Source organism: Balaenoptera borealis, assembly GCF_965194805.1.
Source record: "Balaenoptera borealis genome assembly, chromosome: 12".
In the NCBI taxonomy this organism is placed as follows: domain Eukaryota; kingdom Metazoa; phylum Chordata; class Mammalia; order Artiodactyla; family Balaenopteridae; genus Balaenoptera; species Balaenoptera borealis.
The window spans coordinates 75,877,278-76,330,315 of NC_138869.1; the positions used below are offsets into that span (position 1 = coordinate 75,877,278).

The 453,038-nt window shown below is 49.5% G+C and overlaps 16 protein-coding genes and 1 long non-coding RNA gene across 62 annotated transcripts; 7 read left to right on the forward strand and 10 right to left on the reverse strand.

The window, feature by feature from the left end:
- The first annotated feature begins 8,836 nt into the window (after positions 1–8,836).
- On the forward strand, positions 8,837–26,613 carry MDFI (MyoD family inhibitor). Of its 6 annotated transcripts, XM_082346123.1 has the most exons (6): positions 8,845–9,657; positions 9,769–9,948; positions 11,491–11,577; positions 18,660–18,842; positions 22,134–22,358; positions 24,924–25,726. In XM_082346123.1, the coding sequence occupies exons 3-6, from the start codon at positions 11,502–11,504 to the stop codon at positions 25,178–25,180; spliced, it is 741 nt and encodes a 246-aa protein (XP_082202249.1). In that variant the 5' UTR covers positions 8,845–9,657; positions 9,769–9,948; positions 11,491–11,501; the 3' UTR covers positions 25,181–25,726. The 6 variants fall into 6 exon arrangements, with proteins under 6 accessions (XP_082202252.1, XP_082202249.1, XP_082202254.1 ...); XM_082346126.1 differs by lacking the exon at positions 18,660–18,842 and having other exon boundaries at positions 8,837–9,657; positions 24,924–25,735; XM_082346128.1 differs by lacking the exon at positions 8,845–9,657 and having other exon boundaries at positions 9,775–9,948; positions 24,924–25,728.
- Positions 26,614–49,218: 22,605 nt separating this feature from the next.
- TFEB (transcription factor EB) lies at positions 49,219–97,041 on the reverse strand. Of its 2 annotated transcripts, XM_082345972.1 has the most exons (10): positions 96,796–96,921; positions 56,166–56,252; positions 55,449–55,677; positions 55,114–55,368; positions 54,460–54,537; positions 52,811–52,931; positions 52,664–52,720; positions 52,081–52,156; positions 51,311–51,458; positions 49,219–50,313 (listed from the first exon to the last, which is right to left on the reverse strand). In XM_082345972.1, the coding sequence occupies exons 3-10, from the start codon at positions 55,659–55,661 to the stop codon at positions 49,825–49,827; spliced, it is 1,437 nt and encodes a 478-aa protein (XP_082202098.1). In that variant the 5' UTR covers positions 55,662–55,677; positions 56,166–56,252; positions 96,796–96,921; the 3' UTR covers positions 49,219–49,824. The 2 variants fall into 2 exon arrangements, with proteins under 2 accessions (XP_082202098.1, XP_082202097.1); XM_082345971.1 differs by lacking the exon at positions 56,166–56,252 and having other exon boundaries at positions 96,796–97,041.
- Positions 97,042–97,156: 115 nt separating this feature from the next.
- Positions 97,157–108,678, reverse strand: PGC (progastricsin). Its single transcript, XM_082345986.1, has 9 exons — positions 107,075–108,678; positions 104,981–105,131; positions 104,452–104,569; positions 103,372–103,490; positions 102,534–102,733; positions 101,236–101,358; positions 100,515–100,662; positions 99,632–99,730; positions 97,157–98,877 (listed from the first exon to the last, which is right to left on the reverse strand). The coding sequence occupies exons 1-9, from the start codon at positions 107,131–107,133 to the stop codon at positions 98,722–98,724; spliced, it is 1,173 nt and encodes a 390-aa protein (XP_082202112.1). The 5' UTR covers positions 107,134–108,678; the 3' UTR covers positions 97,157–98,721.
- A 13,823-nt stretch (positions 108,679–122,501) lies between these two features.
- On the reverse strand, positions 122,502–143,324 carry FRS3 (fibroblast growth factor receptor substrate 3). 5 transcript variants are annotated; one of them, XM_082345967.1, is made up of 7 exons: positions 143,030–143,131; positions 135,299–135,442; positions 134,187–134,275; positions 133,091–133,277; positions 130,913–131,074; positions 129,928–130,085; positions 122,502–129,639 (listed from the first exon to the last, which is right to left on the reverse strand). In XM_082345967.1, the coding sequence occupies exons 3-7, from the start codon at positions 134,250–134,252 to the stop codon at positions 128,725–128,727; spliced, it is 1,488 nt and encodes a 495-aa protein (XP_082202093.1). In that variant the 5' UTR covers positions 134,253–134,275; positions 135,299–135,442; positions 143,030–143,131; the 3' UTR covers positions 122,502–128,724. The 5 variants fall into 5 exon arrangements, with proteins under 5 accessions (XP_082202093.1, XP_082202094.1, XP_082202092.1 ...); XM_082345968.1 differs by lacking the exon at positions 143,030–143,131 and adding an exon at positions 137,070–137,278 and having other exon boundaries at positions 135,304–135,442; XM_082345966.1 differs by lacking the exon at positions 143,030–143,131 and adding an exon at positions 137,070–137,277.
- PRICKLE4 (prickle planar cell polarity protein 4) lies at positions 137,616–143,942 on the forward strand. 9 transcript variants are annotated; one of them, XM_082345975.1, is made up of 8 exons: positions 137,616–138,104; positions 139,104–139,537; positions 139,974–140,120; positions 140,630–140,737; positions 141,437–141,574; positions 141,868–142,071; positions 142,648–142,852; positions 143,323–143,942. In XM_082345975.1, the coding sequence occupies exons 3-8, from the start codon at positions 139,986–139,988 to the stop codon at positions 143,694–143,696; spliced, it is 1,164 nt and encodes a 387-aa protein (XP_082202101.1). In that variant the 5' UTR covers positions 137,616–138,104; positions 139,104–139,537; positions 139,974–139,985; the 3' UTR covers positions 143,697–143,942. The 9 variants fall into 9 exon arrangements, with proteins under 9 accessions (XP_082202101.1, XP_082202102.1, XP_082202104.1 ...); XM_082345976.1 differs by having other exon boundaries at positions 137,616–138,005; XM_082345977.1 differs by lacking the exon at positions 137,616–138,104 and adding an exon at positions 138,361–138,941.
- A 199-nt stretch (positions 143,943–144,141) lies between these two features.
- On the forward strand, positions 144,142–145,593 carry TOMM6 (translocase of outer mitochondrial membrane 6). Its single transcript, XM_082346009.1, has 3 exons — positions 144,142–144,404; positions 144,949–145,053; positions 145,275–145,593. Exons 1-2 carry the CDS (start codon positions 144,277–144,279, stop codon positions 145,043–145,045), a joined length of 225 nt encoding a protein of 74 aa, XP_082202135.1. The 5' UTR covers positions 144,142–144,276; the 3' UTR covers positions 145,046–145,053; positions 145,275–145,593.
- A 2,688-nt stretch (positions 145,594–148,281) lies between these two features.
- On the reverse strand, positions 148,282–159,732 carry USP49 (ubiquitin specific peptidase 49; the record flags this gene model as incomplete). The annotated part of the gene is made up of 5 exons (XM_082345965.1): positions 148,282–151,961; positions 152,901–153,106; positions 153,660–153,768; positions 156,556–156,760; positions 158,410–159,732. The coding sequence occupies 5 exons, from the start codon at positions 159,730–159,732 to the stop codon at positions 151,771–151,773; spliced, it is 2,034 nt and encodes a 677-aa protein (XP_082202091.1). The 3' UTR covers positions 148,282–151,770.
- MED20 (mediator complex subunit 20) lies at positions 159,699–233,487 on the reverse strand. 6 transcript variants are annotated; one of them, XR_014232403.1, is made up of 5 exons: positions 233,110–233,298; positions 229,760–229,914; positions 225,944–226,197; positions 223,919–224,189; positions 159,699–159,777 (listed from the first exon to the last, which is right to left on the reverse strand). XR_014232403.1 is itself a non-coding variant. In XM_082346003.1 (5 exons), exons 1-5 carry the CDS (start codon positions 233,341–233,343, stop codon positions 189,869–189,871), a joined length of 645 nt encoding a protein of 214 aa, XP_082202129.1. In that variant the 5' UTR covers positions 233,344–233,487; the 3' UTR covers positions 178,812–189,868. The 6 variants fall into 6 exon arrangements, 3 of the variants coding, with proteins under 3 accessions (XP_082202129.1, XP_082202128.1, XP_082202130.1); XR_014232404.1 differs by lacking the exon at positions 159,699–159,777 and adding an exon at positions 159,795–165,652; XR_014232405.1 differs by lacking the exon at positions 159,699–159,777 and adding an exon at positions 178,812–189,898.
- A 112-nt stretch (positions 233,488–233,599) lies between these two features.
- Positions 233,600–243,356, forward strand: BYSL (bystin like). Its single transcript, XM_082345973.1, has 7 exons — positions 233,600–234,162; positions 237,350–237,500; positions 239,883–240,021; positions 240,348–240,481; positions 241,079–241,239; positions 241,345–241,447; positions 241,949–243,356. The coding sequence occupies exons 1-7, from the start codon at positions 233,895–233,897 to the stop codon at positions 242,292–242,294; spliced, it is 1,302 nt and encodes a 433-aa protein (XP_082202099.1). The 5' UTR covers positions 233,600–233,894; the 3' UTR covers positions 242,295–243,356.
- Positions 243,357–243,949: 593 nt separating this feature from the next.
- On the reverse strand, positions 243,950–325,293 carry CCND3 (cyclin D3). Of its 4 annotated transcripts, XM_082345990.1 has the most exons (6): positions 324,961–325,144; positions 267,330–267,418; positions 249,816–250,031; positions 246,392–246,551; positions 245,642–245,778; positions 243,950–245,168 (listed from the first exon to the last, which is right to left on the reverse strand). In XM_082345990.1, the coding sequence occupies exons 3-6, from the start codon at positions 249,984–249,986 to the stop codon at positions 245,001–245,003; spliced, it is 636 nt and encodes a 211-aa protein (XP_082202116.1). In that variant the 5' UTR covers positions 249,987–250,031; positions 267,330–267,418; positions 324,961–325,144; the 3' UTR covers positions 243,950–245,000. The 4 variants fall into 4 exon arrangements, with proteins under 4 accessions (XP_082202116.1, XP_082202113.1, XP_082202115.1 ...); XM_082345987.1 differs by lacking the exon at positions 267,330–267,418 and having other exon boundaries at positions 324,961–325,293; XM_082345989.1 differs by lacking the exons at positions 267,330–267,418; positions 324,961–325,144 and adding an exon at positions 250,924–251,293.
- Positions 325,294–326,250: 957 nt separating this feature from the next.
- TAF8 (TATA-box binding protein associated factor 8) lies at positions 326,251–351,885 on the forward strand. Of its 3 annotated transcripts, none has more exons than XM_082345993.1 (9): positions 326,251–326,388; positions 327,156–327,312; positions 329,361–329,459; positions 329,808–329,870; positions 331,246–331,370; positions 333,635–333,782; positions 335,218–335,360; positions 342,321–342,460; positions 342,765–344,780. In XM_082345993.1, the coding sequence occupies exons 1-9, from the start codon at positions 326,344–326,346 to the stop codon at positions 342,775–342,777; spliced, it is 933 nt and encodes a 310-aa protein (XP_082202119.1). In that variant the 5' UTR covers positions 326,251–326,343; the 3' UTR covers positions 342,778–344,780. The 3 variants fall into 3 exon arrangements, with proteins under 3 accessions (XP_082202119.1, XP_082202118.1, XP_082202120.1); XM_082345992.1 differs by having other exon boundaries at positions 343,222–344,780; XM_082345994.1 differs by lacking the exons at positions 342,321–342,460; positions 342,765–344,780 and adding an exon at positions 351,498–351,885.
- LOC309607461 lies at positions 341,565–342,354 on the reverse strand. Its single transcript, XR_014232407.1, has 2 exons — positions 342,257–342,354; positions 341,565–342,170 (listed from the first exon to the last, which is right to left on the reverse strand). It is a non-coding gene; the product is annotated as an uncharacterized lncRNA (long non-coding RNA).
- Positions 349,434–391,755, reverse strand: LOC309607436 (uncharacterized protein C6orf132; the record flags this gene model as incomplete). Of its 13 annotated transcripts, XR_014232402.1 has the most annotated exons (7): positions 357,257–357,360; positions 359,226–359,342; positions 361,280–361,328; positions 361,941–365,271; positions 367,364–367,439; positions 381,778–381,884; positions 391,293–391,689. XR_014232402.1 is itself a non-coding variant. In XM_082345935.1 (6 exons), the coding sequence occupies 6 exons, from the start codon at positions 391,753–391,755 to the stop codon at positions 349,729–349,731; spliced, it is 4,176 nt and encodes a 1,391-aa protein (XP_082202061.1). In that variant the 3' UTR covers positions 349,434–349,728. The 13 variants fall into 13 exon arrangements, 11 of the variants coding, with proteins under 11 accessions (XP_082202061.1, XP_082202066.1, XP_082202057.1 ...); XM_082345935.1 differs by lacking the exons at positions 359,226–359,342; positions 361,280–361,328 and adding an exon at positions 349,434–349,768 and having other exon boundaries at positions 357,202–357,360; positions 391,293–391,755; XM_082345940.1 differs by lacking the exons at positions 359,226–359,342; positions 361,280–361,328 and adding an exon at positions 349,434–349,768 and having other exon boundaries at positions 357,192–357,360.
- Positions 391,756–391,996: 241 nt separating this feature from the next.
- LOC309607453 (guanylyl cyclase-activating protein 1) lies at positions 391,997–432,286 on the forward strand. Of its 3 annotated transcripts, none has more exons than XM_082346006.1 (6): positions 391,997–392,071; positions 414,080–414,233; positions 414,496–414,822; positions 419,588–419,737; positions 420,102–420,195; positions 420,512–422,484. In XM_082346006.1, exons 3-6 carry the CDS (start codon positions 414,622–414,624, stop codon positions 420,682–420,684), a joined length of 618 nt encoding a protein of 205 aa, XP_082202132.1. In that variant the 5' UTR covers positions 391,997–392,071; positions 414,080–414,233; positions 414,496–414,621; the 3' UTR covers positions 420,685–422,484. The 3 variants fall into 3 exon arrangements, with proteins under 3 accessions (XP_082202132.1, XP_082202133.1, XP_082202131.1); XM_082346007.1 differs by lacking the exons at positions 391,997–392,071; positions 420,512–422,484 and adding exons at positions 408,901–409,645; positions 429,644–432,286; XM_082346005.1 differs by lacking the exon at positions 391,997–392,071 and adding an exon at positions 408,902–409,645.
- On the forward strand, positions 405,567–407,126 carry CIMIP3 (ciliary microtubule inner protein 3; the record flags this gene model as incomplete). The annotated part of the gene is made up of 2 exons (XM_082347255.1): positions 405,567–405,641; positions 406,797–407,126. 2 exons carry the CDS (start codon positions 405,567–405,569, stop codon positions 407,124–407,126), a joined length of 405 nt encoding a protein of 134 aa, XP_082203381.1.
- On the reverse strand, positions 422,613–439,265 carry GUCA1B (guanylate cyclase activator 1B). The gene is made up of 5 exons (XM_082346012.1): positions 439,210–439,265; positions 432,514–432,844; positions 426,378–426,527; positions 424,870–424,990; positions 422,613–424,161 (listed from the first exon to the last, which is right to left on the reverse strand). Exons 2-5 carry the CDS (start codon positions 432,718–432,720, stop codon positions 424,034–424,036), a joined length of 606 nt encoding a protein of 201 aa, XP_082202138.1. The 5' UTR covers positions 432,721–432,844; positions 439,210–439,265; the 3' UTR covers positions 422,613–424,033.
- On the reverse strand, positions 437,922–450,474 carry MRPS10 (mitochondrial ribosomal protein S10). 4 transcript variants are annotated; one of them, XM_082345999.1, is made up of 7 exons: positions 450,317–450,474; positions 447,250–447,314; positions 447,089–447,158; positions 444,997–445,133; positions 443,914–444,022; positions 442,699–442,788; positions 440,775–442,230 (listed from the first exon to the last, which is right to left on the reverse strand). In XM_082345999.1, exons 1-7 carry the CDS (start codon positions 450,362–450,364, stop codon positions 442,150–442,152), a joined length of 600 nt encoding a protein of 199 aa, XP_082202125.1. In that variant the 5' UTR covers positions 450,365–450,474; the 3' UTR covers positions 440,775–442,149. The 4 variants fall into 4 exon arrangements, with proteins under 4 accessions (XP_082202126.1, XP_082202125.1, XP_082202124.1 ...); XM_082345998.1 differs by having other exon boundaries at positions 447,089–447,161; XM_082346001.1 differs by lacking the exon at positions 450,317–450,474 and adding an exon at positions 449,121–449,573 and having other exon boundaries at positions 447,089–447,161.
- Between the last annotated feature and the right edge of the window lie 2,564 nt (positions 450,475–453,038).

The window sequence follows — 453,038 nt, forward strand, 5'->3', positions numbered from 1 at the left end:
TGGCAATGTCTGGAGACATTTTCAGTTGTCACAACTTGAGGAATGCTACTGGCATCTAGTGCGTAGAGGTCAGGGATGCTGCTAAACATCCTACAGTGCCCAGGACAGCCCCATAACAAAGAATCATCCGGCCCCCAGGTGTCAAGAGTGCCAAGATTGAGAAACCCTGAGATAGACCCTATTTCTAACACTCTCTCCCATTTTCCTCATAAAGACAGTCATATGTGTCTAACCACACGTACCAATTTCTGGTTTGGGAAATCTTGTCACTCTAAGTATAGCAGAGACTCTGCAATGGAGAGCTCCACCCAGGGGAACAGAGGAGGGAGGGTCCCGCGCAGGGTCCCGCTACTGCCTCTTCCAGCCCCTGTCTCCATTGACTAGCCTACCTGACTTCCAGCGTGGCCCTTTTGGCAGAGAGGTGCCAGGATGCCCTATTTCCTGGGGCAGGAGGAAGTTCCCAGCCCTGAGGAGGTCACAGCTGAGTCAGCCCTTCTTGGCTTCAGCTCTGAGAGCACTTGTAGACCTGAAAGAGACATCCACATCACAGCCTGCTCTGAGCAGCCAGACCGGAAGGCGTGGCGGGCAGTGGGGCGCAGACAGCTGCCAGGTCAGCCCTGTCCTCGCCCAAAGCCTTCCCGAGACTTGTCAGACAGGCATGTCATGGCAGCTGGGTCCCTTTGGGCAAGTTATGACTTTCCGGACCTTGGTTCCTTTATACATTGAAAGCGGAGAACACTCACTCTCTCTCCGTGGGAGGATAAAATGGTCAGGGAAAACAGCTTTATGGAGCACTGACTCAGGTACCCCGTTCCAGGTGCTGGAGAAAGTGTGGTGGACAAACAGCACCCTGTCTTCAAGGAGGGCACCCCAGGTGAGGGGAGACAGAAAATTCAGTGGTCCACATGGGTCTGTTTCTGGTGGGGTCTGCGGTGGCTGCTCTGACCTGCTGGTGCTCTGTCTGTTGGCTCCCAGCTTCATGTCCTCCCTTCTGTGTTCTGCAGGTGCTGGAAGCTAGCAAACTACATTTCCCAAACTCCAGTTAGGTTCTGCGAATGGGAGGAACCGGTGAGAGACGGGAAGGCATGAGGGAGGGAGAAGCAGAGTTTTCTGCTTCCGCAGCTTACTTCTGAATTGGCAGCAGCAGCGTGGACACCTGGAGTGGGCACTTCCTTAGCATCAGTGGGCAAGAAGGGTCCCTGCTTGCTGCTCAGGGGCAGCTGTTCCAGTGGCAACACTTCCAGCTACTCAACCCCAAGTGTGGGTTTGTGGGTTCCAGCCCAGGGATGGTAGCAGCTTCCTAGCCTCTGAGCATCACCTCCTCCCTTCTAAGACATTTGTGACCAATTCCCAGTATTAAACCCCCTTCTGCTAAAAGCACCTAGAATGGTTTCTGTTTTCCTGTTTGGACACTGGTATGAATGGTAATAAATGAGATGATAATGAAAATGTGAAAATGGCTTGCTTCTTATTACTGCAAGGTCCAAAGCAGAAAGGAAACCCAAGTGCAAACTCTCCGTGATTTTCCCCTTAGTGGGCATCTGACATTATCCCACCCATCAGCTTGGCGACTTTAAGCCAGACTGTCTATCACCCCAGTGGGAGTCCACGGGCATCTTCAGGGGCCAGGATACACAACGCCCCCACCCAACAACCCCCCTTCCACTCCTACCACCACCTTCATCACCTGCAGTTCTGTTTTATTCTCTAGGCTATTCAGAAGCACATTCTGATTATTGGATGCAATTCCAATCTCCATATATTTTGCTTTGTTTGTTCTCTTCAGCAATGTCAGATTATCCTAAAAAAAACCCATAGACTCAGAAACAGGGCCACGGAGGTGAATAAAATTCTTTCTCCCCACCTTCAAATGTCACTTTATGCAGATATCTGAAATTCCACCGCTGAAGCAGTCCTTCAGATTAAGGCAAGTAATCTTAAATGAGGCTTTCTGGGCTTCTATGGATCTCCCAAACTTGTATTGGAAATGCTATGTTTATTTGAGGGAAGTTTTTTTGGAGAGTGCCCATAATTTTCATCAGATTGTCAAAGAAATATGGGATCCTGAGAAAGCTACAACCAGGAGGTTAAGGCAAGGCCATCTGTCAATCACATATATTCTTTCAGGAAGAGTGGTACATCATTGTCTCCAAAACGGGATTCAGGAAGAAACACTTATTTATATTTACTTCATTTATATTGGATTCATTCATATTTACTCTTTGTCCCACCCTTTCACTTTTAAGCATATTTATTATGTACATTATATATAACATAATAGCACAGGTATATAATTTATAAGTAAATGACACATATGGGGATTGATGGGCAATTTTAAAAACTTGATATAGGTGCACTGTCAAAATACTTTAGAGGAAGCAGGGCTTGAACACTAATGTTCATTGCAGCATTATTCATAGTAGCCAAAAGATGGAAACAACCCAAGTATCCATCAACACATGAATGGGTAAAAAAAATGTGGCATATCCATACAATGGACTATTTATTCACCCATAAAAAGGAATGAAGTTCTGATACATGCTACAACATAGATGAACCTTGAAAATATTATGCTAAGCGAAATAAACCAGACACAAAAGGACAAGTATTGTATTCCACTTATCTAGGATAAGCAAATTCATAGAGACAGAAAGTATATTACAGAGTGCCAGGGGTTGGGGGAAGGGAGGAATGGGGAGTATTATGGGTTGCATTGTGTCCCCCACGAAAGATACATTGAAGTTCTAACCCCCAGTACCTCAGAATGTGATGTTATTTGGAAATAGAGTCTGTGCAAATTTAACAAGGTTAAGATAAGGTCATTTTAGAACTGGCCCTGATCCAGTATGACTGGTGTCCTTTGGACACAGAGACAGACATACACAGAGGGAAGGTGATGTGAAGACACAGGGAGAATGGCCATGTGACTGGAGTGATGAATCTACAAGCCAAGGAACTCCAAGGATTGCCAGCAAACACCAGAAGCTAGAGGAAGCAAGGAAGAATTCTCCCCTAGAGCTGTCAGAGACAGCATGACTCTGCTGACACCTTGACCTCAGACTCCTATCCTCCAGAACCGTGAGACAATAAATTGTTATTGTTTTAAGCCATCTAGCTTTTGGTACTTTGTCACGGCCAGCCTAAGAAACTAGGGAGTTACTGCTTAGTAGTTGCAAATTTCTATTTGGAGTGATGAAAAAGATTTGGAAATAGATAGTAGTGATGGTTGCACAACATTTTGAATGTAATTACAGCCACTGACTTGTACACTTAAAATTATTAAAATGGAAAAATGTATGTTATAAATGTTTTACCATAATTTAAAACAATTAGTAATGTAATATACCAAAACCTACTAAATTGTACACTTTAAATGGGTAAATTGTATGGTATGTGAATTATATCTTCATAAAGCTGTTAAAAAATGGTTTGTATGTGGAGGGGCAAAAGACCCAGAGTACCCAACACATTATTGAAGAAAAACAAAGTTGAATAACTGACACTACCCAACATTAAGACTCACTATAAAGCTACAGTAATCAAGAAAGTGTGGTATTGGCAAAGAATAGAAAAATAGATCATTAGAACAGAATAGAGAGCCCAGAAATACTCACATAAATTTAGTCAATTGATCTTTGACCAAGGAGCAAAGGCAACCCAATGGAGCAAAGACACTTTTTTCAACAAATGGTGCTGGAACAATTGGACAACCACATACAAAAAAATAAAAATAATCTAGACACAGACCTTACAGTCCTCACAAAAATTAACTGAAAGTGGATCACAGACCTAAATGTAAACACAAAACTATAAAACTCCTAGAAAATGACGTAAGAAAAAACTAGATGACCTGGCAGTTGTCAATGACTTTTTAGATATAATACAAAAGGCAGGGTCCATGAAAGAAATGATTGATAAGCTGGACTTAAAATTTAAAACTTTTGCTCGCAAAAAGCACTTTGAAGAGAATGAATAAACAAGCCACAAACTGGGAGAAAATATTTGCAAAAGACATATCCTTTCTTAAATTTTAAATTCAAATTTTTTATTTTTTAAAAATTAATTTATTATTTTTGGGGGGCTGCGTTGGGTCTTCATTGCGGTGTGTGGGCTTCTCATTGTGATTGGCTTCTCTTGTTGCAGAGCACGGGCTCTAGGCACACAGGCTTCAGTAGCTGCAGCACGCGGGCTCAGTAGTTGTGGCGCAAAGGTTTAGTTACTCCGTAGCATATGGGATCTTCCCAGACCAGGGATCAAACCCATGTCCCCTGCATTGGCAGGCTGATTCTTAACCACTGAGCCACCAGGGAAGTCCCACAAAAGACGTATCTGATAAAGGACTGTTACCCAAAATATACAGAGAACTCTTAGAATTCAACAATAAGAAAATGAACCACCCAATTTAAAAATGGGCAAAAGACCTGAACAGACACGTCACTGAAGATGATATACAGATACAAACAAGCATATGAAAAGATGCTCAACTTCATATGTCATTAGGGAAATGCAGTTTAAAGCAACAATGAGATACTACTACACACCTATCAGAATGATGAGAATCCAAAACACTGACAATGTCAATGCTGGTAAGGATATGGAGCAACAGGAACTCTCATTCACTGCTGGTGGGAATGCAAAATGGTACGGCCTCTTTGGAAGACAGTTTGGAGGTTTCTTAGAAAATTAAACATACTCTTACCATATGATCCAGCAATCATACTCTTAGGTATTTACCCAAATGAGCTGAAAACTTACGTCCAACAAAAACCTGCATACAAATGTTTATAGCAGCTTTATTCATAATTGTCAAAACTTGGAAGCAACCAAGATACCCTTCAATTAAAAAAATGGGAAAAGAAACTGTGGTACTTTCAGATAATGGAATATTATTCAGTGATAAAAAGAATGGGCTATCAAGCCATGAAAAGACCTGGAGGAACATTAAATATATATTATTAAGTGAAAGAAGCCAATCTGAAAAGGCTACATAATGTATGATTCCAACTACACAAAATTCTGGAAAAGGTAAAACTATGGAGACAGTTAAAAATATCAGTGGTTGTCAGAGGTTGGGGGAGGGAAGGATGAATAAGTGGAGCACAGAGGTTTTTTGGAGCAGTGAAAATACTCTGTACGATACTATAGTGGTAGATACATGTCGTTATGTGTTTGTCAAAACCCACAGAATGTACAATGCCAAGAATGAGCCTGAATGTTAGCTATGGACTTTGAGTGATAATGATGCGACAGGGCAGATCCATCAGTTGTAACAAATGTAGCACTCTGGGGGGCATGTGGATGATGGGGGAGGCTGGGTATGTGTGGGGCAGGGGGTGTACGGGAACTCTCTATACTTTCCACGCAATTTTGCTGTGAACCTAAATCTACTCTAAAAAATAAATCTTTCTTTTTTTTTTAAGACTGGCACTGTCCAGAAAATTTTAAGAGGTTTACTTATAATTGTTATAAAGTTGAATTACTTAAAAAAAAATAAGTTTGGAGGCCAGTGCATAAGGGCATTTATACGTGATTAACAGCAGCTCAGAGTTAATTAACTTCCCTGGGGGATGAAGAGGATCTATCCAGTAGAGGATCAGCCCTGAGTCCCCTCCCTCCCCCCAGGGAAGATGGTGCTGAAGGGAAGGCTGTGAGGCTTAAGCAAGTTGCTGAACCTCTCTGTGCTTCTGTTTCCTCACCTGTGAAATGGGGGAAATATTGGTACTTAGTATTAACTGATATTTAATGTTGTGACTATTAAACTGGTTAATTCATGTAAAGTGCTGTGAACTGTGCCTGTCGCATAGTGAGCACCGTGTAAGGTGCTGGACACGTGCCCTGTGAGGCTCCCCTTGCTTGCTGCTGGGTGAGCGTCAGGGAGGGCAGACCCGGGCAAGGGAGCTACCATTTACTGAAGCCTCTGTTGTTGTACCAGGTGCTCACTTAATTTCTTCCCAATTGTGAAGTGGGAACCATCCTCCTGGGTTTACACGACAGAACTGGAAGCTCAGAGAGTTCAAATGACTTGCCCCAAATCACAGAGCTAGGTAGAAGTGAGTGAGCCAGGATGCAAATGGGGTCTCCACGATACCAAACCAAGCCCCACTCTTTCTACGCTGCCAATTACCGATGAGACAGAGGAGGGGGGCCAGGGCCATGCCTCCATCTCCAGCAGCCAGCTTGGAGGTGGGGGACACATTCCGAAGAATATCACAGTTCTCTCTCTGTGCTAAAGGCCATGTCAGGGATTGGAATGAGCACTGCAGTGGGCTTCAGAAATGTGGTACAAGGGACTTCCCTGGCGGTCCAGTGGTTAAGAAAGACTCCACGCTTCCACTGCAGGGGGCATGGGTTCGATCGCTGGTCAGGGAACTAAATCCTGCATGCCATACGGCACGGCCAAAAAAAATTAAAAAATAAAAGAAATGTGGTACAAGTCCCAGCTGCAACCCATACTAGTTGTGTGGCCATGGGCAAGTCACTTCACCTCACTGTGCCTCAGCTTCCTCACCTGTAAAATGAGGATAATAGCTATCCGGACTGTGTGGGTATTAAAGGAAGCAACATGGGAGGGAGACGCAAGAGGGAGGGGATATGGGGATATGGGGATATGGGGATATATGTATACATATAGCTGATTCACTTTGTTATACAGCAAAAACTAACGCAACACTGTAAAGCAATTATACTCCAATAAAGATGTTAAAAAAAGTAAATTTAAAAAAAAAAGAAAAGAAAGGAAGCAACAAATCTAGAACAATCCAGCAAGGGGCTGGCATATAGAACATACCCAAACTCATGTGTACTGAATGTGACACACCACCATCTTCTGATCACCAAGAATAGAGGAGAGGAACAGAGTCAGGCCTGGGGCCCAGAGCTCCCCTCCTGCCGTCCCATGCCATGTCCTTGAGGAAGGGGGGATTAGAGCCCCATTCTCCACTCTGCTCATTAGGGAGGGTGTTCCTACCTAGTTGTTCAGTTCCTATCCAGCATCCCCCTCCCCCCACTACACACAAACACACCTCCTTCAACACAGCCCTCTGCAGGGAGGTCGCACCACAATGGCCTGTCCCCCACTCTCCAGGGTACGGAGACCACAGCTGTGGTCCAGCTGCGAAACCCAGCCTAGCCACCAACCAGCCCTGTGCCAGACAGGAAGCCAGGAAGAGCTGTGCATGCCTGCTGGACACTGGAGAGGGGTGGACGCCAGGGTCTGGAGCCTGGCCAGGCTCTGTAATCACATTGTGTGGAAGGGAGCATACAGGAGAGCTGTGCAGGGTCACCCTTCGCTGTCTGGAGGGCTGTGGGGGTAGGGGGTGAGGATAAGCCCCAGGAGGCAGGAAAGAGCACTGAGTTGGGAGTCTGGAAACATGGGATTTAGTAAGCTCTTGCCACCAACTCACTGCGTGACTTGCTAATGCCCCTTCCCCTCCCTGGCCCCTTGTTTTCCATCTGTGAAATGAAATATTTATTGAGCTCTCTGTGTCAGACCCAATTCTAGGGAATACCCTAGCAGACAAAGCAAAGTCCCCTCTCTCCTGGAGCTTTCATTCTACTAATCAACAAGAGGTGAAAGGTTTATGAAGAATAATAAAGTGGTGGGAAGGGACAGAGAGTGAGGGGTCTGCAATGGCCTCTCTGAGAAGGTGACATAAGTAAAGGAAACAAGGAAGGGGGCCAAGTGAATATCTAGGGGAAGCACATTCTGGGCAGAGGGAAGAGCAAGTGCAAAGGCCCTGAGGCAAGCACACGAGGCGAGTTGAAAAAACAAACTCAGGGAGCAGCAAGCTGGAAGGAAATGAGTGAGGGGAGATGAAGGCGAAGGCAGGTCAAGCCCAGCTCTTGGAGCCTGAAGGCCATTGTAAGGACTTTGCATTTGACTCTGAACTGATCAGTGGGCCCCAGGAAAGCTAGGCCTGGGCTTGAATGCAGAGCCTACCTGGTGTTGAGGGTGGTGGTGAGGGGGGTGGAAGCATCTTCAGCCTCCCGCTCATTTACTCTGGGGTCCTATCCAGGTCCTTCAGGAGAAGACAGTAATAGGCCAGGGACAATGGTGAGGTGTGTAAGGCCAAGAGTGAGTGAGGCTCAGGTGCAAAACTTAAGGGAGCATCAAAAAACTCGGTAATTACAATTACTCAGTAATTACTCGGTAAACAATATTTTCCTGCAATATATCTAAAAATCAAAATTAATGCAAAAAAATCTATAATGAACAAAATGCCAATATTTTAAATAAAGACAGGATCTAACCCTGAACTTGCGTGATCCCATCTCACTGGCTTCACCCTAATCCTGTCCCTGGTTCCAATAAAACTTTATTTATAAAAATAGGCAGCTGGGGAATTCCCTGGTGGTCCAGTGGTTAGGACTCGGCACTTTCATTGCTGAGGGCCTGGGTTCAATCCCTGGTTCCATCCTTGGTCCGGGAACTAAGATTTCACAAGCTGGGACTTCCCTGGTGGCACAGTGGTTAAGAATCCGCCTGCCAATGCAGCGGACACAGGTTCCAGCCCTGGTCCGGGAAGATCCCACATGCTGCGGAGCAACTAAGCCCGTGCACCAAAACTACTGAGCCTGCGCTCTAGAGCCTGTGAGCCACAACTACTGAGCCTGCGTGCCACAACTACTGAAGCCCACGCACCTAGAGCCCGTGCTCTGCAACAAGAGAAGCCACTGCAATGAGAAGCCTGCGCGCCGCAACGAAGAGTAGTCCCCGCTCACCGCAACTAGAGAAAGCCCGCGCACAGCAACGAAGACCAACGCAGCCAGAAATAAATAAATAAATAAATAAATAAATAAAATTTAAAAAAAAAAGATTTCACAAGCTGTGAGGCACAGCCAATAAATAAATAAGTGAAAATAGGCAGCTGGCTGGCAAGGCTGTAATTTGCTGATTTGGCTTTTTAAAAATATTGAATTAAAACATTTTTTTATCTTGGCACCTTCCTAAATTTTGCACCCCAGAGGAGCGCCCCATTTACCTCACCCTAGTCCTGGTCCTGGATAACAATGAAACTATTAGGTTCCACACGGAGGCCCCCAATGTTCATCCCTCCTGAGGCTCAGAGAGGTAAAGGGACTTCTCCAGGGAAACACGTGGATGGTGGAGTTGGGATGTGGAACTGGAGTCCCATGCCTGGTCATCACACCATACTGTGTTTTGTCCTAGAATGTTGATTTTAATGAGTGTTGATTTTTTTAAACATTTTATTCAAGTATAATAGCCATATAAAAAAGTGCATGTACCTTAAATGTTCAGCTTGCTGAATTTTCACAAACTGAGCACACCTGTATAACCGGTATGTGGGATTAAATGTAAAGCCTATTTTACATTTCCAACAAACCAGACATATTAATTAGTGTTGGGCCAGATTCAGAGGACTTTGGATCCCAAGCAGCTGATTTCGGACAGTAAGGCTGGGAGACTGGGCCGATCCAGAGTTTAGGGGCCCTGGATAGAGACTGAGAAGCAGTGGGGAGGCGGGGCGGGTTAGTGGTGCAGGGCTAGGGTCTGTGGTTAGGGAGGGGGCCCCACATTCAGGAGAGGACGGAGAGCGACGGTGGGGACTGCACTGGGGACCATGTCCACCACCCCGCCCCCTTACGCCCTTCCACTTCCACTCTTGGCGGCGGATGAGGCCAAGCTCGCGGACCCAGGTAAGCTGGTCAGAATGCTGCAGTCGCCAAGCCCCACGGGTGCGTCCCAGTGACTCAGCCCTTGCCGGGAAGGGGGAGTCCACCCCGCTCCCCAGAATTTCCATACAACAGCCTGATCCGGGCTGGCTCCCGGAGTTCCAGGCCGGGCCCGCACCAGGCAGCGCGGCCGCGGGAGCGGGACCCCTTCCTCCCGGCCCGGGGGCCCCCCACTTCCGGCCGAAGCCACCTGGCCTCATCGCGGGGACCACAGCGGTCCTGGCCTCGACGGCGCTGCGGGGACCTTCGAGCGTCGTAAGTAGCGACTGCGGGGACTGGGGGACACCAAGGAGAGGCCCCGAGTCCCTAGCTCGGCCCCCGCGTCCCAGCCCCGGCTTCAACTCCGGGCTGGAAGGCGGAACCGGCAGAACAGGCCTGGCGCCGCCGTCGCCTCCCTAATTGCTCACGGGCCCTCGTGGTGGGGAGCCCATACTCGGCTCCGAGGAGTCCTTGGTCTAGCGTGGCTGAGACGCTGTCACCACAGCGGGCGGCCTCACCTGATCATCCCACGGGCCCGCCCACCCCCACCCAGCGGGCCCGCAGGCTCCATGCCCTCCCCCATCCTCGGGGACCTGCTCCCTGGGCGACGCTGAGGGTCCCTGAACTCCCCCCACCCCGACTCTCTGGCCACGGCTCCTTCCTACCCCCGGCCCTGAGGAGGGACCCAGCTCACAATTCCAGATGTGTCGCCGGGCTGCCCCCGCCGGGAGGGGCTCCCTGTCTCCCCTTTCCCGAGCGCCCGCAATTTGGAAGGCCTCGGATTCCAGTCTGGAGCCAAAAGAAAGGCTAAACTCGAGAACCTCTCTTTGCCTCCAAAGTTGGGTTTCTGACCAAATTCCCACGCACGGCTGGTGGAGGTGGGGGAATTAGGACTGCTCTAGGACACGGGATGCTAGTTGGTCACTAACCGGATTTCCCGGAGGGACAAACTTCTGGTCTGTGCCAAGGCTTAGGACCCCGGGGCAGAGACCAAGCGGGTGGGCAAAGGGTGCCTGAGAAACTTGATCACTCCCACCTTTGGGACAACGAGATTTGGGGTCCACAAATATTCAGACAATTGGCTCGAGGTAGTTGTGGTCACCATGGTTTCTCTCTCTCTCTCGTTCTCTTGCTTTTTCGAAAACTTTTGCAGAGTTTAGGACAGGCGAAGGGGAGCGCGCGCGGCCCCTTTTGCACGCCCCCCGGGGCGCTGGGCCTGGGAGGGGGGCGGGGATCTGGGGAGACTGGGCCCAGCTCCGAGAGCGCGGAGGAAACGCGCGGAGCCGGCTTCCTGTGGGGGCTCCAGCCGCGGCGCCCCGCGGACAGACGTGTCCCGCCCAGGCAGCGCTGAGCCCGGCGCGGGGGAAGGGACGTGGGGGGGTGGGTGCGCCTGGGAAGGCGAGGAGGGGGCGGGGAGAGGGTGGGCCGGGGAGGAGGGGAGGGAAGAGGAGAGGCAAGCAGGGGAGGAGCGAGGGGGCTACAGGGAAAGGAAGCAGAAGGAAGGGGGCCAGCGGCGCGCGCTGGCGCCGAAATGGGAGAAAGGAGTGAGTGAGAGGGGAGGGGCGCGGGGCGAGCGCAGTGGAGCCGAGTTGCCCCTGGGCTGGGGCGCTCGCGGCCGTCGCGCATGGCAGGCCCCGCGCAGTGATCCCCGCGGCGCGAGAGAGCGGCGCGCAGCTCGCACGAGTAAGTCGATCGGGGGCCGGGCTGGGAAGGGATGGGCGCACGGCTGCCGCTGGATCGCCCTCTGCCCGGCCCCCTTTTCCCCTTTCGCGCGCGCGGGGACCTTCCGCCCCGCCCGCTGAGCCCTGTTTCCCGCAGGTCCCGGGCCGATGTCCCAGGTGAGTGGCCAGCGCCCCCCTCACTGCGACGCGCCCCATGGAGCCCCCAGCGCAGCCCCCGACCCAGGTAGGACCGGGGATGGAGAGCTAGACTGGACGAGAGCCGGGTAGGGGGTTGGGGGAGGTGGTCATTCTCCCCCCTCCTCCCTGAGAAGGGGGGAGACGGTTCGGGAAGCTTGAGTGGAGGTAGAGGCGAGGAATCTGGGCATCGGGGACTGGGTCCAAAGAGAGTGGAGGGCTGAGGCGATGGGGGTAGGGCCCGAACGGAGGCGGTGGCCGCGCCAAGTTGGCTCCAACTCTCCCCACTCCCAGCACCAGACACACACACACCGCAGTGTCTGTCTGTCCGTCTGGGATTTGTGTCCCAGCCTTTTCTGCCCAGTGTGTAAATATTTATGGGGGCCTTAGGCGGGGTGGGGGTGTCTGAGTCTTTCTCTCCTTCCCTTCCCCCAACTCAGCCAGAGCCTAGCGCTTCCAGAAAACTTTTGTCCGACAGGACCCGGCCCCTCCCCTCCTTGCCATTCCGTCTCGCTCGTCTTCCTCCCCACCCGGGCCCGGCCAGTCCCCGCCACCCCTACCCTGCAGGGACGCGCGCGCGCGCGCGCACACGCACACACGCACACGCACACACACACACGCTTTATCTCCTTCTCCTCCTCTCTCTTTCTCTCCCTCTGTCTCATGCACTCACCCCAATCAAGTGCTCACCACCCGAGTGAAACGCCCCTTCCCTCAACTCAAGGGGTCTGTAACCTCCCAGGGATTCCTGCAGGAGCCTCCCAACCCCGGGAGGGTTTGTGACTCCCTGAGGGGGTCTGAGGAGGGGGTGGAGGGGAGTCCTGGGGCTGTGGCTCTCAGTCCAGCCCCTCACCATACACATGTGAGCTGAGGCTCACAATGGACCACAGGGACAGGGAGAAGTCAGGAACATCTGGGTTTTGTTGGGGGGGGGGGCTGGAGGGGTGGCATGCAGGAGTACAGGCCCAGATTTCATGCCTTTAATCCTAGCTCTAGGCTAGTCTAATCTTCTGCCTTCCTCTCACCCAGCCCCATTTGCCCTTTCTCCCCTCTTTGAGTCTCTGAATAACGGAGGTCTGGTCCTGGACCTCTGACACTAACTCCCTGCACGGCCTTGGACAAGTTCCTTCCCCTCTCTGGCCTCAGTCTCCATATCCGCCCATGGGAGCTGGTCTGCCCGTTTGGAGAGGCCCAGGTCTACCTGGTGTGGATGCTGGCCCTTTGGAGACGCAGGGCTGTGGAGGTGCGGGGTGGGGCTGGGGGTCTCCTAGCATGAGGACAAGTCGGAGACGTTTGGCCAGGAGCCGGCACGTACGTGAGACTAATGTGTCTGCTGTGCGTCCCACCAGCCCTCCGATTCCCCCGCTCTGTGGGGACCCTGGAGTAGGGACTTCTGGGGAATAAACTGCCCCAAGAACTGGGCTCCTGCAGCCTGGAGAGAGAGCTAGGGGCAGAGACCTGGGAAGGCTCTTTCTCTGTCCCTAGCCCCTCCTCTCTTTCTCGGCCTCCTGCTTCTCTCCCACTCTCCCATTCTTCCCCTGCTTATCCATTTTCTCTGCTCTCGCCTCCACTCCTTCCTTCCAAGATCCTCGCCCCTGTGTGACCCATTTCGAGCCCCAGTAGGGAAAGGAGGGGCTGAATGTGCTCGGGGCAGGGGCAAGGGCCAGGGTGGGCCACTGGGAGGGTTAAGCCCTGGGCTGTAACTTGAGGCCCCCCAGTGCCCCAGCGAGCCCCCTCCCCAGCCTGGGCTGGGCCAGACAATGTGGCTTTCATAACACGAGAAGGCCTGGCTCTGCTGCCTTGGGAGAATGAGCCTGCTGCCCAGGAAGCCCAAACCGCAGGAGACCCAGCCAAAACCCCACAGACGCCTAAATCGGAGACCAGAATCCCCCACGCTCCCTGCTGAGTGCTGACAGAACAGCAAGGCCATGGCCCTGCTGGCAAGATAGCCAGGGAGCAAGTCAGCCCCTCCCTCAGCCACGCAAGATGCAGACAGGGGTGCAAGGGGACCCAGGGCAGCTCTGGTCGGGGAAGGTGGCCAAGCCCGCACACCCTTGGCTCCCCCAGTGGCCTCTTCCCCATCCAGCCCTGAGAGCCCCAGGAGCCTGGCTCCCTAACCCAGAGATTTCTGTCCAGCACTGTGGCGTCACATTCCTGCTCTTGGTTCTAAACTGAATTTCCTGGGGAATTGGAGCCTTCAGACCTAAAATAAAACCAACTGGACCCAGCCTAACTGGCCATCTCAGGCCCTCACAAGTCCTCAGCCTGGTGACCTGAGCCTGTGACCTGTGTGTCACAAGTGTGTATCAAGCGAGTCCACATTCTTGCCTTCTTGGTGCCAGGTGCCAACCCTGATTCTCACCTTCTCGTTCTCTCTCCTCCTGACCTGGGGCTCCAGGCTCCAGAACTCAATCCTCAGCAACAGACATTTGCTAAGTGCTTACTGGGGGTGCAGAGACAGACTGGGGCTGCAGTCTGATTGAGGACCCGCACTTCACTCCCTAGTTACAGTTTACAGCAGGGAACCCTGGACGCTGAGTTCTCAGTAAGTGGCCACTCCGAGGAGAGACTATTGGCTCGAGGGTCAGGGAAGGCTTTATGGAGGAAGAGGTGAAACTCCAGCTGGGTCATGAAGGATGAGTTGGATCTGGGGAGAGGGGAGAGGTAGGACATTCTGATCAAGGGGAACAACATAAGCTTGGATGGATTGGGCAGAAGGCCCTGTGGTGGCCTGGGGCCATGGAGAGGTCGGCCAGCCTGGAACATAGGATCCTTGTCCATTGAGTAGGCTGAAGATATAGACCAAGGCCTTGAATACCAGGCCAAGGAGAGATTGGAATGTGGGGCTTTGGTCACTACTCTCTGAGCAGATCAGATCCTGGCCCTCTCTCTGCAGAGATGGTCGGAGCTCCAAAGGGGAAAGCTGGGTCCACTGTCCACGAAGACAATGGAGAGGGCTCAGCTGGAGGGACCAGGCACCGGAGCTTGGGGACAAGGGCCCTGTGGACACCTTCCAGGCTTGGAATGAACCCTTCCCACCTGGAAGAGGTCCCCCAAACTCCTTCTCCATCCAGGAACAGCAGGCAGAGAGAGCACACAGGGTCCGGCTGAAGTTTGAGTCTCTCTGCTTCGCTCTCGGGCTTATGGATTTAAACGTGACTTTTCCACCCTCTTCTGGGGCTGTCTTTCCAGAACTCAGGGCATTGACCTGAACCTTATCCCATGTTAGGGATGAGAATATGTCGAGGCACAGGGGCTCTTGCCTTTCTGTGTTTCCCCCTTGGAGATGGGGACTCTTGAGAGAAGTGCAGGGCTGGGGCTTCTGCTCAGGGACGCCACCAGCATGGCTGGCCCGCTGTGCACATTATTATTTTTTTTAAGTTTATTTATTTATTTATTTTTGGCTGCACCGTGCTGCGTGCAGGATCTTAGTTCCCCTATCAGGGATCGAACCCGTGCCCCCTGCAGTGGAAGCGCGGAGTCCTAACCACTGGACCGCCAGGGAATTACCCCCTGTGCACATTAGAAAAAGGTGGCTCTGGTGGGGCCCCAGCCAGGGACTCCAGCCCCACCCCGACCCGGGGCAGATGCCTTCACACACAACTTGAGTTTCTTGTCCACACGGTGGCCCTTGTCCTTTGCTGGCCTCCCATCCTCCGGGACTTTCTCCTCAGAGATGTTCTCCCCTCTGTGGCTGGGCAGGGGTCTCCTGGTCGCAAGAAGGAAAACTGGGCTCTTTCCGTCTTTTGATTGTTGAGCACATGGGCCCCGCCTCTTGTCTGGTTTTTCGGCTCCACGTGCTTGCAGGGAGAGCTGTTTCTTCTCCAGCATCTTGGCGTCGGGGCCCCTGGGCAGCGTGTCACCCGCAGACCAGGCCCTCCTGCCACGTCTTGTTCATTCTCTGCCTGCTCCCACGTCTCTGGGCCCTCGGCACAGTTTCCTCTTCTGCCCTCAGCGCTGCTCCCCCAGTGTCTGCTGGGTCCCCTCCGCAGCCCTCCCGGCTCCAGGAGGTCTGTCCCTCAGTGTTTCCAGGTCAAGATGACTGGACTGGATTTACTTTCCCCCCTGGTTTCCTTCCAAGGTCTGGTGCTCACCCCAGAATGGCAGGTTTCCTGCAGGAGGGGCCTCCTCGGGACTTTGTCTGTGCTCTCTGTAATTTCCTGTTCCCACCAGATTAAAGGTCACCAGCCCTGTAGGTGACTTAGGAGACACTGCCCAGAGAGTGGCAGGTGACATAGGGGTAGGAGGGCCCAGGTGAGGATCAGTGTCCTAACTCCTCTTCCTCTCCTTCCTCCCTCTTCAACCCTGGGGGCCAAGAGAGCTGCAATCCTGGTTCCTTCCACTGCAGGACTGACAGTGTCACCTCTGTGTGCCCTGGTGACCTCAGGAGAAAGCCTGGGAAGTGACCACAAGGCCCACCGTGCCCCAGTTATCATTCTAGTCTCCCCTCGTTCATGCTATAGCTGTTCACACTGGGGTCTTGGCTTCTGCTGCTGTTCTCGAAAGGTCCTTTTCCCCTTCTTTGCTGACTGATTGATTATTTAAGACCCAGTGTAGCCATTGCCTTCTCCAAGAAGCCTCCTAGACACACACAAACACACACACACACCCCTGGGATAAGTGCCCACCTTCTGTGCTTCCACAGTTCTTAGATGCCCCTGCTGTAACTCTTGCCCTTCGGTGTATGTGACTGTCGCCCACCCCCACCCCGACAGAGAACTCCTGGGGGAGTGACCAGGTCTTTCTCATTTTGGTCCACCCAGTGCTTGACGTATTGGGAGGTGCGTCGTAGCTGTTACACCAAACAGCACAGGAAGGAAGGAGGAAAGGAAGGAAGGGAGAGGAGGGAGGGCAGGCAGGGGGATGGGCAGGTGGAAGCGTATGTGAGTGGCCCCCTGAATACCAGGCACTGCTGAGTGTTTCATTTACTCTTTGAAACCCTGAGGGACAAGCATGGTGAGCCCCCTTTCACACAAGGTGACCCAATTCCTGGTAACTCGCCCAAGCTGGTATCTGCTAAAAACCAGGGCTTGGGTCTTCCAGCTCCTGGCTCAGGCCTTTGTCATTACACCACCTGGGAGAGTCAGCACTCCGCTTCAGGGCTTTGGCAAGACGCCTCTGGGGCCAGAGGCTGGAGCTGGGCGGCCCCCTCCCTTCCTGGGAATTAGGACTCAAGCTGTGAGCCTCCCTCTCCATGCCAGGTTGGTCGTGACCCTCCACCGTCCTGTCCCGTCTGTGCTGCTGTAGACCAGGCTCTGGGCTGGGAGAGGTGCCATGGAGCGGGCGGCCTGGATCCCCCTTGGGGGTTGTCTCTGCTTCCCTGCTTCCCCTCGTCCGAGCCCTGCGATCCTCCCAAAGCCATTTGACCTCTCATTAACGCAGAGAGCTCTCAGTAGGCCCAAGGAATGGATGGGGCTGGAGGGACCTGCCCCCTGCCTCCCTGGGCACCAGGAGGGGTTCCCAGCACAGAACTGCCACCTTTCAGGAGTGGTGGGAGCCCCAGCCCTCCCTGCTCCCTGTCCCAGCTCCCAGCTCCAGGCAGGGTTAATGGTTTCCCTAGGCAGGTGGGAGCATGCCGGCAGCTCTCTGTACGACCCACGTGGGGTCCCTGGGGCCTCGGTCCCCCTGGCCGTGGGAGACCAGGGTCTTTGGAACAAGGATTGTCCCCTCCCCTCAGGATGCTCCCATCCCCCAGACCTACATGCCCAACCTGAATTGATCCCTCTAAAGATCTCCTTCCCTACCCCTCCACCCCCATTTGGAGACAGCTCAGGGAAGGAACCCCTGTGTAAGGCCCTCTGTGCTCTGTGATTGGTTCCGTTACTGTTTCCAAGACTAGTTTTTGTCTCTCTCTGTCCCTGTGGGTGTGTCTCGTGATTTCTGTGTGTGGTGTGTTCGGGTGGGCGCTGACCTCTTACTCTCTGGGTTTCATCACCCTTTCTCTTCATCTTTCTCTGTGGCTCCCTGTGTCACTCTCCTCTCCCTGAGCCCTTTGGTCTCTGTGTCTCTCTGAGTCTCTCGTTTCTGTCTCCCCTGATCCCAGTGCGGCTTGGGGGAGGGGCACCCCCTTGAGGCCCCTGTCATTCCCACTGCACGACCTGGGGGCTGATGGGAGGCCCAGGCTGCACCCTGCCCTTGCCCAGCCTGGCCCCTGGCCCCATGACCCTGGGCTTCACCCTTCCTGTCCACCCTCAGGCCTTCCCACGCCCGGTCACCTTTCTGCCACCCTGCCCCACCTCTCAGCCCCCAGAACTTTCCTCCCCTGGGCCCAGGAGGCCCTAGTCCTGCTGCCTCAGGAACTGTAGGTGGCTCCATTTCTGCCTTCCGCCCACCCTGCACAGAGGGGCCGAGCCACTCACTGTAATTACATGTGGCTGCCATACGCCTCTTCCAGCACTCTTGGGCCGTCTCCCCGTCTCTCTTCCTGCCCGGAGCCCCTCCGCCTCATCCCCCAGGCTCCGCCTCACCACCCAGGGTTCTCTGACTCTTTCTCTTGCTGTCATCCTCTTTCTCAGCCCCAGTTGCTCACTGTCCATCTCCCTCTTGCTCTGTCTGTATCCCACTCCCTCTCCATCGCCTCTGCCTCTGACCTCATCTTTATCTTTCTCTCCATCGCTGACTTTCGCTCAATTGCTGAGTCTCCTGCCTTTCCCGGGCTGTCTGTCACTGGGCGTCTGGGGCGCCCTCCTCCGTGCCCAGTCTCCCACTTTCTGATGCACTGTCTGTCTTTGCTTCTACCTTTCACTGTGCCTTTGATTCTTTCTCTCTCCATGTCACTCTGGATGCCTGTCCCTGTCTCCCCATCGCTGCCTGTCTCTTCTCTCCTGTGCTGTGTTTCTGCCTCCCCCCACTTCCCTTATACCATGCATCTCGGGCCCCTCTCCCTGACGGTGCGCACACACACACACACACACGTGCACATGTACACACCCTTGCTCGTTCACGGGCTGTGGTTTGGGAACTTTCTATTCTAGAGTCTGGCACTGTTGCCAGATAGGGTAAGGGCTGGGTAACTGGTACAGAGACCAAGAATGAGGGCTCACGGCATTCTGGGCTGTGGGAAGGGGACCAGGGCTGGGCAAACAGGAGGACACCAGGAAAATGTCATTCGGTCGTCTGCTTTTTCCCTAGCCCAGACCCTATCCCTCCTGCCTGGGCTGGAGGTAGTGACAGGATCCACTCAACCTGCAGAGGCAGCGCTAGAGGAGGGCTCCCTGGAGGAGGCGGCACCCTCCATGCCCCAAAGCAATGGCCTTGGGGCCTCCCAGGCCCTGGACAGCACTGACCTCGACATCCCCACAGAAGCTGTGACACGTGAGTCCTAGGGGTCAGGGGATTGGGGTGACAACATGTAGGGGTTGCTCTAGAGAATCCAATGCAGATGGGCTGGCAGAAATGCCATGGGTGCCTGTGGGAGCCTAGCGGTGGGCCAGGACCTTGAGGTGTGGGCAGTGGAAAGGTGTAGGACATTGCCCTTTCTGTCTAGGAAGAAGACCTCCACATACAAAATGATTCGGATAAAATTAGTTCAAAATGAGTGTGGACAGGCTCCAGGCAATGTGGTTCAGGACAAGAGAGCGTGAGGCCAGGGGCAGGGAGCCGGAGCCTGAGGCAGCCCAGCCTTCAGGGTGTCAAGAGCAAACCGGCAGGAGAGACACCCGCAGTTGCTCTCTGTAGAAAGGAGCAAAACTCAGCTCTATTCCCAGGTTTAGCTCAGTGTCTCCAAGGAGGTCCTGGAGGGGGAGAATTCGCCACTGTCACCCTCAGAAGCAGGGGAAGGGACAGCCAGAATCATTTTGTAATTACCAGTAAGATCCGCAAAATCTACGGACACATTGGCACTTTCCAACTTTCTTTCCCTGCATGATCTCACGCGCTCTCCACATTGGCCTGTATTGAGGCAGCAGGATAGCGCTTACCAAGCCCATTTTACAGATGAGGAAACTGAGGCAAGGAGACCCACTCTCCCTGGACACAGACTGGGGAGCTCAGGTCTCCTGGCCCAGTGCTCTTTCCTATGCCTGCCTGCCCAGCTGGCATGGCCGAGCGTGGAGCCGCCTTCAGCCAGGGCATCTGGGGTCAGCTGGGCTCCCTGGAAGTCAGGGTTACTAAATCCTGCTAGTGCACTGCCCTCCAGACACACCCACCAGCAGAACTGAGAGAAAGAGCTGAATGCCGTGGTCACGGAGGAGGGGGCCTGGATGGGAGTTGGACAGACACCCCTGTGTCTGTGGGGCCCTGAGTGTTTGCTCTGTGACTCAGCCACCACGACCACCGCCACGGCCGTGGCCACAGGCGAGCTCTGTGTCTGCCCCAACCTCCTGGGCCCTTAGCTCACCACACGCTCCCGCCCTCTGGTCACTGTGCCCATGTTTAGGCAGCAGGGCAGGGGGCACCGAAGCTGGCCAAGGACTCAGCCCAGTCACCCACCATGGGGCCAGGCGGTGGGGGCAGGATGATTCAGGCCTGGCCACTTCCCCTGGCCTTACCCCTGTTTACCCAGATGCAGGCACCAGCCACTGCTCAGGGCCAGAGGCTCCCAGCACGGTCCTCCCCAGAGCCCTGTCTCCCATCATCTCCTGACTCCCCAGCTTGCCCTCAGCTCCTTTCTCCCAATCTCCATCCCCTCCCCCCTCCACTTCCTAGCTGTGGAACCTCTGGCAAGTTTTACCCTTTCTGGGCCTCAGTTTTTTCATTTGGAAAATGGGCTAGTAATAGTACATCTGTTTGATGCTTAAGGAAGTTACTACTGGGAATTGCTGGTGGTCCAGTGGTTAGGACCCAGCACTTTCACTGCCATTGCCCAGGTTCAATCCCTGGTCAGGGAACTAAGATCCCGCAAGCCACTCGGTGTGGCCAAAAAAAAAAAAAAAAAAGCACATAAGGAAGTAGTTACTACACTTAGAGCTCTTAACACTGTGTGTCTGGCACCTAGTCACAGCTCAAACCATGTCAGCTACTAGTTATAAGAGTAGTGATGGTTGTGATAGTAGCAGCTTATTCCTCGGTCCCTTGCCTCCCAACCTCTGCCCCGCTCCTTGCCTCTCTGCCCTCGGAGTCCCAGCTTTTAGCCTCCAAGCTGGTCCCACCTCTGACCCTTCGCTGTGTGACCTTGGACAAGTTACTGTACTTCCCTGGGACTCGATTTCCTCATCTGTAAAAGGAGGATACTGACCTATAGAGATACTGAGAACAATTCGCATGCCAAGTGCTCCGAACAGTGCCCGCGTGCAGTGAGTGCCCCGCAATGTGCTCCCACCATTACTTAAAGGCCCAGCCCCCTCAGTTAGGGGAAGCGCTGAGGCCCCCTTCCGCTCTCCTCAGCCTCCAGCTCCCGCCCCAGACACCCGCTCCTGCCACAATCCAAACCCAGAGACCTGGCCCGGAGGGAGCTGGGGATCTAGACCCCAGGGCCTGAGAGATGGAAGTGCCCCACGCTCATGTTTACTGAGGGTCCTCAGGGCCAGAGGGTCCCGCCCAGGAGTCAGGGGGCCTGAGCAGAGGGATCCGATCCTCGAACTCTTGTGACCCCTCCTCAGACTTCTACACACACACACACACACACACACACACACACACACACACACCCCTGCCCTCATCTCTTGAGACACACACACACACACACACCCCTGCCCTCATCTCTTGAGACACACACACACACACACCCCTGCCCTCATCTCTTGAGACACACACACACACACACACACACATACACACACCCCTGCCCTCATCTCTTGAGACACACACACACACACACACACACACACACACACCCCTGCCCTCATCTCTTGAGAACAGAACCATGCCATCCAGGTGGGCAAACCTGAGGGAAGGAATGGGGTGTTCGGGGGGATCTCCAGGGCCAGCCTCCCCACACCCCACTGATAAAGCTGTTTTGGTTCCTCAGCCTGGGATGGGGACCCAGGGTTCCCAGCTTCTGGGGTCTCCCTGCTTGGCCTCCCTCTTCCCTTCTCCCCCTCCTCAGACCCAAGGGGCCCCTCAGCAAACCCCTTCTGCAGCTGCCCCACAGAGGCTGGATGGGGTGGGGAGCTGGAGGCGGAAGGAGCAGGAGATAGGGGGCTGCTCTGAGGAGCCCCTGGATTCCAGGGCCAGGGCATTCATCTCCAAACAGATGTTTCCAATCAATCACCCGGCACACGAAGGGCAAAAGCAGCAGGGGGCTTGGCAGGGGCCGAGGTGACGGTTAACTGCTTCCCTGCTCTCCCTCCACCCCCAACTGCCACCACTCTCACCAAAATCTCAGGACCCCAAGAGCAGGATAGTGGATTTCACGTGGGGTAAGAAGGTGGGGTCCAGGGCCCTGAGCCTCTCCCTTTGCCTTGCACCTCTGTCTTTTCTGGAATGAGCATGGACCTGGGAGTCAAGAGCCAGGCTCGACTCTGTGGCTGTTTCATGATGTGCCACTGGGCAAATCAGTTTCCCTGGGCCTCAGTTTCCCCATCTGCAAAATACAGATCAGCTAGATGACCTGTGGTGTATCTAGGAACAAAGCAGGCAAGATTCAAGCAGAGCCCCGGGAGGCTGTGCAGGGACCCACTCCCCAGCTCCCACCTCCCTCATTGCCCTTTCTCATCATCTTCCTAGGCCAGCCTCAGGGGAACCCCTTGGGCTGCATCCCACTAGTGGCGAATGGCTCTGGCCACCCCTCGGAGCTGGGCGGCGCCAGGCGGACGGGGAACGGTGCCCTGGGTGGCCCCAAGGCCCACCGGAAGTTGCAGACACACCCATCTCTAGCCAGCCCAGGCAGCAAGAAAAGCAAGGGCAGCACCAAGTCTGCTGCCTCCCAGATCCCTCTCCAGGCACAGGAAGGTAAGCACCCCATCTCGCCTCCCTCTGGGAGAAGCCTCCAAAGCTGGCTTCCTCGAAGTCTGACGCAGGGGCCAGCGGCAGCATCTTTACAAGGTTGCTGGTTAGAAGTGCAGCATCTCAGCCCCACGCCAGGTCCTCCAGATCTGAACCTCTGGGTGGGGCCCGGGAGTCTGGGTTTTAACAAGCCCTCCAGGGAGTCTGATGCAAGACTCTTAAATCAGAGGACCTTGCAGAGGACACATGTTGGGTAAGGTAAGGCACGTGTGAGTTCTCAAGGCCAACCCCTTCTCATCCCTACTCTCCCAGAGTTGCTCTAACAAGAAGTGGAGCCATCTGGGCCCGTCCAGCTTAAGCCACGTCATTTCTGGAAACAGAAATTTTCCTTGAGGAATGGACCATCTGTTTAGTGAGAGCACAGCACCTAGCGTAATAAAATGATGCACCATCAGATGCTTAATTGGCGGCGGAATAGGGGCTGCAAGGTGCAGTGGGAGGTCAGAGCACCCAGATATACCAGCCATTGTTCCTGTCACACGGAGGTCCTCTGAGGGACCAACCTGGGCAGCCACGTCCCCCGTCCCACCAGGCATCAGTTCAGCTTGGGTGACGGCTACCTGTAGCCCAGTGATGTTTGACCTTCACCCCAGAACTTTTAAGTAATTTTTCTCCATGCTGGGGGACTCTGGCTGGTCCTCTGCAAACAGGATTCAGTGTACACATTTGCACACAATGTGTTCATAACTTTCACCCGCCAGAGCAGATTCTGCCCAACAGGCTTGTTTATGAAGGGGGTATTCATGCATCTGAAGTGAACTGGGCATCTGCTGTGAGCCAGGCACTGTGCTGTGTGCTGGGTACCCAGGCCATGGCCTCATAAAGCTCTCATCAGAGAGACACAAACAGGTAATCACTCTGTGATGTGATAAAAGATAAATGATGAGTGATAAAGTGAACACAGGGGGACACCCACACCAGCCCAGAAAGCTGGGGAGGGGAGTCTGGGAAGGCTCTGGAGGTGTCTGAGCAAGCCTTAAAGGACCCATAGGAGGATCTAGCCAGGGTGCATTAGCACAGAGGTGAGAACTGGCTAGTGTGGCTGGATTATGAAGTTCCAGGTGAGGAATGGTGGGAGGTGAGACTCCAAGCAGACCGGGACTCCCGAGGTGGAGGGTACCTAGTAAGCTGCGTAGTGGGTCTAGACTTCATCTGGAAGACAATAGGGAGCTTCGAAGGGTTTTAAGCAAGGTGGTGACCTCATCAGATTTGCATCTGAAGAGAACTCCCTTATCCAGTTTGCCGATAGATGGCAGGGGTTCCAGCTGTGCGAGCCCCCATTCCCTGTACACAGGACTGGGTGGGGACGTCAGAGCCTGCATGGTGGTGTGAGACTCCGACAGGACCAGCAGCCTTGAGCCAGGGGCCCGCCTGGTCAGGGGAACTGGACACTGCCCATGGCCCGACCCCTGGGAGGGGTGCCAGCCCAGCATCCTGGCAGCATGCCAGCGGTTCAGAACACGGGCTGCCGAGCCAGCACCACCGCGTACCAGCTGGGTGCCCAAGGCAGGATCGTGCGTTAATTCACTTCCTGTGTATTTACTCAGCACCCACGATGTGCCAGGCACCGGTCTAGGGACCGTAACAGACAAAGACGCCGGCCCCTGCGGTGTTTGCCCTTTAGTAGGCGGGGAGGGCTGTGTAAGCCGCGGGAGGTGCTAAGTCCTGGGCGGGGAGGCAGAGCAGGCCCCGGCGAGGGGGTGGGGCTGGGGCCCAGCAGCTCGCAGTATTAAAGAGGGTGTTCGCGGAAGGCCTCCCCGAGAGGGGACATTTGGGCAAAGACGGAGGGGTCAGAATGAGCAGAGCATGTATCTGGGGCTGGAGCACTGGGGGGGGGACGGGGGGCAGTGCCTGCATGACCAGGAAAAGCCAGTGTGGCCACAGCAGAGTGATCTGGGGAGGGGCCGTCGGGGCTACTGTGAGCTCTTGGGCTTTTCCTCCTGGTGAAGGGGAAGCCACTAGAGGGTTCTGAGGGCAGGAGGGGCGGGATCCAACAGAAGTTTTTCAAGGGTCCTTCCGGCCTCCGTGTGCGGAGTAGGTGCGGGCCGGGAGCAGTAGTCAAAGGCAGGGAGTGGGGAGACCAGCGAGGACGCAGTTGCTGTCGCCAGGCAAGAGCTGAGCAGAGTGGTAGGATTCTGGAGAGATTTTGAAGTGACTTCTCTGTGCCTCAGTTTCTTCATCTGTAGAGAGCGGCTAATACAGCCCCTCCTCAAGGAGTTGTTGCAAGTTTAAATGAGTTTAATTCGTGCATAACACTTAGAACAGTGCCTGGAACACGTCATCCCTCGGTGTTCGTTAAATAAATGACCGAGGGTGGTTAAAGCAGGGACTCAGGATCCAGGCTGCCGGGGCTCAGACCCTCACTCCACGTAACTCTCCGTGTCTCGGGGTCACCTGGAAGGTGGGTCCCCATTTCACGGAGCCAGGGGAGGGCTGCACGAGCGTTATGTCTGCACTCAGTGAGCCTGCCGCCCGCGGCTGGTCCCCGGCCCCGGGCCGTCTCGCCTGCAGACTGCTGCGTCCACTGCATCCTGTCCTGCCTGTTCTGCGAGTTCCTGACGCTGTGCAACATCGTCCTGGACTGCGCCACGTGCGGCTCCTGCAGCTCCGAGGACTCGTGCCTCTGCTGCTGCTGCTGCGGCTCCGGCGAGTGCGCCGACTGCGACCTGCCCTGCGACCTGGACTGCGGCATCCTGGACGCCTGCTGCGAGTCGGCCGACTGCCTGGAGATCTGCATGGAGTGCTGCGGGCTCTGCTTCTCCTCCTGACCCGCGGCGTCCCAGCTGTCACACGAGGCTGGACCGCCCCCTCCCCCGGGCCTCTCCCACCCTCCCCGGGCCCTCTCGGAACCCCAGCCTGGTGAGAGGGCGGTGCCGGTCCTCCTCGCTGGTTTCCCTGGACAACAGCACCGAAGACCTGGGGGGAGGGGGGACGGTTCCTGGATCAGCTGCCAGGGCTGCAGAACACTGTGAAAGTTGGGGGAGGGGGCCGGGACATGGGGGAAGCTGGGGTGCTGGGGCTGTGCGCTTTTCTACCTCTCACTGCCCCTGTGCTTGCCTCCCCCCTCCCCCGCCCCCAGGCTTAGAGGACAACAAAATGTGAAAAGAGACACCCCACCTGACCTCGGCCAAGCCCCTCCCCAGTCTCCCCTCCTGTGGGGCCTGACCCATACAGTGACCCCAGAGGGTAGGGCTGGGCTTGGGCCCAGGGTGGGGTGGGAGGGGGGAAAGGTATAGATAAGACTGGAAGGGGAGAGGGAGGGAATGGAGGGAAGGTCTGTTCTATTTGTTGCTGTAAATAAAGATATGGGTCCATCTCACATTTCCTCAGGACTCATGAGCGATGGCCATGGACTCTCAAAACCAACACTCTCACAACCCCCCTACAAAGGCCCCAGATGGATGGGGCTTCCCTGGCCCCTGAGGTCCCCTCCCTTGTGTCACGTTCCCCCCTGAGGGAGGGAAGGAAGAGGGGTACCCACGCCCCACCTTTATTTCCCTCTTCCTGCCAAAGGGACAGAGAAGCCCAGAAAGGGAAGAGTTAACCCTTGGCATAGAATTAATTAACAGCAGATGTGTTCAGGTTTTGATTAATTAATCTCCTGCTGACTCCTGCTTCTCGAAGCCATGATGGCTCCAAGGCATAGGGTGACGCCTATGTCAGTGGCAGAGCAGGGCCTGGGGAGGGGACAACCCTGGGCCCCCACACAGCCAGGGCTGCACTGGGAGACAAGTTTGGCCTGAATGGAGGTCACGTGGCCCAGCCTCAGTTGTCCCCCTGATTGCCAGGGGGCCTGAGATAGAAGAAAACTGTCAGGATTGGCGGAAGCCTCAGAGGTCAGGTGTCCAGAGCCCTTGGGTGCGGGAAGGAGGGGCAGACCAGAGCACTGAGGTTGACAGCGGGGAGGGCTGTGTGGACCAAACCCCTCTCCACCCCATCCTGGACCTGGAGGAAGCCAGGAGGGGTCCAGGGTGAGTGAGAGGACAGCTCATGGTTGGACTTGGATTGTCCTGAGGAGAAGACATGGCCCTAGAAGGCCTTGAAAAGTGGAGACCTCAAGGGAAACTGGTGGGACGCTGCTTCCAAGAACAAAGGGTGGAGTGGCCCTGACGGATTCTGGAGGGGAGGAGGGAGCTCAGGAAAAGAGCCAGATGAAATCTGAACTGTCTTAAGGAATGCCACACTACGGAACAGCCCATGGCCTTGGGCGTGGGTTGCAGTGTCAGCAGAAGGAGGTGACAAGAGATGGTGAGAAGGACCCCCCCCGCCCCGCCCCTCCCCTGCAGCCCCTCCCCTCATACACATGTACACAGGCCTCACTTTGCCAACACCAAGGTTTTCCGACTTCTGGGACCACATAGGAAACTCAGGACACAGAGAGGAAGTGACCTCCCCAGGGTCACATAGTCAAGATCAAAGCCAGGAGAGAAGCCCCATTTTCTTGGCCCCCTCAATGTTCGTTTGTCTCAAGGGTTTTTTTTTGTTGTTTTTTTGTTTTTGCTTAGTTATTGTATGCTCAAAGTACAAAAGGTTCAAAAGTCTCATCAAAAGTGCATACACAAGCATTTACCCATATCATTTTTCTTTTTTTTTTTTTACAAAATGTCAGAATCCCATGCACGTTGCGCCATTTTTATCACTTGACCATTTGTTTTGGGGGCTCTTCCTTATCAGCACTTTGAAGAGCGGCCTGGAGCTTCACGGAGGGATGAGCCACACATGATCCAGTTGCCCAGCTCCTGCTTAATCCCTTCCATTAATTTCTCTGTTATAAACAAGGTTGCGTGAGCATGTCCTTTTGCACAAATGAGCTGTATCTGTAGAATATTCCTGAAGGTGGGATGGCTGGGCCTCAGGGTGTGTGTGTTTGTGACTCTGACCTCAATGAGGGCATGCCAGTCCGCCCCCATGACCGCGGGGAGCGTCCACTTCTCTGCTGTGCTTCTTTGTCCACAAGAGGACGGATGATGGTGGGAGGGCTTCCGTTCAGTCCCCGCTCAACCCAGCTTCTCCCCAAGGCTGAGGTTCGAGGGACGTTAGGGAGGACCAGGGTGGGGGGTTCGTCTGACCAACTCAAGGTCTGGTCCAGGTGGGCAGGAAGGCCCCTTCCCGGCCCTCTCCCCTCCGTGGCGGCCGCCACAGGAAGAGGCACCTCTGAAGTCCAAATAGTGATTTCCTGCAGGACAGTGGCTGAAACCCGAGAGGCTGAGCTGGGTGGGGGTGAGACAGAGGCGGGATTCAGCCACACACACACAAACACACACTCTCCTTACAGCCACATACTCACATACATTCCACAAAGACACACACATACCACACACACACACACACACACCAGACATAGACACACACATGTGCTCACACACTGCACATTTCAGAACCTGCAACACCGCCAGCCCGTTCAGCCTGATCCTTGTGTCTGCTACGCGACCCCCTGAATCCCACGCCTTCTCCACCTTCCCCAGCCCCCGCGTCCTTGCCCAGGTGGCCTCCTCTCTGCTGGGAAGCAGATGGCATTTATCTTAGAGGCCACTGACCCACCCAGCTCTGCCCACATGTCCTTCCAGGGCAAGCCCTCGTTCTGGACCGTTCCCCTCCACACCGTGGCCCTTCTCTGTTGGCTCCCAGTCTCTGCTTTCTGACCAGCTGATCTGAGCCGGGTTCTGCTGTGGGTCCTGGGGAAGAGGCCCTTTCACCCTCTGGGCCTCAGTCTCCTTGTGTGTACAATGGAACAGTGATGAGGCTCTGGAAATCTAATGACGGCCACAGTATCCAGGGAAGTCGCCTGCTTCTCTGGTTTTCTTTCAACCCTGGAGCAGCAGATCAGCACCCCCCCTTTGCCCAGGAGACTTCTTGAGGGCCGCTCTCCTGCCCTGGGTCGTCTAACTCAAGACAGGCATTACCACATTTGTGGGAAGACAAGGTGGTGAGGCCAGGCTGAGTTGTCCCTGGCCAGGACCGCCCATGACCTCTGGGTGATCTGGTGTGTTTGCCCTGTAATCGAGCAAGCGGCTGAGCCAGGGGCTGGCTTGATGGGGAGGGGTGCTCTGCCCCCCATGCCCCCGCCTCCTGAGCCTCCACCAGCTTCTCCCCATTCTTTGGCACATTTAATCCACATTCTCTGTGCTTGTACTCAGAGCTGGGCCAACTCCAACTCGGCTTCGGGCCTAGACACCCCATGTCTCCGGGGCAAGGAGGGGACACCTTGAAGCAGCCCCAAGGCTGGGTTGCCTGCAGCCAGCCATGCCCTGGGGCCTTCACCAGCTCCCCGGGCAGAGGAGGCAGTGGTGGGGGACTGAGGGCTGGCCCCCAAGGCTCAGGACAGCTGCTGCAGACACTCCCCGTTGCTGAACGGGGGCAGCAGAGAGGACAGAGATCATAGCCCTGGCCCCTTGTCACTTCCGTGTTTACGCTCCTTTCCACATTCCGACTTTCCTAGAATGATACGGAGACAGGCATGGGATGGTATCTCCCACAGCCCCAGCCCTCCTCTCCCCCCCACCTCCTCCAGAGAAAAGCCCCTCCCAGCCTTCCTTGCCCCACACCTGGTTTTCCTGTCCTTCCCCGACCCTGTAGCGGCCTCTGTACCCCACAATTCCTACCATCCCTGGGTTACAGCCTCATTCCCTCATGATGCGGACAGGTGTCCAGGGGCGCTCGGAGGCGGGAAAGAGAGGTGTGTTCACGTGCTGTGTCTCAGGCATTTCTCAGTTTTGCCACCTCAGGGGGCCCAGGGAAGGCACTAAGGCCCATCCCTGGACCAGTCACCGTGTCAGGGGACAGAGGGCTACAATGAGCCAGGCCTTTGTGGCCAGAGACGGTGGGTTACCTGGCTGCCCTTCCAGAATCAGGTGGGCACATTTCCCAAAGAAATAGGGGTGCTGTGACAAAAGGGGGGGAAGGATGGCAGATTAAAACAACAGAGGTCACTATAGGTGGGTCCAGAGGAGGCACCTGGGTTGGGGAGGCCTGGCTGGAAACCTTGAGCTGCACAGGGCATCTGGCTGGAGAGGGAAAGTCAAGGACAAAGGCTTTCACAAATCTGAAGCCTGGGAGGAGAGTGAGGCTGTCTCGGGCTCCAGCGGCAGAGGTCAGACCCAGCGGCAGAGGTCAGACCCAGAGGCAGAGGTCAGACCCAGAGGCAGAGGTAATGACGCGGAGAGAGGTCCCAGCCCCAGGCAAGAGAGAGAACCGCCCCAAGGGGAGCGCACTGCAGCAGTGGTAGGGGGACCACCCAGTTCCAAAGACTGTTCCAGGGGAGGGGGGCGGTCAAAGGGGTCCCTGCCCTGGTGTTGACTGTTGGCAGGGAGGACAGATGGAGGAGGGTGGTTACAGGTGGCGCCCACAATTCCTGCTAAGTCAGACCTTCTGTGGCTCTACGATGCAGCCAGTGACCGTCTGATAAGAGAGAAACAGAGACTGAAGGTAGACAGACCGGAGATGGAGTGAGATGCAGAAAAGGAGGGGAAGAGACAGCGAGGCAGACCGGACAGTGCGGACAAAGCATCCCCAAGGCCCTGGAGACAGAAAAGCGAAGCAGGGAGGCTGCGGGCATGCGTCCCTTGGCTGCTCCCAAGGTCACCCGCCGCCGGGGCTTTGGGGGCAGCAGTGCCCCTCCTTTTGGTTCCGGGTCCCTCCTGTGCCTGGAGCCTCTACAACGCTGGGCAGCTTGGCATTAATTAGGGGCCTGGCTAATGGCTCGGAAGATTGGCCCGTTCCAGGGACGCTGCTGAATAGAGACCTCGGTGAGATTTATTCCTAATTATCTCATTTGTCTCCCCCCATTACTCTTTATGGCTGGGATTTATGGGGCCATTAATGGGGCCTGGCCAGGCCAGGATGAGTGTGAGCCTTGAGATGCTTCATAATAATAACAATAACAACGCTCATCCTGGCCAGATTAATGGGTTCTTGCCCTCCCCACCCCCTGTCCTTGGGACCCCAGCTACCTGCTGCCTAGAGGTCCCTCTCGCTTCTGGGACCCCTGGTCCTCAGCTCCAGTCCTCAGCCACCTGTGGAGTTTGAGCCGGTGGCCCCTCCTCCGCCCCACTCCACCCCAAGGCTGTCTCTTAGTCCTTCTCTGGTGCCACTAATTGGGAGCTTCAAGGTGGTAGCGGGAGTGTCAAGTCCAACGGTAACACCTCTGGGACAAGGCCTGTATCAGCAGTTGATGAGCTTGGCTGCAAGCAGCAGAAAACCCAGCTGAAGGTGGCTTAATCTGTAAGGACATGCACTGTCTCCTTAACGAAAGTGCAGAGGTAGGTGATCCCAAGCTGATTGGGAGACTCAAAGATGCTGTCAAGGAAGCTGGCTTCCATCCTTTCACTCTGTCATCCTCAGCATGTGGTCCAGGTCTCCCCTCCTTGTCACAAAGTGGCTACCGCAGCCCCAGGCATCAAGCTCACACAGCATCCACACAGAACAAAAAAAGCAGAGAGGGAAAGAGAGACCTTCTCCTCCTACGCCTTTCACCAGAAGGAGGAAAAGCATTTCCAGAAGCTCCTAGCAGGTCTACTTACATCTTTGTCCAGACTGGATCACATGTGGTCTTAGGTTAACTTCCCCAGAAGCAGGCCCTAGACAAGGCTTCAAGTGCAAGTAGGTTTGTTCAGGAGGGGATTCCAGGAAACATCAGTAGAGGAGGAGGGGAGTGAGACTGGGAGGGAAGGCAGACAATAAAGGGTGTGTTATCAAATTGGTTACCACTGTGGGTGGACAGCACTCAGTCTTGCCTCTGAGGGAGCTGAGGTATTTACACACCAAACCCACCATCACTGGTTGAAGGCTCTTCCCAATGGAGTGGCAGTTTTCTGGTGCTTGCTGCTTGGTTGGGCTGCTGAAGGAAGCCCTCCGGCAAAGGGGCAGAGATGCAGACAGGCAGAGGTTGGCCAGAGAGCTCTTCATTGGTAATGCCTGAGGGGACAGGCAGCCCCATCACCTGCAATGCGTGTGCAGTGACTGGCAAACAGACCAACCTGGTCCACTGCTGGGCAGGGAGAAGGGGGCCGGCTGTTGAGGAGACCACCACAGGGTCTGCCACAGCCTTCCCCCCGTCTCTCCAGGGGTGAGACTCTGCCACCAGAGGCCAGTCACAGGGGCTGAGCAATTTCCACATCAGTGTGAGGGACACGTGGGGACAAACCCCACAGAGAGGAGGAGAGTTTCAGCCCCGGTGCTGTTGGAATGTGGAGCTGTCACCTCAGCCTCCTCTACCTGCTTAGCTCAGGAGGAGAGCAAGAGATGGCCCTTCCAGACCCTTCCGTGGCCACCCTCCCTACAGGCTGCCGGTCCTCCTCCATCCCCATTCCTGGGTGTTGTTGCCCCCGCCTTCCCACTGCCACCCACTCTCAGGATGAAGAAGTCCAGCTTTTTCCATCCAGGCACCAGCTTCCCCCCATTTTGCTGTAGGTAGAGACTGTCTTATCTCATGTTTCAGCACCAAGAACCCTTGTACACAACCGCTGGGAGTGCATCTCCTTTGGCAAAATAGACATGCATAAGCCATTCAACCCAGCGATTCGATTCCCTTCTGGTTGTATATGAAAAAGGTCTAGATACACACATGCTCCAAAAGGCACAGACTAGAATGTTCACCACAACACTATTCATAGTGACCCCCAAATGGAAACCCAATTGTCCATTAATGGTAGAATGGAAAAACAAACTGTGGTGCAGTCACTTGATGGAATTCTGCATAGCAGTGAGAATGAACAAACCCGACTCAAGGGAAAGAAGCCAGACACAAAAGAACAGACTATGTGATTCTTTTTACATAAAGTACAAAGACAGTGGAATCAATCCATGGTGTTGGAAGTCAATTACTCTTTCCCATTGTTTCTTCCTTCTCTGTTTACTGTACCTATATGAGATGATGGATGTTAACTGAACCTATTGTGATAATCATTTCACAATATATATTAATCAAACAATCATGCCATACACCTTAAACTTATATGTATCTCAATGATTTCTTGATAAAACTGAAAAAGAAAACATACTGACTGGGCTTCCCTGGTGGCACAGTGGTTAAGAATCCGCCTGCCAATGCAGGGGACACAGGTTCAAGCCCTGGTCCAGGAAGATCCCACATGCCACAGAGCAACTAAGCCCGTGCGCCACAACTACTGAGCCTGCGCTCTAGAGCCCACGAGCCACACCTACTGAGCCTGTGTGCCACAACTACTGAAGCCTGCGTGCCTAGAACCCATGCTCTGCAACAAGAGAAGCCACCGCAATGAGAAGCCCGTACACCGCAACGAAGAATAGCCCCTTCCATCGACAGATGAATGGACAAAGATGTGGCATATATATACAATGGAATATTACTCAGTCATAAAGAGAAACGAAACTGAGTTGTTTGTAGTGAGGTGTATGGATCTAGAGTCTGTCATACAGGGTGAAGTAAGTCAGAAAGAGAAAAACAAATACCGTATGCTAACACATATATATGGAATCTAAAACAAATAAAATAAAAAATGGTTATGAAGAACCTAGAGGCAGGACGGGAATAAAGATGCAGACATAGAGAATGGACTTGAGGACACGGGGAGGGGGAAGGGTAAGCTGGGACAAAGTGAGAGAGTGGCATATATACACTACCAAATGTAAAATAGATAGCTAGTGGGAAGCAGCTGCATAGCACAGGGAGATCAGCTCAGTGCTTTGTGACCACCTAGAGGGGTGGGATAGGGAGGGTGGGAGGGAGATGCAAGAGGGAGGAGATATAGGGATATATGTATATGTATAGCTGATTCACTTTGTCATACAGTAGAAACTAACACACCATTGTAAAGCAATTATACTCCAATAAAGATGTAAAAAAAAAAAAAAAAAAGAGCAGCCCCTACTCACTGCAACTAGAGAAAGCCCGCGAGCACCAACGAAGACCCAACACAGCCAAAAATAAATGAATAAAAATAAATTTTAAAAAAGAAGAAAACATAGTGACTGATGTACTTCCCGTCTTGTGACATTAGTTGCTCTGTGAGAGGAATGACGAGTTTGCCCCAAAGTCTTACTTTCCTGGTGAGGGATCCAGAGAGCTCTGCATCTACCATGCTGGTGACAGAAATCCTATGCAAACCAACTTAAACAAAAAAGGAATTTATTGGCTCTCATAGCTGGAAGGAACACTCTGGTATTTGAAAAAATTAAAGAAAGATCTTCAGCAATCGGTGGGAGCTGGGGACCGAATGCCACCAGGATTCTGTCTCTCTCCTTCCCTCTGTCTCAGCTCTGTGACCCCCTGAGTGTTGGCCTCAGCGTCTCCTGTTGCAGACACATCTCCTCCATGTTGGTGGAGGGGGAGAGAGCAAGGCGGATAGAAGCTCGAGATGCCAAGATCCCCAGTGAGGAAAAGAACTCTAATCCTCGGAGAGGACTCAGGATGGCTCTCTGGGATCACATGTCCATCCTCTGGATGGGTCACTGTTGCCAGGAGCACTGGCTACACTAATTGATGGGCCTGGATCATCCGTTTACTCCTGTTGGGGAGGGGGCTTTGGTAATTGAGAGCCTCATCAGAGCCCCAAGGAGGGGAAGAGGAGCAGTTCCCCAAAGCAGGGACATTATTTTAGAAGAAGGAGAGAAAGGTTGCTGGGAAGACAAAAGAAGAGTAGATGCTTAAGACACACCCACCTTCCCAAGGAGAGAGGCCCCCTCTAAGGGGTTCTTTCTACTAAAAGTTGCCCTGCGTCTCGCTGGTACATTGAGTGAAACCAACCCCACCGCCCAGAGGAGTACTTCCCATTGAAATCCTCCAGGGGCCACTGTTCACACTGACCCCTGTGAATGGTGCCTCTTAAAGCCAGACAGTGTGTGGCAGCCCTGAACTTGACCATGTGTGGTTGGACCAGGGATGGGTGGCTGAGCCATGAAGGAAGCATTGAAAATGATGAAATACTTAGTGATAAATCTGACCAAAAATGTGCAAGACTGGTTCACTGAAAAATTAAAATATTCAATACATTGTTGAGGGAAATAAAAGAAGAAATGGGTAGACTGTGTACATGGATCAGAAAACCCAATATTGTTAACATATCAATTCTTCTCCAAACTGATGTATAGATTCAATGCAATCCCAATCAAAATTCCAGCAGGCTTTTACATGGATATTGACAAGTTGATTCTAAAATTCATATAAAGATACAAATGACATAGAATAGCCAAAACAACTTTTAAAAGGAACAGCAGTTTGGAGAACTTACACTCTCGGATTTATAAATCTACAGGAATCAGGACAAATTGATGGAACTGACAGATGGACAAATAAATCAATGGAGTAGAATAGAAAGTCCAGAAATAGACGCATGCATATATGACCAATTTATTTTCAACAAAGGTGCCAAGACAATTCAAATTTCAAAGGTGTCCCCTTCCTAGTCCCTGACATACAGTAATTCTATGTCACCAGAACCTGGTTGGATGCTACAAAGGCAAAAATACAGATGACCCCACATCCCTGTGGTGTTGCCTGATGGTTTTCAACTAGATTGCCAGCTCCTGGAGCTCAGGCACCAGGACGGGGACACAGACCAGTGGCAGGCATGAGGAGGACCAGGCCTCCCGGGGATATCGAGGGATGCGGGGTTAGAGGCAGAAGAGAGAGCTCAGATCATCTAGCTTGTTTTCTGGGCAAAGCCCCCAGGACAGAGAAAACCAAAATGTTCTGATAACATATTTCTTCCCCAGATTTCATCCTGGTAGAATTACTGGCCAGTAATTACCTAGCAAATTAGAGAATCTACCAGAACTGGTTCCTGATTAGAGAAAGTTGTCAAATGGGAACAATTATCTCTGTTCTGTTTCATTTCCTCCCCCCTCAAGCCAAATGTCTCTGCTTCCCCTCCCCCACTGGGCCTTCCTGCTACTCTTGAGACCGGGGTTTGGGGGGCGTTGAGGAGGTAGAGGCCACTGTCTGTCGCCACCACTAGCACCAGCCCAGGAGGTAGTACCAGGGGCTTGTCCTGTGTTCCCAGGAGTCCCATGCCCTCACCACCTTGTTTTCGAAGGGCTTGTCTCTTCTCCCACTAAACTACAGGCTCCCTGCGGGCATGGGTTTGTCTTAATTATCTTCCCATCTCCGGATCTAGCCCAGGGCCTGGCTTCCAGAGAAGGCTTAGAAAAGATTGTTGAAAGGAAGACTCTGGGTCCCAGAGTGATAGCCTCCATTCAAGCACAGGGGAGGGGGCTGATTGCCTGACCTCAGCTGCCCTGCCATAGCCCAGAAACGCCATCCTGCCCACATCCCGAGGAGGAAGCCTGGCAGGAGGTGTGTGATCTCAGCCAGCCTCCTGCGTTCTGTGTTGCTCTGAAGTTGGAGACGTCACTTCTGGGTTGAGGGATCGGGGAAAGCTTCATGGAGCAGCTAGTGTTTGGTTTGGGGATTTAGAGTTAAGAGGAAATGCCAACAGAAGCAGCACACAGATGAGGAGCTTGGTCTGGCTGAATTATTGGAAGTTTGCAAGAGGGAAGGAAGGCAGGAAGCCACGAAGGCAGGCAGGCAGGCAGGCAGGAAGGAAGGGGGGAGGGAGGGGGGTGGGAGGAAGGGGACTGGGGTTGTGATAAACCTTCAAAGACCACCAAGGAGTGTGGGCTGCCTCCCATAAGCCTTGGGAAACCATCCAGCAAAGACACTCCCGGAAGCTGAATCCAGAGTCGACGCTCACGATGGAACCAAAAGGAGAAAGATGAGGGGCAGAGAACGGAGGCCTGAGGTGGGGCAGGGGGGATAGTACAGGAACTAGAGGAAGGCAGCTGTCACCTGTCATGGGGCAGGGATGCCCCCAACAGCTCTGAGCAGACAGTGAAGGCAGGAGGGAGTGGGGAGTCAGTTAAACAAAAAGCCTCAACTTCTGTCCTAGCAATTTCCCTTTTAGGAATTTACTCTGAAGAAATTATTCAACATGTGCGTGAAGATCTTGAGTTCCATGATGTCTATCACAGTATTATTTAAAATAGTATTAACAAGAGAGGGGAAAACATTATGCTAAATAAAAGAAGCCAGTCACAGAAGACCCCATCTTGTTTGGTCCCATTTATATGAAATGTCCAGAGCTGGCATATCTGTAGAGACAGAAAGCAGATTAATGGTTCCCTAGGGCTGGGGTTGGGGGTGGAGGGTGGATTAGAGGGTGACCACTAATGGGTACAGGGTTCAGTTTTGGGGGTGATGAAAATGTTCTAAAATTAGATTATGGCAATGACCAGACAACTCCAAATGTACTAAAAGCCACTGCATTGTACATTTAAAATGAATGAACTTTATGGTTTGTAAATTGTACCTCAATAAAGCTGATCAAATGTTAAACAGGGCAGGGGGATACTGTGTACTGTGAGGAAAGTGGTTTCTGCTCGAAGCCGTGGTCAGCTCTGGACCCCGACAGAAAATGAAGCCGCCCTGCATTAGGAGATGGCGCCCCTCTGGAAGAGAGAGGGACGAGGTAGCAGGGGACGGGAGAGCCTCAGGGAAAACAGCTGGCTGGGAGCTGAGGGTGAGAGAAGAACCCGCTGAATGTGATGCTCCAAAGATGACTGTCATCCCAAGTCTCTCCCTGTGGACAGCCAAGCAGTTGGGGCCCCGCTGCCATGCTCTACTGCACGGTGGCTCTGCACCCAGCCACCAGGTCAGGTCCTGGCTGAGAAACAGAGGAAGGTGGGGTGCTCAGGTAGGGGCAGAGGAGAGAAAAGCAAGAAGAAAGAACCCAACAGTCTTGGGGTTGAATCCCAGATCTGCCACTTAACTGGCTGTGTGACCTTGAGCAAGTTACTTAACCTCTCTGGGTCCCTGTTTCCTCACCTTCCTCAGGGGAGAGCAGCTGAAGTTACCAGCTATAGCAGGTGTAGAGAATGGGGTGCAATGCCTTAAGGGCCCCCTGTCATAGGAGCTGTGCAGGGGCCTTATCACTCGCTGGGGTGAGCAAACCCTGGTGATGGGGGAGAGCCTCATGGGGTCGCCAAACCTCCATGACCAGAGCCAGTGGGGGTGGGGCCAGGGGTCAATAAGTCACGGATCTGAGAACTGAAGGGGGTACAACATACAACAGGAGGAAGAGGGGCTTCCCTGCAATGCCTGATGTCTCTCCTAGAATCCGCCTCCCCACCCCACCACCCCCACCTGCCATTCCAGAAGCTTCCAGCATGAGGGTCTTTCAGGCTTCTCCGAAGAAGACACTAATTAAACCTTAATTGACACAGCACTAATTAGCTTCTTAATTACATGGAACCACATGATTAGCCACTCAGCAGACACTAATTGTTCATTAGGAAGCAGCCTCCCCTCTCCCCCTTCCCTTTTCTAGAACCTACCAACTAAGGCACCTGAGGGGTCCATGGTAGGCGGTGCCCCCGGACCCCAGCCCAGCCTCTGAGCCCATCCTGATGGTAGAGGGGGGCAGCTGGACAAGTTCATGCTGCCCTGGCCTGAAGTCAGGTGCCCTTCCGTGATGATCTAAATAATAACAACTTCTACCATTTGGAGCATCTCAGATTCAGGAGCCTGTAGCCTTCCTCCTTCAAACCCCTGGCCCGAATCAGGATGGAACTGTGGACTCTGGAGCCCCGAGTTTTGGCCTCCTTGGGGTGAGGGGAGCCCAGGGCAGGCCCAGCTTGGAGAGCAGGAGGGCAGGGACCAGTGTGCATGAAATACCCACCTTGGGCCGATCAATCACCTCCCACAGCTTAGTGTCTGGAGCCTCTGACACCCAACAGAACAGTATTTTCCAGACGGGGAGATTGAGGCTCCATGAGAGTGAGAAGTGTACCCGGGGGGTTCACACAGCTAGTAAGCGATGCAGCCAGAGTCAAACATGGGTCTGACTCCAGAGCCAAGCTACTTTCTACTAGTCCTGCTGCTTCCTGAAGAATTTCCCAGATCTCACAATGTGCAGAACTGGGAACATCTGCCTCCATCGACACAGTTTAACTTCTCTATAAGCCAGGAGCAGGGCCTCAGAGAGCAGGGATGGGCCGCCTGGGTTCAGATCCCAGATCTTTCTAAGTTGTGTGGCATTGGGCGAGTTACCCTCGACCTCTCTGTGCCTCAGCTTTCTCCTTTGTAAAATGAGGATAATAATAGTACCACCCCCACCCCCAAGGCTTGCTGTGAGGATTAGGTGAGTGAATGCATGAAAAGTGCCCAGAAGAGTGTCTGCCTTGCAAAGCCAGTGCTTTATAAGGGCGGTAGTCACTATTTTCTATAATGGAGGTGGTTGGTACCTCCAGGAGAGCATCTTGGGATTTGGGGTCCCCCACCCCTCCTTCCCACCTCTCAGATTTTCCTCTCCACTGTCTAGCCTTGGAAGCCACTCCCAATAGCTAGGATGTCACCTCCTTCCTGAGATTCTGCCCCCAGCTGTGACCCTCTCTATATGCCTCCCCGAGCCCAGGCTGTGCTGGCTCCTGAGGGCCCCAAGGTGGCCAAGCCTACTGGCCAATGGGGGCACACAGATGCCCCAGCGCATCCTACCATAGGTGTGGGCAGGAAGGGGAGCAACATCGCATATAGATCTAGTGACCACACATCTTGCTTCTCCCAGGACAGGCCTACTTTTTGCCTATTGCCCTGATGTAATTATTCATAGGGCCCCCTTCCACTTTTAAAGGGCCCAGATTTGGACAATAAATGATATGATCCTGGGACTTCCCTGGTGGCACAGTAATTAAGAATCCGCCTGCCAGTGCAGGGGACATGGGTTCGATCCCTGGTCCGGGAAGATCCTACATGCCGCAGAGCAACTAAGCCCGTGTGCCACAACTACTGAGCCCTTGTGCCACAACTACTGAAGCCCACGTGCCTAGAGCCCATGCTCTGCACCAAGAGAAGCCACCACAATGAGAAGCCTGCGCACCGCAACGAACAGTAGTCCCCGCTCGCAGCAACTAGAGAAAGCCCACGTGCAGCAACAAAGACCCAACGTGGCCAAAAATAAATAATTTTTAAAAAATGATATACTGAAACGGAGCAGGACCCTATGGTCCTTCCTCCCCTCATGCCCTCCACCTGCCTTTTGTCTGTGGAAAAACTTTAGCCAAAGAATAAGTTTAATCAGAGAAGCGAGCAAATGCAAAAACAAAGGAAAACAGTCCAGCAAGACTAAATAATAATAGTGTAGTCATTATGCAGCGTCAAGGACCTTTAGTTCCTCCTCAAGGGCTGTAGATAATATTCTGAGCCATACCCTGTGAGCTGCCTTATAGAGGCTGAAACCCCCAGCAGGTGGAAGAAGTTAACTACATGATGACCAGATGGTAGCCATGATATAAGCTGCCACAATTCTGAGAACTGGCCTCAAGGAAATGGGAACAAACCAACCCTGGAACTGAAGATTAACTATACCTAAAACAATCAAGATGATGCTAGTTAGACCACCGCAGGACCAACTTCAAGATGACTGTCAGAGCTGACTGTGCTGTTTCGGCATGTAACCCCCTCCCTCAGCCTATAAAAGCTCTTGCCCACTGGTTGTACGGGGGGCGGATTCGGCCTTTGGACAGGCATCTGCCCTCCCCTCCACCCTGGTTGCCGGCAACCAAAATAAAGCAAACTTTCCTTTCCACCAACCTTGCCTCTTTATCGCCTTTTGAGCAGCGAGCAGGCAGACCCCACTTTCGGTTATGATCCCACAGTGTACACACCCTCCCCTGCCCGTCATCGGCCAGGTGCCGTCCACACCAATGGGCCGGAGGCAGTGCTTACCCATCCCAGGGACTCCTCAACCGGAGCGGTAGGGTTGTCGGCACCCCCTCCCCGGACAGAAGAAGAGAAAACAAAAGCATGAAGATATGGGTGGAGGGCTTCCCCAAATTCCTACCACCAGAAAGGGGAGCAGTTGAGGTGCTAACCCATGACTGGGGGGGGCCTCGGAAGCCCGCGCCCCTTCTCCTCCTGCCCTGCTCCTTCTCTGAGTTGGTAAGAGGGCACTACGAAAGAAGGGTCGTGTGGGATGAGAAGGTCCAGGGGTACATGTGGGGAGAGTGGCTGGCGCACACTGGGATTTATGAAAAGGAGTTAAAGCAACTCGGTGTCTGGAGTAAAGGCTGCTGGGGGCGGGCAGTTCTGGGGGCGACAGGTGACTGAGTGGATTGGGAGCAGGTGAGAGAGGAACCTGAAGAGGGCAGGGGACAGGGGCTTAGGCCAACTATCCAAAGAACTACCCGACCAGATGAAGCGTATTCCCTTATTTGTGTTCCGCCACTGGCCTAAGGACTTGAGATACAAGGGTGGGGGGGCCCCAAAGTGCCTGAACCGAGAGCTTCGTGGAAGATGGGGCACTGATGTTGGCTGGGTATCGAAAAAGGCACCGCAAGTGGGAAGAGCTTGTGCAAAAACTGAAAAATACATCTCTGATCTCCTAGAGGATGATGAATGGACCAGCTTGGCAGGCCTGGGACGCTTTAATGGACATGAAGCCAAAGGGGATATTGTGGCCTGTTGGGGAAAGCTTTGGGTGCCCTGGTGAGCATTTATTCCTTATGGAGGATTCCAAGGGAACCAGCCCCTTGGGTGCGGCCATGCTGGCTTCAGGGTTGGGGGCAGAGATTTGCTCACTGCCCCTCGACACCTCCTCCCATGCCTTCTTGCCCTCCTGAGTCCTCTTCTGGTCCCTTTCCAGAGGGTCAGGCCTGGTCTCCAGGGCCAGGATGCTCAGGACGACTCACCCCTTCCCTAACTGGTCCTTGGTTGGGGGAGGAAGAGGTGATGATGCCCCAGCATCTTAGGGAAGTGCCGGCCACCCCACCCCCACCCCCACCAGGTCCCTGGTGTTGCTGCAAGAGACACAGCAGTTAGGTCAGAACGCCCCCTCCAGATGCTCCACCCCCTCCTCATTATCTGGAAACTGTTACAGTGTGTCAAGGAAAGCCCCCTGGGGGCGTTTTCCCATCTGTTGCTCTATTTGTGACACATGCTGCTTGCCCACCTGGAATTCCCGGGCCCTCCTCTCCTCTCATCTCAGCCCTTCCTGTCCTTGGACAAGTTACCTAGTCTCTCCGGGTCTTTTTCTCCTCATCCGTAATGTGGACATGACAGTACCCACCTCCTGTGAGCCACAGAAGATTCAAGGGATTAATTCATACCAAGTGTTTAGTGCAGGGCCCAGCACAGAGTAGATTGCTCAATTAATGGTGCCTACAGTTCTTCTCAAGGCCCAGCCCAATGCCCTCTTCCTCCAGGAAGCCCTCCCTGACCACCCCAGGCTTAAGTGGGCACTCTGTCTTCTGCTTTCCACTGCCCATCCTTCACTGCTTGTCACATCCTGACGTGCACACTTTGTTGCCGATACACACCTTGCCCCGACATTTATTGGGAGCTTACCATGTGCCAGGCACAAGTGTTTTAAATCTGTTAACTCATTTAACACTTACAACATCTCTATCCCATTTTACAGAGGAGGAAAACAAGACACAGAGAGGTTAAGTAACTTGCCCAAGGTCACACAGCAAGTAAAGTGATGGACCCAGGCCAAGGACCCAGGCAGTCAAACTCCAAAGTCCATGCTTTTACCCTCTACTATAATCAGGTTGATAAACGTTTGCGCAGCGCGGGGAGGGGGTGGGGTGGGGGGTGGGGGGTGGTAGGATATACACATGACAAGTACCATGGGCTTTGTGGAGTTTCCAGTTTCACTGCTATGCACACTTGGAGCTCTATACCAGGGCTGTGCATGTGTGGTCATTGCACGTGGATCATGTCTGTGCAGAAATGTGTCTAAAGGCTGCATGTTGTATGCACGGAGAGCTTAGACACCACACTTTCAGAGTGTGTGCACATCTGTACAATGTCTGTGTGTGCACCCGATGTGTATTTCTGCGCAGGGGGGTTGTAAGAGGGCACATCACACGCCTTTGTGTAGCTGTCATTCTGCCTTAACAATAGTTAACTACTTGGGAGGGAAGTGGAGCAGGACTTACTTCCCCTTCTTTAGAAATTGAGATGCCAGAGCCTGGAGCAGCTGCATGACTAGCACCCTGTGTGCGCGTGGAGTATGAACAGCATGTGATCCAAGCACGTACGCACGTGTGTGTAAGCGTGTGTGTGTGTAAGTACACCCACGCATCTGTGTGTCAACAGTGCCTGGGTGAATGTCCACACAGTACACTGGTAGCCATATTTGGGTGCACAGAGGTTGTATGTGACCCAGGTGTGATAAATACACGTGCATATGCAGGCGTGCATGTGTCTGTACTCGGAGAGGTGTATAAGCAGGCACACGTGAGAGGAAGCGTGGTGGGTGCCAAGACTGCAAAGTAAAACAGACCTGACCTCCGCTCCTGCCTCTGCCGCTGTCCAGCTGTGTGATCTTGGACAAGCTGCTTCATCTCCCAAAGCTCAGTGTCTGCCTCATAAAGTGGGACTCAACCTCCCAGCTCAGGAGAGTTGGGAGGATGAGAGAGAACAGACCTGAAGCACAGTGGGCACTGAACATATGTGCGCTATTTGAGGACGTGTTTGTGTGGACACGTACGTGTGTGCCACGAAGGTGCGTACGTGGATCTTTGTGTGTTCCCAGGGTATGCAGTGTCGGGGGGTGGGGAGCGTAATGGGTGAGCACGGTGTGCTGGGCACACGACGGGTGTGTGCTCAGGCTGCAAGGGGCACAGTGGTGTAATTGTAACGCGTGTGACTGTGTGTGCGCTGTTGTACACAGTGTGTGCATGGGGGGCTGGGCCCCAGGCCCCTGCTTTTGGGAGGGGCTGGAGTTGGGGGGCCTGGCGGGGCGTAGGGGGGTATCTCTGGCTGTCAGGCCCGCGGTGGGTGGGGGCGCCCCCGGCGGCGGTGATGGAGCGCCCCGCTCTCCCGCCAGGGCTGCCAAAATACAGCGAGACAGGGTGTAATTACCGGCACTTACCGCGGCCATTACCCCCCTCGCCGCGGCGCGTGACACACGACCCGTCAGCTTGGCGTTCGCACCATTAAGGGGCCTCATTAGCATCCCGGCTCAGAAGCAAAATTACCCTCACTGCTCATTTCAAGATGTCATCAATTTTAATTTAGGGCCCCAAAGATAGTACAATGGGAAGGCCCTCCCGGCCCGCCGCACACGGAAAGGGAGGAGAGGATGGGGGAGGGGCGGGGGGGCAGCCAGGCCAAGGTGCGGGGGGAGGGAGGAGAAGGACAGCGGTGGGGCGGGGAGCAGAGGCCCGGCGAGGAGGGGAGGAAAGCGCTGGTCTCGCCCTGCCCCCAGAGAGGTCCCCAGGCTAGGGCCCCTGCTGGAGCCCCCTGGGGAGGAAACCGGAATTGCAGGGACAACCAGGGACAGGGCCCTGACCCACCCGCCCCTCGAGGGCCAACTGGAAGTAAGTCTGGAGCCACACCTTGAGCAAGATGCTGTGCCTGGCATTTCCCTTCAGTTATTCCTTTAATTCCCACAACAACCTTGGGAGGTAGAGATGGCAGTCCCCAGTTACAGAAGGGAAACCGAGGCAGAGAAAGTCTCCCCCACCCCCCTTAACACGGCAAGCCACGGCAGAGCCCACATTTCAGCACAGGCCCGTTTGGTTCTGCTGCTCCCTGCCTTCCTGGACCCAAAACCTGTGCCTCGTGGAATAGTCTTCTGGTCAGTGCCTGGGCCCCCCAGCTTCATCTGCTGCCCATCTCCCCAGCCCTCTGATCCACAGGCGGCCTTCGCACACCGCGTGCCCTGTGCCTGGAATGCCCCCTCCGTCTCCTTGTCAGCCTGGTCCCTCATGATTCAATTTAATACCGCCTCTGCCTTCCTGTAACCCCTTGCTGAATCACCATGGCTGTTCATGTGCCTGTCTCCTCGCCCCCACCTGCCTGGGGACTGGCTCCTAGAGACTAGGGACTGTCCCTTATCCACCAGGGCATCCCCAGCACCCAGCACAGAGCTGGCTCTAAGGAGTGCTCGAGGTTTGCTGAGAATGAATAACCACTATCTTGCAGCCAGTCTTCCTGCCCTCAGGTGGAGGCGGGCTGCTGTCTGGGTGGAAAGGGACCACAGAGTTCTCCCCAGCCCACCCTCCATCGCTCAGATGAGCACCTGGGGCTCAAGATGTGGTCGGTGGGCCCTCGTGAAGGGCTATTTCAGTCTGTCCGAGATGGCACAAGAGTGGGCATGCCACAAATGTTTGAGTGACTGAATGATTGAACACATGGATGAATGCACAAGTGGGTGAGAGGCGCACTCCCCAGGGTGTTTTCAGGGTTCTCCAGTGTCAGAAGTCTTAGCTATTTCCTCTCCAGGCCTCACAGCAACTTGACTTATCAGCACTCCTGGGACATTTTCATTTTACAAGCAGAGCCTGGGCACATACTATGCCCTTAAAGAGCCTCTTTCTTCTGAAAGGGGAACTACACAGGCCAATGGAGATTTTCCAGGAGGTGGGGGGAGCCTTCTTGTTATTCCAGCCAGCTCCACCACCCCAGTCTGTCTTAACTCATAATGGGGTTCAGGTCAAGGCCCTGAACCCAGTGGGCCTCGGTTTCTCCAAGTGTAAAGGAGGAGGCCATAACCCACACCGCAGCTTCTCAAGCTATGGCGCGTGGCTCAGCGACCAGGCAGCAGGAGGAGGGCCAGGCTGAGGGCAAAGGGCACTGCCAATCACCGCACCTGCCCTGGCCCAGACCAGGTCCCGCCTGCCTCCCCTGCTACCCGCAGCCCCTCCAGCTCCCTGGCCACCTCCAGAGTGAGAAGAGGGGGAAGGACCCCCATCCTGAGCCCTGAGACAGGGTCCTCGCTGGCGACAGGCACCGCTCCCCGGCCTCACAGAAGACAGATTGCTCCCTTAATCACTCTGGAAAAGAACCCCAAGCCGATATAATATTATAATTAATTAATTCACTAAAAAGGTATTAAATTTCTCTCCCCCCTGAATATTATCTGAATTCATTGACCTTTAGAAAAATCACCCTCTAATTGTAACCAGGTCCAAAAGCATTTGCAGCCCGTCCCTTTTACATTAATAATATCTTCCCGGACTCGGCTCTGGCTGCTTAAATATTGTATAAATTTCACTGCCCCCCTCAGAAAAGAGAGAGCAAAGAAAAAAGATGAGGCTGGAGGAGCCCAAGAGGGGAATGGGGGCTGGACCCTGGGAGGTGAAGGTCTCAGGAGGTGAGGGACAGGAGGTGAATTGAAGGAGCTCTTTCTAGTTGCTCCAGCTGACATGCCAGGTGGCGTGGAGGGGCCCGGGCTCTGAGATGGGGAGAGAGGCATGGGTTGGGAGCAGGAGGGTTAAACTTAGCGTTCGTTGTTAGGAGGCTATGTGGGGGGTGATATCCACAGTGTATATGAGACGCTCATCCAAGCCAGTATCTCCAAGCAGTGAAGAATCTCTGATTTAAAGGAACGGTGGGTGAAAAATCTACAAACAATAAATGCTGGAGAGGGTGTGGAGAAAAGGGAACCCTCTTGCACTGTTGGTGGGAATGTAAATTGATACAGCCACTATGGAGAACAGTATGGAGGTTCCTTAAAAAACTACAAATAGAACTACCATACGACCCAGCAATTCCACTACTGGGCATATACCCTGAGAAAACCATAGGTCAAAAAGTGTCATGTACCACAATGTTCATTGCAGCTCTATTTACAATAGCCAGGACATGGACGCAACCTAAGTGTCCATCGACAGATGAATGGATAAAGAAGATGTGGCACATATGTACAATGGAATATTACTCAGCCATAAAAAGAAACGAAATTGAGTTATTCGTAGTGAGGTGGATGGACCTAGAGTCTGTCACACAGAGTGAAGTAAGTGAGAAAGAGAAAAACAAATATCATATGCTAACACATATATATGGAATCTAAAAAAAAAAAAAAATGGTTATGAAGAACCTAGCGGCAGGACAGGAATAAAGACGCAGACGTAGAGAATGGACTTGAGGACACGAGGAGGGGGAAGGGTAAGCTGGGACGATGTGAGAGAGTAGCATTGACATATATACACTATCAAATGTAAAATAGATAGCTAGTGGGAAGCAGCTGCATAGCACAGGGAGATCAGCTGGGTGTTTTGTGACCACCTAGAGGGGTGGGTTAGGGAGGGTGGGAGGGAGATGCAAGAGGGAGAAGATATGGGGATATATGTATATGTATAGCTGATTCACTTTGTTATACAGCAGAAACTAACACACCATTGTAAAGCAATTATACTCCAATAAAGATGTTGGGGGAAAAAAAAAAAAAAAGGAACGGTGGGTGATGGAAACTTGAGAAATTCCAGGAAGGACATACTGAGGTCCTGCTTCTCCCCCCTCCATCCCCACCCCAGGCTTCACTCCACTTCTGGCTTTCCAGACAGCCCTGTTCTACAGATGGTGGAGTAGGCCTTGGAGGAGATGCCGTTGGACGTCCAAGACTTCCCAATGCTGAGGACGTGGGTATAAGGAGCTGAGAGCCAGCGCCACCCCCGGCCTGTCCTCAGCAGGGCCCGGAGTCCACTCTTGGCCTTCTATCTGAACAAGCAGGGAAATGCTCCACAGACGTCAGGGGTAGAAAGCCACCTTCCTGTGTGTACACCCTGGTGAGTGTGCCTATTTTACTTCATGGGCCTCGGATTCCAACTTCCTCCCAGTACAAGAGGTGAGAAGCCAGCAGCTGGTGGGGGAAGGACAAGCAGATACAGGGAGTGGAGCTGAGGGTGGCAGGACCCTCACACCCAGTATACCTGCTTGGCTTTGGGGCGCCACAGGGGACCCAAAGGAGCTGCAGCTGCTTGTCCTCCCCCAACCTGGCTTGGACCCCTTCCCAGACCCCACTACCTTTTCACACTTTGGCTTGTTCTCAAGGCCATGGGGTTTCCTCAGTGAAACGAGGGGGTTTGACAGGTCCGTCTCTGCCTTCACACCAATCCCTCACCCACTCCACCTTTTTACAAACAGTTTCCCCGTCGTGGACCCGACGTCTGGAAAGGTGTTGTCTACCAAGTAAAGGGTGTGGATGAAGACTGCATCCTCTTCTTATTTAATCAGAGATGTTCATAACCACCAGTCAGAAGCTGTTGGCCGACGCCATTCCAGCCACAGGCTAAGGGTCATGCAGACCAGTCTCAGATACACACACTTTCTGGTGGCTTGCTGAAATTCTGGAGGTAGCCTCTGTGCCTGCTTGAACCAAACCTGCAGGGCCCGCAGGCAGACAGCTTGAAAAGCACAATTAAGCTGAGACATCGGCCCCACCCACCCCTGCCAGGGGAGCCGGCAGCTGCCCGCTCCTGGCTCTGTGGCACCCTCCTGTGGGCAGAACCTCCCCCCAACTCACTCCCCAGTGCTGCCCCATGGGCTGGCTGTCCAGACCCTGCTTCCCCAGCTGCAGGTGGTGGCCAGGCTGAAGGAACCTCGGGGCAGGGAGCCTGCAGGCAGGTGCAGGGGGGATACCATGGTCTTGAGGGGCTGCTTGAGGAAGCAGGAGGGCAGCTCTCCACTCCACTGAGTCAGTCTCCAGGGTGAAGGGGGAGAACAGATGGGGGTAGGAGAGAGTCCTCAATGATCTGAAGGATGGCCTTGGGATTTCCACACCCCCATGCCTCCCCCATCAGGTATCTCCCAGCCAGAGTCCAGGACCTGCCCCAGGAGGGGCTGAAAGGGAGGTTCCCAGGCTGTGGGCAGGTGCCGGCAGCAGGGTGGCACCTGGAACTGGAAGGAGGTGCCAGCACCTGGGCTGGCTCCAACTCACAAGGTCATCCACGGCTCCATCTGACCTTGAGATTAATCCCCAGCCCAGCCGTCATCAGCACCCACACACCCGGCCCCCTTTCCTTCTCTCCCGCACACATTAATTGTTCCAACGTTGATTCAATCTCCCATTCTGCAAGGAGGAAATTGCCCACTTAGCCATTTTCATCCTGGGATTTTTCTTTTTTTTAATTAGGCCCCTTTGGCCTCATAGGGCCCCATGAGGGGGAAGCCACTTTGGTCTTTGCCTGAAGAGACTGTGGGAAGTCGAGGGAGAACCAGGGAAACCCCCAGAGACCATCTCCTCCCTCCCCCCAAGACACCCAGGGCTCAAAAAGCTCCCCCTTCACCCCTCTCTGCCCCAAGCCCGTTTCCCCATCCTGGGCGAGGTCATAAAGCCCCAGGATCTTGGAGCAGAGGCCCCAGGAACTATTGTGCAGTGAGGGAGCTTTAGCCCAGAGAGAGAAAAGGGTTAGTGGGGGCCTGGCTGCCTGATGGTGCCGGAGCAGAACCCACGCCCTGGGCACCACCCAGCATCCACCCAAACTCCCAGGTGGGAGTGCTCCCACCTCCTCCCAAACTGGTTTACATGGTCCCTCTTTCCACAAACCCATAGAAGGATGCAGCCCCTCATTTCCTAGGGAGTCTGTCCTGCTAGAGACACTAAGTCAGAGGGCAGAGGGCCTTGTCCGCACAGATCAGGCAGCCCACCTATGGAGGGGAAAGAACTGGGGGTGGGGACAGGAGAAACATGCCCCCCATCCCCGGCCAGGGGTAGCCTGGACCCACAGTGCCCAAGAGCAGCAGTTAGGAGCAGTAGACTTGGACAAGCAACGGGGTCTCCCACATCACCCGGGTCAGTGGTCTCAGGCCACAGCTGGAGATGTGAGACCAGCAGGGCTGCGGCGCCACCTTGTGGCCGCGAGGAGGGACAAGGTCCCCCCGCAGCTCCCGAGCCTCCTAAGTAAGGCGAGATCTCCAGCTTCCCATGGGGCAGGGCTGGGGAGTTGGGGGAAACTAGGTGATGGACTCAGTCCCTCCTGTCTGTATCCCCCTTCCCTGATCCCCATGGGGGCATTTGAACTCTGAATACAGAAAGGAGCCCACCGGGTTGAATCCTCCCATCTCTGTTGTCCCCAGACCCCCCTCCAAAGAGACAGGACAAACAGGTACAAAGCACAGTGTTTACTAAAGGCACAAAGTGGGGAGCCTGGCGGGGAGCTGCTCTTCCAGCAGTGACCCCACTCTAACTTGAACCCAGCGCCTCCTCTTCTGGCCACCCCCGCCCTCACACCACTTGATGGAGAGCTGTTAGCACCAAAGGGGGGTGGGGGGAGTGCCAGGCTGGAGGACGGGCTTGTTGCCATCAGAGTCCAGAAGGGCAGGCCTGGGCACCCCCTGGACCAGTCACTGCCTCCAAGAAGGAACTTCTGGACCCCTGGTTCCAACGAGTCCTCCTTCATCGGTGGGGGGACCAGGCTCAGAAGGTAGGACCTCGTCTTACCTCCAGCACACCCTGTATCCTCCCTCACCCTCATGATTTCACCTCCGGGAGCCGGGCTGAAGGCCTATTCCTGCCCAGCCCCATCAAGAGGGCTGCCCCTGGGTGGGGGGCTTCCGACCCCACGGACTGCCAAGGGCACTAAGCCCAAACAGGGGGCCGACAGGGCGGAGTGAGGCAGGGCAGGGGCTACTTCACACACAAGTACAGGCTGGAGGGTGGGAGGGAGGTGGCCCTGGCTCTCCCACCCCCCAGGCCCACCCCCGTGGCCCAGGTCACAGCACGTCGCCCTCCTCCATGCTGAAGCTGCTCCTGCGGCTGCTGGCTTTGGAGGCCTCGGGGGACATGGTGGAGAAGAGGGGGTCGGAGGCCAGTGGTAGCAGTGAGTCGTCCAGGAGCATGAGGTCCAGATCCTTCTTGGACAGGTTGGGGAACGGGGAGCCATGCTCTGGCCCCAGAGGTTCGGGGTAGCCTGGGGGCCCTTCGTTGCCCCCGCCCCCAAAGCTCAGGCTGTGGCTGAAGTCCAGGTGGTGGAATGGGGACGGTGGCTGGGCTGGCTGGGCTGGCGGGGGCAGCTGGGCCTGGGGGGGCAGAGCCGGCAGTGGCTCAGGGTCGGGGACCTCGGCCCCCAACAGCAGGGCCTCCCTCGGACCCTCCTCGCTGGGTAGCTCCTGCTTCACCACCTGCTGGGCCAGCTCGGCCATGTTCATGCCCGAGGGCGAGGTGGTGGGGAGGCCGTGCACCCGAGCCTGCATCTCCAGCTCCTGCAGGTGCGGCAGACAGAGGCTGGAGGTGCACACCCGTGGGCACCCGTTGCCCGCCCCCCACCTCCGCTGCAGCCCTTGCCCCTCCTTTTGTGGCACCCAAGACCACAAAATGTCTCAGCTGGGAGGAAGCATAGGGCAGCTCTAGAGTCTAGACCAGTGTTTTTTCAAACTACAAGTCGCAACTCATGAGTGGGTTGGGAAACCACTACAGTGAGCCTTGACCAGCTCTCTATTTTTTTAATTGAAATAGACTTGCCTAGACTAGACTAGACGAGAAACTATCAGAATGCACTGCATCTATTAAGGATGAGGGTTCTTTCATGAAACTTTGATTTTTCACTTTGAGTATGGCTATGTGTGCTGGATTGTAATGTGAATTGTATTATCTACCATAAGAAATAGAAGAATTTTAAGCTGTAGTCCAGCTGCCCTTTGTATAGATGACCAGCCTCAGGTCCAAAGAGGACAAGAGGCCTTCAACACAGAGCCAGGACTAGGCAGCTCTAGGTGGTAGGATGGACTCTCCCAAGCCTTTATTCTTTCTCTTGTCCCCTGTGGTGATTCTTAGCATTACCCACCATAAAGTCCCAGCTCTCTGCCTCCCACAGGGGTGGGTTTGCCCTTTCCTGCCCCCTTGACGTTAGGTATAGGCATGTGCTTGCATTGATGGAGGAAATGTGAGCAGAAGGGACAAGTGTCACCCTAAGGGTGACACATGGCTTTAAGAGCCAGCTCTAGATGTGCCTGTCCGTCAGCTTGGGTCCCAGAATGAGGGTCTTACGAAACAGGCCCTCCAGCTGACATCTGTTGCTTAAAGCTGCTGGGGATTGTTTGTTACCAAACTATAACATCCTGACTGATACGTCCTCCCTCCTCATGGGCATCATCCCCATGTCTCCAACTTCAGAAGTATAAGCACTGCCCCTGGGGTCAGGACTCAGGCCAGGGGTCAGGAGTCCGAGCTACCCAAGAAGTCCAAGTTCAGGGGCCAGACCTGGATGCGGAGCCAGAGCTGCTTGTTGGTCATCTCCAGGCGCCGAGAGTGGTTCTCCAGCTCCCGGGACTTCTGCAGGTCCTTCTGCATCCTCCGGATGTAATCAACAGAGGCCTTGAGGATGGTGCCCTTGTTCCAGCGCACATCCCTGCAGGCCAGGCAGAATCAGAGGTGCATGCTCAGAGGAGGGGTCAAGTATTTGCCAGGAGCTTAGTGGGTGGAAGTAAAACCCTGTTCGGAGCTTATGTCGCCTCTCCCAACTTTGCCCCAAATCCCAGATCCAGCCAACCCCTACTTATGAAGGAAGCTGATCTCCATCTGCACAGAACGGGCCTTCCCAGGTAACTATGGTGCCACCACCCACGTCCCTAATCCCAGGAACCAAGCAATTCGGAGCAGCCTCCTTCCCCAGGCCTCCCATTCCTGCCACCAACACCCACACCCACACCCATCCTTGACTCTCACTACTCCTGTCCCTGGACCACCTCTGCACCAGTCCTGTGGCCTCACCAAACTTTCCCAGCATGACTCCAGCATGACTCCTCCTTCAGGAAGTACCCCTGACCCCACCCTCACTTCTGGGACATCTGCTCCTCTGTCTTGAGCCTTCCTTATTTGGGGGAGGGAGGAATCTTCTTTTCCCAAATAGATGATAAGATCTTTAAGGCAGCAACCAAGGGATTCTCTTCCCATCCCTTCCCCCTGGCAACCAGCAGTTAATACCTGTGAGCTGCTGCCCTCCCTTCCCTTCCTCCAGGAAACCCACTCACAAGTCGTTGGCCTTGGGGATCAGCATTCCCAGCTCCTTGATGCGGTCGTTGATGTTGAACCTCCTCCTCCTTTCAACTAAAAGTAACACATTCCAGGAGGGGTCATTAGGGGGATGAGGACCCCACCTGGGACGAAGGGTCCAGCCCAAGCAGGGATGCCTTAGTCCTTCTGGGAAGTAATGGGTGACCAACCAAATGGGATTTCTATGGGGGTGAGGGTGTCGGGGGCAGGTCGGACACAGCTAAGGGGGTCAGGCTGCAGCGGGCGAAGCTGCCTGGGGAAGGCTCTCTCTCTCTCCACTGCCCAGAACTCCTTCCCAGACTCCACGCCCTAAAGAAAACAATCTGATAAACTCATTCCCTCTGAAGTGCTGGGAATTTCATGAATACCTCTTCCCTGGAGCTCCTCTCCCACCCCTTCCTAGAAAGGGCTGACGGGAAGAGGGCTGTGCTGAACCCAGTCACACCAATGCCAGGATTTTAAGGCCTTGGGTAGGGAATCCTTCCTAGAAGCTGTGCAGGACAGAGAGTGGCTTTTGAGCCAGCCCAGGTGAGGGGAGGAAGAGGGGCTGGGGAGACTCACTGAGGTTGTGATTGTCTTTCTTCTGTCGCTCCTTGGCCAGGGCCCGGCTCTCAGCATCTGGAGAACAGGAGAGGAGAGAGGAGCTGGGAGGGGAAGGGAAGTGGCAGGACTCGGGAGCTGGGGCGCAGGGAAGCAGCGGGCTGGTACCTGTAAGCTCTCGCTTCTGGGTCAGGTCGGCTGGGCAGGAGCTGCTGGTGACGCCCACCAGGGAGGTGGTGACCTGGGGGTCTCCACTGTACACATTTAGGTGACTGCTGGACAGGGGCAGCTGCAGGGTGAGGTGGGGAAGGGTACCCGATGAGCAGCCCCCTGTCTTCGGGGGGCTCTCCCCAGGGCCCATCGTCCCAGGATTCCCCGGGACACTGGGGGAGGCTGCGCTGGGGTCACCCAGGGCAGAGTCCAGAGCTGAATAAGAGGCAGCCCCTGCCCTCAAGGAGCAACCAGCCAGCGCTGGGAAGCAGCTGGAGAGAGAGGAGATAGTGGGTGAGAGGATTTCCCCCAGGGCCTTTGGAAGCCAAGGGGAGGGGCACCTAATCTATTCTGGAGTTTCTGGAAGGTTTTCAGAGGGCGTGGTGAGGAAGGGCACTATGGGCAGGGGGATGGCTGAGCGGGGAAGCGGCCAGGACAGAGCATGAGGTCACAAGCACCTCAAGCTGAAGGAGTGCAGTGGTGGCGGGGGAGTGGGGGGAGATCCTGCCGGACGCTGGAGGGCAGGTTCCACTTGCAGAGCCCCTGGGACTTGGTGATGAGCGGCCATTGGGGGTTTAAACGGGCCCCACAGGGACAGGTTTGAGTTCTGGAAAGATCTTCCCAGTTCCTGCCACACATTCACACAGAGCAAATCACAGGCCCAGAACCCTGCAGGGTACCCTGGCCCCCACTAAAGGGGCCAGACGCTGTGCCCTCCTCTCTGCCCTCCCAGCCCCCGATGCCCCTGCTGGCAGCAGGCTTCCGACCCACTGGCCCCGGCCAACTCCTGATGAGCCCCTGGGCACTGTCACCAGGCAGCAGGGATTGAGGACTGATGCCTTGACTTCCCTCAGCAGCATGGGCTGGGGCCCAAGGGGCAGGCGTGAGCAGCTAAGGTTCAGGGATCTCCAAAAAAAAGGGAAGGGAACACCTGCAATTCCACCTGCTCAGTGTAAGTACCTGTCCCCCCTTGTGCAGAGCTAGCCCCTAATTTCTTGCCTTATCTAATTTTCCCACCAGCCCGTGGGTAGAAGGCATCATCCCCAGGGGCTCAGAACAGTTAAGGGACTTCCCAGAGTCACAGCCAAAGCCAGAATCGAGGCCTCTGGATTCCAAGCCTGACCCCTTCCCACCTGCCCTGTCACCTCTGCCCAGGCAGCCCAGAGAGCATTAACGCTGCCAGGAGGCTGCCGGAGGGAGGGAACCGAACCAGCCTGAAATCACCTGCCCCTCGGAGTGAGGGACACAGGCCTGTGCTTTCTGGGTCCTGGGCTTGGTAGAAGAGGGGGCCCCACATCTCAGAGAAACTCATCAGCTCCAGGCCTTCCTGGGGCGACACTGCTCCCTCAGTACCAGTGCCTCCTGCCCCACCCCCGACCCAGGAAGCCCTCCCCAGCCCCTCTCCCCCCACAAGCCCCACCATGCGCGCAGGCTGAGGTGCACCCTCTGGATTCACAGCTCTGCCGGACCCTGGGCCCTCGTCACATGATTTGATGGAGGTGACTCTCATCTCTGTAGGAGACATTCTAGTTCTCTCCAGGCCCACAGCCGCTGCAGGGCCACTGCCCCTCCCTCCGACACACCCGCCCCGCCCTGGCCAGCAATACCGTGTTGGGAATCTGAGTTTCTGGATTGATGAAGCCCAGGACATCGTCCAGACACATAATGTTGTCGATGACATCAAACTGAAAGGGAAAAAACAGTCCATATTGGGGGGTGCCTACTCGGAGAAAGGCAGGGGAAAAGGGGCACTGGGACAGCCACTGACCTGAAGGGACCTTGGCGCCCACCTCACCCCATCTGCTCATCTGGGGGGATGGAAACAGACCCAGAGAGGGGATGAGCTGCCCAGGGCCCCCAGGCCCCAAGGCCCAGGCCAGGGCTCTGCCCAAGGAGCCAAGCTGCGCAGGGAGGTGGCTGTATATACCCTCTGTCAGGACATGGCTTTGCAGGAGTGCTGGACATTCCTGTAGGAGTCTCCTGTGTCCCCCTAGCAGAGGTTTCCAAAGTAGGGATGCTTCTCCTGGGAGACTGGGGCTCCCCGAGGGCGGGGCCGTGTCTCCCCTCAGACCCGGGCTCCCCGAGGGCGGGGCCGTGTCTCCCCTCAGACCCGGGCTCCCCGAGGGCGGGGCCGTGTCTCCCCTCAGACCGGGGCTCCCTGAGGGCAGTATCTTGCCTCTGCCATTAGACCAGGAGTCCCAGGAGCGCAGCACGTGGCCCCAGCTCCGCTGGTGGCAGGCACCGGCCAGCTCCGCACTCACCTCCCGCTCAGGGTTGGAGCCGATGTGCAGCATGGCCATGGGGCTGTTGGGAGCACTGTTGCCGGCTGAGGACGACAACACGTGTCCGGCCCGCACGCCCGGGGAGGCGGCTGGCAGGGGCTTTGGGGAGCCCTGAGCAGGGCTGATGTGGGCAGCAAACTTGTTCCCGTAGGTCTCAGACAGGTACTCCCGCACCTTCTGGTCCCGGGACTGCTGCAGGTGGTAGGAGGTGGGGTTCTCCAGGTAGGACTGCACCTGGAGGGGGGAGGAGGTAAAGGGCTCAGGGCGGGGGCTCCGAGGACCGGGGCGAAGGGTCAGGGTGGAGCAGGCCTTACCTTCAGCACCTCCCCGGGCACAGGCGGCGGAGACTGGAAGTGGACGGGGGTGTTGATGGCGGGGGTGGGCGGCGCCCCCAGCTGCTGCTGCTGCTGCTGCTGCTGCTGCTGCATGTAATGCATGACGGCCTGCTGCTGCATGCGCTCCCGCTGCTCCTCCTGCTGCGCCTGCTCCCGCATGAGCTGCATGCGGAGCCCGATGCGTGACGCCATGCTGGCTGCTGGCTCCCTGCGGACGGGAGGGGGCAGTGCTGTGAGGCACGGTCCCCGTCAACGTGCATGGGGTCCTGGGACTTTCCTGGCGGCCCAGTGGCTAGGACTCTGTGCTTCCACTGCAGGGGGCCCGGGTTCCATCCCTGGTCAGGGAACTGAGATCCCGCAAGCCACGACGTGCAGCCCAAAACAAACAAAAAACAAAACAAAGTGCACGGGGTCTTGGGGAAGGGGCCAAGACAAGGGCAACCACATTTTACAGGAGAGGGGGAGAGATTTGCCCAAGGTCACCAGGCAAGTGGGTGACAGAGACTTAAACCCAAGTCTGCTGGTTCTTGGGCCAGAGATGGAGACTCCCTCCAGGTCAGCCTCCCAGACTTGAAGTCAACCTTGACTCCTTTCTCTCATGCCACCTGGTGAGCCTCCAGATTTGACCTCAAATACATCCTCCTCTGCCACTGCCTCGCTGCCACCAGTGTGAGCCCAGCCTCTGCTATGCCTTACCTGGCTTCCTGAAGGCGCCTCCTAACGTCAGACTCCCTCCTGCTTGCCCCATGACATTCTACTTGCAACTCAGTAATTAGAGGGGTCCTGTTAAAACCAAAGTTAGATCCTGTCCCTCTTTCGGCTCAGAACTCTCCATGGCTCCTGTTTCACTCAGTGTAAAAGCCAAAGTCCTTACCATAAAAAGCCCTCTATGATCTGTCCCCACCTCATGGTCCCTGTGACCCTATTATCTCCTACTCTCCTCCTTGTTCCATCTGCTCCAGCCACACCCAATCCCTCAGACATACCAGGCACGTTTCCTACCTCAGGGCCTTTGCACCTGCGCTTCCCTCCGCCTGAGGTGCCCATCCCCCAGACACCACCATGGCTCATTCCTTCACCTCCACCACTCAAGTGGGTCACCTCCTTACAGAGACCTTCCATGACTACCCTAGTTAAAACTGCAAACCCCCCACCAGCTCCCCCACCCCGACTTTATGCTCCTTCCCTGTTTTGTTTCTCCATGTCACTTATCACCATCTTAAATATTACACATTTTTGCTTACTTATTTCAATTCATTCTCTATCTCTTTCTCAACAGGAATGCAAACTCCCCTGAGGGCAGGCATTTTGTCTGTCTTGTTCACTGCTGTGCCTCAGGCCTCTATGAACATGTGCAGGAATGGTTACTATTTATGAACCAGCATTGGCCATACAGCAGCGAGCCAGCTGCAGTCCCTGAGCTCCTGGCATCTACAGTCCAGTAAATGAGAAAGGCAAGTCCTCAGGCCATTGTAACCCTGCGCAGGGAGGGCCACTGCAGGGCACCTGGTCCTCCCAGGGCCCAGGGAGAGCTTTCCACCACCCAGCACATCAGCCCTGATCTTTGAAGGGTCTCAGGAGGACAAGGGACTAAGGCCTATTTGGGAAGGGGGCAGGACAGGACAGAATGAGTCTTGCAGCTGGTTGCACTCTGTCCCTAGCTCACTGAGTGACCCCGGGCATATCCTTCCCCCTCTCTGAGCCTCCATCTCCCCATCCACAAGATGAAAACCTTGGACTGGGTGATTTCTAAGGTCCTTCCCAGCTGGGATGGGCTGAGACTCTCTGAGAGGTGCAGGGGCCCTGGGGGTGCCCAGATGCCATAAGGTCCTGACAGGGGCTGGAGGGTCCCCTCTCAGCGATATTGCAAGAGGCAATACAACTTCGTAGTTGAGCAAGTGCTACAAACAGGGCTTGAATCTCAGTTCTGCCACTTCTTTGCTGTGTGACCTTGGGCAAGTCACTTAACTTCTCTGAGCCTCAGTTCCCTTACCTGTAAAGAGTTTCAGAAGATTGGTGAGAGCGTTAAATGAAAATAATGTGTCTTCAACAGTGTGCAGCACTTGGTAGGCTGAGTGGGTGAGTGATGGATCAGCACAAGATTGGAGGGTCAGCCACAGCATAGACCAGAGGCCAGAGCTGTGCCCCAAGGTCCTAAGGATGAGACCAGACCTCTGGGGGTGGCAAAGGAAAGCAGCACAGGCTGACATGTTCTGCCTAATGCCAGACATCAGACTAAGTCAGCATTAGCGGAAGGTACTGGCATATATTCAGTGAAAATCACCGGATCATGGAAATAATAATAATTCGCATCTATCTGAGCATTTACTGTGTGCTGGGCACTGTTCCAAGCACTTTAACCTCAAACAGCCCCATCTGGTAGCTTTGGTTATTATTCCCCTTCTACAGATAAGGAGAAACAGAAGCACAGGGAGGTTAGGTCTCGGGCAGCGGGGACAGTGCTGGGACCCAATCCCACATTCTGGCTCCCCGGCTCATGGTGGGTGAGGGTGAAGGGTCTTCAGACCATCATGTCTCCATGTAGAGCTGGGAAGGCGTTTGTCCCAGGTTGCATGTCTGGTTGATCCAGGGCCGCCCAAGCCACCTGACCCCCAAGCCAGGGCTCCTTCTAATCACCCTGCATCCCGCCCTACAAAGTGGAGCAGCACTACCCACCTCGAGGGCTGAGTACTCAGTGGCCCTAACCTTACCTCCCTTCCTCCCTCCTCTGCCCCCGTAGGCCGGGAATTTGTGACGAGGCTGCCTCAGCCCCAGGGGTCTCTCTGCCCCGCTCCCTGCAGGACAGCTCCCAAGGAGAAAGGAGCAGACGCACCCGTTCCCCCCCTCCTCTGTCCTGCAGCAGGGACACATCTGCAGCCTCCACCTCTGTCCTGTGCTCCTACAGAGGGGTAGCCTGTCTTTGCCCCCCCTCCCACAACTGCAGCCCTGCAGACCGCACAGGCTCTGACCCCAGCCCAGCTCACTCCCCTCGCAGCTGCACCCCCTGCCCGCTCACAAATGCAGTGAGCCCCTCCCCCTCAGGAACAATCTAACTTCAGTTGGCCCATGGGGGCGGGGGTGGGGTGAGGGTGCAGACATCGAGCCTGGCAGTGCCAGCCGGCACGGGGAGGACTGAGGGAGAACGAGCCCCTTGTTTCTCTCACAAAGGGCTGGGCGCCCATCCTGGGCTGGGCGAGAACATGGGCTCTGCCCGCCCAGCCTCTCACTGCCTGCGCCAGCCTCAGTTTGCTCATTTGTAAAATGGACGCAGGAATCCCTGTCCCACCACCCCGCCGGGGTCTGTGAGAGCCTCCTGGGGGAGGATATTGAATTATGAACCTCAGCTGTCTGTGTATCAGAGAGTGTCAGAAGCCTTAGCCTGTCCCTGGTCCTCTGACAGAAGGTGACTCTCCATCCCCAACCCTGTTGTCAAAGTTTTCACCCCCTTCGCAGAGCTGCTGCTACCCGCAGAGTCCCAGCCCCCTGCCCTGGCTCCCAGCCTGGGTTGCTCTAAGCGTGGCCAGGTGGGATGGGTGTGGGGTTAAGGGCGGGAGTTCAGGGGTGAGGGGATCCGAGGGCGGATGGGGGGGGTCCAAGAGAGACCCTGGGGGTGCTAACACCCCCCCAACCCCCAAGCACACCTGCTAACTCAAAGCCTAAGGGCCACTCGCAGCCTCCCCCAGTGCCCAGTCTGGTCAGGAAGGGCTGAGAGGAGGAACACGGGAGATCTAAAATGCCCCAGACCCTCCCCATCATCTAACGTCAGACCCACCAGGCCTGGAAAGGGTCCACCGTGCATGTACTCGGTAACACCGGGAACTCGAGTGCCCACTACGATGCAGACCCTGGGGCTAGGGTGTTTCCCCAAGAACCTTCTCCCCTGTCCCCTCCTCCTGAGGGGACCAGGGGGTCTGATGCTCCAGAGAATTCCTGCCCCTGCCCAGTAGCATGGAAAACATAGCAGGGCCTTAAGTTGCAGCCGAGGCAATGAGAGCTGCCCCCATCTGCACCCTCAGAATCCACGGGCCGCCTCTGCTGAGGTTCCCCCAGAACCTCGCACCTGCCTCTACCTTCCCTAAGCTGTGTCGGGGTTCTAGTTTAGTTGTGACCAAAATGGACTTCACAGTCCAACAGAGGCGGCCAAAGTGCCTGCTCTGCCCATACTGGCTGGGTGACTTTGGGAAAGCCACTTAACCTCTCTGTGCCTTGGTTTCCTCCCCAGTAAAATGGAGCCAATAATGGCATCTGCCTCTTGGGGTCGTTGTGAGGATTCAAGGAGACACAGCGAGTGTGCAGAACGCACCTAACAGCCCTTAGGCGTTTGGTAACGGGTGGGTCCTGACTCCCCTCCGAAGCTGTGCCCTCCTCTGGTCAGGGGCCTGAGCTGGTTTCACACCAGCCTCCCTCGTCAGTCATTTATGCCTTAGTATGAACAGGCTGGTCAGAACCTTTTCCAAGGGAAGATGTGGACAGAGGGAGGGGAAAGACAGGGAGAAATCAGTGGACTCCATGAGGAGACGAAAGGAGAAAGAGGGTCCCAGAACAGAAAGGTCTCAGATATAGGAAAGAAGATCTCAGAGATACAGCACTGAGTGGACAAATCAAACTGCAGAATAAAATGTACAGCCGGAGCCCACTTAGGCAGGCAATGAGTAAATGTGTAGAAAAGACTAGAAGAATCAAGATGCTCTTTGAATCCTTGCCATGGGTCAGGGCTGGGCTAGGTGCTTTTCAACTATTAACTCATCTGTTCTTCACAACAACCCCAGGCAGTGACTATTATTGCCCTCAATTTTCAGGGAGAAACTGAGGCACAGAGTGGTGAAGTCACTGGCCCTAAGTTACACAGCCGATAAGTAGCAGGAGGGCAATTTGAACCAGGCAGCCTGGTTCACAGCCCCCATGTTTTATCCACTCATCTGGGCACCCCCAACACCCAAACTGTTCACTGTGTTACCTCTGGGGAGGGGCAGTAGAGTGGGGAGGGGCAAAGAGGTGTTTTTATAGTTTCTCATTCCACTTTCGAAGCACTTAACTCCTAGGATGTGAAGATGCGTTACTTGTGTGATTCTTTTAAAACAAGGGAAAAGGAAGTAGGGCAGCTTCTAGGGGTTTGTGAGGGGCCCAACCTGCTTCCAATCATGTCCGAAGTTGGGTCCCCCCAGCTCCACCTGGAGTCTGGCCCGAGCTCTGCCCTGCTCAGCGCAATGGTTGTTAGGCCAGCTGAGGACCCCCGGCGAGGACACTGAGTGGCCTCTGGAGGCACAGGCCAGGGTCGGAAGCCACATGCCAGCTGGAGCTGGAGGGCCAGGACCCAGGCCTAACTCAGTTTCCACTACAGCCCTGACACAAGCCTTCGGAGGGGACATGATCCCTTTTTGGAGAGCCCCCCCAAAAAGCCCTGAGCCGAGGCACCTCCCTTCAATTGCTTGTGGGGCCTGAACTGCCCTGGGGATTTTTCTGCCTTCCAGATGATCCTTTAAAAATATGAGCAGGAAGCAGAAAACACATAGATGCCATGAGCCAGCAACTCCCTTCCTAAGTGTCTGCCCAGCAGAAAAGCATCCATGTGGGCACCAGAGGACACGGACTAGAAAGTTTACAGCAGCGCTACAGACAGTGGCCAAAACTGGACACCACCCAAACGTCCATCAACAGGAAGATGGATAAAGAAGTTGTGGTACCTCCATGCCCTGGAATGCTGCTCAGTGATGGAAGTGAACCAACTATTGCTACACACAACTCAGATGACTCTTGCAGACATAATAGCAAACAAAAGAAGGCAAACACGCACACAGCACGATCGATGTACAAACAGTTCAAAAACGGGGGAAATGAATCTTGCATGTTAGAAGTTAGGATCCTGGTCACTCTTGCGGGGGGAGTGACAGGGAGGTGGCACAGGACAGCCTGGGGTGGGTGTGGGGACTAGGAATGTTCTGTAATTTGATGCGGGTGTTGGTGACACGGGAGTGTCCAGTTTATGAAAATGCATCCAGATGCTCACTCAATAGTTTGTACACTTTTCTGTAGGTGTGTCATACTTTCATTAAAATTTTACGTAAGAATGAGGGCAGATCTTAAAGAATGTAAAAGAAAAGTTGAACAAATTACCCTCTCCCCTCCCCCACCCAAGTGTGGCTACGACTTTAAAATGCCTTTGGTACCAGGCAGCTTCAATGCAACTGCCTGAATGTAGCTTGGTACATCCTCTTTGGAAGAGCAGTTTGGCAATATGTATCAAAGCCTTAAAAAATATCCACTAGCCTGAGGAAGAAATCTCAAATGCAGAAAAGGCTTTTATGCATGAAGATGCCCATCACACTATATAGTGAAAAATAAAAAATAATCTCAATGTCCAGCAATAGGACGGTTAAATTATGTTGTGTTCAGGAATTCCCTGACGGTCCAGTGGTTAGGACTCTGCGCTTCCACTGCTGAGGGCCCAGGTTCAATTCCTGGTTGGGGAACTAAGATCCTGCAAGCCACGCAGTCAAAAAAAAAAAAAATTATGTTGTGTTCCTCCTCATCAAATGTTGTATTTGCAGTAAGTAACACAGGGATATGTCAAGTGACAAAAAGTAGGATGCAAAATTGTATATAAAATCTGATCATCATGTACAAATATGTGTAGAAAAACCTCTTGGGAGGAAATATACTAAAATATTACTGACTTCTTTGGATGATGTAATCATGAGTGATTTTTTTTCTTTTTACCTTTGGAATGTTGTTCTTTTTCTATAATGAACACGTATATCTTTCCTTTTTTTAATTAATTAATTTATTTATTTGGCTGCGTCGGGTCTTAGCTGCGGCGTGTGGGCTTCTCTCTAGCTGTGGCGTGCGGGCTATAGAGCACGCAGGCTTAGTTTCCCCGAGGCATGTGGGATCTTAGTTCCTCGACCAGGGATCAAACCCACGTCCCCTGCATTGGAAGGCAGATTCTTGACCACTGGACCACCAGGGAAGTCCCTGTATATCTTTCTAATGAGGAAAAATATTTTATACTAATGCTTATGGAGTACTTACTATGCTCCAGGTATGGTTCAAAGCACCGTATTTAATTATCACGATCACTTCATGACATGAGTACCAGTACTGTCCCCCTCACACACACAGATGAGGAAACAGGCACAAAGAGGTTGTCACTTGCCAAAGGTCACAGAGCTAATAAGTGGCGAGGCTGGACGCTGGCAGTCTGGCTCCACCACCCTAGTCCTGGGACTTAAGAGTTTGGCCTTGGTCCTGCACTTGGGACAAGGTAGCCACATTTTATTTTAGGGATTTCCACTGAAGATGCGCCTCTCCTCCCACCGCCCCTATCAAAGTGTTTCAGCAGCTGATCTCTTTCATTCCAGCTCAGGGGGCCAGAGGGTGCCCAGGACGAGGGAATGGTCTGGAATCCCCAAACACAAGCAGAAAAAATTCTGCCCTCCCTCAAAGGGCAGAGATAATTTCCTGTATTCCCAGAAAAAAACATATGTCTGGCGGCTGAAACAACAAAGTGTGGAAGCTCAGAGGCCGGGATGCTTGGTTAAGCCATTTATCACATTCTGCACCTCTGTGGTAGGAAGAAATTTTCTTCTGACCCAGTCTGTTACAAACTACCAGTTGTGTGGGAGCTGCCCAGTCGTGGCGGAGGGGAAATCAAACCAACCACTAAAGGAAGGCCTCCTGAACAGGTGCCGAGGCTCCCGGAAGCAGGGCAAAGGACCCCGAGACCTCCTGGGTAACCTTTCAGCCTTGGGAAGGGAAGAGAGGGGAAGATTCCAGGTCTGGGGTTTGTTTTATCTGCTCTGAGCCCCCTCTGGCCGAGGACGTGGCAAAGGAAGGCCTGATGAGCTAGGAAACGGAACAAGAATGTCCACACAACCCCCTCGCCTTAGGACAGGGCCGTTCCAAATTACCAAGGCAGTCACGGGTCCCTGCAGGGCCTGGCGGGCATCAGTTGGGCCAAACCCAAAGAGAGCTAAGGGTAGGGAGGTGTCACAAGATCCCCAGGAGCTAGCATGCCCTCCCACAAGATGCTATGGGAACTTGGCATCAGAATGCTTGGGGATGAATCCCAGACTTGGGCCTGACTCAGTGTCTGAGTCTAGCCTCAGCCTTTCCATCACTCAAGTGGGACTTACCAGCTGGGGGACCTCTCCCAGAGAGCTGCTGTGATCTAAGTTGGGGTGCTGGGTGATTTCACCTCTGCAAGGGTGAAATCATGGGCAGAAGGGCGATATCACCATTCGGTCACTGGTTACTGTCGCTTCATCCATGCCCACCGGGGGCATCCCTGGGTGAGTCTCCTCTTTCTATTCTTAAATTTCTTTTGAGAAAAGGGTCCCATCCATTCCCCCATCCACTGACACACGCACACGCACACACACCCCATAGCAAGGCCCCAGGTGGGGGGACAGCACTGCCTATTGATCACCAGCTTCTGTCTCTCCTTACAGACTGGCCAGAAGCAGAAAGGCCTTGGCCAGCTTTTCCCAATACGAGGCACCCTCTTTGTTTCCTCTCGAAAAGCCTTGGGTTTTAAAAGATTTTCTTTTCCAAAGCTTGTATGTTATACATAATTCACTGCGGTGCTATGGGAGAGGCAGGTGGGGAACAGTGAAACCCACCTCTCTAGGTTCTAAAGAGATCAGGAGCAGGCAGAGCACTTAGCACAGGGCTCAGCACTGGAGACACTTAGTCATGTGGGTCGTTATTATCTTAGCTGATCCGTGGCTCCTTAGGGGTCACGAAAGGCAACAGTGGGCTCTCCGGATGCTTCCAACATTGAAAAAAAGCAACTGGGATTCACACTTGCCCCGGTAAGTGTGCACGACAGGACGCTGCAGAAGACCGGGGGCGGGGGGAGTACAGGCAGGGGCTTGTTTTAGACAAGCCTGAACGCAGGCAGGAGGTGGGGAGGAGGGAGAGGAAGGAGAGGGGAGACGAAGGGCAGCCACAGGAGCTCCCGGCCTGCTGAGTGGCCTCCAAGGCCCAGAGCTCAGGCCCATCAGCCCGAGGACCCAGCTCACATCCCACAGGAAAGGGTGGGAGCTGGCACCTCCTGGCTGGCCCGGGGCAAGGCAAGGCAATTATGCGGCAAGGGGGGCAGCTTCAAAGGCAATCCCAGACCAGAAAGGAGCCTGTCTGGTCCCACAGGGATCAGCTGGACCCTGACATGAGGCCTGTCCCAGGAGGACTGCCACTGGGCTTTGAAGGATGGGGGGCCAGGGGGACATGTGGCTGAGGGAAGCATGGAGGGAGAAACCAGAAAGGTCCTGGGAGATGCCCACCCTGTGATACGCATCAACTCAGCCCAGCCACACATGCAGACCCTCTGCTGTCTGTCTGTTTCTCTCACACACAGACACACACATTGCAGAATCCCTCACCCTGCCGCTCAGTGGGCAGCCAGCTCTCTCCTGGCTTAGAGTAGGGCAAGGGGGCTGAAACCCCCTTCTTCCCCTTCTCCTCTGCACCCCCAATCCTGGACACCCCATCCCCTTGAACAGCCTGCCTGTGGCCACACTACTTTGTTCTCCAGTTGTTTCCTGGTCACCTCCAGTCTCCCCAGCTACAAGGAAGCTCCCAGAGAAATCAGCTTTCTTCTTCAGAACCTCCACCCGATCCCAGCCGGCAGACTTCCCAGAACAAGGCTCAGGGCCCTGGGAGGCTGCTCATCCAAGCACCCATCACGTGCTCAATTACCACCTGTTCACTCATTCGGCAGACACTCCAAGTCCCCACGATGGACCAGGCACTGCACTCAGCACATGACCTATATCAGATCTCACCCGTCCCCCACAAACACTTCATGGGACAAACAGAACTTCTGCAGATGAGAAAACCAAGACTCAGAAAGGTTAAGGGCCCTGTGCAAGGCCACACTGCAAGAGCACAGTGAAGTGTTCCTGGCCAGCCCAGGTCTCCCTCAGGTATGCGACCACCACCAGCTCCAGTCCCATGAGGTCACCAGGGGCCCACAGGGAAGATCCCTGTAGAGAGATGGATTATTGTTCCCGTAAGCTCCCAGCCCTGCCTCACCCCCTCACCCCGTGTTGCCCTCAGTGAACCCTCCAGAGGGTCCCAGAGAGGCCTGCACACCCCTCAGCCCTCCTGGATGCCCCAGAACACAGGCCAGGCCCCGCCCACCTGCAGGCTCTCTTCTTGCTGAACAGCCAAGGCAATCCACGCCCAGGGCTCAGGAGACCATATATCTGGATCTCACTGAGGCGGTTAACGTGGCCACACGAGGGCCTCAGGGGGAAATTATATCAAACTGGCTGGACAGAAATGCGATTACATGGACCAGAGATCTGGCACTGGATGGCAGCAGAGGTGTATGTGCAGAGGGAGGGGCAGGGCGGGGAGTACAGCCCACAGGTGGCACCCCAGACAGGAAAGGGGCCTGAAGAGCAAGGGAAGGATTTCCAGACGGGTATCCAAGGGCTTCAAGCCCCATGTGACCTCCCCCGCCCACCCCAGCCCACCTGATCCCGTCCCCCTGCTGAGGGAAGATCAGCTAAGTTTTGGTGGATGCTAGGTCAGCCCATAAGGTCACCGATACCCCCAGCAGCGAAGATGAGTCTCAAGACTCCGCCTGATTGGTCACCGTGTGCCATCATGGATTTGGGGCCCGGGAGTTTGGACCCTCTGGAATGAGTCTGTTCCGAAAGCGCAGAGTGGGATCAAAAAAACCCGTTTGGCTGTCCCGCCACCCAGCTCTGTGACCTCAGACACGTCCTGTCCCCTCTCCCAGTTGGACCCCTGGATGATCATGTGAGGAGGCTGGAAGGGCCGTGGTGGCCCCCTTCCTGCTCTGTCCAGGCAGGTGCAGGGTTCGGGCAGCATGGATCGGTCTGGGGCCGGATGCCCGGGGAGCCAGCCTACAGGCCTGTGACAGGGAGAGCCGGGTGCTGCTTTCCAACACTCAGGAACTCCCTCTCCAGAGCTGTGGCAGCATTGGAGACCCAGCCTTCGATCGTCCATCTCGTCAGAAGAGGAGGATGCAGCCCAGGGGCAGCGAGGAGCGGGCAGCTGGCACACGGAGAGGCTTCTGGCTCCCGACCTGAAGCCCAGCTCCAAACCCAGGTCTCCCTGCCCCAGGCCAGGCGCCTGGCTCCTAACCCCCACCCTTGGGGGCTTCCTCTGCTTCCTCCCGGCTGCTACAGCCTCTCCAATCTCCCGCTCGTCCACTGCAATGAACTCCTACTGCTTGGCTTCCTTTTTAAGAATTTAATCTGCCTCTGAGGACTTCAAAAACAACCTCTTTAAAACTGAAGTATCCAGCCTTTGCCTAATAAAAGAAGGCTTTGGAAGACTGCAGGGGAAAAAGAAGGAAGAAAAACACCTATGAGCCCTGACAACTGCATTACATTCGCAGGAGGTGGCCTATGGTCTCCGGGAACAAACCAGCAGGCGTTTGTTACTACTGGCACTGAGCGATTCCTATGCACCAGGCACAGTTCTGAGTTGATACATGTTACTGATGTAATCCTCCAAACACATACTGCTGGGGAAGTAGTAATATATCCCCCATTTCACAGGGGGACAACTGAGGCAGAGAGGCTGACAACTTGCCCAAGGTTGCACGCTGGTAGGCAGTGGAGCTGGGGGCCTGGTCTGCGGGTCTGCATACCCAACGTCCGCAGACACAGGTGAGTGCACAGGGGCACGGCAGCAGGCTGGGTGCCCAGGCGGGGAGTCAGTTCAGAAGGGGCCTGAGGAGGCAGGTAGGGAGTCGTAAGCCCATCAGCAGAGGGACCCTGGGCTAGGCAGGTGGGGGTGGATGCTGTTCCCTGCAGCTGCGGTCCCACCCCTCACCCACCCCCCTTGGCTGCATCTCAGCCTTCTGAGTCCGCTCCCTGGAAGATGGCTGGGTTTAGTGGAATGCTCATATGCTCTGGCCTGACAGACCAGAGTTCAAGTCTGGTTTTGCCACTTTCCAGCTGTGTGACCTGGGACAGGTACTCAACCTCTCAGAGCCTCAGTTTCCCCATCCGTAAAACAGGATGGCAGTAATGCCACCTCTTTCAGAATAGGTGAGGGGATCAAAGGAGCCGAAGTGTGTGAGGAGCCCGGCACCGAGGGGGTGGCCCCTGAGGGTTAGTTCCCTGGCCGGATGAGCAGAGCCCATCTGGCTGGAGTTTGGATGGAAGAGGGCCGTTTAAGGCTTCACCACTCAAAGCAAGATCCACAGGCATCACATCCCCAAGAGCTGGTTAGAAATGCAGACTCTCAGGCCCCAGCCGAGACCTACTGAGTCAGAATCTGCACTTTAACATGGACTCCTAGGAGATCTGCGGGCCCATTAAAGTCACTTTACTTGCCGCTTCCTGGGGGCTTGATCACCTGCTGGTTCCAAGTGTGACAGGTGGGAGGGGAGAGCTGGGAGGCGGAGAGAGATCCTTTAAGGGACAGGCACAGGCCTTCTGAGCCCCACAGTGAACCTGAGCAAACAACCCAAACTCTCAGGCAGGCCCAGGAGCCAAGGTGGAGGCGGGAATGCAGGGCTCCAGACCGGCTCTGGACTCGCGCTTACTCGGTGCTGGGGCTCTAGCTCGGGGAGGGGAAACAGTCTGCGGGAACTGACTGGAAGCTGATATGGTTCCCAGCGGGAAAGCAACCCAGACAGGCCGTGTGAGACACACCTACTCACACACGCTCACAGCATCTCCTATACACACACACACACACACCACCCCAGGACTCGGCTGCCCAGAGACCGGCTCCAGCAGAGAGCAGACAACCTCGAGGACAGGCTGTGCCTGCGCACTGTGCGTGAGGCGTGGGAGACGCTGGGGCCCCTGCAGCGGGCCTGGGAGACCACTCTTCCCCCAACACTGCTCTGCCCCTCCCCGCCCCGCCTAAGCCCCAAACCCAGCTGAGCGACGAGAAACCCAAGTCCTGCTCACCTGAGCTTAAGAGGGACCCACATTCTAATTGGTCACCCGCAACGTGCCTGCTGACAGTCCCCCGCCCCAGTGCATGAAACCCACCACCCCAGGTTGCTGGGGGGTAAATAGCCGGATGGAGCGCTGACCTCAGGGCCCCCCCTGAGAGGCGGCAACACACTGCGGATGGAGGCCGCACCCATCTCCCACGCACACAATCACGCGAGCAATAGCAAAGCCCACCCTCTCACTGACCACACAGCTTCAGGAGTGGCAGGGACCCCCATCCCCCCGGCCCACGGGTGGGTAACGCTCTCACCTATACACCCTCATCTTCAGCTCAGAAACACACACCCACTGACCTCTTTCACCTCCGCGGGCTGGATGGCCAGGGGCCCCCAGGCTCACACAGGCTCCAAAGAAATCCTAAAATGTGAGGCCTTAAGCAGGCCTAGATGCCCAAGAAAGAACCATTGACTAGGGGGTCAGTGGGGGCTGCTGCAGGGTGCGTGATGTCACGGGTTCTGGAAAGGCCCTTGGCCCCAAAATATCTCCCCTCTGGGTCTGGAAATCCCTCCCAAACCTGTAAGAGTCACTGCCAGGAGAGGCTCCCACCTGAAGCCCTTGTCAGCTCACAGCCATGGGAGAGGCGGCTGACAGCTGTCCTGAGAGCAGCGGAGGAGGGGCAGTGCTAAAAGCCACCGACCATCCTTTACCCGGTCTGCAAGCTCCCACCAGGAGGGGGCACCCTGTCCTCCCAACACCCCAGAAGGCCGGTTCCAGAGAAGCCAGCACATCTTGGCCAGGGAGGAGGGGTCCAGCAAGCAGAGGAGCTTTAAGCAACACCCCGCTCCCCCACATATGTGCCAGGGGACGTCAAGTCTCACCCCACAGTCCCCTCGAGGAAGGCAAAGAGCTGGTGACGAGGAGGTGGGGGGAGCCCTGAGTGATGAGCGCTGGGGGACAGAAGGGGGAATTAACCAGGTTCCAAAATAGCACTGCTGGTTCTGCCTCGCTTCACCCTGCGCAACGTCTGGCAGCTTCTGCTTTCGGTCTGACTCATGCCCGGAGGGGGCAGGACAGGGCGGCCGGAGCAGGCAGGGGCCACTGGACAACCACAGACTGTTCTCCCCTTGCTACCCGCACCCACCCGGTGGCTGGGCCTCCTCCCCAGCCCCACCCCGGCATGAGCTGGGCTTCTGGGAATGGTCAGTTGGGGCACAAAATCCAGGGGTCCCTTGCCTGGGTCCTTGCCTAGCCCTCGCTCAGCCCAGGACTTCCCCAATGGCAGCTGCCCCAGACCCAGAACTCAGCTTCTCTGTTGCCCTGCCCAGGTACCCAGTTGACACCTCTACCCCATCTCCCTCTGGAAGCCAGAGGAGACCTCTCCCCCCAACAAAAGAAATGACCTTGTACAGCAATGTCCCCCCACCCCAGGCACCTGGAGTGAGGGAGCCGCCTCCACCTGCCCCATCCAGCCCCCCCAACACACACAGGTATGAGATGAACCCTATGGTGGTCTCACTCTCAAAACGCACACAGCGGCCCACCCACCCCTTTTGCTGTCCTGAAACACCACAAGAAGCACTTGCCCTTTGCTGGGCAGGGAGAGGAACCCAGTGCCCTGGCTTTTGTGGGCGTTGGGTGGGGGAGGAGCATCAGTCACTCTGCTCTCCCCACTCACCGTCTCCCCCCACCTGTGTCCTTCTGTCTCCCCAGCTTCCCCCATGGGGGTAAGACTCCCATGCAGCCGACCTGCAGCTGCAACTTCTCCTCCTCCCCACATCAAAGATGCCTAAGCTCCAACCTGAGACAAACCGAAAGCCTCATCGTAAGTGCCCCCTTTCTGACCCTGTGCAAATGTCTCCGATGTCCTCCCAGCCCTCACACTGACACGCCTGCCCCGAATAAGTACAGCCACCTTTCTATCCAAGTGGGGCAGGTACACGATCGACGTTCGCTCTGCCAGCGCTGGCCCTGCCCACGGGGTGGGAAATAGATGCCACGGGTAAGTAGGGGGAGAATGTCAAAGGGAATGAGTCTGGCCAGCCCAGGTCAACACACTCCTGCCCCCACCACCCTGGCACACGCGCCCTGACCAAACCTGGTTTGGAAGCGAAAACATCAAGGGGAAAGTCTGTGGGTGGCGGCTGGAGAGATGAGTCAAAGGGACTGGGACTTGGCAGTCCTGCCTGTGGCCCAATACGGAGTTTGGAGCGTGTGTTGTGTGTGCTCCCGCCAGGCCCGGCACCTGCCCCAGCCCTGTCGCCTGCCCTCCCCTGCCCCTACAGCAGGCGGCCTTACCTACATACCACATCCTTTCTTAACTCTGCCCCCTCCCGGGGCCCTACAAGGCAGGAGAGTGTAGTGGGAGTGGAGTCTGAGGGGTGGGGGCAGGAGTCAAGAAGGAGGAGGCCCCTCTTCAGGAAGCAGGCACCAGGCAGGGCTTTCACCAGGGACAAAGAAGGGTGCCCATGAATAAACTCAGCCCCCCCCGCCCCCCTGCCATTGCACCGTGAATTGCATCCTGTTCCCCATAGAGACTCGGAGGGAGGGCGCTAGAAGCCTCAGTTGCCGACTGAAGAAGGCAGCCACGTGGCAGCCATGGGGCTAGTGGCCCCAGGAGGCAAGAGGCAGGGGCAGCGAGAGAAAGGAAAAGGAAGTCAGAAAAACCGCTACAATCACAGCCTCGACAGAGTCGGGAGGTGACTCAAAGGTGGCCCAAGCTCTGTGGCCACGCAGTCTGTCGGCCCCGCCCCCAGCCTGTTGGCCCCGCCCCCTAGGAGAGACCGTAGAGCTCAGAGATGGGCGGAAAGGGCTGCCGCGTCTGGCAGACCAATGGGAAGGACCTCTTTCACGCTGGATCCCTTTCCTCTGCTGTGAGCACCTAGAGGGATCCTGGCAGCTTCCTCCTCTTATGGTGGCACCCGGGGCACATAGTAGGTGCTCCTTAAGTATCTGCTGAATGCAATGAATGTGGTACCGGTGACTGGCCCCAGTGGGAAGGGTCTGCCTGGGGTAGAGTGGCGGGCGTGGAGTGGGGTGGCAGCTTCGTGGGCATGGAGAGAGGAGGGCTGTAGGAAGCGGGTTTGGCAAGAGGCACACTTCAAGGGACTGCCCGGGCCACCACACCTGGGTTCGGTGAGCGCGGCAGAGGCTATCAGGGCCCCTGGACACTCCCAGTCCCTCCTGCCCACCTGAGCACCTCCAACTGCCAGCACCTGCACACATCTGTGCCAGAGCCAATGGAGGCAGCACCCGCCCTCCCCCGGCCAAAGACCAGAGGGAGCTAGTGATAAACCCCCAATTCCCTCACGCCATCCCACAGCTGGGAAGCCCTAAAGCACGTTCTCCAGAGATCCGCAGTGAGACAGCCTGGTGCCCTGCTCCCGAACACACATCTCACTGGCTTCCTTCCCCTCTGTGTCTCACTTAGCCTGCTCCACTAGCCATGCTTCCTGGGGTCACTTCCCAAGTAAACTGCCTGCACTCACAGCCCTGTCTCGGCCAATGGGGCCCAAGGAGGCAGTTTTAACCTGAAATTGTGCAGCTAACTCCACAGCTTAGACAGAAAGGCCAATAAAGGGGGCAGAGTAAAATGGGGGCTGGGTGTCCTATGGAGAAGCTGGGAGACAGGTGCCCAAGAGCCCAGTCACTGGGGGAGACTGGTGGGGCTGAATGCAGTGGCCAAGCACATACCTAGAACTTTCCTACCTATGGAAGACAGGACTGCCCTCAGAGGCAGAGCTAGCCTGATGAAGAGAAGAAACAGGACGTGCTGGGTTGCAAGTTACGTGATCAAGAAGCCTCCACTACAGGGGCAGCACTGGCAACACTAGGTTACCAGTAGCAAATGCCAATACGACTGGAAGCCCAGAATAGCCTCCCACCCCCTGGCTGCTCCTAGGATAGAACTATGGAACTCCAGCATTCCAGAACCTGAGTGTGCCGGTCCGTTCATTCAATAGCAAGGCTGTTATGTTCCACGCTCAGAACAAGGCCCTGGGGACACTCAGGGAGGCCATCTGATCCCACACTATGAACATGTGTTTTGAAGCAGGTAGAGCTGAATCCCAGATCGCTTACTGGCTGCGTAACCTTCAGCAACTTACTTAACTCCACAGCATCCTAGTATCCTCATGTACAAAATGATGATAATGTCCATCTTGGAGAGTTTCTATAAGGATTAAACATAAAGCATCTAATTTGGTGCTCAGTAAATATTTGGTAGATGCATGGATGGATGCATGGATATAATGGATGCATGGATGAATATAATAAATGAAGTGATGGATAGACAGATGGATGAATGGATATGATGGATGGATAGATGGATGGATATGATGGACAGATGGATGGATGCATGGATGGACATAATGCATGAAGTGATGGATGGATGGATGGATATAATGGATAGATAGATGGATGGATGTTTGAAAGGAGACAGAAGAGACACAGTAGTTTTCTGCAGTCTGGTTCCCACGCGGTTCAATATCCTTTTAGGCTAAATTTAATAGCAAGAAAATGAAGGCCCATCACTCTCTAATTTATCTGTTAGAGAAATCTGTATCTCCATTTATCAGGTTGACAAATGCTAAGTAAATTCTTCCTAATGAGCCTTAGCCACATTATTGGCTGGGGGTGGGGGGGTCATTCCCTGAAGGGGGTAGCGGGCTATGTCAGAACAGGGTGTCCTGGCTCGGTCACCATCACACGGGTTCCCACCATGTGGTCACACCATGCCCGTATCCCTCTCCCCTCAAGTCCAAGTCCAGCCAACCCCAATCCCAGGGAAGATGGGTCAGGCAGGGGGAGCAGGCCAGTACAGCTGAGCAGAGAAGGCCAAGAACGGAGCATGGATATGTGGGCTGGGGGTGCATAGGGATCGGAGAGAAGGGACTGAAGAGCAGAGAGAGGGTTTATTGTCTTTGGAGAAGTGGAGAAAGGGAACAGCCCTGAGAGAACAAGGGAGCAGAAACAAAATGGACTAAGCAACAAAGAAAGGTCATCCCCCTGCTTCATCACCCCCAGTGGCTCCCCACTGTCCACCAGATAAAGTCCAAACTCCCTAGGTGGGCCTTTAAGGCATCCAGGATCCCCCTGCCCTCACCAAGTCCTGGGCTCAGGGGGCTTTCTCACTCTCTCCCCAACACAATCGAGGCCTCCAGATGTACCCCCTGCCCCATCCTCCATCCACAGGTTGTCTAATGCCTGTGCATCTCAGGAAGCCCTGCTCTAGGGCCACCTCTTCCAGGCAGCCCACCCTGACTCTACCCTCCTCTGATCACCATTTGAAAACAATTACTTAATCTGCTCCAAGCCAGGCTCTGTGCCTGACGCCAAGATACAGAGGTGAGTAAGACAGTCCCTGTCCTCACCGGTACTCACAACCTAGTTTGGAAAAAACAGCATTACCTGATATCATATATTGTACTTCTTCTACGAGAATGACTACTACCACTATGACTACTACCAATAAACCTGAACTGAGCACTTACCATTTGTCAGGAACTGTTCCTAAGGGATTTACCATGTCTTAATTCATTTGCCCTTCTCAGCAACACTGGGGAGTAGGAAATATCAGTGTACCCGTTTTATAAATGAGAAACTGAGGCACAGAGAAGTTACTCTGCCTAGTTTTCTCAGCTGTAGTAGAAGCTCCCTGAGGGCTGTCCCCAGGTTTTCTCTTTCTCGGCATCTCCCAGGGAGAAGGCACTCAAACATGGCCCTTCTGGGTTTGACGTGCCCTGCTGTGGCCTTGGATGAAGATGTGTTGGCTGTCTTGGGGGACAGCATAATCGGAGTAAGCTGAGCCCAAGCAGACTGGGAAAGCAGACAAGACTCTCAGGGTGGGGTGAGAAGGGAGCTGGCCTCGGTGTCCCTTTCCAGCCTCTCTCTTCCCCACCTGTCCCCAAGGCCCAGCCCTGGCATTGCACAACCGTGTGGTCCCTGCAGACTGCCCTGTTCATTTGCTGAGAGGGCTGAGGTGTCACCAAGGGGGAGCCAGGCCTCGTGCCCGGGATGGGCAGGGGACAAGGAGGTTGGGCCGAGAAGAAGGGAGGAGCTTCAGCTCTGCCCAAACCCATGGGGTCGGAGGTCATGAGTGGATAAGCTGAGACCCATAGAAGTTGATTCTGGGCACCCTCCAGCCTGGCCTGAAGGGCCCGGGCGCTAGGCAGAGATGGGACCCCCTCGCAGCCTAGAGCTGGGCTGCCCCCTTGGCAGGCTCTCCGGCCTCAGAGGCCCCTTCAGGCTGGGAAACCTGAGGAGATGGGGCAGCTCAGGACAGACTCTAAGAATAGAAGCAACAGGAGGCCTTGGTCTAGGTTGGGGAAGGGGAACTTCCCGGCCAGCCTATGGAGCACAGGAAAAGGAGATGAGGGTCCAGGTCTCAGCCCTGGCCACACCTCACCTCTACATTCTTATGCCCTGCGGAGAAGCACAGGGGATATTCAGTGCCGGTGGGGCAGGGAAACTGAGGCACAGAGCCGCCTTCCGACTCTGGAGACTTGCTCTGCCTGTCCAGCCACCAGTATCATCCTTGAAAACCACCACGCTTCTCACAAGCGCACGGCTCCAGACCCTACTATTCCAGGGTCCCCTTCCACCCTGGGGACATGTACTTTCCAGACAGTAGCCTGCCTAGCCCCTCAAAGTTGGGCTGGGGAAAGAAGGAGCACTGCCTTTCCCCGAGCCCTGACCTGGAGACTGGGTATGCAGCACAGTAAGGGGTGCAGAAAAGACTCTGGACCAAGGCTGCCTGAGTTCGAACCCCAGCTGCATCCCTTGCTAGCTGTGTGCCCTTGGGCAGGCTACTGCAGCCTCTCGGGGTCTTGATGCCTCGGTTTCCTCATGTGAATGGGGGACAGTGCTCCCTGCCCTTGTATCTACAGTTGACAAAGAAACAAATGTATGCATTTGGCTCCTCAAGCATCTGCATGGTCCCGGCCCCTCAACTCGGGGCACCCTCACTCACAGCCTAATCGCCAGCCCTCCCTCCTCCTCCTCCCCGGGACCCAGTGGCTCGGGCCCTGGCAGGGGGTGCTGAGGAGCTGACGGAGCCACTGCTGTTGATGGAGCTGGTGCCAGGCCCATGGCGGGCACAGGGCCCAGGCGTACAATGGGGCTGTGTGTGCACCCAGCGTTACCCCAGAGCAGAGCTGGGCAGGCCGGCATCTGGGGCTAAGCCAGGAATTCATTTCCCTGGAGAGGGCCTCCCCACCCCCTCCCAGGCTGCCCAGCCCCCCCTCACAGTGGGGGGGGGGCTTGTGGGAGGCACCACCCACTCCCCCAGCAAGCCGGGCACTGGAATGGGGACGTGCCTGGTGGCGGGCACTGGGGAATAGGGACTCCTGAGTCCAGCTGCCAGGCTGGGCCGCTTACTTGTGAGGCATTTGGGACCCATTATGTAATCTGGGGCTGCGGCAAAGGGAAGGTGAAGTCTGCAGAGGCCAGAAGACACCAGAGAGGTCTGCTGTGACCCCTCCCGCACAGAGGGCCTCACTCCTCCCTCCCCAACTTGCTGAGCCTGGGCCGGTGCCCCAGGAGAGGAGCCGGCTCAGTCCCCGGGGGAATGAGTCACAGGCAGTGGCTGCAGCCAGGATGGCCGGAGCCGGGGAGACGGTGGGCAGGTGGAGCCTCTCCTCACCCCTCCCCACAGGTCTCCTCTGGCTGGAAAACCACTCGGCTGGTGTGGGGTGGTGACCACGGCGTCCCAGGCTGGGCCTCTGAAGGCCACTTCCTCTGGCGCAGGGGCTTAGCTGTGCCAGGGTTGGGGGCGCACTGCCTTCTAGAGCTGCAGGCATGGACCATGCCCCCGCCCCAAATGCCACTGAGAGGAGGGTCAGACTGCAGGTCCGGGCAGCCCCCTACCCCAGAGTGAGATACAGGGTCTGAGGTGAAGGAGGAGGGGGACATGGGCCTCTGGTGAGTGGGGGAAAAGGAGGAAGCCAGGCCACCCTCTACCTCAGGTCGTGGCTCAAGTGGGGAACTGGGGAGGGGCTCCTTTGCATGAATCACTTTCCATTCTCCTCAGAGAATGAGCTTCCTCAGAGCCCAGGAAGCTCCCAGCAACAGGAGATAACTGCCCTTGCTCCCTGGCTGGCTGGATTCACACACCCTTTCACACCCAGTCACAAGGACACAAATGTGTCCCTATTGGCTGCCGCCCACACTCGCAGAGGGTCGCACACAAAAGTCATGGTGGCGGCCCCGGCCCAGCAGACATGGTTGGATGCCCACCCTTCCTCTCACACCCACAGCCCCCCGCCTCCCCACCCCAGCCATGGCCCAGGCGCATCGCACCCTGGAGGCCCCAGTCGGAGCCCCGCGGCATCCCCATCCCCATCTCGGAACCTGAGGGGTCTGCCTGGTGACGGGGGCTGGCCTTTCCCCGGTGTGCATGTGACCTGCCCTGAGAACAGAGGTCACGACACCACCCGAGGAGGCCTCCCAAGCCAAGCCCATCATCCTCGTTTCTGAGGAAGTGTCTTTGTTCAAGTTTATGAGCAAGGCCGAGCCTGCCCCCAGGGCTGGGGTAGCTTAAGGCTGGTCAAGCAAAGCAGAAGAAAGGGAAGGGGGAGTGGAGGGCAAGGAGGAAGGGGAAGAGGGGGCGATCTGCCACCCTCTCAGAGGTACCGCTGCCCTGGGATGCTGTGCTGGTGCCACTTTATTCATTCCTTTCAAATATTTCTTGAGCATTCACTACAAACGTACCTGCACTGTGGCAGGTGCCTTTCTGCCCAATCTCAGCCCTCGCTCCTTCCTGTGAGATTTTGCTTGTGGGGCTGAGTATGTCTTCAGGGCACCCATGTCCCACAGTCAGCGAGGCCAGGGCAGCGCTCAAACCTCTCCCCCAGGAGCAGCCTGGCAGCCCCCTCCCTGTCCCCACGCCCCTCGGGGAGTGCCAGCACCCTCTGGGCAACAGTGCCCACGGCACAGGTCACCTCCCAGAGTCACTGCCACGTCGGAGGGCACAGACGTCCGACGACAGGAGCCTGGGAGGTCACCCACCAGAGATTCCCAGGCTGTTTTCAACAGCAGAACCCTGTTTTCAGACAAAATTTACCTGGAAACTTGATAGTAAGACATGAGAATGAAGCTGCTTTGTGGGGAGGGGGAAGGGCCAGACCAACCTGGCCTCCAACTGGGGGCCTCTCCCCCCACCACGCTGTTCTCCTAGTCCTTCCCTGAGGCACCCCCAGGGGTTCTGAGAAAGGGTCTGAAAACCAGAGTTTTCTCTGACCTCTTTGTGTTACAGGAGACCAGGGGAAGCTATGAGTTTGGAGCACATAGCTCACTGAGAGCTAGGACCCCAGCCCCCGCCGTCCAAACCTCCAGCCCCAGGGCACCCCATCTGTCACATGGGAAAGGGACACAGCAAAAAACAAACGAAAGAAAGTCTCATGGATTCAGGTCCTACCGTGTGCCCAGCACTGGGTAAAATGCTCCACGAACATCAAATGCTTTATTTTCCACCATAACTCTATGGCCTACGTAGTATCATCTCTGTCATGAAGGTAAAGAAATGGATGTTCAGAAAAGTTAAGTGAGTGGGTGGGAATGTAAGTTGGTGCAGCCACTATGGAAAACAGTGTAGAAGTTCCTCAGAAAACTAAAAATCGAATTACCATATGATCCAGCCACCCCACTCTTGAGCATGTATCCAGACAAAACTGTAATTCAAAAAGATACATGCACCCCAATGTTCACAGCGGCACTATTCACAATAGCCAAGACATGGAAACAACCTAAATATCCTCTGACAGATGAATGGATAAAGAACATGTGGTACATATATATAATGGAATATTACTCAGCCATAAAAAAGAACAAAATAATGCCATTTGCAGCAACATGGATGCAACTAGAGATTATCATACTAAGTGAAGTAAATCAGAAAGAAAAAGACAAATACCATATAATATCACTTATATGTGGTATCTAAAATATGGCACAAATGAACCTATCTGCAAAACAGAAACAGACTCACAGACGTAGAGAACAGACTTGTGGTTGTGGGGGAGGGACGGGTTGGGAGTTTGGGATTAGCAGATGTAAACTATTACATATAGGATGGATAAACAACAGGGTCCTACTGTATAGCACAGGAAACTATATTCAATGTCCTGTGATAAACCGTAATGGAAAAGAATATATAAAAAAAAAAAGAAAAGAAAGAAAAGTGACTCAACCAACCTGTGAAGGGCAAAGCCCACATTCCAACCCACCTGTGTGCCCTTGACCCCTCGGGGCAGCCTGGCAGAAATCACCCCATCATGATGCCCGCATACAACCACTTTGAGCCCCATGCCAAGCTTCACCTCACTCAGAGAACAGCCAAGACGCCTCCTCCCCAACTCAGGGCACACACAGAGCTTCTCACTAGTAACAATAACAATAGCAATAATGACAATACCACCAGCTCCCTACTATACAGCACTTACTAGGTAGGCACTTGGTACATTATTATTTTACTGAATCCTTACAACACTCTACTCCCACCCCAACTTCACAGATGAGGAAACTGAGGCGCAGAGAGGTTGAGGACTTGCCCAAGGTCACACAGCTAGGAAGGAGCAAAGCCAGGACTTGAGCCCAGGCTGTCTGGCCCTGGAGCCTGCACACCTCACCACTGAGTACCCTCCTTCCCTATAATGTCTGCTGGCTCCTCCCGCAGCACTGGCTGTAACAAGTGCCCCAGCTCGGGGCTTGCCCTCCTGCTCTGAGGCCCTTCTCTTCAGGAGTCAGAGGCTGACTGAATCCCTGAGGGATGGACGTGGGAAAGCCTACCGGATGAGTACCATCAGCTCATGCTGTCCGGCTGGATGGTAACCCCCAGCCCACCTCCCCACCCCCACCGACAGGCGCTAGAAGGATGAGGTCGCGGGTGAGCCAACAACATTCAAGCACAAATAGGACGCCTACTGCATGCCCAGTTTTAAGTAGTGGCAGGTGCAGGAAGCAGAAGACTCTGTCCTTGCTGTCCTGCCAGAGGCTCTGGTCCCCAGCAATGCCCAAAGGGTCGCCCTGCCACCCCCACCCCCTTCAGTACTGTCTGCACCAGATGTTGGCAATGCTTAGAAACAGGATTAAAAATAGTCTCTATAATGAGTCAGTGCTAAGAATAACTCGGGCAAACAGCCCTCGGGGAGAGGACACTGCCAGGGAGGCACCACCACCTCCCACCTCCCAAGCCAGCCTGGCCCACCCCCCAGCCTTGCACCCGGAGCCCCTGGCAGCCCGCAGAGAGCCTGGGATATTTATACCCCAACTGCTGAGTGGATAGAGATGTGGGCACGCCCGCACACACTCCCTGCCTGAAGGGGCCGGGGGATCAGAGGAGTGGGCAGATTCTGGAGACCACCATGCTCAAGGCGGAGCCATACTGAGGCACCGAGACACTTGAGTTTCTTTCCCAATTCTGACACCAGCTCCCCACAGGACACTGGGAAACCATGCCCCCGGCTCCCCTCCCCTCACCCGTGAAACGGGTCCCTAGTGTCAGCCAGACCAGCCCACTTCCTAGGTGACCAGGGGAACTGAGACCAGAGAGGACCAGCAATATACTAAAGGGCAGATGTCAAATATGGGGAGCAAATCGGACCATGGGAGTCAGAACCATGCCAGATCCCACGGCCAGGGGCTCCCACATTTCTTCCATGTTCTTCCCTCATCGCCCCCACCCCGAAATGATCAGAATTGCTAGACTCATGGACATCTGGACATGAACTGAAGATTAACAGAGCACATTCACACAAGGTGTCAGAGCTGAACCCCTCAGTATCTGCAGGTGAGAGACAAGGTGATGAGTATCACTCTACAGTTGAAGAGACTGAGGCTCAGAAAACTGAATTAACTTGCTAGGAGCCCCTCAGCTGGGATGAAGCCTTATTGCCACCTACCAGCCCAGAAGCATCTCCCAGGAGCCCGTATGCTCCTCTTCCAGCGACACCCAGAAGGAACAGGACACCCTCTAACGCTGCTGGGAGGCAGAGGGAAGGGGCCAGAAAAAGGTGAGGGCCTTCAGGAAGGGAGCAGCACCACACACGTTTCTCTGAGAAGAAGAGAGGAAGGAGAGAAGGAAGTCGGTGTCCTGGGCAGAGCACGGGCCATGGAGCCAGGAGCCCTGGGCTCTAGTCACAGCTCTGTTAGAGATAACTGCATGATCTGGGAAAATCATTTCCTAGGCTTCACTCTAGGTCTCAGTTTCTCCATCTGGAAAATGGAGCTTTGAACACCAGGCCTTTGAAATATCCTGAAGTATACCATGACCACACACTGGAGGTGCATAAGGAATATTAGCATATCAAAGGCTCTGACAAGTCCTGTAGCAAAGAAATCCATTTTACTTTTTTTTTCAACTCTCCCACACCTGCTTGATCACCAAACCCTTCCACAGAACACTCCTTGAGAAACTCTGGAGTAGATCTGGGGTCAGCACTTCAAATGCCTCCACGGGCCAGCAGGAAACATGAAAGCTTGAAGCAGGCCCAGACAAAATACATCGGGACCTGCAGTTAGCTCCAAGCCCTGAAAAATTCCTGGTAGCTCTGGGGGCTGAAGAGTCTAGCATTTCTGTTCTGTGAAGGCCTCCCCCAGGACCCATCCGGGGTTTTGATCCCATCTGATCCTCAGCAATTCTGTTGAGAAGGGCAGGGAGGGGGTCAGTACCCTGTGTCACACAGCTGAGGAGACTGGGACCCAAGGAGACCAGAGAATGGGCCCCGGGCCACACAATGGTTCCCTGGTACAGACAGGAGAGATGGTGTCCTAAGTACCAAGCACTTGACCTCCATAATCTCATGGAATTCTCACAACAACCCTTTGAGGAGGGCACTGTGGTTATACCCATTTCACAGAGCAAGAAATGAATGGGCAAAGAGGTTCAGGCTCTTGTCCAAGGTTGCACAGCTGGCAAGTGCTACTGCCTGGCTTTCAACCCTGGCAGCCTGAATCCAGAACTCATGCCCTCGGCCCAGCTCTGCCACTCACTAGCTAGCGAGAGAGATTTGACCATTCTGAGCCTCAGTTTCCTCACCTAAAAACGGGATGATAAAAAGACCTGCATGTTAGGTTACTGTGAAGATTCAATTTGCAAATATACAAAAGTGCCTGGCATACAGTAGGTACTCAATATACGTGACCTCTCATTAAATACCACATCCTCCTGTGGGAGCTCACGCCTGAGCCTCTGGGTTCTGGGTCTGGCAGGCTCAAAGCCACCCACAGCTTCCTGAAAATTGACCTCTGCCAATAAGTCCAAGGACACAGACCCTCCACCTGGCATCACAGGCCTCCAAGCTGGGGCTCCTCGGGTACCCCATGTAGGTGGGGGCTCTGGAGGTTGGGTTTCCCAGACCCAGGCCAAACCTGGGTCTCATCCCCTGGGGCCCCTAATGGGCCACCTCCCCCTCAGAGCTGGGGATATCCCCAGCTCACCATGGGTCACAGGCCTCTCCCCACCCTTGCCCCAGCTCACGGGGTGGGGAGGTGGGGGGGCTCTCCAGCGAGGCAGCTGATATCCTCATGACCTGCCCCAGCCCTCCCAGCCTTAGAGACAACAGTTACAACCCACCCAGAGCTCGCCACACTTCCTGTAGCCAGCTCAGCCCTGTTAGGTCACAAGATGGGCATCACCACCCAGACGGCTGGCTGCTCAGGGATTTGTATGCCCACTTTATAGATGAAGAAACAGAGACCCCAACTTAGCCCGGGCAGAGATCTAAGTCATAGAAAGGCTTCTGGCTCCTGGACTGAGCTCACAGGGCTGAGCCAGGTCCCAGGCCAGGCCCATCTGAGCCAGCCGGGGCAGCAAAAAGGAGGCGAAGACTCAGGAGACTCCCAGGGGCCAAGGGGAGGAGGGAGAGTATCTGAGCCCTGAGTCCCACCCATCACTGCAGATCCTGCAAGTCTTGGGGTGGGCGGAGCATCAGTAAACCTGAGTCCTCCTCTACCCCACCCCACCCCAGCCAGGGAAGACATGCACAGCCCTCACCCAGTGCCTTGAGACAACCCTCACCTTCACCTCTGGCCAGGCCTGGCCCCGCAGCCCTCCACTGACAGGGAGCCCCCACTGGGGGGCTCTCTATCTCCAGACCCCAAGTCAAGCACTCACCCCAGGCATTGCCTCCCCTCACTGTCCCCACCCCATGCATGTCATCATCCAGGAAGCCCTCCCTAACCACCCCCTGCCCTCTGTGTCTGCTGACCCCCACCGGGCCCGCTCACACAGCCACCTTGCTAAGAATTGGGTCCCAACCCCCCAGTCTGGCTCCCACATGTGGAGCTGGGTCTTACACTGAGTAGGTGCTCCATAAACATCACTGCACGGGAGGGAGATCATCTCTCAGGCGGTGGCCCCAAATATTTTGACCATGACTCACAGAAAAGTGTATTTTATTTGACCCAGGACACACACACACACACACACACACACACACACACACACACATGGAGTGCGTGTACACATGCACATGAAACTCCAAAAAAGTTGTACAAAACAACACTTACCAGTACTGTGCAATACACTTGGATGTTTCCTATCATTCTTTTCCATTTAATTTATTACTTCCTTTTCATTTCATTTTCATTGAGACCCACTAAGCTGATTTCATGGCCAGATTAGGGTCCAATCAGTGGTCCTGATCCACAGTTCAAAGAATGGCCCTTCAAGGATATCTGTATAGCCCCGCTCCCTGCCTGGCACACGACTCTCTGTGTAACAGGTGCCTAAGAGAGGCATCCATTTGGCGGACACTGACTCCGGCCAGGCCTGTGCTAAGCATTTTATTATGGTATCTCATTTCATCCTCACGGTCATCTTAAGAGGAAGGGACTGGGAGGAGTTTTACATGTGAGGAAACTGAGGCCAAGGTCACAGAGTAAACGGCTCAGGCAGGGGTCAGAGCCAGGGCTGCCTGAATTTGGAGCCACGTTCATGACCATCCTGCCCCATCCTGCCCCCCAGGTGAGCGGCCTTCAACTCTTCTCGAAAGTCCACCCACGGGGGCTTCCCTGGTGGCGCAGTGGTTAAGAATCCGCCTGCCAATGCAGGGGACACGGGTTCGAGCCCTCGTCTGGGAAGATTCCACATGCCGCGGAGCGACTAGGCCCGTGAGCCACAACTACTGAGCCTGCGCGTCTGGAGCCTGTGCTCCGCAACGGGAGAGGCCGCGATAGTGAGAGACCCGCGCACCGCGATGAAGAGTGGCCCCCGCTTGCCGCAGCTGGAGAAAGCCCTCGCCCAGAAACGAAGACCCAACACAGCCAAAAATAAATATAAATAAATAAATAAATTTCTAAAAAAAAAAAAAAAAAGAAAGTCCACCCACGGGCAGGGAGCTCTGCACAAGGAAGTCCATTCCCTCCCACTACGAAAAAGCCGTTCCCTATATTAATGTCATTCTTTATATTTGTTGACTATGTGATTGGAGATGGTACAAAGAGAAGACAGGGCTCCTGGCTGGAGCTGATGGGCCGTGAGGTGGGCCCCCACCCCCTCCTCACAACACACCCTGCTCCCTCCTCTCCACCCGCCCACCTCCAGCCGAACCCAGAGGAGGTCCAGCAGGGCTAAGGCAGATCATTCTGCTGTTCTCGTCACTGACATTACTGCCCTGGTAAGTCACGCGATGCCTCTGTGCCTCCGTGTCCCCATCTGTGAAATGGGGGTGATGACAGCACCCACCTCATAGGGTGAGTGTGAGGGTCCAAGGGGCTGGCACAGGTCAAGCATTTGGCCCAGCATCTGACGTGGAGTGAGGTCTGGAAACAGGAGCTCTTATTAGTATCCCCAGTCCCCAGTCAAATCCTCGCCATCAGAAATAATCACCGTGAACCTGGTGTTTTGCTGTTTGTACACAAACATGCTCACATACAGGTACGACATTAACCTGTGCCAGGTGCTGTTCTGAGCACTCTCCGTGAATTAAGTCTTTTACTCCTCAGAATGAACCCACACCGTGGGCACTGTAACTGTCATCTCCATTTTACAGAAGAGAAAACTGAGGCCCCAGGATCACACAGCTGCAAAAGCGGCAGGGCCAGGATTTGAACCCAGCTGGCCCGGCAGTGTCTGCTCCCAATCCTGACGTCAGCGTGTATTTCCTGCAGCCTGGCCGCCGGGCTAAGTGCATCATGCCCATTACCTTCTCACCAGAGGCTCAGACGAGCCTGGGAGAGGAGGAGAGGAGGAGAGGAGGCAGGCAGCGCTTAGTTACACTGGCCAGGGCTGCACGGCTCCGCAGAGGTGGGGCTGGCAGTCTGCTTCTCCTGATTTCGCATGCTTTCCACCATCCCATCCTCTCCCCAGCCCCTCCCTTCACCGCCTGCTTCCCCAGCCCTGACCCCGCTCAAAAGATACCCACATGCCAGCGCAGCCTGCGGGACCTCATCCCCACTAACCCAGCTCCCCAAAGACACACACACACACGCACACGCACATGCACACATGCCCGTGTACCTGGAGAGGGCAGCCCCCTGGAAGGAGGCCCCCAGGAACGCTCAGCTCTTCGGGGGTCCAGAGCCCAGGGCCGTGCCCCTGGCCCCAGCGCAGGCCCCAGTTTCCTCATTTTCCCCAGTGCTGTTTCTCACCCAGCCCCCTGCACCTTGGCCTGAGAGGAAGTTGCACAATCCCCTGGGAGCTGCAAATGTGGCTGAGGATTACTCACAGTGCAGAGGGAACCACACGCCCAGAAGGCCTCTCATACCCACAACTCTACCCAATGCAGATGGGCTCCCAGCTCCCATCTCGCGGACCCGGGGCTCCAGGCCACCTACAGGGTCCCTCCCTGCTCCAGACTGAGCCAATGACAGCCCCACTGCCCACAGAGCCGCACAGGAACCCAGGCCAAGCTGCCCCTGCACCGAGATGGAGAGGCACAGAGGGGCAAGAATTTGCAGGAATCCTACTAGGTCCCGTGCGGGCCAGACCCTAACCCACACATCCTCCCTGTCCCTCCTGGAGGTGTGTGTCCCCTTAGCCAGAAGCCCCACGGTTCACCACTTTCCTGACTGACCCCACACCTGTGACCTCAGCCTTCAGCCTTCCCAGGGCCTCCAGACACCCAATTCACACTCTCACTCTGGCCCACCTTGAAATGGACCCTGAGACCCAGCACAGTCCTGTGCAGCTCTGGGGAGATCTGAGCCACCGTACGATTCTCACTTGTGGGAAAATGCTCTTGTTACACACGCGATTTCAGAGGTTCCTCAGCCCCCGAAGCACTTCTCTAACAGCCTGAGACACTTGACATTTCGTTAGTGTTTCTTTCTCGTGGCTAAGGGACTCCCAGCCCTGGTAGGTAGATACTGCTTGTCAAGAAAGGCTGGCAGTCACTGAGCTGTCATTAGTCATCTACATCTCAGGGTGGATGAGTTTACTAGGCCCTTTCACGAGAGTAAGTCTCAGGAAGGGATAGTGTAGTGGCGGGGAGACTAGGCACGCCAAGGTTCCTGAAGATGCATGGGGTGAGGTGAGCCTCAGAATGGGGAGGTCAAAGAGGCCCGGAGAGCTCTGACCCAGACTCTGGCCCAATCCTGGGCCCTCCCTGAGATAGCAAACTCCAGAGGGACACAAAGCTTGGCCTGGGTGTACAAAGCCCCTAAGGATGACCTCTGGCTCCCACGCTTCACCACCGGACTTGAAATGGGGCCTCAGATAAGGAGTATGATAAGCACCTCTTATCACCCCACACAACCTTGGACTCCCACCCAGCTGAGGACAAAGTCAGAAGTGGTTTTTCCTGGGCCCCAGGGCTCCCCAGAGAGCCCCTCATTTCTGCAGCCCTCATCAAAAGGCAGGGGCCCTCAGGGCAGTTCCCCCACAGCCCTCTGAGACCTGGAGTAGCAGGAGGCTCACGGCCATCACCTGACGCCTCCAGCTCAGCGCACGGACAGGGAGCACAGTCGAGGGGAAGGGCTGGCGCTGGAAACCCCCCACCCCCTGGAAACAATGGCCATGGGCCCCTTTGCAGGGATGCTTCCCAAGATGCCTACACAGCCACCCTCTCCCCAGTCCTGACAACAACCTATGAAGGGGAGGGGGCAGCAACCCTTGCCACCCTCCTCTTTAGATGAGGAGACTGAGGCTCAAAGCATTTAGTCACTTCCCTAAGGCCACACAGCGAGGTCATGGCAAATCTCAGGTTCCTGGATCCTTCCCTAGAACAGAGTTTCTCAACCTCAACATGACTGACACCGGGGGCCAGATAACTCTTTGTTGCCAGGCTGTTCTGAGCATTTTAGGACCTTTAGCAGCATCTCTGGCCTCTACCCACTAGATGCCAGTAGGATTCCCTGAGTTGTGACAACCAAAAATGTCATCAGACATTGCCAAATGTCCCCTGGGAGACAAAGAGAACTACTGCCCTAAAAGGACCTGAAAGATGGGCACCTGCCAATTCTAAATTGAAGGGTATCTGCTGGAGCCCTAGATGTGCCAGGCAGGAGGGCCTGAAGGTGCTGTAAGTACCCTGTCGGCTCAGTACCCTCTGGGCAGAGCTGCCTCATTGGCAGCCAGTGCCACTTGGGAATCTCGTCCCAAGACCACCTCCCCCCGCCAACCTATAAACCAGCCCCCGCCCTGGCATTCAATATTTCAGTGGTCTTTCAATTATTTTGATCACTCACCCCTGTGAGTAAAAAATTTTGAGCACCCCCAATATTAGTTTCTTTTCTCAGGGATTGCTTATAAATACCAGTGTATTAATATATCATGCATGTGAGCAAACATACACAAAAATAGATCTATAAAAAAGGTGAGAAGGGAAATATAAATTACACCCATGATGAGATACTGTTACACGCTCACCAGTGGGACAGAACTGAAACAGTCTACCAATACCAAGTGTTAGTGAGGATATAGAGCAATAGGAACTCTTAGGTGTCACCAGTGAGGAGTAAATTGATGCAACCACTTAACACAGTATTTACTAAAGTTGAAATATGCATTGCATACCCTGTGCTCTAGCAATTCCGCTCCGGGTTATATGGACTCTGGAGAAGTGTAGGCACCAGTGTACCAAGAAGCAAATTCCAGGATGTTCTTACAGCATTGTTCACAGTAGCCAGAAAAGGAAAGCAACCCAAAAGTCCATGAGTGGCGGGATGGATACAAATATGGTAACAAGTTCATACAGTGAATACTATACAGCAGTGAAAATGAACACACCACAGCTACACACAACAATGGTGGACGGATCTCACAACGTGACAAAAGAACATGTTCAGTGTCATTCCAGCTCTAGAGACTCAAAATCAGGCAAAACTAAACTCTCTTGCTAAAGGATGCAGGTACAGGTGGTTACATGATAAAGGAAAGCAAGGAACTGATTATCTTGAAAGTCACAACAGTGGTTTGCTCTGGGGGAGGGGCTTATGACCAAGGTGGGGCACACAAGTTGATTTCAGAATGCAGGTTACATTCTGTTTCTTCCTCTGGGTGGTGGTAACCTGGGTGTTCACTTTTATAATTATTTATTATATTATCCATATAGGTTTATGCTCCTTTTGGCAATTATGCTATATTTCACCATAAAAGGAGGGACAAAAGGATGAGATAGAAATACATAGAAATAGAAGTTCTAATATTTTCTTCTCACACCTGGCTTTGAAAACCACTATGATTAGACCAAACCTACTGGATGAGAACCTATAGTTAGTCACAGGTCTGGAGGAGCCAGTGACACCCAGGGCTGTCTGTAGAGGGGCTCCTCCAGCTGGCCCAGACTATGGGCTGCCCGTCAGCCCACAGGACCAGGCCCTTTGATCTCCCACCCACCCCCGGGCATCCCAGCCACCATATGCCCCTGGTGGCCAAGGGCAGGGGGTTGCATGATGCTGGGCTCCCTCACACCCACCTCACCCTGCCCTGGGTCATTCCTCTGGGTCCCCGACAGCAGAGCTCAGAGGTCCACACTGGGAAGGCCCTAGGGGAGCAGGGCGGGCCTCACACACCCTCTAAATACACCAAAAGAAGGAGGGAGGCAGAAAAATGAAATGAAGAAGATGAAGCAGGACAGGGAGACACACCCGCATCTAGGCCTGATGTTCCAGATGCCGTGGAACTACATGAAGGGTCAGAGGGATGGTGATGTGAGGGGCAAAGGAAAGAGGGGGGAAGAGAGGGATGCTGGAGGTTGGGGGGCAGAGGCACTGCTCCGGTTCCAAGCCCAAGTCTTGGGGCTCAGCAACAGGTGTGCCCAAAGAGGCCTGAGCTGTTGCACCCAATTTAGCACCGTGTGCCCCAGAGCCCAGGGCTTCAAATGACAGGCGGGTAGCTCAGGAGCCAGCAGCCTCCCTGTGGCCTCACCTCTCACTCAGCAGCCTCTAGGCCTCTGGGAAGAAAGGACTCTATCCAGGAAGGAAGGCTCCTGGGCCTGCAGAGGTGACCCCTGGGTGGGAGGACCCAGGGATCGAGAGAGCCACCCTTTCTGGAGCTCAAGGGGTGAGAAGGGCTGAGCCAAGTTCTCAGTGCTGGCACGAGCCCGTCTGTAAAAACTCCCTCTGGACCAAGGAAGAATGCCCTTCTGCGGGGGAGGGATAAATTGGGAGATTGGGATTGACATATACACACTACTATATATAAAATAGATAACTAATAAGAACCTACCGTATAGCACAGGGAACACTACTCAATACTCTGTAATGACCTAGATGGGAATAGAATCTAAAAAAAGAGTGGAGGGCTTCCCTGGTGGCTCAGTGGTTGAGAATCTGCCTGCTAATGCAGGGGACACGGGTTCGAGCCCTGGTCTGGGAAGATCCCACATGCCGTGGAGCAACTAGGCCCGTGAGCCACAACTACTGAGCCTGCGCGTCTGGAGCCTGTGCTCCGCAACAAGAGAGGCCGCGATAGTGAGAGGCCTGCGCACCGCGATGAAGAGTGGCCCCCGCTCGCCGCAACTGGAGGAAGCCCTCGCACAGAAACGAAGACCCAACACAGCCAAAAATAAAAATATAATAAAAAAGAGTGGATATGTGGATATGTATAACTGATTCACTTTGCTGTACACCTGAAACTAACACAACATTGTAAATCAACTATACTCCAATAAAAATTAATTAAAAAAAAAAAGGAAGAATGCTCTTCAGACCAAAGGGCCAGGCGTCGACACATTTGTGGTCATTTAGTCCACGGCTCTGTACTATCTCACACCACTCTGCCTTTCACTGTCCTCTGCAGTTACTGAAATTCCCCACCAGGCTATCAGTTTTGGGGGAGGAGCCGTGTCTTTATTCCCATCCACCCTGCTTGGCCGGCACAGTGCCAGGCCCCAACTCAGTCCGTGCCTGCTGACCCCAATGGATGCTGGAGTGGGTCTCCCACACTCCCTGGATCCCGGTCCCCTCCTCTCGACAACACAGGGGCTGCGCCAGCCGGCCTCTGAGGCCCACAGCCCTGCAGCTCCAATCAGCCCACGGCAAAGCCAGATGGTGCCTCGCTGGCAGGGGCAGCTGAGAGCACACCTGGCCAGGGCAGGGAGGGGACAGAGGCGGCAGGGGGTGGACAGGATAGTGTGTCACCTCCTGGCCACACTGCACCCCTCAGGGATGTAGGAGCTGGGGCAGGTGCTGTCCCCAAACCAACTGTAAACAAGGCTGAGGACAGGCTGTGACTTCCCTAGGCAAACAGGAGAAAACAAACCGGAGCCCCACCCCACAGACCCACTGGTAGAACTGGGGTGGGGGGTGGGGGGTGGGGGGTGGGGGGGTAGGGGGCAGGGCTGCTGCTGCAAACTCTCTGCGGGGAGGGACAGGCTGTGAGTCCCATGCTAGAGCCAGGCTGGGCCTGGATCACTGTGGGCAGAGGCGGGGAGCTCCTCCTTGTACAAGTCCCTGGGAACCAGTCCCTGGGTCTTAAATGGTGACATTCCTGCAGGGCAGAGACCACGGGTAAAGCATTTGTGTGTCCTCGTTTCTGAGCACACGACCGGGGCCCAATTCATGCTCGCTCACTCACTTCATGAAGCTGTACTGAGCACCCACTACACACCAGCCTCTCTCCAGGCACTGGCGATACTGCATCCTACAAGACAGACCCCACCCCTGTACTCAGAGTGTGACCTTGGAGCAGTCCATTCGTCTGTAGATTGATGGGCTCCGACTCCAGCTCATCTCACCACCCCCCTGCAGGGCTGGAGGACCTGCCATCACCTCTTCTCACTTCCCAGAAGGCTTCCCTGCAACTCCCCCAGCTTCCAAGGAAGACTCCACCCACACAGGCCTCCCAGTGAAACCCCAGTGTCACCCGACTATCTGCTGCCCTCAAGGCCCAGGACCCCCTGGAAGATGATGGACACATCCCTACTCCCAACAATGACCCCCACCCACCATTCCAACATCTCCAGGCCGGGTGAAGAAAGGAGAAGGAAATGCCTATTTCTTGCATGTGTATTATCATTTTTATTATTAACCAAAAAATGCAATTCAGTGATCAAACACCCTCCACAGGGTGGGAAAGTAAAATAACATGATGGGTCTTTCTACAGCCTCACTTTGGGCTGCTTTGGACACCTCCACCCTGGTGCCAGCAATGCCACCCTGGCTCCAAGCACTTTTACGGGAGCTTCAGACCCCACCGCCCCCGTGTCCTGATGACTCTCGGGGCTGGTGCTGTCCACCTCACCTTGCCTTAAGCAGAAACTATTTCCTGAGCACCTGTCCTGAAGGGTGGGGCTAAGACTGGACACTGGTCAGAGTAATGGGAGGTGGGGGCAGAAAGTCAGGATGGGGGAGGGAGGGCTGACCATACCAGAGACTAGGGGTCACCAAATGGTCTCAGAGTGGTTCCTGCCCCTGGGGACCTGGATTCGAAAAGCAGACAGGCCTAAGAGACCCAAAGGAATCGGAGACCCAGGAAACAGATAGCTCTGGCCTGGGTAGCTGCAAAACAGTAGGTTATCAAAGTGGGGTCCCAGGACCAGAAGCATTAGCATCAACAGCGAACGTGTCAGAATTGCAAATTCTAGACCTATTGGAATTTGCAGGCCTACTCAATTAAAAACCCTGAGAGTGGGGCCCAGTAATCTGTTTTAACAATCCTGCAGTTGATTCTGATGCCCACTCAAATTTGAGAACCACTGTCCTAGAGACAGGGCTTTAGAATCATCAGACAAAAAAAAATTTTTTTTTTTTAATATTGATGCCTAAGCCCCTCCCTGAAGACTCAGATGCAACAGTTTTTTTTAAAAGAGCTCCCCAGGGCATCACAACATCCAGCCGGAGCTGCAGATAGAGCAGTCCCCTGGTCTCCTGGAAGGGTGTACCTTTATGGACAGAGGATTTGCCTATAGGGAGGGGAGTAGGGGAGGGGTTGCCAGGAGGAGGGACCAGCATGAACAAGGGCTGGGACGAGGGAATATGGACCATGGGTTTCTGGATAGTCTGTTGGAATTCCTGGATTAATCCCATGGCATCACATTTGACTCTGGGACCCCACTGTGTGGATAGAAGACAAGAAGGCGGCCTGGCCCCAAGGAAGCTGGGCAAGGGTGGGGATGACCAGACCTCATTTCTCTTCCTCCTCATGCCCACACTTAAGAGACAGGAAAGAAAACTGGTGATGACTCTGCCTCTTGCTTCTGCCTCTCTCGGCTGCCCTCTGCTCTCACCCACTGCCCCACTGCCCCACAGCCAGCAAAGCACTTCCTGTGGGCACGGTAAGTTCCACATCCTGCCTTATGGCTGAGATTTTATCTCTGCTTTTAGTGGCATTGCAGACAAGGAGATCTGTATCTCTGGTCAGAGTGCAAGAGGGCCAGGCAGCAGGAGGGCAGGGGAAGGGCCTCTGGTCAAGAGTGAGTAGTAAGTGACCAGGCCAGATGCTATCCTAGGAGTCCCAAGGGGCAGGGCAGGGCAGGGGGGGTAGAGATGCTGCAGGCATGGCCAAATCTGCTACCTTGTTAATTGTGGAGACCGAGCAGGGTGTGGTACAACAGGGAGTGGTGGGGACTGTGGCCATGGAGTCTGCAAAGCCCCATATAAGGCATTTTGCTCGAGGCTGCTAGACCCACAGGAGAGGCCTGTTTGCAACCCATAGGTCTTTATTTCTCCCTTAGAGCTCTCTATGCCTCTATTTCCTCACCTGGAAATGAGAAATAAAGACATTATAGGAGTTAATTATGATAATTAACATTTTTTGAGCACGGCACTGTTCTAGGTCCTGTACATGCAGCGAGCACCAACATAGCCCTCCCTACAGCACTATTAGGTAGGTGCTACTATACTCCTCGATTTCTAGGTGTGGAAACAGAGACACAGTGTGGTTAAGCAGCTTGCCCAGGGTCACACAGCTAGTGAGTGGCAGAGCTGGGATTCCAAGCCAGGCACCCTGGCCCTGGAGCTCATGCTCTAGGGTACACTTAGCCCAGCGCTCAATACATGGTAGCTATGGCTCTGTCCCAAGAAAAACTGGCTGGCCGCTCCACGGGGCCAGGCTTTAGCGAAAGCTCTCCTGAGTGGGCAGCACCTCCCCCCTCCCCTGCACCCCATACCCAACCCTTTCTGAAGCCTCTCCTGCCTTGGTGCCTTTGCGGAAGATCGGTAGAAGGCTCGCATTGGAGGGGACTCCACACATGATCTAGGTTCACAGATACGGAAACTGAGACTGAGAGAGGCAGGGACCGGCCATGGATACATAGAGGGAGAAAATTTGGGCCATCTTTGCAGTCTACCACACTAATAAAGAGAAATGGGCAGGATGGAGGAAAGGGTTGAATAAGGGTGGGAATGGGTGCTAAAATGTGAGGCAGGTCCCAGGTCATGTCAAGGTATATTTTATACATTATCACTATAGGCATTTTGTGATACCACATGGCCTGTCAGCGCGGGGTCTCCTGGGTTCTTCTCACGACTTTCTCTGCTGTCCCCTTCTCACCCAATAGCTCCCCAGTCTTTTCTCCACATCTGATTAAACAAGTGCCTACTGAGGGCTTCACTGTAAGGGAATGTTTGAGGTATCCAAGGAGACCCAGGAAGCCTTGTCTGAACCCATCTCCTCCCCGGGCCGGGCAGGAGAGTTCTTGCCAGGGGTCCTTCATCACCTGTGTCAGCAGCTCAGAAGAGCAGCCAGGAGACAGGTGTGTCCTGAGGCAGGGGCTTCAGCAAGTCCCACCCCTGCTCAGAGCAGGAGACCCCGGAGGGGGAAAAGAAGGTTCCCGCACCACCACACACCCTGCCTTTTAAGAGAGAACTCCTGGGAAACCCTGACGTGGTCTTCTGCAGGGATTGAGAACATGGATTTTGGACTCAGTTGGGCCTGGGTTAGAATCCCTACCACTTCCAGGTTATGTGACTTCAGGCAACCTGCTTAACTTCTCTGAATCAGTATAATGAAAATAATAAGTACTACCTCATTCTGAAGAGTAAATATACAATAAATGTTGACAACTATTGTTATAACTAAAATTTATTACAATATTGTTCTATTATAGCATAAAGAGAATAGATGCATATTCTATTAATGTTAAGTTATCGTTACACTCTCATAGACATGCATATACACAATTCATCTATATACATGTATGTAGATACCTATAACCTCATAACCACACACACAAACTCCCATCAATCACATACATCCCACACTGACATACAGAGCAGCACCCTGGACTCACCACGTACCAGGCACCTGACTCCTTACAGCAGCCTGTGAAGTTTGTACATTTTTATCTCCCTCTTTTCAGATGAAGTTACATACACTATATGCAAAAACACCCACTGTATCCTGGGATGTGGACACTTCTGGCAGCTCTGGGAACTCTGAACTCCCTCCCTCTGTATCAGAGGAGGCCAACCCAATTTCCACGGTCATCTCCAGGGCAGCCCCAAGCTGGGCCCCAAGTGCTGACTGCCCTCCATCCCTAGGACAAAGGCCCAACCTGGCTTTCATGCCAGCTGCGGCTGGGGAAACCCCTGCTGCCGGCAGAAACCAAGTTGACTTTGAAAAGGAAGAGACAGAAGCCAGGGGGTGGCTAGGCCACTCCCTGTGGGGGCAGGTGCTAAGTAACTCTATAAACTCTGGCTAATGATGCAATTACAGCCATAAACAGAGCCCCAGGAGGGATCCAGGCCAGAAGCTAGACCCTCTAAGGGCAGCCAGGCCTGAGAGGTGGGAAGCCCCTCCCACCTGCTTTCCAGCTGAGAGGCTGAAAGGGAGGCCTCACTGGCCATGGAGGTGAGCACTGGGTACTCCCATCATCCCAGAACCCTGGATGGGTTTCTGCCTGCCCTGGCCCACCCTCCGACCCACCTCTGACTGTGAGTTACCAGGCCATCAGCCCACAGAAGCCCAGGGGCTCTCCCTGGATTGAGTGCTCACCTGACGAGATGTCCCCAATCCCTGCACCCCTTCCATGGGACACAGAACCAGGAGACCTGGGTTCCCATTTGGCTGCACCTCAGAGATCTGAGTTGAGGACAAAATAGCACTGCAGCTGTAACAGGCCTTGTAAACTGTAAGCAACATTGGCTGCTCTCCCACACAAGCAGAGCACAGAGTCACCCTAAACAGCCCTTCATTTACACTCTCTGGTTCCCGACGCACATCTAGAAGCCAGGAGGCAGGCAGAACGAAGGGGCCCAAGTGAATTGCTATTTTTCCCACGGCTGGGGAAACTGAGGCATGGTACAAGCACACCTCAGGCTACCAGGCAGGGCTCCCAAGGCAGCCAGCCCTTCCCCTCTCCAGCCTATTCTGGCCTGGCTGTCTCTCTCGCAGACTGTGATCTCCCTGAAGGCAGGGCTTGGGAGCCATCTCTCAGGCTGGGAAGAGTGAAGGCCTCAGAGGGAACAAGCCAAGGAACCAAGAACTGTGATCTGATCTGAGGGCACCCACATCTGGCAGCCGTGGAGGACACCAGAGACCGGCCCCCTACCTTCCTCTCCACCCCCAGTTGCCCAAGAGTGCCAGGTCTTGGGCCGGTGGAATCTCAGCTGGCAGGGTCCTGAGCCCACATCCCAGAGGTGTCACTGGGGACCTGAACCGGCCTGTCCCCTTCCCTGCTCACCCAAGCACCCCTCTCTCAGGGTGGGGGGTGGGGTTTGGGAGGCAATTAACTGACACTTCCCCAGAGAACACTAAGCCAAAGCGCTAAAGTTTAGTCCAGAAACTGTTCGCGCAGAACCATCCCCAGAACAGACGGGCAGGAGGACGACGGCAGGAGTGGACGGGGCATCTGAGAAGGACCCCGCGGTGAGGGGCTGGCCTGGAATGAGGAGGGGGTGGGGGAGCCCTGGGCAATGCGGGCGCTCGCGCAGACAAGCCCCGCCCCAGGCGCCCTCTCCCCCTCCCTCCCTTCCTCCCTCCCCCTGGGCGCTGGGCTGGGGCGCGCCGGGCGGCTTCGGCGCGAACCTGCTCGCGCAACCCTGAGCAGCTCGGGGCAGCCGTGCGTGAAGCCAGAACCCCCGGCGGGAGGGGGCCGAGGGGCGGGGGAGCCGAGCTGGCATCAGCCCGCTCCCTTCGAGGAGGCGAGCGCACTCGCCGCGGCCGAATAGCTGATCGGGGTACCGGGAGGAGGGGAGAAGAAGGAGCGCTGACTCGGGGGCGGGACAGCCTGAGGTCGGGCGGTGCGGACTCAGGGAATCGGGGGGAAGGGGGCGTGTTTTCCGGGATTCGGGACCGAGACGAAGGGGGACACTCAGGGGGCGGGCAGATGGCTGCGAGCTCCAGGGAGGGTAGAAAGAGGGGCGTGCAGTGGGTGAGCTCTGGGGTTGGGGTTCCCTAAGGTCGTGGAATAATGCAAGGGGGAGAAAAAGACTGCGTTCAGGGATACCGGGGGACTCTGGCAGGGGCGGCTTCTTCAAGAGACCGAGGGGGAGGAAGGGACGGGAAGGGAGGGAGGGATGGTACTTCCACCCGCCCCCCCCTCAGCTTCCAGCAGCCCGGCCCCCGGGGCGTGGCGCCGCTCCGGCCCTCCCATTCCCCCGGACCATCCAGGCAGGGCCTGGCCTGGCCGGACTCGGCCCCCGCACACCTCCCCTACCTCCAGCGCCCTCCCCCGTGCCACCCGCCCCAGCCGCGTCCGGTGGAGAAGAAGTAAGTGGGCGCCGGGCCCACACGCCCTCAAACTTCTTGCAAGTTCACTCCCACGCCTCCCGCCCCTTCGACTCCCAGCTCCCGGGCCGGGAAGGCCCGTGCCCGCCACGGCCCCTCCCGCCTGGTTACATAAGGTCGCAGAGAAGCCGCCCCCCGGCCCGGGCCTGAAGGAAGGGGCTGAAGGGGCTCCCAAGCTCCGCGGGCAGCGCCGCCCCGGCCATGCGCCGGGCGTCCCGGGCTAGACGGACAGCGGGGCGGGTGGCAGCGCGGCGCACACGGTCTCGCTCCCCTTTCCAGCCGACACCCCCACCCACCCACCTGTCTCCCGGACCCACTGGATCGGAGCAGGCGAGCCTCGGTCAGGGGTTCCGGGCCCTCCGCGCACCCCTTGCCCCCCGGCGCCGCTCACCTAACTATGAAGGTCAATCCGTCCGCCGCCCGCGCCCCGCGGCTCCGGCAACTTGTCCCAAGTTCAGGTGTCCGGCCCGAGAGCTGTGCCGGCCACCCCCTCCCGGACTCCTCAGGCTCCGCGCCACCAGGGAGGCCCGCCCCCGTCCGCCCTTCCCTCTGCCGTCGGCGCCGCCGCCGCTCCCTACGTCCAGCCGGCGGCCGCCGCCTCCGCTGTCACCGAGCCCCGCGCCCGGCGCCGGGGCTCCTGCTGTCACTCCGCACCCACTTCCCGCCGCGCCCGGCAGAGGGCAGCACCCTACCCTGCGGCCCCGCCCCGCCCGACTCCGCCCCACGTCGGCCTGCCGCGGAGCCCGCTGGGAAGCGTAGTCCTCCCTGCCGCTCGGCTAGGCACGCCGGGATTTGTAGTCCCGCTCTGTGAGTTCAGGCCTGTAGAGGGACTTGGCGTTTAGTTTGGAAACTTGGTTTCACTTCGTTTATACCCCTTTTGCAAGTTTTCTCTTTTCAATAAGTGATGTCCGAACCACAGATCACCACAATACACCCTGTGGCCTATCTGACCCCAAGGAGAGGCTTGCAGCGGGCTGACTTTCCTGGAGTCTAGGAAAGATGTAGGGTCCCAGATGGTGTGCTGTTGCCATAGAAACCCCTCTGTGTCAAACCTCAGTTTCCCTCCTGGTTTGGAGTCGGGTACCAGACCTGGATCTTGAGCATAAGGGACAAGGTTGGTCAGCATGGTAAAGGAAATATGACTATAAAATAGAGCCCACCTCCCCTCTAATTGTGAGTTCTCCATTTATATATACCCCCTCCCCACCTAGACCTCATCAGCCCGAGCTTGCAGGTACCCCCCACTGCCATGTTGCTGGACAGAAATTTCCTGACCTCTTTCGTGTCACCTTCCCCTGCTGGAAGTTACAGGGTGCTGAGCTATCATTCTTTGCCTTTTCCTCCTCTTCCTCCTCCTCCTCCTCTCCCTTTCCATACCATGTTCCCCCCGCCCCCCGCAGGTTTCTGGGTCTTTCGCTGGGTGGGTCCTATGGAGGACAGGAATGAAGTCCATGAAGTCCAGAAGGACAAGACCTCTTGCTCAGTTGGTTAGAACAAATGGGCTTGATTTTCATGTGATTCAAATACCTATCCCTCTTGTCCATGGTTGAGAGCCAGCCCTTCTTTAAAGACAAGCCCTGGGACATAGGGGTCTGGGTTAAAATACGATAGGCTTAACTCAGCCCAGATCTTCTGGAGCCCTCCTAGAACCTACTAGGTTCTGGTGGCATCAGGTGATCTCTCCCTAAAGGATCCATGACTGTTACAAGTGTGTATCGGCATCCAGCCTTACTCTGAGAGCTCCTAGTGAAACTTGATCACAGATAAGGAGGAAGAGGCCCAGATTTAGGATACATTGGACCCCTAGTCACACTGCTAGTGCACATGTGTGGGGTAACTCTGGTGGCAGTTTGGTAAATTAGGTCAGCAGAGCATTTTGGATTGTCCATTACAAAGGAATGCCCTGCTTCCATGCGACTACCACTGTCTTCCCTCTCCAGAGAGAAGCTGCGAACAGACTCCAAGCTTTGAGGGATGCAGGGCCCACCTCCAAGCCCTACCCTGTGCCCTATTTCTCTTAGGTTCTCAGTGACCCACTGCAAACCTCCTAGAAACTCAGGGAGAACATGGTGCAGCAGAGGCAAATGTGCCCCTGACTCTCATTGTCCCCATTGTCTGAGACCAGGGGCTGCCTTACAGGCCACAACTGCCCTCTAGAAACAACAGGCTGGCCGATATGGAGAAGAAAGATTTATTGTTAGAGAAAGTCCAGAGTCCAGAGAAGGGAGGCTACATGCAGAGAGGAAATGCAGAGAGAACCCCCTGTAGGCTGGGAGGCCCAGAGGGAGAAGGGAGCCCGGGCGTCCAGGCGCTGAGTCTAGGCGGCGGTGGCAAAGCCCACCCTGTTGTTGCCCAAGTCATAGACGGAGTAGTAGGACCTGAGGAAGACGTCCCCAAGGATCCACAGGGGCTGGCCGTTCTGGGAGGGCAGGTAGGTGGCCTCGACCCCCACCATGCAAAAGCTGTCGTCGTTCTGCACAACACAGAAGGGCAACACTCATTCATCCGCTCACACAGTGATGGGGCACTGCTCAGCCCAGAGCCCCAGGCCAGCAGCACAGATGCAGAAACAGGTGAGCCAAAGTTTCTGCCCTTGAGGGCTCACAGGCCAACTGAGCCTCCAGAGCCAGAGCCGGGCTGGTGGGGGATTCTGGCGTGGCTGAGGGCAGGCTGCAACAGGCCTCCCTCTGCAGGGTCTCCTTGACTCCCTCCTGTTCCTGATTTGGAGCAGGTCAGCCTGGCGGTAAAGTCTTGGAGCCAGACCAACTTGGGTTCAAACCTTAGCTTCACCCCGACTAGCTATGTGGCCTTGGGCCAGTTACTTAACTCTCTGAACCTCCAAGTTTTTATTTGTAAAATAGAATTAGTATCTCGTTCATTGAATGTTGTGACGAGTAATCAGGGAAATGTAGACAAAGTGCTTCACTCCGTGGCTGACTCTCATAAGTGATCAACAAAGAGCCAGTGCCCCTCCCCCCTAATTAATAATAATGATTAATAATAGATGGCACTCTGCTCTTTCATAGCCTCGTTCCAGAGACGGGGGTTTAGAATCAATGGATGGGGAAAAGAAATCAATGCTGCAAGGCATCAGGAAATGGTGCAAGGTAAGGAGACCCAGCGTTTCTGGCTACCCACCCCTTCCTCCCAGCCCTCACCCCCATCCCCCATCCCCCACCCTCCCGATCGTGTCCCCACTCTCTCAGCCTGCAGGGGCCGGGACTTACATTGAGGATGTAGGAAGTGGGCGGCAGAGGGAACTGCACACCATTGATGATGAACGTGAGGGTGGGCAGGCTCTGGATGTTGCTACAGTCCACGAGAAACTGCAGAGAGGAACAGGGCCCAGGATGCCTCATCTCCCCCCTGAGAGGACCTGCCAACCCCATCACCTCAGCCCCTCCGGACCCGGGCCTGAGCCCCAAGCCTGCTTTGGGACTGGAGGCTGCAACACCAATACTGCTCGTGTTACACAGGAGGACTCACGTGCAGAGGGTGGGATCTGGGGGCACCTGAGCATCTCTCTCACCCCCGAACATGACTCTTGCTTGAATTTCCCCCATGAGAGAGGTTAAATCTACACCCCCTTCTCTGCAAGTGTCCTTTTAAAACACGCAGGTCTGTAGAAAGCATGGCCCATCAGTCCACCAAAGTTAGTGGGAATGCATTAATTAGGCAAACCCTTTGGTGGGCTCAGGAGGGGGCACGGGGCAGAGAGCATGGCCCTGTGGAGGTGAGGGAGCTGTGGACTGAAGGGTTATCCCTTGTCACTCATGGGCTTGGCAGCACAGTCTAGTTATTTCCCACTTACTGCAAAGCCCGGCAGGTGTGTAACCTGTTTCTGCTAAGGGGCTGAAGCTCAGAGGAAATTCTGCCTAGTAGTGACCTCCCCACACCCTTTTAGCACAAGCATCTGGCTCCCCTGGATCAGCCTTCAGGCCCCCAGCCAGCTCCCAGCCCCAGTCATCCTGGGGCCCCCACCTCCAGTGCCTGGGGGCAGCGAGAAGCAGGGAGGCCAAGAATCAGGCTATTCCTGTGCTCCCAGGAAAAACCATAAATGCCCCCTGGCTGGCCTCCCCCAGGGAAGGGGCACACCTCCGCCACACGCACCTGTCCATACTGGTCCTCCTTGGCCCCTGTGGCCTGCAGAAGGGAGCTCATGAACTGCTGGGGCACGGTGAGCAGAGATGTGCCAGTGTCCACGATGGCCTGGCAGCCCTGGGAGCACCAGCCTGTGGCCTGGTCACCAATGAGGAACCTGAACGGTGCGGAGATGGGCGGCCTCAGCACCTCCCAGCTCAGGGCAGCTAGGGCATGAGCTGCAACCACAGAATCAAGGTGCACCTCCGGAAGGTAAGGACTCTGCAGAGGTCAATCCAGCCATCCTCCTGCCTCATACCAAAGTCTGTCAAAGGCCACCTAAATGGCCTTGGAATCTCTTTCTAAAGAGTTCCAAGGATGGTTCTAGAAACACTGAAGGCCAGGGTTACTGATTCATTGTAAGTACTTTGAGCAAATTAGTCCCTCCCCCTCACACACCCCAGTTTTCTAATGTCTAAGCCCCTAGGGTTGGACTACAGGGTCCAAATTGTCTGGGATTCGCAGTCCTGCCCCTTCCTATGTTGTCCCCACCCCACCCTCCTTCTCCAGGCCGACCTGGGCCTTGAAACCCCAGCTGAGGGCAGCTGTGGCTTTGCAGGCGCAGGTCTCTGGGGTCCTCTGTCCCCCCCCCCGACACCCGACAGTGCCCGGATGTGTGTGTGTGACATGAAGTGCCTCAGAGCCTGCTCCGAGGAAGTGCCCACACCCCCAGGGCCCACCACAGACTCACTCTTCAATGCCAATCTGCCAGTACAGCTCCTGGGTGACGGGGGCCCAGTAGATCTGCCCCGTGTACAGGCTGCTGTCCACACCCCCGAAGATGACTGCTCCCCCGTCCTGAGAGCCCTGCTGGCTGCAGGACATAAAGCAAAAGTGAGTCAGGGAGTGGCTGTGGAAAAGGCAGGAAAACAGAGGTCCTGCCCTGGCTCCAGACTGGGGCTCCCTGAGGAACGGCTGTGTCTCCCTTCAGACCGGAGCTCCCTGAGGGAAGAGGTTGTGTCCCCCACCCACCCACCCACCCCCGCCACCCCCAACTGGAGCTCAGACTTCCCAGTGCCTCAGGCTCCCAGGTGCTGCTGCTTCACCAAGCGCTGCCTCTGGGGAAGCCTCTGGTCGTCTGGCCCCCCACCCTGCCGCACACCACGTTCTCCATTCCCTTTCACTTCGTGCTGCTGGTGGAGCGTGTCCACGGGAGCCTGACCCGGGCCCAGCTTGTTATTTTTCTGCTGGGATCGGAGGGAGGTAGGGCCCAGGTGGAGGGGAGGGCAGGGCCTCCCCTGTTAGACAGAAGACGAACCCGAGCGTGGAACTGGGCAGAGCTCCTACAGGCTAAACTCAGAGTACTTGTAAACAGAGGCCAGCCACCGTCGTAACAGGATAATGTGGTTGAAAGATTCAAATGACTAAGCCCCAGAGAGTAGATATTGACTATCTCTAGAAGGTAGTTGTCTAATTCTGGAGAGGAAAGAAAGTCCCCCCCCCGCCGGCCACACGCGACGCCCCCCTACCCCTCCTACTGCCTGGCACCGGGGCCCATCCACATAAATCACTGAGTTGGCTCGTGTTTGTGGTAAGAATAACAACTTGTTAGGAGTTCATGGTGGACCTAGACCAGAAGACTCCAGGACCTGGCTAGAACAATAGATCAAAGGAGATGAAGCAATAGATTTCTACACAAAAGAGGTGTCCAGGTAGAAAACATTTGGTCAGGAGGAAATGAGCTAACTGGGGCTCTGGGCAGGAGGTAAGCCCAAGAGGTGTGGAGAAGCAGTACCAATGCTTAAAGAAGGGTTCAGCCGGAGGAAGGAGAGATACTGTCGTGGCCAAGAAATACAAAGAAGAGGCCGAGTGGGCAGGGACAGATGCAGGGGTTGGGGAGGGGAGGAGGAAGAGTCAGAAGCCCAGGAGGAAAGGCCCTGCCAAATATGCCTGCTGGGAGGCCTTCAAATCCCAAAGTGTTGAACCTCAGCCGTCCAGGGCCACGGGGGCAATGGGCTGGGAGCTGGGGACCGCCAGGTGGTTCCTTACCTGCTGAGGTAGAAGCTGAAGACTGGGCTGGTGAGGGCACCCTCCTGCAGCATGCCCTGCAGGGCGGTGGTGGCCCTGCCCATGGACAGGGCAGGGTAGGCCATGCCCATGATGCCATCGAACTTCGCATAGAGGAAATTGGTACCCGGCTCGTTCTCGCTCAGGCCGAACTCCTGGTTGGGGACCTTGATGCCCTGGACCTGGAGGGGAAACAGAGGATGGGAGGTGACGAGTGTAACTCCACCCACCTCCCCCAGGCTCCCCCTCCCCAGACCCCTCAAGGGTCTGTTCTTCATCCCTCCTTTGTTTCTGCTGCTTTTCTTCTTGACACGTTTGCAAAAGCCGCTTTCTCTTCCAAGAAGCCATCCCCGACTGCTGCAGCATTCCCCACCCCAACCTTCTTCTTCCCGAGGCTTTAAGTTCCTTAAGGACCAGGTCATCGCAACAACCATTGTGGTGCCCTCGGTGCCTGGCACATAATGGCCCTCAGTGAGGGTTCAATGAGTGAATGGATGAGCTTTTTTTTTTTTTTTTTGGCTGCGCCTTGTGGCATGCGGGATCTTAATTCCCCGACCAGGAATCAGACCCATGCCCCCTGCAGTGGAAGCACGGAGTCTTAACCACTGGACCACCAGGGAAGTCCCTGGATGAGCCTTTATTGTACTGATTTTCTGGCCTGTACGGTAGAGCACTAGGTGTTTCCCATGTTTTCCAGGGCCTCCATCTAAGTCTCCCCATCAGACTGTGAGAACTTTGAGGTTAGAATCCAGCTCACAGCCCCGGACTACCTTCCCCACATCTGGGGGTAGGGACGGGGGCAGCCGGCAGCATCACTCACTGTCAGAGTGTCATAGCCGAAGAAGCCGGTGAGGCTGCCACTGCCATACTGCAGGGAGAAGGTCTGCCCATTGCTGGAGTAGGTGGAGGACAGGCTGGGGTTGAAGCGGGTGTGGCTGGCTGCAAGGGAAGGAAAATTTGGGAAGTCAGGCTGGCCCACTCTCAGGCCTGCCGGGCTGCCCACCTGTCTCCCAGCCTGGGCTCACATCCTGGGGCCTCAGCATTCCCCCACGCCCCACCCCCCAACGGCCACTGAGTCAGGTGGTGGCCAGCTGACATTCCTGGCATGGGAAGACCCACAAGAACTGGCCAGCCTTGACTCCAAAACCCACTCTGACCTACAGAATCTTGAGATGCCCTAGGATGGTGACCTCCCTATGGGCAGGTTATATAGAATCTATTCATCTCCCTGACCCCCAGCAGATCTCCTGACACATGGCGAGTGCCGAGAAATTACTCGTTGGATGAAGGAGTGAATGAACCTCCAGGGCATCTGTGCGTTCCCTGACCCTCACCTCACCCCAAGGAGAAGCTGGCCACACCAGGATCCTGAGATAGCCTAGGATGGGGCCAATGAGGGACCTTCTGGACTAGAGGTGTCAAGACCCAAACCCCAAGGCTTTGGCAGGGACCAAGGCAGCCCTAGGAAGTGAACATCTCCTGTCTCCAAATACAACTACAGGGAGGGGACCACATCTATATCCTTCTCCCGTGTCCCTTGAGATACTCAGTAAGAACTTAGTAAATCATGGGGTGGAGTAGCATAGATAGAGTGTTGTAGAGTGGAGTAGGATGGAATGGCATTGCCCAGAGCAAACAGAACGGAGTGGAGTGGGCTGGGCTGGGCTGGAGTAGGTGAAGGGATATGTATTGGTGAGCAGGGAAAGCAGAGGTGCCACCCAGCTCCATGGCCAGCTTCTTCCCTCTGGCTTGGGCATGTGCCATGTGACCCTGGACAAGTCCCTGGTCCTTTCCAGAACTGAAGCTCTCCCCAGCAATCTTTATGAAGTGCGGCCCCTCCCCAGAGGGTGTCAGTGCCCTGCCCTGCCAGCCGCCCTCCCCTGCCCAACCTAGCACTCACTGCAGGCCTGGCTCTGGCAGTAGACAGAGGGCACCCACAGGTTGGAGGAGCCAGTATCAAAAAGGACCAGGAAGTTCTGTGGTGGGGTCCCGATGCTGATCTCACCAAAGTAGGCAGCCTGGGCGGGGGAGGGGGGACATGGGCAGGCTGTTAGCTCTGGCGGGATCCAGGGACCATCAGGCCCAGCCTCCTCCACGGACAGAGTGACAGAGTGACCAGCCCCACAGCCCGCACCAGAAGCAGGGGCCCAAGCCTGCCCTCCACGCTCGCCCAGAACCCACAGACCTTCGGTCCAAGCCCGCCCGGGGCAGCTGCAAAGGTCTCTGTGGACTCAGCTGCCAGGTCAGCAGGGGCCCCTGAGTGCTCTGCCCGCCAATGAAGTCTCCGGGCTGGCAGGTCTGAGAGACGGGGGCAGGCCCAGGGGCCGGGTGGGAAGGTGCAGAGAGGAAGGGCGCAGCTCACAGCCCAGGCCTGGCCCTCCGCCTTTGGCAGCAGGGAGAGGGGAGCCCCGGGGAGGGTCAGGACTCACGTCCATGTAGTCCATGGGCTCGGAGGCCACGCTGAAGTCATTAAAGCGGTACTTCTGGGCGGGGTCGTACTTGTGGGTCCTCAGGAAGTCCTCCAGTATCCCCTTCTCCTTCATGGTCTCACGGATGGACTTTAATTTCTTCACGGGGACTCTGCAGGAGGGCTGGGGTCAGGGCAGGACCTCCCTCTTTCCTACAGAGGCTCTAATATCCCAATCTCTCTCTCTCTCCATCTCTGTTTGCCTCAGGCTCCCTGCCGCTCTGTCCCCCGGTGTCTGCGGCTTGTACGTGTCTGTGTGTCTCCCTCTTTCTCCATCTCTGTCTCAATCTCTGGTTCTCTCTGGCTCTTTCTCCCTCTGCCTCTCATTTTCTTCCTCTCTCTTTCTCTTTCTTTCAAAACTCTTCTCAGGACTTGCTCTGAGATTCAGAAAACAACTGCCTTCACCCATGCATGCCCCCACCCCATCTCATGGGTCCTCATCCCACCCTGGTCCTCCACTCTCAGATATCCCATAAACACTTTCCCAGGCAGGGGAGAGGAACTTCAGACATTACCCTTTGTAGGATTTGCACATTTTTGTTCTGTTTTGTTTTGTTTTTGTTTTTGTTTTTTTGGCTGTGCCGTGTGGCTTGCGGGATCTTAGTTCCCTGACCAGGGATTGAACCTGTGCACTCAGCAGTGAAAGTGCGGAGTCCTTAACCACTGGACTGCCAGGGAATTCCCAATTTGTGCATTTTTAAAAAAGGTTTCAGAGGGACTTCCCTGGCGTCCAGTGGTTAAGACTCTGCACTTCCACTGCAGTGGGAGCGGGTTCGATCCCTGGTCAGGGAACTAAGATCCCACATGCTGCGCAGTGTGGCCAAAAAAATAAAATAAAATAAAAGTTTCATAGATGGCAAAATTCACCCCAAAGAGAGTCCTCTGCTACAGTGGCTGTCAGGCACCTGGTGCCGGCTGGCTGTGACAGAGCACAGGCCCAGGGGAAGAGCACTAGACTGGAGACTCAGAAGACAGGGTCCTAGTTCTGCCCCTGCAGCTACTTGTCTGGCCTGGATCATTCATGCTCCTCTCAGGATGCAGGGACAGTGGGGAGTTTGGCCTGGGTGGTCCGGAGCCCAAATCAGCTCTGGAACTGTATGTACTGAATTATGGGTTTCTGCCCACGTCCTCCCAGACCTGCTTGCTGCCATTGCCTAGGGGTCTCTGCGGGTCCACCCAGGCCTTGTTCCAGGCTCCAGAATTCCTGCTGCTTTCACTTCTTTCCCCATCTCTTCCCCATTCCCTCAAGACCCTTCATTGTCCAGAAATTCTCTGCTAAACCCATTCACCTTGAGCTATGAAGGCTGATGGTTGCTTCACCCCATCACAGCTACAGAATTTGCATATTCAAAGAAGTTTCTGAGAGGAGCCATCTCTTCGCCAAAAAATCACTCTTTAGTGGTAGAATAGCAGGCAGTGTGGCAGGCCAGGAGTCCTGATGTCCTGTGAGCTGTGCCGCCTCGTTCCCTATCCCCTGACACCTCAGCGTATAGAGATTACATGACTGGTGTTTCTGCTTAGATGATTTTGACGTCTGCCAAATAAGTTGGGGGCCTTAAGGAAAATACTAGCAAACGTCTCCCTATCTAGAAATAATTGTACCGGTCGTTCAGCGTCTGCTTGGGTGGTAGTCACCCCTATTCTCCCTGTTTCCGATCCATCTTTTCTCATCAGTGGGGGAAGGGATGGTGCTTCTCCCTTTGACAGGAAGTTCCCTGAAAGCAGAGGCCATATCTCCTCCCACCGCTGAGTCCTATCCTACACCGATTCAGGGAGCCTTCCCTGTCCAGAAGTCCCAGAGCAGAGGCAGATCATCCAGAGAGCTTCCTTGTCCCTTCCAACATGTGAGGATAGCAAAAAGATGGGGGTATATGAACTAGGAAGCAGGTTCTCGCCAGACACCAAATCTACAGGCACCTTGATCTTGGACTTCCCAGCCTCTAGAACTTTGAGAAATAAATTTCTGTTGTTTATAAGCCATCCAGTCTATGGTAGTTCATTTAAAAGAAAAAAGGCTGCTCAGGCTCCTGCCCCAGCAGCCAGGCCCCAGACTCACTTGATCACGGCCGCCTCCAAGGTCTGGAGGCAGACCAAGGCCACCACCATCCACTTCATGATGCCGATTCCCAGCTGGCCACAGCAGAGAAGCAGCTCAGAGTTGTGGCGTCAGAGTGGAGTGAAGGCCTGAACACTCCTTCCTCCTTTATACCCCGAGGACCCAGCCCAGCCCCTGCCTCCCTGCCCTGCACCAGCATGACCTCAATCCCGGGCGTACCCTGGGCTCCACATATCAGTTGTTTCTGTGTGTTTTCCCTTGTGAGGGTGGCTGCAAAGGACTTTTCATCTTATTGACTTCTCAGTACAAGCAGTGGAGGCCAGGAGGTGCGAGCGATAAGAAATCAAAGTTGCCGTAAGATGGAGCGGCAAATATGACTTCTTGTGCAGGAACCAGAGGTGTGAGGTAAACCTTTTAGGGTGAGGGCCAGAGGAGGGCAGAGTGAGGGCCGTAGGATCTATAGGCAGGTTTTTCATCCTCAGTGCTTTCGACACTTTCGAACAAAAAACTCTTTGCTGTGGACACTGTCCTCGGCATTGTAGGATGTTTAGCAGCATCCCTGGCCTCTGCCCACTAGATGCCAGCAACAGTCCCCCAGTTGTGACAACCACCAGTGTCTGCAGGCATTGCCAAATGTCCCTTTCGGGAGCAAAATTGTTGAGAATCGCTGGTCTGTAGGCGATGCACTCAGAGATTCTGGCTTAAGTCCTGGTTCCAGCACCCCCAACCCCTTGGGGGATGCAGTTAGGAGTGTCTGGGGGTTGATGGGGTCAGTAGCTAGGATGATGGTAGTGATAGTGGTAGTGGCGAGCGTGACGCTGACGGTGGTGATGATGGCGGTATTGTTAGCACAGATGCAGATGGTGGGGCTAGGTTGCCAGTGGCTGAAGTCAGAGCTATTGGCGGCAGCTCTGGAGGTTTCCCTGGTCAAATAGGACATTTGGAGAAATTCTCATCATAGTTCAGCAAGCACTCAGGACACACCCACAGAGTAAGCCGCACTGGCTTCTGGTTGTGCCACTGGCACTGATCTGCAGCAACAGGAGGCCTGGGCAGGGGCATGGGAGGAGGGGACATGCCGGCCCCTGCTTCTGTTCTTCGTTGTCTCTCTTCTTCTGTTCCATTGAGACTCTACCCATGTCTTTTTTTTTTTTGCCTCACTGTGCGGCATGAGGGATCTTAGTCCCCCGACCAGGGATCAAACCCACACCCCCTGGGAGCACGGAGTCTTAACCACTGGACCACGAGGGAAGTCCCTGCCCATGTCTTTAGTTGTCCTAAAACACCTGTGTCCCCCATTATCCTCTTCCCCAGCTCTCGTCTGTCCTCGTTCCTGCTCCCGAGCCTGATCTGTCTTGTCCTCTGTCCCTCATCTCCGGGTCCTGCCTGCTTCCCAGCTACAAGCTTCTCATTGCCTGAGGTGACCTGGAGCTGGCCCAGCTCCCGCCAACCTGGCACTAGAGAACTCTCCATTCTGGGGTGAGTGGAAAAAGTCCCCACACCAGTACCCTCTCTGCCACCTCACCCCTCACTCAGGGCTCCAAACAGATTTGTCAGGCTCTTGAGCCCCAGGCAGAAGGCCAAGACCCGGCCTGCCAAACACCGATATAATCCAGCCCGTGGGGACTTTCCACTCTGGCCACCTCCACCCACTGCCCGGCCAGAGCCCTGGAGTCTCCCCTGGCCCTGGATGGAGGAAGGGAGGGAGGGCACTAGAGGTCCACCCGGGCCTGGCACAGAGAGGGAGGTACCTGCCTGGCTGTGTCTCAAGGCCAAATCAGCTCCCACTCCTCCCTGCAGTCTCCAGGGACACTGGAGTGGGAGGCAAGGTAAGGGAGTGCTTTCCCTGGGGTGGGGGAATCGCAGGTTTGGAAGATCAGGCAAAAGAAACTCATAGGATCCTTGGAATCTTGCCACATCCTGTGAATATAGCAGAATCCATGGGGTCCCCTAAGTCTTGTGAGGCCAACCAGACTCCACAACATGGCTCTCCAGGGACCCTTTCCTTATCTGGCGGGACCCAAGGAGTCTGATGGCTGTGGGCTAACTGTCCCCAAACCCCAGTCACACCACATCCCTTCTGAGTATCCCTGGCCTACTGCATCGAGCCAGGGTACCCTGCTTGGCAACCAGGCCCTGGGGCTTTGCTGCCCTGCCTACCCAACCTGACCTGACAGCTCAGTCAGTCCCCTCGGTGTCCCCATACATCCTAAGTCCTTGTCTGCCCTGGCTGCCCCGCCACCACCCAGCCCCCCCTCCCTGGAAAGCCCATTTCTCTTCCTTCTACATGTCCAAGTTCTGCCCATCCTTCAGGACCTCTCCTCCTAGAGCCAGGCATGTACAGAGTCTGAGGACACTTTAGAAGTCATCCAGGGCTACCTCCCACCAAGGACAGGAGCCCCAGTAAGCCTGACCCACTGGCTGCCCACCAAGTTCATCTTCTACCCCTAAACACTGCACACCCAGCTGGTGCCCTCCCCTTAGTGCCAGATCACACACTGTCTAGGATTGGTCTCCAGTTGTCTCCTGGTGTACGTTTCCTCACTCCATAGACTAGAAACTCCTAGAAGGCAGAGATTGTGGCTTCCACCTCCCTGGGCTAGGCCCAGAGCTCAGGAAATCCTGAACACTAGTTGGAGCCCATGGGATTGTTCTCAATGGGTCTTGGTTATATCTCCCACACCCCATTATCCCAGTGCTCTGCTTTCCACCCCACACTCTAAAGGGATCGTGTCAAAATCCAGGGCCTGGAGTCCTCTCATAGTGATGGTTTCCCAGGAAAGAGGCATTTTCTCATCACCCTCTGGTCTCCTCTCCCTCTAAGCACCACCTGCCTCAAAACTCATCAAAGGCTCCCTGTGGCTGATTAAATAAAATCCAAACTCATCACCCTGACCTTGAGGACACACTCAGGCTGGCCCCTTCCTGCATTTCCACACTCATCTTCCACTACTAACCTACACATGCTCTGTGCTCCAGCCATAGCAATCTCCCTGCTTTCTCCCAGGAGGCCTGTTATTTTCCAACCACCGTGCCTTTATCCATGCTGTGGTCTCCATCTGCAATACCCTTCCCAGCATCTCCACCTGCAAAATCTCCTCATCCTTCAAGACCCAGTACAAAGGCCATAAAGCCTTCCCTACTGTGCCCACCTACCCTCAAACTGGCCCCTATTGTGGAGGACTTTGCTTTTCCTCCCCTTATGGTATTTATTTCATACTGTCTTATATCCCAGTGACTTGCCCCAAATCCTATCACTTGTAACTAAAAGAAAAGGTCTTTTCCCTCACCTGGCTCCTTAAACAGCTCATTCACCTTTCAGAGTGACTACAAAAGTGACACTGATTGTTGGGAGTGTCTCAAGAAGAGATGGCAGCTACTAGCATGCACACTGCCACTGCTAATCCTTCACCCATGGCAGACATCGCTAATCAAACAGATCACTCTCTTTCATGGTGCTGAGACATGGCCTCAGGATCCTTCCCAATCTAGTGTTCATACACCCATTCTCAATTTTGAAATGACAATCCCTGAGTCCTTTAATGGAGGATTTTTTTTTTTTTTAATTCTGGATACTAAATTTCATTTAAATTCTGTACATATACTACTTTTTAAAAAATCAAAGTGACATGAAACTACAATTATTTGCACCATTCTAAATTACAAAATTATATTCTAGCTCCTAATGTACACACTGAGATTTTAACGTAGCTGTAATCAGTGTGTAAATACTACTTCTGTTCTGTTCTTGTTACTGAAGATTACTATATACACACTTCCATGAATTGAGATAGGCCACATTCTTATCACTCTTGGTGGCTGTACAGTGCTCTATCATCTTGGTAGTAGCATTACTTAGCCCTGTTCATTTGGGTTGATTCTAATTTCTCATTTCTATCAATAGTAATTGGGCACTAAATAAACATCAACCAAAGAAAGAGAGTAGTGAGCTCCTCGTTATCAGCATCATTCAAACAGAGGCTAAAGGAGCACATTTTGAGGAATCCTGGAAGTGGGGTCTCTTGCAGTGGGTGTGAGATTGGACCAGGGATCTGAGTTTCACTGTGTATTCTAACCCCTGAATTAAGTTTGCAGAGCTAAGAGACCTCACCTCAGATCCCAGGACAGGTACTTTATAAACCTTAAGTCTTCGGCAGCTGTCTACATGAATTTTAGTTACGGCTTCGGCTATTATCTTGGCTTTTTAGTTTTTTCCTTAAATTTTGTGTGTTTTATACTTACACCATTATATTGGTTTAATCAAACTTATTGGGGGCAAACTGGAATGGAGGGTTTTTTTTCAAGTTCAAGGATTTATGCTTTTTTTTTCTTTTTCTTTTGATATAATTTTTGAATTACAGAAAAGTTACATAGTACAGAGAGTGCCTGTACACCTTTCATCCAGAATTCCCTAATGTTAACATCTTACATCATAACCATAGTACAATGATCAAACCCAGGAAATTAACCCTGATCTAATACTATTAACCAATTTATAGACCTTATTTGAATTTCACCAGTTTTCCCACTAATGTCCTTTTTCTGATTCAGGATCCAATCTAGGTCCCCACATCACATTAATTTTCATGTCTTAGTCTTCTCCAATCTGTGACAGTTCCTTGGTTTTTTTTTTTGTTTTTTTTTTTGTCTTTTATGACCTCGCTACTTCTAAAAAGTGCTGAGCAGTTATTTTGTAGAATGTCCCTCAGTTTAGGTTATTCTGATGTTTTCTCATGGATGGCATGCATTTTGGAGCAGAAGCCACAGAGGTGATATGTCCTTCTCAGTGCATGATATCAGGAGGCATCTGATATGGATGGGTCTCATTGCTGGTGATTTAACCTTAATTACTTGGTTAAGGTGAGGTCTACCACATTTCTCTACTGTACAGGAACTATCTTTCCCTTGATAATTAATAAGTATCTTCTGGGGAGACACTTTGAGACTACGCCAGTCTCCTGTTTTTCATCATTCTTCTGCGCACCAATTTTAACATCTGTTATTGGTCCTTGCTTGCAACAGTCGTTATGGTGGTGCTTGCCTAATGGTGCTTTTCTATGTCCATCATCCCTTCTACATTTATTAATTAGAACTCTGCTGTAAGGAAGAGCTAGGTTCAAGGTTTTGAAATGGACTCTTCCTCCCCTACCAAAATATCCCATCATCGACGTTGTGCCAAGCAGGGTACTTTATATTTGTTTAATCAGGCAACCTCACAACAACCCCACTAGGTAGGTTACCTTATCCCCATTCAATAGTGGAGTCCATTTTATCTGTCTGTATCTCAAACAGCTGGAAATTGATCCCTGTGTGTATAAATGGATAGACAGGCTGATTGTTTTTTCTCTGGTCTATTGATTGATGTACCCTTGCTCAAAGACAGCAGCTTGCTTGTCTGCCTTAGGTGGAAAGGGGGATGCACTGGATGGATGGCTAGTCATATATTGCAGCCCAGCTGCAGGAAGAGGAAGGATGGGGCAGAGCCTCAGGGGTCAACTGAAATCTGGGATCCAAACATTATCAGGACCTTTGCTTCTCATTCCTGCTTCCCTTTTCTCTCTCTCTCTCTCTCTCTCTCTCTCTCTCTCACTGTAGGCTGCCTTTCTCCACATAACTGACCACCAGAATCCGAGTTTTACATTTCCAGAGGAAGAATGAAACCAAAATTCCCAAGAAAGCTCTCTGATTAGCCCATCTTGGGTCAAATGCCCACTCTTGGACCAACCAACTGTGGCCAGCAGGCAGAGCCCTGTAAGAATTTGACAGCTCCCTCAGGAAGCCTTCTGAAGACTTTAGACAGGAGAAGTCCCCAAAATAAGTAAGGGGATGTTTCTGGGCAAACAATCAGAGATGTCCATGCAGATTTATTGCTGATGACCTATGGACCCTACTTCAAACTCTTCATTCACCTCTCTTTGTATATATTTAAGAATGTGATGCTGATGTGTGACATGGAATTGACTTTAGGAGACCAATCTCCACCACTTGTTGACCATTTGACCCCAATAACTCACTTACCCTTTCGACCCTGAGTTTCCCTGACTGTAAAACAGGGATAATCATCTGCCCCTCAGGGTTGCTAGAATAATCCAATAAAACCATGGTTATTAAAGTGCTAACACAGAGCAAGCCCTCAATAACTATCAGCTGAGTCAGAATCTTTTTCTTTAAAGTGGGCAGGGGGCTGGGGACAGGGGCTGAAGAGGAAAAGGGACCTCTGGTTAGCGCCGATGATGTTCTGCTTCTTGACCTGTGTTCCGGTCACGTGGGTCTGTGAGAGGTCAGTACTGGATACTCATGATACGTGCACCTTTCGGTACGTTATGTGTATTAAACATCAGTTAAAAGTCTTATGTTAAAAAAATTTTTTTTAAATTTATTTTACTTTATTTTTGGCTGTGTTGGGTCTTTGTTGCTGCGCGCAGGCTTTCTCTAGTTGCGGCGAGCGGGGGCTACTCTTCGTTGCAGTGCGTGGGCTTCTCATTGCGGTGGCTTCTGTTGTTGCAGAGCACGGGCTGTAGGTGCATGGGCTTCAGTAGTTGTGGCTCGTGGGCTCAGTAGTTGTGGCTCACGGGCTTAGTTGCTCTGCGGCATGTGGGATCTTCCCGGAACAAGGAATCGAACCTGTGTCCCCTGCATTGGCAGGTGGATTCTTAACCACTGCGCCACCAGGGAAGTCCCTAAAGTCACATTTTAAAAAGAAGGAAGGGAATTCCCTGGTGTCCAGTGGTTAGGACTCTTGCGCTTTCACTGCCAAGGGTTCAGGTTCTATCCCTGGTTGGGGAACCAAGATCCCACAAGCCTCACAGCGCAGCCAAAAAGAAAAAAAAAAAAAAAGAGGAGGAGGAGAAGGAAAAGGAGCAAGGAGACAGAACACCTGTCCTCAGAGACACCCCCCCAACCAAAGATGAAGGGAAGAGGCAGCCCCAGCTCAGGGAGTCCCGGGCTGATGTGGGCAGTGAACCTTCACCCGGGCTAACATTGTCCACAAGAGTAGAGAAGCAGAGATGATTTCAGGTGCAACGAGGATGAACATGTCTTTTCCACATAGCTGTGTATTTATTATCATATATTTTAACACAGATACATATTGGACACATCACACCCTTGATTTCACGGACTAGGGGTGTTTGTGACATCCTCCTAACCTAGGAATGTCAGGAAGCAGCAGAATTACAGCCTGAAATCCTTGTCACCGAGGAGTTAGTCTCCTAGGCTGGCCACTGCGGGGAGGGGCAGAACCTCAGTTACCTGAGGACCCCAGGGCCCCCAGCCCTAGAGTCTAGGTGTTCGATTTCTCCTCTCCCTCCACCTCCCCAGCCCTGGGCCCCATGGGGAGGGACAGTCTCCTAGATGTGAAATCCAGCCAGGAACTCCCAGCCTGTCCCCCCACCAAGGCACTGCCCAGAGGTGGCCTTCTCCACTTGACAGGCAGGACAGCTGTGAGCACAGGGTCAGCCGTCCTGCCAAAGTGGGGGCTCCATGTCTGTGGCTCTGTCCACACTGCCAGCTCAACGTCCTCCCAAACTACTGTCCCACATCTCCAGAAATGGCGCCTTGCACAAGCCAGAGCGCTGGCAGGGAAACCTGACCAGGCCTCTGCCCCACCCCCCCACGTCAGCGGATTCTAACCGGGGGCCACACCCAGACAGTGCAGAGATCATGAGGGTGGTATTTGAATGACTCGATTTGGGACCCAATGACCTGTATTGAGTGGGCATGAAAGTCGAACTAATCTCACCCCCCTATTTAACTCCCCAGCCAGCCACCTTGTTCCCCAAAGCCAGAGCCTACAGCTGCTTTATTTGGGGTCTCCCAGCTCTCAGCCCTGAGGAGCAGAGTTTGGCTAGAGTGAGTGAAAATGGGGGCTCCCCAACTTCCGTGAGACCCAGAGACCCAGAGGGTGTGCCTCTGACCAGGAAGATAAGGCAGAGCCGGTCTATACAGCAGCAGCCAGGCCCACCTTGTCGTTGCCCACGTCAGAGATGGAGTAGCAGACCCTCAGGAAGACGTTTTCAGGGAGCCATGGGGGCTGGCTGCACTCTGAGAGCAGGAATGTGGGCTGAAACCCCATGAGGCCGTTGCTGCACTGACCCAGAGGAAAAGAAGTGAAGCTGTCAGTAGGCAAGTCTCACGGGTTAAGGAAAGAACCTGAGCTCTGAAATCAGAGAAGCCTGGGTTCAAATCCCAGCCCACCCCTGCCTGGCTTTGTGACATTGAGCAAGTCACTTAACCTCTCTGAGCTTCAGTTTCTCATCAGTTGAGGGAGGGAGATAATATGACCCATTGCTGTGTTCTGCATGATGAATACAAGTTAAGCAGGTGAAGAGAGTGAGAAAAGAACATTTCTGGCAGGCAAAATAGCACCTGCAAAGGGCCTGAGGTAGGAAAGAGGAAGTGATGGGGCCAGTGAGGCTGGAGTATAGCAGTGAGAGGGGTCCCCTGAAGGGGGCAGAGGCCCAACCACCAGACCTGAGGCTTTCAGGCTTTTTTAAAACCACAATCCACAGTTAGAAATATATATATATATTTTTTTTTTTTTTTAATTTATTTATTTTATTTATTTATTTTTGGCTGTGTTGGGTCTTCGTTGCTGGGCGTGGGCTCTCTCTAGTTGCAGCGAGCGGGGGCTACTCTCCGTTGCGGTGCACGGGCTTCTCATTGCGGTGACCTCTCTTGCTGCGGAGCACAGGCTCTAGGCACGCGGGCTTCAGTAGCTGTGGCTCACGGGCTCCAGAGCGCAGGCTCAGTAGTTGTGGCGCACGGGCTTAGTTGCTCCGCGGCATGTGGGATCTTCCCGGACCAGGGCTCGAACCCACGTCCCCTGCATTGGCAGGCGGATTCTTAACCACTGTGCCACCAAGGAAACCCCTAGAAATATATTTTACATCATAACCTTATATACACATACATACAACGTCTAATGAAAACAAAAGCTTCACCCCCCCCAATAAAAATTCTAGTCCATAGTACATGGGATGCACCCAATTTTCCTATTCTATTTAATTTTCTCAAGTGCTGGTTCCAATCAACTGAACTGATTTCTAATGCGCTGTGAGCTGCGATTTGAAAAACACTGATCTCTATGGCATTGAGCACATGTGTGCGCACACATACACACAGTCTTCCACTCTCAGCTGTCATCTGTCACATAAACAATCACAAGTGTTCAGAGAGCAGGGTGGTGTCTCCTCCCTCCTTTGTGTCCCCCGAAGAGGAGATCCAGAGGATACTCCATGCATATTTGTTAGATAGGAGCAGGGTGAAAGGCTGGGAGAGAAGCAGGGCCTGGCCCACCACATTTGGAGGTTTGAATAATCTAAAGAGGACCCCGTGACCACCATCCCTCTTGGACAAATGGAATGGGGACCACCCACACATGGTAAGGGCCAAGTCTCAGGTTGAAGAAGGGGCTGATCATCACCTGTTGGGGTGATAGTGGTACCCACTTCCAGGATTATCAGGAGGATTTGAAGAGCAAATACACACAGAGCCTCGGCTCAGCATCTGAACCAGGAATAGCCACCAGCACTTACAGGGTGCTCAGCGTGTGCCTGGCCCTCTTCTAATCGCTCTAATTCTACCAGTCTGTTTAATCTCACCAGGACCTTACTCATAAGGTAAACACTGTATTGTCCCTATTTTACAGATGAGGAAATAGAGGCTCAGAGAAGCTCAGTGACTTGCCCAAGGTCACAAGGCTCAGAAGTGGCAGAACAAGGATCCCAATGCAGACAGACTGGACCTCAACCACTCCACATACGGCATCTCAGAAAGTTCTGGATAAATGGTGGTTCCTGGTATTACGCTTGTGGAAGAAGTTGGTAAGATGATCCTTAAGGTCTTATGCAAATCTGACATCCCAAGAGCTCTACGGGCTCCCCGCCTCCATGCCCAGGTATGAAGGAGAAGCGAGAGAGAGATGGGGAGAATCGTAGAGATGAGGTGCTGAGGGCCCAGCAGAGAAAGTGGATGCCCTGATGGTGAAGGGACTGATGAGTGGGCTCTGGCCACTGCTGTAGTTGGTGACAAACTGGAGAAATGATAAAGGATGCAGAGACAGGTGGTCAGAATCTGCTCCCCCAGGGCTCCGGGGACAGAGGTGGCTGGTCTCACAGCCCGGAAATCCATCCTGCACCCAAATCCTTCCTCCTTGGTCCCTCAACCTCCCAACCTTCCTCTCCCCAACAACTGCAGATATGTCCCCACCCCAGATGAATGCCCCAGTGAATCAGGCACCAAGATGGAGTCCAAGCCAGTAGGGCAGAAATACGAGCAAGGGCTGTTGCTAGGGGAGCCTTTGAGGGAGAGGGGGCAGGGAGGAGGCAGGGCAGGGAGATCCCGCTGCACCTGGCATGAAGCAGCTGGCAGGGAAATGACATGCACACCCTCAGGGAATTTGGAAGGAGCGCCTCAGGTGAGAGTCCTTTGACTTCCCAGTGACAGTGGGTTGGTGTGCCTCCCTCTCCTCGGCTGTTCCCTGGGACCCCAATGAGCTGTGTCAGCTGACCACAGATCTGCTCAGGGACAATGATGAGGGAGTTGCCTGTGTCCATGACAACCAGGCAGCCCTGGGAGCACCAGTCAGTGGGCCGGTGCCCTATGGATAACCTGTAGGAATCATTAGAGGTCAGAGGTCATGTCATCCCTCCCCCAGCCTCCATGCAGGCTCTCCCTTAAAGCAGTCCCTGGGTCTGCCCTGGGCTGGGAGAAGCCCTACATTTTTCCCAAAGGAAGCCCCCAGGCCTCCTCCCTTAGTGGGGGAATAGGATTTGAATCTCCCCACCCGTGGAAGATGATCTGCCAGTAACTTGGGCAACCACAGGGCTCCAATAGACCTCACCTGTGTACAGCTGGCTTGTCTCACTACCAAAGGAGACTTCTCCCATGGTGATGTCATCTTGTCAGCTGCAGACCAGAGACATAGTCAGACTGTGGAGGAGGCAGCTGTGGGGTGACTGGACCCCCATTTCTGGAGCCTACTCTCTGAGTCAGCCCTCTTGTACCTCCACAGCCCCTGGCTCAGGGTGAGGCTTCCGGCCAGGTCTCATAAGCCCCTGTCCAGTACCATTTGCAGAGAGAAGAAGAAGCTCCCAGGCGGCAGGGGTCCTCTTGCCTGGTAAGATAGAAGCTGACCACGGGCTCTAGAATCAGACTTCATTTGGAAAAGCCATCCATGCCCGTGGTAACCCCACTGCAGAGATGGAAGAGGAGACCAGGCCCTTTATCCCATCAAGGTGCTTTCAAAGGTGGTGTCCGGCTCCGTCTGGCTTAGGCCAAACCCCTGGTTGGTGATGGCCAAGCCCTGCATCTGCCCCGCCACAGGAGGAGAATGCCCCTGGGGGTGGCCCTCAGGAGGCCAGGGCCCTGCAGCCTCCCTCAGCAGGACGGAGGCTCTACTCCCAGGACTCTGTGAGAATGCGGGTCCTGTGTGGCACAGAAGCGGTGGCCTCGGCGAGGAGTCTGTCCATGGAGGGCTCACAGAGCTGGAAGTGTGTGTACCTAAGCGTCAGGAACAGGAATGGAGATCAGGACCCCGCTCCTTCCCTCTCTCCTCACTTCCACATCACCCTGTCTTGTCCCTGCAGTGACCTAAACCCCACCTTTTGGCTCCAACAGCTCCCTGAGGGCCTGACTTGGACTCTTATACATGACTGTCCAATTTTCTTGTCTCTTCAAGTATATCCCCCCTCAGACCGGGGCTCCCTGAGAATGGGGCTGCGTCTCCCCTCAGATGGGGGCTCCCCGGTGGGGGGGCTGTGTCTCCCCTCAGACCGGGGCTCCCCGAGGGTGGGGCCGCGTCTCCCCTCTGACCAGGGCTCCCTGAGGGAAGGGGTTATAGCTCACCCTCTGGGGCAGGCGGGGGGCCCCATGGGGGGTGGGGCAGGGTCTTTATTGTGTTGTTGGTGGGCATGGAGGCCTGGCGAGGCTTCAGGAGAAAGTCTGCAAGGTGGCCCTTAGAGCCAGCGAGCTGGGTGGGGCTCGGGAACCCCTTGCTGCGTGATGCCCTTGTACAAGGAGGCCCTGAGGGCCCCAAGTGTCCTCGTTTGGGATGCCTGAGAGAGGGCAAGGGGCCACCAGGCCTCGCTACGCGTCACAGGTCATCACCGAGCATCCCCTGTGCCCAGTCTATCCATGTGCAGACCCGCTCAGCAAAGTGCCGTTCAAACCGAGGGTCTCATCCCGTTAGCTGATGGTGAAGTCAATCTGGTAGATTCTGAAGAGGGCTCTTTTTTATTTTTATTTTTTTAATAAATTTATTTATTTTATTTATTTATTTTTGGCTGTGTTGGGTCTTCGTTGCTGCATGCAGGCTTTCTCTAGTTGCAGTGAGCGGGGGCTACTCTTCGTTGTGGCGCGTGGGCTTCTCATTGCGGTGGCTTCTCTTGTTGTGGAGCATGGGCTCTAGGTGCGAGGGCTTCAGTAGTTGTGTCACATGGGCTCAGTAGTTGTGGCTCGAGGGCTCTAGAGCGCAGGCTTAGTAGTTGTGGCGCACTGGCTTAGTTGCTCCGTGGCATGTGGGATCTTCTCTGACCAGGGCTCGAACCCGTGTCCCCTGCATTGGCAGGTGGATACTTAACCACTGCGCCACCAGGGAAGCCCAAGGGCTCTTTTTTAAATGCCATTGACTGGAATAGAATAAATCAGAGTGCCATTCAGACAACATGGCTATGCAGTGCTTGTGTGTGTGTGTGTATGTGTGTGTGTGTGTGTGTGTGTCTGTGTGTATGTGTCTGTGTCTGTGTGTCTGTATCTGTCTGTGTGTGTGTGTGTCTGTGTGTATGCATGTGTGTCCTGGCTCATGATGCAAGATGCTGAAAGGGTCCCACGCTCACACTGTCTGGGATGTACACGTACAAACACACATACATATTCAGGGACGCGCTTGCCCGTCTCCCTGCTCACATCCAGGCCCGGGCTGCGCACGAGCTCTGGCTCCCCCAGAGGCAGCTGTGTGTGTCTCCGCGTGTGCCCAGACACACCTTCCTCTAAGCTGGGCAACAAGGAAACTCTCCTATGATCCTCCTCCACCCTGTCCCTTGTCCTCCCCTTCCTTTCCCCCTCTTCCACCTCTTCCTCCACGTGATCCTCCCTTCTCCTCTTTTTCCCTCCTCCTTCTTGCCTCCCTCCTTCTCCCTGCCTTCCTCCCCGCTTCCCCTCCCAACTGGCCATGTCCCCTCTAAGCCCTTGCTGAGAGGTAAGCCCAGGACCTCCTCTCAGTGCAGCATCTGGACCAGGGAAAGCCCCTCCGTGCAACTGCATCTCCCAGGGCAGAAATGAGGACAAGGGGTCTGGCTTTAGCGTAAGACAGTCAACCTCAGGCCAGACCTGACTACCCTGTTCATGGGGTCACCCCATGGATCTGCACCGCCTCCCTCAATTCCTCCCCCAGAGAGAGTGGCCCACTTGACAGTAGGGGCTGGAAACTTCCAGAGACTCTCTGCTGTTCTTGACCAGTCTCCCCTTTAAGTCCCCAGACCTGTCCAAAGGGGCCAGCAACCCGTGCTCCTGTGCCCCATGTCCTCCTGAGACCTTGCGGGGGCCAGGTGAGGGCAGCAGGGTGCTGGGCAGTCCATGGGGAGAGGTTATTTGGATGGAGCTGGCCTTGGCCACAGACCAGGTCTCCGTGGGTGGGGAGTGCTGGGGTTTGGGGATTGGGTAGCAGGAAGGGGAGTCCTGTGTCCCAGATTGAGGCATATCAAAGGCCAGAGAATCTAATCAGCAGGGCCTGGATAAGGAGCAGGAACTGGGTCTGTTCCAAAAGTCCCAAACCAAACACTGATAATGGACCCAGGAAGCTCCGTCACCTCTCCCATCCCACAGCCCCTAAGTGGGCCTCAGATAGACGCGGTTATGGTCCCAGGACTGTGGAGCCAGAGCTGGCCCCAGCCCAGATCCCAGCCCATCTAGTTTGGGTTTTGGAGAGGTGGGCCTGTGAGTGGCAGCGTGGAGCCTGCCTGGCCTTTCCCTCTGCTCAGGGCTCCTTGTGGGGGACACCTGGGGCAAGGAGGGGGCCAGGGATTCAGGACAGGGAGCTGGGGACAGGCAACCTCGGGCAGGTACCGGCAGCCACCCCAACTCTCCCCCACATCCTGGCATCTGGAGGGCTTGGCTCCGCATGCCCACTGTACAGGGAAACCCAAAACCTCAGGGGGTCCTCACGCACCCAGCAGGGATGGAGGAGAGGAAGGATCCAGAGGCCTGGACACTCCCCAAAGCCACCCCTATTGCTTTCCTGGCTGAACATCCCCTTTTCCAGATTCTGAGCATGTCTGGAAGGGGTCTGGCTGACCTTGGCCCAGCTTTCTGCCAAGTCCAGGCATACTCCCCACACCCGGCCCAGATTGTAGGAAGCTGAGACCGTGATCCAGAGACTCCAGGAGGATTTCTGAGGGTCTCACCTTTGTCCCTTTGTAGGATAAGGTGTCACCACTGCTCAGTGCTGGCCCCAGCCTCTAGTGGCTTGTCCTCCGGGCTCTGTCTGCCTACATGGGCCACCCTCTGTGTGCTGAGATCCCCCAGGCCTGCTCTGGACAGTAGTGCCCCCTCCCACCTGCATCGTTGCAGCCTCACCTCCCAAAGTCCTGGGGGTGGGATGGGGGCTCAGCATCCAGATCTCCCCTGGTCGCAGGTCCGGCAGAGAAAAGACACAGAATCACAGGTGCGGGAGCAGCAAGGTGGGCCTCTGCAAGGCCTGGCCTGGCCCCGGGAGCGCACACAGTGGAGCCCTCAGCTCTGAGTCATGGTGTCTGAGGACCTGACTTTTTAGCCTCTGGCCCCAGGGATGGGTCACTGTGTCAAGGGGCATTCTCCCAGGTCTCCCACAGGGAGGAAATCTGTCCCTCCTCCCCCCACATTCCTTTTCCATTCAGTAAAAGGCATCCCTCCCTGTAGGGCCTGGTTAAGGAGCAGGTCCCAAACCTCAGAGACCTCCTTTCCCACACCTCGCCCCCTATCATTTCCCTTGTCCCATTGGGTCTACCTCAAAATATATCCCAAATCTGTCCTCATCTCTCCTTTCCCACTGCCACCAATGGGCTCCCAGCCACTGTCATTTCTCCCCTAGATTACAGCAGTAGCCTCCTTATAGGTCTCCCCACTTCTGCCCTTTCTACATGCCTCCCCTCCTCCCACCTCCACACAGCAGCCAGAGCCATCCTATTAGACCTCAAGTCAGTCTCTGCTCCCAACCCTCCAACAGCTAATCCAGTCACCTCCCCTCGCCCATAGAACCCTGCGTGTCCTAGGTCCTCCCCCGATCCTTCCCCCTCCATCACCCCTCTCCAGCTGCACAGCCTTCCTTGGACCCTGTCACTTTTCCCGACCCCACAGGGCCTTCGTACTTGCTGTTCCCTTTGTCTGGATCTTCCTTCCCTTAGCTGTTCACTCAGCCTTCTTCAGGCCTCTGCCCCACTGCCACCTCCCCCCCACTGCCACCTCCCCAGCGAGGTCTTCTCTGACATGTGGCCCATTCCTTCCACTCAATCACATTGCCCCTTCTGCAGTTTCTTCAAAGTTATGTCTTCCCTGAAGTTAACTTGTTCATTTAATTAATTAGCTGGTTAATCGTCTCACCCTTAGTAGAATGTAAGTTCATGAGGGCAGGGCCTTATTTGTCCTTATGGCTGCCGTGTCCCCACCCACCTCCATGCCTGGCATATAACAGGCACTCAATAAATATCTGTTGAGTGAGTGGACAGGTAAATGCCCACACCTGGTCTGGTCGGAGCCCCACAGCTGCCCCCTCCAATCACATGTGGACACACAGCCTGCTGTTCCAAAGCCTGTCAAGTGCAGTCACCTCCACCTCCTCCTTTCCTGACCATCTAGCTCCCGCCCCACCCGCTCCTCTCCTCCCAGCCCCACTCCCCCAGCTTAATTGCTGGGGCCCACACTTCCAATTCCTTCCCCAAATCCTCCCCACCCTTCATGGTCCCCCTATGGCCAGCTTCCCCACATCACTGACTGTTGCTATGACAACCATAGCAGAGCAAAACTTGGGCTCTGTGTCAAGCGCCCACGGAGCGCTTTATGTGCATTTTCTTATTTACCACACAACAACGTTGGGAGGTAGGTATTATTAGTTTCCCTTAATAAATGAGGAAACAGGTTCAGAGAGGCTGAGTGATCTGTCTGAGGTCACACAGATTTCAAATGGCACAGGCACGTGGTCTGTAATCCTGTCTTGTGTGAGCCTCGCTTCTCCAACTAGACAGTGAGATCTGGGGAGGTGGGGCTTTGTCAGGACTCAGCGCCCATGACCCAGATTTTGAAACTTGGACCTGCTATGTCTAACGGTGGCTTGGGAAATCAAGGCCACTGTACTTGCATGACCGTGCATGGGGTCCCCCACCCCAACCCTGATATAGCAATACATTGATAGATTCCCCAGGACCTTTCATCCCAAGAGGAAAGGAGCTCAAAAGGAAAGATCTTGGCCAGCACCAGCCCATCTGGGCCAGAGAGGCAAGGTGCCTCAAAGAACACCTGGAAACTTCCCCACCCCCACCCAGCCCGATGCCCCCTACCCCTCCTTCCATGGCTGCTCCCATCTCCCCCCCAAGCCCTCCTCAGACTCAGCTGCCCTGCTCTCCCCAGCCCAGGCAGCACGCAGTCAAGATTAGAGGTTTCATTGCTTTTACATTCCTCTTCCCCAGAGCCAGAGTCCCCAGTCCCCCATCTCCTCACTCCCAAGTCTTGTCCCAGCCACACTCTTTCTGGGATCTTCTCACCCAAAGGGGAACCGTGCCAGGCTAAAGGAGAGGCAGGTGGAGGGAGGTGACGGGACCCCCAAGGGGCCAGGCCTCCCCAGCTAAAAGAGCTGACCAGAAGGAGAAAAGACAGCTGAGGAAAGACCCCCCGTTAATTAGCAGGCACCAGGTGGGGTTAAGGTGCTTCCTCCCCACCCCCCGCACTGCTCATTAGCTCGGTCATTATATTAATAATCCCTTAAGAATGAGCATAATGACAGCGCACAGCTGGAGCACGAGCGATGAGCCCACCCGCCTGACTTCCCCAGCCCCAGTCCACAGGCATCCACGGGGTCCCTGAGGCAGGATTGTCCATCCCCAGAGAGGCCAAGAGAGGGGTCCACCTGGTGAGCAAGGCAAGTGGTAGCAAGGCTCCCTACCAACCACTAGCAGGCAGAGTGAAGCTTCCAGAAGAGCTAGGCTGAGAACCCCACGTGTCGCAGCGAGTCCTTGTGACCCACCAACCACAGAGAACTCCCTCCCAGCCCCATTTATGTCTTCCTGTCACTTCCAGGTTCACCGCGAGGGTTGGTGCCTCTAGATTCCAGGACAGACCCAGACGAACAACAAGAAATGCCAGCTGAATGAATGGAGGGTTCAGACTTTGACTTAACAAACCAAGAACTCCAACATCAGGTAGCCGCTGGGGGGCGAGGAATGCTGCAGATGTTTATGTGGAAAGACCTGGTGGCATGCCAGCTCTAAGGTCCCAAGAGCAAGAAGGACCAGTGAAGTGAGTGCTATCTCAGGCAGAAGCATAACGTCTAGAGCGCAGGTCATGCTGGGAAGACATTCTCTTATTTGATCCTCACAATTTTTTTTTTTTTTTTTTTTTGGCCGCAACGTGTGGCTTGTGGGATCTTAGTTCCCTGACCAGGGATTGAACCCACGCCCTTGGCAGTGAAAGCACGGAGTCCTAACCACTGGACCGCCAGGGAATTCCCTGATCCTCACAATTTCAAGACAGAGAAACTGTTATTACCCCTGTGTCACAGATGAAGAAACTGAAGCATGAAGAGGTCAAGTTGTTAGCAAGTGGTAATGCTAAGTTTCAAAGTTCAGCTCCCTTGGCAGAGAGACTAAGCGGTATGTGGGTCCATGAGCAGAATTAGGACCCACTGAGGGACGGTTTTAGGGACATCATAAGACCCAAGTGGAGGGAGTACTTGTGAGGTCGTGAGCTCCCTGTCTGGGGAGTGTGTGAGCAGAAACCTGATAAGCATCTCCAGGAATCCTGTTGAAGGGATCCCCGTATGGGTCCCAGCTTAGCTGACCTACAAGATTCCATCCTGGACTCTGTGATTCTGTAGATACAGAGCCCTGAGGGGTCCACACAGGCCCTCTCACCCCTGCCTCAGCCTCCCATGGCCTTTCTGGGGTCTCGGGGGGGTCCCTCATTATAAACCCTCCTCCGCCTGTATGACTCCCCTTGAAAGTATTGGTCAGAGAACCCGCCAGAGCTCAGGGCCTCCTGTGGGGCTGAGATGCCTGGAGGAGAAGGCAGCGGGGGCAGGCGAAGTCAGGCCCCCTCCGGCACACCCGCCTACAAAATGGGAACCATTCCAAGGCATCGAAAGGGTAGAGGGGCAGGGTCCGTGGGTGGGCATTGGACCGACCCTAGGGGAAATCAGGTTCACTTTGCTGTCAACCAGACAAGGCCCTGGCTTGGAATTCAAAAAGATTCCTGAGTGGGAACACTGGGGAATGTGGCCCTTGCCGACACCTGGCCCACTTCCGTCCGGGGCAGCACCCAACACGCTCTCCCCGCAGCCCACCTGAGGGAACGAAGCCCCTTCAGACCAGGTTGGGAGAAGTGCCTGGGAAAGACACACGACTGGCAGGCAGCCCCAGCTCAAGCCACTAATTAACTTCATGGCCTGAGGCAAGTCACTTCACCTCTTGACCTGCTTCCTCCTCTGCACTGTGGTGATAACAATCCAGCCCAGAGAGCCGCAAGAGATAAACGGTCTATAAGGCCCTGTGGAAAGCCGCCCCTGTTTATACCCTTGTAAAGTGCTATTATTACCCACGGGTGGGCTCCGGGAGGGCCCCTCCTGGTCTGACCTGAAATGTCACTCCTGGACAGGATGCTGGCTCCTGTCCTTTCCTGAGGGCCGCCCAGGGGGTGGGTAGGGCCTGATTCTAACTAAGAGAACTGAGCAGTCAGCAAACATTGACCATGTTGGTGGGGATCACTGGACGATGATGGTGATGGAAACAGATTCTGTCCGCACACCACGCCCTGATGTTGGCAGGGCAGGCTCAGACACAGGAGCCGCGGTCGCCCTCCTGGGCATCACTCCCACCCGCCCCTTCCCGCCAGGAAAGCCGTCCGCTCATACCCTACCCGCTCCACCAGAGGAAAATTCCTAGAGTAGACCTTGTGGTCAGAGGCAGTGACCTGGGGAGGGGACGGGGAAGGTTGGCGGCCACACTGGGCTGGAAGCCAATTCCTGGGACATGCCCTGGACCCCCACCCAATGCCCCACAAATATGCAGACTGAAGCGATTACAGCTTGCTCTGGGGGAACCGCCAGGCTCTGACCAAGACCTGGGGACCCCTGAGAGTGAGGCGGAACTGCTCTTCCTTGAGTTGTTCAGCAAAGGAGCAGCAATGAGCCTGAGGTCGGTCTCAGGGGCTGAAGAGTTGTGATGGCCAGTGGTTTTTTTCCGGGGGAGCAGCTGGGTTAAGACAGCTTGCCCACGTCGGTCTGCTTTCTAAAGTGGTGCCACGTTCATCATCTCATTGGCTACTTCTCACAATTAGCTCCGTGTTTTCCAGGGGCAAAAGCCGAGGCCTATTTGGGGTGACCAAATGCTCAAGAGAGCAGAGATAATAGCCAAGTCAGCAGCAGAACCCGGCCTCTTGACTGAAGCCAAGCTCCTGACTCCCCGATGACAGGGTCCACGAATGAGGAGGGTCCTGAGCACACCCATGAGACACTAGCATAGCCAGGGGCCCTCGGCCTGGTCCTGGCATGGCCATGCCTGCCCCCCATCTTGGTCATCCTGTTTGGAGAGTCCGTTGCTCCTGACCGTGGAGACCAAAAGGAGGAGCAGGGGTAGCGCGGGAGGACGTGGAGAAAGCAGAATTGAGCTGCCTGTCTGGGTGAGCTGCAGAGAGAGGACAGTACTGCCCTACCGCAGTGTGGGGAAAAGTGCATGAATCCAGCCTGCTGCAGGTGATTCCTCTGGTCCAGAGATCAAAAGCATATAAAGGAGAGAAGGGTGCGGTGCCAGCTGTACCCTGGGACCGTACTGGGCCCCAGGTGAAGGGCCTCTCACATCCTCTGTAGCCATTCCTCTTTGCCCATTTCCTGGACAGAGTGACACCCAAGGTCAGGCAGGTCTGGAAGCCGGTTGGTCTAATCCCCGCCCAGGGGAAAGGGCGCTCCCAGAATTGAGACCCAGGCAGTGGTAAGACAGCAGGAGGAGAAGGGAATTGGGTGGGCCCCACGCTGGCCTGTTTCCTTGGTGTGGAGGACAGGTCTGCTCGCTCCACAGGGCAGGGAGCTGGGGTACAAACGGTGACCAGAGACAAGAAGGCTTGTCCCTAAGTCTTGGACAAACCCTGCTCCCACTCCTCACCAGGGCCCTGAGTGCCTCATCGCAGACACTGGATTTCCTGGAGATTAACCATTCAGGGGTTTGAGACAGGGAGTCTTGAGGCAGGGAGGCTGGTGGGAGGAGGAAGAGAGAAGAGGCAGCCTCCGGACAGGGAAGGGGAGCTTCCGCAACCCCAGCGCTGGGCGGGTGGCGTGTGCAGCCCTGTACAGACCGCGGGCTCCCAGGCAGACGTTCAGATGTGGTGGCTGTCAGGGGACCACCCCTGCAGTAGGTCAGAGGGGCCCCAAAGAGTCCATTCCCGGGGAGTGCTTCTCTGGGAACGTCCTACTTTTTAAGTCAGATTATTTAGTTACATATTACACTGTTTTTCCCCTTTTGTTTTTTGCTCTTCCTGGGTTTTTATTAAAGTCCTGTTTAAAGGTTCTAATCTTGACCTTGCCATGTTGACGGTGCCGAAGGAGGATCCAGGGTCCACCTTTGGACCAAGGTGGTACAGGAGAGCAGTTAAGTACCCAATGGGACCCACCTGGTGGCAGAAGGGAGACTCAGTGAGGGATTCCAGAGGTGAATCTGGTGTAGCGCCCCGCCCCCCCAAATTTCCCCCACACATTGCCAACCTCAGAGAGTCAGGGTTTTATCTCATCAGGGTAGCTTTCCTTACCGATCCCCTGTCTGCATCTAGGACTCTAGCTGTCCTGTCACTTTACTTTGACAGAGCAGCCACCCCTGGCAACTTACAGTCTGGGCCGCAGCTTCTTGGAGGAGAAAAAGAAATGGTCATGACTCAACACAAAAACCACAATCACCCCAAATTTCCCAGAGTGAAACCCCTACCTCTGTTAGGCCTCCCCGACTCCCACCCCAGCACCATGCCAGGAAAGACTCCCTACGAATTCGACATCATCCACCAGGTCAGAATTTAAAAATAATTATATTAATAATAAATATGTTAAATTACATTTAAAACAATAAATAGAAAAATAAACTGATAAATAAAATCAACAGGTACAAAATGTTTCCAAATTTCAACCAAAAAAACACACAGACGACAAGACGAGACAGATGACATAACGAGAGGGTGCGAAATGCAATCACGGGGCCCTTCACAGTTTACGTCGCGTCTCCCTCCTCACCTGGTCACCCTCTTCTGTCCCCGACTCGGAGAGCAGACCGGGAGACTCAGTGGCTGATACCTTTGGGGACTCCGGCCAGTGCGGGGAAGCGTCTGGTCCCGCCTCAGGGCCCTTCTGCGAAGCAACCCCAACCCCGGGCGTGCGGGTTCAGAGCACAGGAGCGGGAGGCGGAGGCTGCCAGGCGGGTGGAGGGACGTCCCTACAGCGGCAGGTCGGTGCTGTTGTGCCGGGTTTTCCTGGCAGTGCCATCGTCGCGGGGCAGAGCCCTCTGCAGGTTGGACATGGCCACGGTCTTTTTGAGGTCAATCACAGCATAGGAGTCTGAGCTGCGGGCAGGGTGCGTGGTGGGCACAGGGGCTCGGGGGGCTGAGGGGTTCTGGGGCCCCTTGGGGCGGTCTCCACCCCAGCCCTTCAGCTCCACCTGGATGTAGTTGAGCTGCCTGGGGGGCTCGGGGCCCGGCCGGCGGAAATCAAAGTTGAAGACCCTCGGGGAGCCTCGGTGGCGGGTCAGCGGCACAGGAAAGCTGCCGTGGCTGCGGAGGGCAGCCCGGGTGCTGGTGGGCTTCTGCAGTGGGGTCTCATCCTCCTCGCCTTCAGGGAAGCCGTTGGAAGAGGGTGTGAGCCCGTCCCTCGAGTCCCCGTCATCCCCAGCCTCCTCCCCCAGCTGCTGGGCCTGGCTCTCCCACACGGGGGGCAGGGAGGGCAGGTTCTCGTAGTGCAGCAGCGCGGCCCGGCGCTGGGCGAGGCCATTCCAGCCGGGCTCCTCCGGGCTCAGTCTCCAGCCTGCCCCCAGCCGCAGCCCACCACTGACGTTCTCGTAGGTGCACTTGGGCCGGGCTGGGCACTCGGAAGGGCCCTCATTGTTATTGTCGTGGTGGAGCGGGTGATGCAGGCTGGGGCAGAGGCCTTGGCACTTGGTCATGTGCCGCCGAGCCGGGGTGGGGCCCAACACGAACTTCACTTGGCCCGGCTGCAGGAACACCTGTGGGTCCCGCTGTTCGGGGCCCCAGGCCTGCGGGGCAAGGGGCGCCCGGCCCTCAGGCAGGGGCTGCAGGCAGTGCCGGCTCCTGCGGTGCTCATCCTCACTGGCTGGCGTGTTGACGTAGGTGTGGGACTGCGGGGGAAGAGTCCAAGGGCAGGAGGGTCCGAGGGCAGAGAGGAAGGAGAGAACAGGGGACAGGATGAGAGGAGAGAAGAGAAGCACAGGGAAAAGGAGCTGCAGTCTCCTCCTCTTCCTTGTCCTCCTAACCTTCCAGGGAAGCTGCCTCCCTTTCTTGGGACAGGAAGGGACTCTATCAACTTTCTTCCCTCTCATGATCCTCACTGGGAGGAGGTGCCATATTTCCCGGTCCCCCACCCCCACCCAGACCCACAGGAAGACGCCGGGCAGCCACTTGCTCACCTGCTCATCGGGGGCAATGAGGGCATGGGTGGACTCCTCCCCAAGCGAGGGGTGTCGCAGGCTGCTTGTCGAGGGGCGCCGGGGCACTGAGAATCGCAGACCCTCTCCCGGGCAGCCAGGGAAGCCATTGGAGAAGCTGGAGACGGTGTAGCCTAGAGCTGGGCACACAGGAGACAAGGGGGTCCTTAAACCACCTGGCAACTACCTACAACCGTGAGTGTGGCATCCTGGGACTCCTCCAAGTGGAGGGGAGACACTCCCAAGGCCCCCAGGGGGTCAGCCCCGCTGAACTGGCAGTCCCCCATTATCTTCACCTTGTATCTGTTCTCCAAACCCTGCCCTTTCCCTCACAGCTCAGCTTGAACCCCACTTCCCCATCACAGCCTTATCTGAAACACTTAAGGCACACCTTGTCACCGGACCGACCCTTCACCTCATTCCAGCTCTGCCACTGAGCTCCAGGGAAGCTCCTCGAAATCAAGGACCGTGTTCCTATTTCTTCTGTCCCCCACGGGCCAGCCGATGGAGTGCCAGACACGGAGCAGGTGCTCAGTGTGATTCAGTGAATGAACAAGCAGAAATTGTGGGAACCTCTCCAGACAGCTGTGGGCAGAGATGCCTGCATAAGCCGTCAGGAAAGGTATATGGGTATGATCCAGTAGACAGAAGGAAGGAAGCAAAACAGCTCCAGACTGCTGTTTCCATGGAAACCCAATGTCTTCCTGTCTGTTCCCCGACCATCCATCAGTACAAGACCCTGGACTCCCCAGCCTCCACTTGAGCCACCTGACTGGCCCAGGCCAGGACTTATCCATCCCTAGGAGTCGTCGGATGATAGATGACGGTCCTGGAAGCCTGGCTCACCCAGCCATCCCCTCGCCTGCCTGCCTGACTCATGCCTCCAAGACTGGTGCTTCCTGGGGCTATGCTTGTACGTGCATGTGCGTGTGCACTGGGGTGCTGAGGCGGTGGGGGTTCTCCTCACCACTGGGAGGCTGGGGGGCCCGAGGGAGGTCGAGCTCAGCCGGGTGGCTGTTGCGGGTGATGATGACCGGTTCTTCCATCACATTGATGCTGTTGCACTGCATCAGATCCTGGAGGAGATTGAAGATTTCCTCGGCCCGGGAACACTTAAATGCAAATATCCCTGAAGAAGGAGAGGAAGAAATGAGGCTCCTCTGACCCTGTGTCCTATAGGGAAGGACTAGAGAGGCTGAACAGATGCACAGAGCTCAGGACAAGTCCCTGACCTCCAGTCCCAGGCCTGCTGAGGGGTGGGAGAGGCCCTCACACTGAGCATTCTCCCCAGCACCCTCCAAAGTCTAAGAGCCACAGGAGGAGCTGGCCCCAGGCCCCCGCGGCCCACCCTAACACACTCTATCCATTACCACCATCTTAAGATCTAATACTTCAGCTACATTCCTCCGAGGTTAAATCCTTTTCATAAGGATGTGTGTGCACCAGGGTGAAGGGAAGTGAAGTAAAAAATCAAAGTGGAAGGGACAGTGTCAGATGAGTGACCACTCCACCTCACATGCTGCCCCCATCTTCCTCTGCCTGCCACCCCTTACTCCCCGGAAAAATGAGCTCCGCCAGGGCACCAGCCCTCAGCTCTATGCCCAACAGCCTCTAAGCTCTTTGAGGGTGGGAGGGTCTGTCCTGTTCACTGCTTATTCACTGCATACTTAGCCCAGTGCCAGGCCAGAGAGTGCCTGTCTACTGTGTATAGGCCCCTGGCCTTATGGAGCTTGAAGTCTGGTGCAGAAAGGAAGGATGGGCTGACGAGCTAAAGGACAGATACGGCAAGGCAGCCATGTGGCTCCTCCATGCAGCCAGCCTTACAGCCCCTCAAACTCCAAGGCAGCAACTCACGGTCCTGGCACAGCAGGACTGGGCTGAGCACACATGACTCAGGGGATCCAAAGATGCTCCTGGGGTGTTGGGCCAGCCTGGGATTCTGCACTCCCCCTGTGTAACAGTGGGACCCAGGACTCAGGGGAAGCCACTTGGGATGTACGTGTGCATGTTCCAAACAAAGACAAACTAGGTTGGGGTATGAGGTCTGCAGGAATGGGATGAGAAGGATAGAAAGGAGGGGAAGAAATAGGGCTATTCTTTCCTCATTCTATTCTATTTATTATAGCTCATTCCAAGATATGTCAAGAGCTTCGAAAAGGCTGGGAAAGCCTGGAGTTTTAGAAGAACCCTGTGTTGGGGCCTAGGGAGCTCCTCTGGGATCTCCAGTGTGGATTAATCACCACCGGGAGCAGAGAGGCCCCTTCCTCCCCTCTCTCTGCTCAGCCAGCGTTAACTGCTTCTGCCTCATGAGTTCCAAAGGTAAGGTGCACAGAGGGGCGGGCTCCCCCAGCCAGTACAACCTCAGAGACACACTGTTGTGTTGGTGGCCTCATCAGAGGAGCTTGCTCATTCCATCCCTGCAGTCACACCTCCGCACTGCATTGAACACAATCCCTTGTGGGATTCCTTCTAGCAGAGCTTAGGCCTGTGTCCTCAAAGAAGGCCCAGACCATGCCACCCCTTCAAAGAGCCATGGCTGGCCCCAGCCTTGACTTCATGCAACAACCCACCCCTCCCTGACCTCTGGCTGCAGGGAGAAAGGGGAAGAAGGCAGAATACCTCACACTCCACCACCCACAGGTGACAGGAGACAAAGATTAACCTCGCGAGGGTTACTCTGTATACCACGGACCTCCCCAAATCTATCATTCCCATGCCACACAGCCCCAAGGCAGCCAGAGCTCTTGCCTGACCTTTCATTATACACAGGAACCAGGGTATATGACTTGGGGCTCAGTTTGTTCCTACTTAGGGGGCAAGAGGGACCCTGAAACTAGAGTAAGAGAGGGAGGAGGAATTGCTTGCTTTCCCAGGCCTGGGAGCACTAGCTCCTTCCCGTGGGCTGTGCAACAAATGACCTCACAGAGCCACCCAGGCTGGAGTTGCAATGATCGAAGAGAAAAAGCACTGGCCTAGGAGTCCACTTAGTTCTGTGTGCTCTTGGCCACAACCCTTCCCTTCTCTGGGCAACACCTGCCAAGTGGACAGACTTCCCCACTGTCCCTCAAGCTACGACTTCCAGCCCCAATACCTGTCCCAGGCACACAAGCCCCCATCCCAGCGTGAGGCAGGGGCTGGTACTCACCCTGGCCAGTCTGACACCGGCGGCCACTCTCAAAAGAGAAGAGGTTGGAGTCATAGCCATAGCGCCGCAGGCAGAGGTAAGGCCAGCGGACAGCCTCGCGCCGATGCAGGTGCAGCACCAGCTCGCTCTGCGTCAGCTCCATCACTCCGGAGCCCAGCTCCACCCCCTCATCATCCACATTCGTCACCTGGCAGGGGCAGGGGACAGAAGGGTTAATGGGTGAGTCCAACAAGTGTGTCCAGGTCCGTGAGCCACTGGGAATCCCACACAATTACTGGGACACGGATGAAGCAGCACCGCTGACCCACTACAGTTCTCTAGGTCTTAGTTTTGTCATTTGGGCAGTGAGGGGAGGGGTGGTTAGTCGACCCCCAAGGTCAGATGGTTAGACGTGCAAAGTTAGATGACCCTAAATGGTCCATGGCTGGTATCCAAGGACCAGATGTTAATGGGAGAATAGGTTCTGTTGTAAGTTCAAAATCTTAAGACCCTGGGAGAATCAAACCCAAGCAGAACAAATATAAAGGCCTCCACCACCTCCCCAACTGCAGGACCTTGCTGAGGGCTCCCTCTTCTGGTGAGCAAGAGAAACCTGGGCCTCAAGATGCCGGGGTGAGGAGGGGGCGCCCCCTACAGGGAGGTGGAAGGAGCAAGGCGGGGGTGCACCCAGGTCCACTGGGCCAGGCCTCAGCTTCCCAAAGCAAACAGCAAACACTATTACTGTGCTTAACATGTGTTAAGCACTGTTTGAAATACTCGACACATGTTAATTCACAAATACAGACTTTTGTTGTTTTCTCCGAAAAGTTATAATGTAAAGTTACAAAGATACACTGACAGGAGTGAACATTCTGAAAGCACAATCTTTGCTACTCTTATTACAGCATTTCTTCATTCTTAGTAATACCAAGAGCCACAAAAAAGGCAGTGGCCTGAGCCCGTTCTCCTTGGCACTGCTCAGAGGTCCTGAGCTTGCGAAGCCCACAACCTCAGCCAGTCATTTCACCTTCTCTAGGGAGGTTGAAGCAACTTGACAGCTCGGGCCGAGCCCAGGAGGCCGTGCTGGGAATGTGGGAGAGGAGGGGGCTGTGGGTACCTTGAACTTGCTGGGGTGGTTGTCTGGGACGCTGTCTCTGTTCAGGCAGCTGCAGCAGCTCCCCATGGTGTCAGAGCAGCCGGCCCGCCCTAGGGAAAAACACAAGGGACAGGAAGGTCATCGAGGTCAGCTCCCAAAGGGCCTGCTCTGGGGAACTCTGGCCGAACCACCTCGTTTTGATCACCTACTCTGTCTAAGACTCACAGTCCCTCCCTCAAGGAGTTCACATTCTCAATCCAGGGCCAGACACACACTGGATAAACATTAATTCAAGTTAGGACGTGTTAAGGATTAATGCTGATGGAGGGATGGAGAGAGCTTCTTAGGGGCAACATTTGATCTGGACCTTAAGAAGTATGTAGGATTCTGACTGATGTAATGACAGGGAAGGGCAGTCTGGGCAGCAGGAAAAGCATGGTTAAAAGTAGGGACCCAGATGAAGTGATCTGCATCAGGAGTTGGGTGCCAGCCCAGTGCCCTCCTCCAGATTCAGTGAAGAAACTGTAGTTGGGAGTCCCAGACACTTTGGCCTGGACCTTTCTCCTTGTTCCTCCTTTTCCACCTCACTCCTCCCACATCATCCAAATCCTCTCTTTTCTTTCCTCACCACCATCCCAACATCCACCTCAAATTTATCTTTTTGATGTTCTCTTCAAATGAGATGTTACATTATGGTCAAGAGATAGACTCAGAAGATTGAACATTTAAAACAGAGCACTACTTATATAACCTTGAGTTGGTATTTCTTCATTAAAAAAATAAACGCTGGGTTTGCTCCCCTTTGTCCAAAGGGGAGAACAGAGGCCTTAGTATCTGTTTTTTTCCTCAAGGATTACGGCACTCGAATTAGACGCCACAACAGTTGGGCCTGTGCCTAGGATGGAGGTGATACTACCAGGCTACAGTGACCTAAGGGAGCAAGCAAACACATGGACCGATTCCAACCAGAAGTTATGGGTTTGCAACTTTCTGCAAGAAATGAATCAGCAGGATTAGGTATCTTTCTAGAATTCCCGCTGAAAGTGTAAAGCCTTGAACAATCCTGACTTGCACCCTCTACTCCTCCCAACTTGGAAAACTCCAGAAAAGTGGCTCCTATACACAGCTCTCACCTCACCCAGGCCATCGGGGAGCTGACCATGGGAGGGGCATGGGGAAGGATCCCCACTTTATTCCCCCTGTTCTTGGTGGGGTGTCATGGCAAGCAGTCTGCAGAGAAGTCACCTGGATCTCCCTGGGACACACCTGGGGCTCACCTAGCATAGGAGACAGAGACCACAGGTTAGTGGAAACCTTCCATTCTCACCCCCAATTGTTAATGAAACTGACTTGCCGTCAGTCCATCCCACCTGGATATCTATTCCAGCCCTAATGGGATAGAAACACCAATGAAGGAAGTGAGAGCAAGAGCAAAGGGACCACAAATTCTAAGCCCCATAGGCCCTGAGACGGACAGACTCCCCTGGCATCAGTGACTTTGAAGTCTGAGGCAGCCCAGGACATTTTAAGTCACCTCTAGACCCCATCTGAATCCTGTTACAACCAATATCAAGATCACCACCTTACCTTTGCTGAGAACTTGAACTCTACAGAGAGCTTTCTCAAAAGGACACTAAGATGTATTAGAAAGAGCAATGGCTTATGATTCAGGAAACCAGTAGTCTTTTTTGTTGCTACTAAGTATCTGGGAGAGTCTGCCAAGTAGATTCTCCATCACCACCCCCAACTCCCACCCCAAGGCCTTAGTTTTGAAGGGAAACATCTGTCAACTGTGGAACTTCTAGCTTCAATAACCTCTAGAGGTAAGTCTGTAGGACAAACATAGCTAAAATCAACATTTTCCTCTTCTAGGACAAGCTCCTTCAATCTCACATGTGGAAGCTTGATAGATTTTCTGTTCTCCAAACTCTGAAAGGCCTAAAAGTTAACATAAATGCTAACAATCAATCAAAATTTCAGTAATCTGAGCCCTAGGTGGACAAGTCGACAAGCCGGTACCCTGGAGATCCTTGAAATCCCACCCTCCTGCTCTGGAAAAACAATGTCATTTCCCAGGGCCCCTGGTGCTCTGCATCCTTGGACACTTCTCAGGTAAAAGGACGCCTACCCTCTTGGTCTGGCTTACTCTCTGGAAGGGGGCAGCAGGATGAGGAAGGTATGCACAGCCTAAAGGCAGACAGCTGGGTAAATATTGGGGCTTGAGCCACCAACAGGGAGTCTGGGGGTGAAGCCAAGAACTACAGGGTGCAAGATGGGGTAGGGCGCTGCACCTTTTCCTGTCCCCTTCACTTCTCTTTAAGATACCAGGACATATCATGACAGCCCAACGAGGGGGGTTACATCGGGTGGGACAGGAGGAGGGGTCGCTGGTCTGAGACAGGTGTAGATTGGGGGTGGGAGTTTGAGGTTACAGGGACTCAAAACGTATGAGAGGGATCAGGGAAATGTGGACAAATTTTTTGGATTTGAGCACGGTGCAAGGAGAATGGGGGACATGAAGACTCAGAGGAATTTCAGGGCGGTGGATGCATCTGGGGGCATCCAGGAGAGAATGGTGCTCTGTGAGCGTATCAGGGGAATTTGCAGGAGTGAGGGGTTCTGAGGGCTCCAGGACACATGAAGGTGTGTCCGGGGGTGGGGGTGGGGTGGTTCTGGGGGCTTAGAGACAGATTTAGGTAACAGGGTTGACAGGCGAATTTCTAGATACCGGGAAGGAATAGGGGAGGTCAGGGCCGCGCGTTGTCCCTGGATCCCCGCCCCCAGCCCCGGGTTTCCACCGACCGCCCGCCCGGGGCTTCCTTGGGAGGGAGTGGAGACTGCGGCGCGGCGCGGTGCGGCCTCGGTGGAGCCGCCTCGCCCCCGCCCCGCCGCGCCCCGACTCACATCGCCCCGCGGCCCGGGCGGCGCCGGGCCCCGGTCCCGGGTCCCGCTTCAGCAGCCGCCACCCGCCCGGAGCTAAGGCCTCCCCTCCCCGTGGCGGCGGGGTCAGAGGTCACCGGTAGCACCAACGAGACGCTGCGGGCAGGCAGACCCGATCGGGGGCGACCGGCGCGCAGCCTAGAAGGTCCCTTTGGAGGACTTTGCAGTAGGGAGCAGGGAGCATGCGCAGACGCCAGAGGGCGCTCAGGGCCAGCGACTGAGAGAGCCCGGCGGGGGCGGGGCGGAGCCTGGGGCGGGGGCGGGGGCGGGGCTAGGGGCGGGGCTGAGGGGGACCAGAGGTAGAACCAAAGGTTTCCACTCCCAGGATCAGAAAAAGGATCCGAGCGGCTGGCGGGGCGGGGGAGAAACACGAAAGATTGGGGGAGGAGCCTGAAGGGATGGAAGGGAGAAGGGCAGGACGAGGGACCGCAGGAAGGGCCTGGGGACAAGGGGGAGGGAATTAGGTGGGGTGGGGACACACAGAGAGGGGCGGGGCTAGGAGACCAGAAGGAAGGTCTGGGGGGACCTGCAGGCTCTGAAAGGCGTTCTGTTCCGCGAGTGCTTGAGGACCCGGCATAACGATGGCTCCCGATGGTCTGCTCTGCGCCCGCCGGGACGCGGTCCCAGTGCTAAGCCCATGGGCACGGGGGCAGTGGAGCCTGCACACTTTCCACCCGAGATCCCTCAAATGCTTTCCTTCAGTCGGCAGCTCTAGGCCCCTCCCCCCGTCCGGCTCTACCAGCCCCGGAGGGGCTGGCAGGGCCCGCGTGGGGCGTGGGAGCGGAAGGCGCGCTCCCGGGGCGGGCAGAGGCGGGTGTCGAGGCCTGAGGGTGGGAGCTGGGTGAAGGGCCCGACGGCAGGGTCTGTCCAGAACTGCCCGGACAACAGCGCGCAGCGAGGGTGAGACCCCGGCGGAGTCCCGTCCCTTCCCCTAAACTCCCAGCAGCCAGACTGGGAACCCCAGCTGACTCGGGAACCACACCGCGTCCCACTTCGGAGGTGGGCCCCGCATGCCCAAGAAAAAACTTTGGGGATCTGTCGAGAGGGCACTTGGCGGGACCAGACACTTCTCTTCCCCTTCTTCCTCTCACTGTCCCGGGAAACCTTCCATCCCTTACACCCTCCTCCTCCCCCGCCACTTCCCAATCCCTAGACTCTGCACTTCAGGGCAGGGGTGGGTTGGGAAGGTGGAACTCCTGAGACTGGTTACACCTGCGCGGGGGCGGGGAGGGGGTTCAGTCTTGTCCCTTTTGTAAGGGGGGAGGGGAATTCTGGAAGGAATCCAGCACGTAAGTGGGGTCCAGTGCTAAGTGGACGTGGAGTTATGCCGCCCTGGGGGGATGAAGGGTGAGGGGTGAAGACTGATTTCTGAGTGTTGTTCCTGTGTGGGATGATTTCATGCAAACTAGAACTAATCTGGAAGAGAGGGTGCAAGTTTCCTCTGGGGCCCGATACCCCGCTTCGATGCCCACCCCCTCCCCCAAGCATCCCTTGTTGCCTGGAGCCCCAGGGGACATGGCTACTCCTGGCCCTGGGTGTGAACAGCCCATCCTGGCTGCCTTCCACAGGAAACCTGATCTGAGGGACAGAGCAGGAAGGAAGCAGATGGGTGTGGAGCCAGGAAGCAGGGAAGGGTGGCACAGGGCGGGGGCTCCGGGCTGGAAAGCACTATAATTGTCACAGTCCAAACCCTGTCCCCAGCCCCAAAGCTGGGTCTTATAGAGGCCAGGGATTTGGTGGTGCCCTCCTGTGCCCAGCTGCCGTTAGAATACAACCCAGCTCTCAAACGCAACCTCCTCCTCTAAAGCTTCCCTTAGCCTTCTAACGTGACCTCAGGCAAGTTTAACCTCAGTTTGTTTCAACCGTAAAATGGGATAATAGAAACTACCTCACAGGATTGTTGTGAGGATGGACTATATTATGTAACATGCTGGAAAAGTCCCTGGCACAGGGTAAACATTCTAGAAAAGTTTCCTCTGTTTTTTTTTTTCTTCCTAGGGTGCTGTGTATATCTGCCCAGAACCCTGGCCCCATCCTGCCTGGTTTCATCTGTGCCTTACCCAGTAGACCATGAGCTCCTTGAGGGCAGGGGCCATCCCTTTTCTACTTCAGTAGTCACCTCCTATCCCCAAGATACTGTGGCCATACCAGGGCTTGCCCAGAGGAGGGCTGAAGAGATGCACTTTGAATTATAGAAGATAGAAGCACAGGATTTCGTCTGTCCTGGAGGAGCTGATAGACCAGATGGGGAGCTGAGAGAGACACAGGGAGCAAAGAGAAACATTAGGTGCTAAATCTTGTGGCACCCACTGTACTTATTTCTGGAGCTCGGGGAAAGGACAGCTGGTATGAGCTGGATAGGCTGAGAAGGGCCTCCCGGTGAAGTGGTCCTTTCACCCAGCCCAAGCCTACAGCGGGAAAAGCAGAGAGAGGTGAGGAAGTAGGCTCACTGGGTGCTGAGTGCACAGTGAGAAGTGGTGGGAGCTATGGCTGGGGAGGTGGGGAACAAGGGGCCAGTCTACCCAAAGGCTCACCAGAAAGGCAAAATGCCCTCTCCTTCCACTATGGGCCTCCTGTTTCCTCCATCTCAATCTTGGGAGACCCCAGAGTTTGAGCTTCAGAAACTCTGGAGGTGAAAGGTTTGGCCTCAAGATCAGGCTCTGCTATTTACTAGCTGTGTGACCTTGGGCAGACCATGTACGCTTTGCAAGCCTCAGTTGGGCCATCTGTAAAATGGTGATAAGAATACCACCTGATTCACATAGCTGTTGGGAGGACTGAAGGAGATAACACCCATAAAGCATTTAGCCTGCCTAGCACACTGTCGTGGCCCAATAAATGGGAGGCGTCTTGTTGTTTTCTGTGCAGACTTTGCCACCAATGTCACTGCTGAACTCTGGCTGGCCCCACCAAGGGGAGAGGCTGACCCCTCCGGAGCCAAATCCACCAGTCAACTCAGACAGCAACCCAGGTCACGGGCCAGAGGAGGACCCTGAGGAAACCTCTGCTCAGGTGGTAGGGGTCCTGCCCTTCCCTCTGAGACCAACATCCCCTCCATCCTTTGGGCCTCTTCCCATTTCCACCAAGTGGGAGGTAGTTAGCCTTTGTGCCCAACTTCTTGCAGCCCTTTCTCTTTGCAGGAATCCCTGTCCCTACAGCCCTCTCAGGACACAGGGGTTCAACTTCTTTAAACTTATCCACATGAATACATGAATACTCTCCTAGGGGGTCTGTGTTGTCAAAGCAGAACCTAGGGACTTTGGCCCTAAGGCGTGAAAGGGGTGATTTCAAGCATAAGAAGGAAGCTGTTTTGGAGTGTGCACCCCCTAACCTGCCTCAGTCAGACCACAAACATGGGAGTGGATCAGCTGTCTTTGTGATCTTGAAGGAGGATCCTCCAAATGGAGGGGGGTGCTTGGATGTTGTTCCAGATTGGCGAAGAGGTGGCAATGAAGAGGGAAGGAAAGAAGGGGAAGGAAGGAAAAGCCGAGCTCTGCTTCTCTCCTTTTGCTGCGTTTCCTCAGGATCCTGAAGTCCTGAGCTTGGGGAACCCTGGCCTGGACACCAACCAAGCCCCCAGCTGGCCTGGACTCCGGACCCTCCTGCAGCAGCTCCCTCCGCAGGACAGCGATGTGGGTCTCCCTCTCCCCAGCTTTCCTCTCTCTTGCCTCCCTTTCTTTACTTACCGTGGGAAGAAGTTTGGTCCAAAAGGCAGGGGACGTGCATTTAAGGCCTAGCTTTGCCACTCATTGGGGGAAGTCATCCCCCACCCCCAGCCTGAGCTTTCACAACTACATAATGGGTGCAGTAACATCTGCTCTGCCCACCACAATGCTTAGTTGAAGAGCAAATGAGAAAATGGACATGACCAGCTTTTGACACTGATAATGGAATGTACAAATGTAGAGAGTATGGTGGTTAAGTATTTATTGAGGGCCTATGTGTGCCCAGTCTAAAGGCTTACAGTTCAGCTGGGGAGGCGAGGCAGGAGAATAGGGAATAAATAGGGAAAATACAGTGGGAAGTGATATTAAGCTACAGCTCATTGGGAGCCAGGATCTAAATATATGGAGATGGGCTAAGTGCTGTAGGGCTGTCAGGACCTGAGCAATCACCATTCTTGGGGTGGGGGCAGTGAGACGGAGGTGGACTTATGCCAGTTCTTTTCCCTCTTTCCCTCTCCTCAGTGCCCTTCTGTGCTGTTATCTCCTGCACCTCCCTGAGGTTTCACAACCTTCCTTTGACCCAGCAGCTAAACCTCCCCTTTCCAGTCAAACTTCAACCTTGCCTGCTGGGGCTCTCCCGGTCACAGTGGACATCTGTTTCTGCAGGAGCGCTACTGCCTGGCCCTTGGGGAGGAGGAGCTGGCTGAGCTGCGGCTCTTCTGTGCCCAGCGGAGGCGGGAGGCCCTGGGACAGGGGGTGGCCCGCCTAGTACCTCCCAAGCTTGAAGAATGCACCTGTGAAAAGGTATGTAGCACCCTCCCCCCAATATTCCCCTTCCTCCTCTTTGCCCTCTCACTTCTTCAGAAGGGGCTGGCTTCTGGGACTCTGGAGGGGGAAAAGGGGTTTGGGGATTGACAGTTTGGCAAAGTTTAGGAAAAAGGGAAACCAAATTTAGGGGTTCTTCGTGGAGCCTGCAGTGGAGGTGGGCTTGCCAGAATATGGGGAGAACAGTTAGGTTGGGGTTGGGATGGAAGAGCCAGGAGAGAAGGTAGGAGGGTGGTGTGGCCTCTGACCAGCCCAGCACCCGCACCCCGCAGTGCAGGGAGCAGCTGAGGCCAGGGGAGTACGGAGTGTTCGCAGCTCGGGCAGGAGAGCAGCGCTGCTGGCACCGGGCTTGCTTTGCCTGCCAGGCCTGTGGCCAGGCCCTGATAAACCTCATCTACTTCTACCACGATGGGCGTCTCTACTGCGGCCGTCATCACGCAGAGCTGCTGCGGCCGCGCTGCCCGGCTTGTGACCAGGTACAGCCTCGAGGGGAGGGGCTGGAGGGGGTCTGCCCAGGGTCCAACGCGGCAGATGCAACGGGACACCTCTCCCAGTACCACGGAGTGGGGAACAGAGAACTAGGAACCAGCCTGGGAACTTTGTATTCCCTTTGCTCTGACTTGAGCTCTGGGCACCTGGGACTCGTTGCCTTTGTGCCCTCCCTCACCGCAAGCAGAGTCTCCCAAATTTTCTTGGACTGAGAGAATTTCTCCAGAGCGGGAACTCTTAGACAGACGTTCATCTCAGTACGTCGGGTGCCCAGTGCTGGGCCTGCTCCTGCGAGGAACTCCCTCAATGTCCGCACAAGAGGCTGCACGGAACCCTGGGTTGGGCGTCCAGGAGACCCAGGTCGCACTTCTTCAGGCTGTGCCACCTGCTAGCTGGGAGATCCTGGCTAAGCCAATCAGCCCTCCCCGCATCCGAGAGTGGTTGAGTAGATCAAATGGGAATGTCTGTAGACGTGCTTTAGCGTCAACTGGGTATAAGGCGTGGTTACTGGATGAATGAATGAGTGAATGAATGAATGAGCCGTTCCCCTCTCCCTCTCCCAGCTGATCTTCTCCCGCCGCTGCACCGAGGCCGAGGGACGGCGCTGGCACGAGAACCACTTCTGCTGCCAGGACTGCGCCGGGCCCTTGGGCGGGGGACGTTATGCCCTGCCGGGCGGCGGCCCCTGCTGCCCCAGCTGCTTTGAGAGACGCTATTCGGATGCCGGCTCGAGTCCGGCCCCGACAGTGGAAGGCAGGGCGTCCCCGGGTAAGAGAGGAAGGTGTAGATCAAAGGGGAAGGGGGCAGCGGCTTGGGCTGGGCTGAGGAGGGGTTCTCCCGGGCTGGGACCCTCGTCCCGGTCCCACGCCGTCCCGCCCCTCCAGCAGCGCCCCCGTCCCCCCCACCGCACCCCCAGACCCGAGCCTCGGGGCCCGCAGCTCTCACCGCGCGTCCCTGGCCGGAGCGCTCCGAGGGCCTCCAGAACCCACCCCGCGCCGCGGTTGAGGCTGCGGCGCGGGACTCGCTCCTGGGCTGGGTCCGCGGCCGCCCTCTGCTGGGCGGAGGCGGGGAGGGGCGGGGAGCCGGGAGAGGACTCACCGCGGCGGCGCGCAAGGCCCGGGGGCGGGGCGGGAGGCTGGGCCCCGACTGGGACTGGCTTCTGGCGGCCGTCCCGCCCGGGTCTGGGAGAGGGAGACTCGCGGCTCTGAGATTGGCGTTTCTGACCCGGCCCGGAACAGGGGAGGCGGAGCTCGGCGGAATTGAAGACGGGCACCGCGCCCCGCGGAATGCCGCGATCATCTCCCGGGCAGCCATTCTCTCTACTGCCGCCAGCTCCAGTCTGGAAACCCAGAGGGGGACGCTTGGATCCAGCCCGGAGCAGGAGTGTAGAGCTGGGGACCAGGCGGAGACACCCAAAGGGCAAGAGCAGGGCTGCCCAGAGACTCCCCTTGATCCCAAGGAGGACGCTTCCTGCGCCACCTGCTCCTCTTCCTCTGAATCGGACCCCGAAGGCTTTTTCTTAGGCCAGCGCCTTCCCCGGCCCTGGGAGACCCCCGGCAATCTCCAAGCTGGGGACAGCGACACCTCCAGGAAGCATTGCACCATTTGCTAGTGGCGCGGCCCGGAAAAAGGGTGGCGGGGGAGGTGATCTGTAAGGTGAGAGAGCAAAGCTCTCCTCCCCCTATAAAAATCCTAGACTGATCGCCATCAGGGCCATGGCTGGGAGAGGTGGCGAAATGACAAATTTGGAGTGCTTCCTTTTAGCCCGCACATTCTATGACTTTTCATGGAGACTCTTGGGGAGCCCCATTCCTCAGGGCTACGCATCCCCTTTTGAGTGAGACCCTACCCCACCCCCACAGGCTGGGCAGCCCCATCCTCAGCATCCTCCTCCTGAGCCAACGAAGTGATCACTCAGAGACCACCTGTGACTGACAGGGTGGGCCAGCCGAAGGCCAGGAGGGAGCCGGAGGTGGAACCTGACCAGGGGAGGTTGGAGCTGGACGGCGCTCCTCTCCCGGCAAAGGCCGCGGACTGGCAGCCCGGGAGTTCTCCCGGCGTCTGACCGAGCTCAAGCCACTGCGCCCCCTGTCGGCGGGTAGCCAGCGGAAGTGCAAGACCGGAAGTTGCGTGATCTGCTGGCGCCGACAAGGGGCGTGGTGAGAGACCTTGCGGAGCGCTGTGGTGCTACTATGGCTTCCAGTGGGGCCGGCGTGATCGCTGCGGGCTCGGCAAATGAAGCTCCCGAAATTCCAGACAACATGGGAGACTGGCTTCGGGGCGTCTACCGCTTCGCCACCGATAGGAATGACTTCCGCAGGTAACCGAGGCACGGGAGCTTGGTCGCTCTCCTGCCCTTCGCGCACGTATACATACCTGCCAGGTTTCCTTCTTCGCCGAGGCTGGGCCTTCCGGATTTTTTACACCGCCAATATCTCGGCCTTTTCGTGGCTCTGGCTGTGCTTTGCTGAGGTCCTTGACCGGGAGAGTTCCCGTGCGGCCAAAGCGCTCCTTTCAGTCACCGGGCTTTGTCTAGAGAATCTCACCCTGCCCGCAGAGACCCGGGGAGAGGAGGCGCCAACACGTAAACAGGCTTTTCGGCCCTGGACGAGTACTTAATTGGGTTTTGCATTTGACCCTACTCTTATTAGACGTAGAAACGAACCTTAAATAACCATGTGGGTCTTGCGCAACCTATTATGTAACGATCGATGCTCTTGCGATTCTAAAGTGTTTTTGCCTTGGGAGGGGGTGGTTTCCAGGGTGGTGATGGGAAGCTTCCCCCCACCCCCCAGCCCATCTTTCACTGACCGAAGACACGTGACTCAGTGACCACAGGATTAAAGGGATGCATTTTTTTCCAGGAACTTGATCCTCAATTTGGGACTCTTTGCTGCCGGAGTTTGGCTGGCCAGGAATTTGAGTGACATTGACCTAATGGCACCTCAGCCTGGGGTGTAGCCGTAAAGGTAAGCATTAACCACGTTCTGCCTGTTTTAGGAGTCCTAGAGACTGGGAGAAGAAATAATTTATATCAGCAATTCACAAAGTAATAGATAAGAGACTTGATGTAAAACCCTTGGCTATTCCTAGTTAGATGTGTCTCCAGATCTTCCAAGGGATTTGAGTCTCTTACCAATTTCCCTCTAGTAATTTTACATTTCTAATGCCACCTGTTGTCTGATTGTAGACACATGGAACCCCTGTGCTGTACTTGAACCTTCCAAAAACACAGCCTCCGATCTGTGACCGTCACAAGACTTGCCCTGATGGCGGCTGAAGTTTGATTCAGATGGACACCTTTCCTTCCCTGCTTGATTTCCTTTTCTTTGCTGAGTCCACTCAGAACACCCTTCTCTGGTCAGCAGGTAGGGTTCAGCTAAAGTGTTGTCCTGTGTTCTGTAAAGTTCTGTACATAGTTCCAAAGTTTCTGCAGGGGATGATCTTTGCTCTTGTCCTGAGGAATATTCTAATGGTATTTTAACAAATAAAGACTGTACACAAAGACAGCCATTTTATTCTTTTAATAAGAAACTTCGGCTTACAAAAACAAGGTGTAAAAAGTCAAGATTTACAAAAATCATAAAAACATGATTTATATTTCACACTCGAGAGACAGGAACAAGCCCCAAACATGGATTGTAACAGAGATGGTTTGCTTCATATTAAAAAAGGAAACTGTAGCCACCGTTCATTGATGTTAGTATAGGATGAAGCATATTGTTGAGGAATTTCCATTTTTGAGCAGTACTAAGGGAAGAAGTCATTTGGTGTTGCATAGCATTTTAGTGCACCGGCTGGGTTTTCCAGGCACCAGGGAGGCATTGTTGCTGTAGTACAGTGGGATTTGAGGGCAGTGAGGTGCAGGCAGAGGCAAGGTGTAAGTAAGCCTGGGCAGTGGGTACTGAAGTGACACTGCTTGAGGAAGCTGCTTCCTTCACAAGGAAATAGATTATTTTCTGACCGTAAAATTCATGGTAGTGCCACTGTCCAGGAGTTTGGGGTTCTTTGGAAATGGAATATGTAAGGAACTGGCATGGAAAGAATCACATAGGCTTAGAAAGGTGTGGACACAGTGACAGGCTCCCCTTGGCAATTTTTCTAGTTGATTTGCTCTACTAGGCATTTAAAAAAAATACATACTACTTTTCTGTGCCGAGTCTCTTACGGAACTGGTATGGGATTAAAGGACATGAATTGGAAAGGAGGGTCAGTATAAATGCACCATAGTGGCCTAATTGTTAGTTGACAGGTGTTGTCTCTAGCAATCTGTTCACTAAAGGTAAACAGAATAAAATGGTCCTTGATCCTGCTGGCATAAATGTGATTAAGAAAGCTGTTAGAGAATTAGATTTTTTATATGTTAAAGAAAAGCACCATTCTCTTATGAGCATTAATCAGGGAGGAGGTCTCATCTCTCAGGAGGAAGGAGTCTGAGCTTGTATGAATTCAGGTCTGTGGCTGGCTTAACATGAAGGCAGGATCCTTTTAAGAGTCTACATGGGGACCACAGATGCTCTGACAAGTTTATATCTGATGGGGAAAGGTAACATACATGAAGCAAGGCTTAGGTTTAAAGCCATCCCCCCGCAAATGGTGACCAGGAAGGAAACTTTTAAGTCCCTTCAGCCTGCATCAGACCACTGCGCTAAGACTAGAAATACCAGCACCTCCTGTTCTTTATAGGAGTGAAACTTACATCCTTGAAGTCTGCTACCTGATCTATTCATAATTGTGAACAGTTCTATTTGATAAAAATTTTCAAAGCTAAAAATCAAAATCTGGCCAAAATTAAAGACATGGCAGCTTCCAAAAGCATAATTCAAGTTTCATTTAATATTTAATGTTTTAGCTTCAAGTAACAGTGCCACTGTTGGTTTATAAAGTCATAAAGCTGGTAAGGTAACGTTTCATTTAAACTGGCTTAATTCCTGAAAGTGATAAGAATTTAGCAGATTAAAGCTACCAAATCTACAATTTCCTCAAATTTTGATGAATAATTATTAATTCCGTAAATGAAAGTGCTGGCTTTCCTCCTCAAGGGAAGTCAGTTTCACATCCTGTCATACGGTGTTTAGCCCAGGCTAGTTAACACCATATGACAGGATATAAACACATAACATAGTATGACAGTACTATGAAACTCTTACACAACCTAGTTAGATGTGAAATAGAAACATGCCAGCAGAAGTTAGTATGGAGAAAGTCCACAAAAATGACCATTCACTTCAATGCTCTAGTGGCTGTGGTGTACTTAGAGCAGTGCTTGGGTTGAGTACACAGTGGTTAAAGTCAAAGCCCTAGACCAAGAAAATGGTGAATTTAAACGTGGAAGATATAAACTAAACTCACAGTCATATTTAGAAGGTGCTTTTCAGCTTTAGTGCTAACTTCAAAAAAGAATCTGAACCACCAGGGAGATTCATACTTACCTGGTAAAGAAACTAAGTGGCCACGGGAGGTTTTATTCCAAAGATACAACCTCCTCACCTAATTAGGCTGAGGGATCCAATTATTATATGTGCTTTGAGTGGTAAGCTTTTTAAACACCCTTTGGTGAAGTCTTGGAAACCTTAAGGTGGGAGTAAAAGGAACATGATGTGTTTATAGCCCTGCAGGTGAGCAGGCTGGGTCTTTTCCCCTTCCACAGCCACTCAGCACCATCCCAGTCAGCAGCTGCCAGGGAATGGGGCTGGGGAGCTGGGACAGGTTCTTTGAGCCTTCTTTTTTGCATATTACACAGTGCACTGGCTTGCCTTACAATCTAAAGGTTCACATATAGGGGACTGTGTTCTACACTGCTTCCTGAAATTTGGTGCAAAAGAACTTCAGAACTAATGAAGGTACCACTTTAGGAGGAACCTTTTTGACTTCTACCATACGTTGCCCAGCATTAGAAAAACTAAAAGACCTTTTTCTGAATATTTGTGCTCTCCGAACCAGCTGGAAAAGCAACCCTTCCACTTATATAATTCCAGATAGGAATACAGTATATGTTTAGGAAGGGGTAGCCCTCCCAGCCTGATTTTAAAAAGGCCTGAGTTAATGTTTCGAACATAAAAGGGGTGGTAAAAAAGAATGGGGTACACAGTCTGCCTTGAAAAGGAGACATTGATGAATAATCAAACACAAAGATTTTGGATATTACAATAAAAATTTCAGAACTTGCTGGTAAGAATAATTTGCTTTCACACACACAAGATATGAAATGCTTTTAAAAAGTCTGACACCAAATGTCCTTTACACTATACAGACCCATTTGCCACTTGAAATGACAAGAAGGAATCCTTTCCCTTAATCTTTTCAATCCCATGCAAACCATAATTGGGTACAAGGCACCAAATTTTATGAATCGTATAAAATTAGTTCACAAAGCTTTATCAGTAAGTAAAACAAACTCCATTTCTCCCTCCCTGCCCACCCACATCCCAACCCCCAACACCCAACCAAGTTTTCATTCTGTACTACTGTTGACCTCTCTTGTGTTTATGCTGGGACCTGGCTAGGGCCATGCTCCACTTCCAGCCAACCCACCTCATTAGTTCTTGCACTTTGATGGAACTGTAAGCATAGCCTGAGCAGGGAACTCATACAATCACTGACTCTAGAAGCCTTGCCATTAAAAACAAAAATAAACTCTGCTATTGAGTCCATAGGACACATTAACACTTCTGTAGTTTCCAATTTTATTCATGACATTGTAAGAGACATCTGGAAATTCTTTACAGTGTGGCACTGCCCCCATCAGCCTAAGAGGGACTGGATGAAAGCAGGCAAGAGGTCTGCCCACCTTTAATTAAGAGCTTCAGTTCCTGGCCATTGAGGGCATTCCTAATCTTTTTTTTTTTTTTTTAAAAAAAACACTAGCATGGATGCTGTCAGAGGCAACCACAAGTATGAGGGTCAAGCTAGACTGAGGTAAAATCCTTTTTGAGGGGCCAGGGTGCATTCATCTTGGCTGGCTACAGCAAAAAGTAAACACACCAGCCAACTACAAAGGGTTCCTAGAACGGGACTCCAACTACTTGTCTGGGAAAGAAGCAGGCTCGTAAGGTTCAGTTAGGAGATCTTGGGTTTGATTTGGCAGCATCTAGTCAACTTCTACCCGGTTCTTATTTTCTTCTCCTTACAATGTTTCGACTTAAAGTAAGATGCAACTAAGAAATTCATCTACTTCCAGTATGTAATAAATTAAAGGCAAAGGGACATTTCCCTCACAACAGCCATTGGCTTATGCAGCAGGAAACTCTTTTCTTTAATTAAAATCTCCATAAATACTAACTTCTCAACAGCGTCTAGTGCTGCTGCCTCTGAGTACCTGAGGTGTCTCACTGCAGTGGCACCTTCAAGTGTGTGCAGCTCACTGAGGACTCTGGTATTGGTTTCTATTCCAACTCATTTTAAATGATTTTGTTAATTTGATACAATGTGTGCTCAGCTAAGTTAAGCACTTATTTTACAGAGTCCTTTGCTTAATAATCCTTAATACTTGGTATAAAATTATTTTTAAGAATTAAATTTGAAGATCTTTTAATTTTCTATTAGATGTTTGTTTTTCTTGTTTTCCCCTGGACAGCCTGAGGGATGAAGTAGATGCTCTATTAGTACTTCTCCATTTGTAAGTTCTCTTTTTCTAGAATAATAAATATAGCATTCAATGAAAGATGAGGCACAATTTATATTTTCTTTCCCTTTTTACTCTCCTTGGGTTTTTTTGAGTTAATGCGCTTTTCTCTTGCCACAAAAAGTCATCACCAATCATGCCAACTTAAAAATGTGGATCTAGGGGATACAGCCTCACGTCAGAGCCTCTGACAGCATGGGCAGCTGTGACACTTTAAAACAGTGTCCAGGTGAGGGTAAGCCCGGGCCAAGCTTGTACAAAGAAGCCTGCAGTAGACAATACAAACCAAATAGCATAAAAAATGCCATACGCTATCGCTTCCAAATAAAAGCTAAATATTACAGAAACCTCACAGTGTTGGAAAAAGCAAGTTTAATTTAAAATATAGTCACTCCTCTTCCTTATCAGGGTGAGCCATTTTCTGTCTGATTTCCTCCAAGTCTCAGTGCTGTCTGGCAGGTCCTATGGGAGAATTCATCTCAAAAGAGGTCAACAGCAAATGCTACAGATCTCGGGAAATGTGGTTCCTCAACATCGCTAAACCTTTGGCTCTCATTCTTCAGCCTTTCTTTTCCCAACTTCCCATCCCTCCCCAAACTCCCTTCACATCTATCCTCTTCAGGTGGCAACTGTACTTCTACCTGAATTGAAATGTTAATATGACATACTCAGTCAAAAGATGAGCATTCAGAGTGACAGGCTGAGGCGGGCTGCAGCACTCCCACAGTGAGAGTTACGGTTTGCATTCACTTTTACTAGTGAGTCTAAGCGAAGGACTGAAAAGGGAAATTCAGTGGTGCCTGATAGGGCAGAGAGTTTCTATCTGGGCAATTTCATGCCACTTAGAAACTGACCCAGTTTAAAAAAGAAAGATATATTTTACTAGCACTGGAGTTAAGGACAGGGCACTCTTGCTTTTTTCTCTGATGGACTGAGTGTGGGTGGGTAAAGAAACAGTAGGGATTAGCAGATTTTGGAGGAAACAGGCCAGGGCTGTCAACAATAAACTGTTCAGACATACAGGAGGAGGATTCCTAAGCCTTAGAAAAGCAAAAGCTCCCACATCTTGTGAACAGGAAATAAGCTGCAGATTAAAAAAAGCTGCATGCTGCACCAAGGTGAAGTGGGTGACAGGCATTTAGATAAGCCCTGGACCACTGGCTATCCCCCCACCCCCACCCCCTAACTGAGTTCTGAGAAGGCCTCAGACAACTGACCCAAAGACCAATTTAAACCAAACTATGTGCTTGCCCTAGACCTGAACCAGGGATTTGCTACAGAACTAGGTAACCAGGAGTGCCCTTAGGCTCAGTGTACCACAAAGAACATGTCATGTACCAGTTTCTTGCTTCCCCATGTGAACTGCTCCTTCTTTAGAATGAAGGGATGTTCATGCCATCTCAGAAGATGTGGTATGATTAAATGACAGCAGCAGCCAGGGAGAGTATGACACATGAAAAACCTCCCATTTCACATGGAGAAATTTCCTCCATGCATCTCATTCCACTCTTCAACTGCTATCCCCTAAAAAAGGAAGTCTGCAGACTTTCAACCCTTGAGGGCTACTTCCTTTATAGGAAAAAATCCTTAGACTTCACCTCCTGCCTTGGAACCAATCCTATCCAGCAAGCTGCCAGCCCAGGGCCCCTCCTTGCGTGCTCTGTCGAGGGCTGCTCACATCAGGAGGGTTCTTCTGGTGCTGCAAGGAGTCCTGATTAGCAGGGGAATCATGTAATAGCAAGAACATGGCTGGATATGACCAATTTACTCCCTCTTTCCTCCACCCAGATCCCTCTATATTCAGAAGCAACTGATGAAAGAGTCTTCATAGAAGTTACTCCTTTTGATTTGTTTTAACGAAGGAGGGAATTTCTAAACCCATTTAAAAGAAAGTTGCTACAAATTTTATGATAGCACATGAGTCACCTGGCATCTTCTGCTCTAGACCCAGTGAGGCAAACTAGTAATCTGTTCCTGCAGTAAACCTTATTTCCTATACGAGGAAAGATGTATAGAAACCAATAGTTTAAAAGCAAGCCAGTCTTTGATACGTGCCTCCCATTCAGGGGAAGGTCCGTGGTCTGCCCTCATCGTTGTTGCTGGACTGCACCTGAGTTTGGAGTTGGGTTTCTGAGATTCTTGCATTGCCCTGAACTGTTCTTTGAGTGTAAAAAAGGATGTAGGCTTGAGTTTTGCACACTTCCTTGACACTGCATACATTCAGCTTTGAGTCATTGCAGTGGACCCAAAAACCTAGGAAACCAAATGAAAGAAAGAGAGAAAATGACTACCCAACTTACATTTCAGTCACCAGGCAAATGAGGAGATGAGGAAAGGGACAGAGGAGTTCTGAATAGATCCAACCCTTGATTGTTGGTGGAGGAAGAGAAAAGTAAATGAAACCAACAGACTTCCCTGAAACCACTGGTTTTAACCCCACAAGCCCCACCACAATACTGCTTGTAGTATCGACTGACTACAGTTTTTGTCCTCATTTCATTTCATTCAGGCTTCTTCACTGCCCATTAGGGTTTTCTACAAAGACAGGAGATGGGGGGCTAAGAGATGGGAAGAGGAGGAGGAGGAGGAGAGGGGAAGTGTAAATAGAAGTGATAAAGGAAAACTTAGAAGGAATAAAAAGTTATTTTTTACAGGCTCACTCTGGCCACCCCAAGGGCTGAGGGGTTCAGGATGGGTACACTACTGAAAACACATCTGCAGTCCACCTGCCTCAGCGCAGTAGCTGGGAGGCTCTGCTCTGAGGGCAAGGACTGAAAGCTCCTTGGGAAGGGCCCTTGTAGTAAGTGCTCAGTAAGTGTCCTCAGCTTTATTATGAGCTGAGGCTAGTGAGATTCCATGAAGTTAGATAGGTCATATTGTCTCTGCAAAACCAAGAATGAAACTGAAGTCTACAGCAGAAGTATTAATAACAACAATAACCTCTAGCATTAACTGACCATTACATACTAGACACCGTGCTCAGCACTTTTACATGTTAGTTCCTGTCAATTCTTAGAACAATGAAATGTTGTTACTTAGTGATATATCTAAAATTTGAATCCATCTTTCGTAATTCTTTCCACTGGATTTTAATGTATGTAATATCCCCCTATAGATTAAATAAAAGGAATGAAATGTGGACAAACCAACCCTTTTTTGTGTCCCCCACCCCACAGAGTAAAGCGCACGCACCTCCCTCTGTGTTGTAGCAATAGGCTGTGTAGTGTCCTGAGCCAAACCCTTTCCCGTGATGCATGACCACTGCGGAGAGATCATAGGCAAAGGTCTCTTTGTCAAGAGAGGAGAGCATGTCCCTGCAGCAGTAAGGTTCCATGGTTAATACCTGGTCAAAGACGACATGGACCCCAATCTTCTCTCGGTGATTACGGCCAGACCACCTAGAACATGGATATAAACTTCTTACTAGTAAGAAATGGCATGTGTGATCAGAGGTAGAGGTAGGTAAAACAGGGAACGGAGAAAATTTAACCTTCTGGATTTGGTTTTCTTTCACAAGACAGTGGTAATCAATGTTCACATATATTTCCTGTGAATATTGCATGTTCTCTGAAACTAGAAATCCCCGAACAAGCAGTTCAGGCAATACTCTTTTTGTACTTTACCTCCTGCCCTCCTTTTCACAGATTATCTCACACTTTATTCTGAAGATGAATCTATAAAAGCCCAAGCGAGGCTAGAAAATGTTCAAGCACAGACACCCAAGTGCAGGCTAGCTGATTAAATAGGACCATGAGAGCAGAAGCCCAGTCCTGGCCCCCGACATCCGCTTGCTTCACTGGGCACAAACCATACACTCCATGGAAAGCGTGAGGCCTCTAGGGAACAGGCTTCTCCTCCCAACACCGAAGAAGACATTTGCCTTCGCCAAAGCCTTTGAAGTAGCTATTCCCACAGCTCACAGCCACCTGGGACGCCCCAGAGCAAGCTCACCTGAATCTTTTAAGGTGCAGCCGGAGGACCTGAGGTAGTCTGTAGATCATTAACTGCTTTCTAGCTTCACTCAGAACAAGGGGTTTTGGATTGGATTTTCGTCGTTTGCCTATATGGTTTGGGAAGGCATAAGACATAGATTGTGAGGAGACTCATTCTTTCTGAGCTATGGCAGAGACAGTGACTTGCCACTTGATATGCATTCTCCTTATTTCTCAGTATTAAACCTCAATTATATTTGGGGGAGCAATGTGACCCTCTCTAAGACTGCATTTCCCAGCCTCACATGCCTGCATGGAGTGGCCATGGAAGTTCTGGTTGAGATGAAAGGAGTGATTGTGTGGCACTCTTGGGATGGCTGCTTAAAGAAGGCTAACTCATTTGTAAGGTGCATCTTTTGTCCTTCTCACTGTCTGAAAGGAATCTCAGTTTCCTTTCTTGTGAAATGGGGGATAATGCATATATTTCAGGCTTAGGGAAAAGGTAAGAGGACACAGAATTACTAAAGGACAGTGTGTTTAAACAGACTTTTTCCCCATGTGAATTGCTTGTGGCCTATACAAATATTTAGAAAAGAAACTTTGCTGGTTTTATATATATATATTTTTTAATATTTATTTATTTATTTGGCTGCACTGGGTCTTAGTTGTGGCATACATGTGGGATCTAGTTCCCTGACCAGGGATCGAACCTGGGCCCCCTGCATTGGGAGCATGGAGTCTTACCCACTGGACCACCAGGGAAGTCCCTGGTTTTATATTTTTATGCCGTACCTATTTTCTGAAACATGTTTCTTGGTAACAGCACACTGCTAGACATGCAGGACAAGGCTGACAGGCTGGCCAAATACACCGAGTCCAAAGCAGAACCAGTGCTTGAGACTCCAATTTTGTTTCTAAAGATACTGAATTGTGGGTGAAATGCATTTCTAAATTACCACAAGTAAACAGTGGAAATGAAGTTCTCTTAATTTCCATCAGAAGCCTTCTCTATAACCATTTACTGATGACTGCTCTGTTATTATATTAATTAAATCGGTGAATGGATGGGAATATAAAATTAGTGGTCCACTGTGGTGCCTGCTAATTGTCTTTGAGCTGTTGAAATCATGGTCTCAGTGTCTGAAGAGCTTGGCATCTGATTTCGAAGTCCTGTCTGTACCACTCGTGAAAGGTAGCAAGTCACAGCCAGATGACATATCAAGGAGCTTTCTGTGACAATAGGATGTGTAGCTGTTGCTTCTCATAATAGACTGCAGCTTTTACTAGGGCTGGTAGTCATGATATGTGAGAGCATGAGCAGAAAGAGAATTCAAAGAGGGGCCTGGCCTTATTTTCCATTCCTGTTCACCAGCAGATTTTTGAAAATTACTGCAGCTCTGCCTGGGAATCTTGGCAGTGACTGCTACTCTCAGCAGAGGGAGTAAGTGAGCTAAGATGAAGACAATAATAGAATATGGCTTTGTTTCCCTAAAATGAAATTCACAAAGAAAAAGATACTACTGATTCAGCTGAGATTGATCAGTTCTGTCTCCCATTTGATTAAGCTGGCCACACAGAAAGGTGGAAGACTGATAGGTTTGAAACTTTCACAAGCAACAGATCAATGCATCTCATCCCTTCACCATAGCTTTCCTTCCCTGCTATTTGAACCTGTCTATAGAAATACTGAAAAATGGGCACATATGGCAACCAGAAAAACAATCCTTTCTTGCAAAAATTAAAAAAAAAGTATTTCTTGCCTAATCTATCAAGTCCAAGAATGATAGAGTTAAGGCTGTTAACATCCTTCTGTTCCTTACAAGTATAAAGCTTTATGAATCACTATTTTAAAAAGAAAAAACAATGTTCTAATAAGATAATTTAAGTCACTGCCTTTATATCTCAATATGGAACAGGATAGGTGAGTTTATGGTTAACCAAATACAGCACTTCAAATTTTGTTTTAAAATGGCAAAATGATAGCAGGTATGACTTGATTTTTACCCTGATTCTTCACAGAGAACAGGTTTCCCACGATGTACTACTTTAAAAAACCATGTGCAGAAGTATTAAAAGGGCTACCGTAAAATTATTGTTCCCAAAACTTGTAGTCCAGACTACAGTATGGCTGCAAATTGATTTCAGATCTCTACACAATCCATTCATCTTAGTTTCCAAATCTCTATATGCCAAAAACCCAAACATCAGCTTCAAAGTATTTGCTCTCCATTTCCTCTGTACATGCTGGGTTAGCAAAAGCAGTAAGTGTTAGTGTGGTAAGACATGGGGGTGGGGATGGGGGGTGCATAAGATACTCACAGAGCCATATGGAAAAAATTCCACTTTACAATTAAAGCCATGACAGAGAAATACTTCCTTATGACCCTTCTGAGATGTGACCCTTTCAGGCATGTGAAAATAACTATGAAGCTGCCATACAGCAATGCACCATACAACTTCCTTTCTTGGTTTCATTGTACTTTAAATCTACAAATTCAGGACAAAAGCACACTTTTCTGATACCATAGCCCTCAAACAGGCTATGCCACCTGAACTTTAAATAAGAACTGTCAGACTCTGTATTCATGAATTTAAGCAGGACCCCTGTACACTATGAAGCTAAGTACTCACATTCTTGGAGTCCCCATTTCAGGATCCATACTTTCAAATGCCTCCCAAGATAACTAATGTCAATCACAGCAGGAGTCAAAGGAGGCCCAACTCCTAGGTTTTGTTTTGCTTTTTAACATATAATGTCCATATGCTTGTTTTCAGGAAAATAGGAGAAAAAAAATCTTTAAAAGATGCTTTAAAACCACTCAATATTACAGTGTTACTTTTGACTAAAGTGGCAAATGAAACACCTTAAACTGATATTCCAGTTACACACACCTACCCCTCCCCCCAGCACTCACTGTTACATTGGTCACAAGCGTAGATTCTCCCTTCCAGGGCCTCTGTCTCTGTGAACTTGGCCAGCATCTCAGTGAGCAGGCACTGAGTCTGATTCAAAGGGATAAACCCCTTTTCTATGCAGTGATAGCGTTCAGGGAATTCCAGGGACAGATCCCAAAAGGGCTCGATGGTATTGGATTTGTAATTGCATGATACACATGTGACCTAGAATGAAAAGATTGGTTTACAGGTTATATAACTTCCATGCTTCCCACATACATTTTTGCTAGCACATAACAACCAAAACTAAGTGTATAGTTTTCCAAAAACATTTAACTGCAATATTAAAATAATAAACATAACTTTAAGAGAATTCGAGCATATTACTTCTGGTATGTATCTCTAACCATGACGCTAGCTGGAACTGGAAAACCACACAGCACAGTGATTACTACCTACCCCTTTCTCTCCTCTCTCATAAAGCATGCTTTGCCATTCAATGCTGCAGTATTACAGATGGAAGTCACCGTGGAGTCAAGGCATCATCAATCTGAGATGGAGAATTTGCAGATTCCTGTCTGCTTCTCTCATCCTCATACTCTTGTTCTCTCCAGACTTTGCTCCTTCCATCCAGTCCAACTTGCCTCTCTTTTTGCCCTTGTTTCTTGCAGCATCCCTGCACTGATCCCTGTGTTCCAAGAGCCTCAAAGTACCTTGTGATTAGACCTCTTCCCCCACTGTAACCTTCCCAGATGCACCTTTCTTCCTACAGACCCTCAGGGGGGTAGAGGAAGTGCCGAGAAACACTCCCCTTTCACATGCTGAAAAACAAAAGTCTAAATAAACTTCCTCTTCCCATCCTACTCATCATTCTTTTAAAACCCTAAATATCAGGACACAAAACCTCAGTAGCATAGTGTAGAGGTTTTACCTGAATTTCTCTTTTTTTTTTTTTTTTTTTTTAATGTGTGTTTTTATTTATTTATGGCTGTGTTGGGTCTCTGTTTCTGTGCGAGGGCTTTCTCTAGTTGTGGCAAGCGGGGGCCACTCTTCATCACAGTGCGCGGGCCTCTGGCCTCTCACTATCGCGGCCTCTCTTGTTGCGGAGCACAAGCTCCAGACGCGCAGGCTCAGTAATTGTGGCTCACGGGCCCAGTTGCTCCGCGGCATGTGGGATCTTCCCAGACCAGGGCTCGAACCCGTGTCCCCTGCATTGGCAGGCAGACTCTCAACCGCTGTGCCACCAGGGAAGCCACCTGAATCTCTTTAAGTTGCCCACCTCTTTGCCTCTACAAATTCTTTCTGCATATTCTCACAAAGCCTTATCTATGAGTCTTCACTCATGTCCTTAGATGGCTAAGGAAATGAAAGGTAATGGGGAACAGGAGGGAGACTTGCTTACCCTTTGGCATCCTCCTAGCCACCTCCCTCCCTTGTATGTAAAGAATGCCTTGGAAAGTAGAGTGCTCTTTCAAACAACTATGGAACCAAGGTTACAGGCAAACTCTTCAATTTCCTAAAACTGATCAAAGGATGATGGCACGTCAACAATGGGTACTTGATTAGAACAATGGGAATATTATATTACTCGTATCATCATTAAAGATTAAAGACATTTACTGAAAGTGAAATGATATGGCAAGTTAAACTAAAAATCTGCCTGTTAAGACAGGAGGCAAATTCACCAACAAGGTCGTCGCACAGTACAGTAAAAGGTACAGTGGCTGCCCTCAGCTATGCATAGTTATGGCAAATGTCGGCTACCCTAGTTAGGCCAACAGCCTGGGGGAGTGATACGCACGGGAAGCCTAACTACTACACCAGCCCCGCTCCAGTGTGGTGGGCAGCTGGGGGTGGGCTGGGCACACACCTACCTGGCTGAGTAGCTGCCCGTGAAATATGGTGTTCACCACCTTTAAGACCTGTTTGGTAAGCTTCCTCTGGGAGAAGGGGATGAGGATCCGGCGCTTGGTGCCCTCGGACTCGAGTTCCTGCTGCACTTTGTGCAACAACTCGCAGAGAAACTCCTGCGCGTCCTGCTGGTCGTAGCCGCGGAAGGCGGGGATCAGGCTCCACACCGAGTGAAGCATGGCGAAGGGCGACACCAGGGCCCACTTCCCGGACCACATGACGCGGAAGAGGGTGTGCAGTTCGTGGCAGAGGGAGATGTGCTTCGAGCTGGGCTCCTTGTTCTGGATGAGTTCTAGGCTCCTGCTGAGGGAGGCCCCGCCATTCAAGCAGAGGCCCTCGAGCTCGCAGGCCTCGGCCCCGTGGCTCCTGGGCGACAGTTTGGTGGCCGAGCTGCCGGCCGGCCTGCCCGCGAGCGGGGCCTTGCCGTTGGCGGCCCTGGGAAACAGCTGCTCCGTCTTGGACGGGTCGAGGTTCAGGAAGCACTCACGGAACTTGCGCAGGTGGCTGAGCACCTGGAGGATGGAGTTCATGTAGCAGGTGTTGCCCAGGTTACGCAGGCCCGTGACGCCCGGCGCCATGGCGGGCGCGCGGCGCGGCGCGGGGCGGGGCCCAGCGGGCGCGCGCGGCACGGCGGCGCGGGGCGCGTGCAGCAGCAGGCGCGCGCTCTTGCGCGGAGGGGAACTGGCCAGTTCCTCCAGCAACCGCCGCTTCACCTCGCGCCGCCGCTGCCGCGCTGCCTCCTTCTTGCGCTCCAGCGCCTCCTGCCGCCGCCGCTGCTCCAGCTTGGCCTGGCCCCGCGAGGTCTTCTCGAACCAGAGCCGCAGCGTCCGGGCCAGCAGGCGCTGGCGCCGATACCACAGAGCCGTGAGCATCTGCGTTTGTCCCTGAGGAGCGCGCTGCGGCGGGACGGCGTCCTCGCCCGAGGCCATGGACCGCAGCGTCCGCCCGCGCCTCAGCGGCGGGTCCTGCGTCTGGCCCCTGACCGCCAAGAGGGAGCTTCTCAGCAGCTTGAGGTCCCCTTCCGGGTTGTCGTTGAGCACGTAGTCCTTGCACAGGTAGCAGAACACGTAGAGATCCCGGACCTCCATGGCTAGCGGGTGTCCAGTCTTTTCGAAGTGTTTGAGGGCGTGATCTTCGATGTAGCGGCCGCAGGCCACGTGCGAGCACTTGAGACAAGCCCACACGGACTCGGTGGTGGCGCACTCCCGGCAGCACCACTTCTGTGGGTTCAGGATGGAGTGGTCCTGGGCTAGCCGCAACCGCCCTACATGTTTGCATCTATCCATGTCTTATGGAAGTCTTCACTCTTTCAACCTGTCACGATTAGGGCCCTCGAAGAGAGGAGAGAGAGAAAGAGAAAGCTTTCAGCAAAATATTTTCCTAGAAAAAGGCTTGCAACCGGCATTTTCCACTCAATATTCATTAGTTTTCAATTCAAAACTGGTTCTTTTGGAAGGAAGTTTAAAAAAAGAAAAAGAAAAGCAATTTTGGCATAGACTGGGTATAACAGAAAGACAGTTAAGTTCCTTAAAAAGACAGAATCATAAAATACTAAACGACAGACCTTAGCCCTAATGTGTAAGTTTACATTTTCCAAGGCTGTTTTAATTCTTGAATATCAGCTAATTTTTACGTAAGGCTGATTTGGAAATGTCATTACCCTTATTTCACATTGCACCCAACTGGCCACCAGGGGAAAGAAACTTGTATTCTGAACCATCTCTGAATTGATGATGTCCTGGAAGTGAAAGCCTCTCTGTCTCATACTGACAAGATCCTGGCTGCATGCAAAAAGGGACAGGGCAGAGGAAAGGAGAGGAGAGACATAGACAGCGTTTCACATACCAGTAGGAGAGATGAAGACTCTCAAATAATTGCTACTCTCAAGTAGCAATCTCAGGTCGGTTTCACTGTATTTCAAAGTAGAGATAAGAAGATAGGGTAAAAAAGATAAATGGTAAGAAAGAGAAAGTCCTCTAAAGTACAAAGTATCATTTTTATTTTCTTGAGTCCAGAGATCCGGCTAAGTAGGTAGACTGAGCCTCAATCTAACATTTTGTCTTCTGTGGTCTGAATGTTTGCACCCCATTCATATGCTAAAATCTTAACCCTGAAAGGTGATGGTATTAGGAGGTAGGGCCTTTGGGAGGTGCTTAGGTCAAGAATGGCTTGACCCTCATGGGATGAGCCTTCAAGAATGGGATTAGTGCCTTTATAAAAGAGCTCCCTCACCCCTTCCTCCATGTGAGGACACCGTGAAAAGCCAGCCATATGGCTATGAACCAGTTAGTCCTTACCAGATACGGAATCTGGTGCCATGATCTTGGACTTCCCAGCCTCCAGAACTGTGAGAAATAAATGTTTGTTATTCATAAGCCACCTAGTCTATGATATTTTTGTTACAGCAATCCTGAGGGACTAAGCCAAAGTGTCTTTTTGAAAAGAACATTTACATCTTGTAGAAAGGATGGGAAAACGTTTACCTTCCTTACTGAAAGAATAGTTAAGTACAGAACTAGACAAATCTGACTCGTAGGACAAGAGGTGTAGTGGCTACTGGTATTACAGTATTTAACCAAACTACCGAGACAAAAGGGAAAAAAAGCAAACCTTCTGGATGATATATGTAAAAATGCTTTTTATTTTTAAAAACATTGGTAGCATACTGAGCTTTTTTTTTTTTTTTTGTCTTTCTAACATTGCTTCTTCAACATTGTTCATCAGAGAAGCCGAATAAGCAATTTTTCCAAGGGAAAGAGGCTATTTTAAAAGAAAACCTTTTATTCTTTGGAAACTTGACTATTTTCCCCCCCAATACCAGCATTTAAATTCCCTAAAGGCAGATCCTCTTATAAACTGGATTTCCTTCACCCCATTTCTTGCCCACTTTCATTTCTGTGAGCAAATACAGTTCTATGACTATGGGGTCACCCAGAGAAGTTCTAAATCCAAAGCACTCTGAGTAGTTCCTTTAGTTGGTTTTCCAGATGCCTTTTTTGGCTTGGCCCTATTGCTAAACCCCACAAATATACCACAGGACCAAACCAGAGATCCTTCCCATTTTTAAATTGCCCATTCCAGTGGGCAGAGGCCATGTCCCTATATAAGAAATCCTTAAATCATACAAAGGAAAGTAACCTAGATTATCTTCCATCAAGTCAGATCATGCTTTTCCTTTGAGTACTGTCAGGATTTAGTTTCTACTATATTATTTTTCTAATTATTGACTTGTTGCTAAGTGCCCTTTAAGTCATTTCTGTGGATGTATTTCTCCATTTCCTAACCCTTCAGAGAGGAGATCATGTGTTATATTTCTTTCTTTCCTTTTTTTTTGGCCACACTGTGCAGCTTGCGGGATCTTAGTTCCCTGACCAGGGATCGAACCCGGGCCCACAGCAGTGAAACCACTGTGTCCTAACCGCTGGACCACCAGGGAATTCCCTATTCTTCTTTTTAAAAAAGAAAATTTTCTTTATAATTCTTTATAATTTCAAGACTTGTGGGTGCTCAACTCTTGAGTAGTCAAAGGTGTTCTGTCAGAATCACTTCTCCACACAGACCAGAACAGTATTGAAATAACCATTTCTGTTTACTTTTTGTAGGGTATAGCCAAATTAAAAAAGACATACATTTAAAAGATAAAATGGTAAATAAATGAATTGTCTTTTTGCTACTTATTACCAATCAAGAATTTAAGTTGGATACACATGATGCTTACAACCAATTACTGGGGACACAAAGGAAAGTCAGTAATAAAAGAATGAAAAGGGGGAAAAAAAAATCAAAAGACTGGCAATTCCCAAGTTTGTCACTAACTTCCTATTTTTCAAAATGTAGTCTCTGAACCACCTACCAGCATCAGAATTCCTTAGGATACTTGTCATATGTACAGATTTCTGGTCATGACTCCAAATGTGATGAATCAGATTTTGGGAGAGGGGTCTAAATTCTCCATTTTAAACAAGCTCTACAGATGATTCATTTGTACATTAAAACCTTAGAACCACTGTACTAATCCAGTAAATTATATAGGGATGAAGAACTCCTCATAGAAATCAAAGAAATCAAAGAATCAATCAAAAATTTTATTTCTCAAGATCTTTCACTTAGACATTGTTCAATAGAACTCTCTGCAACGATGGAAATATTCTTTATCTGCGTTGTCCAATACTGTACTAACTAGCCACATGTGCCTCCTGAGTACTTGAAATGTGGCTAGTGAAACTGAGGGAATGACTTTTAATTTTATTTAATTTTAATTAATTTAAATTTAAATAGCCACACGTGACTGGTGGCTGCAGTATTAGATAGCACAGATTTAAATACACCAGGACAGGGGCTTCCCTGGTGGCGCAGTGGTTGAGAATCTGCCTGCCAATGCAGGGGACACGGGTTCGAGCCCTGGTCTGGGAAGATCCCACATGCCGCGGAGCAACTAGGCCCGTGAGCCACAATTACTGAGCCTGCGCGTCTGGAGCCTGTGCTCCGCAACAAGAGAGGCCGCGATAGTGAGAGGCCCGTGCACCGCGATGAAGAGTGGCCCCCGCTCACCGCAACTAGAGAAAGCCCTCGCACAGAAACGAAGACCCAACACAGCCATAAATAAATAAATAAAATAAACCCAAAGTTTAAAAAAAAAACCTGTCATCTTAAAAAAAGAAAAAACAAAACACCAGGACATACTATCTTTAGCTCACTTGGGTTTTCTTTTTGTTTTCTTCCCTTTGGAAGATTCAATACTCACTGAATCATGTCTGAATAGCCTCTTCTAACTCAAAACCTGACAAATCCCCATTTTAGCCAAAAGGAACCTTGATGTGTCTTCAGAAATTTAATTGCTATTGAGATCTTATCACATGAAACATAGCACAGCTTCAAATCCTACAAAGAGAGAATATTTCTATTAACAGGAATACAGCAACACAACACCCAGGACACCGATACCTTATGAAATCAACTTCTGTGCTAGAAAAAACATGCTGGAACAACCAAAAGCCAAAATAGAAAAACACTAAAAAACCATTCCACACCCTCTTCATGGAATGCTGTCAAATGGAAAGGGCACTCTGGAAATTCTTTCTTCCAATTTCATTTTCTGATCTATAAATCTGCTGATCATGCACATCCTTTCCTGCACAGCCTTTTTCCCATTACAGATCTGTCGTGGCAACTCACTAACCTGCCATATGGCAGAGTAAATCCATTCAGGAAAACACAGGGCTACTCTGCACCTCACTACACTGATTTAACCTAGGCAGACTAGCTTCTCTAGAGGAAAAACATAGCTGATCATGAAATGGAAATCACTCAAAAGTGACACAAAAGTCAACGCACACAATAGAGAATAAAGAGAATACAATCTTGAGTGTACTCAGTTCAAGAAAGACCATGTATTTCACTCACCCCTCACACATCCTCTGACCACTTTATTTAAGAACAAGGCCTAACACTCACAGGCACAAAGAAGAAATCTATTTTACATTTTTCTGACATGGACCCCTTTTCCTTCCTAATTGCTAAAGGTCATAAAAGTCCTAACACTTCCACTTAAAACATATATCATCCAGTGTAACAGGCACCCAGTATCCAAAAGAGAGAAACTTGCAGTGTAACTGGGAATGAACATGATGTGCCTAAATAGCTCTCCATCGTTAAGTAGATCAGTAACTGTAAATAAATGTCCTGCTCACCCTGGATCAATCTGCATACAGGGAAAGCAAACCTGACAAAATATCAGTGTTTGCTTCTTTAAGTAGTGTAGTTTTATTTTAAAAATCTGAATCAACTTGAGCTAAAAACCATAATTAATATTTAAAAGGATTCTACTATAGTTAATATCACCAAATAGTAAAAGAAGGTAATGGAATCTGTTCAATGTTTGCCTTTTGTTCTGATGAGAAACTTCTAGATTTATCACATCATTTTTTAAAGGTCTCTGTATGAGAGAGATGACTGAGCATTATAAAATCTTTCAAAAACCTATAGCTTGAAAACATGATTCATCTTTTAATTGGACTATTCCAATTATTCTCAAATAGCAGATTTCTTAGCTGATCCAAAATGGATAACAGCATCACCGGAAATAAAATTTCTGGGGAGAAATTCAACAAAAACAAAATAGGAAAAATTTAAGAGAATCTACTTTAGGGAGATTTGCATTTTTTCTCTCTCATCGTATTGATTTCTTCTCAGTTCTTGACTAAGGATAGTGGAAAAATCCTGCCTGATCTTGGTGAGACCAAGCGGCATAAATTCCAGCTTCAGAGAGAGTAGACACTATGGTAACATGCTGACAGCCTTCATTTACATAAAAGAATACTAATTACGTGGTATCATCAACATCTGCGATTCTGCTCACTGCCATATGCGACAGAGCAGGGTATTTTAACCCTTCAACCTGCTACACGTACCCTACATTACATGTCCCACAAAACCTGCAAAGGGTGCTTAAAGACACAATGAACACATTTTTACAAATAACAAGTGTTGAAAATGAATTTTATTTTCAGCTAACAGTTTATTTCTAAGAGATATGGGAAAATATAATTTAGTATCAATATCCAACTAAGAAAAACATTTTTTAAAACAAGGTAGAAATCACATTAAGATACAGTTAATAACCCAAAAGGGAAGAATGCTACATTTTAGAGTATTATATAGGGCTTTAAAAGGCTGTATTTTAAGTACAATGAAACTAGCCTTTTGAATTTTTGCATTATGGCTAAAATAAAAACAAAACAAAGAAATAGATACAAAATAACAAAAACAAAAACTAGGGGCAGAGACTGAGAAGGGTGAGGCTAGCCCTTGACTAAGGGCAGTGTGTAGTGGGGAGCACGCGGCGGGGTGGTGGGGGGGGAAGATGGCTGAAGGGGTGGAGGGTCCTCACAGCTGCTGCACTTTCCCTTGTTCCCCTTCGTTTCCATTCTCCCTGAATGTGGGGGTGGGTGGGTGGATGGGTGACAGATAACCTGTAGGTCAGAGCATCCGTCCCTCAGAGACTCCTGCAGAGGCTGAATTCTCTGGGACGAGGTTGGAAGCTCTAACCAAATGTGTTCTTGAGCTCTTAAACCCAAGAGCGGAACGGCCACTTAAGCAGCGGCTCTTGGCCACAGGCAATGGTACGCTGATGCGCTGGGTGCGCCGGAGCCTACCGAGGTTGGCCATCACTCGTCAGTAATCAAGCGCTGATGTTCGAGAATGAGCCTGTTTAATCACGAGTTACAGATTTAAGGTTGTGTCTGCACAATAATGTCTCTCTCACTTGCATTAGGATCTGCTTTCCTCAGTGAGAAAGCAGTAGAGTTCATCTAGAGAGCCAGCCATCACACAACCCTGATTGCCACAGCGCAGGGAGATGACAAAGACAGAACGACCAGCACAGTACAGATGCTTTGCTCTGTGCCAAATACCAACTTATCTAACTGTATTAAGAGCCAGAATTGGGTGTAAGCCCTCTGTACCTTCAGTCTCTGCTCTCTTTTGTTTGCCTCCTTCCTCTCCAGCTGCAACATGCCCAAGTCTCTCCTGTCTAAAAAACAACGCAAACCCAACTTTGCCCTGCCTCTAGACTATCCTTGACACTATTTTTAGGCTCTTTCTCCTTCTGCCTACTTTATTTCTGGCAAGAATAATGTGCAGCTTCATCTTTCTCACAACTCACTCCTTCGCACCTTCATTTCATAGCAACTGTTTTCTCAAAGGTCTCTGCAATTTCCTCAGAGCTGAGTTCATCAGCCCTTTCTCAGTCCCCATCCACATCTATTCTGCCCCTGACACTGAACACACACTCACTCCTGCATTTTAGGCTACTGTTCTCTTCCTATGTCTGTAAATACACCTTCTCTGTTTTCATGTGTGTCTCTCTTCCTTGAAATATAGACTCTCCTTAAGATTCTGTCCTCAACTCTCTTCTTGATGATTTCGTCTGTTTCTAGAACATCAAGTATCATTTCTATTAACGTATTTTAATTCTCACAAACACTTTTTAAAAACCACTTTATTGAGATATAGTTGACATACCATAAAATTCACTCATTTAAACCACACAACTCAATAATTTTTAGTACACTCACAGAGTCCCATACATACTTTTGCATATAAAATCTGTCCATTTCCTTACAGAGGCTTGGTCTCAGGTTGGATCTTCCCATTCTGATACCCGCATTATGGTATACTACTGTTAATGCTATTTGCAGGATGAAGCTTCTGAATATGTTTTGCAGTTGTTTGTTTGGTAGCAGTGATGTACTGAGCTATACACACTGAGATCATGTACTGAGTTATACACACTGTTTCATCCAAGTCTCCTGATGATCAAGACATGTAAGATGACAGACAGGGGGTTAAGGAAATGCCATCTGTGGAACAAAGCTAGCTGGCCTTCAAAGGATCAGACTTTTTGATTCATTAACCTACTCTTGCCAAAGAGGTCTGTGCCTAAAACTTAACCCCTTTTCCAGGAGGACAGTAGACTGGGCGCAAAGGGGCCAAGGAATACTGCTCATATAAAATTCAGAGAAATTCTGAATACACTGGGAGCCTGTGCACGCGCATGTGTGCGTGCGCACACACACACACACACACACACACACACACACATACAGAAATGTTACCTGTGACTCTGTGTGGAGAAGTGGCAGCCAAGAGTGGAGATAACTAGTTTGGCTGTGTAAGGATTAAACAGGTTTGCTTCAGAGCTTAGTAATTTGTGGCCCTTCCAGATCAAACCTGGTGATGCTTTTAGTATGATCTCCCTGACAAGCTAGTGTTAAGGCAAGGTCCAAACTAAAGGCTCCCTCTTCTACTCTACTGCCACAAGGAAAAATTCTATCGCTACCGCTGAGAGAATCAGGGTTTACCCTTTAAATATCTGACTGCAGGAATTATGGTTTGTCCCTGCAGTATGCCTCCAAAACACTGTTCTCTACAGCAGCTGGGCAGTCATCATAAGTGTGTACATATGTGTATACATATGTCAAAGTGTACATATATGTCAAACTTCTAGAATTGTGCCCTTTAAATACATGCAGTTTATTGTATGTAAATTACATCTCAATACATTTGTTTAAAATTGCATAGACACACACGCACAGACACATATACACACACAAGTGAATAATATACCCCTAATGAAATAATGGATCTAGTAAGTAGCTCCTTCAACCACTAGGTGAAAGCTGACAGGAAACTTTACAATGGATGGATAAGGCTGACAGCACCTGACTCCAGTGATCAATTTCACATTGAAAATAGGACAACCAGACATTATACGCTTCCCTGCTATGATGCAATAAGAGGTTCACAGCAGCATCACCTATAAAGTACTCTTGCTAAAAGAACTGAACCTGGGCTTCCCTGGTGGCGCAGTGGTTAAGAATCTGCCTGCCAATGCAGGGGACACGGGTTCGAGCCCTGGTCCAGGAAAATCCCACATGCCGCAGAGCAACTAAGCCCGTGCACCACAACTACTGAGCCTGCGCTCTAGAGCCCACGAGCCACAACTACTGAGTCCACGTGCCACAACTACTGAAGCCTGCGCACCTACGGCCTGTGCTATGCAACAAGAAAAGCCACTGCGATGAGAAGCCTGTGCACCGCAACAAAGAGTAGCCCCTGCTCGCCACAACTAGAGAAAGCCCGCGTGCAGCAGCAAAGACCCAACACAGCCAAAAATAAATAATAAATAAATTTGAATAAAATGAATGAATAAGCATTTTCAGAACTCTAATTAAAAACGGATGAACTCATAAAAGTGCTAACAAAAGATCAAGATGAAAAAAAAATTAATTACATGGGACTGAGTGAACTGATGAGGATGATTATAATTTTTGTGACTTTTTGTTTGAATTAAAAACAAAAAATCCCACAAGGAGTCAGAGGCAAAGAATATACAAATCAATTTTCACTGCAAAGTAAAGGAGCTGTTACAGTGGAGGATTACTGGACTGAATGTCTATATTATGATATAGTATGAGTGTGTTTCATGTTTGGTAATTGCGATCATTGTTGCTTTTGTTGTGGTCATCCATTTACAATGCTTGGTGTCAGTCTATTTATGTCTTGTAAAAATAAAATACAGTGTGTGTGTGTGAAAAAAAAATAATAATGTGGTTAAAATGAGAGCAGTAATGCACAGTACGTTTCATCAACACACAACCTGATTCTCTTGAGAGAACAGATGAAAGGAGTCTTGCTCAGACTCCTGGACAACTTAAAGTGTTGCTGGCTTCTCTGTGGACCGATTATAGCAAGTTGTAATTCAGATAAAGAACTTCCTAATGCAGGAAGTTCTTAATTCAGGAAACAGGAGTTGGTGAAATTGAAACCAATTTATTAAATAAAAGGAAAAGCATATACAGCCAAGTACTTAGAAGCTAGAATACTCAGTTTTTAAGGTCCGAAATAGAATAGTGTGGGACCTAAAATTCTTCAGTTTTTATACTGTACTATCACTCCGATAATTTGTTCTAATCCTCTGAAGTTGTTGAGAAAAATGCAACAGAGATCTGGAGAAATCTGTATTTTTAAACTTTAGCTCAATGTTTAGCTATACACACAAATATTTAATGGCATAAACTGGTAACAGCCTACATAATGGACAAGGCTTATATTTATCTGGAGAGCACCACATTTTCCAGTCTTCTGGGACGAGCCTCCCCCACCTCCCTACAAGGAAAAACTGTGCCTCCCCCCATTTGAATGGGTCTATAAATCCCACCTGTCCCCTTGACCACAGGCAGGTCCATGACCAAGGCCAAGGCAATTGGAGTAATGCCTGCTGGCGCTAGCAATTGGTCCAAGAGTGAGCACCTGCCCAAAGGTGAGCCTTTCTGAGCCTTTCTGTTCCAGAGATTCCCCAACCTGAAGGTGAGAGAAAGAGCTCCCTCTCCTTTGGCATTGTTAAGCCTTCCCCAGGGACTGTCCTGTAACTCTGGAGCTGCCTGTGGTCAGCTCCATTCACGGAGCCATCTGAAGTGACAGAGAATGAGTGACTGTACCAAAGAAGCCAAGAGTTAAGGCAGAGAAATGGAAAGACAGTCATGATACTTCCAGTTCTGGATCCAGAGGACTCTGAGGCCAACCCTACCTCTTCCCTCCCTATATCAAGAGACACCAAGTTCCCCTTTTTGGATAAACTTTTTGGTATCAGTTTCCAACACTGCAACTGAATGCATTCTGACCAATACACCTATATGTCCAACAGGATTGGTTAAGCAGACCACAGACTCAAAATTGTGTGGCCATTAAAATTATCTTACCAAAGTGTAACTCAGTAAAAATTAAATGAATAGATGGCATGCAAAGATGATCTGGTATATTAAGTGAAAAAAAGCTAGTTATAAAACAATATTCATAAAATAGGAAAAAAAAAAAGACAACTGAACCTGAGTCCAATGAAGCCTTTGGATATAACACCAAGTTATAAGAAATATGGGAGGGCTTCCCTGGTGGCGCAGTGGTTGAGAATCTGCCTGCCAATGCAGGGGACACGGGTTCGAGCCCTGGTCTGGGAAGATCCCACATGCCGCGGAGCAACTGGGCCCGTGAGCCACAACTACTGAGCCTGAGCGTCTGGAGCCTCTGCTCCGCAACAAGAGAGGCCGCGATAGTGACAGGCCCGCGCACCGCGATGAAGAGTGGCCCCCACTCGCCGCAACTGGAGAAAGCCCTCACACAGAAACGAAGACCCAAAACAGCCAGAAATAAACATAATAAATAAATAATAAAAATTAAAAAAAAAAAAAAAAAAAAAAAAAAGAAATATGGGAGACAGGAACGTACTACCACACGGCTGCAATTAGCCAACGCGCCAAATCAGAGTGTGGCAAATGCTACAGGATCAGTGATCTGGAGTCTTTAAGAAATAAATGACATGAAGAAAAAAGGGGGGGGATAGATTTGCTACAGATTAGAAGAAACCTAAAAACATATCAACCAACTGCAATGTGTGGTTCTTATTTAGATCCTGATTTGAACAAACCAAATATAAAAATATATTTTTGAGAAAACTGGGAGAAATGTTTTAAAATACTGTTTGCCTCTAGCTATACCACTATATTTTAACAGTTTCGTTGAGGTAGAATTGACATACAGTGAACTGCGCATATTTAAAGTGTACAACTTGATACATTTTGCATATACTTGTGAAATCACCACAACCAAAATAATGAACACATCGATCACCCCCAAAAGTTTCATGCCCCTTTGTAATCCTTTCCCCCAGCCTCCCTCCCTTAAACGCCCAGTCCAAAACTGGAGAAATTTAAACACAGACTAGGACTTCCCTGGTGGCGCAGTGGTTAAGAATCCGCCTGCCAATGCAGGGGACACGGGTTCAATCCCTGGTCCGGGAAGATCCCCCATGCCACGGAGCAACTAAGCCCGTGCGCCACAACTACTGAGCCTACGCTCTACAGCCCACAGCTATGAAGCCCAGGCGTCCTAGAGCCCACGCACCACAACTACTGAGCCCACGTGCTACAACTACTGAAGCCCGCACACCTAGAGCCCGTGCTCCGCAACAAGAGAAGCCACTGCAGTTAGAAGCCTGCGCACCGCAACAAAGAGTAGCCCCGCTCACTGCAACTAGAGAAAGTCCATGCACAGCAACAAAGACCCAACGCAGCCAAAAAAATAAAAATAAACACAGACTAAGTATTAGCTAACATTAATAATTATTAGTTTGATGTGACAATAGTACTGTGGCTGTATTTTTTCAGTCTTCATATGTTAAGAGACACCTCTGAAGTATTTATAGGTGAAATATTACGATGCATGGAATTTGCTTTAAAATACTCTAGTGGCAGGAAGATAGATGAAACAAGATTGTCAAAACGTTCATAATTGTTGAAGCTGATTGATGGGCACATGGAGTTCATTATATTATTCCCTTTATATTTGTGTATGCTTGAAAAGTTCCAAAAAAATTTTTTTAAAGACAAAAAGCAAACAATATACTCTCTGATAGCAAAAGAAAACCTTGAGATATGAACCATTCACAAATTAGACAAATTATGAGACACCTTTCATCTCTGTCATCTTACCATCATATCTAGTCTTACCTTGAGATGCACCCTCCCCACCCCTCAAGACACACCCAACCAAAGCAGTGCAGTTTTTCTTGGCAGTGTTAGTCACAGAGATTGCTTGCATAGTCCTTTCGTCTGGGCCTCAAGTATACCCTTTAGACTTAGGTAGCAACTTCTTTGCAGCCCCCCAAACTTTCCTTCAAAAACTTCACCAGAATTTTGCCCACAAAAATTTCCTGAGGATGTTTCTCTTTTGGGGGCACAAAGCCACTTTAGTTGATCTGTTGAAATGTTCTTGCTTAGTGTAATGTTTTCTCTCTTTCTGAAACTTCCTCCTTTATTGGGAAGGAAAATCTCTTTAATTTTTTTTTTGAAATTCTGCTTCTTCCTCACTAACTCTGATTATCCAGGTGGCAAGGAGCTCATCCTATGCCTTTCTGAATTTCACTGTAGTCACAGCAAAAAACAGTAGCACAAAAATTATATTAAAAAAAATATTTCTGTTTCTCTGACTCCAGTCAGATAAAGGTTACTCCCAGTCCATGTGATGTCTGGGGAAGCGAAATTTGGCCACATAGATCCAATACAATATTCACAAACATCAACCAACAGGTTGTTTTCAGCTGAGACTTTGGAATATATTTTCTCATAGAAGCAATGCTACAAATAGCACTTGGTCCAGTTAAAAAGCTTATTGAAAAAAAAAGTGAAAAAAAAAAAAAAAAGCTTATTGAGCCCATCATGTATCCTTGGTGTCGTACCGGAATACTAGTGCTACCACTACGGAAGCTAACTATCAAATGCATTATTCTGAGAAAATTAATTCAAAGTTTCAACTTAAAAATGCCAAGAACTGCTTTCCCAGCTGCAGCCCAGGCAGTGAAATTGGGAATCTCCCTCCTCCCACTTTCTCCACATGGCTAAAGAGGGCTTTCCACACATGGCCATTTGTATGAAAGACACATATATATGTTAGGAACTGCCTGCAGAGGAAAAGAAGGAACAATTTCTGTGAATAGAAAATAAACCTGACTAGAATTTACAAATGGATCGTCAGGATTAGTTGGTGATTTCAGTGGCTGCTCTAAGGAAAGGAAACCCCATCTTCCTGATGTCCTGTTTCTTAAAAGGATAGTAGTATATTTAATCCTGTGCCTTCCCGAAGAATATACCAAAGCACATCTGTCAGGACGGAGGTCCATCATATTTTGCATAAATGGAGACACAACTTTTAAAAAAATGTATGTATGTATTTATTTATTTTTGGCTGTGTTGGGTCTTTGATGCTGCGCCTGGGCTTTCTCTAGTTGCAGCGAGTGGGGGCTACTCTTCGTTGTGGGGCGTGGGCTTCTCATTGCAGTGGCTTCTCTTGTTGCAGAGCTCAGGCTCTAGGCGCGCGGGCTTCAGTAGTTGTGGCACGCGGGCTCAGTAGTTGTGGCTCGCAGGCTCTAGAGCTCAGGTTCAGCACAGGCTTAGTTGCTCTGCGGTATGTGGGATCTTCCCGGACCAGGGCTTGAACCCATGTCCCCTGCATTGGCAAGTGGATCCTGAACCACTGCGCCACCAGGGAAGTCCCGAGACACAACTTTTCAGCACTTTATTTCAAGAGCAAAGAAGACAGATGTCCAAAGAGAAGGGGCCAAATACAAAGTGGTATTTGTTACATACATACAAAAGGAGAAAACTTGAAGCTACAAAGAAAACACTCAGGCACTTTAATTGAGAACAGGTTAAATAAATTATAAATTGGCCATATAACTGAAACCACCAGTAGTTTTTTGTTTTGTTTTCTAAAGAGGCAGGCCTATGGGTACAACAATTCAAAATACAGTATGTGAAAAAGAAAAGGGGTAGAATAGTGTATATAATATGCATCAAGACTAAAAAAACTACACATGCACAATCTCTCTCTCATATGCAATTAAGAAGATAAACAAGAAACTGGTAACACCACATGCCCTGTAGTGGCAAACGGGGGGTGGAGATGGAAAAGAGAGAGTCATCAACATTTGTACCTTTTGGGGAAAAAAAATCATGTATTATCTATTTTCCAAAAGGATACAGCACTGAGGAAACTGTTTCAATAATCTTAAAAATTCAGGCATCAGCAAGATGGCTGAATATAAGTGCGGGGCGTATATGATTTACTATGCTTTTATTAGAAAATAGGATTTAGGGACAGGCAGTCTGATGATATTTATGGCATACGGAGAACCCAAGGAATTATATTCTAGTAGCACTAATCACTGCAAAAAGAACCCCCCACTTCTTTTTCCACAAGCTTATGACCAGCAAAGTGCAGACCTCTTTGGTTTATTGCAGAGGGGCTTATATAGCACAGCCTCAGTCGGTCGTGTCAATCATTTGAAATTTCATATCAGCCAAGGTACCAAGGTAATTTCTACTCTGCTTCCCCAGAGGCCACTACAGAAAATTGTCAGTAGAAGGGAATCCTGTAAGCAGACCCTTCCAACTCTCAAGAGATCTTCATTTCCTTCATGGACAGCTCCTAACATTATTCCAGTATACCGGGCAGCAAAATCTCTCTCTCAATACCCAGCCAACCTCTCTGAAGGAGCATAGGTGTGAGAGTGTGGGTGTGTTTTGGGATGGTGAAGGCAATCAACTGAATGATGAAGGACCCCCCACACACACACACACATACCATTCCAAGTATAAAAGTATACTATAAGCCTCAGTTTCTCAAGTCTATAAAACCGGGGAGCAATAATACCTACTTCAAAGAATTGTTCTGAGGGAGACTCAAATGAGATGGCCACGTAACTGCGTTCTGAAAGTGACTGACTCTAAACAAAGTACTGGCTGACTTGGCCACCTTGTCACTCATTCCCAAAAAGCTATTTTTGCTTCCACAGGGCTTAGAGTCAGGCTGGCTAATTGAGCAGCTTACAGTAACTGACTATCTGGTCTTGACTTTACCCAGATAGTTTCATCTAATAAGGTCTTCATACTAAAATATTCTTAAACGAGAAATTAGAGGATACTTTTATATTTAAAATGAGAAAAATCACTATCTTTCCAGAACAAATTAAAAGGTTTTATTATTTATTATCTATTTTTCTTAGGTCTTTAAAAATTGTGTTTAATAGCAACACAGAGCAAGGCTAGTAAAAGTCCAATTAAGATGTTAAAAACAAACCCAGAGCACCATAAAATGCTGTTGAATTAAAGAAGCAGAATCAGGCTCAGCTCACACTCTCCAACAGGGGTATGCCCATTGAATACTTACAGGTCCAACAGAATGTGCTGCGTGGCAAAAATATAAAAGGGGCCTTCTTTCAAATAAGGCATAGAAGGCATTTCAAAGACGTGAACTGTGCATGAACCCTCATCTCTCGTTAAGAATAAAGCAGGAGTACTTCTGGGAACTCAACTATAGTGAGCTGGCACAAGAGAATAGAAAGCCAGTGCACACCCAGGCAGCAAACTTCATGTAGTTTAAATCCCACAAGTCCCAGCCACTTCTCCTATTTTAAAGATATCAGCCTCCTGGCCTGCCAGTGAGTCCTACCACTTGGATTTGGGCACTGACACTCTCATTAAAGGCAAACAGAGAATCTTATAAGGGAAACACATAAAGCCAATCAACTGCTAATAATTAAGCATAGATTAATTTACCATAGCAGGAAGCAGAAAGCTGGGTGCTAAGGGGCAGGATACTGCATAGCTAAATGCAGTGAGGAAGAAACTAAAGAGGGAAAGAAAAGTATAAATCACTAACTGATACCCTGTAGAAGGGAGACTTGAGCCTTAAGGAGTATTGGACAGCAAGGAGGGAGGTCCCTAAAAAACGGTATGAGAACAAAAAAATAAGCCTCACTGACTTCATCATTTTTTTCCCTGCATCCTTCCCATGTTGCCTGTGGTAACTGTGCTGAACGTTGTCCATACCTATCAAGTTATAATATCAGTGAGATATAATGAAACAAGGTAAATACATGATTCATTACGTGTAGCTTTAAATACATATGAATAACTAGGAAAGTAATTATTCTAAAGTTAAACCTTTCGTTTCTGAACATGCGCTTCTGAGTCTGACATCTCAGTTTGTTATTTTTAAGTTACTGGTCACTAACAGCCTATAGCCAACGGTAAAGTCCCCATCAAATCACCCAACTCCACCACAGCCAATTTATCAAAACACATACATTATCACTATACCTATCACTCACACAAGAACTTACCAGAATTAATAAGAACTAAACTGCTTTGATGGAACTATCAGTAAAAAAAATCATATCTAATATTGGCAGAAGCAAAATAATAAACATTACATATTCCAAGAGACCAATCAACAGACTTCTAAGGGACCACTTAATGCACTACTTATTCTAAGAAGCCAGCTTATGAGTCTGCCAGTAAAGAAAATATCCCATAGAATTGTTCCAGATATGACCTAGACTTTAATGGAAAGTGGGGCAGGACCCATTAAGGTGCTGATGTCATTGAACAGGTTTAAGAAATAAGGAATCCTCACTTTGTGTTCATACATGTCAATGATATAGAATGTCTCTAAAACTGCAGATAAGGCTTTATCTTCTGAGACTGAAGTTCAAAAGAAGAAAAATGTAGTGGACACAATAATCCATCTGTTAAAAACACCAAAATCCTGAGGTCTGAGTGACTGCAGAGTTCTGGGGACCCCCAAACCCATTTATGAAAAGCCCATGGCTAACATCCTACTCAATGATGAAAACTGAAAGCTTTTCTTCTAAGATCAGGAACAAGGCAAGGATGCCTGCTCTCACCACTTCCGTTTAACATAGTATTAAAAGTCCTAGCCAGAGCAAGTAGGCAAGAAAAAAATCAAAAGGCATCTAAACCAGAAAAGAAGTAAAATGACCTCTGTTCATAGATGACATGATCTTATATGTAGAAAAATCTAAAGGTTACAAACAGACACACACACATACACGCACACACACAGTTAGAACTAATAAATTCAGCAAAGTTGCAGTACACAAAAGCAACATACAAAAGTCAGTGTGTTCCTATACACTAACAGTGAAATCTGAAAAGGAAATTAAGAAAACAATTCCATTTACAATGGAATAAAAAAGAATAAATACTTGGGAATAAACCTTACCAAGGAGGTAAAAGACTTGTATACTGAAAACTACAAAACATTGCTGAAAGAAATTAAAGAAAACACAAATACATGAAAAGACATCTCATGTTCATGGATTGGAAAACTTAACATTGTTAAGATGTCCATACTACCCAAAATGATCTACAGATTCAGTGAAATCCCTATCAAAATTCCAATGGCATTTTTTGCAGAAATAGGAAAATACATCCTAAAATTCATATGGAATCTCAAGGGACTCCAAAGAGCCAAAACAATTTGAAAAAAAACACAGTTGGAAGAACACACTCATACTTTCTAATTTCAAAACCTACCACAAAGCTATAGTATAAAACAGTATGGTACTGGCATAAAGACAAATAGACAAATGGAATAGAACAGACAGTCCTGAAATAAACTCTTATGTATATGGTCAGATGAACTTTAGCAAGGGTGCCAAGACCACTCAGTGAAGAAAGAACTGTCTCTTCAACAAATGGTGTTGGGAAAACTGATATCCACATGTAAAGGAATGAAGCTGGACCCTTAACTTACACCATATACAAAAATTAACCCAAAATGGATTAAAGACCTGACCATAAGACCTAAAACTATATAATTCCTAGAAGAAAACATAGGGGAAAATCTTCATGACATTGGACTTTGCAGTGATTTCTTGGATATTATACCAAAAACACAGGCAACAAAAGCAAAAATAGAGAGGTAGACTACATCAAATTTAAAAACTTTTGTGCACCAAAGGACACAATCAACAGAGTGAAAGGCAACCTACAGAGTGGGAAAAAACATTTTCAAATGTATCTCATAGGGGTTAATATCCAGAATATATAAAGAACGTCTACAACTCAACAACAAATAAATCAAATAACCCAATTAAAAAATGGGCAAAGGGGCTTCCCTGGTGGCACAGTGGTTGAGAGTCTGCCTGCCAATGCAGGGGACACGGGTTCGAGCCCTGGTCTGGGAAGATCCCACATGCCGCGGAGCAACTAGGCCCGTGAGCCACAACTATGGAGCCTGCGCGTCTGGAGCTTGTGCTCCGCAACGAGAGAGGCCGCGACTGTGAGAGGCCCACACACCGCGATGAAGAGTGGCCCCTGCTCACCGCAACTAGAGAAAGTCCTCCACAGAAACGAAGACCCAACACAGCCAAAAATAAATAAATAAATAAAATTTAAAAAAAAAAAAAAAAAGGGCAAAGGACCTGAATAGACATTTCTCCAAAGATGATACATACAAATGGCCAACATGCACTGAAAACATGCTCAACATCACTAATCATCAGAGAAATGCCCATCAATGGATGAATAAACAAACTGGTATACACACACACACACACACACACACACACACACACACACACACAATGGAATATTATTCAGCCTTAAAAAGGAAGGAATTCTGACGCATGCTATAACATGGATGAACCTTAAGGACATTATGCTAAATGAAATATGCCAGTCACAAAAAAAGACAAACACTGTATGATTCCATTTACATGAGGTATCTAAAATAGTCAAATTCCTAGAAACAGAAAGTATAATGGTGGTTACCAGGAACTGGGGAGAGGAGAAAAAGTGTATATAGAGTTTTAGATTTACAACATGAAAAAGTTCTGGAGATCTGTTTCACAACAATGTCAATATACTCAACACTACTGAATTGTACACTTAAAAATGGTTAAAATGGTATTTTTTTTTACCACATTTTTACCAAAACTGGTTAAGATGTTAATTTCACATGTTTTTTCCTTTTTTTTTTTTAAAGAAAAAGCATTAAAACATTTGTTCAGCACAAATGAGACCTGTGATCTCAGCATTTTCAATCTCACATGGACGATGAGAAATAAACACGGAGAACCTGAGTAGGTAATGGCCTCTTATTAGGCTGCCAAAGCAAACACACTAAAAGCTTTACTAAGAAGCAAGGTAAACTACAGTTCAACTAGTATTTTCCTGAATGTGCTTCCAACTGATATGACTGATGCAATCACTTGGGAATTCATTCTATCCCAAGGTAACTTCTCCTAACCCAAACAGGATCTAAACCCACCAGTCCAGATGAAGGCATTCCCCAACTACTCTTCAGACCCATAATCCCACTGGCCAGGGTAAGATTCCTATCTGTTTTGTTCTTGGGAAACACTGTTCTTTGTTAAGATATTGTATCTCTCCATGTTCTTGGTGTTAAGTGCCCTTTCTCTTACGGCGATGATAACAGATGGTAGTTTGGGTTGGCATACATGTGTGCATGCAAGTGTGTATTTTATAGATCCATGAAATTAAAAAAAAAAAAAATCTGGGAACCACTGTTTTAGATAAAGTCCTCTTGGACCAAAGCTTTGGAGAGTCTTTTAACCTTATGAATCTATGATTCTAAAGGTCACAGTCCTCAGGACTTCCCTAGTGGCACAGTGGATAAGACTCCACGCTCCCAATGCAGGGGACCCGGGTTTGATCCCTGGTCAGGGAACTAGATCCCACATGCATGCTGCAACTAAGAGTTTGCATGCCACAACTAAGCAGCCCATGTGCCGCAACTAAGGAGCCCACGAGCCGCAAATAAGGAGCCCGCCTGCTGCAACTAAGACCTGGCTCAACCAAATAAATAAATAAATATTTAAAAATAAATAAATAAATGTCACAGTCTGCTAGAGAAGGGTTTCTCATGGTAATTGCCAACACTGGTGTTGGCTCTTGGCTATAGTTTTCTTTTGCATAGCATTATTTCCTTATTAAAAGTGCGTTTATCATTTTATTTTCTGCTTCCTATAACTCTGTAAAATAGTTATGGTACATATTTTTAATGGGTCATTTACAAATAAACTGAGAGGCAGTATAGCATAGTGTGATTAAAAGTTCAAGCCAAGCTGCTGGGTTTGGACTTCTAGCTCTGTCCTTATTAGTTATATATGGTCTTGGGAAAACAATCTCTCTCGGCCTCAGTTTCCCTATCTGTAATATGGGGACAATAATAGTTTTTACCTCATAGGGTTGCTGTGAAAATTAAATGAATTAACATATGTAAAATGCTTAGAGCAATGCCCGGCACAAGTCAGAGCTCAAGAAATGATAGTCATTATGTAAAGTGATCCTGTGACTTGCTCCACATCACACACTGACACTGCCAACAAAGTTAGGACTATGACGAGGATTATGCTCTCTGCTGAGATCCTTCCACCTGACCCACACAAACTCTTCTTCCCATTGATCCAATATTATAAAGGTAATGCACAGGTATTTCGGGGCAAATTATTACTCTGGACTCTTCTCAGTCACCTTACATTAGGTTCCTGGGCCCAATTCAACATGTGTGCGTATGGAGGCTTCCCCACACCAACAGGCAATTCCTGGACGCCATCAGGGTGCCTCAGAATTCAACTCAATTCTGACACTACCCAGAGATAGAATGAGATTCCACGGCTCAGTCCTACAAAACCACCTCCGCTTCAGACACCAGTCGCAAGCCCAGTTTGTTACCTGTGCTTCTGACCAACTGGCTATAAATTAGAGGTTCCCATGACTCCCCCTTTGGGTTCAATTAATTTGCTAGAATGGCTCACAGAACTTAGGAAAACCTGTTTACTAACTAGATTACCAATTTATCACAAAGAATATGAATCAACAACCAGACAAAGAGATACATAGGGTGAGGTCCCGAACAAAGGCACCTCTGTTCCCATGGAGCTGGGGGCCCAGCACAGTGGCACATGGAAGCATTCTGGTTCCCCAACGTGGAAGCTCTCTGAACCCCATCCTTTTGGGTTTTTATGGAGGCTTCATTACATAAGCACAGTTGATTAAATCATTGACCACTGGGGGTTGATTCAACCTCCAGCCCTACTCCCAACCCCAGAGGTCAGGGGGCGAAACTAAAAGTTCCCACCCTCTAATCACACGGTTGGCTTCATTGGCAACCAGCTCCCATCCGTAGGTGCTTTCCAGAAGTCACCTCATTAACATAACCAAAGACACCTTTATCATTCAGTACTTAGGAAAGTCCATGGGTTCTGGAGGCTGTGAGCCAGGAACTGTGGACAAAGACCAAATATATATGAGAAATATATTTTGATCATCTGAATGATCAAATATATATTTCTTATAAAACACAATATGGCACACCTCTTCAAGTGGAATCCAACTGTTTAGTCCCTCACAATCTGATCCTGCCATTTTAATGCTGCAGGTTTGTTTACAATTTAAAACTACCTTCTTTCAGACATTTTTCAGATGGAAAACGTTTGCACAACTCGAAACTTGACGCACTTAATGCTTTAAGAACTTGTAATATTAACAAGCTCTATCACTTTCAGTAGCCTCTCTCTCAAGCATGCTTTCTGAAATGCTCAGCTTTGCATTCCCAAGTAGCTGCTGTGTGATGAGCTAAACAGAGATAACTCAAGCAGAATAGGAAAAAGAAACACTTTGAAGACACACTAAAGCAAGACTTAAAATGACACAGCACCACTGGGGACTCAGAGAAATCACAGCGGCAGATAAACCTAGGGAGCATTGATGAGCACCTGGAGTATTTCTTTCTTAAGAGAGGACGGCAGGTGCACACAGTGCCAAACTCAGCACATGGAGGCTGCAGCTGCAAATCACGGGCCAGCGTGGACAGCTGGTGGGGACCCGCTGGCTAGATGGTAATTACTGGTCAGTCATCTTCAGCTACAAAGGCTAAGGTGTAGCTCATTACATCTGTATTCTTCAACCAGTTATTTATCTCAGTGCTAAAGTGACAGTTAGCCTCGAGGCATGTTTACCCATCTGCCTAAAAAATAAAAATAGAATCATACACAAAGGGAAAACACACAAAGTGCTTAATAAAATTTGTATTGAATCCTATGATAGATTATCTCTTCTCAATCATCTTTGTACCTTACCATAGAAAAGTCCCTTAAAATCTGAGAGCAAAGTTAGATAAGTTTTTATGAAGTCTGAAAGTAGGAGTTGGTCTTTTTGTTTGTTTGCTTTTACCCTGAGCAGCCACTCTTCCTCCATAGGGCCATGTGCTTCAGGAGAAGCACTAGCTCCAGGGGTGGGTCCTGTGAGGTCTCAGCCAGTTTGTGCATGGCACCCCCTGGCAATGGTCACAAGTCCAGCAGTGGGCATGTGGCCTAGGCTTGCCAATCAAATCGAAGGGAAGGGCATAATCCATGTGTAGGGGAGAGGTATTATCTTAGTGTTGGCATCTATTGGTTGTCTTTTTCCCAATAGTTGAGTTTTCCTTGTTAATTGTAGGTTGAATAATTTTGTACTGTTTTAATATTACGAGATTCTGAGTCTTGCTTAAATTCTAAGGAAAATGTTAATATTTGTTTTGGCAAGCAATCAACCTGGTTGGATTCAGATCACAAGTCCCAACCAACCCTTCTGTGAGGTATGGTTTAAATATCAGTTCCACAGTCAAGCCTTTGCAGAGGTATTAGGATCTGTCTGGCATGAGCGCTACCCAGTGGCCAGTCTAGGCCCTGGACAGAGATTTATCTCATAGTCGATTCTAATAGTTTTCGGTATGCTGTTCAGGATCAGATCCATGCATGTGCTGTTGAGGGGTGGACCCAGGAGTTCACAAATAATTCTACGGGGTTGCTTCCCTGAGCTCCTCCTTCTCCACTGTCTCCCAGGTACTTTTCAGTTCCTTGGAGCTTCCCTTTCTGTCTTCTAGCCAGAAAGCTGAGGCTTTTGTTATCCCATTCTGTCACATATTTTGAGGGCTAGGCAACAGGAAGACAAAGAGAAAGAAAAAAACTGAGGGGTCCTTTTTAGGACTATAGCTTCTCCAACTGGAGAGGAATGTTCCTCTCCCTTAAGAGTTTTAGGCATCTGTGGGTCCCTGCTGCTGTCACTGCCAGCACCAACATCACAAGATTGCCTGGCGGCTGGGGCCTGAGAGAAGGGAGGGAAATTTTTTAAAGGAGGAAGTTTCTACCCCTCTTTCTCTGAGTGTTAGAAGAGTGTTCTCCTCTCCCACTCAAGTCAAAACTGGAGGTTTTCTCCTGGAGCTCTCTCTGTCCATGCCTGGTGCCCACTTCCAGGTGTGGGCTGCACTCCGTCCAGGCCAGGGGACACTAATGGCAGTACTTCAAATCCTGGTCTTCTCGAATCCACCTGCTACTATTGACTTTTCAGAGTCCTCAAATTGTTGTTCCATGAGTTCTAACCAGGTTTTTAGCTGCACTCAGTGGGAGACACTGGGCTGAGTGTGCTTACTCTGTCTTATCCAGAAATGGAACTCTCCAGAGGCAAATATTTTTAAACGTAGTAGTCATATATGATTATAATGTGTCTTATAAAAGAATAGAAAATCCATAACTCCATAGATATTTTTTAGGGTGAGATTCAAATAGGCTTTTAGGTTAAAAAAAAAAAAGTAATATGGTTTACAGAAAAATATTAAGTAACTCTACAGGTGTTACTGGAATGTGGTAAAAATCATGCAGTGGTATACAAATGTCAGAAGTTTGAGAAATACTTATTTACAGGATAGAAGCCACTTCATTTTTAGAGCTACTTCTATATAGTTCTATTTTTATAATAGCATTATTATTTTTAATTATAAATAAATATAAACTACATATGAACCTGCTTATATTATTTGTTTTATTAACTGACCTTATAGTTTTGTCCTTCTGGCTATTATAGTCTACAGAATCCTGGGAAAGAACAAGGAAGGTCATTCAGGGACCTGTAAACAAAGCCTTCCTAGGGAAGATGGGTCTGAGGGATTCCCAAAGGACAGAAGGTAGAAGGGAGTGTTACACACAGATTAGGCAGTAAATGAAGAAGGCATGGATTCAGAAGTTACCTTCTTCTTTTAGAAGTTTGCCGAGGGAGCAGGTGTTGCTCCTGGCCTGGCTTTGGGCCCCAAGCCTCTTAGCCTGGATCTTTGCACCTGAGCCCACCTGGCCAATGCCGTGGCCACCAGGATGTCTGGGCAATTCATGGGCATCAGGGAGGGCCATGGTTACAGATGATGGCAAGGAGCCATGCAATCTACCCCAACTCTTTCACAGCTTGACTGTACATTAATTCAACCTCCCTAACAAAGTCTTCCAAAACATGAATGGACTCTCCTGAGACCACATTCTCCTTCAGTAATGTTTCACTTGACAAGGTCCTGCTAAGTGTTATCAGAAAATCTATCCAGTTTCACTATTACTGTGACATCTGAGGCTGAAGAAAGTGATGAAACTGTCTAGACTATCCTCAAGTTTACATACAGTGCAAAGTACCCAGATGAGGCACCCCTCTAGGAAATATTCTCCCAGGAACATCTAGAAGATAATGATGTCTCAGACATTAAAAAGAATTATTAGCATTACAGGCAGAAGAAAACCTTGGTATGGTGATGATCTCTACTTTAGTGACAGCTGTGCAAGAAAAATTAAGTGAAATGGCAGATCAAATAAAAACTATAAGAGAAGAAAAGAAACAAAAAGAAAAAGAAGCAGAGGGGCTTCCCTGGTGGCGCAGTGGTTGAGAATCTGCCTGCTAATGCAGGGGACACGGGTTCAAGCCCTGGTCTGGGAAGATCCCACATGCCGCGGAGCAACTAGGCCCGTGAGCCACAACTACTGAGCCTGCGCGTCTGGAGCCTGTGCTCCGCAACAAGAGAGGCCGCGATAGTGAGAGGCCCGCGCACCACGATGAAGAGTGGCCCCCACTTGCCGCAACTAGAGAAAGCCCTGGCACAGAAACAAAGACCCAACACAGCCAAAAATAATTAATTAATTAATTAATTAATTAAAAAAAAAATCTAAATGTTGAAAACATCAAGATTTTTCAAAATTATTAAAAAAAAAAGAAGCAGAAGCAGCTGAAAAGCAATTATTTCATGGCACTCCTGTTACAATTGAGAATTCCTTAAGCTGGAAGGCCAAGTTTGATGTAGAACTCTTGGAAATTAAAAATGTTAAAATAATCTTTAGGGACACTTTTTGGCCATTCACATTTGGCATGTCAGTTTCTTTTTCCATTAATATTCTAATGGTATTCCCAATCGTCTGCGTTTGGAAATGGCTGAAGTTGTGAGTGATACAAGAGACACACAGCCGCTGAGCAGTAGTCTGATGGCCACATTAGTTAACCTTCCAGCCATTATTAAATGACTCAATCTAATGAGCCAAGTAATCTCTTTCTGTATAAAAGTCTATTAAACAAATTATAGGGTCTTGGGAGCAACTCACCAGGCAATGAAAATCTCATGCATATATGAACATTTTTTTTCAAATAATAAAAAACAATTAGAATAAACTTAACATCAGTTGGTATTGAATTTTTTTAAAAGTTAAACTTTTTGACAAAAGTGGCGCTAACTTTGAAAACAAAATAAGATTAAAACAACCACAACAAGGGTAACTGGATAGGCCCACCTTTATTGCTATATTGGGGTTCCATGTAAGATTTGAAAAATCCCAGACCATTTGGTGCCCTTAAAAAACAAAATCACAAAATGTCAAGCAGTTTCCACTCTATCCTCAGCACTCAGCCACTGAGAGACAGCAGTCAGTGCTCAAGCTCCACAGCAGCTACGGTACCATGAGCTCAGACTCCCCTGAAGAGGGAGCTGTGACTACGGCAAAAGACTCAAAGGCTGGGATGGAAGCTCTGTGAGGGTAGAGGTTTTTTTGCTTTCATTTTGTTCACTGACTTATTTCCAGCCCTAGCCCCTAGAACAGGACTGGAACATCATAGGTGCTCAATTAATACTGAAAAATAAAAGGCTGTCCTGAAAGGTCCTTTTGGTCCTCCCAAAGTTGGGAGCAACCAATACAAAGAGAACATTCTGAATTTGGTATATATCAGTGGGATCACTGATTGGCAAGGCTGGACAGTCTTCCTCCTTAAAACCAAACCCTCCTTTCACCTTTAAATGCATATTTCCACAGCTCCTTATAATCTGGAACATACCCTCTAGCACAATTATGAAAAAGGAACAGAATATTCACTTTTCTAGACTGGGAGACACAGCCGCAACCAATCAGGATGTCACTAGAACCTACGTGGAGGTGCTGTGTGGCAGGCACAGTCCGCCCAGTCACTAGAGAGAGCACCGTGACTTTCTGGCCCACGTTGGGGTCACTGTAATGTTCTAATGTAGAGATAAACCTCAGTAATTCTCATTGTAAATCTAATGAGAAGAGTGGCCTTATTCTACATTTTTACAAATCTTTTTAGTGTCTGGAATAAGGAAGAGAGTCTGAATTCAGTTGATTGTACATCATGAAGTCTTTGGAAAACTCCACTGCATACTCATACGCAAGTATGTTTTAATATTGTTATGAAAATAGCTTTGACTCCCAAAAGGGTCTCAGGGGCTCCTGGGCCACAATTTAAGACACTGTTGTAAAAGACTTTGCCTTCCAATGCGGGTTCCATCCCTGGTCGGGGAGCTAAGACCCCACATGCCTCGCGACCAACTCATGGTCAAAAAACCAAAACATAAAACAGAAGCAGTACTGTAATAAATTCAAAAAAGACTTTAAAAATGTTTCACATCAAAAAAAAAAAAAGATATGTATACTAAGAGCCATAACTTTGATGAACATTCAGAAGGGATTCTCAAACAAGGAAAGAGAGTTCAAGAAGATGGAGAGAGGAAAACATAACTACTTGTAGCCACATTTACAGTAAAGCCAAAACATTTTATCAGCATACTCGTTGTTACTTTAAATGATGCTTACTCTTTGTACTTTACCATATTTCAACAGGAAAGGAACTGTTATTTGAAGAAAAGAAAAGCCAGTATTTCTCTCTGACAAGACAAACCCCAGAACAAAAACCACGCAGTATAACTCCTTCCAGTTGCTATATAAATGTCGATTGTTAATTTACATTTACTTTTTAGACCATCACTTGTGACACTCTAATTATAAGACCCATAAGTCACCTTTCTCCTGCCTTTTCTTCTCTTCAACAACTTCCTGCTGACTGTCATTCACATATTATTTAACAGGACAAAAGAACAATTTCCAATTACCTATCAGTTCCAACCTGCTGCACAATTCAGTCTTCTGTCTGCAAGTTTCTACCAATAGCAATTAAATGGTAATCTACAAATCAACTCAGTTCTAAAGATGTACTGTTCCTTAGCTAGATTCAGGTGATTTCTATCTACTACAAACAATTCATAAAGATGTAAAACAATTGTATTCATTTAAGTATGGTCAAGAAAAAAATGATTATTTATGAATCTCACCTCATCTCACACCATTACTTTTCCCAAATTTAAGAAGATACACAATTTCAAATTTTCCTTTCCACAAGTAAGCAGAAACAGATTAGTTATGGTGACTTTTTCAGGCAATATTTGGCTTTATTATCTTATTATTTAAATCCACACCCACCTTAGCAAACCTTCTAAGTTTATTACTAGGCCAGCACCCCACTGATCAACAGCACATGCTCTGGAGCAGAGGACCTGGGTTTGAATCCTGAAGCTGCACTAGCGACGTGACTGAGCAAGTTACTTAATCTGTGCCTCAGTTTTCTCAGCTTTTAAAATGAAGATAATAACAGCATCTGCCTCATAAGTGGATGACAGGATTAAATGAGATAATGAATAAATGAGTAAAGCACTTAAAACTCTGCGTGACACATAATAAATACTCAGTCAATGCTAACTTCTGTTTTTATATATTTGTCTTCTAAAATAGTCACAGCAGGGACTTCCCTGGTGGTCCAGTGGTTATGAACCCACCTTCCAATGCAGGGGACGCGGGTTTGATCCCTGGTCGGAGTACTAAGATCCCACATGCCGCGGGGCAACTAAGCCCACGTGCTACAACTACAGAGCCCACACGCTCTGGAGCTGGCGCACCACAACTAGAGAGAAGCCCGTGCACTGCAACAAAGAGCCCATATGCCGCAATGAAAGATCCCGCGTGTTGCAACTAAGACCTGACGCAACCAAAAATAAATAAATGAATGAATAAATTTTTTTTTTAAAAAAAGAAAGAAAAAAAGTCACAGCAGACAGAATAGTCCATAATAATCTAGAGCCCCAGAACAATACAGGAGGAAAATATTAAAAAGAGATGGCTGTTTTAGTGTCCTTCCTTTTTAAAATAAATAAATAAATAAATTTATTTATTTATTTATTTATTTATGTCTGTGTTGGGTCGTTACTGCACACGGGCTTTCTCTAGTTGCGGTGAGCAGGGGCTACTCTTCATTGCGGTGCGTGGGCTTCTTATTGCGGTGGCTTCTCTTGTTGCGGAGCATGGGCTCTAGGTGCGTGGGCTTCAGTAGTTGTGGCATGCAGGCTCAGTAGTTGTGGCTCTCGGGCTTAGTTGTTCCATGGTATGTGGGATCTTCCCGGACCAGGGCTCGAACCCATGTCCCCAGCATTGGCAGGCGGTATCTTAACCACTGAGCCACCAGGGTAGTCCCCTTCCTTCTTAAAATAGGTAGTTGTCTGTATTACCTAAGAAAGTGCTGACAAGTCATGGAAAAGATAGCAAAGTCATTTTCAAAACTATTATGATTCTATGAAAGAAGAAAAAAAGAAACTCAAGAAGACTTGTCCTTCAAAATAGATTAAAGGAATCTTTACAGAAAATGTGACATCACTATCTAGAAACAAGAGAACTGTGCATCCTTTTTGACACAGATATACTTTTATGGGTAAGATGAAACTGTCATAGCCCGAAGACAGCTGTTTATTCATACATACCTGTAAGCATCATTTACACCGTAAGATATGTAGTAAGAGTTGAAGGTGTATAACCCTATTCTCACACATAATCTAGCAGCATACTCTGAGAGAAATGAAGCTCAAAGCCAAAAAGAAAACATTCATGAAAAAATTTAAAAATCCTTGCCATCAGGGTTGACCTTATTCAAGATGGTTTAACTCTTGCGGTGTATCAGAAAAAAATTCATCTGTGGAAGGCTGGTACATAAAAATGCTAACTGGGATACATAAGAAAATTATAGCTAACATTTACTGAACACTCACTATGCTCCGGGCATTATTCCAAGTTTTTTATATAGATTAACTAATTAATCTTCAACATCACTATGACACAGGCATTTTATTGTCCCCACTTATACCCAAGGAATTGAGGCACAGAGAAATTAACCTGCCCAAACGTCAAGTTAATAATGCCTAGTCAGGGACTTCCCTGGTGGCACAGTGGTTAAGAATCCGCCTGCCAATGCAGGGGACACAGGTTCGATCCCTGGTCCAGGAAGATTCCACATGCCGCAGAGCAAATAAGTCCTTGCACCACAACTACTGAGCCTGCGCTCTAGAGCCCACGAGCCACAACTACTGAGCCCACGTGCCACAACTACTGAGCCTGCGCTCTAGAGCCCACGAGCCACAACTACTGCGCCCACGTGCCACAATTACTGAAGCCTGCTCACCTAGAGCCCGTGCTCTGCAACAAGAGAAGCCACTGCAATGAGAAGCCCGTGCACTGCAACAAAGAGAGTAGCCCCCACTCGCTGCAACTAGAGAAAGCCCACGCGCGCAGCAACAAAGACCCAATGCAGCCAAAAATAAATAAATAAATTAATTAATTAAAAAAAGAAAAAATAATGCCTAGTCAAAAACAGTCTGGCTCCTAAGCCCAAGTTTTTAACCAGTAGGCAAAGAAGAAGACATATCGTACACTTATATTATCTGGGAGGGGGGGCTAAGTTTCAGATAGGTTTTGGTTATCTATAATGTTTGAATTATTGACAATAAGCATGTATGGACTTATGTAATTTAAAATTTTTATATCTCATAAATTTAGTTACACCTTTTACTGGATTTTCTGTGGAATTCTATTTGATTATCACCTGACACACAATCTGCACTTGGCTAAATGAACAGGATCCCCAGGGTGAGCTTAACATCACAGCAGCTGGAAATATCTGGAGAGCGAGAAGGGGTTGCTAACACTCTTGCGAGGTCATGACAGACATAGTCTCTATCCAACCACCAGTTAGCTTCAAGACCTACCCTAGACTTGTTTCAGTATGGGTGCTGGTCTCCAGGTCCCATCTTTTTCTTCAAATATAGCTGTGTCCCCTCTTAGCTTAAGCAATTCATAGCATTCAGAAATTCACAAGGGTAAGAAAGGTGGTGAAAGCCCAGAATGGCAATAAAACAAAGATAGTGACGGATCACTGATCACTCACTCTAATAGTATACCAACCTTGGTCACCTATTACAGACTGGTCATACATAATACTATTGTGAATAGTTTTCACGAATAACTTTTTATTATAGTTTTATTTCTTACTCATTAAACAAGTTTTTTCCATCTTCTTCCATATTATTCCACAGTCATTGGTTAGGTTTCCTCTTCTCTATTACCTACAGGGGAAAAAAATTCTGTAAGGTTGGGCTGATATATAGTAAGAGAAAAGCAATTTCATGAATTTTATTTATAAATTCAAAAACAGGATCAGTGTATTACAATGCCATTTAGTGAAATCCCCACAAGTCCTCAAAATTGAGGTAAAAGAGTAAAAAAAAAATAGCTGTGATCTTTTTTTCAGCTAAGAGCAACCAGACAGTCATTTATGAAGAGGCTGATGGAAGTACGAAAGATTTACTTCCTGAGAAATGCACTTCTGCATTTGTTTTAGGTTTTAAAGATTATACACTGTCTTTGCATATAACTTGAAACTGTCAGAAAAACCAAAACAAATTCACGGCAACAAAAATAATTGTGTTTCAAAAGCCAAAATTCTTTTTGTATAAGTGAAATATGTAATAATGAAAGATGCCAGGAGGTGACATCTTTGTGTTAGATGGGTTCATGACTTTTAGGTAAGCAGCATGCATTCTATACGCAAGGACACTGTATTAGTCGAAGTTATCTAGAATGTAGAATTTGGACAAATTACATGCATAATCAATTTTTAGGTTTCTGACACTTTATTGAGGAGGCAGGACTCAATAAGCTTGAGATTAATACACCGTCTGCCACCATGTAACAAGATGAAAAATTCTCTATTTTGCTATCCTAATACAAGAATTCCTCTTAGAAGAAGCCTTCTTTGTGAAAATATGTTCCCTCAATAGGGTCCCCCACCACTCATGTTCAGTCCCCTTAGGGTGGACGGTTCCCTGCAGAATGCCTGTCAAGATCCCAGAATGACTGTCAAGAAAGGGAAATTGCTTTACACTAGACAAGGGGAAGAACTTGTTATTTTATTTCTGAAAGAGAGGAGGATGATGAGGAGAGGGAAAGGAAGAGGAGAAAAGAATAGTTAGTATAGTGGAGCAAAGCTGGGGTTACGTGGGGGTGAAGTTCTCCAGTCAAGGGAAGTCTGGAACATTTTCAGAACAGGGATGCCTTAATAGAAGTTGCATTAATGCAATAGAGGGCTCACCCACCTCTATTTTGCCTCCTTTCTTCAGTTAGGTGTACTAAAAATACAAATGCCCTCTATGAATAGGGCCTTTCTGAGAATCAGAGAAGGAGCCAAGTATCACATCTGAGGGCACCATGGTGCACATCAGAGGCACAAGGCAAGAAAAATAGGGGCCTAGGAGGCAGAAGCAATTGCAAGATGATAAAACCCAGGAAATGCACAAATATTTTCAGGAAGAGAAGAGCTTACAACTTCCACATTCTAGGTTGGGGGTTTGAGGCAACCTCATCCAGGAAGCTAAGCTGACATTGTATGGATGGGTGTTTTACATCCATAAAATTTCCCTCTTTACCTTTTTTTGAGGGGGGGAGGGGGGGCGCGCCACGTGGCTGTGGGATCTTAGTTCCCAACCAGGGATTGAACCTGCACCCTCGGCAGTGAAAGCACAGAGTCCTAACCACTGGATTGCCAGGGAATTCCCCATGAAATTTCCCTCTTTCCTATCCAAACAGCCTTACTTTCAATATGAGAACACCAAACCGTTAAAAGTTAACTTAATTACTTTTAAATCCAAGTTATTTGAATTAATTCTGGATGTTCTCCAAAAGCTGACCAAAATAACCAGTTCTATACTGAGCACCTAGAATACGTTAACTACACAGAGGTTAGGCTTAAAAGCCCTATGAAATAGCTATTAATTTGAGGAGTAATGACTTCGATAATTATGATGGTGATCTTGAAAACTGGGAAATTATAATAGGTCAGCTTAATTCTGCAAACTTAATAAGACTACACACATTCAAATATTTTCCATCTAGGTCCCACTTATATTATTTATACTACTGTAATATACTTTTGAATGGGGGGGATGGAAATTCAGACATATAAAACAAATCACTGCAGTAGGAACTAAAAATGTGGATGACATCCCTTTAAACTGTCATTAGAAATAAAGTCCCTAACAAGCACATTCCAAGTGTACCTGTCATGAGTGAAACTTGCTGAACTCTCAGGCTTCGTGGCATGTGCAATGCAAGAGTACAGGATGTAGAGTAACAGAGACCAGCTATCATCACGGTGGCCGTACCAGACCTTTCGCAAGTAATTTAACTTCTCTGAGCCTGTTTTCTCATCTACTTCAGAGCACTGGTGTAAGGATTAAATGAAAATGCAGGTGAAATGCTAGCATGCTGCCTGGCACGTAGCTGATGACTAAAAAATGTTTAGTTTCCTTCCTTTATCTTTCTACCTTTAGTTTAGAGTAATTTTCAGGGATTGAGGAGAAAATCCATTCCTGAAAACTTTACTCAACTTACTTTTATTCTGCCAAATAAGAATAATGATGATGATGATGGCTGCTAACACTTATATAGCCTTTAATGTGCGCCAGACACTCATCTAAGCACTCTAACATATATTAACTCATTCAATTCTCACAATAACTATGAGGTAGGTATTGTCTTTATTCCCATTTCACAGACACTGAAACGGAGGTACAAATAAGTTTGACAGCTAATAAGTGGCAGAGCTAGGATTCAAACCCAGGTTTCTGCTCTTAAGAAATACTAGCATTGGGACTTCCCTGGTGGCACAGTGGTTAAGAATCTTCCTACCAATGCAGGGGACACGGGTTCGAGCCCTGGCCCAGGAAGATCCCACATGCCGTGGAGCAACTAAGCCGGTGCGCTGCAACTACTGAGCCCACGTGCCACAACTACTGAAGCCTGCACGCTCTAGGGCCTGTCTGCTGCAACTACTGAACCCACATGCCTAGAGCCTGTGCTCCACAACAAGAGAAGCCACCGCAATGAGAAGCCTGAGCACCGCAATGAAAAGTAGCCCCCGCTCGCCGCAACTAGAGAAAGCTTGCGAGCAGCAACAAAGACCCAACTCAGCCCCTACCCCCCAAAAGAAAATCTAGCATCAGCGACTAACATCAAGGTGACAGCAGCAATGCCCTTTCTTTAAGAGATCTCTAATATTAATGTAGTCAGGTAGCGAATGTTCAGATGACTTACCAAGTAGAAAAGATCCATATTTTAGGTAATTAAGGTTATCTAAAATATATATATTTTATATATAGTTAAAATACAGATTTATATTATATACCTCAAAATATTTTAATATATTACATATTTCATAGTTTTAAAAGTTTAAAAAGTTGAACAAGAGAATATTAATAAATTTAAATCAGATAAAAATTTAACCAAGGGACATCCCTGGTGGCCCAGTGGTTAAGGCTCTGCACTTCTCTGCAGGGGGCACAGGTTCGATCCCTGGTCAGGGAATTAAGATCCCGCATGCTGCACGGCAAAAAAAAAAAGAAATTAACCAAGATTGTACCTTTTTCAGCAAGGTCAGCCATGTGGCACATTCCAAAATATAAACATTTATTATCCTATGTTGTATCTTGTCTGTAACTGCCTTCCCATAAGCTCCTGGAGGACAGCAGTAGCATCTTATCTTACTAATTGTGAACAACAGTGATGTCTAAAAAAGTGCCTAGTGCTCACTAGGCGCTCAATAAATATTGATGAAAGAATGAAAAGACTGAATATTAAACAAAGAAAAAGTTTTCAAGTCCATCTGTTATTTCCATTTACATTCTAAGGCACTAATACTCTAGGCTTATTTCCCACCACCCATTCACTCCTTAATTTTCCTATCAGCAAGTCCTTGCTGGATTTAAGTGTTTCCCTTGACCCAGTCACATCTTTGCTCATATTCCAATTCATGAGCTCATGTAACAAAATGTCTTATGACAAAAGGTCTCAAGTATACAATTAATCAGAAGACTCGTGCATGAATACATGCATGCAACATATTGTTATGGCACTTTATGCTTTTCAAAGTGCTTCCCCACATATCTCTCAGATGCCTCAAGACAACCCTGAGAGTAGACAAAGCAGGTGTGATAATCCAGGAAGCTACAGCTAATGCTGATTGTTTTGGAGTGAAAACATATTCTCATTGTCTCTGCCAAAGAGCCAGTGGCTCAGAACCTGAGTTAGATGCTTTCTCGGTAATTGGGCAGAAAGTCTATGAAATGACATATTTTTAAGTCATAATGTCATAAATAATTTTTTAAATCAAAAATGATCAGTCATATCTAATTAAAGTAAAAATGGGCCAAAAGGCTTGGAAGATACAAAGGCAGAGGAAACTCACACAACTAAATAAAGAAAAAGTTTACATGCATCCACAACTAAATAAAGAGATCTCATATCGAATTTTAAGAAGAACACAATTAAATCTCTCCTGGCCGCTAAGTTAGGAAGCCCAGCATAGACTGGTGGGAAGAGAGAGAGTGAGATTAGGTAGCAGGAGGTCTGGGTCTCAGTCCACACTCTGCCACTGAAGAGCTATGTGATCTCCAGTCCCACTCAAATTTAAAATTCTAAAATTGTGTACATATCACCAGGGTAAGGAATAAAGCAAAAAGAAACATAAAACATTGTGCAGTATGGACAGCACGAACAAGGGCTTAAGATCTGCTGACTTTACTGTTCTAAGATCTAAGTTATTAGTTTGCCATGGGTTTTACCCATTAACGGCTCTGAATAATGTTTTAAGTTCAAATTCAGGACCTCTGAACAGAAACTGCAAAACAGACAGATTTATGATTTTCTGTGAAACACAAAGGGTGCTAGGATTGCATTTATACACTTTGACCTTGGTTCAGAATAATCTAGGTGATAAATTCTAAGTTCACTTGCCAAATGAATCTTCTAAGCTATTTATCAAAATGCTTTTTCAGCATTAGACAGAAATGTGGTCCATGGGTTTATTTTATTTTTTAAATATTTATTTATTTATTTGGTTGCACTGGGTCTTAGTTGTGGCAGACAGGCTCCTTAGTTGCTGCTCACCAGCTCCTTAGTTGCAGCATGTGGGCTCCTTAGTTGCGGCTCCAGGGCTCCTTAGTTGCAGCTCACCGGCTCCTTAGTTGCAGCAGGCGGGCTCCTTAGTTGCTGCTCTCCAGCTCCCTAGTTGCAGCTCACCAGCTCCCTAGTTGCAGCACGTGGGCTCCTTAGTTGTGGTTCACCGACTCCTTAGTTGTAGCAGGCAAGCTCCTTAGTTGCAGCTCGCCGGCTCCTTAGCTGTGGCATGTGAACTCTTAGTTGCGACATGCATGTGGGATCTAGTTCCCTGACCAGGGATCGAAACCGGGCCCCCTGCATTGGGAGCGCAGAGTCTTATCTACTGTGCCACCAGGGAAGTCTTGGTCCATGGGCTTATGAAGCTGTGTTTTACAAGTGTAAAAGTTCCCTATGTGATCCTCCCTCATGTCCCACCCCAGGTTAACCACTGTCCTGACTATTATCAAGAAAGTTAGAAATTTGCTTCTCTTTATTATGTTTCAAATAACATTCTGGTCTTAATTAACTACTTAATAAGGAATAAAGAAAATACAACCTTAGCCAGATTGGGAATTCCTTCTCACCAAAAAATAAAATGACCTAAAAGCAATAGCATAATATGCTTGCATTCTCACTTATCCAAGATAAATATATACAAACAAAAGCAAGACCAAATCCCACTTAGTTTGTAGAGCAGCAGTGTCAGCCACAAAAATGACCTTCCATATAGCATGTGCTGGAGTTGCTATTTCATCACTGTGCTTAAATATAATCCTGTTTTTTATAATCTCCACATATGATAAATATTACTAATTGGTAGAGTTCAGTCTGCCAGCATTCATTCAAGCCATTTTTAAAGCATTAATTTGGTCATTACCAAGCACATTTTATAAATACCATACAACAATTTTGTCAGCACAGAGCAGCAATTTATAATGGGAACAGAACATTTACAAACATTTATAATACTTTTACTACATACCATGCTGTGTGAGGGGTTTTCATATATATTTGCTCAGTTAATTCTCACAATGAGGTAGACATCAGCGGTATTTTACAGATGAAGAATGGGTACTCAAATGGTGATTAGATGACTAGTCCAATATCACACAGCAAGAAAACAGCAGCGCCTAGGCCCAAGATAATTGCTTTAAGTTGCCAGTAACTCCACATCAGCGGCAAACAACATGAGGTTTATTTAAGTAAAGTTTTGTGGACAATACTAAACATATAATAAGATTTAGATAACTTGATGGACTGTATATCTGTGTCAAGCAATGAGAAGATATTTGGTCAAGATCTAATGCCTGCAGAGCTTTCCAACTCTGTATTGTTCTAGCTTGTGATCTGGTTAGAGTATTCAAAGATACAAAACAGATGCAGATATTAAAAATATAAAATTGCATCAAATTATAAGACAATACCCTAATTAGGTGTAGTTAAGAGAGCAGGTTTAGGACTCAGATTGGCTGGATTAGAATCCCAGTGGGACCAAATTCCTAGCTCCATGACTCAGTTTCCTCACCTATCTCATGCAATTATTAGGGAGTTACAATGTGTACAGAGTTCAGAAAACTCAGTGGCATGAGGTAAGTGATCAATAAATATTACCTATTATTTTTCTAGTATTACGTTGTGTAAAACATAAAATATACGGGCTTCCCTGGTGGCTCAGTGGTTAAGAATCCACCTGCCAATGCAGGGGACATGGGTTCGAGCCCTGGTCTGGGAAGATCCCACATGCCGTGGAGCAACTAAGCCTGTGTGCCACAACTACTGAGCCTGCGCTCTAGAGCCCGTGAGCCACAACTACTGAGCCTGCGAGCCTAGAGCCCGTGTTCTGCAACAAGAGAAACCACCGCAATGAGAAGCCCACTCGACACAACTAGAGAAAGCCCGCGTGCAGCAACGAAGACCCAATGAAGCCAAAAATAACAATAAATAAAATAAATAAATTAAAAAATATATATATATATACATGTAAAAAGACTGAAGGCCTTTCATTACTGGGCTATTTTTCAAGTTTAGAAATTTAAAACATAATAAAGAGAAGCAAATTCCTAACTTCCTTGATAATAGGACAGTGGTTAACCTGGGATGGGACATGAGGGAGGATCACATAGGGAACTTTTACACTTGTAGGATGCTACTCCAGCTTTTGTTTTACTGGTCTTTAAAATGTACATATGTTTTAAAATGTATTTCACGTATGTCACATTCCACAATTTTAAAAAATTGGAAAAAGTAAAAGTTAATACATTTCCAGAGAATAATAATGAGAAAGCATTATTTAACCTTAGAAGAGGACGAGAGGAAAACAACAACAAGAAAACAATGCTTAATCATTCTAAGTGTTCCAGGTACTTCAGATTATGTATGCAACAGCTTAGCTCAGTCAAGGAAAGATTTCCATTGGATTCCACTCAATCCTAAGAGACATTTTTCTCTGTGGGTCAGTTGTTTTAAAGGGTGTCATTGATTCACTAGGAGCACCTCTTTATGATCATGAAATCTGGAGAGTGTAAGGAAGCTCAGAGGGCTTCTATTCCAACATGTTCACTTTCCAGTTAAGGAAACATTAGACTCCTTAGCTTCCAAACAACAGGCTTTTCCCGCTCTGCTCCCAGCTGTTATTACTAGTCACCAACGTGACACAAAGGAAGGGGCAAAGCCCATTCTTTCAATCGTCTCCTAATAGTGACTGGAGAAAAGGTGAGTTTTCCCAACCATCAGCACCTGTCAGTGTCCTAACACGTACCCCAAAGATGCTGGGACCTACAGAGGAACCCAATGTTTCAAAGAAGGCACTCCATAAATATGTGTAGAAGTGAATTTATTCAAAAGTATAAAGCAGGGTTTCTGCCCACAAGAATTTTACATATAAATGAAAATCACCAAAGAATCCTAGTCAACATACAACAAATTCGGTAGTGTTCTGGGGCAAATGGTACAAAGTACAAAATATAGGAGGGAAAGGGAAATAGGACAAAAGATTTATGTCATGGGGTAAAATGCAGGAAGGGGTCCTGGAAGAGGAGAATTGAGAACTGAGTTTTGAAAAATTGATAGAGAAAGCATTCTAGGATTTCTCCAAAGAAACTTGACATTTTTACAACATGTTTCCTTTTTCCACATTTTTAAAACATTTTAACAGGCATACTAATTTGTTCTAAATAATTTTATCTGCTATAATTACATTCAGGAAAAAGTTTCTGCCCTCCCTGACAAAGAACTTTTGGAGGCCACTGAAAAGGGAATAGTAGGAAGAAAAAAGAAACCTTTTAAATGCTCAATATAAATTCTTCAAAACAGAAACATCTTTAAAAGGGTAAGACACAAATTTTCTTGAGTTTTAAAGTTCACCCCAATAAAACCAGACCCCAATCTTTAACAGGAAGAAGAACATTAAAAAAAAAAAAATTCCATGACTGCAACCTAAAGCCGACACTAAATTAACAGGACATTTGGGTGACATAAGCCATGATAAAGGGCTCCTATTTCCAGCTACTTTAATGAGAGAAGACAGAACCACATTGGCAAGGAAAAGAACACTGGGGAAGAGACTCAGTTCTAGTTCTAGACAGATAAGTGACCATAGGTAAGCCACCTCTGCTCTCTGGGTCTCAGTTTCCACATCTGAAAAAGGAATATTTAAGTTACTTAATGACCTAAATTTCTATTATACTATCTGCAAACTTCCCGAAGTCGTTTAGATGTCATTTTCTTATAGCAAGCTATAGGCTAGACATTAACCCAAAAGGGTAGCAAAGACCAAATGAATTTATATCTTGTACAATTCTGTTACTGTAGCAAAATTTTTCAACCACTATAAACCATCTTCCTATTAAGTAGTGTTGAAACAGGGCATCAGAGAAATAAATTTGGATCTTCAATGAAAAATGATGCATTGAACACCTTCACATACCTCTGCTCTCTCCCTAACTCCATTAAAATGGCATTAAAAACATAAAATTCATAAGAACAAAGACTAGGAAAGGAAACAACTACAACAAAGTTTTTGGAAGCTGAAAAGCAGATTGATTAGCTATTTGATTTAGCACAATAAAGAAAGCAAAAACTAAAAGCATGTTAAGGGGAAGCTCAGAGCAAACTGAATTGTGCTGGGAAACACCAGAAAAGCTCAGAATGATCTGAAAGTGGGAACAGCAGGCAGGGCTGAATAAAGGAGCACAGGGTGAAAGTTCTACCCCAAGGTTCCCACCCTGACTCCAAGCAGCCACTGGTCACAGGAAGGGAATTTACTCTCTGGAAACTAAAGATACTCTGGACTTAGGCACAACTAGGGGCAGGCCGACCAGTCTAAAAAGATGGGGATTCAAGGAAGGCTGAGATCCTGAAAGGTAGATATCCCCAGCTCTTTCCCCATTCAGCTCCCCAAATGCTGAAGGCAGGTGTGTAAGCCAATGGTTGGAGCATTCCCTCTGGGGAAAACCTGGCTAAGAGAATAGAAAAACACCTACAAATACTGACTGCTGGAGGTGACCCCCCACCCCCAACACACACAAAATTGGGTTCCTGGCTAATCACCTTATAATGAAGACCACCATTTAACTTTTAGAAGCCCCCACTCAGGCAAATTCAGCTTTCAGTTTTTCAGTAGCTCAGTCTGGAATATGAGTAAGATGGCCAAGGCCATACATTTAAGGAAATTCCCTAAAAGAAAGACCAAAACAAGCGATCAAGTAAAGGTACTTTAAGGAAAACAGAGATGATACTGGAGGCTGCAGAAAATTTTTAAAAATTGTAACTAATATAAACAGAGAAGAGTTATTCCATCCATGAAACAAAAATAGAAAACAATAAAAAGCAGCATTCAGAGAAAAACCTCTTGAAAATTAAAAATGATAAAGAAAATATAAAACTAATTAGAAGAGTCTGAAGATGAAGTTCAAGACACATCCCAGAAAGCAGAACAGAGACCAAAAACATGAGAAATAGAAAAGATGGTAAAATTAAAGGACTCATCAGTCCACAAGTTCCAAACACAAATAAGTGTTCCAGAGAGAAAGAATAGGAAAACGGGGGGCAAGGGGGAGAAGGGGGAGGTTGGTTATAATTTAAGAATTCAAGGGACTTGCCTGGTGGTCAAGTGGTAAAGAATTCACCTTGCAATGCAGGGGACACGGGTTCGAGCCCTGGTCGGGGCAACTAAGCCCACGTGCCACAACTACTGAGCTGGCGCGCCTCAACGAGAGAGCCCGCGTGCCGCAAACTACAGAGCCCATGTGCCCTGGAGCCCGTGTGCCACAACTAGAGAGAGAAAACCCACATGCCACAACTAGAGAGAAGCCCGCGCGCTGCAACGAAGAGCCCATGCCACAAGGAAAAGATCCCGCATGCTGCAACTAAGACCTGACGCAGCCAAAAAAAAAGAAAAAGAAAAAAGAATGCAAGGAAATCTCCCAGAACTGAAAAAAATCTATGTTTCCAAACTGAAAAGGTTCTCAGTGTGCCCGGCACAACAGATAAAACAAGTGAGGCAGATTATCATAAAATTTTAGAACATCAGGGACAAAGATCAGATCCTAAAACCAACCAAGGAGGGGGAAAAAAATCAAGAATCAGAACACCACCAGCCTTCTCACAGCAATAATAGAAGCTAGAAATCAATACAGCAATGCCTCTTAAACTCACAGAAAATATTCTCCAATCTAGAATTCTAGAGCCAGGTAAACTATAAATCAGCTATGAGAGAAAATGAAGACATTTTCATACATGCAGATTTACATCCCATGTACCCTTTTCTTAGAAACCTTCTGGAGAAATTGCTTAATTAAAATATAAACAATGAAGGGGGAAGATATGGGGTCCAGGAAACAGGGAGTTCCAACACAGGGAGGTGAAGAAAATACCTAGGCTATTCAGGAAGGTAGATCCCAGGATGAGAGCTGTTCAGGTCTAGAGAAAACCCTATACAGATTTTTAAAAACAGCAGCTTAACCTACTGTTTAGAGAAAATGGCATTAAATACGAAAAGAACTGCTGGAGTAGAAAATGGAGGTCTCTGGAGAGGCAGAATGTTGGGGAGGAGAAAAGCAGGTAGTACACTTTTTATGCTATATTCAGACTTAGTATTGATAAATATTAAATTTTAAAAGATTCTTGAAAAGGTTAAAAAGAACATTTTAAAATCACATCTAAAAATATAATTTTCCAAGCAAGATTTCTGAGGAAAAAAATAATGAAAGAAGGGCTTCCCTGGTGGCGCAGTGGTTAAGAATCCGCCTGCCAATGCAGGGCACACCGGTTCGAGCCCTGGTCTGGGAAGATCCCACATGCCACGGAGCAACTAAGCCCGTGAGCCACAGCTACTGAGCCTGCGCGTCTGGAGCCTGTGCTCCGCAACAAGAGAGGCCGCGACAGCGAGAGGCCCGCGCACCGCGATGAAGAGTGGCCCCCGCTTGCCGCAACTGGAGAAAGCCCTCGCACAGAAACGAAGACCCAACACAGCCAAAAATAAATAAATAAATTTATTTAAAAAAAAAAACAAAAAAACTATGTTCTAAAAAAAAATAATAATAATGAAAGAAGAACAGTAATTTTCAAGGCAGAGCAAAATCAAAGCACTTGGAAAACTCTCATCTTAGCATACAGTGTGGCTTAGTTTGAAAAAAATTAAGAGCAGAAAAAATGTTTTGCTGATAGAAACTTACTCAAAAGACATAACCACAAAGCCAGCAAAAAGAGAAAAAGGAGTAATTTGTTTTAACATATTATGGTATTATTGGGAAAAGTTCATGGTTTATGGCTACATCAATCATGTCACAAATTAAAATTCCTTTTCCACTCAGCCAGGCAGATGCTAAACCAAAGTCAACATAACGATTTGATTGTATCACATCTTGGTCAGAAATGAAAACACTTAAAAACTGCATTGCTTCCTCAGGAAAGGAAAGTACAAATACTGCGAACCTGTTTGAACAAGGAAAGGGCATTTTAAATCAGTCACTCCTCCTTTCCTGAGACCTGAAATGAACAGGAGTGAGATTCACATGCAAATCTGAAACTGCTGCCCAACTTCCTGGAAGACCCTGAGAAGTGGCATCTCAATTAGGAAATATGCCTTTCTCTATCCACAAACACTTTAAAAACCAAAACATCCACATTTTCTATTGCCCTTTCATAGAAAAATGAAGAGTATAATATAGTATCTGTTCATCATTTTTGATATGATCTGCTTATATTCAATGAGTGCTAAGACGGTTCTCCTCGATCAAGTGCTGGGCTCTTCATGGAAAGGCAAGTTAGAGAAGGTGCTGCCTGCTATTTACTCAGTTTCCTGACATCTAGAGAGACTGTAAACAGGGAGAAGCATCTGGATCTGACTTTTTTGATAATTGTCTACTGATTTTTGACCAGGGAAGATTTTCTTTTTTAAACTAACACAATGAAGCACTTTCCCACCAAATCTACTCTGGCAAAAACACTTGCTCTCAATGTTTAGCATACATGAAGACACTGAGAATAGATTAGCAAGATGCTTTAACTGTAGCATACTTTATAGCTTTTAAGTTGAATACTTAGAAAAAAGTTTGTTTCATCATCTCTTGGGATCAGGAAGAAAAACAATACTTTAAGATTCTGCATAAGGATGATATTCTTCCCTTTTTAAAGTTTGAGAAAATATATTAATAGCTTACAAAATACAATGCATAACCAAAAGTTCCTCCAGCTTGAAAAAAATTAATAAAATACTACGTTCAATCTTTCATGCTTATTTCACAGAAAGGAAATTGCTAACTAGAATACGAAGAAATGCTCAGACTTACTAGTAATTAGAAAATACAAATTAAAATGAGACATTATTAAATGGCCAAAATTAGAAATGTGAACAATACCACGTATCGGGGAGGTTGGGAATGCAACGCCTGTGGGGTGTAAAGGGATACAACCATTCAGCAGCCTGACAATACTTATGCCACAATGCCACTCCTGAGTCTGTATCCCAAAGAAATTCTCAAACGTGTCCATAATGGACATGGACAAGACTGTTTATTGGTAGCATTGTTTGCGGTAGCCTAGGCATCCATCACTATGGGAATGATACACACCACGGAATACCATGCTGAAGTTAGGAGCAATTAGCTAAAAGTACATCCCAATATGCACACACAGATCTTAAAACAGTGCTGACCAAAAAAGTAAAAACTAGAGTAAGATCTACAGCATTTTTACAGGGAGAATTCTATAGCCAAATTCTATGCCAGCATGGTATAATGAGCAATTTCAGAATTAAAGATACACACACACACACAAATCACTAAGTATCTTATAAAGATGCATATAGAATCAAGGACATATGTCAAACACATTTGAGAGGGTGCTTGTGGGGTGGGAGAGGAAAATGGGCATGAAAACGGGAGCTGAACAGAAGGCCTTTATACAGCAATGCTAGGCTGTGCCCAAATCACAGAGTATAAAGTCCAAATTCAGAATATTTTTCATTCATGCATACATTAATTTATTCAATAAAAACTTATTGAACACCTCTTAAGTGCCAAGTGCTGTGCTTAAATATAAACTTTTGTTATTTCAGCTGAAGATTTTTTTAAAAACAACAAAAAGACATGTTTTAAGATACGTTTTAACTGAAAGTGGAAGGGGAAAATAATTTACATTAGAATATATACTATAAAATGAGAAATTCACCATTCTTAAAATAGTTTTATCAATATTTTTCATCAAATGTAAATATACCTTGAAGGTCTTTAAATAACAAACTTAAATGAAAAATCGAAATACGAAAAGAACTCACTTTAAAGCCGTAAAAAATTATGTCGTCACATCTTAGCCCACAGGTAAAACAACTTTTCTCATGGTTCGCAGTAGTGAAACAATTTCTTTTTGGTAGAAAATTTTCTTCTACTTTATTTTCCCCCCAAAGATATTTCCACTGCTCAGGAATACTTCTCGCCAGATTTCTGTTTTCTAAAAGATTTCACAAGCAGACTGCTGGCTGCCAATGAAGGTGCTGTAGCTAATATGCTCATTACATTGCACTGCTAACAAAAACTGATTAACACATTCGGTGCAAAGTGACATATCTATTCCATATCCCATGGGCACAGAAAATGATGTTTTCCCCCCAAATTACCTGTTCCCCTCTTTTTATAAGCCCCAAATGTTAGCTAGTATACATGATAATATTGGTAAACAAACCCAATAGCAACTGGTAGGATATCATATGTCTAAAGCTCTAAAATGTATTCAGATTTCAGTTTTCAGATTTTGATACTAAGTGTTAGTAGGTGGGAGGATCAAAGCTGAAGACTAGGAATGGTTAGGCCAACCATCAATACTACTGGAAAAAAACCCAAACTACATGTCTGTCAGTGGGGTTAGCAGAATCATCACCGCACACAATAAAAGACAACGCATTAATTTATTCTGGCTTACAAAAGATAATGTATTTTCATTCAATAATAATAGCTAACATTGAGCACTTACTATGTGTCACTGTTCTAAATATTTTATATGCTTTACTTCAGTCCTCACAACAACCCAGTGGACTAGGTATTATTATCATCTCCATTTTATAGATCATTTTTCAAATCAAATGCAAGCTCTTTATCACTGTCTTTAAAATCTCCACCAAATGTTCTCAACTTCCACTATATCCCCTCTTCTTGCCATTCCAGTCCTCATTTCTTACTTAAAAACTTGACTGATGTATCTCATATATCCTTTCTCATATGAAAGGAGCAGTTCTCTTCTCTAGCCAGCTTCTTTCTCCTCCCTTACTACCACGGAAGTTTCCTTCATGAAGATGTTCCCACTTAACCCCTTCTTCACGTGCTTATTAAAAGTGACCACTATAGAAGTACATAGAGTAAAAAGTGAATACCTACCCCCAAAAAAGGGAACACCTCAACGGCACTCCTTAACATTTTACAAAAATAGGAATATTCTATACTTATTGTCCTATAACGTGACTTAAAAAAAAAAAAAAAGTTAACAATGGACATCTTTCTACATCAGCAAATAAAGATTCATTGCATTCCTTATTAGCTTAGTGGTATTCCGTTGTATGGACCCACCATACATTACTTAACCAGTCCCTAACTGACAGACATCATTTTTTTGCAGGAACAAACAATGCTATAAAGAAAAACTTTGTACTCATATTTTTCATGCACATGTATAAATATATCTACAGGACAAATTTCTAGAAGTGGAATCTCTGGGTCACAGGGTACGCACATTTAAAATTCCAACAGACATTGCAAATTTACCTTCAAGGGAACTTACGTTCCCATCAGTAGTGTGTGAGAATTCCAATTTCCCCACATCCTCATCACTACTAGCTATCATCAACTTGTTTAATCTCTTCATCTAATAGGTAAAAAAGTGGTACTTATGCTTTATGTTATGTTTATTTAAATGAGTAGAATTAGAATTTATAGCTTAAATAGGTTTGGAACTTATTATTAGCTGTAGGCTAAGCTGAACGGCCTATGGAGAAAAAAAATAATTCAAGAAGCACATTAACAGTATAACTAGGGAGACTGGTAATATTTAACCGATTTGGGATTTTAGCATGGAGTGGACAATGACGCCACCACAAATGAGTTTGATCTCTTCACTAAAGCACAATACTTACCTTTCACTTGAAATTCATTGCTATCAGTTCTTCACATTATGCCATATATTTTAGAAATGTTTCTTTTAAAAGAGTATATTCAACTTCCTAGTGATACATTCACTTTCTTATTTTTACTTTCTCACAACACCCCTGAGTGATCAGACCACTTTGATATTTTACTTTTTCATATGTTGTTTATTAATCTGACCTTTGACCTCTTTTGAATGTTAAAGCACACGAGTGTAATCAATATCTAACCATGAACATCCAATATAATTAAGACAACTGATATAGGTGGTTATATTAGAACATAGAAAAAGGAGAGTAAAAAAAGTAAATGTTAGCAATGGCCAACCATAGAAACATTCTACATTCTGGATTATGAAAACAAAACACTAACAGAGCCCCACATACTCAGTGAATGCTAACATAAACGAGATGCCCTCTGTTCATGAACGCTGATTCACTGTCAAAGGCTAGGTGTCTATGATTATAATGCTATTAGCAACGATGGTTGAACTGAGCTATTCACACATTTTCTCACCTGATTTTCTTTGTGGCCACCTCCAGGTAACAATTTTTGTCAGGGAGACTCTAATTAGCTCTAACAGGGATTTTGACCTTATTATCCCGATAAATTAGTATCCATAACTGAAAAAATAAGCACCACAAATTATCTAGCATTCTAGAAAGGCTTTGGCTCAGAACTGATAAATCAGTAAACCCCTCTCTGCCCTTCCTTTCTCAATTTAAATTTATATTCTTCACAGAACAAACTGATACTTAAGACTTTATTTCAAAGTCAAAAGCTCGTGCTACATTAACATGCCCACATGGCCTATCTGAGTGAACACATGACAGATACTACACATCATCTTTTCCATGTCAGAGACTGAAAGACAGAGACAGAGTGGGGGCAGGAGAGAGCAGAACACCAGTGTGACAAAGTGCTAAAGGCAAGCTGTAAATTGTCTTTTGGTCACTCACGGCTGCATTTTGAAAAAGCTGACGGAAAAGTAGGGCCTATCTTTCCTTTGGAGAGAATCAACTGTCATATAAAAGCACCTTCCTAACTCACTAGCAACAGTGCTGCCCTCCCACCCCTCACATAACTCGCCCAGCAAGAGAAGCACTGCTGGTTTCTAAAGACAATGACAAAAAAGCTCTGTATTCTGTCGATGGGAGGGAGCAGTGAAGACCAGCTTCCTAGGCTCTAAACTATGCCAGACTGCCCTGCTAATCCCCCCTAAATCCCACAACGTTGGGGTGGGGGTGGGGGTGAGGGTGGGAGACAGAATAGAAAACAATCCAAAGTTGAATCAAGGGCAGTAGCTCTGGATTATAGGAGGTCATAACATTTCTGTTTGAATGGGGGAGGGAGCGGGGGACGGTGTGGCAGGGGAAGGGCAGATACAAAAGCCTGTATGTTTATAAAAATACAACACAAAAATAAATTTTATCCCTGATCCTTCTGATATGCTAACCAACATCTGCCCCTGATCATTTGCCAGCCCAGGCTGCATAGAAGGCACAGAGTAGCAGGCATTTTCACACAGCGAGGCTGAAAGAGATGTTACTAGAGTGTAAATTACTAATTAGCTCAATAGAAGAAAAGAGAGAAAATACCTGTCACAGAATGCTGTTTACAACTTGACACATAATAAAAACAACCCTGAAAATTTCAGGAGAGTGTCTTACTTTTCAGACTTCTATTAACATGTAAATGGCAAAGGAACAGTATTATAGTCTTTAAAAACTGCCCATGTCTCAGGAACAATAACACACGACTGGAAAGAATGCTTTCCAAATAATTTGTAATTTTCTCATCCTTATGAGAGCAAAGTGTTTTTCATTATTACAATCAGCTTTAATACAGAGCGATATTTCATAGCTTTGATTATCACCTAACGGAGGAGGGGAGGTGACTTCAACTGCTGTATTTTACATTTGTCGGAATCCGGTTAATAATCCTTTCACTGAAATCAGACAGGCCTCATTCTGCAGGTCATGCCTTTATCAAACAGACAGGCCACCATTTTAATAAAGACCGAGGATGAGCTGGAGGGGCAACGGGAATGGGGGTCAGTGAAATCTCCTTATATCACGACAACTGAAAAGACTCTGCAAATTTCTGTTAATTTTGGGGGGAGGTAACAGAATGTTAAGATATTTATATTCCTCTCCTTACCATAAGGCAAACCTACTTGTATTAATTGCAATCAATATTCCTCAGGCAGTCTATTTTACACTTAGATCTCTTCTAGTTCCTTGAAGCAACATAAGGATCTTTAGGTAAAATATGTATTTTACCTACACATATCTCAGTCACGGTGTTGAACAGCGCTGTGGCTCCTGTTTTCACATAATAATCACCCGTACATCATCAACAGCTAGCATATACTGAGGACCCACTGTGTGTGACCACATCATGCCAGGCGCTAAGGAGGTCCCCTACAAAAGGGCAGACCACGACAGTTTTTGCTAATGAGGGATGTTTTTCAAAATACAGTGAAGACAACAAACCATAAAACGACAAAATCCACTTCAAATCCAACCTTGAGATTCCTTTGCTTCACATGCTTGACTAAAATCAAACACATACCAACTTGCTGATATACTCAAAACATTCTTCCCTTTTCTTTTTAAAAATAAGGCCTGGATATCCATTTTTTTTTCAAATTTACTTGTTTAAATATACGCACATGAGAGAAAATGATAAAACAAATGGGGCAAAATAAAAAACAATTCGTGAATCTGAATAAGGGTATATAGAAGTTCCTTGTATCATTTTTGCAACTTTTCTATAAGGTTTGAAACATTGTAAAAAAATCCAAAGTCAGAAAAAAATTGAGTAGTAACAGAAAAGCTTTCTCCTAGGGTTGTTTTGAGTTTCAAACAATTTACCTACTTAGCTCATGCTGGGCACTTAGAAAACACTAATTATTAGTTATTTTTAAAAATGAGTGGGTCGGGGCTTCCTTGGTGGCACAGTGGTTAAGAACCCACCTGCCAATGCAGGGGACACGGGTTCAAGCCCTGGTCCGGGAAGATCCCACATGTCGTGGAGCAACTAAGCCCATGCGCCACAACTACTGACCCCGCATGCCACAACTACTGAAGCCTGCGCACCTAGAGTCTGTGCTCCGCAACAAGAGAAGCCACCGTAGTGACAAGCCTGCCCACCGCAACGAAGAGTAGCCCCCACTCTCCGCAACTAGAGAAAGCTTGCGCGCAGCAACGACGACCCAATGTAGCCAAAAATAAATTAATTAAATAAATTTTAAAAAAAGAGTAGGTCAATTGTAACAAATGAACCACTTCGATGAGGGATGTTGATAATGGGGGGAGGCTATGCATGTGTTGGGGCAGGGAAATCTCTGTACCTTCCCTTCAATTTTACTGTGAATCTAAAACTGCTCTAAAAAAATTAAAGTCTTAAAAAAAAAGTGAATCAATTATCTAAGCAAATTAAAGCATGAATAAATAGTATTTAGTATGTTGCTTGCATAGGCACACATAAAGAGAAGATAGAAAAAATCAGCAAGAGTCTGAACAGATTTTGCTTATGGACAGCCACACTGAAATCTGAGTTCCATTTTTTCCTCAAGGGGCAATAATCTCTCATCTGCAAACCTGTATGGACTTGTTATATATCATACAGGTTTGCAGATGAGAGACTGTTGCCCACTGAGGAAAAGTCCAGGGCCTTTTTCTAGCTAAAAAGGTAATTCATTAATCTGCGATGCAATTAGGCATTTTATTGATTTGGGGTTGTTTTGTTTTATAAATACAATTTTGCAACAAAAAAAAATACGAGCATGTAAGAACCGTGATGTAATCTTTGCATGAAATATGGCCCTTATTGGTATCTGTCCCAGGTTCCCATCTAGGAAGGAACTGAGAAACAGTTAATAACAGAACCATAGGGCTAATTTAAGGATTGGCAAACAAAACTGGTTAGGGTTAAAATAATGTGGAGAAGAGCATGGTGGGGGATCATTTCACAACAGTCAAGCAGAGGTAATACAGAAGCAGACTGCCCACAAAATGCCAAGGTTCAAATCCCATCCGCACCTTATTCTACTTTATAAACTAAAAAGAAAGATTAAATGTATCATTTAGTTACTACTTGACAAAAAAACAGCAGTATCCGTATTACAAGATTATCAACTATCAAACAAGTAGCTGTAGAAAGGTCTGAATATAACCTCGGGCAAGTCATTTAATCTCAAGGAGCCTGTATTTCAACACATGTAAAATGGGAACACTAATAGTGCTGACCTCATTGGATTGCTGTAAGGAGTAAGTGAGTTACAATCTGCAAAGAGCTTACAACAGTGTCTGGCACAAAAGCACTATACATGGGTAGCTACTATTACTGAGTTTACAAAGAAATGGGGTCTTCTTAATACTATAGTAAAATAGTATTTTTACTCAAAAATCAAGAATGGGGCAAGAGAGAACAAACACAAATATTGTATTGTGTTCTGCTTAGACAGAAGACACTGTCCTTATAGAGAAAATAATTAAATGCTGGAAAACAGTACCTACAAAGGTTGCCACATTACCTCTGAAGATTTACACAAATAGGATACATTTTTATCTACCTGGAAAGATTTAAGTGGGATATTGACTGAAGTTGAAGGATAAACTAGAAGTCCTTTCAAGGTCTCTTCCCATCCAAAGAATCTACAATTAACCAGAAAAACATTTAATTATGTACAACCTACTTGTTGAATATATAAACTTAAAAGTTTTTGGCTTAGGGACTTCTCTGGTGGCACAGTGGTTGAGAATCCGCCTGCCAATGCAGGGGACACAGGTTCAATCCCTGGCCCTGGAAGATCCCACATGCCGCGGAGCAACTAAGCCCGTGTGCCACAACTACTGAGCCTGCGCTCTAGAGCCTGGGAGTCACAACTACTGAGCCTGCTTGCCACAACTACTGAAGTCTACGAGCCCTAGGGCCCACGTGCCGCAACTACTGAGCCTGTGTGCTGCAACTACTGAAGCCCATGCGCCTAGAGCCCATGCTCTGCAACAAGAGAAGCCACTGCAATGAGAAGCCCGCGCACCACAACAAAGAGTAGGCCCCGCTCGCCACAACTTGGGAAAGCCCACGGTCAGCAACCAGGACCCAGTACAGTCAAAAAAAAAGTTTTCGGCTTAGCAAATAATATTGTAGCCAAAATAAAGTAAATTGAGTAGAATTCTACTTGATGAACAAATGAAGATAAAGCTTAAATTTATCACTGGATTCCTTATTGATAAATAGTATTATTTGTACTAAAAGATTATCCATTTTCAGTTTTAGAAATATCAGCTGAGGGACTTCCCTGGTGGTGCAGTGGTTAAGAATCCGCCTGCCAATGCAGGGGACACGGGTTCGAGCCCTGGTCAGGAAAGATCCCACATGCTGCGGAGCCACTGAGCCCGTGTGCCACAGCTACTGAGCCAGCACTCTAGAGACCACGTGCCACAACTACTGAAGCCCGCATGCCTAGAGCCCGTGCTCCGCAACAAGAGAAGCCACCGCAATGAGAAGCCTACGCACCGCAACGAAGAGTAGCCCCCACTCACTGCAACTAGAGAAAGCCCGCGTGCAGCAACGAACACCCAACGCAGCCAAAAGTAAATAAATAAAATAAATAAATTTATAAAAAAACAAAAACAAAAACTCCGCGCTCCCAATGTAGGGGACCCGGGTTCAATCCCTGGTCAGGGAACTAGATCCCACATGCACACTGCAACTAAGGAGCCCATGAGCCACAACTAAGGAGCCCACCTGCCGCAACTAAAGACCCAGCCCAACAAAATAAATAAATACATGAATAAATAAATAAATATTTTTTTTTAAAAAAAGAAATATCAACTTAGAAATAACCACTCACAACGAGAAGTGGTGATTTAACACACTATGGCAGCATACAGAAACAATAGATAAGACCCAAACGGACTTTCCCTTTGTTTAGCTTATAGTTTATACGTTCTTCTTCATCATTATCAAATAAGTCTAAAATAATTTATGTAAAGATATCAGATACAAAACAATTACATTATAAAAATGGCGGGACTTCCCTGGTGGTCCAGTGGGTAAGACTCCGTGCTCTCAGTGCAGAGGGCCCGGGTTCAATCCCTGGTTGGGGAACTAGATCCCACATGCATGCCACAACTAAGAAGCCTGCATGCCACAACTAAGAGTCTGCATGCTGCAACGAAGACCCGGTGCAGCCAAAATAAATAAATAAATAAATATTTAAGTATTTATAAATAAATAAATATGGCAATACCACACACAGAGTACAACCTACCAGCAATGCCAGACACATCTAGAAACGAAGGGAACACACACACATATCTCACAGAAACAGGTGCCTCATACCAAAGTTACTCTTCAGCTTGAAAGTTAACATTTCAGACTAATCCTCTTGAAACTTAGCAGGAAAAATAGTAATTTTTAAAAACCCTGTTAAACTGCTAAATCAATCTAGTCACCCTGAACACCTCTCAACAGCATCTAGAATCCATGAACATAGCAGCTGCATCCAGAAAGATTTAAGATCCTAAATTATTCACATACATTAATAACCAATGTCTCTGATATCCACTAATCAAAATCTAATCTTTGCTAACTATCACAGATGCTATCAACCATTTGATCTTTGTCATTTATACAAATACCCACAAAACAGCAGCAATCCAAAATTTACACAACTTTGAAGAAAAAAGCATCTTTGTGTAACTGAATGTACACTAACGAAATAACCTCAAATAAGTCTCGAGAATAGTTTGCATTTTTTTCTTAAGTAAATTATATACTATCTTTGGCACCATCAAATGCAAATAATCATTCATATTCTTAGCTAAACGTAAAAGCTTCAGAATAAAAATCATCAAAACAAAATACTTGATTAAGAATAACCTAAGGGCTTCCCTGGTGGCGCAGTGGTTGAGAATCTGCCTGCCAATGCAGGGGACACGGGTTCGAGCCCTGGTCTGGGAAGATCCCACATGCCACGGAGCAAGTGGGCCCGTGAGCCACAATTACTGAGCCTGCGCGTCTGGAGCCTGTGCTCCGCAACAAGAGAGGCCGCGATAGTGAGAGGCCCGCGCACCGCGATGAAGAGTGGCCCCCGCTTGCCACAACTGGAGAAAGCCCTCGCACAGAAACGAAGACCCAACACAGCCATAAATAAATAAATAAAAGAACGTGAATTTCTAAAAAAAAAAAAGAATAACCTAAATTTTGTCCCAAATTTCTTATCTTCCTTTTAATTTCCAAAAGGGTCTTAAAAATCAAAAGCTTCTTCTAGAAAATATTAATCTTTTTTATTCACAACTACAAAACAGGAGAGGCAGTGGAGCTGTCCAAGGCTCCAGCTTGCATTACTTAGAGGTTTTTTCATGATAAAAATTACCGATAAACCCATTATTTAACCTAAAATCCTCTACTATTCTAAACCTCCCTTTCTTTATTCCATTTTTGTTAAATGCGTGAGTTCCCTACTACAGTATAAAAAGTCCCACACAAAGCTAAAGGTAGCTTAGGAACTAGCTGTCCTCACTGCCCCAATTTAAATGTCATCCCCGGCAAACTTCCCTGGTTGGCTATTCGCCTTTCTCTGAAATGATTTCTCAATATTCTCCAGCCACCAAAAACAATTAGGCAGAAATCTGGTTGATCAAACAAAACAAAAAGATTTTCATCTTTCTCTATCTCAACAACAGTGTTTTCCCCATTGAAAATGAAAAGGCTGTCGATAAAGCACTGCCCAGCGCTTGTCATTTATCACACTGCTACAACACAACACTGTCACACCAGACAGGCACAGCCACACTGGAAATACAACCCATTTTCCCATTATCACAACACCGGTGAAATGCAGAGCTTCTCAGCACCCAGTTGATGCTTCATCATTCATACAAGAACAAAATCAAATCACAATGGGTCTCATCTTTTCAAAGTGGACATGAAAAGTCGATTTAAAAAGCCATGAAAGGTGGAAGCAGATTCAAGATTCCCTGAAGAGAGAAAGAGGTTTCTGGAATATCCTACTTTCATGGACAAAAGGACTCACAGTTTCAACACACTCACAGTTCTCTTCTCAACAAAGAATTCCTTTCCTTCACCCCCTACCTCCACTGTTACTTTTTGGTTTTTGCCCCTATCTCTAGGTCTCTTTGCACTCACCATGGTTCCTCCTCTTCTGCACCAAAGGCTCCCTGCACTTGATCCTTCACTACAGCGTCTCTGCCCTGATCCACGAGGACCTTCTGGAGCATCTCCCCCAACTGCACACTTAATTCCCACCCCTGTGCAGTCTACCCCAGCTCTACATCCATCAGGCTTCCCCAAGCTGCCCTTAACCCTGTTCTCTTCCCTCACTCCCCATCTCATCCTTTAAATCCTGGGGCCCACCTCTTCCTTGCTCCTCTGGTGGTCCGCTTTACACCCTGTCTCTTAACCTCCCTGTTTGTACCTTGGATCTTGCTGAACCTCGTCAGTTAACACAATTCCCCAGTTACCCTGTCCCAGACCTTCGTCACTTCTCACACCCTCACCCTCTTCTCCTTTCAGCTTTCTGGTCCCCGAATTGTCCTACAAACGCCCCATCTCTCATCTTTATTTCCTTTCACCCTTCCACTCCCACCGCACTTACTCCTAACTCCACCTGGTTCTAGCCCAGTGTCTCATTCCCCCTCCCTCACTTTCAAGAATTTACACCCACTGCCCACCCACTAACCCATATCTTTCTCAGAACCTCGCAGTTCCCACCCACCGCCGGTCCTAGACCTTCAGCTCATCTCGCTCTGCACTAGTTCACACCCTTGTCACGTCTGGCTCTTAATCACTCTCTCTCCTCTACTCCCAACTACTACCCCAGCTCTGCCCCTCCTTGCCTTCCACTTCCAACTCTTACCCCAGTAACCCTCACCCCACTACCATCCCCTTCAGAGCTTTCCCCTCCAAACCCCTGCTCTCACACCTAAGCCGAGGAGCCGTCTTCCTAGGCTCGGTCTTCCTAACCTCATTCCCGGCCCGGCTTCCTCATCACCCACCCTGGGTTTTGCCTCCTTCCAACCTCCTTGGCTGGCTTTTTCTCACTCCTCTCCTTGCCTTCTAACCCCTTCTCCCCTTAATCCTTCTCGTCTCATTCACAGACCCGTTCCCCCCAACTGCCCCCAAGCCTTCCTTCCCTTCTCCCCTCAAGGCTTTTACCCCAAACCCAGCGGTCGCCCACCCCGCCAAAATAAAGGGCCGGCGCTGTCGGACAGCCGGCGCTCGCCTCCCGCCAGCCCTCGCCCCGGGCGCCCCCAGCCCGCCGGCGCCGCGGTCCCGCCCCCTGCCGCCGCTCCTCCCGCCCGTGAGGCGCGCGCCGCCTTTGTCGCCCCTCACCCGGTGTGTGAGGTTTTGCTTCTTTAAAGGGGAGGGCCAGTGTGCCGGAGACTCCTGTCCCCGCCTCCGAGTCTCAGAATGGGATCCCTGGCCGTCGCGCCCTCCCCGGTCCTCGTCCCCCCACCTCCTGGAGCTATCCCCTTGGCTGCCTCCCCACCTCCTCCGCCCCCTCCCCTGACCCCCCTCTATTTACCGCCATCATCAGCACGCGCGAGCTGTCACCAGGGCGCGAGACAACCGAACACGGCCACGCCCCCTGCCCACCCATTGGCCCGCCCGCCGGAGCCCCGCCCCCCGGGCCCCGCATTGCGCCAACGGCGCAGCGCTGGGCCCTGACCCGATACAGACATCCCCTCCGAGGGTTCGCGCCGCGGCTGCCAAGTTTAGGGTTAGCCACCGACGCGCGGCCGATTTGAGCCTGCCGTAAGGGGCGGCGGCGTAGAGGGGCGTTGTGAATCGCGGGTCGAAGTTTGGTTGAAGCACAGGAGGGTAAATAAGGAGGTTTCCAGACAAAGAGACTCTTAAAGGTACAGAGTCTTACGCCTGTCCCTCCTCCTTAAAGGGCCAGAGACTCACCCGAGCCCATCTCCGCCCCCTTCTCCCCAGCCCATTAGCCCGAGGAACTGTAAAGGAATTTTACGATAGCTCCCCGCACTCCTTTTGGATGGAGCGTCTTTGACATCGCTTCCCAATGCCAAGGGGAAAAGCCTTTCTCATTATCCCGTCTAGGTTTTTGTTTTGTTCTGTTAAAAGACTACTATTTTTCAGTGTCCGAAGGATGCAGCTTCCGAACTGTGGGGTTTCCTGAGGCAGCTTTTGCAAAAGTTACTATTGGCTCCCAGGCGAGTGAGCACGTGTCTGACTTTTGTCACTGATGACCCAGTCGGAATTCAGCTGTTTTATGGAAATCCCCCTAAGAGTTTCGCTGCTGTAAACTGAAGTTCGGCACATCGTGGGGATGGAGACCCCAGGGAAATAGAACAGCAGTTATTTCTACAAATCTTCTAAGAAAAGGCTTCCTTCCCGAGCAGCCTCTTGGGTGCACTGCCCTGACATAGCCTGCGATGGGGGGGCCTCCTCCAAATAAGACCAACAGTTACATCACCCAACGCAAGGCTAATAAAACAGGTAAAGGCTTACGTTTAAGTACAAGGGCAAGGAAAAGAAATAAACGTATGTGTTACCGCCTACACTGACTCAAAGCTACACACCTGTAAATATGAAATAGAGACGCAACAAAAGCCAAAGAACAACAAATAAAATAAGAAGGGGGAAAGAGCATGTGCATGTGTAAGCAAGAATCTACAATGCCCGGAGCCAAACCTGTGAAAACATTTCCAAAGGTAGCTAACTTAGGCTTTTTAGACGTTTGATGAAAGGAGAAGACCTAGTGGTTGACTGACTGATTTGGTGAGGATTTGCCATGTGGTTCAAGAGCTCAGAGTTAGACCTAAAATTTAGCATTCCCTTTGCTGTCTAACACCTTTAACATAATTTTCTTTAAGGAATTCTTATCTTACATTATAACTCATCTATTTTCTCCTCTTAACTCCCCAGCCCCTCAAGAAAATTCTTGGAGAATAAAGATTGGCTCTTATTCAATGTTATTTCCCTAACAAAGTACGTGACACCATTATAGGTGCTTTTTTGAGTGAAGTATTTTGGAGCCACTTAAGACTTCTGAAGGAAGGGGTGCTCTCAAAATAGCAATGGGGGCGGTGATTCTCAGTGCTGTGAGTATGTATTAGACCAGCGGTTCTCAAAGTGTGGCCTGCGGAGCCCTGGTGACTACAGACTTTTTTCAGGAGGGTCCCTGAAATCAAAACTATTTTCATAGTAATAAGGTATTACTTGCCTTTGTCACTGTGATGACATTTGCACTAATGATACAAAAGTCACAATGGGTAAAACTGCTGCTGCCTTAACACAAATCAAGCCAATGGCACTAAATTGTACTAGCAGTCAAGGTATTCTTCACTGCCACCCATTCACAGGAAAAAAATAATATCTGTGTCACTTTAAGGAAGTCCTTGATGAAGCACTAAAATAAAAACTATTTGTTTTATGTAAGAACAAATTTTTTCAATAATACTGTTCTATGTGATTAAGTGGATGTAGGCATAAAGCACTTTTGTTCCTTACAATGTTTTTCTTGAGGAAAAGAACTTGTGCAATTTCTCTGAATTTTGAGCTGAATTAGCAATTCATGCAATACCATTTTTACTTGGAAGAACAGCTAACAGATAAACTATAGTCATTCAGCCTTGGGTATCTGAAAGATAGTTTCTCAAAAATAAACAAATTGAGGGCTTCCCTGGTGGCGCAGTGGTTAAGAATCCGCCTGCCAATGCAGGGGACACGGGTTTGAGCCCTGGTCCAGGAAGATCCCACATGCCGCGGAGCAACTAAGCCCGTGCGCCACAACTACTGAGCCTGTGCTCTAGAGCCCGTGAGCCACAACTACTGAGCCTGCATGCCACAACTATTGAAGCCCGCGTGCCTAGAGCACATGCTCTGCAACAAGAGAAGCCACCGCAATGAGAAGACCGCGCACTGCAGAGAAGAGTAGCCCCCGCTTGCAGCAGCTAAAGAAAGACCGCGCAGCTACGAAGACCCAGCGCAGCCAAAAATAAATAAATAAAAATAAATAAATTTATAAAAAATAAATAAATAAATAAAAAAATAAACAAATTGAGCCTGACAGCATTGATCAAACTCAAGCTCTCAGGCAAAACTTCCCAAGACTTTTCTGATGAGATTGGTGGTGATATTAACAAATATGATTTTTTGATATTGCAAAATGAAATGTGTCAACATTAAAAGATCTGCAGTATTTCCCAGATGACCAATGCATGATGCTACAAAATTGTGTACGGGTAAAAGATCCCTTCAAAGTGCAAAATAAACCAATGAATGTTAATATAATAGAGTACAAAAAGTTCACTGATAGAATTTGAGATTCCACATTGCAACTAACCTTTAGCGGAGCTGTGATGTAGTATCAAAAAACATCCACAATTATCGGAAGACGGTATCACTATACTTCTCCCTTTTTCCAACTACACATCTGTGTAAGGTTGGATTTTCTTCATATTCTTCAACCAAACAACAAATTTCAACACACTGACTGCAGAAGCAGATATTAGAATCCACTGTCTTCTATTATGTCAGACATTCAAGAGATTTGCAAAAATATAAAACAATGCCACTCTTCTAAATTTTTTCTTTGAAAAAAAAGTTATTTTTCATTAAAATATTTTCCTTATGTTAACATCTGATGTGTTTATTGTTACTTTTAAGTGAATTAATACTTTCATTTTTCATTATAAATAAGTTTTAATAAGGTAAGTACCAATAGATATAACCTACATAAACAAAAGCTCTTTGGGGTACTCAGTAATTTTGAAGAGCATCAAGGAATCTTGATACCAAAAAGTTTGAGAATTGTGTATCAGATGGAAGCAGAAAGAATAAGAAGGCTATTTTAGATAATTCAAATATGAAAAGGCTGTGCAAGATAGCTAACAAAAAGGTTTTATTGTAGCTTCAGAGTTAAGAGCTTAGGTGGTTCATCAATGAGGAATGGAAAACAGAATCAGGAACACTGAACTTTCTTTAGACACAACTTTCTTCAGTCACCATATACACTGGCACCTAAAAAGCAGTTCAGAAGCAGGCACAACTAAGGCTTGGGAGTTGAGGGGAAACATGATGGATGTGTTACACAAAGAAAATATAGTCATTTCTACCCCACTTTTTTTTTTTTTTTAAAGCTCAGCTTCTTTTCCTTTAGGTTGTAGGAGAACAAGTAAAATCCCAACACTATGAGTAAATATTAAAAATATATTTCCATGCTCTAGAAATGGTCCCTACAACTGTGCTCACTGATCTCAATGATTACAAAAATACACCTGTATGACAGATACTTTCTCTGGACTCTCTCTCCACATTGCTTGTTCTCTATTACAACTATTTCCTTTGCACTGGAGGAGAATTTTAACCTGCTACCAAGCAGTAATAACCCTATAGCTTCCCATCTCAAACATCCTAACTGTACACAATACCTTTAGCACCATTAAAAAGATGCAAGAGCAGAGACAGCATCACCTTGCCTCCAAAGCACTCTTTACATCTATTCTCCCTTGAGCCTCTCAACAAGCCTATGAAATACGGAAAAAGGGCATCATTACTCCCACTACACAGATGAGATCCAGAAAGGCCAACGTGATTGAAGTTCGGCAAGTTAGGGACAGTACTATGGCTAGCACCCAGACATCTGTCTCCTAAAGCAGTGTTCTCTTCCATTTAGTAGGCTGCCTCGGAACACCTGTCACCTCCACATTCCTAGCCTTGCCTTTCCCACACAACAGATGTCCAATATTGACTTCTGCCTTTGGGACAATCTAGGATATATAAATGTGGTCCCTAAATTCTTTTTTAAAGCCTCTAAAGAAAACTCAGTAGAATTCATATTAACCTTAAAAACAGGTCTATGCCATCTGATGGGGCAGGGATATGTTGGGGAATAAAACAGAGACTACAAGAGAATTAGGAATCTTTGCTCCGAGAGTTCCAAGAATCTTTTTTTTTAACTTGCTAATTTCATCACAGAGGCAAAGAACTATTTCTCTGCCTCATCAATCACACCATCCTGAAAAATGAAAATACGCTCATTAAGCAAAATGCCATTACAACAGGATGATTTTCAGATCCCATGGAGTGTGTCATAATGGAAGAGTAACTCCTGGGGCCATAAAGAGTACTATAAAGATTGCTTCACATATATTTGCTCCTACTCATTTCTGAGAGGTTGTGTGTATGTATACGTAGTGACAAGATGAGAAGCAGGAACCTATAGGAAAGAAAAGAGCAGGAACACAGTCCAGCTTCCCAGAAACTGACTGAAAGGCCTGAAGACCTATAAAATGAAGGTGGGAAATCCCTAGATGGGACCCGAGGTGAGGGTTCAAAAGTCAGTGGAAGGTCTCGCTTGCAGTAAGTCAGCCGGATGTATGTCACACCTGCTTTATCTTTGTCTTCCTGCTCTTTCCCTTCACGATGTACTCCCTTTAGAGATTCTTTTTTTTGGACCACGGATCTTTGAAATACTCTAATGAACCCTATAAATCCTATTCCCAGAAAACTGCACGTATACACAAAGCCGTGTCCACTTTCAAGGCATCTTAGGCCTCCTGAGGCTGCCCTCAGGGGTTGAGAACCCACAGTGCATTTAAGAGTCACGGCTTGCTCATACTCTAGCCCCAACTAATGGTCTACTCCCTCATTAAGTACCACACAGTCTCCACAACCTGCAAGAGAAAGGACAGCTAGCAAAATGCTTTGCTTTGCTTTTTGTCTCAGAGGTAATGACAAAAATGAAATACACAGGGAACAGATTTCCCTAGATGAGGCCAAGTTAATGCTGCATGATCTCTGGGAGGGATGGTGTAAAGATGTGAATACTGAATGATGGTCAAACTGTGTGACCTCAAGGGTCCCTTCTAACCCAAGAGACTGATTTTGGAATGCTCTACACAATGGCAGAGTTCTCACCTTGGGGGAGAATCCCCCCTACAAGTGACTGTTTGAAGGCCAAAGACACCAACCCCCCAGGAGAGGACCAAACTTGTAACCCAGCCGGTCTCAGCCATTCCACACAGCAACTGTGACCGGGGACTGCAGCCCAAGGCTCCCAGACAGCAGCAGATACGGAGAGGGAGGCTGTGGCGAGGGAAAGGCCACACATCAGTCCTGCCTGGCTCTAAATCCACTGTGAATGTCCTCAAAATGTTCAGCCTAGAGCCCTTCCCATATTTTAAGTCTCAACTTTTGACACCTGGAGGACACGCTTCTAACTGCTCCCCTCACCCTCCCTCCAGGATTCGGAGAGAAAACTTTTCACTCATCCTGAAGCCTGAGGAATGAACACTGGACACAGTGGGTTGGGGCAGACCTGGTGGAGGGGAGGAGTGGCCAGTCCCTAGGTATTCCCTCAGTGGAGCAGTGACACCAATACACAGTGGGGGACATGTGACGACTTGGTACTCAAGACCTGAGGAAAGCAAGCGGGAGGCAGCATGGAAACAGGTACAGAGAATCAGAACAGCACAGGAGGAAAGAGCAGGAACTATCAATGGATACACGAAGTGGATGAAACTTAGTGTTTCCCCAAATGCTAGCATCCTCCTTCCTCCTCCAGATTTTGCCTTTTGCAGGTATCACCTGCACTATAACTTAACAGTTCCCTTTAAGTGGACTCTTCTTAAAAAACTTATTTACCCTCATCCTAAGACATAAATTGCCAGTTATACTTTTCTCTAATGTACATTAGAATAAGGCATAAGTACTAAAATAAAGATGTATTCCACATTCCACCTAAAATCACCTGGCACCACACAGAGGTCCAGGTGCCACCTTTTGTCACATGCTGCGAGCCATGAGTCCTGAGTCTGAAGTTTGGTCCTGACTCCAGCCTCACCTCTCAGCATGACCCCCCTGGGAGCCACCACCTCCCCATCTTACAGTGAAGGAGAACCAGGTAGAAGTTAAAGCTGCCCTGCATGGTTCTGACAGTCAAGGTTGGCAGATTTCTATGTGACTCTGGCAAAGGTACCCACCAAGGTGACATGTTAGCAGAATCCCAGAAATGTCCTGGTTTCTGCTCTTTCAGGGTAGCTACAGACGGGGAGAGGGGTAAAGCATCCGAAAGCAAAGGAAGGAGTGACAGGAAGACAGACTAGTGTAAAAGGAGGTATGTCATATTTGAACCCAAAATACAGCATCTCCATTTACTAGCTGAGTTTAAGTTTTTTTCATTTTTAAAATGAGGATAACCGTGCCTCTTTTCCCTTTATACAAATGCTCCTCAACTTTCATTCAACCTGAACTTTCAAAAACTATACACCGACAATCCTAAACTACTCTTGAAAGCCCCATTCAGACTTACATACAAAAGCTGTATGACATTTGGGCCCTTCCCTCTAGTTACCAGTTCAGTTTTGGCAACTTTGCTAGTGGAGTTGAATTTGTTAAATTAAGAAGTGTATTGCATTACCCGCCTTTTTTAGTAATAAGCTTTCTTTAACTGACGCAAAGGACAAAGATGGACAAAAAGTGGCAATTCTTAAAGCTTGATCTGATGTTTACTGGACTTAAATCTTGGTCAAATGTGTGCTCAAAATAAAGGAAAAGAACAAAAGTGAAGAATGCTGGAAATTTATGAGTCAAGATTATGTCTAAAAGGCATAGTTAGTTAGGGAGTTTATACTATTTTTTTAGTTTTTAAGGAACCCCTCCTTATAATGCATAAGTCTGGAGTTATATTTACCACACTCAATTTCTATATATTTTCGGGAACACATTATGTTCAAAATGCTATCTCATCTCATAGAAGATTTGAGGCAGCCTACAGAAAAATACAAATAGATAAATCTAGACAAAAGCAAACATAAATCAGAAGGCCAAAAACATAAAAAAAACTCTGCATTTTATTATGTGTAAATAATATCTAAAACATACCTCCATTTAAAAAAGTAAAAACAAAGCAAAGAAACAAACAAGAAGCCGGGGGAGGTGAGAACAAGAAACACAGATGACAGGTCCTACAGTTAGAAAGTTGAATTGAGCTTCCTGCCAGCCAAAGCTAAAAGGGAAACATGACCACTGCCTGATTCTTCTTACAGAGGCTTTAGATCTGACCACTTAGATCTGAAAACAATTTCTCTTTAGGTGCCTTCAATGAGGGACAGTATCCTTGAGGACAGTACTGCAGTATGTACATTAATACATTTCCTAAGACCATCTCTGTGTATCTCAATGCTAGCTGGACTGAACATTTCTGCATCAGGAGTGGGGTAGGCAGACAATGTAGGTCAAATGAGCAGCTTGGAGGCTCAAATGAGACGAGGAGAAAGAGCTCAGGAAACCATGAAGCACAGTGTGAGTACGAGGTCAACTGTCTAACCCTAAGCTCTGGGCGCATGAGAACTGGAGAGGTCTTGATGCTGAGACTTAGGCAAGGGGTGTGGAAGTGACTTCCCGTGCGACTAATCCAGCTAAAGTGGCTCTGGCATCAGCCCTATCACAATCCAACTCATAAACGAATGGCTTGCTTACAGGGGTACTTCTCTGCAAAGTAATAGCCAAGAACATTCCTGGGTACATCCATTGAGCTCCGTGTAGCAGAGGCTACTAACTGGGTCCCCACATCCATTTTCTCCTTCATCTTTTAGTCACAGAACCCCCAGCATTTTAACTGGGCACATGACCACCCAAATAAGAGGCTATGTCCCAGAGTTCCTTTCAGCAAGATGTGGCCAGAGTGATTTAAGCAACTCCAGGTCACGTCCTTTAAAAAAGGAACTGCTTTCTCTCTCTCTTTCCCCAGTGGAATGTGGACACGGAGCCAATGTCTACTTTGACTCACCCAAGGACAACACCCTAGGGGTGGCTGAACAAGACCGAAGGAAACCAAGTTCCTGATGACCCTGTGGAGTTCAATCTGCCCTGGACCATTTGATTACCTCTGTACTATTAGAAAAGAGAAGAATAAACTTCTAAGAGCCACTGTACTTTAGGTTCTCCTTGTTATAGCACCTTAGCCTGTGCCTTAATATAATTCACAACAGAATGGAAAGATGTCCAGAGGAAGACTTCAAAGGACTCAGGCAACACCCTAGAAAAGTGAACTCACAATTCACTTCAGCAAACAGGTCAGAAAATCATAGCCATCAAATAAGCTGTGCCTCTTACTACTTTTCCAGGAGGGGCCCAGCCACATCCTTTGAAAAGAGGGAGAGGCCTTTATTACAGCCCAGCCCAAACACAACCTGCAGCCTGTCCACTGTGGACCTGGACCAAATCCCCAGTAGTTAGCAATACAGACTGCCTTCCCCACCCTCACCAGGCAGGGACACCCCCATCCTATCTTTTCCCCTAAAGCAGGAAAGCTCCAAACTTCTCTACTCTTCATAATTACTGTTCTTGAGGACAGGCCAAGTCCAGCTGGAACAGCTGTTGGGGGGCTGCGTGTGAGGGTCAGGGGAGGGGAGTCCAGAGCCCCAGAACAAAAGCCACAGCTGGGAACTAGAGAGGGAGGGAAACCTTCCCGTCTGCCCTGGGTTTCTGGGGTGCAGAGGCCTGAGGGTGCAGCACCTGCTCCTCCTGTGGAGTCCCCCTGGCGACAGCTCGGCCGGGCAGCTGCCAGTCACTAACGAATCCCCGCCACCGGCACCTGCTGCTGCTTGCGGATCTTGTTGAAGAGTTCCATGTACTGGACCACGGTGTCTGCTGGGCTGTAGACGGCGTCGTGCCTGTTCCCAAACACGGCGGGAGCCCCCGGGGTGTGGGTGCCGAGAAAGCTCTGCAGGAACTCGAGCAGCAGGCTCCAGCAGTCGCCAGCTACCACACAGGGGCCGTACTCCACCTGGGCACCAGGAGAACAGAGACGGAGGGTAAGCGAGGGCCAGGACAGGTCGTCCGCTTCTCGCGTGCGCCTCTTGCCCCCTGTGCCCCTCTTCCCCAACCCTGAGGCAAAGACACACACCTTCTAGCACAGTGCTGCCCCACAGGAAATATCCAACCCAAACACCAGGGATTCGACACACCCAGCATGGTTCCCTTTAGGCTCAGATAGTCTCATCTTGGGGTCATCAACCCACAGTCCTACGCACAAGACCCAGAAGCAGATTTAGGACCTTCTGAATTATCTCAGAACTATATAGTCCCAGCTATGCTGGATGCAGATTCATGGAGAGCTCAGGAAAATTCTGAGAGAGAAAATGAAGAGCAAGAGACAGAGTGAGTGTGTGTGAGTGTGTGTGTGTGTGTGTGTGTGTGTGTGTGTGTGTGTGTTGGGGGGATCAGTAGAGGGTAAAGTAGACACATGCGCTCATAAGTCACTTCAAGACCAAACATTACTCCCTAAGTAGATAAAACCTGGGCTCTGACCCTAAGAAATAATTTCCCAACCCATGTGACAGGGGCCAAAGGATACATATCTTAGGCTTTCTCATTTTCCTCTCCTAATTTTTCACTGGAGAGATGGCAGGGGAAATTACTGGTAACCATAAGGAGAAACAAGTAAAGAAACAGCCAGGGTGTGTTTGTACTAAAAAGTTGGAAACGTGAAGGATAAACAAACTGGGTTTCCAGTGGGTCTCGGCAAATGCAAGGTGTACCACAAATGAAAAGGGTCAGGAAATCTTGGCTCTAGAGGTCCCTGGAGTGTCATAGCAGTAATGACCACTAACGCCCTTTTCTTCACTTGTGGTGCTTCTTAGGACTGACCTATCCCCGGTTTCTATATTTTAAGTCCCTCCTTAAATGCTACTCCTGCAGGAAGCATCACAATCCCCAAAGTCAGCAGTGCTCTCTTTGGTCTGAACTCCCAGAGCAATCTGTGCCTCTTTTATGGCATTTCTTATAGACTAACTTCAAAAACAGTTTGTGTGTTTGGGCCTTGCTCTCTTACTAAATCATCAATTTTCAAAAGGCAGGCCCTGTAGCTTACTTATTATTTTTTGGGGGACCGTGGTAGATTGCAGATTCTCACTGGTCCCAAAGCCAGCTACTGTCACACTCCGTCTTTGTCATTTTCAGTGTATACGTCAAAGATGAAGTCATCACACACACCATGAGAGTAGACAGCATGTCAAAGGGAAAGGCACATCTTTGCTTCACAACTTTTTTGGCCGTGGCGGCTTGTGGGATCTTAGTTCCCTGACCAGGGATTGAACCCAGGTCCCAGCAGTAAAAGCACCGAGTCCTAACCACTGGACCACCAGGGAATTCCCATGCTGCACAACTTTTCCACCTCCCAAAAGTTAACTGCACTGAAAGTTGCCCTGGTCTGCTCCAGTCCTTGTGATGGGTGACTGGTCCCTCCACATCAGAATTCACCTGCTCCCACCACCGCCCCCCACGACTAGCCCTCCCCTTCTCCAGCAAGTCAGCCTTCCTAAGCTCTCTACCTGCTGTGAACCCAGCTTCCCATTCCTATCTTGGGCTAGAGAGTCCCTGAGTGATTAAAGAAAGGGTAAAAGACGCAGGGAGAGGAAGCGCAGCGGCTCTGTGGACAGGAATCAGGTAGGCAGAAACATCTGTTTGCATTCAGGGGCCGTGGAAATCTGCAGAGCCAGCCCCTTCAGCACATATGCTCCTATTTCACCGAGGTCTTACCTCCACGGAGATGCCTCGGGCACTGGGCCCCATTGTAACCGTGCCCACCTTCACTAGGAAGTCACAGTACTGGTAGCGGGTGCCCCGGGTCTCAATCTTGCTGGCCTTGGCACTCTGGAAGAAGCCCTTGAGCTTCACCATGAGCACATCAAAGTTGGTGTCGGCAACAAGGCAAGGGCCATTCTCAAAGAGGGCGAAGCAGCTCAAAGGGTACTCGGAATTGTGCATCACATACATCAGCTTCCCGGCCTGACCTGCAAGGGACGGAGATGCTACTCAGCATCAAGACCTTCGTCAGCAAACCGCGGAGTAGAGTCCAATGCGCTGAACGAAGCCAGGTAGCGATCCAGCATCACCTCAACGGTCCTGGAGGGTGGTGGAGGGAAGCCCATCGCCAACAGCCTTTTCCAGAGAGGAAGGGAGAGGAAAAGGTGGCATGTGGTATAACCCACCCGCTCTACAGAAAAAGGTGAGGGGCACGTGGAACTTCGACAGTGGCTCATGGTTTAATTCTTAAGTTGAGTGATGGGCTCACACGTGGATGATTAAGGATGATGACTAATAACTCAGAGAGGATTTACATATGGTCTTTTGTATAGTCATGTATCACATATTAAGGAAAATAAAAGTACCAGCATTTGAGCACACCAAACGAAGCAGCTGCTCTCTTTTCTGTCCATCCCTACCTTCCTTGGCCTCCTCCCTCTTTGAAACATAGGAAGTGGCCCCACAGAAGAGTATCTGAGCACGAGGCTGGAAAGGGAGGCCAGAGCCTTCTCTTCCATGCCCAAGTTCATTTAAAAAAAATTTTTTTTAAAGATTTTAAAAAATATATTTACTTATTTGTTTTTATTTATTTATTTATTTAGGCTGTGCTGGGTCTTAGTTGAGGCACACGGGATCCAGGATGCAGACTTCTTAGTTGCGGCATGTGGGATCTACTTGCCCAACCAGGGATCCAACCCACAGCCCCTGCATTGGAAGGCAAAGTCTCAACCACTGGACTGCCAGGGAAGTCCCCATGCCCAAGTTCAGACTTCATCCTGAAGGCAACGGGGAGCCTTTAGAGAATTTTAAGACATCTAGCCGACTTGGGAAGCAAGCAGCACAACTACAGCACGAAGAACTCAGGATCTAGAATCACAAGATCCAGTTTCAGATCCCAGCTCACCCATTCCAGTTTCTGAGAAATGAGTTTTCTCACTGATTACTATAGGTTTCCTGCAAGAAGGAAGGAAAGCTGTATTTTAGTTATGTAGAGAATGGAAGAAGGCAAAAAATGGAAAGCAAGGTTTGTTCACTACAAGAGTTAATGGACAGACTGCCACAACCCCAAATATTTATTAAGTACTTAAACTATCCCCAACACTGTGTCAGGGTTTAAGAGGCACACAAGCAGAGGGCTTGGCCCCTGGCCTCAAGAAGCTGACAATCTCACTAAAGATAGGCGGAAAACTCTTTAGAAGACAATAAAACAAAAGTGCTTGCCTGGGAGAGACCAGAAGTCTTGGGAAGGAAGGAAAGACGGCAGGGAAGGAAGTGATCAAAGTGGGCAAGAGTCAGCAGGAAAAACTTTCATGGAAAAAACAGGTTATGAAGAGAGGGTGGGATTCAGGCAGGGATGAGAGCGCAGCGATAGGAAAGAGTGAGGAGACAGGTGGGGGGTGCTGTGACCTCTACACAGGCCTCCACTGTGCTGCCGCTTCCTGAACACACCAGGCTCCACACCAACCTCCCCCCATGCCCTCCCCGCTGCCTGCTGCAAATTCACACCTTTCACCTGAGAAATCCAGTTCGAAACATTTCAACCCTCCAGTAAAAAGACATCCAAAGCCAATCTGGCATTCTGTTCCTGTGCAGACTCACTGTGATTACATGCTTAATTCATACTACGGGAGTCTGCAGGTGTTCTCACTGTCTCGAAAACAGTCTGAAAGGCAACTAAAGATTTGGGTCCCAGATCAGCAGCACCAACCACCATCTGGGAACCTGTTAGAAATGCAAATTCTCCGCCCCTCCATACCTACTGGGTCAGAAACTCATGAGGGGTGGGGGGGTCGATCTGAGGGATAACAAGCCCGCCCTCCCACCCTCCAGGTGATGCTAATGCTAGTCAGTGTGAGAACTTCTGACCTAAAGGCACGGAGCCAGTAAAGCAGCAGAACCGGATCTCCAATCCAGGCCTTCTGAGCTCCTTCCATTCTACCCCACTGCCTGCTGAGAATGTGCTGTTTCTCCACCTAGACTGTAGTTCCTTGAAAGTAAACGTCTGATCAGGAAAACAGAGCCCAGGCCAAAGAGCTTCTCAGAAGTAGCATGCTATCTTACGTCTATATACAAGTGTTTTGTTTTACAAATGCTTTCATAACCGTTCTCTCTTTTGATTCTTTGTGTTCTTCCTATTGCAGTCAAAACAAATGTTAACACTGCAATTTTACTGATGATGAAATTCAGTTCAGTTCTTAGCTACCATTTACTAGACATTTATTCCATGACAATCTTTGTTCTAAGTGCTTTGCATGTATTAACTTATTTAATTAGCACAACACTAGGAGGTAAATACTGTGATTATCTTCATTTTGCAGATAAGAGAACTGTATTGGGAAGGGTGCAAAAAAACATAGCCCACACCAGACAGTTTCATTAGAGGGGATTTAATACAGGGAATGAAGTACAGGTGTTGGAAGAACTGAAAAATCGAATGGAATGGTGAAGCCACCCAAAGATTAGCAACACAGGGAGCCACTACCATCCCTAAGGCTGGAAGGAAAAAGAGAAGATGTGCTGTTATGAGAGCCAGGAACAAGGGCTGCTGAACAGGAGCTAGAACCAAGGAAGAAGCAACAGCCAGAGACACAGCCCAAGGCAGAGGGAGAGGGAGAGAGAGACTGGGGACTCTCTTTCTTCCATCCTCGAATCTTCCCCCGTGCCTCTCACTGGTCAAAGATAACTTACAGGGGGGCCTTGCAAATGTAGTTTGCAAGAGAAGTGCAGGTAATGGATCCCTGGAGAAACAGGCAAGTGACCAGCATAAGAACAGTCACAGGTTGCAGGAATGACCTAAAGTTGCAATTAGTTGTGGCAGAGCCAGGTCTCAGTTATCTGGTTCCACGACCTAGGCTCTTAGTCACTGTGCTATGGAACCATCCAAAATCAAGTTACTACAGAGCCAAGACTAAGAGAACCCAGGTTCTCTAATTCCTATTCAAAAATCCTCTTTACCTCCCTAACACCATCATCCACAGCCCATCTCACCTTGAAGTGCATTTAAAACAAAAGCTGTTTTGCTGATCAAGGTTATGCTAAGGAGGTAGCCAAGGCCACTGGCTAGGTGTGGGAAACAGGAAGCCTTTCTACAAAAGTTCCCAAAACTCTAAAGCTCCAAGAGAATCATATGCAAAGACTTCTGAGCCTCAAAGGAGTCTTTCTCAACTTTAAGGGTGCATGAAGACCATCTGTGGAGCTTATTATAACGTAGATTATGACTGATTACCAGTCAGTCGGTAAGCAGTGGGGGGGGGGGGTGGGGGGTGGCCAGGAACCTGCACCTTTAACAAGTAACCCAGAGGATTTTGAGGCAATTAGTTGGTGACCAACACTCTGAGAAACACTGCTTTAAAAGTGCAAAGTGCAAAAAGACTACAACACAGGCCCAGTCTAAGAGATGAAGTCAAAAATGAACGAATTCAGAAACTCATCTGCCGCATGTCCACGAATACCACCCTCAGCAGAAGAGCAGAAAGGTTTCAATGAACATGAATGTCTATTAACTCCAAGCCAGGTTCCAGCCATCCCATAGACCCATCTCTCACTGACCTTGGCTGCCAAGGGTAGAGGCAGCCGTGTGGTAGGTCTCACAGTCCACACAAAATGTTCCTTGCTTCTCTGCTCCAAGCATCTCCAATTTCCGGGTGAGGAGCTCCACGGTCTGCTGGACACTCTTGCCCTCGGCCACGGGCATCTGGGACACACTGGAAGGGAGAGGACCAAAATCATCACACATGTGTACTCATTGAGTCACTCACTCACCTGCAGAATCACAGCTCATCAGGGCCAGTAGTTACCTTAGACACCATCAACCCGGACCTCTTCATTTTAAAAACAGGGAAACAGAGGCCCACAGTCCCTGAGAGCTTTGCTAAGAACCAGAGCAGGTCTCAGGACTCAGGTCTATGGCAACAGCATTTCCCGAGTGTGGTATGTGTGCCAATGTTCAAGAGAAGATTTTAGGTGGCATACAGACTGAGCATGCAGTAACGCTGAATTATATGATGAGAAAGGGATTTCCTCTGCATTTCTTTCAGTTCTGACTACATCAAGGAGAAAGCCTCAACTTGGGGTTATTGTTTTTACCAACTCTCTAACACTTTGAACGTGAGCTATCCAGCACAGTAGCCACAAGCCACATGCAGCTATTTACACTTAAGTGAATAAAACAAATTAAAACTTCAACTCCTCAGCTGCACACTACCCACATTTCAAGGGCTCGACAGCCACACATGGCTGGGGGCTAGTGTACTGGGTAGTGCTGACACAGAACATTTCCATTGATGCAGAAAGTTCTAAGGATCCTGGGATCAAAGAGAAAGCAAGCCTCAAGTTTCTAATCTTTGGGAGTGAGAGGCAACAGTATGTACAAGAATTTAACCAGGGGCTTCCCTGGTGGAGCAGTGGTTAAGAATCCGCTTGCCAATGCAGGGGACACGGGTTCAAGCCCTGGTCCGGGAAGATCCCACATGCCGCGGAGCAACTGAGCCCGTGCACCACAACTACTGAACCTGCGCTCTAGAGCCCGCGTGCCACAACTACTGAGCCCGTGAGCCACAACTACTGAGCCCGTGTGCCTAGAGCCCGTGCTCCGCAACGAGAAGCCACCGCAATGAGAAGCCCGCACACCGCAACGAAGAGTAGCCCCCGCTCGCTGCAACTAGAGAAAGCCCGCGCGCAGCAACGAAGACCCAACGCGGCCAAAAATAAATAAATAAAATTTAAAAATGTATTAAAAAAAAAAAAAGAATTTAACCAAAACAACGAAACAAAAAGTTATTTCCAAGATTTCCTTCTATGGTGAGTGAAACTGGCTTCCCCTTTAGAGTGGTAGGAAACAATTGCCAAGCACCAACTATGTGCCAGGCAGTGTCCAGAGGCCTTTGGGTAAATTAACTCTTTGAATTTCACATCAACCTTATAAGATATAATCTTATTATCTCTTCATTACCAATGAGGAAACTGAAGTACAGAGGGGTTGAATAACTCACACAAGGTCACAAAGCTTGGTGTGGTGTGGCATGACCGAATTTCAAAGCCAGGCGAGCTGGCTCCATATCCGTGCTCTTACCCACTCTGCCAGAATGCTTCCCCAGGAACACAGCTGTCTGTTAAAGTACTTTTAAGGAAAGAAACAGAATCCAAAGAAGACATTAATAAATAATAGTTCAGGGGTTTTCCCTGGTGGCGCAGTGGTTAAGAATCCGCCTGCCAATGCAGGGGACATGGGTTCGAGCCCTGGTCCAGGCAGATCCCACATGCCACGGAGCAACTAAGCCCGTGCACCACAACTACTGAGCCTGCGAGCCACAGTTACTGAGCCCGCGTGCCACAACTACTGAAGCCCGCGTGCCTACTGACGCCCATGTGCCTAGAGCCCATGCTCTGCAACAAGAGAAGCCACCACAGTGAGAAGCCCGCACAAGGCAATGAAGAGCAGACCCCGCTCACGGCAACTAGAGAAAGCCCGCGCGCAGCAACGAAGACCCAACGCAGCCAAAAAATAAATAAAATAAACAAATAAATAGTTCAAGTGCTATATGACTATATAAAAATCATAAATACAGTCATATGTGGCTGAATTTGGGGAGACACTGCATTGCTTTATGATCAATCATAATCAACTAAATGAAGCTATAAAAATAGAGTCCTACTGTTGCTAAAAAACTGTCACTATTCTCCATCAGAAAAAGCACTAACAAGCAATGATGCTGATGCTGATGTGCCTGATTTTGAAATAAAAGAGAACCCCTGGGACTTCCCTGGCAGTCCAATGGTTAAGACTCTGCACTTCCAATGCAGGGGGCGAGGGTTCGATCCCTGGTAGGGGAACTAAGATCCCACAAGGCAGAGAGAAGGCCAAAAAAAAAAAAAAAAAGAAAGAGAGAGAGAATCCCTAAGGTAATGCTACTGGGGTCAGAAGTCCTAGAAGCCTGAAAAAGTTGAGAAGCATCCCAACCGACAGAGAGCCCTTTCCCTCTGTCTGCCTTCTGCACTGAAAGAACAGGGTTCCATGCCTCTGTGCAGCAAACTTTTTTTTTTTTGGCTGCGCCCCACGGCATACCAGATCTTAGTTCCGTGACCAGGGAGGCGCGGAACTCTTAGTTCCCTGCAGTGCAAGCGTGGAGTCTTAACCACTGGACCGCCAGGGAAGTCCTCAGCAAACTTTTCATTCCCATTCCTCACATCCTTCTTACACTAAAGGACTTCGAAGGAAACTCATGATGTCAACTGCAGGAAGCAAATGTGCAGTCACCGACAAACCTGCAAGACCTGGGCTACCAGGAGGACGAGTTCCCACAGGCTCTTATATGAGAAGCCTAGAGCCATTGACTTCAGATACCCTGGTCTCTAGCCCTCTCTGACCAGAAAGATGCTCAAGATATATATATTTTTAAAGCCCTGAAATCTAGCATTTTGGAACTAATGCCTCCAAGAAAATTAGGCCCATACCTTTCCCTGCCACACTGACTTATAACATGTTAGAGATAATAAGTCCATAGAAACTAAACCAACCATGTAATTAAACATAGTAAGAAACAGGTCCTGAAGAGGTGATGTGCCTGGAATCCCAATCTCCTAATTCCCAATAGCTTCTTTTTTTCCTCTAGACCCAAGATCTTAAAATGGCCAAACTAGGACCAGACACAGGCTGGTGTAACCTCATTTAGTGGCTGTAGGGAGGGGCAGGCGAAAACCTTAAAAAGATACTGTCTCCCTGTTGCCTATCCCCCACCCATCCAGCCCTGCCTGCAAATGGGTCCTAGTCCCGATATCCTACTTCCGACCCTAAAGTTCCACCCCAGGCAGTACTATGGCCTCACGGGCAGGAAAACGTACCAAGAAAAAGGGAAGGAGGTACACGACAATTGATGGGTTCTTAAGATAAAACCTTTTACCTGCCGCCTTCCAGGAGGAAGGGGCGCATCTCCGAGGGAAAAGTCACGCAGATTCCGCAGCCCTCACGGTGGCCCCCTCACCCACACAACCCGAGGACATCTTGCTCAGCTCCCGGGGGGCGGCGGACCCTGGTCCCGATCCTCCTCCCGGGTACACTGGAGGCTCCGAGGGCCTTCAAGACCCCAAGCCCCGCCCCCACAAAATCCCTTGAAGTCCTACCAAGTCACTCCCATGGCGTCGGGCCAGGATGATGGGAGGATCAAACAACTGAAATGCAGTGTTCTCCGGCAACCCACACTAGGTGAAGCAGCCCAGCTAATGCAAGCTCCAGTGGAGGGAGACGCTCCGGAAATAACGTAAAAACAGAACGCCCAGTCGTCGAGCCCAAGAGGAAAAGGGGCGTGTCTAGACGCCCCCAGTGACGTCACTGCCCGACACCACCACTCCCATCCCCCCCGCCCCCCGGCTTCCCGTTCGGGGAATTTCCGTTCGACTGGGAGTGCTGGGCCTAGATCCGTGAAGCTAGGAAAGCGTGGCTCGGACTGCCACCACTTAGAGAAGCCAACATTAAATGCAATGAGTTTATTCGGGAGTCCAGCTCCAAGACCCGTGAGCTCTTTTAGGCGATGGGGCGGCGCTGGTGGCAGTCCCGGCCTCCCAACGCGAGGGGGCGCTGTGAGCCTCCGTGAGGCATCTTGGGCGCTGGGAGTTTACTGCGCAAGCGCATTCGGGGCTTTGCCTCCATCCACACGTGTGAAACTTTCCGGCCAGGCTTTCGAGAAAAATGCCCAAATTGAAGGCGGCCCGCGGGGCCGGGGGTCAGGAAAAGCATGCGCCCTTGGCCGAGCAAATCCTGGCTGGGGACGCGGTGCGGGCAGGGGCCCGGGAAAAGCGACGGGGTCGCGGAACCGGAGAAGAGGAGGAAGAGTACGTGGGGCCCCGGCTGACCCGACGGATTTTGCAGCAAGCGCGGCAACAGCAAGAGGAGCTCGAGGCCGAGCATGGGACCGGGGGCAGGCCCGCGGCGCCGCGGGAGCGCACCACGCGGCTGGGTGAGTGGCCGGGGTGGGTACGAGGAAGAGGATGGGTAGTTGGGGTGGATGGCTGAAAGGTTCCGGAAGGGGAATAGCTTGGAATAAAAAAACGGGGGGCCGTATTACACTCTTGCAAAGGTAATGGAATGGGACACCCAACCCTGAGGCGGAATGAGGGTGGCCAGTGCCCTCCACTCCCACTCCTAGTTTTAGGCACCCCCAAGGTTAGGCCTACGGGATGTGGTTGCTCACGCCACTAAGTTCTGCTGGTATGTATCCATTTGTTCTGTAAATACTTATGGGATGTCTACTATGTACATTCCACCGTGCTAGGAGTTTAGATGGTTTAGGTAAAAAAAATAAACAAGATAGATGCATACCTGACTTCAGGATCTTAAAATCTAGACCAGGAGAGAGACGATGAAATAGACAATTAGAATAATGCACTCCGTGATAAAGTGTAGTTTCTCTGATAACAATAGCATTAGTCTTGGGGGTCAGGCTTCCCAGATTGCTTGGCCTTTGTGCTAAGACCTGAGAAGTGGGGAGTGCTCTGAGCACAAAGAACAATATTGTTTAGGGGCTAAAGAGGGAGAGAGATTAATTAAAAGGTGGTCAGTTTTTTTCTTATTAGGCTGGGAGTGTTGACCTCCAAGTTGCTTAATCTGTTTCTCAGCTCTCATCTTTCATTTGTCCTGTGAGCAGTGTTCACAATGGAACACTAGCCTCCTGGCTACAGTACCTTTACTTGGCTTCTAAGACATCACATACCTGTTTTACAACTTCCTCACTTCTCAGTAGCCTTTGCAGGCTCCTCTTTTGCCGCCAACCTCTTGCAGTGGCATAGGTTTCCATCCTTGGACCTCTTCTCTTCACTTCTGTTCACTGCTCTGGTGCTGTCATCAGTTTCAAGGTTTAAATACCATCTGTTTGGTAACTGCTTCCCAGTTCATATTCTAGCCCTGATCTTTTCCATGAAACCCAGATTCTTATATTTCAGCTACCTCTCCAGCCTCTCCAGTTTGAAGTCTGAGACATCTCAAATTTCACACGTCCAGAACAGAAATCTTGACCATCTTGCTAAACCTCCACCCGCAGTCTACTTCGTCTCAGTTAATGGCATGATGTCCTTCCATTTGCTCCAGACAGAAACCTTGGACTGCTCTCTTCCTCACTCCACGTCTGATCTATTAGGAAGTCCTGTTGACTCTACCTTAAAAATATATCCAGAATCAGATCACTTCTCACCATCTGGGAACACCATCCTGTTCAAACCACCATGATCTCTTACCTGGATGATTGCAGTAGCCTGCTAATTAGTAGCCCATACCCGCTACAGTCCACTCTCAGCTGCACAGCTCGAGGATTACAGGGGTTTACAAAGACCTGTGTGATCTGCGCCTTTTGACAGTCTGACCTTTTCTGCTTCCCCTAGGCCTGCTCTGACCACTCCATTAAAAATTGCAACACCCCTACCCCTGTCTCCACACTCCAGCTTCTCTACTCTGCTACGTTTCTTTTGTTGTGGCATTTGTCTTTTTTTAACGTAATATATGTCATATTAGTTCATCGTCTGTTTCCCCCATTAGAACGTAAGCTCTATAAGGGCAGAATGTTTTTGTTTCTCTTGTTCGCTTATATTCCAGCACCCAGAACAGTGCCTCACGTATAGTAGGCACTTGTTGTTTGCTGAATGAATGATGGTGAGGTAGGTCAGAGCGAGAGCTACAAATGACTTGTAGGCTGCCCTAAAGACAATGGGGAGCTATTGGAGACTATGGGGACCAGTTAGGGGATTGTCGAATTAATCCAGGCAACAGGTGATACTGACCTAGGCTTTGACAGGGGTGTGAAGGCTTTAAGAGGGATTCTGTGAGGTACAGTGGAATAGGACTTGGTAATTGATTGGATGTTGGGTGTGAGGGCAGGGGACAAGGCAGGCCTGCTGCCCAGGCTCTGGCTTAGTATTGGCTGGCTGGTGGGGCTATTTCCTTAGATGTGGAACACAGTGAGTAGTGTAGACCTAGGAGGGAAAGGGAGTGAATGTGGTTGATGACAGGTGAAGGTTGAAGTGCCTGTTGACCCAGCTCTACAGAAGGCAGCTGGAGTTAGGGTCTGGAGCAAAGGGAGGTCCACCTACAGGTACAGATTTGGGAGTTGTTAGCATGTGGAGACAAAAGATCTGGCACGTGTTCCCCTCCCCCCTGTTTAGCTTTTATCGCACACTGTCTCTGTTCTTAATGACCTGTTCATGTGTAGCGTTTTATCTCCCCACTTAGATTATTACCTCCCTTTTCAGACGCCCAGCCAGCTGTAGTCTTCCAATAATCAGTTATTCAGATGGGTTGGTCTGTTGAAATCTGAACTCACTGCCCAGCCTCACTTTACCCATCTAGCCTTATTTCTTGCAACTGTTTACTCTCTTGGGTTGTTTTTTTAAAAAAAAACTCATTGATTATACACTTTTAAATATTTATTTATTTATTTATTGGCCACACCATGCAGCTTGCGAGATCTTACTTCCCTGATCAGGGATTGAACCCTCGCCCTCGGCAGTGAAAGCGCAGAGTGCTAACCACTGGACCACCAGGGAATTCCCAACAGACACTCTTGTAACCAAGCCCTCTTGCCAGTGTTGTTACCCAGGTCTGGAAAACACTCCTTCATTTCCCATATTGCCTGTCCAGAGCCTTACCGTCCTGTGCACTCATCATCTTCTGGGTGCCTGTGGTATATACCATTGCTGCCACTCATTTTGGCACATAATCAAGCCCTACCATGCGTGTAAAAGAGGTGAAGAATGCACAGTCTAGACCTAGATTTCCTGCCTTAGGCAAGTCACTTAATTTTCCTGTGCTTCAGCATCCCCATCTGAAACTGGGTGTAATCATAGTACCTATTTCTTGGGTTTATGATGGTTACGTACAGTGTTTAGAAGAGTTCGTGCTATATAACTGAGTATAGTGTGTTAACTGTTATTTACTACTATCACTGTCTCATTGGTTCGTATGTGTACATTTTGTTTCTCAAGCAAGATTGTGCGCCCCCGGGGACTGGAAGGTAGCATTTGCATCACCTGTTTCACTTTGCACGTCTGTGTCTATTACAAGCCAGCCCTGGACCATATACATGATGGTTAACCTCTGAATTCCTAAGCCATCGCTTACCTTGCTCACCCACTTCATCTCCCCTCTTCCGCATCCAGGAGTGCCACAGGATGGATCAGATGACGAGGAGTGGCCCACTCTGGAGAAGGCTGCCACCATGACAGGGCCAGGCTACCATGCGGAGGTGGTTGTGGACCCCGAGGATGAGCGGGCCATTGAGATGTTCATGAACAAGAACCCTCCTGCCAGGTAGGGCTGGCAAGGCCTGGGATTTGGGAGAACGGGTCCTGGTAGCAGCTTTATAGAGAAGAAGCTTTATATGCAGAGAAGCGTATGTCCTGGCAGGGTTTTGATTCCGCACCTTTGGGAAGGGCCTGATCATTGCGAGTTGTGGGGAACCGCCTTGACAAAAGTGGCCCATCCTCAAAGGACTGTTCTTAATGAGGATGACCCAGACTCAAAATACCTCCTCCCCGCTCTGTCTGCCTGCCTTAGAACTGCCTGGATTACCTGGGCAGACAGTTGCAGGCCTTGTTCTCTCTCTGGGTGATCTGTCCCATTGCATTTGGTCTTGGTATGCTCAGTTTTCTTAGTGGTGAGCTCAGCTTCCTTGGCCACATCTTTTTCATACCCTAAGCTTCATTTTATCCAGGGTTTTCCAGCCCCAGCACTACTGCATTTTGGGCTGGATAATTCTCTTCTGTGGAGGCTGTCCTGTGCAGTTTAGGATGTCTAGCAGCATCCCTGACCTGTATCCACTAGATACCAGTAGTGACCTTCCCCCCAGCTGTAATAACCAAAAATTGTCTCCAGACATTGCCAAATGTCCCCCAGGGGGCAAAAGCACCCCCCAGTTAGAACCACTAATTCATTCTCATCTGTAGTAAATGCTGTGTCCAAAACATGCAGGCTTTTAAGCTCCTGTGTTCAAACTCCGGAGCCCGTGGATTTTGGCCCAGGAGAGGGGAGTCTAGGATAAGGGCCCTCGACCAGTTCATTCTGACCATGTGATGTTAATGTGACATTGTTCTTGGTTCTTCAGGCTCTTGGGTTCATGCATGTGTCATTGCTAGTAATACTGTGGGAAGGCAGGGAGGCTGAACGACAAGTTCCATGGCCGAGTATTTGAGGGGCAGAATGAAGCCATGAGCCCCTTTCCCAGTGTGATGCCAGCAGCTGAGGTGGATGTTACAAAGTGCGTGCTGGTCCCACCAGAGAGCCTCTCAGGTTCCCGCCCAGCGCCTGTAACTCCTCTTTCGCAGCCCATTCTGACAAGCTTGGCAGGATGGTTTTCCAGCTTGTTGTCAGCAGAAAAGTAAAGCTACTAGGGACAGGGGCTCCTGACAGTCTTGAGGGGTGACAGCTGGCATCTTCAGAGAGCAGGCTAGACCCACGTGAGCTCAGCAGTCAGAGGCCATTTAGTTCGGGGGCACATATGTACTGTAAGGTGCCTGACCTTCAGAACCTGAAAGACCAGGCTTTGACTCCCCTACTCGTGAGCTGTGAGACCTTGGGTGAGTTACTAACCCCTCTGCGTATCGGTTCCGATGTCTGAGTAATGGGAATAACAGTACCTCACGTGGGTGTCACATGGACAGTGTGAGGGTACATCTGGAAAGTCCTGCCCTTGGAAGACAGGAGCCATGTTTGTTTTGTTTTGTTTTAATTAATTTTTATTGGAGTTGCTTTACAATGTGTTAGTTTTTACTGTACAGCAAAGTGAATCAGCTATATGTGTACATATATCCCCTCTTTTTTGGATTTCTTTCCCATTTAGGTCACCACGGAGCATTGAGTAGAGTTCTGTGTGCTATACAGTAGGTTCTCAGTAGTTATCTATTTTAAGGAGCCGTTTTAAATAGACTTCAGCAGACCCTGAAGACACCTTTATTGCACCAAAGCCCAATGTAATGATAATTTTGAATCATCATGGTCTGATTGTGCTTAAGGAGGCTGGGAAAAAAAGATCATTCATCTTGGTCCTCTTTCCATAAACTTTAATAAATTAAAAGGGGGGTAAGTGTGTGCCATCGTCTCTCCCTAATGATCCCAGCTACCAGAAATCTTGGTTTATAATTGAGGTGTGTCTGGTACTCTGGAGAGGTCAGACCAGGGTTTTGTAACTGGAGAGTCCTCAGCACACTGGCAGCATGTGATGGATGTGTTTGAAATAGGAACACTTGTCACAAACTTATTACTACTATCACTAATAGTTCCAAGTAGAGTACGTACACTAATTCTTTTACTCCTCACGTTCACTTTATGAGGGTAGGTACTGTTATTATCCCTGTTTTACAGGGGAGGGAGCTGAGGCATAGAGAGGCAGAGTAGCATGCCCAAGGTCATGCAGGGAGCAGAGGAGCCAGGACCTGAACCCAGGCAGGTTGACTTCAGAGGCTAGGTTCCTCACCTCCACACACGACAGTCAGCTCCATCCTGAGCTGAATGACTGCCAGGTCCTCTGTGCTCTGCAGGGATTCTGTACTGGGTGGTTGGGCCCAGAGGGGACTGAGGTCACGTGTCCCAGCAAGATCGCAAGTTTATCGGGGCTCTCAAGGGACTGCGTGGGGAGTCAAGAGCTTCCTGGACTGAGAGCACGGCACTCCCACCCCTTCCCTCCCTTTCTCCCAGGCGCACCCTAGCTGACATCATCATGGAGAAGTTAACTGAGAAGCAGACGGAAGTCGAGACAGTCATGTCCGAGGTGTCAGGCTTCCCTGTGCCCCAGCTGGACCCCCGGGTCCTGGAGGTCTACAGAGGGGTCCGGGAGGTAAGAGCTGAGAGGAGAGCTGTGATGGGACACCCTCACAGGGGCTCTGGGTGCCCACATCTCTCGTAGAAATAAGGCCTGGTGGCTGAGAGCGGGCTCAGGGGTCAGAGTGCGCGGCTCCAGGGTCCTGCGCTCTTGCTTACTGACTCTCTGGTCTCAGTTTCCCCACTGGAAAATGAGGATGATAATAGCACCTCCTTACAGGGTGGTTGTGAGGATTAAGTGAGTTAATGTATGAAAGGCACCCAGACAAGTACCTGGCACCCGGCACCTGGTAAACATTGTGTATGTTAATGACGATGATGATTTTATTCTCTCATCATCAGGTGTTGTCTAAGTACCGCAGTGGGAAACTGCCCAAGGCATTTAAGATCATCCCTGCCCTCTCCAACTGGGAGCAAATCCTCTACGTCACAGAGCCTGAGGCCTGGACCGCTGCTGCCATGTACCAAGCCACGAGGTAGAGCAGATGGGGGTCAGGACTGCTTTGGGTCTGTAGGGAAGAGCTGGGTGTGGGAAGGACAGGCTTTCCTTCCCTTTGCCATTACATCTTAGCTTTGCCTGCACAGCACTCTCTTGTGCTTCTTTATGTCATCATTTTCCCAGCTTTTTCTGTTTCCTGTTTTGGGGCCGAGACCCTGTTAAGAATGTCCTGTGATGAGTTTCCAGGGGAGAGGCTCAAAACTACGAGGATACAACCCTAGGGTGTCAGGGTGGCCTCAAAAGTCTCTGGCTCCCCAGGCATGCACAAGTCCCTGGTGACAGCAGGTTAGAGGGGACCCATGATGGAGAGGGGAAGGTGAACAGCTGGGTACCTGTCTGCCTGGGAGAGCTCTGGCTCACCCAAAGACGGACACTGTTCATCCTGTTTGGGTACATCTCGTAGCCCCTCCTCGTCGTAGTTCCCTCTCTCATCTGACCCTGGGTGTTGCATGCACCCAGCTCGCTTCACACACCCTCCGATCTCTTGCATGTACCATCCACATTGATATTTAAAAGGCCAGCTCCAGACTATCAAGTGACCTGGGATCTCCCCCCTTTTCTCCAAAAACACTAGGATTTTCGCCTCTAACCTAAAGGAACGTATGGCCCAGCGCTTCTATAACCTGGTCCTGCTCCCCCGGGTACGAGATGACATCGCTGAGTACAAACGACTCAACTTCCATCTTTACATGGCACTGAAGAAGGCTCTATTCAAGCCTGGAGCCTGGTTTAAAGGTGGGAACCCAGGAGGCAGTTACGAAAGGGAGGGGTTGGAGCTCCTGCAGTACCTCCTTTCTCTCAGTCTGGGCTTAGAGTGACTGCCCCTCTGCCCCTCCCCAGGCATCCTGATCCCGCTGTGCGAGTCGGGCACCTGCACCCTCCGGGAAGCCATCATCGTGGGCAGCATCATCACCAAGTGCTCCATCCCTGTGTTGCACTCCAGGTAGTGTCGGTGGGGGTGGAGGACCACTGGTTGGTGGATCTCCAGACGGCAGAGTCCCAGGACTGGGGATGGAGGGCGGGGGGCAGAGTGGGGAAGGAGCTAAGCATAGCCCTGGGTTTGCAGCTCATTTAAGCCAGTGGGTGTATCGTTACTCCACAAGAATGTCAGTTCCACAGGAACAAGGTCCCAGGGCCTGGCACATGGAAGGTGCTCAGTAAATAGTTGAATGAATGAAAGAATGGGGAACATGGGAAGAAAGTAAGTTAGGGGTGGAGATCTCAGGACGTTTGGACCTATTCTAGTTGAATACTGAGACAAGCAGTCTGAGCCAGACTTGGGGATTTGGCATGAGTCAGTGTAGTGCTGGTAACTGGAGTCGAGGGAGTTAGATAGGGGAGGTGAAAAGAATGCCGGAGATTCCCCCTTTAGGGATAGCACAGTGTAAGGGCCAGCAGAGGAGAAGCCTTCCTCCAGTGTTTCCCTACCTCCCTTCCCCACTAGTGCAGCCATGCTGAAAATCGCAGAGATGGAGTACAGCGGTGCCACCAGCATCTTCCTGCGGCTGCTGCTGGATAAGAAGTACGCACTGCCCTACCGGGTGCTGGACGCCTTGGTCTTCCACTTCCTGGGTTTCCGGACAGAGAAGCGTGAGCTGCCCGTGCTCTGGCACCAGTGCCTCCTGACTTTGGTCCAGCGCTACAAGGCTGACCTGGCCACAGAGCAGAAGGAGGCCCTCCTGGAACTGCTCCGGCTGCAGCCCCATCCCCTGCTGTCCCCCGAGATCAGGCGTGAGCTTCAGAGTGCCATCCCCCGAGATGTAGAAGATGTTCCCGTCACCATGGAGTGAGGAAGCAGTGCTCGTCCTGGTCTGCAGGGCATGGGAGGACACCAGGATCCCTGCTGCCGACTAAAGGTGACACTGAGCCTTTATAGCTGAAGACCCAGTTCAGGGCCACGAGAGGTCACGGGCCTCTGATTCCCCAGTTCCTGACAGGGAGAACTGAGTCTGGCCGGCTCTTTCTTCCATTCTAGGCCTGCATCCCTGCTCAGTTCTGGGACCTTGAGACTCCACAGCCCAACAGTCCCACTTCCCAGCTGGGGGTTGGAATGGGTACTTTCTCTCAGGCTGTTTTGTCAGTTCACTGGGAGGTAGATAAAAACAAAAGGCAGGTGTTTATTGAACGTCAGTGTTTTGATGTGGTGGATGGAGATCTTTCTGCGTTCCCTCTCGTGGAGGTGGGCGCTGCATCCCTGCTGCTGTGTAGCCGTGGATTCTTCCCCAGCTTACGTGGGAGCCGTGCCCCCCTCAACAGACAAGTTTGTTTCTCTAGGCTGTACCCACCCTGCCAGCCCCTAGAGGGCACAGCCTTTGCCTTCCCCTGACACAGGCTACTTTGGGAGAATGCCAGCAACCAGGAGGTTGTTCACAAGATGATCTCAGCTGTGGTTGGAAGAGCTAGGAGAAAGCACCTAGAGGAAAGTGGAGATACAGAGGCGAGAAAGGTCAGGCCCAGGGTCAACCACCAGACCAGTTCCCTAACTTTCTTAGCTAATGAAAGCTTTAGACCAAGGGTTGGCAAACCAGGGTCACGTGCCTGTTTCCTTATGGCCCGTGAGCTAAAAATTTTTACATTTTTGAATGGCTAGGGAAAAAATTGAAAGAAGGGTATTTTGTGATAGGTGAAGATGATATGAAATTCAGATTTCAGTGTCCATAAATAAAGTTTTATTAAGATGCAGCCACACTCATCCATTTCCATGTTCTGTCTGGCTGCTTTCATGCCACAGCGGCAGAGGCAGAGTACAGTCTGGCTAGAACCCTTGTTATTTGCTTTGGAGAATGTGAATTTCTTCCAGCCTAATTACTGTATTTGGGAGGAATTTGATCATAAAGCAAATTTCACATTTATATGCAGTTTTGTCTTTGAGAAACACTAGGTGAAAGCAGAAAACTGTACCCAGCTGAGCTGAGCCAGATGATACACAAAATGCACATACCTCAGACATGTGCTAGCGACACCAGTTCACCTTGCGGGTTGGCACCACACCCACATCTGGTGTTACAACCCGCCTTCCACATCCTTCCGACCTCCACTTCCACAGCACACTTCAGGTGTTTGTTTTTCAAGATAAAGGGCCATGTTTATTGCAGTATATGTTTCTTAACCATTTAATGTGTAAAAGCACTATCTTTCCTTTTTTAAAAAAGTGTCCCTCATTAAGTATGAGTATTGTGCCTCAAGCCCCATTTTCCCCATAAGCCCTGTGGTTTTTATTGTGCAATTTTGCATGGTGCAGTGATTTTTAGGAATGCGTAGATCACGTTATGAAGCAAAACTGACTATATCTGGGGCAGAGACCATATGGTCCACAAAACCTGAAGTATTTACTCTGGTCCTTTACAGAAAAGGCTTGATGACCCTTACTTGAGACCACTGATTTGCACCCTCTAGAAATAGGCTTTTGCCCACACTGCCATCCAATCCAAGAAGCCAAAGACAGTTTTATTTCAGAATCTTTATTAAGGTAGCATGATGGTCCTGGGCCACCAGCCTGGACCTTGTGGCCTCGGGAAAGACCTGTGTCAACAGGGCTTGCCTCCCTCTCCAGACAGGGGGCTTGGTCACCTCCAGGTCATCCCTGCTTCATCCCCCAGAGCCTTGCAGGATGGAGCAGAGGGCCAGAGGGAGAGGAGGGCGTGGCCCCACCCCAGGCTGTAGCAGCTCCTCGGCCACGGCCATGAAGATTCTCTAGCGGTAGGAGAGGGGAGGAATGCAGCAACCACCAGGGTCACCACCACTCAGGGTAGATGGGCCCCACCACACCCTCTTACAGCTGTACTCAAAGCAATTAATAAATTAAAACAACCTCTTCCTTCAGCACTGCCCCTCCACCCCCCCAATCACACAGGAGAAGCTGAGCGGAAAGCAAAGCGAGGAGGTTGGTTCCTGCCCCTCGGACAGAGGCCAGGGCCCCTCCCTCTAGGAGCAGCTGAGAGCATGGATTATGCAGGGGCCTCCAAGTGCATTGAGAGGAGATGTCCACTCTTCCTTCTCACATGTGTCTAGAACATGTGAGGGTTCTTCAGAAAGACCCCAATCCAAATGCAGTAACTAGGGAATTCCCTGGCAGTCCAGTGGTTAGGACTCCGCGCTTTCACTGCCAAGGGCCCGGGTTCAACTTTGGCAGTTGAGAACACGAGAGCCCCAGAGATAAGGGGGCCCCCAAAAGGAATGCTGGTACATGTATTTTACAGACTTCAATTTCATCTCTGGCCAGCCTGGCCCACCCCCAGCTAGGACCGGGATGGAGCTGAGCTGGTCAGATGCAGGGAGAAGGAGGAGCCTGACTGGCCACCAGCCGCAGCTGGCCAGGCGCCTTAGTGCACACTGCAGGGATAGGTAGGACCCGACCCCTTCGGCTCGCGACAGGCAAGTAGGAAGGAGCCCCCTCGGGCTTCAGCTGTGGCATGGTTCGTTCCTGCAGGCAGGGAGGGGGGTGGCAGTGTCCCCTCCTCTGCTGTCGGTGGCCACTCGAGGGGGCCTCGCCAGGGCTACAGGTGGATGGCTGTGACATCTGTGGGAGTGCTGGTCTGGCTGGGCCCCTGGCTGCTGGAGCCCCTGGGGGCTTTGGGCGCTGGGCTGGGGGAGGTCTGGGCGGCTTCCCTGAGGCTCTCCCTGAGGGCAGCTTCAATCTGCTCCTGACAGGCCCGCAGGCAGTCCTGGGAACAAGGGGGAACCGTGAGGAAGGTCCACGTCCCTCCCCCCATAGCATGTGGCAGCAGGTGCTGGAGGACACCTCCCAGCACACAGGGAAGTCTGGGGAGGTTAGGCCACAGCCCAACCCCAGGAATCAGCTTTCAATTCTCAGAAACTGGCAAGAGGATGTGGCAAGAGGGTGTGAGAGCAGCCCAGCACCTGACACCAAATCCCCCACCCCCACTCCTGCACACCCTTTGGCAAGAAAAGGGTACCCAGGGACAGTGCCCTTCAGCCCGCCCAAGACACTTGCTCTTCTCCAGACCAAGGAAGGAGATAAAAGGCCACAGAAGCCCCAAAAGCAGGGCACTTGAAACCAGGAGTGGAGACCAGGGGTGGGGGGGGTGGGGGGGCGCGACAGCGCCCTCTGCTGGAGGCTCAGGGAATAGCGCTGCCTCGTGAACTGAGGCCACTTGCCCAGCTGCCCAGCACTCACCACTTCAGTGCCTGTGATCCCTGCCAGCAGCTCTGTGAGCTCATCCCCAGATGTGGAGCAGGCACCCAGGCCTTGCACTGCAGCTCCAATGCTTCCCGTGGCAATCATGGATGGCGGGTACATGGCAAAGGTGTAATCTTGGAAAGAAAGGGGGGACCATGAGGCAAGGGTGGTTTCAAGGATAACAAACAGCACGCACCTTCTATTACCCAGAAAGTGCCAGGCCGTATGAATAGAGCAGGGGTCTTCTTGAAAACCCCAGCAGCGAGTGGTGTCAGATAGCTGCAGGGGAGAAAGGCAGGAAAGGGGCTCTTTCCTGGAGAGGGTCAGGTCCAGGGTGGTCTGTAAGTGATCCTGGCCAGGGACCAGGGAGTGAATGAGTCTCTTCCTGGTGTGGACACAAAATTAGGGTTAAGAGACCTGGTTTCTGCTCTCAACTTAGTCACTGTAAGACCCTGGGCAAGTCACTTCTCTCTAAGCTCTCAGTGACCCACCTACATACTTGGGGGGTGGGGGGGTGGTCTCTTGAGATCCCATACAGCTTTGCTGCTTTTCTGTATTGAGACTGGGGGCTCAGAGGGAATAGAATTTTCACAAATAAATTTTGAGAAGAAATTTAAGAAACCAGAAATCTGTTCAGGATTTCAGTTCAAGAAATCAGTTGAAGAAACCAGAATCTCCTGCTTACCGCTCACCCTTCCAAGTCTTCTGATTTCCCTGGCTTGGTAAAAATGTGTGTAGGACTCTTACCTGTAGCACAAAGGGCCAAAAAAGTCTGGGCGTGCTTCTTGACCAAGGCCTGTCGGTCACGGGGCAGAGAGAGCCGGTGCAGAATCAGGGCCAGGAAATCATGGGCAATCACGGCGGCCAGGTCCCACTTGAGCTTCCCCAGGACCAGCACCTCCCAGTCCTGGCGGTTGAGGAAGAGGGTAGGGTCAGTGGCTAAAGAAAGGAAGGGGAGGGACTAAAGCAGAGGTCTCACAGGGAGGGAAGCCCATCACACTTGAAGGTCAGGACCCCAGTTCTGCTTTTGAATTTTAAGGACTGGCACCGTGGCAGGAAAGAGGTGGGGGTACTTGCTTTGAGCCCTATTGGTCACTTCCTAGATGCCAGAACTACATGCTTTATTTACATGAATTATCTCTTTTAATCCTGCTGGGTTATCTTTTGGGATCCAGTAATCCAGGCCTTCTCCTGACTTCCTGCAAGGCTCTGAGCACTTCTCCAGCCAGGGTTGAAAGAAAAGACTGCAGCAGCAGATACCACCACCATCACCATGAACTTGAGGCTCCTCTGGCATGAAGCAGAAAGAATCTCCATAATCCCAAGGATCTGTGAAAGAGGAGATCACTAGCCTGCCCCCAACTCAGCATCCCAGCCAAGTCCACACCTCTTGAAGCAAGTGGGGTGAGCATGAGGCCACACCTCCTGTGACACAGCCACTGAGCCAACCCTGAGGTTCCTCAAAGTGGAGGTTGCCCAACCCAACCCACATCCCCTTGGTGGGACATTGGGGTGTGGGGCTGAGATAGAGCACCCCACTCCACCTCTTTGGCTGGCACCCGTAGTGCCTAGTGCCATTTGAGTCTTAGGAAGAGAAGTGGAGGCCAAGCCAAACAGGATGGGTCCAGATGATCCCTGAGGGATCAAACCATCTCTCTGCCTGCCCTAGCCTCTATACCACTGCTAGGTCCTGGAGGGAGGCTGGGAGCCTCACCCCAATCCACTCTTCTGGGGTTCCCAGCCCTGGCCCCGTTTCTGAGTTGCACACATGAGGATTTCTTCATTGTTTTATCTCAGGAAGGAACTCATGGGTTTGACCCCTTACTGAGGTAGAAATGGCAACCCCATCCAACCTCTTTTAGGCCCCCCAGTCACAGCTGTCCCTCTCCTGGCCCCCACCTGGGTGTCATCCTCTTGAACCTCTCACAGAGTCCCACAGAAAACAGCCCGGCCTGGAATGGGAAGAAGTTGGGCAGAGAAGCTAGCATTCTACTCCTGGTGCTTGTCCCAGTGGTCAAACTCCTAACTCAGAAGTGAACAGAGGGACTTGCCTGGTGGCGCAGTGGTTAAGAATCCGCCTGCCAATGCAGGGGACACGGGTTCGAGCCCTGGTCCGGGAAGATCCCACATGCCGCGGAGCAACTAAGCCCGTGCGCCACAACTACTGAGCCTGCGCTCTAGAGCCCGTGAGCCACAACTACTGAGCCCGTGCTCCGCAACAAGAGAAGCCACCGCAATGAGAAGCCTGTGCACCGCAAGGAAGAGTAACTCCTGCTCGCCACAACTAGAGAAAGCCCACATGCAGCAACGAAGACCCAACGCAGCCTAATTAATTAATTAATTAATTTTAAAAAAAGAAAAAAAAAACCTTTAGAAAAAAAAAAGTGAACAGAAAGTACTTAGCATCCAAGGAAACATCTAGAAGGCAACTTGGAGTGGGGCTTTCCCTGTGGGGAGGCATAGGGTCCTGCGTGAACGAGGGCAGCCCCTGAGAACCTCAGCCCTCAGTTGGCCGAGAACACACCCCTGGCAGCTTCCATCACATCCCTAACCTCTTAGGCCACCTGAGTGCTAGAACATCCAAATTCTCCTCAGCCTCAGTGCAATGCTGAGGCAGGACCTTTCCTTCCTTCTCTGGGCCCCAACCTTCTCTGTGGCACGAGGATTTGGACTGACTGGAGCTCTCTGAGGTCCCTTCCAACTCTGACCTTCTAGGAAGTCATCGATCGGCACACTCCACCCCCCAGCTCAGGCATGGGGAGGACTTTTGGCCTGTTCTGAAAAACTCTCCTCACGTAAAGGCACACACCCCATCCTAATCTTTTCACAGAAAGGAAGTCCCCTTCTACCTTCTAGCCTAAACCCCTCCAAAAACATCTTGCTCATTAGCCCTGAAAACCAGCTCCACCTTTAGACTTGCCAAAAACTACCAGATTCATCACAAAGAGCTGTGGGGCCTCCCGGATTCCCAACTCCGGCCTCCTACTCCCATCTCCGAGAGCTACTTGGCAGGAAGAGGAATCCTGTTCCTCGACAAGCAGCACTCGGGGGCCCCAGTACCCTGGCTTCTTGGCCAGCCAATCACAGCAGCCTGCACGCTGCCCTCCTCCCCGGGAGATGGGGCCCAGAGACTCCTCTCCGGGTCAAGAGAAGACTGGGCCGCTGTAGAGCAAGGTGGAGGAAGGTGCCAGCTCACCCCTCTCCCCCCACCCCCGCCCCTCGGGAGATGATCTGCACGCCCTAAATAACCTCTTCCAGATCCAAGCAGCTCCCCCACCTCCTCTCCAGGGTCAGTGGGGAAAGAGAACTGGTGTCTCCCCTGTCCTGCCTCGGGAAGAGCCCAGCCCAAGTTCCCAGCAAGAGGCCCAGGGAGCCACTTCCCAAACCACAGGAGTGACAGCAGCTCCCCGCAGTGTTATGAAAGACCTTGGTCAGAGTGGGTGGGCCAGGGGACAGGGCATCATTATCACATCGGAAGCAGCTGCAGCTCAGCCCCAGTCTGTGCCTCAGCTCTGGCCTTTGGCTAAAGAGGAAAAGAAGAGATGATTCCACAGGCCTGAAGCAGCTGCTCAAGTTTCCCAGAGTGAGGCTAGCGAATGAAGAATTAGGAAGGAGCTGTTTCTCCTGGGATATAAAAGGAAGGGAAGAAGGTGGGATGAAACTCCTTGGCCCTTCCTTACAGCAACCCTGGCTATAATCTGCTCTGGGAGGCTTTTCGATCACAAAGTCCACACACTGGGATACAGACTCAACCAGGGCGGCCCCCCTCCCCCACATGAAGCACATTCCACTCCCCCACTCCAGGGGGGGTGCGTAGGCATGTCCTGCTGCTGCCAATAAATAACTCATGGTGGCTGTGTAAACCCAGAGGCAAAGTACTAGTGAGAGTAGACATGCAGTTTGACTTGTTGCTATCTGGGGGAAAGACCAGGAAGGAGTGGCACCCGCTGGAGGTCAGGAGAAGGGGTTTGGTTCATGCTGGCAGCGCAAGCCTGGGCTGGGGGCTACCCTGACCATCACACCACACTGTCCCATCTCTTATCAAAAAAAAAAAAAAAAAGCCTCTGCTACCCTCCCCAGGGACAGAAAGCTCTTGAGGGTCTTAGCTTTCCTTTTCCTGGTAAGTGAGAAGGCAGTGTGTGTTGAGGGGTGGGGAGGATTATGCACGCACCCGCAGCTGGCGGGGAGAGACAGAGTGGTCGGTGTAGATGCACAGTTTTTCGATGGTCAGGGGCGTAGTCTCGCGCAGCTTGGAGGCCAGCAGCATGCAGACCGCACCCAGGAGCTGCAACTGCGCCTTGCGGGTGGGGACGCAGGACAGGTAGCGATCCAGGTAGTTCATGGCCAGGGGGAAGACTTCCTCCTCACAGCGCTGCTCCTCACACACCTGGGGGAGGGCGCACAGTCACTTCTGGGGCAGAGGCAAAGGAAACGCAGCAGCACTAAAGGAGGGGGGGGGAGGTGCGCTGAAGGGAAGTGGAATAGGGAGCAAGAATCGGGAGGGGGTAAGTGTACTTACAGTGACAAGGACTAATACGCAGGATGCGCCTTCCCCAAGGTGTCGTCCCCCCTCCACTTCCTCTGCGGTGCCTCCTTCCCCCCGGGGGTGGGGGGAAGCGGGGTACGCCAGAGGCTCCCTCCCTTAAGGATTCCAAACTGAGACTGCCCCCCCCCACCAATACCGAGGGTGAGAGGGGACGGAAGAGTCCCCCACGGGAGCCAGAGAACTGGGACCTTAAACCCCATTACCGCCACCCAGTGCACACACCCAAAGGGAAGGGAGGAGACGCCAGCGGCTGCCTCCCGCACTTTTCATTTCCCTGACTGCCGGAACAGCGCGCCACCCCACCGCCTTCCCCGCCAGAACCCCGCGACACACAGGAACCGGCTCTGCGGCGGGGGCGGCCGAGCCCAGGGTTTTCCAGGCGCGCTCTCCCTAGAAGACCGGGCGGGGGAGCGAGGCGGGAGACGCTGAGAGAAGCCGGAGGGGAGAGAGTGGCCCTTGTCCCGCTTTCCCGGCCCGAAGAGAGGGTTACTTGGGGTGCCAAACAACTGGCAGTCAAAGTCAGGGTTGGAGAAGGGAAAGAAAGGGACACCAGGGAGGTAGCCGGGTAGGGTGCCCGAGTGAAAGGAGTGAAAGGCCAGGCCCCGGGGATCTGCGCCACAGAAACATCTTGCTGATTGTTGTTGGGACCAGGATGTCCCGACAGGGCGGCCCCGGGATGTCCGGAGCCGGGGACGCCGGGGTGGCGGGGGAGGGGAGACCCTCCGGGCGGTACCTCCAGCATCCAGTACGCCAGCATCTTCCGCATGTGCGGCTTGATCTCCCTCTGCACACACTGGAAGTAAGAGGCGCGGGGCACGTAGCGCTCTTCCAGGCGGAGCAAGCTCTGCAGGACACGCTGGTCCCCCAGCAGCCGCGGGTCCGGCCCGGCCCGGGGCGCGTGCCGGGTGCCCTCGCAGCACAGCAGCTCCATACTCGGGCAGCGCACGGGCAGGGCGGGAGTGCGGGCTCGCGAGCCAGAACGCAGGCGGCGGGCCGGAGAGCGCGGGGCGCGGGTCTACTGCTGGCGCTGGCACTGCGCGGCGGAGCCTCAGCCCGCCCCCGCCGCCGCGCGCGCCGCTTCCCTGACAGGCGCCCCGCCCCTCGCGACCAAGTAGCAACCGTGGAATGCTCGGACGTCGCGACGTTCCAGGGGGCGGGGCCTCCGGCGCCCAGACGGAAAGGGCTGGCGGGCGCTCCCCCTCCCCCCGGGCGGCCGCATTGGTCCGCGGGGCGTGGGCCGGCCGGCTTCCGGGCGCTCCGGGTCCTTCTGACCACCCGGTGGAGAGAAGTTCTTTCGAGGTGGGCCTCTTCCCCACCTCCGAGCCCTCCCATTTTGCTTCTCTGACTCCAGTCGCCCAGGGAGAACTTTTCTCCAAAGTTTATTCATTCATTCGTCAAACCGTACCTCGCCCTTCGCTGCTTGCTCTAGGGAATATAAATAATAATAAAATAGCTAGTTCTTAGTGAAGAGTGTTCTAAGCACTTATATCTTCACGAAAAAGCTATGAGTTAAGTCATACTGATTCTGCAGTTGAGAAAATTGAAGTACAGTAACTATAATAATAGTTCGTCTGCGGCAGAGCTAGGATTGGGAAGCTGACGATCTGGCTCTAGAATCTGTGCTCTACACCATTGCTACTTAAACTGATCCCCAGGCCAGCAACATCTTCATCGCCTGAGGGCTGGTTAGAAATGCAGACCCTCAGGCCCATCCCTGGCCTGCTGGATCAAAATCTGCATTTCAACAAGGTCCCTGGTGATTCCTGTGCATATTAAAGTGTGAGAAGAGATAGTCTAAATCGGCACATTTTAGAAATACAACAGGGCGGAAAGGCCATGGCTTCAAGGCCTCACCTTGTCATTTAAGTTGGCCGTGTGGCCTTGGACAAACCCTGAAGTCGGCCTTAGTTTCTGTCTGAGGAAAACATGGGCAGAGAAACTAGCTCCTTTTTTTTTTTAATCAATATATTATTTTTTTTATCAGTTTCTTTTTTTTAAAATAAATTTATCTATTTTTGGCTGTGTTGGATCTTTGTTGCTGCGCACGGGCTTTCTCTAGTTGCAGTGAGAGGAGGCTGGCTTCTCACTGCGGTGGCTTCTCTTGTTGTGGAGCACAGGCTCTAGGCACGCGGGCTCAGTAGTTGTGGCTCGCGGGCTGAGTTGCTCCGCAGCATGTGGGATCTTCCTGGACCAAGGCTCGAACCTGTGTCCCCTGCATTGGCAGGTGGATCCTTAACAACTGCGCCACCATGGAAGTCCAAAACTAGCTCCTTTTTGGAGGAGTTTCTTGCTCAGACTCTATATAAAATCTTCCAGTTGCCATTTCTTCTACCTCCCAAACTTTGGGACTTTGCAGCTTGTCCAAAGCTGGATTCCACATGACCAGGAGGCAAACCACAAGCCTCCAGTAATGCTCCAAATGGGAGGAGGCCTTGGGGATCCCTGCCTCTCCTGGGGTCCTCCAAGGAGAGGAGACGCTAAGGAAGCGAGTTACTAGAGAAATGACACCCTATAGAAGAGGCAAGCTCTGCGTTAAGCATTTTCTCAATGAATTGTTCTTTTTTATATAATAATTTTTTGTTGTTTTCTTATCATGGAAATATTCATCTGCATTGTAGAAAACTTAGAAAATACTGATGTCACACAAAAAAGGAAATAATAATTACTCACAATTGCACCATCCAGATAACCCTTTAAAATGTCAATGTTTATTTTTCTAAAATTATTCTCTGAATAAACACATATATTTTTAAAAATGAGATCATTCTGCAGTTTTGTAAGCTGTTTTTTTTTCACTAAAAAGTATACTGTCAACACATTTTCCATCTCATTAAATATTCTACAACATATTTTTAATGACTTCCTAGTAGTCATTCACTAGCCATTGAGTGAATATATCATAATGTATTTCACCAAACCTGTATAGTTGGCAATTTAGATAGTTTCTAGTTCTTCTCTATTAGAAATAATACTGTAAAATATTTTTGTGGTAATATCTTTGTGCACACTCATGATTATTTCTAGAAGTGAATTAATTTCTAGAAGTGGAATTTCTCAATCTGAGGTTATGAAACATTCTAAGGCTTTTGATACAGTTCTTATTACCAAATTTCCCTGCTGAAAGGCTGAACCAATCTAATGAACAAACATTAGATATCTACTTAAAAAAAAAAAAAAAGCACCTCTACCAACTGGCGAGAAGAAAAGTGGTTTATTAGTAATCTGCATAAATTTTTTAATTCAACAGCTCTTGTTGTGTCAGCGTGAATGTGTGCTGTGTACCTTGTCTGATCTTGCAAGTCGTCTACTCTCTTCAAAAATACAAACAAGAAGTTCCTTTAGTTAACTAATCATTGCATTGCACTCTTTTGTTAAGGAGAACAGTGAATCTAAAATTATAAAGATTAGATATGAAGTTATGGGGAGGCAAAGATGTTGAAGTGTAAAGGGCTTTTAGGGGGACTAAAAAATGTAGCTTTTGAAGTTAAGTACATAACCAGAAACCAGATCTGTCCTGAAGGAAAATGTTTCTTTACTTTCAGAATTATTGAGTAGCACTGTTAAGAAGATTGTGCATCTTTGATGAGACAGTAAATCACCAGTATTTTTTATTTTTTTCAGAAGTATATTATTACTTCCCCCCATTTTACAGAAAGGGAAACCTGTACTCAGAGTGGCTAAATAATTTGCCCAAGGTCACAAAGCTAATAAGTGGTAGAGGCATGATTCAACCTAGGGAGTCCGGCTGCAGAATTCATGCTCTTAACTACTTTATTCTACTGCCTCTTGTGCTCCTTTAGGAGTGCGAATAGACTTATTAGTTGTTGATTTACTGAGGAAGGGGAACACCTGCACCCTGGGGAAGGTGGCTCCTGGTGAGCAGGGCCTTTTGAAGGATACCTCTGCCTCACCCCTGGCTGGGACTGCCATGCCCAGAGCAGAGTCGTCCTGGGCCTCCAGGCCAAGGTCAGCTACAAGCCGGCTGTCCTCCAAGGAGGCAGGTGAGCTCAACATAGCGCCAAGGCAGAAGAGTTTCTGGAGGGTTGGCTTATCTGCTTGGGAACTTCACCAAGCAGCTCCACCTCAAAGAAATAGGGGCTCCCCTTGTTTTTTTCATAAAAGAAGAAAAAAAAGCCAAAGCACTGACCAGGGCCAATATGGGGAGGAGTTTCTGCCCAGGTGCATTCAATTAGAAAAAGTTGCTCAATGAAATGGCAAATTAGAGGGGTGGGAATGGAATGTCACAGGCCAGATGAAAAGCCCCAAGGAGGAAGGATGCAATGCTTTCTTCCTCTTCTTCCTTCTCCCACTCCTCCTCCTCTTCAGCATTGAAATGTCCCCATTTGAGAACTGAGGGGGTGAACAAGGTGATGGGTGAGGCCCATCACCCCACAGGCTACATTCTGTAGCTGTTACCGTCAGACCCATTGAGATGGCAGGTAGAGGCAAGGCAGCCTGGGTGGGGGGCTGGGGCAAGGCTGCGGGGTCAGGCTGCTTGTGTTCCACCGTTTCCTCTTTTGTCCAATGAAGATAATAATAGTTCTACCCCGCAGAGGGGTTCTGAGGACTAACCAGGCAGAAAGCATCTTGCCTGTGCCTGGCCCATATGAGCATTCAAAGATGGTAGTTTTGCTGTTGTTGTTGTTCCCTCTCTCAAGGAGTACCCTTTCTCCTATGAACATACACCCGGAACCCCTCAGAGAAAAGCAAAATTTGAGGACCAGAAGCCCTCCTTCTGGAATGGCAGCTCCAGCAAACTTAGGTGATCCAGCTCACAGTGTGAAGTACATGGTCAGGGGGTTGGTGGTAAACACTGCAGGGCCCGGGGCCACACTGCTGTCACTCCACCCTCCCTGGCTGTGTGACTTTGGGCAAATTATACCACCTCTCTGTGCCTCAGTTTCCTTTTCTGAAAATGAGAATGATAGTAATGAAACCGTGCTTATGTTGCAGGGTTTTGTTGCTAAGCAAGGCTGCTCGGTTTTGCAACCCTGCTCTCTTGAGTGATTATTAACTTACAGGGGTCTCCCATACTTTTTTCTTTACTTACAATCCCCTAGTGGAATTAACTATCAGTAATACCACCCCTAAGAGTGGTTGGGAGGATGAAATGCACTCATTCGTGTCAAACACACAGAACAGTGCCTGGCATATGGTGAGCCATTAAAAAAAAAAAGTTCATCGTGATTGTGGAATTTACAGGCACAAATTTCTTTATCTATAGGGACTATTTATGATAATAAATGTAATATGATGGATGTGGAGGCACCTGGAAAATAAAAAATGCCAGGGATTACTGTAGTGGTGGGAAAGATTTGGCAAATTCTTTGCTTCAGAAAGGATGAAGACGACAAGTGTTCTGGTTAATGAAACAATCCAGTACATGAAAAGCGATCTGACATGCCTTTATCGGATTCCTAGTTTTCCGAGAACTGGAGAAACTTATATGAATACTATTTCCCCCCAAATTTTTACTTGGAAATATTTCAAAACTACAGGAAAGCTGCAAGAATAGCACAGTGACCACTAACACACCCTTCACCTAAATTCCTATGTGTATTTTGCTGAACTATTTGAGACCTAATTACAGACATCATGACTCCTTACCCCTACGTTTTTCAGCCTGTGTCTCCTAAGAATGCAACAGTCTCCCAGTAACCATGAAACAATGATCCCAATTAGAAATTGCATACTAATACAATACCACAAACAATCTACATACAAAGGTCCCCAGTTGTTCCAGTAATAGCCTTTCATAGCTTTTTGCTTTCTCAACCCGAGATCGAGGATCCTGTTTGCATTGTTACCTCTTTAATCTCCTTTACTCTAGAATAGTTCCTCACCCTTTTTTAAAAAAGTCTTTGATGGACTTCCCTGGTGGTCCAATGGTCAAGACTCTGTGCTTCCACTGCAGGGGACACGGGTTTGATCCCTGATGAGGGAACTAAGACCCCACATGCCGTGCGGTGTGGCCAAAAAAAAAAAAAAAAAAGTCTCTGATAACACTGGCATTTTGGAAAGCCAATTGTTTTAATTAAGCATTAAACCAAACTGAACATTTTTTTTTTTAGGATTCAGGAGACACTTCAGGGCTTACAGTAATCCAGGTCACTATTTTCAGCATTTGTTGTAAAATATTTCAGATCAGTAATCTCCAAAAGTTTTTGTTCATCCATTCCTCAGTAAAAACTGAGCATACTCTTCCAATGGATACAGAATACTTAATTTATAAACTATGTCCAAACCTGCTACTCTAACATATTATGTACATTATAGAACATACGAAGAAAATGTAAAGTGTAAGACAAAAATACATAGAATAGAATTTTTCACATTTTCTTCCCACTCTACAGTGGAATGTCTTACACCCAATGTTCGCCACTATTTGTCTATCCAGCTCCCAAGACAGGCTTCACTACTGATCAAGAAACTCTTTCCCACTGAGCCTGAATGGGCCTTAAAAATGTTAACACCAGGGACTTCCCTGGTGGTGAAGTGGTTAAGAATCCGCCTGCCAATGCAGGAGACACGGGTTCGAGCCCTGGTCCGGGAAGATCCCACATGCCACGGAGCAACTAAGCCCGTGTGCCACAACGACTGAGCCTGTGCTTTAGAGCCTGCGAGCCACTACTGAGGCTGCGTGCTGCAACTACTGAAGCCGGCGCGCCTAGAGCCCGTGTTCCGCAACAAGAGAAGCCACCGCAATGAGAAGCCCATGCACCGCAACAAAGAGTAGCCCCTGCTGGATGCAGCCAGAGAAAACCCGCGCGCAGCAACAAAGACCCAACGCAGCCAAAAATAAACAAACAAATAAATAAATTTATTAAAAAAAAAATGTTAACACCGGGACTTCCCTGGTGGCACAGTGGTTAAGACTCAGCACTCCAATGCGTGGGGCTCAGGTTCGATCCCTGGCCGGGAACTAGATCCCACATGCATGCCTCAACTAAGGAGCCCATGTGTCACAACTAAGGAGCCTGCCTGCCGCAACTAAGACCCAGCGCAACCAAATAAATAAATAAATAATTTTTAAAATACTTTTTTAAAAATGTCAACACAGCACTCTGGACAGGGCTACCAAATCAGAGCGGGCACGTGAGTTGACCTGTCTTCTGTTTCTGTTTTACACAGGAGGGTGCCTTCTCGGCAACTCCACACGGATGTCCAATAGGCACCTTCAGACTCAACTTCTCCAAAACGGAGATCCTAAGCTTTCCCTCAACAAACCTGCTCCTCCCACCAGCTTCCCCATATCAGCACATGGCAACTCCATCCTTCCAACTGCTCAGGCCAAAACACTCGGTGTCATTCCTGACTCTGCTCTTTCAAATCCCACATCCATCCATCAGCAGAGCATGGAACATCTACTTTCAAAATATCTCCAGAATCCACCCTCTTTTCTTCTCTTCCTCTGCTACCTCCCTGGTCCAAATTCAATTCTTCTTTGTCCTGACTGGTCTCCCACATCCAACACATCACCCATTTCTGATTGGTTCTATGTCCAAAACACATCTCCAATCTTTGCCTTTTCTCTATTTCTACTGCTACCACCCTGGCCTAAGTGGCATCATCTGTTGCTTGGATTGGGTTGGTGGCCTCCTGATGGGCATCACTGGTCCACCGTTGCCCCATCCAGTCTAGTCTCAACCCCCCAGGGCTCTCCATTCACTCATGTGATTATCTCTCACTCACTCTGCTCTGGCCACACTGGTCTCCTTGTTACTCTTGGAACATACCAGGTGTACATGTCCCCTTTGTATTTGCTGTTCCATCTGCCTGCAATGTTCTGCCCCCCCATGTCCCCAAAGCCCCTCCTTCACTGCCTTTGGGCTTTAACTCAGTCACATTTCTCATATAGCCTTTTCTGGCCATCCTACCCCAACCCTGATTCTCCCTGGGCCCTTTCACCGCTTTATTTTTCTGCTTACCACTAATCACTAGCATACTCTATACTCTACCTCCATGTTCTGCTTATAGTTTGTCCGCTCTCTCACCACCTCACCGAAACCAAATGGTGCCTGGTACATAGTAAGTGTTCAAAACATCTTTTTTGCATGAATGAATGAATGCATGAATGAGACAAACTGGATGTGAGAAAAACACCAGCACAAGTTGCATCATAAATGGCAACTCACTCGTGGTCAGTGAGGAGCTCTAGAGCACAGGGCCAGTGGGGAAGGGGGGGGCCGGGCACAGTGGACAGCATGTATTCCCCCCACAAAGCCAGGAGGCTCTGCTTAGCCCCAGCCTTTTGCTACACCGTGGTAAGGAGCCATCCAATTCCTTTAGTTTCCAAGGCACACACATGCTCTATGGGCTGGATCTGATGGGCAGGGAGCAGTTTGCAATCTCTAGTCCATACGTTGCTTGTGAAAAGAAACCTCAGGTACTGGCTTGAACCTGTCAAGTCTCTCCTTATTATAAAATTAGAAAACAGCCTATATATTCACACATGTGCTTTTTCTCCCTTGTTCTGGCTGCCAGAGTTCTGAATAAATGAGACCTTCCTGTTTGATATTCCTGTTCCACAGCTAAGGGTGAGGTGAGATCTGGGCCTCAGGTTTGGATGGGTAACTTGCTACAGCAAAACACCTGGCAAAGAGAGACTGGTCTTTGGACTTTCAGCTGGGAAGCAAGAAAGCCAGTATTCTTCATTCTAGGCACGAGATAGCCCTGCACCAGCTTAGCATCATGAGAAGTAAGAGAGGCTCTGGAGTTAGGTTGCCGTTTGCCAGTTGTGTGATCTTGGCCAGGTTACTTAACTTCTCTGTCCTAGGCTTCTCATCTGCAAAATGGGGATAGTAACAGCACATACCTCATAGGGTGGGTGCAAGGATTAATACAGAGAAAGTACCTACAACAGCCCCAGGCTCATAGTAAGTGCTCAATAAAGGTAGCAGTGATCATTAACAATCCACACTTACTGGAACATGCTGGACCCGAGTCAGAGATGAGAAGCCTCCGTTTTAAGAGCTTCCAGTCTGGACTGGATGACTATGGTGATCCTGCATCGTGGAGAATCCCAAGATGTCATTAGGACAGAAGACTTATTTACCTGGGCATCTGCAACCCCCATCAGAGGCGGGCAGGGTGATCTGTGTGTGATGGGAAGGGTGGGCTGCAGTGGGAGTGCTGGTGGTGGGGTGGTCCTGGGCACCTGAATTCCATGAGGCAGCCTACGGTGGAAGAAGTGGGACTGAAGGAGCTCAGAGGGTACGTAGGGGCATCAGAGGGGAGAGGCAGGAAGGGGGCACCCAGAGAAAGTTTAGCTCCCAACTGTGGGGCACCTACCCACAGTTGGGAATTTTAGGTAGTAGTAATAGTAGTAGATCCCACTTGCTAAGCACCTTCTCTTAGCCAGGCACTGAGAGCTTTACCAATTCACTCTAAGAGGCACAGGTGCTATTATTACCCTCCTATAACAGATGGGAACAGAGAGACACAGGGAAGTTAGGTAACACCCAACACCAGACAGCGAGCAAGTGGTTGTCTTAGTTTGGGCTCCCCAGAATCCGACTCTGAGACAAGGATTCAAGTGAAGTAATGTACCTGGGAGGTGATTCCAGGAAGCACCTGGAAGAGTGGGGAAATGAGACCCGAGAGGAAGGAAGCCGGTAAAGAATGCATCATTGGGTCAGTTGCCACTGTGGGGTGGCACTCAGTCCTTCTGGGAACTCTGGTAGATGATGAAAAGCCCATGCCTTGGGGGACCTGCTCCTGAGGGGCAGGGTGAGGGAACAGGGACACCTGTCCATCAACTCCTAACAGCCATGGTTGAGGGCTGCTGGGGATGGAGGTGGGTCTGGAATTAAGCACCAGCACTTCCAGCTTTCCTAGGTGGCGGTGGGCATGGCACCGGGGGCCGACAGCCAGAACAGCCATCAGGCAAAGTCGCAAGGCTGGGGCTTGGAAGGGGGCTGCTGCACCCTAAAATGTGAGGTCCACGGGCATCTGGGTAGAGAGCGTGTGGTACCTCGTCAGAGGTGGGATTTGAACGCTGGCGCCAGGGCAGGAGTTCTAATCCTGAATAAAAATATTTTTAACAGTTTTGCGCTCATTCGAAAGTTGTTTGTGTACCAGAACATCAAACCTGGGGCTTTACCAAGCTTCCTTTTTAATTTTTTTAAATTTATTTATGTTATTTATTTGTTTTTGGCTGTGTTCAGTCTTTGCTGCTGTGCATGGGCTTTCTCTAGTCGCGGTGAGCGGGGGCTACTCTTTGTTGCGGTGCGCGGGCTTCTCATTGCAGTGGTTTCTCTTGTTGTGGAGCATGGGTGCCGGGCGTGCGGGCTTCTGTAGTTGCAGCACATGGGCTCAGTAGTTGTGGCACATGGGCTCAGTAGTTGTGGCTCGCAGGCTTTAGAGCGCAGGCTCAGTAGTTGTGGCGCACGGGTTTAGTTGCTCCACAGCATGTGGGATCTTCCCGGACCAGGGCTCGAAGCCCTGTCCCCTGCATTGGCAGGCGGATTCTTAACCAGTGCACCACCAGGGAAGTCCTATCAAGCTTCCTTTTAAGATACATTATTTAATGAAAAACTGTTAATTTTGAAAATATGAAGTAGACAATAGCAGAGGAGGCACATGGATGTGGCAGTTGTGAGGACAGCATGTAAATGACATACAGTTGGGAATTCATGGAAGAGGAATAAAAGGGCAGAGTTTTGGGAATTCCCTGGCGGTCCAGTGGTTAGGACTCCATGCTTCCACTGCAGGGGGCATGCGTTTGATCCCTGGTCAGGGACTAAGATCCCGCATGCCTCGTGATGTCGCCAAAAAAAACCCAAAAGGCAGAGTTTTGAATCTGAAGACCTTAGTTTAAGTCCCAGGACCCGGCTCTGTACCAGCTATAAACACAGAACCAAGCAAGTACCTCAACTCTGGGAGCCTGTTTCCCCATCTATAAAAGAGGATAGGGCTTCCCTGGTGGCGCAGTAGTTGAGAATCTGCCTGCCAATGCAGGGGACACGGGTTCGAGCCCTGGTCTGGGAGGATCCCACATGCCGCGGAGCAACTAGGCCCGTGAGCCACAACTACTGAGCCTGCGCGTCTGGAGCGTGTGCTCCGCAACAAGAGAGGCCGCGATAGTGAGAGGCCCGCGCACCGCGATGAAGAGTGGCCCCCGCTCGCCGCAACTAGAGAAAGCCCTCACACAGAAACGAAGACCCAACACAGGCAAAAATAAATAAATAAATAAATTTAAAAAATAAAAAAAAGTACAAGGAATGGTGGTTTAAAAAAAAAAAAAAAAAAAAGAGGATAACAAGAGCCCAAACTGCTTAGAGAATGGTTCTGAGACCAGATGTGATAATGCACGAGTTAAAAAGCATGAAGTAAACTGTGAAGTGCTAGGCAAATCTAAGGAGTGATTCCAAGGAATACTGTGGACAACAAGTAGGGATGGGGAATCCTACTCTGCCCCCCTTTGTGCCACCCCCAAAGTCCCCACTATCACCACCCCAACTTCGGCCTTGCAAACAGAACCCAGATTTTGTTGTGGTATCAGATGGCTGTTTCAGGGGAGGCCCGACACTCCCCTGTCTCAGAGGTTGAACTTAAATTCTTCCAAACCAAATCATGATAATTCCACAGCTGGTTTAGGAATGGGCAGTTGTCATAGTCTAGCCATAAGGTGTGAAGTAAGTCTACTAAGGGGGCTTCAGTAAGTGGGGTGCAAGAGAAAAATAGATTCATTTCTACCTCAGGTGAGAATGGAGTAAGATGTGCTAATATTTATTGGATGCTTACTATGTGCACTATTCTAAGAGTTAAAAAAACTAATTCATTTAATCCATATAACATTAAACTTCTGAGGTAAAGCACTACTGTCATTCCATCTGACAGAGAGGTTAAGCAATTTACCTAACGTCAGATAGCTATGGGATCTGAAACCAGGTTTGGCTACAGAACCCACACTCTTAACCATGTTGCTGTGACGCCCAGAGTAGCTGCACCCATCTTGCAATAATGAGAGAAGGAGCTGACACCTGAGAATGACAGCTGAAAGATCAGAACAAATTTCCCTCCCTGATGTTGTTGAGCGGCTGAATTAAACAATCTTGGAACCACCTACCTCTGGGCTTTTTGTGATGTGTGAGATAGTATATTTTCCTTATTGTTTAAGCTACTTTCACTCCCCAAATAAAAGTTCCCTTCTCTACTATCACCCACGTGATAGGACAGCCTTCAATAGCAAACAGGCAAAGAACTCCACCAGACATTCAAGAAAACAGTAATTTCAATCTTATACAAATTCTTGCAGAGAATGTAAGAAGAGGGTTCACATCTCAACTCATTTTTAGTGTAACTTTGATTCCAAAACCCAACGAGTACAAAATGAGAAAAGAAAATTACACTTATGAACATGAATGTAAAATCCTAAGCAAGATATTAGCAAACTGACTCCAGCAATATATAAAGAGGGCAATATGTTATTGACTTTATACCAAAAATGCATGGTAGGGGCTTCCCTGGTGGTGTAGTGGTTGAGAATCCCCCTGCCAATGCAGGGGACATGGGTTCATGCCCTGGTCTGGGAATATCCCACATGCCGCGGAGCAACTAAGCCCATGTGCCACAACTACTGAGCCTGCGCTCTAGAGCCCGCAAGCCACAACTACTGAGCCCGTGTGCCACAACTACTGAAGCCCATGCGCCTAGAGCCCGTGCTCCACAACAAGAGAAGCCACCGCGATGAGAAGCCTGCGCACCTCAACGAAGAGTAGCCCCCACTCGCCGCAACTAGAGAAAGTCCTTGTGCAGCAACGAAGACCCAACACAGCCAAAATAAATAAATAAGGTAAATAAAGAAATAGAAAAAAAATTTTTTTAATGCACGGTAGTTTATTTTGAAAACATCGATATAATTCATCACACTAAAAGATTAAAGGAGAAAAAAATCATATGATCACATCAACAGAAGCCAAAAAAGTTTTTGATAAAATTCAACATCCATTTACAATATGAAAAAACTCTTGTCAAAGAAGGGATAGATGGAAACTTTCTTAGTCTGATAGGGCATCTAATAAAATCCTACAGTAAACATCTTATTTAGTAGTGATACACTGAAAATAAACCAGGCAAAGTGCCAAGCATGCCAGGCCACTGGACAGAGCTTTGAGGGCCTTAGCAAAGGCAGGGAAAGACCAAGGGTTACTGCTTCCTCCTCCATGGCCATCCTAACCAGTCCTTTGTTCTCAAGGTCACCTGTGCCCAATGTTCTCAAGGCAGACCATCATTTCCCACCCCTCTCTTAACTTGTACATTTTTTAATGAATAGCATCATCTTTCTTCAGAGTCCTCAGATTTTAAGCCATCTTGGATTTCTTCCTTTCTTGGGTTTCCTATATCCAATTAGTTACCTGGCCCAACAAAACCATTCTCTGAAGCTCACTTAGATCCCACTCTTCCTATTCCTCCAGTAGGCTTTTAGCAAATTTCTCAAAATTTTCCACCAAAGTAAACCGCTTTGATAGCAGAGAGAATTCATCTCTCTGAGGAATCTGGTTGCATAATTTAAAATTGCCTTCTGCAAACCTGAAAGTCTAATATTCTGCCTTAAAAATATATATACATTTGGCATGTGGTCCATAATACAGTCATAACTGTTATATTATAAAAAGAATGGTTTAAATTACTTATGGTTAGGAAAATGAAACTCCTTGGAACCCGTGTGTATCATAAGACTAACCGAAGGAGTCTCAAACCCTCTTTTGAAAGGCTGGGCCTACATTACTATTGCAGAAGCCTCCCTGACAGGCCCTAGGTCTTCACCCTGCTTCCAGATAGATCCAGGATCCGTGGCCCAGAGCCATCAGATTAATCTCTCACAGACATGCCTTTCATCTCCAGTCCAAGGACCTGCTTATCAGGTCAAATTTAAAAATCAACCAGCCTGGCTTTTAAAGTTCTCCTTCAAGAGGGCCAAGGCATCCCATCCCATTTTATCTTAGCTGGAGCACTCCAGCCCACCTCAGGACCTTATCACCCACCACTGGCATCCTTTCTCCAAATCTAGCTCCTTCCTTCAAGGCCTAGCTCCTGGCCCACCAATTTCAGGAAACTTGCAGGGTTGTAAGATTGAAAGATTCAGGGAAATTTTGAGACAAAAGGATTTTTGATGCCCAGAGAGGGGAACTGACTTGCCCAAGGGCACACAACCAGTTAAAGGTTGTTACAAACTGTTTTCATTTTTTCCCCAAAAGACTGGAAACTCCTGGGGGTGGGTACCACATCTTTTTATTCCCCAAATTTGTTAACCTCCTGTAGGATAAAGACATGGCTGTGGTTCTAGACTCCCTGCTCAGGCAACTCCCCTGCTTGGAAGGCCTTTCCTCCACCTCTGTTCAGTCATTCACACCTGCAAAACCCAGTTTAAGATCCCTCTAATTGTAGGTTATTTACTTTTTCCTTTTTAAATTGTCATTAGTGTTGTTAAAACACTGAGCAAAAAAATACATTTTTAGAAAAGATCCATATTTCCCCCAAACTCACAAATCCAAGCCAGGTGACTTTTTCTTTTCTTTTTTTTTTTTAACATTCCCTCCAAGAGTGTTTGTATCCTTTATTCTCTCATTCATTCATTTATTCCACAGATCTTCACTGACACGCTATCAAATGCCAAGATCCTCCTGGGGCCATGAATACAAGGACAAATAAGACAGTTCTTTTCTCTTAAAGAAAATACAGTCGCCTGGGGGAAACAAAATGTACTTTGCTTTCCTTTTTTCTTTTTCTTTTTTTTTTTTTGCTTTCCTTCTTAATAATTTACCTTTGCTTGATTCTTCAGTTGACTCAAGTATGTGGGTTTTGGGGCTTTGACTCATCCTGTGGCCAGAAAGTTCCCTGAAATCAGGAATTGAATCTTCTAATCCTTTTGTATCTAAGTAGAATATGTTCCAGTTAGTACTGGTTGTCCTGATATAATTATTAATGGTGCACCCTTTCACTCTCCAAAGTGCCCAGTTTGGAATAACAAGTGTTGGTGAGGATGTGGAGAAATTGGAGCCCTCCTACACTGCTGATGGGAATGTAAAATGGTGCGGCCACTTTGGAAAACAATTTGGCAGTTCCTCCAAATGTTAAACAGAGGGACTTCCCCGATGGCGCAGTGGTTAAGAATCCACCTGCCAATGCAGGGGATACGGGTTCGATCCCTGGTCCGAGAAGATCCCACATGCTGCGGAGCAACGAAGCCCGTGAGCCACAACTACTGAGCCTGTCTGCCACAACTACTGAAGCCCGCACGCTTAGAGCCCGTGCTCCGCAACAAGAGAAGCCACTGGAGTGAGAAGCCCGCGCACCACAAAGAGGAGTAGCCCCAGCTCGCCGCAACTGAAGAAAGCCCACGCGCAGCAATGAAGGCCCAATGCAGCCAAAAATAAATAAATAAATTTAAAAAAGCATTCCAGATTGGATTAGTAAATTATATGATCACCTTTTACGTAGGGTGGCCTTAGCATGAATGATTGAGAGCGTAGGGGCTTTTGGGTTAGACCTGGGCTGAATCCTACCTCTGCCACTGACTTCTTATGTGACCTGGGAGAAATTATCTGATTCCTCGTCTGCAAAATAGGGTAGTAATATCTGCCTCAGAGGCCTGTTGTAATATAAGTAAGCTTATGCGTGAAAAGTGCTGGGAGCCCCCCAGTCCCATATTCAAAGTACTCAACTTTTAGTAGATATTTACACTGGAAAAGTCTGATCCAGAACAGATGGATGGACCAATGGATGGAGCAAGACTGAAGCAACTCAAGATTCAGGGAGCAGGTTATACCCACTCCACAAAACGCTATGTTCTCCTTAAAAAGGTACTCAAGGAGAAGCAGCAGACCAAGTTCCCCGCTGTCATCCATTCTGCTTGGTCATTCAGCACCCACATCCGGTGCCCTACAGGGTGCAAAGCCCTAGGCTGAGCTTCCCGGAGAATAACGGGGAGAGATCAGGATACCCACTTTCAGGAGTTTCCCCTCAACAGCAGGAGGCTGGGCGTAAGCAGAGGAAGAAGGCAGCCGGCACAAAGGCCATGTAAACAAGTCCAGGCTGACCGGAAGCACCCCTGGTCTGAGTGCCTCTGAGCAGATAACCCAGACTAGGTCAACCGTGTGCTCTCCCTGAGATGTGCCCTCCATCACCTACCATCGGATGCTGAGGTGTGTCAAACAGTCCCAGTGATGCCTTAATCAAAACCCTCATCCACAGCTCCCCTGGCTCCTCCATCCTCCATCTGCCTCTAGAACTACAAAAACATCTTCCAGGGCTTAAGCCCAGGCCCTGGTTTTCTCCTCTCACGTACACCTCTGAGACCTCACTCTATTCCTTCAGCCTCAGCTTTCATGTTTCTCCAGCTCTAACCTTCATCCCGAACTCCCAGCCCACACCCCCACCTGGATGTCACACAGACACCTCAAACACAAGATGCTCAAAACCTATCTCTCCTTTTTTTTGCACTCTGTGTTGGCTAACCATGATCCACTGGGTCACCCAAGACGAAAACGTGGACATTAGTCTTTCTCAGCTCCTCTGGCTCCAAGTTTCCACATCAACCTATAAGCAGATCCTGTCACCTCTACTTCCAAAATGTCTCTGGAATCTGGCCCTTCCATTCAAGGCTCCAGTGCTCCCAGCTAAGTCTAGCACTGCTGCAATACTCTCTTCCCATGGTCTCTCTACCTCCATTCACCCTCTCCAGCCTGTGTTCCCCAGGATTGCCCAACCACTCTTTCAAAACTTCAGGAATGCACACGTGCTCCCTTTGCTTCTTTAAACCTTAAAATCTCTATGTCTACAGGGCAAAATCCAGACCACTTATCTGAAACGGACATGCAAAGTCGGCCATTAAAAAAAAAGGCTGCCATGATCTACCCTAAATTCTCCCTCCAGCTTTATCTCCCCTCCAATCCCCCCATCCCTTCCGACCTATACTCCAGGGCCACTGAGTGTCCAACACGGATCTCCTGCTCAGCTCACACACTGCTTTCTGCCCAAACCCCACACCCCCACCGCTCTCGAAATGCTCCACGTCCTTCAAGGCCAGCTCATATATCACCTCTGCAGAGACGCTCGCCTCAGTTTCTCTGCTGAAGTCTGAAGGGAGCTGTGGGGTGAGATACAGGGTCCACAGAGGCCACTCTGACTACTGACCAGCCAGGAGAAGTGTGCCTTTGCGAAGTCATCGTAATCCGGGGTCGGGTCCTCAGCTTTGCAGGAGAAAGTGTGTTTCTTGAGGCTGCCTGTGGAGTAGACACAATCTAATTGTCTCCAATAAAGGCCATGGAAAGAAACAGAGAGACAAAACAGAACAACAGAGTCACAGGTGAACCTCAATACCAGCTGATCTGCCCATGCTGTCACTGACACGGGAAGTCAAAGTCCAACCAGAGTGTGGCACGGTGAACAGAGCAGCCTGTCCTCAGCCAAGGCGCCCACTGTTCCCACAAAAGACCGTGTAGGGACTTCCCTGGTGGCGCAGTGGTTAAGACTCCACGCTCCCAATGCAGGGGGCCTGGGTTCGATCCCTGGTCAGGGAACTAGATCCTACATGCATGCTGCAACTAAGAATTTGCATGCCACAACTAAGACCTGGCACAAATAAATAAATAAATAAACAAACAAACAAACAAATAAATAAATAAAAAGACCGTGTAGAGCAATGGTCGACATTGTGAGTCAAGAGTTACAGAACTGGGGTTTGAAACCCAGCATGGCCACTTACTCTGTGACTTTGGATGACTTAACCTCGACTCTTGCCTTCCTCATCTGTCAAATGGGGCTAGTGATCCCCTTTGTCCTGGCTATTCCATCTGCCTGGACCACTCTTCCCCTAGATTCCCACACAGCACCCTTTCCCCTTCTCTCATGCCTCTGCTCACTGTTCAACTTCTCAGAGAGGCTTTCCTGACCTTTTTAGATAAAATGGGAGCCACTTCCCCTACCTCTAGAATTCCCATCCTCCTAACCCTGCCACATCCCCAGTGCCTGGACCGGGGCTTGAGGGAAGTGTTCAACAAATACAGCAGAATGGATGAATGAAGCAAACGGACCCCACAGAGGTGTGAGGCTGTAAATTGTACAGAACTGTGCATGGCCCGCCCCATGCAATGTTACGCTTTATTAGGAGAGCCTCCTACTGAGAGCCTGCCACATACCAGGCACCCAGAGATGCCCAAGGGGAGCTGGGGGCTCAGAGTCCTGTTGGAAAAACAGACGGAAACCTCGGGAGAAGGGCACCTGCTCCAGGCTGTATGTGTGTGTGCGTGTGTGTGTGTGTGCGTGCGTGTGTGTGTATGTGGTTTTTCTCCTAGTGAAGACTTAGTGATACTTAGTGAGGTGTGAGGACCAGGAATATTTGGTGTGTGGTTCAGTACTGCCAGCAGGTAGGGCCCAAGACAGGATGGTGGCAAGAACGGAGGCCGGACAGAAGGAAGGGCAGATCATGAAGGACTTTATGGCTGCAGCAGAATCTGAGTTGTGCCCCAAAGGCAATGGTGAGCTATTAAAGGGTTTTCATCTGCACCAGAACCTGAGTACATAAGCATTTGGAGTTTCAGGAAGAGTAAACTAAGTGAGCAGTTAAGAGGTTCTTGTAATAACTTAGTGAGAAATTCCAAGGGCAGCTTATGATAATAGAAGAAATGCAGGAGACAGAATCACTGGAACTCGGTGGCCATTTGGATGGTGGTGGGGAGAATAGTCCAGGCTGACTCTTGGGAGTCTGGCTTTGGCAATTTGAAGGAAGGTGTTTCTATTTCCTAGGATTAGGAATCTATCTAAGTGGAAGAACAGATTTAGGGGAAAAGATTCTCTATTTCACAGGTTGCTGTTGAAGTGTCCACATTCAAGTGAAGTCCCACACCGGCTGGACATAATAAATAGGTGTCATTTATAGAGTTCTTACTGTGCGCTTGGAATGCCGAGTCTATTTTCATTCTCACAACAATCATTTAAGGTAGGCATTACTATCCCATTTCACAGGTAAAGAGACTGAGACTAAAAAAATAACTTTTAAGGTCCACAGCCAACATGGGCCCAGCTGGAGCGTGGACTCTGGCCCTGGCTGCAGACACCCTCCCCTCTCTCTGACCTTGACCTTGATGCCTTGAGCCTGGACATCAGGGGTAGGCATGCACCTCTGAAGTCCTCAGCACAGGCAACCCAGCCCCGGACTGGATACTGCCACCTAGGAAATGTGGGAGAGCAGAATACAGAGATCACCCACGTTCAAGGGGTAAGTGGAGAAAGAGGAGACTCAGAAGGAAACAACAGCCAGAGAGGTGGGGAGAGAAGGGAGAAAGCTGAAGCAAAGAGCTGATGCCAGATCACGATGCTGCCAGAGGTCAGCAGGGCCAGGACCCCTCTCTCAGCCCAAGCACCCCCCAGCCCCACTGACGCATTCTTTCTTCAGATACGTTAACAGAGGCCAAGGGTTAAGGTTGAGCCCTCCTTGGCTCTAGAAGCCTCTGTGTCTCTTTAGATCAGTTTGCCTATTTTTGCTCTGACCCATTATGTATCGATTTTATAGTTTACCTCAGAGCAGAGGATCTTAATTTCAATTTCTGGGAAGTTTCTTCCAGGCTGACCTCCTGCAGTGTGGAATGTAACAAAAATATTATCTATTAGGCCTGTAGACTCAGATCTAGATTAAAATACAAGCTCTGCTGTGTGACCTTGAGCCTCAGTGTTCTCACCTATAAAATGGGGATCATATAAGCTGCTTGTAGGGGTGGTTCTGAGGGAGAGAAATGCACCTCCAATGTCCAGTTTATGGTATGTGTTGTAATTATTACGTTGTCTCCATTTACTGCTTGGTTTCATTCCTGATCACCTGGTGAGCTGGTGAAGAATCCTTTTTTTTTTTAGCCGCGCCACGTGGCTTGCGGGATCTCAGTTCCCCAACCAGGGATTGAACCCGGGCCATGGCAGTGAAAGCCTGGAATCCTGACCACTAGGCCCACTAGGCTACCAGGGAACCACCGAGCTTATGAAGAATTCTGATGCCCCTACTCCACTCCCAGACCGGGAGACCAGAATCACTAGGCCTGGGGCCCAGGTTCTGTATGTTTATCCCCAGGTGGTTATGAAACACGTCCAGGGCTGAGCCACAAGTCCCGCTCCAGCAAGGAATTACTCTCTCCTTCCTATATATGTTCATGCTGAATTTCTCAGTCTATCTGTAAACTACCTCTTAGAAGGAAGGTCTATCTCTCCTAGGATCGTACATTCTCAGAGGGCCACCCCCTCCCAGGATGAATGTGGTTATTCCCAAACCAACAATCTATTTAGTCATGCCTCCTATCCATTTACAAGAATTTCATTGTCAAAGGGCAACCGGGAGCTTTCTAATTTATTCATATATTCCCTCATTTGCAGTTGCCCCTTTAAGCTGTCTACAACATGGATAATTGAGAATTCACACACATTCTGGGGTGAGGTGGGAACAAATGGAAAGAGAAGAAGTTTAGCACAAGTTCATCCAAGTCTCCTCCAGGTATGAATATCTGCTTCATAATTAATGATAACAAGAACAACAGAAACAGTTATATATACTGTGTGTCAGGCATGGTTCTAAATGTGTTACATAAATTAATTATTTTAATCCTCAAATTTATTGTTATCCCCGCTTTACAGAGGAGGAAACTGAGAGGTCCAGGATCTGGATTTAATGATTTAAGGACAAGCTAAGGAGACATGGACTGGGCAAGCTCCCGGCAGCCTCAAACCAGAGACCAATGAAGAAGAAAAATTGACCTTGTCCCCAGGCCTGGGGACGATGCAGGAGGAGGAGGGCTGAGTCCCAGGAAACCAGACTGGGGGTCACAGCTGACCACAGGCCAAAGGCTTCCTGGATTCCCTAGCAGAGGAATGAGAGACATGAAAGGGAAATTCCTCCAGAAAAAGACAGCATTTTTGAGGGTTTTTTGCCCTCATCTCTGATTTCAGACCCATGGTTTCTTTGCTGAGTCATGGAGGACATTTTGAAAGGGGTGGGGCGGTGGTGGAGTATCAAGTCCCCGCTCCCAAGGCTGGACTCGCTGGGGGCCTCCTGGGCAGCCCAGCTCCCTGCCCCTGGAAGGCTGACACCACCCAGCACCTGTTCTAAAAATAGTTCACCAGGAGGAAATATATTCTACGCTCTTCTTCCTCATCTTCCCCTGAGTCTCTTCAGTGAATAAATTAAAACACGAATGAATGCTTGAATGAATAATCAAATCAATAAGTGATGGGACAAACATTTACTAATCCCCTACTGAAGGCTTTGCAATCAGATACCCCTTGGATTCCAGCTCTGCCACTCATGACACTAGGCAGGCGACGGAGCCTCAGTTTCTTCACGTGTAAAATGGGGGTATTTGTTTCAGTCTACAAGCTTGAGGGGAGGGCCAAGGGAGGTAAGAGAGGCAAAACTCTTGGCACCCGGTGGCATTCCATAAATGGTACCTCCTGTGTGCAAGGCACCGAGAGGGGTTGGAAATCAAAAAGGAATACACCTGGTCCTTTAGTTCACAGCCCAGTGGGAGGGGAAATAGAGATACAATGAATCAACACAATGGATGAGTGCTAGAAGACAGGCCATGTCCAAAGGCAAAGGACACAGAGGGGAAAAAGACCAGCTTCCAAGTTGGGATGGGGCACATCTGGAAGTTTCTGCTAAAGTCTCTGGTCCAGGGCTTCTCAGACAATCACCTGCACAGAACCACCCGGGACTTTGTGAAAATGCAGACTATGATTCAGCAGTTTTGGGTGGGGCCTGAGATTCTGCATTTCTAACCAGCTCCCCCAGCAATTCTGAACCAGGGATCACACTCTGAGTCCACAGCAAGGCAGCTGTCAGCTGTCCTCACACTCACAAATTTCTCTATTACTCTTTGTATCCATTTTAGGACACTTGCTCAAAGTGATTTGCAGAAACTGGTAACTGGGCAGCTACCTGAGCCCCTCCCCAGATCCCAGAATCAAAGTCTCAGATACACCCTGGTGACTCTGTTGCCCACTAAGGTTCATGTCCTTGAAGGTGGTTATTTATTTGCTTCCTCCAGCCTTCCCCTTTCTAGGCCAGATCATCCAAATGCTTCAAATATTTTCACATCCGGTATTTTGTAATGAATTCCCTTTAAAAGGTCATAGATTTAGGAGAAAGGAGTTTAATTATGAGTCTTTTATTAATGTAAACCATCTTCATTCCATATCAAGGGGTAGGAGAGGGGAAACGATTGGAAAAGATTAGAATTTTTTGCTGATTTTGATAAAACAGTGGTTATCAACGAAGATAACATTTAGCTGACAGCAAACAGGGTAAGATGTGTCACCAATTCAAAGATTATTTTAGATAAATCACTGCACCAGAAAACATAACTTGCCCTAAAATCTTATGGCTCACATATGGCAGGAACTTTGATGGAGTTTTCCCCAAATTTGACAACTATCCTAATATTTATATGATATCACCAGTCACTTGTGAAGCTGGAATAAACTTTTCTAAACCACCGATAATTTAAAAATCCTCCAATCAACCATGCTAGATAACACTGGGTTATCTTTTTTATTTTCTCTATGGAAACTATCATAAGAAGATACGAAGAGGATGCGGCCAAAAGATGTAGGAAAAAAGTATTATAGAGGAGAATCAAGTAGATAACACAAATATTCTGTTATTTTTCTGGATTTTGTGACATTTGTGATATTTTTCATCTTTAACATTTTTCTAATATGTCGTGATTTCATTTCAAAATCTAAATGAATATTCACTTTTGTACCTTTTATATTTGGGATTTTGCATTGTTTTTCTTAAAGAGGGCCCCCCAAAATTGCATAAGCTTTAGACCCAACAAAATCTGAATCTACCCTGGGGCAGAGTGGAAAGTACATGGGCTTTGGTGTCAGTCCTGGGCTTAAATCACAGATATATCCCTTGCTGGCTGTGTGCTGTGTGGCCTTAGACAAGTAACTTAACTTCCCCTGAACCACAGTTTTCTCCTTTATCTAAAATGGGATGGTAATATCTATCTCACAGGCTTGTCTCAAGGATTAAACAAGATGCTGCATGTAAAGTGGCTATTATGTGGCCATCTCAATGACCTTGTGGTAAAGAGAGAATTGAGACAGTGAGAGGTTCATTTGAGGTCACACAGCTGAGGACATGAACTTTAGAAAAAAAAATCTGGATTTCAAGTTTATATTAACAATCCTCCTTCCTCTCTATCTCCCCCACCCCTTTCAAGACAGGAAGTAAAAAGCAATCCCATGTTATTCGTGAGCCCAACTAACTCTAACCCATTCCTCTTCACCAAAGAGAGGTCACAGAGCCATTTCCCACCACCAGCACAACCCGCCTCCATGTGGGGAATATGAAACGAGCACCCACCCTGACAGCGCCTGTGAGAAATCATGAATCAGATGAAATTAAGAAATACTTGGCCTTTTGTTGAAATCATATATTTGGTTACCAGTTTTATGTTCTCTTTTTTCCACCAACTCAGACAACCCCAAGTTTCTTCTCTTCTTTCCACAAACTTGTGCCAGTTTCTTTACAAGCATTGTCTCATTTCTTTCTCACCGTGGCTCCACACAATAAGTAATTACCCCCATTTTGTGGATAAAGAAACTGAGGCTCAGAGAGGTGAAGCACCTTGCCTGGATTTGAATCCCAGTCTGTCTAATGTCAGAGCCCAGGCTCCTAATCATCAGACAACATTGTCTTCCTGCCAACTGCCCCCTCCCGTATTTCTCAGGACAGTGGAATTGGAACTCAAGTGTGTGCTGGAGTCAAGAGTGGACAATTACAGGACCCTTGTGCCTCCATAGCTCCCCTGAACCCCAGCATTGCCCAGCGGTGCCAAACTACTCCTACCTCCCCTCAACCTGCCTACTGACTCATCCTTTTGCTCCCAATCCTCCCTGCAGAGTAGAGCTAAGAGCTGCCTGTCTCTTGAGGAGCTATGGGGTGGGCATCAGAAGCCTCTGGTTCTAATCTGGTTGGGCCATCATCTCACCCTTAGGCCAAGTTGGTGGATCTCTCTAGACCTCATTTGCCACAATTTAAAAATAAGGTAGGAAAACAGACTCCCAGGATCCTTTGCAGTTCTGACATTCTCCAAGTGAGCCCATCTGGAGTACATATACGCAGGTTATTGAACGTGTTCTTGCTGATTTTCTGAAGATTGCCCCCACCCAGAGCTAGAGTGTTCTCTGTTTATAGTGCATCATGAAGGCTGCAAGGTAGATATGGTGGTTAACACGAGGTGGCTGTGGAGTTTAGATTAGCCTTGGCTCTGAATCCTGGCTCCCCCAGGCCCTGGCTACATGGTCTTGGGCAAGTCCTTAACCTCTTGAAGCTTCCTTTTCCTCCTCTACAAAATGGTGGTCTCATAGTGATCCCCATCCCATAAAGCTGTTGTGAGGATAAAAGAGATGGGGCCTGGAAAGCACTTAGTGCCAGGCTGAGGACTCAACAAAGAAGGCCATTTACGATCATTACCATGTGTGATGTCCTCAGGCCTCCTTGTCTATTTTTTTTTGGCTGCATTGGGTCTTCGTTGCTGCGGGCGGGCTTTAGTTGCAGCGAGCGGGGGCTACTCTTCATTGTGGTGTGCAGTGGCTTCTCTTGTTAAGGAGCACAGGCTCTAGGAGCACAGGCTCTAGGCGCACGGGCTTCAGTAGTTGTGGCTCGCAGGCTCTACAGTGCAGGCTCAGTAGTTGTGGTGCACGGGCTTAGTTGCTCCGCGGCATGTGGTCTCTTCCTGGACCAGGGCTCGAACCCGTGCCCCCTGCATTGGCAGGCGGATTCTTAACCACTGTGCCACCAGGGAATCTCTCATTGTCTATTTTTGACCTGGGATATAGACACTGAAAGGGGTACCCTGGAAGGAAGACTGAGTTGGAGAGGTGCAGAAGGAGCAAGAGACATGGGATGAACAGATGGTGTGACTCCGGATGGCTGCACCTGGCTGATCTGGGGAGGAGAAGGGCCTCACCCTCTGTCCAGCCCCACCCACGTGTGTCTGGGCAACGTCAATGAGATGTTGGGCTGGAAAATGCTGGAGAACATGAAAATATCCAAAGTGGGAATGACAGATATTTCTGAAATGCATTCCAAATTTTCTATCTCAGCAGGCAATGCCAAATCTCTGGGCTCAAGCATAGAATCTGTTCTTTCCTTCTCTCCACATTGGCACCATTCCTAATCAGAATTTCATTCTCCATTCAAGCAGTCAGCTCGAAGCCTCCAACACTTCCAGCCTCGGAGAGCTCAGCCCATCTGCTCTAAATCCTTTAAAACAAACAAATAAACTGGTAAAACAAACAACATTCCTACCATTTCTCTCTCTTCAAAAAAAAAAGTCTTGGCATTTATTTAAAATACTAAAAAATGGAAACAACCTAAATGTCCAACAATAGAAGATTCATTAAATAAATTATAACCTTACAATAAAATATTATACTATAATAGAATATTATACTATATTATATATTATGGTTGAATACCATAATATCAACCATGGATGTAGAATAGAGTGGTAGTTATCAGTGTGACCCCTGGAGGTGGACTGACCCCATGTCTGCCACGTACCAGCTGTGTGGCCTTGACAAGTCTCTCTCTGTCTTAGGTGTGCATCCGAAAAATGACAATAATAATAAAAAGAGCTCTCGACTCTGCAGCCAGACTTCCTCCCTGGTTTAAATCCCAATTCTGTCACATTCTAATAGCTGTACAATCTTGGACAGGTGAATTAAGCCTTCTGTGCCTCAGCTTCTTCTACTGTAAATGAAATCTACCACGGGGATTTGGGGAGGTGTGAATTAAATGAGCTAACACATGTAAAACCCTTAGAACAGCTAATCTGATATTATCTTTCCTCACCGCCACCCTGCCTCTAACCACCCCCCCAAGTGATTTCGAAATATAAATGCACATCCAAGTCGCTTAGAACGCGCCACCTCGAAAAGGAACACCTGAGCTACTCCAGCTGTGCCTGCATCCAGCTCAGGTGGGCGCCTTGGCAGGGGCGTCCATCATCCGTAAGAGCTGGCTGAGCAGGCGCTAACCCTCGTCCCTTCTCCTCTAACGCGAGCAGCTGGGGGTGGCTGGGGCCCACTTTGGTCCGGAAAAACAACAGCCCGAGCTCAGGGTCTGGTGAGCCACGTGATGGGGCGCACTGCCCTTGAGCTGAACTGGAAGCTCGACGGTTGTCTGCAGCCGGCTCCTGATGGAGGGTCCCAAGCGCCCTCGTTACCCTCAACAACAGCCCAACTCGGCCGGCCGGGGTCACAGGGAGGCAGCCACCTGCTGAACCACAGCACGGTTCAGTTCCCACCTTGGCTCTTCCTCTGCGTAAACCCGGGCCCTGTCATCAAGTTAACCCTGAAAAGGGGGCAGGGGGGTGGGGGCCAATCTGCTATTTCTCTTGAGCTTAACTGTCAATTCCCCACGGTTCTGGGCTTCCAGCAGAATGACGGTAATTCATAGGGCACATTATACTTTTTCAGAGTTTACACACACATGATCCCATTTAAAAATGATCGTCATGGGCTTCCCTGGTGGCGCAGTGGTTGAGAATCCGCCTGCCAATGCAGGGGACACGGGTTCGAGCCCTGGTCTGGGAAGATCCCACATGCCGCGGAGCGGCTGGGCCCGTGAGCCACAATTGCTGAGCCTGCGCGTCTGGAGCCTGTGCTCCGCAACAAGAGAGGCCGCGATAGCGAGAGGCCCGCGCACCGCGATGAAGAGTGGCCCCCGCTTGCCACAACTGGAGAAAGCCCTCGCACAGAAACGAAGACCCAACACAGCCATAAATAAAATAAATTAAAAAAAAAAATTAAAAAAAAATGATCGTCATTTACGTGTGTACAATGCTTAACCATGTTAGAAAGTGCTCTCTCCTCCACTAACTGATTTCACCCTTTTTTTTTTTTCCGGCCGTGCAGCTTGGCTTGGGGGATCTTAGTTCCTCCACCAGGGATCCAACCCGTACCCCCTGCAGTGGAAGCGCAGAGTCTTAACCACTGGACCGCCAGGGAAGTCTTGATTTCATCTTCACAGGAACACTGGGAGCTGAACTGGAGAAACTAGAGCGGGGGAAGGGACAGGGCATTGCCTGGGGAGGTGGCTTCAGGGCCACCCGGGCAGCGTGACCTTAGCGAAGGCACCTCATGCCGGACCTACCTCCTCAGCCTCTAAAATCGGACCTGCCAACATGTTCAGAGGGGCCCCCACTCCCGGGGGGACTCCAGGTAACCAGCACCCTAAGACAGCTGCGCACCCCACACAGCCAAGTATTAACCGACAGTGCAAGACACAGCTGCTGAGTGGACAGGACAGAGGCACCCAGGGGCCTCCGGTCAGCACATTCTCTCCCGGTAGGCCCTTCCCCAGGGGGGACCAGAGGGGAATCAGAAGGGGGCTAGGTGGGTATGGGGTTGAACTAAGGGAGGGGCCACAGGGTTCCAGTGTTGGGGGCACAGCCCGAGTGGTGACTCCTTCCACAATAGGGAATAATCGCTAGGTCAGGCCCCCTCTCCACTCAGTGACCTCTTTCCTCTTTTAAAAAGTATCCAGGGGCTTCCCTGGTGGCACAGTGGTTGAGAATCTGCCTGCCAATGCAGGGGACACGGGTTCGAGCCCTCATCAGGGAAGATCCCACATGCCGCGGAGCAACTAGGCCCGTGAGCCACAACTACTGAGCCTGCGCGTCTGGAGCCTGTGCTCCGCAATGAGAGGCCGCGACAGTGAGAGGCCCGCGCACCGCGATGAAGAGTGGCCCCCGCTCGCCACAACTAGAGAAAGTCCTCGCACAGAAACAAAGACCCAACACAGCCAAAAATAAATAAATAAATAAATTAAAAAAAAAAAAAAAAAAGTATCCAGAACTGGGAATTCCCCGGCAGTCCAGTGGTTAGGACTCTGTGCTTTCAGTGCTGCCCCGGGTTCGATCCCCGGTCAGGGAACTAAGATCCCACAAGCTGCGCAGCATGACCAAAAAAAAAAAAAGTATCCAGGGCTAACGGACCTTTCTTAGAAAGTAGATGGATATGTTAGTTTCCTGGTCCAATGACAATTAGGCCTTGTTGGTCTGGAAGCCATTCTGTCTCTTTAAGGTAACTCTGCACTCCTGTGCTCCATCCATTCTCTTTTGACCCCATGTCTATCTCTCAGGGTCTGATTCTGCTTTCCAGCTCTGGATGGAGGTGAGGGAAGTAGGGAGAGATACATCACTGAAGCTGTTAGATTGTATTATTATTACTCTTATTCTGATTTTATATATGAGGAAATGGAGGCTCTGAGAAGTTGTGAAAACAAAGTTGTCTTTTGCACGTGAAAGGTATCAGACTATCAGCTCCTTGGGGTGGAGATCCTACTGGACTGACCTGGACAACACCTCCTGGCACCACAGCACAGCACAGAGCCTCCCCGCCAGGAGCCTTCCTCTTCCACTTGCCAGCTCAAATGCGAGGCTGTGTGCGGCTGTTCTTTGCTCAGGGGCCACAGGGCAGCTGTCCCTAAAATAGTCTGACTCTCTGCCAGGAGGGTATATTCGAAGAACTAGATGACAGTTGTAGCAGCAGAGCTGTGTGGCTCCAATCGCGTCTTTACCCAATCCCCCCATCTCAAAGCTCACATTTGCAGAATGACTCACTGACATGAGGGGTCCAGCCTGGGCCCTGAAATGAGAGAATCTTAGGGTCAGAAGGGGAGTCAGGGGCACCTCATTGAGCCTAACCAAATTATTCACTTTCCCCACAACTCTAGTTCCCAGAAATTTACATTTCAGAGACCAATAAAATTTCCCCCAAAATTTTGGAGACCAAAAAGTAAGACTGTTGTCAAGTAAGGTTATCAGGGAAAAAACCTAGTCTATATATACCGTATTTCATAAAATAAAGAATACCTGAACACCAAACCCTTTAAGAGGGCTCAGAATAAAGGACAACACCTTTAATGGAATGAGTCTAGTTATGTAAAAAACCCAGTACATCCTCTGATGAAAACTAGTTTGCAGTCACAGGCCTGTACCCGCCCCCTACGATCTATGCAGCACTTGTGGGAACTTCTTCAATGATGGGAACTTACAATTTCTGAGACAGCCCAATCTATTTTCAAAAAAACTTTACTAAGATTTTTTTTAAACTGTATAATGTACAAATATATTCTTATAAAAATTATATTCTTGGGACTTCCCTGGTGGTGCAGTGGTTGAGAATCTGCCTGCCAATGCAAGGGACACGGGTTCGATCCCTGGTCCGGGAAGATCCCACATGCCACGGAGCATCTAAGCCTGTGTGCCACAGTTACTGAAGCCCGCGTGCCTAGAGCCTGTGCTCTGCAACAAGAGAAGCCACCGCAATGAGAAGCCTGAACACTGCAACGAAGAGTAGCTCCCGCTCGCTGCAACTAGAGAAAGCCCGCGTGCAGTAACGAAGACCCAATGCAGCCAAAAAATAAATTTAAAAAGTTTTTTAAAAAGTGTAAAAAAGAATTAGATCTAAACTATTAGGAATAATGCTTCAATAACCTTTGTCTACCCACTCCACTCCAATACATATTCTGCACCCACCTTCAGCACCAATTCCACTGAGGCCAGGTCCCTGGGAGTAACAAGAATAATAGCTAATATATTGAGTGCCTACTATGAGCTGAATACTGCTCTCTCTAAGTGGCTAATACGTATTCACTCAATTAGTTCCTAGAACAACCTCATGTGGTAGGTACAATTGTTATTCCTATTTACAGATTGTAAAAAAGCACAGAGAGTAATTTGCCCAAGTAAGTGGCCAAGTTCAGATTCAAACCCCAGCAGCCTGGCCCCAGGGCCCATCCTCTTAACCACAACACTCGTTTGTGGTAAGGCTTCCTTATGTATCCAATTCAAAGGCAAAAAAATACATTTTCCACTTCCCTCCTCTTCCCATGGCCCCTGACCCAGTTCATCCTCTCCTATCCCTACCTCCATTCTCTCCATCCAAAATACTCCTCCAATCCTGGACACGTTTAAGTTGTTAGTTTAAACTTATTCTCACTATAAAATTAGTTATGCTCAATTAAAGAAAATTGGAAAATATAAAGAAGTAGAAAGAAAAGGAAAGAAAACCAATCTATTTATAGTCTTACCAACCACTGAAACCATCTCTATTAAACATTTTGATAATGTTCCTTCCAGTTTCTTTTTTTTATACATGAGCCTTTTTTTTCAGACATGAGATTAAAAAAAAAAACTTGGCTCTAATCATCCTATACCTAAAATTTTAGTGAAAATTATCTCATGGGCATTTTTCATGTTGTTAAACATAGAATTGTCAGTGTAAAGTTAAGCTCTGATCCTATCAGTTATTGCTCAAAAATTTCCAATAGTTCCCCCCATGCCTATCAAATAAGTTTCAAATTCCTTAGTTTGGCATTCAAGGCCCTCTATGATCTATTGCAGTGTGTTTTATCTCCTATTTCTTCCATACCCTGGCCCCTGCCCCAACACATATTCTTGCCTTTTGGGATCTCCATTGCTTGAACACTTCCTGCACTTTTTCATACCCCCTGGGTTCTAGATTTTAGAGGACACCACCCAATGTTGATTGGTCTATGCTTAAATTCAACTCTTTGTTTTGTTTTCAGCTTATAACAATACACATTTATTATCTCATAGTTTCAAATGAGTCAGGAGTTTAGCTGGGCTTTCTGAGCAGGGTTTCACAAGACTGCAGCCAAGGTTTTGGCTGGGCTGCATTCTCATGTGGAGACTCCACTGGGGAAGAATTTGCTTCCAAGCTCATTCAAGTTGGCAGGATTTATGTCTTTGGTGATGTATTAGGCCCTGGCTTCTTACTGGCTGTTGGTTAAATTCAACTCTTATTTTCCTCCCAAACTTATTTCCACTCCCTACCCCAAACCCAGCCCCACATCATTTGCTCAGGACAAAACTCTTGGAGTCATCTTTGACTTTTCTCTTTCTCACGTATCACATCTAGTCCATCAGCAACTCCAAAGGGCTTTGCCTTGGAATATCTGCTGGGAATCCTAAAACTTTTCAGTACCTGCTCCATGACATCTCAAATCCAAGCTGCCTGTATCTGTCACCCATGCTAAAGTAATAGCCTATTTCTAGACCTTTCTGCTGCGCTCTGGCCACCATGCAGACTGTTTCCAATGCAGCAGCCAAACTGTCTTTTAAAAAAGTAAATTAAAGCAAACCATTTCTGGCCTTAAAAGTCACCAATGGCTTTCCATCACATTTAGAATAAAATCCAAAATGCTAGGCCCTGACTATCTCTTGGACCTCATCTATTACCACTCCCCCCATCCTTTACTCCCCTCCAGTCACACCTGCCTCCTAGTTGCACCTCAGACTCAAGAATTTTTCGTGTCTTTTGCTCAGAAAGCTCTTCCTCTGTGCTGGCTGATACAGTGGCCACAAGTTTCTATTGAGCACTTGCAATGTGGTTGGTCTAAACTGAGATGTGCTTCTGAATGTAAAATACACACTGGACCTCAAAGACTTAGTACAAAAGATGTAAAATATTACACTAATAATGTTTTATATTGGTTACATGATGAAATAATATTTTCGATGTATTAAATTAAAATGTTATTAAAATTAATGTCACCTGTTTCTTTTTATTTCTTAAATGAAGCTACTAGAATTTTTAAAATTATATATGTGGTTTGAAATGCATTTCTATTGGACAGAGCTTCCCTAAACCACTGGTTCTCTACCCTGGCTGCACACTGGAATCACCCAAGGCACTTAAAAATACTGGTGCCTGGGTTCCATCTCCAGAGATTCATGTTCAAATGGCCTGGAGTGTGGACTGGGATTCTTTTTTTAAACCTCTCCCAGGTGATTCTTATGTCCAGTCAGGACTGAGACTCAGAACAGCTCTAGATTTTCCTGTAGCTCCTCACTCAGGTCTCAACTTTAATATTACTGCCCTCCCTGACCAGCCCAATTCAAATGGCACCAACATGCCCAAGCAGGCACTCTCCACGCCCAGACTCTGCTTTCTTTTTCTTAATTCTTTCACTGTCAGACATATTACATATTCATTTGTTTAGATGCTTATGGTCTGACTGCCCCATCAGAATGTAAGCTCTCCAAGTGCAGGAAGTTTGCCTTCTCCATGCAGTATGTTCAGCACCTAGAACAATGCAGAGCAAGAGAAGGCGCTCAATCATATTTGTTGAATGAATAAATGAATGTTCAGGCCACGGACCCATAAAGCTGAGGGCGCCAACCTGCTGGACGGAGCCACCAGCCATCAAGCTGGCCACGTCTCAGCAAAGTCACCATGAATAATGGCCATGTGCTGGGCATCCCCTAGCTTTCCCCCTCCCTCCTTCCCTCTCACACTCCCTCCCCGTTAAAATATTACCTTTAGAGTGTAAACTTGATATGTTTCTGGAAGACAGTTGGACAATAAGCACCAAACTTTTTTTTTTTTTTTTGATTGCACCGTGTGGCTTGTGGGATCTTACTTCCCCGACCAGGGATCGAACCCCAGGCCCTCGGCAATGAAAGCTCCGAGTCTTAACCACCAGACTGCCAGGGAATTCCCCCAGATGTTTTTAAAACACTCATATTCTTCTAGGAATTTGGTCTAAGAAAGCCAGAGAACGATATAAATATTTACATATACTTGGATAATCATCCCAAGATTATGCAGAATTTTTAAAGATACGGAAAAATATTCACTATATTAAGTCAGAAAAAAATTGAGTAAAGAAAGAATGTTAAGATGGTTAAAAAACAAAAACGAATAAACAAACTTGGCTAGAGAAGATGATTCTGACTATACTAAAGTATCAATGCACGATTGGTGGGGGGAACTGACATGTTCTATCTCTTGATCTGGTGCATTGTGCTTGTCACATGACATCTGTGATTTGTGCTCCTGTTTTATGCCCGGAGAGGTACATTCTAAAACATTACTATTGGGACTTCCCAGGTGGCACAGTGGTTAAGAATCCGCCTGCCGACGCAGGGGACTCGGGTTCAATCCCTGGTCCGGGAAGATCCCACATGCTGTGGAGCAGAGCAACTAAGCCCGTGCGCCACAACTACTGAAGTCCTTGCGCCTAGAGCCCATGCTCTGCAACAAGAGAAGCCAACGCAATGAGAAGCCTGCGCACCGAAAGGAAGAGTAGCCCCTGCTCGCCGCAACTAGAGAAAGCCCGCGCGCAGCAACAAAGATCCAAAACGCAGCCAAAAATAAATAAAATTAAAACATTACTGTTGGTCATCCTATATAGTGTAATTATGGGTGATCTAAATTTTTTCCTTTAAAAATGTTCTTTATTGTCTATAGTAACATGCTCTATTTCTATACTTAAAAAAAATGAAAAAAAAAATTAAACCTCACTCCTGTTAGAAATGATCACGCCTTATTACAGGTCTTTTAGAAAGCAATTTATCACTAGGTATCAAGGCCTTTCAAAATATTCAAACCGGGCATAGAAAATGTTTGGAAAAATCCACAGCAAACAATTAATAGTGATCACTTCTGTGGAGTCTGTCTGGTGAAGGGGGTTGTTGGGAAACTTTTACTTCTTTATTTGGTATATTTCTATCCAGTTTATTTATTTAACAATGAGCATGTACTACTTTCAGAATCTCACACACACACACACACACACACACACACATCAAACCAATGACCAGGAATCCTACCTTTAGAAATATATCCTTAAAAAAATTACTAAAGGACAATCTAAATAGGCCTATGTATATTAAAGAAAACAAATCAATAATTAATAACCTTCCAAAACAGAACACACCAAGCCCAGATGGGTGTTAATTTCTTCTTTCTACCATTTAAAGAAGAAATTAAATTCTCTATAATCTCTTTCAGAAGATAGATACAGAAGGAGTATGTCCTAAATTATTCTATGAGGCCAGTATTACCCTAATACCAAAACCAGACAAAAACATTATATGAAAAGAAAACCACAGCCCAACTCTCTCATGAAGATAGATGCAAAAATCCTCAACAAAATATTAGCAAATTGAATCCAATAATACAGAATTATACAAAAGTTATACACCACGAACAAGTGAGATTTATCACAGGTATGCAAGGCTGGTTCAACATTCAAAAATCAATTAATATAATCCATCACATCAACAGGCTAAAGAAGAAAAATCACATAATGACATCAATAGATGCAGAAAAAGCACTTGACAAAATCCAAAACCCATTCATGATTTTTAAAAATCTCTCAGTAAACTAGGGATAGAGGGGAACTTGATAAAGAACATCTACCAAAAACCTACAGCTAACATCATATTTAATGGTGAGAAGCTTGAAGTTTTCTCCCTAAGATCAGGAACAAGGCAAGGATGTCCCCTCTCACCACTGTTTTCAACATTGTACTGGAAGTCCTAGCCAATGAAACAAAACAAGAAAATAAAATAAAAGGTATACAGATTGAGAAAGAGGAAATAAAACTATATTTGTTCACAGATGACATAATTGTCTATATAGAAAATCTGAACGAATCAACAACAACAACAAAAACCTCTGGAACTAATAAGTGATTATAGCAAGGCTGCAAGATACAAGGTTAATATACCAAAGCCAACTCCTTTCCCATAAACTAGCAATGAACAAATGGAATTTGAAATTACCATTTACATTAGCACCCCCAAAAAACAAAATATTTATTTATTTTGTTAGATGTATACCTAAGTACAAATCTAAATGAGGAAAACTACAAAACTCTGATGAAAGATATCAAAGAAGAACTAAATAGCCAGAGAGATATTCCATGTTTATGGACAGGAATACTCAAGATTATCAAGATGTCCGTTCTTCCCAACTTGATCTAAAGATTCAACACAATTCCAATAAAAATCCCAGCAACTTATTTTGTGGATATTGACAAACTGCTTCTAAAGTTTATATGAAGAGACAAAAGATCCCAAATAGTCAATTCAATATTAAGGAGAAGAACAAAGTCAGAGGACTGACACTACCCAACTTCAAGACACTGTCGTATTCACAAAAGAATAGACAAATAGGTCAATGGAACAGAATAGAGAGCCCAGAAATAGACTCAACATAAATATAATCAACTGATTTGTGACAAAAAAGGAAAGGCAGTGCAATGGAGCAAAGATATTCTTTTCAATAAATGGTGCTGGTACAAATGGACATCCATATGCAAATCAATCAATCTAGACATAGACCTACACCCTTCACAAAAATTAACTCAAAATGGATCATAGACCTAAATGTAAAACACAAAACTATAAAACTCCTAGAAGAGAATATAGGAGAGGGACTTCCCTGGTGGCGTGGTTGTTAAGAATCCGCCTGCCAATGCAGGTGACACGGGTTTGAGCCCTGGTCCGGGAAGATCCCACATGCCGCGGAGCAACTAAGCCTGTGCGCCACAACTACTGAGCCTGAGCCTGCGCTCTAGAGCCCACGAGCCACAACTACTGAGCCCGTGTGCTGCAACTACTGAAGCCCGCGAGCCTAAGAATCTGCCTGCCAATGCAGGGGACATGGGTTTGATACCTGGTCCGAGAAGATCCCACATGCCGCGGAGCAACTAAGCCGGTGTGCCACAACTACTGAGCCTCTGCTCTAGATCCCACGTGCCACAACTACTGAGCCCACATGCCTAGAGACTGTGCTCCACAACAAGAGAAGCCACGGCAATGAGAAGCCTGTGCACCACAATGAAGAGCAGTCCCCGCTCGCCACAACTAGAGAACGCCCATGCGCAGCAATGAAGACCCAATGCAGCCAAAAATAAATAAATAAATTTATTTTTAAAAATTAAAAAAAAAAGAGAGAGAATACAGGAGAAAACCTAAATGATCTTGGGTATGGTGATGGCTTTGCAGATACAACACCAAAAGCACGATCCATGAAAGAAATGATTGATAAGCTAGACTTCTTTAAAATTAAAACTTCTGCTCCGTGAAAGACAATATGAAGAGAATGAGAAGACAATCTAGAGACTGAGGTAAAATATTTGCAAAAGATACATCTGATAAAGGACTGTTATCCAAAGTATACAAAGAACTCTTAAAACTCAACAATGTGAAAGTTAACAATTTGATTAAAAAGTGGGCAAAAGTCCTGATACCTTACCATGAGAAGACATACAGACGGCATATAAATATATGAAAAGATGCTCAACATCATATGTCCTTAGGGAATGCAAATTAAAACAAAAATGAGATACCACTTGTATACGAAAAACCTCACAGTCCTCCTCCTATATGTCTTTCTCCTTTACTCTCACACTATTACCACACCACAACACTTCTGACACGAGATGTGTGTGTTTTTTCCCCTAACCCAAGCAATTATCTGACACCAGCTGGGTGTCCTACAATTCAACTCAACTCTGACAGCATCTACCTGGAGGTAGCGTCAGATCCCACAGATTAAGGGCTCAGTCTCACGAGACTGCCCCACACTTAAATGCCAGTTGCAAGTAGTAGGTCTCCAGGTTACCCACAACTTCTGTCCAACGTGGCTACAAATCAGAGGTTCCCATGACCTCCTCCCTCCTTGGATTCAATTCATTCATTAGAGCAGCTCACAGAACCCAGGGAAACATTTACTTAAGTTTACCAGTTTATTAAAGGATATGATAAAGGATAACAAATGAACAGCCAGATGAAGAGATACATAGGGTAAGGTCTGGGAGGGTCCCAAGTGGAGGTGGTGTTCATCACCTTCCTGGTATGTGAACATGTTCACCCTCCTGGAAACTCCCCACCCCATGCTACTGAGATTTTTAATGGAGGTTTCCTCATGTAGGCATGATCAATTATTAACTGATTTCCAGCCACTCTCTCCTCTCTAGAGAATGGGGGAACGGGGCTGACAATTCCAAGCTTCTAATCATGGCGTGATCTTTCTGGTGGCCAACCCATATCCTGAGGCCATCCAGGAGCCCACCCAGAGTTGCCTTATTAGAACAAAAGACTCTCCTATCACCCAGGAAATTCCAAGGGATTTAGGAGCCCTGCATCAGGAACTGGGGTCAAAGACCAAATATTAGAACAAAAGATGCTCCTAGTGTTCTTATCACTTAGGAAATTACAAGGGTTTCCTCTGTGCCAGGAACCCAGGGCAGAAACCAATGTACATTTTTTCTATTATTTCACACCACTATATACATATTGGATATCCAGAACACTGGCAACACCAAATGCTGGTGAGGATGTGAAGCAACAGGAACTCTCATTCACTGTTGTTGGAAATGCAAAATGGTACAGCTACATTGAGGACAGTTTGGTGGTTTCTTACAAAACTAAACATACTCTTACCATATGATCTAGCAATTGTGCTCCTTGGTATTTACCTAAATGAACTGAAAACTTATGTCCACATAAAAGTCTGCACATTGGGCTTCCCTGGTGGCGTAGTGGTTGAGAATCTGCCTGCCAATGCAGGGGACACGGGTTCAAGCCCTGGTCTGGGAAGATCCCACATGCCGCGGAGCGACTAGGCCCACGAGCCACAATTACTGAGCCTGCGCGTCTGGAGCCTGTGCTCTGCAACAAGAGAGGCCGCGATAGTGAGAGGCCCGCGCACCGCGATGAAGAGTGGCCCCCGCTCGCCACAACTAGAGAAAGCCCTCACACAGAAACGAAGACCCAGCACAGCCATAAATAAATAAATTATTTAAATAAAATTAAAAAAAAAAGAAAATTAGGGCAGCTCTTTGAATCCAGGAGACTTAACATTCAAAAAAAAAAAAAGTCTGCACATGGATGTGTACAGCAGCTTTATTCATAATTGCCCAAACCTAAAACCAACCAAGATGTCCTTCAGTAGGTGGACAGATAAATAAACTGTGGTACATGCAGACAACGGAATATTATTCAGTGCAAAAAAAAAAAAAAAAGGAATTATCAAGTCATGGAAAGACATAGAGGAATCTTAGATGCATATTACTAAGTGAAAGAAGCCAATCTGAAAAGGCTACATACTGTGTAATTCCACCTATAAGACATTTTGGAAAATGCAAAACTATGGGGACAGTAAAAAGATCAGTGGTCGCCAGGGTTCAGCAGGGAGGAAGGGATGAACAGGCAGAGCACGGAGAACTTTCAGGGCAGTGAAACTACTCTGTATGATATTACAGAGGTGGACACATGTCAAAACCCACAGAATGTACAACACCAAGAGTGAACCCTAATGTAAACTGGACTTTGGGTGAATATGATGTGACACTGTAGGTTCATTGATGATGACAAATGTACCCTCTGGGGGGGATGTCAAGAGTGGGGTCGGTAGTGGAGGAGGTTGTACATGTGTGAGGACAGGGGCTATACGAGAACTCTGTGCACTTTCTGTTCAGCTTTGCTGTCAACCTAAAAAATAAAGTTTATTGATTTAAAAAAAGGACTTATGCATAGGAATGTACAAGGACTATTTAGAACAGCAAATTTTTGTAAACAAGCTTACAGCCCAATGGAAGGAAATGACCATATGAATTACATCCACAATCACTCAGTTATATTTACGAAGCATTTATAACAGCAGGGCAAATGCTGAGAAGTTGAAAAGAGCAGGTATGCATCATTGTATGAATGGAATGAAAAAATTGTATATTGCAAATAACTAAGAGGATAACACACTGAAAGGTTAGCCTGAGTTGTCTTTGCGTTTTAATTTTTTTGTTTTTATGAATGTATATTTTTAAATTGTAAAACTCATGATAGAAAACTTAAAAATACAGAAATGTAGAGCAAACAAAAATCACCTATAACCCCATTATCTGGAGATAACAGAGGTCGCCTTGAATAGTGAGATCGTGGATGATTTTCTTTTCTTTCTGTGCTCTAGTATTTGTAGATTTTCTAGTACTGGTAAAAAATTAAATATACTTAAAAAAAATCCTCTTCATGACTCAGTTCTAAGGCTACCATCAGCCTTTTCATGGAATCATCAGGAACCTACAGTTTGAATGTTATCTCTCATCCTTGTCTATACTCTGATTTGTATCTGTGTTAGCATGTGACATAGTTTCCTTTGTGTGCTTATTGAATGGGTACTTGCATTTGCCTAACTCCTGGAAGGCAGGGACAAGTCTAACCCATTTTTATATCCTGCCCCACCCCCTCCAGCACGTAGCTCTGTGTCTAGAAATCTTGATTAAAGGTCCCTGCCATGTTCCCCTGCCAAGTGTCTGCCAGTATCTTCATCTATCCCCTCCCCAGCCAACAGGATGGAAGCTCAGAGATGATCTGTCTTCTTTCAGGGAAGGTTGATGGCCTTAAATCTCTCCAACTTCCCAGCTGGAAAGCTGTTCCATCTCTCCCTCCCACCAACCAGGACACAAAGGGTGGGGCATTTTCTCGAGAAGGGCCCCAGTCATAATGCACCTTTGTATGAAGCAGCAACCTTTGCACCATCCCCAATTAGTACTTTCAGAGCAATCCTTTTATCAGATTAACTAGTTGGCACTGATGTGCAGAATGCGATCCTGGGACAGAGATCCAGCAGAACTAAGGTGGGGTGGTGAGGGGGTGCCTGAAGGAAGATCTGGGTGGTGGGGAACAGTGTGAGTGTTCTGGGGTAGAAAAGGCAGACTGGGGGCAAAACAGGCAAGGTGGGGCAGGGATTGGGCTGGGGCAGCCTGGATTTAGGAAGCCATTAAAATAAATTTCACCTACTTTACCAAATAGCTTAGAGCCATCATGTGAGCTGAAAACCAGAGGCAGCACAAGAATCCAACTGGACACCAAGAATAGCCCATGGTGCTGGGGATTAGACACAGTCCCCACTAAGGGCTCTTCCAATCTATCATTTTAGGATTTCTTACGACCACTTCTTTTCTGTCCCTAATGATGACAACATCCACAATTACATAGCAGTTACATTGGGCCAGTCACTGGTCTATGCTTTTTATTACATTAACCTGCTTAATCTAAAAACCAGGGGAGGTAGGTATTATTATCTTCATAGTACAGATGAGGAAACTGGCACAAAAAGATTAAGTAACTTGTCCAGGGTCCCACGGATAGAGGTGGCCAAACTAGACTGTGAACCCATCAGAGTCTGTGCTCGGCCACGCTCTGCGGGCTCCCTAAGTGCCAACAGGGCACAGTGAAAGCTTCCCTTCCAGCTCGAGTCCCTTGGGGCCTCTGCTCAGCCTTGTCACTTTTCCTTTCTGATTCTACGGAAGGAAGCAGCCACGCTGGAAAGCCTCTAGCACTGAGTTGTTTTCATTTGCCTTCAGGAGCAGTTCAGCTGTGACCAATAAACAAGCTCTTAAAAAAAAAAAAAAAAAAGAGGTCCTCCCAGCCCTGATTATGAAGCATTCAAAAGCTCCCTCCTCCTTCCCCTCCCCTGTCCCCCTCACTCCCTCTCTCTCTCCCTTTCTCTCTCTCTCTCTCTCTTAGCCCACCCAAGTGCTCAGTTTAATTTACACTTTTAAGTAACCTTTAAGCAATTCCTAGAGCTGAGAGAATTCACACATTTAAAAAATACTTCTTGTATACCTACTATGTGCCAAACACTGGTCCGGGTGCCAAAATAACTTTTTCTCAGCTGGAAGGATTACTAAAGTGAACAAGATGGCAGAAAAAAAGTTGTGGGTCTTATCAAGCTGGGACTGAACACCTGGGATTACTGAGGTGATGGCCCTCTGCTCTGTGGCCCAGGCTTTCACAAGAGCAGCAAAGGGAGCAAGCCAGAAGAGGGTGCTGTCAAAGATGTCTCTGAGGCAGCTATGGCTAAGACCGGTTAGAAGCCCACCAATCCCTTTTCCTCTTCCTGGGTACACAGGGAAACTACAACTCCCAGCTTCCCATGCAGTTAGGCTGCGGCCAGCCACTGGGTCTGACCAATTAATGTGGGCAGCGATGATGATGCCTCTTCAGGCACATAGCACGCCTAGCACAGCCCTCACACTCTCTCACTTAGAGTAGGATGCAGAAGAAGCTAATAAAGGACTTCCAGAACATGAACCCTGTGTCACCAAAAGAAGTAAGAGCCTGGATGCCTGAGTCACTGCTTGGAAGTTATGAAGTGAAAAGAGCTGTTTAATTTTATGAAACCCAGTTTGTTATATGTTGGCAGAATGATAGACAATGGTTCTGGTATGTTTGGTGGAAATGGGGAAATGGGCTTCTCCTGGTCTGGGAAGCTTTCCCCGACTTGGCCACCCTTGTCCCCACAGGGCTCATCTCTTCTGTAGAGTCTCCTGAAGCACTCTGTATGGATTTCCACAATGGCATTTCTAGCACATGTTTTAGGGTCAGTCTTCTATTAGGTGGTGAGCTCCTGAAGGATAGGGTTTGACATAAGCCCATCACTTCGGTGCTCAAGAAGCTGAGATGATTTGGTGGGGATAAAGGATGGAGAATTTAGCTTTAGACAGAATGCTTTAAAAACACAGGTTTGAGCCCTGTTCTGGGAAGATCCCACATGCCGCGGAGCAACTAAGCCCGTGTGCCGCAACTACTGAGCCTGCACTCTATAGAGCCCTCGAGCCACAACTACTGAGCCCACATGCCACAACTACTGAAGCCCGTGCGCCTAGAGCCCGTGCTCCACAACAAGAGAAGCCACTGCAATGAGAAGCCCACGCACTGCAATGAAGAGTAGCCCCTGCTCACTGCAACTAGAGAAAGCCCACACGCCCAGCAACGAAGACCCAACACAGCCAAAAATAAATAAATAAATAAATTAATTAAAAAAAAAAAAAAGAACTCTAAATAGCAGAAGAGATCCTCAAGATCACGGTAACCAGGCACAGTGCCAAGCTCTTTTCATCATCATTTTACATCATTGTCAGAACAACACTATGAAGTAGTTATTATTATCCTAGCTTCAAAGATGAGGAAGCTGAGGCTTAGAGAGGTTAAGGAATTTGCGTATGGTCATACACTGGTAAGCTGAGGAGCTAGAATTCAGGTAAAAGCAAAAGCAACATAATAATCATAATCATAAAAATATTGAGTTACTATTTATTGAACACTCACTATGCCCCACATAATTTAGTACTTTTAATACATTTAATCTTTTTTTGAATTTTATTTTATTTTTTTATACAGTAGGTTCTTATTAGTTATCTATTTTATACATATTAGTGTATATATGTCAATCCCAATCTCCCAATTCATCCCACCACCACCCCCCCCAATACATTTAATCTTGCAACTGCCCTATGAAATAATATTTGCAAATGCAAAAGCATGACTCTGTTAACCAACTAAGCTCTTAACCACTATGGCTTTAAGCAAGCTTTTGAGGATGCTCATTGTTAGGTGGCTAGGACAATAATTTGCAGAATACTTTAAAGTTTGCAAAGTGATTTCACATATCTTATCTCATTTGAATCTCACAACACCGGTGAAGGGGAGTGTGCAATGCAAGTATTCTTTTTTTTTTTAATTTATTTTATTTATTTATTTATTTTTGGCTGTGTTGGGTCTTCGTTGCTGGGCGCAGACTTTCTCTAGTTGAGGCGAGCGGGGGCTACTCTTCGTTGCGGTGCGCGGGCTTCTCATTGCAGTGGCTTCTCTCATTGTGGAGCATGGGCTCTAGGCGCGCAGGCTTCAGTAGTTGCGGCACAAGGGCTCAGTAGCTGTGGCTCACGGGCTCTAGAGCACAGGCTCAGTAGTTGTGGCACACGAGCTTAGTTGCTCCGCGGCATGTGGGATCTTCCCGGACCAGGGATTGAACCCGTGTCCCCTGCATTGGCAGGCGGATTCTCAACCACTGTGCCACCAGGGAAGCCCAATGCAAGTATTCTTACACCCAACTGAACGATGAGACTAGAACAGAGGTCTTCTGACTTCTAATCTAGGCCTCATTAAAAGCATTGATAGAAAAGAAATAATATATAGAGAGGCTGAAAATTAAATGATGGAAAAAATATACTAAATAAATACTAACTGAAAGGAAGCTAACGCCAATAGTAACATGAGATAAAATAGGTGCTAAGGCAAAAAGCATTGTAAGAGATAGCCACTATAGGATGACTTGAAAATTTGCTACAATAATATTGTTTACTAGAATTATATATAATAATTCTAAACCTGTACATCCCCAATAACAAAGGTTCAGAATATATAAAGCCAAATTTGACAAAACTATAAGGAGAAATTGATAAATCCACCATTTATCAATCGGGGTAGGAGATTTTAATATCGATAACATCTTTTTTAGTAATTGATAGACAAGACAGACAAAAATCAGAAAGGATTTGGAAGATTTCAACAATGCCATTAACAAGCTTGAGACCTATATCTGTATGTATGTATCTATATATTTGTATATCTATTTATATATGTGTATGTGTGTGTATATATATCAAACTTGTTAAATAAATGTATATATTTGTGTATGTGTGAATTGAAAAATACATATTCTTTTTTTTTTAATAGTTATTTATTTATTTGCACTGGGTCTTAGTTGTGGCACACGGGATCTTCATTGTGGCATGCGGGATCTTTAGTTGCAGTGTGTGGGCTCTTAGTTACAGCATGCAAACTCTTAGTTGTGCCATGTGGGCTCTTAGTTGCAGCATGCATGTGGGATCTAGTACCCTGATCAGGGGTCAAACTCAGGTCCCCTGCATTGAGACCATGGAGCCTTAACCACTGGACCATCAGGGAAGTTCCCATATTCTTTTTAAGCACTGAAATTTACACCATAAGTCATAAAGCAAGTCTCAAAACACTTCAAAAAATGAGTGTTATAAATGCAAAATGCAATTAAGTTAGAAATCATCATCATCAACAACAAAAAGTCCCACATGTGGAAACTTAAAAACACACTTCCAAATAACTTAAAAGTCAAAGAAAAAAATCTTAATGGAAACTTGTTAAGAACTGGAACTAAATGATAATGAAAATATCACACGGTAGAACTTATGGGATGCCTACACTAAGACTCAGCTTCTCTACTTGTAGGTACCTACCCAAGAGAAAGGAAAGCTTTCTCAGATGAGGGAAATATCCTATATCTTGATTTGGATGATTGTAACGTGCGTGTTTACTGTGCCCAAACTCATAAAACTGTATACTTAAGATCTGTGCTTTTTTTTTTTTTTTTTTAAAACGTATTTTTATTTTATTTATTTACTTATGGCTGTGTTGGGTCTTCGTTTCTGTGAGAGGGCTTTCTCTAGTTGCGGTGAGCGGGGGCCACTCTTCATCGCGGTGCGCGGGCCTCTCACTATCGCGGCCTTTCTTGTTGCGGAGCACAGGCTCTAGACGCGCAGGCTCAGTAATTGTGGCTCACGGGCCTAGTCGCTCCGCGGCATGTGGGATCTTCCCAGACCAGGGCTTGAACCCGTGTCCCCTGCATTAGCAGGCAGATTCTCAACCACTGCGCCACCAGGGAAGCCCCAAGATCTGTGCATTTTATGACAGGTATCGTTAATAAAGAAAAAAACTTACAGGATGCAACTTAACACTTATAGGGAAATATAAAGCCTTAGCCTTTTCATATATTAGAAAAGAAAAAAGAATTCAAAATTGATAAATCAAGGATAGAAGTTAGGAAGTTAAACAAAGAGTAGCAGAATAAATCCTAAGATTTATTAGCCCAGGCAAACCAGAATGCATATGGTCACTTTACATATAGCCATAAACAAAATTTGAATCAGTAAGATCTTCCTACAACCCAGAAGGTTTTATAGGAATGCTCTACCAAACACTGAAAAAAACAATTCCAATTTTATACCACCTTTTCTTAGAAATTTAAAAAGGAAGAGATATTTTCAACTTATTCAATGAGGTTAGTAAAACCTTAATTCCAAGCTAGACAAATATAGTATGAGAAAGAAAAATTACAGCTTAATATCATGTATGAGCATAGATGCTGATACCTTGTTCAAAATATAAGCAAATCAAACCCAGCAGTATATAGAAAAGATAATATATCATGTTCTGATTGAATTTATCCTGGAAATGCAAAGAAAGTTTAACATAAAAATATTAATGTAATTTATAGCATTTATAGATGAAAAAGAAAGCCCATAAGATCATTTCAATAGACGTAGAAAAAGTATTTCATAAAAACTTTTTTTAAAATTTATTTATTTTTGGCTGCGTTGGGTCTTCGTTGCTGCGTGTGGGCTTTCTCTAGTTGTGGCGAGCGGGGGCTCCTCTTCATTGCGGTGCACGGGCTTCTCATTGCGGTGGCTTCTCTTGTGGAGCACGGACTCTAGGAACGCGGGCTTCAGTAGTTGCATTACGCGGGCTCAGTAGTTGTAGCTCGCAGGCTCTAGAGCGCAGACTCAGTAGTTGTGGCACACAGGCTTATTTGCTCCACGGCATGTGGGATCTTCCTGGACCAGGGCTCGAACCCATGTCCCCTGCATTGGCAGGTGGATTCTTAACCACTGCGCCACCAGGGAAGCCCTCATAAAATTTAACAATAAACTAGAGATAAAAAGAAACTTCCCTAATCTGTTAAAGAGCATCTGCCAAAAACCTATAGTAATCCTTATTATTAGTGGGAAAACATTAGAAGCATTTCCTTTAAATTCAGGAAGAAGTCAGGGATGTCTGCTATTCCTGCTTCTAGTTGACAGTGAATTGGATGTCCTAGCAAAAGCAGACACCAAAGGAAAAGAAAGGTATAGAATTGGAAGGAAACAATGTTATTATAGATAGATGATATGTTTGCCTATCTATAACCCCTTCAAATTTACAACTTATTAAAATTAATTAGGAGAATGATAAAATAAACAAAATTTGGAGTATCTCAGTGGGGTTTATTAGATGGATGATGCAAAAAGGGGGACACAGGAAGCATCCATGGAATTGGTGATGTTGTATTTCTGCTTTATAATTTATATATATACATACACATATATTCATATATATGCATTCATGTTCTTTCAAATCATATAATTCATAATTCAATGAAGAAATTTAAAATAAAATGTATTTTTACTTTCTATATTACCCATTTATTAGTGATGTTATTTTTTTTACAATGAAAATGTAAAAATATCTGTATTTGAAAGAAAAAAAGATTAAAGAAAGAAAAAAACAAAAGCCAATGAAGGGAGGATGGAATTTCACGAAGGGTTTGATGGATGGGCTGGTGGGTGGCAGTGAGGATGGCTAACAAGGCCAAGTTCAATTAAAGTCAGGACAAGGGCTTAGTCAAGGACTGAGAAGAGGCTGGTAGATCTGGAGGGAAGACCGACAGCAGTGACCTTTAAGAGGGCAGTTTTTATAGGTTGGCAGGAGGCGGGGCCCAAAAGAAGGGGGTTAAATCATGAATGAATAAATAGCAAAAAACTGGAAACCACCCAAAGGCCTAACAATCAGGGCCTGGTTAAACAACCATAGTACCATTCAGAGAAGAAATGATGCTGTGTCCATACACAGACAGGCTTACAAAATTAGGTGACGTAAAATAATTTCAGGACACAAAATAGCATTTGTGCAGATTACAATGATGAAAGGACATGCGGGTGCAGTGAGAAGCAGATAGGACTGGACCAGATCGAGTCCTGTTTGTGGATGCTGTTTTAAGGCTATGAGATTTTTTTTTTTCTTCTTTGGAATTCTGGCCATCGGCAAACAAAAACATGTAATGTTTCTTTAAAATCAAAAGAATGGCTCTTGAAGAAATGGAGGCAGCAAGTGCAGGCCACTCAGTGGAGAAATCTGACGGTGACAGGAAGGAATGAGATGGCACAGCAGCTGGAGGAGTGCGGAGGGCTTGGGGCAGCAGCTGGCGCAGGCGAGCCAGGGGCTGCCAGGGAAAGGGTGGAGGAGAAGGGGAGGCCATCTATTTCCTTTAATGCCTATGTTTCCTCTTTTAATTAAAAAACTAATAATCCTCCTTTTAACAAATTCGAACAGTCCAGTGTGTGTTTGCGTGTGCAGTGAAAGACCCCTCAGCCCTACCTCCTACTTCCTACTGTTAATAGTTCACAGTACAGCTTTCCAGAGCTGTGCCATTTTCTATTATTTGCAGTTCACTGGCTTTTTAAAAAATATTTTAATTTGATTGGAGTATAGTTGATTTACAATGTTGTGTTAGTTTCAGGTGTACAGCCAAGTGATTCAGTTATACATATACATATATCCATTCTTTTTTAGATTGTTTTCTCATATAGGTTATCACAGAATATTGGGTAGAGTTCCCTGTGCTATACAGTAGGTCACTGGCTTTAAATTAGAGTGAGATAGGCTTGTTAAAATACAGGATTAGAGAACATAAACAGTGAAATCTCGCATCTTCCTGAGATAATTTCTGTTGGCAGTCTGGAAAGGGTCCTTCCAGACTTTATTTTTGTCTGAATGCATGTAAATACTTATGTATATATTCATTTATAACTTTATGGTTGGTGGTTTTTTACAAAAGCAGGAATATTTTCTACCTAGAGTTGAGCAGTTTCACTCTATACTGTGTCATGGTAGATCACTCCTAAGTCACCACATAGAGATTAAATTCATGATTTGAACAGCTGCCTAATATTCCATAGCAGATAGTTGAAGGGTAAGCTTCAGAGAACACACGGGCATCTCCTTCCCTACAATTGGCAGGGAAGAAGATATGGAAACAAAAGATTCAAGATGGCAGGAGGCATCACTTAGAGGAGGGCTGGCCATGGTAGTGAGGAGAAAGCAGACAGACAGGGTCTTCCTTCTGTCCTCTTCTCTTAAGCCACAGTCCCATCCAAACTGAGCTAAATCACACAGAACTGCAAGCGGGGAGGGTTGTGATTTGAGCCTCAGTGATAAGGCCACCGCTGGGGGCCCAACTTCCTTGAGTGACCTGTTCTTCTCCCAGCGGTGGCTAGGCAGAGCCCACTTATCAGACATCTTAAGGGGAGCCCTAGAACACTGGTTCTCTAAGTGCGGTCCCTGAGCCGGCAGGAGCAGCATCAACTGGGAAACAAATCAGAAATGCAAATTCTCCGGCCCCATCTCAGTCCTGCTGAATTAGAATCTCAGTTTAACTAGCCCTCCAGGCGATGCGGATGTACACTCGACTTCGAGTACCTTTGTTCTAGAATGTGGATATGAGTCTGATTCCCCATCACTACCAGTCTCATTCTTTTAGGAGACAGGGAGGGGGAGTTGGCCCTGAAGGGGACAGGTTGGCCAACTTCAAAATCAGGCTTCTTCAGTGCCTTCGAGGCCATAGGTAAAGTCAGCAACCCAGGCCCGGGAACAGTCCTCCCCTCCTTTCCTAAGATACCACTTCCCTCCCTCCACCTTGCCTTCTTAAAAAAACAAAACAAACCCCACCAGAACAGAAAGGGAGGTGGCAGTGCAAACCTACTGCTTTCCACTTTCCCTTAACCATGTCCCCTGCCAGTTAAAGCAACCCCTCCCCAGGGGGTGCTGCCCTTTGATGGATGGAGGGTGGATGCAGAGGGGGAGAAAAGCTTTTGAATGTTGGGGAGGAAACTGGATGTGGCTTCAGGGTGCCTGGGTTGGAGGAGGGAGTTGGGGGGAGAGGAGAAAGGAAAGGAGAGGAAGGCTGTCCTCATTTCACCCAGCTGCTTCTGCCTGCACCTGTTCAGCTAAGGCCGGAGGAAAGACACCAGTAAATGAAACACAGCCCCACCCCATCTAGAGGGGCCCCTTCCCACACTGCCCTGCGGCCGGGTTAACTGACAGGAAAACTGTGAATGGGTTCAGGTGGCTAAACAGAGGGGCGAGGAAACAGCTGGGCTCCTCTGGGGGTGTGGAGCAACTGTCTCCTGTTACCCCCAGGCTCTTAGAGTTTTGGGCAAGGGGTCGGGGGGCCGGGACGGGGGGTTGGAACCAGGTCAGGACCTGCCGAGTCCCCTCTGATTCTGATGGGACACGCTGCAGAGAGGGAGGTTTGAGTAGAAATAGTCCCTGCCCACCATACACTCTGTTTTTCAGTCCTACAACATTCCACAACACTCTTTAGTTACTCTGTGGGCAATAACGTTCATTTAAAAAAAAAAAAAAAAAAAAGAATAGACTTTATTTTTAGAGTAGTTTTAGGTGACAGAAAAATAGATCTGTGAAAATTGGCAGGAAAATCTTAAACTTTCCTCTTGGTCTGTCCCCCATGGAAACACACCTCCGCTTTTCATCCAAGCAGTCAACGGGTCAGTCAATCCATCATTTTATAATCATCCGATGAGGGCTTTCAACAGCAATTCTCAAATTTGTAAGAATCACTGGGAAGTTTATTAAAGAGGCAGGCTCTGGGTCTCCCCACCAAAGATTTTGATTCAGGAGGTCTGGAGGGGGGTCCTGGCTTGTGTATTTTTGACGCACCCCGCAGGAGATGTTGATAAATTTCGTACAATTTCACACACTGGGCCCCACTCTGAGAAACTCAGGCTTGTTTAAGGTACAAGGGGCCAGAGGCTCCGGTGGGAAGGGAGGAAACAGTGAACATAAAAGACCCGAAGCCCATCCCCCACCCCCCACCAGAGAACTGAGGACCCACAGTATGGGTCAGTATATACTGAGGCGGCGGGGGAAGATGGGCGCTCTCAGGCCCTGACCATCTCAGAGAGGGACGCCACTAACTACCTATCAAAAACGCTGACGTCATGAAAGACAAAGAAAAATTAAGGAACCATTTCAGGTTAAAGGAAACTTACAGAGACATGACGACTGAATACAACATGTGATCTGGGACTTTTTTCTTTTTCGGCTATAAGCTTATCATTGGGACCGTTGTGACATTTGAATAAGGTCTGTAGATTAGATACTAGTATTGTATCAGTGTTACTTTCCTGGTTTTTATCATTCCATTTGGGTTATGTAAGAGAAGACCTTGTTTTAAGAATACACACTAAAGTGTTTAGGAGTAAAGGGACATTATGTCTTCAGTTTACAGTCAACGCGCACGTGTGTGTGTGTGTGTGTGTGTGTGTGTGTGTGTGTGTGTGTGTATGAGTTAGAGACATAGAATGACAAAACAAATGTAATAAAATGTTAACATCTGGGGAATCTGAGTGGACTATATGAGGATCTTCTGTACAATTCTTGCAACTTTTCTTTATCTGAAATTATCAAAATAAAAAGGTGAGGAGGGAAAAGTCCACTGACCAGCCCAAGGCCTTCCTGTTGAACTTTTTTTTTTTTTTTTTTAACCCTCTGAAGCTTCTGGAGCCCAGATCTGGACACCAAACTAAAGTGATGAGTGAAAGAGTTCTCAGAACTTCTGATTCCTACATGTTGAGATTCTGCTTATGCCCTTGGTGGTTGTTGGCTATTGTGGAAATTATTGTGGAAATAATATGTGGCTGATATGGAATTCTCTATGTTACAAGTTATATGCAGAAAATCTTTTCTTCTTCTCGTGGACAGTATGACCTGGAACTTGAATGAGCCATACAGATTAAATCCAAGCTTCTACCAGATTCGTTATATCCTCATATATATCCTGAGACAGGTGGATCCAGGTTCTTTTTGAACACTTTTGGAAAATGGACTCTCATCCTCTCTCACAGCCCATTCCATTACTGGTCAGTTCTGACCACTAGAAAATTCCTCAACCTGCTGAGTTGAAACCTACCCTCTGGAACCTCTACCCACTGATTCTGGTTCTGTCTTCTGGATGGTGTTATAGCACCTCTATCCTCACCGCCCCCCCACCATGATCTTAGCTATTCTACCCTGAATAAGTTCACGTTTGTCAGTGTCCTTCTAGAATGTAAATGCAACACTCCAGGTCCAGCTTGACAATCAGAAGCAGGGGGAACACAACCTCTCTAGCACTGGGCATTCTGTTCACACAGCCGCAGATGAAATTAGGCTTTCTGGCAACTGCATCACACAGTTGACTCAATGAATTTAGACTCAACTTAAACCACAGTTCTCTTGTGAACCATGGTTCACTGCTCTTGGTTTCAGCAGTTTTCACCACCCAGTATCACCTTACGTCTCTGAGTTTGCTCAGTGTCAGTCTCTACCCACTAGAATGTAAGCTTCATGAAGGCAGGGGCTTTGTCTTGTTCTGAATCCCCAACACCTAGGACAAGTCCAGGCCCATAGCAGACATTCAATAAATACATGCTGAATAAATGGATATTTATAACATATAAGCCATATCTCACTTATCCTGTACTTGTGTAATTTATCGTTCACACCCAGTCTACTGACAAGAGGGATTTGAGATAACTTGCTTTGCAGAGGCCTTTTTAACTTCAGAGCCAACTTTGTTCTTGTTTATATTTTATTAAATTTGTATCATTAGTTACAGCCTGTTGAGATCTAATTCCTGGCTCTCGAAACCAACATATTGGTTATCCCTCCCAGTGTCCAGCCATTCATTCAAGAATGACTTGCCACTGCGGCCACACTGGTCTTACTATACCTCAAACACTCTAGTGCCAGGGTCTTTGCATTGGCTGTTCCCTCTGCTGTTACACGCCCTCCCCCACCCCAGATAGCTACATTGCCAGTTCTTCACCTTCAAGTCTCTGTTTTTTTGTTTTGTTTTGCTTTTGGCCTTGCCACTCGGCATGCGGGATCTTAGTTCCCTGACCAGGGATTGAAACCTTGCCCCCTGCAGTGGAAGCGTGGAGTCTTAAGCACTGGACCGCCAGGGAAGTCCCTTCAATCACTGTTTGAATGTTTCCTTCTCAGTGAGACTGACACTGTCATCCTATATAAAACTGCAAAATGTCCCCCTCTCCATTACTATCCTCCTTACCCAGCTCCATATTTTTGTTTTGTCCATAATGCTTATCACCTTTTAACGAGCTTTGTAATCTAGCTTATTTATTGCATGTACTGCTTGCTGTCTGCCCTACCAGTCCCACCCCTTGCTATACAAGGGAAGGAATTCTTGCCCGTTTTATTCACTGATGTATCCCAAGTACACAGAACAATGCCTGGCACATAATGGACACGTAATAAATATGTGTGGAATGAATGAATGGACAACTGCTCTGGACCCAGGAATGTATGTGACACCAAGATGAATAAGACACAAAGAGGTCAGCTGATCACATGCCACCTGTGTTATCTCCCAAGTCACTGGTGAAAATATGCAATGGGATGGACCTCCCTCCCTCCAGAACAGTATCAATTTATTAATCAACCTCCTCAGTGCGTCGTCTTTCCATCAGTAAAACAAAATGAAACAAAATACCATTAATAACCCTATTTCAAAAAATATTTTAATGGCATTTGGAAACGCTCATCTTATATACAACCAGGTCAGTGGAGGATATAGTATATAGCACGTGGTCACTAATATAGCCCATGGTTCCAATTATAGGAAGATAGCTGTCTACATAGAAACAAGACTGAGGGACTTCCCTGGCGGTCCAGTGGTTAAGAATCCGCCTTCCAATGCAGGGGACGCAGGTTCCATTCCTGGTCGGGGAACTAAGCTCCCACATGCTGAGGGGCAGCTAAGCCCGCGCGCTCTAGAGCCCTCGCGCCACGACTAGAGAGCCCACGCACCACGACTAGAGAGAAGCCCGTGCACCACGATGCAAGATCCTGCATGCCGCAACTAAGACCTGATGCAGCCAAGTAAATAAATAAATAGATTAATTAATTAATTTTTAGAAAAAGAAACAAGACTGAGAAGAAATATACCAAAACGTTAACAATGATTATGTGTGAGTAGTGGGATCATGGTTCATTTTCATTTTTTCCTTATATTTTTCAAAGTTTCTACAATAAGCAAGTACTTCTTTTATATGGAGGATACTGACATATGGCTACCTGTTGTCCTGTTGTCGTACCATTATCTGGACTACTCAGCCACACGTATCCTCCTCAAGGCAGTGACAACTCAGGTGACACCTTCCTGAAATTGACCCAGCCCTCAGAAAGTTTCCAGTCTAGTTAATATCAGTACATACACACACACACACGGTACCATTATCATTTCCATATTATAGATGAAGAAACTGTGGATCAAAGAGGTTAAAGTGACTTGCTCAATGTCACTTACTGGAGTCCGGTCATGGATCTGAGCCTAGATTTTGAACCCATGCCGTCCAGCTCCAGAATGGATGTTCTTAACCACTCTACCATGTTATATAAACTCAAACTAGCACGAACCAAGGAATGATGGTACAGAATGATAGTGGTGAAGGCTCTAATGGGGAGGGTGGGAGTCAACATTCATTGAATGTACCAGGTGCTTGATATGCATTACCTCATTTCGTTCTTGCACCTACTCTGGGAAGAAGATATTATTTTCATCTCCGTGTTATAAAGGAGGAAACTGAGACTCAGACAGGGGTGTGAATTTCTGCTGTGACACCTCGAGCTTATTAACCCCTTTAGCCTTCAGTTTCTTCCTCTACTACATGGGGATAATAATTCCCACCTCACTGACTGTTGGCAAGTATTAAATGAGAAAATAGATTCAAAACACTCATCACAGTGCTCATTAAAGTTAAATGCTTCATACATGGTAGCTGCTGCTGCTATGATTCTTGATTCCAAAGTTCACACTCTTTCCACTGCAACAGGCTGACTTGCTAAATGAGCAAAGGAGAGGAATCAATTCTGAGCGCTGTCATCAGGAAATGTGTGATGAATGAATGAAGACAGAGGAGGTGCCATCTGAAGGGGCCTTGATGGAGTAGGGTCTCTCCAAGGGGAGGAGGGCAGGGGCACGCCCTGGAAGCACAGAGGGGCATGGTTTGTTCGTTCCTGTCCTTCGCCCTGGCTATCCCCTGCCCTGCACCCTCTCCTCTCTGGCGTCCTTCCTCCCAGTTCTCCCTCCCCCTCTGCCCTGGGTCCCTTGCCTCAGCTGTTTCCATAATCAGGGCCCTGCAGCCTCTGCAACAGGGAGTGGGAGCCCCTGGCCCTGGGATGGCCCCTGATAAACAGCTGGAGCCCTTGTTTGCAGAATCTGTGGTGTCCAAGGGAAAAGTAGGAAGAAACCACCGGGGCCGGGAGGATGGCTGATAATAAGTCACATCACTGCTGGGGCCCCTCCACTCTGTCCTCCAGCCTCTGCATCTGGGACCTCCCACTTGTCCTTCAAGACCCAGTAAAGCCATGTCTCTTCTCCACAAAGCCTTCCTTGACTGCACCCCCAGCCCCCCACCTCTTGTAAGCTTCTATTGCAAGCAGCACAGAATCCAGTCCAGCCATGTATTCATTAAGTGGAAACTGCTCAGGTATTAGGGACCCAACCAGCCTGCGAGCTCCAGAGGGCAGACAGTTTGTCTCATGGGCCTAGCACAGAACTTAGGAAAGGTCTGCAAGAATTCTGCGATGACTGAGTAAAATATGGATGAACTGTTATACAGGTATTCAAAAATTTACATATTGACATAGAAAAAACTGGTTCTTAAAATGGTATGTAGGTAGAAGTCAAGGTCTGGGAATTTTTTATTTTTCCAAAATAATAATTAACGTTTTATATTTTAGCCATAAAATGTTCACTTGAGAGGCCATTTTCATTTGAGAGATTTTAGAATAATAACTTTTTCCTTTAGTTTTATATACTCAAAACAAAATTTAAAAGGTATCTCCCCTTCCTTTTATTTATTTATTTATTTTTTCCTGGCCACGCCACCTGGCATGCGGGATCCTAGTTCCCCGACCAGGGATCGAACCCGCACCCCCTTCACTGGAAGTGCGGAGTCTTAACCACTGGACCACCAGGGAAGTTCCTCCCCTTCCTTTTAAAAAATAGTTTAACTGGATATAAATGTTAAGTTTTAAAAATCATTTTGGGGAATTCCCTGGCGGTCCAGTGGTTAGGACTCTGCACTTTCACTGCGCAGGGCTCGGGTTCAATCCCTAGTGGGCGAACTAAGATCCCACAAGCCTCGTGGTGCGGCCAAAACAAAACTAAACAACAACAAAAAAATCATTTTGATTAACCAATGGGATATTGCGGTCATGTTCTAAAATGTACAAATTAGATATTCCTGTGTTTTCAGGCAAACTACTCCATATTTTCAAACAGTTGTAAATTACAATCTATAACTGTATCATATGTAATGCATTCAATAGTATGGATTCATTTTGCATAATGTCAGATACGTAAATTTAGATAGCATAAAAAAATGCTGTTAAAAAAAGGATATGCAACATTGGGCATGCAAAATTACCTTAACTTTGTAAAAAGAAAAACAATTGCATGTGAACAGTATTCTATGATCTTATTTTAAAAGAATAAAACTGAGTGTATATGCACAGAAAAAAAGGTTCAGAAGGACACATACCAGCTCTTAACACTGGTTTTCCCCAGGAGGATGGCACTTGGAGGGTGGGGCAGAATTTGCACCTTTATTTTCTTCCCATCTATAATACGTTTTTACAATGATAAAGTTTGTTTTACTTTCATAATTACATTTCTTACTATTCAATTGAATGAATTTCCCTTAAAAATTAAATATAAAAATTAACAATTATTTAAATAGCTGTTTAAATAATTGCATGACAATTATTTAAATAATAAAGAGAGAAGGCTAGAAGGAGACACACAAAATGTAAACTAAGGCTGTCTTTGGGCGGTAAGAACTATGAACAATTTTTCTAGCTTTTTCCTGTTTTTCTATATTGTCCAAATTTCCTATATTGAGCAAGTATTCATTTTATAATTTTTTTAAACCTTAAAAGTAAAGGCTGAATGAATGAATGCATGACTTTCCCAGGCCCTGCTCTGTGCCTGCATCTGACCCAACATGCAGGAGATTCTTGGCTGTCTCTCTGTCCTCCCTTGCTTCACTCTATGGATCAGGTCCTCAGAAGGACCTTGTCCACGGATGTGCATGGTTCAAACCTCTATCCTCACTGCCCTCCTCAGATCTGGACACCTGCATGATCGTGAGGGCCTGGAGCAAGAATCCCGGGCTCAGGTCAAGAGGCTCCTGCCCTGCCCTTGCTTCCATCTCCCAACCCTCCAAACTCTACCTGTTCACTCCAGAGACTGCTCAGCTCTCCCGGAAGCCCTCCCCTCACCCCCAGCCTTCCCTGGTCTCCCTCACCTCCGAATGCCCACAGCATAGAGAACTTGTACCCCAAGACTTCATTTGTTGGACCAGCATTTATCGAGAAGGTATCGTATGCAGGGATGGGTACCATTAGAGAAACAAGGACAGGAGCCCAGAGTCATCAGGCACAGCACCCTTCATATGGGCTAAATGAATGAATGAAAGAAGATGGAAGCCAACTAAGATGCAGACCCTGTCCTCAAGGAGCTCACGGTCTGGTAAGGACAAGAAGCTGCACCCACCCACACCCAACATACACTAGGATGTGCTACCCAGGAGGTGGGATATGTGGCGGGGGAGCAGCTGCGTAGATTTAAACCGGGCCTTAAAGAATGGCCAAGTTTGGACAGACAGGGGTGGATGAGAGGAGGACTAAGTACATCCCAAGAAAGGGGGACAGTGTGAGCCAAGTGATGGAAGCAGGGACACCCCAGGATGTATCAGCACTCTTGTTGGCAGGAATAGAGTGACAGAGGTTGATTGTGGGTAAAAGGGCTGGAAAGGTGGGTTGAGCCCAGACGCTAGGAGAACCAGAGCACCATGACAAGTCGAATGTGATTTCACAGGCCCTGGGAAGGAAGCCTCTCATGGTCTTTGAGCAGTGATGTCATGGAAACACCCAGTAATCCAGGCAAGTCTCACGGAGGCCTGGGGTAAGCAGGCAGCCACAGGAGCAGAGAAGAGGCACACTGGGGATATTGCAACCCTTGTTCCCAAGTGGAGAGCATGTCCTTAAAGGAAGAAAGTCACACCCACAAGCCAAAGGGCCCTTTCCCCACCTCACTTTCTTCTACACTGTCTTTTACATTTGCCAGCCTCTGGCACTATGTTGCTTCAGTACACACCAGAATGAGTGAATGAAGAAATGGATGAACATGTGATTGGATCCCAGGCTGGCAAAGAATGCCTCTGGGCACACATTAAAAGGGTGGAGGTGAGGAAGGGATGGGTGTGTAAATGGAACATAAAACAAACAATCGTTTTGTTACCACTTCCTCTGGGGCCGGGCCATGGTTTTTAACGGTGTGCAGCAGGCACACACAGTCTGGCACGCGCACATCCACAGAGACACACAAAGAGCTATTAATTTACTTCCTTTGTGAGGAGTAAATAAAGATCAGGCCAAAACAGGCTCCCCCAAACCGCCAGGGGGTCTTCCCCAGGTGTTGGTGCAGCACTTGGCTTAGAGGAGTCACAGGTGGCTGCCTGCTCGTGTCACCCCACCTCCCTTTATGCATGTGTGGGTCTGGTTCACCAGGGAGGCCTCATGTGCAGTGAGGAAGTAGCGGAAGGGGGAGGGTGGCAGGGCAAGGCTTCCTCACCCCTCCTCCAGTGCAGGCCAGGGCAGCAAAATTCATCCACCCACCCAAGAGAGGCAGCAGTGGTACAGCACGGACGCTGGAGGGCCATGCTGGGCCCAGCAACCCAGCCTTAGATGCTGAATGCTGCGGGGGAGGGCCGGGGCCGGGGGCATCAGGTATATACCAACCTGTGTGGAGGTACAGTCATCCTCATTATTCATGGATTCTCTATTTGCGAATTTGCCTACTCACTAACATTTTTCTGGAACTCCCAAATCAACGCTCCTGCCGCTTTTGCGGTCATTCGAGGACATGCACAGAGCTGTGAAAAATTCAAGTCACCTGACATGCATGTTCTCAGCTGAGGTCGAACAAGGCGACGCTCTGCCCTCTTGTTTCAGCTCTTGTGCAGTAAACAAGTGTCTTTTTCAGTCTATTCAGTGCCACCTTTTCAGCATTTTTGGCTTTTTTGTTGATTTCACTGTTTAAAATGGCCCCCAAGCATAGTGCTGATGTGCCAATGATCCTGAGTGCAAGAAGGCTGTGATGGGCATTAGCTCAGCTTCCTTCAGGCGTGAGTTACCGTGCCCCGGGCTGTGAGTTCAAATCAACAACAGATATTAAATAAGGTGTCTTTAAACAGAAACACACGTAAAACAAGTACATTGGTTGGCTGATGAAAATGTTGGGACCACAGGCTGGAAGGAACCCAACCCTGTGTTCCCCTAGGAGCAATGGCTCAGGATTCACTAATTCAGTGTTCACGGCGACTTTATAGAACATAACTCTATGAATAATGGAAATCGACTGTATTTCAATATTACAATAATCGGGCAGCCATATCTCTGGCTTCCTGTGAATGCCAGTCTGCATCTACTCATCCATTCACCACCCACCACCTACTGAACACCTCCTAAGTGCAAATCCTATATTAAAAGCCAAACATATGGAATGTAGACAGGACCCCTGCCCTCCTACTGACCATCTTAACTGCACAGATGGGGGCACGTGACTCTGAAGGTTTTATTTATTTATTTGGCCTAAATCCCTAGGTTTATATACCAGTGTTGGGGCCTCAAACTTTTGCCAAGTAGTAAGAGCGCATGAAGTGACACTGGGAGTCCACTCAGGGTCCAGGCAGAGCCTGAGCAAGGCCATGCCTTAGGGAATAAAATGAGAGAGGCCAACGTGAGCAGGCGGACGGCAGGTCTGGGATGCACTAGGAGAGGAAGCAGGGGGTCAGCCAGCCCTCTGCAGAGGCGAGGGCCTGCGGCCTCTCTTCCTGGACTAGCCGGGAGGACTACAGGGCCAAGGGGGCCCAGAAAGGAGCTCAGAGACCAAAGGCCCTACAGAGGAAGTGTCCCCACATAGATTTCCACTTCCCATGCCACCCTCTTTCCTGGGATCATAGGTAATGGGAGGAAGGATCCCACCCACACTGGAGCACTGGAGGAGGGGCTGAGAGGAGACATGTCCCCCAGGCACAAGAAGAGAAGTTCCTAACCTCACCAACTGAGAAAAAGCAATTCCACGCCTAGTATGTGAGAGGGAAGTGGAACCGCCACTCCAATGCCTGCTCTGCCCCCACCCACCCCCTGCCCAGCCGCCCCAGGACGGCACCCAGGTGAGGCCTGCCATGTGCTTTCAGGGGCTCCCTTTGGGCCTTTCGAGCTCTGAGCCACAGGGGTGGCTCTCAGAGCTGCAATGGCCTGGCCTGTGCTCTATGGGGAGGCAGAAAGGGGACAGGGAACACTGAGGGCTTGTAAGCTCCATGAGGTCAGAGGCTTTGCCTGTCTTGTTCTTTTCTCTTTCACCTGCACTGAACACAGCGCCTGGGGCATTCGAGGCAGGTGCTCACTACAGAGACACTGAATGATGAACGAACGAACGAATGAATGAATGAATGAGCAAGCAAACAATGGGCCCAGAAGACTGTCCGTCAGCATCTAGAGATTCACATCTCCAGAGAGGAGAACCATTTCCCTTGTTTTGGACAAAGCTCAACCTCCTGCCTCAACTCTGCGTACTTTCTGTCTCTGAGACTGAAACATGGCCCTGAGAGCCCTGTAACTCTCCATCTCCTGATGCTTAAGATGATCACATCTGATCACTGAGGTGAGGGGACATGATGCTTCTCTACCCCATCTGAGAACAGCAGGGCCACCCAAAGGGGCAAGAGTGGTGTCCTTCAATGAGCCTCACCCCATCCTACAGTGCTCCTGGGACAAGGTCTCTGAGGACCTCCAGGGGGCTTCTGGTCAGGGCGAGGGAGAGTCAAACCCCCTACCTTTGACTAGAGATAAGGTGGGGGTGCTGGCCCCTCTGCCCTAGGCCTCCCCCAGAGAGAAGTCCATCTGAGAACCTTTCTCGCACAGGTTCCATGTAGAAAAGCCATCCTCACACATGTGACACAGGCTCTCTTGGTCCCTGCCTATCTAGATCCTGGCGCAAAGGTTCCTAATTGTCCCGCAGCATGCATTTCCCCTTCTTAAACCTTTCATACTAGAAGCTCCACTATGTATGATCCCCAAACTCCCTTGCAGCTAAATGTGGTGGGTGACCAACTTTTGGCTAAAGGGATAAGGGATCTGCCAATTTGGGTGTCATGTCCTCAAAAGGAAGGGTCGTGCCCCCTCCTTCCCTTCTCTCCCTTCCCACTGGCTGGGTCATGGACCCAGGGGATGTGGTGGTGCGCTGTCTTCAACATCGAAGGGCCTGGACAAGCAACAGCCTGGGAGGAGTGTGGGTCCCCAACACGCAAGGGGTCCGATCGCCTACCCAGGCTTGTAGTGAGAAATTTCCATTTTGTTTAGGCGCCTGGTTTGGGGGGTCTCTATTACAGCGGTCTAACCTCTCCCAATGCCTGTAACAGTCCATTCGTTGGTGCCAGGTGCCAATGGGTAAAATGTGTAAGAGGGACCTTCCTCCTCATCAGCATCCTCAGCCCTTCAGCTCCGCATCACCTCACTCCATCAGGTCTGCTTCCCCAAGTGTCAGAGAGGACCTTCCAGGCAGACAGGACACCTCCTGGAATGCCACCCCAGCTAACACAAAGGAGATGAATGTCTCCCTCCCTCACGATACATAATCCATTCCTCCCTCAGACTGACCATTTCTCAAACTCTCTCCTTGGTGAGAAAAGACTCTTCTATGCTCAGGGACCACTGTACCTTATCAGGCCAACTCCATCCTATGGGGAAGGCAGTGAGGAAGGGCAGCAAACCTATGTAACCTTGGACAAATCTCTTAGCCCCTCTGAGCCTCGGTTTCTTCCTTTATAAAATGTGGATAATAATCATTGTTTCCAGGTTTGTGGAGAGAATTCAAGTCTATGTATCTATAAAGTGCCTAGCAGCGTGGCTGGCACATAGTGGGTGCTCACTAAACCACGGTTGTTACTGCTATGGAGCTAAATATTGAGGACACAGCTGGAGGAGAGCCCTGAGTGACCTCCCCAGTGGAGGGTGGCTGGAAAGGGAGTGAAAGAGAGAGTTGGGGAGAAGAGATCACGGCCGTAAAGAGGAAGAGAGAGGCAGAGCTGGAGGTGCTATCAGCGGAGAGGAAGGGAAAGGGCTCAGTGATGCCCATGTTGGACGAGAGGGTGGAGGGCACAGCTGTGGTGTCTATCAGCTGCCTCTAGCTCACACAACCCCTGGGCCCATCTCACACGGTCTCTACCCAGCACTTCTGTCTGGGTTGGCCACCCTCACTGCCACTGCCATTGTTGCCGCACTGTCAGCTGCTGTTTCTTGCCTCATCTTCCTTCCTGTCCCTGATAGGACAGAAGAAGGGGACGGGAAGCAGCTGCCTTGCCCAGCAACCACCCAAGCCCTGTGGGCTGGAGCGGCCCAGGGTGGTTAAGAGCCCAGGCTCTGTAGACAGACAGGCTGGGTTCTGTCCCCCACTCTAGCCCTTAAGAGCTGATGACCTCAGCAAGTTATGTGGCTTGTCTAATCCTTCAATTTCCTCGTCTGCACAAAAGGGATAATAGGGCTGCTGAGAGGAAGGAATGAGATCATGCGTGGTGAGCACCCAGCACAGGGTCTGGCACCATAGCAAGTGTTTGATTAATGGTAGCGACCCTCAGGGCTGGCTTCATGGGCATGTAACCCACGCAGGCACACAGAGCCCTGCGCTCAGAAAGGTTCCACCTTTGGTTTAATGCTCTGTTGCCACCATCTTGAAATTCTGAATAATTTTTGAACAAGGGGCTCTACAAATTATGTAGTGGGTCCTGGCTAGTATGAGCATGCATACACTGAGTCTGCTGGCTGGGGGTGACTATGCAAGGCGGGGGTTGCCCAGCAATCTGCTGGAGATGTGGGACATTAGAGGGCTTTGGTGACCTCAAGGGAGTCATTTAAGTGGAGTGATGTGGGACTCTGCCAGGTTGCCTGCAGTTAGGGACTGAGAGGGTGGTGCAACCCCTACGCACGCCCTCCCTGGGCATTGTGGTGGGTAGGGGTGCCCTCCCCTCAGGCAGCCAGGCCAATGGGCAGCCTGGGGAGCCCCCCACTACCTTCCTCTTTCAATCCTCCTCCCACCAAGTGCAAAGGTGCCCGGTGAACGTCAGGGCCAACACCCACCCATCTGGCCCCCTTGGTTTTATCCTTTGTAGGTGAGGACAGAGGTCATGTACAAGCTCAGGAGGATAGGAGTTATGTCCAGAGTCCCTACATCTTTGGGACATGGAAGTACTAGGTGGTGGGAACCAGCGCTACCCTGAAGCCCCTCAGCGCCCAGGTCCAGCTGAGTCTCACTGTGCAGGTTGGAACTGGAATGGGGGTGACATAGAAGAAGGGTGTTGATGACTCCTGGTGGCCCGAGGGGTTAGCCCAGCCCCAGGAGAGAGAAATATCTGCTCCTTCTAGCTCCTTGATTTTAAATCCCAGGTTAGCACATCTAGAAAGTGGTCTGGGGTAGTAACTTGAAACCTCAGGAGACAGGGAGACTTGCAGGGGGTTCCGTGGAGTTGGGAGTCCCCCTGGGCACTATGGTGAGGAATGACCCCCTCAGGCGGCACATCTTGTACTTGCTGTCTGTCTCCCCTACTGGACTGTGAGCTCCTGGAGGGTCGGGCTCACCCACAGTGAGAACCAGATGTTTGCAGACCCGGCCATCAGGACCACTGCACGCCCTCCTCCCATCCACCCCACGCTGCCCCAGGTCCTGCCTCAGCTTCCCCAGGCTCGCCAGCACTACCACCACCGCCCTCTTCTGTTCCTGGGCCTTCCTGGAGTAGCCCACGTGTGAGTCTGAGGGTGGCCCAGTCTGGCAGGTGGAGCCCGGCCCTGGATGAGGCCTCTCTCCATCCGCCTCCGGCCACCTGTCCGGAGCACTCACCCCCTTCCAGACAGCTGGAGAGCGGCCCTGGAGCCTCTGGTTAAGGGAGGGGAGTGAGTGTGGGAAGGTCTAAGGGACCTAAGCCAAGGCTGGGGGGAGGCCCTTCTAGCCGATGGGGATGCTGAGTGTGCATGTGCGGGGTGGGGTGGGCGAAGGCACTCGGGAGAAGTGAGGATTGGGGGTGGGGTCAGAGAACGGAATGTGGAGTTCATTCTCCTGGGGGCACAGCTGTGTATTTTGATCTTCCCCGTCAGCTGCAGCATATTCCTTATCTTGGGGCTCAATCCAGACTCCACCTCCTTCTCTGTTGCTGAGCTGCAGAAGGCAGATACTGTGGGATACAGCCTGCACCCTGCTCACTACCTTAGCTCCCCGCTGCTCCAAGCTGCTAATAAAAGGGACAAGGAGCGAGCAGCTCCCCCGCCCCAAAGAAAGACCTGCTGCCTACTTCAGATCCATCCTGTGCCCGTCCATGGGTAAGTGGATCTGGAAAGTCAGTCATCTCCCATTAAGACCCACCCCCAAGTGCCATGACAACCCAAGCTGTCACCCCAGAGTTGCCTGGTATTTCAGCTTTATTGGTGCCATAGAACTTGAAGGGTCGGCAGATAGTGCCGCTCAGTTGGGAACTTGAAGCAGAGGCAGCTGTCACCTCCCAGGCCACACCAGGCTGTCCTCCGGGCCATCACACTGCATTCCATGTGCCAACTTTTTACGTGGCACCTAATGTCTCCAATGAGATGCTGTGAAAATAATAAGACTGATTTTCTATATACTTATGGAAACACAACTCATGACTTTTTTTGCATTTCTCTTGTTATTTGCAGAACTGGAACATTTAGAAAAGGGGAAAAAGTAGAAAAGAAATCACCCATAGTTCTACTGCCCCCAAAAAACAACTGCTGTTCACATTTTGGTATATTTTCTTCCAGTCTTTTCTCTATGTGTGTATATATGTGTATGTGCGTAAAACATACAGTTGTAAATGTATTGTATGTACACTTTTGCATCCTGATTTTTTTCCTTAACATTAACATATAGGTAATTTCTGTGATACCACATATTTTTGCAATTTGACGTTTTTAATGGCTACCTAATATTACATTTACTGGATATAGTATACCTTGCTTAACCATGCTCTGTTGGGAGGCATTTCAGTTGTTCCAATTTTTTGTCACTGTACATAATAACACCCTGATGAAAATCATCATGGACAAAATTTTTTCCTACATTTAGAATTACTTAAATTAGGATAGAGCCTGGAAAGTAGGATTACCAAAGCAGAGGGTCAGAATATTCTGGAGGCATTTGATTTGATACCTTTAGCCAAACTGCTTTCTGAAGGGAGAATTTACCACATGGCAAGGTCACCAACAGGCAAGAACACAGCCATTTAGATCTACCATCGTGTAGGGACACCACTCACTGTTAGGTATCTTTTTATGTGCCTAAGTCGTGTTCCCTTTTTTAGACTATTCTTTTTTGGCTGCTAAATACACAGTCCCCTTTCCAACAGCACTGTCACTTCCTTTCAGGAGGTTACCTCTCCCCCAGTGCAAATCCAGGAGCCAGCCCACCTGACCTGCAGCTCAGAAACTGGAGGGGCCGGCCCGTCCATTCCCACCATGCTGTCCGTCCTTCTGCCCAGCCCTCAGGCACTTTGTCATTTTCTGCTCATTCCCAGTTTTCCAGCCTTTCTGGTGAGTCTATGGGTTCCCAACCTTATTCTAATAAATTCCCTTTGCCTTACATTGGACAATCTGTTTCTGTTGCTAACAGAACCTTGAAAATACTGATACTTGGCCAACTTAGCGTTTTTCAAATTGCAAGTCAGGATGCTTTACTGGGTCATGAAGTCATAAAGCTAATCTTGACCAGCATTTTAAAAAAATGAAACAACAGAATAAAAAAGAAAATATCAAAAGTACATCATCTGGAGTCAGGGGAAGTATTGCTTAGTGAATGAAACTTGTTTTACGTATGTGTGTTTGTGTGCATTCGCATGAAATAGGTTAAAATGAAGACATTTCTAATTTTGAAAAACATTGCTCTAATTGAACTTGAGTTACTTGAAAATAAAGAACAATCAAGACCAATCTGTCCTAGGTGTTTTTTATATTTCTCCCCAAATCTTTAGTACCTAGGAAAATGGACTTCTTTGCCAAGAGAACAGTATATTTCAAGGTCCACCCACTATTTTCTCTCTATTAATAGCTTGACATCTCCTCCCACTCTTTACTTGATGATACTTAATGATAATGGACATCTTTTCCTCTTGGTCTTTAAATTTCTCTTAATAGCACCAATATTCTGCCAGCCCCGCAGGCTGAAATATCCTGGGGTAGTCCCTGAATTCTCCTCCATTCATTTACTCACCACCTACTGTAGCCCAGTAGGAGAGAAGGCGAGCTAGCAGCAAACTACAATACACGGCAACATACTTCATCTTAGAAGTACACATGGTACCTAACAGGGGAAGGGCAGAGCCATTTCACAGGGCGGATGACTCTTCATACCTTCCTACCAAATAATTACTAAGTTCTGTTGCTTCTACCTTCAAAATATTTTGCCAAATCGCCCCCTTGTTTCCATTTCTACTGCGTCACCCTAGTTTCAATCTTTTTTATTTTATGTAGACTCTCTCTTGCCTACTGCCCTAGAAATCAGTTCTGATCATGTCGCTTCTTTGCTCAAAAGTCTTCAATGGCTCCCATTACCTCCTAAACAAATCCAAACTCCCCAACCCAACACTGTTGATTTCGCTTCTCCACCATCGCCCCAAAATTTCTTTCCAGCTCCATGTCCCACTAAGCCCCTGGAACAGGTCCACAAGGTCCTCTCTTCCCAATCACGTATCTGTGTGCGGCCCGATTTTCTTCATACAAATTGACCAAAACAACATATTGCAACAGACTGAAGTAGAAGCAGATACGAGAATCCAGCTGTCTTCTATTAAGCCAGGCATTAAAGAGATTTGCGAAAAATGTAAAACAAGGCCACACTTCAAATTTTTTTTGTTGTTTTGGAAAATAGAGTTATTATCTTATAAAAAATATGCTGCTGTGTTAACATGCAATGATTTTTTTATTGTTACTTTAAAGGAATTAATAAATATTTTTAAAATTTCTCATTTAACATATTTTTATTAGAAATCAAATGTCAATAGCTACAACTTTGAAAAGCAAAAGCTCTTTGGGATCTTCAATAATTTTTAAGGGTGTAAAGTGTTCCTGAGACCAGAAAGTTTGAGAACTACTGCCTGAGATCTAACATGTCAGTTAAAGCAGACACAGGGTCTCTGAAATGCCCCTGCCCTCTCCCCTTTCTCATGTTTTACTTCCCTGCCCCAGTGTGTTGCTGGAGATTTTAAACCATTAAAGAAACAAGAAGTGGTCATATGAAGAATAATTATTCTTATAGAAATAATAGTGATTATAGAAACAGCCGCTAGTTATTTTAGAATCAATATAAAGAATAAATAAACCTAGGGACTTCCCTGGCGTTCCAGTGGTTAAGACTCCACGCTTCCACTGCAGGGGGCACGGTTCAATCCCTGGTTGGGGAGCTAAGATCCCACAAGCCATGCAGCACGGTTAAAAAAAACCAGAATAAATAAGCCAAATAATTGCCATAGAATTAAGAATAGAAAAATGATTATTTCTATAATATGGCTTTCAGTTAAAAAAAAAAAAAAAACCTCAGATATTCAGAAAAGTAAAAAGATACAAAAGCAACCACCATTTAAAATTGCTCCTGAATATTCTCCCATCAAATCCACTCCTTTTTCATTTTCTCAAATGGCACCTCCGGGACTTCCCTGGTGGCACAGTGGTTAAGAATCCGCCTGCCAATGCAGGGGACACAGGTTCGATCCCTGGTCTGGGAAGATCCCACATGCCGCAGAGCACCTGAGCCCGTGTGCCACAACTACTGAGCCTGCACTCTAGAGTCCGCAAGCCACAACTACTGAGCCCACGCACCGCAACTCCTGAAGCCCACGCACCCTAGAGCCGGTGCTCCATAACAAGAGTAGCCCCCGCTCGCCACAACTAGAGAAAGCCCGCGTGCAGCAACGAAGACCCAATTCGGCCATAAATAAGTAAAAATGGCACCTCTGAGGAGAAATTCCTGGTTCCATCCACAAGCAACTGCTCCTTCCTCCAGATTCCCACAGTACTGTCACTCAAACCTTTCTTGCAACCCAGGGAGCCCATAAGAGCCCATAAGTGAATGCATACTGAATTCCTAAATGTGCACATTTAACTACCACAAATCTAGTATTATCTACTGGAGGAGATACCAACCAGCCTCAGAAACTCACGTATTGTTCATACAACGTGGGCCCTTCCCCAAGCTCAGCATAATCTTCCACCAAAGACTCTGCCATCTGTCCCAATGAAAACTGGCTGTGCTGGAGATTCTTAGAGATGGGAGAGAATGCCCAAGCCATGCATACTGTGTTTTAGGAGAGGTTTAAGGAGACTTAAATAGTAATGTTGACATGTGTTTTGTTTTTACACTGACTGTGAACCCAACACAGCATAAAATGTGGCTCTACTGTAAATAAGGAATGGACAAAACCTCTGAGGCTTATAGATGTTGTTGGAGGGATATGCCAGGTGGGTGAACTCACGAGTCCTACATCTACACAGCCCTGTCCTCTGGGCAGGGTACGTGGCCTCCACCCCGGGCTGGAGCTGCTGCCCGTTTTGGGATGGAGTATCTAGAAGGTAAAGGTTGCAGGTCCAGCACCAGGACCCAGCTTAACCACCAACTCAAGAGGTGTGCCCGCAGCCACTGTCCTGGTGGCACACCCCTGCCAAGGAGAGAAAGGAAAGGAAAATGAGCATGGAGGGGGGAGGGGAGGAAGCTGGAGGAAAAGCTTGTTTGCACCATGTCACAGTTAAGGCAGCTGTGGTCGGGCTGATTCATCCAGGGTGCCCCAGAAAGGTCAGGGCCCCAGCCCCACCTAGCAAAGCTCACATCGCCACCACCCACTCCTGCTTCCTGGGTAGTGTGCAACACCTGACCTGCCTGCTGGGGCAGGGCAGGGCCCTCCTTGCTCCTTCCCTGCCGTCTTGATTGGCTTAGGAGACAAGCCTGCAGCTCCAGCCAGGAGCACTGAGGGATAGAGGAGGCCCTGGGCTTGCCTGGGGGATGCGTATCCACACCATCACGCCTCCACACAGATGTGCAGATCATACACAAATACACTGTCACACACAGGCAGTTCAGGGGCCTACCAGCCTGCTCTCCCCGGTCCTGATGCTGTGTTCAGGACATCTCAACAGGGAACCTGGGGTCCCCTCACACTGCCCCTGGTGGATGGGCACTCCTAGGTGCACGTGCACACACACACATGCACACACACACACGCACACTTACAGTGTGCATGAAAAGCCTGACTCCGGTCAGGGATCTTTCAGCACCGGGCTCTCAACACTGACTGGCTGTATGACCTTGGTCAAGTTACTTAACCTCTTTGCCTCAGTTTCTCCATCTGCAAAGTGAGGAAACCTCAGAGGATTCTTGTGAGGAGTAAATGAGAAATGAGTTAATAAGTATGCATATTTATTATAAACTTATTTACACATGGTACATATTATACGTAGGCACTTTCCACAGTCACTGGCACATGGAAGTATTGTGCAAACATATGCGCTTATTACCCCCAAAGTCTTCACTGCCACCTGCCTGTGAAGAAATGAGGATTCAGAGAAAATCCACACAATAGATTCCTACAAGGAATACCAGAAATGACTCCTAGAAGCTGCGACAGAGGAGAAGCAGGGGAGATGCAAGACTTCTGAGGACCACCCAGGAAGCACCAAGCTCATGTCCAATGGTTGGAAAGAGTTTTGAGTTAGAACCCAAGAGGCTGGGCCCCGGGCAGAAAAAGACTTGGAGACCAAGAGACCCAAGAGGAAAAACTCAGCCTGGTCCTCAAGGCAGAATTCTAAGAAAAGGTGGTGGTTGCCCCTAAGACCAGCAGGTACCAGCTGACTGGAAAGAAAAAGAGAGAGGGCCTGGGAAAACTACTAGAATGTTCTACACCCTGGCCTACGCTCAGTCATCCAGTACATCTGAGAGTTTATAACCCCAAGATCCTCACTCACTGGGATGAAAATAGATTCCACCTCTGAACAGTCTCCAAGTTTGTGGTTCTGTAGTAGATCCTGCTTAGAGAAAAGGGAATAGGGCTGGAAGGAAAGGAAAAAGCAGCCCTGACTCTCGGGGGCCTGGTGTTGGGAGGAAACAGCACTCTTCCCCTCCATAATCCAAAGACAGCTTGTGATATCCACTTGCCAGAGAAGAGTAAATGCTCTCTGGCGTCTTATTCCAAGCTGATTCCTCAGCACCCAGCAGAGTGAGCTTAATAAACCAGAGCTCAGGAAGAAGAGTCTGTGAAGAACAGACAGGGGAAGGCAGCCTTGGGGCCCTCTGTGCCCCATCCTCCCGTCCCCTGGCCAGTCCTCTCCTCCTCCCACAGCCTCTAACACCTCCAGCTGGAGCCCAAGTTGGAGCCCAAGGTCTGCATCTGTCAGAGGCCCTGCTCCGGCTTCCTTTCCCAGAGCTCGGGGCCCCCAGAGGAGGGGCCAGGAGACGCAGCCTGGAGGGAAGAGAACAGAGAACAGAAGGCAGGGTGAGCTGGAGCATACAGCACTGGGGCCAGAAGTGGGAGTTTCTGTCCCAATTTCAACTATTCTGTCCAATTGTCTGACCACAGGCCAGAACTGGTGGGCCGATTTTTATTCTAGAAAAGAGGATGAGATGAAGTCGTTGGTGGGATGGTGAGGAAAGAAACCAGGGTTGCCCCCTTGTTTCTGGACAGCCCTCCATGCCCAGCCCCAGGAGCTCAGTCTGGGAGATGATTGTGATGATGATATGATGGTGACAGAGGTGTCACGTATAAGGGTTTATGACCTGTTTGGCACTTGGCGGGGCTTTGAGTGTATTACCTCCTAAGCCTGGTGCAGAGCGTGGGCCCTGAAGCCTCGGCTCCTTGCTCTGTGTATCCACTCTGTGCCTCAGCTTCCTTGTCTGTGAAGACATAATGATAGTACCTCTCTCACAGAGCTGCTGTGAGGACACAAAAATTTCACACTTGGCAAGGGAATTTCCCTGGCAGTCCAATGGTTGGGACTCCACACTTTCATTGCCGAGGGCACGGGTTCAATCCCTGGTCAGGGAACTAAGATCCCACAAGCCACACGGTGCAGCCAAAAAACAAGAAAAAAAAAAAAATTCTACAGTGAAAAAAGATCACACCTGGCATACTGTAAGCACTCGACAAATATCAGTACGATTAATCCTCACAATGAGCCAGTGAGGTAGGGACTACAGTTACACCCACTTGACAGGTAAGGAAACTGAGTTTCACATAGCCAGGAAGAAGCCAAGCTAGGACTCAAACCTGGGTGGTTTCTGCACTGAGCACAGGCCCCTCTGAGCCACTCCATGAGAGAAAGCACGGATTAGTGGTCATGCGCACAAACTTTACAGCCAAACGGCCACGTCAGACTTCCAGCTCGGCCACTGTCCTGCTGTGTACATGGAAGCCAGCTGCTTAACCCTCGGTGCCTTGGTTTGCTCTTCTATAAAACGGGCCTCCTGCCTGACACGGTGGTGGGTAGTGAGTTCCTAAGTGCTTGAAACATGCTGGTTATGGCCTTGCTCTCTGGGCCTGGCCTCTATGGCGCCCTCTGGCCACAGGACTTGGAACTGCACCCTCTGTCCTGGCACATGCAGGGCCCTGCCTGCTGTGCCCCTGGGGCCCCAGTGGCCCTGGGCCTTTCTAAGGGGCGGCGAGGGTTGGGGGGGGCAGAGAACAGCAAGCAGATCTGGGTCAACAAATGAGGCACCAGGCAAGCCCTCTGCTGTCCCTCCTTCCTAGGGATAACGTCTGGGCCCCTGCTGTCTCTCCTTAGGAGTGGCTGTCCTGGGGTTGTTCTAAGCAGGGTGGGAGAACTGGTCAGGCTGCTGAGGGCAAATAGTTTCCGAGAGGTGTGGCTTTCGAGTATCTTAAAAGAGATGACATGACATGGGTGTCATGCCCTCGAATGCTAGGAAAGGCCATGCCCAGGAGGGCTGCTGGTCTTGCCCTCCGCTCCTGACACAGATCCTTCTACCTCCAGGGCAAAGGAAGGTCAAGGAGGGGCAAGAGAAGGAAGGGAGGGAGGGGAATCCCTGACTTGGGGAAGGGAGACTGCCCCAGGGGCGGAGGCCTGCTTGTTCTGGCCTGAGCCCAGAGGAAACCTGAGAGCGCATTTTACAGGGGCTGTGCTGGGTCAAAAGTGGCTCTCTGGCCCCTGGCGTGTAGATTGCTGAGGAAGGGGTGGGGGATAGGCCCCAGGAAACCAGCTGGTGGCTGAAGGACCAGGTGGCGCTCTTGACCCCATCCAGCAGCCCTGGAGCCACACACTGGGCAACAGCTCCACCTGGTGGACAGATGGGGAGGGAAGCAGGTCAATAATCACATGGGAGGCTTAGAGGTGGAAGGGGCTCTGAGGCCTTCTTGCTCACAAAAGCCCCTCCCAGGCATGTGCTCTAGACTCCCCTAGATGACGAACTCACTTCTGCAGAAGGGGATTAGGCAATTATCTGTTAGAAAATGCTTATGTTTTTTGGAAATCTGTCTCCACCAGTCCCCTACTTGGGGGCTACCAAAGGCAACCTTTCAAATGTTTGAACACAGCTACAATATCCCTCCCAAATCTTCTCCCCATCTGCTTCAAAATTCCAGAGTTTGGCCTTAACCTTTCACCCACTACATCTTCCTTTCCCTCAGGTATCTTTTTTTAATATATTAACTTCCAGAGAATCTCTCTTCCAATTCTATATCCAAACCACCCCCTCCCCACACTAGCAGCACCATTTTAAAACATCTTTGGATCTCAACCTCCTATTGTGCAGGGTCTGATATGCTGGGGAAGTTGATGCTCTAATTTGAGGATTAAATAGACGTCAAGAGCACAGGCTCTGAAGTCAGATAGACCAGTGTTCAAATCTGGGCTCTGCCGCTTACCAGCCGTGTGAACTCAGGCAAGCTTCTAAGCCTTTCTGAGCTTCAGTTTCCTCATCTGTAAATTGGGAATAGAGGCATTTACTACCTGGAGTTACGGTGAATATCAAATGAGATAAGGCAGGTAGAACACTTAGGACAGCTCCTGGCAACATCATTCAGCTCCTAAGTGGCCATTATAACCACATTTTTCTCGTGTTTGGGGCTGTAGGGAGCGCTTTGGGGAATAAGGTGAAACGGCAGAGAGGAGAAAAGAAGACTTTGTGCAGTTAGTTAGCCTTTCCCATCCAGCACAAATCCCAGGTGAAATCCAACAAATGAGTACCTTGTTGCAATCCCATTTCCAGGGGTGTCTGACCACCTCCACACCCCCACCGACCCACACATAAACACACATACACACGCATAAACACACACACGCATAAACACACACACGCATAAACACACACACACACCGTAATGCGGCAGGCCTTGACAGTTCTTTGACACTCAGAGGGTTTAAAATTTAAATGTCTTTGAGGGCAAGAGAAACACACCAAAATAAACACACCTCCGGCTCAGCAGAGAAAGGGAAACTTGGCAGGGGCCCCAGAACTTTCCCCACCCCCAGTCCTCCCTAAACTTCCTCTTGTGGTTTCTCAAGAGTACAACCTGTTCTCAACCTAGAGAACAGCGCCTGGGGCAGGGGGCTGGGGCATGCGGAGGCTTCCATCGCACCCCACCCTACGATGAGGAGGAAGGAGGGTGTCTGTGTAGAGGAGTGGCCTAGAGGTCCACATAGTTCTGACCTTCACATCCTGCTTACCAGTGATCTCGGTGTGGCCACCCTCTACCCTCAACTCCCAGCATCAACACCCATCCCCCCAACCCACACCCCTCCCTCAAAGACAGAGGCTAGAGGTAGTTTGACTGCAGGCAGAGAGGGACAGCCTCTGGGCCTCCCCAGATCTGTTTAGAGGGCTCATGTGAGAAATCTAGAGTTTCAGAAAAGTAGTGGAAAAATGGCTGGAATCTATGGAACCTCTGCCCTGTGGCCTAGCTGGCATCATGGGCAAGTCCCAGTCTGCCTAGAGGGATGGGGTCAGATGCGTGGACGCAGCTTTGGGATGCAACAGCTATGAGGAAGTAAGGTGCGCATCTTAAGATTGCTTCTACTCCCTGACCATCTTCCTTACTCAGCTACAAAGCTGGATTGTTCCCCTTGGAATCTAGAATCTGAGGGTCTCTGCTCTTAAAGATTCCCAGCAAAAGAGGTATCTTGGTTTCCCATCTCCCCAGATTCTGGCACATCACCTCCATGCATCTTTCTTGCATCAAACCTTGGTTTGTTCCTCTTGGTGACTGAGGCTTACTCAGGAGAAAACACACACACACACACACACACACACACACACACACAAACACACGGCCATTAGGAAAGGATACCAGCTCTGTGGCCTGCTGGGGCTCCCTGTGAACAGCACCAGCTCCCACACTCAGCTAACAGATTGCTCTCCTCTGTATCACCCGAGACACGGGACCATAGACTCCCTTTTGGAAACTCCTAAGCCCCTGGCTCAAGGGCACATTCCATGTGGTCAGTCAAGGAGGCAGGCTAGCCAAATGGTTAAGAACAGGGTCTCCCAAGTCAAGTGACCCGGGTTTAAATCCCAACCCTGTCCTCTTTAGGAAAATTATCTCCTCCATGCCTGAGTTTCCTCATCTATAAGATGGAGATAAGCCTAGTGCTTACCTCATAGAACTGTTAGGAGGATTAAATGAGACATCACACCTAAAACATTTAGAAGAGTACCTGACAGTGTTATATAAGCCTTAGCTAGCATTCTGAACCCTTGAAGGAAGGAAATGGGAAAGAAAAGGCACTTGGGATCATGGAGGTCATGGTCTCAAGGACGGATCCTGCTGGAATTCTCAGATATACTTTTGCTCCTAAATTCCAGGGGAGTAGAAGCTCTGACTTGTTTACCATTATATCCCCAATATTTAGCCTGTGCAGATAGTGCAGCCACAGCAAACAGGGGGTGAAAGAATTCACCGTGTCAGCCATCTCTCAAATGAGCCTGGGAATTGAAAGAGCAGAAGAATCTTCAGGAAAGCAATGGTAGATCCAGTTCTTTTCACTCATGTCTAGTTCCAAAGAGAATTGAGGTGGGGGTCATAGAGCAAGGATTTGTTAGAAGAAACAGTCCTAGCAACCAGGGATGGGTGGTGGGTGCCCCAGGATTGTATGACTGTTACATCACCCTGGGGTAGACTCTCCCAGCTGCACCTAGCTGGGAATTTCTGGGGTCTTAGGGACCAGCCCAGAAACATGTCTTTCACTGAATTCATCCTGTTCATTCCTATCTCTTCTTCAGGTCTAGACAGTGGGTTAAAGAGAGCAAGAACTGTTTCTGGGTCCCTATTGTTTCCCAATGCCCAACACCACAGTCAGGGTTCAGTCCAGCTCTGCAGAATAAGTTCCCACAAAGACTTCCCCCCACTTCTCTGCCTGGTGACTATTCATCATTCAGAACCCAACTCAAATGTCCTCTTCTCTCTGAAGCCTTCCCAGCCACCCCAACTTGACACTTTGTCTCTGTTGTTCTATGACTCAGGCGAGATCACTGTGGATGAATAACATCACCGCACGCTCTGCATCCCATCAAATCCCACACACAGTAGGTGCTCAATCAGTGTTTGCAAATGAATACATTAAGGTTCCCTCAGTAACAGCAACCAATTTCTTCAGTTATTCCTCTTGTTGACACATTAGAAGACACAGAAGAGGGTAAGGCCATCACCTGTGTACCCATCAGACACCAGAGGGACCGCCACTGAGAGGTCCCTCTTTCCAGTCCCGTCCTCTGGCCTCCTCCCTCGGCCCTGGCTGGCAGGATGACCCCAAGGCTCCCTGCCCACAAGGCTTCTGCCCTCCTTCCACCTCCCACCCCGTCTCTGAGGTATGAAGAACGACAACAGACAGCCCAGTGAGGTCACTGGGCTTCCAGATCAGCTTGGAGGATGGCTGTGCAGACACAGAGAAAGCTCAGGGCTTTGGGGGGGCTTCTCCGCCCTTCAGCCACGTGCAACTCAGAAAGAAACTGACCCGAGCTTTGAGAGACAACCGGGAGGTGATGAGGACACCATGACCTCCTTAACCCCCCCACCTCAGACCCACCGCCCAGGTGTCCAGCCTCAGCTTGGAGGCCCCAGCGAAGAGGGCAGACGCTGCCTCCCATCTATCTTGGCTTCTCCAGCCCTCGAGCTTACCTCCTCGGCAGGTGAGCCCCCCGGAGCACCGACTGTGGTTGCACACACTCTCTCCCGCCGCCTCTCGCTTCTGTCTTTGGGGAGATGGGGAGGGGGTCGCCACCTCCAGCCACGGCGAGGGGCGTGCACCCCTCCCCCAGGCGCCCAAACAGAACCAGTTTCCACCGCCGCAGGCGCGGCGTGTTTACAAAGTCGCCGCCGCGCCGCCAATCCCGAGTTTAAAGCTGGGCAGGAAGTGGGGAAGAGGGGGCGGGGGAGACAAAGGGGCTGGGTGCTCCGCTCAGCTAAAGTTTGGGCCCCGACTCCTCCCGGCGGCTCAGCCTGCGCAGCGACCCCAGCCCGCACATCACGCTGCACGTTCCCCCGGTGAGGGGCGGGGGTGCACTCCAGCCGCAGGTGAGCGCCGCGGGCAGGCGCGGCGCAGGTTTCCAGACATCTGCCTGTGAGCGTTTTCCACTCATCCACTCGCCGCTCAGGAAATAACATTAGGCGCTGCTTCTTGACCTCTTACTCTACGTCTGCACAGTGATAGACCCTTTGAGTGTATTAGCTCATTTCCCCCCCTGCTATCCATCCCATCCCAGTTTCGCAAAAGAGGAAACCGAGGCACAGTGAGGTTAGGTAATGTGCCCGAAATCCCACAGCTGCTGAGTGCTGGAATTCAAACCCAGCCCCTGCGTCCTGCCAGACACCCGCAAAAGGAGACGAATGAGGCGTGGTGCACGACGGACTCCCATCCGGAGAGGCTGACCCGCGAGGGAACCGCAGAAAACCACATGCACCACGTTGACGCAACGGCCTGGGAGTAAGGCAGGCAAGGGGCAGCCTCCTGCCGCCGGCGCTTCCCGGCTCGCCCGGCAAATACCTACGGATTAATACACGGCGAGAAGGCAGCGGGATGCGTTGGAACACCTGGACTGGGTGGCTGTTGGGATCTAGTTCCAAGTAGGCTGCGGGGCCGCCAGCACAAAACAAGGTTTCCCGAAATTTCCCGCTCAGAAGAATCACCTGGAGGTTTTAAGAATACAGAATCCCAGACCCTTCCCCTAGAGAGTAAATGATGGGGACCCAGCGGGACCCAGGCAGAGGTTGCTATCAGGCAACTTTGGAGTGTTCCTGGGATGTGCTTTTTACGAAAAGCGATTTCATTTCAAAATAGGTGTAAAACCGAGAGCTCATTTTCCTGGCCACTTCCGGGGCTTACTGAACGCACCGCTCACATAAGGCCAAGTGAGCGGGGTCACCCAACACACCCTCCCGACCCCGCTGGGCCTAGGAAAGCCCAGAGGGGCGCGTGTCGCCCCGCCCCCTAGCCGCTCCTCCCCGCCCCGTGACTACAAGCCCCATCCTGCCCTGCGCTCAGGCACATTACGCCAGAGCAAGATGGCCGACGCGGCGGCCACTGCCGGGGCTGGCAGCTCCGGAACGGTAAGGGCGGGAGGCGCGGGGCCGAAGCCGAGAGAGTCGGGGCATTCTGTAACTTTCCCCTAGCCTGGGCTACAATCTTATACCCAGAAATCCAGCCCCACCATGAGCTCTGAGTGGAGGAGGGTCTTCCAGGTCGTACGTGACCCCCTTCTCGAGACTCGGCGGTTACCTCCTGAGTTGGTGGACCTGTATACTGATTGGCCCGTTCTCTGTTGGGGGTTGGGAGCCCGGAACACCTCCTGATTGGGGCAACGAGGCCGCGTTCGCCTTCTTATTGGCTCGCCAAAGTTGGGAGGGATTCCCGTTTCAAAATACTTCCTACTTGTAGGTCCTCTACTTAGCCTCATGTGTTTGTTGTTTTAATTTTCCTCGTTAGCAAAGTGGTGTGGAGATGGGAGGAACAAGAGAGAGGTCACTTTTTTCTGGGAGATGGATATGAGTTCAATCCCATCGTTGTGTTTCTTCAGCTATATATTCTGATAATCTGCTAAAATAGAAAGTAGAAAACAGCCGTTTTGTTATTGGAATTGTAAGTATTAGGTAGGCAGAAAGGCTGTCTCCGAATTTAGAGCCCCTGGGGTGCTCAGTTATTATTCATTTGGCCAAGCGCTGTAAGTCTAAACATCAGGGACTACCACATCTTATTAAGCACTAATAAGTATTTAGCAGAAGAACCTTTGCTTGCCATTGGCAGTACGTGAACTCTGTGATTGCATCCTTGTCCTCTGGATGAAAATGTTTTCTCTTTCTGGGCTGCTGATTCACAGAGATCAGGAAGTAAACAGTCCACTAACCCTGCTGATAACTACCATCTGGCCCGAAGGCGAACCCTGCAAGTGGTTGTGAGCTCCCTGCTGACAGAGGCAGGGTTTGAGAGCGCTGAGAAAGCATCTGTGGAAACATTGACAGAGATGCTGCAGAGCTGTAAGTACCAGGAAACAATAGGCCTTCTTCGAGTCAACCAAACATCTGTTCTGTGTCCTGCATTGTGATAGTGTTAGAGAGGATTTAAGAAAAAGAAGAACATTGTTAAGTGACTTACAGGCTTTAGAATCAGATATACCTGGGTGTAGGTCATCACTCTGCCACCTAATAGCTTGGGTAAACCACTAAACCTCCTGAACCTCAATTGCCTCCTTTGTGAAAAGGGATAATAATTTGTACCTCCTGGAGTTTTGAGTATAAGTGAGATGTATATGTAAAACAGTCAAAGCTGGGAACGTTGTAAGCTCTCGATGACTTGTAGGTGCTGTTATTATTGCTGTTTGTTCTCTATGCTCGAAGAACTTACAGTTTCATTGGAGAGTCAGGATTAATTCCCGTGAAATAGATGCCACACATTATATAATCAAGTGCTATATTATGTGATACAAAGAGTGAGAGTGAATACGTTTTAGAAAATGGAAAAAAGAAAAAAACCCACTTTTAAAAGGAAGTATCTTGAGGTTTAGGAGCCTGGAACGGTCTCACATAGGCTTGTGCATGTACACTGTATTTCCCTCTTTGGGCCCTTGGAGGGGAGGGGAGGGGAGGATGGAATGAGGGTTGTGGGTATTTAAGGTGTTTGAGGGCGGAATCAACCCTATGAATGGAAGTTAGAGAAAGGTTTAGGCAGAGAGAGAAGTTGAACTGCAGTACAGGCCAAACAAAGAATTGGCCAACTCAGTGGGGCGCTCTGGAGCAATTATTGCCCATCAGAGTATCTGACATCAGTCCCCCAAAGCCCTGCCTTTGTAGTCTGGTCTTGATCAGTCACGAGATGTGGGCTGCCCCAGGAAGGGCATGATCTGGGTTGACGTGACTCTCTGCAGCTGATGTTTGGAACTTCAAAATACCAAATATTTTCCTAAAGCAGCCATCTCCAACCCCATTAGACTCTTAAATTGAGGACCCCAAGGAATTTTGTATACATGGGCTTTATATATAGAGATTTTTGTCACATTAGAAAATAAAACTGAGAACATTTTAAAACATAAGAATGCACAAGCACACATTCCCATTGTCCAGCAGAGCCATGATGTCATCACAGGTGACATAGCCTCTGGAAAACTGCATGAGAGAATGAGACTAAAAAAATCAAAGAATGTCTCGTTTTATTATGAAAATGGTTTTGACCTGTGGACCCGTCCCAGAAAAAGGCTTTTTTGTATGTAAAATTCAGCACAATTTCAGAATTTTCATGGAGCTGCCCATCCACCTCTGAAACCCACTCATGGAGCCCAGCTTCATGCTTCCCCTTTCCCCTGAAGGAGTTTAGCATGACTGAAAAGAGGTTCAGCTTCAGGTAGAAGAAACAAAAACTTGACAACCAGATAATAAGACTTTTTTTTTTTTTTTTTTTGGTGGCACAATGTACATATCATAAAATTACCATTTTAATTATTTTTCGGTGTACAATTCAGTAGTGTTAAATATACTCACAATGTTGTACAACCATCAACACTATCCATTTCCAGAACTTTTCATCATTCTAAACAGAAACTCTGTATCCATAAACAGTAACTCCTCATTCCTCGTTCCTCCCAGCTCCTGGTAACCCCTAATCAATTTTTTTGTCTCTATGAATTTTTTTTTCTAGATACCTCATATAAGTGGAATCTTAAAATATTTGACTGTCTGGCTTATTTCATTAGCATGATGTTTTCAACGTTTATTCATGTTGTAGCTTGTATCAGAGTGTCATTCCTTTTGAAGGCTGAATAATATTCCATTATATGGATAGACCACATTTTATGTATCCATTCATCTGTGGATGGACACTGGGTTGTTTCTATCTTTTGTCTACTGTGAATAGTGCTGCTGTGAACATGGATGCACAAGTAGTGCTGCTATGAACATCATGCACTCTGAGTCCCTGTTTTCCCTTCACTTGGGTGGATACCTAGGAGTGGAATTGCTGGCTCATATGGCAATTCTATGTTTAACTGTTTGGGAACTGAGAGTAAGACTTTCTGCCTTTGATCCTTTCCTAGACATTTCAGAAATTGGGAGGAGTGCCAAGTCTTACTGTGAGCACACAGCCAGGACGCAGCCCACACTGTCAGATATTGTGGTCACCCTTGTCGAGATGGGTGAGTACACCTCCAGTTTCCGTTTCTTCAGTGCAGCTGAGTTGGAGGCATGAGAGAGAGAGAGAGAGAGGAGTCCCCAGGAGGCAGCCCCCTCTGCTGAGCGTTCTTAAATCCCCTCGTGAGTCTCCTGGTTTGCTTTTAGCTTGAGAGAGTTATCAAAAGAGGGTTCCTCTGAACCCCTTTAAGAGGCCTCCTAACTCCCTCTTCAGGGATTCTGCTGGAGCTTCTTTTGAGTGGCAGCAAAGCTCTTGAGTTGGGAGTTTAAACTATTTCACCACAGTATTACTTCCCCTTCCACGTTCAGTATCCAGTGGTCTGGGCGGTGATTTCTGTTCTCCTGTTTCTTAGGTTTCAATGTGGACACTCTCCCTGCTTATGCAAAGCGGTCTCAGAGGATGGTCATCACTGCCCGTAAGTGAGTCTGAACTGAGGTACTCAGGAGTGCTCAACTAATGCTGGTGGAATGAATTGATTGAGTAGGGCAGGGACTGGTATGTAGCTACTGCCTCGTTGCAGGCTCCCTTCCATTATTTGGGGCTACCTACCATGTAATCGTTATTTGGGCTAGTCAGATTAGGATGTGAAGTTCAGTCACCAGAAAGGTAAACCATCTCGATGCTACTTGAAAAATGTGAGAGTGCTTGTTCTTCCTTAGGTCAAGGGTCAGTAAACTATGGCCTATAGGCCTAACGTGGTCCACCTCCTGTTTTTGTAAATAAACTTTTATTGGTACACAGCCATGTTTACTTATTATCCATGGTTGTTTTCATGCAATAATGGCAGAGTTAAGTAGTTGTGACAGGCTGCACAGCTTGCAAAACCTAAAATATTTACTTCCTGTCCCTTTATACAAAAAGTCTGATGATCTCTGCCTTAGATACACTGAGTGCCATAAACTGAGTTGATTGGAGTAACTAGTTTGGGTTTGCAGGACCTGGGGAGAATTCACTAGATTTTTTTTTCATCACTCTTTTCAGGCTGGCATCTTTTTTTTTTTGGCTGCGTTGGGTCTTTGTTACTGTGCACGGGATTTCTCTAGTTGCGGCGAGCGGGGGCTACTCTTCATTGTGGTGCACGGGCTTCTCATTGCGGTGGCTTCTCTTGCTGCGGAGCACGGGCTCTACGTGCGCGCGGGCTTCAATAGTTGCAGCACGACACGGGCTCAGTCGTTGTGGCTCGCGGGCTCTAGAGCGCAGCCTCAGTAGTTGTGGCACACGGGCTTAGTTGCTCCGCGGCATGTGGGATCTTCCCGGACCAGGGATAGAACCTGCGTCCCCTGCATTGGCAGGTGGATTCTTAACCACTGCACCACCAGGGGAGTCCGGCTGACATCGTTTTAAGATGCTCCTCTCAAAGTGGCAGTGAAAGGTGCCATTTTCAACCCCTCTTGCTTTCAGTGGCCCTCACTTAACTTACCCTGGCTCAGTGTCTGTCTTTGTTACCTGGGTTCTTGAAAGGAGTTAGCAGCCCACCTAACTTCCTTAGGTCCTCAGCCTGCTCTTTATGTAGTTAGCTTGTCTCAGCCCCCCACTCACCGACCTAAGAGGCGTGCAGGCAAGATTGTTGTAGATGGGAATGTCACCCCAGCTCATGCCGCGCCGGGCGTTGTTGGGGGGCGGAGGTACCTTTTCGGGTCCTCAAGCCATTAAAGGCCTTTTATTGGTAGAAGTACAAAGTGCCTGTTGCATAGAACATTGGGGTCCAGCATTTACTTTGAGAAAAGGAGGGTGTGGGTAGAGGCGCAAGGCCTTGGGTGGAAGAGTAACAGCTGGTGACTCTGTTGCAGCTCCAGTGACCAATCAGCCGGTGACCCCCAAGGCCCTCACTGCAGGACAGAACCGACCCCACCCGCCACACATCCCCAGCCATTTTCCCGAGTTCCCCGACCCCCACACCTACATCAAAACTCCGGTGAGTGACAAGGCCACCCTGGGGGCTGTGACTGATGCAAAAGCAGACTCCATTCTACTGGCTGTCAGACTGGAGTCCAGAAGTTTGTTGGTCACAGGGTAGTTCAGAACTCAGAATGTCTTTCCTCACTGGAAAACAATCTGGCAAAGGAGAATTATCTTCTCCAGTTTGCTGGCAAAAATATAGTTAATAAAGAAACTGAAGCTGGCACAGTTTTGCTTGTCCCACCCAAACACAGAAGTACCTAGCCACGTAGAGAAGAGACACATTCCACAAAATGCTGGTAGTAATTCTTGGTGGGATTATAGGTAACTGTTGTTTTGTGTGTGCTTTTCTGGGTTTTCCAAATTTTCCATAATAGGTGAGAGTTATTTTTGAAATCAGGGAAGGAGTTACTTAAAACATACTTGGGGGAATTCCCTGGCATTCCAGTGGTTAGGACTCCGTGCTTTCACTGCTGAGGGCCTGGGTTCAATCCCTGGTCTGGGAACTAAGATCCCACAAGCTGCATGGTGTGGCCCCCCAAAAAAAACCCAAAAAGTAAAACTTGGTAATATGAAATGGAACTTATCATAACTGTGAGCTCTGGGTCTGTATGGGGCAAGTCTAGTTGTCCTCCTTAGTTCAGATGTCCTCCGAACATGTCCTCCGTGTTCCAATTTGCCTTCTAGCAATTTCACCTTCCGTCGGGAAGGTACAGTGTGCATAGGAGTCCCCAGAGGCTCTTCTACTCGCTTCCTGTGTCCCCGCCTCCACACTGCATCCTGGTGCAAATATGGCCACGATGCAGGGTTGGGGCAAGTCCTCCAGGAGATTTTTCCACACCTCAGGATACGGGGGGAAAGGAGCAGGTGGTCATCCACCATTGCAACGCAGCCATTGCTCTTGACCAGGATTTTCTGTATTAGTGTCCTAGGGCTGCTGTAACAAAGTGCCACAAACTCGGTGCCTTAGAACAACAGAAATGTATTGTCTTGTAGTTCCAGAGGCTAGAAGTCCAAAATCAAGGTGTCGGCAGGCTCCCTGTGAAACCTTTGCCCAGCCTCAGGTGGTTTCTAGGCAGTTCGTGGCGCCCCTTGGCTTGTAGATGCATCACTCCAGTCTTCCTCTTCACACGGCCCTCTCTCTGTATCTCCGTCTTCACGTGGCCATTTCTTATAAGGACACCAGTCATATCGGATTCTTACCACCCTACTCATATGACCTCATGTTAACTGATTGCATCTTGCAATGACCCTATTTCCAAATGAGATCATATTCTGGGGTCCTGGGGGTTAGGCCTTCCACACGTCTTTTTTTTAGGGGGCTATAATTCAACCCACAGCAGTCTCTAACTCTTTTGTAGCATATCTCTGTCAGTACAGTATTAAGCACTTGCTTCAGTATTTGTTTGCTCATTTACGTGAATATTGTAATGTAACACAGTACTAAAACAATGTACATTGAAAGATCATCTGACCCTTATTAAAGGTTCAGGAAACTGGTGCTCCTTTTTAGTGGCAGCCACGTTATAGCCTCAGCTTTTGTATTTTTTGAAATCTTGGTTTAATACTTGGTGGAATACGAAGTAGGAGGTCTGGTTCTAAGTTCAGTTTATTTTGATACTTTAACAGCTCTCATAGTTGAAAAATGTACAGTACAAAGATAGGTGGGATCTTAGGCTGCCCTTAATAAATCATAAAACTAATTTGTTTCATTCTCATCTACCAATTATTTGAAGACTTATGTTAAAATTTTCCTATTAAATTTCCAACTTTTTAAATGTCAAGCAGTTGTCTTAAAAACAATTGTAAGATCTTGCATTTTCATGTTTTGAACCAGTGTATTCAGAATCCTGTTAAATACTTCATCTTGGGAAGATTTTAAACATGTCAGAAAATTCTGTTGTCATGTTACACTGAGGGCCCCTGGGTGGTCTCCAGCAGGGCTTCCCCGGCAGGTGTGTGAGGGTGGAATTCCCACTCTCCCTTCAGGATGTGTCTCTTATGCCTGAGTCCAGCTGTCGCTGGAGCTAAATGAAGGCCCGGGATCAATCACGTAAATGTAAATGTCTGTATGTTTCTTAACTTTTAAGATTCAAAGTAAATGTTAATCATAGTTATATTGTTTCTTTCTGCCCTTCCACTGCCCTTGGGGATCTCTGCTCTCAGTGACGGTAGGGGTCATTTAAAGGATGGGAGGACAGAGCAACAGCAAGGCAGGAACCCGAGGAGAGCAGTGTAGTCATTGGTATTTCTCTAGTGTCTTTGCTGTTCTCCCTTTAGACGTACCGTGAGCCCGTGTCAGACTATCAGGTCCTGCGGGAGAAGGCCGCATCCCAGAGACGAGACGTGGAGCGGGCACTCACCCGTTTTATGGCCAAGACCGGCGAGACCCAGAGCCTTTTCAAAGATGACGTCAGCACGTTTCCCTGTGAGTGTCTCCCTTCTGTGGACCCTGGCTTGTCCTCTGAGATCATCGCCCCATCTTCCCTCTCTCTCAGTGTCGTTGGAAGAAACGAATAAGCTTTGTCCTTGTCTTGGGTGGAACTTGTTCTTCATTTCTGGCTCCTTTTTCTAGGTCTTAAGGGCCTGTCCCTAACTGATGACTCCAAAACAGTAATGGCCTCTGTTGGGATTGGGCACTTGAAGTGCATTGAGTTGAGGTTACCTCGAGGGTGACTGAGCCCCAGGCATCAGAGAGGCTCATTTAGCAGAAGGGGCAGCCCTGGTGGTAGAAGGACCCTGGTGTCAGGGGGCAGGGCAGTTAAAGAACCTCTGCCAGGCTTTGCCTTCACGACGTCCTCTCACAGGGCTACCATATAATTCCTCATCTCAGCACTATCATTTCATCATGTGACCAAGTTCCTTCCTCTCCACAGGCCTCAGTGTTTCCAAAGGGGAGTGAGGGAGATGGGTTTAGATGATTCATTCAGTCAGCAAGCTCCTGTTGGATTCTCGCTGTGTGCCTCGCCCCGGAACCACAGCAGCTAAGTTATTAAGTCCAGACACTGTGCTACTCACTTTCCCTACATTATCTCATGAACTCCTCGAGTGAGCCTCTGAGTTAGGAACTGTTACTTCCACCATTCCAGGAGCCAAGGCTTATAGAGAAGAGAAATGAAATAATTTGCCCAAGGTCACACGGAGAGTAGATAGCATTCAAACCCAGCTCTTTCTGTCTGCAGGACCCCACATCTGAGCCACGTTAAAAATAATCTTCGAGTGTCTCCTGATAATGACATTCTACCATAGAAGTATGCACAGAGACTTTCTTTTTATTTATTTATTTATTTATTTATTTATTTATTTAACCAGTGATTTCTCCTACTCAGCCTCAGTGCTTTTTGGAGGAATTGGGTCACTCATTTACCTGAAGTGCCCTCTAGCTCAGTGGATATACTTCCATGCAGAGAGTTCTCAAGTCCGCCATCGGGACTTGAGTCCTTCAGGTAAAGGGATCCATATCCCTGCTCTAGTAATGAGGCTGAGGGGTTAACTGACCTTGGGTATAAGATCACTAAGCTGATGCTTTGCTAGGATTCAGCCCCAGTTCTCTCTGATTTTAGTGGTACTTGGTAAAAGTAGGCTGTGAAGTCACATTGCCTGAGTTCAAATCCCACTCCACCACTTCCGGTGTGCTTGAGGAGGTCACGTAACCTCTCCGGGCCTCAGGTTTCCCATCTGTAAAATGGGGTTGATAATTGTACTTACTTAATAGGGTGGAGGCGAGAATTAAAGATAACATGTAACGCCTGTAGGACACTGCCTGGCCTGTGGTAAGTGCTCGCGCGTGTTAGCCATCACTGTCATTCGGTGCTGCTCGCTGATCTGTCATAAGGCTCTCGGCCTCTCTTCCAATCCCCCAGTGATTGCTGCTAGGCCTTTCACCATCCCCTACCTGACCGCTCTTCTTCCGTCTGAGCTGGAGATGCAACAAATGGAGGAGACGGATTCCTCGGAGCAGGATGAGCAGACAGACACAGAGAACCTCCCTCTTCACATCAACACGGTGGGTCCTGCCTTCTGCCCGCTTCAGCATGCCCCCCGCAGTAGCCCGTGCTGCTCTCTGCCTATCACCCTGGGGATTGGACAGGACCTACCTCAGGTCTCTGGCCCCATGTTAGGGACTTGCATGATGGGCCCGCGGTGATCCAGTTGCGACACAATCTCTAGCTCGAGGGATAAGTCTGTGTCCCGGGGATCCATTCATTCATTCAACAAATATTGAATGAGCACCTGCCAGAGTCAGGCAGGTACCAGGTGCTAGGGAATTAGCAGGAGGCAAAATAGACAAAATGTCCTGCCCTCATGGAGCTAAGGAAAAGTGAGAAATTAGGAGATGGGAGCAGGTATGGGCCTGGGGGATGTGGTATTAGATTGGGTGACTGAGAAGGTGACAGGTGAGTAAAGACCTGAGGGGAACAAGGCTCGCATGTATCTGGGAGTAGAGCATTCCCCACAGAGGGAACAGCAGATGCGAAGGCCCTGAGGTGGGCGCTGTAGTGCTGAGGAACGGCGAGGCCATCAGGGTGGCCAGGGTGGCATGAGCAAAAGTGGGGAGGACAGCAGGGGACGAGGTCAGAGAGCTCCTGGGAAAGTCAGGTCTTAACGGTACCTAAGCACTTGGGCTTTTTGTCAGTACGATGGGAGACCCTGGACGTGCTGAGCAGAGGAGGGTCTCAGGATCGGAGAGGTTGCTGGGTTGAGGGTGGACTACAGAGGGTGAGGGCAGAAGCAGACCGGTCGGGAGGCTGGTGCAAGAAGCTGAGAGATGGTGGTAGAGGTGAAGACACAGGTAGATTGTTTGGTCAGATTCTAGATTATTTTCGGAGCAGAAGTGACTGATGGAGTGGATGTGAGAGAAAGAGAGTCAAAGATAAATGCAAGGGTTTTTTCCTGAACAGCAGGCAAGATGGAAGTGCCCTCAGCCAAGACAGGTGAGACAGTTGGGTGGAACATGTGTAGGGGGGAAGCCAGGAGTAGAGGTTTACACGAGGTAAGTTTGAGATGCTTATTAGACATACTGGTGGTGGGGTCAGGTAGGAAGGTGCATAGGCGTATTGGAGTTCAAGGAGCTCTTGGGCTCAGGAGATGCAAACCTGGGAGTCCTCGGCGTGTAGATAGTGTTCAAACCACAGACCAGGTGAGTGCCTAGTGGGTGAGTGAGGATAAAATAGAGAAGAGGTGCCAGGACTGAGCCCTGGGGCTCTGCGCTGTTCAGAGGGTGAGGATATGAGGAACCGGCCAAGGAGATGGAGAAGGCACAGCGGGAAAGGTGGCATAACCGGGGTGGGGGGTGCGGGGGCAGGGGGCTGCGGCGTCCCGGAGGCCAAGGGAAGAAGGTGTTTCAGGGAGAAGAGAGTGATCAGCTGTGTCTGAAGCTGCAGTTAGTTCCAGTCATGTGAGGACTGAGATGTTGCCCGTTAGATTTGGCAACGGGAATGTAGTTTGTGACCTTGACAATGGCAATTTCAAGAAGAATGAGAGCAAGTGAATTCAAAGAGAAAGAGAAGAGAGGAACTGGAGTCGGTGAGTGTGGACTTGTGTTGTCCGTTACAGTGGCCAGTAGCCACATGTGGCTATTTAAGTCTAAATTGATGTAAATTAAATAAAACAAAAAAATTCAGTTCCTTGGTCACACCAGCCACATTTCAGTGGCCACCTGTGGCTCGTGGCTACCCTACTGGGCAGCGCAGATATGAACAGTTAAATCATCACAGAAAGTTCCATTAATGTAGACCATGGTTTCAAGGAATTCTGCTGTGAAGGGAAGGAGAGAAAATGGAGCGGTAACTAAAGGGGAAGAATTAAGGAGGTCAGAGAGGTGTTTTGTTTTTTATTTTTATTTTTAAATTTTATATATTGATTTTTTTAGCCGCACCTTGCAGCTTGCGGGATCTTAGTTCCCCAACCAGGGATCGAACGTGGACCCCCCCACGGTGGAAACGTGGAGTCCTAACCACCGGACCGCCAGGGATGTCCCTCATTTGTTTTTTAAGATAAAAGAAATAACAGGATGTTTGTATGCTGATGAAAATGATCTGGTAAAGTTGATGCAGGAGAGAAAGAAACATTTTGGAATGATGATCTTTGGTAAGGGAGAGGGCATGGGATCTAGTGCCCAAAAGGAGGGGTTAGCCTTATTGTGGACATTTCAGAGCCAGGATAGGAGATAAAATGTGTGGGCACAGAGACAAAGGTCGGCGGGGGGAGGTGTGCTCGTCGAAACTTGTGGGTGTTCTTTTCTGGTTACGATGTATTGTACTCGGCAAGTAAGAGGATAAGACCCACTCTTGTTCATGCATCAGGGGAGAAAGTGCCAAGTAGAGTCACAGACCTGCTGAAGCTCTAATGCCTTTAAAGCTTACAGGACCCTAAGAGTCAGGTTACCACATTCATCCATCTTTTAAGGTTGGCCCTGGCTTTTAAGCAAGGGATGGCCCAGTGGTTGTAGCTGGACTGAGGGGTCCTCGTGTTCTCTGAGGTGTGAGGCCCCAAGATGCAGGTGGAAAGTGCCAGTGCTGACTCTAGTATTTGCTGAAGGTCTCCCTTGCCTGAACACACATTTCTTTAATGTTGAATTATTCCTTTCAGAATTAGGGCTGGGAGCCCATGGCTCTACATAGAGCAGAGGAGCTTTGTGATTCTACACTTCTGTTTTGGACTCAGTTAATTTGTTCTGAGATATGGCGATTGGGTCACGGACTAAGATGAGGTTCACCTTATGAGAAGGCAGAGTCTTCTAAACAAACATCACTGTCCCTTTATAAATACAAAGCAGCTAAAGGGCTTGCAGATGTGTTATCTAAAACTCCCGGGTAATGTAATGACATAGGTGAGGTCATGGCGGTGAGTGAACCGAGGCTGAAAGGATGCCAGGAACTGCCTGAGGACTCCTGGATACCCAGAGGCCAAGCCAGACAGCAAAGAGTAGAAAGACCTGAGCCTCGGAGTCAGACTGACCTGGCCTCAGATCCAGACCAGGGTGCTTTCCAGCTAAGTGACTTTGGCTGCATGACCCAGCATCTGAGTCTGTTTCCTCACAAATACAAATAGGAGTAGGAACACCTACCTCAAGGGGAAGTGAGGAGCCTGAGATAAAATGAGCTCATCCATATCAGGTGCCTGGCACATGGCAGCTCATGGCACCCACTGCCCCCCTGCCCCTGCTGTATGACCATATGCTCTTCTGTACAAAATAAGTAAATAAAAAGACTTCAAGAAAAGGATTCCAGTAACAATTTATGACAGTCAGTTGGGCTTGTTATTTCGTTGGACTGGCAAATACAATCATATGTTTAAGACTCAGAATGTACGGAAAGATGTATCGTGACAGTCTTTCACCTGTCCTTGTTCCCTGTCGTCCATTTTCCCTCCTCCAAAGCAACCAGTGTCACCAGTCTCTTGTGAATCCTTCTAGAGATGTTTTTTCGTTGTTATTTTAAGCACCAACAGTCCTTTCCCCTCGCTTGCTTTCTTTGTGGCGCTCTCGGTGGTCGGTGGTCACTGCTCGCTGTATGTGAGGAGCTGCCTCGTCCCTCCCACAGCTTCCTCCTGCTCCATTGTGTGGATTCAGCGAGCCAGTCCCCTGTGGATGTTTAGGTGGTTTTCTGTCTTTAGCATTTACAGACATTGTTACGGTAAGTTCAGTAACTGGTGTTTTAAATTGTTCTTTTATCTATCAAGGTCACAGCTGTCAAGGACTGTTGCTAGGTAGTTACTTTGTTTAACTTGGTTCTGGTTACTCCATCTAGGAACATGAAGGGGCTATTCATTTAATTTATTTATTTATTTATTTTTTGGCCACACTGCGCAGCATGCGGGATCTTAGTTCCCTGACCAAGGATCAAACCTGCGCCCCCGGCAGTGGAAACGCAGAGTCTTAACCACTGGACCGCCAGGGAAGTCCCAGGGCTATTCATTTTAAATTGGTGTATCAGAGGATTATTTTCTCATACATTTGAACTTCTGCAGGCAATCCCAGTGTCTCAACTTTTACTCTTTTCTGAACATTGTACCATTCATTTACTCAGCAAGTATTTGTTTAGTACCTGGTAAGTACCGGATACTGTTCTGGGTGCTTGGGACACATCAGTGACCAGAACAAAGACAATAGCTGCATCTCGGGAGCCTGTGTGTTGGCAGTGGGGGAATGACCATAGACGTAATACGTAAATACATCATTATATAGTATGTTAAAGATGAAAGTGCTACGGGGGGGAAACTAAGTAGGGGAGGATCCAGGGTAAAGGGTGGAGGTTTCAGTTTTAAATAGGGTGCTCAGGGTACACATCACAAGGTGACATCTGAGCAGAGTCTTAAAGGAGGTGAGGGAGTGAGCCATGTGGATATCTGGGGAAGAGTGTCCTGGAAAGGGAACAGCCAGTGCAAAGGCCCTGGGGAATAGCACAAAGGAGAGTGGAGGTGTGACTGAGGAAGGTGGGGCCGGGGGAGGGGAGGGAGAGGTCAGATCAGGCGGGGCCTTGTGAGCAGTTTTACGAACTGTCTTTTCACTGGATGAAGTGGGAGTCCTGGGAGGGTGTGGAGCAGAGGAGAGGCAGGTCTGAACTTCTCCAAGGAGCACTGGCTGTGCTGGTGAGAATGGGGCAGGCAGAGGAGGGACTGTGGCGGGAGGCCAGTTAGGAGGCCGTTGTCCATCCGGGTAAGAGACACTAGTGGGTCGTACCAGGGGGTTCGCGGTAGAGATAGTGGAAGTGGTCAGATTCTGCCTGTATTTGGAAGATAACGCCAAGAAGTTTTCCCAGCAGATTGGCTGTGGGATGCCAGAGAAAGAAAGAAAGCAGGAGTGACTGCAGAGTTTTGGGCTTGGACAGCTGGGAGGACAGGACGGGAAGACAGTGGGAGAAGCTGTTTGTGCTCGGGGTTCAGTTTTAGGCACGTTGAATTCGAGATGCCTGCTTGACCGCCGGGTGGAGATGGCAGGTAGTTGAGCGACTGGCCGTGCAGGCCTGGAGGTCAAGGGAGAGGTGAGGGCTGGGGAGGTTCAAGTGGGGGATGCTGCCGTGGAAGTGGTGGTAGAAGCTGTGAGGCTGGATGCAGTCACCCAGGGCGCCTGGGGTGCATGAGGCGGGTGCATGAGGCGGGTGCATGAGGGGCGTGCACACATGCCCTGAGTCTGGCCTTTCCAGGCCCAGGTCGCTCCTGACAGACCTTTCTACTCCCACCTTTTTTTACAAATCTCAGTCATTTTAGTACTTTACTTCTTTTGTCTACTCCTCCTGTCCCTCCCCATCTCAAGGCTGCCTGTCCCCAAAGACAGCAAAGAAAGTGGCATTTCCAGAAGCTCTCCTTGGGAGAAGAGAAGCCTGTTGTCCCATGACTCGTGCCCCAAGTCCTGGCCTCATGAGGCATAGCGAGCTGAGTCGGGGGAGCCTCCAGCAGTGATCCCAGGGCACCCCTGACTGGGTCCCCTCCACCCTAATCATCTCAGGAAACACTTAAGGCACAGTTGAACTTCCAGTAACTTTGAAGGTCGGGCGTTTCCTGTAGCGAGATGAGAGGAGGGAGGTAGGGGTGAGCTACTAAACCGAGCCGTTAAGAACTTCAGAAAGGTCAGAGCCCAGTATCCAAGGCAGGTCTGGGTGTGGTCAGACATTGTGTCCAGCACCTAGTCTGACACGAGCCAGCCAGGCTGATCTTGGGGTACTCGCTTTCAAGGGAGCCTCCAGGAGGTCCAGAATGACTCTAGTGCCACTGGACTGGGTGTTGGAGAGGGAAGGCACAGGGGCCCTGGATGAACTGGGTCTCTGGGGAGAACAGGGCTGATGGACAGTGAGAGGGCACGCAGCCGAACCTCAGAGTCATCCTTTCTTCAGTGTCATTGAGCCCAGACTGGCACCGCCGTCCTAGGCCAGTGGTCCCTATGGGAGACCCTGCCATCTGTCCACTGTCCCGCTGTCTTCTGACAGCATAATCTCCTGGTTAAGGTCAAGTCCTCTTTTGCCTCAAGTTACAGAACGGGAATCCCAGTGACAGAACCGTTGGCCTGCCACCAGGGGGCGCAGCCCAACCAGCTGCTTCTGGTCCCTTACAGCCCCTTGGGCCTGCGCTGCTTCGTGTGATTTTTTACCCCCTTCGCCTGCAGCTTCTGCTCATTTTAAAGAACTTGGAAAATAGGAGAGTGTAAAAAAGGAAAGGAGAATCAATCACCCATATTTCCAGAAGCCGTTTGTAAAACTTCAACATATTACTGTTTTCTATGTCTACATCCCATTGTGATTTTTAAAAAATCTTTAACTGAGATCATATTGAATATATTCAAACGTATAAGCTTTTCTCCAAAATCACTTTCCTCAAAAAGCGAACAGCAAAAGGCCTGATCCACGGGCTGCAGACGGAGATTGTGGAGGACGCTCTGTGTTGGTGCCTGCGTGTGCTGCTTCGCCTTCATGGGAGCTCTCGGGGCTTGAGCAGCTTCTGGCCTCTGCTGGGATATGATCATTTGTACCATGTTGCAAGTACCAGATATTTGAGAATTTGCGGGAAAATCGATTATGATTTACACGAGCTTTGGTCCAGGGGGTGCCCTATGCACATGATCTGTTTCAGTCCTGTACCTCTCAGTCCTGCAGGGCATCGGGAGCCACTTCTCTTTTTCTTTGTCTCCGCACAGGCTGGGCTTCCTCCCTGAAGCGTCTAAATTGTAGCCCCTGACTCTGCCCCTCCCAGCTCTCTGTTCCTTCTAACTCCTGTTCCTGCCTTCTGAAGAGGTTCAGGGTCTGGTGTTCTGTGCTCCACTGTGTCAAAGCTGGTGCTCTCGCCTTCCTCTGATAGCAGCTGCTGCCTGGCCTCCTTTCGTCTGGGGCAGAGAGAGGCACATTAGCCAAAAGGTGGTGCTTGGGCTTCTAATTTCTCAATGGAAGGGATGCTAACAGTAGTTCTTACCGTGGGCATGATCTCTTTCCTTATGCCATTTGGTATTTTGCTTTATTTCGGCTTTTGCTCAAAGGATGATTCTGGAGCTGAGAAGGAGAACACCTCTGTCCTGCAGCAGAACCCTTCCTTGTCGGGGAGCCGGAACGGGGAGGAGAACATCATCGATAACCCCTATCTGCGGCCTGTGAAGAAACCCAAGATCCGCAGGAAGAAGTGAGTTGGAGGCCAGGGTGCAGAGAGGCCTCCCTGGCCGACCGAGGTGGTCTTCTCTGCTCCTTGGCAGAAAAGAGAGGCTCACCAGTGGTTCTGAACCTTGGGGAGAGCTACTCTGGTGAGAGGGGAATATTTTCCCCTTTCCTCTCCGTCCTCATCTCCCGCATGTACCTTTTGTTGCATGGAGGTTGAGCATCCTGCAGCCCAGGGACCAACCCTCACAGCCCAGCAGTTGTTCCCCCGCAAGAAGGAGAGCAGCTGGGGCCCCCACCAGGCGGGCTCCATGGATTCCTCTTCTTTCTAGGTCCCTCTCGTGAGCTGAGAAGGAAGCCTGCCTTGTAGAGAGACGTGGATGCCACCTTCCTGGGGGAGTTAAAGCCACTCGAGGGAAGAAGAGGGTGGCTGCCTCGGGGTCGAGCTGAGGCTCTAGGGTGTGACCGGGCATGATTTTAATAGCAAACTCTCTATTAAGATTACCTGTTTTCACTGGATGTTTGGGTTGATGAAGATACGATGGTAACAATGAGGCTTTTTAAATCAACCGGGCCATACCGTGGGGCACAGGAGCAGCCAGTGACTTCGTTTATAATCATGGAACTTGATTCCTTGAAACCTGGGAGACCAGGGAAGGTGGCAGGAAAGAAAGGGCTCTTTGCCTACTTTGCTCACTGCCAGAAAGACTGTTTGCTTAGTTTGTGTTTCAGGATATCTTGACTGCTTTTATTGACTGACAATTTGTGGCACCTATTTTATCGTCCTAGAACCTCCTTACTTCTCACCTCACCTGGGCTCCACGTGCCCTGTCGGGCTGATCGAAGGTGACTTTCCCTCCTTTAACATGTTGGAAACAGGAGGCCCACCCATCGCAGCCTCGATCTGGGGCCGGCAGGAGTCAGGAGGCATAAGCAGATGCGTGTGGAGTAGAATGAAAGGCAGTACTGACTCTCTCATCAGCATCTGATGAAAGCTCCCTAAAGCAGGGCAGCGCCCTCTCCTGAGGGGTTTATCATTTACTTTCCCTCTGTGGAGCGTGTGCTTGGGAACAACCAAGTTCTGCCCCATCCTGGGAAAAGAGATTTTCTTTGACAAGAGCCTACATCAGTGGATATATTACGCTGTGATTTGATGGAGGAATCACTGGTTTTATGCAGTAGGAAAAGGATTTGCTGGGGGTGGGAGGTGGCGGGGATGAGATTTTGAAGGCCGGGCTTAGCCTCATGTTCTGAAAGCTGAGAAACCTCTTCGGTCTGCTGGAAGTTGGCGTGGATGGAAGGCCATGTGCCCACCTTATGGCAGAAGTGGGCCAAGAAGAGCCTGCAGGTCTGAATCTGTCCAGCCTCTTTGCCTCTTTATCCTTGATGTGCCCTACAAACCAAAAAAGAAAGATGATGGGCAAGCTGATACCTTTTGACTGTTCTCCAAAGGAAGAGGTTTTAAAACCAAGTTGGAGGAAGAGAAATGCCAGTGACACCTGGAGGTTAACACAGGGTAAAGGAGGAGATCCTGGGTTAGTGTCCTAAGGTCCATGCTGAGCTCTCCTGATACTCGGCTTCCACAGTCATCTCTTAACCTTCTGTCCTCTTGGTGAATCTGAAAACTCGAAAAACCTGGTGACTTGACAGCAGGCTCCATGTTCCTCTGGCCTCACTGTCCTCTAAGCATTTCATCCCGCTGGCTGGAAGGAAAGTGCTGCTCGTCAGCAACTGAAGAGAGGATAGTGAGTGAGAAAATCGGATTCCCCAGCTCTAGACCAAATAAGAGTTTTTCCGGTTTGTAGTGACCTGAAACTCTTCCAGTTGAAAGTAGTCAGATCGGGCCTGTGCTGACCCCCTCTGAACTTGCCATTTGGCTCTTGGTGGTTCTTGGCCTGTTGAGTTTAAATATAGTTCCAGGTTTGAGCCATGGCAGATGCAGGGCTGAAACTTTCCCGGCTTGCTGTTCTCACCTGCTCCCGGGAGCAGTCATCCCAGCAATTCCTCCTGCTACTATCCCAAACAAGCACCTGTTGAGTGCTGTAACACTAAGGGATGAGGTGGGATTTGGAAAAGAATTGCCCTTTCTGCTGTTGAGATTTCAGAGGCCTTGCTGCTGTAATTCTGTTCTGCATGAGACACTGGGAGATGGTCGGACAACCTGAAACATTGACCTGACTATCGTGTAAAAACTGTGCATAATCCTCAATGGATATTTATAAGTTTTTATTTTTTATAACTTTGGGGGAATCATGGAGGGAAAAAGTAGTCAACAGAGCCAGATTAAGCATGTGATTTATGAGCTCTTAATAGAAGGTCATAATAAAAACTTTGTAAATGAAACAGAATTATAAGCTTTGAACTTAATTTGCATGCAAATGTTATAGCAGTGAGTAAAGCTGTATACCAATAAGTAAGGCTTAGCCCTTTTGTTGGACAGAGTACCCTTTTTCAGCTGTCTAAAACTTTTTTTATTTGGGAAGTCTGCAAACACAAAACTAGAGAGGAAAGTATATATACTTTCCCTATGTATTCTTCACCCAACTTCAACACTTATCAACATCTTTTCTGTTTCATCTATTTCTTCTACTTTTTTTCTTTTTATTTTTTATTCCTAGAGTATATTTTAAAACAAATCTAAGAGCTATGTCATGTAATCTGTAAGTATGTTGTTATGCATCTGATAGACTTCTTAAAGTTTTTTTTTGAGGTAATTACAGATTGAGGATGTTGAAAAAAAAAAAATATGTTCAGGGAGGTCCCATGTACCCTTCACCAGTTCCTTCATTGGTAGCATCTTGAATAACTGTAGTATAATATGAAAGCCAGGAAAACGACATTGGTACAGTCCACAGGGCTTACTCAGATTCCGCCGTTTAGTGCGCGCGCGTGTGTGTGTAGTTCTATGCGCTTTTGTCATGTGTAGATTCACAATCAAGATGCAGAACATTGTGAGGGGCAGGGATAAATTGGGAGATTGAGACAGATACACACTATACTGTCTATAGAATAGGTAACTAATAAAGGCCTACTGTATAGCGCAGGGAACTCTACTCATTACTCTGTAATGACCTATATGGAAAAGAATCTAAAAAAAGAGTGCATATATGTATATGTATAACTGATTCACTTTACAGAAGAAACTAACACAACATTGTAGGGACTTCCCTGGTGGTCCAGTGGTTAAGAATCCGCCTTCCAATGCAGGGGATGCGGGTTTGATCCCTGGTCGGGGAACTAGGATCACACATGCTGCAGGGCAACTAAGCCCGCGCGCCACAACTACTGAGCTCGCATGCCTCAATGAGAGAGCCTGCGTGCCGCAAACGACAGAGCCCGTGAGCCCTGGAGCCTGCACGCCACAACTAGAGAGAAGCCTGCACACCACAACAAAGAGCCCGCACCGCAATGAAAGATCCCATGTGCTGCAACTAAGACCCGACGCGGTCAAAAAAATAAAGAAAATATTTTTAAAAAAGAACAATGTAGCAGATAAAATAAACTTATTTAAAAAAACAAACTAACAACATTGTAAATCAACTATACTCCAATAAAAATTAAAATATATACAGAACATTTCCATAACCACACGGTTCCTTCATGCAGTCTCCTTATAACCACATCCACCTCTCACCTCTTCCCCATCCCTACCCCCGGCAGCCACTGCTCTGTTCTCCATCTCTATAATTTTATTTAAAAAATGTATAAATGGAATCAAAGTTTGTGACCTTTTGAAGTTGGCTTTTTTCACTTAGCATAAGCGAGTGAGAGCCATCCAGGTGGTTGTGTGTGTCAGTAGTTCCTTTCTTTTTATTGCTGAGTAGTATCCCAGGTATGGATGTACCATGTCTGTTGAACCATTCATACAAGGAGGGACATCTAGGCTGTTTCCAGTTTGGGGCTATTAAGAGTAAAGCAGCTATAGACATCTGTGTATAGGTTTTTATGTAAACATAAGTTTTCATTTCTCTGGAATAAATGCCCAAGAATGCAACTGCTGGGTCCTGTGGTAACTGTATGTTTCATTTTAAAAGAAACTGAAACTCTTTTCCAGAGTGGCTGTATCATTTTGCGTTCCTGCTAGCAGTGTACAAGTGAGCCAGTTTCTCCACATCTTCGCCAGCATTTGGTGTTACCGTTTTTTTAAATTTTAGCCATGCTGATAGGTGTGCGGTAATACTCACTGTGATCTTAATTTGCGTTTCCCTAGTGGCTAGATGTTAAACATCTTTTTTTCTTTTTTTTTTTTTTTTGGCTGTGTTGGGTTTTTGTTGGGCTTTCTCTAATTGCAGCGAGCGGGGGCTACTCTCCCCTGAGGTGCGTGGGCTTCTCATTGTAGTGGCTTCTCATTGTGGTGGCTTCTCGTTGCGGAGCATGGGCCCTAGAGCACACAGGCTTCAGTAGTTGTGGTGCACGGACTTAGTTGCTCTGCAGCATGTGGGATCTTCCCCAGCCAGGGATGGAACCCATGTCCATTGCACTGGCAGGCAAATTCTTAACCATTGCGCCACCAGTGAAGTCCCTAGATGTTGAACTTCTTTTCTTGTGCTTTTTTGCTGTCTGTGTATCCTCTTTGGTTAATTATCCATTTAAATCTTTTGTCCATTTTCTAACTGGATTGCTTCTTTGTTTTTAGATTTCTTTATATATTCTAGATACAAGAACTTTGTCAGACGTGGTTTGCAAATACTTTCTCTACAAGCTGGTCTTTTCATTATCTTCACAGGGATCTTTTGCAGAGCAGTAGTTTCTAATTTTGATGAAATCCAATTTATTTTTTCTTTTATGGATTGTGTTTTTGGGTTGAGCCCTACGTCCTGCAGATCTTTTTCTGTATTTTTTCTAATATTTTTATAGATGTATGTTTTATGTTTTAGGCCTTGATCTAGTTTGAGTAATTTTTTTTTAAGGTTTTTGGGGTTTTTTTGTTTGGTTTGGTTTTTTTTTGGCCGAGCTGCTTGAGGGATCTTAGTTCCCTGACCAGGGATCAAACCCGGGCCCCTGCAGTGGAAGCATGGAGCCCAGGACCACCAGGGAATTCCCTTGAGTACATTTTTTTATAAGGTTGGGGTTTAGGTTGAGTTCACTATTTTGCCTGAGGATGTCGAATTGATCCAGCACCCTTGATCAAAAGTTACCCTTCTTCCATTGAATGGATGTTTGTACCTTTGTCAAAAATTAGGTTTTTGTATGGAGGGCATATTTGTGTGGGTTGATTAAGACTTTCTTTTTTTAACATAATCACCATATCAATATCACACTTAACAAATGAACAGTGTTTTTTTTTTTTTTTTAATTCAGAGAGCTCAGCTTATTTATTTATTTATTTTTTATTTTTGGCTGTGTTGGGTCTTCGTTTCTGCGTGAGGGCTTTCTCTAGTTGTGGCAAGCGGGGGCCACTCTTCATCGTGGTGCGCGGGCCTCTCACTATCGCGGCCTCTCTTGTTGCGGAGCACAAGCTCCAGACGCGCAGGCTCAGTAGTTGTGGCTCACGGGCCTAGTTGCTCCACGGCATGTGGGATCTTCCCAGACCAGGGCTCGAACCCGTGTCCCCTGCATTAGCAGGCAGGTTCTCAACCACTGCGCCACCAGGGAAGCCCCTGAACAGTGATTTTATAACATCCCCTAGTATCCAGTTCATAGTCGGATTTTTCCAGTTGTCTCAAAGATGTTTTTAGTTTTTAATAATTGGCTGGTTTGAATCAGGATTAAAGTAAGATCCACACATTGCACTGGGTTTTCACATCTCCTAAGTGTACAGCAGTCCCTCCCAGCTCCGGCATAGGGATGAGGATGCCCCTTTCCTTTGTTTCTAACCACGAGGCAGTTAAAAGGTGATGAGTGCATTTAACTGAAACACCAGTAACAAAGTGGCCTGGCTTTGGGGGCAGGGGGCCGGGGGTGGGGTGACAAGTGTAAAAGGAACTGGCTTTCCTGGGCTTTGTTTTTGTGGAATCCTGAAGTCGCTCAACATAGACGCATGTGGTTCAATAAAACAGGACTCGGTGACATTTGTACCTATGGCCCGACCACAACCTACCAGCTGTTGAGATCTAGGGCAAATCCTTAAGCGTCCAAACCAGCTTCCATAAAATGAATAGTGATGATACCTCATCAGGAGGATTTAATGAGAACGTCTGTACCTGTGCCTTATAAACGACAACGTTATTCCATTGCCAGACTTCTCTTTTTTCTTTTGTGTTGTTTTTAAAATTATACACAAGCTAATACTAATTGAGAACTTAACCCGTGCCAGTCACTGTTCTAAGTGTCTTACACATATTGACTCATTTAATCCTCACAATTACCTCAATGTTCTTACTGTCCCCACTTGCAGTTGAGGACCTGGAGACCCAGGCGTTCAGAAACACCTCAGTCCGCTTGTGCTGAGGAGCAGAGCTGCGGTCCTGCCCCCCGGCATCCTGCTCAAGTCCATGCTTTTTACCTGTCACACTCTTGCTTCGAGACCGCATGATTCTGTTCCTCAAAGGCATTGACACTACTGTGTGCAGAGTGGCTTCCACCGCACACCCACACGGTCTCTGGGAAGGGAGCTAGAAACGGAACCAGTTACGGAGAGCGTGACGGTGAGGCTGCTAATCACTGTTATTCATTCCTTGAAGAGTCTTGCGTGGTATATGAATAATGACTCTGTAACAATGGCTCGTCTTCCTATAAGCTCCACCTTTGTCCCCCGATCCCCAGCCCCGCACTAGGACTTGTAGTTCATCCCTACTGCTCTCCACGCGACTTCCAAACTGCCCAACCCGGCTTTCCAGGTCCTCTACCAATTCACCATTTCTTTTGGATAACTCATATATCTTTCCTTCATCTGACAAGTATGGATCTAGTGCCTTCTATGTATGTCAGGAACTGTGCCAAGCTCTAAGGATACCATAGTGAACGAGACAGACATGGCCCCTGCCCCCAGGGAATCCATTCTAGTGGGAAGACATACAAAGAAAACAAAGACCAAAATCATCAGACTGTGAAGCGCTAAGAAGGACAGAAACAGAGGTCTTTATGCCTTGAGGGGAGGCGGCGTCCTCATCACCACTGCCTCCTGTGCCTTCATTTGTGCTCTTCCTCCCCATCGCCTCCTAAAATCTTGCCTGTCCTTCCAGCCTCTACATCCTCTCTCCAGATGACCTCAGTCCCTCCCTTCTTCATTCACTCATTCGACAAATACTTATTGAGCTACTGTGCGCAGGCGCCGAGTCAGACGTTGGGATGCAGCAGAGGATAACTAAGCCACTGTATTCTCTGACCTTCTGGTCTATTTGGGGGCCAGACAGCTCACAAACCATAGGCATGTAATGGGTGGTGAATTGGGGGCCTGAAAGAAAAGCCACAGTATATTCAAGCTGGGTAATTTGAGGAAAGTTTAATAAAGGGATCACCTCCAAAGGTGTGGGCAAAGTATAGGGGAGCACAGCATAGGTACCAGACCTGGGTGAGTGACAGGAAGGGGAGGGAGCAGTTACTAGAACCTGGAGAGAAGCCGAGGTGAGACCCTTCTGCTAAGAGCTGAGGCTGTGGCCGTTGAGGGGCCAGTGGGCGGCAGCCACCCTGCAGGGAGAGAGCCGGTCCGGGGATTAATGGCCTGGCCTCCTGCCCCCTCCCACCTTCCGGGATCCTGCCTGTTCTCTGCTGAACGGAAGCCAGAGGGTGTGTGGGGCCTGTCCCTGCAGGCAGAGCGGCCAGCCTCCCAGGGCCCTGTGCAGGGTGGAGAAGTGGTGAGCGAACGGATCTGGAGGGGCAGGTGAAAGGGGCTGGGTACTGAAAGGGTGCCATTTTAGAAAGGGTGGGGGAGGAGAGCTGTTGGAGCAGGGCCCCGCGTGCATCGATGGGACCAGCTGCATGGAAAAGCATTCCAGGGAGAGGGAAGAGCCAGCACAGGAGCTCTGAGGCAGGGTGTGGGCTCCTTGACCCCGGAGAGCGGTGGGAGAGGGGGCCGGGGAGGAGCAGGGCCCAGTTGGTGCAGAGCCTCCCGGTCCTGAGTCAGGGCTCTAGGTGCTATTCAGAGAGAGATGGGTAGCCAGGGAGTGACAGCAGTTGACTTAGCTTATCAAAGGGTCATTCGGGCTCCTGGGTGGCATTCTGGCCGGAGGGACATGAGAGACACCATTTCTCTTCAGTAATTTTCACGTAGTCTGGCACTTAGCAAACATGATGGAACCGGGGGGAAGTGAGTTTCCTCCTCTCCCCCCAGGAGAGCCAACAAGGCCGAGAGTGACTACTCCCTGCAGACTGAGCCCTGTATCGGTACCAAGGGGAGAGGAGGAAACACAAACACACGGATAACTCCCTCCCCCTGGGGTGTTCGCACTGTAGTCAGGGAGACAAACACTGGAACCTGTTGAACACCACTTACCAAGACAGAGGAACCACTGTCAACAGAGGGTCAGAGTTGAGGACTTGAGGACTTGAAGGATAGAGGCTATGCTGAGGTCTGAATGGGGGGTGGTGAGCAAGTGAAACTTCTGAAAGAGGTGAGTGAGGACAGGGGAGGGCGGAGATGGCTTGAGGGAAGGTGGGAGGGCAGGTGACCAGCGGCTGCCCCAGCACAGCCCCTGAGGCCCCTGTGCCCTCCTGTTGTGGTCTTCTCTTGTGAGGCTACTTTGGTGTCAGCGGTCACCAGCCTTCTCCTTGTAAAGCTGGCGGAAGTCCCCTCCGTGGCATTGGCCCTCAGATTGAACCCCCTCTGGGCAGGTTGGGTTTTGGAGTGCGTCTGCCGGCTCTGTACCAGGGTTGCCCCAGGAAAGGGGTCATTTGAACTGGTGGGGTCCAGGGCTGGAAGGGGCCCTGCCCCAGCTCCTTTACCCAGGTGAGTTGCTGATGATGTGAGAAGCTTTTAAATAGAAGGGCCGGGATCCTCAGAGGCTCTTAGAAGTGTTTGTACGGGGACAGGAGGAATGACCCGAGCCTTGTCAGTTATTTGTCATCACGGAAGAACCCTGGGGCCCCAAATTTTAATGGTATTTCTTTGGGATTTTGTTAGGCATTCATTTATGAATTTTCTTCAGCCACTGATAGTGGGTCTGTCATTCTTCTGTTTTACTCAGGCTCTTACTGAAACAAGTTTCTGATTCTCTGAGCATCACCTGACAGTGCCTGGGTACAAGTGGGCAGCAGCTGGCCTGAGGGTAAAGATTTCCCATGGCACTCTCACTCCTGGAATCAAGTTCAAGGTATTTTTCTTCCTCTTGGAGCAGGGGGCTCACCGTCATCTCCATTTTATTACGTTTTTTTTTTTTCTACTTTACTAAAAAGTTATTTAATTTTGAATAGATAATATATGTACACAGTATAACATTTAAAAAACAGAAAAATATATAAGTAATAACTAAGCATCCCCCTCCTCACCTCTCTCCCAGACTCTCAGTTCTCTTCATTGGAGGCCTCCAGTATGTTGATATCGATATTATCTTATGTATTTTTCCAGAAATAGTCTATACATTAAACACAAATGCCCGTATATACTTTCTTCCATTTTTATATAATGGTAGATACTATCCATGTTTAACTGTCCATGTATAAACTATCCATGTTTTTTTATTTCCCACTTCTCAGAGTATATTTGGTGATAGTTCCACGCTAATAATAAAAACAAACACACTTCTTCTTTCTGTTTTTTGGCTGCATCGTGTCCCATTGTATGGCTTTACCGTAGCTTATTTATTTAACCTGCTCCCAGTGGATGGACACTTGGGTAGTTTCCAGCCTTCTGTTCTTTCAAGTGTCGATGCGATGAGTGGTTTTGTGCCTCTGTGATTTCACTGCATGTGCCTACTAACTGGACAGATGTGCGAGTAGGAGGTGTGCCTTCCAGAGCCTCTTTCCACCCCCATGCTGAGACATCTCTGACCACCTTCACCAAAGCCTGCTCCCTAGTAGTCATCACGCTGGGAGTCCTTCAAAGTAAAAGCAGCTGAGGGACCAGGCTTTAAAGCCAGATTACAGGGTTTCTCAACCTCAGTACTACTGACATTTTGGGCTGGCTTTGCTTGTTGTAGGACATTTGGTAGTAATTGTGACCTCCACCTGCTAAATGCCCTTAGGAGCCCCCAGGTCTGACAAAAAAATGTCGCCAGACATTGCCAAAGGTCCCCACCCCCATAAGAACCACTGAGTTAAAATTAGGCACCAGGGCTGCGTGTTGAGACACCAGTGAGAGGCCTGTGGAAAAGAATTGGGAATAATAGAAATCATTTTTCCCTCTCAAATCAGAATATATCTTCTTCAACTGTTTCCTTTGTTTAATTTCTTCGTGACTAGACCACAGGAATGTTCTAGAAGACAGTGTGTGTAACACTTCAGAGCTTGCATAGGAATCCTGGCTGTGCAGCTTGCTAGCTCTGTGACCTTGGGCAAGTTACTTAGCCTTTCCCTCTGTTTTCTCATCCATAAACTGGGGATAATAAAAATACCTACATCCTGGGGATGTTGGGAGGGTTCCTTGAAATAATATGCATAAATGCTCAGAACAGTGCCTGGTACATAACAAGTTGTGGCAGGATAGGTTCCCGGGAGACTGAGATTTGTGTGCAGGACGTGTTTGGGGAGAGCCTTCAGGATGCACACCTGCGGGGTAAGGAGGGGAGGTGGCAGGACAGAGGGAGAAGCTGGGCCGCCCTGGGGAGCCCTGGAGCTATGAGGCATCTTCAGAGTTGTCCTGAGTTGGAAGAAGGGACCGTCAGCGACTGTGGGCCACCCCCAGGGAGCAGGCATGACCTTGGATGAGCTGGCTCTCTTGTGGAAAGAGCAGCTGCATGGGGGGTGGTGGTGTGATTGGGAGATTGGGATTGACATATATACACTAATATGGATAAAATGGATAACTAATAAGAACCTGCTGTATAAAAAAATAAATAAAATAAAATTCAAAAAAAAAAAAAAAAAAAGCAGTTGCATGGAAAGGACAGTCCAGGAAAGGACCCAGCTGAGCGCAGTCAGCCGCTGGGGGAGCCACAGCTTCGGTCCTGAAAAGGGAGGGGTGTCAGGGCGGCAGCACGGCATCCGCGGTGTGAGTGCTCATTGGCCAGTATTATGAGGCTAGATTTCAATAGAAGCAATAGTGCTTCTACACTGTGGACACCAGGAATGACTGCCAGCCTAACAGCGCCCCGTGCCTCCTTTCAGTACCCTGCTTACCCCTACCCTGCTCTCTCCTCTTACTGCCCTCGCAGGAGAGGGGCTCATACCCACCCCAGCCACAGTGCCCTTGAGGCAGAGGGCAGAGCAGCCCGTGCTGGTTGGCTCTTCCCCATTCTCCAGCTCTGTGGCCTAGGCCAGGTCGCTTGGCCTGTCGGGAATTTAGCTTCTTCACTGGTACCTGGATGCTGCCTGCCCAGAGAGGGGTGGGATGATTAAATGGGATACTGCACAGCAGCAGTTCTCAAAGTTCGGTCCTTGAGTCATCAGGACTGGCAGCCGCATCTGGGGACTTGTTAGAAATGTGAATTCTCAGGACCCACTGCAAACTCATTGAATCAGGAGCTCTGGGAACGAGACCCAGGGATCTGTGTTTTCACGAAAGTCCTCCAGTGTTTCTGATGCACGGTCTATTCTGAGAAATACTGGCAGACGGGGCAGCACTTAGCTCTGTGCCAGGATCCTAAGGGGACCCCTGTCAACCTCAGCGGAATCTAAACCTGAACTCCATCTCCTGGGCTTGAGGTCAGGCACCTGTGAGTAGAGTGCCACCTGCTGGTTACAACCTGCCTCGCATGCACACACGAGATTCACACAAGGGATTCAGGCTAGACCCATGGGGCAAGGACAGCAGTGCTCGACACCAAGGCAAGTGACACAGACGTCCTTTCCTCACTCTCCTCCACTCTCCCTGGAGAAATCAGGTTAAAGTGAATGTCAAGAGCAGCTTTAAATGGCCAAGAGGTCACCAAAGATATCAGCAGTGTGTGTGTTCGTGTCAGCAATAACAGGTACCCTTTCCCAAGGGTTTGAGTGTCAGAGACTGTAGGAGAAACAGGCAAACAGACAGCAGACCTCCTTCCTCTGCACGCTTGTGCATGCACTCCCTCCGGGGTCACAGGGCTGAGGGCAGCCTTGATGACCTGGTCACAGGCCAGCAAGGAGGGCCAACCACAGTGCTGAGCCAACAAACGGTGTGTCCCACGTGGTCACCTGCTCTGTTTGACCACCCGGCTCCCCTGGGTGGGAGAACTTTGAATTCTCCTCCTTATATTCCAGTTACGTGTGTGTGTGTCTCCTGCACTTGACTGTGAGCCTCTTGCCTGCCTCCTGGCCTTGTACTGGGTGCCCCCCACCTCACCGAACTGTGGGATTGAATTGATAGAGGTTTGTGCTACCTCAGATATTTGGAACAAATGCTGGAAAGTTTTGAGCCAAAGGGCAGGAAGATCACAGCTAGGGTAGGAAAGAGAGAGACAGAGAGAGAGGAAGCAGGAGACTACCAAACCCTCTTTGAGTGGCTCAGAAAACAAATGACAGTGACAAGAAGTGGCAGGATATAGACCGCTGCTGTGAGGAAATCTTAAAGGAGACCGGAGGCTCAGTCTGTAGAAGACAAGATTGAAGAAATACAGTTTTCAGGAATGAGAAGGGAGCATCCCGCAGTTGGGGTGCCATTGGCATCCCACCCCTGAGAGCAGCACTGGACACGTGATCCCACACTAAAGTGGGAGAAATGGAAAACAGCAAGTCTGCTGGGTCCCCACTCTGTGCATAGATCCCTCCTAGGCCCTGAGAACCCTGTGCAGGGAGCTCGCTGTTTAACAACAACAACAAAAAAACCAGGGACTTCCCTGGTGGCGCAGTGGTTAAGAATCCACCTGCCAATGCAGGGGACATGGGTTCGAGCCCTGGTCCAGGAAGATCCCACATGCCGCGGAGCAACTAAGCCCGTGCACCACAACTACTGAGCCTGAGCCTGTGCTGTAGAGCCCATGAGCCACAACTACTGAGCCCGTGTGCCACTACTACTGAAGCCTGCGCGCCTAGAGCCTGTGCTCCGCAACAAGAGAAGCCACCGCAATGAGAAGCCAGCACACCGCAACGAAGAGTAGCCCCCGCTCTCCAAAACTAGAGAAAGCCCGTGGGCAGCAACAAAGACCCAATGCAGCCAAAAAAAAAAATAATTAATTTTTAAAACCCCTAGAACCATAAGGCTTTCTCCTGAGGGAGGGCTTTCCAGGTGGGCGGGACAGTGAACAAGTTGGTCCTGACTGGCTTCTGCCACCCTGGCCCCCAGCAGTGCTGTTCCTTCTCGTTGTGTGATCCACGTTTGGCAGAAACATTTCCAGTGGCCCCAGTAGCACAGGAACAGGCTGGAGAGCCCAAGCAGGGTGCTGAGGATGGAAGGAGATCAGAAGAGGAGCAAATGTGGAGTGCAGGTCGCTGGGCTGCCCGGCACTGGCAGCTCCAGGTGGCACAGGGGGCACTGAACCTGACCTGATGATACGAGGGCTGCCCGAGGCCCCCAGGCCTCATCCTATAAGGACCAGATGGGCCGCACCTGGTACCATCACTGCCCAGCTCCTTGTGTCTCCCCTTATTATCTTTTTTTGGCCGCACCGAATGGCTTGCGGGATCTTAGTTCCCCGACCAGGGATTGAACCCGGGTCTATGCCAGTGATAGCACTGAGTCCAAACCACTGGACCGCCAGGGAAGTCCCTCGTGTCTCCCCTTAGAGGGCATCGAGTCTCAGCCCATCAGGCAGGAGCCTCTTCAAGGCATCTTGATGCCTTTATGATGAAATGCAAGAGGCCCATCCCTAATACCATAACTCTGTGTCACACAGGAACCTCAGCGTTAGGTCAGGTCACACACTTCTAGAAACAAGAGGGTTATGTGGTCACGCATCCAAGGGAGACATGGCCTTTGCCCTCAAGGAACTTAAATAGTGTGTGACAGCATTTGATTAAATACTAACAGGTGGTCATTCAGCAGACACATATTAGTACCTGCTGGTGCCAGGAGCAGCACTAGATGCTGGGGATACTGGGATGAATAAGACAGGCAGCCCATGAGTTGTGGAGCATACAAGCTGCTGGGGGAGGGACATGGGGAGCAAGTAACACCATGCGAGGGGGACTGGGGGCCTTTAACAGGAGCTGATGTGGCAGAGGGGGTGAGGGATGTCCGGCTGGGCCTGAAGGATGAGGAAGAGCCAGCCAAGGTAAGTGGCTGCAGCGGTGTGGAGGAGGGAGGGGTCTCCAAGCAGCGCAGGGCTGGGGCGGGCTTCCCGCAGGAGCTGATTTGTGCTGGGCTTGAAGAGTGAGTCAGCCTTGAGGAAGCAGAGGGGGCAGAGTAGTGAGGCCATCAGTCTGGCTGCTCTGGCCTCAGGATCCTGTGAGAGGGAAGTAAGGGGAGAGGCGAGGCTGAATCTGAGTGGCTGGCAGGGATCCACATGGAAATGGCCGGGAGGGCACTTCCAAGTTAGAAATGGGGAGCTCAGGTGCAGGTGAGACGGGGGCGAAACTCAAGTCTCCTGAAAAGGAAACTATGGAGATGGAAGACTGGGAGGAGGAGAGGTGCCGGGACACCTGGGCGGAGGAAGGGCGCCGGGCTGGAGGACAGGAGACTGCAGAGCACGTTCTGTAGAAGCTCAGAGAATGGTTCTCAAGGAGGGGAGGGAGGAGTGGCTCTTCTGTGCCAAGTGTTAACGAAGCTTCTAGAGCTCTGAGCATTGGGCAGGGAGCACAGGATCATCCAGGTAAAGAGGGAGCATTCGCAATGCGTTGCCTTGGTCACCGCCCCTCTCCCAGAAGCTCACCTTTTCTCACCTTCCTGGCCAAAAACATCCCGAGGCCCCAACAGCGGGTCTGCAGCAGCCGGCCATCCCTGTGCCGTCAGAGGGAAGAAGCCCAGCTCCTCTGCCTGGAATCAGTGGCCGCCCATCCTGGGCAGCTGACTCATGGTGGGAAGCCAGCATCGCCTTCGAGCTGCAGAGATGAAAGCGGCCACAGGCCACTGAGGGTAGGCAGGTGGTGGGTGAGCAGGCAGGGGCAGGCCCGCCTGACATCTGAGCACTTAGGAAGCTCCTCCCTTATGCCTCCCAGGTGGGAGGCACCTCTCCCCTGCAGCTTCCTGCAGGAGTGGGAGGAAGCCTCTCTGTTTCATTGAAGCCCAGCCCTGGAGAAAGCTGTGCTCCCTTTGGGAGAAAAGGACCCTTCAAGTATTGCTGACTGCAGGCCCCAGGACCTGCCCCCGCTGCTGCTTTGGGCTGGGCCTCAGAGAGGGGTTCTAGCCCCTAGGGCTTGGGCCACGTCCAGGGAGCAGTGAGGAGGCTCCAGAAACCAAGGTGCAACCAACTCGATCCAGGAACACCTGTGCCACCTACACCCATTAACTTTTTGTACTAGCTTTTCCCTCCTCAGGCCCTCCTGCATCCCTGCTCTGATAGAAAGGTATAAAGTTCAGGGAAGGTGTGATTGGGAGAGGGATGAATGGGTGGGAATGGATACAGCTAGAAGGAAGGCGGCTGTGAGGAAGCAGACAGAGTTTGGAGTCAGGTGGGCTATTCTGAGCAATTCACCTTTCTTCTTGGAGCCTTAATTTTCTTATCAGCAACATGGAATTAAGAGTATTACGAGGCCAACACATTTCAGAGGACTGTGGTGAGTAAATGAGGGAAGGAATGAACCTTCCAAACTGTCAAAATTAAGCGTTGGTGGTTACCATGACCATCATTGCATCAGGAGTGCTCAGCGTGAAGTCCACGGAGCCCAGTTTGAGGGGGTGGGGGGTGTCTGTGGAGTGCCTGAAATAATGTGTAAAAATGCACATGGGGTATCTTTCTGGGGTGAGGATCCATAGCTCTCATCAGCTTTTTGAAGACGTCTGGGCCCAACAAAGCTTAAGACCCAGACACAGCACGAGCCCATCCCCATCACTTTTGAGATGAGTTAGCCGAGACCCAAGGTCACACAGCTTGTCAGAGGCAAGGCCAGATGTGGGACCCTGATGCCCCAACCCTCTGCTCCCGCTGCCCCTTCCTTGTCAGGGGAGGGGAAAGAAGAGTTAGGAGGGAGCAGGGGTGGGGCTGGGGGCGGAGGAGCAGCCAGAGGCAGGGCCCCTGTCCTCACTCTGTTACCAGATGAGGGCCTCGCGGTACAGGGCAGGGGACGGTGAGAGACAGAACAAGGGAGCCCCAGGATGCGAGAGGGAGGCCCTTCCTGGAAGCACAAGTTGCTGAATAAGTGAGTCGTCCTCCTAGCCTCCCTTTCCCAACAACCCCCCCGCAAAAGGCTCAGACACAGGAAACACAAGAAACACACTCTCTCCCTCACACTGTCTTGAGATGACCTCTGGTTCTCAGTTTCCTCTTCTGGGAAATTTAAAGATGCCATGTCAAAGCTTTACGGAAAACCATGAAGGGCCACATGCAAACGTTAAGGTAGTCATGACCCAAAGATGCAGTTTCCTGAGCGGCTCCTGAGTACCAGACACGTGCTGGATGCTTGGCCTAAATCGGCATAAACGTCACCCCTTCAAGAGGCCTCCCCTGACCAGCCAAAGTAAATCCACTTCTCTCTCCCACCCTCCAGTTATGCTCATAGTCCTGTTCCTTCCCTTCCTACCACTTATTATAATAGAGGCTGTTTCTGTGCGTTTCTTCCATCCTCTCTCCTCCACGAGACTACAGTCTGGCCATGGGCAGGAGGCGTGTCAGTGTGTTGATGGCTGTATATCCGTGCTAAGCACAGTGCCTGCCATCTAGTAGTCACTCAAATCCTTGTTAAATGAACGCATGCATGACTGTCTCTAGTCTTCACAACAGCCTTATGAGGTAGGTTATCACGCTCACTGTACAGAAGAAGAAACGGAGGTTCAGAGAGTCAGAGACTTGCTGAAGGGCACAGTTTGTTATCACCAGACTTCAGCTCTGCTCCTTCCCCTTGAAGGACTTGGAGAATGAGGAAACCTAAGGGTCAGAGAGAGAGTTTGGTCCAGCATAATGTCTCCAGTTCGGCCACCACCCTGCGCTCAGCCTTCCCCAGTTGCGCTCCCCCAACCTCTGATCATACCCCAGTAGCTCCCAGTCATCAATCCACAGCCACAGAGCTGGAGGCCATCCAAACTGGCCTGTTTATTTCCCAAGCCAAGTGAGAATCAGTCCTTCCCTGCCCACCCCAGAGCAAGATACAGTTGGGAATCCACACCCCACCCCTCAAGCCTTAACACAGCAGATAAATTAGTGAACTCTTTTATAAAACATTCTACAGGGAAAATACATATATATAGAGAGAGCCAGTGCTGGCACTGGGGTGGGGTTCGTTTCTTAGACACAGGTAACCAGATCCTGCCCCATCAGGGCGCCCACCCACCCCTGCACTCTCTTTCCCTGAAGTGGTCATCTGCTATCCCCACACCCTGTTACCTTGGCTGGTTAGCACAAATCATAGAGGTCCATCATCGTGCCCCCAAAGGGAACTGCTTCCTGGCTGCCCCTACCAGCCTGCTCCTCTGAGGTGGGCACCCCCTGCCCTTCCTCCTTACCCAGGTAGCCTTCCTTGGCCTGGCCCCAGGAATTCAGCCCACCAAGACCTGAAGACAGAAGATTGACCAAAGAATATTGTTTCCTGATATGTTTGGTGACCATATATTATCTAAACCAGGACTTTTTTGAAAGTGGAAGGGGTTCTCACTCACTGGAAAACAGGCATAAACCCAGACTTCCCAGCAAAGTACAAATGGTCACCCTACTGATAGGGCTCCCCTGCTCTGAACTGGCCCAGTCCTGCCACTCTTGACTTTCCAAAACACGTTGCATACTTGCAGCAAACTCCTCTCAGACCTCTATTCCCATCTCTGTCACCTTCTACTCTACAAGGCCTTCTGGCATCTTGGTTACACATTCTAAGGCCTCAGTAATATTGGAGACCTGTAGTATTGGGGTTGGGAGGGGTGGTTGGGAATGATGCCCCTCCAAATCCCATATAGGACCTGGCCATGTAAGGCCTTTGGTGTCAAGCCCCAGGCTTTCTGGCTCCTTGGGCCCGATCCCCCAAATCATGGCTGCCTGGGTCTGAATAGAAAAGCAAGCTTTAATCCTCTGTCTTCCATCCCAAACCTGCCACGTCTTCTCTCTCTAGGCCTTCCTGTAGCTCAGGGCCAGGGAGAAATGAACCACCAGTACCCCTATCCCCACCCTTGGTCAATGCAAAGCACTTTGTTCCAGTACCTTCTCTACATGTTGTGCATGCATATTCCTGCTCACACCTCAATGTGGCTCCTGTGCTAGGAACCCCAGGTGTCGCCTCTGGGAGTGGCAACTGGAGGACTGGTGGAGGCTGAGGAGGTCAACCTGTAGCACCCTGCACCCCCAACCCAGACAGGGCTGGGCCTCAGCCCCTCATGAAGGCCTGACCAGCAATCACAGCCATCCCGATGGGTTCCCATTCTAAGCGAGCGCTCCAGCCCTTGCTTTTAGAACCTGCTCAGTAGGCCTGCTTGGAAAACTGCTTTCAATAAGCCTTGCTAAAGCAAATAGTACCAGACAGTGAAAACTCAGGCTCCAGCTCCTTAAAGGTCCCTCCTCTCCTCCCTCCTTCCCCCTCCCACCCCCATCTGCAGACAGTCCACAGCCACACCAGTGCTTTGGGAAACAGAAGTTCAATCTTACTCTTCCTGGGGCCACTGCTTCACTTGTTGTCCCCCTGTCTGTCTTTGGGAAACAGACTTCTCTGTGTCTGAGTGAGGCTACTTAACACCTGCTGCGTCCCTCCCACCCCCCACAAAAACAAGTGCCCGGATCCGACCCCTTGGAGAGGAACTGAGAAAACCCTGGGCTCAGGATGGGGCCTTCCTATGGGCCCCCGAGTAGGCATAGGAGATGGGATGCCGGGTCCCGGGCCTCACGGTGAATGTGTTGATGGAGCTTCCATAGTGGGGGTTGCTGTGGGGAGACCTGGTGGGGAGCAGGAGAGAGATGAGGTTAATATCTGGTTAACCAACACCGCTTCCATCTCCCCCAGGGCTCAGCGCAATGGAGCTGCCCCACAAGCTCAGGGCTTACCACCCCCAGAGTGGGACCCCAGTATTGACTCACCAGACACAGGGCTTCCCTCCTGTCTAGGCCCTGATGCCAGAGTACATGCCTCATACCCTTCTGCTCAGAACACTTCCCTCCTAGCCTGGCTCTGGACGCATCTCTGTGACGGGAAATCCCAGCACCCAAGGACCACTCAGGTCTCCCCCCACCCCACACTGGGACTCCAGGGAGTGGGAGAGAGGAGAGAGAAGAGGGAGCTGGTGGGGAAAGCAGGAGGAGGGGGAAAGAGAAAACAAAGGAGATAACGGGAAATAAGGAAGCAGATAAAGGAAGCGCCAAAGGCGCCCTCTCCAGGTGAAGTGTGCCTCCCTCCTCCTTCTCTCTGCCCTGAGAGCCAGAGGGGAGAAAACCAAATGCCCCAGACTGATGGCCTTGGCCTGGCCAGCTCCCCCGTGGTCCAGGGGAGAGCCTCCCTCTCCCCTGGCTTCCCAGCCCAGGCTCCCGCCATCACCCTGGCCCGCAACTCACCTGCGGGTAGCCGGGGCGCAGCCGCAGTCGCCGCAGTTGCCGCCGCCGCCGCCGCCGCAGGGCGCTTTGTACTTGGCCTCTCCGCGGGGGGCGCCCTCCAGGGACATCTTCCGCACGTGCAGGCCGGCGGGGGGCGCGCGACCCGTCGAGTTGACGCGCCGCATCTCCGGGCGTCCGGGCGCTGCGAAGGGCCCTCTGGGCTGCGGCCCGAAGCAGTTGGGGGAGGTCGGGCTGCGGCCAGTGCCGCCCCGGGGCAGCCTGGGGCTGCGGTGGGTCTCCCCGACGACGTACAGGCGCTTCTTGATAAGCGAACGGCCCCCGCCCGAGAAATGGTCCAGGCCCCTGGCGGCCCCGGAGGGGCCCGCACTGGCGGAAAAGAGCGAGAAGCCGCAAGCGGGGCCCGCGTCCGCGAGCTGCCCCAAGTCTGAGAAGTTGTTCCGGGGAGGGGAGCCCCGGCGCCCCAGATACTGCAGGGCGCGGGGCGGGGGCGCGGGGTCATTGCTGAATTCTGGCGGCGGTGGGATGACCTCAAAGTTGAACTCCACCTCCTCCCTCCTGTGGGAAGGAGGAGGGGAAGAGGAGGACTTGGGCAGCAGGCGGCCCCGGGGGAGGCTGGAGGGCGCTGGTCTTTCCCAGGCCACGGGGGCCTGCGGCTCCGTCTTTGTCCAGCTGTACCCGCGGCTGGGCTCCATGCCCTCTGGGTCTCTGCGGGTCTGGGGCTTCCACTGACTGGTTACCTTGGGCTGTCCTGGCGAGGTTAGCTGGGGGTCCTTCTCAGTCTCCTTGGGTACCTTGGGGACCACTGTGAAGGAGTTGGGCTGGCCGTCGTTGTAGAAGATGCTGTCAGAGCCTACCCTGGGCTGGCTGTGGCCACGGAGACTCCCTGGCAGGGAGGACTGGCCCAGGGCAGCCCCTCTGGACCTCCCCTTCTGTGCCCTCTGCCTGGCTGCAAGGAGCAGAGCCATCGCGGAGCCCTGCTCCACCACCTCCCCTGTCACTGGATGCCTGAGGAGTTCCTCAGCGGGCGGGGCTGAGGCAGGGGGCTTGGCTGGCAGCCCCTGGGGCTCCTTCACCTCCACAGGCTCCCCTGACCCTACAGCCTCTCCTCTGGACAGGGTGGGCATCACCACGGCCACATCTCTGCTGGGGCTGTTCTGGCTGCGATGGGGCTTATAGAGAAATGGCACCTCTTCTCGGCCAGGGGATATCTTTGGGGGGAGGGCTGGAGATGAGAGGGCTCCCTGTGTAGGCTTATTGGTCTCTGAGGAGCGCCCTTCTGCCTCTGACTTGGAGGGCACTGCAAGTTCTTGATGTTCTGGCTTCTCCCACTGCCCAGCTGGAACTAGGTTCTTCTCTGCTATCAGTTGGGATGATGTGGTGGGCAGAGGTGTGGCCTTGGGTGGTGTGGCTGGTCCAGGTGTGGCCTTGGGTGGTGTGGCTGGTCCAGGTGTGGCCTTGGGTGGTATGGCTGATCCAGGTGTGGCTGGCTCAGGTGTGGCCTTGGGTGGTATGGCTGATCCAGGTGTGGCTGGCTTAGGTGTGGCCTTGGGTGGTGTGGCTGATCCAGGTGTGGCTGGCTCAGGTGTGGCCTTGGGTGGTATGGCTGGTCCAGGTGTGGCTGGCTCAGGTGTGGCCTTGGGTGGTATGGCTGGTCCAGGTGTGGCTGGTCCAGGCGTGGCCTTGGACTGGAGTGGTGTGGTTGGCAGAGGGGTGGTGGATAGAGGTGGCAGATTCTTGGCCACGGGCTTGGAGAATTTGCCATTATCAGCCCTGTTTTCAAAGATTCTTCCCCCTTCTAGCTGAGGTTTGGGAGGCAGAGACCCTCTGCTGGGCTTGGCTTCCTTCTCTGCTGATGAGGAAAGCTGGGCCTCCAACTTATTCCGGATCTGCCAGATGCTAGGAGTTGGCAAGTCTTGGGGGATGTAGTCCACAGGCGGGAGGGTCAGGCTGGTGGCAGCCTTCCTCTCTGGCTGGCTGCAAGGACTCTCCTCAGGAACACTTGGGGGTGCCTCCTTCTCTGGCAGGCTTGGGGGCGCCTCCTTCTCTGGCAGGCTTGGGGGCGCCTCCTTCTCTGGCAGGCTTGGGGGCGCCTCTTTCTCTGGCAGGCTTGGGGGCGCCTCTTTCTCTGGCAGGCTTGGGGGCGCCTCTTTCTCTGGCAGGCTGGGGCCCTTCTGGCTCTCCTTTCCCTGAGAGGCTGCAATTGGGCCTGGTCTATGATTGGCAAACCGGTCCTCTCTCCTGGAGCCACAGAGATAGGCTGACAGCTCGTTCCGCAGCTTTGCCATCTGGCTGGGATCCCGCCAGTCCACGGACTCTGAAGAGGCTGTGTCCTCCGGGCTGGGGGGGTCAAGTTTGGGTTTGGGAGCAGGAGAGCTGGACTTGGGTCTTTTCATAACCCCAGCCGGTGGAGGGGCTGCCTTCTCAGCAGATGGCAAAGGAGGGGCAGCTGGGGGCAGGGGGGGTGCTGGGGGAGGGAGTGGGGGTGGAGGAGGGGGCAGGGGAGGGGCTGGAGGTGGAGTCTCGGCTTGTTCACTTGTCCAGGCCTGGGACTGGCTCGGCCTCGGACTGGCTGGTGCCGTAGCCCTGGGCTCCTCGGGATGGTCTGGCTCAGTGGCCCTGTCGGGGTAGACCTGGGACGCGGGGCGGATGTGGAAGCTGGGAGGCAGTGGGAGTCGACTGGGGGCCTTCTTGGTGGCCTTTCCTTCCTCAGGAAGAGCCCCTTGTGCTTCCTGACTGGAGATGGATGAAATCCTGACTGGGGTTGGGGGAGGCACCTTGAGCGAGCTGGGGAAGGTGAGGTGGATCTCTGGTCCCAGGAGGCTCCCCTTGGGCTCAGCAGGGCTCCTGGGGGGGCTGCCTCTGGGGGCCTCTGGCTGCCCGTCACTCAGCGCTACCTCTGATTTCCACTTGGTGACACCCACAGCGGGGAAGGGGTGAGTCCCCGGTGTATGAGGAGACACTGGAGCTGGGGGAGCCGGGGCTGGCAAAAGGGGTGGGGGTGGGGCAGGGGGAATGAAGTCCGGAGGGGTGGGTGTGGATGGGGAGGGAAGGGGGGGTGCGGCGGATAGGGCCCCCATTACTGGGGGCAGAGGTGGGGCCACGCTGGGCGGGGACGGGGGTTCCAGCAGCAGCAGCGGGGGAGGCGGGGGAGCTGTGGAAGGTGGAGGTGGTGGTGAGGGCTCCTCTTGAGGCTGCGGAGTGTCTGAGGGTGGTGCCGGGGCTGGGCCCGGGGGTGGCGGGGGGATGAGCAAGTCCTGGCCATAGTGCCTGGGCCTTAGGTCCCCCACAGAGCTGTATAATCGGAGGTTGCCGTTGATGAGCTTGCTGGTGCCTGGAAGGAGGGAGAGGCAGAGATGAGAAGGGCAAGAAGGCAGCCGGGCTTGCCCATCTCTGAGTGCCCAGGGCAGGGCGGGGTGGGCTCCTGAGAGAGTAGCTGGCCGGTTTCATGCCTCTCCTTTTGAACACCGCGTGAGGAGCAGCCATGTCTCGAGTCTCCTGAGCTCTCCTGGGAGTGACCCTCTTCTTTCTAGGGAGGGGCCCCTGCCTGTCCCTGGCACAGCCTCTGGAGCCTGTGCTAAATCTTCTCCATAGGCTCCCGAGGCTCACCCTTCTCTGCCCCGCTCACAGTCCTGTATATAATCCCTTTACTAAACTCTCTTCAGTTAGGCCTTTCAAGTGCACCAAGTGTTTCTTACAGGTGCCTTGGCTGGTACAAAGCCAGAAAGGCCAGGGTTCAAATCCCGGCTCTTCCACTTACTAAATGTGTAACTTGAGACACATTCATTAACCTTGCTGAGCCTCAGTTTCATCATCTGAAAAATGGGAACGATGTCAGCACTTACCTCATAAAGCTGTTGTGAGGATTAAGCAAGAGAATTCATGTAAATGCATGGCAAGAGCTTATCAGGTGCTAGGCCCATAGTAGGTGCTTAACGAACGGTAATCACTTTGACCACTACCACCTGTGCTTACCTTTTCGTTCAGCGTAAGACAGACAGGGAAGGTGGCAGAGATAGGAAGTCATGGATGGGGGCAGGGGCCTGGAGACCTCAGTAAGGAAGTCTGGGTGAAAGTTTGGGAGGGAGAAATTTGCATGATTAACTCTTGCTTTCTAAAGATCCTGAATCTACCAAGAACCCAGCTTTCCACCTCATAGAGAACTTCTGGAACAGATTCTGGACTGCAGGATGGATGGGGGTCTGTGGAAACGAGGTGACCTGGACGACCAAGGCGCCAGAGGGATGCTGAGCCCCCCTGGCCCCAGCGGCTCACATCCCTCCCTTCTTGGCCCCAGTCCCTGCCCCCTCCCTATTGTCTGCAGGCCACCAGGATGCCCTGATTACTTCTCTCTGAGGGGCACCTGTCCTTCACCTCTCCTCCTCTCAATTTCTAGCACAGAGAAAAACAAACCTGGGAATGGGCAGCTCTGAAGGGCTCCTCCCAGCTGTCTGACTTCAAAACAAACGCCAGACCGAGAGTGGGGAGGGGGAAAACCAACACCCATTGAGCACCCAAGTGTTAGGAGCTGGGACACAGCAGTAAAAGACAAACCAAGAAGTAGTCAAAATACTGGCTCTCGTGGAGCTTGTGTTTTAATGGGACAATGAGACAGGCAATAAACATAATATATTAGTAAATTAATACCACATTAGGTGATGAGTAATATGGGGGAAACCCAGGAGGGGTGGTAGGGGTGCAATGTGAATAGGGTGGTCAGGGAAGACCTGGCTGAGAAGGTGACACTGGAGCAAAGAGGGAAAGAGGGAGGCGAGAGCTGTGCACACGTGCAGGGAAAGAGCAGTCAGGGCAGTGGGAACTGCAGCGCAAAGACCTGAGGGTGGAAATGTGCCTGGATATTGAAGGAGCAGCAAGGAGACCGGGATGGCGGAGCAGCGAGAGACGGGAAAGCCAGCAGGAGATGAGGCCAGGTAGGGCCAGATTCTGGCGGTCCTGGCAAGAACCCTTCCACTGGGTGACAAGGGAAGTCACTGGCGGGTTTTGAGCAGGGTATGACAAGAAGTGACTTGTGTCCCATCCAGTACTTAGTTTACTCTTCCAGAACTGGAATTGTCTTGCCCGTGGCTCACTGGAAGATACGGAGGTGCAAGGGGTTAAGTGATTTGCCCCAGGGAGCGAAGCTAATATGCAGGGGAGCTGGGACTCGAAGCCAAGTCTGCCTGACTCCAGGGTTCTCTCTACCACTCACGGTGAACTTGTTCCTGCTCTGGCCTCAGCCCTCACCATCCTTCCCCTACTGGGCCTTAGCCAACCGTGGCTCTCCTCATCTCCCACCCACAACAGCCAGCAGCCAAGAGACCTGGGGACTCCAGCTTTCTCACCAGCTGGGGAGGGGGGACCAGACGCTTGGGCTTAAGGAGGAAAAAAAAAAAGATGGACAAGCCCCAAGCCTAGGGTCCTCTTACCTGTCATTTGTTTGTCTGCAAAGCTGTCTGGGACAGAGGGGGTGGGCACAGCCAGTCCATGGTTCTCCTGGGCATCCTGAAAGAGAGCAGAACAGTTAGGGGACAGGGAAAGACAGATGGTTCTTAAATCGCTGCTCTGTGAGGCCATTTTATTGCTGGAAAATCCACAGTGATGGTTGCACAACCTTGTGAGTATACTAAAATATAAAAGGGCTCATTTAAAAGGGTGAATTTTATGATATAGTCGAGTCTTGTTATTCGCGGTAGTTAGGGTCTGTAAAGTTGCTAGGAACACTCAATTAGCAAAAACTGGATCAAAATGCCTGAGGGAAATACAGGGTTAGGTTCCTGTAAACCTTGGTCAAGGCACTTACATCAGCTGATCAATACATAACTTTGTTTTATGCGTGTTTCTGTTTAAAGAGACCTTATTTAATATCTATCGTTGACTCACTGACACTGAACTCATGGCCAACAGCACAATAACTCACACCTTGGGAGCTTACCTAACGCATGTATTTTCTCTGTAATGCACCTCACCTAGCCTCCTTGCATGTAGGGATGTCAGACGGCACATCAGCCCTATGTTTGGGGACTGTTTTAAATAGCAAAATCACCAACAAAAAGCAAAGAAATATGAAAAAACATGGCACTAAATAGAAAAGGATGCTTATTTACAGCATGAGGGCTGAAACAAGAAAGCAAAGTGTCTTGTTCGACCTCAGCAGGGCCCGTGTGCATCAGGTGACTCAAATTTTTCACTACTCTGCGTAGGTCCAAAGCATCTTGAGTACTGATTTGGGGGGGTTACAAATAAATTTTAGCAAGCAGGCGAATTTGCAGATACAGAATCTGCAAATAATGAGAATCAACTGTATATAAATTGTATCTCAGTTAGAACAGAACAAACAAAAAAATTCTGCGTGACTCCCCAGGGACGGCCACAAGATAAAAAGCCAAACCCCTCAGCCTGGCCTCCTGTTCACTCTTAGTTTTCATTAGGTATTTACAGAAAAGTACCTAAGTAAAAAGTGGTGAACTGGAGTACCGACAGCACTGCAGATGCCCTTCTGATCTCTAAGCTTGGCAGACCATAATGCGTTTACACAGCTGTCAGTATGTACATACTGTTTTACATTCTTTTTTTTTTCCCCCAAACACACATTTCCATATGTCAACAATGTCCACACACCTGTCCTTTGGAGGAGCTGTGGAGCATTTTATGGTCACTTTCAAGGTCCTCAACACCCTGTTCTCATCCTTCCCAGCCAATGTTTATTTCCACTCACTTGTTACAGCCATCCTGCATTCTAGCTGGACCAACTCCCTCTCCAGGATCCTTCCAACCCACACATCTGGTTCACGTTCATCTCTGACGCTGGGTGTTGGTCAGGCTGTGCTCCTCTTCCCACCCTCCATTTCTAACAATACCACCCATTGCTCTGTGCTCTAAACATATGATCGCCATCACACCACTCTGTGAAGAAGCTATCCCCATTTGTCAGAGACCGCGGAGGCTCAGAAATGTTTGGTAAGTTGTCTATAGTCACATGACCAGTGCTGTCAAACACAGGTCTGTGGAGCTCCCACCCCTGGGTATTTTGCTTCTCTAAAGTCTAAGTCTCTCATCCTGCAAGGATTCACTGAGCCCCTCTAGAAAGACGGTAGCAGGGAAGGGGAAGCTCTGGAGCCAGACTGCCTGGATTTGAATTCCGGCTCTGCCACCTACTAGCTGTATTGACTGTGCCAGTGACGTAAGCTCTCAGTTTCCCTGACTATGAAACTGTGATGAAAATAGAATTTACCTATTCTAGGGAAGCTGTGAGGATTAAGTGATGCAATACACAAAAAGCACTTAGCTCCTGGCACGTAGTGAAAGCCCAATAAATGTTAGTTCTTGTTGTTATTCCTAAGGAGCCATCCCTTGTCTGCACCAGCCCACACTGACCTACCCTGTTCAGAGCAACCCACAGCCAAGCCCCATAGGGAGGACTTCTGTTTGCTCTCTAGATATTCCCCCAGTTCCTCCAATAAGATGTGGTTGCTCCTTGGAGCCCAGGGACATGTTTTACACGAATCCCCCAAAGCGGGACACATAGTAAGCCAAGTTGTTACTCGCTGATGGGCTGATGGTGCCAACTCTCTAGACTTAATGGTTTAATATATAAGAAGGGGGATTCAAGGTAGATGTTTCAGAAATATCCACAAGACCCTGGGTTACCAAGGGCAATCTCAGAATTACTCTCTGGCCATTTGAGGGCAACAAACAACCCATCTTCTTGTTCTTAAAGAATTCTGGGGACTTCCCTGGTGTCGCAGTGGTTAAGAACTCACCTGCCAATGCAGGGGACATAGGTTCGAGCCCTGGTCCGGGAAGATCCCACATGCCACAGAGCAACTAAGCCTGTGTGCCACAACTACTGAGCCTGAGCTCTAGAGCCCACAGGCCACAACTACTGAGCCCGCACACCATAACTACTGAAGCCCACGCACCTAGAGCCCGTGCTCCACAACAAGAGAAGCCACTGCAATGAGAAGCCCGTACATGGCAACGAAGAGTAGCCCCCGCTCACCGCAACTAGAGAAAGCCCGTGAGCAGCAACAAAGACTCAACACAGCCATAAATAAATAAATAAATAAAAAGAATTCTGAAGCTGGAATGGCCTTGTTCCATCATCTACTCTTTTTTTCTGCCTCTATTTGATTCACACGGCCACACACCTGTTCTTAACATCTGTCAAACCCAGTGATCCTGCATTCTGAGATGCAGCACACACACACACACACACACACACACACACACACGACTGATTGTCTAATAACCCTCATCAAGTATGTATACTCTGATTTTGATAAGATGTAGGCCAGGCCTTTAAAAGCCAGGGTTGAGATCCCTCGATTACTCTTTTGCATGTAGTTGGAAAGTAGAAAGACCTGGGGACTTATCATCAAAAGTCTTTGGATTCCATTCGTGCTCTGGATTTTGCCAGTGCACACGTGTGGTGGTGTGGTGTGACCACCAGTCACACCAGTGGTGTGACCTTGGATGAGGTGTGACCTTGTTCCTTGCCAGTGGTGTGACCTTGGATGAGCCATAGCGACGATGATGTTAATCTATCATCTATGCACCAACTGTGTGCCAGCACTATGTTATCTCAAATCCCTTAACAGAGCCAGGGTGCACACCTAGGCCTCCCGACTTACCCTTTCTACAAATCACTGAGACCCATTTTCTTCACGTACAAAATGGAGATATTTCCTGCCTTGCAGGGCCATTAAGAGGACCAAATGAGATAACAGAAAACCCAGGAAACCAGTGCTCGTTGAAGGAGTATGTCTTCTAAATCTTCTCCCCCACAAAGGTGAAAACATTGTGAACAATCAAAGTTGCCTGGAATCCTAGAAGCACCTTCTGGGTCACCCTGAGTGCTTAACTATAATTACATGTGGACGAGGAAGACGGACGAACTTTATGGGCTGGAGGTAACACTGTCCACCCCACCTTTGATCTCAGCTCTGAAAACGCATTAGACCCCAAAAGACCACAGGATGGAAATCCGTCTCCTGAGTGGCCTTGGAACAGCAGCTCAGGCTTTTTAGCTCCCCTATCCCACGCCCCCACACACACACATACATGGGTGTCCCAGGACACACCTATAACCTTGCCGCAGTGTTTGAGGTGCTGTGGCATTCCACGCCCCACCACCCTTGGGGCAGGTCCCAAAGCCCAGCCTCACCCCTTCGGGAGCCCCCTGCACTGAACTGAACACAGCCCCACATCCCCAAGCCCCAGCTGGCCCTGCTCCTTCCCCACACGCCCGCCTGGCCTCTGGTGGTTCACCTAGCTGTCCCTTCCACTGGTGTGGATTCGGGGAAGGCAAATACAAACTCATTTTAATGCTAGTCCTAGGAAAACAGACCCGGAAGGCACACCCCTCTGCTCACTCACCACAGGGACCCAGGCAGCTGGCATCGAGTGACAGAGTTCAGTGTGAATGGCATCCATCTCCACGGGAGCTGAACTCCCTCACCTGTCTCCCTTAGCCTCAGAGAACTAACGTAAAGCCTCCTTAAGAAGAGGGCCTGGAGGTGACATCTAAGTGCACTGTGTGATCCTGGGATGGAGTAAGGCTGTGCCACAAAGGACCTTAGTGGACAACTGGCAATGACTGAATATAAAAGGTGTATCAGATAACAGTATCGTACCAATATTAAATTCCTGGATTTGCTAATTGTGCAGAGAACATCTCTGTTCTTACGTAATGCACACGTAATATGTAAGCTTTTGTTTTGTTTTTGTTTTTAGTGAAGTATAGTTGATTTACAATGTTGTGAATACGTAAGTATTTAGGAGTAAGGGGACCGGGTGTCTCAACTTACTCTTTAATGATTCAGGAGGAAACAATGTATAAATATCAAGAGAGGGAGAGAGCAAATAAAGCAAATGGGGGCAAAATGCGGTGAATGGGGGTGGAGGTTCTAGGGAGTTCTTTGTACTATTCCTGCAACTCCTTTTCACGTTAGGATTGGTTAAAAAGAAAAAGTTGGGTTTCCCTGCTGGTGCACTGGTTAAGAATCCGCCTGCCAACACAGGGGACACGGGTTCGAGCCCTGGTCTGGGAAGATCCCACATGCTGCGGAGCAACTAAGCCCGTGCGCCACAACTACTGAGCCCGCGTGCTACAACTACTGAAGCCTGCGCACCTAGAGCCCGTGCTCGGCGACAAGAGAAGCCACCGCAATGAGAAGCCCGCGCGCCGCAACAAAGAGTAGGCCCCGCTCACCGCAACTAGAGAAAGCCTTTGTGCAGCAACGAAGGCCCAATGCAGACAAAAATAAATAAATAAAAGAAAAAAGAAAAAAGTTACTCAAAAGTATGGACACCAAGGAGGGAAAGTAGCGGGGGAGGGGGTGGTGGGATGAATTGGGAGATTGGGATTGACATATATACACTAATACGTATAAAATAGATAAGTAATAAGAACCTGCTGTATAAAAAATAAATAAATCAAATTCAAAGAAAGTAAGTTACTGAATGCCACTGAATGGTCCATTTTAAAATGGTTAAAATGGTAAATTTTATGTTACGTGTGTTTCTTACAATTTAAAAAGTTAAACAAAGCATAGCAAACAAAAGACAAGAACATCAAAAGAGAAGGTGTTGAGGGAGACTTAGAGTTTGTCCGTCCACTGGACAGACAGCACCTCACATCACCTCTTTCTCTCATCCCCAGTACTCCCAACCTTAACAACAATAATAACAGCTGCTACTTACTTAGCACTTACTCAGTACCATGTGCTCTTTCTGTGTTTTCCATCTCTTAACTCATTTACTTTTCACAACGTGAGATAAGATAGGTGTTACTGCTACCTCCAATTTACAGATGAGAAAACTGAGGCGCACAGAGGTTACGTGACTTGCCCAAGTTAGATATCACTGTTTTTCCAGGCATCTGATCATCACCAGCACCCCTAGCTTTTCACCCGGCTCTTCCAGGCACTTCCTGAGTCCCTTCCTTCCTGCCACCCCGCAAACTCGGCCCTATTTCAGTCCTCACTGTCTCTTACCTAGACAGACAAACAGACAGACTACTGCCCTGACCTCTGCCTCACCCCTGATTCTTCAAACCTGATGCCAGGATGTTCTTTCTAAAATGCATCTCAGAGTAGGTCCCTTCCCTGCTCAGAATCCTTCCATTGGTCCAGAGGATGAAATTCAAACACCTTCACATGGCGTTCAAGACCTTTCATAAGCTGTCCTGTCTGCAGCTCCTGCCACCTTCTCCCACCCACTCCACAAACTCTGGGCTCCAGCTAGTGGTTCTTGTCTGTTTCCCACCAGTGTCCCTGGAGACTTGACTCACTCATGAGCAAATGGGCTCCTTGCAGCAGGGTTCTTCAGTATGGCAGAAAGACCAGTCCCAGGGGGTGTGGGTTCGATCCCTGGTCAGGGAACTAAGATCCCACATGCCACACGGTGCGGCCAAAAAAAAAAAAAAAGAAAAAGCCCCTAGATGATTTGGCTACGCCCCCCTCTTCCACCCATGGAGAACCACTGCAGCTGCTTGGGATTCATTCGCACATCCTCTCAGGCCTCCCCAGCCTTGCTTTTGCTCTTTTTTTTTTTTTTTTAATTGGAGTATAGTTGATATAAAATGTTGTGTTAGTTTTTGCTGAACAGCAAAGTGAATCAGTTATACATATACATATATCCACTTTTTTAAAAATTCTTTTCCCATATAGGTCATTACAGAGTATTCAGAAGAGTTCCCTGTGCTATACAGTAGGTCCTTATTAGTTATCTATTTTAGCTTTTGCTCTTATTCTGCCTCGGATGCCCTTTTCCACCCAGCAAACTCCTGGTTATCCTTTACACCCCAGATTAAATGCCCCTCCTCCATGAAGCCCTCCTTGGCAACCTCAGCCCAAGTTAATTTCTCTTCCTAGTGTGTTCCTCACCCTGTGTGCATTATTACTACAGCTGACATTTATTAGGTGCCTACTATGTGCTAGGCACTGTTCTGAGTACTTCACACGTAGCAGCCTAGTTAATCCTCATAGTAACCCTAAGAGGCAGGTTATTGTTTTTATTTTATAGAAGATGAAACTGAGGCACCGAGATGCTAAGTACACTGCCCGAGGGCACATGGCTAGTAAGTAGCAGGGCCGATATTGGAACCTTAGAGCCTGCCCTCTTTGCCACTACAGTATTCATCTTCACACTCTTCCTCCAGTACAAATTGAGGCCATTGCAGGTGACTGTGGTCTCTGCTGCCCCAGCCCAGCCTACCTGTGGGTAGGGGGACAGCTGATCCTTTATACAAGCCTGGCACACATGGGGCAATTCAATGAGTGTTCGATGAGTGAAAAAATTCCTAGAAGAGTGAATGAGAGGTAGAAAGAACACAGGACAGAGAGGTGTAAAACCTGTGTTCCGGTGCCATCCCCCCACCCCCCCACCCCAGAACAAAGGGCCTCCCTCCCTCTTCTGTGAATGCTCTTTAAGGATCACCTCAAGCAAGGTGTTCCATGAGCCCAGGCCCATAAGGTGTCCCGTCTGTGCTCGGCTCACCTATGCCATGTGGGTGGCAGCCTGGACACTCGGGACTACCCCTCCATGACAAGGTGTTGGGACAGACCTCCATCGTTGTCTCCAGAGAGTTCTCTGGGGGACAGGGGCAAGAGGGGGTAGAGGAGGAGGAGAGGGGGAGGGAGGAGTTTGTGAAGCTGCTTTTCCAGGAGCCACAGGGTGAGGCCAAGTGTGCAGGGCTGGGCCTGAGGTCACTGGTGGCCTCAGACGTGGGCCTGTGACTGTCACAGTCAGCTGGGGGCTGCCCCACACTCAGCGAGCTTGCCCTGGGAAAATCACAGATTTTCACCCCCTCCCCAGGGTGCTGTCTGCAGGGGTTGGCATGCGCCTCAAGTACACTCAGGAGAGAGAAGTGTGTGGCCCTTGGACGATGGCAGCCCCACATCGAGAGGGGTGCGCCAACCTGTGGGCAATGGAAATGACAGAGAACATGCAAATGAGCATCTAAGCACCTCTGCTGGGCCAGCCCACTGGAGCCTCCTTCCTCAGCCACAGGCAGCCGACCACGGCCACGGCCACTCCCGGCACTGCTGCCACAGAGCAGCCCTTGCTCAATGCCTGGGGTAGAGTCCAGCCCTGGCCCTGCCAGATGGGGCATTCCCCATGGAACTGGGCCTCAGGCCTTCTGCGTCCCCATACCCGGACAACACCCAGAAGCTAAGATCACTGGTCACCTCATCCACCTCACAGAGGGATGCAAGCCAGCTCCCCAGCTCAGTCAAGCAGCCCTTTAAAATCCATCACAGCCTCGTATATTGAAAAGTCACCCAGCAATGATTAGCTGGCAGGGAGGCTGGGGGCGGAAGTGCCATTCCAAGAATATTTAGATATATTTTCTTCCTTATACTTGCCTCTATTTTCAGTTCTTCACAATGAACTTCTGTTTCCTTCATAATTTAAAAAAGCACACAGTACATAGTTTTGGGGTTTTTTTAAATTCTTGTAATCAAGAAGAAAGAGCATGGATTTTATAGGCAGGCAGACCAGATTGGCAATTTTTTTTTTTTTTTGACCACACCGCGCGTCATGTGGGATCTTAGTTCCCACACAGGGGATCAAACCTGTGCCCCCTGAACTGGAAATGTAGAGTCTTAACCACTGGACAGCCAGGGAAGTCCCCAGATTGGCAATCTTAATTCAACTCCATCATCTCAAAGACAGAATCGGACACAAGGTCAGTGGTCAGGAAGTGTGCCCCTCTCTCGCCTTTTGAGGCTCAGTTTTCTCATCTGTAAGATGGGGTTGATCCCACCTCCCTTAGGTTTGTTGTGACACCCCACACCTAAAGAGATCGTGCAGAGAAGCACTCAAGGAAGGGCATTTCCCCGGGCTCCTGGCCCTCAGGTCCTAACAAGGCTCAGTAGGTGAGCAGTGGCCTGAGTCCATGGACACTCTGCCTGGGCACAGCTCCCGGGATGTGTCTGCCCGGCTGGACCTGAAGAGATACATGGGTGCTTCCCTGTAGTCAGGGTCAGGTAGCTGGGAATCTCCTACTGCCCTTTCAACCACAGACATTTCAGAGTTGAAGAGAAGGAGGAAGGAAAGGAGGAAGGAGGAAGGGAGGAAAGCATTCACTATTCAGGATGAGGTTGTCTCCCCTTTAATGTTACAGGGCGTCAGAGCCCATTGCTAGCCCCCTGCTGCACCACCAAGGGCTCAGGGGACAGCCTTACCCCACCGATGGGCCCAGCCCTGCCCCCTTGGCCTCCCTTGGCCTGGGACATACACATCCTCATGCCTAGGATTCCTTAGAACCCAGGCAACCCCCAAGGGTGGGTCACCAGGGGCTTGGCCAATGGGCCACACACGGTTGACCTTGGACACAGGCCAGCTCAGTGCCTTAGTGACACATTGTGGAATGCAAACTTCCTCACCAGATTCCTCCAGTAGCCTTGCTGGGGCACCTCAGGGTGAGGTGTGGAGCTGCAGGGGGTGAGGGAGATGACTCTGAGTCAGAGTCAGAGCCAGGCACGGCTGGGGACACTGCTGTAGGCTGCGGAGCAGGGGGACAGGCCCCCAGAGTGAGAGCTACAGGAAACCCCTCCAGGCACCCAACGTCCCCAACTGGGTGAAGCCCAGCAGGTTAGTTGTTTCCTGGCTTTGCGGGGCAGCGTGAGGGTGCGGGGTGTGTTCCCCACACAGCAGCTTCTCTGAAGCTGGGAACCAGTGAGCATTAAAAAAAAGAGCCCCATTACTTCCCCGCCCTGCCCTCCACCCTCTGCCACAGCTCACACCCCCTTCCTGGGGAACAGAGAATTCCACCAACAAGGCCGTCTTCCTCTGGACCAGTCTGCCATCCCAGAATTGCTCTTAGACCCTCGTTTCAGGGTCCTGCCCTGGACTCTGAGCTACAGAGGGCCCTGCTCTGGTTCCCTTTAGGGCAAGGAGTCCATGGGATCAAAGAAAGGGACATGCCCTAAGAGCCCACAACACCCCGTTCTTGACCCTGCTCCAGGCACCAAGGTCCCTAGAATCCCCCATTTAAATGGCCCTGAGCCCATTTCTAGAGCTTCCTTCCCGGTCAGTCCTTCTGAGGGCAGCCCAAGCTGGGGGTGCACATCCCTGAGCCCAAGGGGTGGCCATGTGTGGATAAGGATAAGGGTGTGGGTGGAGCTTTGGAGGTTCAGGCTGAGACCGCCACCGTGGAGGAGGAGCCAGGTGGGCAGAGGCGGGGGTGGCTACGGTGGGGAGAGGGTGCTCCATCCGTACACTGGCTGCAAGCTTCTGACACCCACCCCCCAGGAACGCATGGAGCTTCCCCCACCTGACAGCCCTCCCAGCTAACGTCAGCCACGTGAATCACTCGAAAGCCAATAAGGACTGCCCTTCCCAGCTCACCCTAAGGAGCTCAAACCCCAACCCCAAAGGGAGCCTGGGCCTTGAGTTCAGAGATGAGCTCCCACGGCGGGGGGATGGAGTGGAAAAGTGGGAAGGAGAAATCCGGCTGACTCGGGCTGCATCTCTGCGTTTCACAGAGGGCAGGGTCCAGAACAGTCAGGCTTCCTGCCCGGAACCCAGGCTGACACCTCCCCAGGCACCGCCAGGCCTGCCTGACTCAGAGGGTGGGGTGACCCAGGGAGCTCTCACCGCCTGGGGCAGCCCAGGGGACCTGTCCAGCCAGTTTCCCCATATTCGCCACGTTGGCATTTAATTTTTAATTCCTCATATGCATCGCCCTGGAGATGGCTGGGTTCAGAGTAGGGTAGGGCAAGAGGCAGCCCCAGAGAAAAGTACGACCTTTCCTCCACCAGTTGTTCCACCAGCTCAGCTCTCAAAAGCTAGGGACAGGCTCTGGCTTGAGCTCTGGGCTGAGCTTCCCCTTGGAGGTAGAAGGAAGTGGGGAGAAAGGAGCCTTCCCCGACTCAGCCCAGGCCCACGTGGTGTAGACAGGACTGGATCGAGAGAAGGAGACCTGGGCTTGGGTCCTGTCTCCACCTCCATTGAGCTGTGTGGCCTGGGCAGGACCGTCCCCTCCCTGGGCCTCAGTTTTCTCATCCTGATGAGCACCAAGGTCCGCCCCTACCCCAGCTCTGAAGTTTGCGATTCTAATCCAGTTCCTCGGAGCTTGCAGAGCAGGAAGTGGGGTGGCCCTGGTGACTGAAGCACGTCCTTTTCAGAGGGCCTGGAGTCTCTGGGAGGCTCCAAGGAGCTGACCCCACCTCCTGCCCCTCCGTTAGCAAGTTATTTTAACACAGAAAGTCACAGCTGAGGAGACCCTAGTGGACCATCCAGTATAACCCCCGCTGGTGGGTGAGGAGCCAGAGGCCCTGGGAGAGGAAGGGCCTGGCCCTCAGCCACCCTGCAGCCCAGTGGCAGAGCAGGCACTGGTGCCAGTTACCTGAGGATCAATCCAGATCCCATCCCAGTCACTGAGGGATCCCAAGGTCCTTTTCATAATTGGCCTTTGGCTGCTGGCTGCCTGCAAAAGTATTTCTTCGTTCTCTGCACTTTCACCGCAAACAGAGCAACGAAGCTCCAGGAAGGGGCCAGAAGCACCTGCTGTGGCCCTTCTCTGCCTCATCTTGCCCTCCCCTCTCACACCAGTCCCTCTGCGGGCTCCTGAGAGGTACTGACAGCGACAGTGCTCCCAGAAGATGGCCTGGCCCGGACGGCGCTCAAGGAAGAGCATGGGCCTGTCACGGGCATCGCCGCCTTGAGCCTCGCCTGCCCCAGCATGGCCTGGCCTGGGAGGTGCCCCCTGAGTGTGGGAAGGGAGGAGAGGGAGGGGCAAGGCCCAGCTGGTTAGGACAGTGTCAGGCAGGGCTTGGCCTCGACCCAGCTCCCCACCCCTGCCCCAACTCGGTGGGGTTGGGGGTCAGGGTGTGCGCACGTGTGTCTGTGTGTGAACCCACAGTTCTGTCCTCCTGTCTTTCATTCTCCCGGCCTCCTGCCCCAGCTAGAAGAAAGCAAAGGACCCAGCCCAGAGCCTAAGGGAGAGGAGTCGGACTCCCCTCAACCCAGGCGCCGGTGATGAAGGATATTGGGGCTGCTTTGGATCTTACGACCTGAATCAGGAGTAAAACATGTCCCCGGGATACGGGCCACCATGCCCAGGGTTCCTAATCTTAAGGTGCATCATAGGTGGGCTTCCAGGGGCCTGAGATCCCTCTGCTGGAGTTGTAAGCAAAATTACGTGTACGTGCCTCATAGCCTCCTCATGCTCTCAAAGGGGTCTATGACCCTACAGAGGCAAAAGCCCTGGTGCCCAGAAAGCCCTGGCTGCCAGGCAGGGGTTCAGAGAGGCAGACACGGGAGATGCAGGCGGTGCTGCGGGCTCGTGCTGGGAGGGAAGAAAAAAAGCTTCTAGGCCGTGGGTGGAGGGGAAGATAGGACGGCCTGAATAGAACTCGGACCCTGGAGCCTGGCTACAAATCCCAGCTCTGCCACTTATGAGCTGCCTGTCCTTAAGCAAGTTACTGCCCCGTCCTGTGCTTCAGTTTCTCTACCTGTAAAATGGGGATTCACAGCAGCATCTTCCCAAGAGGGTGGCTCCAACGACTCTGTTAACACATGCGAGGCACTTGGGATGGTGCCTGACACACAGGAAGTGCCCCCCACGTGTTAGCCACGATCGCACGGCCCTGCCACTGGCTAGGTCCACACAAGCCACCAAGCCGGCACCGATGGCATGGAATGACCTTCCCTTTCTGGGTTCAGTTCCTGCCAATGTAAAGTGAGGCTGGTGTGGACCCGACAAGGCCCCTTTAAGTTGTGGGTTCACAGTGCGTTCATTCCCTCGCCCTCACCAGTGAGGGGCCGTGAGTTTGGTGGCGAGAAGCCCCATCTCCTGGGACTGGGTCTGAGGCTTGCCCGGAAGGACTGCTCCCAAGCCAGTACCAGCCAGCAGTCCCTAACCCGGTGCAGCACCCCCAGTCATGCTCTGCTTGGCCCAGACCAGATCCAAACCAGAGGACCCAAGCCAGAAAGGAGGAGAGCAGAAAGGCAGGGACCTACACTGATTACTGAAGGGGCCCAAAGTGGGTGGGTGGGTGGGTGGGTGGGAGCAGGGATACAGGATGCCGGCCCATCAGAACAAACTCAGCTGTGCCGCATTAACCCTTTACTTGCTGGTGCAGATCTGAGGGAGGAGCCAGGACAGCAAGAGCCACTCAGGGGGAAACAGCCATTTATTTAAATATTTTAACAACCAGAACAGGCACTGGTGTGTCAGCCCTGGGCGCCCACCACTGTAGTTCTTAGTATGTGTGCTGGGAGTAGGTGAAGGGAGAGAATCGAATTCACCTCCAGCGATAGAAAAATCTCAAAATTATTTCATCTGCATGTATGGGTGTGATAACCCTGTAACAGTTCTATGCATCTCTGAAAACAAAGTTAGGGGTGGACTCATTTGCTTTATAACTTTTTGTTGGTGGTGGTGTACCCTCTCTATTCATCTGTGATGTCCGTGAATTGCTTTTGTAAGCAGAAAATAAATTACTTAAAGTTGTATTCCCAGAGGTCTGTGTGCTCAGCCCTCCACATACAGGCCTTGGGGTCGCAGCAAGGAGACTGTAAGACTCAGTCCCTCTCACAAAGAATCTCGGGGTCTGGTTGGTGAGCTTGGACAACCCAGAAAAAATCAGTGACGGTGAGAGGGAGATGGTTGTGCTAGGCAGTGCTGGACAGAACTTGTGGGTGCCCCGGACTGAGGCATGGGCTGTCGTGAGGTCTAACGGGCCCCTGAGAACTCAGACCAGGATTAGGTGCCTTGTCAGTCGAGGCAGAACAGAGCCCCATGGAGGTATGGGATGCTGTGACCCCAGTGACTGTATTGTCTCAACCGGGACCCAGGTCTCACAGACAGTAGTGAACCTGGAATTTATGAGGCTGACAGTTTAGGCTCTAAATCTGGGCTGTCGCATACGGTAGCCACTGGCCACAAGTGGCTATTGAGCCCTTGAAATGTTGCTAGTCAGAAGTGGGATGTGTGCTCTAAATGTGGCACACCAGATTTTGAAGACTTAGTATGAAAGAAAGAATGTAAAATATCTCAGTATTTTCTACATTGATTAAATGTTGAAATGATCATCTTTGGACTAATTTTACCTATCTCTTTATCATGTAGCTACTAGAAATTATAAAATTACACATGAGGCTCACATTATATTTCTATTGGATGGCGCTGGTCTAGGCTGTCCCTGAAAACCCAGTCACAGAGCAGTTGTTTTGAGTGTCTTTCCCTTTAGAGAACAAAAGCCCAACCACAGGTTCCAGAAGGGAGTTTTTGGTTTCTGGCAGTTTCAGACCCACAAACAAATCAGTCCCAAATGCCCTTCTCCCAAGGGTCACTGCTATTTGACCTTCGAGACAGTTCAGGTGCCACCTCTTCTAGGAAGCTTTCCTTGATCACTGCCCTGTAGCTGGATTGGATACTCCTGCTCTGGCCTATGTTCTAATAGTCTGTTTACTGATTCATCCCCTGCACTGAGCAGGGAGTTCCTTGAGCAATGCTGGCTCAATCATCTCTGAATCCCAGCATCCAGTGCAGGGCCTGGCACAGAGCAGTCAGCCATCGGTGATTGTGGAATATGAATCCTGCTGAGCTGGAGGTACCCACTGCTGCATTGCCTCTGCACGCAACTTCCCCATAACCTCTCCTTAGGTTTCGACTCAGAGGAACTGACACCCCTAATCCCAGCCTTGCTGCCATGAGCCATGCCTCCTCCCAGTAGCCACCCTGGGTTGGCATTAGGAAGGAAGGGAATGGACAGAGGGTGAGGCTGATGACCAATTGGGCCAGGGCAGGTGAGGCTCCCTCCTCTATGGCAGCCAAGGTGGCCCATCCAGAGCAGACCCACAGACCTCAGGGCAGAACCGTACTCACCAGTGGAAGAAAGGTCAGCAGGGGCCGGACTCTTGGCCGAGCTTTCAGCGTGGCGGTTCCTGACTCACTCACTGTGTCAAATCGGTTGTCTCCATAATAGATGCCGTCTAGAGGAGACAAGTGAGGGGAGACCATGAGCTGGAGATCAAAGGCACAGGGGCCAATGGAGTTTAATCAGGAAAACTGAGTTTAATCAGGCCACGCAGTGGCCCCTGCTGGACCCAGCCCAGCACCTCTTATATAACAAGATCCTACGGGTGGGGCGTGTGCTTTTGGGACCAAGTGAAGCAGGATTGGGAGGGACGCCAGGGGCGGTTTCTTAGGGTCTCCTGAGGCTTTCAGCCGCCAGCAGTCCTCTTTCTCCTCATCCACCCCATATAGGTCCTGAGCCTTCACTCCCACAACAAGTCCCTCCTTTTGGGGCCCTGAGAGCTTGATCAAGGCCCCAGCTAAAGCTTATCTCTGAGAGAGGGAGGAAAACAAGCTGGCTTTTCTCTTGAGTGTTTGAATTTCTAATCTGGAACAAGCAGAGCAGATGAGGCCGCCCAGTGGCCCAGCACCCACCTTCTGGACTCCTCTAACCCAAGATTTCTTTAGCTCCCAAACCATCAATGGTTGGGGGCATGGCTCCATCTGATGCGCCCTTGAGGACAGAGAAGAAATAGGACGGTAGGCTCCACCTGACTTAGTACAAATCCCAGCTCTGCCAATGACTCGCCATGTGGCTTAACCTCTCTGGGCCTCAGTTTTCCCATCTGTACAATGGGAACAATGACAGTGCCAGTTAATGTGGTCCCGTCCTCTGCAGGAAGACAATATAGGACCTTTCTCTTCCTCTAGTTGCTGGACCTGTGCTCTGGGCTGTTTCTACAGTAGTGGGAACTATTGTAGATCATTTTCTCAACAAATCTCCCTCATGACTCTTAACACACGTTGATGAGAATTTCACACACTGTCACCTCCGAGAGGCAGGGGTCACTGTGGACCTCCTACTACATGGGCCATGAGCAAGGAGGGCTTTCTCCATTTACCGGGGCCGAGGGACTTCCTCTTCCTCTATAGCCAGAGGGGAAAGAGGAGAAAGGTCAAAATTCCAACTAACCAGAATCCTACTAACTGGAACATTGGATGAATGGTGGTTACTTTGCCTCTTGCACATGACTTTAGGAGAAAAGTGCAAGAGTTTAAAGATTCCCACATAGAGGGCCTTGACTGTGACATGGAGGCTCCGGGGAGCACCCCAGAAACAGGACACAGAGTCCTTTATGTGCTGCCCTACCTGGCAGAGAGTCGGCTGGCACATTCCAGATTCTCCACCTCTCAAAGGGGCCAAAATGGCGAGTTTTCCCCATGTCCCCGGAAATTCTAGTTCCCAGCGCTGCCCCGTCCCGTCCCGTCCCGTCCACTCTGGGCAAACACGATTCCCCAGTGGTGGCTGCCAGGCTCCATGCCTAAGGCTGGAGACCAAGATGCCAGAGGGTGGGTGGGGAGGGAGAGGGGGGTTGTAAGAGGGCAGACTTGGCACAATCAGAAACAAGAAAAGTAGAAATAACTAGACACCCCCAACAGCTACCACTAAAACCCACCCAATTCTCACTGGCTTCTAAGCATCTGTGTGTTGACACCAGGATTTCCTGGGACATTCTCTAGATAGTGCTGTTTTGATCACCAAGACGTTACACTGGGGGTGGGGTGGGGACTAACACAGGCATGCTTCCAAGCAGACCTTCCCTCTCATTATTTTATTTAATCTCTGCACCCGTGTTGGGGTCTAGGGAGCATCCTTTCTGCAGCTGAGTTACCACAATATGAATAGTTACTCTTATTGTGTGCCTAGGAGTTTTAGAAGCAAGCAATCTGGCAAGTTGATCACTATAATAGCAGTAATAATATAAGACTAGGTAGAATTTATTGAACACTTGTAATGGGCCAGGCACCCTTCTAAGCATCTTATACATTATTAATTCATCTAATTCTCAAAACAGCCCCTTGCAATTGGTATGATCACCATCCCCGTTTTACAGATGAGAAAACTGAGGCACAGAGAGAGATCTAATAACTTGCCCAAAGCCTCAGAGTAAGTGGTGAAGCCGGGGTCTCTGCTCCAGGGCTGACCTCTGAACCACTATACTGTACACACTGCTCCCAAAGTGGGGAATCCTGATCCCGCCATTTATAGGATGTGGATGGGAGGATGGGGGTGTGAGGGGCAGGGGTGCTACTGGAGGGTATGGGAGGCTTGGCTGTAGCCAAGAAGCAGTGCTGGGGAGGGGTGGGAGGTGAAGCAGCTTGCCCAAGGCCCACACCGGTTAGGGCAGAGCCAGATCTGAGCCGGGGCCATCCGACCCCCACATGCACCCACTCTACACACCTCACAGATTCCATGACTCAGTCCTGATTCTGAGCCACTGTTGTCTCAGTTGGTTTGTGGTTGTTTTGAGCAGGGGAGCCCTTTCTAAGAATACGACTGTTCTCTGGAATACCTGTGTAAGGCGAGCAGCTGTGGTAGAGACAGAAGTGGAAGGCCTGGGTGGCTCCCTCCCAAGGGGGCACCTCTTGGAAATGCAATTTGATTTCCCCATTCTAAGAGGTGTGGCTGGGAGTCGGGGAAGGAAATGTGATGAGAGAAGCAGAGTCAAAGTGGTGTGATGTGAGAAAGACTCGGCTGGCCACTGCCGGCTTTGAAGATGGAAGGGGCCACGAGCCAGGGAGCGCAGGCAGCCTCTAGAAGCTGGAAAAGGCGAGAAAACATTCTTCCCTAGAACCTCCAGAAAAGAACACAGTGTTGCTGACACTTTCGTCTTAGCCCAGTGAGATCAGTGTCAGACTTCTGACCTACAGAACTGTAAGATAATAAACGTATGTTATTTCAAGAAAAAAAAAAAAAAGAGGTGTGTCTAGAACCTGACAGACTTTCCCTGGGCCCCTCATACCTGGGCTCAGTTCCCAGTTGGTCAAGGCACACCAGCAGGTGAGGCAAGTGTGGCCACTACCATAAGCCGGGTCCCCCAAGAGTTCAAGGTCAGGGCTGGGGCTTTCTGAGCCTCACGGTCAAGGTCCAAAACTAAACAGAAAGACAATAGAGTCCAACCTTGGGGATTTTCCTGTGGAAGTAAATGAATGCTGCTAGGATCAGTGTCAGGGATACTAGAATGGGCCTTCCTGGGAAGCAGCCCCCTCCTCAATTGAAGAGATTAAAGGAGGGCCTCTTGAAGAAGGAATGGACAGTGAGGAGGTGAAGCCGGAGACAGACAGGAGGCTGGACAACTCTACCCACGGTGGGGAAGCCACTGGGAGGCGGGTGGCCCTTTGCCCTCTTGTCAGGGAGAGCTCTGAGTCTGGACCCTTTGGGTTGCCCTCTTTGCCGATGGGGAGACTGAGGCCCAGAACGGATGGGGCTGGTCCAAGGTCTCAGAGCAGTGGTGGTGGTGCCAGGGCTCAAACGGGGTCCCCAACTTGCAGTGCTGGGCTCCAGGCACAAATAATGGGGTGCCTTACACATGGCGCGTGGCTTGCTGCCTCTCCCCGAACAGGCTGACCTGGTTCTCTCAGTCTGGGGCAGGGCGTGTGTGTGTGTGTGTGTGTGTGTGTGTGTGTGTGTGTGTGTGTGTTAAGTGGAGGGGAGAACAGCCAGCTTTAGGGGAGCTGAGGGCTGGGCACAAGTGGCTGCCTCACTTCCAGCCTTTCCTTTCTCCTTCTCCCCAAAAGGAGGAACCTCTCATTGGGTCTTTGGCATTCGTTTACTTACAAAGGTCAGGGTTGAAAGTCTGATAAAATGCTCTTCTTCCCCCAGCCCGAAAGCTGCCCATGGATCTCCATGGAGGCTGAGCTCTGGGACAGTTATTTAGCTCTTTCCCCAGATCCTAGACAGGCCCAAACTAGAGAGGAAATGAATGATAAAAATGTAACTGTCTGACACCTGATACCCCATATTACGAGCTGGGCACCATTTTAAGTGCTCTTTACATCCCCCTTCACAAACCTGTGCAGGGCTTCCCTGGTGGCGCAGTGGTTAAGAATTTGCCTGCCAATGCAGGGAACACGGGTTCGAACCCTGGTCTGGGAAGATCCCACATGCCGCGGACCAACTAAGCCCATGAGCCACAACTACTGAGCCCACACGCCGCATCTACTGAAGCCCGTGTGCTCTAGAGCCCGTGCTCTAGAGCCCGTGCTCTACAACAAGCCACCACAATGAGAAGCCCGTGCACTGCAACGAAGACCTACCGCAGTCAATAAATAAATAAATAAATAAAATTGTTTTTAAAAAAACCTGTGCGGCAGGTACTCTTATTATCCTCATTCGGCAGATGAGGAAGCTGAGGCTCAGAGAGGTTAAGTCCCCTGCCCAAGGTCCCACAGCTGGTGAGTAAAAGGGGCCAGGATTCAAGCCCAGGCAACCTGACTCTAGAATCCAATTCCCTCTGGTCACAGCCAGGACAGCAAGGAAATCACACAGGGATTCAACATCTCTTTCCTTGGTCTCCTGTTCTTCCAGAGTGAGACTGGAAAGTTGGTGAGGTCTAGAGGAGACAAATGCATCTCGGAATCAGATCTGGGGTCACACCCCAGCTCCTCCATGTAGCACCTGAGGACTCAGGCTGGGTTTCCCCACCTGTCAAATGGGGATCACTTTGGGAGAAGCCTCCCAAAATCAAGGGAGACAAAAAAGCCAGCAGAGGCGAGAGGAAGGCTGGGGTAATGGTGTGGGGTCCCAAATTGCCAGGAGCCCCCAAATGGCCCCAGGAGCACTGGCCACAGGTTTCATCAAATTCCAGGTGCTTAAAAGCGGTGGTGTTCTAGCTTGGGAGAGTTTGCTACCTTGACCAGTGTAACCCAGAACCCAAAAACAGACCCTCACCTCTACCCCACTGAAGTGGGGTATCTGATCCTTGGCCACTAGGGGAAGGCCAGCCTTTCAGGGACGCAGCAGGGGGCCCCAGGTGAATGTAACCCACAAATGGCTGATGAGGCCCTTCCTTGCTAATTAACAGGGCCACATGACAGGAACCTGAAAAGGCTGGTCTGTCCCAGCAAGCTCCAGCAGGTCTGACCTGGTGCGCCGGAGAGAGGCCTTTGTCCAAGCGCAGAGGGGACTCTGAAGGTGGCACTGGGCTGGGCTGGGCTGGAGCCACAGAGTGTGGGGGGCGGGCACAACGGGAGGAGCCTTGGGGTTGGGTACTGGAGGGGGGAGGAGCGCAGCAAATAGGCCCTCTGCTTCCAGGCTAGGACACGCTACCCAAAGTATGGCCTGTAGACCTGCCGGACTTCACCTGGGAACTTCTCAAAGTGCATCTGAATCTGATCTTAACAAGGTCCCGGATGATTGGATGCACTTTAATTTTTGAGCTGCCTTGAGCTGAAATGCCTTTGAGTCATTCAACCTATCTGAACCTCTGAGTGTTTCCTCAATTGAGAAAACATAGTTTTTAGTATAGTGCCTGTTTCAATAAATAACTGATAATAATCATGATGATGTTATTATTGTTATTAATTTATTGGCTGGGAGAGAAAGGGCACCCTGTAGACAGTCTGCAGTGGTCAAGGGAGGGCCTGGCTTTCTGAGCTGAACTACAGGAACAAGAGGAGCTTATATAATGGGGCAGTAGAGAGGGTGTGTGTGTGTGTGTGTGTGTGTGTGTGTGCTGAGCTGCAAGCAAACCACAGCACACCTCCAGGGGACAGGAGTAAACAAAAATCTCCTTCACACCCCTGCCACGGACAGGTCAGCTTTCCTTTCGGTAGGCTGGTGCCAGCCTGTCCCTGGCCAGAAATATGTGCTCAGCCCCTGGGGTTCATGGCTTCCTACCTGTTAGCCTGGCCTGAGACACCAGGTCAGGGGACCCCAGGAGCAGGAATACCAGAACCAGTAGCCACCTTAGGGAGCACTGGGGTTCTCCTGGATAAGGAGCTGTGACAGTCCCTATACATTTATTTAGAACTGCAAAAAGTCCTCAGGGGAAAGAGAATGGCCCAGCTCCATCTGGGGAAGGAAACCCCAGGATTCTCAAATACTCCCATATAAAAGAATCACCCAGGAGCTGGTGAAAAGTCCAGAATCTGGGTCCTAGTCCAGTGATTCTGACTTCATGTACCCCAGGTGGGCCCCCTGGAATCTGCATTTTAAATAAGTGTTCTAGGTGGTTGGGAGGAAGGTGATTTACATTTTGGAGGAACAAGAAAGAAGGGCCCCCAGCAATCAGGGCATCCTATTGGTGGGGTGGGGTGGTGGTAGATAAAGAAGCTTGGCTCAACTAATCCAAGAGGCAAGGGAGGAGTCCTGAGTGACTGGCAGCCTTGTCTCAGGCTGCAGCAAGTCCCTTATCGTGAGATTTGCAAAGATCTACATCTCTGCTTTCTCACGTACTTTAAAAGCAATTGTGCAGCCTTTTAAGACCCTTGTGTGGGCTTCCAGGAGGCTTAATTAGGATTGCAATCGCATTAAGTGAAGCCCTTCTAATAGTTACTGGATAAATGTTAGGGAAATCCTGTAAAGAAAAATTTACCTGTCACCACCTTCACATGACTGTTTGCATTTTACCTGCTGCACCCAGCCTACCCTTGTGCAAACAGATTTTTACGACTGTAGCCACAGAGCAAGTGGTTACTCCTTAATTCCCTTACACACTCCCACACTGATTCTTCCCCCTCCATCCTACCGGCTATTCTCAAAGGGCTGGATACCGCCAGCATCTCAGAGAATGTCACAGACTCAGGGACCCTATGAAACTCTAATCCCAACCCCTTTGAGATCTTATCATGGCCTCTACATGCCTCAGCTACAGGAACTGAAGCAGGAAGTGCTCAGAGTTGGAAATGCCCTGATAATAATAAATCATGCAGGAGTTGACAGATTTGTTCTGTAAAGGGCCAGCTAGTAAATATTTTTGGCTTTGTGAACCATACTGTCTCTGCTGCCGTGACTCAACTCTGCCCTTAGTAGCATGAAAGCAACCGCAGACGATATGCAAATGATGGGCATGGCTGGCTGTGTTCTAATAAAACTTTATTTACAAAAACAGGCCATGGGCTATAATTTGCCAATCCTTGTTTTAGTGTTTTTCCTTTTAATGCTCTTCAAAGCACTGCCATATACCAACCTCAAGCAGTCATTCTGTAAGCAGTCTGGACACCAGCCCCATTGAACAGAAGAAAAAAACTGAGGCCCAGAGAGTGGCTAGGCCCCCACTTATTGACAGAGGTGGACTCCAAAACAGGTCTGGGATCTTCATCACATCCCAGAATCCCCAACACTGGTCCTTCCCCTCCCCAACTCCGAGCACATGTCCTGTTCAGCAGGAAGACCTCTGCTACCCCCACTGGCGCCCTGAGGAACACCCCAGAAACACTGGAGAGCCATCCTGCTGGGTGCACATTGCTTCCCACCCCTCCATGTGGTGCAACCAGGCTGAGTCAGATGGAGACCCAGCCCTGCCCCGGGGAACGGGAGGAGGTGCCTCCCTGAGCTCCAGCCCTGCTGGTGGAGGCAGCAGTTGGCTAGAGGTGACAGGGCACCATGCCTGCATTTCTCTACTGGAGGGACTGAACCCCACCTGCAGTCTGTTCAGTGCAGGCAAAAATGTAGAGAAGTATGTAAGGCAAAAATGTACACAAGTGTGTAAGGCATTCCCCTTGGGGAAGGAGTTGTGGGGGGGTGAGGGGGAGGTGTTCTCAAGCAGATGCCCCTCCAGTCAAATTCACCCTTGATTACCTTCCACAAAGTCCACTCTGCAAGCCGGCTAAGAGTGTGGTCTCTGGAGCCACACTGCCTGGGTTCAAATATTGGCTGTGCCTCATGAGGCAAACTGTGGGGTAATGGCAATGTCCCAAAACTGAATTGCACTGACGGTTACACAACTTGATAAGTCTACTAAAAAAATCAGTGAACTGTACACTTGAGAAAACCCTGGCTCTGTCATTTAAAGCTGTGTGATCTTGGGCATGTTACTTAACCTCGCTGTGCCTTGGTTGCCTCATCTGTCAAACAGGATCATAGGCTAGGATTCAACAAGTCAACAACACAAGGACTTTAGAACGGTACCTTGCACCTAAGCAGGGGTCAATAAATGTTTGGGACCCAGGCGAGGAGAGGCATTTAGGCCTCACAGAGTTGTACTTGGCAGGACGTGTGTGTTTGTTAAGTTCCTAAACCCTGCCTCCAAGCCACCCTGGCCCTCGTAGGCTTTGCTCCTGCTGTTTGCTCTCGAAATGCTGGATGCCCTTCCCTCTCAGCTTGCATGCTAGTTCCAATCAGAGGTCATCTCTCTCTGTTCCTTTTGCACTTACTCTTTTATAGCAAAGACTCAGAAAGGGCTAAACAGCATTCGGTCAGCTCTGTTCACCAGCTGGTCTGAGATCCTTGGGCCAGAGAGAGGCAACGTCTTGTTTGCCCTGCTCCTGTCATGGTGCCTTGTGTCCCAACTGTGACAACTTGGGTGCTGAAGTGAATCCAATAGCAGGGGTTGAGGCTGTAACATCCTCTGTGGGTCCCCACACAGTGGCCATAAAGGTCAGTGAAGGTAATGGGGTGACAATGAAAGCAGGTGAGGTAAAGCAGTGATGGGTGACCCTCCTTGGGCCCAGAAGCTCAGATCACACACAAGAAGTGAATTCCTGTCCCCACCCCCTGGATTCCCCCTCAGTTATATAGGGTACAAACTGCAGAAAGATGCAGTGATAAGGTGACCCACAGGCAGAACCCAAAGGCAGGGTGGGCATGGTGTTTACAGATGCCTGCAGACACACCACCCTGATTCAGGGGCCAGGGGCAGCTGGCAGTCAGGAGGGGCTTCCTCAGCCTCCCCTGTCGGGTCTGGGGCTTCTTCCTCTGAGCTCATAGGCAACCCAGGCCCCAGCTTGACCTGGCGAGAGCCTGTGACCCCGGTCAGTGACTTGGTGTCTGGCACAGGCTGGTATCCTGCTAGCAGTGGCTCCTGTGGATTTTTCCTGGGCCTCCCCAGGGCAGAGCCAAGTGTGTGGGCGCGCAGATAGCAGCTCCCTCTCTGCCTGTGACCCCGGGCCAGGAGAAATGCGGCTGGGAACTGGGGGTGGGGGGACGGAGGAAGCGGAAAGAGTGGGGGGTTGAAAGGACCACCCCCAAGTCCTCAGATCCAGGGGAACACTCTGTACTCAACAGTACTTCTGGGGGAAGGGTGAGGGAGGGCACTGCAAACCGCGGGAAGCCTTTCTGGCAACAATAACGCAAACATAACTTCCACAGAGAAGGGAAAATAAACACCTCGGAAGAGAGACTAAGATAAGATGCGGGGACCCCCGCAAAGGCCTCCGACCTCGCTGTGGAGAGGGGCCCCTCCTTCCCTTTCCCGGAGACACCTCTCTCGCCGGAGGCTCCTGCCCGGCCAGCACGCAGGTTCAAACGCGTTCCTTCCCCTCTGCGCTGCCGCGTCTCCCGCCCTCGAGGCCGCCGATCGCCCGGAGTCCCGGGAGGGAGGCCGCCCCCGGGGTGGGGGAACCGCCCGGCAGCCCTGCGCCCTCCGGCTCCCGGGCGCACTCACCGAAGTGCCGGGTCCCCTCCTCCGGGGCCTCCTGGGTGAAAATCCAGGGGGGGTTGGTGGCGTAGAGGGAGGTGGCGGGAGGGTTGGCGTGCTTCTTGCCGAAGAGTTTGCTGAAGGTGCCCTGCACCGTCTGGTTCTTTTTCATGCTGCCGCCGGCCGAGCAGGCGCCGGGGAGGACCGTCCCTCCGCCTCCTGCCCTGCTCCGGACTGGACTCCTCACCGTCTCCCCAGGGGCCTCTACCAGGCCATGCCCCGCGCCGTCCTCCCCGCCCGCGCACCGGGAGACAGGTGCTGCGGGCACCGCCGCTCGCCGGGAAATGCGAGCTACCTGGACAGGTAAGAGGCTGCGGCTGCGACCTGGCCCCGCCCAGCGGCCGCCGCCGCCGCCGCCGTCGCCGCCCCGCCGCCCCGCCGCCCGACTCCCCCGGCCGCATTCCTGCCGCCTCCTTCCACAACTGGCCATTGTTGGCGGGGCCCGGTGGGCCCGGGACCTCGCCCAGCCCACGCCCAGCCGCGGAGACGACCCGCCCCCTCCCTCGGGTCGCCTCCCGGCCCCCCTCCTCCACCCCTCGTCCCCCCGGGAAGGGAGGGCGCAGGCCAGTTCTCAGCTTCTCAGGAGGTGCGTGACCAGGTCGATCCGGAACTTTGGAAACGACTCTTGCGCCCAGCACTGGGGAAGTGGCCGGCAACAGCGCGCGCGCTGAAGGGTTCTAGGGGCCCTCAGAAATGCGGGCCAGGAATCTTCCATGCCTGTAAGGCAATGCCCATAAGAAAAAAAGGTAAAAGCAATAAATAAAAAAACTAAAAAAGCAAAAACTAGTGTCCCGATCTGATGACTAGGGCGGAAAATATCCTCATTGACAGAGCTCCAAAGAACATGTAGGATGACTAAATCCTGGAATTTTTTTTTAAACACCAAATTCCTTTTCTTTTTCTTTTTTCTGTGACGCTAAGTGAATATATATTTTTAACTGAAATATAGTTGAATTACAACATTATATTAGTTTCAGGTGTACAACATAGTGATTTAATATTTTTATAGATTATATACCATTTATAGTTATCATAAAATATTGGCTATATTCCCTGTGCTGTACAATATGTCCTTGTAGCTTATTTATTTTATACATAGTAGTTTGTGCCTCTTAATTCTCTACCCCTATTTTGTCCTTCTTTCCTTCCTTCTCCCCACCTCCACTAGTTTGTTCTCTATATCTGTGAGTCTGTTTCTGTTGTTTTATATTCATTCGGTTTATTTTTTAGATTCCACAAATAAATGATAGCATTCAGTATTTGCTTTCTCTGTCTGACTTATTTTAATAAGAATAATACCCTCTAGGTCCATCCATGTTGTTGCAGATGGTAGGATTTCATTCTTTTTATGGCCTAGTAGTATTCCATTGGGGTATGTGTGTGTGTGTGTATACACATTTATCTGTATACATATAAATGAAATATCTTCTGTATCCATTCATCTGTTGATAGACACTTAGCTTGCCTCCATATCTTGGCTATTGTAAATAATGCTGCTGTGAACATTGGGGTGCATGTATATTTTGAATTAGTTTTTTCATTTTCTTCGGATATATACCCAGGAGTGGAATTGCTGGATCATATAGCAGTTCTATTTTTATTTTTTTGAGGACCCTCCATACTGTTTTCCATAGTGGCTGCACCAGTTTACATTCCCACCAACAGCGTATAAGGGGTCCCTTTCATCCTCTAAGTGAATGTAATTTCTAAAAACTCCAGGTGGGTCAAGCCCACAGAGGTTCAGTTCATTCTCCAGGGAGACGAGCTGTGAACCTTTAAGTTGCTTCAAGTTCTATACTAGCTAGGCTGGGGGTGGCTGTCCACCAGGGGAGGTCCCATCAGATGAGGACCTGGGAGACTGTGTGAAAGATGCAGAGAGTAGGGGAGAGTCAGTCCAAGGGGTTAGATTTGGATGCTTTCTGGGCAGCCGGGGTGGAAGGCTGGGTGGGGGGGGATCAAGTCACAGATAGAGTGTTTCCCCTGAGCTACCCAATCAGAACCCCTGCTGCATTTCTCCTCCTCTTTCTCCCAGACAGTTGAGGTGGCACTGCTCTTTGTACCAGATATTTTCCCTTCAACTTTTCATCTTGAAAAATCTGAAAGACTAGTAAAATGACCACCTGTACTCACACACACACACACACACACATTTTTCATTTTCTTTTTACTGACAGTTGAAAGGTGTGGATATCATGGCACATCTCCCCACACCCACCACTACTTCAGTATCCATTGCCTAAGCATAAGGACATTCTCCTAAATGACCTCAATACAGTTACCACACTCAAGAGATTTAAGATCGATAGACTATTAACATCTGAAATATACTCCACATTAAAAATTTCCCAATTATCCCCCCAAGATGTCATTTTAGTTTTTGATTTTTTTCCAGTCCACAGTCTAATCAAGGTTCACACATTGCATTTGCTCGTCATGTTCCTTTAATCTCTTAATTTAGGGCAGTCCCCTGCTTTTGTTTGTTTTTCATGACAGTAACATTTTTGAAAAGTCCCCCCAGTGTCAAGGGACAGGATGAGAAGGGCCCTCAAGGCTGTGAGGTCATTGTTTTCCCACCAGGAGGGGAGGGACTGAGGAACAGATTGGGGGACAGAGCATCTTTAAAAACACTCGTGTTTCCCAAATGTTCTTGGGTGGTGACACACCTGTGCTCAACCTTGTCCTATCCCACCCACTCCCATGGCACTCCTGGAACCAATTCCTGTTCATTCAAGGAGTATTTGTGGAGGCTGTCCCAGTTGCCTGGTGCCGTGCTCAGGGTTTGTGATAACTGGGGATAGAAGAGAATTATAGAAGTCTTATTTCTACCATGGAGGATCTTGGGGTCTAATCAGGAAGCTGGGTTTACATGATTCAAGGTGGCAGAGCATGATGACCAAGTACAGAACAGTGACTGCTGTCACTAATACATACACAACAGGAATTCAGAGGAGGGGAGGTCAGCGTGGGCTGGAGAAGGCCAGGAAGGCTTCTTGGAAGAATTGAGATGTGAGCTGGCCTGTGAAGGATGACAAAGATGTTAATAGAGACCAGAAGGAGCCCATTCTAGGGCATCCACACATACCCATATGATCTGTCCCTCCACGCCCCATCTCCACATCATGGCTCCTCCCACTGTCCACACAGGAAGGGCACAAGGGGACCCCAGATGCCCCATCACACCCTGGACATCATCACAACCCACCCAAGTGCTCTAGACACTCAGGCATGAGATAGGGGCTTCCTTCTTGGAGACCTCTGAGGTACGAGGCCCCTCCAACCTTGGGTTGCTCCTGGGCTCTTACACCCTGAACCATCCCCAGCAGAGCCACCATCCATTGGCTCCATTCATGTACAACTTCCACCATATAACTAATATTCTTGAGAACCGCTGTGTGCTCAGCTCTGGGCTGTGAAGGATCCAGAGAAATCAAAGACATGGTTCCTGAGTTCAAGTTGCTTTAGTCTGTTTGGGGAGACAGGGAGAGACACATGGAGAGATGAAGGGTGGGGAGGTAAATGATGAGGGGGAGACTAACAATGGAATTAACAGAGGCTCAGAGGAGGAGCAGTCAGGGTGGTCTGGAGGATCGGGGCGTGGGGGGGGGGCATGTGGGAGGAGCAAAGACCTTTGCAGGGGCTTAGGATGGTGGAGCTGGGAATTGGGGGTTGGAAGGGAGGTCACAGCAAGATTGGCCAGGGTATGATGGGCTTAAAAAGGCCAACTGGTAACATTGGAAACAACCCAGATTGTCCAGCTAACAATGACTGGTTAAATGAATTATGGCATATTCACACAATGGAATAATAATGCAAGTCTAAAAATGAATGAGTCAGCCGACTGTGTCCAGTTATCTACAAGATAAACTGATAAACTGTTGACAAAACCGTGTGTGTGTGTGTGTGTGTGTGTGTGTGTGTGTGTGTGTGTTACCATTTGGGGCAGGATAAGTATGATCATATTTGCTTGTATTGGCACAGAGAAACTATGGAAAGACACATAAGAAACTAGTAAAAGTAGTTACTGGGGGGAAGTGGGGGGAACTGGGCAAATGGAGTGGGAGGGAGACTTTTCACTGAACACCTTTTTATAGTTTCTAATTTTCAAACCATGGTAAATATATTTGCTGTTTAAAAATTAAAGATAAAAATAACTCAGCAGGAGAGTTTAGTCTAGAAGTGTGGACCACCACGAACCAGCAGCCTCTACATCATCTGGGATCTTACTAGAAATGTAGGATCTCTGGCTCCATTCCAGACGTTGGGCAACCTCTCTGGGTCTCCGCTTGTTCTTCTGTAAAACCGGCTATTAATTTAAGGCCATTGTGAGATTCAGTGAGCTGTTGCATTAAGGTACCCAGCAGAGGATCTGTATTTTAACAAGACCCCCAGGTGATTCAAGAGCATGTTAAGGTTTGAGAAGCTCAGGCCTAGAGTCAGTGGTTACCAGGCAACGCAGCAGGCAAGGGTGACTGGTGGTAACAGCTGTGTATAAGGATCATCTAGCAGCTGGATGAAGGGCCAGGAGAAGGAGAAAGTGTAGGCTGAGGGGCTAAGAGAGGCTGCGTAATTGATTGGTTCATTGGTTAAACAGTTGGTATTGATACAAGCAGGAGGGGATATGGACACGCGTGCTGGTGGTAGAAAGAAAAAGTAAAGTTGTTAGTTTGTGAGACATTTCTTAGGAAGAAAGGAAGGGCTTGGTAAACAGCTTGCATATAGGGAAGTAGAAAAAACGACAACAGCGAGAACTCTGAGCCCGTTTCCTCGTCTGTAACATGGGAGTAATAACAGTACCCCCGTCTGAGGGTTGTTAAGAAGATTAAATAGGATGAAGGATGTGAAGAGCCAGCACAGGGCCTGGCACCCAGGGGCCACTCCTCAAGTGTTTGTTCATTTCTCCTCCTTCTGGTCCCCTTGCTTTTGGGGTTAGTTTTGGTTGGGGATGGAGGAAAGGGGGGAACGAGAGTGACCCATGAACACCAGAAGGGTTTGAGGCTGCTGAGTCTGGACAGCAGGGCTCTCTCTGCCCTTACACCACCCATTTCACCCAGATTCCACTCCCATGTTGGTGCATGAGGGGTGGGCAGTTTCTGGCAGCTTTGGAGGCTGAGTTCTCTGGAGCAGGCTTGAGGCCTGATTCTCTGTCCAGCTCAGCCCCCCAGACCACTGTAGCCCCGCTCCATCTAATGACAACACCTCACACCTGCTCCCCCAGGAAAAGAAACCACCAAATAACAGGCTCCCGTCGAAACAGCCAAAAGCCCAATCCTGTAATTAAATCTCGGCTCAGCAATGACTTAGTCACCTCCAAGAACCAACTTTACTGGCCGGTTCTGGAATGGGGGGTGGGATGAGGGCCTGGCAGGTGCAGTCTCCCCAGAGACCCAGCCAGGCCTTTGTCAGAGCTGTCAGGTCTCTCCTCCAACAAAGCCAAACACTCCTGTCTGGGGGAGTGCACTCTGAGCGGGGGGGGCGGGGGAAGGCAGGCTGAGAGACCCTGAGAGTCACCTCATTCCCCGACCCAGGTCTCTGTGGCTAGCTCTGCAGGGGCAAAAGTCAAAACTCCCGTCATGCCAACTCCCACATGCCACTGAGCTGCAGCTCACCTTGTCCAGCCCCGTGTTCCAGGCTGGAGACACCTTCTACCAGACCAGCCCCTGAAAATGTTCCCTTCAGCCTGCAGGGCAGGGTGGGCTTCAATCCCCCCAACCTCGGCCCTCCTCTGGGCTGGGCAGGTGCCAGGAGATGTGATCAGGCTGAGAGAAAGTCTGGCTGGTGTGGAATCCTACATCCTGAGAAGGGGGTCAGGGTCATTACCTGGTGCCTAAGAGTGTGAGGATCCAAGGCCCAGCCCTGGGTAGGGAGTGGTGTGTTCGGGGTGCTGGGGAGAGACTCATTTCCCTTTGTAACCGTGGGCTCTGTGGATGGGACCATGGCATAGTGGGAAAGACCCTTGCTGGGGAATAGGTTTGAATCCTGACCGTGCTGTTTAGCAAGGGTGTGACCTTGGCTGAGTTACCACCTCCCTCTCTGAGCCTCAGTTTGTTCATCTGTAAAACGGGCTATTAATGTAGGTTTTTATGAGATTCAACGAGATAAAGGGTTAAGATACCCAGCAGAGAGTCTTGACTCATGATGATTACTTAGTACCTACGTGCTCCTGCCCCGGTTCCCTACCCTGACTTTGGGCATGGAGGTGCTAAACAGAGAATAGCAAAGACAGAACAGAGGCCCTGAGAGGCTGCACAAGAGCAGTACCAATTCTACAAAGAACCTCAAGAAGGAAAATTACACCGAGGCCCAGGAGACAGGGTGGGGCAGGTGTCTACAAGGTTACCTCGAAGGCCAGACAAAAACATCCCATTGTAAAACACATCGCACCATCTGAAATCATGTGTCTATGTTAAAAAAAAAAGATTGTTAAGTACAAAAGCAAAAAACAAAATTTCATGTAGATTGTGACTACAGGTAGATAAAGTGTATTTGTGAATGGCCAGGGGTTAGCAGGAAACAAGACCTTGGAGATGGCTCAGGGGGAATGCCAGGACTACATGTGGGATTTTTACTTTTCAGTAATGTGCTCTGTTGGTAGATCATTTGTTTTAACTTAAAATTCTACAAATAATAAAGAACATAATTTAGCACGGAATACATGTTCTTTTTTAAAAGAACACTGGATGGGGGTGGTGGTGGTGTGTGGAGATGTGGAGTCTAGTGGCTCTTCTGCCACTAACCTCCCGTGAGACCATGGAGCCTTCCTGAGCCTCAGTCTCTCCATCTGTAAAATGGGATGGCAGACTCCAATGCTCAGGTGTAGTTTCTCATCTCGTTAAAGTGCTCATTGGCTTGCAGAGCAGGGGCAGAACAGCATATGAGGCTGTCTGGCCCTCCTGTACAGGGGGTCTCTGAGGAAAGCGAGGTGAGCACTGGGATACAGGAAGCATTTCCTGGGCATGGCCGTCTCCTCTGCACCAGACCTGTGCTCTGGTGTGGGAGGTCTAGCCTTCAAGATCAGTCCCTACCCTCTAGGAATCAGCACAGCCCCGCAACACTTCTCACGTGTTCTGGAGACTAACACTTGAACGGGGACTTTGAGCCCTGGGTGCGTTTCCATGCAACCTCTCCTGGGTCCAGCTTGTCTCTCTCTCTCTCTCTGTGTCTCTCTCTCTGTGTGTGTGTGTCTCTCTCTCTCCCTGAGACCTGGAAGGAACAGCAGCTGCATCTGCCATTCACTGAGCATCTTTTCTGTGTCAGACATGGGGGCCGAGTGGATTATGTGCATTAACCCACTACCATCAAGTCAGCCCTGCAAGGAAGGGGCAATACACCCATTTTATGGATGGAGAAAAGAAGATTTCAAATGACATCTACTCATACTCTATGACCAGTCAATTCTGTCTTAGGAGTAGGCCCCAAAGAAACCTTCACCCTGGTCCATAAGGGGACGTGGATGTGATGTCATTGCAGTGCTGTTTGTGGGGATGGGAAATTGGAGACACCTGGGTGGAGAAGGGATACACAGCATTTGGAAGCAAGGAACTAAATGCTCGTATAGCAACGCAGATGGATCTTAAAAAACAGAACGTAGCGATCAAAGTAAACAACAGAATGAGATCTAAAACACACAAAACCACTTAAGTAAATGAACACTACTTGCACACAAAACAACAATATATATTTTGCAAACACATATGAACAAGAAGATACTCATTAAGCACATTTGAATGGTTGCCTCTGGTGGGGGTGGGTGGAGAGCATGGCTGGAGACTGGAGATAAAGAGGGGAAATTAATACAACAAGAGTGGAGGACTTCATGGACCAGTGGTGATAATGCACCATGAAGTGAGCTGTAGGAATAACTCAGACACCTGTACTTGAAGTCCAACAAGGGAAACTCAAGTAAGGATCAGAGAGGTTAAGTAATTTGTCCAAATCACACAGCAGGTAAGGAGGAGTGGAGAGGATGTTTAAATAAGCAGGCTACCTCTAAGTAGCCTGCAAGGCAGTAGCAGGACCCTGAAAGCCACATGCCTGCACCTCAACAGAGGTGTGTATGTGGCAAGGGATGGGAGTGGTCTCTGGATCTTCCTGGGCTCCACAAGTCAGCCCTGAGTCTCACTAGCTCTCCCCATCCTTCCCAAACACCCACTGAGCGCTGTGGGGTACAGATCACCGTCCTTACCTTCCGGGAATTTTGATGAGGAATAAAATGAACTCACGCTGGGAATGTGGCAGAGAAGTCAGAAAGGGTGGACTTCCCGGAGACAGGACTGATTCCGTGCTGTCTGGAGCTTAGAAATGATAATAACAATATAACTCAGCGCCTACCATGCAGCAGGCCCTGCTCCAAGCTCCCGTTCCCTCTTCCCCACCCTCTCCCAAGCAAGATATCATCTGCCCAGAGCCTTGGAGATCCCTGAACAGAGGCTCCGCAGGGCTGCTCCTCCTCCCCTTCCTCCCTGCCTGCCTCCCCTCCTGGCCTCTCCCAGCCTCCTCAGAAATTAGGGGTCATTACCATCAGGGCTCACACCTGATGGTCATTACCTCCGATCTCACAATCTGAGCAGAGCGTACAAGTCATCTACACCTCAACCCCCAATCTGCCTGTGGGCCCCAAAATCTACCCCATGCCCAACAGTCAGTGCTGACACAGTTCCAGGAAGGAAACAAATCCTGGGTCCAGCCCAAGCCAGTGGGCTGAGGGCAGGAAATCACCAGCTTGCTTTGCCTCCGCCACCCTGGGCCTCCGCCTTTCCTCCCCCACTGACCCAGGGAGAAGCCCAGGGCACTCCTACATGTGGCATTTCTGACACATTCCTGGAAGGCGCTCACCAAGTCTGGTGTTGGGGAGATGGGACCCTAAGGAGGTGTGTGTGGGGAGGGGTCAGGTTTTGAAGATGGGGAGAGGACAGCCCATTCAGCCACCTACCCCTCAAAGCAATTACCCACCCAAACATAATAAAAGCTAATAGTTATTGAGTGCTCACTCTGTGCCAGGTACTGTCCTAAGTGTTTTGCCCAACTCTATTAGTTAGGGACCTTTAGCCCAACCATTTTACAGATGAGCAAACAGAAGTACAGAGAGGTCAATTACTTGCCCAAGGTCACACAACTGATAAAATGGTAGAGCCAGGATTCAAGCTCAGAAAGTCTGGCTCCTGGGCCTGCAATCCCGTCCTCTACACCACAACAACCCACCATCGATCCGCTCATTGACAATCTGCCCATCCACTCAACCATGGCCACCCCACCCAGACACCTGTCTACTCACCTATCCATCCATCCCTTCATCTCCTAACCCCCTGTTTGAAGTGGTCCAGGAAAGGGAACAGCAAATATTGAATACAAAGGCTTAGAGGGGAAGAGAGCAGGACATTTTAAAAAAATATTTATTTATATATTTATTTAGGCTGCACCAGGTCTTAGTTGTGGCACGTGGGATCTTCGTTGCGGCATGCGGGATCTTTAGTTGCCATGCAGGATCTTCTGGTTGTGGCATGTGAACTCTTAGTTGTGGCATGCATGCGGGATCTAGTTCCCCCACCAGGGATCGAACCTGGGCCCCCTGCATTGGGATCACAGACCCTTACCCACTGGACCACCAGGGAAGTCCCAGAGCATGTTTAAGAAAGTAGCTACTGCATAGAGTAAGGGAAAAGATAGCAAGAGATGAGACTAAGAAGGTGACCAGGGCTCAAATCAGGAGGGTCTGCCCATCCACCATCTATCCACCTGCCCACATCCATCCACCTGCCCACATCCATCCACCTGCCCATCCACCCTCCCACTCCTTTGTCTGTCCATCCATGGATTCATGTGTCCATCCATCATCCATCCATCCATCCATCCATCCATCCATTCATCCACCCATCCTTCATCTCTGTACTTTAGAAGGCAGATAGAAAGAGAGGAAGAAAGAGAATGGAGAGTTGGCTGGGTACATTTATTCCCCGCCAGTGATCTCTCGTGAAATCACGAGAAACATGAGGGTGCCTGGAGGAGTATTAGGACTGCTGGAGGCACCTGAATAACTAGGATGCTTTCCTCCTCTCTCCACTCACCCCACTACCCACAGCTCAAAGGTCCTGGGAATTGTGGGAAGAAGGAAGTGCAGAGTGAGTCAGTATCAAGGTTGTAAGACCCATCCAGACCTTGAAACTTCAGCCCTCAGCCCTGCCCCTGTATCTCCTTAGGAAGATAGAAGGAATTGTGTTGTCAAAGAGGTGTCACAATGCCCCCAGCCCCATACAGTTCTCCCTACCTTGGCATCCCAGTACCCTCCCAAGAGTCCCTGAAAACCTCTGGAGCCCCTGGCCACCAGAAGTTCCATCTCATCACCAAGGAAGGCCCTGGTCAAGGATGTCCCAGGTAGGATGACATCACAGTGTTGGATCAGGGAAGCCCAAGGTCACAAGAAGTTTGACTGGCAGAAAGGAGCATGAAGGCCCCAGCCAGGCCCGCCTGTGCTGGGAGCTGAAGGCCTCTTACAAAAGGCTTAGGTGCCGGTGACACTGCCTGACTCTTGTTCCCCAACTGTGGAGCTGTCATTGTCTCCCGGGAGGCGGGGGAGGCAGGCAGGAAGTGGGCCACCATCAATTCCTCTGGTTCCTGCCCCTTCACTTCCCCGAGAGGCTTCCTGGACTGTTAGTTTGCATGGCCCCACCTCCTAGGCAAACTTGTGACAAGTAATAATGCTGGCAAACGTTTACTGAGTGCTGAAGAGGTCTATGTACCTCGCCAAGAATATCTCATTAACTCATGGTAACCCTATGAGATAGATTCTCTTGTTATTCCCACTTCATAGATGGGAAAACAGACACAGCGTATTATAAATTACCAGGGGGAATGCCCTGGTGGTCCAGTGGTTAAGACTCCATGCTTCCACTGCAGGGGGAACGGATTCGATCCCTGATTGGGGAACTAAGATCCTGCACGTCGTGCGGTGTGGCCAAAAAAAAAAAAAAAAAATTCACAGACGAGCAGGTACCCAGTAGGTGGTGGAGCTGGAATTTAAATTCCAGGCCGTCCTGCTACACGGCCTCCTGAGGGAGCTGAGATCCCCGCTAGGTCTTCCCATTGACTCCCTTCAAAGTCCCCCTTGTCCCCACCGCGGGCAAATATGTGCTCATAAAGGTTCAGGGGAGTGTGTCGACACCTCGGTGTAGGAGCTGGACGAGGCTGATGATAATTACCATTTGCTTTTACAGCTCCCGCGACTCATCACCCCCCCCCACCACAAGCTGGTGCAGTAGATAGCCTTATTAGCCCCATTTTGCAGATGAGGCAAGTAAAGCTCAAAGAGGTTCAGCGACTTGCCCAAGGATGCCTGACCTGTAAGGGCAGAGTCCGGTCCTGAGCTCAGCCTTCAAACTCCAAAGGCCAGGCACATTTCCAGTACCAGGTGCCCTGGGAGCCTTCGCCAGCTGCCTCACCCAATGCTATTTGCATTTTCACAGGGCACAGGCCCTCCGTGAAAAAGCGAGGTACTAATAGTGGAGTGTCAGGCATGGGCTAGGCCAGCAGATGGGCAGGGGGCCTGAAGTATTTGGGAGGACATACATATCACAATGAGGTCTTCTTGCCCTACTCAGAAAGTGCCACGCTTGAGTCTGTCTCTTCCCCATTCTACATCCTGGTATAAGGGGAAAACGTATACATTGTATATCTAAAAGGCCTTGATGGAAGTCATAGAGGGAGGGGGTCAGATTCCTTCTTTTGGCTCTAACTCAAAACCCAATTGAAACAGGGTAGTGAGATTCAGAAGGGAGGGAAGGGGCTGGTGGGACCCTCTCCTTGCCCTTTAAGCTTCATTGCCCCACCCCCATCCCCCATAGAACAGGAGGAATGGGAGGCTTAAGGCTGCAGGAAGCAGATAGGGGAGATGGGGATCTTCCTTCAACCTCTAAACCAGTTTTCTCAACCTTGGCACTATTGACCCTGTGAGCCAATCATTCTTTGCGGGGGCGGGGGTGGGGATGTGTGGCTGTGTGCTGACCTGTGCAGTGTGGGATGTTTAGCAGCGTCCTGGCCTCTAGACACCAGTAGCACCCCCCAGTAGTGACCACCAAAAATGTCTCCCGGCATTGCCAAATGTCCCCTGGGAGGGGGGAATACACCCAGTTGTGAACCATTTCTCTAAAGTCACACACACACACACACACACACACACACACACACACACACACACACACACGCTGTGCATTTGACAGGGAGGACCTCTTGAGAGGGGAGGAGTTGGTTAAATGAAACCAGATGTTAACCTGGAAAATATGCAGTCGGCCCCACCCTCCCTCCAGAGCTGGCCAGATGGGGTGTTCTCAGCCCTCTGAGCTTAGTCGCCTGGAGCCTGGCTGGGCCCCCGGAAGGGGCAGGGCAAGGCTGGGACTGCCTGGGCCTCCTCCTCCTCCTCCTCCTCCTCCTCCTCCTGCCCCTCCCCTTCCCCCTCCTCCTCCTCCCCATCCACCTCCTCCTCCTCCTCCTCCCCCCATCCACCTCCTCTTCCTCCTCCTCCCCCCGTCCCTCCCCTTCCCCCTCCTCCTCCGCCCCATCCACCTCCTCCTCCTCCTCTTCCCCCCATCCACCTCCTATTCCACTCCCCCTCCTCCTCCTTTCTCTCTACCTCCTCCCTTCTCTCTACCTCCTCCCTCTCCCCTTCCCCGGGGCTGTCCCTCTGCCCCAGTTTCTGTGTGGGTCTCGTCCCTGGATGTCCTGGGGTCCTGGGTCCCCCTAACCAGGGTCCCAAGCGTAGGGGCAGCAGCAGCAGCTGGGGCATAACTGACGGGAGACCCAGGGCCTGGGCTGGGGTGGAGAGGGAGGGGAGGATTCAAATCCTGGTTCCTGCACTAACTGGTCACTAGTCGTGCGACTTCTTCAAGGTTCTTACACGCCACTCACTAACCATGTGAACTTAGGCAAAGCTTAGTTTCCTCTGAGCCTCAGTTTCTGCATTTGGAAGATGGGAGTAACATCTCAAAATGGCTCTTCGGGGTTTTTGCAAAGCTGAGTGGTTAGCACTTGGTAGATTCTCAATCCTGTTAGCAAAGAGCATTGCCCTTCCCCCTGTAGGAAGATCCCCCCCGACCAACTCTTCTGAAAGCACATGCCTCTGTCACCCCTCACACCAGCTCCCGAGCCTGAGGTGCAGGGTCCAGGTGGCCAAGACTGCTGGGGAGCAGGGGCTGGTAGGAGGTGGGGCCTCTGCAGTTCCTTCACCACTATGGCCACAGGATGAGCCTTCCCGTGGTGTCAGGAGGACCAGAACCTCAGAATCATGCTTTTTTTTTTGGGTGGGGGCTGTGTTGGGTCCTTGTTGCTGCACGCGGGCTTTCCCTAGTTGTGGCGAGCGGGAGCTACCCTTCATTCCGGTGCATGGGGTTCTCATTGCGGTGGCTTCTCTTGCTTCGGAGTATGGGCTCTAGGGCATGCAGGCTTCAGTAGTTGTGGCGCAGGGGCTTAGTTGCTCCACGACATGTGAGATCTTCCTGGATCAGGGCTCGAACCCATGTCCCCTGCATTGGCAGGTGGATTCTTAACCACTGCGCCACCAGGGAAGTCCCCAGAATCATGCTTAACATGGAAAAAACCCAAGCCACTTCTGTGGCCCAGGAAAGGAAAATTCTGCAGGGCCAGGCCGTCAGCCTCAACACTGAGGATAAAGAAATTGTCATGGACTCTATAGCAGTGATTCTCACTGCCCTCAGGAGACACTGGCAATGCGAGAGACATTCTTGGCTGTCACAATTGGGAGGGGGGGCTACTGGCATCTAGTGGGTAGAGGCCAGAGCTGATGCTAAGCATACTTCATTGAAGGACAACCCCACAGCAAAGATTTATCCAGCCCAAAGTGTCAATGGTGCCGAGACCTAGGAACCCTGCTCCCCAGGGCTTCATATTTGTGTTCATATGTGCAGTGTCTTTGTTACTTCCACACCCAGAGCCTGGTTTACAAGAGGAGCTCAGGAATAGTTTTGCACGAAAGGACGGAGCAACCGATGTCACATCCTCAGCTGCACTAAGAGATAATTCATAGAATAAACCTCACACTCGCGGTGTGTCATCCTGTCTGTGCAGGGTCCACAGACCCAGAACCAAAATCCAGCCTTCAAAACCCCAGAGTGTCCTTGCCAAACTGAGGCATTGGGCTGCCCTCTCTCACCAGCGAGCCTGAGGGCTGGGGAGGGGCCGCCTTGACTGCTCGCCTGCCACCCAGCACCCCTGGCAAGGGCTCAGCAAGGTGACAGAATGAGGACAGAAAGGAATCGGCAGGCCCTGCCCCACAGTGCTGTGGATATGGCAGTACACCCTGTGGAGTACAGGGTGTGGTCCCTGGGGTCAGCCAGGCCTGGGTTCCCATCGCAGCCTGGCTCCTTACCAGCCACGTGACCTGAAACATGGGAATAACCTCCTTACTTCAGTTTTCTCAATTATAAATGGGGCTAATAGTATACCTTCCTTAAAGGGTTAATGTGAGGATTCACAGAGAAAATCCGCTTAAAGAGTTTGGCGCCGTGCTCATAAATGGTAGTGAAAAACGAGCGTTGATTATCACTGTCATACCTCATTTCCGGTGCTTGCCCCTCTGCTTGTAATCCTGTGTCCCAAGGCTGAGCGTGGATGAGTCTGGGAAGGCTGCTGATGGCTCGTGCACCCCTCCCTCTCTCCAGTTTGGCTCTGTGCCAGCACTGGGTTAAGCCCCAGGGACACAGGTGAATAGGATGTGGTCCTGACCGCTAGGAGCAGTTTACGGGCTGTTGGGACATTAGCAAGAGCCCGGAAGGACCAAAATTTGGGATTAAGATGAGGCAAGCACAGCACCTAGGGCGCAACATATTGTAAGGAAGCACTCACCATGCCCTTGCACGAGTCTGAGTGTGAGTACCTCCTTAAAATGTACACCGTTGCCTCACCCTAGTCCCAGCCCAGCAAAGGACCACATCCCAAGAGGAGGGCCTGAAGGCACAGAGGAGGGTGAGATGGGGGCAGAGACTGCAGCATCTGAGGCTCCCTGGAGGAGGTGTCATGAGGGCTGCTGGCTTGGAAGGATAGGGAGAATTTTGAAGTGCAAAGCTGAGGGCACGTATACTGCTGGGTAGGAAACTATGGGAGCAGAGACTGCCTTGGAGAAAAGCCCTGGGCAAGTTTGAGTTGGGCAAATAGTTTGTAAATTAAATGCAAAAGAATGTACAGTACGACTTGGGTATAGGGGGTTTCTTTTGTAAGAAGGCAGGGGTTCAACTTCTAGTAGCTCTGCAGCTAGGGATTCCCTCCCAGTTCCCTGGGGCCTCAGCAGAGAGAAGATGGGTTCCCCTGAGATTTGTAGCCTGGGGGAGTGGCTCCAGGGCCAGCAGAGCTCCAGGGCGGCTCTGTGGGCTTCTGACCAGTGCCCCTGTCCCCTCCCTCCTGCCTCTGACCCTCGAGGTCAAAGTCCCGGTGTCCGATACGCCAGCTCTCCCCTTCTTTCCTTCCTCCCAGGACTCACAGAAACCCTCAGTACCCAGCCATGGGCCAAAGACGCCATCAGGCAAAAAGGTGAAGCCTCCACCCTGTCCCCTGTCCCGGTCGTGGAAGCAGGACCATGCGCAGACTCTGGCGGCAGCCTATGTGCCGGTGGTGGTGGACCCCAGGGGGCAGAACCCGGACAAGTTCAGGCTCAATTTCTACACCTCCCAGTACTCCAACACCCTGAACCCCTTCTACACCTTGCAGAAGCCTACCTGCGGCTACCTGTACCGCCGGGACACCGACCACACCCGCAAGCGCTTCGACGTGCCTCCTGCCAACCTGGTCTCGTGGTGTTCGTAGGCCTGTGCCAGTCAGAAGCCCCCTACCCTGCACCCTCACCCCCATGATCCCGGGTCCCAGAGGGGAAGGGCTGCTCCCTCCTGGAGGAGCAGAAAGTGCCTGGGCTAGGACGGCTGTGCCCTGCCCACTGTCAACAATGGCAAAGGGAGGTCTCACTTCTCAGCAGCAATTAAAGTTTGTCCTTCCTTTCCCTGGCATCTGAATGGGTGGCCGTGGGTGGGTAGACTGAGGCCACAGGGGTGTTGTAAGCAACGTTATGTCCGGAGGTGCCTGAAGACTTGGAAAGACTTGATTCTCATCACCTCACCCCAAGAGTAACCTCAATTCCCCTCCAGAGCCTGAGTCCCAAGCAAAGTCCATACTGGCCATGCCCTCCCAGTGACCCAGGCTTGGCAAGCCATCCAACAACAAGAAAGAGATACATCAACTGACCGTGACCTGGGGTTGGAGCAGCCACTGAAGAATGGGGAAGTCCTGTAGGGAGCGAACCCGGTCTCCAGGGGGCCTCCTCTCTAGCCCTAGTTTTACATAAAACCACCTCTTCTGACTTGTAGTTTGTTGGCGAGGGATGGATTTCCCATCTCAAGTCTTACCTCTGGTCCAGCAGAACTGACGCTGAGGTTAGTTAGGCTCATGGGCCCTGGTTCATGGAGAAGGGGGATGAAGGCAGAGGGCACTTGACTCATGGCCTGACTGAGTTCTGGTCACTGCCACCCAGGCCTGGATCCAATGGCCTGCTGGCACCAGCTCAGACCGGCCTGTGACAGCTGACTGTGGACATCTCCCAACTCCTCAACCAGTGACTTCCTGCTGGTAGCTTGAAATCAGCCGTGGTGGAAGTATTTACACCACGGAAACCAGCAAACACCTATAAACTGGGGTTTCTTTTTTTTCCAGAGAGCCAGTGGTTAAATTCACCACTGGGTGAATCCAACTGGTTTCATTTCTAGGAATCACACCTCATTCTAGGTAGAGTGGCGTATTCAGTGGAGCATCCTTCTAGAGCACAAGAGGCTGGGGCTGGTGTGGGATGAAGGGACAGGATGTTGAGGACCCAGACCAGCAGCCAGTGCTTGGCCAGGCTTCCCTGGATACCCTTCTCTAAAAAGAAGATGGTAAGTGGAGAGAAAGGACGAGAGGGCCTCCTAAATATCACATAACAGCGAAGAATCCAGGTTCTTCCAGGTTGAGGTAGGCTGTCTTTCAAGGCAGAAGCTTTCCTCGAATGCCTGGTGATCCTAGGCTGGAAGCAGGCCATTCGGCATCTGTACCAAGTCTCTCCTGCCTGCAAGGAACCAGTGTGAGAAGGAGCTTGCAAGGGGGGGGCGGGGGGGGTCTCACTTTTCATAAGCGGACTTTCACTTAACGTCCTGGTTTCCAGAGCAGCTCTCCTCTCTTCCTGAGCTGGACCTAGAGGCTAGGGCCTCTCCAGTTCAAAACTCCAGAATAATCTTCCACCAGGGTCAGGAGGGGATAGACGCCTGGAGATGTCAGTTCCGCTGCCTTGAGGAGGGCATCCGGGAAGCCAGTCTCTCCTGACACAAGCTTCCCACCCGTCCTCCTATTTCCGCCCCACCTGTCCTGCACCCCAGCCCCCAGGGCACCTTCTGCGCCCACCTCGCGGAGCCCGCGGAGCCCTGCGGCAGAAATAAGCTTTGTGTCTGGGCCAGCCTCCACATCCTCCTGCTCTTTTTTATTTTATTTTTTTAATTTTTGACTGTGTTGGGTCTTTGTTTCTGTGTGAGGGCTTTCTCCAGCTGCGGCGAGTGGGGGCCACTCTTCATCGCGGTGTGTGGGCCTCTCACTGTCGCGGCCTCTCTTGTTGAGCAGGCTCAGTAGTTTGTGGCTCACGGGCCCAGTTGCTCCGCGGCACGTGGGATCTTCCCAGACCAGGGCTCGAACCCGTGTCCCCTGCATTAGCAGGCAGATTCTCAACCACTGCACCACCAGGGAAGCCCCCCTCCTGCTCTTTGACAGCACTCGGCTTTCAACTTACCAGCTGTCACAGGCCAGTCTGACCTGGGGTTGGGGCAGCCACTGGAGAATGGGGAAGTCCGCACTCTGGTAAGACACCGCTTGTCCATCTGCCTTCTCTTGTCCAAAATTTTATTAGAACCTCTCATCTACTGTCTTCTTTTTCTTGGTCTCTGTGGATTTGTATTGATAGCTTTTAGAAATGTATTGCCATTTCAGGGCGCTTTTGAAAAGAGGCAGAGATAACATGCAAGTTTTCAGTCTACATACAACCAAAAGTTATACCTCCTATCAATCATCCAACAGACACTGGGTGAACACCTAGTGCGGGCTGGGTCCTTGGGCTACAAAGCTGAACAAGAATCACCTCTGCCCTCCCAGACCCGACAGCCTCGCTGGGCGGGGGCGGGGCCAGCATCTTCACTCCCCCAGCTGACGCCTCCTCCTCTCTCCTGGAGAAGGTCGCCGCCTTGAGGTTCACCTTGGTAGAGCAGCCTCCGTGGACGCTTCCCGGAAACCTTCAGAGAAGCCGGCCCAGGTCCCAGGTCGGTCTGGGTGGGATAGTCCCAGGAGGCCAAGAACCTGTGCTCAGGGCTCTGTTGTGTTTCTGTGGAGGTGGCTAGTGGGCAGACGGGCAGCCTTGGAGGGGGTCAGTCAGGCCTGGGATTGCCACCCCTCCCATCCCTTCTGGGCACGGCTTCCGCCTCTGTGCCCCTGCCCCACCTGCTCCCTCTCCTTGGCATCATTCAGCCCGGTGGATCCTCTGACTCTGGTATCGCATCTGTCCCAGGAAGGAGTCCTGTGGACAGAACAGCCAGGGGAGGCCACAGACCTCTCTCACGGGGCCTCCGCATGAGCTGTCCGCTCTGCCCCTCTGTGCCCCTCTTGTGTATTCACCTCTTCCTGGATGCCTCGCTGTGGATCCCAATCCTCCATGTCTTTGGGGGAAGGATGGAGAGCAGGACTGCTAAAGCCACCGAGCTCTGGGGTTGGGAAGCTGTGGGACTCCATTCCCATCCTGGGCTGGAGTCCGGGATGGCGCCCCACACACAACGGGAGTGAGCTCCCTGTCGATGGGATTGCTCAGGCAGAGGGGTCACAGGGGAAGGTGCTGGACTAAGGGGCTTACAGGGTCCTCTAGCTCCATTCAGGCTTTCCCCAGAGATTTAAAAACTTAGGCTAAAAGCAAGATGATGAGGTGGAAAAACTTTGGTACCACCACTTAAAATGTTCGTGAACCTCAGAATGTGATTTTTCTGCCTCTGATTTCTCTTGTCTCCCGTGGAAATAACAACACCCACCCCACAGGGCTGTCGTGAGCCTATTCATCGAGCTTAGCATGGTGTCTTACACCTAATAGCTCCATCCTACGTTAGCTCTCTTTAATCCTTTCTTTAATCATGCATACATTCATTCATTCAGTAATGTTTTATTGAGCTCAAGCCCCTGTCAGTCAAATGTTATCTCAAAAAGGTAACTGGGGAGAGTTTAATGAGGGGGCTATTCTCAGAGAAGCGGGCACAATTAAGGGACTGGTGGTATGCCCAGAGGGTGGCAACAGAAGGAGGCCCTTCTTACCCCTAAGCCTGAGGGGTAGAGGGAGGGGGTTTTGTCACAGGAGCTTGGAGAGGGTTCTGGCAGGAGCTGTAGCTGAAGGTCAGAGAAGACAACTGGGGCCCAAACTGTGACCCAACAGGGAAGGAGGGGAACAGACACCCAGCTTCTGTCTCTTTCCATCCTCCAATCTCCTTCCAGTGCTTCTCAATGGACCAATCCAGACTGAAGCCAGAGGGCTGGGGAGCCCAGGTGATCCAGTCCACAGGGGTCAGCCTCCTGGGGCTCAGAGCAGACCCAGAAAGGTGGAGAAGGAGTGGGGAGGGGCAAACCGAATAACCAGCACACAACCATGTGGAATCCGTGGTACTAGGTGCTGGGAGGTTTTGAGAAATGAGTAAGACAGTAGTCTCTACCCGGGGAACTTGCTGGATTCCTGAGGGCAGGCTGGCAATAAACAGCTGCTTATAATTCCAGAAAGAAATGAGTGTTGTGTCTATGTTATCGTAGAAGTGTGACTGTCATAGACCCTAAGGTGATGTCCAATGGTTTCCACCTCCTGTTGTTCCTGCCTTTGTACAATCCCCTCCCTCTGTGACTTGCTTCTACTCCACAGAATATGGCAAAGGTGATGGGTGTCACTCCCTTGATTAGGTTCCATTATATAAAATTCCATTTTAGCAGATTAGAGGGAGATTCCCCTCGCTGGCTTGACAAAATAAGCATCTGTGTTGAGGAGCCCATGTAACAAGGAAATGTGGGCAGCTTCTAGAAACTTTAGGCAGCCTCTAGGACCTGAGAGTGCCCTCCGGACAATATCTAGCAGGAAGCCAGGGCCCTCAGTCCTAGAGCCACAGGGAATGAATTCCACCAACGACCTGAATGAGGTGGGAGTGGATTCTTCCCCAGTCAAGCCTTCAGGTGAAAACATAGCCCAGACAACACCTTGATTCCAGCCTTGTGAGATCCTGGACAGAGGACCCTGATGAGCCAGGCTTGGACTCCTGGTCCTCAGAAACTATGAGGTAATATAGGTACATATTTTGAAGCTGCTGACTTTGTGGTAATTTGTTATGTGACATAGAAAACTAATATAACACATAAGCAAGATGTTAGTGTGCTGAAGCAGGAAAGATGAATTCTGCAGAGATTCAGAAGGCTTCACAGAGGAGGTGGCTTTTGTGCTCACACATAAAGAATGAGGAGGAAACCTCATAGGGGAGGTTTGGAAAGGAGAGATGGAAAGATGAGCTTCCATCTCCTCCTTGACCTCTTCGTTTCAAACCCTGGGCCTGAGAGGACTCTTCAAGGACACAGATTCCAGCCTGGGATCCAAGCAAGTTCAGTGGAGGAGCCCTCCTGCCCCCAAGCCCTCGCCCCCCCAAAAAAACATGTTCTGGAAAACTTCATCAAAGTAGGCAGATCCAAGCCCTCCCCTCCCCCCGCAATGCACCATAAATTGATCACTTTAGGTAGAAGAGAAGTAAAACAGTCCCATTTGATTCTTTTTTCAAAAATAACTATCCTCTGGTTATGTGAGCAACATATATTCATTATGAACCACTTTTAAAAATACAGATTTTTTTTTAAAAAAGCAAAGATTAAAAAATCACTGGTGAGACTTCCCTGGTGGTCCAGTGGGTGAGACTCCACGCTCCCAATGCAGGGGGCCTGGGTTCAATCCCTTGTTGGGGAAACTAGATCCCACATGCGTGCCGCCGCAACTAAGAGTCCACGTGCCGCAATGAAGATTCCGCGTGCTGCAACTAAGACCCGGAGCAGCCTAAATAAATAAATAAATAAATAAAAAGAAATTAAAAAAATACAAAATAAAAAATGATCCCATGACTCAGAAATGAGCCTGTTAACATTTGGTGGTTTCCTTCTCGTCACAGGTGGCATGTACACAACAGTGACAGGGACAACAGTATTAACGTCACTCTTGTCTCAGTCTTTCTCTCTCTCTCTGGTCTTCTAAGGAGCATTCTTAGCTCTGGGCCCTTTAGATGAACTTTCTGAGGATAATGGGCAAAAAGAGTGGTAAAACTGGAAAGGAGGCCACCCAGTGGTTTCTATGATGGAAAGGAAGAGAACTGCTCCTGGGGGAAGACAAGATCTGAGAAGGCAGACCCTGCCCAGAGCACGTAGCCCCCACCCGCACCTCCAGTTCTACCTGGCAGATGCCACATAAGACAGGGCCAGAGAAGCAGCCCTCCCAGGCTCCTCTAGTTCTCAGGGAGCTTTGTCGCATTCCATCCGGAGCACCTTGGTCAAAGAGGGAGATCCCTTTCCAGGTGTCCAGGGTCCTGCTTCCAGTGGTTCCTCTGTGCCCTGAGCTGTTGGAAGGGGGTGTCCACTTGAGGAAGAGCTGCTGGAGCTGAGGAGTATCTAGGCACACTGACCCCATCACTCCGGGCTCCTCCCTCTGCCCAGCCAGTGGTCACAGCTCACGGATACAGAGGACTGAGCCCTGATGGCCGGAAGGCTGTGACTGCCCTTCCTCTACAGAGCTGGGCCATCTCTCTGAGCTGACCTTCTCCAGGCCCTGGTCCTCCTTCTGTCCAGTTCTCAGGACATGCTCCTAAGATCAAGAGCCTGATACTCTTCTCACAAAATTGCATAGAAGCCACCATCTTCCTGGTGCCTCCATCCCCAAACTGCCTCTGAGGGTTCTAATTTGCTTTTTATTTAAATAAAGATGGGGTGGTCCGCATAGCAGAGGAGGGAGGGAAACAGGGAAGGGTCAGGACAGAGCGAGTGCTGGCTCTGAGCTTTCCCAGTAGCATCCAGCTTAAGTGCACTTAAATGTTGACTCCAGAAAAGAACAAGCTTTAAATTCTATGGCCGGAGAGCATCCCACTAGGGGTCAGAGAAAGATATTGCTGCATAGATGGGCCCCTAGGCTTGGCCTGGGAGCTTTCTAGGACCAGCAGGTAGGAGCACACCCATGCAACTGTGTGCCTGCACTCACACACACACACACACACACACACACACCCAGGCTGTTAGACACACACTCAATGTCCCCTATCCCCATGCCCCTGGGTGGTGATGGTATCAGGTTTAGGGTCAGATGGAGGGCTGAATTCAAGCGTCCCAGGATGGGAAAGATACAACCTCCAGGAATATGAGCGTGTGGTCAGAACAGGATCTGTGTGTGTGTGTGTGTGTGTGTGTGTGGCTATGGATATTTGTGCAGTTTTATGTAGGAGGGGGTTCCCTTTGGCTGCTTAGGACTCATCTTGGAAGCCCACAAACTCTGCATCACCCAGACACTCTCATATGTTAGCCATCCATGGTGTGATTTGAACCCCTCGGTTGTGACAGCCAAGTGCAGAGCACAGCCTGAATAACTATACACAGCAGCCCTATCAAGAGCCCAAAGTTGGCCCAGCTCTGGAAGAAAAACCAGCTCTTTCTCACAGGTACCTCAATGCCGTGTCTGAGGGCAGGAACCAGAAACATTGAGAACCCATTCAAAACAGGAGGAGAAGGCAGAGGAAGTGACAGGATCAGAACAGCTGCTGGCTGGCCACCCACTCTGTCCTGGTGAGAAGGGATAAGGAGATTGCAAACTGGGTAAGAAAATCCTCTCACCTCCAGCTCAGGGCTGTAATCCTGGGCCTCTGCTCCTCTAAGCTTTGTTCTATTTTCACTCCTCTTCCCAGGGAGTAGGTCTCCATTGGCTGCAAGGATTTAGTGGGGACTTTTAACGCGAGTTCTCCGGCAGCCCCTGGATTTGGGTGTAGGCTTGCACAGCCTCCATTACCTTCTCTCTTCTGCTCGTTTCCTCCTATCATTTCCCTGCACTTTTTGATTCACCAGGCCCTCCCTCGCTCAGATCTGTGGGATTCAGGCCTGTGGGAGAGGAGGGCCCAGTGTTAGGAAGCCCGGCGGCCCAGGTGCGAGGAGCAGCAGGGAAAAGAACCAGTCCGTCTGGGGCATCCGCCTCCCGTGGGCCTGAGCGATGGGGAACGTCATGGACGGTAAGTCGGTGGAGGAGCTGAGCAGCACCGAGTGCCACCAGTGGTACAAGAAGTTCATGACCGAGTGTCCCTCCGGCCAGCTCACCTTCTACGAGTTCCGCCAGTTCTTCGGCCTCAAGAACCTGAGCCCGTGGGCCAGCCAGTACGTGGAGCAGATGTTTGAGACCTTTGACTTCAACAAAGTGAGCAGGGGTCTGGGTGGGGAGTGCTGGAGGGACGCCCCCCCTGGCCAGCATGGGGGGTGGGGAGGAGAAGGTGTGAGAATGGCCGGAGGAGTGACTTCATTTATCTGGGAGGTCGAGTGTCGACATCAGGGATTCCAGTTTTCTAATGTTCATTGAGCGCCTACTGTGCATCAGGCACTGGGGGTTCAGAAATGAATCAGCCATCGTCCCTGCCCTCACTCTCCAGGGAAAGACAGAGGCCCCCGATCAGTGCGCCCAGAGGCCAAACCTACTGGCTTCCTCTGCCTCTTCCACATGCACAGTTTATTCCAGAACAAATATGAACACTTACAAGACAGTCGTTGAGCACCTACTAAGTGCTTGGCACTGTATGTGGTGCTTCTGCACAGGCCATTAGATGCTCACGGGATGCAGCAGGAGGAGGGGTGGAGAGCAGAGAGCAGGGTGATGACCTTCAGCCTGGCTGGTCTGGGATGGGCAGGCCCATGTTGCTTGGGTCACCCATCCCATGATGGCCTGTGGACACTAGAACTGGGGACAGTCAGGGCTGCCTGGTCACTGGGGAACCCAGGCTACTCCAACTCCCAAACACCTGGTGACCTCAGTTCACCCTAAGAGGGATTAAAGGTCTGCGCAGCGGTCAAATTATATGTCTCCCCAAGGAATCACCTGGGTGCATTGGGTAAGGACTTCCTGATAAGATAGAGGGGGCACTGTGAGTTTGGGCCCCTAGTTTTCATCAGCTGGGTGGCCTGGAGCCCATTTCCTTCCCTCTCTGCCTCAGCTTATTCACCTATATCTGTCATGGACGTCGGGAGCATTAGTTAAGATGTTTCTTGGTGTTTCATAGCAAATCTTCCATTTATCTGGAGCAATTCAGTCAAGATGTAGTGGTAGAAGAACGTAAATCTACACACCCATCTCCCCACCCCGGCTGGTCCCCACCCCGGCTGGTGCTCCCTTGAAGGTGGGGATGTGATGCTGCCATATGTCTACTGCACACCAGGGAGAGGTCACCCAGAGCTTTCCCGGCTCCACTCACTGCCCATAGGGTCCCAACATCATTGTAGGCAGGGCTCCTAGGGAAAGCTGGGGTTCAGAGGCTATTTAAAACTCACTAATGTTTAGGATCAAGGGGCCAAAGCAGATTATGGGCTTTGAGTCCCAGCCTCAAGGGCAGCACCATGGTGCCCAAGGGCTTTCCTGAAAGGGATGCAGGGTCAGAGTACTGGAGCCCAAGGTATGGAGACCAAGAGGGATGGCATCATCAGGCTAGTCCCCCAAGATGCTCCAGAAGAAGTGATCTTTCCCGAAAAGGAGGGGGCAGAATTCATGGTTGAGCCTCAACACCTTATACCCAAATGCACTGAAATAGCTCAGCTTCTTGCCTGTTAAGGAAACCTTCAGAAGGACCCCCTAAGATTACACGTATGACACCAGGGAGGGGCAACCCATCAACCCTGTATTTGCCTAACCTGAGTCATTCATATGCCATCACTTGTCACATGTAAGCACCACCTATACTGTCCCAAACCTGACCTCCTCAATTCCACACACATCCCCACCTTCGGGCCTGGGTGCTGCCTGGGACTCTCTTCCTCCAGAATTCTGCTTGGCTCACACCTTCCCCTGCTGCAAGACTCTGTTCAAATATCTCCTTCCCACTGACACCTGCCCTGATCTCCTGGTTTCAACCCCATTTAACTAGGACTAGCCCCCACCGTAGCATTTCCTACTCCTCCCCTTTTCCCCCAGAGCACGTCTCATCTTCTAATACATGATACTGAATAACATTTAGTTGCTATGTTTATTGTCAATTTCTCCTGCTGGAATGGGAGCTCCATGAAGGCAGGGATTTCTGTCTTTCTTGTTCATTGCTGTAGCCTTTGCACCTAGAACAGTGCCTGGAACACAGTAGGTGCTCAATCAATATTTTAATTTGAGTGAATGACTATGTGAGAAATTATGAATTTTATGAAATAGTTATATATTATATAATATACACTAATTTAAATACATACCTGCTAATTGTTAAACTGAACAGCATCTTTGTAACATCTAAAGTGCCTTGTACGCACCAATGGGATAAATCACACTTCAGGCAACATTGCTTCCAACCATTGTCGCCAGCATAAAGCAGTAGGGCAGGTTAGCTACGAGATGGGACACAAGACTGGGAAGTTTTGATACAGAGAGAAGTTAAACAGGGGAGTGCAAACAATAGCCCATGGGTCTATTTTTGTAAATGAATTTTTATTATAACACACCACACTCATTATTTTACTGATTGTCAAAACTGAAATATGTGCTATTTGGCCCTTTATAGAAAAAGTTTGCCAGCCCCTGAATTAGAAGAGAGCTGTATCCTAGGGTACTGCACTGGGTGCGCAGGGTTTGGGGGTATAGCTGTGAGTGGGGAGTGTGACCTGGGTAACCGCCATATGCTTTGTTTACTTCAAAGTTTTGCCTGGGCTTGGCTGTACCCGGCAATCTCACAGGTGCACACAAATCAATATAAATCTTCCATCCCTGCATCTGAGCACTGGGTGGCATTCAGGAGACTTCAGTTTCTAGGAAAGGCTTTGTCATTCACTAGTGTGTGGCCTAACCTCTCTCAACTTTAGCTTTTCATCTGAAAATGCAGACAAAAATACCCAGGGGTGGTTGCGAGATTAAAAGAGTAAAGTGAGTAAAACATCATATGAAGCATGAAAAAAAAGTATCGCTGTAGTCTTATTACTGAATCTAACCCAGACCACAATCTTGAAAAGCGCATACTGTCATTCCCATCACAGAGCTGAGGAACTGAGACTCACAGAGGTTACGTGACTTGTCCGAGGTCACACCTCTCCTAAGACATGGTTTAGGTCTTTCTGGCACCAGTGCACATACCTTTCCATTGCCCCCTTTTAGCCATTTTTTTTAAATTACAAAAAATTACAAAATTAAAAACTATTTTAATTACCAAAAAACTACAGCTCATTGTAAAAGTTTCCAACAATATAGAAAGATAAAAAATGAAAAGCAAAAGTACCCTCACCCTGTGTCCCCTTGCCCAGAGGAAACTTCGATAGCGGGCTTCTTGCTTCTCTGAGCGAGGCTGCAGGGGCGCCTGACTCCATCCTGACAATGATCCTGAAAGGAGGGTTGGGCAAGGACTGATTGAGCTAAGGCATATGGGAAAGCCCTTAAACACGGGGAAGCACTACGCAAATGTTCACTATGAGTGTGAACCACGGGGCTACCTACCTACCTACCACGGGGCTCAGGTGGTTAAGGTCTCACCTAAGGCCAAAGGCCAGCACACAATCGGGAGATCTCAGAGGCCTTCATACCCAACCTCTGCCACATCCCTAATAACTTTACCCCGGCCTCTGCTTGCACACTTTCAGTGACGGAGAGGTCATTACTGCACGAGGCTCATTCCACCACGGGCAACCCTGCCTGTTAAAGAGTTCTTGATACTGACCCCAAATCTGCCTCTCAGTAACTTCCTGGTTCCAGAGTCATGGTTGTGAGTAAGTGGAGGAACAGGGACTGGACTCCAAGTCACGTGCTCTGAGTCCAGTGCTCCCTTCCTTACAGTACCCAGCCTCTCTGCATGACAAGGCTTCCCTCTCCCAGCTTCACTTGGCTTGGGGGAGGTGGGCAGAAGCAGGCCTGTGCTCCCTGCTTCTCTGACCCTATTGGTAGGGCTGGCAGGGCCAGGCAGATGGTCAGCTGCTGAACATTTGGAGAATGTTCTGGGGAAATATCCCACAGGAATGTCTTGCACCACCTTCCCCCTTGGCCAATCCCTCCAAGACTCAATGAGGGCAGCGCCTCCCCCAGGAAGCCTCCCTGCTGCCCTTGCCTGGGTGCTCCCCTATTCTGTGAGTCCATAATGTCCTGTCCAGATGTGCTGTCACTGAATATACATCATGATGGCACAATGATCTCTTGATAATAATAATAGTAATAATAATAATAGTAATAGTATAGTGGTAATAACAATAGCTAACATTTACTGAGTGATTACTATGTGCCAGGCAGTGTTGAGTGCCTTACACACATGCACTCATTTAAGCCCACAACAATCCCATGGAGGTGGCAGCTGTTATAACTATTACTGATGAGGAAATCGAGGGCCAGAGACATACTAAATCCTTTGTCCCAGATCCCACATATTTGAGAGGGTGAGGCCAGGATTCAAACCTGCGTCCTCAACATTGCGCTCCCATCAGGACAGGGTTCTATCTTACGGAGTTCTGAATCCTCAGCCTATCACAGCACGTAGTTGGTGCTCGGTAAGTTACGAAGAATAAAGGGAAGAATGAGAAAGGCGCTCGGTGCCTCCCCATCTACCTGTACGCCTTATCTCGGTTAGTTAGAGCTCGTCCAAACCACGCCCCCATCCCTGGGGAGTCCTTGTCTCTCCTCCCACCTACACACTCTTACACCCCACCCCCCAAACTGGAAGGCTGAAGTTTGAGGATCACAGGGAAGCAGCCAGTGACGGCTGGAACCAAAATACCTGTGAAGGGATAGCATAAGCCATTCATACTCTAGAGGGGACTGGTTTATCAAATTTGATAAACCATCCTGGGGCAGGTAGGGTGAGCTATAACGGGCGTCCAGGAGGACGTAAGCTGGTGGGCGCCAAGGGGGCGGGGCGCGGGTCCGGGCCTGGGCTCAGCGTATCCTGGGGCCCCGGGGGCTCCGAGGGCGGGGCCGGGGCGGGGCCCAGGCAGAGGGGGCTCAGGCGACCATGCCCCTCACCCAGGACGGCTACATCGACTTCATGGAGTACGTGGCGGCGCTGAGTCTTGTCCTCAAGGGGAAGGTGGAACAGAAGCTGCGCTGGTACTTCAAGCTCTACGACGTGGACGGCAACGGATGCATCGACCGCGATGAGCTGCTCACCATCATCCGGGTAACTCCAGGTGCAGAGGGCCGGGCAGGGGCGGAGCCAGAGCTGAGAGCTTGGGGCTGGGTCTTAAGCTGGCGGAACAGTGTGCTAGGAAGCGGACAGGATTGGGACTGACTTCCCCTGGGTGGCTCGGCCCTCACCAGCTGCGTGACCCGGGCCAGGTTTCCTCTGCTCTCTCGGCTTCAGTTTCCTCATCTGTACCAAGATCCGTTGAAGCGCAGTCCCAGCTCTGCCTGAGGCCTCAGGCACCTTGATCTGTACTCACCTTACACACACACGCTGTTGGGAGCCTGACGTGCTCGCTCTGCCCCGCTCCTACCGCTGAGACTAATTAGGACGGGTCATCTCACTTCTTCTTCCCTCCCAGGCCATCCGAACCATTAACCCCTGCAGCGACTCGACCATGACCGCAGAGGAGTTCACCGATACAGTGTTCTCCAAGATTGACGTCAATGGGGATGGTGAGGCCGCGCTGGGGGTCCCCAGGGGAGGGGTCACTGGGGGTGTCACCAGGGTCCCCAGGGGAGAGGGCAGAAGGGGAGAGGGAGGCACAAAAGGGCCGTTGCTGGCCACCTCCTCTGCCTGCCTCCGCCCCGGCCACAGAGCTGGCTTTTGGGGATGCCTGCACCAGACTTTGGTCTCTGGCTCTTTGGCCAGCTCCATTCACAGCCACTTCCTCCAGCCTTGGTTCTGTTCCCTTTACAAGACTGCAGCTCTGGGTCTCGGACAGCAGATGTGAACACCTCCTGCCCATGATGCCCTTTCTCTCTACCCCAGGGGAACTCTCCCTGGAGGAGTTCATGGAGGGCGTCCAGAAGGACCAGATGCTCTTGGACACGCTAACCCGAAGCCTGGACCTTACCCGCATTGTGCGCAGGCTCCAGAATGGAGAGCAGGATGAGGAGGGAGCTGGTGGCAGGGAAAGTGAGGCAGCAGAAGCAGCCGGCTGAGCCCACCGCCCTACTGTTTCTGTATTGGGGAGGGGTGTGTGGTGGTGCCTGGTGTCTCGTTGTTTTAATACTAGATGGAGTCTTCTGAACTCAAAGGCTCAGCTCACCTGCTCGGGGCACATGGTGGCAGCAGAGGGGCAGGGGTGGGGATTCAGAGCAGGGGACAGTGAAGGACGGTTCCTGAACCCTCTGTGTGACTCAGCTGGTGGTGACCGCTCCCTGCTGGGGGAAGCCTTCAACATCCCTCAGGCTCCTCCCCAGCCCCTTCTGGCCCCTCCCCCAGCTTTTACCAGCTCTCCCACTGAGCTTCTCCAGTTCCACGCTCTTCTGGACAGAGAAGCTCTGAGGCAGAGGTGGGCTTTCCCGGGACTCTAATAGGATCACACAGATCTGGTGGCTGCGGCCTCCATCTGGGTGCTGTATCACACACCCATCCTGCCCCCAGCATCCCAGAGTGTACTTGTGTGGTCTGTGTTGATTCGTTCCTCCCTTCAACAAGCATTTATCGAACACCTACTTTGTATTAATGCTAGATGTTAGACGTGCAAAGAAGAGGACAATTCTCATCCTCAAAGATCTCACAGGCCAAGCATCATTATAATAAAATATGATACTATAGACAGTGCTCCTTTATCCAGAGGAAATCCATATTTATTCAGAAGTGACTGCACAACACCCTCGTTCTTCCTCTGCTGGCCCCTCGGTGGCACATGGTGCCACGTGGTTCCCCACAGGATTGTGACTCATTGTTTATGGCAAGTGTCCTGACCATCCCTGATCTAGCCTAAATCCCTCTTGCTGCAGTGACACCTGACAGCCAGTTGGGAAGTAGAACAGTCTGTTATAGGTGGGCTCTATCCCCATTCTTTGCACACCCCAACTTTAGGAACACCTGTCCAAGAACCTGGGGAGAGACATAGGCTGGAGCAGTTATGACCATGTTTTCAAAGATGCTCTTTCCTTCTGAACTTTGAGTCTTCGCTTCAGCGGGGTGTGAGGGAAGTTCAGGGAGTAAAAAAAAAAATCCAGGGGTGGGATGGAGCAAACACGTGGAAAGGGGGGTAAACCCCCAGCTTGCAGAGAGCCCCCTTGGGCGGGGAGGAGAGGATGTGTTTTGCTCACACCGTCCTGTCCGTCACGTGAACCACTTCAGACTGGGAAGTCAGCCAGGGCCTGAGCACAGACATGGAGGGAAGGTGGAGCTCAATGCCTGGGGCAACCTGGAAAAAAAGGGAGTTGACATTTCTGCTTCTTCTCTTGGTGGCTGCCTCTTGGGAAATCCTGGAGGTCAAAGCTGGGAGGGTATTTGGATAGAACTGGGACATTTCCCCAACCTCATTCACATACCATCTTCATGATCTGGGGCATATCTGTGTCCCAGCTGGATTACTATTATTTTTTAATCAACTATTTTTTTACCTTACATTTGTTTCTAAAGGAAACTTTATATGAATATAATGCCCATGAAATCAAGTCACAGGCTCCACAAGTTAGTTTTATTCTTCATACATCAACACAGACACATATCTAGTCACAGGAGTTCCCTTTCTGAGTTCCTCGGCACCCCATGCAACCAGAGTGACTGCCTTTTATTTATTGTTGGCTGCGCTGAGTCTTCGTTGCTGCGTGCGGGCTTTCTCTAGCTGCAGCAAGAGGAGGCTACTCTTCGCTGCTCAGTAGTTGTGGCGCATGGGCTTAGTTGCTCCGCAGCATGTGGAATCTTCCCGGACCAGGGCTTGAACCCGTGTCCCCTGCATTGGCAGGCGGATTCTTTTTAAAATAAATTTATTTATTTATTTATGGCTGCGTTGGGTCTTCATTGCTGTGCGCGGGCTTCCTCTCGTTGCGGCGAGCGGGGGCTACTCTTCATTGCGTGTGGTGGGCTGGCTTCTCATTGCAGCGGCTTCTCTTGTTGCGGAGCACAGGCTCTAGGCGTGCGGGCTTCAGCAGTTGTGGTGTGTGGGCTCAGTAGTTGTGGCTCGCGGGCTCTAGAGCGCAGGCTCAGTAGTTTTGGTGCACGGGTTTAGTTGCTCCACAGCATGTGGGATCTGCCCGGACCAGGGCTCAAACCCGTGTCCCCTGCATTGGCAGGCGGATTCTTAATCACTGCGCCACCAGGGAAGCCCCAGAGTGACTGCCTTTTAATCTAGTTTATGTACTGGGGTTGCACATAGAGTTTGTATAACAAAAGTAATTCCACGTCTAGAGAATTCCCTGGCGGTCCAGTTGTTAGGACTCCACGCTCTCATTGCCAAGGGCCTGGGTTCAATCCCTGGTCGGGGAACTAAGATCCTACAAGCTGTGCAGTGCGGCAAAAAAAAAAAAAAAAAAAGAATTCCACATCTAAAAAAGTAATAATCTGAAAACTGCTTGTCTAGTCCAACCTGCTCACCGTGCAGATGAGACACCAAGGTTAGGGAAAAGAAATGGCCGTCTTGGGTCACACAGCAGTTGGAGGCAAAGCCTGGCCTAGAACCCAGGTTGGCAGGCCCCAGTTCTCCCCAGAGACAGAGGAAAGTTTTCTCCATCCTTTAAGGAGACACATTTGGCTTGTGGGCTTGTGACGGGGAATTGTGGAGGGTCCACTCTGGGGGCGGGGGTTGGAGAGGTGAGTGTGAGGGATGAGGGGTAGGGAGGGGGAGGGGAGGGTGGGGAGGGGTTGGCAGCAGGGGCTGGGGGAGCAGCACCAGGGCAGAGCTGACACAGCCCCTTTAAGCACAGCTGACCCCCTCCAAGGGCAGGAAGACCACGGCCTTACTTGTTGCAAGTTTCCCTCCTGACACCCCTGGCAAGGACAACTTGGAGAGGAAGAGGCAAGAGTCCTCCCATGAACATTCCTCAGGATCCTGGGGGGATGTAATTATTATCCATCCCTTCTCCCCAATTCCTACCTTTCTTCAGAGTCAACAACACCTGCCAGCCCCACCCTTCCACTAGTCAGTTTCACACTGTGTAGGCATTCTCATTGCTAATTTCATCTATGGAACCCCTACCCCTCAGTTTTCCCTGCTTCCAGCTATGGACCATGTACGAATTTGTGGAAACCCCACAACCACCTAGCCAAGGCATAGCTTTCCCAGGAGCAGCTGAAGGGGGAGAGGAAGCCTGTTCCCTTCACCACCCTGTGAATCCTCCCAATGGACCAGGTCCTGTTGGCCACTTCAGACCAACGGCCCCTCCCCACCCCACTCAGCCCCACAGGGGATGCCAGGAAGTCCTGCACAGGGGATGCCAGGAAGTCCAAGCCAGGATAAGAGTGGGCATAAGCAGGCTGAGCCAGGGGCCCTCCCACTGCTCTGGAAACCTGGTGAGCCTGGAGTCTTGGAGGGCTCCCAGGACCCCGGAGCCCTCAGAACATGGCACTTTTCCGCCTTTGCTGAGAGATCCAGCAACCGGGATTCACGTCCATCTGCAGCATCTTCAACACCCACTTGTCACGACGGGCACCTTCAATGAACTCATTCAGGGACAGCTGGCCTGCACAAGGGGTAGGAGAGACGGTCACAGGGGGAATGGAAGAAATGGGGTGGGGGTGAGAGGTGAGGCCTTCTCTCCTTGGGTGCGCCTACACCTTGAACACAGATGAGCCTGCGGCCTCAGGGCCTAAGCTGGGGCCTTGTCGATTCCCTGATTCTCCAGGAGTCACCTGGAACCTTCAAGGGTTTCTTTAAGGGACTTTATTTGCAAGTGAGTTTAAATTTTACTTCTGCCCGCGGTACCCTCAGAATGCTCTTGAGGGCTCTTCTGGGTGTGTTCCCAGCCAGCTGCCTCCCTGTACAGCCTGGGGCTGGGGCTCTGAGCTACAGCGAGGAGAGCCCAAGTAGCCGGCTCTTAAGTACATGACCCCATTTTTTCCTTTCAACCGTTCTTAGCCCCATTTTCCAGGTGAGGAAACTGAGACCAGGCTGAGAGGGTAAATGTAGCACCCTGGTCTGCCCGACTCCAAAGCTCCTCTTCTTCCACTGTGCTTGCCTGGCCTCCATCAGCAACTCCCACAGGAGTTTTAATCACTCTTACAAACCTCACATGCTAGTGACACCCTTGTTATTTTATGTATTCCCCTCCACACCCATCTCACTGTCAGGAGGTGAAGGGCCTTGCCTAAGGTCACGTGGATAGAAAGTTGGGTGATCCAGGATGGGTGCCGTGCCCCCCACCCGCGCCACCATCCTCTCTGCCCGTTACCATCTCCGTTCTCATCCACCAGAAGGAAGATCCTGTCCACGACCTCCTCAGGTGTGAGCAGCTCGCCTTGCTGCTCAGTCTCCATCTCCACCCTGCAGGCTTTCTTCAGCCTGTAGATGGACTGTGGGAGAGAACCCGGTGGTATCCACAAGACCCTGCACGCCCTGCCCTCTCCCCAGGACCCACATCCCTCGGCAGCTCGTCCCCAGCGCTGCCCCCCAGTCTGTGCATCTGAGGACCATGGGACCAAATTAAAAGTGACCCGTGGGTCCCATTGTTCCCTCAGGGTCCCATTGGCCTAATTCCAACCGAGGAGTTCTCGGCTTCACACACTGCCTCAGCCCCACGCCTTTGGCATTTCCACTGTGAGTGTCAGAGCCGACACCCAAAACCTTTAAGGAGGGATGTGGACGGCACAGTGATGGTCTGAACTCCACACTACGGAGGAAGAAATGGAGATTCAGAGAGGAAAAGAGAATTTAGTGTATTTATAGATGTGTGTGTATGTGTGTGAAATAGGATGACGGGAGAGGGAAAAGCACAGGTGTCTCCCTTGCCCTGTTTCTGGCAATGAGGCAACGTTTGGAAGTGAAACGGGGAAGAGACAGACAAATGTGAGGATTATCCTTAGACCTTGGTTGGGGCTCTCTGAGGACAGAGGTGTGCCTTCTGGGTCCCCACAGCCCAATGCAGCGCCTGGCACAAAGCAGGCCCCACTAACGGTGCTGGGAGGCTCAGGGGTTACAGGCAACCCAGCACCTCCTGGTGGATGAACTTGGGCAAACCACACAACCTCCACGGGCCGATTTCCTTATCTGTAAAATGGACCAACAATCCCCTCCTCGGAGTGCAGTTCTGGGGCGTAATAGGCTAATGCAGGTTTTGTGCAGAGTCTGAGCTGTAGTACTTTTTTTTACCCCTTGCTCGTTCTTGCTAGTAGTCAATCAGCTTTGTTAGTCTTTTCAAAGAACCAACTTTTGCTTTTGTTGACTTTCCTTATGCATTTGTGTTCTGTTTCATTAATTTCTGCTCTTTATTAGTTCTTTTCTTCTGCTTTCTTTGGCCTTAATTTACTCTTTTTTCTAATTTCTTGAGAAGACTTCTTGGATCATTGAATTTTCTGCCTCTTATTTTCTAGTATATACATTTTAAGGCTACCAATGTTTCTGCAAGTCCAGCTTTAGCTGCATTCCACAAGTTTTGTTATGTTTGCATTATTATTCAGTTCACAATACTTTGTGTGTATGTGTGATATTATTGTTTTGATTCATGGAGTATTAGGAAGTGGATTGCCTAATTTCCAAACAGATGGGGATTTTCTCATTCTCTTTTTGTAATTGATCTCTAGCTTAATTTCACTGTGGTCAGAAAGCACACTCTGAATGATTCCAATGCCCCTTCCCACCCCCAGCCCCAGGGGCCCCCACTTCAGCAGCCAGCACTCACAGCCCAGCGGGGCCACATGCCCAGGTGCCTGCCCTGTCCCCCCGCCCTGAGCAGACACTGACCTCCACGATGTCCAGCAGCTCCAGGCGGTCAATGAAGCCATTGCGGTCCTTGTCATAGATCTTGAAGGTCCACTTCAGCTTGTGCTCCAGGGTGCCCCTCAGCACAAGGTTCAGGGCTGCCACATACTCCAGGAAGTCGATGGTCTCGTCCTGCATTGGGAGTGGGAGCTGTGAGGCTCCCTCCCGCCCACCGCCGTATCTCCCTGGAGCACAGGTGTGAGCCCTAATCTAGGCCACCATCCCTGTAAACTCAGGGCTTTGCCTCCTCCTTGCATTCTGTGTGCCTCTGCATCTGTGCTTGTGCTGTTCTCTGCCCTGGGATCTATTCCCAGTCTCCATGCTCACCCACTCCTATCTGTCCTTCAAGGCTCAACTCAAGGGTCCCCTCCTCCAGGAAGCCTTCCTTCTCACACCACTTCAGCCACAACGATCTCCCTCTCCCTCTTCCGACACTCCCAGCACCTACCATCTATTCTACCCTTAAGTGTTTCGTGTATCTCATTCTCTAGCTACATTCTATGCTACGGGAGAAAGGAGAGGGGTATACATTGCTTTTGTCCCTCCTCCATGCCTAGCACAATGCCACTTCCACCCAGAGTCTCATATTTATGAATCAATGAAGAAATGATTAAGTCTGAATTTGAGACTAACATAGTTTTGACAGGAAATTAGAAAGCAGGACCTCACATATTTCAGGGTCAGGATCTCAGCCCTCCAAATCAAAAATTGGAATTGTCATCTCTCCCAGGAGTGTCTGTCATTCCCATGACTTTTTTTTTAATATAAAATTTTTTTAAAAATTTATTTATTTTATTTATTTTTGGCTGCGTTGGGTCTTCGTTGCTGCACGTGGGCTTTCTCTAATTGTGGAGAGCGGGGGCTACTCTTCGTTGCAGTGTGTGGGCTTCTCATTGCGGTGGCTTCTCTTGTTGCAGAGCATGGGCTTTAGGCATGCGGGCTTCAGTAGTTGTGGCACGTGGGTTCAGTAGTTGTGGCTTGCGGGCTCTAGAGCACAGGGTCAGTAGTTGTGGTGCACGGGCTTAGTAGCTCTGCAGCATGTGGGATCTTCCCGTACCAGGGCTCGAACCTGCGTCCCCTGCATTGGCAGGCGGATTCTTAACCACTGTGCCACCAGGGAAGCCCATTCCCATGACTTTGTAATCAGAAATGGCATTGCTGGCCCAGAGCCCCACTGTCCCACTGGGTCAGGTCACTCAGCCCCGGTTCAAGGGGTGCCTGGGTGGGCAAGCTTTGAGCAACAGAAGAACACGGCCACAAATGAGGGAAACAGCAAAAGCCTAATGAAAAACCAAGAAAATAAGATGAGCCTACCTGAAGAGTTTTATTCAACATCCTTTATATAATTCCTTCTGGTCCTCCACACTCCTCACAATGTATTTACCTAATTGAGGTTAGACTGTAGCTATAATTTTAGTTCCTGGATTTTTATTTTAAAATTTCCCATGCCTTCAAAATTATTTAAAATCATACCTTTTCTTCTTCTTTTTCAGAGGAATACCGGGAAGTCCCTCTTGCTGAACATGGTTTTGATATTTTATGTGACACAATGAACATCTTTGTGCATATGTATTTTTTCTTATGTCTCTGGTAATTTCTGTAGGGTAGATTCTTAGCAGTTGCTGGTTGTTCCTCGCCCCCCACCAGTAGCCTTTTTTTTTTGGCTGTGTTGAGTCTTCGTTGCTGCGCGCGGGCTTTCTCTAGTTGTGGTGAGCAGGGGCTACTGCGGTGGCTTCTCTTGTTGCAGAGCACAGGCTATAGGCGCACGGCTTCAATAGTTGCAGCACGTGGGCTCAGTAGTTGTGGCGCACAGGCTTCGTTGCTCCACGGCATGTGGGATCTTCCCGGACCAGGGCTCGAACCCGCGTCCCCTGCATTGGCAGGCGAATTCTTAACCACTGCGCCACCAGGGAAGCCCCTCTACGAATTTTTTTAATTGAAATATAGTTGATGTACAATAGTATATAAATTCCAGGTGTACAATACAGTGATTCATAATTTTTAAAGATTATGCTCCATTTATTGGAGCATACAATATTGGCTATATTCCCTGTACTATGTATATTCCCTGTACTATACTGTTGTACAGTATATCCTTGTAGCTTATTTCATATGTAATAGTTTGTTCCTCTTAATCCCCTACCTATGAACTGCCCCTCCCCACTCGTTCTACAAAATTTTATCACGTGTAGATACGAGTAACTCTCAACACAAAGAAACTCTCTTGTGTTACCTCTTAAGGGTCACATCTTTCCCCCAACCCTAACACTTGACAACCACTGATCTGTTCTCCATCACAAAAATATTTTCACTTTGAGAATGGTATATAAATAGAATCATATAATGTGTAACCCTTTTTTTCACTCAGCACAGTGCCCTGGAGATTCATCTGTCACTGCATGCATCGACAGTTCCTTTCTTTTTATTACTGTATGGTGCGCCATTCTATGAATGGTCCCTAGTTTGCTTTCTGTTTGCTCATTGAAGGTTATTTGGCTTGTTCCCAGTTTTTCTTCCCCAGCTCTACTGAGGTAATAATTGCAAAATAGCCTTTTAAAGAACACTGTGTAAGTTTAAGGTGTACAATGTGATAACTGGTTGTTCTTTAAAAGGCTATTTTCATTAGTAATTATTATTTTTTAAGCTTACTAAAAATAGATGTTAGGTTTCTTTTAAAATAAGAATTGGGCAGGAAAATGTGTGCAGAATGGCTGGTAGGGATCATCTGTTTTACATACATCATCTCCCTCAGGTCTGTCACCCCCATGTTATGGATGAGGAAACAGAGACTCAGAGGTTGAATAAGTTGCCCAAGAAATTCCCACCCAGCAAGTGGCAGAGCCTTTCAAGCTACATGCCTTCTCCAGTTCATCAGGTTGGGAGAAATGTCTTACTCCATGCAAGGTCTATTACTGTCTAAAAAATGAACCTGGTGTCTAGCACCAAGGGGAGAAAAACAAACAAAAAACCACGGACAAATCCCTACTCTCCAGATCTCTAGATTCCCCCACATTCTTTGTCTAGAACCTTCTGTTCTCATAACATCCTGTCTCACCATGATACGGTTTCCACAAAGACCCCTCACCTTACCTGAGGCCCACTGTAGAGCAGCCTCTTCCTGAAAAGTGATCTCGCCTTCGAGTTTACTTCAAACCCCCCCACCCATCCGGATCAGCTCTGGAAAGCTTCCAGCTGGGGCTGATCTCATCCATTGCACACGAGCTCTCATCAGCTTCAATTACCCACAGGGGCCCAAGATGATGGAAATGCCTGTCTACTCGAGAGCTGGAGCAGAAGTGACAGGAACATGATCTGCTCTGTGGGATTACCTGCCTCGTTTCTCCCTGAATGCGCTGCACTGGTGAACCAACCCTGACCCCCAACACTCCTTACATAAGGATCCCGAAGGACATTTGAGCTTCATCCTCCCTTTTCTTCCATCCAGTGCATCACAGGCAAGCACCAGAGACGAGTGTTACTACCACCACCAGGAGGGGGCGTAGCAGCAGCACAGACCAGGCACTCCTACCTCCTTGCCTCCACCAAAACCCTGTTTCCACCACCTCAGATTTTGACGTGTGAGCAAGATCTATGAGCTCTTTTGATTTTATTTGCCCCAGAAATCTCAGACCAACTGCCTAGAACAAGACTTGCTGATACAAAGATTGTGCCAAGGTGGAAAGTGGAGTCGGGTGGAGGTTTGGAGACACAAAGTGGGAAAAGAAAAGAAAGAAGGCTCAGTTCCTGACAGAGGAGCTGCAAACACCTGCCTGGAATGCTCTTCCTTACAGCAGGAGGCCAAGTAATAAATAGACGGTGGAGTTAGAAAATTATCAGCTGAGGCCAAACCCAGGGGATGAGCATTTGATGAGCAACAGGAAATTTACTTAGTCTCAAAGTATCTCCCTATAAGATGCTTATAAATTACAAAGGAAAAATAGTCACTTTACAGTGGTGGACCCTGGCAGAACACCATGTATCCAAGTGATCGAAGTGAACCACTCCACTAATGGGACAAACCAACATCATGTGCCCTCTGACATGATGCACTCAGGAGGACACAGCATCTCTTCTGGGGCATTTCTGCCAGAAGTGTAACCTGAATCTCATCACGAGGTAACATGGGACAAACCCAAATCATTGGTCTGCAGTCTTCGAAAATGTCAGAGTCAAATAAGATAAAGAAAAGCTGAGATTAAAGTTTCCAAATTAAAGGCTAAGAAAGAGACAGGACAAGTAAATGCAATGTGTGATCAAACAAACAAACAAAAAAAAAGGTTATAATGGATGTCATCAGGACAATTGACCAAACTTGAATATGGATTGTCGATTAGATAACAGAATTTATTTCTGTTGAATTTCCTGATTTGATCACTTATTAGGTTAAGAGAATGCCCTTGGTCTTAGAAAATACACACTAGAATACTTGGGTAAAAGGTTGTGATGTCTATAATTTTCTCTAAAAAAATGTATGTATATTTATATGTACAATACACACATATATGTATATATTATATGTATGCATATATACATAAATACATAATACATTACACGGAGAGAATGGTAAAGCAAATGAGGCAAAATGTAAACAGTTGGGGAATTTGGATAAATTGTACATGGGAATTAATTATACTATTATAATTTTTCTGTAAATTTAAAATCATACCAAAATTAAAAGGTTGTTTTAAAAACAATTGATGAATATTATATGCTGATTTATAGGAGGAGATTAGGTATAAGAGGTCAGCCATATTATTCCCAGGGGCTTCATAATCCCTTTGAGATCTTGAATTGTTATTATACTGAATTTTAAACGAATTTGAGGAAGATTGATAAATCTATGATAGTGACTCTTGCTATATATGATCTATTTATTTACTTTTCTTATGACATTCAACACTTAGAAAAATCATTTTCTCTCTGAAAAAAACCCAACAAACTGCCTTCTGGGCAGGAGCACTTGCCTGAGACTCAGGACCCCTGAGTATATGATCTTGGTCAATCAATTCACTGAATTTGGAGTAACAACCTCTGCCTGTTCCCTCCCAGGGCTGCTGCTGCCTCAGAGGCGCGTGTGGAGAGGAGCTTTGGGAAGGCTGAAGCTCACTCTGGGCCCCGAGATAGGGTTCATCTCCAAGGAGGTTTCTGTTGCACGGAATGACGCTGACCCCGCCCTCCCGCCCCCTACAGGCGATGAGGAGATGTGCACTGACCGGTACCAGGGTCAGGTTGGGACCTGAAGAAGCGTTCCCAGTGACTCTCTCTAGAAAGTGAAGCTCTCCCCCTACAAAGAAGTGGGGTACCCACCGCTTTCTCCAGATTAATTATCTAGGTCCAACCCACCACCCCCTCAATTTGGGGGACTGAAATAGGTATTTGAGGCAAACCTAATGGTTTAAAGTACTGCAGAGGCGCTGGACTGGATGGCCTCAAATAATGAAGGGATTTCAATGTTTGAATTCAATTCCCACGTGCGCATTTACAAAATATATTATCTTCTTAGCTCCTGGTGCCATCCAAGGGCTGGGAGAAACCCTGTGGATGGATGATTTCATGGAATCTTTTATGGCTTGAAGAGTAGAAAGGGGCTTTTGCAATAATCCGTCCAACCTCCAAGTCCAGGAAGGAGCCTCCTCCAGCTTTCTGGGTGGGAAGAGCTGGCCGCTCTCAATTCGAAGGACCCCAATAAGGGGGCGCTCACGACCTGTTCCAGGATAGCTCCGCCCATTTAGGGCAGCTCTGGAGCCCCTTATCTTTACAGCCAGGGGTGCTCTGGTGGGTGCGAAAAACCAGGTCCTCCGGCTACGGAGCCCTGTCCATAAATACACGCAGAGAGGGCTGGACCGTGCGCCTTTCTGCAGAGTCTCCCCTCAGCTCTCAGGAAGAGGGCCAGTCACATGAGAGCGGTGAGGTGGAGGGGAGGAAGAGAAGAAGGAAAGAGGAATGATGGGGAGAAGAGTTTGGGGGAGCAGTGAGACAGAAAAGGCGAGAGGGGATGGAGAGAAACGAAGCGCAGAGGAAGAGCAGGAGGACTGGGGAACGGAGCTCCCACTGAGGACGCTCCTTTAGCACCGGGATGAGACCTGAGCCATCGGTCCTCCCCCTCAGGGCGCCTTACCCCGTTCTTGTCGAAAGCTCGGAACATGCCCTCTACATACTGGGTGGCCTCCTCGTTGCCCGCGACCTTGAAGAAGCGCTTAAACTCGTGCAGGAAGAGCGTGCCACTGGGGCACTCCTCCACGAACTTCTTGTACCACTCCTGCAGCTCCGCCACGTCCATCACGCCGTTCTCCTTTGCCTCCTCCCAGCTGAACTGCTGCCCCATCCTGGCCCCCGGGGACGTCAGGGAGCAAGGGTCTGTGCTTCCTCCCGGGCTTCTGCCAATGGATTCCTTAGGCGAGGGCCCTCTTCCTCCCTTTCCTCCTCTTAGCCAGGCTCTTCATCACCTCCTAGCCAACAGAACAGGATGGGCAGTGCAGGGGGCTGGCAGCGAGGGGGCGGGGCCAGGCCAGCTAAGCGCCCTAAGATCATTAGAAGATTCCCCTGGAAGGTCTGACCTCCAGTCAGCTAAGCTCCCCCAGCCCCACCCCTCCCTTTAGTCTCATCAACCACTCAACTAAGCTGCCGGGCAGATTCTGAAGAGGGAGAAGGGGAGGACACTGAGAGGTAGGCAGATGGAGGGGGAGTTGGGAAGACAGGCTGAGACCCTCCCATCACACACGTGCTCCCTGTCCCTTTCCGTTGGGCACCATGCTGCTCCAGGGAGGCCCAACTTGGAGATACAGCAGACTCTGAAGTCCAGAGAGGAAGCAAGGACAACTCCTAGCCCATAAAACAGAATCACTGGTGAGCTGGGGCTCGCCCTTCACTTGGCCTAATGAGAAGCAGCAGGATCTATGATGCAAAGGGCTCTGGGTGAGCACCTCTGTCCCCAGGCTAACTCAGTCCCCAGCATGCTATCTGAAGCTCCTTTACAGATCACACCCCTGAGTCTTGGAAGTTCTCCATCTCCCAGTTTAAAGTACAAATACTTCCCTCCTACACCCTTCATCCAAGACCTATCAGCTAGGCTCTTCCCACTTTTTCTCCAAAGTATAAACACATGAGAAGGATCTGGGAGCGTGGCTTAACTTATCTCTGAAGGCTCTTACTTTGAAAGGTTCATGTGAATTTGGTTTTGAAAATTATTTTTATTTATTTATTTATTTATTTTGGCCGCGCCGCTCGGCATGCAGGATCCTAGCTCCCCAAGCATGGATCGAACCTGCATCCCCTGCGTTAGAAGTGTGGAGTCTTAACCACTGGACCACCAGGAAAGTCCTGCGAATTTGTTTTTGAATCAGTTATATACTCATGCTTATGTTAATGGCATATAAAAATGACACCTCCAAGAAATCAGAAAACCTGGAGCACTAATTTTTTTGAGATTTTAGGGGCAGTCCTTCCAGTGTGTCTCATAATCTCAGGGGCAGCAGTGCCTGCCTCCCACTGGATGTTCATTCCTGAATTGCTTGTACATTCCAGTCTCGACCTCTCTCTCTCTCTCTCTCTCTCTCTCGCTCGTTCTTGCTCGCTCTCGCTCTCAGCTCCCTGCCTCCAGACGTCCCTAATCTCTCAAAGTTCTTCTAATTTCCTTGCCATCCCTGAAGGTGGAACCCCGCTTCCTCTGTCATCCTTTCAAGTGCCGATGGGTTTTTCTCCCAAATCCCACGTGCCTCCGGGTCTGGAGGTTAAGGCTGGTCTCCTCCTTGTTCAGTTGTTGCCTCTACCTTTCCTCTTTTCTCCCTCAGAAATGCCAGTGCCTTCGAGGCCACGTCTGACCCTCCCATCTTGTATTTGTCCTTATTGTCATCATTCACTGGTGACGTCACCATTTGTCCCAAAGCATCAGGTGGACAGCTGGTCCCTCCCACTCTGGCCTCAAAGCTTATCTCCCCAGTTCCCAAGAGCTTTTCTTCCACCCCACCTTGGCCCCCATTCACTGTGGTCCCTGGGCTAGCAGCTGCAACATCTGGGAGTCTGTTAGAAATGCAGATTCTCAGGCCCCTCCTCCCCTAGTGAATCTGGAACTTGGGGTTGCGGGGCCACAGTCTGTGTTTTATAAAGCTCTCCAGGTGCTTCCACGGCACGTGAAGTCTGAGAATGTCTACAGGAGGCCTTGCTACCATGAATTTCTCTACTGATGGTCTGAAACGTTCAAACACCGTCATCACCTCTCCTTCCACTCACTTACACTAACAGCTTCACTCCAGCAACTCACCAGCCCTGTTGAGACTTCCAACCCGTCTATCACTATGCTTTTTAACATCTGTCACATTCTCACTTTCCTCCTTATCCTTACACATGGCCCAGAACTCTTGTCATTTCCTTGCCATGACCTTGACCTTTGTGCCCCTCTCTCCCTCTAACTACTCGCTTGGCAAAACCTGACCCTGGTTACAGCTATCCCCGTAACTATGCGCTAACACCTCATCTGCACCCGAGGCTAAACACAGCTGGAAAAAGTCAGAAAATCGCACTGGCCACACACACTTCAAATAATGCCGGACAGTTGTACTGCACGCTCTCCTCTGCTGACTTGAATCCCTTCTCCCTGAGATGACTCTTCCACCATGCTTCCTGCCCTCAAAACTTCCCCTCGCTCCCACGTTCAACTGATGACCCTGTCACATCCTTCACTTCACAGAGAAGCAGATGCATCTGACAACCACCTCATCCTCCCATAGCAGACACACCTCTCTGCACCTGTGCTCACATACCCGGCGCCTCTTCCTGGTTCGATGGACACAGCGTCCCTTTCCCACTTCTCCCCCCGTCAGCTCCTCCACTTGGTTTCTAGATGTCACCTCCCTTTGCCTACTCAAGCACTTCATGTCCACAGTAATCCCTTTCTCTTCTGCACCCTCCATTTATCCTTCTCTAATGGATCATTCCCGTTTGCAGATGTGCTTTAATATCACCTTTATGAAAACAAGATTAAACAAAACAAAAATTCTTCCTTGATCCCACATTCAGGATCCCACTGTGACTTTTTTGGGCCTACCCACGTTTGCCTTCATGGGTCACAAGATTAATATTGATAATTAAAGATTAAATAAGGAAATATTAAAAGTGCTATTTTTATCATTCATTGGTAAAAAGATGAATATAATCCAGTCCAGTCCAGGTTGCATTATCTTAATTCTTTCTTCTGGTTTTGAAAATTAAAACATTTAAAAGAAATTAAAAATACTGTGGGCCCAGGGACTTCCCTGGTGGCGCAGTGGTTAAGAATCCGCCTGCCGATGCAGGGGACATGGGTTCGAGCCCCGGTCCAGGAAGATCCCACATGCCACGGAGCAACTAAGCCCATGCGCCACAACTACTGAGCCTGCACTCTTGAGCCTGCGAGCCACAACTACTGAGCCCATGTGCCACAACTACTGAAGCCCACGCACCTAGAGCCTGTGCTCTGCAACAAGAGAAGCCACTGCAATGAGAAGCCCACGCACTGCAATGAAGAGTAGCCCCCGCTCACTGCAACTAGATAAAGCCCGTGTGCAGCAACGAAGACCCAACGCAGCCAAAAAGAAAATAAAGAAAAATAAATATTGTGGGCCCTAGGTACTGTGCCTACTGGATCCACTGGCCCTGCCCTACTCCCCTCCAGCCACTGTCCTAACTTTGGCTCCCGTGACAACAAAACCCCTTGTGGAAGATGTTATTTTCCGAAACTGGCACAGCAGTAGGTCTGGTCTCCCATGTTCCTTCCATCAAGGGGAAGAGTCTATTTCTCCCTCTCTTCAAGCTGGATGGGACTTTATGGTACTCAACGAAGAGAATGGGCAGAAGTGACACTATGTGACTTCCGAGACTAGGTCATCAAAGGCGACAGGGTTTGTGCCTGGCTCTCCCTCAGGACTTGCCCGGGGAATGCAGCCACCATATTGTGGGGAAGCCCAGAGCACACGCAGGGCTTCCAGCTGACAGTCAGCCTCAACCACCAGGCTGAGGGAGTCAGTGAACCTGTAGATGCCTCCAGGCCTGGCCTTCCAGCACCTCAGCTGATACCAAACGGAGCAGACAGTGTTCCCAAACTGCAGATCTGCATGCAAAGTAGATGTTGTCATGAAGCCATGAAGTGTCGGGCATTTTTTAAGGTAGCAGTAGATAACTGAACCTGTTTTGCATCCTCTCCATTTCTTATTCTCTCCTCAACTTACTCCAATTGGATACTCATCCCCATCACTCCATGGAGAAGGCTTTACAGTGGTCACCAATGACCTACTTTTCTTACTCAACCTGCCAGCAGATTCAGCACAGCTCACCAAGTGAGTTCTTCAAACACCTTAGGTTTCAAGGACCCACATGTGTCTGATTTCACTCCAATCTCACTGACTGTACATCTCTTTTGCCAGCACCTCCTCCTTTTAAACAAATCTCTTCATGCTTGGGCTTCCCAGGCTTGTCCTCAGTACCATTTTCCCATCTACCCACATGCTCTCCCCAGAGAGCTCATTCACCCTCAACATTACATACCATTTGTAGATTCCAGATTCATGAGCCCAGCTGTCTACTGGACAGCTCAACTCAAATCACAAACTTAGCAAGGCCAAAGCCAAAGTACGGATTTCCTTCCCAAATCCCTCCTCAACCCTTCTCAACCTCAGTCATGGCATCACCATTTATCTAGCTGCCTAGGCCAAAAATGAGGAGTCATCCCTGAGTCCTCTCTTTCTCTTAGATCTCATTTCAATCTATTAGTAGGTCATTCCATCAGCTCCACCTCCAAACTTATCCTGAATCCAACCACTTCCCATGCCCTCCATTTCTGCAGCTCTGGTCCAGGCCACGTCCTCTCACTGGTCCACTGCAGCGGTCCTAACTGGCCTTCCTGCCCCCATCTTCCCATCACCTCCCTCCTTCCAGTCCACACCCAGCAGCCAGAGAAGTGTGTTCTAAAGCGTAAATCAGACCCTAGCACTACCCTGCCCCAAACCCTCCCACGGCTTCCCACTGAAACTCAGGATAAAATCCACACTCCTTCCCACGGCCGTGATGCACTATAGGATCCTCCTACTTCACCTGCATGTTGCTCTGCCCTATCCACAGACACACCGCACTCACTGGGCCTTAGCACTGATGGGTCCTGCTGCTTGGAATGCTCTTCCCCAGACCCTCACATGGCTGCCTCCTTCTTGACATTCTCCCCTCCTCAGAGAGAACTTTCCCAACCTCACCTCAAATAGGTACTGAAGTAATTCTGACATTATCCTACTTTATTTGCTTCACAGTGCTTAAATGCTTATGAAATGATCTTATTATTATTTTTTCCCCTAGCATGTCTTCCTCACTAGAATCTAAGATCCTTGAGGAGAGGGACTTCAACATACACACTGCAGAATTTCCAAAGCCTAAAACAGTGCTTGACACAAACAAGGAATTCTTGGCAGAAACAAGATTTGTTGAGTAACTGAGCAAAGTGCTTGACACACGGTCAGAGCTGAATTCACGTGTACTACTCTTAATTTTACAAGACAACAGCTCTTGATTCCTTTGAGAATGCCTGGGTTAGCAGATTTTTTTTCCTGTTTTTTTTTTTTTCCTTGGCCGCCCTATGCAGCATGTGGGATCTTAGTTCCCCGACCAGGGATGGAACCTGTGCCCCCTGCAGTGGAAGCGCGGAGCCCTAACCACTGGACCACCAGGGAATTCCCTAGGAGATATTTGTCGATGGGAAAAGATAGTGGGATTTTAGCACTGGAAGAGGCCTCCAGTGATTTTTCGAACTTGTCCCCATCTCATCACACCTGAAGACAGCATATGCAATCCACTGCTGTGGGTACCTGTGCTCAAGAGACTGTATGAATGAAACAGAACTCGATTTAGCTTCTGGCAGAGTAATCTAAAATTCAATTGGCTTTTCATGTGGGTCAGTTGCCCATGACCTGCCCTTAAATACCGCTGAGCTGTTGAGGTATAAATATATCGTTTTAAAGAGGATTAGGACCCCACAGAGAATGAGAGCGTGAAGTGAGTAACAATAGTAAGGCTTTAAGGAGGACAGGGTTAGGAATTGAGCAGGGATTTGCGAAGAGAACCCTGGGGATCGCAGGCATTCAGCCATAAGCCTGGCTCCAGGGGTAAAGAAATGCGTGTGAGCAACAAACCAGCGTCTGCAGAGCCTGAGATGGGCCTGGCGCAAAGCCCCAGGGTTAATTGTCTCCATGCCAGGGTTCCTATAACCCAGTAGGCCCCTCCTTGCTGGAGCTTAAACTCTCCTGTTGCTGCCTCAGACAGTCAGGACCAATGTCAGCCTTGAGACCACAGGGATCGCCCTGTGGGTTATGCTTCTTGCCTTTATTCATACACATTTACAACTTTTATTCTTTATTTTCCCCCAGTCAATATCTTTACTTCTAAGCCTTAGGGGAACTGAGTAGCACACTTTGCTAATGTGCAAGGGGAAATAAATCTGGATTTTAGGTTTGAATAGTCTGGATTTAATGTGTGGGCATTTGAGTACATCCTAGCCTTTAAAAATTAGGTTCTGAGGCTCTGTCTTCACTAACCTGAACTCAGACAAATCAGTGTCACCTTTTTCGTCTCAGTTTCATCTGTCAACTGAAAGGGCAATTGAGTGGGCAAGTCAAACTTAGTTTTCTCTCCTATAAAATGGGGATAATAGTAACTACTTTATTGGGTTGTTATAAAGATTAAATAAGATAATATCTGTAAATGCTTGGCATAATGTATGGTGGTTATTATAATAAGCATGCTACATGTTTTCTCATCCAAATTAAATTTTGCAACCACTGTAAGGTGTTATCCTCACCTTAGAGATACTCTGAAGTCCTTTCCAGCTGGTTTTTAAACAGTACAGCACACAAGCATCTGCAGTATCATCGAATTTGTTCTGCCATCTGGTAATAGCTGTCAACTGAAAAAAAAAGCACAATCTAAAAGTCGAGAGTTACGTTTTATTTAGTGGACAAAACTGAGGACTTAAGCTCGGGACACAGCACCTCAGATAACTCTGAGAGACTGCTCCGAAGAGGCAAGGGGGAGAGCCAGGATATACAGAGGCTTTTGCAATAAAGACCAGGTATTCGGAACATCAAAAGATTACCATTAATTAAAGAAAACCAGGCGTCTCGAGTTAAGGAATTCTGCACTTTTCTAAGTATGGGGAGATGCAAGTCTGGGCTCACTGAAATCATTCCTTTAATATGCACCTCAGCTATCTGGGGGCAGTATCCTGTGCTTCTCATCCTGAGTCTCCTCAGGGTGCACCGACAGGGTGGCTGTAATGTGATGGCTTGATGGCTGCAACATCCTTTGTTAACTGATATGGCAGGCAATATTCTTCATTCACATAGCTAGTATTTATTGAATGTCTATTATCTGCCTGGTACTGTGTGAGGTGCTTTACAAGTTACCTAATTCAATACTCCAACCTTCATAAGTTTTATTTCCTACATTTTACTAATGAGTAAACTGAGGCTCTGAGAGGGTTAAACACGTTGCCTAAGTTTATAGCAGTTAGTGGGTTTGAACTCTTATCTGACTCAGGCCTGTTTTCTCTACTCGGCTACTCATGAATGTTGCAGTAAAGCTAATTTAATAGTGTAAGAAAGGAGGAAGGGTAGCTGACAAACAGAAATGTTACAAAAATAGACTGATTTAAAATAATTGCTTTATGTATTTACTGTGGCATATCTAAGTGGCCAAAGGACATATAAGTAATTCTCTTTGAAAGCATCAAAACTAGGCACTGAACGAGTTTAATCTGTAGAGTCTACCAATAATTTAAAACAGACCTTAACACTATTTTATTTAATATGAAAAGAAACTATACTTCAGATCAGAGAAAATAACAATGAACTCAGGGCTTCACCTCAATAAAAAACCGTCTCACTTCCTACCTGCCTTCTGGTCCATCCCGAAATCAGGTCTACTTTTCTCACTACCTCCCGTCACCACCATGAACAGAAAGTTGAGACTTGGGCGTTAATTCTAATTTTCAGAACATACATTTTACTCAGGAGACCCAATTAAAAACAAACAAAAAGACCCTTCTCAGTCTATCAGAATAAAGAAATTACCTAGTTTATATCAAGTGGGCTTCAAATATGCCAAGTACTTATGTCAAGGAAATACCATTAATTTTTGTTGTGTGTGTAGTTTATCTCTGTATTTATCTTAAAACAAGATTTTAATATATAATTTGAAGTGCTAAATAATCTGGTTTAGAGGCTACTTTAGTCTGAAAACAGCTGGAAGTGGATGTACACCTTTAAAAGAGAGCCACTGGAGGCAAGTATGCAGAAGTCATCCTATTATAATAAAGTGATTGATACTGTCTGTAAAAAAAGCACAAAAAAGGATTAGATGTGGGTCTACATTTATTTTTAAAGAATTATTTCTTTCAAAATGAAAATGAGTCACAATGGCTGCTTTGCTAGATACAGTTACTATTATACTGCTCTTGTTTTACTGACTAGTTCTTAATCCTGAGGCTTATACCTGGGATAGACATGCTTTAGGCATTTGTGAATGACACAGTTGACAACTGAGCTGCAAAAAGAATGAGGTCATGGGGCACAAGGCTGTAATTCTTTTCATGTTAATGACGGTAATGTAAGTCTGATACATGAGCAGTGTGCATTCAGAACACTCGTACCTGATAGCAGGTCGGGAAAAGAGAACAGGGACTCCAGTTTAAGGGTGGAAAACTGAGAAGTCATAACTACCCCAAAGATGTGAAGGAAACCACAAAAGACATGGGCCGGATTCTGCTGTAAAAAGGAAACGTATCACTCCCTTGGGGTTGATACACCAACAGCCTCAGCCCACTGTCATCTTGCCTCTTTCAGAGCTTTAACTACTATTTAATTTTATGGAAAATTAGACATCCCCAAACAAAAAGAGTGCTATTCACCAAAAGAAAGAGGTCTTATCAGCATGGAACTTAATAAGGAAAAGTATTTATTTGTGCCTTGCACAATTTTTGAAAGCTGTTATTGCTATTCAATTTTTGGTATTTACTATAGTGCTGGGTGCAAAGTCAACAAAAGAAAAGCTTATTGAATAAATGAATTACAGGATGAATGAAACGATACAGTAATTTCTTGAGAGCTCAAATTCCATTATAGTGACCCTTCTAGGCAGCCCTGAAAAGGTTCGGGCTACAGAAGAGTTCAGCGCATGCCACAAATGTGCTTGATCTGCTATAAAGTATATCAATTTTCAAGAATGTAATGCTTACATGAGGTAAAACCTGGAGGTCACCACCCCCAAACTAGCATATGCCAGCCTGCACTAAGGTAAATATCAAAAACTTTAACTGCTCAGTGTTAAATTAACCAAAGTTTCCTTCTAGGTCCCTCAAAAGAAAGAAATGTGTGTGAGGAATATTTGAAACACTCACTTGTAGATGAATGAAATGATACAAATCACAATCAGTACAAACTAATAATTGAACAACAGTGGAATAACAAAATATGAATTTGACTGTTTTGGTACAGAATGGTCCAAATGGTTTGCTCACATTTGTTAAAATCCGAACTGAAACAATGACATGTATAAAAGAATAGATAAAGTGGTTCCTGCATAATAGTCTGGTGTATCGTAAACTTCCAATCCCTGCTTTCTACTGATCAAGCCATGCGGCCTCAGGAGAGCAGTCAGGGTGACTTGAAACTGTCTTCCCTGGAGACTCCCCCCACTTGACATGCTCACTTCACATCCCAGCACAAGTGGTCATGCTGAGACTTTATGACTTGCTTTCTTCTTCCTCTGGTATTGTTTCCCAGATTGGCTTCTTGATGTGTTCTGGTAACTGTTCTAATTTTGTCTAAAGAGAGAAAAACAAAATTATAATATAATGTGGACTTAACTTTTCAGCCACAAATTGAATTTATTCATTCTGTTCCCTCAAGTCCTCTTGACTTTTTTCTTTTACCCTCTCATCTTGTTGTAGGGCTTTGAAACAGAGAAAAGAAAACTCGATGGTAGATTAACACTCTCACATACATAATCTATTTGCTCCTCAGTGATCTCCAGGGACCACCAATCAACGTGGAACCCGTGTCTAGACAACTGCTAAGAGGGAGGGAGGCGTCAGAGGTGGCTCCAGGAGGACATGGGCTGTGGCGGCAGCATTCTGTTGAGCTGCACCCTGCACAGTGGGTGTAGACCCCAACCACTGTGGCAACTCTGCCTCCAGGTCCTCCCCTCCACCCAGTGGGCTGGAATCAGGCGGCAATGTATCAATACAACAATACACATCTCCCTCCAACAGAGGCAGAAATTCAAGTCATACCTTTGTAACTTCCATGGCAACTCCTTCAGGTAAGTTTCGCTGAATATATTCCAAGTAGACATCCGCTGTACTCCCAGTGAGATGTTCTAACTAAAATTTCAAACATGAAATTGATTCATGCTATGCTGGTTAAAGCAGAAATTTTGAGGGTTTTTTTTTTTTTTTTCTGTTAAAAGCAGTAGAGTCTTTTCTTCATCTGTGAAATCTTACAGAATCCCAATTTAAAAGGAAAAAAGTGCAGATCCTCTGGTTGAACTGAACGAGGGGAGCAGAGCCGCAATGTCCCCTTTCCTCCCAAATGCCTTAAAGCCAGGGCTCCGTGGAACCCAGCTGGCAAGCATGGTATCAAAACAGTGTAAAAGTTTCACAAAACAACTCAAAACAAAAGGAAACAAAAGACTAAATTATAAAATACAGTTAGTATAAGATTTTGTGTGTTCCATGGCAAGGTGGATAAAATTTTGGATTTTTCTTTTTCATTTAAGGGTAGGACTATGTCTTAATATTTGTACTCTCAATGCCTAGTATAGAGCTTCTCATATAAAACATGCACAAGCACTTGTTTTAGTAACATTTACCAATCATTTACTATGAGATGAAATATTCTAAGTGCTTTAGATAAATATCTCATTTAATCCTCACACTAACTGTATGAAATTGGTACTGTTATTATTTCCAACTTAAAGATGAAGGACTTGAGGCACAGGTCACACAGCTAGTAAATGCCAGTACTTGGACCTAGCTGTCCAACTCCAAAGCCCATGCTTTCCCTTAACCACAAGACTGTGCTGACCTGGGTGGCTGCACAAATGAATGATAATCGACGAATGAAAAACCTTAATGCTGCCCATCATGGACATGGAGAATTCAGTGAGCCCGTGAGAAGAATTATTAGAGCTGTGTGAAAACGTAGCTAGAATTTTTGAAATATAAGCAAAATTATTCCAATGCTAGCTTACTGTATAAAAATTAGTCAACATAATGTGCACTACTGAGTTAAAGTATGAACTACTCTGAAGGATGGCTTTACTTGACTTTGATTTTCCTATCATGCTGCTTCTATAAACACAAAAAGACACTTACCTTCTCTACCACCATCTGGCATGGGCTGACTGAAAGGAAGTCTACTGGGCAACGTTAAAGGAAAGTTATGATGTGCTAATGTGAAATTTGGGGCATTTCAAAAAAATGCCTGAATGTCTGAAATAAACTCACCTCTAAACATCTGTAAAGTGTTCTCATTTCATACTGAACCCTGTGCTTCTTGAAAATATGCACTGATTTGAGAAGAGTAAATCGCTCTATTTTCCTTGGAGGTTCATGTCTGGAAAATTAATGGGCGAAGCAACATACTTAAGCTAAGTGATGTTAAAACCTGAGTCACTGATATCAAAGCATGATTCCACGATTTTGCAGGTCAGGCTCACGCCCAATTATAGGCGTTAACTACCATTTTACAGACTTCCATTTGTCAAGACTGTCATCTCTAACAACTGCTGTCATGAAGCTCCGGCTAAAATAAACCTGCAGACAGCAACAGGAACATTTGCCATCGACCCAAAAACAAGCCTTGGCATGCAAGTGCACACACACATGCCTCTGGCTTTCACACCCTTGAGGTCTCGCACTGACCAAACATATGAACTGTGAGGAGCAGCACCGTGTGCTGGACATGGTTGTACTGTCTGCCGTGTATCACAGATACAGTGAAAAGCACAAAACCATGGTCTGTTACGGGAAATGTGTGAGTTCCTTCAGTTTTGCTAGAAAGCAAGACTGGCAAAGCTCCATATGGGCCTCGTTGAACATCAGAAAGAGCAGGTGACAAAACACAGGAGGTGGTTATACTTGACCTTGCAGTGACTTCAAGGCCATACGAAGCTCGCCTTGCTCATGCATGAAAGTATTGGGTGAATGGTGTTTCTTAAGGCAGTTTTGAAACAATGAATATAATAGCAAAGATACCAAATCCAAGAGGCCTGAAAGAATTGCTTGTTCACCTAATCCACCTCCCTGCCCCATGGAGATCCCAGACACGAGGGCTTCTTGGGCCTCCTAAGTCTATGCAATTTCTAGAGAAAGGATTCCTTCATTTTCCTTGTTCACTCATTCTAGTATTTAAAAATTCTGGTAGACAGGAAAGGATGATCCTGCTTAGAATAATATAACAAACCTAATCTCTCCCCATCATGAGTTTCTATCCCATTTTAAGAGCTCAGACCTAGCTGGGACTGGCAGCATTTTTGACTGATTGTGTCATAGCAGCTAACAGGTCAGATTAAGAAAGATCATACTTACACTTTAACAGAGATACCAAGTTCTTTAGCAGCAAGCACCGCAAAATATTCGTAACTGTCCAATACAGCCTTATCATGGCCTTTTACTAAAACTGATAGGCGCTTATATAACGTGTCTGGTTCATCAGAAACGGTTATCTGCAATTTTAAAATCAAAAAGAAAAGGTTCAGTCATGGTTCCTCTAATATTTACAATTGGAAAATTTAACGTATTACCCTCACCTGAACAACTTCAGAGTTTACTAATAAGTGGGGAGAAAAATGCTGAGTAACATCTTAACACAGCTTAAATATCTAGATACAACCACATTCAGACTCCACAATGACCCTTAAGAATCAGTTAAAATACAGTTTGAATCAAAAGGATTTTCAAGCAACCTACAAAATCACCAATGGAAACTTCAAGCTTAATAGTTATTAAACCCCAAATATACAACAGAAAAGGATTTGGGGTTCTGTTAATAAAAGTAGCCTGGTCAGAAGACCTGGATTGAGAATTAAACTCTGCCACTTAAAGCTGAATAACAACGGGCAAGTAATATAATCTCACTGAACTTAAGTTTTCTCACATATAAATAGGACAATACTTGTGCTACAGCTCATGGCATTTCTGTCGGGAACAAATAAGAGAGCATGGATTTAAGTGATTATAAGTTATAAAACATTGTTAAACAAAGGCGAGCTATTTCTATTCATATTCTTTTTGTTAGGTTTGTCCATGTTTATTTTGCCCGCTCTAATAGAAAAATTACTCATTTCTAACTAAAATGTCATGACACTGACTGTACAAATAACTTCTACCTCTTCCACCCTAATACTTAAAGATCTTAGAAATGATGGGTTTGACATTTCTGACTTTCTTCCAAGAGGTGAATTACCTTCACTTCAGTCATCCATCAAACCAGTAATTTGTATTACTAATCCAATGTTTCAGGGTTAAATTACTTTGCCCTTGAAAGGAGATCTACTTACTAACCAGGAAGCTAGATATTCACTCTCAATTACCCCAAATAGGGTTGTTGGAAGAAGAGAATATACTGATATCCTATCTCTTAAGTTGAGGGACAAGAGAAGGAGAATATAGCCCTAAAATGTATAATGACTTGTCTCTACAGGGTTTTAAAGATAATTCTGAATCTGTTACAAATATTAAAAATCAAAAGATTTTGCACAAATATTTGAATTTCATTTAGTTTGGAAAATTCAGACAATCTGACATCACTAGGTCTAATTTCCCACATGGCAACAACTGGCTACAGTAAGTAGCAGCTGTCTTGCTTATAAAGGGTACAGCCTGCCACTGTGCCCACCCTGTTACCGTTCCTTACAGGCCTGGCCTACGCAGGCATCTGACCTGGAGACCCGGGGTTTATATATGCTATGAAGTGAAAACACTGAACCAGCAGGCCATTAGGTATAACACAATTCCATTTTGGTGCTCATGGTGTGCACAGATGATTATATACAGACAAAGGTCTAGAAGGATACGTACCAAACTGTTAAAGGAGATTATTTTTGAGGGGTGGGGCTGGAAGCATTTGGAATTTAAAAAACTACAAATTATAGTTTGTAGTTTTAGGATTTAAAAAAACTACAAATAATACAAAAACTGGGTTGATGAAATCATGGCTTTCACTTAAAGGAAACAAGGTAACACAGCTGCTCCTGGATTTTCTCTACTTGTGATAATGCTCTCTCTCACAATAAAGCACTGTTCACTGTTCAATAAAGACTTGAAGCCTACAAAAAAAAAAAAAAAAAAAAAAAATTCCATAATATAATACCAAGTATTCAGCATCATTAGTTATGACAACTCCATACACTATGCTGAGCTAAAACCAAAAGACTACTCATCCCCACAGTTATTTGGGGTAAATACTTTATTCGATTAGCTCTTACCTTAATAGCCTGAAAGTGACCATAAGCACTCAGGGACATCAGTGAATACTTTCCTCAGGTGCACTGTGCACCTGCCAGTATTCCAGAACAAATTTTTTTATTCATAAAGTGTTTGGGAAACAGCCCCAAATGAAATAATGAGGAAAATTTACTGCTAATGTAGCTTCTTATGCCAAGAAATAGGGAGTGCATACCGTAGGCTTGGTCAAATCCTTGGGAACATCAACGTGTAGGTGTGAAAACTGTACCCACTTCATATTGGTGCTGCTATGTGCGGAAACAAAGAGAAACCTAAGTAAAACAGCACAAGTGCCCATTTTCTTATTCAATTTAGCACATCCAATTATATACTTACAGAAGAAGGCCACCATTTTTGGCTGTACTGCTCCTGGAACTGCATACAGAAAAATTCCTCGAACCCTTAAAAAGAGGGGGATGTGTGTTAGAATTAAAATCAATTCCCAAACCATTCATAGTTTCCATTAAAAACCAAAAGGTGCAGGATGCTTCAAATAACAGGCTATCTCATTATTTTAGATGAAGATATTGGGGTAACTAAATTGCCAAATTAGATTTCATTTAAAAAAAAAGAGGACAGTGGTAGAGTTGATAATCAAAAAGGACTCTCAAAATACTAGAGACTGTATTTTTTATAGCTCAGGAGCAAGAACTTTTTTTTTTTTTAATTTATTTAATTTATTTATTTTTGGCTGCGTTGGGTCTTCGTTGCTGCGTGCGGGCTTTCTCTAGTTGCGGCGAGTGGGGGCTACTCTTTGTTGCGGTGCGCGAGCTTCTCATTGTGGTGGCTCCTCTTGTTGCGGAGCACGGGCTCTAGGCACGCGGGCTCAGTAGTTGTGGCTCGCGGGCTCTAGAGCACAGGCTCAGTAGTTGTGGCACGTGGGCTTAGCTGCTGCGGGGCATGTGGGATCTTCCCAGACCAGGGCTGGAACTCGTGTCCCCTGCACTGGCAGGCAGATTCTTAACCACTGCACCACCAGGGAAGCCCAGGAACAAGAACTTTTTTAAAAAACAATTCTCACATTAACAGCTATGAATTAAATATGCAGACATCAAGGAAGAAAACATGTGACTTCATTTTCCCATTTTTTTTTACAGATTAAATATATTTCAACATAATACTTCTTTTACTTAAATATTTTTGAGCATTAAAAAAAAGCGTCTTTATAATTTAACTTATGGAGCTGGAATAAGAATTCTAAAGTACCCTTCTTTGAAGCTTTCATACACCTTTTCCAGCATATTTATTTCTTGGCCTGGCTGAGACAACTAGCTTATAAACGTCTAATTTTATAAGTAAGTTGAAATACACATTGGAATTTACACCCATCTTCACTACTGTGCCTCATACTGCAACAATACAGCGTTTCCAAATCCTTACTGTCAGCTCCCCCTGGTGGAACAAAATTTCTTGTTGTAGGAAACCTATGGTACTGTATGTAATACACATTTGCCACCTGTTTTTTTCTTAAGCTTTCCCAAGATTTAAAAGTGTAACCTGAGAAACTGGAAGCTCAACAGGATCCTGAAAAATACTTTAAAGATGAGAATAACAGTTTAGTACAAATGAAACTTAATTAGAACAGCAGAGGGTCACCTATGTTAAAAAAAAAACAAAAACCTATTCTTAATTATCCTTCTTCCACTCTTCACCCAAGATGGAGGCAAATCAAAACTTTCAGTCTCTCTTGGATCAAGGGAGAAAAGCAAAAAGAAGAAAGGAAATCAAGCACAATACAAGGTAGTAAGAGGTACGTGCCATTTTCCACACATAATCACAGAGAAAATTCCCTCCCCACATTTATATCCCTAAACCCACAATCCAGTTGTGTAGAAGGCCCACAGGTCTAAGGAATATGACACTTCCCAGGCATCTTTTCCCAGTATAAACCCCCTGCTTTTAAAAAGTTGGAGCCTAAAGTGCTGTTACACCCACAAACTAACCTTAAGAAGTTCTTAAGCTTTCCTTCCTTTTCTTTTCTTTCTTTTTTTTGAGGGGGTGGAGCCTGTTCTGGGTAAGTGGGTCTTAAAATAGTTCAAAATTTCAACCTCTAACAGCGCCTGATTTAATAACGGTGGTTCTCAAAGTGTGGTCTAAGGACTTCTGAGGGGCTCCTGAGACACCTTCAGAAGGGGCCCGGGAGACTAAACTTATTTTCATAATAACAGTAAGATGTAATTTGCAACTTTCCCACTCTATTCTCTCACCAGTGTACAGTGAAGTTTTCCAGAGGCTGCAGGACGTGTGATATAGCAACAGATTGCAGAAGCAGCTATGAGAGCCAAGCTGTCTTCTATTAAGCCAGACATTAAAGAGATTTGCAAAAACATAAAACATTGCTACACTTCTCTCTCAATTTGTTTGGGAAAATATAGTTGTTTTCCATAAAAACGTTAATTATGTTAACATGTAATGAGTTTATTAGTGTTATTTTTAAATGAACAAGCATTTTTAAGATTCTCGGTTGTATTTTCTAATAAGCTAAAAATAGATAGCTAAAACCCACAAAACCCAAAGCTCTTCGGAGTCCTCAACCATTTTTAGAGTGTAAAGAAAGGGGTGCTGAGGCCAAATAACTTAAGAACCGCCGCTTAAATTTTTGCTTTTTCTCCAAAGAACCGAGCAGAGGATATCTAACCCACTCCTCTGACTTCAGCGATTCTCATCTAAATCTCAGAAACCCGGGTATCCAGAAGGTATCTCAATCTGGTTCCGTGGGAAGCGCCTAAGATCTCGTGCCACCTAATTTTCGCGAGGTGAACCTTCTTGACTTCTCTGAGCCTCAGTTTATTTCGCAAACGTGAAAGGCGGGGTCTGGAACGTGCGCTGTTCAATATCCTTTCCAGGCCTGACAGTCTACGATTTTTCTAGTTCCTGTCTTTGCCCTGACTCATTAACTTATGTTTTATCCTATGAGATAATTCGAGATAAAATCAGCTCTTTTCTCGCCACCTTCCTGCAAACAACGGGCCGTGCGTAATAAATATCGCGGAAAGCTCCAGATGTTAAGAATGACAGGGCGTCCCTGGTGGTGCAGTGGTTGAGAGTCGGCTTGCCAATGCAGGGGAGGCGGGTTCGAGCCCTGGTCTGGGAAGATCCCACAGGACGCGGGAGCAACTGGGCCCGTGAGCCACAACTACTGAGCCTGCTCATCTGGAGCCTGTGCTCCTCAACAACAGAGGCCGCGATAGTGAGAGGCCCGCGCACCGTGATTAAGAGTGGCCCCCGCTTGCCGCAACTAGAGAAAGCCCTTGCACAGAAACGAAGACCCAACACAGCTAAAAATAAATAAATAAATAATAAAAATAAAGGAATTCCTTTTAAAAAAAAATGACAGGTGGCAGCAAGACGTAATGGTTACCGTCCTTGTTGGGCCGCCTAGTCCCCCCAGCGCACCCCGTACCTGCCAGAGACGCCGTCCCAGTGGCCCAAACGCCGCTCGCACCGCCATCTTGCCGTTCCCGCTTCCCGGGATCGCTTCCGGGGTCACGGAGGAGTCCTCTGACCATAGAGTTCTGCAAAAGGAGAGAGTGTATCCTTTGTGTTCCGGCACCGGAACAACCATAGAGACGCGATTCCACGCTCTCTGAGGGTGGGACTGTGAATGTAGCCGGCCTCCTTCCGGTCGCAACCTGACCCCTACGCCGTCCTGTAATAGTTTCAGCTCGTATCTGGTTACCGAGTTCTGTCAGCGCTTTCCTTTTCAAATCGTGTTTGTCCTTTGCGGTTCCTGTTTTGTTGGAGGCAAACACAACAAACACATGCTTGGAAAAAATATAAGTAATATATTGACACTGGTTATCTCTGAGCAGTGGATGAATGGTTGATTTTTTTTCCTATTATAACGGAGCAAAGGGCTTGTGTGCCCGTGGCTCGCAGAAAGCCAAACTGACAGCGGGAGTTCGTAGCCGAGTAAGGATTTATTACAGGGCGCCAAGCAAGGGAGTAGGAGACAAGCCTCAGATCCACTCCAACTTGGTATTTGAGTTAGGGGGTTTTTGTTTGTTTTTTAAAGGAGAAGATCAAAGAGACTGGGATTAATCACCTTGTGACATTTCTGAATTGTAGTTTTGGGAGTCACAGTGTCTCTGTTTAAGATTCGCTGGCCAGGTGGTCCATGACTCGGGATCTGTTACCTCATCTTGCCCTGGAGAAACAACCTGAGTTAGTACTTAAATGGTGATAGCTATAACAACAGTAGCCTTGGCAGGCTGCCCAGTGTCCTTTTCAGAATCAGGCTCCCTCTGTCAATTGTGACATTCAGAGTTGGCTAGTCTCTCTTAGCCAGTGGAGTTTTCCTATAGCTCTCCAACTCTGTTGCTGCTTTTGAAGCATTAGTCTCTCCTCTGGGATGGCTCCTCAGCCTGCCTCTGCCCCCTTGAGCAGCCTTATCTGGGTGAGGGTTCTGCAGCTGCCAGTGATGGTGACCTTACAGCTTGCAAACAACTTTTCCCTATGTCACCTAATCTGATCCTCACAAGAAGACGTGCATCTTGTCCTAATTTAATAGGTGAGGAAACTGAGGCTCAGAGATGAAATGACTCATTCAAAGTCATATGGGTGAGTTAGTTACAGCTGAACCAATAACCATCTTCAAAATCCTAGTTCAGTGCCTTTTCCACCCCTGCAGCACCCCTGGTGCTGACTTTGTAATAAGGTCCAGTTCTACTAAGTAGAACTCTTAGTAGTCTCTTTTGGATGTGAGGCATAGAGATCCCCATTTCCCCATGCTCCTGCAAGAAAAGGAGTTTATTTTTTATTTTTAAAGACATGTATGGCCTGAACTGCTCCTGCAATTGGAAAAGTGGGCTCAAAGCAGCCTTAGGGACTGGATGCCCTCTCCACCCCTAAGGCCAAACATGGTCTCTTTATTGATGGGCTTTCTCTGCTTACAAATAGTTGGTGCTCCCTCAGAATTCTGCTTGCTGCCTTTGGCTCGCCAAGTTTCTCCATTCATACTCTCAAATGTGGGAATTGGATTTGGTCCCCTCATTTTCCGGGGCTAAATCATGTCATGTGTCATCAAATGGACTATGGGCCTAATAGCTTGGGGTCAGGTGCTGGCCCTGGTCCAATTAGCTGGGGGTAAGGTGGGAGTCATTGTGAGGGGCAAACTCAGGTTTTGCCAACAGTGGGGCTGTGGACAGAGCCCTTTGGTATGGTGTGTGGGCATGGACAGTGTGGAGGTTTTTGTTAACGTGTATAAGTTCTTAGTTTATTAGCGTGGACAGTGTTCTAAAGCTTGGCCAGTCCATTATGGGTCTTTTCCCTATGACCTAAGCCTTCAAACCTCTGAACTAGTGTAAATGAGCAGGAGATCAAGTTGATGCAAGTCCACCTTGCTTTATATCCAGGAAAAATAAAAGTGTGTGCATCAAACATTTCTAAGTTATATCATACTTTGATTGCACCGGTTGTTCTGTTTTAAAAGACAGATCTTCTCACTTGATTGTGATGGTTTCATGGTTATACACTTATCTCCAAACTCATCAAGTTGTATACAATAAATATGTATAGCTTTTTATGTGTCAACCATACCTTAATAAAGTGGTTGGGGAAAAAAAAAAAAAGAAATAGCAAGACTGCCAAAAATAAAATTACATAAGCAGAGGAAGTAAGGAAGTAATGACCCCAAACAGCCCAAAGAGAGATCCGTGTTGTATGTTAAGGATATGTGTGCTGGAATGCAAATCAAGCATGTATGGCTGCTTGGCCTTTACGACTCAAACAGAAACATTAAACACTTCCCTTGGGGGGGTTGTGGGAGGAGGACAGCTCTTTTCAAAAGATTCTCTCTCATATAAAGAAATAATCAGCCCTTTGGCTCTTTTATACAGGGATATCTGAGACCCAAAGATCACTATGGTTCACTTAGGAATATATTATTCAATTTCTTAACATGCCTTCCTAATTATGTTTTGTTTATACCAACATTAAAACTCAGCCTCAGTCCACAGCTGGCTGGCTGTGGCTGAGGAAGGTAGAATGGGAGTCTGTGGAATTCAGAATTGACTTTAGGTAAAGTCAAAAGAGGTTTTATTTACACACACACACACACACACACACACACACACACACACACACACAGGTATGCTGGATAAGCATACCTGGAAGATTAGAGAGAT

Excerpts from the sequence above, each read along its gene's own strand:
- GUCA1B (XM_082346012.1), bottom strand. The coding sequence starts at position 432,720 with ATGGGGCAGCAGTTCAGCTGGGAGGAGGCAAAGGAGAACGGCGTGATG. Across the intron at positions 426,528-432,513 it reads GAGCTTTCGACAAGAACGGG|GACGAGACCATCGACTTCCT; the intron begins GTAAGGCGCCCT and ends CTCCCAATGCAG. Across the intron at positions 424,162-424,869 it reads GGTGGATGAGAACGGAGATG|GCCAGCTGTCCCTGAATGAG; the intron begins GTAACGGGCAGA and ends CCCCTTGTGCAG.
- TOMM6 (XM_082346009.1), top strand. The coding sequence starts at position 144,277 with ATGGCTTCCAGTGGGGCCGGCGTGATCGCTGCGGGCTCGGCAAATGAA. Across the intron at positions 144,405-144,948 it reads GATAGGAATGACTTCCGCAG|GAACTTGATCCTCAATTTGG; the intron begins GTAACCGAGGCA and ends ATTTTTTTCCAG.
- PGC (XM_082345986.1), bottom strand. The coding sequence starts at position 107,133 with ATGAAGTGGATGGTGGTGGCCTTGGTCTGCCTCCAGACCTTGGAGGCG. Across the intron at positions 104,570-104,980 it reads AGCCCATGGACTACATGGAC|GCTGCCTACTTTGGTGAGAT; the intron begins GTGAGTCCTGAC and ends TCCCCCGCCCAG. Across the intron at positions 103,491-104,451 it reads CTGCCAGAGCCAGGCCTGCA|CCAGCCACACCCGCTTCAAC; the intron begins GTGAGTGCTAGG and ends CTTCCCTTGCAG.
- CCND3 (XM_082345989.1), bottom strand. The coding sequence starts at position 251,121 with ATGGAGCTGCTGTGCTGCGAGGGCACCCGGCACGCGCCCCGGGCCGGG. Across the intron at positions 245,779-246,391 it reads TTTGGCCCTTTGTGCTACAG|ATTACACCTTTGCCATGTAC; the intron begins GTAAGAGTCCTA and ends TTTCTTTCCAAG. Across the intron at positions 245,169-245,641 it reads GGATCACAGGCACTGAAGTG|GACTGCCTGCGGGCCTGTCA; the intron begins GTGAGTGCTGGG and ends CCTTGTTCCCAG.
- LOC309607453 (XM_082346006.1), top strand. The coding sequence starts at position 414,622 with ATGGGGAACGTCATGGACGGTAAGTCGGTGGAGGAGCTGAGCAGCACC. Across the intron at positions 414,823-419,587 it reads AGACCTTTGACTTCAACAAA|GACGGCTACATCGACTTCAT; the intron begins GTGAGCAGGGGT and ends CCCCTCACCCAG. Across the intron at positions 420,196-420,511 it reads GATTGACGTCAATGGGGATG|GGGAACTCTCCCTGGAGGAG; the intron begins GTGAGGCCGCGC and ends TCTCTACCCCAG.
- FRS3 (XM_082345970.1), bottom strand. The coding sequence starts at position 134,252 with ATGGGGAGCTGCTGCAGCTGCCTGAACAGAGACAGCGTCCCAGACAAC. Across the intron at positions 133,278-134,186 it reads ACCACCCCAGCAAGTTCAAG|GTGACGAATGTGGATGATGA; the intron begins GTACCCACAGCC and ends TGCCCCTGCCAG. Across the intron at positions 129,640-129,927 it reads TCATTGCCCCCGATGAGCAG|TCCCACACCTACGTCAACAC; the intron begins GTGAGCAAGTGG and ends CTTCCCCCGCAG.
- BYSL (XM_082345973.1), top strand. The coding sequence starts at position 233,895 with ATGCCCAAATTGAAGGCGGCCCGCGGGGCCGGGGGTCAGGAAAAGCAT. Across the intron at positions 234,163-237,349 it reads GGAGCGCACCACGCGGCTGG|GAGTGCCACAGGATGGATCA; the intron begins GTGAGTGGCCGG and ends TTCCGCATCCAG. Across the intron at positions 241,240-241,344 it reads GCCTGGAGCCTGGTTTAAAG|GCATCCTGATCCCGCTGTGC; the intron begins GTGGGAACCCAG and ends GCCCCTCCCCAG.
- MRPS10 (XM_082346001.1), bottom strand. The coding sequence starts at position 449,243 with ATGTTTTTGCAAATCTCTTTAATGTCTGGCTTAATAGAAGACAGCTTG. Across the intron at positions 444,023-444,996 it reads CTTGGTATCTCTGTTAAAGT|ACATGAACCTCCAAGGAAAA; the intron begins GTAAGTATGATC and ends TTAATTTTCCAG. Across the intron at positions 442,231-442,698 it reads TTGCCATGGAAGTTACAAAG|ACAAAATTAGAACAGTTACC; the intron begins GTATGACTTGAA and ends TTCTCTCTTTAG.
- PRICKLE4 (XM_082345974.1), top strand. The coding sequence starts at position 139,944 with ATGGGAGGCGTCTTGTTGTTTTCTGTGCAGACTTTGCCACCAATGTCA. Across the intron at positions 140,121-140,629 it reads AGGAAACCTCTGCTCAGGTG|GATCCTGAAGTCCTGAGCTT; the intron begins GTAGGGGTCCTG and ends GCGTTTCCTCAG. Across the intron at positions 142,072-142,647 it reads GCTGCCCGGCTTGTGACCAG|CTGATCTTCTCCCGCCGCTG; the intron begins GTACAGCCTCGA and ends TCCCTCTCCCAG.
- TAF8 (XM_082345992.1), top strand. The coding sequence starts at position 326,344 with ATGGCCGACGCGGCGGCCACTGCCGGGGCTGGCAGCTCCGGAACG. Across the intron at positions 326,389-327,155 it reads GGGCTGGCAGCTCCGGAACG|AGATCAGGAAGTAAACAGTC; the intron begins GTAAGGGCGGGA and ends GCTGATTCACAG. Across the intron at positions 335,361-342,320 it reads TCCCTCTTCACATCAACACG|GATGATTCTGGAGCTGAGAA; the intron begins GTGGGTCCTGCC and ends TTTTGCTCAAAG.
- MED20 (XM_082346002.1), bottom strand. The coding sequence starts at position 233,138 with ATGCGCCCCTTCCTCCTGGAAGGCGGCAG. Across the intron at positions 226,198-229,759 it reads CTCTACCCTTGGCAGCCAAG|GTCAGGCCGGGAAGCTGATG; the intron begins GTCAGTGAGAGA and ends CGTCCCTTGCAG. Across the intron at positions 189,899-223,997 it reads AGATCCGCAAGCAGCAGCAG|GTAATAGAGAAGAGGAAACC; the intron begins GTGCCGGTGGCG and ends TTTCCCCTGTAG.
- MDFI (XM_082346123.1), top strand. The coding sequence starts at position 11,502 with ATGTCCCAGGTGAGTGGCCAGCGCCCCCCTCACTGCGACGCGCCCCAT. Across the intron at positions 18,843-22,133 it reads CCCCACAGAAGCTGTGACAC|GCCAGCCTCAGGGGAACCCC; the intron begins GTGAGTCCTAGG and ends TCATCTTCCTAG. Across the intron at positions 22,359-24,923 it reads CCCTCTCCAGGCACAGGAAG|ACTGCTGCGTCCACTGCATC; the intron begins GTAAGCACCCCA and ends TCTCGCCTGCAG.
- TFEB (XM_082345971.1), bottom strand. The coding sequence starts at position 55,661 with ATGGCGTCACGCATCGGGCTCCGCATGCAGCTCATGCGGGAGCAGGCG. Across the intron at positions 55,369-55,448 it reads TGCCCGGGGAGGTGCTGAAG|GTGCAGTCCTACCTGGAGAA; the intron begins GTAAGGCCTGCT and ends TCCCCCCTCCAG. Across the intron at positions 52,721-52,810 it reads CCAGAAGCGAGAGCTTACAG|ATGCTGAGAGCCGGGCCCTG; the intron begins GTACCAGCCCGC and ends CCTGTTCTCCAG.